Source organism: Natator depressus, chromosome 26 (assembly GCF_965152275.1).
Source record: "Natator depressus isolate rNatDep1 chromosome 26, rNatDep2.hap1, whole genome shotgun sequence".
In the NCBI taxonomy this organism is placed as follows: domain Eukaryota; kingdom Metazoa; phylum Chordata; order Testudines; family Cheloniidae; genus Natator; species Natator depressus.
In genome coordinates, this window is record NC_134259.1 from 12,413,939 (window position 1) to 12,912,019 (window position 498,081).

Sequence of the window (498,081 nt, forward strand, 5' to 3'; positions counted from 1 at the left end):
TATAAAAGCTCTTTGGCTTCAGTCAGGATGGAAGGCACTATCTAAAAGTAAAGAGGTAGCTTTTACAGTCTCTTAGGTAACTGGAACGCAGACCCACTTGCCCAGAGGTTCTCCTGTAGCTTGCTTCATTGGAAGATGCCAATAGCTGTCTTGAAAAAGAATTGACTTTTCCAGGAATATGAGTCAGAATGGGGAGCCAAATCTTGGGTTATTGCTGTGAGTATATGTGCTGCTGCTTAGCTAGGGGAGATTCCCGGGGTCATGGGACTATGTAGGGCTCTTAAACCCTCCAAAACATCACTGGTGAACCATTGCTTTAATTCTTATCCTCAGGAAAACAAAAACACCCGCTTCAATGTCTGTACTTGACCTTACTGCAATGTGATAGCAGCTTGTTTTCATATTCATAGATTCCCAGTCCAGAAGGGATCGCTGTGATTGTCTTGTCTGACCACCTGAATAACACAAGCTGTAAGATTTCCCTGCATTAATTCTAGCTGCAAATCCAATAGCTGTGCTTGGATGAGAAAAACCTTCAAACTGGATCTGAAAATTTCCAGTGTTGGAGAATCCACCGCGACCCTTGTTAAGTTGATCTGATGGTTAATTACTCTTGTTTAAAAATTTGTTCTTTATTTCTAGTCTGAATTTGTTCAGCTTCAAATGTTATGAAATTATCCATCTTGAAACTGACGACTAGCTTCTGCCATTATTAAATGTATAACTTGGATTGACGCAGACGGCTCAGGAGTTAGGGGGCTAGAAATGGGATGTGGAGCCTTTCATCTTTAGGATGCTTGTTCACCTCTATTCCCTGGGTTTTGCTAAACGGCATGCTGGAATTTGATGCCTGTCTGACAGCCTGTGTTCAGAGTAGGTGGACATTTTTGCAGCTGCAGAGGAAAGCTTCAAAATCAATCAAGTAGAAAGTAGCACAATGGGTAGGTGCATTATGGAAGGTTTTTTCTCCATGCTGAAGTATTCTTTGCTGGCCACTGCAGCAAGTGGGATACCAGACCTGATGTACCCAATGCCTGATCAAGTATGGTAATCCCATGTTTCTGATCAGTTGCAGACAGGAATTCAAGGCAGCTAGGTTATTAGGCCTGTTCCCTTTTGAGTTAATGGTAAAACTTCCGGGGCCTGATTTTTCAGAGGTGCTGAGCATCCACTACGTCCATTGACTTCAGTGGGACTTGTCAGGTGCACTTTAGAAAACCAAGCCACTTATTGTCTGCAATTACAGCAGGACTGAGTCCACTGTAACTTTCCTAAGACCTTCCAAAGCCGCCTTCCAGGTTCTAATCCCTACCCTGCTCCAGAAAAGATCTTCTTTTAAAAATTCCTTTAGTTTAACCTAAATAATCTCTTCCTATTTTAGTTTCCCTGTTTGAGATTTGAGATTTTTCTTTGTCCTCCTATGGAGGTATCTGCCTTGTTCAGCTTTTTGACAGGTCCCTTGCCTGCTCTGTGTCTTCCCCTGTCACATCAGGAAGCAGTCATCCACAAGACTGTTTCTTTACATTTTTTTAAAACTCTGGCTTCTGAGCCTTATGATGTATAATGCATACAGCAGGGAAGCATAAATCATTTAGCAGGTAATTCACCTCTTACTTGATTTATTTATTTTAAGAAACTGTTTCAATGTGTAAACTTCAGGGTTTCAGAGGAGTCTGTAAAAAAACAAAAGACAAAAAAACCAACCTGGAGGGCAAAAGTACAAGAGGAGAGGAGGAGATGGATACAATTTAAACCTTTGTCACGGAGAAAGTAGTATTGGCCCAGACTGCCTGGACCATTCATGCTTCTGCCGCTAGCTACTCTTCAAAGGTCCTGATCTGGCAGGATGCAACTTCGGTCTGGGATTCTCATCTTCTTTTGGCATCCTAACAATTATGCTACACAGGCCTGTCCAGGACCCACTGCAGTCAATTGAAAGACTGGATCTGGCCCCAGGAGGTTTAAACTTCTACCTGTCCTGTCGGAAGGGAGAGTCTTTCTTTCTTTCTTTCTTTCTTTTCTTTTTCTTTTTCTTTTTCTTTTACTAGAACTCAATGTTATTTGTAAAAAGAAAAGGAGGACTTGTGGCACCTTAGAGACTAACAAATTTATTTGAGCATAAGCTTTTGTGAGCTACAGCTCACTTCATCGGATGCAACAGACTAACATGGCTGCTACTCTGAAACCAATGTTATATGTGAAATTCAATCTATAGGGCAGGGAGAATTTTGCATCTCCAGGACTGTGCGGCTGTAATTCTGGGCACGTCTGGTTGGTTTCTCTCACAGCTGTGAGGAGTCTGACCGCCAGTTTGGATGTTCCATGTCCCCAATGAAAAAAATGATCCTACCCTTCCCTTGCAGTGTAGACATAGCCTAAGAAGCAGACTTCCAGTGAGAATTCTCAAGGTGATGAATTTAAACTCATTGGAAAAATTCAAACTCTTTTTGGGAAAATGCTATGCATAATTCATCCAGCTATTCAGACTCAGGGTTGAACACTGCTGCCTCACCATTACTTTGGCATGTTTCTCTGATGAATGGCAAACATTTCTTTAATATCCCTAAGCAAAAGAAGCAGCTCAGTAACTACAGAGGTATAACTGTAGATATGAGATGTATACTTCATCTGTGAATGTGCCTCACTCCCATTATTACCCATAGGAGTTATAGCGGGTGCATAGGTCAGGTGAAACACTTGGCCTTCAGGGTTAACATACAGTATGATAATCTCTAACATTAAATGCAAAAGCTGTAATTTTAGGAGTGAGAATACATTTACAGTGACTGTCTTGACCTCACAAAAGACTGTTGCAAATGCCCTTTTTAATGATCATATTTTGATGCACCTCTTAATATTAATCAGGAATGATTTTGAAGCCTGGAGCTGGATTTATTAACGTGACCATAAATTGCATAGTATAGTAATTGCAGCCTGGGTCGAAAATGTGGGAAGTGTGTTTCATCAGGGCACGTCGCCCCATGAGTGAAGCTAAAAGTTCCTCTGAGAGGCAGCCATTGCTGGGGTGAATTATGCCAACTGGCTAATGGGCCAGAGCAACCCCTGGTTCAATTCAAAGTTCTTCCCACTCTGACAGGTTAAAAATGACTTGATGGATTTTCTTTAAATTACAAACATGAACAGAGAAAATTTTTCTTCTTCACTGAGAAGCGACATGAAAAAATTCAGCACAAAAAAGGAAATGAGAAACAACTGAAAAGTAGAGAATTTAGGGTTGTATACTGCAGTGGTTAGTCAGTCAGGTTAATAACTCTTCTAAAACTGTGGAGCAAATATTAGCCTTGCAGATGGTTTTGGGAATGCCCCAAGCAGTTGGGAAATGCGGATGTGCCAGGATTTCCACACAATGTTGTCCTCTGCTCTCTACGCTGACTTCCCATAGAATATTGAGGTAAGTTCAGAGTCTCGATCCTTATCTTCAGTGTGCTCAGTGGCCTGGGCCCAACATCTCTAAAATCTCCCCTAAAGCTCCAGAATGAAGAGCACGATAACTCTGCTCCTCTGGCAAAATAAAATTTTATCCTATAAGGGTCAGGATCATCCGTGCAAAAGACATAGAGCTTTCTCGGGGGCTGGCCCAGCCTGTGGAATGAACTCCCACCAGAACTGAAGACCATCATGAACCTCACTCCAATACCAGGCACACTTCTCTGACCTGCCTTCCCTCCAAAGCAGTGTGGGATGTTAAAAAACACACCCCATCCTAACCCCAAATCCCTACTAAGACAAACCCTTGGACTGCAGGCACAATTCCCACCCGCCCCGGGGAGCGAATGAGAGAGAGAATGAACCACATGGGACAATTGTTAGTCGCATTGTTTAAGGCACTACTGGAAAATGCTCAGATACTGAGGTGATGAGGGCCAGAGAAGAACCTATATACACTACAAATGGTACGATGCACTGCGGCTGTGAGACAAGAGAATGCAGATAGCAGAATTGGGGACATAGTCCGGGGGAAGATGGGAGGGGTCATGGAAAAGACAGACAATGTCATGTCATTACTTTGAATAGTCGTGCAATAGTTTACAGGAAACTTGGCAAGCCGGGGCTGACTCACTCCAGGTCGTCTCTGCAGTCTGGTGGTTCAGAATAACATGTCAGCATCTGGAGAAACACAGGGGGAGTCTCTGTGGCTTCTGTATGTGTGTTGCACATGGGGAACATGTGTGTGCAGGCACAGAATAGTTTTAGGCCTGTTTTCCATCTACCTTGGCTTTCTCCATCGACATCACACGTGCTGGAGTGCAGGACAGTGCAGGTTCCTTATCCTTTTGCCGTTCTATAATGGCTGCATGGAACCATGTGCAACCCGGCATAACTGTGGATGTGAGGGCATGCCAGGGCATGACTGACTGTGTATCGATTGTATGGCAGGGGGGAGGGTTCAGAATTAGCGGCTGTCCGGTTCTTTTTTCAATGACTGGGCACAGTACAGCCCATAGAATAAAATTGCCATCTTGGCTGTAACTGCAGGGCGGCGCTATTAGTGCGGTGCAATTCATATGACTCCTTACTTATTTTATTAACCTTTGTCACCAAAGTAGCCACTGCTCCTGATTCTGAGGGTCTAGGAATTAGAATAAACCTGCTGTCCTTCAGTCTCCAGTTGTCAGGCCAGACACTCGGTGAAATTCTCTGGCCTGTACTGGCCCCTTTTAAGAGGGACCCAGGCTAGTGCAGTAGCCGCCTCCCCTGACATGGGGCTCAAACCTCTGCCCTGGTGCTTGCCGCTGGGAAATGGTGTCAGAGGACATTATTGTTGTAGCCCAAAGGGTAGGACTCCCTAGAGCCTCAGTCCAGAGTCCCAGGAGCTGGCAAACTGCGAATGGGGGATACAAAGCAGGCACCTGGGCCCTCGAGGGGGAGAGACCGGGAGAATGAGGATTGCCAGCTGCAGGGTCCAGTCAGGCAAAGGGGCAGGTGAGAGCTACCGGAGACTGCAGGACGAGGGAAGGTGTTGGAAGGAAGCTGTATGTGGTTCCTGGAGGAATGCTGAAGGCAGGAGAAAGCAAGAGGAGTTTGCTGGCTGGCTTGTGTACCCAAGCCAGAGAGTCAGGGTCAGAGAGGGCTGAAGACCAGAGATCAGCAGAGGGAGTTATCTACTGACATCTAAGCCAGAGAGCTGAAGCCGAGGGCAGGGGAACAGTGGAGGGGTTTATCAACTGATGTCTCAGCACTGGAGCCAGGGGGACAGTAAGAGGGTAGCGGGGAGTGAGGGGCCCTCCCCTGGTAAGGATGATCTCCCAGCAGAGTGGGGGTTCCCACTGGGAAGACCAGGGTAGCACTTCAGCTGCAAGGGCTGGGTGGCTGTCCTGGCTGAGGACAGTAGAGGACCAACAAGGTGACCAGAGTATGGTGAGGATTCACTCCCAGCAGAGAGGCTCAGGGGGTGGGGTTCCTGCTGGGAAGAGCAGGGTTTTAAGGACTATGTACAGTGTAGGAAAGGGATATATTTGAGATTTTTGTTGGGGAATATTTGAACTATGTTCTGGTAACAACCCAGTCCAAAGAAGGGTATTATTTAACCAAGAGAGCCTGAAATGGAGTTATTGGGGAGCCTGAAATTGAGAAATTGAGGCAGGCACCTCTCATGCTATGGTCTGCCACAGGAGGACACTCCAGGCAGAGGCCAGTTGTATGGATATTGATTTCAAAGGCCCAAAGAGCTGAAGGTGTTTATAAACTCTCACACTGGCCAACATTAAACAGTGATAAGTTTTGGGGTTATTTTTAAACAGAGCACTTGGTTTTATTCAGTTCCTTGGCAAACACCCAAAAGCATTTATTTAAATTGAATGTTTATTGATTAAACACAAGAAAGAAAACAGGTCTTTTTACTGAAACAATGGTTGAGTGATGATGCAAAACAAACTTAGTTAGATGTTATCAAAGTCTTTCTCTTTCTGGAGTCAAAATATTAGTCTCTTTATTTTCAGAGCAACCTTTCTTTGATGAAGAAAAGAAGGTTAATTTTACTCTCAGGCCCAATGTGACGGGCATTCACTCATCCTGTTCTTATCAAACACACAGACACAAGGTGGAGGAGAGACGGGATAGAAAAGATGAGTGAATTACAGTTTTTGTTGATATTTTTGGAACGCTGGGCTGCTGGTTAGTTAGGAGTGGATGCTTTGGCTGGCAAGTCAACCACAACAACTGATGCTTGGACCCTGGTTAGTTACGATCTGGTCAGGGCTGGGATCTAGTTGGATCTTTTCTCTTCAGACGGAGCAGGTTTGGATGGATGCAATATGATTGACTTCATGATTCGATGAAAAGCCAAGAGAAAGCACAGGAGGAAAGAAACAGAAAATAACCTCAACAAAAGAAGGGAATACAATGCAGGATCATAGAATCATAGAATATCAGGGTTGGAAGGGACTTCAGGAGGTCATCTAGTCCAACCCCCTGCTCAAAGCAGGACCAACACCCACTAAATCATCCATATGATCTCATATGCCTTTGCAGTGCTAGTAATTAGATATCCCCACTGGCAGGCTGAGGACTGGATGTCATGATGATGTGATGACTTTCAACACTCACAGGTGAAAACAAATTTCCTTTAACAAGAGAAAGACCAGCCGGTCCTTTAGATGAGTTGAGATGAGTTGCAGGGCCGGCAGGTCGGGGGATGAGCTGGGATGCTAGGTGGGATGGGAGAGCTGAACTGAATGGATCCTTTTTCCCAAAGTCGAAAGGGAAAAAGTGGGCGGCATAGTTCATCCCCCTCATTATTTTCTCCACCAATTAGTAATATCCATCACCCCAATTTTGGTCTATTAACTTCTGGTTCCATGCCTTCTGTTTTCACCAAGCATAACTTTAACAGTCATTGGATTATATCAACGTGGTCTTTTTTGGTTTAGACCAGCAGTTCTCAAACTTCATTGCATTGGGACCCCCTTCTGACAATAAAAATTACTACGTGGCCCCAGGAGGGGGGACCGAAGACCAAGCCTGCCTGAATCATAGAATCATAGAATATCAGGGTTGGAAGGGACCTCAGGAGGTCATCTAGTCCAACCCCCTGCTCAAAGCAGGACCAATCCCCAATTAAATCATCCCAGCCAGGGCTTTGTCAAGCCTGACCTTAAAAACTTCTAAGGAAGGAGATTCTACCACCTCCCTAGGTAACGCATTCCAGTGTTTCACCACCCTCCTAGTGAAAAAGTTTTTCCTAATATCCAACCTAAACCTCCCCCACTGCAACTTGAGACCATTACTCCTTGTCCTGTCATCTTCTACCACTGAGAATAGTCTAGAACCATCCTCTCTGGAACCACCTCTCAGGTAGTTGAAAGCAGCTATCAAATCCCCCCTCATTCTTCTCTTCTGCAGACTAAACAATCCCAGTTCCCTCAGCCTCTCCTCATAAGTCATGTGTTCCAGACCCCTAATCATTTTTGTTGCCCTTCGCTGGACTCTCTCCAATTTATCCACCTGAGCTCCGCCGCCCCAGGTAGGGTGGGAGGGGCCAAAGCTGAAGACCAAGGGCTTCTGCCCTGGGCGGGAGACGTAACCTTAGCCCCAGGCGGTGAGGCTCAGGCTTCGGCTTCAGCCCTGGACGGTGGGACTTGGGCTTAGACTTGCTGGGGCCCAGGGCCGAACACCAGCCTTGGTGACCCCATTAAAATGGGGTCGCAACCCACAGTTGGAGAACCCCTGGTTTAGACAAATCCAGCTTCTTTGTCTGATTCACTTGCATTTGTTGCAACATTCAACGTTGTAACCAACTTGACCTATTTTTCATGGTTGTTGTAACATCAGTTCAAGTGCTTTTTACATTTGAGCCCACAACAGGGGTACACTCTGTGGGGCCAATAGTCACATCAGCCTTTCTCCCTACCTCCCAAAACAGGTAGCATCCCTTTAAATGTTTTGTGAGCTCTCTAATGGCTCTCACTGGGTTCTGTGTCGTAGAAGCTGCTGGAAACCAGTCAGAGCAGCAGCATGTATGTAACTACACCTTGCTCTTTAGTGTGTCATTAGTAAACAAGGTTATTTGGGACCCAGATGTGCGCCTGAAGTTTGTCATATTGTAGATTGTTGGGTAAATAGTAGAAGACACAACAGCTGTGCGATGCAGGAGGCCAGACTAGATGATCACAATGGGTTGTTCTGGCTTTAGTCTAAGAAATCCATTTCTTTTTGCTATTCCAATGTGCCTATGCACCTGCAAGTTCCTGCCTGGTCTCTGCTAAGCACTTTCACCACACTGTTAGCTTGTTGGCTCTTCTTAGCCTTTCTTCTGTGCTCCAGTGAGTATGCGTATCCTTTCGCATTCAAAGAGCCACAGCTCTCTTTCCCATTATCTGCATATCTATAAACATGTGCTCCGTTCTCAGTAGGATTCAGTTATGATCATGTAATCAGAAAGTCTTGGAAGCAATTGCTGCCAGTGATGATTTTACATAAAGACTGGCATTTAAATTGGTCTCTTTTCTTCGTCTTCTCCGAAAGAATTGGAGCAGCTGTGTTTACTCTTCTGCTGCTGAAAACAGCATTAAGAAAATATTTGGATATGTGCTTGGAACAGTGAATTACTCCAACAATGTATAGTAATGGTTAATTAGTTCTCAGTTTATTTATATGGAGTTCATGTGAGCTGTTCTTTTCCTACCACTCAAGCCGTCTAGAGTAGGTTTTTTTCCCCCCTTAAAATTTCTCATTGGTGCAGGTTCTTCAATGATGGGAGCACTGCTGTTAATAGGACTAGAGGTATGTGCCAGTATTTTAATCGCCATGTCATCTCACCTTGCTTCGAGCAGTGCTAAATAACACAGTAGATAAAGCACTGCAGTCATATCTACACTAATGCTGTCACTGTATTACCGCTCGTGGAAAAGTTTAAAGAGAAAAGTCTAATGGAGACATGATCTTGAGGTGATGCATTAATGCAACCGGTGTTCTGAGATTAGCCAACATCTGGGTATGCACAGCTGTGTTAGAAGCAAGCTGATTTCTAAACCATTTGCACCAGGAGTTTTGATCTCTGCTGCTTTGGAATCTTCTTTCCTGGTTTAAGTAAAATTAGCTGTTGAATGTACTTTCTGGTAACATGCACGACTTGTAGCCGCTGCCCATTAGATGCAAACCAATGGTTCAGCGAGATGAAAGACTCCATCTCCCTACATCAGCTCCTTAAATATCTAGTCCACACCTATGATTTAATGGCATTACTTCCCAGTAGAACCTACTACATTACCATATGGGTATGCAATATTTTTGCCTCCAACTTCATCTTTTGTTAATTCCTGTGTAAGCTTTATCTAACTGGATTCAACGAGGAGTGTGCACTAGAAGGGAGTCAGTCACTTTAACTCACTCCTCGACCTCTGTTTAGCGTTAGCACTACAGTAAGTACAATTTTGCTGTAAAGGCATATGTGTCTGCAGTTGAGGCAGCCCCATAGCCGAGAGAATTGATGTGTTTTGCTGCATTTTTAAGGTATTGTCATCATGTTCCATTCACTTGGTTGAACATTCTGAGATTTACTGCCAAGGCCCATAAAGGCTGTGTGACCTCTAGGGAATGAAATGCAGTCAGCAGGCTTGTAATGCATTGTGTTGCTTCTCAGAATTCACCGCTGAATCTAATCTTCCCTTGCTCAGAAGACCATGGATTAACTACAAATCTCAGGTTTATCTGGAATCCAGACCAAGGGAAAACAATCCATTAATCCAGACTACTTTAAAAATAAAGATCCAAGAGAGATCCAATTATTCCGCTTCTTCTGTGACTTACAAAATTCAGATCCTTATCAGAAGCTGATTGGACAAAGCTGGGATAGAGATCTCACTTGTTCTGTGGTATTACATTGCTTTACTTTCTGGTATTAGACAAGTAGGAAACACAGACACACTTGAAAGAGAAGCATATACATTAGCTGAATTTAAAAGAACATCCATCTAACATCTAGTATGTAAGGTCTTGGAAAAAATTTTGAAGGAGAAAGTAGTTAAGGACATTGAAGTCAATGGTAAATGGGACAAAATACAACATGGTTTTACAAAAGGTAGATCGTGCCAAACCAACCTGATCTTTGAAAAAGTAACAGATTTTTTAGACAAAGGAAACGCAGTGGATCTAATTTACCTAGATTTCAGTAAGGCGTTTGATACCGTGCCACATGGGGAATTATTAGTTAAATTGGAAAAGATGGGGATCAATATGAAAATTGAAAGGTGGATAAGGAATTGGTTAACAGGGAGACTACAGCGGGTCCTACTGAAAGGTGAACTGTCAGGCTGGAGGGAGGTTACCAGTGGAGTTCCTCAGGGATCAGTTTTGGGACCAATCTTATTTAATCTTTTTATTACTGACCTCGGCACAAAAAGCGGGAGTGTGCTAATAAAGTTTGCGGATGATACAAAGCTGGGAGGCATTGCCAATTTAGAGAAGGACCGGGATATCCTACAGGAGGGATCTGGATGACCTTGTAAACTGGAGTAATAGTCATAAGATGAAATTTAATAGTGAGAAGTGTAAGGTTATGCATTTAGGGATTAATAACAAGAATTTTAGTTATAAGCTGGGGACGCGTCAATTAGAAGTAACGGAGGAGGAGAAGGACCTTGGAGTATTGGTTGATCATAGGATGATTTTGAGCCTCCAATGTGATATGGCCGTGAAAAAAGCTAATGCAGTCTTGGGATGTGTCAGGCGAGGTATTTCCAGTAGAGATAAGGAGGTTTTAGTACTGTTCTACAAGGCACTGGTGAGACCTCACCTGGAATACTGTGTGCAGTTCTGGTCTCCCATGTTTAAGAAGGATGAATTCAAACTGGAACAGGTCCAGAGAAGGGTGACTAGGATGATCGGAGGAATGGAAAACCTGTCTTATGAAAGGAGACTCAAGGAGCTTGGCTTGTTTTGCCTAACTAAAAGAAGGTTGAGGGGAGATATGATTGCTCTCTATAAATATATCAGAGGGATAAATACCGGAGAGGGAGAGGAATTATTTCAGCTCAGTACCAATGTGGACACAAGAACAAATGGATATAAACTGGTCATTCGGAAGTTTAAACTTGAAATTAGACGAAGGTTTCTAACCATCAGAGGAGTGAAGTTTTGGAATAGCCTTCCAAGGGAAGCAGTGGGAGCAAAAGACCTATCTGACTTTAAGAGTAAACTCGATCAGTTTATGGAGGAGATGGTATGATGGGATAACATGATTTTGGTAATTAATTGATCTTTAAATATTCATGGTAAATAGGCCTAATGGCCTGTGATGGGATGTTAGATGGGGTGGGATCTGAGTTACTACAGAAAATTCTTTCCTGGGTATCTGGCTGGTGAATCTTGCCCATATGCTCAGGGTTTAGCTGATCGCCATATTTGGGGTCGGGAAGGAATTTTCCTCCAGGGCAGATTGGAAGAGGCCCTGGAGGTTTTTTGCCTTCCTCTGTAGCATGGGGCACGGGTCACTTGCTGGAGGATTCTCTGCACCTTTAAGTCTTTAAACCATGATTTGAGGACTTCAATAGCTCAGACATTGGTGAGAGGTTTTTCACAGGTGTGGGTGGGTGAGATTCTGTGGCCTGCGTTGTGCAGGAGGTCGGACTAGATGATCATAATGGTCCCTTCTGACCATAGTATCTATGAATCCTTCTCTGGAGTCAGCTGTCTGGGGATGTCCATCTAACATCTAACAATGGTTTGTATGAAAGAATCTTATTGTTTTGTCTTTCTCTAATTATATATATAAAAAGGAGCAAAAAAGAGATGAAAGATAGGCCTCAGATTAAAGAGGGATTTTAGCTTTAGCGATAGTCACCCACTGCTAGGATAATACATGTGAATATGCTGTACATAAACATCTCATGCTAGCATGTCTCATTTTGCTGATGCAGGTAAACCTCAGTTTTACAACCTGCTGTTAACCTCAAAATGCCCATGTGTCTCTATCTTGCCTGCAGGCTATTGCATGGGTCCAGAGATACAATGGTAAGGATTTTTAAAAAGCTTTGGAAAACACACACTCATGCAGTTTCAGGGATCTAGCCATGTAATGGAGTTTGAAATAAACTGCCCTGTGGACAAGTTATCCCATAGCTGCTGCCTGCAGGGTTTATTGCACCTTCCTCTAAAGCAGCTGGTACTGGCCATGTTTGGAGACAAGATATTGGGCTGATCCAGTAAATGTTCAGATCCACTGTTTCAATTCCTAGTTTCCCTCCCAAATCCAGATTTTACAGTGTCCACTGGACTTCTGCATAACCAAGGTTTTTGCCTGAATTATCAGGATTCATAAATACACAGAATGGTTTGAATAGTCTGTCGAGTGGCAGTAAAGGATGCAATGAAGTCATTCTGGACCCGAGCCGAAGGCCATCAAAGCCAATAGAAAGATTTCCATTGGTTTCAATAGGTTTTGAGTCAGGCTCTTTGCGGGGTGGATTGTAGAGACAGGAGGCTGAGCCCTCAACATCAGTCTAACAGAGAGATGCTTAATATTTCCGTAATGGCACCCATCAGCATTAGCGATGTCACTTCACCTTGCTACTCACAGATGTGTTTAGGAGAGTGCAGTGGGAATGTTCTCTCTCATTACAAGCAGCTGCCGTTCAGTGAGTCTCAGCAGATAATCCCTGTGTAAAAAAAAATAAATAATTTCCCTATCGCACTTCTGAGTGAAGAGGGACGACTTGGTGTAAACACTGCGCATGATGAGACACATGTCTGGTGTGTTTCTCTTTCACAAATGCTTTCAGGTGGCAGCAGCCTAGAAAAGGTGCTCTTTTTAATCTTTTTCAATTATTCCCTTTATTTTAGCTGTATTGAGCTGCTGCACAGGAGGGTCCCAGTTTTAACCCTTGAGCTGGGTAAGGGATGACACCTGTGGCCATACGGTTTACAAGTATTGTCTTCAGTGCCCTGGCCAGGTTCTAGTCTGGTTAATAACATTGCCAAAAATTCTGTACCATATCAGTTACAGAGCTGGGGCTATAGCCCATTCAACAGCCCCTGATCTAGCCACACACTTAGAGGAAGGATGGTCCAGTGATTAAAGCACTAATCGAGGATCTGAGTTCAAGTCCCAGCTCTGTCACCGACTCCCTGGGTGAACTTAGGCAAGCCACTTGGCCTCTGTGTGCCTCAGTTCCCCATCTGTACAATGAGGATAACGGTGCCGTCCTGCCTCTCAGCAGTGTTGTAAGGATAAATATATTAAGGCCTGTGAGCTGCTCGGATACTACGGCAGCGGGGACCGTATAAGTACCCTAGGTACACAGACTGCCTCCTAAAACCATGTGTAGCCCACACTAAGTGAGAGTGGGTCTCCCTCTTCTATTAGCGGCTGGTCCATATAGGCACTGAAGGTCTTGGGTTCAAAACCCATTTTCCACCCAACATGGCACAACCATGGGGTTTGAACCCAGAGCCTTCAGCACTAAACATATGAGCCGGTCTCCTTTACAGAACCCATATGAGACTCATAAACCTCCTATGCGGACCAGCCATTAGAATGGGGACATGCACTTTTAGGATGGGTTACGCATGCCCTCTGTTGAGGACAGCAGTCTGTGGAAGTAGAGAGTGTACTATAGCGAAGGGTAAACTGAACAACAGAAAGCTGAGCGGACTCAGGTGGAATCTGTGGTGGAAAAGAGTGCCAAGTTATTTAAAGGATAAGGCTAGAGAGGAGCCTTTACCCACAATTGCTTCCTCAGGGGGAAAAAAGACAGCGTTTGAGGGGGCAGAAAGAGTCGTCCAAGGAAATACTGGCCAGCTAAAGGGCAGGCCAGGAAACAATTATGACACTTTCTCTCAGCCAGGCTTGGGAAAGGTTAGAACATTCATCACAGGAACTTTCAAATTCGCCCGGCGTGGGCCGGGAATAACAATTGCAGGATGACTAACGAAGGCTGCCGCTTTGTGAAGTGTTCGTTTTTGCAGTTTGATAAGCAGTCAACAATAGCAGAAGTATTCTGAATGGAGACCAAGCCAGCTATGGCCCTCAGGATGGAGATGGCTGATGGTAAGCACCATACACAGAGGAATCTTCATGCAGAGAAGTCTCTCATCTCTTTTCATTCTCCCGCCGCCCTTTACTTCACCCTAACGGTGGGGGAGGCTTTGCTATAATTAGGATTGCTAGCATGGTCTAGTGATTATAATACAGAACATGAAGTCAGGGATTTCTGTTCCCAGCTCCACCACTGATTCAATGGTGCTGCTCAACCTCTCTGCAGCACCAGCTATTTAACAGGTATGTTGCATTTCCCTTGCTTCAGAGCGGGTTTACGAGGCTTAAGTATTGAGGGTGACGTCCTGGCCCCAGTGGGAGGTTTGCCATTGACTTCAAAGAGGCTAGGATTTCATCCTGAATGTTTGCAGAAACTCCCATGGAGCTGCTGCATACATAGATAATGGCATTCCAATGAAATCCAGCCACCTGAGACCTTCGTTCTGCCTCGCTGTGAACAAAGTATCACAATAAGCAAGATTTTCATTAATACAGTCAGTCATACATGGGAGCCTTCGTCACAAATCTAAAAATAATTGCTCTCCATTAGAGATGGTTGAAATTTTCCAATTTCCATTTTTCAGTCACATTTTTGTTGAAATTTTTTTATTTAAAAAAATGTATACTGATGACATTTTGGCATTTTTTTTTTTCATGTTCTCAGCCAAAACATCCCAGGGAATCTGCTCTTTTTGGGGAGCTAGAGCCCACTCTGCCCATGACTGCCTTATGAAGGCCCCACCTGGGGTTATTGGCTGCCCCAGACAGTTGATTAGTAAACGAGCACCTGGACCTAATAAACATTCCCCAAGCTCAGTTAGAGGGGTACTCCAAGGGGAGATGGCAGGCTCCTATGGAGGGGAGTGCCCAGAAAAAGTCTGGGTGAGCTGAGCTCCCTGAGGGACCTTCCAGATTGGGGAGCCTGTAAGAGGGTGCTCCTAGAGAGGGGGGCTGGGGTCGGCAGGTATCTAAGAGGACCTGGTCTCATCCAGGAGGTCTCCCAGATGCTTCTCAGAAGCCTGACCTGGCAAGGATCACCTGCTATCTCTGGAGAAGAGGCACAGTGGATGGACATCTCCAGAGAAGGATATTACTCTAGTAGGAGCAAGAGGCCTAACCCCAGAGGCAGAGACTGGAACCAAGAGAACCCCATGGGAAGAGCCTGTAGAGGCGATCATTGGCCTCAGGTGGCAGATATGGCCTAAGATTGACCTAGTCACCCCATGGAGATGTTGGGGTGAAAGTTTTGTTTATGTTCTGCTTTTGCTTTTCTGTGAATAAAGGAGACCCTGCACGAAGGGGTAGCATTTAGCTTTAGAATTTCACTGGGTGTTTGGACTTGCTCATACCCTTGCTGAGGGGAAAACCAGCTAAGGGCTCACTTGCGATGCCATGCCCACCTGCGTGGGGTGGGCTGAGTCAAACTAGAATGATGACACCCAGCCAGTCAGAATTTTTCCACTTTTGAAGAATTCTGATGAAATTTTGAAAAAATTTTGGAATTTGTAGGAAAGGTTTCTAAAAAATCACCAAACATATCAGTTTCCCCAGCCCGCTGTGTTATCTATCCATCAAATTCAGTTCACTGTTGTTTACGGGATTGCCAAATATTCCGCCAAGTGGCGGTTACTTGGAGTTTTGTGAATTATAGCATAAATTAGTATTAATCCAAAAATTCATAGAATTTGTTATGCACTTTTTTTGTTCTCTACTTTTAAAAAAGTTTAGCTATCTAGCAAAAGCTCATAAGTAAATCACCAGCCCCCCACTGCAAATAGTGAAATAATCAAAGTGAACAGTTTATGAATAACTGATAGGTTGAGAATTGTTCATTCAAACTACGTGGCAAATCGTGGATACGCTGACAAAAGTCAGGGTGAGTTCATGAGCAGGAAAGAAGGGCTACATTTGCAACAGCCATTATTTGCAATGAATAATTTCACCATCCATCCTCCAAATGAACACAACTAAATAAATATGGCATGCACCTTTCCTGTCAATTACCAAGTCCAAATGATCATCCGTGGATGGACCGTTCGGCTTACTCTACTTTTCCTTAAATGAAGTACAGGCAGTAGGCATCATCTGTCTTTAAAATGTTCTCTGCTGTGCAGTCTAGTAAGTAACCAGCGCTCTAGGCAATGAGTATTTAATCAGTAGGACCCAAGTGTGCTCTGTGTGCCAAATACTTTTATTTGCCGTGACTAGCATATAGTTCATTTTTAAGCAAGGAACTAAATTGCCTTCCCAGGGCTGACTTTTCAGGGCGTCAGTCTCTGGATGGCAACACTCCTGCTTGGTTGCAGCTACAAGTGTTCTCCCTCCTGACAAGCTCAGGCACTCTGAAAGATAGCTACAGGCACTATCCCTTCTGCAAGGCTTTGTTGCTCTGTGGGACAGGAATATCCTTGTCCTGGAATAACTGGCCGGCCCTAGGAAACCCAGCTGGCTGCTTCTCCTCTCCTGCAGTCACCTAGCCATAAGTCTGTAAGAACAGCCGGGGGGGACGGACAGTAACAGTTTATGTAATAACGTGTCAGGAAGGGAAATGGTGCGTTTCTTTGTGAAGCCGCAGATTGCATTCTACGTGGAGCCCAGGAGAATGGGGATGCTATCCATGTATGTTACAGGCCTGCAAGCCATTAAAGTCAGAGGGAAAACTCCTGAGGCATCAATGGGAGAAGGACAGAGCTGACTTTCCAGAAATCTTGAAATCCTTCAGATGGAATATGCAGTATAAATAGAAGGGAATATTAAGCTCTGCATAGTGATTATAAGTAGAGCGTGTGTTAATTACACAGAGTTAGGAGAGCCCTTCCCTTAAGAGGAGTGTCTGAATGGAGAGGGGGTGGAGTTCCCACAGCAATCCCATTCATAGGTAAGGGAGGAATCAGGTTAGAGACAGGAGAAACCAGAACATGTGATGAATCAGATAAGGGGCTCAAATATTAGTCTCTCCCAATTGCATTCACTCAGCTTATAAGGCAAAGGATGATTTTTCTAAGGGCTAGCCCTGCAAACAGAGCCTGGACTCTGAAAAGCCGACACTGTTCTTGCTGCTGCTTACATCTTTGGCAGGGATAAAGATTCTGCAGTCCGACCCTCGCTGTTTGCTCTGTGGTTGATGCATGAGCCTGCTGAGAATCTAGCTGACCCTCCGATAGCTGCAGCTGCTGCTCAGGGATAACAAGGCAAGCATCTGTCTCATTAAAATCAGCAGAAGTGACTCAGCTGGGTAGAGCAACTCACCCCTGTGCAGAGCCAGTGCAAAAGCACAGCACTTGTAAGGGACAGATCTGCTGAGCATGAAGATGCCGCGTTTATGAGTACACTGTTTGTACATAAACTCCATGGATTTATTATTTAAGGCCAGAAGGGCAGTTTAAACAGCCCAGGCCGTTAAATTGCAGTCAGTTACCCCTGTGCTGAGCCTAATAACCTGTGTTTGGCTCTAGCATATCTCCTAGAAAGGCATCCAGGCTTGATTTGAAGACAGCAAGAAATGGTGAGTAAACCACTTCCCTTGCTAGCTTGCTCCAATGGTTAGTCATCCTCCCTGCTATAAATGTGCGCCTCACTTCTAATTTGTATTTGTCTGACTTCAGCTTCCAGACATTGGTTCTTGTTCTGCCTTTTTCCGCTAGATTAAAGAGCCCTTTAGAATTCTCCCAGTGAAGATTAATAATAATACTTGCAGCTTTTAAAAATGGGATTGTGTTCAGGAAAGTGTCTGCACTCTCAGGCATATAAGTACTTTTCAAAAGCAATTTATAGACATTTTTTTGAGCTATGTGACTTTTTTTTTTTCCCCCTCTCCCCTTAACGTTTCAGGAGTAACCTTTTCAGTAGCGCTCACCCAGGCGCTTGCTCGGAGAGGCCCAGCTGTGAGATGACAGCCATGGAGAGATCTGGGAATGTGGAGGTTTCACAAAGGCTGAAGAAAAATGGAGCCTGAAAAACACACAAGGTAAAGTGAGTAATGATGTGGACTGCACCAACAGCCCATTGCTGCATGGCATGCGGTGAGGGAAAGTGTGGGACTGTAGTACCATCTTGTGGACTGGAAGAATACCATCTCCTTCTGCTTTTCACTAAACCATTCTTAAGATACAATTCAGAGAGAAATCTGGTCCTTCAGACAAAGGGACAGGTCCACCTTTGGCATAAACAGGGTGCAGCTTCAGTGGTACTAAAAGTGAGTTGGCCCCGGAGTCTCTCAAAATCCTAGTGTCAGTGCTTTAAAAAAGAATCTACTAATAAAAATGGTTGCATTGTAATTTAGTATGTAGCATTTCTCTGGGGGCAGAACTGTTGCATATTGTCACTTTGTTATAGACAAGGACTAAGAATTGTTGGTGTTCAGGTTAACTTGAGGTCGAGCAATTGAGATTCCCTGCTAGCAGGGAGTTCAAAATGGGGTGTGAAGCACTGGTCTTGTGGTTAAGGTGATGAACTGGACTTGCGGGATCTGGATTGAACTCCCACCTCTGCCTGAGACTCCCTGTGTGACCTTGGTCAAGTCACTTCCTCTCTTGTGCCTCCGTTTTCCATCTGCAAAATGGAGAGATTTCTTTTCTCCTCCCATTTGTCCATCTTGTCTTGTAAAATCTTTGGGGTGTAGACTGTGTCTTCCTATGTGTCTACACAGGAGAGCTTGACAGGAAATGATTTCTCTAGCCCATTAACATTTTTGAGATTTCAGAAATTTTTCCCAGCCCAAATTGGGACCAAAAATCAAAGTTTTGAAAACTTCTTCAAACTGATCCCCCCACCCCCTTCAGATTTTCAATCAAAATGTTTAGTTTTGATCATTTTTAAATATTTGTTGTTTTTTTTTTTTTTGTTTTTTTTACTATTTAAAAACGTTCTATAATTAGCGTACATGTGAAAACAAAGTTATTTGGAACTGGAAAACTGAAATGTTTCGTTTAGAAAATGTCAAAATGGGATGTTTCGAGAATTTGGAAAAAAGTTTTGAAAATCTTTTTGCATGCCTAACTTTGTTGAAACTGACTCTCGTGAAAAATTTTGGTTTAAACAAATTAGCATTTTACTGAAAAATTCCTGACCAGCTTGAATGTAAAGCATCTAGAAGAAATAGAGCTCTGATCTTGCTTGCAGTATGTAGGGGCCACAGTAATATAAAAATAATGAATGAAACTGTTAAATGACCTAAACCCAGAATGTCAGTGTTAGTCTGATGCTTTCCAATTTACCAAGGTTAGAAACAAATGCCATGCAAAGGGAGGATTCTTCTCTGGGATATCCAGCCCTTTAAACTAATGATATTGGACCTTAAACCTGTGACTGATACAGGACCCAACTTGCACCTCAGATCAGTATAAATTCAGGGCATAGGGGGGGGAGGAATCCACATGAGGAGTAAAGAAATGGTTTGGGGCCAGGTTTGGTTTTTCTGCAATGGCACCTTTCAAAGCAGGTCAGAAGTTTGGGATGTAAGGAGTCTCCAGAGAGATGGATTTGCAAACTGTTTAAAGATGCAATTTATCATTGTGATCCCACTAACCGGGGATGGGGTGTAAGCTTGAATTTGTTTTAAGATCCCTGGCACTATACACGTTAGGAAAAACTAATTAAGACTCAGAACATCCCTATGAAGTGACAGGTTTCAGAGTAACAGCCGTGTTAGTCTGTATTCGCAAAAAGAAAAGGAGTACTTGTGGCACCTTCGTCTCTAAGGAGCCACAAGTGCTAACAAATCTATTTGAGCATAAGCTTTCGTGAGCTACAGCTCACTTCATTGGATGCTTATCCGATGAAGCGAGCTGTAGCTCACGAAAGCTTATGCTCAAATAGATTTGTTAGTCTCTAAGGTGCCACAAGTACTCCTTTTCTTCCTGTGAAGTGAGTAAATGCTACAGATTGGTACAGAAAAGTTAATCAGAAAGAGAACCCAGGAGTCCTGGCTCCTAGTCCTGCTGCTTTAGCCTTTAGAATACCAGAACCATAGGAAGTAGAGATGGGAAAGGTATCTAGGAGTAAGAGGCAAGTCCATCCCCCCCCAGTGAATGCAGGATTATTCCTGATTACTGTGTAATTTTGTCTCCAGAAATGGATCGTCTTCATTTTCCATTGAGGACCACAATTCCAAGAAAACTGTGTACAAGTTTTGGAAGGGCTAAAACACTCAGGAGGGAGCAAAACGGTGCAGGATGGTGTTTAACTATCACCAGGGGGATGATACTAAGCAAAAGAAGTTTTAGGCCAAATATCAGGAAAAGAGAGTGTGGAATAATATCCCAAAAGGAATTGGGGGAGCGGGGAAGCCCCTATCACATTATCTTAAGCTGCAAAATGTCACTTCCCATTCCTGTTTCTCCTTACCAATGTGACTAGCTATCCAGAAATTATATTGACAGCTGTGATGCAGATTTATTGATATTTCATGTTAAAAGGATAAGTAGATCTGAACAGCCCAGGCGTGAAATAAAACTGGACAGCTCAGATAATCTGTGTGTGTGTGTGTGTGCATATAAATGGATGTCTCCATGTAAAGCACAGGGATGTGTGCAATAATCTCAGTAAAACCTAAAGCCATATGAAACTTATCCATTTTGCGAGATCATAACAAACTCAAGACTGAGATCAGAATTTGAATCCATGGAGGATTTAGGACAGAAGCCCATTGGAAATGCACGGTTCCATTTGAGAGAAACCCAAATGAAAAATACTAGCTCAACACATCAGAACTCTAGGGTGTTAAAAATCAGAGCCCTGATCTGAATTTTCCAGCTGGTCCCTATTTCTAATGGTCCCAACAAACATAAGATCTTAGGCGGTGGTTCTAATCCGTGGTTTTGGTCCAGACCTCTGTGCAGTCAGTGCAGTGACAAGGTCCTCATTCAAACAGAGAAGGGTTGATGGGCAGTGGTTTTTCGTATATTACAGTGGGGCCAGACTTGCAGCCATTGCAAGCAGCTGATGGACTCCCGCAAAGCCCTGCATCACACAGCAGTTCATTATCAGCACCTGCTCTCCTGCCTCAGAGAGAGCAGAGGCAGAGGTTACTCTCAGCTTGGTTTTTTGGGAGTCCCTCCTCTGCCAGGACAGGGGCCCTGTCACTGGTATAGCTGCACCTACATCATCATTTGTGCAATTCAGGAGACTGGACTTCACAACGGCGTGTTTAACTCCAGATCCTGTGAGTGCTGAGTGCCCTCCATCCTTATTGAACTCTGTATGCGTTGAGGGTGCTCAGCACCTTGCAGAATCGGACCCTTCATGGCATCTAAGTGACGTAGGAACAGAAGCCTAATTGAAAGGGCCAGATCCTGCAGATGCTTAGGGTATGTCTACGCTGCAATCAAAACCCCCTCAGCACCGATCCTCAGAGCCTAGGTCAGCTAACTCAGGCTCACAGGGCCCAGCCTTTGGAGCTAAAAGGTCTCAGAGCCCAGGTCTCGCAGGGTCTCAGAGCTGAGGCTCCATTCTGATCCCAGTGTATACACTGCTATTTTCAGCCCCACTATCCTAAATCAGGGTTTTTATGTGTTGTTTGGATGCCTAGGAGCCTCAGTCATGGACAAGGACTCCATAGTTCTAGGTGCTGTCCAAAGAACCAAACTTGTCATCTGAATAGACAAGAATGACATGGAGTGGGAGGGAAGGGATGCAACACGCAAGCAGAGTGAATAATGTGGTGGCCGCAAATGTCATGTTAGTTCCATTATTTCTTTTGGAAGGCCATTAGGGAGTGGAAATTGGGCCCATTTTCAGCGGAAATTGGTTTGATGCTCGGGTGAAACCTTCAAAATTTTTGACTTTTCAAAATGCAATTTCAGTGAAAGTCGTTTTTGTTTTGTTTGTTTTTTTGCATTTCCAAGTTGGGTGTTCTTGTGGGGGGCAGTTGGGGTGGAAGCTCTCATTTTGTGAACATTTCACAAAAAAAGACAAAATTCGGAGATTGCTAAATAGCCTGGAATGCAATTATCTGTTTTTATTTTTAAAAAGTAACTGTAATCTAAAAGCCCATGAGCTTGATCTGATCAGGCTGCCATAGACTTCAGTGGGGCTTTTCGTGTATAGGTTTTATTGGACCATCCTGTGCAATACAACTTTGCTTCATTAGTATTACTGTTGATCGTTTCTTAAGCGCTGATAGCATATTTTACACTGTACAAAACGCTAAATGAAGACAGTTACTGTCCAAAGGGGGGAAAATGACAGTCTAAGCAAGACTGATGCGCCCAAGACAGGATGCCCTGGGCAGCACAGAAGAGGGACCAGGTTAGAATTTGATGGCTCTGTTTTTATGCTCTTGCTGGTTTTCCCTTCATTTGTTGTTATGATTTGTACAAGGCTAGGTCCTCGCTTGTTCGCATGTCACATCCTCCACTGAGATCTATTTGTGTCCTGTGATGTGGTGTGATGCTGCTCCGCTCTAAAAGTCAATCAACATTGCCCAAAACACATTTTAACTAGCGCCTTTGACATTAGAAGTCAATACCGTGCTTTCATCAGTAGTTTTCTCTGTCAAGACAAACTAGGCTTCCTCACCCTGCAGCACCCAGGATTCTCTTTCATCCTAGAGCTTTTGCAGATCAGCTGCTGGACATCCCCCTTCTGCTTAGTTTTGAACATTTCAAGGGATTAGAAGGTAAGGTTGCTTATTAAAACTAGAGCTCTTTTATGGAACGTTGTGGGTCCAAACAGTGCCGGTTAGTAACATCTGTGTAATAAAGTTCAACTAAGGCGCGTTTTAGGGTAAGTCTCCACTGCAGTCAGAGGTGTGACTGCAGCATGTGTAGAGACACCTGAGCTAGCTCTGATCCAGCTAGCCCGAATAATGATAGCCATGGTGGCACGGGCTAGTCGCTCGAGTAAATACCCAGGGTCCTCAATGGATTTGCTTCACTGTTATTGGTGGTGTACCCTTAATTGTATCACTTTGGTATGTAATAAGATGACAACTCCTCTAAGAAAAGTAATGTTTGTTTTTTTTCTCTTGCCCTACAATAATCTATCGCATAGTTGTCACGATTTTTGAAGGAATGCTCTTGTGGAATATGAGTGACTTTTAGATGTTATGTATTTTAATCTGAAGAGACTCTCTCTTTTTTTATTGCTAGAATGCCTGTTGTCAGTGTCTATAAATTCTACTCATGCACATAAACGCTAGGAAATTCCCCTCCCCAACGTTTATATATTTCTATTGTACAAATAGAAACTCTAGGAGCACCAGCCTCATGCTGTGGGAATCTCTCCAAATGTTTAAAACAAGGAGATAATCAGCAGTTACATTGAGCCACTACATCAGCAGTTACTATTGAACCGTGTTTTTCTCCCGTAGGGTTGGAAGCTGGAGAGAGAACGTTATTTGTATTTTGAAATGCTTGGCAACTACTCAAGGGGTTTCTGTGCTTACAGCACGGCACCAATGTGTACATAGTGAAGATGCTACTTACGCCGAAGGGCGAGCTTCTCCAGTCGGCATAGGTACTTCTCCTCCCCGAGAGGCGGTAGCTATGTCGATGGGAGAAGCCCTCCCATCAAGCTGTCTACACTGGGGATTCGGTCATTATAATCCATGTGGATTTTTCCACACCCCAGAGTGATGTAATTAAACTGACATGCTGTAATTTTGTAGAGGCCAGGGCTCGGATACAATTGTGATGGAGACCGTATAAGCAGATAAAGTCCTGTACATTGAGATTAAAACATCTGAAACTAACAAAAATATCTGCGTGCGCACGTGGATCTAGATATGTAGAAACATTCCAAATGTGGCCGTGTTGATGGATAGAGCATGTTAGCCTGCATATTTGAGAAGCATTTTCCATTGTGTCACGCCCGCTTTTTCGTTTGCTCGCAACATTCCCCGAAACGTCTTCATGGGCAGTAAATGTACATGTGTTTAATTATGGATCTCTCTAACGAATACTTATAGTCCGCTGTGTCTACACTACAGGGCCTGTGGCAGCATAGGCCCCAGTGTAGGGGCCTCAGGTGTCAACAGAAGGTGTTTTAGCCGCCTAATGTAGATGCAGCATCTGTCAACAGAAGGTTTTTTCTGCCAATACAGGAAAACCACTTCCCTGACCGCATTAGCTGTGCCGACAAACACTCTCTTCTAATGGCATAACGACATCCACACTAGGGGGTTTGTTGCCATAGCTGCGTCACTAGAAGGTGTAGGGGTTTTTTTTGCACATCCGTGACTGGTATAGCTATGTTGGTATAAGTGACGCCACACACTGGGAGACAGCAGCCCAGGAGAGGGATAACTGGGGAAGACTCGTCAGAGAGGGAAGGTCCACTTTTGAGGAAAATTGCCTTGCCCTGGTTGCAGAAAAAGACTGGAAAAGAAAGGAAAGACAACCGTCATGGAGCGATCGTGGCCCGACCCTGTCTTCCAAAACCACTTACAATGTCTGCCAATGAGCCTGTGGCTCAAAGATCGGACTCCTCAGTCACCAAAGGACCCATGAAAAATAAAACATGTGAAAGAGATCATCCTCGCCGGATTGCCAATAAGTGTAGAACAGACCATAGAAACAGCTTTGTCTGGATCTATCTCTTAGTGAACCAGTAGAAAAGGACAAGAGAATAACGCCGCATACAATCAGGATGCAGATTATATTTGTTCCTGTTTTACCAGAGTCTTGGTGGCCATGTTAACAAGGGCCCTTTGCAGAGATGCAAAATGTGTCCCTTCAGAAGACTCCCTACTCAAAAAGGCATTTAGAAAGAGCACAACTTCATGGCAGCACATCCTAATACCAGACATCATAGATCAGAAAAGTTAAGCTCAGATGGTTTGTTGAAGACCCCAGGATGGAATTAGACTTGATTTACCTTCGGTTTAGAAGGGATTGTTGTTTCATACCACTATATATGGTATAAGAAGTCTACCCGTCCAGTCCATTCTTTTCACTCCCTTCTGCATCTCCGGTACCTATCACTTGTTTCTTTGCCCTCCTTTCATGCCCCATCGCTGCCTTTTTCTTTGTCTTTGGCCTTGTCTTGTTAATAGGCAGCAACTTTAAAACAAACAAAAGGAAGTGGTTTTTTCACACAACACGCCGTTAACCTGTGGAACTCCTTGCCAGAGGATGTTGTGAAGGTCAAGACTATAACAGGGTTCAAAAAAGAACTAGATACATTCATGGAGGATAGGTCCATCAATGGCTGTTAGCCAGGATGGGCAGGAGTGGTGTCCCTAGCCTCTGTTTGCCAGAAGCTGGAAATGGGCAACAGGGAATGGATCACTTGATTACCTGCTCTGTTCATTCCCTCAGAGGCACCTGGCATTGGCCACTGTCACAAGACCGGACACTAGGCTAGATGGACCCTTGGTCTGACTTAATATGGCTGTTCTTATGTACCCTTAAAAGTTTTGCCAGTATAGCTATAGTGGTGTAAACTTCCTGGTGTAGATGCAATTGTAGTAGCAAAATAAATCCTTTGGTTTGTGTAGCTTTTCCTGGTTCGGCAAACAAAATAAGTTATATCAGCAAAATCTGTGGGTTTTTGTTTGTGTTTTTTGGGGGTTTTTTCTGGTGTAACTGCATATATTAGGGTTCTTGCAGGCATAGCTAGGTCATGTCTTAAATAAAAGATCACACCCCTAACCAACATAGCTATGCCAGCAAAGCTTTTAAGTGGCCTTAGGGTTTTATATGGTCCTCCATCACCTAGTATCTGAGCACCTTCCATATACAATTGATATCAATAACCAAGTCCCTTATGGACCTCATAGTCTCTGACTATTCTCACTTCTCAAGTAGTAAATTCTGATTTGGATTAAGCTTATTTATGTGGTTGCTTGGTTTCAGATTGTCGGGATTTCTTTGAGAGTGAGCTATAAGGGGCTGTCACGGTTTCAGGTTCTCTTATCTATCAGCTGAGTCACCCATCCCAAATCCTAGTCTGACATTTATATTGGCCAGACCCTTTCTGTTCCTCACTGTACCTGTGATTGTTTCCCATCACACATTTTCTAACATCACTTTCCCATCTTCACTTCAAATCCTGGAATATAACCAGATAACCTTAGTTTCATGAAATCAAGGCCTGAAGTCAGATTACATTTGCACTAGTGCAGTTTGAGCACTCACTGTGTGCACAATTGTATATCCAAAAGAGGGTGTTTATCTGCATAAATGGTGCTAGATACACACACTGGCACATGCAAATACCCAATCTGTCACACATAGTGGTGGTAACTGAATACCCAAACTGAGCAGTCTGCGTCTCAGCATCCTGAAAATCGGACCCAATAAATTGTATTTTTTTTAAGAATGTTGCAATATGCATTTATTAATCTCTATGGCCTAAATAAAATACTTATCTGAAACACTTTGAGCCTTCTTCCTCCACTGGGGAGGCAGTGTATGTCAACGGCTCAGGACTAGGCTGGCAGTCAAGAAACCCAAATTCTGTTCTCTACTGTGACATTAGCTCCTCCTCTGTCAGCTCTGGCTAATGACACTGACCCACCTTTTGAAAGGCACCCTGAGATCTATGCGGAAAAGTGTTCTGTAAGGGATGTGTGGTTATTATCTTTTTGTTTGTTTGGTTTTTTAAATTTAATTCTCCAGTTACGGTGAATATTTGGCTGCGCTCATTGGCTTATTATTGTGAGGCTACTTATGAGTGGTGGGGCTGTGCCGAATGGCTTGGTTTTTGTAGGGTTACTCGGTGTGTTGGGCTGTCATGCTGGTTTGTTTTTGTAGGGTTCCAGGAGGTTGAAATTGATTCAGTTTTTAGGGCCAAGCCCACCAACATGAATTTAAAAAAAAAAAAAAAAAAAAAAAAAGATAATCTAGAGAACACTCCCACCCATATCTAGGAATGAGAAACCGTTCTATTTTTTATTAGTAACATGCCCTTGACTTGTACCTTAAGTGCAATGGACAGACCAGGTTCTTGTTTATGGACCTGGCCATATACAAAGATCAAATCCAGCTGCACTTATGTAAGCAAAGACACCCACAGAGTCCATAGACATTTTGCCTGTGTAATAGTGAAGTAGTCTGGATCTAAGGATTCAGCCCAAAAATACACCAAGAGCTCTGCTTTCTAAGAGGGAATCATTTAGCTATTGAAGCTATTTAGCTCCCATTGAAGCTAGGCCATTTAATTCAATCGCAGCAAGATTGGGCACCAAGCCCGATCCAAAGCCCTGAAGTTGATTTGAAGATTCCCATTGATTTCAATAGGCTTTGGAGCAGGCCCCTTGTTTTGTAACCTGGTCTGACATGGGAAATGCCACTTCAAGCAGAACCTCCTCAGTCAGTGGACGCACTTGCCATCGGAAACATCTTTATATCACTATAACCAGTCCACCCTTGGGGGTTGCCCTGGTTTAACTAAATAGAAAGAAGCCTGTTGATTTAATTAAATCAGTACAAAAACTGTAAATAAACCCTGATTCACTGATGTGGGACAAGGACTACCTCTAATATTGATTTTTTGCACAGCACCGATCACAATAGAGCCCCAAGCTTGGTTGGGGCTTCTCAATGCTACTGTAATATAAATAAGATGATAAATGACAGGGTTATTCTGTTTGGCTGACGGCAGCTTTTAAACTGGGATAATGGTCTGAATATATGGACAGATAATCATTTGTAAAGATTTTTCACTTCCACACATACCTGGTATGCAAATAGAGAATAACAACATGACCAGGTTTCCCTCAACAACCTGAACTCAGTACTTTTATTTACTATTAATTTTGCAAATCTTTATTTATTTATTTATTTATTTATTTTTAACTGATCAGCTCTGATAATGTTTTATGCCTTTTGTTGAGAAAACAAGAGCTGGCCATTAGTTTGCAATGGTACTCGGAGCCCAGAGCTGGCTATCTGACCACTCTCAAAGTGACTTTGAAAGGCATTGATTTTACTGCCACTGCTAGTACCATCCTCTCGTCTTCATCAAGTGTGAAGGGCAATCAGTGTAGGTGAGATAATTAGGAAACTAATTACTATTCTTGATGAAAACGCAAAAACTCCATTCAAAATAAGACAGTATGTGAGAATTATGAGCAAAAAGCTGGGCAAATGTTTACCAAAATGTGTCGGTGCATGATGAAAATGCGTATTCCACTTAAGAGAAGCAGCAGGACAGTAATACTTTGCATCTGTAGATCACTTTTAAATACTTTTTTTTTTTTTTCATCCTCAAAGCACTTCATAAATGGAGGTCAGTATCATTTTTTCAGATGCTGCGGGGGGAGGGAAACTTCGGCAGAGAGGTGGAATGACTTTCCAGAAGTCTCAAAGCAAAGTCTGCACTAGAACCCAGGCCTTCTGTCTCCCAGTCCCACTGCTATAACAACTAGCCTTTTGCTTCTGAAAACTGTGATATCCCCTGCAAGCCAGTCTGCCTAACCAGGCCAGCATCTGCGCTCAGCATACTCTTTAAAGCCTGTGACCAGCAGAATTGCCAGCAGTTACAAGTTAGCCCACAGGTCTTTCTAAACAAGCACTTTTAAGATGAAAGCATTACAGTTAAAACATATTAAAAGCATACATGCTTGCTAAAAAACATGCATTTCCCACCCCCCCGCCAACTCCAATCTCAGGCTCTGACAGGCGTCAGTCCTTCCAACCCTTCCCTAAGGATTGGGACTCCCTGCCTTGGACAAAAGGTCCTGTCTGTTGGCTGGATCTGAAAGAGCCCTTAGTTTAAACTCAGGCTATTTATCCAAAAGTCCTTTCTTTGTCCGGTGGCTTCTGGAGAATCTGGTTTGAAGCCTCTCCAGGTGGCGGTGCCCCTATGGACATGTTAAAACCTGAGTAAATTTGCCTAATCATCCCTCCACTTCCAGCCACTGTTCTTCGTTCCTGGAGGGCTGTGGTCACTCTCCCCAGTGGAATTTCATACAGTCCTGGACCCACAATGAGTTCTCCCAAAGATATTTCAGGAAATTGCCATATGTGTCACTATCTCTAGGAGCGAGTGTGTAGTTTGGTCTCCATGGCCTGTCTAGTTCTTGGCCTTTTTGTTGAGACAGCCAGTTAATCAGTGGTTGTGATGTGGATGCTAGGAACTGAGCTGAGACCCTCATGTTGCCCAAGTCACCAGATGAACATTTGATAGCAACGGCTTTTGACCACCCATTGCCATGAGTCACATTTGAACTTGGTGATGTATGGCCTGGTGCAGCCCAAATGAGAATCAAAAGGACCATTTTTTTCTATGTTTGTACAGCGCCTAGCACAGTGGGGTCCAGGTCCATGGTAGAGCCCCTACATGCTACAGGAATACAAATAATAAAAAGTAATAAAAAGGCAAGCCTTTTCCTTGACTTTAATGGGAGTTGGATCAGGTCCCTACAGCTCAGATAGCTTCTGTATCTCATTAGAAGCCTCCTAACCTAGCTAGTTCCCTTACAAAAATTTTAAAAACCCAATCACATCTGTGAATTTAGGCCTCTTGTTTATTAAATATTTCCCTTGTAATTATTTATGCACATTGCAGTAGAAGCTAGGAGCCCCAGTCATGGACGAGCAACCCATTTTACTAGGCCCTGTACAAACACAGAATGAAACAATGTCTTGAGACCTGCCTCTCTCCAATGCTTTGCCTGTCTTGTCTATTTAGGCTGTAAGTTCTTGGGGAAGGACTGTCTCTCACCAGCTGACTATACTGCGCCTAGCACAATAGCCGCCATCTCTGTTGGGGTCTGTAGGCACTACTGTCACACAAATATTTTATTCAGCAATGTGTCTTAGCCCAGATCCGGCAGAACCACCTCAGGGGGTCGGCAGGATACCCCAGCCTTCGTCAGTATTGATTTATTATTTATTTGTATTGCGGGAGCATCTAGAAAAAGGACTGGGCCCCACTCTGCCAGGCGCTGTACAAACACAAAACTAAAGGCTGGCCCCACCCCAAAAAGATGAGTTTTAATAATCGTCTCTTACCACTGATGTGGAGCCAAATGCCTCTCTCTAAAGAATCTCTTATTGATCTAAAATGAAAATGTTTTTTCTTAAAAGCCATGTTCTAATTATTTTCTTTATTCTTCCCCTTGAATCCGTCAGCTCTTTCCTCTAGTGGTTCAGTCATGATGGATGAGGATGATGGACTGAGTGAGAGAGGTCTCAGCAACTCCAGGAAGAGATATGATGATGAAGAAGGTAAGAAAAATTCCAGGTGTTCCACAGTTTGCCTTTGGAGGCTGATCTTCTCCCATTGAAGTCAATGGGAGTTTTGCCATTTACTTCAGTGATCGATCTACCTACATACTTATATGGCCCTCATCACTGCAGTATGTCGCAATCATTAATGGATTTGTTCTCCCAAACCCTCCTGGGAGGTAGGGAAGTGCTATCTCCATTTACAGGTGGAGAACTAAGGCCCCGGACAGCTCTAAGTGACATGTTCATGGGCACACAGGGACTCTGTGGCTGAGCTGTGAATTGAACCCAGATCTCCTGAATCCTAGTCTAATGCCCTATCTATCCATAGACCAATGTTTCTCAGCTCATGGGTCATGACAACCAAAGGGATTGCAAGGCATTGAAAACTGTATTTGCTCTGAAGAAAAGAGAAAAATCTCACTCCTCATACACCCTTACTCTTCAAAGTCAAGTATTCTCTATCAGCTTCTCAAAACACACACAGACTTACTGTTAACATAGATACATTTAATATAAAAGCAAAAAAAAGTATGGGGGACATGAACATTTTTGACTTTGAGAGAGATTACCTTGGACTTCCTAATATACAGCTGGGGCCTGATCCTGGGAGGTGGTCAGCACCCACCACTTTAGTGGAAGCTGCAGCTACTCAGCGCATCTCGGAATAGGGCTGTTCAGTTGGTCTGAAGACTACCTAGCAGGGTAATATTCCTTGAAGTGATGCCAAATTTCACCCAAAATTCAAGGCCGAATGGATACAATTTGTTGTTTCCATTTAAATAAGTAAAAACATCCTTTGCACCCTGATGTATCAGTGGGGATGTGTGTAATGGTGCTTCTGGGGGTGCCAATGAGACTCAAAACCCAAGGGCATGCCTACTTTTGTGGACTCCATGGCATCGATGGGTTTGGGAGTAGCCAGACATCCTTGTTAGCACGATAGTAATGTTTGGTGTTTCAGGCCTAATGGGAGATGGGTGGGGAGAGCATATGGAAGTGCTGGCTTCTATTCACAAGTGAAAAGCGGTGAGGGTTGTACGCCCAGAGCCCTGCTGCTCCATATGAAGTTCCTTGGTGGGTTTCTTTTTTCTCTCCATTGCAGACTACCATTCCATTTACATCGGGGTGCCAATGCCACGGGGCTACAGGAGGAAAAGGCGCAGGCGGAGATCCACCTCCAGCCGGGATAAAACCAGCGAGCTCTATGAGCGCCAGGACCGATCCGATACCGATGAAGGAGGGCAGGCAAGCTACGACAATGGGAACGACAACGCCAGCAGGACGAGTAAGTCCCAGTTGTGCTATTCCTCGCAATCAAGAAGAGAAGGAATTGGACTGTCGCTAGATCAGATTTCCTGAGGGGGTCGCCGCGGTCCTCTATAATGCTTGCATCGTTTTTTCAACAAATTGTGTTTTTCATTTAAAAAAATGTGTTTTTCAGGGCTTGCAACTATTCATTGATTCAGGTTGAATTAAATGAATCGTTTCCATTGAAAACAAATTTCGAAATAGTCGAAACGTTTTCTTTCAGCTTTTGGATTCCAACTGGTGTTTTGATTCCAAATTTGGCCAATTAAAAAAAAAAAGTGTGGAAAGCACCTGAAACAGCCGAATCAAAATGAAAAAGTAAAAAACAAAATCATTTGAAGTTGACTGAAAACATTTCAGTTGACTCTAAACAAATCAAAACATTGGGAAAAATCATTTAGAGGTAAACAGAAACGTTCCACTGGATTGAAAATGAAATCTTTTCAGCTTTTCAATTGAATGGAAACTTTTTCAAAAAGCTTTCATTTTGGCTCAGATTGGTGAATTTGTTTTGTTTGTTTTTTTTCCAATTCAGCCCCGGACCCATTATTCACTCAATTTTAGTCCTCTGTAGCACTCAGGCTAACACAATCTTTTGTGCCTAACATCACCACATGGGGACAGCGATCAGATATTCCAGAGCTGCCTTTGTGGTCCCCTAATTGCCACAGCTGCCAGGGGCTGATTTGGCACTCAGCTGCATACAGAATGGCCTAAAGGCTTCTCTAAATTATAGGTGGCTGCACTGGCCACAAAGGGTCTGTTCAGGCTCCTGAGGGCTGCTGAAGCATAAGGGTCTCGTTGCTGAGGCCTCTTTCAGCCCATGCCGTTTCGGAAGAGTGAGCTGGATTTTGTTCTGCTTTGTGCAGCATCAGCAGACTTGTTAGGTAAGTTCGGACTGTAGAATTGGAACATAAGAACAGCCACACTGGGTCACACCAATGGTCCATCTAGCCCAGTACCCTGTCTTCCAACAGTGGCTGGTGCCAGATGCTTCAGAGGGAATGAATAGAACAGGGCAATTTTGAATGATCTTTCCCCGGTCATCCAGTCCCAGCTTCTGGAATTTGGAGGCTTAGGGACACTCAGAGCATGGGGTTGCTTCCTTGACCAACCTGGCTAATAGTCATTGATGGACCCATCCTCCATGCAATATAATAGAGATATTTGGACTGGTTTGTCCAGTCTAATTTTACACCGCCCTCCTCCCCCCAAATAGGACTTCCATCATTTTCCTCAGGAAATGCACAGCCAAATAGATCTCATTGTTAGGAAACTTTTATCCTGATATTCGGCATAATTTCATCCGACCACTCATAGCTATGCCCTGTGTCCCAGCTGCCCTAAATAAATTTCTCTCCATCCTGCGTGTTGATGAAAACCACCCACTGATTATTGTGTGTGATGTGTGTAATGTATTTCCTGTAGTGATGGGTCCACATGAGCCTAATACTGCTAATAGCAAATGTGATACTCCTCTAGTTCAAATGGTAACCATCCTTGCTTTTAGTGTTGAAGGTCCTGGGTTCGTTCTCTGCTGGTAAAACATGGTAAAGAATGTAGCATTTGCAACCTGTAGGTACAATTGTGGTCTCTTCTTCGCTATTCTAAACGGTACCCAAAACAGGAAGAACACAGCCTTAATTTTTCAAGTCCTATGACAGCAGCAATTTGAAAACACCCCTTTTCGTTTGTAAGCAGAGCAGATGTAGTATGTGAGCCTTTGAAAGAGTCAGTATATAATGCAGCAAGGTCATTTCAGTGCTGTCTTTTCAAAGTGGTGTTGTACTGTAAGTAATTAATGTTATTTCCTACTTCTTACTCAAGAGTTAGTTAATAGTCCATATTTCTGGTCATTGAATTATGACTGAATGCAGTGCCTTTTTGCTGACCATTTCCTGGCTTTACTTTTTGCATTTTTTCCATCCTGACTTAATTGCAACATTTATAAAGTGCTTTGAGATCTACTGATGCAAATGCACTATATAAGAGCTGGGTATTATTATTTCTCCTAGTTTTTATTATTCTAATTGCAGTAGCATCTAGGAACCGAAGCTGAGGATCAGAGCCCCATTATACTATGCAGTACAAAGAAAATAACAAAAAAGAGAGTCCCTGTCCAAGGGAGCTCACAGACTAGATGTCAGACAGGACATGACAGGTGAACAGAGAAGACTGGCGGGGGTGGGAGGATGAGCGGGAGGGTGAGTTAGCAGAATGACCAGAATTTAGCATAAAATGTATTCATTGCTCTAATACTTTTCAAGGTGTCATGTAATCATAGTAGTTAGAGACAGTAAAGACCCTATTGGGTCACATCTAGTCTATTTATTCACCAGAGTAGGATTGTTCCCTACAGTTTATTCCCTAGAGCCTTGTCCAGTCTAGTTTTTAAAGCTCCTTAGGAAAGATTAACATTTTACATAGCAAAATAGCTGTCAATCTTCGATTTAGCCCCAATATAGATGTTCTCTTCTTTTTTTGCTCGTTTATGAGTGCACTAAACCAAACTGCTGTAGGAGCTGGATCACAAAAAGTGACAGGCTATCGGGATTTGCTTTTCAGTCCTCTCTTTTTAAGGGCACAATTCTGTACTCACCAGAGATTCTGCTTGCAATTCATTCATGCTTTTCACTGGCAAAGCATTCCAGCAATTCCCTGGCAAAAGTGCACTTGTAAAACCAGAGTACCAGTCTGGAAATCATGCCTGTAATTCTTTATACTTAAACTTTTTGTTTTCTTTCACTTGGCAAAGCCTAGTGTCCCAGTTAGTTATTCAATGTGACTTGCATATTGAGGCAGTGCATTAAAGCTAAATGATAGCAAACCTGTAGGATCAACAGCGCAGGCTTGTCTTCTCTTTGACGGTCTCCAATAAAAGGTGCTGGAAATGGTAAAGGTTTCTGACGGGGGCTAGTTCAGGGGAGTACAGTCCTTTGTAGTTGCAAGTTGTTTCTGAATAATGCAGAATTTACAAAGCAAGTGTTGGCAATTGTGTATTTGAAACAGTCTCCAAAGCACTTAGTGGAGCACTCTAACCCTGCATAGAGTCCTGAATTTACCGTCCCTTACCGTGAAGGAAATAAATCCACTGCAATATTCCTGATGGATGGATGTCCGTATCTGAAGATGAGGCCCAACATGCAATATCAAAGAATACTAAAGCATGAGGCACATGGAGAATCCAAAACATTTAGGATTTAACCCAGCTAAGATAGGGCCTGTTCAACAATTCCAGCTCATACTTTGGCAGAACTCCCATTGACTTCTGAGGGGAATTTTGCCTGAATAAAGAGGCACAGGACTCTGTCTGTGCTTGGGGGTAAATATGTGCAGCATTCTGAAGTTGTAGGGATTATATCAAACCCTGTGCTGCCATTCCCATCCTCCCACCTCTCTCATTCCCCCCCCCCCCCCCAACACTCATTCACTCTCTCACACACCAGTCCGCTCACCTCTTATTATGCAGGCATCTCGGTGGATTTGGTAACTTCACGTCATGAGAGCCGACGAGAGAGGAAAGTGCTTTATATTCTTTATAATCTGCTCATTAAGCCGTGGAGTTTAACAAGACTGAGTGGATAAAGGAGGAAGTTTGGGGTGTGTTTTGTTTGGTGTGGTGTACGTTTAACGGGGGAAAGAATGCAAACCGTTCCAGGTAAGAACTATTCCACATGCTTCCATTCTCTTTCCAGACTTAAAAACCTTGGTGTTCCTGGGCTTTGTTTCTTGCTTACAAAAGCCGTTTCTTAACTGATCTAGGGGCGGGGAAAACGCGACAGCATTGTTTGTTTGCAAGTGTAAGAGAAATTGATTAGCAATACAGTGTGGTATCTCGGAATCCGATGTGCTTGCTGAAAATAAACTTTTTGGTAGCAAACACAGCTTGTTCACCTCTGAGGGGGCAAGAAAGGTGGTTTTGACTGTCCCTTCCAGCCGAACAAAGATCAAACTGAGGGATACTGCGCCTTAAAAATGTGGCACAGCTGACCCCAAAAAATATAACAAAGGGAGTTTAGCAGTAAGCCCACATGCACACTAGAGAGAGAGAGCGCCTTCCATTTTGGAGCCCGTTGCTGCATTGTGTTCTGGAAGTGGGCTAGAAGAGGCAAATTGCATCTAGAATGGGATGTTGGACTTCTAGACAGAGGGATAATTTAGAGCTGTGGGCTGAGCTTTTCAATGCATCCTAAGGAATTTGGACATCCAGTTCCCGTTAAAATTAATGGAAATTGGGGATCTAAATCCTCTCGGTCCTGAGGTTCAATAAGTGCTGCTGTTGGGATGCTTCATTGTAGAAGGCAGCTAGTTGCAAGGATCATCTCCGCGGAACAACCAGTGTTGCGCCTATCCTCCTTCTTTTTAAGGGGCAAGGGATGGATCGCAAAGGAGAAGAAAACTCATTGTATGTTCTGTTTGTCCTGCAAAATGAGGCCTGCAGAAAACAAGTGTTTCTCTTTTGAAGGAATGGATAATTCGAATTGTCAAGCACCATGCGATAGTTAGCATTTCAGACCGATGCTAGGTGCTTGTCAGTTGTTTGTTACGCCAAGTCTAGTTGAAAACTGCAGCCACTGCAGATAACACTGTGCGCTGCTTTTATTCTTGTAATGGCAGCCACTTTCTGTATCTATGGTACGCAAGAGAAGCAAAACCAGAGTTGGCCTTTGTTTTGCAAAACCACGTCAGCTGGGGCTTTCACCATGTTGGGGAAAGGTTTGGGAAGTAGTTCTGTGGGTGTGGTGCCTCTTTAATAGAGAGATGCGTGTACCAGTACAGAGTGTTATCTTCTGTTGTTCTGTGCAACTGTCCATTTCAATATAATCAACCTGTTTTATCTGTAGTATTAATGTTGCGTTAAACCTTCAGCTCTGGAACATTCAGGGCCTGATTCTGATCTCACTGTGGTTTAAACTAGGGGTAACTCCACTAAAGCCAGTGTAGTTGCACGGATATAAAACTGTTAAGGGAGACCAAAATCTGTCCTATTGGCAGTGTCTTTCTTAATTCTTTGTTTTTCTTTTTAAATTACATTAATGTGATCTATTCCTGCCCAAACAGTGGATCTCTTTATGACCTTTGATCAACTTCCTAGCACAAGTGTAAAGAATCAGGGGGTGGCCATGTTTGTCTGTATCCACAAAAACAACAAGGAGTCCAGTGGCACCTTGAAGACTAACAGATTTATTTGGGCATAAGCTTTCGTGGGTGGTAAACCACTTCTTCAGATGCATCAGTGTATGCCTTCTGGTTTAGCTTTAGTGGATTGCCTTTCAAAAGTGCAAAAACTCTGCAAGCATTGGGTCACTTTTGCTCAGAAAGAGCAAAAAGCTTTTATTAAACTAGCCGTTAGCATTCTAATGCTCTCTTAACCCAGCACCTACAAGGTGGCTATTGTCTCCAAGTAGCAAATTGAGGGAGCATTCTAATGAGGATAGTTTTAATAAGGCTGAGATGTCAAAACGTTGCAAGAATGTTGAAGAAACGCTGATACGAAGATGCCCAGTTTGCATGCTCAAAAATAAATTACCATTAAACATCATCTTCCTAACTGAAGATCTGGTATCTTCATTAATGAAGTTGAATGATGTATCAGATTTACCAGCTGAGAAAAATGAATAAGATCCACATAAGTGCCTGAAACTAAGATAGGCTTTGCTTATTTCAGGGCGGAAAAGATCCCTCAGGTGAATAAATACCAAGCATTCTCTCCAGCAGCTTCCTGCCCCCACTGCTCAGTGAAGTCCTATCGATGTTGGTTTAGCAAATAACTCTTTGTTCGGGTCAGTGACCCCGGTCAGGGGAACAATGTGACTAAGACTCTAGAGGAGGAAGAGACCTGAAAAACGATCTTCAGACCTTCCACTTGCAAGATATTGAATGACTAGGTGTGCTGTGCCTGGAGGGAAGGCAGTAGCTCAAGGATCCCAGCAAAACTGCACAGTGCAGAAAGTACATGTTATGTGTAGACAGATCGGCTTAGACCTTAAGCTGGGGGAAAGAAAGAAAAAACCTTCTTTTCTAGGTAAATGTTCCCCTTTGTCTTTTGTTTTCTTCAATGGCTGACAAATTTTTTCACAAATGCACTCAGAATAGAAAGTTAAAATGTTAAACCACCTTTAGGTACAGATGTGGCTCTCCTCACAGCACCGGTGGGAGGCAGGGCAGTGCTATTATCCCCACTGTACAGATGGGGGAACTGAGGCACAGAGAGGCTAAGTGACTCGCCCAAAGACACACAGGAAGTCTGTGGTGGAGCAAGGTCTCCCAAGTCCTAGGCTAGGGCCAAGAGCTGGGAAGGTCCAGCCTGGAGAAAAGCAGGTGTCTAGAACTTTGCAAAGGGATGTTAAAGGTAGGACAAAATTCCTCTCTGGCATTAGAGACAGAAGAAAGGTGACTGGCTGAAGCTACAGTAGGGAAAAATATAGATTAGATTAAAATAGTTACTGCAGGTGATGGGAGACATTTCCAAGGGCTGTTATGGATTCCCCTTAGTGGAGAAGTTCCAGGCTTGGACTAGGGTATGCCCTTTTGTTAAGGCTGGTCTAGGAATAATTAACTAAGTACTTGCACATGGCAGCAGAGAGGCTGGCAGCAGGGACTCCAATACAGAATAGCTCTTGTCCATCTCTCCCTTGGTGTCACAGCCTCTGTAGTGTAGAGCCCTTGGAGGGTCCCCAACCAACAAGAGCTCTGCGCTCTCAGGGGAAAGGTCCTCTCCCTCCTGCTGAGAAAGTAGCATAGAGTTGAAGTTGTCACCCAACTCCTCCCCCTTCCTGGGGCAAAGCCTGAGAGCCCCCCCACCCCCAACTGTGGCATTTGTTTATTTATCATGTAGATTTTTATGCTTTTCAAGGCAGGGACCTGTCTTGTGTGTGTGCTGTGAAGCACCCTGCTGGCTGCCACATAATAATAGTTATTATTTTTAACCCATGTTGTTCATCCTCTCAGAGGGCTGATGTATCACAAACAGCTTTCCTGTTGATCTGGGAGAGAAGGGGGTTAATCAGTTGCATAACAGAGCCCACGCTGGCTATCTGGCCATGGAGCTCCCTGATGGCAGGAGGAGGGGGGCTTTTTGGTTTTGTGCACGTACAGCACCTACTGCAACAGGGGTCCCAATCCTTGCTTATGGCCCTGTGTTGCTACCACAATGCAAAGAATACATCCTCATCATAAGGGTGCAAAGCTAGAACCTCAAGTGACTGTAGCATTGCAATGGAATGGGACTGATACCATCCTTCTTCTCACGTCCATGAGCCCCCCATACCATTGCAGGGTTGAGGGATCGGATCCGAGAGCGTTACCGGCCCCTCCGCTTTTATCCCAGCATCGCTTTTTGCGAGAGAGCTTCTGAAATGTACGTCGGTCATGAACTCTCTGGGGTTGTCTTCCTTTGTGTTTATACAGGTCCCTGATTCCAACCAGCGCCTCCCACCATTACAGTGATGGACATATTAAATGATTGATGATAATAATGACCAAGTCTCTGGTGGTGTGGCTTAAGGGTCTTAAGCAGTAAAGCAGGCTAAGCTATAATGCAAGGGACGTCCTGTTCTTTCATGGCAGTTATGAATTCTGCTTCACCTGAATTCTTTATGGAAGGGAAAGGCAGAGTATTTCTGGCTGCAGCAGGAGGTTTCCTTTTACACACGCACCGATTTAATTAGCCCCTTTCTTGAGTACCGTATTTGGCCGACTTTCTTGTTTCCAAGTTCTAGAGCACTGGGATTCCATTAGCAAAGACATTTTTCATAAATGGATTAACATCTGACATATTAAGGAAGTACTAAAACCCAACAGTTTATTAAAATAGACTGTGCCTGAGGAGACCACCGTGTGGTTGGGTTAAACCCTTGTTTGAACAACTCCCTGCCAACAGCGGAGGAGACAACCATCCCAACCCAAAACAGCTGCTCTGCACCTTTGTGGAGGTTCCCATCCTTGTGTCCAGGTTACTTAATGAAATGCCAGGGTAATTAGGAGATACAATCGGTTCTAACCGTGTAAGCCCTTCTGGATACAGGGACTGTCTTTATTTTGTAATGTGCCAAGAGTATTGTCAGAATGTTAGAAATAATTGTAACGATAGGCTAGTCCGGAAGTCCTTATTCGGGCAAAAAATCTATTGACTTCAGTGCTGGAAGTTTGAATCAGGATTTCATCCTGCGAGCATAGGCTTAAACTCCCCTCTTAGCTTTGCCGAGCACACTTCTCCAAAAGTGGTTCTTATGTGTAACTCAGGTGCATGCATGGAGTGGGGAATAGGCTGGAAGAGATTCCCGTGTGCAATTTGGAGAGGAGATTTGTCCCTCAAGTTAGGGACACAAAAAAGTCTCTCCATTTGCAGCCATGTCTGTTGTGAACATGATGCTTCGTAGGTCAGTGTGCAGGGGAGATTAAAGGAGCTGGAGATAGTCCTTCCCCTGTTTTGAAGAGAGACCATCAGAAGAATCAGGATGCCTACATTTTATTCGTGGCTTTGCCACAAATTCTGATCTTGTGGTGATGGGGGGCCAGGAGGAGAACATGGCTGGATGGGCCTGGACAGGCTCACTGTGTGACCTAGGGCACATCCAGTCAGCTCCGTATTCCTCCATTTCCCCCCTGTAAAACCAGGGGGGTGGGGGGAGGGCAATGCCCTGCCAACCTCTTGAGAGTGTTGTGATGCTAAGTTAATTATTTAAGTGCTTTGAGACCTTAGAGTGGAAGGCACTGTGGAAGTGTGGAATATGATTACTACTGGATTGATCCCAGCATGCATGTAGAATGGGTGTCGCTCTTGCTTGGGGGGGATTGTTTTGTTTTACACAGCTTTGGAGGGGGAGCATTTGTTTGGATAAGCATGCCGTGTAGACGGAGAAGATTCAGTACTGTATATAAGAGGGGAACCACTTACAAGGGGGAGAGAAATGTCAGAATGAGGATGGTAATCTCTACTGAGTATAAGTAGTGTGAGCGTTGTAAGATCTACAATATATACGTTGACTCAAGGCTTGTCGACATGAGAAAGTTGCACCGCTATAACTTAAATCTCTTTTTAAACCAATATAAACCGGTGCAAAAGGCTGCGTGGGCATTTACTGCAGTATAGGGGTGGCTTATTTTGGTTTAGCTCAGGTCTATCAGGAACCGGTTAAACGAAACTGGGAAAAGGCCTCCCTTGTACCAAAATAGGTGTCCACACAGTCTGACACCAGTGTCATTCTATTGGTTTCAGTTCACATCTCAAATTATACTGGTGCAACCTTCTCGTGTCGATGAGCCCAGAGTGAGGTTTTTCTGGAGTTGTGTCTCTACCTCACATTCATTCATTTATTTTTATGAGTTATGGCCCTGGGCCAGACCCTCACTCCGTGTAAATTGGTATAGCTCCAGTGGCTTCACTGAACCTGGGTCAATATTTTCAATGGAGTGACACTGATTCACACCAGCCAAGAATCTGGCCCTTTTTCTGGTTTTTTGGTCCTGTATATGGGCAGGCCATTATGCCCCAGAATGGGGATCCACTACAACCTGGGTAAAATTCTCAAAACCGTGTAATGTGCGGGAGCTGTAGCTCACGAAAGCTCATGCTCAAATAAATTGGTTAGTCTCTAAGGTGCCACAAGTCCTCCTTTTCTTTTTGCGAATACAGACTAACACGGCTGTTACTCTAAATCCCTTTGAGAATCTGGGCTGTGGTAGCCTACATCCCATTGAAAGAGGACTTAGGGCCGAAGGGTATGTCTATACTGCAGCCACAGGTGTGATTGCAACTCAGGCAGCCACACCCAAGATAGCTTTAATTTAGCTATCTTGGGTCCCACCGCAGTGAAGCCACTTTGGTCGTGTATAGGCTCTGCTGAAGCTTTTGTTGCTGTGGCTTCATGTATCCAGGGCCCTGACTAGGTAGATTAAAGCTTTATCTGCTGTCACGCCCTCTGATTGCAATATAGACATGCTCCCAATGACTGAGGGTAATGTTTTCAAAAAAGCACCTCTCTCTATGATTCTGACGTGACCATACCTTGAGTATTGTGGTCATTTCCGGGTATCTCAGGGCTCAAAGGATACTGATGATGAAAGGGAGGGATTTCTGAAAGGAGGAAGAAGAAGAATCTGGAGCGGGGCAGTTTTTGGTAGAAAGATTAAAAGTAGACATGCTTAGCTTGGCGAAGTGACAATGAAGGGCCAGTCATAACCGCCTGGAAATACTCGAAGGCTGTAAGCACCCAGGAGCAGGGAAGGATCATCTAAAGCAGTTGAATGAATGACAAGAACATTTAGGCTGAGTATCAGAAGAGCTCCCTGATAGTGAGATTATTGGCTTGTGGAATAGTCTCCCAAGGGAAGGGATGGGAATTTATAAACCCGACTGGACAAAACACTAGCAAATATGCTGAAGGCAGGAATTCTGCAGCAGCAGGGGAAGAGGCTGGATGTTCAGAGAGGTGCTCACACTTAAGAGTGTACCTCATGTGTGTGTGTTCTCCATTCATTTATTCTTTCCCCATCCCAAGGGATTTGTGTGCCTCAATACTTGGCCCGTATCACTTAGCTTTTTGATCCCACCTTTCTGTAATGGGAAGGGCCAAATGTTTCCATATCTTTTTCACGTGTGCTGATCATTAGAAAGAGGCGGGAGGGAAATTGATTTTTAAAATTAATAGATTAGACCAGTCACATACACTTTGAGCAAACAATCCAAATCTAGTAAAAGTACTGGAATTAAGCACTCTGGGAATTTTCCCCACCATTTAATGTAGTTGTTCTGCCTTAGTTATGTACATTGTGTCCTATGTACCTATTGCTGTAACCGCTCGGGGAAGAGAAAGGACATGTCTCCGTAAATTTTGACTCTCCTGCTGATGTCCCCCCTCAACATCGCTTCCAAACTGCTGCATTTTCACTCCTGCTCTCCTCCCCCCCGCCCCCACTAGTTTACATAAGTTGTGGCACCTCTGGACGTGCCATGCGATAACGTACGAGTACGGCCTTGAAGTTGGCCCCAGGATCTCTCCCTTGGGAATCCCACAGTGGTATTACCTCTGAACAAAGGTGTTCCTCCGCCGCAGGCATTTTTCAGCTGTTTGGAAGCGGACCCAAATAGCACGAGTGACTGGCATTCCAACACACCGGGCGCATGGCACGCTCTTCTGCCAGATTCCTAGCGAGAGTCTTGTGGCCTGCAATAACTGGTGTGTTCTGCTCTGTATAAAGTAGGCCCTTAAATGAGCAGATTGTTAAGGAATCTTAGGAACAGGGAAAGCCTCCTGGCCCAACACAAGTGCCGTTACTTGGCAGATCCCACCTTCCTGCTTTTTCTACTATCTCCTGCAAATCCCCCGGAAATAGACAATGGTCTAGGATTACCAGAGCTGGCCTGAAACTCAGTACGGGATTCATGGGGAGGGAGGACTGCTGATAATACTGCCTTTTTCATCCCTCAGCATCTTTGCCTTCTAGGCAAGGCTGCACAGGAGTCTCTGCTCCCCCAACGCTATGTAGTACCTACATTGGTAGATAGATGCTACTGCGGGGCTGCCGGGAACGACCACATTCCTTTGTTGCCTCGACTAGAGCTACTCAATAAGTCAGAGTTTAAAGTCAGAAGGAATCACCAGATCATCTAGTCCAGTGATTCTCAATCTGTTTACCATTGTGGGACACAGACTACCTGTGTGGCCCCGAGGATGTCACGTGGGCTACAGCGGTGTGCTGATTGGGCCGCAGGTTGAGAACCACGGAAAGCCTGACCTCCTGTGTATCAAACACAACCCCACCCAGCACCCGCACACTAAACCTAACAACAGAAATGCTGATAGCACTGACTGGAAGTGGGCCTTCCAGTGACCAGTAGACTCTGGCCACTTTGTCATCAGAGGTCTGTATGAATGGCCCACATAAGGGGATAGAACTGAAGACCTCCAGAGCTTTGTAGAGTTCATTGATTCCAAGGCCAGAAAGGACCATTATGATTATCTAGTCTGATCTTCCTGTAGAACCTTCCCAAAATAATTCCTACAGCAGATCTTTTACTAAGCATCCAGTCTTGATTTAAAAATGGCCAGGGATGGAGAATCCGCCATGCCCCTTGGTAAATTGTCCCACTGGTTACTCACGCTGTTAAAAATGTACGCCTTATTTCCCGTGTGAATTTGTCTAGCTTCAACTTCCAGCCATTGGATCATGTTAGACCTTTCTCTGCTAGATTGAAGAGCCCATTATTAAATACTTGTTCCCTGTGTAGGTGCTTTATGGACTATAATCAAGTTACCTGTAGTCTTCTTATTGTTAAGCTAAAAAGACTGAGCTCCTTGCATGTATCACTAGAAGGCATGTTTTCTAATCCTTTTAATGATTCTTTTAAAAAAGAAAAGGAGTGCTTGTGGCACCTTAGAGACTAACCAATTTATTTGAGCATAAGCTTTCGTGAGCTACAGCTCCGATGAATACGATGAAGTGAGCACATGGTATTTCCCTGATTATCTCCATTTTAGTTCTACTTTCCTAATTTTTAGCTTCTGGCCCTAGTTTAGAATCACTCACCTGGGAGAATTCTCAGTCAGTTTTATCAATTGCCCTTCATAACATTCAAGTTGTTAATGGGTCACCTTGAGGCTTCCTCTTTCCACATGGCCCCTTCACGTTCCTTCCATTCATGAAAAAGTTCTGTACAATGTAATAGGGATGGAAACAATAGGGGTTATAGAAATGTAATAAGGCTCCCTAGAAATTACTCTGAAAAACCTATAGAATTTCATGATGAATGTGACCCTTTGTGTAGGTTTGCTAAACCATCTCATAGAGAGAGGGAAGGATAATTCTCTCTCAAATTCAGTACGGTGGTTGAGGTAATCTGTAGAAAGTTTCTCCTGTTCTATCACATTAAACAGGATGGTACCAAAACTACAGAAACACTACCCCTTTCGATTATTCCATGAGACCTTTTCGTAACTTAGAGCCTAGAGAACTGTTGCCATCTTGGTTGTCTGTATGAGCGCTCCTCCACTGCCCATTTTGAGCTGCGAATGCTAGCTCCCGGGTCTTTTCTACACCGGCAATTTTATTAACATCTCCCACCATGATTATTGCACCACTTCCCCTACACCAGTACCACTGGTGGGAAACCTAGCATAAACGAGCCGTGTTGTCTAGATCTGCTCTGAGCGGAGTTAGAAAAAACAGCCTTGTTTGTGCTCCCACTGTTGCTACCACCAGTGGAATTTCGCTGGTGTTAGCACAGTAGGAGAAATAGTAATACCTAGTGCTTTTCATCAGTAGATCTCAAAGCTCTTTACAGAGGAGGATAATATCATCCCCATTTCACGGATGGGGAAACTGAGGCGGAGTGGAGAAGTGACTTGCTGAACGGCAGAGCCAGGAATAGAACTGGAGTAGATTGGAATTGGTTGGACTAGATGACCTCTTGAGGTCCCTTCCAACCCTGATATTCTATGATCTCGAGTCTCCTGACTCCCAGTCCAGCGTTCTAACCACTCGATCACACTGCTTGCAAAAGCATCTGAGGCAGTTTAGTGCTTGACTACCTTAGTCACTTGAAAATCCTATCCATTTACAAAAATGCTTTAACATAGGCGAGGCCGGAGAATGCTGGTGTCTTGCAATCAAATGTATGCTTTGGTATGGGGAGAGGGAACGTGTGTTGTGATAGTCGAAGCTGAGTCCCAAAAACAACGTTATGAGCTTAATGCAAGGATAACGGAGTGAAATCCTATGGCCTGTGCTGTGTAGGAGGTAAGACGAGAGGGTCAGAATGGTCCCTCTGAAATGCCATTCAAAGGGGGAGCAGTTTTATTTCAGCTGGAATTTAACATGGCAAAAGTTCCCGCAGCAATCATGACAGAGACTCATTGGGAGCACCTATAGATAGACAGTATTCTTAGTTTCCGGTCTTAAGTTGTCATGTGATGTAGCTAGGTTCTGTTAAACCGTTGTCATGTTTCACACCGTTCACTAGGGAGCGAACGATTCCTAGTTATGTTGTGTGGGGAAGTTTGTGAATCACTTGTGGTGTAATGACGCTATATTCGAGAACACGGTACTAGTGTAAAAACTGGTACTTTTCTAACTCCCCGAACTTTTGTGTAAGGACAGCAGCCTGTAGATGCAGTTGGAATTCATCCGAATTGTTGTTGTGGTGGCTGCTTTTCAGAATGGGGAAGAAGTGGCTATTTTAATTGGGTATTATTAATCATGCATCTCATTTATCACTCAGTGCTTTCCATCTAAGCTTCAGTGGTTTGAGCATTGGCCTGCTAAACCCAAGGTTGTGAGTTCAATCCTTGAGGGGACCATTTAGGGATCTGGGGCAAAAATTGAGGGTTGGTCCTGCTTTGAGCAGGGGGTTGGACGAGATGCCCTCCTGAGGTCCCTTCCAACTCTGATATTCTGTGATCCGTACCAAAAAGCAGGATTGTTCTCCCCATTTCACAGGTGAGGAAAGTGACTTGCTCAAGATCAGAGTGAGTTAATGGCGGAGACAGGACCTGAATGCAGGTTTCCAAGGTCCTCCTCCAGTGCCCTAAGCCCTGGATTACCCTGCCTCTCTCTAACGTTCTTATCTAGAGACTTCTAGCTTCAAAATACCCACAGCAAGCTTGAGTGGGAGGTGAGCACTACTCCCGTTTTACCGATGGAGATACTCAAATAATAGTTAGTTCATCCTCATTAGGAGTCTTAAAATCACAACTGGATACATTTCAAAAAGATTGCCAATATAGTCTCGTCTTTTCCCTGTACTCCCCTGCCTGTCCATCTCCTTATCTAGACTCTTGTATTACAATTAGAGCTTCAGCTCTTTGGCACAGGGGCCGTGTTTGTTCTGAGTTTGTACAGCACCTAACACAGTGGTGTCCTGGTCCATGACGAGGACTCCTAGGCGCTACGTTGATACAATTCATGGAATAGGACTCACTAGTGTTCTCTTACGCCGTGGGGATGGATAACCCCCATCCGCTTCAGGAATCACTGCGTGAAATTCTCTGGGCTGGGTTGCGTGGAAAGTCAGGCTATATTATCATCATCTGGCCGTAGAGACTAAAATGCTGTCTCTGTAAGTAAGAGATGCCATTAGAACTGAGGAGTTCATGGCTTGTAGCCCGGTATTCAGACCACTAGGCCATGTCTCTCCTAGCCTGGCTAAAGTAGCATTTATTCTTAACCTCACGCACCTCAGCAGTGGGTTCGCATTGCGCGGGCTGTTGCCAGCTGCCTTGCATGCTGCCAAGAGATCTAAAAGCATGTGAACACAGAGATTTAAGAGAAAATCCACCGAGCTCGCTGAGCGATGGAGCAAGCAGTCAGGAGGGCAAGTGTGTGCTCTCCCCGCCCCCCTCGCACGGCTACAGGGAATGCATTAGAGTCACTCAGGCGGAACAATTCAAAGGAAATGAACCAGCGCTCTCAGTAATTAAAAATGTCCTGTGCTGCTGAAATTTCTGTCCGCGTCCCTGGGTGACATGGCAGAGCCACGGGCCTAAGCTTACTCTGACGCAGCCGCTCCATCGCGGAGCTTGTCTCGACTGCTCTTTTCTCCCCTCGACACTTGGCGGGGAACACGGTTAATTTGTTGTGACAGGAGCATGAGGCTTTGCTCCTGAGGCTCGAGCCATAAAGAAAGCAAGAAAGGGAAACTCTGAGACAGAGAGAGAGAGCACAAAACTCCAAGAAACTTTCTCTCTCTCTTTATCTCAGAGTTTCGCTTTCTTTCTGAGATCGAGAGACAGAAAATGTTGAGAAGGGGGGAAAAAAAGAAAATCCCAGAATAGATGAATAGAAAGAGAGCCCTGAAACCGATTTGAATTTGATGAAAGATGGGTGAACCTCCACCAACTCACATGTCAGCAGGAAAAAAATATCGTTTCTAACACCAAAACCTTGGGCCGATTTGTACAGCTCTCACTCAGGCAAAACTCCCAATGACCTCAACAGAAGTCTTTGTCTGAGCCACGACCTCATGTTTCGGCTCAATGTCCAGAGGAAAACACCGCACAGAAAAGAGGATGAAAACTTTTTCCCCTGTGTTCAAGACCCGGGTTTCTTGTTTCTTACAGGCTGTATTGCTGGTAGAAGAAGCTGGTTTGACAGCTCTGGACATTGAAGCCCCATGTTTAACTGCAGCAGGCACAGCACAAAGCAAGCTTCTCAACGTCTGTCTGTGAGCTGGAGGTGGGAGGGTTCGCTCTTCATGACCCATGTGAGCCTTGGCTTCTCCACTGAAGCCACGGACGTGACGTGACGGAAAGGGCAATTGTGCTGGTGTTTCTTATGATATGGACACTTGTGCACGGGGATTGGACTGCACCAAACTCATTTCACATAAGCCACCAAGCAGCAGACATCAGGTGGTGGTAACTATCAGTCACTCCCCAACCTGGACTGGATTCTAGCTGGTGACTTGGAAGTTAAATGCTCTGTATCCACTTATCAGTCCCCTGAGCCATCCACTGCTGCAAAGCCAGAATTTCTCACTGAAATGGTGGAACCTTCCTGATCCAGGACCCTGCCCCCTAGCACCTAAAGGAACCACAAAGAGCATCACCATGTGTGTACAATGTCTCATCACGTTTCTTCCCCAGGGGTCCAAAGAGTTAAGAAGCTCAGTCCGTAAATACTTACCTGGGGATAGCTGAGGGCTCTTTAATCTAGCAGGTAAAGGCAGAACAAGATCCAAGGGCTGGAAGCTGGAGCTAGATAAATTCAAGATAGAAATAAAGCACGGATTTTTAACAGTGTGGCAATTCACCATAGGAACAACTTCCCTGGGGAATGTGGTGGATTCTCCATCACTTGATGTCTTTAAATAAAATTGGATGTCCCTTTCTGAAAAGATACGCACTCTAGCTCAACCACAAGTACAGGCGTGGTGTAGGAGATGAAATTCTCTGGCCTGTGTTTTGCAGGAGGTCAGACTCGATGAACATCATGGTCCCTTCTGGCCTTAAATTCAATGGGTGAAATGTTGGCCCTTCTGTAACCGATCTCAAAATTCCCATTGACTTAAATGGGGCCAGGATTTCACCCTCTGAATCTAGCTGGTGGTTGTATCCACTGATTACCAAAATCGAGTGTGTGCCCTCCATTCATTTCATTTGCCAGTTGTTCCATATTTCAAGCCTTCTTTGTTGAGGAAACTTGGCCTGAATTGCTTATTGTCTCGGCCTTCCCTGCTCCTCAATGGGCCTCTTGTTTCTGAATGAGTTGTTCCCTCAAACGGCTTATTGTCCTCAAAATGTCCTTTTCACTTCAGGATCTAAGTTACGCCCGTCGATTCCCCTCCTCCACCCTTACCCTCCGTTCTGTTTCTCCAAAGCTTTGTGGGTCAGGACTGACTAATCTTGCTGCTCCAAAAATGCTGAATCACTTTTGTTTGCCGTCAAAATTACCCCTTTTGCCTTTGCAGCGTCTTTCCTAGAAAACTAGAGCCCGGGAGCTGCTGTTCAGGCCGCCCGAATGAACTGCTACAGCTGCATTTTGGGCAGCGAAGAACTCCGCTGCCATCGCTCCAGCGCCAGGTGCGCAGTGAGGTCTTTCCAAGTCCATTTTTCAGCATCCGCAAAACGGAAGAGAAATCAAAGATGGTTTCCCCAACAGTTGGCCAGGTTTGATTAAGTAGCTGATCTGACTCGCCACCCAAAACTCAAACCCGAGCCCACAAAACATTTTGGAGAAACAAATTCCATTTTCTTGCTTTGCTTCCTGGTTCTGGCTAGGGCTGAGTTTGAAAGGACCAAATTATCACAAGCAAAGCTACTCATAGAATCCTAGAATATCAGGGTTGGAAGGGACCTCAGGAGGTCATGTAGTCCAACCCCCTGCTCAAAGCAGGACCAATTCCCAATTTTTGCCCCAGATCCCTAAATGGCCCCCTCAAGGATTGAACTCACAACCCAGGGTTTAGCAGGCCAATGCTCAAACCACTGAGCTATCCCTCCCCCCCACCCCCCGAATACTCTTTGTATTTCTTGCCCACATAGGTATATCTCACTTAATCAGTTCCTTGTCACTGGTTTAGTCTCCTGAAGTCTGTCGTACTTTGGTCTTATTCTGGTTGCTGGGCTTGATGTGCAGTTGGTGGTCTGTGCTATACAGGAGGTGAGAGGTATGATCTGGTGGTCCCTTCTGACCTTGAACTCTGTGACTCTATGGCTAGAACCAGGACATATTCACTGGAAAGCTCATTTCTCACAAGGTTCCTAGAGCAATTCTGAAGCCGGATTGGGCTGGGAACCATCAACAGTTGCCCAGGGTTAAATGAACTCTTTTATCTCCTTGCTGTAGTGTCTCCAGCTGCTGAACGCCTTCGTTACATCCTGGGTGAAGACGATGACCCTCCAAACCCCACCCTGTTCACTGAGATGGACACACTGCAGCACGACGGGGAAGAAATGGAGTGGAAAGAATCTGCCAGGTAAGGAGAGGACACCTCAGTAGGTAGTGGTGTTATGTATGTAGCGTGGTAGCGCTTTGGAGCCCCAATCATGGATCACAATCATGTTCTGTACAAACACAGAACAAGATGATGGTCCCTGCCCCAAACAGCTTCCAGTCTACGTCAGCACTGACCGAGTGCACCCAGCAGAGCGTTAGGAGACACTGCGCTGCTGGAGATATCGTTGATGATCGAGTAGATGGCTTTTTTCCCCCCAGAGTTAGTACTCAGCTGGTTGTCCCCTGCCTGGGGATCCCGGATAGGGTCCCAAAATATCCCACCATTGTTCCCACTCGTTCAGCTCCATGAGTGTCAATATTGATGAGCGCCTTAGGGCAGATGGCTCCAGGAAGTCTCTCGCATTTTAAGCACCATTTCCTCTAAGCCAGCTCAGAGCAGGTATAGATGACACAATGGTAAGCCTTGTATACGTTAGCACTCCCAATGATGGCAAATTGTAAGGGATGGGGGGGGAAATCGGAGTGTAGACAAGGCAATATGCAAACTATTGTCATGTTGCTGTGCGCTGTTGAGCAGGTATCACGTTCCACCCCAGAGGGGGTTGCATTTCTGTGCTGGATGAAGCGGTTCTGCTATGTGCATAGTTAGTAAAGCACTGTGGGAGCCTGCGTGATTAAAGTAGCTATAGAAATGCAGTGAGTTGTTATAATCTCAAGTAAGATGATGCAAAAGAAAATTCACAAATTGCTTGCGACCATAGTGAAGTTACACATGGTGCTTTCACAGGAGATACCCAGTGGGTTCATGCCAGTGCTGATGCTGAGACCGAACACACTGATTAAATCTGTTAACCATCCTCAAATTGCACCAGGGTGATTTGGTTTTGACCTTGATTAGGAAACAGCAAGTATGGGCCAGTTCATTGTTTGACCATGCAAAGTGGCACAAATCCTGAAAGAGGGGCAGTGTAAAACATGGTGGCTAGAAACATAGCTGTTTCTTGGAGCCCACTCCAGAGTTGAAAAACCCCAGCTGCATGTGGAATGGAGAAATATGATGGTTGGAAAGAACCTACTGTATGTATTCTTGGGTAAAGGGCAATATGTGTATACATTAGTATTTCACTAACACATAGAGGTCCCAGTCCGGGATAGAGCTCCATTGTGCTAGGCGTTGCATAGACCCAGAACAAAAAAGATGGAACCTGCTCCCAAAGAACTTACATTCTAAAGGTAAGAGACAATGTGTAGATACAATTTATAGATGTAGGAAGTGCAAGGTATTCATGCCAACCCTTGCCATTTTATCTTGAGTCTTGCAATATTCGGTGCGTTTCTTAAAGCCCCAGCACCTGGAGGCATGTGATTAAGTGAGAATTTCAACTATCTTTTTAAGTAAGTTTCTAGCCCTTGAGCTGGCAAGGGGCCTAATGTGGGTTGCTCCAATTGAAGACAAGTTGAAGGAGGCTTGGTTATGTTGGTATGGGCATATCTTGCAGAGATCAGAGAGCTCTTGTAGTGATTGTGGATGGAAGATGAAAAAGAGGGAGACCAAAGACTAGGTATATGGACCAAATATCAGCAGCTCTCAGAGGGACCAATCTTCATGACAGCCTCGTGTATGAGCATGAGTTTTGGAACAAAGTTATAAAAGTCGCTGACTTCAAATAGGGAGGTGGCAAGAAAGAAGTTTCTAGCCCTCATGGTTGTGGAGAAAAATAGCACACACTCCAGGCTCCACCACCAGACAGCAAATAAAAAGAGCCCAGTATTTATTAACGTATTACCCTGAGTCTGGGCAAGGCTGCAGTTACAAATAGAGCTGGGTGAATTTTTTTATTTATTTTTTTTAATAGTTAGTTCACCCCCCCCCCCCCCCAGTTTATCATTCCAGCAAGAAAAACAAAAAGATGGTCATTTCAGGCTGACCTAAAAGGAACATTTTTTTTTGGATTTTTCATTTTGACAACCAAACTGGAAAATCAGTTTTTTGCCCAGCTCTACTTCTGAGCAGTGCGATAAGCAGCAGCCGTAGCACGTGCTAGGCAGGCAGCTTCGGTTTCATTTCTCCAGCCTCTGCCTCTGTGCTTGGATCGTGAGTGGATTTAAGAAATGAAGTCATTACTATTCCTGGTATCCTGTGAAATAAGAGTTCAGTAGAATGAAATGGCATGAGCATCGCGTGGAATTGGCATTGCATAATGTTGTATGGAACTGGCATGGAGCTGGCAAAGAAAATTGGTGCAAAATGCTACCAGATCAGAGTGGTGGCATTTGACACCCTTTGTTTACAGCTTTTGGAAACGATTCCACCACGTTTCAAGACCATGGAAAAATCAAGCCCAGTCTGTCTAATATTTCTGCATTCTCACTTTCCGTGGGCATCCAAAGAGTTAACATGCCCTGCTGTTCCAGATCTTAAAAAAAAGAAAAGAAAAAACCCCCAAACTTTTAATAAAAGTATTAGAGGAACCACAAATAGTGTTCGTTTTATGGAATTATGAGCTTAACCAAGTAAAAAAATTTCAAATCCATGTGGAATTTTCTCTTCCTAGCGTAAGTTTTGTAAGCATTATTAGTTTTTTTTGTTTTGTTTTTTTTCCCAAGTGAGCTTCGTTCTTTGAAAAAGGAGTCACTATTGCACCAGGGATTTAGATGGCTTTTTGAGCTCAGCTGAGCCCTTTCTCTGTTGTAACACAAAGGGATTTGTGTGTGTTCATGCCATTCTGAATGGGATCGATGGGGTGAGGTCAGGCAGTTAATAAGATAGATTTTTATTAATTCCGTCTCACCCACGTGCACCAGGGGCATCCCACTTGTGCCGCATAATGACCTTGTCTAATGTGCACTTAGGGCCAGCGCCAGGGGACATGCTTGCTCTCTGACACCCAGGGAGTTACGTGTGCAGCTACTGGGACAATGAGATGGGCACACACTGTCCTACTGACCCCATTTTTTCTGTACCAACTAGCGTGGTGCCTCTCATGCATTGGCGTGCCATGCAGAGGTGGGTGGTCCAGAACCCCGGGGTTCAAATCCATGCTCTGCCCCAGACAGCCCATGTGACCTTGGGACTTAGGAGCCTAACCCCTATTGATTTAAATGGGAGTTAGGTGCCTAAACACCTTTAAGGATCAGGGCCTCTGTGCCGTAATTTGCCATCTGTAAAATGAAGATAATAGCATTTCCCTGCTTCCCAGGGATGTGGTGAGGATAAATATATTAAAGACTGTGACATTCGCAGGTACTATGATATTGGGGACTCCATGATCTCCATCTACCTAAGATAGATAAAGGTTACTGGGTAATGGTCAGATCTACCCACCACCCTGAAAAAGTTCACCTTGCAGAAACCTGGTGGCTGGTAAAACCGATAGTTCCTTGCCATGATCACAGGGTTTTTTTGCCTGCAAAGACTTACTGGATTCAAGGTGCAGAAGGAAATCACAGTTAGTTTGGTGGTTCTGAGTGTTAAAGTTCTTGAACCACTGGGCAAGTGATTGTGTTCCCAGTTCTGGACAGGGAGTGGGGTCTAGTGGTTAGAGGAGGGGGGTCTGGGAATTGACTCCTGGTTTCTATTCCCAACTCCAGGAAGGGAGTGTTCTCTAGTGGTTGGGGGAGAGACTGGGAGTCAAGACAGAGGATCTTGCCACTGACTTGCTGTGTGACCCTTAGGCAAGACGCTCCATTTGCCTGTGCCTCAGCATCTGTAAGCTCAAGTAGGATTAGATAACGTATTTTACCTCTGTTTGGCGCCGTGTCCAGTTCTGCTGTCCACAATTCAAGAAGGATGTTGACAAACTGGAGAGGGTTCAGAGAAGAGCCACAAGAATGAATAAAGGTTTCGAAAACCTGCCTTATAGTGATAACCTCAATAAATTGAGCTTCTTGAGTCTGAGGGATGAGTTGATCACAGTTTATGGGCTTGCCTCCCCGGTGCCTTAGTCCGTACTACAGGGGTGTAGATTCTAAAGCACACCAGCGTGTTGCACGCTAACTGGTGATGTGGACTCGGCTGGCATGCACGAAAAGTTCCCTAATGCATGGTAACGTAGTACTGTTTGAAACATGGGTCAGCACACAACATGCTAGTGCCCCTCTATTGCGGACAATGGCACCATTAGACAAGCCCTATAAGTACCTACATGAGGAACAAATATTTGGCAGTGGGCTCTTCAATCTAGCGGACAAAGATATAACATCATCCAATGGTTGGAAGCTGAAGCTAGACAAACTTAGAAAATACGGTCTAAAATTTCAATAGTGAGGGTAATTAAGCATTGGAACAATTTACCAAGAGTTGTGGATTTTCCATCAGAGGCCATTTTTAAATCAAGATTAGATGTTTTTCTAAAAGCTCTGGTCTACAAATTATTTTGGGGAACTTCCATGGTGTGAGTTAGGCAGGAAGTCAGACTAGATGATCACAATGGTCTGTTCTGGTCTTGGAATCTATTAATGTAGGTCATCGTCCCTATCTTAAAAGGTGAAGCTTGTTTCATTAATGTTTAGAAAGCTGTATGAAATCTTTGGATGAAAGGTACTTAGAAGCACAAAGTGTTTTCATCACTATTAGGCTGATTCTGCAATGACTAAGTCCATCAACTTCCTTTATCTTCGGTGAGAACTGGTGTCACTTAGAACATGGCCCAGCCTGGCAGGATCCAGCCCTGTCCCATCAGCGAGGATCCAAAGAAACTGCATGTGTGTGAGGCATTAGACATTGTTGAGCCTGTTTTGGACGACTGATTTAGTTAACTTTTAGTCTGTTTTTGGAAGCAAGCGATTTCCCAAAGCATCTAAGTGAGCTGGCACACAAGTCCCCCTGACTTTCAATGAGACTTGTTCTCCTAACTCACTTGAATAATTTGGAAAATCCCTCCCTAGGGTGGTATTTCATTTTTCCCTTGGTCTTCCTGTCTGCACACTAAATTGGCTCTATATGGGTATGTCTACACTGCACACTAAGCCAGGACTCTAATTCAGGTTTGAGCCCAAGCTCCCATCCCCACCTCCTCCCTGCTTCCATCCACACACAGATCAGTCTGACTCAAGTCATCAGGCACTCAGGCCCTAGAATCTTACTAAGGGGGGGTGGGTCAGAGCCCAAGTCCCACTGTGACTTGGATCCAATCCCTGTCACTGTGCAGTGTGGACACAAGTCAAGCCGCAGACCCAAGTCAGAAGGTCTGTGTCGTGCAGTATGGATGTGTTAGCATGACTGTGAGACCCGGATCCAGCAATTGTAAACCCATGCTTACAATGCAGTGTGGATGCCCCATCATGGGCAGTGTAGACATATCCTAAGTGTTTGGGTTGTTGGCAGAAGCATGATCGCATGGAGCTACGACCCCAGGGCTGGTAGGTGTCTGCTGAGTGTGAGACACCTTTGGAGACTGGGCATATGTAATCTACATCCTAAACATTCGTTTTCTTGCCAGCCTGAATTAAAACACCAGCATTCTACAGGTTAATGTTTCTAATAGATGATGATATTTTTGGTCACTGCTAAGGGAGCCATTTAACTATTTTCCCCAAAGGGTTTTATTCCTTTCTATGATGAACCCTTATTCTGTGGGGCTGGGTGTGTGCCAGAATTTAATGCTCTCCGAGATGCAGGTTACAGAAGGAGTTTGATGGATCTCTGTCCAGACCCTTGAGGCGGCAGGTGTGTTTAACTGGCCTAAAAGTCATCAGCACAATTGACACTAATCAGCCCTCTCGCCGGGAGCCTCAGTAGTGAGGCCGAGGAGTGAATGGGCTGTGGAGACTGGACTCCCTGTCACCCAATCAGAGCGGGTTCAGGTGCATTAGCAAGAGAGTGTGGGGACAAGGTTAGTGCTACTGGCTGGGCTGTACCCGCTCTGGAGATAGAGGGCTTCAGTCTCCAGGGGCAGCCCAGGACTTCACACGAGCCTTTCCACTGCAGGTTTAAAAGCTGCCGAATTGCAGGCTCTGTGTTTCCTCTCTCCTTGGGTCAGGAATTCACAGCCTCTTTAGCTGCGGGGAGCCAGCTCCTTCGCTGCGTGAGCACTACCTGCAAATAAAACCTTGGCAAGCCTAAACAGGAAACTTCATCTTCAGAGCCAAGCAGCCGTCAAGACAGTGTGGGCTTGGCTCCGGGAGTCTAACATGGGGAGAAAGCTGACTGCGCAAAAAGGCCAAGGATGAGGCATTGCATGCTAGATTGCCACGCCTGGGATAACGATGCTTGTAAATTACACTTGCTGTGGTGACCGTGTCTAGTCTGTTTAAGGTTGCCAACTTTCTAATCTCAGAAAACCGAACGCTCTAGCCCCACCCCTCCCTGAGGCCCCGCCCCTCGCTCACTACATTCCTCCTCCCTTGGTGGCTCACTCTCCCCCACCCTCACTCCCTTTCACTGGGCTGGGGGAAGGGGTTGGGGTGTGGGAGGAGGTGAGGTCTCTAACGGGGGGTGTGGGCTCTGGGGTGGGGCTAAGGCTGAGGGGTTCAGGGTGCGGGAGGGGGCTCCAGGCTGGGGCAGGTAGTTGGGGTGCGGAAGGGGGTGAGGGCTATGGCTGGGGGTGTGGGCTCTGGGGTGGGGCTGGGGATGAGGGGTTTGAGGTGGAGGGAGCTCCAGGTTGGGGGATGGGGCCAAGAGATTCGGAATGTGGGAGGGGGCTGCGGGTTGAGGCAGGGGTTTGAGGTGTGGTGGGGGGGGGGGGTGAGGGCTCTGGTTTGGGGTACGGGCTCTGGGGTGGGGCCAGGGATGAGGGATGCAGGAGGGGTCTCCAGGTTTAGAGGGCAGGGGCTTGGGGCTCAGGGTTGGGGCACGGGCTTACCTTGGGTGGCTCCCGGTCAGCAGCGCAGCGAGGCTAAAGCAGGCTCCCTGCCTGTCCTGACACTGCGCTGTGCCCCGGAAGCGGCCAGCAGGTCCAGCTCCTAGGCAGGAGCGGGGGGGGGCAGGAGGCTCCGTGCCCTGCTCTCGCCCGCAGGCACACCCCCCACCAGCTCCCCTTGGCTGTTCCCGGGCAATGGGAGTGTGGAAGCGGTGCTAAAGGGGTGGGGCAGCATGCGGAGCCCTGTGGGCGCCCCTCCCACCTAGGAGCTGGACTTGCTGGTCGCTTCTGGGCTGCAGCGTGGTGCTAGGACCGGTAGGGACTAGCCTGCCTTAGCCCCGCAGCACCTCCGACCGGACTACTAACAGCCTGGTCAGCAGTGCTGACTGGAGCCCCCAGGGTCCCTTTTTGACCGGCATTCTGGTCGAAAACTGGACACCTGGTCACACTAAGTCTGTTCAGATTATAAACTGTTTGGGGCAGGGACTACCTTCAGGGTGTGTTTGTACAGTACCTAGCGCAATGGGCCCCTAACCTCACTTGGGGCCTCTAGGTGCAACTCTGTCACACAAATGATAAAACATAATAGGCCAAAGGTAGCAGGAACTCATGCTTCAGTGCAGGGGTCAGGAAGGAATTTTTCTCATAGAAGATTAGGGTTGGAAGAGACCTCAGGAGGTTATCGAGTCCAGCCCCCTGCTCAAAGCAGGACCAACCCCAACTAAATCATCCCAGCCAGGGCTTTGTCAAGCTGGGCCTTAAAAACCTCTAAGGATGGGGTGGTGGAATCTCACTCATCTCCGTGAGTACTGCAGCTTGTAAAGGGGCATTAGGGGGTGTCTTCTTCCTTTGAAGCAGTAGTGAGCAGATCATCATCTGGTGTAAATTCTCACAGAACCATAGGCAGGATACTGGACTGTGTGTTTGGGAGGGGGTGGGGGGTGAAGGGGCAAGCCTTTTACCTTTGTGATCTGAAGTTGAAATCCTGCCTCTGCTCACAAGCGACAATAAGTTTGAGCTGCTTGCGCTATCATGTGGCTGCGAGGGGAGGGGACAGTGGGGGAGGGGCCGGGGGCTAGCCTCCCTGGCCAGAAGCTCAAGGGCCGGGCAGGACAGTCCCGCGGTCCGGATGTGGTCTGCGGGCCGTAGTTTGCCCACCTCTGCTATAGTGTGAAAGACACAGGACAGTGATACGTTGTAAATAGTACAGGAGAGCTAAAGCTGACCTATGGTGAGGGTTTATTAACGAATATCTGTAAAGAGTTTTGAGATCAGTGGGTGAAAGGAGCTACCTTATGGTAGGAAGAAAAATGTAACAAACCAGGACTTTTTCCTTCCTGAATAATGAATCTCACATTGATGCTCTTTAAAATATTCCTTGAATTTCTCCTAAATAGAGCTCTGCAGTATCTCCTGACTCGGTTCCAGTATAGCGCCCTCCCAGCTTTATGTATTTATTTAAAATACTATTCACTGATTGCCTTTCTCTAGTTTTAACAAGCACCATTTTGTGTTCATGTATCATTTTTCATTCAAAGATCTCCAAGTGCCTTCCAAAGGTGAGTAGCTATTATGTTGCTCTCTGACAGGAGGGGAACCTGAGGCACCAGAGAGTTTAAGGGCCAGTTTTTTTTTCTTTTTAGGGTTGCTTCAGATTGCTCAGCCCGACTTGAGCCTGATTATCAGAGGTGTTACACTCCCACAGCTCTCACGGTCTTGGGTGCGCAGCACTTCCTAATGCAGGCCCTTTTGTGTGTCAGGTTTGGCACAGAAAACTGAGGCCTCCAGAGGCCATCATGGCTTGCCCAGATCACACATTAAGTCCATGTTCGAGCTGAGTCCATGTGCTCTAACCACTACATTACACTGTCTCCTTCTCCTGCTGCATTAATGGCCTTTTGTTTGTCAATCAGCCTTCACAGTCCATCATACGACAATAGTAGTACAGGACAATAGCCACCATATTTCTTCAAACACTTCATGCAAAATCTGGGTGAGGTAACAGTAGCCTGTTGCCTTGCCCTGAATCAGACTTACAGCACCCAGAATCTGTTTCCTTTCTTTGCCGCTAAATGGGCGAATGCTGTTTTACTCTGTTAACCAGGAGGGATCCTGGGTGTCGTCCCCCTCAACCTCCCGGCTTCAAGAGCAATGAATCCCAGAATCCTAAATGAGCAGCAAAGCTGCAGCGGGAAAGAATATCTAAATAGTTCTCCCACTGGGAAAAAAGCATTGAAGTGTGTCAATCTGCCTCCCCTCTGTAGTTTGGATCTCTAATCCAGGTAAATGCCAATCTAAAGGGGAGGAGGAACCACCAGGTATGTATGTCCCTGACCATAGCCTGGGTAATCCACAGTTGTTTGCAGTATTTGCAGGCAGAATTAGCATATACTCTGTTGCTAATTTTTTTTTTTTTTTTAAAAAAAGCCCCTGTTGTCCTCTGTTCTTTCCCTCTGTCCCCACTGCAGTGACATGAGCCAAAATCCAAGTTGTACCAGTTAAAAGCTGCCAGGTTAAGCCCTAGACTGACTAATCCATGAGAATTCGTGGAGTTGGGTCTCTGCAAACCTGATTTAAAGGAACAGCAGCTTTATTTCCAAAATAAATACAGGCGCGTTGCCGAGAATTACTTGTGCTTAATTGGAGCACGAGTCGTATTCTCAGGGAGCCTGCAGAAATCTGCTCTCATTCATTTATTTGTGTTCCTCTTCATGGTGAATGTTAAGAAGCTGATGCAGAACATTAACAGCAGAAGAGTTTTGTTTTTGTTTTTTAAAAGGGAGAAAGCGTTGTCTAGTGATTGGAGCAGGAAGTCCGGACTCTGGGGTTCCTTTCTCAGGTCTGGTAGAAGAGCATGTTCTAATAGTTGGAGAAGCGTCTGGAAGTCAAGACTCCTGTGGTCTGTTCCCAGATCTCGGAAGGGATTGTGGGTCTAGAGGTTGGAGCAGTGGATGGGAAGGGACAGCTCCTAAGTTCTTTTCTGCCACTGACTGTGACGTCAGGTTAGCTCAGCATCCCAGTTTAGTCACTGAAAAATGGTCTAATCGCCCCAATAGAGTTAATTAACAAATGTCTCAAAACCTTGAATGGCGGAGGTGTGTTATAAATGCTACATAACCGGGCATGAAACTGCTTAGTCAGCATGCTGCATCCTCTCATTTGCCATTTCACATTTTCCTGATGCTGAAATCCTTCACACACATAACGCAGCCAAAATGTAATTAACCCATCCCTGAAATGAATAGAGCAGGTCAAGATTTTGGGAACTCTGATCACTGTCAAGCTGATTAAATGAATTTTCCAGTGACAGATGTACCAGGAGCTTTTTTGCCCCCAATGCAGCATCACCTCCCTAACGCACTCCACCCAAAGGAAAACCGTTGGCTGGGAAAGAGGGGCAATGAGTTAGACCTCAGAACACTGCCATTCAGGTTCTGGTACCTGCAAAACCAACAAGACTTGGTCCTCCAGGGGCTAGAAGAGGAATGGGAGGAGTTATTAGCCAATCAGGACCCACCAGGCGATATAAGAAGGCTTGCTTGCTTCTTTGTAGGGGGCAGTGCTGGATGAAGCTGGGAGAGGAGGGGAGCTCCCCAAGCCCTAACCCAGAACTCCAGGCCCTCAGAACCTAACCATCTAACTGTACCTTCAGCTGAAGGGGTCCAATAAACTAGTGGTTTTGTCTTGAAGTTTAAGGGCTCAGGTGACCAATTTTGGGGGTTGAACTTTAATTGTTAAAGGATGAGCAAAATGCTCATCAGACACCTTGCTCCAGGCATGCTGGGACACCGTCCTTTTAGTATTTGTTAGCTGTATGCATAAGCACATTATTATTTCATAGATGCACATGGCACTTCACCAATAAAATGGTTTCCCTGCCTTGAAGACTTTACAATCAATTTTTTTTCATAGCGACATAAGTATTATGTTGAGAGAGAAAGAGGAGGGGGGAGGGCCTGATCCCAGCAGTGATTTACCAACCCAGCAGGTTCTGTTCCTCTTTCAGATGATGTGACTTTAGGCAAATAACTTAACCTTTCTGCCTCCACTTCCTCATCTGTAATATGCAGACATACATTACAGAGATGGTCCGAGGGTGAATTAGTGAAAGCTCGTAAAGCACTTGGCAGATGGAAAGTGCTATCTATGTTCATGTGAAGCATTACCTCCCTTTAATAAAAAAGATCATTTAAAACCATGTATGAATTGGACTCATGAAAGGAGTGCTTCATATAACATAGTGCTAATACTGCTGGTAAAGCTCTTGTAAGATTCCTCTAGCTATGAAGCTTTGCCAATGCACCACCACCCTGACCTAGGACTCTTCTAGATATCCCAGCCCTGAATCATGCTCTGCCAATGCTCTCAGTCCTCAGCTGTTCCAGTCCTGGGCTCCTCCAGGCACCTCCGCTCTTACTCATCCAGATTATTGCTGATAAATATATCTAACTGTAAAATGCACAGAGGCTGTACAGCAGCTGCCCTGTGATAGATCTATTCTGTTCTAGTTCTTACATTGTACCCATCACCTTGGTACTTGATCACCTGATTGGTGCACATTTTGGACAGATGTGCAATTTACAGCCGTGCATTTGTACCCTGTACCGATCACACCTGTGGCTTTTGTTGTTTCAGGTGGATAAAGTTTGAAGAAAAGGTGGAAGAAGGAGGGGAGAGATGGAGCAAACCTCATGTGTCAACGTTATCTTTGCACAGCCTGTTTGAACTACGCACGTGTCTACAGACAGGGACGGTGCTACTAGACTTAGACGGCTACTCCTTACCACAGATCATCGGTATTAGCCTCTCAATACAAACAGCGGTGGGGTTTTCTTGAGGTGGTTTCATTGGTGGTGAAAGGGAGGGTTGATGGCACGTCAAATGGTGCACAATGTAACTGACCATATCGAGCCTGATTCTCCACTTGTGTGGTCATTGACGTGCGTAAATAGTAAGATAGTGTAATGTAAATAATAAGACGATGTGGGCAAGTGGCTACAGTGATGGACAATAAATTTATTCTGTGTGAGAGGATGTTAGACCACTAGGGTAGGCTTGGGGAGCGTGGAGTTCAGATACCACGCGGGTGTAAATGATGACAGAAGGTACAGGGCAAACAGGGATTGGGCACTACACCTTTAAGAAAAGGAAAGTAATATGGCCCTGGTTCAACACTCCATTCCACAGGCAAAACCCCAGGGGAAGCAAGGATATTAACTGGGATTTTTTTCTGAGTAAAGAATGAGCGTGAACTTGTCTATTATGATCTGAACCCACCATATAGCCTCTACAGACCATGTAGAGTTTGTATGATGAGACTTCCTACGATGGCATGGAGCCAGTCTGTGACTGCTAGCAGCAAATATCTCCAGGAGCCGGAGATGGGATGCTACATGGGGAGGGGTCTGAGTTACTGCAGAGAATTCCTTCCCAGGTGTCTGGCTGGTGGGTCTCGCCAACATGTCTAACTGATTGTCATATTTGGGGTCAGGAAGGAATTTTCCCCTGCATCAGATTGACAGACTCTGGGGGGGGGGGATTCGCCTTCCTCTGGAGCATGGGTCACTTGCAGGTTTAAACTAGTGTAAATGGAGGATTCTCTGTAATTTGACATCTTCAAATTATGATTTGAGGATGTCAGTCACTCAGCCAGAGGTGAGGGGGTCTGTTACAGGAGTGGGTGGGTCAGGTTCTGTGGCCTGCGATGTGCAGGAGGTCAGACTAGATGATCATGATGGTCCCTCATGACCTTAAAGTCTGAGTTTTTGGCATATGATGCAGTTTTAGGGTTTGCAAGGAGGGGCTTTTTTTTTTTTTTTTTTTTTTTTTTTGCAACAGAACTTGCCATGCTGCAGCCCAGCGAGTCACGCGTGCGCTTCCAATGTCCTTCTTTCAGATGATGTTATTGAAAAGCAGATAGAGGATGGTCTGCTCAAGCCGGAGCTGAGAGAGAAAATCAGTTACGTGCTCCTGAGGAAACATCGCCACCAGACCAAGAAGCCGATCCACCGATCCTTGGCAGACATTGGCAAATCGGTCTCATCCACCACAAGTGAGTTCACAAGATTCAGTTCACACATGGCTGTATCCCAAGGTCCTTATTCCTTTTTGTTTGGTTTTTGGTTTTTGGTTTTTTTTTGTTTCGTTGCAGTCTAGGGGCCTGAGTAAGGACTGAAGGTAAAATGCACCACCACCCCGGCCCCCAGAGGGCACCATTCCAGCTCTGTGGCTCAAATCCAATCCAGTCTGCTCTGGCTGTATAAATACCTATGGGCTTCACTGGGACATAAGCAGTGTGTAGGGCCAAGCTATTCCTCTACACTTCCCCTTGAACACAGACTTCGGGGTTTCATCCAGTATGTTCTACAGCAGTGGCTCTCAAAGCTGGTCCTCCATTTGTTCAGGGAAAGCCCCTGGCGGGCCGGGCCGGTTTGTTTACCTGCCGTGTCCACAGGTTTCGGCCGATCACGGCTCCCACTGGCCACGGTTCGCCACTCCAAGCCAATGGGGGCTGCGGGAAGTGGTGCAGGCCGAGGGACGTGTGGACCGGCTTTGAGAACCACTGGTCCACAGTTCTTATGCCGTATGTGAAACGTGTAGATAAAAACAAAGATGCTGGTTCTTAGATTCGTAGAGCTTAAGGCCGGAAGGGATGGTGAGAGCGCAGCAGGGACCAATGGATGGAACCCACAGGAGCCCAGAAGGTGGCACAGGGAATTGGTAAATGAATGTCGAGTCTACGTCACTCGGTGACTGGCCCCTTTCGGAAGGAGCCGTGCCCAGTGCCACCTGTGAGCGATTACCTGCTGCTCATTTGGACAAATTGGAGAGAGTCCAGCGGAGAGCAACAAAAATGATTAGGGGGCTGGGGCATGACTTACGAGGAGAGGCTGAGGGAACTGAGGTTATTTAGTCTGCAGAAGAGAAGAGTGGGGGGGGGGATTTGATAGCAGCTTTCAATTACCTGAAGGGAGGTTCCAAAGAGGATGGAGCTCGACTGTTCAAAATGGTGGCAGATGACAGAACAAGAAGCAATGGTCTTAAGTTGCAGTGGGAGAGATATTAGGAAACACTGTTTCACTAGGAGGGTGGTGAAGCACTGGAATGGGTTCCCTAGGGAGGTGGTGGAATCTCCATCCTTTGAGGTGTTTAAGGCCCAGCTTGACAAAGCCCTGGCTGGGATGATTTAGTTGGTGCTGGTCCTGCTTTGAGCAGGGGTTTGGACTAGATGACCTCCTGAGGTCTCTTCCAAACCTAACTTTCTATGATTCAGGCTTAAGGGAAGGCAACTGGGCCTCATAAAGAGGGAAACAGGGAGAAGAATCTGGGGGCAGAGTGAAGCTGCAGAGACTTGGGCTACATCTACACGCCACAGTTGTTAGCCACATGGCTGTGTCGCCCCAGCCATGCCGCTAAAAGTCACGCAGTGTAACTGCTGTTTGTCGGCAAAAAACTTCTACCCCCAACAAGCGGCGTTTGCGTTGTCGGCAGGAGGGCGTTCCTGCTAACAACACGCTGTTCACACTGGCACTCGTCGCAGCAAAACTTTTGTCTTACACTGCGGGGGGGGGGGTGTTAACACCTCTGAAAGACAAAAGTGTTGTCGTTAAATTGATAGGGTAGACATAGCCTTAGAGGGCTCTCCAGAGAGCAGAAAGCAGGGATCCTCTCCTGGGAAAAGGGGAGAGGACCCAGGGCTGAGTCAAGACACCAGAGGACAAAGGGTCTAGGCAGCAAAGCCTGCAAGTGACTCGGGAGAGGAGGCCCCTTTCCTGGGAAAAGGGGAGAAGCCCCAGGATTGAATGTTCTTTTGAATTGTATGTACATAAATTTACAGACGGCAGGGGAATGTTTAAAAGATTCAGGCCTGGTGGAATTTATTTAAGGAGCCTCGAGGAGAGTAAACTGAGGCAGGGCCTCTGCACAGCCTCGCTTGGCCAGAAGAGGGTGCTACAGGGCAGGCCCAACCTTTTACAGCCGATTCAAATCCTTCCAAGGTGGTTAGTGAGTAGTATTTTTTGTTTATCTGACATTGGTTTGTGTGAAGCAAGCTGGTGGTCTCTGTAGAGTTCCCCATAACAGGAGTATCACCCCATGGAGCTCTAAATGGCACCTTTGGTGGCAGTTCCAGCAGAGAGGCCAAAAGCTGGATGGAGCGCTGAAAACTGATCTCAATGTGAGGGCGAATGCATCCTGGCAGGGGGCTGTGCTGAAAGCTTGCTCTGACATGGTACGCCACTGGGTTGCTTGCTCTACAGAACGAACCCAGTCTGTTTTGTGATTTCCTGTTTTTAGCCCTTTTAAAGGGGGATTTCTCTGTTTCCAGTCTAGGATATTAACTTGGGTTCAAATGGGAGGCACTTTGGAATCTTGACTGTAATGACCTTAAGTTGTCCACTCTCTAGACTAACCTAAAGGGCAAACTTAAGGTTTTGCTTCTGCACATCAGATGTAATCTCCGATAGCCTGCTGTCCCGGCATGCATACTTCCATTGACTTCAGCGAGGCATCCATGCCTCTAGGGAGAGCAGTGTAGCAGAACTGAGATTCACCCAACAGCTCAGAGCAGAACTTTGCTCATAATTTAGTGATTTCTAGCCTTGGTGGTTTTGGCTGTGGTTATTACTCCTCATCGATGTTTACACTATGGGTCTTTTTCCGTTTAGGAGGAATAAGTCTTTGGAATGACTATTCGCAACATATAGGAAAATACAGGGGCAGATTGTTTACCCACAAAGGAAGTTTTGCCGTTCACTTCAGTGGGTGCTGCGTTGGGCCCATTATTAAATTGCAGGGAAGATTGTTATTGCTGCTGTTCTAGATGCTATTCTTCTTGTTGCCTCAAGCCTACATCAGTCATAAGCAGAGCTGGTCAAAACATTTTTTGACAGAACAGTTTTCCATTGAAAAATGCCATTTAATCTAAATGTTGCATGGGAACGCATCAATTTCAACAACATTTTCAATGGGAAAAACTAAAAATGCTTTATTTTGACAATATCAAAAACATTTTGAATCAAAGTTCAGTTTTGTTTTGACTTTTATAGTCTATTAAAATATAGTTTTTAATATATTGTGTGTAGATTATTATGTATATGTTATAGTTAACAGTTAATATAATGTAAAAGGCCAAATGGTTTTTGATACAAGCAAGATTTTTTGAAATTCTCATTTTGAGGACATTTTGGGGATTTTTTCAGAATGTTGGGATTTCCTGCAAAATGCAGATTCCAGTTCCTGACCAGCTCTAGTGAGGAGTTTTCTATCGCAAGACAAGATCCCGCCCTGGCAGCGGATTTGAATTAACATTGGGGAGGTGCTGGGTTTCCGTAAATGCTTGCAATGCAGCTCTACCCTGAACAGTGTCTGTGTTGAAAACGGCCCCTTCTTAATCAATTATTCTCTGGGTCTCATGCTGATCTCATTTACACCAGTGTAAATCAGGAGTGGCTCCAGTAAAGTGAATGGATTACACCCACCATGTAAGCACGAGCAAAATCAGGCCTTTTTGTGTGTATTCCCAGCACTGGCAGGTTGCCCAAGGACATTGCATGCTTGCTCTCCCTAGATGGTTAACAGGTGTAATTGCTACAAGGTACCACACGGCACTTCCTATGCAAGCCTACTGCATTTCTGAGGTAAAAAGGATTCCAGAAAAATCATATTAAAAACAATAAAGGAACTTGCACGCTTGCTAATAAGCTTACCAAGCATCACCCGCACCCACTCAGGGATGCTGGCAAGAGTTGTCCTTCAACCCCCAACCCATGGGGATTCCTTTGTGGTCACAAGTTCAGCACAGCTTCAGCTCAGAACAAGCTCCCAGGTTTGTGTGTCCTCAGGAGGCTCAGTCCTTTCAACCCTACCCTAGGGATTGGGGCCCTCCATGGGTCGGGGGTCCAGACCATCCACTGAATCATGCAGAAGGCTGTTTATCCAAACCCCTTTTTTGTCTCTTGGTCCCTGCTGGAGACTCCAGTTTGAATTCATATAAGCCAGGGGGTGGCTTTAAAGGGTTGATAACAGAGGAAGTTATTAGCATCCCCCCCTTCCCTACTAGAGAAAGTACATACAGTGCCACAATAACACACCATTTTTAATACAGTGTGCCCCGAAGGTATTAGTCCTAATTCGATGAGGTTTAATTTAATTTAATGAAGTTTATCTTAATTCCAGAATGGTTCTTCAGGATAATACAGGATATTATCAGTCTGTCACACACCATGCCAAGTTCCATTGTCTTGCTCAGTTTCTTGCCTCAGTTATAACCACGGTATCAGAGAGGGCCTGTGCACCAGTCAAATGCCACTTCAGGCCTCAAAATAGGGCTTAAATGGGACTAAGGTAGTGGCATAAGCCTTGCATTGGCCCTCTGCACAGCAAGGAAAATGTTAAAAATACTCTATCAGAAGTAAAGCCGTTCCTTCCTAACAGAAAAATTACTTGGCCTGAGCCAAAAGTGGAAAATGCTGCTGAATTCATTGCCAAACTTGTAGAATATCAAGAGGTGTGTGAAATCTATCCAAGTTAAGCACTGGACAATTAATTTTCACCCATTGCCACCCAAGTTTCAATACCTGAAAATGACAAGTTGTATTCATTGATGGTCACACGTGATCCGAGCTGGCAGCATTTGCTGACAGCCTTATTATGTACATGTATGTGGTCTAAATGCTCTCTCCCTCTCAGATCGCAGTCCTGTCCGGAGCCCAGCAGCAGGGGCCAGCTTCCACCGCTCCACCGAAGATCTTAGAATGAGACAGAACGCAAATTATGGACGTTTACGTAAGTTGAACAACAGCTACTTACTTGTTTAGTGAGGTAGCAGTGTCTAGCAGAACAAACACTTGGTTGAGAGTCTGTAATCCTGAGTTCGAATCCTGGTTATTTCTCTGATTTACATTTGGCAAAGCACATAATCTCTTTGGGCCTCGGTTGTAAACAACTATTTCCTAGAGCGAGAAAGCAAGAATGGTCTACTTGAAAATCACTTTTCCATCTGCAAATGTTGCTCAAAGTAAACTCTAAAATTACTATGATTGAAAGAGCTTAGAGAAAGATGGATGCCACTTTAGCCCATGGTGATTGTAGTTACAGTGCACTTACGTTGCAATTGCAGCATAGTTACACTGTGGCTATGGTTTTCAATTACAATTAATTCAGATAACTGGAAGGGGAACTGCATTACAGACTCCCTTATGGTTACACCTCTGGGTGTTCATTTTATTGCATTGCTTTTTTGGAGCCCAGGTGTGTTTAGCTACATTTCAATTACACTGCAGTTATCCTGAGCCTTGTAGTTCTCCTTCCATTTTTATGCATTGGTGGCAATTCCAGGTATCAAAAAGCATAGCTCCAGTGTATTGCCAGGTAGAACTTATTGCAAAGTGTCAGCTGAAAATTAAAGGTTTTTAAAATTACAGATAATCGCTTTGCAACAAGCCCTGTGCAAGGAGCATAGTTACACTGCTTCAGGATCCACGTTGTGACTTCGTCACAAACTGTGACAGCTGGATAGTTGGTACAGATAACTTCCCCCTCTGTACCTTACAACTCCTTATCCCGCCGCATAGGGGTGCAGAACAAGTGACAATCTCACCCTGAGATGAATATCTGGGGAGGGGGGGGGAATGTTTGCGTTTTTCAGCCTGCTCCGATGACTATAGTGGGTGTCATTCACATTGAAATCGAATTACACCGAGGCGAAGCCTGAAGGGCTGGATTCACAAAGGCACTTAGGCGTGGTGGTGCTGAGCATCGCCAGGACTAATGTGTAGGCACCTAGAAAATCACTGCGAATCACAAAACCTGAGTTTGGTGGCCAGGCTCCCTGTACAGTTATTGGGGAGAGGCAGGTGCCTCAGAGTGGGGTTCACAAAAGCCAGCACGCTGGAGGCCAGGTGCCAGTTAAGCTAGCCAATGGGAGATGCCAAGGATGCAAGAAGCCAGGGTGTGGGGTGGGCAGGGGAAAGTGGCTCATCAACAGCAGGGAGACTGGGGGTCTCATTTCCCAGGCGAGTGCTGCAGCCACTAGGCTACTGAGTCATTCTCGTCCTTGCGCTCTCTGGCCCAATTACTCTTAATGATTTATTCACAGTGGAACCATTTTGATGGGAGAGACTGAGGCAGCCCCACACCAGAATATCCCATAGCTCAGTGGTTAGGACACTCCCCTGAGAGGTGACCGCTCCCACTTCAAGTGGAGGGGGGACTTGAACCAGAGGTCTGCCACATCCCAAGTGAGCGGCCTCACCACGGGGCTAAGACACAAGGGGAGAGGCTCTCCTCCCCTGTTTTGTGTGAGCTCGGTAGGCGTATTCAGGGCTCACCTCCCAGGTGGGGGCCCACAGGTGATTTAAGCGGAGGAACACCTCTTCCGCTGGTTCATTCATCGCGCTGAGGCTCAGGTGTCCGGATGCCTAGCGTGAGGCTGCAGACCTCAGATACACAGGCACCTAGGGAACTTTTCCTGCAAACATTTAGCTACCTACCGGGCAGCTGAACAGGGCTTTTGTGAATCCCGGGGGCGGGGGGATGATTGTGAGATTAAGGTGCCTAAAGTGGCCATTCGGTGCCTAAATTCTTGTGTGAATCTCGCCCCAAGTGTTTGTCATGGCTGGGGTGTTGGCCGACACACTGGGGGTGGAATCAGGGACCTCCAAATACAACAGCATGAGCTGCTACAGGATCCCTTTCTGGTGGCTGTATCAGCTCCTATCCTCTGTGGATCACTGTAGCGGGGGACTTGATACGCACATTCACCAGTGGGTTATGCTTAGTCGGGGAAAGCGTTGTTGAGAGGGGTGAGAAATGAGTAAAAACGGAGTAAGGACCTTAGGATTTGGCCATTGATTGCCCCACAACCCTCCGGCAGATGAATACTCCTGTTATGGATGGTGGTGGAGTGACACATGAGATATAAAGCTTTGAAGAGAATCACAAGACGATAGAACAAGAAAACAATCAAAATGCATAGAATAACGGTCATAATTTTTTTAAACTGCTTCAGCCCTGGTCTACATTTAAAATTTAGATCGACCTAGCTGTGTCGCGCTCGAGTGTGAAAAATTCACACCGCTGTGTGCATAGCTAGGTTGACCTAGCCCCTGATTCTTCCATCAACCTAGCTACCACCACTTGAGGAGGTGGATTAACTACATAGATGGTAAAAACGCTTCTGTTGATGTAGGAAGCATCCTCGCTGCAGCAGTACTGCAGTAGACATGCCCTCTTGCTCCCATTAGCAATCCCACCATCTTAAAAATGGCAGCTTCAATGAACTGGAGAATTTCATCTGGAAGCTAGCGACCAGCTCTAGAACTTGCTTAGCTCTGAGCTGGTTCTTCTAGTCTGTCTAAGCTGTTCTGTTCAGGCAGTAGGATTTGATTAATGATTATTTTTTTTTAATCATTTGGTTCCAAGATCATAATAGGAAGTAATTAAAGGGAGCCCGTCAACTTTAAGCTCGCACTTGTTGTTACTGCAGCATCTATGTGCTTCATCTGAGATCAGGGCAGCATTGTGCTAGGTGCTGTGTATATATATACACAGTAAAAGACAGTCCCTGCCCCAAAGAGCTTACAGTCTGAATGCATGAGACAGACAAATAGTGGAAGAGAAGAATTATTATTGTCCAGATGGGGAATCAAGGCACAAGGACGCTAAGGGCCAGATTTAAAAAGAGTGTTAGCTGCCTATCTCCCTTTTAAAGTTCTGGTCCTAAATTGGTGGGCCGTGGTCATGCAAGAACTCCGTAGGAAAACTAGGGATTGAACCTAGACCTCCTGAGTCGCTACGCACCAGGCCAGCTGTCTGAAAATGTTCTACAGGCTATTTTTACAAGTCACATTTAAAATTACTGTAACTAAAAGAAATTAGGGAAGGGGGATCGTTTTGGGGTTTTTTTTCAGATGGCTTTCTTTGAATATTTGGCAGCACTGTGTTTCAGTTTGAGTCAATTTCATTCTTCACCCTGTATTTTCTGGCAGTTGGCTTCCCCTTTTGGGTTCTGAAGAGAAATATATTTTGAAAAATAGGAAATTATAAAACCACAAAATTGAGGAGGAGAGACGTGGTGTGGGTTGTTGCTTAAAATCGAAACAATGTCATAAATGAGTTTACATTTGTATAGCCCTTAAAAAAGAAGGGGGGGGGAAGCTTTGAGTAACAGAATTAATCCCTTTGCCTCCTCTTTATTGCTAGGCATTCGTGGCATATATCATCTTGATTTTTGCTGCATGTTTCCTGGAATTTGATAGCTTGGTTATACTTTGAGAGATGAGCGGCTTGTCACCCCCCAAAGGGGACTGTGTGCAAAGCTTTAGTTAACCATCCACTGATTTTACATATATGAATTCTCCTGGAACGGCAGCTTCGCACAGACCTTGAGAAAGCCCTGAGGGGAAAAGATGGAGGCTGGGGCAATGTGTCACAGGAAGAGGGGAAAGGGACCTCAAAAATGGAGCAAAATGCTGCCCCCCCAGATCCATCCGTGCCATACCCATTAACTCAGTGGGAGTAGTAAATGCAAATGTGAGGGCCAAATTTGGCCCATGCAGTGTAAGAGATAAGTGTCAACACGTGGCCAGAATCTGATCCTAGTTACACTGGTATAAATCCAGTGAACTCCACCCGGGTAACTCTGTTCTGATCACATTTATGCCATGTTAAATCTGGAGTTAGTCCAGGTGAGCCACACCAGATTTATCTTGTTGTAAATGGGACCAGAATCTGGCCTACTATAGAAATGAACCACACTAGAGGCAACTCGTGACCCCATTCTCCTTTTCAGCAGCTTGTCAGCCACGCAGGTGAAGGGCACAATATGGGCCTGTGAATCTGTACGTTGAAGGTTTGTGGCCTCTAAACGTTTCTCACCGTGTCTTTCCCTTGTGCTTTCTTTAGGCCATGCGCAAAGCAGAAGCATGAATGACATAACAGATACTCCAAGCACAGATCAGGTAGTAAGTTCTAAAAGCCTTTTGTGGACCAAGGTTTTCTGTGTATCGTAATGACCGACGGCCTCCCATTACAAGAGGGGAGAAAAACATATATCCGCTGTTATACTCTCATCCATAAACCGTAAATATGAGCAGCCTCAAAGCTGATTGTGTTCACGCAGGACAGGTGCAAATATACGTACCTCCTATGTTTAGCAGCATTCTGTGTCTAATTTTAATCCACACTCTGCATCTGTGGTGCCCTGTCCCCGGCCAAACAGGACCAAATTGTTACATACATTCCAATTTATCTACCTCTTGGTAAGACTCACGGAGCTGACCTAGTCCGGTATTCTATTCCCAGCTAATACAAGATGCTTCAGAGGAAGCAGCAAAAAAATCTTTGTGGTGGATGTTTACGGAGTAACCTGTCCTAGAAGATGATTCTTCCTATCCCCTGTCACTTAGTGGTTGATTTATGCCCTGAAGATGGTAAAATCACGTCCCTTATGGATTTTCACTCCTAATAGGATGTTCTCATCCCAACATAAATGTCTAATCCTTTTATTAATCCAACCAAATTCTTGGGCTCAGTGAGCCAAGCAGACACCCAATGAAAGTGAAAGGCAGCAAATTTAGAAGTGTTTAAAAGGAAATTCTTCTCTACACAACTTAGAATTACCCTGTGGAACTCATTGCCACAATACGTAATTGAGGCCAACAGCTTGGTAGAATTCTGAAGAGGATTAGACATTTATATGGATAATGAGAACTTCACAGTTACAGTAGATAGGTTTTTTTTTTTTTTTAAAAGAGTGATCTGAATCTTGCCAAGGAATTGTCTCAGGAATAGCCGGCAACAATGAGTTCCGCAGGTTAATTTATATACTGAATACACATTTCTGTGTTGTCACGCTCATGTCATAGGTACGGTGCATGGTTTGGGGGTAACTTGAGTTTCCATACTACATGTTGCTTCCTTTGGAGTAATTTATTATTATTATTCATTTGTATTCATAGCACCTAAAAACTCTGATCGGGACCCCATTGTGCTAAGCATGGTACAAACAAATAATAAAAAGGATGGTCACCACCTTGAAGAGCGTAGAATTTAAGTATACAACAGGCAGATACAATAAACAGATAGGGGATGGAGGGAAGACAAGGAGCCAGTGTGATAAGCATCAATCACACCAGCTACAGAGCCATTTAAAAATGTTTAAACATTGTTTAAAAATCAAAAACACTTCCCTGCTCTGTGCTTCAGTTTTAATATCACTGACCTGTCTCCCTGGTGCTTAGTTAATATTTGTTGAAGCCCTTTGAGACCCTCAGATGAAACTTGGACTGCAATGTGTGCCAGGGTGAGGACAATGTGTCCTTCTGATTGATCCTCTGGGAATAGACAGGAGTTGTATCCATGACATGGATTGTATTGAGGGTTGATGTGTCAAAGGGCTTCTCTGTGTTCATCAATAACAACACGAGACTCTCATGGGCCTCTTACGTTGGAATGGAAATGCACAGACTTCTAATTAATGCATTTAGTACATGTATTGGACTCTGGTAACTCAGCTGGCATCAGCCCTGGAAATAATACCAGTGCCAGATTCAGGGCTGCAAGGAAAAGCAGGTTGGGATATGAAAACACAGCAGAAAATACTTCTGCAGAGAGGATTCTAGAGTCTTGGGACGAGGAGAAAAGCTCTTGAAAGCTTTGGGAGGAAGAGAGTAAGGAATATCTCAATAAAAGAGGCAGCAGGGTGTGGGTGGGAAGGATAGATAGGGTTGTAAAGAGGTGGGGTGGTTTGTGGAATATAATAGAAATGAAGACAAGGTGGAATATTTAGGAATATTGCTAGTCTAGGGATGAAAAAGCAGGAGATCATGAGGAAATAAGAACTGAGACGGTCATGCACAAAGAGCAACCCGTCAGCCTGACTTGTATTTGGATGAAGTGAAAGCAACAAGAAAGAACAAAAATAATGTCTCCAGGTGAGAGCACAGTGTGTATGCCTCTTCTGTAATGTTCTGCATCAGTATAACCTTGCTGCTTCCATGTGGTATGGAGTGCTGTCAGGCTAGCTCTCCTTTTCACCACTGCTATGTTTAAATGCAGGTGAAATCCCCATTAATGTGGTGCGCAAAGCATAAAAACGACTCTAACGCAAAGGCAATCTAACAAAACATGGATACTGCTCTCAGCTTCTCTCTGTGTCCAGGTCTGGCTGGTATGTTCCAGTTTTGTTAAATAGAAATCTGTGCTGCTTCACCCAGTCAATAACCACCAAAGTGCCTCATGTGAGACTACCATGGGCTTTTTTTCCCCTGCCCTTCCATCCATCACATTGAAATCCTTTATCTTACTAAAGCTCAATTTGATCCTGGACATGACCTCAAAGCATCATCTTCCACCTCCATCATCTCCCACCATCAGGAAGGGACACTCTGTTCCTACCTCAGATTTGTCTGTGCCCCTTCACAATTTCATTGACCCTGCACAGATCTGGGATTAAGCTCAAATAAGTCACAGGGACACTAGTGAAGGCTGAGACTCTGTTTCAGAGAGGGAGTGTATTGAGTGGTTAGAGCAAAATATTGGCAGTCAGGACTCCTGGCTTCTATTCTCAATTGTAGAAAGGATACTTTGTTGGTTAAAGTAGGTCACTAGGAGTCAGAACTGCTGTCCTCTTTTCCCAGTTATGGGAGAGATTGTCTAGTGGTTAGAGCAGAGCTCTAGGAATCGGGAATACTGGCTTCTATCCCTAGCTATGCGAAGGAGTGTTGCGTAGAAGTGAAAATAGGCACTGACCATTGGGACTCCTGGGTTCTTTTCCTGACTTTGCCACTGATTCAGAGTTTAGCTTTCGACAAATCACTTAATCCCTGGGTGCACAGTTCAGCCATCTGTCAAGTGGGTAAAATATTCCACGGGGTTGTCATAAGATTTAATATTTGAGGACATGTTTAAAATCCTCAGATAAAAGTTCTTATATTAGTGGAACGTATTCTTACCTGTGGAATATAGCTACTCACCTGTCATGTAATCCTTTGCTTCACATCATCCTGCACTGCCATTTCTAGAAGTAAGTCTATTAGATAGATATTGATCTTCTGAACATCAAAAATGCTAATGACCCCTTTTCTTTTTAATGGAGCAAATGGTACTGCTGGCACAAAAAGCTACATACAAACATAGGTTTCAGAGTAGCAGCCGTGTTAGTCTGTATTCGCAAAAAGAAAAGGAGTACTTGTGGCACCTTAGAGACTAACCAATTTATTTGAGCATAAGCTTTCGTGAGCTACAGCTCACTTCATCGGATGCATAAAGTGGAAAATACAGTGAGGAGATTTATATACACACAGACCATGAAAAAATACACATCGTAAGGAGAGTGATCACTTAAGATGAGCTATTACCAGCAGGAGAGTGGGGTGGGGGGAGAGAAAACCTTTTGAAGTGATAATCAAGGTGGGCCATTTCCAGCACATTTCCAGGAGTTAACAAGAACGTCTGAGGAACAGTGGGGTGGGGGTGGGGGATAAACAAGGGGAAATAGTTTTACTTAGTATACAAATATAAGCACAGTAGTTTTAACCATGTCGGGCCGTGAATGCTAACTTCTTGGAGATTAGAATCCCTTATCTGAGACACTGGACTAGGCACCTCCAGAAATGACCGCTCAGGATGACGTGAGACAAAAGGCAAAATGGCAAGTGAGGAGCAGGTAAGAATGCTACTTTTCACTCCTACCGCAATTCTAAACCGAGGATTTCAAACACACTACACACACCACTGTAGACTCTCCGCCCTTCAGCAGGATGTTTGCCAGCTGGTCCCAACAATTAATTTAGTAGCCATGCTCTTTATGTGTGAAACAGTATACGTTTTTTTTCCAAAATGTTACAATAATCTGTTTGTGGAATTTTTGAGTTACAAGTTGTATTTTAAAAAAAGTAAGTTTGGGAGAGAGGAGTGTTTCGAGTTGGTTTGTTCACACGGTCATGATATGCTCTGACTTCATAGCAGCATTTATTATTCAGTGGAAATTCTCTCTTTGCTCTGACATCGAAGCCTGTGCTGTTGTCACAGCTGCTATTGTTCTGTCACGTAAAGGAGCTCTGGAATTTTTCATTTCCTTGGACAATGTGTTTAATATAATCAGAGATCAAATGGTTGTAGATTATTACTGGATTTTCCTCCTTCCCTGGTTTTTGAAAGATTGAATCCTGAGCTATTTAATCAGTCCAAATTCCCACTGGCTGAATGACCAGGGTTCTAGTCCTACCTCCTCCGTGTGAGCACATACGTATACAAGTGTGTACTTTTGTTACAGCATAGTCATTGTTAATGGAAGCACGTGATTTGATACAAAGTAGTGACTTGAACTCTTGTATAGATAGGACGACTGGGACATGCTTCACCTGACATGGGGAGTGTGTGACACACCATGCCTGCTTGTTCAGGCTGGATCCAATGAGAAGATAAAAGCTTACTACTGCTACCAGCTGAAGGATTGAATATGGACTGCAGGATTTGGCTCACAATATGTATTTTTAATGTATTCTGATTCCATACTATCACTTTAAAACTTTGGCTTTTGATACTGAGGAGTGAGGAGGAGCCAGTACTTAAATACTTGTGATGCGCATATATTTGCTCTTGACAAAGATGATGACCCATTGAAGCATGCTGGGAAGCTGTTCATGAAGTTGGCATTGTTCGTTTTAAATCCATTCTAGGTTTATTTCCATTCCTGGCATAGGATAAGAGAGCATGCAGTTGACTTTAGTCTGATGTTCATTTTGGGGCTTGGAGCTAAACAATTGCTGTTAGGATGAGTTGCACCTTGAGAAAGTATAGTTTGAACGTTTTGTCGTATGCGTGCCCTTCCAGATATATTTTATTTGATTGTCCTCTCAGACTTCTAGTTCTCCTCTTAAAATTCCCTCCTGCCTGTAAGGTGTATTCCATTGTATTACACTGACTTCCTGTTCTGCCATAATTGCCAGAGAACTGGCAAGACTCAACATTGACATTGCGGCTCTTAGTGAGACCCGCCAGGCCGATGAGGGCCAATTAAAAGAGGATGGAGGTGGCTACACCTTCTTTTGGAAAGCAAAGGCACCTGAAGAGAGAGACATTCAGGGGATTGGCTTTGCCATCAAAAATAAGATCGCCAGTCAGCTTTTGGAGCTTCCCGTGGGGATCAGTGAGCGTCTCATGACTCTTTTTGGCTCAAGCTTAGCAACAACCAATATGCCACGGTCATCAGCACATACGCCCCAACACTTGATAATGAGGAAGACAATAAGGAGCAGTTTTATAGCACACTTAATGCAGTCCTCACAGCCACTTCTAAGGCAGAACAAACTCATCCTCCTGGGAGATTTCAATGCCAGAGTCGGATGGGATTCCCAAAGGAGAGGTACAATAGGCAAAGAAAGGGTGGGAAATATAAACTCCAATGGTATTCTCCTCAAGAGCAAATGTGTGGAGCATGACCTGCTCATCACAAATACCATCTTTAGGCAGAGTAACAAATTTAAGACCACCTGGAAACATCCTCAGACCAAACACTGGCACCTCCTTGATGATGATATAGTCAGAGCCCGAGACTTTTCCGACTTCCATATAACACGAGCTATGAGAGATACTGATCACTGTTGGACAGACCATTGATTAGTAAGATCAGTCATGTACCTGCAGCTCGCTTCACCACACCGCAAACACCCAAAGACTAATCGAAAGTGATACAACGTCAAAGCACTTCAGGATTAAGTCAGCTGCAAGACGTTCCAGCAACATCTGTCGGAGAAACTCTCTCTAACCTTCCTGACAGCAACATTGACGTTCAAGAGCACTGGGATCAATTTAAAAACACCATTCACAATGCATGTGCTGAAACCATAGGGTATTCCACTCATTGGCACCAAGACTGATTTGACGAAAATTGAGGAAATCCTAGTATTAATTCAACAGAAAAGAAATGCATTTTGTAACTGGCAAAATGATTCCTCTAACCAAGGAAAACATGAGGCCGATCACCTGCTTAAAGCCAAAATCCAAAGGAGTCTATGTGACATCAAAAACAAGTGGTGGCAAGTGAAGGCCTCTGAGATCCAGGGTTTCGTAGACCAGGATGACCTGTCAGGGGCACTACACAGAGAACCAAGGAGAACAAACCATCATTCTACTGGTGAATTTACAGTAAACACTGTAAAATAGAAGAGTATTATCATCATTTTCCAGCCAGGGAAATTGAGTCACACAGAGGTATTAAGTGACATGTCCAAGCTCTCACAAATTGGTGTGAGTGCTGGTATTATTGAACCCTGATCTCCTGACTCCCTCTCCTGTGCTTTAGCTATTGGACCTCTCCTAAAGTTATTCAATGGAGGTACATTGTAGGGTCACAGTTTGCCATATTGAGCCATATCCTGAGCTCCCTACTCAGTTTTCATACCTCCAGCAAAACTTCCATTTACTTTAAGCAAGCTTTTTGACTAACAGTTTCAGGAGTTGACCTATTACAATAAAAAGAGAAGACCCGATTTTCATTTCGTCCTGCCCGTCATACACTGTTGTAACTCCATTGACTTCAGTGGAATGACTGCTCAGTGACGCCTCATCTGAATCAGCCCTAGAGGGTTTACACAACTTCTCTTAATGGACACACACATCTGATTAGCAAACAAAACAGGGATGGTCTAGATAATACTTAGTCTTGCCATGAGTGCAGGGACTGAACTAGATGACCTCTCGAGATCCCTTCCAGTCCTAGGATTCGATGAGAAAACTGCATTCATTAACAGTTAAGGTTGCGGCAGGACACAATCCATCCACGCAAAACCTTGAAAGCATGGAAATAAGAAGTTAAGGGGAAAGACTCATGCATTCCCTTCCACCTTTATATTGCTTGGAATGGTGTTAGAAATGAATGTCTTGGGCAGTCTTGGGCATCTTCAGCAATATGCGTATATGCTGGCTTCATTAAGCTTGCACTCTAATGCAAAACCTTACCAGTGACATCTTATTCTTTTCTGTACAGCACATGTGATGCTATTTAACGTTTTTATCAATGGCCTGGAAGAAAACACAAAGTTGTCACTGATAAAGTTTTCAGATGACCCAAGGATTGGGGGCGTGGTAAATAATGAACAGGACAGGTCACTGTTGCAGAGCAGTCTGGCTCACTTGGTAAACTGGGCACAAGCAAACAGTGTGTTTTTAATACAGCTAAATGTAAATCTATGCATGGAGGAACCCAGAATGCAGGATGGGGGACTCTATCCTGGGAACCAGTGACTCTGGAAAAGATTTGGGGGTCATGGTGGATAATCAGCCAAACATGAGCTCCCCAGTGTGATACAGTGACCAAAAGAGCTAATAGGATCCTGGGGGTGCATAAACAGGGGAATCTCGAGTAGGAGCAGCAAAGTTATTTTCCCTCTATTTATGGCACTGATGCAACCACCACTGGAATATTGTGTCCAGTTCTGGTGCCCACAATTCAAGAATGTTGATAAATTGGAGAGGGGTCAGAAAAGAGCCACAAGAATGATTAAAGGATTAGAAAACTTGCGTTATAATGGTAGACTCAAAAAGCTCAATCTATTTAGTTTAGCAAAGAGAAGGTTAAGGGGTAACTTGATTACAGTCTATATATATCTTCGTGGAAAACAAATATTTAACAATGGGCTCTTCACTCTAGCAGAGAGAGGTCTAACATGATCCAATGGCTGGAAGTGGACGCTAGACAAATTCAGATCAGAAATAAGGCGTACATTTTTAACAGTGAGAGTAATTAACCACTGGAACAATCTACCGGGGGTTGTGGTGGATTCTCCTTGAATGACTATTTTTCAATCAAGATGGATGTTTTTCTAAAAGCTCTGCTCTAGGAGTTATTGTGGGGCAGGTTTCTGGCCTGTTATACAGGAGGTCAGACTAGATGATCATCGTGGTACTTCCTGGCATTGGAATCTGTAAATCTGACACTCACATTTCCCAACATTTGGGAAGTCATTCTGCCGTAACACTGCTGAGGTCCTGTGGTTACTAGTTTGCAAGAAATGCAACTTCCCTATTCCACATATCTGCTTCCTGTGCATACAAGCCACCTCTGCTAGCTCTGCTGACACACACAAGATTGTGTGGAGTTATTACAGCCAGAGGGGGGAAAGCTGGATTCTTTTCTGCTTTGTGCATTATCCACTGAATTTTTTTCAGCCACTTTCTGATGGGCAGAATCTCTGTTACTAGCGTTGATGTGGGAAAAGAACAACCTAGATGGATTTGCAGAATCCTGGTGACACTAGACAAACCATCCTTTGGCTTGTACCCTGACCGAATTTGAACTGGCGGCTAGCGAGAGAGGATCAGTGTAGAACCCCACAGTGCTATTTTTACAGCTCCGTCCTGCCCCTATTTAAGTCAATAAGAATTCCTCAGTGGCGTGTTGCTACTTGGAGTGTAGGGATGGTTAAAAATCCACATGTTCCTGCATTGGAGTAGGAGCTAGGCTGCTTTCAATCCTACCCATGCATCACTTTGCTTTTTTTTTTTTTCCTCGCATCAAATTAAAGCACAGACCTATGTGCCAGGAGATCTGGGTTTTCTTCCCATCTCTGCCTCACGTTTTCCCTGCGTGAATCCCTTCACTTCTCCGTGCCGTGGTTTTCCCATCTGTACACAGGCGGTGCACATACTTACCTTTCAGGGTCAGGGTGAAGATCAATGAGTTAATGCTTTGGGCCCTGGAGAAATGCCAGGTACTGTTGTTGTTTACTGGCTATACTCCTGTTGGTACAGGAGTAACGGGCTTGAGGCGGGGAAGGTGCCTCATCAAGGAAATCCTGCTCTTTTATTTGCCCTGCACAGTGGGGAACCTCAGATGCAAAACTCCCTCTTGGAGCCCTGTGTATGCTGCCGTCCAGCAAAGAGGAAGCCATGTCACATCATAGCGTCAGCACTCCGCTCTCTTTGTTCCAGGCTACAGCAGGCAAGCTTGGCTTTCAGCATGTGCAATCAGATGGATGCAATCAGAGCTACTCATAGCCCTGGAGTTCCCAAACTTTTTAGTATGGCGGCCCTCCCAACTGCATTTTGTCTTTTTTTTTTTTTTTTTTAATTTATTTTTTTGATGACCCACCATTACATATATGCATCCTCTGCCTTGGCACCGCAGCCCTAATCCCAGCCCGGTTGTGACCTGGCATACAGGGTCGCAACGCCATTCAGGTGTGGCCTGTGACAGGTCACAACAGCTGGAGCAGGGAGCTAGGCCCCGCCCTGCTGGTTGAAGCAGGCTTGCTTTCCAAAACCCATCCCTCCGGGCTTCCCGTCTGCACCGGGCTGGGAGAAGTGTTTGTTTACCAAGGCCGGGTGCCAGTCCTAAATTCGTCCAGCTCTGGATGTGGTGACCCATCTGGAATTTTCATATGACCCACTGGTGGGTGACTAGGGTGACCAGATAGCAAGTGTAAAAAATCGGGACGGGGTGGGGGGTAATAGGTGCCTATATAAGAAAAAGGCCCCAAAATCGGAACTGTTCCTGTAAAATCGGGACATCTGGTCACCCTATGGGTGACCCACCCTTTGGAAAACTCTGTCACAGTCCCTTATTGCTGAGTGCTTAAAGAGATTCCCTCTTAGCTGAGCTGGGGAGGGATCTGTGGATCATGGACACATGGATGTAGATCTGTGTTCTATCCCCCGCTGTCACTGTGGCAGTGACAACCTGGAAGTCCTGGGTAGCCATGGCTTTGTTATGATAGTGTTGTCGACCTTACACTTAAGTTGGAGGAATTAATTCAGGGAAGTCCTCTGGCTTGCGTTATACCAGCGGTCAGATCAGATGATCACAGCAGTCCCTTCTAGCCATGCGATCTATGTGAGATGGAGCTGGAAGAGAGGGTCCCGCAGAGCGGGGTCGCAGCCTTTGTGGTTTAGTCTGATTGAAATAGGTGTAGAGACTCTTTCTGTGGTGAACACTTGCTCAGTAATGCATCCAGAGGGCTTCAGGATTGCAGCCTGGATACCAGAATCACGCCCTTTCCAGGGCGCTGAGTGGCATTTAGATAGATTAATGGAAGCAGAGTGTGTGGACTGTTTGGGAAAAGAATTTACCATGGGAAATATTGCTTAAGAGCTCTCCACAGTCAGACTTTACCAGTGGGTGCTCTTAGTTTAGAGCTGCTGTAATTAAAGCAAATTCCCTGATAAGAAAATCCAAACATTACAATCAAACGTCAGTGCGTCAAGGGTTAATGCTAAGATATGCAAACCATTCGTTCCAAAGAATGTTGGTTTTTAATTAGCCTATTAGACCCACTACAAAGGGACTTTTAAAGTTTTTCGTGAAGCTTAGTGGTCGCCCTTAACTCCTGCTTTTGCTTATTCCAAGCTGTATCGGAGGAGGGGTTTTATTTTTTTTTTTTTTTCCCATTTGGATTTAAAAGATTAGAATGGGGGGAGCTTGCCGCCTGGCTCACATGCCTCTCCTCATGCTGGCATATAGATTATAACAACATCCTGCCTGGGTTCGTATTGAACCCTTTTACACTAATAATGAAAAGGCTGCAGGCCACAAGAGCCCCAAGGATAAATCTGTGAAATGAGGCCACCGCCTACAATTATCTGCTCCCTTCCAAAGAAGAGATCTAGGGGAATGAACTACAAAATGAAAGCTCAAGCTACTTATTACAATGAATCCTCCTTCCTTATTATATGTGGGGAGCCGGTGGAAAGACCTGCTCTTTTGTCATACTTGAGTGTGGGTGTTTTGTGGGTCCAGTTTGGAGGTGGTGTGTGGTGTTGTGTGTTTATTTAGGTCCTTATTCAGGACAGCACTTCAGCATGTGCTGAACTTGTCTCAACGCGCTCAAGTCCGATTTGAAGCGTCTCAGATTTAAGTACTTAAAGTTTAGCGCATGCTTATGGGCTGTTCCCAGCGAGGATGGATTTCAATGTTGCCCACTCTGACAATTTTATGATGAGTTTCGTAGTATCTAATGTGTTCCTTGAAGCCCCAGCTCCTGGAATCATGGGGATACATGAGAATCTCGGCTTTCAGAGAGTGTCGGCACCATCGTAGGTATGTCTCCACTGTAGTCCAGTGGTGTTTTGGGCACATATAGATCAAAGCTAGCTGGGGCATGCCTACCTGAGCTGCAATCAATCAATCCTGATTGCAGTGGAGACATACCTTGTCACGGTGCTGTATGGGATGTGAAATTTGCTAAGGAGGATTAAGTTACAGAAAACCAAGGCCACTTTACTCCTGATTGAGAAGCATCCACACCAATGTGGGTTTAAAATGCTTTAATTCAGTGCATTGACTTCACACTTTTGATTTGCCTTAACTTAGTAACTCGTACCCAAGTGCGACTATATGCTTAGAGGAAAGGAAAAACTCCAATTTCACAGCAGGAGCTCAGCAGTTTTTAGCATCCTAAATGTCAAGCAGAAATAGGTTGTCATGGTGTTGTTTTATATATATAAAAAAAAAAAGTGAAGTAAAGGAAGATCTGACCCATCATTGAACTCTTTCTTTTTCCCCCAACAGCTAAAAAATAAATTCATAAAGAAGATCCCCAAAGACGCGGAAGCCTCCAATGTCCTGGTGGGAGAGGTGGACTTCCTGGATAAGCCATTTGTGGCATTCGTGAGGCTCATACAGTCCACCATGCTGGGCGGGGTGACGGAAGTTCCCGTCCCCACTAGGTGCGCAGCTGTTTAAACAAACAAAATGTGCTTTTGCAAGAACTGAAGAAAGGTATTGGTGGTTCAGAACTGGGGCTTCAGCTGTAAACTCTCATGTAAACCTGATGCAGTATAGCACACCTTGCCTTCCAGATTAGGTGGGACAATATTTTTCTTCCCCCGTCTCTGGACGGCTACAGATTCCTAAGAGGTCTAATTAGAGCTGTGTGAATAACGGACTTTTGGATTCGCTAGCCGTTTTGAAAAATCAAGGTTAAAAAAAATCGTTGCAGGTCAACCCAAAATGAACCCTGTTTAAAAAAATTTCGGCAAACCAGAAAGTAAAAAGTAAAATTTAAAATAGTTTTGGGTCAAACATGTTTCATTTGACCTGAAACAAAACATTTTATTTTGATTGTTAGTGTTTTTCAAACCATTTCAACATTTGAAATAGAATTGGAGGAAATTTCAAAGCAAACAATCATTTCAAATGGAGAGAAGACTTTTTAGTATTTTGGTGGGTTTTTTAGAATTTTGGAGGGGGGGGTCCCCAAAACAAACAATTCAACAAAACTGACATGAATTTGCAAAATGTTTGTGTTGCCAAATCTGCATTTTTCGACACAAAATTTTCAGTCAAAAAACATTGCCCATCTCTAGCAGTATAGCATGTTACCTTCCATGTTAGCTGGGACAAAATTTTCTTCCCTTGTCTCAGGAGGCTACGGATTCCTAAAGTCTAATGCACTGTTCAGATGGCCCATGTAACTTTCACTAATGATAGTGGGCCAGCCAGGTCCTACATGGACTGGAGAGAGAATAGAGCTTTTATTAACCTATATTTTCTTGCAGCGTTTGATGGCTAATTTGGGAATCAGGACTCCTGGGTTCAGTTCCCAGCTCTGCGACTGACTCGGTGTATGAATCCCCTTTCCTGCTCTGTGCCTTAGTTTCTCCATGTATAGAATGGGTATAATGATACTGACCTTAAGTACTTTGATATTTACAAATGAAAAGGGCACAGTGGATGAAAGGGGGCAGTGCAAAGCGCATGCACCATGTAAATGCTGCTTACACTCTTTTTAACTAGTGGTCTGCAGATTTCTGGGTCTGGGGCATAGAATATTCTGCAGGTCCCTTGGTCCACCCCAACTCACCTCCATACATCAGTGCACAAAAAGATGGAGATGCATGTCTCTGAACTCTAAGCTCCGATGTTGGCTCTTGCTCAGAAGAAGGTTTATTTGGCACATAGCCTTGTGCTGGCCCACAGAACAGGGGTGAATTTCACTCACTACTAATATTCCAAACTGCGCTTCACTTCAGATTTTCAAGGCAGCTGATTATATAGCTTGTTTATTCGTAAAATCATTTCTTCCAATTATCTAATTGTTGGTTCTGATGATCAACATGGATTTGCAATTAGGCACCCTCAGTAGAGAGGAACTCAGGAAGTATGTCTGCCAATATTGCATCAGATATGTTATTGGGCAAGATGGGCAAACTATGGCCCGGGGGCTGCATCTGGCCCTTCAGACGTTTTAATCCGGCCCTCGAGTTCCAGCCGGGGAGTGGGGTCCGGGGCTTGCCCCACTCCAGCCGGGGAGCAGGGTCCAGGGCTTGCCTTGCTCCATGCATGCCAGGTCTCCGCGTGGCTCCCAGAAGCAGCGGCATGTCCCCCTTCTGCCTCCTATGCATAGGGGCATCTGGGGGCTCTGCACACTGCCCCCGCAGCTCCCATTGGCTGGCAACTGTGGCCAGTGGGAGCTGCAGGGGTGGCACCTGCGGACAGGGCAGCATGCAGAGCCTCCTGGCTGCGCCTCTGCGTAGGAGCTGAGGGAGGACATGCTGCTGCTTCCGGGAGCTGCTTGAGGTAAACGCTGCCTGGAGCCTGCACCCCGACCCGCTCCTGTGCCCCAACCCCAAGCCCTAATCCCCCTCCCACCCCCTGAACTCATTGGTCCCAACCCGGAGCACCCTCCTTCACCCCCAACTCCCCAGCCCCACCCCAGAACCCACACCCCCAGCCGAAGCCCTCACCCCCTCCCGCACCGCAACACCCAATTTTGTGAGCATTTGTGGCCCACCACACAATTTCCATACCGAGATGTGGGCCTCGGGCCAAAAAGTTTGCCCACCCCTGTTATAGGGCGTTTAAATGCCTCTTTGGAAAAGTAGGGCTTGACACTTGGGTTCTGGAGGAACCCACATAAAACCACATGTTTATATTAGTATATTTGATACAATATTTAGTATTTTATTAGATATTATTCTAAATATTTAAGTACTTTAATCAGTTTCTTTTTTAATTTTAACCCAGGGGCCTGTTTGGTGGAGCCAGAGAAGAAGCATTGCCCACTGGTTGGGCACTAGCTTAGGACTTGAGTGATCTGGATTTCAGTTCCCTGCTCTATCCCCTATTTCCTGTGTGACCTTGGGCACATCACTTGCCTTACCTGGGTTGTAGTTCTCATCTGTAAAGTTGAGATAAAAATATGTTCCTCCCTCTCAGCAGTGTTGTGAGGATAAATCCCATTAAAGGTCATGTTTCAGAGTAGCAGCCGTGTTAGTCTGTATTTGCAAAAAGAAAAAGGAGTACTTGTGGCACCTTAGAGACTAACCAATTTATTTGAGCATGAGCTTTCATGAGCTACAGCTCACTTCATCGGATGCATTAAAGGTTATGAGGCACTCAGAGACAAGAGTAACGGGGGGCCAGATAAGGAACTAAGATAGTAAGAGTAGCACAAGGTCTGGTCTCCTTATGGTATTGTCACCATTCAGGGACTGATATACCATCAGAAGAGCAGATCACATTTTGGGGGGTCCAGAAGTGCCTCCTTGAGACTTGTAAAAAAAATATTTCCAAAAGCCCCAAATGAAACGAAGGCCAAGGCAAATATTTAGCCCCATGCACCATCTCTGCCATGAACTGTAGACATCCTTAGGATCTGGCATGCGTTGCCAGGATTTGCCGGGGCTACGTAGAGCAACAATAGTAGAATGCTTTGGGGCAAGATATTCAAAACCTCTCCACGGTGGCCTAACTCTGCTCCTGTTAAAGTCAATGGGAGTTTTAACGTCGTTGTCGGTAGCAGCAAAGTTTGGCCTGCTCTGAGAGCTTTTGAAAAGCTCACCTTTTGGACAGTGATCAGAAACGCTGAGTTGCTCCTGTTCGAATAGCTTGCATCTTCAAACTGCCTTGAGTCCCCTAGTGCTGGAACTGGGGGTGCTGCAGCACCCCCTGGCTTGACGTGGTTTCCATCCTGTCCAGGGTTTATAGTTTGGTTCAATGGCTCTCAGCACCCCCACTACACAAATTGTTCCAGCCCTCCTGCTTGAGTCTGCAAAATGGTGCTGGGATTCTCATGAGAACAGGATTTCTGGTACTTACGGGTATTAAAGGTTTCCTATATTTCAGGTCACACATTCCAGTGACCGGCCACTATTTGAAGGGGAGGAGACCCTTGTGTAGCTGTAACCACAACCCTGGTTACATTATCTGTGGGATTGAACCTGGGTCCTCTGGGTCTACAAGCCTCTCTTGCTTGTAATAAAGGGCCAGATCCATTAACTCTAAGTCAGTAGCAGGCTCATTACGTGTTCTGTGCTTTCTAGCCATTAGAAGGGGACATGCTGTGTTAGTGTGGGTTGACACTAAAACTAAAGTTGACACACAAACTAAATGGATGAGTCTCTCCATCAAGTTCATCCATTGAACTTGATGGAGAGACTCCCTGGGGTTGCAGTGGGAGCTGGAGTAAGCCGTATCCGAGAGACCCAACTGGTGAAAATCAAAGGGCCTAGTCCTGCATTTCTTGAGCAGCTAAACTGCTTACATAGGAGCCCAGGATTGGAAGGGACGTCTTTACTGGGAGGAGTGGTAGATACGCTGGAGGGTAGGGATAGGATACAGAGGGAGCTAGACAAATTAGAGGTTTGGACCAAAAGAAATCTGATGAGGTTCAACAAGGACAAATGCAAAGTCCTGCACTTAGGATGGAAGAATCCCATGCACCGCTACAGACTAGGGACCGAATGGCTCGGCAGCAGTTCCGCAGAAAAGGATATAGGGGTTACGGTGGACGAGAAGCTGGATATGAGTCAACAGTGTGCCCTTGTTGCCAAGAAGGCTAACGGCATTTTGGGCTGTATAAGTAGGAGCATCGCCAGCAGATCGAGGGACATAATCATTCCCCTCTATTCGACATTGGTGAGGCCTCATCTGGAGTACTGTGTCCAGTTTGGGGCCCCACACTACAAGAAGGATGTGGAAAAATTGGAAAGCGTACAGTGGAGGGCAACAAAAATGATTAGGGGGCTGGAGCACATGACTTATGAGGAGAGGCTGAGGGACCTGGGATTATTTAGTCTGCAGAAGAGAAGAGTGAGGGGGGATTTGATAGCTGCTTTCAACTACCTGAAAGGGGGTTCCAAAGAGGATGGATCTAGACTGTTGTCAGTGGTACCAGATGATAGAACAAGGAGTAATGGTCTCAAGTTGCAGTGGGGGAAGTTTACATTGGATATTAGGAAAAACTTTTTCACTAGGAGGGTGGTGAAACACTGGAATGCGTTACCTAGGCAGGTGGTGGAATCTCCTTCCTTTGAGGTTTTTAAGGTCAGGCTTGACAAAGCCCTGGCTGGGATGATTTAGTTGGGGTTGGTCCTGCTTTGAGCAGGGGGGTTGGACTAGATGACCTCCTGAGGTCCTTCCAACCCTAATCTTCTATTATTCTGTCTTGGGCCATTGAGCCCAGTCCCCTGCTATTGCAGGTAACCTTGTCATATAACCCTGATAGTAACTTTATCAAGCTCCATCTTGAAATAAGTTAGATTGTTTGCCACCACTGCTCCTATTGGAATGGTTACCAAATACCTTTAGACCAGATCCTGCATACTGTCAAGAGTTGTAATTTAAACCACACAGTGCAAAGATGGCCATTAGCTCATGAGTTCTGTTCTTTTACCAGGTTCCTTTTTATTCTCCTGGGTCCTTCAGGAAAGGCAAAATCCTACAATGAAATCGGCCGAGCTATCGCTACCCTCATGGTCGATGATGTAAGTAAATCCGACGGCAGAGCCCTGCTCCTGTAGCATTCCCTTCACGTACGCTACGTCCAGGCAGTCCGTACGTTTACGGGATTTCCCAGAGGTGAAATGAGATGTCCCATCAGAGCTCCAGGACCAGAATGAAAACCGTAAGACCAGTTTGGCAGGTGCTGTAAAAATCTGTGCAATTCCATGGAAGTCAATGGAGATACAGCAGCTGAGGGATCTGCCCATAGGAATAAAGTTAAAATATTGGGCGGGGGGAGGGGTGTACACATGCCCATCCACTGCTGTCCTCCCTTGGATAGAATCCATTCAGCTGTGTGTCATAGGTTCCATATTGCCAAAACTTAGCGAAGATTCTTCTTTCATTCAGATGACAGGGAACTGGGCTTTTAGAGCAGGAGGGTCTGAGTTCTATCCCAGCGAATGTGTGACATTCCAGTGTGCAGCACAGATTCATTCAGATATTGTTCACAAGCACAGATGTTCACACTAGCAATGAGCGAGCCACAATCCGTGGTCCAAAATCTCTCTGATCTAGAAAGCATTTTCGATGAAGCCTAACCCTTCTTCTAGCAGAATTGGTTCTTCCCTCTCTCCCACTGCCTAGCTAACAGTTTGCCTAAACCGTTTGTCTGCTCTGTGTATTCCCAGCTTTTCAGTGATGTGGCCTACAAGGCCAGGGACCGAGATGACCTGATTGCAGGAATAGATGAGTTTCTGGATGAAGTCATTGTCCTCCCACCAGGGGAGTGGGATCCAAACATTAGAATAGAGCCACCCAAAAAAATACCTTCCGCTGAGAAGAGGTAGGTGGTGTTAATTGCAGTGCAGTTGATAGTGCACTGGACTGGGACTCAGGAGACCAGGATTCTATTCCTGGCTCTGCTACTGGGTAACCATAGGCAACTCCCTGTGCCTCAATTTTCCCATCTATAAAATGGGGATAATGTCCCCTTTGTAAAGCACTTTGAAATCTATGCATTAAAAAGCACTAAATAAGAGCTAAGTATTATTATTAGCAGCATAATGAACTTGATTGTGTTCATAGTTACAGTGGTGTAAATCAAGTCCATGGAATTACACTGATGTAAAACCAGCACAACCAGGGGAGCAGCATCAGACTCAATGAGCTGGAGCTGAGCTGAATTTTGGGTAACACAGCCGATGAAATGTGGCAATTCATTAGCAGAATTTGTATTAGCCTGGCCATTACTAGCATTCAGCCTCTGTGTTTAGGAACTCGGCACTATCCCTTTTTAGACAAATGTAAACGTAGCTATTATGAGGAATCTTTAAGGAATCTGCCTTGTATAATATTTTCTGTGACTCAATGCAAAGTTACTTAAGTACCATCTCTTCTTTCAAGCCAAGATACAAGCATTGCACTCAGATGCTAAAGTAATCTGTGGGCATGTAACCCTCTAAACTGGGGGGTACAGATTATGCAGGGATCCATCCATCTCTTGTGCAAGGGCCAGAACGCTCTGGAACAATATTCCAGCGCTTTTGCTGCATGGAGGACCTCATTTTGCAAGGACAAAATACGCTAAAGATTGCGACATGCTCCCTTACTGTGGCATAACATAGAAAGATTCCATGGCACTTTTCAGCATTGCCAAACTCAAGCGTTTTTATTTGTCTTCTGGGTTTTGAGCCTTTTAGGGTGGCATCTGCACAGCGAGCAGCGGCCCGTGGCAGCAAGCCTCCGAGCGCGCGTCTACAGATCCAGGCTCGTGCTAGAGTGCTAAAAATAGCCATGCAGAGATTTGGTCTCGGGCTAGAGATCAGGCTCCGAAGCCTACAGAGGGGGCGTAGCTCTTTTTAGCACCTTAGCAGGAGCCCCATGACTCTGTAGAGCCAGGCTCTGAGACTCGCTGCTCCGGAGCGCTGCTCGCTGTGTAGACGCACCCTTAGAGGTCACATTTTCAAGTTTTTCTCTGCAACCGGTTTCTCTGGAAACTTACTTTTTAAAGTAAAAGCTAGCTCATCCCCTGCCTCCAGCAGCTGGCACTTTAAGGGGAAAAACACCAACTTTCTCAAGACTTATAGGACAATCTCAGGCTGTGGAGAGTTGCTTTTTGGGGCAAGAGAAATGCTAGATCCAAATGACATCTTACCGAAATATATCCCACTCCTGGCTACAGTATGCTCCGTTTTTCATGATGCATTAATCCAGTAACTAAAGGTCGATTATCTCGCAGTGTGTGCACATGACCTAAACTGGAGTATGTGTGAGTTTTTCTCTCCTATTGGTAGGAAAAACTCCAGGAACAGAGAAGGTGGGTGGAGAGTAGAACTAATTTTCTAACTGCACCTCCTGGGTGACCCCGTGGCCAGGTTTTGCACAAGAGCAGTGTGTCGGGTGTTAGTGAAGAGAATGCTGGGGGCTGGGTTACACCTCTGTCCCTCATGGAAAGCATTTTTTGATGTTTCATATTTTTTTTTAAAATGGTTTTCTCACGGAAATCCAAATGTGGGCTTTGTGATTCTTCAGTATGCACCATTCCTCACCTCTTGTGTTGCACCGTTCCTCACCTCTGGCAGTTGTTGCAATGTGGCTGGCAGTGTTACAATGGCTGCTTGTGGGTCAATGGAAGCAATTTCTATAAGTATCCTCTATAATCCTCTAAGGTGACTGTGAGGCTTGTGAAGGTTCCATGTAAATGGAAAAATAACAATAGGCTAATGATCTATACCATTAAAGGAAATAACAGGCATGTGGTAGCTGGTATAAAACTCAAGGCTCCCACACAACCCTTGGCTTTTGTGTAGACTAGACCAGGTTGTGCAAGAATCTGTCTGCCTCACCCGCAATCACAGATTCAGGTCGTTCTGTACTTCACTCTGCAATAAATGGGCAGAGCCCTCCAGTGTGGTCTAGTGTCCAGAGAACTGGAGTGGGGGGGTCTGGGGTCTATTTCTGGCTCTGCCACTGGTGTGCTGGGTGACCTTGGCCAAGTTGCTGTGCCTCAGTTTCCCCATCTGTAACATGGAGATGATACTGTGCAGTGCTTTGAGATGAGATAAAACATGCTCTAGGAGAGCTAGGTGTGTTTACTTATTATTACTAGATTATCCTAAAGGCAAATCCAACCAAAAATCAAAATGCTGCCCCAGACACAACTGTGCTAAAGGGAGGCCCTGTGTATACAGCCGGGCTCTTGGGAGTCAAGACTCCTGGAAGTCCTGATTCTCCGTGTGACCTTGGAGAAGTTGTTTCACCTCCATGTGCCTCAATTATCCCCATCTACAAAGGGGAATCAGGAATGACCAACCCCTCGGGGTGCAGGGAAGCTAAACTCCTGCTGGTTGCGAAGTGCTTTGAGCCCTTCCTCGGGAGAGGGGAGATGCTGTTGTTCCCGTCATGGCCCCCAGTGTCTCTCTCAGGAAATCCGTGTTCTCGCTGAACGAAGCAGGGCAGATGAACGGCACCGCAGGAGGAGCGGCAGGAGGGGGCGGCGGTGGTGGAGGGGGTGGCAGCGAGGATGGAGAAATGCCAGCAGTGCATGAAGTTGGAGAAGAGCTTGTCTGGACGGGCAGGTAAGCAAAGCCTCGGCCCCCGAAACCTTGCACAGTGCACCAACGAGAGTGCCGGACGGTGCCAGCCTGGGTCCTGTGCTTCGGGGCAATATGCCCTCTCCTACAACCTCCTCGCATCTTCCCTTCCCCTTCAAGGATAAATGACATTCCCCACCCCACCCCAGATACAAGCACCTCTGCCCCCCTCCCAGCACACTCCCCAACACCCCCAGTGATAATGGTTCTAGTCCTCCCCTCCCAAACTGCCCTTCCCCCCAAATGTCCGTGAGGCCTCAGTCATGCTTTGATTCACACAGATCCTTACAAAAGTGAAGGCCAGCACTGATGGGTGTTGGTGCAAAAGTGCCTTTGAGTGTGCAAAATGGGGAGTTGCCCACCCAACGTCTCACATGCGTGCACAATTGCTTATGCTTGCAGCTGAACGCCAAGAAGCAAAATTTGCTTGACCTAGTCTCCTGGCTAAATGCTGCCAGGAAAAGTCAGAGCAAGTGTCAGACTAGATTCCGCCTTGGGGTCGGCGCTTGCCACAGAAACATCCGTGCCCCAGAACGCAATCCCTGATGCGTACGGATGACACGGGGCTCGCTGGTTGCTTGTGCCCTCCTCATCCGTTTGTTGCACTCACCTCTTCTCTCATGCTTAAAGTATGTCTGTATTGCCATCACAGGGTGTGTTTGCAGCTTGTGTAGCCAAAGCTGAGCGAGCTTTAATCTAGCTGGCACAGCAACTGGAACAAGAGAGCTGCAGCAAAACCTGCTCCAGTCCCCAGTACTCCAAGCCCGCCTGGAACTGTGGGTATTTACTTGTGAGGCTAGCCCACTGAAGCTTGATTAAAGCTAGCCTCAAGTAGGGCTGCATAAACTGCAGTCACCCCCTGCTATCGCACACCCTCGTGAACTCTTCGGGACGGGGCCGCGTCCTTGTTATGCATTTATACAATACCTAGTGCAGTGGGGTCCCGAGCCCAGGCACTACGACAATGCAAATAATAATCCTAAATTGCCTAGTTCCACTGAGAGCTCATGGGATTGCCACACCTGGGACCCTTCTGCATGTCTCCCCCAGGTTTTGCGGCGGCCTATATTTGGATATCAAGAGGAAACTGCCCTGGTTCCCCAGTGATTTCTACGAAGGCTTTCATATCCAGTCTATCTCCGCCATCCTCTTCATTTACCTGGGCTGCATCACAAATGCCATAACATTTGGGGGGCTGCTTGGTGATGCTACAGACAACTACCAGGTAAACCAAAGAGCTGTCCAGGGAGTTCTCCTTCTCCGAAGGATTATTAGAGCTGGACCCCAGCCAGAAAGTTTGACCGCAGATGCCCCAATGTTTGCAGGGTGGCTTTTGTTGGCACGTACCTTAGCTGTGCTGCATGGTGAGACATTGCAGCTCCTGCCCCTTGATAACACATGGGGCAGATAGCAGGATTCACAGCAGCTGGCTATAACCCATATGCAGTAGGCCAGGTTCCTGTGGAGCTGCAGCCAGTTCTCCTCCCTAATGTGGTAGGTAAATATCCCTGCCCTGTTGCTGTGAGAGATTTCCACCCCACTCCACCCCCCACTGGTGCACCTCCATGGCACAGGGCAGGACTGCGGTCCTCGGTATGAAAAGCCGTTCCTAGCTAAGACTTGGACATAACCGTCACTCACCCTGAGGGGGAGTCTTGGAGTCTGCAATCCCTCAAACTGCCACGTCTGAGCCCCACAGATACCTCACAGTGCGACGAGTCTGTAATGAAATCGCTGCTTCTGCTAGCGTTTTTCCTGCCTGTATGTCGCACGGCACCTGTGCTCAGTGCGGTAATTCACCAACACCCATTCAGCTTAGTATCCGCCCCAAACCGCTGACATGGGTCTTGAGGGACGGAGTGGGGATTCTTGCGCTGCCTGATTCCAGTGAGACGCAGGCCGGGAAGAAAGTGCAGGAGAACTGCCGTGAGTGTGTTCTGCAGCCACGCTCTGTGATTAGACCTCCCCTCGGCACGACTCCTGTGGTGCAACCCAGTGCACGTGTCTGACCTTCTCCCCACATTGTTTCTCTTCCCAAAGGGGGTCATGGAGAGCTTCCTCGGCACGGCGATGGCCGGCTCCCTGTTCTGCTTCTTTGCCGGGCAGCCGCTCATTATCCTGAGCAGCACAGGGCCCATCCTCATCTTCGAAAAGCTACTCTTCGACTTCAGCAAGTAGGTGGAGCTCACTCAGAATCGCGGCCCTCACAGAGGTAATGCCAAAGTGGGGAGCGGGGCACAAGAGCGGGGCAGGTTCAGAGTCATGGTTGAGGCCTACATACTGTCCCTCTAGCCATGTCATTATGGCTGTGGGCAGCACTTCAGGTGGGTCTACCAGAGAGAAGAAGCCGAGAGAGCCTACTCTACAGCTCTGCGGGTCTCCCAGTAAGAACAGTTTTGAAGCAGGTGCTCAGGAGACCACTAGCAGAGCGAGTGAGGAAGGGAACACAGCTGCTGCTCCTCTGCTTTGAGCAGAGGGAGCTTCCCCCATCTTCTCCCTAACTTCTCCACAGTTCTCTCTTCGGCGGATGCTGGGGGAGCTCCCCCAGTGGGTTTGCTTACTGGGGCAGGGCATCAGCAATCGGCCCAGTCATTGGCCGTCTCAGCCCAGTGGCCGAAGACTGGATGGGCCATGGAGACTGAGCTACCTCTGACCCTTGTCAGTGGCAGCTGCTGTGCTGGTTAGGGGAACGTTGGCAGGGTAGAGTGAGGAAACTCGTGCCACGCTTGTCCTGTGGATGACTCTCTTGATCTCTTCTTGGAGCAGAGACCCTGTCTGGGGTTCTCTGCTTGGTGTCCCCTACTGGGGTTCTTCTATTGCGCCTTTGAGTGCATCCCCATCCTTGTACGTCAGAGTTAGAGAGGAAGGATGGGGCAGTGGTTAGGGCACTAGACTGGGACTTTGGAGGCCTACGTTCAATTCCCAGCTCTGCCACAGACTATTCGTGTGACCTTCAGCAGGTCACATAGTCTCTGTGCTTCAGTTCCCCCTCTGAGTTGGGGATACCAGCACTGCCCTATTTCACAGGGGTGTTGCAAGGATAGATAAGGATGGAAATGGAGGCCATATAAGTACACAGACTCTGATTTCTTTTTCCAGGAGGGTGGCCATTATTATTGGGGTGAAAGGACCCCTATGGGGGGGCTCTTCCTTTCACTGGAGATCAGATACGGTGACACTTTCCATGAGCCCTCAGATCCCGTATCTCTCTTTCCTGAGCAGAGCTGTCATTTTGTTCTGACCTTCTGTTGTGCACAATTCCAGAGGCAACAGCATAGACTACATGGAGTTCCGCCTGTGGATCGGCTTACATTCTGCCCTGCAGTGCCTTATCCTGGTGGCTACAGACGCCAGCTTCATTATAAAGTACATCACACGCTTCACTGAGGAGGGGTTCTCCACCCTCATCAGCTTTATATTCATCTATGATGCTATCAAGAAGATGATCGGAGCCTTTAAGTATTACCCTATCAATGCAGACTTCAAACCAGACTACGTGACCATGTACAAATGCGAGTGCATTGCTCCTGACCCAGGTGAGTACAAGTCCTATTCCCTGTTGAGAATTTCACTGTGAAATTGCCGATTGTTTGAACCACGCAGTGGTCATGCTGAGGTCCAGTTCTTGAGAAAGAATGTTGCACAGCTTCCTGATTGGTCCTTGCAAATTGTGGAGGGGCGGGTAGCCTTTGCTGCATGAGCTTCATTTGGTGATTTACTCCAGCAGCTTGTTTTAAATGGAAGCAGTGCTGCCTAGTTAGAACACTGGGCTGGAACTTGGGAGACCTAGATTCTCTTCCCAGTTCTGTCACTGGCCTGCTGGGTGACCTTGGGCAAGTCTCTGTGCCTCAGTTTCCCCATCTGTAAAGTGTGTGTGTGTGTGGGGGGGAAATGATACTGACCAGCTATGTAAAGTGCTTTGAGATCTCCTGACAATATGATTATTAAATCTTGGCCAGCTGCACTTTCAAAGGACATTCCTGGGTACGAGTTTCACACCCCCACGATAGAGAGGTTATGATGGCTGTGCCAGTGTACCTGTGGGCACAGTACCTCTGGTTCCCTATAGCAGTGCTCCCAAAATGGAGCAAAAACAAATGTTAAACAAAAACATCATCTCCTTGGCAGGCCAGCCCATCCCCGGTCACTGAGATAGTGCAGCAAAATACCTCCTCTGTAGATGGCCAGATGTAAAACCATAGGAATCAGAGATGGAGAAGACTTGTTAGATCCAACTTCCAGACAATGCTGGATTGCTCCCGAGAGTATATTCTTGAATGGTTTTATCATCTCCAGTTGTAAGTGTGTTCAGTGACAGGACTTCCGTGGGATATTCACTAGGTTTCCACAACCCTTTTGACTGGTTCACCCCTTGGTCCTTTTCTAGAAATGCATCTGTGTAGGAGTTGGGGGTGGGGTGTTTTGTTCTGATTTTTAACAGCTACGTATGGTACTGCGCTGATTTCTACCACCGCAAAGATACAAAGGGATAGGGCAATTCAAGGAAAACGACATTGGGTGAGAGGAAAACAAACTTTTTCCAGAGCCAAGATGTACCCGTTCTCTGCCAATGGCTGTATTGAAGAAGGCTGTAATTTAGGCTCATTTATATCACACCAAAACCAACCAAACAGCTTTTTGTTTTTATTTCATACTCCATATTCATATTTGCTCTTGGAAGTTAATTTCCAAATTATCCAGAATTCAGATTCACACTGAGTAGTGTAAAAGTACTTGTAGGACTCAGAAGGGAACAGAGTCATTTATTGTCATGGTATCAGGAAATGTTTTCCCTCAGAATTGCTGATTTATTTAAGGGGAGAAAAATGCTCTTGGAGATTTTAAAATCGCTATGGAAGGAGAAGGTAGAAAGGTACGACAACATCACACATGCTCTGGAAACAGAAATGTAGAAATAAGTACTGGCCTGCAAAATAACCTCCATAGACATCTGTCTGATTGCACTTCATTACACGTTAGCTGCTTATCTGATGTGCTGGAAGTAACATGCATCACTTTTTTTGGTTTCTTTTCTTGGCTCGTGGCCATCAACGATGGGCATTTGTGCTACTAACCAACCACAACACTGTGTGTAGTGTCCCCTCCAGCTCAGATACCATGGTGATGAGCACAATCACGGATACCTAGGCAGATCATATTGCATCGTCTCATTGTGACACAGCGGGTATGTCTACACGGCAGCCTGGTGTGTGATTTGCAGCTCCTGTAGGTGTACCTCTGGACTAGCTGTACTCTAGCTAGATCTGCGAAGCTTCTGGGTACATACACGTTGGTGCTGTCTGCATCACTATTTTTTAGCAAGCTTTTTAGGTCACTTGTTGACATATCATCCTGACGTGAGGACACTGGGTTGTGAGGTTTCAGAGTAGCAGCCATGTTAGTCTGTATCTGCAAAAAGAAAAGGAGGACTTGTGGCACCTTAGAGACAAACAAATTTATTTGAGCATAAGCTTTCGTGAGCTACAGCTCACTTCATTGGATGCATGCAGTGGAAAATACAATGGGGAGATTTTATATACACAGAGAGCATGAAACAATGGATGTTACCATTCACACTGTAACGAGAGTAATCAGGCTGTACCGTGATGTCACGATTTCACTTGTGAAACTGTGGACTGTGCCACCAGCCTTATGTGTGTTTTCTTTTTCTTCTTATGAAGAGTGTCAGTGTGTTGACATGTTAATTGACAATAATTATAACAATCTTGCAGCCATTCAGCTCCAAACTAAGGGCTTGACCCTGCAAGGGCTGAGCACTTGGGCCTGATCCAGTGAAAGTCTTAAGATGCACTTAAAGTTAAGCACACAAGTAGCCTGACTGAAGTCGTCAATGAAACTATGCAGATGTTTAAAGTTAAGCACATCTTTAAGTGTTCTGCTGAATTCAGCTAGAATGCTTGATAGAGGCTTAAATCAATATAGGACTCTCCACTCACATTCCCCATATCTGGAGAGTCTTAGGGACTATATTTGTTTCCTTTCAAGCTAAGCAGGCAGAAACATGCTACTGACTGCTGCAAGTTCTTCCCGGGTTGTTTTGGTCTGGAAGCATCTCTACGTTTTTTTCCCCATCGGTTCATTCAGGGCTAGCCTATATTACCGCATTACGTCGGCCCACTGGAGCACATCTGGCAAAGATGCACCGTGGCAACAGGAGAGCTCTCTCCTGTCAACAACATTACTCCACCTCCATGAGAGGGGGAAGCCATGTCTGCAGGAGAATGTCTCTTGCTGACCGAGCGCGGCGTGGACACTGCTGTAAGTCGACTTACGTCGCTCAGAGGCTTTTTCACACGCCTGAGCGACATAACTTACATCGACTTAAGCGGTAGTGGAGACAAGCCCTCAGCGAAGACAAGAAAAAGTTCATGGACTCTTGGAATTCTTCAGTGGTGTCATTATTGTGTTTTCTCGTGTTGACAGCACCCTGCTCTGCATTGCAGTGGCTGTTTTGCTTTGTGGTTAAGGCCCTATGGTCATCCTGCCAAAGCGTCTTGCTGAAACTTCAGTTTGCACCTTTGTGCTGACTGTAGAAAAAAGTAATGTCCCATCTCGAAATCTGTCCGCAGTGAAGTGCATCACTGAGCATTTGTGCACAGTTTGGTTTGTTTGATCCTTTGCCATCTTTACTCTTGTAAAATCATAGAAACTACTGACTTTGATTTCCATATCCTCAGCCAGTGCAGGCTTGTTTCCTACAGTGTGTTCTAAAATGTCTTGGCCAAAGCTGGTAAACGGGTCTGATCCGAATATTAAATCTGCTGAGCAGTAAATGCTGCCACTGAAGCATTTAGCTGGCTTTGCTCGTGTTTAAATATTGGTTTGTTGAAGTTTTTTCCTGCATCAGTAGCAAGTAACCTTTCAGAAAGACCTGCTGTCAGCACAAGCATTCTTCCTCTTTTTTGTAGGAACATAAGAATGCCCATATACCAAACAGAACAATTGTCCATCAACCCAGGTCTCTAATATCCTATCTCTAGCATCCTTTACTAGATGCTTCAGAGGAAATTGAAAAATTCCTGGTCCAGTACACAATTGCATTCAGTCCAGTTCTGCAGAAACCCACTGGATTGTCTGCTTGCCAGGCGGTAATCAGTGGTGTTCTGTTCTCACTTGATTCACGTGTATCCTTTTTTCAGTGGTACAATGCAGCAGTGTGCTTTGAAGTACCAGTGTGCCATTGCAGCGTTGGTATTGGAGCTTGGTGTAGTGGTTAGAGCAGAAAGAACAGGAGGACTTGTGGCACCTTAGAGACTAACGAATTTATTAGAGCAGGGAACTCGGAGCTAGGACTTTTGGGTCCTATTCTTAGCTCTGCCACAGAAGCGCTGTGTGTGCATGGGCACATTACTCAGTTCACCTAATGACGCATTGGCACTTCAAGGGTAATATACGTGGTGCACGGGGATCACTGGAGCTATGTTTCTCCATGGTGTACATGATACATCAGGTAGTCAAGGCAGCTAGTGAGAGAGGGCAAGGGAAATTTCCACAATATATATTAAAGGCGGAGTAGAGCGGTAATCCAATGGCAGGTTCCGGGAACGCGCACAGGAATGCGGGGATCTGCAGGTGCATTAAGATGCAGAACTGTTTCTGACAACTCATTCTGGCAGATGGGGTCCTGTTAGTTCCCACTTACAGTATTAGAGGGGCAAAAAGAACTAGGGCCTGAGACAGTGTGTGGCCCTCTAGGGTAAAAACTATAGGAACAAACCTACAGAAAGCTTCAGAGATTTATGTTTGGCTGTTATAAGATAACAGTAAAGACAGACTCCAGGAAGTGGAGGAGGTAAGTTTGGGCCAGGTCTGGGGTGTGCATGTCCTGTTTGCAGCAGAGTGGGAACTTGGCCTACGGGCAATTTCCGTTTGCTACCTTGCTGACACGTACCTTCACTTTCTCTAAATGGGGACAGAAAACAGCAGCTCTTTTCTTTTTGAAAAACAAACAAACTATTTTCTCTGACTTGGAATTTACAGTTTAATCTGATTGGAAACATGTTCCTGTTAACATGCAATTGGTGAGGTCACCTCAGGGATATGTACAGTGCCATCCTGAAAGATGCATGTCAAACGTTGCCTGCTGGTGTCTGCCAGTAATTCTCCGGCAGAACACTGAGTACATGACACAGCCATATGGAATGCAGACGGAGAGACAGAGGAAGCTAGAGAAGGCAACCAGCCCCCTTGCAAGTCTCTGTCCTTTTGTTGATTTAGGAATAACATACTACCTGGTTTGGGCTACTGGCTCCTATTGCTGAGCTATAGTTCTCTGAGAAAAAAAAATATATATATATATATATATATATATATATATATATATATATATAACTATATATGTATTTTTACTGCCAATTCCAAGTCCTGCTAGCTACTACACTTACCATTTCCAGTTTCTTCCCTTCAGAATCATCCATCTGGGCTGGCTGGAAAATTTTCCATCTGAATTTTTGTCTAATGGAAAACTGGATTTTTTTGACCAAAAATGAACATTTTACCAAAAAGTGCCTATGTTTCTTGAAAAATTTTCAGTTACTCATTGGAAAACTAAAGTCTTAACAAACACACTTTTTTCAAATTTTTTGGCCAAAATTTTATTCGTTTTCAGTTGCCAAAAACTGGGGGGAAATCAGGGTTTTTTAATGAAAAGTCAGAATTTTCTGCAGGGAAAACCCCTTCATTTTCCAACCAGCTCTTTCATGCATATCTCAGTGAATTCCCTTCCTGTTTGGAGAAACTGTCAAATATTTTAAAGCAAAAGTTTGGATTTTGTTTGAAAGAACCACAACTAATATGACTAGAAAGATTTTCAGGACACTTACATTTTAAGGAAAACAGGAGGAATTTGCATTGACCCCTTCCCCCTCATTTTTAAAGAAAGCTTATGCTCAAATAAATTGGTTAGTCTCTAAGGTGCCACAAGTACTCCTTCATCATCCTACAGTTTTAGAAACTCAAACATAAATCATCATCCTAGTGCAAATAAGACAGAAAGTGAAACTTAACATAAATACACTGAAACTGAGCAGTCTAGTTCCACTGAGTCTAAACTGAGTTGAATCCATGCAAATAAAATTCGTGAATAATGAAAAGTAAATTCATTTTTTATATTCCAGTTTTAATCACATATCACAAGATTTTTTTAAATATATTAATTTAATCTTGAAAGTGCCTCTTAAATTTCAGTCTGCATAAAGGGTTCGTTTATTTAGCTCTTTTTTGCAGTGAAAATTGAGTCATTCCTGAGATTGCAAAATCATCTGTCTTTGCAAAAATGTTGCCTATTTGTTTGGCAGGAAAATCAAGCCTCTTAAACTGGCTTAGAAATTCTAACTTTTTTCTTTTCCAGGTCTATTTTTAATCAGTTTTCTTAAATCTTCCCACATTTTAAAACTCTGACTAGAGAGGCTGCAATTTCTTGCTGCCAGAGGATCAAATTCTGTTCTTGGTGAAGTCACTGCATATCTGGAGTCACTCCAGAGACTTCAGTGGAGTGATTCTCATTTCAACTGATGTAAGGACCTGATGCTGTAGAAGCCTGCGGTGGTGCAGGATCAGGCCCTCCCAGAGAGCAGAATTTGACCCTTTGAGTCGTCTTTTCTGAAACAGCACTTCCCACTCAGTGGCCACAGGTCTGCTAGCCTGTTAGCAATAGCAGGGTCTGAAAAAGTGCTTGCCCTCCCTGGGCACAGTCTGGGTGACCTTGTGAAGCATTAAATATAAAAAAAGGGAAATCTGAAGAGAGGGCCCTGTCCCTGTCTGGTGCAATGCAGAGGGAGAAAAGGACCGTTTCAAAAAAGAAATGGACTATCATGTGTGCAAAGTTACCACAAAAATATTCCCAAAACAATGGTGAACTTTTCCAGTTTGATTAAATGTTGCATATACACGCAACTTTCTGCACAAATTTGCTAACACTTTCTTTTCCGTACATTGCTGAGCAATACCCAAATGGAAGGCATCAGCAGACAGAGGCAACAGCCGTGGAAGCTGAAATCCACTAGTGAGCCAAAGGACAGGCGTGGCCGTGCAGGCTTGCCCCGTGCAATCCCGGAGACATCACTCAGTTCTGACTGGGAAAAACTCCAAGCATGGAGTTACATTGGTTTAAAATCAGTGTGAGAACAGAATCAGGTCCTTCATCTCTAGGGATGATTTGCTAGCATAGTCTCCATGGCTCATTTGACTTCTGAGATGGCCCATCTATTACAACCAGTTGTAATGGTGGGTTAGTGGGTTCCCACAAACTGCTCTGAAACCCACACATTTCACATGTGTTTCCTGTGAACACCATCTGGGATCCAGGTTTGAACTAGAGGGAACTAAATCAACTCGTCTGATTTCTGAGGACGTTAGCACAAAAGAATGTTTCTTTTTGGCATCATCATCATCATCTTTTCAGCAGGATGGTCTCCTGTAGTAATAGCTTCCTTTGAACCCAAACCCATATCGGGGTGTAGTGACAGGTGAAGTATACAGAAGCGTGTGGGAGTCACAGGGCACTTTCTGCCTTTGGACTGTGTCTAAACAACATGATCTAGCCCACGGAGACTGAATTACTCTCACACCTAGAAGCAGTCCCTTCAGGACAGAGTTTGAGGCATGTTGGCCAAGTCTGTGTGGACAGCTAACCTTCTTTTCATCCATGCAGTATCTGTTCTGTGGACAAAGGATTTCAGTCTCCAGAGCTGTCAAGCTGGCATCTTTTTACCATCACTGAGTTAATTTAAAAATGAAATGTATTTTAAGTGACTTAAATCTGAGCTGAGCAAATCAGAACCACACGTATCTCCTTTGTTACACGCAAACCCCGAAGTCCACATGGAAACCCCATTCTCCTCTAGAAGTTTTTCTACGCTGTAAACCCTCAATCTCCTCCCAACAGCAGCAACACTTAGACTTGATCTTTCACCCGGGTTGCTCTGGGCATCTAATAAAGTGGTCTCCGATTTGGACATTTCACTCTTCCAGATATTGAGAGTGTGTTAATCTCCTTTTGGTCCTTTTATTTATTTTTGTTAGTTCTGATTTTTGACTATTGTAACTGATTTGTACCATATTTGTCTCTGCTGCACACATCTATTTGGCTGCTTTCAATCTCAAGTGAGTATCGCTTTATAAATATTAAAATTATTTAATATTTGATACTCTTACCCTTTTGTTTTATTTTTATTTTTTTAATGTTTCCTACTTTTATCTCGAGTCCAATATATCCATTTGTGTAAAGCACTTTTATGGGCCTTCTCAGAAAAATACAGCCAATGCTACAATATTCTTTAAGATGGGCAATGAACAATTTTAAGCAGTAGAAATTGCAAATATGTCTGGTTCTGGAAAAGCTAAAGGTTATCGAAAGAAACCTTTAACATTGTAAAGTCTGGAGTTAATCGAACCAAAAGTCACATGAGTTCAGTTTTCCCTTCCTTTTTCTCTGGTGGTGGAGTATTGTTTTGGTAGCACCAAGGGCTCTGATTCTAACCCAGCAATCACTTCTCCTTCATTAATTATCCTGTGTAGTTCATCGGGGAAAGGAATGACAGTATCTTGAGGCAGGACATTAGATGTTATGTGTTTGCTACCTTCAGAATTATAGAAATGTTAGGCTGGAAGGGACCTCAAGAGGTCATCTGGTGCAGTCCCTTGAGCTGAGGGAGGACCAAGTCAACTTTCGACCATCGCTGACAGGTGTTTGTCTAACCAGTTCTTAAAGACCTCCACTGATGGGGATTCCATGACCTCCCTTGGAAGCCTATTCCAGTGGCTAACTCTCCTTATAGTTAAACAGTTTTTCCTAATATCTAATCTAAATCTCCCTTGCAGCAGATTAAGCCCATTACTCTTCATTCTGCCTGCAGTGGTCATGGAGAACAACTGATCACTGCCCTCTTTATAACAACCTTTAACATAGATGAAGAATTGTTAACTGGATTGGGCGGCCCATGGAGACTACAGCTCCCATGATGAATCCATGCCTGCCAAAAGAAACCTCATGACTTTAACAAGTTCATCTGCAGCAGTGGGAAAATTAGGTTCAAAACCCATGTAAATTATGCATAGGGTTTTTTTTTTTCCAGTAAATTCATCCTTCTGCAGGGTATTCTTTAAGCAGGCAGTGGATGTTGCTTACAACAAAAATTCACAGCTCGTGTTCAGTTCCTACCTCTGAGTCATTCTGCCTCCTTTGGAAAGTCACTTAATCTCTCTGTGCTTCCCCATCTGTACAATGGGTGGAATAATACCGACATACCAAGAATGTTGCCACTTAGTTAAGCCCTTTAAAATCCTCCAGCAAAAGGCTCCAGAGAAGTGCTTTAAGTACCATCCTTAGTGCTGTGGTTTGGTTTTTCTCCATTCGGGTTTCCAAGTGTGAGAGAGTGCATTCTCTCGCCATCCATTTTCTCCTTGAAAAGGGCTGGGTGGGGTTAGAGAGGGGAAGCCTCTTTCTTGCAGCGAGAATCCAGGATGGCAACGGAAGAGATTCACCCTAGATGAGAGGTGACCTGTTGAGCAAAAGCAGCTTCTGGAGAGAGAAGGGTTTTTTCCCCAGCTTGTTTCTAAAAAGGTGGGCCCCAGTGGATCTCTCCAAACGCCACAAAGCTCTTACAGAAGGAGTGACCCTCTAAGAATGAGGGTAAGACCTGCTCCAGGAGAAAGAGACATTGGGTTCTCTCCAGCGCCCCCTCCCCCAGGAATGGCAATTCTTTCAGATGGATATCTTACCTTTCAAACTATGATCCCCTGCCCCATACCACATACAGAAAAGCGAAGGCTTTGAAGAAGGAACCGCATCTGCGTCATGCGTTCTCTGAATTGGTGGTAAGCACAACAGTATATGTTATAATGGCAGAGAACACAATGAACAACTGAGGGGACATTCAGCGAGCTGGAAGAGGGTGGCAGGGGGCATGGCTTGATTTGATTCGGGGGGGGGGCTCCCATTGGTATATATCCCTGGAAGCTACCAAAAAACCAAAACGGGTTCTGTGTATTTATATGGCCACTCTTTTCTTTAGGCTGAGAGGCAGTGCTTCTGACCGTGGCCTAGGTAGCAGCCGAATGTGGTCCATGGACCGAATGTGGTCATTTAAAGTGGAGGGGAAGCCCATTGACACCACAAATCCGAAGATGCCTGGGAGCTGAGTCGGAGGTCACGTGACCTAAGATGAAGTGTTGCACCATGGGACCTGTAGTCTCCATGGGCTGCCCCTCCTCGGATAACTGAAGGAAGATACAATCAATGTTCTTACAATTAAGTGCATCTCTCAGGCTCCTGGCAAGTTGCTAATGCAGCCCTCGGGGGTTACTTTCTGGTCTAAATGGAAGGCCACACACCGTATTAATCAGGGAGAAGTCGCTGCTGGAGTTAGAACCAGGGTTTACACTCTAGCTCCCAAAATCTGTGTTCTGCCCTTCGTGCTGGGTTTCACTCCTGGATCCCGTCCCCCTCCCTTCCCAACAGGTCTGTAATAATGTGCTTATCCTGGACTTCATTACATTCTTTCCCTTCCGTGTAGACAGAACTGTCTAAATGGCCCATAGCTGTGTGCGCCGCTAGGTAACCCTTGCTGGGAACTGAACACAGAGTTTTTTGCTCTCTCCTGGGAATGGAAGGGCGGTTACTGGTTCGAGCCAGCAGGGTCCGCTAGGCTTAAACAGGATTTCCATGCTGGGTTGAACTTGACTATTTGTTTTCATATATATAAAACCTTAATAACAAACCCCTTTTCTGCAGTGAATACAACATTGTTCAATGCTTCAGCTCCGCTGGCACCAAACAACACTAACATTTCTGTGGTAAGTAGTTTTGTTTTATGTATATTCAAGTAGGGAGTAGCCGAGCCCTCTGGATCCTTTCTTAGCCCAGAAAGAAAGGAAGTGGGACACATGGGGATCCACCAGTTAAATCAGTCACTCAGTCTTCTTCCAGGGATGCTATCAAAGCCTACAGCGATCTCTTTAGAAATCAACTTTTGAGTTATATGACTTGCCAACCAAATGAATTAAATCACGGCATGGAATTAACGTTCGGCTTTGGGGAAGGAGCGGAATGGGAACTGTGTGTCTCTTCCTTCCAGTTGCAATGGCCTGGCGACATCCCCTTCACGTGCCCAAGCAGGATATTATAAACCACCAAAGAACAGACTGCAGGCGAAGAATCCACAGCAGTGCACGCTGGGTTAGTTTAATCTCCCCTGTGTGTGCAGTGCAGGCATAATCAGTCAAGCACTTATAAAGCGTGTACCTCACCATTGAATGTGAGGCCTCTCTGTGCGCCTACTTGCACTGGCTTATTTAAGCCAGCGCAGACCGCTGTGTGGACACGCTTATTTCCATTTAAGAGCAGTTTATTTCAGTTGAATTTAAAGCTGTTCCTAGCTGACTTAATTGAAATTGAAGAGCCTGGTTTAAGCTGAAAAAAGACCCTCCACAGCGGTTTAATTCAATTTAAAATCACACTTTCAGTTAAACCAGTGAAACTGTGTGCTGCGGCTTCAGGAGCTCCCAACCACCTGGGACATGCACCAGAGCAAGGGTTTGTCTACGCACGGGTTATTCAGGAGTAGCTATTAGACTTTAAATTCACACCCTACCTTAGTCCTAGTTAACTTTCAAGTGTAGACAAGCCCTTAGAAAAGTTGCACCAGTTTAGGGCTTGTCTACCCTCACAAGTTAGAATAAGTAGAGAATCCAAGACCATGGAACAGATAGTTACTTTTATATTGGTGTGTATTTTACACTAGCCAAGATACGAACAATGGTCATGACTTTCAGAAGTTGTGAGTAATCCTGAGCTTGTGGGTGCCCAACTTGAGACACCTTAAAGGAGTCTGACATTCACAGGCGGGAGCTGAGCACTTTCCAAAAATCAGGCCCTTTTTAGCGGTCTCAAGTTGGGGAATCCAAAAGTCACTCGGCACTTTTTGAAAATATTTTCATATCTGGGCACCAGACAAGCACTGAATGCCTCATTATTAAGAGACATGGTTCTTATCTGGTTTAATTCCACTGAAGTTTAATGTCATGAAAGTGGTCACCCTTAACAACTTGCCAGTTTTGCCATTGGATAAAGGGATATTGTTACTTCTATTTACAGTTATCCATATACTTACTGTAGGAAATACATTGAATACTATGAATTCTGAGCCAAGTTCTTACGGGTGACTGTGATTATAGAATCATAGAATATCAGGGTTGGAAGGGACCTCAGGAGGTCATCTAGTCCAACCCCCTGCTCAAAGTAGGACCGATCCCCAATTAAATCATCCCAGCCAGGGCTTTGTCAAGCCTGACCTTAAAAACTTCTAAGGAAGGAGATTCCACCACCTCCTTAGGTAACGCATTCCAGTGCTTCACCACCCTCCTAGTGAAAAAGTTTTTCCTAATATCCAACCTAAATCTCCCCCACTGCAACTTGAGACCATTACTCCTTGTTCTGTCATCTGCTACCACTGAGAACAGTCTAGAGCCATCCTCTTTGGAACCCCCTTTCAGGCGGTTGAAAGCAGCTATCAAATCCCCCCTCATTCTTCTCTTCCGTAGACTAAACATCCCCAGTTCCCTCAGCCTCTCCTCATAACTGATGCGTTCCAGTCCCCTAATCATTTTTGTTGCCCTCCGCTGCTCTGTGATGCGTTGCTCTGTATATTTTATAGAGCACTTTAACTTTCCCCAGAATTGTAGTGGCGCTCCTAAGCAGTGCCATGTGACTAATTGCATTTGCCTGCACACGAGAATTGCTCAATGTATTAATAAGTATTTTGGTTTATTCTCTTCAACATTTCGATTCCAAGTACAATGCTATTAACGTAACAGCTCTGGACTGGACCCAGCTGAGTAAGAAGGAATGTCTAAAGTATGGCGGAAGCCTAGTAGGGAAATCCTGTAAATTTGTTCCTGACTTAGCCCTCATGTCCTTCATCCTCTTCTTTGGGACTTATTCCATGACTGTAACGCTGAAGAAATTTAAGTTCAGTCGCTACTTTCCTACAAAGGTAAGAAAAAATACAAAGCCCATGAAACCCATCTGTAGTTCAGTTTCCACCAAAACCTGTAAGCTGGTCCCTTTCGGAGAGACACGGGGAACTTGAAATACAGATCATGGCCTCCAGTCCTGCATTTGGATCTGCATGGACAGACTCTTATGCCTGGGTGTTGTCCCATCAAAGTCAGAGGGCTTCTCTATAGGCACAAAGGTCGACTCGGTCAGGTCTAATTGCAGGATCAGGGTCTTATTGAAGAAATGTGCGGGTCAGAGAGGGGAGGGGAGAATATGGAAAAGAAGAAGTAGAAGCATGCAAGATTTCTAGTTTGGGTGTTTGGGGTTGGTTTTGTTTTGTTTTTTATTATGAACATCTCTTTAGCTTGCCCCATGATTTGTAATTGGACACCTGTTCAAAGGAAATGTGCAATACAGTACAGAAGATTAATTTTATTTTATAGAAATCCATGCAAACATTTTCATATTAGCTTTTATCCTTCCCTTCCACACACTTTATTTTACAGCAACAAAATTCTGAGCTTAACCTATTCAGCAGGTGTCCTTTAGATTATTAAAATGAAAGAATGTTAAAATCCAGTATGCTGCTTGCTATGGATGTTCTTTGTTGGGTTTTGCATTTCACCTACTTTGGACAATGAAAATCTGTGAAGCCAGTTTTGCTTTTATTTATGGTCCATTTCACTTTTGGATGTAGCAATATTGGGCTGCAAACAGTGCATACTGCTTTCATTAGGATGCCTTTTTTGAGTTGTGGGAACATTTTTATTAGTCATAGCTTTCATAATGGCAAGTTTTTAACATTTAAAATTCAGGATAAATTTAAGATGCCCATATACTTTTCACTTCCCATTTCTGTGAAGTCTGCGTCTCTCTAAAAGATTCTTGAACTTTTTCTATGCAGTCAATTCATGTACAAGTAGCAGAATCCGAGCCACCACGAGCTGATATTTCTGCCAACTGCAGAATTACGAGGAATAGAGGCTGATCCATGTTTCTGGGTTTATTTTTTCTACATCTGACAAGTGAACGTTCTTGAAACTTTGCATTAACTTGCTGGAAAACTACAAGTTGCTGCCATTTAAAAACCCTCTTCCAGATTTCAGTTGAGGATTTGATGTTTTAATAAAGCAATGTGCCAATATTGCCAACCTGAAATCATAAGCTTTTTTTTTTTTTTTCAACTGTTTTGTTTTAATTTGCCTTCTGATTTGTGAGCTTTTAAGCTGCGCTTGGTCACATTTCCAAGCTTTTCTCCACAACCAGAAGGACTAGGAACATTTAAATGAAAGCTGAGAGTCTCACATATTCACATGACTCCAGGAGCTTGGGATTTAATAAAACCAGCATGTATTTTGAGACGAGCAATAAAATCACGAGAACTGGTAATGCTGATGTGGATGCTCTGACTTACACTAGTGCAAATCAAAAGTAACTCCTTTGACATCAACAGAGTTACACCTGTATGAGAAGGAGATCAGGCATGTGTGTCTCTTAATGTCCCCGTGGTGTACTGCATGCTTGGAGATCTGTAAACCACCCTGTTTAACCAGCCTTTCCCTCCCAACCCCATCTGCCTCCAGGTCAGGGCCTTCATTGCTGATTTTTCCATTGTCTTCTCCATTCTGCTGTTCTGTGGAATAGATGCCTGGTTTGGCCTGGACACTCCAAAGCTGCATGTTCCCAGTATAATTAAGGTTTGAATGTAGCAGTTTTGAAGTTCTTTCCTCTCCTGATTTCTGTCCCTTCCAATTCCTTTCCAGCTAACCCTTGAGACTGTCCTTCCAACAGCTACATTAGGAATGGGATGAAAGGGATTCAGTTTCCAAGACACTTTATTGGCTGATCTGATTTTTCAGTGGCGAAATTATTGGCAAAAACATTTCTTGAGCACCCCATCTCCCCCAGCCATCAAATTTATGGACATTGAACATCCAGCCTCAGTGATATATGTGCAAACATCACATAGAAGGAATTTTATCCCCTGGCACACAATATACATTGATTAGAGCAGGGGATGGGAAGGATGGGTCAGTGGTTAAGGAGCCAGGATGGGATTAGACCTGTGGTCAATTCCCTGCTCTGCCACAGACTTTTTATGTGACCTTGGGCAAATCACTTAGCCTCTCTGTGCCTCAGTTTCCCCTCTGTAATACGGGGATAATAGCATCCCCATTAAAGAATGGAAGGTGCTCACAAGGTAACAGTGTCCATATGAGTACCTTAGGTAGATATTAATGATTCACTCGGAAATGACTCCAACTCCGGCTGATGCAAGCTGATACTGATCTCAGTAGATACCCATTCCATTCCACTGTTGAAATGAATCGGCTAACACTGCGTCTCACACGAATTATTTTCATTCTCTGATTAATGCTCTAACTCCGCCACTTTTCTGCCTTTTCTTTGTGTTTGATTTGTGCTCTCTCTCTCTCTCTCTCTGTAGCTACGCAAACTTATTAGTGACTTCTCTATCTTCATGTCCATACTAATGTTCGTTGGTCTCGATGTATTGTTTGGACTGAATACTCCTAAACTGCAAGTGCCTACCGATTTTAAGGTAAAATCACTAGCGTCCCTTTCGAAGTATTCAGCTCTCTCTGACAAGATGCATATTGTTACAAATCTGCAGCTGTGTTAGGATGTCACAGTTAGTTATTATTGCTGTTAATTATTTTATGAGCATAGCGCCAGGGGGAGGGTGGGGAGAGTGGAAGGAACTGTCCTGTTCAGGGCACCGTCTTGCTAGGTGTCGTACAAACACAGAACAAAGGCACTGTCCCTGCCCCAAAGAGCTTACGCTCGAAGGGTATGTCTACGCTGTGGAGACTATTGGGGTACAGCTAGGTCGCCGAAGCTATGCCTCTCTAACCCCTTAAAGAAAAGGAGGACTGGTGGCACCTTAGAGACTAACCAATTTATTTGAGCATAAGCTTTCGTGAGCTACAGCTCACTTCATGGGATGCCTTCAGTGGAAAATACAGTGAGGAGATTTATATACACACAGAACATGGAAAAATGGGTGTTGTTATACACACTGTAAGAAGAGTGATCACTTAAGATCATACCCCTGATGGATGTAGCTATGTTGACCTCACTTTTAAGTGTAGACCAAGCCTAAGTATAAAGCTATGTCTACACTACAGACTTCTGTCGGGCAGGGATGTGAAGAGGTGTGATTCCAGACCGACAGCGTAGTGCCGGCAAAAGCCTCTAGTGCAGACACTGCGCTTTTACCACTCTAGCTTGCCTCACTCCTGTGAGGTGGTTTAACAATGCCAGTCCAGAGCACAGCTTTGCTGACCTAAGCAGTGTCTGTGCCAGGAGCGCTTTGCCCATATGGCATACCAGTATTCTTACACCAGGAAAGTGCTCCTAGTGTAGACGTGGCCTGTCGGGGCTAGTCAATGTTACACAGACTAGAGCTCACACACCTAACCAACATAGCTATGCTGCTAAAACTTCGTCGTGTGGACCGGGCCATGCAGTAGACAGATAGGGGAGCATGAGAAGCAATGAGACAATGCTTGTGACTATGCTCTGCACCAGGGTTGTTCAGAAAACCATGCTGAAATGGGGACAGACTGCCCGCAGCACTTCCGGCTGCCAAAGCCCAGACCCCTAGCACTTGAGCTAAAGGAGAATCCCTTGAATGTTAGTGGCACAGTGCCTGTGGCTATGACCCACATTTGAGCAATTCTAATTCCATCCAGTAGGGGGAAGTGATGTCCATACCTGCTAGCCAGTTCACCACGCTGTGATTGTGGGTTAGAACGGTTCTCCAGTGGCTCAGGAGGGTGGTGGTCAGTTCCCAATGCGGATTAGGTTCTGATTATCCTGGAACAAGATTACACTCACAACAGTCTCCGGTTTTTGTATTCTTCTAAGATTTCATACAAATTTGCCCAAATGCAATGGCATTTTCTTGAAATGTAATTTTTATGACCCAGAATCAGAATGCAGCATGCAATAACCCTTGCCTTGCTCTGTGTTTTTAGCCCACTCGCTTAGATCGAGGATGGTTTGTGTTCCCATTTGGTAAGAATCCATGGTGGATCTACTTGGCCAGCGCCCTTCCAGCTCTGCTGGTTACCATCTTGATCTTCATGGACCAGCAAATCACAGCCGTCATAGTCAATAGGAAGGAGCACAAACTGAGGGTATGGCTTTTAATAGTATCTGGAACTGGTGTAAACCTATTCAACAAACCACAGAACAGACAGAAACGGGGCCATCTTCTACCCTTGATTACACATGTGCTTCAACAGAAGTAACCGGGCACATGTAAGGATAGAATTTGGTGCTCTGTGGACATTGGAATCAATGCTTACCTCTCCGTTTGTTCATTTGAGGTGAGCTTCGCCCCTGGACAGGACTATGCTAGTCAAAACTAGGGTCTAGGTGGGATTCAAGAGGTTCATGAATGCTGTGCTGCTCTTTAAGTGTGGTGTGTCCTGGTGCCTTCTAAAGTGTGTTCTCTAGAGAAATGACTCTTAAATCTTGGAGCAATCTAGACAGACGATTGGGATTTGGGGTGTGAGCTCTGCTTTGTGCAGATTATCAAAGGGTGAACTAGCAAGGTCCTATTACAACAGAATTCCAGCGTAGCACCCACCATATGGCCACTAAAATTATGGCTGTTTTGTTTACCTCTTGGATCTTAATGCCAGGGATTAGCTGCAAAAACCGAGCTCTTTAATTATCAAGATAATAAGGTATGGGAGGGATATAAACCAAACTCTAACAGGAGGTCAGGGACGCAACTGCAAATGATTCCATAATTGTCCACGCAGGGCTATCTTACACCTTCCTCTGAAGCAGCGGATACTGCCCCGCTGTCAGAGACAGGATGCTGGGCAATGTGGACCCCTGGTTTGATCCAGTCTGGAAGTTAGAGAATCAGCTCTTTGGGGCAGGAGCTATCTTATTGTTCTGTTTGTATAGTGCCTGGCACAGCGGGGTCCATGACTGGGGTTCCTAGGAGCTGCAGGAATACAAATAAATCATAATTCCTGTGTTCTCCTCAAACTGGTTCTATTTTCAGGTGCAAAACCCTTACATTTCATTGGGGTTTTTTGGTGAAATTAGAGCACTTCTGAAATGTCAAGGGAGAAAAGCTCAGTCTCTGTAGTACTTTAGACAGGGATGTTCAAAGGCACTGAAGGGAGTTTGGTCTCCAACTTCCACTGAAACTCAATGGGAGATGGGTGCTGAGTTCCCTTGCTCTCCTCTTGAAAATCCCCCCTTGGGAGCGGTGTTAAACATTTCACACTCTGGAGCAGAGAGGATGGGGTCAGGCCCCCGTTGCCTAACCAGAAACCTGATCTGTTGCAGAAAGCAGCAGGCTATCACCTGGACTTGTTCTGGGTGGGGGTCCTGATGGCCGTGTGCTCGTTCATGGGGCTGCCTTGGTATGTGGCGGCCACAGTCATTTCCATAGCCCACATCGACAGCTTAAAGATGGAGACGGAGACCAGCGCGCCAGGGGAGCAGCCACAGTTCCTGGGAGTGAGGTGAGGGCTCTCACAAGGCCATGCCACTATCCGTCCGTTCACATCCAAGTCTAGTGTGCAGCTACCTTGGTTTGGAGAGCGGAGGCCGAGGGCGCCACGTAGCAGCATGCAGGTCGGGTAGGTTGTAATCCCGGCATGCTTCTAGATACAGAAATGGGAGCCACGTTTCCAGCACCTCAAGTACTTGTTATGGGCTATTCCCCAGAAGAGCTGTATTTTGCACCACCTCATTGCAGGGCAGTAAATTTTGGGTGCCTGCAAAGCGATTCCATTAAGGGCCTCTGGGTGCAATGGGCAGGGTGCTGCATGCAAACCCTTTTCCTCCCCACCTGCCCCAAATCTCTTTGCAGAAGGGGCAGACCTAAGTAACAGACCAGATTCTCCCCTGCCCTTTGTGCCTTTTGTAGCCACTGACTCCCATGCATAGCGGCTGTAAAACACCCCCAGACCAGAGCTCTCTGCGCTGGTGCTAGGTGTGTGTGGAACCCACTTCTTGCTCACTTTGCACCGGGGTAAACTGAGGTGTAAGGCATGTGGAGAATCGGGTCCAGAGGCTGGGCTGTGTTGGCAGTGTGTGTGGAGGAAGATGGGGGATAGTGGCCGGGGGGGATCCTGTAAAACAGGAAGGATGATAAGAAGTTCAGCCAAATTAAAATGGAAACCCCCTAATTCCCAAGCGCTCTCCATGACATCCAGCTCCTGCCCTGGACCACATGGACCATGAGCAGGAAACTCACACTAGTATTTCAGCCTATCCCTGGTGGGGTCCCCAAGCATCTGGTCTCTCCCTGTAGCTTCAGGTCTGGCAGCAATACCCCAACAGCCCCTGTCTCGCTGAGAGTAGATGTGTCACGATGGAGCATGGCAGAGGGAAAGACCCAGGATATACTGTGTGCCGGAGTGCACAAGGGGTTAAGTGCAGTGTGAGCCAAAGACACTGCCACAGATGTGGAGCCCTGCAGCTGTAGCAGCAAAATCAGGAGAGGCCCAGGGTTGGCTGAATTTTGTCAGATTTACCAAAGGACGCAAGCCCCTTCTTCAAAAGGAGGCGAAATCTCATCGAAAGTCAGTGGGACATCAGGGCTTTCGCTCTTTGAGCTAAACTCCTGCCTGGTGATGTGATGACTTTGGGATTGGGAGTGCCACGGAAGTGCTTTTAAGGCCCTCTAAAATGTTGCAAACTGGGGGGTTTGCAGGACGTGGTCTTGTGCCGGTGGGATCGAGGCAATCTCTGGATTTGTTTTGCCTAATACTGAATCCTCTCAAACGCTGCGGGTTTTAAAGTTTGACTCAGACCTCAAAGGTTATTGGGGTTTATTTCTCACAAAGAAAAGAATATGAGAGGGGGAGAGAAATTCAATAAAGAACTGGGTTGACAAACAGACCAGAGTAGGAGGGAGTTAAAGATCACACCAGGGAGACTGCAACAGGAGCAGAGAGCAGAAGAGAGGAATGTTGTAATGAAAACCTACCTAGAGGCAGGCTGGCTGGCTGTCTATCCCCATATATGTCCATCTGTCTAGATTCCTCTCTGTAGATATCTGGCAATATAACAGGGTCATCTTTAAAGGCCAGCGGGCCTGTGGCCAGCTTCAATTATCAGATCCAGCTGGAAGGGGTCAGGTGTTTTCTAAGAAGAGCTAAGAGAGCTCAGTTGGGAGGAGGGAGAGCTAGAGGTGGAGGTTAGTGCTTGTGGCAGGCACTGGAGTTAGGGGGAAGAGATGCATGGGGAAAGGCCCCTGGGTCCTGCGGCCTGCTTGGGTTGTGAGTTTTGTGTTTGAATGAATAAACCATGTTCTGGTGTTGGTCTTTCCTGGGCTGGGGAGACAGGCCAGCAGACCCATGCACACCCATTGGTTCTCAATGTCCCAGCCGTTCATTTCATCCTAGGAACATAAGGCAAACACAAGAAGTTGTCCCACCCCGACGCCGCATTTCACTCTGCCTGTCTTTGCTCTTTGCCAGGGAGCAGAGAGTCACCGGAATCATTGTCTTTGTCCTGACTGGGATATCGGTCTTCCTGGCTCCAATTCTGAAGGTAAAATTTCCTCTTTCTACTTCACACAACATTCTTCACTGCACAGTTTGCTGATGAAGGCCCAGGGGTCCAGTCAGCATTCAGATACCTATAAGACACCAAGCAGAATACAGGTCTGTGCTGAACCAATGGCCCAATGAGGTATTGTTGGATTACGGTGGAAAGCTCTTCTTCTTTTGCCTTCCGGATAACTGTGCCAGAGAAGGGTCTCGGAATCCCACAGTATATTATCCCATGCACTAGATTGTAGCCTGGCTCCCATTCCATTTTGACTCCATTTCTTGAAAGGGTAGGACATGCTCTCCTTTCTTGTGAAGTTATTGAGTTCTCTTTTAGACTGGCATGAAGTCCACCTAGACACCCCGTTGACAGGTAACTATTGGAACAAATTGGCCTCGCTATGCTATGTGCCATGGTCACTCAGAACTTCATGTGAAGAGAACACAGATCCTTCTTCTCCTTGCCACTTGAGCTAAAGGAGAATCTTCTTTAGTGATATAGGGCCTATGACACACAGTTGTGCAGTTCTTTCTGTCTCATAGAAGAAACACTAATCAGTTGACCATAATAGTAATAGTCTCTTCTTGATATATGAGTACCAGATAAATTCAGGATGGCTTTGACTATTACAGGGTTTACAAATGAATGTTAGCAATTATTTTCAGACAGTTACCATCAGATTTTCTAGGTCCTGTACAAACAGCAAACAGTGATCCGAAATGTAGTAAAACATTGTGGCCCTTGGTAGCTCACTAATGCAGTGGCAGATTAGCCCCTGGGCCAACAGGACCCATGCCCAGGGGCCCCGGGCCAATTGGTGGGCCCCGGAAAAATAGGTGCCCCCACCCACCAACCTGCTCCCCGTCAGGAGCACGGGAGGGAAGGGACGGTCCCAGAGCCCAGGGTCCAGCCTGAACCCGAAAATCTGCGCTGCAAGTTTATAGCCCCTTTTAAAGCCCCATAGCCCAAGCTCTGCTGATCTGGGCCAGCCTCAGCTGTGCCATGGGTCTTTTATCATAGTGTAGATCTGTACCCAGTAACTCAGTTCTGGGAACCTCAGCAGAGTGTCACATTGGCAGATGGTTTAGGGGGAATTCAGGACTGGGAAGGTGTTGGGGTCACCCAGCAAAAAGGAACTGGGCAGTGGGAGCCAGGGGGTAACTTGTGTGCTGGCTGTCTGTGTCAGGGCTCTGAGCTATACCAGGATAGCATTTTACGGCACCCAGAGTAACAGGGCAGGTGGTGACACGACCCCTTACAGGTGTGGCTTGACCTCCCCAAAACGTCAGAGCAGTATCCTGTTTGCTCAGCTCAGATGTGGTCCACTTCAAGTCAATCACAGTAGAAACGTTTGAAAAGGGGAAAAAACCTCCAAATGTAGGGCTCAATTGAGACTTTAGTAAGGGAGAGCGTGTGGCTGCATCTCCCCAGAAGCAACCCTGGGCATTCGTTGTGCCTCTTCTCTATATGGTATTTGTAGTACCCGGTCACTACAGCATCTATCTGCTTGATTGTGGACCAGCGTCGTTTTTCAGTCAGGATTTCCCCCGGATGTCGTTCTGGACAAACACTGCTAGAAATGTCCTTTCTGCAGTGGTTCACAGGAGACATCTAAGCACCGTGTGCTTGTTTTTCCTCTGCCCACAGTATATTCCGATGCCGGTGTTGTATGGTGTCTTTCTCTACATGGGAGTTGCCTCTCTGAATGGCATTCAGGTAAGAATTTAATCTGTGTTACTGAGCTTGTTCCCTTCATGTGCTGCTACCATATTCCCAGTCCCCATCTTTATGCTCCTCATCTGTTTACACCACTTTGATAAAAACTGACTCGTCTATTGCTCAGACCAATGCTATTAGCTGCAGAGGAAACTGAATGGACCCATGGGCAACCTCCTATATGGTTAAGGGTGGAATTGGGTCCTTCCAATTGCTAGAGAGATCTGTAGTCAAGGGGAGGCTCGGAGCACTGAGAGTAAATGAGATACACTTCTTGGGACCTCTGTCCATTTTAGGGTTTGGCCCATCAGCATAGTATCTGAGCATTTTCCACATAAGGAAGATTGGCTATAAGAGAATTTCAGGGAGTCTGTGGCTCTTTGCCCTTCCTCAGTTATAGAAAGCTCTGCTTGGGGGAGAGGGAGAGGGCAGTGGTTGATGCTATGAACATCATTCTGTTTATGGTGGAAAAGCTTTCTCAAATCCCTCTTCCCTTCCGGCGTATAATCCACCCCTCCCCATCAGCTGCAGACTTGCCTTGCATTGGAAACTGACACAGAACCTGGAGACCGAGTGAAGGTCCTACAAAGTGCAGGGAGATTGACTCATCCAGACACATGGTTTATTGCCTGACTGATTAAGGGCTCTTCCTGGAAAGGAGAGGCTGAAATTTAATCAGGCCATATTTTGAAATTACTAAAACGTTGAGCTTGAAAAGAGCCTTTGGCTCAGGACCAAGAGTTGGCCATTCTAAGAACATTCTGTGAGCGCCGCTGGATTTAGCTGGCTGTGGACCCATGGATGCAGCAAAACCCTCCGTGGGAATCACGCCCTCTTGCTTCACTCTGAGCTCTGGAGGGTGGTGTCTGAATGCAGACGTCCCAGCTCTTGTGGTGCTCAGATACTGCAGTGATGAAGGGTGGATGGATAGAAGTGGGGTTGGGTCAGTTGGACAGGAGAATACACAGCAATTCCTTAAATGACCAGAATTTTTTGACATCCAATTCATGTTAACCCAAAGGATAATTTCAGTTTAAACATAGTGGGACAGAGTTTATCCCTGGTGTAATGTCACTGACTGTAATGGTGTTATCGGAAAGGAATTTGGCCCATGGAGTCTTAATCACGTTGGTTGGTTGGTTTGTTTTTGTTTTTGAAATGGAGGTTAAAGCTATATTTAAGCTAAAATTAGGCTCCAGGTTAATATGGTCTGAACTACAGAAACTATTTTAAGGCGGATGCTGTAGCTTTAGCTCCCGAGAGCATAAATACGAACTGAAGAGTTTGTTTGTGGAAACCACAGTTGAGTATTAGCACTGCACAAACAAGGAAAGATCATTTTCCTGGCTAATGCTTTATATAATTAGAACATGGGATTTCCAGAGCAGATCCCATTCCTGTCTCTAGCTGTGATCAATACCAGAGACTTCAGAGGAATGTAACCCCCCAACTCCTATCCAATAATTCACTTGGCCAGGCATGCAGTGATACATTTGGCAGGGAGGTAGTCAGGGGCTGGATTTCCTTCCTGACCTCTAGTGACAATCAGTATATGCCCTGAAGCATGAGGTCTAATTACCCAGTCTTACCATGTGCAACCACAAACTGGATTGCAATGACCCTCTCCAGTTGAGAGCGTATTGTGTAAAAGATACAAAGAACTGATCTAGTTCAGAAGGCATTATTCAGGGGGAGCTCTCTGGCCTGTGTAATGCAGGAAGTCAGACTAGCTGATCACAATGGTCCCTTCTAGCCTTGAAATCTGTGTAGCAGCCCATTGGGCTAGAGCTGAAGTCCTCATTCAGGCAAATCTCCCATTGGACTTAATGGGAAGTTGGCCTAATTTTGGGCCAAGTAAGGACCATTCTGAGCCAAAACCTTTGGCAGGTGTCTGTGCAGCACCCTTCTCTCCAGCCAGCTCTTGACAGTTGCTCGTTTCAGAGCCAAGCCCAGCTCAGCCTTTACTTGAGGATGGCAAATAACTCACGCCTTTTCCTTGGCAGTTCTGGGACCGCTGCAAGCTCTTCCTGATGCCAGCCAAGCACCAGCCTGACTATGCCTTCCTTCGCCACGTGCCGCTGCGCCGGATCCACCTCTTCACCCTGGTACAGATCGTCTGCCTAGCTATCCTCTGGCTCCTGAAGTCCACTGTGGCGGCTATCATCTTCCCTGTGATGGTAGGACAACCACACAAACTCGGGGGTTCCTCGGGACAGCTGGTGTGGGGAGGGGGTGAGCAGCTGGGGTCCCCATGCAGTCCCCTCTGCTCCATCCCCAATAGGGATACAACCACTGATCTTCCTGGGCTTTGTCTTTATTTTTAAATAGAGACCAAAGCCTTAAGGCAGCAGGTCTGTTTTTCTGAGTGTCAAAAGCCTTCTCTCAGCAGGTCTTCCCAGCTTCCCCCTAGCTCAGCCTTTCACCATATCCTTGAGTTGGGACTAAAGAGACTAGCTCATCTTCCTGGGATGCCGTCAGCACTCCACGAAGTGACTGGTATTAGCAGGTGCCTTCTCCCAAGATGAAAGGAGATGTCAGCCTGGGGCTTGACATACCTTGAATCCCTTGGTTCCAGTCATTCAGTACTTCTGATGCAGATAGATTACATTCCATAAAGTTTCCCACATGGGGAGTGTTTCATGTAACCAGCCACGGTTTTCCCTGGGGCTGCCAAGGTTCCATAGCGTGTCCTGAGGGGACAGCCACTTGCCTTGGTGCCCGCAGCCAGAAGCTCCAGGCCCCCTTCTCTGTTCTGCACTGGTCGGCCCCGCAGCTGCCCCTTCCCTAGTGTGTTTTGTCGCTATAGTGCAAGTCAGAGTCTGTCCTGTTTTCTTCAATGGACTCTAGACATGAATCTGGATCTGTTCTGTCCATGTTGGCAGTGGTGGTTTAAATCTCTCTCCCTTTCCCCCCTTAGATTTTAGCCTTAATCTTAGTGAGGAAAATGCTGGATTTCATCTTTTCCCAACACGACCTGGCCTGGATTGATAACATCATCCCCGAGAGGGAGAAAAAGAAGGAAGACGACAAGAAGAAGAAGAAGAAAGGCAACAAAGGGGAAGAGGAGAGTGAGGATGAGGTATGTCCATGCTTGGGAGGAATAGCAAGGGGCTTACAGTCCATTAGTGTTACAGGTGTTCAGGGATGTTACTGTCACTCACTGGTTCCAGTGCTCAGATAAGGCCCTTAGGATTCTCCCACTTGCACAGCAGTTCTGTTCTGAAAAATAGCTCTGTCCAAACGGTATTGTGAGGGTCCAGGTTAATCGTGCCTCAGTTTCCCCATCTGTAAAATGGAGAGAACAATACAGACCTCCTTTGTAAAGCGCTTTGAGATGTACTCATGAAAGGTGCTTGAGAAGAGGTAGGTGGTGGTGGTCCTGTCTCTTTGATTTCCAGATTCAGTGTGCTCAGTTTCCAAGTTGAGAAGGTTTTTTGGGTTTTTTCAACCTGCCAAAGCTTGCAGCTGGGAACTGAGAGTCAAGCAGGGTCTCTCTTGCATATCTCCCAGGAATAAAGCCGCATTTTCCCCTCATGGACACCTGTGCAGACCTTCTGTGAAGAGCCCCAAATGCAACTGATTGCAATTTAAACAATTCTGTAGATGATGCAGAAGAAGCAATACAATCCCAGCTCTCTCTCTCGGGGTCGGGTTGGCTCCGATGGGATAACAGGAATCAAAATCAGTAAATACCTGTTTATAGTACTAAATTGAGCAGGGCTCAACACAACCAGGGAGCAGATCTGCTAAGGAGATACCATCTCTTACACAGTCACTCTTTGAGTAGAACCACACTTGGAACACAATTTCTGTTCCAAGTAGGGTTGCCAGGTGTCTGGTTTTCGACCAGAATGTCTGGTCAAAAAGGGACCCTGGCGGCTCCAGTCAGCACCACTGACTGGACTGTTAAAAGTCCGGTTGGTGGGGTTGGCAGGCTCCCTGCCTGGCTCTGCACGGTCCCAGAAGCAGCGACGTGTCCCTCTGGCTCCTAGGCGGAGGGACGGCCAGGGGGGCTCTGTGTGCCGTCCCCACCCTATGCGCTGGCTCTGCAGCCCCGATTGGCTGGAACCGCGACCAATGAGAGCTGTTGGGGTGCCACCTGCAGGTGGCGGCACCGTGCAGACCTGCCTGGCCACACCTCTGCCTAGGAGCTGCAGCCGAGGGACATGTCGCCACTTCCGGGGAGCCTCGCAAGGTAAGCGCCGCCCAGATCCTGTTCCTCACACCCCCTCCCACACCTCAACCCCCTGCCCCAGCCCAGAATCCCTACCCTCACCCAAATTCACTCCCAGAGCCCGCACCCCACACCCTCCGCACCCCTGCCCCAGTCTAGAGCCCCCTCCCGCACCTGAACCCCTCATTTATGGCCCCACTCCAGAACATGCACCCCCAGCCCAGAGTCCGTAGCACCCTCCCACACCTAACCCACTGCCTCAGCCCAGAGCTCCTCCCGTACTCCGGACCCCTCGGTTCCACACCCCCCAGCCCAGAGCACCCTCCTGCACCCCAGAACCTGCACCCTTGCCTCAGCCCAGAGTCCCTGCCCTCACCCTCTCCTGTACCCCAACGCCCTGCCCCAGCCTGGTGAAAATGAGCGAGTGAGGGCGGAGAAGAGCGAGCGATAGAGGGATGGGGGTTGGAATGAGCAAGGCTGGGGCCTCAGAGAAGGGGCGGGGTAGGGGGCAGGGCAAGGGTGTTCGGTTTTGTGCGATTAGAAAGTTGGCAACCCTAGTTCCAAGTCTCTCCAATGTTGTTGCAGGGTTACAATAAACAACCTCCAGGCTTAGCAAATCCATTATCCCCACAATGAGGATACATGCCTAACATCCGTTAGCACTAATGACACGTCTCAAGGGCTGTCTAGAGCCCTTTGCTGTTCCACAGTAACTTGGTCTACTTTCTGCGTCACCTGAGTAATAAAAGCACGTGGCTGAACTAACAAGACACCGGCTTTAGCCTTGAAAATCCTTAGCGGAGTTATGGATAGAGATTGGGAGCTAAGGAAACCCCTCCTGTGGATTCTTCTTCTCACCGTATCGCTGAGACAGCTGCACTTCCCATAAAGAACTTTTAAGGCAAAAATGCAACCGTGACTAGCACCACTTCGTGTTTGTATAAATGGAAGAGAAGGGAAACCAAAAATCTGATGGCTGGACTGTCAGCAAAGGGCCAGGAACAGAAAGGACTCTTGGGTACTGAATGCCAATGAACCCCTCCAACTACACTACCCCGTAAAAGGGAGAGTCACAAAGGGCAGTAGGCACCCGGCTTCAACTGGACTTGGGCACCCAGTGTCCCATTTGTGGCTGCCTGTCAGCATGCTTGGGAAGGGTGAGGGAGAGCACCTACTGGGGGCCCTGATTCAGGAAAGCACTGAGGCATGTGCTTAAGACCTTTTGACTTCACTGGGACTTAAGTGCTGTCTCGAATAAGGGCCTGGGTGAGCAGTTTGGGGACAAAGGATGATTTCAAATATGTTTTGAATGCTGTGTTCAGTTTTGGTCACCTCATCCTCAAAAGTCCTAGCAACCAAAATGATTAGAAGCCTCAAGGGAAGGACTTCAGTCAGGTGGGAGACTCAAGAGAATAATTAATTCAAAAACAACACACTTAAAATGAATAGAAAGACCTGCTTTGTTAATTCAATGCATAATTAACCTGTGGAACTCACCTCTGCAGGATAGTATGGAAGCAATTGTCTCAGTAAGACTCAAAGGAGGAGGGATTTATTTGACTAAAACTAGCAGTGACAGTTATATTACTAGCTAAGGTAAAAGTTACAAGGGCCATCAGGGCTTATGCTTTTGGGCATAAACTGATCACCAAACTCCTTGTGTTTAAGTATCTGGATGAAATTTTGTAGACACATCTGAGCTTTACAAACTATGTGGTTTATTTCCCCATTGATTCTACCTATGTAGTCTCCCCTTGCCGTTTGAATTGGATACAATGGTTCTCTTCACTGCCTGTCTTAAACTGATGCATAGCATTCATTGTTAAAGAGCTGCCACATTCCCCTCACCTCCCCCCCAGAGCTGGCTGCATTTTAGTGGAGGGTGACTTCTGTGTGTAGGAGGATCTCATTTATCCAAATATCTCTGACCCAGAAATCTTGCTTATTCTAATCTTAGTTATGTCCACTTATGTGAATTATTTACCAAGTAATGTAACTCTCTCATCCAATCCCCTTGTTATAGCCAGATGTTTCTGATGTCCCCAAACCATTTCAGATAAATGGTGTTACCATAGTTTATGTGGGATCCTTTAGCATGAATGGTGTTAGAAATGTAAGCTATTGTTATGGGCAGGCAACATATTACCCTGATTAATGTTAATTGGTGTTACTGATGCTGATCTTTCCACCATGCAAATAGATACATACATGTCTAGGGTAGGATTTTCAATGGGAACTGGGTACCCAATCCTTTAGACTCCTTTGAAGATCCTGGCCTTCTGCCATATGCATAAGAAAGCTTCATTTAATGCAGAAGGGCATCTGTATTTTCATCAGCATGGGTATGTTTTCAGGCATGCTAACCCCGGATATGTCTGTATGAATCAATGTATTCACTGGCTCTTCCCACTTTTTTCCCAGCCTCGGTTCCCAACTCCCTCAGTTATAAAGATCCCAATGGAACCCGTCCAATCAGACCCCCAAAATGGTATCCATTGCATTACCAGTAAGTACAGTGCTTAGGTTCCAACGTTACTACCATTTACTAACCCTCGACAACTTGCTCTATTTTGCGACTAATCAAAGTCTAACCAAAAGCAGGTGCTTGGCTTGTTTTGAAGCTGTAGATATGTCTAGATAAGAGATCCGCAAACAGGCTTGAGGAAAAGAACACCCACGGATCCGTCAGCTGCTTTTTAGATCTAAACTTGATTTTAAAATTGTTTTGCTGCCTGAAAACTCTGCATTCTGGCCTAGAAATGCCAGAAACCTCTCTCAAGAACCTGTTCCTCTGGGGTTACCAGCCCACAGGCGGATCAAGAACCAGGAACTCCGTCGTACTAATCCTGGCTCTGATACTGACATACTGCATGCCCTTAGGCAAGTCACTTTCCCATAGCGATGGGTGCGCTTATCAGAACCTGGATGGAGAACAAACCTTCTTGTGCCTATTTCCCCATATGTAAATATGCAGAGGATAACACTTTAGCTGCCCCATGGCAGGGGGGATGAGAATTTTGTTTGTTAATGGGTGTACAGTGTTGCACAAAGTGCACTGGTAAAGTGGAAACTGCTGCTTGCTGTTAAAGATTCAAACATGCCAGACAGTTTGGGAGTCACGAGACCTGGGTTCTAGTTACCGTCTCCCTATGGGACGACAGGCAAATGACCAGCAGCCAAAGGGGCCTCTGATTTTGGCTACCCAACTTCAGGCACCTCAGACGTGGTTTTCAGGAGTGTTGGGCATGTGCCGAGCTCTGTTGGAACTGCGGGTGCTCAGCACCAGAAATGACAGGTCCTTTTGGGGGAAATGTTCACTCTGTCTTCTCTGGGCCTGTCCCCTCTGTCATTGCAGCCTGGTACAGGAAGCCGTGACAGCCCAGGGAAATCATTAACCAAAGCTGCATTTGTGCACAATAGACTTGTATTCACGTGCATTTGTCTGGTTAAAGGTGACTCCCTTGCGTTCTTGAAAGCCAGCTGTGCTAATAGCCCTCCCCCTCTGCTGTCTCTCCTGTCCCAGGCTACTGCAAGTCAGAGGGTTTCCCGAGTCCTTCAGTAAAACGTTATCTTCTCACTTTGGGAAAGGGGGCTGGCTTATTTGGAACGTGCCTTTTTCTGGGGGAGACTGGTGGAGAGCCAACGCTTGCTTCTGAATGTTCCCAAGTTCTGCTCCACTCCAACCTCCGCAATGGTGTTAGCTGCGTCCATCTCTCTTGTATGTGAGTGGGCTGGAGGCACAGCGCTTGCATCCAGTTACTAGCAGTGCTTGTATTGGGAATTGCCAACTCCGCTGCCCTGCGAGGGGAAGGGCTGGGCCAAAATTCAAAGAGCCAGATTCCGAGGTGGAGTCTGAGGACTTAAAGCCGGCATCATTTACTGTGTGGTCTCCTCGGTGTGTGATCTCCTCCATCTTCGACTCGCCCTCTTGGAATCCCTCATGCTCAGTGGGCAAATTCCAGATGTGGTGATGTCTGGGGAGTGTTAAGTTACCCATCAACATGTCTAAATTGGTGTAGGTTGCACGCTGAGAGGCGCAGCAGAAGGCGTAAGATGCACCGGCTCTAAATTCAGTTACTGTCCTGTCTTTGGCCACTCATGTCCATCTGATCCACCTTATCCTATGAGATTCCTCTGATGTCAGCCATGTGGAGGCTGAACTTCTTAGAACCAATAAATTATTCCACACTGTGGTATCCTGACACATGGGCTGTCACAGCTTTTGCTGGGATATTAGGGAAAGGCCTTTAGGTCTCCTGGAAGAGAAATAAATGGTCAGTGTTCATGTCTGGTTCTCTGTAGCTGTCCTTGTTTACGGTTCCTTCTCTCTTTCCTCATGGTCGCTGTATGGGACAATCTCCTCTGGGGTTTCAGAAGGACTAAAGTACTTATGGTCACAACTCCCAGTGGGATTTGGGCACCTCTTTGCCTTAGGCTGCTTTGAAAACTTTAACCATAACATTTAATCTTCTGTTGGAAGGTGAATTGGGACTTGCCATTGTCGGCAACTAATGCGGACTCCAGGCTTTATCCAAATGGCACCCTATTTATGGCTTCCGGTTCCTATTTAGAAGGAGATTCAGGATATTTATTGGCTCTCTAAATAGTCCTGTTTCCAGTGAGCCCGGACTCTCCCAAGTCCGTTCTCCAAGAGTGAAACTCCTTCAGTATCAATCCTCTGATCCATTGTCCTTCAAGTGTCACTGAGGCAATTGGCCTCCATTTTTGTTGCAAGCCTTGTAGAGACAAATTCTACTGATCAGTGGGTTGGCAATAGGCTACACAGGGCCTTTGGGCTTGAGACAGGTTTGAAGCCAGCCTGGCTAGATTGAGATGCAGAGCTGATACCATCTGAGGGGTGTTTTCTTGCCTATAAAAGAGAAGTGAAGAGTCTAGTTCTGTTCCCCGTGGATAGAGTCCAGCATCATCATTGCCACTGGCTTATTGGCAATCTCAGCAAGAAAGCCAGCGATTTGAATTGTGACGTGTGCTGAACTTCCCTTCCCTTTTGTCTGATAAACATGCCTTTCTTTCGTGGCTCTCCATCAAGAGGATCCCAGCAACCCTGAACTTGGGAGCAGTTTGCATCTGGATTGAAAGGTTGAACCTCAGGCCTACAGTGTGTGGATTTTGTGGCTAGCTGGTGGATTTATTTTTCCTGTTTGTGAGGAAACCAATGCCAATTCTTTGAGCACAATCCTGTTCCCATTGCAGTTAGGGAGAGTTTTGCCAGTGATATCAATGGGATCAAGATTTGCCCCCAAAGAATAAGCACTTAAGTGATTTAGGAGCCTAGCTTCCATCAACTTTCAATGCAATTTAGGCTCCTAACTCCAAAAGCACTTTTGAAAATGGCACTTAGGCTTCTAAGTCACAGAGACACTTTTGAAAATTGCACCCTTTGACCCTACATTTACTAACTCACAGAGATTAGCTCCTTTTTGCTTTTCCTCTAGTTTTTTGTTATTTGCCCTAAGTTAAACTCCCTAAACCCACATTTTGCCACCTAAGTAAAAGTGGCTGGACTTTCAGAGTTTCTGAGCTCCCACAACTCCCACTGAAATCCATGGCTGCTAGGGGCGCTCAGCAACATTTTACTTGGGTTCCTAAATCCTTATTTTAGGCACCTAACTTGAGGCTTCCATGCTCGAAAAAGTGAGTTTAAAATTTTAAAAGGAAAACCTAGTCAAATGAATCCCGAATCAAAGAGCTAAAAGCAGCAGATTTCTGTATCCACGTCTCCCCTTTTGCATCAATTAGGGGATGATTTCCAAAGACACAAAAGCACCTTGACGTTCAACAGAGAGTTGGATGCTTAACTCCCATTTGCGCCTTTGACGCTCACTCCCCTTTGTTGCCGTAGTCATTTAAAAATGCAGTATTTCCAATGGTTTTTTTTCTTCCACCAATTAGTGGGTGGAGAGAGATGACCATGCAAGTTCACTGAACTTATGGTTGAGGTCTCAGGACTCATTCCTGCATAGCCCCAGCTGTGCAGTGCAGCGCCAGCCTTTTCCCTCTAAATGGGATGGTCTCGGGGGATTTTTTTTGTTTTGTTTTTGTTCCTTCCTCACCCTGAAACGGTTTCATATGCATCTGTGTTTCCCTTCAGGAAAGAGGTCCTCCAGCTGGAGCTTTGCGTTCTGATTCCTCTCCTAACGGTTCAGACTTGGATCGCAGGTAAATGACATTTAACAGGCTCATCATCCCTCCCCAGTGATAAGCCCTATCAGGCACCTCCATGAGTGTGAATGCCAGGCAGGAATCAGAATTGGTTCAGGCTACAGGAGAGGGTCTAGTTAGGAGCAACGGGGTGAAGTGAAGGGAGGGAAAACTCAAGCTGATCGGAGGAAGAAAAATTCTAACAATGGACTTTGTGGATGGAATTCACCCTTGTGCCAGCACAAGGGCCCATCAGCCACTTAAATCACAGGGGTTTAAATGGGGCGTCAGGCCTGTGCTTGCCTTCTGCAACGGGGTGATTTATGGGTCACGAGGTATGACTGCAGCTTGAGCAGACATACCTGAGCCAGCTTGAATCTAGCTAGTTTGGATACCAGAGCAGTGAAGCAGATTGAAGCTAGCTTGGGTATGTCTACACAGGCTGCAATAACTCCCCATCATTGCTGAGAGAACATACCCTAAAGGGTATAAATCGCCTCTCAAGGGCAGTTGTCACCCCCTTGCTTGGGAGATTTAAAACAAAGCTAGATAAAAGCACTGTCTAACTTGCTGTAGGAAGCACTGCATCGGCCAGCGGATGAGGCTAGAAAACAGGCTGTCTGTGGCCCCGTACCGTGGCTGATGGTGCTTGAATGAGCCAACACACTGATACAGTCTGTTGGAGAAATGATGTCTGAGTTCAGTTTGGGGGTTGGATGTGTGTCTGTCGATAACAAAGAGTAGGAAATAAAAGTCTCTGGGTCCCCGGAATCATACAATCCCTTGTGACCAGACCAAGTGTATGATGCTGGTTCAAATCCAGCACAGGTTGTTGCTGTCTGCTGGCCCCGCGGTGCCTGTGTTGGCCAAGCTGGGAGATCTCAGTCTGATTTCAAAACTGTCAAGAGAATTCACATGAATTGATCCCTTCACTGGTAGAGAAGCCAAGGACTGAGCTTCCTCCCTCTCTTGCCTAGTGAGTCCTTCCATGGCAGGGTGAGAAAAGCTTGTCAGTACTACACCTATTCTGCAGATAAAAAGAGGACGTTAGCCTCCAGGGCTGTGACCTGCACACCGGTCCCTGCTGTTTCTTTTTAGGTCCCCTATGATCTGTTGATTTCTAGGTTTTGGGCCCCCTTCCTTTGCTTTGATTGATTCTACCCACCAGTCCCAGTTATCAAATAGGCTGATGTGTACCCACCACCATGAAATTCGTGATGCCCACAAAGAAAATGGGGATTGATGTTCCTGTGTGTACTGCGTTTGTAGTACCAGCTGTCAGGATCTTCTTTCTGTGTACAGCACCTTGCAGTCTTTTCCCATTAGTGTGACTATATTCGGATGTTGTGACTTATGGAAATAGTTAAGCAGAGATTAAACTTCCAAACAGGAGTCAGTGAGAGTTAAAGATAAGACATCAGTCTTGCGTTCAGATTTTTCTGGCTTGTAGGTTTTTTTGCTGCACCATTCCAGATGTATGTCATTAGCTAGGTTCTGAAATGCAATGAGTCAGATTCAGCCCTGGTGTAACCCCAGTGAGTCTGTTCTGAAACATGACATCTTGAAGATCAGATGGAACTTTTATGCAAAGGGACACTGTCCCATTAAGTTGGTCTCGTTGTTTTGGACTTTGTAAAAATGGAGCTTTTATTAAACAAAAAGGCTGGTACAAATGATTCCATAATGTTTTTTAATTTTAATTCTAATGGAAACTTGGCTTTTTAAAGCCAATCAGGATCCCCCTTACATCGCTAAAGATTGCAGCATTGGATTTGATGCATGAGATCCTGAAGGTGAAATTGATCAGAACCTGATTGTTAGCAAAAATTAAATTGATCGGTGTGTCTTCGTTATCCCAAATGAGAGACATGCAACAAGCAAAGGGTGCAAATTAGACTCTCTTTTTTCTTTCTGATTTCATAATCAAGGTCTCATTTGTAACATAAGTATGGAAATTTGTTGGATTTTTTTCTAATTAAACACTGGTTTCTTTAACCTCGTTAGAGAGAGTGAAGTGGCGCTGTTCTCCCAAAACTAAAGAAAATTTGACTTGAATCAGGGTGAACAGAGACATGAGCGGCCTTCGCTGTTTTGCCAGCCAGAATGGAAAACGTTTTCAGCCCCCTCCTGCCTTCCCCACCTTCCTCAGTGGCCAAGCAAAAATTAAAACCAGGCAGTCAGCTGGTTTGGCAACCCACTCGCCCACCCTCTAGAACTGGCCCTGAATAGGGATATGTCTGTCCCATACCTAAATTGCACTGCTGTGTAGATTTCAGAGTAGCAGCCGTGTTAGTTTGTATCCGCAAAAAGAAAAGGAGGACTTGTGGCACCTTAGAGACGAACAAATTTATCGATGAAGTGAGCTGTAGCCCATGAAAGCTTATGCTCAAATAAATTTGTTCGTCTCTAAGGTGCCACAAGTCCCCATGTTCTTTTTGCTGTGTAGATGTTGTTGTTTATCACAAAAAGTGGACACTAGGGGGTAGCAGTTAAGCTTTACTAAGAATGTCATCATGGAAAATTTATCCCAGCGGCACGTTTTACATCGGCGCAGCCCACTTTCACGAAGGAATTGCAGATACACCTGGGCAAAACCACTAAAACCCCAGCGTAAACAGCCGCACCGACGGGTGCAGGCGAGAGGAGCATTGGGTCTTCTCTCCAAAAGTTACTGGGTTGCCAGACGGATTCCAAACAGCCTGGTCATTTAAGTCACAGCTATTAAAGGTCACAGAGTTTAATGCCTGAAAGGATCACCAGATCACCTAGTCTGTCCTCCTGCATATCACAGGCCACCAATTCTGCACCCAGCACCATTATTCATTCATTACGCTGTCCAAAACCGCTGATGCGATCAAAACGGGGGGGCACAACCTTAATCTGTAGCACCTCCTGCTGTGTCAGTCCACTCCTGGGATTCCCCCCCAGCTCTGCCAGTGCACCAGAGTCCTAACTCATGGAATCCCCTGCTCTTCCAGCCCAGGGCTCCCCCGCAGAGCCTGGAGCTGACCCACAGCACCCCTGCTATTCCTGTCCTCTACAGTTTTGTTGCTGCCATAGCAGATCAGACCATGGCGTCGCCAGAGCAGATCTCATCATTCAGAGAAAGGAGTGGGGGGAAGGGAAAGCCCAACCATAATGCACCTGAGAGGTTGCAGAATGCTGCACATAATGGAAAAAAAATGTCCTTCCTGCTCCTTGCTCTGCTGAGTACTGACCTCTGACGTAGCAAATTCCCCAGGCTGTCTGTGTATCTGGCACGGGCAGGTAATCTGGTATTTCTGCATCCCCCTTGTCATGCAATATCTCTCCACTTTCCAAAGTGGCACATGGAGAACTCAGCCCCTTTGGTGCTCTCTGCTCTCCCTGCAGCTAACACTCCACGGGCCACGCTGCAAATGCGTCTAATCAGGTGGTGTAGTGTGACATGCAGGTGTTTTAGTGGGATGGGCAAAGTTCAAAAGGCCTGGAGGTCAGGTCAGATCAGAGACTGGGCCGAATTATCCAGAGCTCAACAAAATTTGGGCAGGAACTCTTGCTGGAGAGAACTTTCACTTGTGAAAATTCTAGTATCTCCACTTCCCTGTTGGGCCAGAAATACCCCAGGAAGACGCTTTCCCCTCTGGTAGTTTAACAGAGCTGGTCCCAGAATGAATCTAGGGAGCTAATGCTACAAATGCCTGTAGATAGTAGAATAAATACCTGGAGGGTATTGGATGTGTAAGACAGAGTAGATGGGTAGGCTGTGTGAAAATGCCTAAAAAGGAAACAAGAAAAGTTTTAAGTTTTTTTTTGTTTTATTAAGTACCAGTTTTTTTCCTCCTTCAAATCTGAGTATAAGGTGAAGGTTTCTTCATATTTTCCTTCAACTCTTAGTGCGGTACAGCAGACCGGTCCAGGAGAAATGGAATGGAGTTAGAAAAGGGAAAGTTTAGACTGAATACCAAGGAAGAGCTTCCCAGTAGTGAGATGTGGAACCTTCTCCAGAGGGTAAAGGGTTGGGAGCCCCTTCACTTGGGCCATTTGTAACTAGACTGGGCAGCGCACTAGGAAATGCCCCATACACAATAATTGTGCATTGGCAAGGGGGATGGACCAGATTGTCATTGGCTTTGATCCTTTCTTTGATGGTAATTTTCAAGATTTGGCTCTAAATCTGTAGAAATCCTGTCCCCAATCCTTCCTTTCCAAAAACTTTAATGCTTCGTGCGGCAACCATACAGCTGGATTTTGGGAGCTCATTTTGGGAAGACCATCCCCTTACTTGAATGAATAACTGTGTCCCGCTTTGGGTTCATTGGATTGTTGAACCTCCAGTTCTCTTGTCTCCTCCTTTCTTACTCCTGCTTCACATGAAGGTTTTGACCCTGATACTGAAGCCCTTTCACTTCAGAGCACCCTCATCTGCATAATAGCAGCACTGCCAGCCCCCGGCACTTGAAACAATGAATTGGCTTAAAAAGCATGAGATTTTTTTAAAATAATTTTGGGTTTGTTTTTCTTTCTGCTCTTAAGAAGCTTTAGGTTCATGTTTTCTTGCCTTTCTCCTCAGCCATGAGCACTGGAAACTTCCTCTCTATTTTTAATGAAAGCTGAGCTTCTCACCTCATCACATGATTCCAGGAGCTGGGGCTTTAGGGAAAACATCAGGTATCCAAGACTTGTAATAAAATCGTGAGAGTTGACAACACTGTAATAGAAAGAAATGGGCCTGAGCTGTACCATTCAGGTCCAGATCCGCCAAAGTTCAGATCCAGGGTTTTGGTTGGGCCTACAATAAATATGGTGGGCCATTCACAGAGTTTGGATCTGGTCTTCCCCAGGATTGTTTTGCCCTGGTGCAGGTGTTGACTGGCTGGGTCACAGGCCAAGATGCCACTCTGCAAGTATTAGATGCAGTGGTCGTGCAAACTGAGCAGTCTGATTCTTAGAGTCTCCCATTTCTAGCACCTTGAAGCTATACACTAGCTCTGTAGTGCATTGGTTAGCTGGCATTCCCAGACACATAGTGAGGGGGTATAGCATGAGTTTCTAGCCCTGGTGGTTCATGAGAGATCGTACCATGGAATGTTTACTGCTGCCTTGGCCTTTTTTTGTTTTTGTTTTGGTCTGATCCATTTACCAGTCAGGCCAGGATGCTTTCAATCTCTCCTGGCATCTGGAGGTTTGGTTTGGGGTCAGTTCTCGTACTCTGGTTCGAGTGCATATACCTGGTTGACATTTGCACTCAGCGAGACACGTTTATCTCCACTTCACATGTGCCCTGTCTAAATGCTGAGGTTTTGTTCACGGTGATGGAATTTCTCCAGCCAATGGGATCTGCATTGTTGATTGATTGTCTAGTGCATACGAAAGCTTAAAGCTTGTTGTTCTTGGGTGGGAGTTTCAAAGGTAGCTCCATGACTTAGGCGCACAAGTCCCATTGACCGTAGCCTCTCTGCTTTGTTTAGCCCTCTGTATATTGGAGATACTTGCCTGTCTTTGAGGTGTGTTGTGAAAATTCTGGCCTAATTTTCAGAAGTGCCCAGTCATTGTGGAAGCCATCATTTTTGGGTCCCAGCTTGAGACACGCAGGACTTCATTGGCCAAGGGGGCAGATGAGCATTGTTGTTCAACTATGAATCAGCTGGTGCCCTATTGTCAGGGCCCTACCAAATTCACGGTCCATTTTGGTCAATTTCACGGTCATAGGATTTTTAAAATTGTAAATTTCATTATTTCAGCTATTTAAATCTGAAATTTCATGGTGGTGTAATTGTAGGGGTCCTGACCCAAAGAGAGAGAGTGTGTGTGTGTGTGTGTGGGGGGGTCACAAGGTTTTTGAAGGGGGGGTTGCAATGCTGCTACCCTTGCTGCTGCTGCTGCCCGAGCTGGGTGGCCAGAGCGTGGCAGCTGCTGGCTAGGAGTCCAGCTCTGAAGGCAGAGCTGCCGCCAGCCACAGCGCAGAAGTAAGGATGGCCTGGTATGGTATTGCCAACCTAACTTCTGTCTCCTGCCTTCAGCGGTGGGCCATTGGTCAGCAGCTATCGCTCTCTGGCCACCCAGCTCTGAAGGCAGTGCAGAAGTAAGGGTGGCAACACCACGATTCCTCTAAAATAACCTTGCAACCCCCCTGCAACTCTTTTGGGTCAGGACGCCCAATTTGAGAAATGCTGGTGTCCCCCATGAAATCTGTATAGAATAGGGTAAAAGCACACAAAAGACCAGATTCCATGGTCTGTGATGTGTTTTTCATGGCCATGAATTTGGTAGAGAATCAATAGCCCTTGAAATTCTGATCGTATTTAGTTTAACAGCCTTACAATTAGGTGTGTAATCATTTTTGAACAGCTTGCCAACAACATTATCTGTCTCATCGTATCCTGTAGCTGTGAGTTCCACAGATTAAAACACATGGGAACAGCATTTCCTTCTTTATTAGATTTCTCTCCTTTTATTCTGCCTCCTGAGCTCAGAAAACATGGAGCAGCTCAGGGGTGTTTTGAAAAAGATTTGAACATGAAGAATTAATATACAGGACTCTTCATCTCTTAAAGTACTTTACAAATCTTAACTAATTCTCTCAAGACCTCTGTGAGGTAGGTATTCTCCATAGGAGAGCTGGGCCCAAGTTGAACAGACTGACAGCTGGATCCAGGTTTCCCCACAAGATCCTCATTATACAGATGGGGAAAATGAGCCATGAAGAACGTGTCCAAAGCTATAGGTAGCCAGTGTCAGAGGTGGGACTAGATCTCAGGACTTCCTTGTGCTGAGCTTTCGTTAGATAAAAGACTATGGCTTTAACCCAGCCTCATGAATTGTAATCCCTTTTGTGCCTTCTTCCGTTCTAGTATTACGCTTCACCTGAAGATTTCCTGCCCATCATCTCCTGCGTTTAACTACTCCCGAAACCCTCTCTGCGCCGTGCCCCAGGTGAAGATAGAGATGGAGTCGGACTATGAAGACAGCGATACAGAAAAGCACCCTCGGGACATGGGCAGCGAGACCACACTGTAGTCCCACACTGCCCTTCCTTTGTGATGATATATAAATAAGAAAATTGGGCATATTTTTCTATGTGACAGACTGAGGAGATCATTGGTCCCCAGGACTCATTTCTCCATTAGCTTTTAGCATAATAAATTAGAACTGCTGTGGAATTCCACCCCATTCAGTTGGGCCAAGAAACCACCGCCAGCTGCAGAGCAATGCAAGAAATGTGGAAATGGTACTTTAGGACTCTGGTCCCTGCAGTAATAAGGGACCTTAGGCCCTGGGCGGTTGTTGCTATTTCAATGAAGACTCTGAAGATAGCAGGGCCACCTTCCTTCAGCATCTGGACCCTGACATCACCAGCTGCGGAGAGTCACGTCCTTTCCAGTGCAAGCTTCAACTCCACCATTCTCATGTAGTCTGTGCCCCTCTTAGCGTTAGTTGGCCCAGGGGGAATTCACAAATAAGATGAGCACCACCTACCCAATGCTTGAGCAGTAATCTGTGACATTCCATGGGGGGGGGGGGGGGGGGCATTTCAGGACTGTAAACTGCAGTTCACTGCATGCTTTATACACCCTATGCAGCGAACAATGCACAAAGTATACAAAACAGGGCTAAGAAAAATTCCCTTTTTGGGAATTTATGGAATGTTTAGAATCGAGCTTAGAAGTGGAAAACTTCCTGGCTGCTGCTTAAAAATACAGCCCTTTAAAACAGCTTGTCCTGCAGGGAGGGAGGGGGTGTTTTCTATAGGAACTCTGTTACCCAGTGGCATTCACTCTCTGGGGCCAAGAGCAATTTTAAAGGGTTAGGCTTGCAAAAAAAGCTAAACTCAGTCACTTCCCACACTCATACTAATGCACCCCCCCTCCAAGTTATAATTATAGTGTTCTAAGGAGACTTTAACTATTTTTAATGGAGAATCTTGTAGAAGAGGCTGACACCCACAAGCCAGTCATTGTCCAGGCCAGTCAGGCTGAAATAATTGGTCATTGTAACCCACCAACAACCATCAAAGCTGGCCCCACCCATGTCAGCTGATGAAAGTCCCACAGGTAACCATTACAGGGGCAAGGGCAATGACCTTCTAGCTTTTACCTTGCAGCATGTTCTACTCCAGCACAGATCTTCCTCACAAGGACCGTCCATACTCTTGCTCAACCCAGCCACACACAAATAACTGTCTGGAAGGTAAGAAGCACTTATGGGCTGTAAAATGTTTGGTTAATCTCAGGGTTAGAGATGGAAGAGCCCTAACTGATCTAATCCATTCCCTTCCCTTCCAGCAAAACAGGAGTGGAGAAATCCACAGCCTGCAATATTTTTATGGTACATGCCAGAGGCAGCTAGACAATAGAACTTCCTGCACTGAAAGCACCAGCTCCTGCCACGTGAGCTAGAGGGATTCTCTGTTAGAATAAGTCCTATGACAATTGAGTAGCAACAGCAGTCCTGCTGGAAAGTGACTTACATGCCCTTGTCAGTTAACCTTAATTCCTCATTTAAAAAATGGTTAGAATGAATGTTTGATAGCTGTCAGATTGGATTGCTGGCCTTATCCATCCCCTATGCTACTGGGAAAGAGGTAGGGATTACAGACAGCTCAGTTAACTGTGGGATGAAACCAAAGGACTTGTGTTGAATTGGAATTTCATCCATAACTTGGGTGAAAGGAAACTATCTGCTACTTAGCCTCAACGTAAGTGATAAGTAGGTTGGTGACAGCATCTTAGATAACCATCCTCAAATTGTGTCTAGAAGGGGCAGTGATATACATAATTAAAACTGGCACAAATACACTTAACAGGTTGGCTGATACACTTCCCAGTTTACTGGGCTCAAAAGTTTTCTGCAGCTGCAACTCCACACCAGTCTCATTCTTGGTTAAGTCAGTGACTTGAAACATGTTTACTTTTTCTTAGTTCAGATTATAAGGTGCAGCAGTCCCTTGTGTGCTGGTCACAGATAAGAATTTTTGAATTTGTTTTTAAGAGACTGTTTTACTTTTGATTTTCAGTCCCCCATGCTTTCAAAATCATTAAGGGGCAGGAAATTCAGTTCATTTACATTTCTGTAAATACAAAATAACCTCAGTCTGTATTTGCACCAGTTTAGTTCACAGCACTTTAGCTTGTATCTTTATACAAACACCTTAACCCTAGGGCATCTTCCTTACTCTCTCTTGCCTACCCTTGTTTCCTCTACAATTGCCCCTTCTGTAAACATGGCTCTTGTACATAGCAGGCTTATAGCATCTGGCAGTTTTGCCCTATGGTGAACTGACTTCAAGAGCAAACTCACTCCCATCTGAAATAGATGTCTAAAAGACCTGTTACTGTTTGGAAAGGTTAATGTTATTGTACCTACTCACTCATTGTTGCACTTTTCAGAAAGGAAAGCAACAAAAAGAAATTGCCTTGAGGGTTTTGTTGAATAAAACTTGATTTTTATTTTTTAGAAAATATCAGCTAAGATTACTGCAGAGAGCCCTCAGTGCTTTGTTATAAATGCCACCTGCTTGCATCTTTAGTAGGCTTCAAGGTTTTTTAGGATAAAAAATGCCCTGTTTCTGACAAAGTCCACTTTACAGGGGGTTCTGGAATGCTGGTTAAATATTGCAACTGCTTTGAACCTTAGACTGAAACAGATGCTGGTTCTTTGTAAATATTTAAGTGAAAAGAAAACTTGAATTCAGTTTCCTATTTATAGAATTTTCTAGCTTGAGTACCCAACAAGACTGTTTTTGAATGTGAGATTAATAAAACAGTATTACTCCAGTTGACAGTTAAGTGACAGCCACTTAGTTTTTACCTTAACACCTAATAATTATTTGAACTTGGTTCTGTATATTTTCTAGTTTGTTTTGTATCAGTCTTGTCTGTGGTAGCTAAAGCATGATCAATTAACCTTTTTAAAAGTAATTAATATTGTCAGGCTACTTTATGCACTACGTCCATTCAGTTTCAATGTTCAAAGCAAATTGAAAAGGCTTTGTTGACTCAGCTAAGTGTTCCATGTAGCACAAGAATATATGCTTGACTTTTAAATCAAGGAAGCTATAAAGTACAGTATCAGTTTTAATTAAATCCATGCAGTTTTCAATGTCTCAGGTGGTTTACACTTTTTTGTATATGCAAAGTGATTTGAAGAGTACCAGACTTGCAGCCTACTTAGCTACTAAATACAGTAGCTATTTTACATTTTATTAATCCAATAAATCTCATTAAATTCTCTTCACTTTGTAGCATGTTCATGATACAAACCTGAATTTTACTCTCAGCAAGTTGTTGTATAGGAGGGATGCATTTTTGATAAGACCAGTCTAGTGGAGAAATCCAGGTAACGCTTATGACAACAGGTGTTCTTGGACCTAGCAGCACAGTGAGACAAGCTTTCAGTCCTTAGAGGCACTCCCAGCTCCAGCAGGTAAGGCAGCCAGTGATGTTTTTGCTCACAATGAAGGTCTCTTCCTCTTCGAGATTTGGCAGCAGGAGCAGGTTGTGTTTCAAACTACGTTCCAAAGCACGTATGAGGCTTTGCCTTCAGAAGAAACATGACTTGCTGTCGAGGCAAGTGTCTAGAAAGAAATGTAAATCCATTCTTCTTCATCCTGGTTAATATGAAGCCACAGTCCACTATAGATGGAAAGAAGCTTGAAAAGTCCCTTTTGTACGGATAGCATTAAAGAAGCTATTCTACAAATTTTGGTGCAGTTCTCAGAGATAAGCAGCAGAAATGAATTTAAACTACAGTTCACTTCTGCTGCAGCAGCTCCAACTACAGCTGACAGCTATTACCTTAAAAAAAAATCTGAATGCAAAGCAGTCTGCTTCTTTGACAAAAATGGAAGTGAGTTTAGTCCAGAATAGACAACCAAACCATTTGGTGTAATGGCTGTCTGACCAGAACCAAAGTGAAGTGATTTAGCTGTGTGGAGAAAAAGTTATCCCAGCTCTTTTTACATCTGGTCTGGTATTAAACTCTCTAGAAGTTATCCAAGGCAACTATATATAGAGCCAAATGCCCTGCAGCACTTTAACTGTTAGGCTATATGATCAAGAATGTTACGCACTGCTCCTAATACCAAGCTTTTCAATCATTTTTTTAAATCAAAATTAACCTGGGTTATTCACTAAGTATTTTCATGCCTCACAATGTAGTAGAAAATATTGAAGGCAGAGTCAACAGCCACCTCTGTTCTTTGGCTAAAGAAAACTTGTGCCCAGTACTGAATATTGGTCTAGCTACATACCAATAGCTGGGAGAACTGTTTCAATGCTAAGAGCAAACAGGTTGAAAGGTAATCTTGCTAAGACATCTTCTACCTAGATGTGAACAAGTAGACTTAAGAGCTTTTCCATTGTAAGTCGTTTTTAAAACCTGTGTAACTTTTTTTGTAGAAAAATAACTTGAGCTCAACATGCGATATACTATTTTGCACCCCCTAGTGTCCAATAATGCTAGCAAACAATCCTATAAATGTGGTCAAATGTCAGGACCTATGAAAGCATTTTCCTTTGAAGATCATTATTCTTTCACTCTGGAATGATACACAGGATATGAGAAGCTACCAAGTTGGAAACCCTCCGAAAGACTGAGTACTGTACATTTCTGTGTAAGAATCACTTGCAGCTGATTTTCTCCACCCTGCAAATTTTAGACTTCTCAAAATGTAACTAGTTTAAATATAAAAACCCCACCAACATCACTGGGAATCATTACAAACTAAACAGATGGAGTGACCTAGGTATTTAGATGCTTAAAGCCTTTGTATACAATCATTTGTATACTTATGCTTTAAATAAATATCTCATGACTTCAAAGTCTCATTGAATTCACTTCTATACAATAAATAAAAATATTGCATTTCTATCGGCCTGTTTTTGGGAGTTGATTTGGAATGTTATAAGTCCACCATTAAACAGTTAAGGCTTCAAGCTCTTTAGATTTCAGCATTTTCTTTGCCGCAATAATTGTATTCTTCATCAGCATAGCAACTGTCATGGGCCCAACTCCCCCAGGGACCGGAGTGATGTAACTGGCTTTCTTCTTTACCCCTGGAAGGAGAGTTAGAATTAAGAATGGTGCACCACACAGGCTTTCAAAACTTTTGTCCTATTGAGAAGCTGCACTAACAAGTCATAAAAGGCTACACTGAAATTAAAAATGCAAGCATCTTAACTAATGTGTAATTACTGAACTCACATCAGCAGAATAATTCAAAACCAGCAACGATCAAAGTCCCATGCACAGTTCTGTGTAAATTAAGAGGAGTTTAAACAGTCTGAACATGTGCTGTCTCTTGCCTGTCACGCGCACTATTACTACCTAAACCTAACATTACATACAACTCTTCAAAAGACAGTTTGATTGCATGATCAAAGCAGGTAATAAGGTGTCAATCCTGCATACTATCAGGTTAAGAGAAAGGTTTCTCTGTGCAGCTGTGAAAATGGAGTTATGTCGAACATCTGCAGCGTTCAGTCACTTGATCTGTCAATTGCCCCATGGTTTAACCATGGCACAGGAAGCACTGTTCCCAAAGTATTTCTCAAGTAGGGTACAAGATCAGATTCATGATTTGCCCTACAATGTAGGAAAGAGACCTTCTCAATGTCAGTCTAAATCAGTTCAGTCATATAAGTGGGGTTTCTCTGCCCTTCTAAATACTCAAGACATTGAATGCTCTTAAAGTAGTCGATACAAAAAACAGCTTCTGTACCTTCAAAATCCACATCTCCAACTAGTTTGGACTTGGCAGTAACAGGATCCTGCACTCTGTTTATCCCAACATCGATAACAGCTGCTCCTTCTTTAATCATATCAGCCGTGATCAGATTAGGAATACCTGAAATTTAAAAACCACCAACCACTTACACCATGGTGAGTTGCTACTGAGTAAAATGCACAGCTGTAAAACTAGTCAATAAGCCCACCGCAAAGAGACAGAAAAGCAGATTCTCAAAACTAAAATGTAAGTATGTCCTTCCAAGCCATCATGCATTACCATCAAAAGCATTTTATAAACTAGTTATTCTACTCCATTTTATGGATTAATGATCAACAGCTTGATTTGTTTTAAAGTCCATTATATCCAAGTAATTTTCAAGAGAAAAAATGTAAATAGTAGGAAAGTTAAATTTACCTCAAGAAGAGCTGTCAAGTAGCTTAGAACCAAAATATTTTATTTTTAAAAAATTAATAGAAATTTAGTTCTTGGAAGTGCAGACTAACATGGCTGATAACCAGTATGTTTGCCTTGCATTAGTACAGGCATGTGCCTAAGTCATCAAGTGAATGTAATGCAAGAACACTATATCAAGGGGAAAAAGTGAAATTATTGGGAAAATTCTCAGTTTTAGTACAGAAGGCAGTCCTGCAAGAGCATGTAGAGTCCATAGCTATCAGTGCCAGAGATGTGGGTAAATAGCAGCTGATGGGGTGGGGCCATGCTAATCAGGTACTACCAGACATTTAGGATGGCAGTTAAATTTATGTCACGCAAGTCACAAGTATCCCTAAGAAGAAATAGTTAAGTCTTTAGTGACTGCGATTTGGTTTCAGTAATACTGCCATTAAATGACCTCTATACTGCATTTGTTTTTCCTGATGGCACATTACAGAGCTACATTAAAAATGCATGTCTTAAAATGAACTATTTCACTCCTTGTGTGCTTCCACTTTCAGCACAATCACCTTTTTCAGTCCCTTCACTATCCTTGTCTTTCTTTCCATGATATTCATTCTGTTCTGTGATTTTTTGCTCACTCAACCCTTTCCTCCTCATCCAGTGTCCTCATGGCTCCCATGCACTCATGCCAAAGTTTTGCTGATGGCCCCATACTTAGAGTGGCCTTCCACCACCTGCATGGTTCCATGGCTAAGCAGAGACCCACTGACGCTCCTCTGCACATGTACTGTTTGTGACTGCACTAGAAAAAGGAGATGAGATGAGCAGGGACACAGGTCCCACAATCTGAGCTATTCCTGGATCTAACCAGATGGCATAAGCTACTGCATGATATATCACAGAACATTAGCATTGCAGCTCAATTTGACTCTCCACCATCAACCACTCACTTGCTATAGTAAAATAGGTCCACAGCCTTAAGGGTTTTTCCACTACAATTTCACAATTTGATTATGTTGCCCTTTCACTCAGATAGTGGGAGCAGGCAAGTCATTTATCAGAGAATGATTGTCCACATTCATTTAAAAATTAACGACCTGGCTTGGCTGCAACAGCTCTGTTACACAGGAGATCAGAAGGGAGTCCCTCGCTCCAACACCTCCCTCTGGCTGCTCCTTGCAGCAGCATGGAGTGGCTCTGCAAGTGCCATCCAGCCTCAGAGAGCACAAACTGCACATGGAGGACACCGCACCAAGACCTGATGCTATCCTCAGTACACGGATTCCTATATAAAGCAGCATCAGTACAGGAAGTTTCTCTCTTGTGGGAATCTTGCCTTTAGTGCAAAGAGTTTAATGGTCTTACCTGCAGCTGCTACCACAATATCAGCCAGAATCGTGTGTTGCTTGAGCTGTTCTTTAGGAGTATAGCGATGTGATATTGTTACTGTTGCATCACCTGCAAGATTAGTCCTAATGAGCATTTTCTCAGGTTTTGACATGAAAAATTCTAGCTTTTCACTCTGAAGGATCCCCCACTGATTTACAGTCTGCAAAAATCATGAGTTCAGTGTGTGGATCACAACCATTGCTTTTCCCATATTGTTAAGTGGATGAGGTCCTCTTACTGAACGACTGATAGAAAGGGGGGAAATCACTTCACTTCAATAAACTTGTGCCCCATGTATTTACTCAAGGACAATGCAGTTAATGTGTTTACCCTTACAAGTGCCATGAAATCTTTAGCCACAAATTAGCATGGCCTGTACCCCACCCTGACTGCAAGGACGAGCAGTGATCCAGTAATCAGGAAACTATTGATCAGTATTACATTCTACAGCACACGGGCTTCTCTGCGTCTCCCCTCTTAGTGACCCATTGTGTCTAGCCTGCAAACTCTGACAAGAACTAGCACGATGTGGTGGAGCTGTTACCTCCAGGGCGCTCATGTCTGCCGTCGGTATGCAGCAACATTGCAATGGGCATTCCAACGTTCTTTGATCTGCCAGCCACTACTACATTCTTCCCCAGGGTTGGGATTCCTATGGGATTGGAAAAGAAGTTAAAACTCACTCACTTTAAACTGCAATGGAGATGAACAGCACTTAAAATGTTGCTCTTATGACCCCTACCAGTTCTCTTGATGATTTCCCACACACCCCAAGGTGTAGCTGGCAGCATTGAATATTGATCCAGACACATGCGCCCCACATTCACCACATGAAAACCATCAACATCTTTTTCTGGGATCACAGCATTGCAGATCTTTCGCTCATCAATATGCTCTGAAAAAAAGTAAGTGTCAACATTAGGGTGCAGCCAACTCCATTTAATCAGCTGAAGAAAATGTAATTAGCTGAGAATGATCACTTTAGCCTCTATTCTAAAGCATTATGGCAAACTTGAGGCTACCTCATGTAACTCAAATACCGGATATTCACATGTGTAAATATTTCTATTGCAATCTCAAGTGGCTATATTAGCCCTACAGCTATATGAATTTGACAGGCTTTCGATAGTTCCTTGAATACAAGCAAGGAATTAACCATAGGGACTTCAAGTTTACCCCCGTGCATTCAATATTTCTTGCAATGAATGTGAAAATATCCCTTTAAATTTGGAGATGGTATTTTTAGACCACCTAGATTGCAGTTGTGTATACAATGCAGTCCCAACAAGCAGCCACGATGGTCACATAAAGACCACCCTATACCGGAAACCTACTGACCGCTATTCCTACCTACATGCCTCCAGCTTTCACCCTGACCACACCACACGATCCATCGTCTACAGACAAGCTCTGCGATACAACCGCATTTGCTCCAACCCCTCAGACAGAGAGACACCTACAAGATCTCTATCAAGCATTCTTACAACTATAATACCCACCTGCGGAAGTGAAGAAACAGATTGATAGAGCCAGAAGAGTTCCCAGAAGTCACCTACTACAGGACAGGCCTAACAAAGAAAATAACAGAACGCCACTAGCCGTCACCTTCAGCCCCCAACTAAAACCCCTCCAACGCATTATTAAGGATCTACAACCTATCCTGAAGGATGACCCAACACACTCACAAATCTTGGGAGACAGGCCAGTCCTTGCTTACAGACAGCCCCCCAACCTGAAGCAAATACTCACCAGCAACCACACACTACACAACAGAACCACTAACCCAGGAACCTATCCTTGCAACAAAGCCCGTTGCCAACTGTGCCCACATATCTATTCAGGGGACACCATCACATGGCCTAACAACATCAGCCACACTATCAGAGGCTCATTCACCTGCACATCCACCAATGTGATATATGCCATCATGTGCCAGCAATGCCCCTCTGCCATGTACATTGGTCAAACTGGACAGTCTCTACGTAAAAGAGTAAATGGACACAAATCAGATGTCAAGAATTATAACATTCATAAACCAGTCGGAAAACACTTCAGTCTCTCTGGTCACGCGATTACAGACATGAAAGTCGCTATTTTACAACAAAAAAACTTCAAATCCAGACTCCAGCGAGAAACTGCTGAATTGGAATTCATTTGCAAATTGGATACAATTAACTTAGGCTTGAATAGAGACTGGGAGTGGCTTAGTCATTATGCAAGGTAGCCTATTTCCCTTGTTTTTTCCTACCCCCCCCAGACGTTCTTGTTAAACCCTGGATTTGTGCTGGAAATGGCCCACCTTGATTATCATACACAATGTAAGGAGAGTGGTCACTTTGGATAAGCTATTACCAGCAGGAGAGTGGGGTGGGAGGAGGTATTTTTTCATGCTGTGTGTGTATATAATAAGATCTTCTACACTTTCCACAGTATGCATCCGATGAAGTGAGCTGTAGCTCACGAAAGCTTATGCTCAAATAAATTGGTTAGTCTCTAAGGTGCCACAAGTCCTCCTTTTCTTTTTGCGAATACAGACTAACACGGCTGTTACTCTGAAACCTACTCCAGAAAGGTGAAAACATATCTAACCTACACCCATGTCAACCGTATGCACACATTCAACTGCTACTACAAATTTCAGAGTAGCAGCCGTGTTAGTCTGTAATCGCAAAAAGAAAAGGAATACTTGTGGCACCTTAGAGACTAACCAATTTATCTGAGCATAAGCTTTCGTGAGCTACAGCTCACTTCATCGGATGCATACTGTGGAAAACCACAGTATGCATCCGATGAAGTGAGCTGTAGCTCACGAAAGCTTATGCTCAACAGTATGCATCCAATGAAGTGAGCTGTAGCTCACGAAAGCTTATGCTCAAATAAATTGGTTAGTCTCTAAGGTGCCACAAGTCCTCCTTTTCTTTTTGCTACTACAAAGGAAGTCAATAAACCAACTTTTTTTCATTGAACAGCATAATGGCAGAATGCCATTTCCTTCATATGCTTCACACACAAGAGCAACGGAAGTGGCAATGTCACAGCAGGTTCAGGGCAGAGCCATACTCTAACTTGATCTCTCACTGCACACAAGACATTTGAAAGTTTTCTAGGTAAAGGTGCAAACACAGTGATCTTGTCTTCACTGGGCGGGGGGGGGGGGGGAGGGGAAGAGAAGAGGAGAGAGAGAGTTGACTTGAGAGCACTCTGCCATCGATTTAGTAGGTCTTCACTGGACCTGCTAAATTGACACCCACTGCATGGCTCTCCCAGTAGCGAAGACAAGCCCAGTAAGAGCTCCTCAAAATTCCACCAACTCACCAGGTAAGGGAAGCTGCACTAATAGGCCATCCACATTGGTGTCATCATTTAGCTTGCTGATCAAATCAAGCAGCTCCTCTTCAGTGATGGAGGCTGGCTTCAGGATTGTTTCACTGCTGATTCCTAGAGTGTCATTTTAAACACCACATTAATAGAGAGGGTCAAATGTAGATTAAGTCCAGAAATGAACATTCTTAATTCATACTGATTTTTACACTACAGAAATAATCTCTATTGACAAAGTTTAAAAGTCTCAATCTTCCATTAACAGATATTACATACCATGGACTTAAATATCTTACATTCAAATAGCAAGATGCAAACCACAATGCTCCTGCTTGGTCTATCATACAGATGAAGATGGAGCATTGCATTCAGGACTGTACCTCCATGTCAGATGAAAGCAGGCAGACAGCACTGGAAGACGTGGGGAGTTCACTAGGGCCACTACTAAGCTAACTAGATAAAAGTCTCCATGGGCAGCAAGCTGAAAATTGCGTATCCTCATCCAGCATATGAGAAGTCCAATTTAAATTAGGGTCTTAAATTAAAGATACTTCTTGTTAAGTGTCCTATTAGTTAGAGCACAAAGACAGGAGTGCAAGAACCTACCTACATCAGCAGCTGCTTTGGTTTTGTTAAGTACATAGGAGTGACTTGCAGGATTTTCTCCAACTAGAACCACACTGAGATGGGGTCTCTTGTTACCAGCTGCTACCCATTGTTCAACCTCATGTCGGGCTTCCTGTCTGATCTGCTGAGCCAGTTTTCTTCCAGAAATTATGACCGCATCATTTCTGAAAAAAATAAGAAAATATGTTAGCTGAGCAGGGACCCTTTTTTAAAAACATTCACTCCATATTGAGTTTTCTACCCAAACTTCACCCCCAACGTTTTAGTCAAGAAATTCAGCTAACGTAGGTCATTACAGCAGTTCCTGTTGTACAGAGTTAGACCTATGCACAAATATTATATTCCATACTTCACATTTGTATAAAACCCATTTCAAGTGGCCAATACAAGAATCAATTCTGCTTAGCTTGATATCCTGTTTAATAGCAGCAAAGTTGGAAGATGATAGATTTTTCTGAGGAAAATCAAATGATGCATACTCAAGCCAATAAATTTGAAGACAATTCCTAGGCCAGTTTGTTTTATATTTGCTGACCGTTCATGTAATTTGAGAAAGTTCATGGATTGCTCTCTCCTGGAAAGCCACGCTCCTGTCATGCTTTTGTCCAGTGTACATTTTACATTCTAAATCAGCAATCAAGCAAATAATACTCATATAGCTAAATAATCCTCTTCCCCTCCCTGAATACAAAGTACATAATTTCACTTTAGCAGAGTTTTTACTATAACTAAAATTCTTTGAAACAAAATGTGGGACTTTCAATTTGCTTCACTATAAATGGAATTTCACTACAGCTAAGTTCTACTGGATCATTTTTAACTCTTCAGTTTAACACTTAGATCTTTTAAAATAGATAATTTGCACAAGCAAAAATCGAAGTCCATATTAATTCCCTGTCAAAAACCACAGCACATTCAGAATAATGTACATAACTATGCAAGTTTATCTTATTTGCCCTTTACTCAGATTTCATATGCCTTTACTAACCACTTTCCACTGAAGTTTATAATGGATAAACTTCAGTGGAAAATGGTTAGTAAAGGCATATGAATAATATTCATAGTAAAGGAACAGAATAATATCCTAGATACATATTATCTTAGAATTTGTTGCCAACAAGTATTCTTCCGCTTGTTTTTAATTATCTTAATATGCAAGTACTGTTGCAAAAAACTAGTATCAGTGTCATGAGTACAGCTTTAAAAACAGGCTACTGACACTTGATCAATATATGAAATTTTGCTGAAGCAGAGAGAATAAAATACAAGTGTTTATCTTTGACATTTGAGTCATGTTAAAAAAGCCCCTACATACATTCCTGGTCTATATTGGTATCAGGAATACATAACTATTGCCAATGCATTCCAGGAAACTGGATAACCACACAGTAGGGAAAGCTGACAGAAATAGTACTAGCCAAAGGGGTTACACAGCTGCCAATTTACACTAACTGAAAGGCTACACACCAGCTTCCTTTACATCCGAGCTTCAGAAAATGTATTAATATCACAGCTTGAATAAAAAGCACTCACTCTCTTATCAAGAGCAAAACTTACAAAAATATCAGTTTTGTTCCTGCTAGACTATTATGGCCAGCAGCAGGAACAAGGGGTGGTGATAATGAGTTTTTCACTTAGTGGCAACTATAACTAGGGCCCTACCAGATTCACCTCCATTATGGTCAAGTTCACAGCCATGGGATTTGAAAATTGGTGAAGTTCATGTTTTCAGGTCAATGGTTGTAACTGTGGGGGTCCTGACTGAAAAGGGGATTGTGGAGGGAAGGGTTGCAAACCTGTTGTAGAGGGGTCATGGGATTTCCACCCTAATTTCTGTGCTGCCTTCAGAGCTTAACAGAATGGGGATGAGAGGGTGCGGAGCTATCTGCAGCCGGAAGAGATACCCAAGAGCAGCCCTGGGGTGCTGCCCAGTACCAGAGCATCCTGCAGCGGGGGGAGGCACCCGGAGGTGGGTCTAGTGTCCCCCTGCCCACCCCCACCCCCCAAAGCAGCTGTGCAGGGGATGGACAAGTCCTTTCACTCCCCAGCCAGAGCTAGGAGGCCTCTTTGCTGGGGCGCTCCTAGGAACAAAGGGACATCAGATTTCATGGAAAAGGGCTTATTTCACGGTCCGTGACGTGTTTTTCATGGCCGTGAAATTGCAAATGACTACCAGGGAAAGCATGATCCACAATACTATGGTCAAATACTGGTCTTCCCCACATCTGGGCAGAAAAGCCACAAAGGAAAAATTTATCAAGCCTCTTACAAGACAAACTCAAATTCAAGCTTCAGATACTATTTTAAACTAGCTTTAAACTAAATAATTTTTAACATTGTTTTAAAAGAACCAATTAAATTTGCTATTTTCAAGAATTGCTCCAGGCTGCTTCCCAAAATTATACACCCTACAGCTCTAAATTTAGCAGAGTACTTTACATTCAGAATAGTCCACAAATTTGATTACTAGGGTTACTCTCTTACCATCTAGGAAGGAAAGTCATTGGTCAAATAGATTAGGCTAGCATTGTCAAAAAGGGAGGAAACTAAAAAGATCTCCTAATTTGCATTACTGACTGTCTGATATCATAAGAACGGCCATACTGGGTCAGACCAAAGGTCCATCCAACCCAGTATCCTGTCTGCCCACAGTGGCCAATGCCAGGTTCACTCGCTCTGGGGCATCTAACAGGTAATGGTCAAGTTATCTCTCTCCTGCCATCCATCTCCACCCTCTGACAAACAGAGGCTAGGGACACCATTCCTTACCCATCCTGGCTAATAGCCATTAATGGACTTAACCTCCATGAATTTATCTAGTTCTCTTTTAAACACTCAAACCTTCACCTTTCAACAGAAGTTGTCAAAGCACTTCAAACATGCATTAATACTAACACATACTAACACTACATGCATTAATACTAACACCCACACATACCAGATATTATACTCCATTTTTCTAGATTGCTGAACAAAGATTTAAGTGACTTTCCTCTCAAGGTCATACTGCAAGTCCTGCCCTCCACTCCCCTTGTTTTAACCAAATGACAATAGTCTCCTTTGAGGGTACAATCCCAGGCCTGGAGCTTTAGCCATGGGTCCATCTCTCTCATTAGGGCCTCAATGAGAGAAAGTAGGCTATAGGAACAGTCATACAGATTGTGTCTGGTTGAAGGTAGTTCAAGGCAGAAATTGATGCCTACACAAATGTAACCCCCAAGGAGATTACTTAGATTCCTGGGGCTCTGTGTGCTGGTAGATCAGCCTGACTCCTGCATGAAGAGGACACCTGCCAGCAGTAGCATCAGCCCTCTCCAGTGACTGAGGAGTCCAGAGCCATCTCTGAATCTGAGGATCATTCACAATTGTTTGAGAGTGCACTAAGGCTAGTTAGCTAGTCAGGGAAATTGTTTGGGAGACCCCTTACTCCCTGAACTGCATCCTCAAGCCAGGGGGTAAGGATTTGGGGATTTTGTTAACCTGCTGCCTGTTAAATTTGTGGAGGGACTTATCACCATATCCCACTTGAATCTAGTCAGTCACATTGTTCACTGCTGCACAGAAGATATCATGGTCACAAGTCATCAAGGGCGCCTATAAAGTACGTGTACCAACAGGACACTAATTTGACATTTGCTGTATCAGATCACGATAGGAAATTCATAGGTATTACCAGCATGGGTACCAGTGACCCTGAGAATAGTTTTACCCTGTTATATTTATGTCCTGTTTAATATAATTACTGTATTAAATATATTTTGTGTGTTTGTGCTATTTCTTGGAAGTCTCCAACTATCTGGCAAATAAGTGAGGGTTACCCTGTGATTAGAATTTTCCCCCCAAGCTGACTTGGTGACCCTGCCAAGAAGGAGCAAGAGGGGTGGAGGCACTGCGAAATAAATTCATGTGGGAAGAAAAGTGCTGCACCCTGCTGAGTGGGTGGCAGGACCCAGAAGAACACAGGCCTGTCCATCAAAACCCATAAGGAGATTAGCTCTAAAGGAGGTACCTGGGTGGACAGGGGGCACTACACAAAGTAGCTTGGGGTGTGAACATTTCTGTAGGACAATCTGTACTCTAACACATCTGACGCAGCAGTGTGTTAGTTTGGAGATTTTAAATGTTTCTCCTTAGATTCTTTTGGGGCACAAACCTCATTTAAATAACTGGATTATCCATCTGTCTGGTAAATTTATTGTGAAATTAAGTTATACCTAGCTGACAATCCCAAAAGGCGATCACCTAACCTAAGGAAGTCAGATAGTTTTTTAGGTACTACCAAATGTAACTGAGATTATTCCCTCTAACAGGGAAATGAACCTACTGGCACCATTTCAAATGCTAAATGTTTTAACTGCAGAGCTAAACGCCGATTAATATCACACATACACTAAGTCACATAATGACTTTTAGGAAGTCCAGCAAGCTATCTTTACTATAAACAGAACTAGAAGTTCATAAAAGAATCTAAGTTTCGGTCAAAGCGTCAACGTATCCCTTGCCAGAGTCTACAGGAATGCCAAGGCAAAACCTCGGCAGCAGCTTTTCATTACATAATTCCTTGACTAGACATTAGGCTTGAACAAAAGGGGGAGGGCAGGGTGTAGGAGCAAGAAGAGAGATGACGAGATGTAAGAGGTGCACGGGAGCGCCAGCCCCCCAAAATATTTTACCACTGATCTGATTGCAGTTACATAGGTTGACATCAGTGGAATAATTTTCAAATTCACATTGTAAGACCAGAATGTAGCTCCATATCTATTGGCAGGAGCATTAACCTCTCTCCCCCATGCCCCTCCAAGAGAGTCAAGCGCTGAGATATATCAAAGAGCCTAAGGGTGAAGAAAAGTTGGAAGTACTCCTTTAAAAGTCTGAAAAACACAAGTTAGACACTTTGCATCTTGAGCAAGCCAGAAACAATTTTAATACACTTGAGACAGCACCATCTCACTGGAAGGCAGTTTTGCCCAGTTACAGCACGTAGCCACAATTTTCTGTAGGAGTTCCTGAAAGGGGAGGAGCAACAGAAAGGTCTCAAAGCTAGACTGACGCAAGTACTGTAGCATAATGTATTTCTTGAGTGATAATGGAAACCACAGAAAAAAAAAGGATGACAAAAATACATTTCTTCCTACTGGGAAATGACGGAACATTCAGAGCTGGGAAACCGGTAGTTTGAGAAGAAAGAAAAGGAGTACTTGTGGCACCTTAGAGACTAACCAATTTATTTGAGCATAAGCTTTCGTGCTTTTTTATACTCAAATAAATTGGTTAGTCTCTAAGGTGCCACAAGTACTTCTTTTCTTTTTGCAAATACAGACTAACACGGCTGTTACTCTGAAACCTTTGAGAAGAAAAATTTTTGGCTCTCCCTCACATACCAATAATTTAATTAATACTTAACATTTTACTTAAAATATACAATTCATTCACACTTGCAAAATGATACTTTTCTATTACAAGTGATTTTTTGACAACCAAGTTAAGATTTCTCCTCAGGGTGAGAGCAGGTGAGATTTGTATGTCTGGGTGTGTAAATTTTCATGGCTGTACTAATTAATTCTAACAACTCTATAGGGTGGACAATTAAAGCAATATCATGAATTAGGTTGTCAGATTTGCAGACAAATTTGAATTATCTAAAGAGCCTCCCTTTTTGGCAGAATGGTCTTTGGCCTGAAAGGAAAGTGCTTATGATGATTTGTAGGGAGAATTCTCCCCACTCCTTTTAGATTTTTCCTTGGCACTAAATTACTCTTCAGACCCAGAAAATGTATTCTCTCCCCTCCACATATAATTACATTTAACTCAATTACACCTGTGCCCCCACAGCCACACCAGGAGTGTGGGGAGACCAGAAGGGCAGTGCTTTGCCTACAGCAAAGTCAGTGTGGGCCCTGGATCTTGAGCATTAGAAGCAGCTATTCCATGCAAGCAGGGAATAGGATTTCATCAGCCTGCAGATCTGCTATCTGCCACTGGGAGTACTCAACCAAAGCAAACTGGCCAAGAGAGCAGAAGTTCCCATTCATTCCAGCAATACTGTACTTTATGGGCAACACAAGTGTACAACAGCAAACCCTTGGTTTCAATTTGGGTAAATACAAGTCCTGGCCTGACAGAAAGATTCACAATGTTTGGGATTTAACATCGCCCCTCCCCTGCATCTAGCATCAGCCTCAGACACAGCTTTCCAGTGTTTGGGGTTTCATCCCCACTGTACCCACCATCTGCCCAAGATGGGGGTTGCAATCCCCCATAGTAACTGCATGGTTCAGATTTCCCAGTATGTTTAGACTTTGCTCCCTGTTGCATTCAGCATCTACCCTGGACAGGGCTTCAGTATTTGTGCTTAGATCCCCAATATAGCCACCATCTGCGTGGGATGGGGATGCTCAGTTTGTTTTTTCCCCAGCTGGGTGGCTCTGTGGTCTCTCCACCCTGAGTCAGTTTTCCCGCATTGCTTTTTCACTGGAAAATTGTGTCTCATTTCTCAGACACCAATGAGATCACTCCTCAACCCCAACCCCCATCTTCCCCTCAGCACCCTGGCTGCCCAGTGGCACGTCTCTGGGCTTTACACTGCCAGTTTCCCATCTAATTCAGAGTCCCCGAGCATACATCGCATGAACCTTAAGCAGGTCCCTCTCTTTACCTCAGTAGGACTCCCCTCTCCCCAACTCCCCCCCAGGGACCCCCCCCCACAAAGGGACATCTCCCCAACTCCCCCCCAGGGACCCCCGCCTCAGAGACACGTCTCCCCCAACCCCACCCTTCCCCCCCAGGGACCCCCGCCTCAGAGACACGTCTCCCCCAACTCCACCCTTCCCCCCAGGGGACCCCCTCTCTACCCCTCCCCCACAAAGACGTCTCCCCAACTCCGCCCTCCCCCCAGGGGACCCCCCCCTCGCCCCCCCCCCGCAAATGGACGTCTATCCAGCCCCCACCCCCCCGTTTCCCAGCCTCCCCCGCTACCTGAGCGCGGTGACGTGCAGCCGACGGGGGCTCGGGGCACAGCAGCAGCCGCGGGGAGCTCGTCCCGCCCAGCCCAGGGCTCGGAGCAGCAGGCTCGGGGCGAGCGCGGGTACCACCATGGTTCAGCTGAGGCGAGCCCGGCCGCCACAAGGGACATGCAGCCGTTGGTTCGCGCGGGGAAGCAGCCAGCTTAACAAACCCCTTATATAGCTTCCCCAGCCCGCCAGACCCACCCCCATCGGCTGGAGCAGCGCCTATCATACTGCGCGGAACAAGCCGGCCCCACGCTGATTGGTGGACGACTGGAGTGACGCAGGCGCTAAGGGAAAACAGGGCCGGGGAGCGGGGAAATAACGTAACTGGACCACGATTGGTTGCGACAGCGCCAATGCAAAGGAAACTGGATAAAGGGATCTGATTGGCGGACACAAGGAAGGGGCAGGATTTAGCACCGGTCTCGGTTTGTGATTGGGTCAGATAAAGTGACGCACTTGGGCCAGGCTGTGATTCGTGAGAAGCTGAGCGACGGGCGGGACAAAAAGCACGTGTGCTGGTTTTTCATTGGTGAAGCTCGGGAGCGATGGGCGGGGCTTACTGGGCCATAGAGGGGTGTGTCTTGCTCGCTGGCTGGCTCTTTGCGGGGTGGCTGTAACTGGGTCTGAGGGTTGCATAAGCCACAGGCGGAAGGACGATGCATGGATGGCACTGCCCCAGCCATAGGCAGGGCCTGTCTGTGAGCTCAGAGGGGGGTGAATAGGGACCTTCCTCGTCCTGCACCAGGCACTGGAGGCTGGCTCCTGCAGAGAGAGGAGAGCCAGCTAGTGGCTGTGTGCAGCCAAGGCCATAGCAGAGGGAGCACCTGGACACAACTAATAGCCTCCACCCAGCACAGGGAAAGGAAACATTGAGCAAGGGCAGCAGGACAAACCCAGCCCTTGTTGTGAAACATCCCCTATAGGGGAATGTCAATCATACCATGCTGGCGCGTGTATTTGAAAGATAGGCAGGCAGAGCAGGCCGGAACTTTGCTACGTCAGGCTGGCTTAGATTTTTGTCTGAAAAGAACAAACAACATAGAAATCAATCAATCTATCTATCGAGATCAAAGGTTCAAACTCTCCTGCTGAGTTTGAGTGCATCAGTGTTGGACTTGAGACACCTCATCCGAAAAAATCAGTGAATGCTTTTGAAGACATGGCTGCTATTGAGAGAGGATGATGGGCTCAGGGCTGAGTCAAACCACAAACGATTTGAACTTGTGGTTTCCATTCAAGCAGGACTGGAAGTCTTGGTGTTATTACAATCGCTATGCTTAGACCGCTAAGCAGTCCCTTCTGCGGATAGCTAGGGTCTACAGTTACACGCACACACACACATATATATATATATATATATATATATATATATATATATGGTTCCCCAGTTTTGCTAAATTGATTAATTCAGTACAGTTAATTTAATCTGTAAGAGAGGTAAGCAACAGCTGTTTTTCTTCCAAGGGTGAAACCTGACAAAGGTGTTGCTACCACTGCTCTCCCACAGTGTGTATGAGCAATTTATTCCTCCATTTACCAGCAGGGATGTTTTTATGCCCTTGCAAAATTACCACTCATGAAATGACATTTTGCCTCCTTTAAATTCTCCCTGCAGTTTCATTTGGCTACAGCAATCTCTTTGACTTCCTGTGCTAACTTGATGAAGTATGCTATTAAATTGCTACATTTCATTCCAGCACAGTACACAGTGGAATGATTCTTTGATATCTTACTTTCCTCCTAGGAATAACAAGAGACTTAATAATTATTTGTATTCTACTAGTGCCTAGTTCCCCTTGCAAAAATTATGTGTGGCACCTGCCATAGCACACTACCCCCAGCAGCTAGTTGAGTGGAATACTGATTCAGTAAAGAGTGGCACCTGTTGAAATTCCTGAAACATCCTGAATATATCTTGGAGTTTTTCTACGCAAGTACTTATTTGGTTTGACACCACCTACTTCATGTGAGCTCTCAGGAGCTTTGCACAAGATGGTAAAGATACAGTGTACACGCCTCTGGGTGTATTTTGGTTTTTAATGTACCCAGATTTCAGAGTAGCAGCCATGTTAGTCTGTATTCGCAAAAAGGAGTACTTGTGGCACCTTAGAGACTAACCAATTTATTTGAGCATAAGCTTTCATGAGCTACAGCTCACTTCATTGGATGCATCGTACCCAGAGTTGCCAAGGAGACTTCCTTGTTTTGATATTCTTTTTAAGGACACACCTGTAAAGCAGCTCTCCTGTGTAACACAGGATTTTATCATTCAAATGTCTGCTTTATGCCTCTGAGATAGGTTCATCAAGAATACAGAAAGAATAAGCAATTAGACCAGGGGTTCTTAAACCATGGGGGGGCGGATAGCTCAGTGGTTTGAGCATTGGCCTGCTAAACCCAGGGTTGTGAGTTCAATCCTTGAGGGGGCCATTTAGGGATCTGGGGCAAAAATTGGGGATTGGTCCTGCTTTGAACAGGGGGTTGGACTATAGATGACCTCCTGAGGTCCCTTCCAACCCTGATATTCTATGATTCATTTCATAATGCAGACTGGATCTTAATACAGTAGAACTTCAGAGTTACATACACCAAAGTTGTGAACTAACCAGTCAACCGCACCTCTCATTTGGAACCGGAAGTATGCAGTCAGGCAGCAGCAGAGACAAAAAAAGACACAGTTCCTGCAATTCCTATAAACAGTAAGAGAATCTCCCATTACTAGGTGAGGAAGGCAAAAGATGCATAATCGCAGGCAGGGGAGAAGAATAAAATCATCTGATGTCAAACTGGGAACAATTATACCAGTCTGATCCCGGGCCACAGCCCCCCCAGCCTATAGGTCAAAGCACCTTCCCCTCCAGTGCTATCACCTAGCCCCCACCCTCCCCATATCCCCTTAACCCAAAACACCCCTGTGCCAGCACCATAGGCCAAAGCCCCTTGAGTGCAGCCTTGCAGGCTGATGCCCTTCCACGCAGGACCTATGCATTTTCTGTCCTGCTTAGGCCTGTAAAAGCCGTTTGGATGCAGCCCCCCATGCCTGACCCGAAGGGGTAGGTATCTCAGTGGCAGGCTGATGCAGACATGGGACCGAACTGCTGGCGGTATCGGGGTCCCCCCGCCTGAGAGAAAGGAAACCAGAGGCACCCATGGGGGAGAAGAGCGGATGGGCGGGGGCTGTACCTCTAATACCCCATCCCCCCTTCACCTTGTCCTCCATCCTGCTTCCCGTCCCCACCCGCTCCCTCGGCCAGCCAACCCCTCCTCTCCGCCCCGCCCTTTTCCTTGCCGGGGGGCGGGGCCGCGCGCTCCTCTCGCGAGATCCTGCGCGCGGCCCCGCCCGGCCCGGCGCTCGCGGCGGGGAGGCAGTTGGCGGCTCGCTCTCGCTGCGCAGCTCAGGGCCGGACGCAGCCAGCGGCGCCTCCCCTCCCCCCGCCGGGACCCCCCGCCCCCTTCCGCAGCCTGAAGATGAGCTTCCTCTTGTGAGTGGCCGGGGGGCTCCCGGGGCGAGGGGGAGGGAGCCTGCCCCGGGGCGGGGGTCTGCTCGCTAGGCGGCGGGGGGGGGCCCGTGAAGAGGTTGGGGAGCGGGGAGGAGAGTTGGGGGTGGCCGGGGGGGCGGGATCTGTAGCCCGTGGGGTAGGAGGGGGGCTCGGGGGGGGGCCTGTGAAGAGGTTGGCGGGGGGAGGGAGGAGAAGTGGGGGTGATCGCGGGGGGTGGGATCTGTAAGTCCGTGGGGTGGGGGGGATCGGGGGGGAGGAGAATTGGGGGTGATTGGGGGGGCGGGATCTGTAAGTCCGTGGGGTAGGAGGGGGGAGGATCGGGGGGGACCTGTGAAGAGGTTGGGGGGAGAGAATTGGGGGTGATCGCGGGGGGTGGGATCTGTAGCCCGTGGAATAGGAGGGGGGAATCGGGGGGGGGAGAGAATTGGGGGTGATCGGGGGGGGCGGGATCTGTAAGTCCATGGGGTAGGAGGAGGAAGGATTGGGGGGGACCCATGAAGAGGTTGGAGGGGAGAGAATTGGGGGTGATCGCGGGGGGTGGGATCTGTAAGTCCGTGGGGTAGGAGGGGGAAGGATCGGGGGGGACCCATGAAGAGGTTGGAGGGGAGAGAATTGGGGGTGATCGCGGGGGATGGGATCTGTAGCCCGTGGAATAGGAGGGGGGAATTGGAGGGGGAGGAGAATTGGGGGTGATCGGGGGGGTGGGATCTGTACTCCGTGGGGTAGGAGGGGATGCTCACTAGGCGGGGGTGGGACCTGTGAAGACGTTGGGGAGCGGGGAGGAGAATTGGGGGTGGCCAGGGGGGCGGGATCTGTAGCCCGTGGGGTGGGGGGGGGATCAGGGGGGGACCCGTGAAGAGGTTGGGGGGGGAGAAAATTGGGGGTGATTGGGGGGGCAGGATCTGTAGTCCATGGGGTAGGAGGGGATGCTTGATAGGCGGGGGGGGGGACCCGTGATAGAGGTTGGGGAGGGGAGCGAGGAGAGTTGGGGGTGATTGGAAATCTGTAGCCTGTGGGGTAGGAGGGAGAGGATCGGGGGGTGGGACCCGTGAAGAGGTTGGGGAGGGGGGAGGAGAATTGGGGGTGATCGGAGATCTGTAGCCCGTGGGGTAGAAGGGGGAAGATCGGGGGGGGGGACGACCTGTGAAGAGGTTGGGTGGGAGAGAATTGGGGGTGATTGCAGGGGGTGGACTCTGTAGCCCATGGAATAGAAGGGGGGAATCGGGGGGGGGGAGGAGAATTGGGGGTGATCAGGGAGCGGGATCTGTAGCCCGTGGGGTAGGAGGGAGAAGATCGGGGGAGGGGGGAAGACCTGTGAAGAGGTTGGAGGGGAGAGAATTGGGGGTGATCGCGGGGGGTGGGATCTGTAGCCCGTGGAATACGAGGGGGGAATCGGGGGGGGGGAGGAGAATTGGGGGTGATCGGGGGGGGCAGGATCTGTAGTCCGTGGGGTAGGAGGGGGTGCTCGCTAGGCGGGAGTGGGACCTGTGAAGAGGTTTGGGAAGGGGGGAGGAGAACTGGGGATGATCGGAGATCTGTAGCCTGTGGGGGAGGATTGGGGGGGGGACCCGTCAAGAGGTTGGGGAGCGGGGAGGCGAATTGGGGGTGATTGGAGATCTGTAGCCTGTGGGGTAGGAGGGGGAGGATCGGGGCGGGGTTGTGAAGAGGTTGGCGGGGGGAGGGAGGAGACTTGGGGGTGATCGGGGGGCGGGGTCTGTAGCCCGTGGGGTAGGGGAGATGCTCGTTCGGTGGGGGTGGGACCTGTGAAGAGGTTGGGGGGGGAAGGTATCGGTGGCCTGTGGGGGAGTGGATCTTGGCATGGGAAGTGGCACGGAGCGGGGGAAAGGGGGTTGGTGGCTCTCGGCCTGGTGGGGAGGGAATCCGTGAGCTGGGGGGTTGCAGACCCTGCATGTAGGGCAGGTGCCATGTGTGAGCAGGGAGGGTTGAGAGGAGGATTGCAGAATCCAGCCTGAAACTCCGGGTGCAGGGAACAGGGCTGTGACCTTTGGCAACCAGGTAGATGTCCTCTATCATTCAGGTTTGACCCTGCTGCTCTAGGGGAGATGCTGGTGTAACGCCACAGACCCCAGTCGTGGGTGGGTGGGTGGATGGATGGAATCGAACCCGGGACCTCTGGAGCTTAGTGCATGAGTTTCTACAGCATGAGCTAAAAGCCAACTGGCTGTTAGCTAAGGCCGTAGAACAAACTCATTCGTCTCTCTCTCTCTCTAAGTGGTCTCAGTGCCACTAGATGGGACACACCACCACACAGTGTGTGGGTTACACTGGCATGGTTTGAAAGCTTGATGTGTTCAAGGCAGAGGCCTCTGTCATGTGCAGGGTGAACTCCACTGAGTCCAGAATCTGCACGGTTAGCATCTCGCCGTTGACTCAGGCTGTACCAGGCAGCTAGTAGGACACGCATATGAGCCAAACGAGCTTGATTTGCCAGTTATTGCTGGTAGTACCAAAGCTTTTGCACCAAACTAGTGTGTTTATTTCCACCATAGGGTTAACAGCAAAACTTTGGGCCTGATTCTCCTGTCACTTGCACTGGTGTAAATCACGGGTGTAAGCAAGAGAAGAATTAGCCCCCTGTTCATGGTCAACAAAGGCAAGTGGCTATTGCTGTTTAAGGATATCTGGATTCACCACTTTACATTCTGATAATCTGATTTTTCTGGCTATTTGTGTACATGGCCCCCTAAATTGCCATGTATTATTATTATTACTGCTACTTGTTGTTTGTATTGTAATGGCACCTTTGAGGCCCCGCTCAGGATCTGGACTCCAGTGGGATAGGCGCTATTTGTCAGAAGAACCTGGTTTTATAATTAAATACAAATATATTTTTTTCTTTGTGTCCTTTCTGCTCACAAAGGGTCTGATTCGGCAACTCTTACTTGGGTTGACTAATGTGCACAAATAGATTCATTGATTTCAATGGGACTGTTTTCATAAGTACTATTCAATATGAGAAAAGCTCCTGGTATCCAGCCCAAACGTGTAATTGGCTGGTAGTCTGGATCATCATACGTATGTCCAGGAAAATATAGATTTTTAACAATGAATTACGGCCATTTCTGCTGAACAGCATGCTGGGCTTTTGAAGGTGATGTTCATAATTGTTTAAAAACGGGATGGAAAGGAGAGGTAACTATGCTGGGAGTTAGGGTGATCACTATAGCCTTTGATCCTAGGTAAAGGATTCCTGTATGATTATTGTTTTTTTGCAGTATGGTCTGTAACGACACTTGTATTTTTTGCATATACTCAATGTGGTGTGGTTCTGTAGATAACTGTTTTCTATAATTATTTGGGTTTATCTCTCCATCAGCAAATCTGTCGTGCTGGTGAACATTGTATCACATGAAACAGTTGCTATTAGAGAAGGACTGGCTAAAATGGGTCAGGGGAACCTAGGTAGCCAGGACTCTTAGGTTCTAATTCCAACTTTGACCAGTGATTTGATATATGACCTTGGACATGCATTAACCTATCTATTCCTCAGTTTCCCTATTTGTAAAATGGGAATATTTATCTGTCTCACAGGGTGTTGTGAGATTAAATTGTTGGTAACGGACTCTGAACTCCTTGGCTGAAAGGTACTATAAAAGTTTTTTAAAAAATTGTCATGCAAAATATTCAGTCATACTTTAAACGCATTGCCAATGAGTTGACTGATGTAAATAATTGCGTGGGGCAACATCCTATAACCCTCACTCACATGATTATTCTCACTGAAGTATTTTCATGTCTAAGGACTACATTCATAAGCATTTCATGGTCAGGCCCCAAACTTGAAATGAAATCTAATTGGTTAAATATCAACCACATTCTGTTCAGTGTTTCTTACAGTAATTCATGTCATGTGGTTGTATGGTATGGTCTTGTCACGAAAACTTACCAGCCCAGGCACAAAATCTGCTCACCCTGCTCTTTTACCAGAAAGGTAATAATGAAAAACATAATGTCACTTGCCAGGAGCAAGGAGAACTCAGCAAGGCTAGTATAGTACACAGATAAATGTTCCATTAGATGTTTAATAAAATATGAGAATATATAGTCTTTGGAATTAAAAGTTCCACTTTGAAATGTAGAACTACGATTGACAACATAATTGAAAATCCATTTCTATTCTATCAGTGGCAGTCGGTCCTCTAAAACATTCAAACCCAAGAAGAATATTCCTGAAGGCTCCCATCAGTACGAGCTCTTGAAACATGCAGAAGCAACCTTGGGAAGTGGTAATCTTAGACAAGCAGTTATGTTGCCAGAAGGAGAGGACCTCAATGAATGGATTGCAGTTAACAGTAAGTCCTTAGAAAAAATAACTGGCCTGCATACTTGAGAAAACTGTGCATTTTAAAGCATCTTTTCACACGCACAAATATTGACTGGATACATCATTTTTAGATTTATCGACTGTCAGTGGGATTTTGGCTCCTAAGTGCCTAAATCCCTTCTGAAAATGTGATTTAGGCTCCTAAATCGGTTAGGCGTTGTGAGGCTGTGTGCAGCAACACCTACATACCTGAAGAATCTGAGCCTAATTCTTTTGAGGGGAGAGGGATATTTCCAAACCAGTATTTCTCTGTTCATGTTATTTTTGCTTTTTGTTTTATTATATTGGATTATTAAGCAAAGAGAACTGTCACAGGCTTCAAAAAGAACGTTAGTGGTGCCTAGAACATGTGTCACATTCTCACCGTTTAACTCTTGGTTTATGCTCAGATGACATTCTGTCAGGCAGGAATGTGTGTGATGGAAGCTTGTAGACACTCTCCATATTTTCCAAGACATGCACCATATAAGCATAGTATCTTTTGTACATAATATGAACACTGGATCAATTTTGATAATTTAAAACTATTAATAAATGTGGATTCATTTTTATTTAATAGCAGTTTAAGTAATCTTGTTGTTTAACTACAATAAAACTGCTATCTTGACTAATTCACTGGCAACACGAGTGTCAATTCCAAGCTGGACTACAATGAAACAATTTAAACTAGACTTCCCCTTTTTAAAAGGGTTTGCAGGTATAGTCTAATCTATACTAATATATTCTAAGAAATTTTAAGTGGCTGTTCTCAAACTAAACAAGAAAATTATATACAGGCTATCTTTGGTCTGAAAGTGTCTGCCTTAAATTGTAAGGAGCACATTGTAATACCCTTGTTTTACTAGTGGAGTAATAATCAGTACAAGGATTGGGAATTTTTTTTTTTTCTGAGCGCTCCTTTAGGACTAGTGGTTAGAAAAAGATTACTGATCCTGAAAATGTTTGCACTGGTCTTCAAACTAAAGACTTTGAAAGTCATTTCGGCATGATTTTAGCTTGTGATATTTTACCACTACACTTACAGATTAATGCTGACTCCCCGTATTGTTTGCAAGCTGGGGAGTCTATTTTCAGATGTTAAGACATTGGTTTTCAGCACTCTAAGGTTTTGAGCTTGGCAGCCACTACATGGCTTTCCCAAAAGATTGAATGCAACCAAGGGAAATTGCACACTAGACTTAAATATTTTAATGAAATAGGATTATGGTGTTCCAATAAAAAAAAAGGTCAGATCAAAATGGCTAGAGAATAGAAATCTTCACTCTGAGAAGGTTGTTACTGGCAGTGTGATGCAATGCAGAATGAAAACCATTTTTCTCTAAAAATGATGTGTTGTGTTCACACTAGTGATGATGGTATTTCCATCTGACCAGATAATCCACCAGAGAAGATAACATCAACATAAATCTTTAAATTCCATGTACACTTAAAGTTGATGTGTTATCTTTGCAGCTGTGGATTTCTTCAATCAGATCAATATGTTATATGGGACCATCACAGAATTCTGCACAGAAGCAAGCTGTCCAGTGATGTCTGCTGGACCAAGGTAGGAAACTCACTGCAGTATACCAGCCGTAATATGTAAACAGGGGTAGGTCACAAATATAAAAAAACATGCAACATTAATGGAAAAAGAACAGATAATCATTTGGTGTTTTATAGCCTCATTGTCATGCCCCCATGAATTATTTCGTATCCCCCCACATACAGCACTGCAAAATTGACAAGGTGCATTTTGGGGAACTTTGCGTTCTTGTGAGCTATCGGGTACTGGTGCTGTCAGAGGGAGGTTGTTGAACTTAGAGATATCATTGGTCCAATCTGATGTCTTTAATACTGTATATTTACACAGGAGTGAAGGATGGGTCACAACATTATCTCTGTTGGTCTGAAGATCACAGAGATTCCTGTCATATTCATGATCCAAATATATTGAAAAGGAGTACTTGTGGCACCTTAGAGACTAACCAATTTATTGCCACAAGTACTCCTTTTCTTTTTGCGAATACAGACTAACACGGCTGTTACTCTGAAACCTGTCAAATATATTGATTCAGTGAAACTTTTTTTCAAGAAAACATTTTGTTTTAAAGCACCTTAGTTAAGTTACAGAACTGCATATTAATCTATTGATCAATAATCTTTTTTTAGATTATTCACGCGTGAAGAATTTACTCAGACCACTTATGCTGATTTTGAAAACTAAAAAATAATTGTTTTCACTTCATTAACACCCACCCACCCACAGCATCTAGGCTCTGTACCTAGGGGTAGAAAGTCATAAATTCTGTCCAGTGACCTCACCCGGCAGAGATGGATGGCTGGAAATAGGGGAAGCTGAATGGTCATGATTATACTGGTTCAAAACAGGAAGGAGAGCCTTCACAGGAACTCCAGACTTCTTTCAGAAGAATACAAAACATATATGAGAAACTCAGCAATATAATAGACTACTTGCTTTGTTGTCACAAACATTAATATATCGAGCCCAATGCTGAATATCTCATAAAAGCCCTTTGCTTTATTTGGACTAGGGACTTTTGTAGTAACATGCTCCATTTTTTAAAATTTTTTTATTATTATTATTTTTTAATTTGGTGTAGGTTGTGTTCTCCATGCCAAGTATACACAGTATTCCGAATTCTTGCAGCGATAATGGACTCTTGTTTTGTAGCTTCACACATGTCCACAAAACTTTCCATGCACTCATAAAGCATTGTGGTTTTTAGCAGCACAAGATCAGATGTGTTATCTACTGGAGCAACCTAATAGTGCCAGTTGTTCTGTGGAAAGGGTCTAGTCATCTCAAAGGAAGGCTCATGTATATCTTGTGGTGGGAAGGGATATGCTCTTGTGGCAAAGTGTTGCAGGCAGTAGGTCTGATGTCTTGTGGGGGTAAAGGGAAGTACATGATGGGTTTGAATGCACATGGGAGTTGTCTCATATTCAGATGTGTCTAATATGGCAGGTAGCACATATAAAGCATCTCTTTCGGGGCAGAAAGAAACAAGTTTCACTACAGGTTTTTTTTCTTCCAGCAGTTTACTGCAAACACTGACTAGATTAGAGCTTAGTGGCTCATGCCACAGCTAGCTATTCTGATTGTGGCATTTCTTCTGGAGGTGTAGAAGATTTTTGTTTACTGTAGTCAGCAATGACTAATGAAAGTTTACAACTATGACTCAGTGAAAAAGGAGTCTGGCTGACCTGCAGTATTCAATGTAAAACCGTGTCCCATGATTTTATTTTATTTGTTAACTGGTAATATCTAGGCTTGAAAGTTTTAGCTTAGAAAGTTCCTGTTTCTATATTTGGTGTGATTTCCTTTCAACACTTCCTGTTTGAACTGGAACACTTGATGTCTGCTTTTAGTTTGACTGTTGGGGTTTGTTAGCGAGAGAGAAACTTCGTATGAGTAAAGTATGCAGTTTTTCCAAGTTTTCTGCGTAACACTGCAGAACTCAGATTGCTTTCTTGGAGACCTACTGTCAATTCCTACTTAAAGGTTTGGGTGGTCCCTTGAAATTACTTAGATCACAAAACCCTGTGCATCAGTCTCAGACTCAGGGTTTCAAATGTACTTTTGCAGATGTACAGTCTTGCTGATGTCTTCAGAGCTTGAATTGCCTTTGCTCTCCTTACTGGAAGCCAATGGAGGGACATATGATTCATGATCAGCAAAAGGATGTTAGCAGCAATAGATACTGCATATAATTCCTCAAACTAGTTTCCTCAACATTCCCTGAAAACAATTTTTAAAATGGGACTCTAGTTGCCAGCTTTAACTTAGCTTTTTTTTTTTTTTTAAATATATAGAGGTCACTTTCTTCAGGATCAAAATTATTAAATTTCACTCATTACAAAGTAACTGATGATCTGAATTAAAACACTTCTGTTGTGGTAGCACCAAAGGCCCCAGTCTAGATTTGGACTCTTGTGTGAGGCACTGTAGAAACACAGATAAAGGAACAGTCCCTGCTCTAATGAGCTTACACTCGAAGGCTCTGATTCCTCAAACAATTAGCTATGTGTTCAACTTTAAGCATTAGTCATTCTGTTGACTTCAAGCGATTCTATAGAGGTCTGCTGTATGGTTTTCGTTGCAGGATCAGGGCCTGAACGTTTTAAATAACTTCTTTAACAAATGATGCTAAAGCATTTAGCAAAACAACATCCATTTTCCTGCAAATGCTTTTCCTGAATAGTAATCCACTGGACTTTAATTGAATTAGTCATACTTTATATTTGCATGTATAAAGGCTTCAGTATTCAGCCCTAGGTATATTGTAATAAGACTTAAAAAAAAAAAAAATTCCCTCAAATGTTTATAGAGCACCAGTTCCCTTGTGAATTATATAGGTCCTTGCAGGCCTTCAAGTGAGCCAAATTCTCACTGTACCCTATGGGATTCCCAAGCACAAAGAGCTTGTACAATCAGACCCCAGATAGATGTTTTTGTAATACTGGCTAAATCCTAATGAGCTACACTCATGACTCTGTTTTTCCTTCCATCTCTAGCATTCAACAGTTGTGGTCAGTTTCTGCTTGGTAACTGCAGGATAACATGCCAAACTCATAACTTATTTCCTTCTCCTACAACCAGTAATCTGTCTGTCTATATGGTTTGGTCAGCTCATCTTCTTGTTCTGGCTCAGCTCGCTGGCTACTGCTTGCTACCGCATCTGGTCTGAGCTGAGCTTTCTTTGTTCTCATGGTGTCAAGTATCAGCGGGGTAGCCGTGTTAGTCTGGATCTGTAAAAGTGGCAAAGAGTCCTGTGGCACCATATAGACTAAGACGTATTGGAGCATAAGCTTTCATGGGTGAATACATCCAATGAAGTGGGTATTCACCCACGATAGCTTATGCTCCAATACGTCTGTTAGTCTATAAGGTGCCACAGGACTCTTCGCCGTTTGTTCTGATGGATGCCCGTTTAATGAGGAATATAGTACATATAATACAGTGCCTTCTAATTGTGATTTTTTTACAAGTATCTTCAGTTCCTCCCCAAATGCCTTTTTGACTAAAATTTTCTTCTTTTTTCCAGTCCCAAATGATTTTTTTTGCATGTAATTTGGGGGTGGGGTAAAAGGGAACTTGGAAGACAGTCAGCTAGGCTGAGCATGAGAACATTGGTGAAAACTACAATTAAGGCATTTTTCAAATGTGCTTTTTTAGCATGTTGGAATAACTCGAATGGTTTTGGTTTAAAATTTAGCACATCTCTCAGCCACAGAAAAGATTCACTCTTCATTTTGCCAAGTTTTGGAAAAATGTAAGAAATAAAGATGCATAGTATTTTCCTTCCCGATTTAAGGGCACACATAGCGCAGTTATGGGTATACACCATTTTTGGATATTCAGATACAGACTTTGCTCCTCTGGACCCTCCTGTATCCTGGCAGCTGTCTGTACTGAACTAGTCCTTCTGGTTGCCTTCTTCCCTTCCCTCCCACCAATGGCGGGCAAGATTCAGAGTTAATGTGAGTTTATTGATGATGTGTGAGATCATTGACTTACATGCTGAATGGGCAGATGGAATGGGTGTATTAGGAAAAGCAACCAACAGAATGCTTTATATTAGACAGTCTTACACACTCCTCTCCTAGCTTCTCAATGCATACATCCCACCAACGTAACTTTATTATCTCTGAATTTTGCCTAGTATTAGAGGGGGCCTGGAAGGTGGGACACGCACTTAAAATTTTCAGCTTCCTATGCTATGAGTTATTCATCCCAGAATGCACTGTGTCCAGAGTGGATGCTTTGAAATGAAAAGCACTATGGCTCATTAGAAAGACTGCCAGGACAGCTGGGTCTCAGTGCCTCTAATTTCACACTTCATGCACTGCCTGGTGCACAGTGTACTCTGAAGTACACTCCCACAGAGTATAGGAAACATAAGTTGCATAAACCCTGTAATAAACTCATTAGCACTCTCCCTTTAGTGATTTTTGTTTAATTTTATTACCAAATTAAACTTGTTCTGTGGTATGGTTAAGAGTTTAAAATGTCAGAAACCAGGAGCATAAGAACATAAAAATGGTCACAGTGAGTCAGACCAATGGTCCATCTAGCCCAGTATCCTGTCTCTGACAGTGGCCAGGGCCAGGTGCTTCACAGAAAATGAACAGAACAGGGCAGTTTTGAGCGATCCATTCCTTGTCCATCCAATCCCAGCTTCTAGCAGTTGAAGGCTTAAAGACATGTGAAGCATGGGGTTGCATCCCTGACCAACTTGGCTAATAGCCATGGATGGACCTATCATCCATGAACTCATCTAATCCTTTTTGGAACCCAGTTATGCTGTTGGCCTTCACGGCATCCCATCATAACAAGTTCCACCGATTGACTGTACGTTTTGTGAAGAAGTAATTCCTTATGTTTGTGTTAAATCTGCTGCCTATTCATTTCATTGGGCGACTCTTGGTTTTTGTGTTATGTGACAGAGTAAATAACACTTCCCTATTTGCTTTCTCACCACCACTCATTATTTTGTAGATCCCAATCCTTTCTATTTTCCTCACTAGGATTGAACTTCCAATTTTTAAAAGGCCTCTAATTCCTTCTTTTAGTCTGTAGTTTTGTCTAGACATGGTGGCATTTTTTTAGTCCTCTTACTGTTTTCTTTTTTTTGAGGTATACATTTAAAAATACCATAATAGAGGCTCAAACTAAAGAATCTCCATACAGTTTGCAGGCATTTCCCCCTTTCAACTGCTCCTTTTAATTAGCTTCCTCATTTTTATGTAGTTCCCCTTTTTGAAGTTAAATGCTGCTGTGGTGGGTTTCTCTGGCCTCTTTCTCCCCTCAAGGATGTTAAATTTAATTACATTAAAGATATAGGGCCAGATCCTCATCTGGCATAAATTGATGTAGCTTCATGGACTTCAGTGGAGCTATGCCAGTTCACGCTAGATGAGGATCTGGCCCATGATTTCCATGTCAAATGTGTCACATTGTACATTTAAGACATTAAAGTTAATTCTACACACAGAATCATAAAATACTACATATTCGCACGGTACCCTGGTTACATTTAAAGTTGGGACTCTGTCTTTGACTCTGTTACTGCATATAGAACGTCAACTATAATGCAATATTCATTGTTACGTATACTTCTACCATAACTCAGGAACAATGGGTTCAAGCCCAAAGAAGCCATTATGAAATATTAAAGGCAATGCTATATCAAATGATTCAAATAGCAACTGGAAATAGGGACTGCTGGCTTTTGTCCCCAGCTCGGACTTGTCGGGCAAGCTATTTCATTTCTCTGTGTATCAGTTTACTTCAGCTTTTTAAAAATCTTTACCTTCCCAATAGACTATAAAGAAAGAGAACCATCTTTATTGCGTTGCAGTGGCTTCTGGCCCAGACCCTTCACTCCAGGGCAAGCAGGACAAGGGAGTGCTGCAGAGGCAGTTCACTTAAACTTTGGAAGGGGAAAATGGGACCTCTCTAGTACATCTCCTTATGGCGGCTCAAGGAGCATTATTAATTGGCTCTAAATGGAGCTGTGGTCAGCTCTCCTCAATTGCACAATCGCCACGTTGTACGCTTTGTGGAAACAATAGGAAGTGGAGACTCTAAACCGTAAGAAAAAGAAACTAACACAATTGTGTGTAAAAATGACATGGAAGCTGGTTTAAGCCAGAACCCAAAATTCCAATTTCCTGGTTGGGTTCTGATCGAGCCCCTTTTTTAATCATTGTTCAGCTAAAAAAAATTTGTTTGCACTACCATTGTTTAACAAGTAAAACAGGGAGAGCCTGTGTCTAATAAAGAAGTATCTGAAAAAGTAAAATTATTTTTCTTTGTTTAAAGAAACCTTGGTTTTTTCCATAGGTATGAATACCACTGGGCAGATGGTACCAATATAAAGAAACCAATTAAATGTTCAGCTCCGAAGTACATTGATTATTTGATGACATGGGTTCAGGACCAGTTGGATGATGAAACCCTCTTTCCTTCAAAGATTGGTAAGTGAAATCATGACATTCGTGCACTAGGCAGGGGAATACTGTGGTGGTGAGGGCTGTAAAAGTAGCTGCATTAGAGAGAAGCTATGGTGGCAGTCACTGGTTGTTGGAGTATTTCTCTTGTTATATCCTATTTTTAACTGGATAATACTGGTATAAAAATTCATCTAGTCTGAAGTTGGGAATCCAGGCTCTCTCTCTTCAAATCATGTCACTCAATCCTTCCTGTGTGAATATATACCATGGGTAGAGCTGCAGATTTGTCACAGCATTTAAAAAAAATAATCACAGAGTAGTTACGGTACATTTAGTAAAAGTCATGGGTTTTGTGACAAATGAAGAGGTGGGATGGAGGGGTGCAGGCGCTGGAGATCAAGCCTGCCTCGTGCTCACCCTTTAGGGGTAGCTCTTGTCCTTTGGGCTTGGACCCAGCTCCCCACTCCAGGTGTTGCAACCTGGTGCATGGAGTCATAGCACTGCTCAAGTTTGGTCTGGGTGCCCGTCCATCATGATATGATGCACAAACACTGGGACAAACCTGAGCACCATTGCAACACCATGCACCAGGTCACAACACCACTAACTCAAATTTGGCCTGGCCCCCCACTCGTCATGGTGGAGGGGCAGCTGGGCCAAACCTGAGCAGCATTGTGACCCCGTGTGCCAGGTTGCAATGCCCAAAGCTGGAAATCAGGCCCAGCCCCATGGGACAGGAGCAACAGCAGTCGCTGTTGCAGGGCGAGTTTATTGAAGTCATGGACACAGAGACAGGTCGTGGACGCATGGGAAAGTCATGGTATCTGTGACATTTTTCCCATGATGACAAACTTGCAGCTGTGATAGTGGGGTAGATTCTGATCCTATAATCACTAGAACAGTGGTGGGAAATGTGTAGCCCGCAGACCACACATGACCTGTCAGGATAATCTGCTGGGAACGGCGAACTTCGGTCACTGGGAGCTACGGGTAACTGTGCCTGCGGACAGTCAATGTAAGCAAACTGTCTCACGGCCTGCCAGTGGATTACCCTGACGGGCCGCAGGTTGCCCACCACTGCACTAGAACTAGAATTTAACACCATCCCTCATAGAGTCTCACCTCAAATCTGTGTCTTTACTGAAGCTACTGTATGTCAGGTTCACATCTCCAAATAAGCAGAAAAATCTAATCTCAAAGTTTCTAAGTGATAGAAATCTCCCATGGTGAGGATTAGGGGGTATAATATGGCCAAGAAAGTAAACTCCAGTAAGAACAAACTCAAAACTCTTCAAATGAGATTTGTTGTCAGGTGTTTGCCAGCCATGGACTTTATTTTGAAATTTGTTTAAAATAAGAAAAAGTTCTTTGCAGTGCATCCTAAAAGCTCTCTTATTGGTAGACATGATGTTGTGTAGAGTAGTTAAAAGGTATCATTTAAAAATCTAATGTTTCAAACACTTAAGGATCAATTAGCTGCCCAAACCTCACTGAAAATTAATGCTGCTTCATAGATTATACAGTACATGCCCTGCAATCTGTGGTTTACCCCAACTGGGTACGTCTGGGTAAAAACTACTTGCGAATTGTCTCCAGTAGGATTTTTCATCAAGAAACCTAACAGCATAAAAATGCACCTTTTTTGCAATGAAGACTTAGCCTAAGTACACAAGTATCATGGTTCCAGTTACATAATTCACTTGTAACCCAAATAAAGAGAGAAAGTTGAAAGTGTTTCCTGCTCTGGATGGGAGAGGGGAGGAACAAACTATGGACCACCACTGTTTAAAATGCTTAACTTTTCCTTATAAATCAAATCTCATACTGAATTTAATTCAATGGGCAGATTTTTGGGGTAGAAAAAGCAGTAAACATTTCCATACGTTATGATCCCCTATTTTGCTGTCTACTAATACTTGTTTGTTTGAAGGTAAGTATAGAGTGACTTAACTAATCCATTTAAGTCACTTAGTTGTTTTTTTGTAATCAATTTAAATGAGCTTGAAGCTTTGTAAATGTAATTTGAAAATGTGTTCTTTTGCAAATGTAGGTTAAAATGTATAATGAACTACATTGTAATTTGTTTTTATATGTAATTACTGGTAGGGGATCTTGTCTGAATTTTATAAAACTGTTAGTCAAAAAAATCCTGCAAACGTGTTCCTACAGTAATATGAATAGCTGCAAGGACTTCAGTGGGATTATGCACGGTTAGTGTTAAAATGGTACATAAGTGTCTGCAGCATTAGGGAATAAATTAGTATTTTTATTGAAAATTCCTCTGGATGGTATAAAATCTTTGTGACTTGAAAACAAAATTGCTTCAGTTTAAGAGTTATTTAGACTTTCGATTTGTTAACACCGTTAGGATGAACATTTTTAGGATACTGGCCAAAATTTTTAAAGTCCATAATTAGGCTTCTAAGTGTGAGATCTTTGAAAGTACCTAAGTGACTAAAGAGTACTAGTCCCATTGATTTAAAATCCTTATGGAGTATAGCTGCAGACACTTACACACATGTTTTACTTCACTTCCATAAATAGTCCCATTAATGTCAATGGGACTGCCCATAGTAGTAGAGATAAGCTTGTATGTAAATGTGTGTGGGATTGGGGCCTAAGAAGCTCTCCAAAAGGGAGTTAACTCTCTTTTTACAGATTAGGGTGATAATTTAAATGACTTGCCCTGTGTGGTCACACAGGAAGTCCATATCAGAACAAGAATTAGAATACAGATGTTAGATAATTAGACTTGGCCCCTATGGCCAGTGGGTATCCCATCCCTATTCAGCCAAGCACTTTCGTTTATGATTGACTTCAGGGAGACTGTTTGCATGTTTAAAGTTAGACATGTGCATAAGCGCCTTGCTGAATCAGGGCCTATATGCACAAAGGGTCTGTTTTTTTATAAAGGTGCTAAGTCCCCTTAGTTCTTGTTGACTTCAAAGAGAACTGTGGATGCTCAGTAGTTTGTGGAAAGGGGATGTGAGTGATGCTTTGAATAAGTAATTATTTGCCCCATATCTCAGTTTCTTATATAAATTTATTAAAAGTGTATTGACTAGATTTTTACAACTGAATAGAATAAGTTTTATGCCCTTACTGAAGCTTGGGGTTTCATTGTTTCTGATTAAATCTAGTGCCCTTTGGCAGAAAATTTTCTTCGGCAGCTGGGCTTTCTGCTTTCATATATTAAACTGGATTAAAAAATATTCTGCATTTGTTTGCACATTTCAGGTGTCCCTTTTCCTAAGAACTTCATGTCTGTGGCAAAGACTATATTGAAGCGTCTCTTTAGGGTCTATGCCCATATTTACCACCAGCACTTTGACTCTGTGATGCAGCTCCAGGAGGAGGCCCATCTCAACACCTCCTTTAAGCACTTTATCTTCTTTGTACAGGTAAGTTTTAAATTACTAGCTATTAGTCCTAAAGTGACTCATTCTACAGACAAATTTAAAGGGACACTATCAAGTTAAATCTGACCCAGAACGAAGGTTTTATATAAAACAGATTTACAGAATCTACAAGACTAATACAAATGTTTCCATAAATGTTGATTTTTTTTTTTTTTCCAATAAGTCTGGGATCGCTAGGGAAGTTCCAGAAGACTGGAAGAAAGCTATGGGGCCAATATTTAACAAGGGTAAACGGGATCATCTGGGTCATTAGAGGCCTGTCAGTCTAACATTAATCCCAGGCAAGATAATGGAGCATCTGATAAAGGACTCGATTAATAAAGAATTAAATGAAGGTAGTATAATTAATACCAAACAGGGGTTTATGGAAATTAGATACTGTCAGACTAACTTTTTTTATGAAATGACAAGTTTGGTTTATACAGACAATAGTGTTGACGCAGTATACTTGGACTTCTGTAAGGCGTTTGATTTGGTACCTAAAGATATAAAATTAACATGGCACACATTAAGTGGATTAAAAGCTACCTAACTGATAGGTCTTCAAACATAATTGTAAATGGGGAATCCTCATTGAACAGGTGTGTTTCTAGTGGGGTGCTGCAGGGATCTGTTCTTGGCCCTACACTATTTAACATTTTTATAAATGATCTGGAAGAAAACAAAATCATCACTGACAAAGGTTGCATATGACATAAAAATTGGGAGAGCGGTAAATGATGAAGAGGGATGGGTCACTAATACAGAGCGATCTGGATCGGTTGGTAAGCTTGGGCGCAAGCAAACCGTATGCATTTTACTATGGCTACATGTAAATGTATACATCTTGTCTGTCTTAGAGGATAGGGGACTCTGTTCTGGGAAACTGACTGAAATAGATTGCGGGGGTTGTGGTGGATAATCAGCTGAACACATGCTCCCAGAGCAAAGCTGTAGCCCAAAGGGCTAATGCAATCCCTGGATGCATAAACAGGGGAATCTCAAGTAGAAATACGGATTTTTACCTTCCTATTTGGCACTGGTATAATGCTGCTGGAAATCCGTGTCCCCAAGGGTCAGTCCTAGGACCAGTCCTATTCAACTTATTCATAAATGATCTGGAGAAAGGGGTAAACAGCGAGGTGGCAAAGTTTGCAGATGATACTAAACTGCTCAAGATAGTTAAGACCAAAGCAGACTGTGAAGAACTTCAAAAAGATCTCACAAAACTAAGTGATTGGGCAACAAAATGGCAAATGACATTTAATGTGGATAAATGTACAGTAATGCACATTGGAAAAAATAACCCCAACTATACATACAATATGATGGGGGCTAATTTAGCTACAACTAATCAGGAGAAAAATCTTGGAGTCGTCATGGATCGTTCACTGAAGACGTCCACGCAGTGTGCAGCGGCAGTCAAAAAAGCAAACGGGATGTTAGGAATCATTAAAAAAGGGATAGAGAATAAGACGGAGAATATCTTATTGCCCTTATATAAATCCATGGTACGTCCACATCTTGAATATTGCATACAGATGTGGTCCCCTCATCTCAAAAAAGATATTCTGGCATTAGAAAAGGGCAACTAAAATGGTTAGGGATTTGGAACAAGTCCCGTATGAGACGAGATTAAAGAAAAGGACTTTTCAGCTTGGAAAAGAGAAGACTAAGGGGGGTATGATAGAGGTCTATAAAATCATGAGTGGTGTGGAGAAAGTGAATAAGGAAAAGTTATTTACTTGTTCCCATAATATAAGAACTAGGGGCCACCAAGTGAAATTAATGGGCAGCAGGTTTAAAACAAATAAAAGGAAGTTCTTCTCTACTCAGCACACAGTCAACCTGTGGAACTTCTTGCCTGAGGAGGTTGTGAAGGCTAGGACTATAACAGGTGTGACAAAGTTCCTCCTCTACCTTGGTGGGTTCTGCGCTTATTGGCCGATTTGCTCGCCTCAGAGGTTCACGGCAGCCCTCATTTTGGCCACTTTCATGGCTCAAATCTGCCATTCACTCAGTTAGCCTCATCACTGGCCAGCATGGGGAAAAGGAAGAAGAACAATCCCCGCAGTCTCTGCTGATCCACCTAGTGGATCGGGGGAACAGGCCAGAGACCTTCCCTCTGGTGGAACCCACAGTCTAGGTCAACTCCTCCGGTATCAAGTAGGGATTTGGGGGGAACCCAGGCCCACCCTCTACTCCAGGTTCCAGCCCAGGGCCCTGTGGATTGCAGCGGTCTACAGTGGCTCCTGTAACAGCTGCGTGACAGCTACAGTTCCCTGGGCTACTTCCCCATGGCCTCCTCCCAACACCTTCTTTATTCTCACCACAGGATCTTCCTCCTGATGTCTGGTAATGCTTGTACTTCTCAGTCTTCCAGTAGTACACCTTCTCACTCTCAGCTTCTTGCTCCTTACACCACAAACTGAAGTGAGCTCCTTTAAAAACCCAGGTACCCTGATCAGCCAGCCTGTCTTAATTGATTCTTGCAGCTTCTTGATTGGCTGCAGGTGTTCTAATCAGCCTGTCTGCCTTAATTGTTTCCAGAAAGTTCCTGATTGTTCTGGAACCTTCCCTGTTACCTTACTCAGGGGAAAGGGACCTACTTAACCTGGGGCTAATATATCTGCCTTCTATCACTCTCCTGTAGCCATCTGGCCTGACCCTGTCACACAGGTTTTAAAAGAGAACTGGATAAATTCATGGAGGTTAAGTCCATTAATGGCTATTAGCTAGGATGGGTAAGGAATGGTGTCCCTAGCCTCTGTTTGTCAGAGGGTGGAGATGGATGGCAGGAGAGAGATCACTAGATTACCTGTTAAGTTCACTCCTTCTGGGGCACCTGGCATTGGCCACTGTCAGTAGACAGGATACTGGGCTGGATGGACCTTTGGTCTGACCCAGTATGGCCATTTGTATGTTCTTATGTTTTGGTATCACAGTTAAAGAAAAGGAGTACTTGTGGCACCTTAGAGACTAACCAATTTATTTGAGCATAAGCTTTCGTGAGCTACAGCTCATTTCATCGGATGAATGCATCCAATGAAGTGAGCTGTAGCTCACGAAAGCTTATGCTCAAATAAATTGGTTAGTCTCTAAGGTGCCACAAGTACTCCTTTTCTTTTTGCGAATACAGACTAACACAGCTGTTACTCTGAAACAGTTAAAGAAGGGTGTTGATAAATTGGAGAGTTCAAAAAAGAGCTGTGAGAATGATTGATTAAAAGATTAGAAAACATGCCTTATAGTGATAGACTCCAGGAGCTTCAATCTATTTTGTTTAACAAAGAGAAGATTAAGAGGTGACTTGATTATAGTTGATAAGTACTTACACTGGGAACAAATATTTAATAATAGGCTCTTCCATGTAGCCGAGAAAGGTATAACACGATTCAATGGCAGAAAGTTGAAGCTAGACAGATTCAGACTGGAAATAAGACATACATTTTAAACAATGAGAATAATTAACCATTGGGACAATTTACCAAGGGTTGTGGTGAATTCTCCATCACTGACCATTTTTAAATCAAGCTTGGATCTTTTTCTAAAAGATAAGCATTAGAAATTATTTTGGGGAGGTTGAATGGCCTGTGTTCTAAAGGAGGTCAGACTAGCTGATCACCATGGCTCTTCTGGCCTTGAAATCAGATAATATTTCCAATGGACACTTAACACAAACTTCTGCTGCCAATATTAGACGGCTAGCTGACTGCAGTTTTGAATGAAAAATATCAAAACAAAACCAACTTTTTGTTTAATTTCAAATCAAAATTTGTCTTTAACAATTTTCTCTAAAAAAATTTAGTCAATGTAGTTGTTTTCACAGAACTTCAGTTTTGTTGGGGGAGAACTTAGTCTAGGTCTAGAGAATATCAACCAGACTGGGCTTTGAGAGGATTAATTAGCATTTATCAAATAAACAAAGTATTATTTTAAAGTCACTTGTATCAAGCTGTTTGTTGTAAATTGCTGGAATTCTTTATTTTGCCTTAGTTTTGAATTAAATGGGTGTTGCATGTCACTTATTCTGTCTACTGCAATTTTTATTTAAATTGATCCTGTTTTGTGTTTCTCTCTCCCCCTGCAGGAGTTCAACTTGATTGACAGGCGTGAGTTGGCTCCTCTTCAGGAACTAATTGAAAAGCTAGGATCCAAAGACAGATAAATTTTCCCTGGAAGAATTCTTTCTGCTTTCAAACATGGTTACTCTTTCTTGCTTCGTATACCAGCTGCAGCTATTTCCTTACCACTTTGTCTTTAGCGGCACAATCCCTGAGAAACCAGGTACCACAGCTAGCGAGTCTAAAACAGATGCTTTCCAGTCTAGCACAGTTACTGCCCTTCTTCCATCGTAGTAGCTGGTGTGAGGGCTTCATTGCAAAGAGGTCAAATTTCATGTAAAATCCAAGGTCTGCAATTCAGAAAAAGTGTCTTCAGAGCAAAGTAGCTATGAATTCTAAAAGCTACTTTATCAGATCTTTTACTTGGAAAGGTGGGGTTCATGAATGCATTAATCCCTGCAATGTCAATCTATAGAAATTAGTGAAATTTTGCATAATTTTCTATGCAGAACTACATCATTATAGTTTGCATTAGCAGTTCCAGAATTAACTTTCTGCTCTAGAAACTGGATGGATAAGTACTTTGAGACCTCAACTCAGCTTGCAGTTTTGGGCATACGAGGTTTTGTGCACAATCTCCTAAATTTGTATGCATGGATGGGGGAGATGTTTGCCTAATGTTCAAGTGTACCTTCAGGAGTTTGGATGCATAACACTTACAGGACAGTTGTGGAAAAATTTGGCCACATAACACTTAATTTTTCAAACACTTCCAAAAATGTGGTTATTGTAATTTATCTGACATGAAACAACAGATGGTAAGAATTCTGTAGATACTATATTTGGCTAGAAATTGTTTGCAAAACTGCAAATGCAAATATTTTGGTTTGGGTTTTATTCCATCCAGCGTTTAGTTGCTCAACAAAGTTCCATTTTAAAGCTCTGTTTGCTAGTATCAAAATTGTTTAATACTTCTGATAAGTGCATTACGTTATGAACTTTGATATTCCACTGTTTTCTATGTAGGAAATAGAACTATTTTTGCAAATTTTATGATGGATGCAATTTACACTTAAAACACACTGCATTTTTCTCTCTTAGAACTAGGCTGTTACTAGGTATAGGTTGGTATATGTAGCTTCAGCAACCAAAGCAATTTAAAAAACAATCTGGTATTCAGCTGGTTATGACTTTGAATTGCACATATACACACACACGTGTGTGTGTGTGCCTGTGCTTCCCTTTTAAAAAAAATCTAAGTAACAGTTGGATACACCTGTGGATTTTTGTTTCAGTGTACGCCATTTCAAATTCATGTGTGTCTTTGTGGTTTTTAAAAAAAGGAAAAAGGTAACTTAATTCACTGAAACTCATTGAGTGACTTTCAAAACCTTTTTTTTAAATGCTGGATCAAAAATAGGAGGAAAAACTACCGGTGTATTCCTTACGAATGCTTTTATTTTAATTTTTTTTTGAGTAGTTTGTTTTAAGTTTGTATCTAGATGCACTTTGAATTTGCCTTAGAGCCTTAAGTAAAATAGTAGACTAGCCATGAGTTGCATGGACATGAAGTTATGATCCAAAAAGTGACTAAGATAAAGCAAAATAGAACCCATCTTAAAAAAAAGATGAAAAACTTGGCACAAAAGCGTAAGTGTGGAAGCTTCATTAGAAGAGAAACAGTGTGCATGTACCCCAATGTGAACTGCAGAGCGTTCTTTTTTTAAATAAGTGTCACCATTAACTAATGGAGTTATTACTGTATTTTGACAAATTAAGACACTATCGCCAGCACCATCTGATTGTGAAAAATCTGAGCTGCAGAGACCTAGTTTCTTTGCTGGACTGTGAGACATCATGAGTATCATTAACGATGTTTTGTTTAAAAAAAACAAGAAAACATTCCATTCTGAAGGCCTGATCCTGAGTTCTTTTCATCCTGTTTGTTCTGATGTTACTTGTGGCATGTGTCATTCCAGGAGAGAAACTTGTGGCTGACAGGTTTCTAGAGCTTGGAGGTCATTTTGTTTTAATATACAGTATTGATTTACATGATTAAATACTAGTCTCTTAGAAACCAAGTTAACTTGTAGTGCAGACTTTGCAATTCAGAGACGAAGGGGTCCTAGCTGGGACAGGTGACATGTTCCACCCATAAGAGGTGGAATTTTGTGTTGAAACCTTGATATTTCTTTTTAGGTAGCTTTGGCTTTTAATTTCCCTTGCTGGTGTAGGGGGCATCCAGCATTTTTCTTTTTAATAATCTAGTCCCCTATGCTTCTTCTGCCCAACTGACTACATGGTGCATGGGAGAAACACCAGCAAAAGCTGGGCTGGAGCTGTGCAAAGGGGAAAGTCAGCACCATGGGAGATGGTCCATTTCCTCCTGCCACACCTCACCACCTTTGCTCTTCTGCACAGCCCCTTTCTTTTCTCTTTGCAGGCCTGTTACCTGTGAACTGCAGTTCAGTGATGTGTAAAATTAATGATGCTTAAAGCACCAGTAAATCCACTGCACGCTGTGTAATTCTCCCCACTCTCAGGGATTGTGAAGCTCCTGAACGGGCAAGCAGTCATGGCACTCTGCCTACTGGTCCAGGAGAGTCCCACATGACTGCCTAGGGATCTGTGGGGTTGAAATCCTGCATACATATGGATCCTGTGCCACTTCTGCCTTTGTTGGCCCCTCTGCCCCTAGTGGAACCACACAGAAGAGTGTGTTAAATGATTCCTTTCCATACAGCTTTTGCTTACCCATACCGCTGTTCACCCTAGATGTCAAAGCAACTAGTCTGTACTGGGAGATTTCAAAAGTATGTAGCTTTTTTACAAGATGACTTTATTTTCAATCTTAAATGTCTAAAATCCAAACTTCGTAACTCCAGTGACCCACTGAATTATCTCTGTAAAATACATATATAGCCTGTTCCCAAGATGAAGCCGTTTTTGCCACATTTCAGCTGATTCGGTTGTCATCCTATCTTAGAGTCCCTGAGTGAACAGGCCAACAACATAAAGTACAACACTGCCAAAGCTATGTTTTATCAGTATTTGTCACACTTTGTATTCTTGCTTAGCCGTTATGTATCTGCTCTCACACTGCACATGCATTGACCAAGCACTGCTGACTAAGAACAAAATGTGCTGAACAAACGAGTGCTTGCTTTGAACATCATAATTAACTTCTGAAAAGTACAGTAGTTAACTTTGAAGTGTGGACATGGGGTAGGGGACAAAAGTAAAATTGTATGGTCTCCTATACACTTTGGCTGTGATTTCAAACTGACTCAGTTTATAAAGTTGAAAAGTCTTTTTCCTAACTACCAGTGCTGCACAAGTCATTCTGGGGTCTGAAATAGCAAGACAGATGCTTTGTCCAAATGCAGGAATGTTTTTATAGCCTACTGATTGGACTTCAGTGGTTGAAATGGCACATGGCTTTGAAGGAATTCACTTTTTAATTAGCCGGTCCCTTTTGTTGTTTTTCGAATCAGTCAAATTCAAAAAACATTCATGCTTGGTTTACCTAGGGTCCAGCAAGCTCTGATTGAAGTTAAGGAGAATGGACAGCATGCAGCACGCTGCAGAATCTGGCCTTTACAGGTTGTAAGGGAAGACTGGCTAAAAGCTTTTTTTGAAATCATTCTGCTTCACCAACCCAAAATGGACAGATAGTAGCGACTTAAGTTTACAGCGTTTGTCAAAAATTGTACAAATTAAACTTAATTTAAAACCACACTGTTCTAGGGTTAGCCTGCAATGTTTTTATGTAAGTTGCTCATATTTAAAACCTCATAATAGGACTGTGAATAAAACTGGTGGTTTTTGCTTGGCATCTGTAATGAGCAAGCTTTTTCCCTGGCCTTGCACAAATGCAACTTTTTTGATAATTTAGTTTTACCTTAAGTGCTTATGTATCTGTTCTGAGCTTCCTTGCAATGAATAGATTTCAGTATAGGAGATTACTCAACCTTTCTTCCATTATAAAGAAACATTGCTGTGATCATTGAGAAAGGTAGGTAAGGCTTCATTTGTTTTAAGGCAAAAGAACTTTTTCTAGTTAGCTTTAAGTTGTATTTTGTTCCTCAAATCTCTGCCCTCTTCCAAGGCAGGCACTGGTCACTCCAGCGATGAGGGGCAGATTAGTGGATAGATAGAGCTCACTTGAAACTCAACAAGTGTCCAGTGATCTGCTTCAGCTAACTCCTGACAAAACTATTGGGTTTCTCTGGTCAGATTCTAGATAGTTTTCTGAATTGCACTGTTAATTTAAGAATTCAGGAGGGAAATTAATCATTTAGAGGGGTAGGCTGTTCTGTCTGTTAAAGGAAAAATTGACAGTGTTTGAGAAATCCTGTACTAGATTATGACTTTTTGAAGTTCTTTGTATATTTATATCAATACACACACTTCCTCAGGATGGACTAGGGTTGCAAGGTTCTTTCATGCAGCTGGTTCAAGTAGGCAGAAAAGTTTGTTCGGACAATGTTGATACATCTTAACTTGCATTGCAGGGGAGTGGTGCTGTGAATCAAAACTGGTTACAGTATTTAGACCTCTTGCTACTTTCAGTGTTAGGGACAAACTTTAACTACAAATCAATACTGCTGCTCTGCCTTGTGTGGTTTCCTGCATGTTTCCTTCAACTTGACTAAACCGTTACTCCATGGCAAAAAAACTGTTTAACATTAGTGAATTTAATATGAAAATTTTAATAGTATTTTTACATTAACAGTTATAATAAAAGTTTTTACTTGGGCTTTTTTGGTTACTTTTAGGTAAATTTATTGTACTTTTTACAAAATATTTTGTATCTACTTTTGTAACTTCCATTCAATCAAATAATAAAGCATGTGGTATTCAAATGATTTTCTGGTTTAAACAGGTGAAAACACTGAGGCTATTAGGGATTTTAACCTACAGACTTATACCAGTTACAACAAGCACAAATGATGGTCAGTCTCTGCAATGTGGCGATAGCTTTGTATAGTGTTTGTTCATTGCTTCTTACTCTTTTTCTTTATACTGTAACAATGATGTTCTCTGTTTGCAGCTGTCACCTCCACAGTTAAATGTTCAGGGAAGGGAAGTGTAGTGGGAATTCAGTATCTGTTCATTTTGGAAAGCTGATGGAACACTTCATACTAGTATCTTATGTTGTATCTCCTTTCTAGCAGTATGAAGACATGAGGCACCTTTTCAGAAACACCTTAAACAGCAAATCGTGCTTTATCCAAAAAAAGAAAAGTCACTTTTAGGGAAAGAGTAAAATTTTCAAAAAGGCCTGTTACAGATCTTAAGGAAATAGTCATGGAAATTCTATAGAAATGCAGCTGTGGAAACTTACAATTGAAGTTAACAACACTGAGTGGGAAAACCAGGACTCTATCTACAGGCAATGTGCTCTACTTTAACTTAAACTGTTTGGACTGTGTTTGTCTACAGCCAGTGTATCAGTCTGCTTCTGGCTCCTAGTAACATATTTTAAGGACAGGCAGAAGATTTAGCAGAGTTCTAGTCCTGGCTTTGCCCTATGCTTCCTGCATGAGATTGGGCAACTTAATCTTTTCTCTGTTTCCCAAATAATCATAGAGGGGTTGGTAATACCTTTGAAGCAGTGTCTGTCCTCCCAAGAAATGTGCTATAGGTGTGCAAAGTACTTCAGTTGATATTTACTACAATGGAAAAAAGTTTTCCATTGTATAAACTGAAGCTGCTGCACAAGAGCTGAACTGTATCACTGTAGAGGCTCTTAGCCTCTGCTGTTGTTGAACAGAAGTGGTTTTGATGGGATATTTTTCAAAATTGTTGCATGAGGTGGCTGAGTTAGGCCTACCTCAGGCTCTTCAAATAAAATGTAATGACTGCAACAATAGACACATGGGCACCAGAGTTCTGATGAAAGTTACATAGAAAAAAAAAGCCTCACAGCCTCTATAAACAAGTTCTTTGCATCAGTAACTTTAGGGCAGTAACTAATGAGATATTTCCAGTTACTCGCTACTAGCTACAGCTCTCCTCAACAACTACTTCCATGAAGCTTTACGAGACAGCACCCTGCATTGCAGTAATCATCCAGGTAGGCCCTAAAATTTCATTAGAAACAAGTTGGGTGAGGTAATAGTTTTAACAGAAGTTGGTCCAGTAAAAAGATAAGATATTACTGGGCCAGCATGGCTATACCACTCCCAAACTAAAGCAGTACAGAAATATTTAAAGTGTGTATGATGATTAAAATAGCTACTTAAAACAAGACATCTTATGCATTTCAGAATTTACATTCCCAAGACACATTATGTATTTAGTCCTGTTTGTTTCATGAATCAAGAAGCACTCACCTGCAAACATGCTATCAGTTAAGTAGAGAGGTTTTAGTGCAACACCTCAGTCTTGGTAGGTAGGACATAATTGAGATCTCTTGCTATTTAAATAACAGTAACTAATGTCCACTAAACCAGCAGCATGCCTTGCAGCAGTTGCAAAATAAATAGTAAGGAAAATCCTTCAGTAAGTGCAATACTTTGCACCTCTACTTCCCTGCCTGATAACAGGTGGCCCTAGCAGAGGAAGAAGCTAGACTCCAACCTTCTAAAATCCTGCCAAGCAGGGGTAATTTAGTGCTCCTCTAGTCAGTGTTCTACTTACCATATGGATTGTTAATTTAAAAAAAAACAGCATCAAGGTGCTAGGATTTGGCTTACCTAACTACAGTTACTATTCCTCCATGCTTACCAAGCATCTGTCACTGACTAATATATTTACCAGAAAAGTCATTGCCCCTCAAAAATATGAACGTATAATTACTTATAATGCAATAAAACCTTAATAAAACTTAATTTCTCATTTTAATAGCTAACAATTAACTGGCTGAGGTACAATTAAATCTGCCATGAGAAGCTTGAACTTAAGGCATAGACATGCCCAACTAAAAGTTGAATAGGAGATCCTTCTCAAAGACAAACATTGACACTTCATAGGAGTTTGAGTAAAACAAGCCATGAAGGAAAGGTGATCCTCATAATTCAGACGCTGAGCATCATGCCTTGAGTTTTGCCCAGTAGGAAACCTGAGCACCTTATCCTTTCAAAGACATTACACTGAAGTAATGTAACTTAAAGCCTTTCATTTATTAAGAAACAGTCTTAATTTCATATACAGTAGCTGTGCCAGACAGCTCAGGATTATCCTGCAAGCTTCTCTTACAAAGCCATGTTTGAAGTAAGATGATTGACTGAGAAGGCACATTGAATAGGGGACTCTACAGCCTCTGAAATAATTTCTTTGTAAGCTAGTTTCCTCACTACCACATTTTCCTCTGAGCTACAACAGAACACTAGTCAAGTAGACAGCAAAAACAGGGATTATTATTTTGTTTTTTTTGGTTCGTGATCTCTTCGTAGAATCACCACGGTTGTGGTCCTTTTCCACTAGATGTTAGTACTGAAAGATACTTTGGAAGCCCGTACTTCTCTCTGCAGCATGCTCCACAAACCATGGAATTCCAGTTCCATCCTTGACTTACAGGGATTAGTTTTTTGATAAAGTAACCAACTAAGATTTGGCATACTTTATGAACGGATAAGAAATCAATCTACAAGTTAAAATTAAATAAACATGAAATAGGATCTCTTTAAATAGCTTCTGAAATACTTACTCTCCTTGTTTTAAGACCATTAAATATTGATTATTTAAAGATAAACAAGTCCATAATCCAAAAATACAAGCTTCCTGTCCTATCTCCTCCCATGTTTCTAACCATGCTGTCTGGTTAATCTTCAGTGCTTTGGAATAGATGTGAATATCCGTAGTCCATGCATTGCTTTAATTTCTTCACTTAGTGCCTAAAATAAGAAATTAAACAAGTCTTTGAACAAAGCTACACAAAAGCAACTCAACTGAGCACAACAGAACAAAAGTCTGTGGTAGAGGCAGATGGCCCACGATACCATTATAAAGATAATGGTAGAACAGCAGTTGTTCCTTATGCAAGCACTGATTTTGGACCCTGGTCTGTTACTTGGTACTGGGCAGGAGGGGAGAGACTTCCTCACTTGAAACTGAATGAGACAAATTAACAGCATGATTAAGGTGAATACTTCCTTGATGTAGCCATCTTGTTTTTATTCCTTAAAGGGGACAGAGGGAAAAACTCTCAGGCTACTAGAATGATCCAGTACATTGTGAATTCATTGCAATTCCTCTTAAAGAATGTCTCAAAAACTCAACCACATGCAGTAGTTAACCCAGTTTGCTTGGTCTCCATAAATTAGCCAATTAGATGTGGAGCCTCCAGCTATTCTGCATTGCTCCCTATTCCAGAAAAGGGGGATTGATGATGACAAAAGAGCCTTTCACTGCCAGGTTATCACTTCAGCTAAAACCAGGTCTGTAGTGTTTTGGTGGTCTGTCTAGCGGTCCTAGCCCTGATGCCAGACAAGAGTTCACAAGAAATGGCACTAAATCAGATTTCAGAAACTGAATTACTTTGAAGAAGTTGCTTCAAGTTAAAGAAATGAGAGTTGTAGGAAGTACATGCATCAGGTAGGAATTTTATAAAGAATAATTACCTCTTTCTTTTCCTCAAAGTAACTGCTTTCATTTCAACAGAATTCTGGATAGCGCAAAACTATGCTTATAGGACTTCAAGTTCCTATGCCTCTTTAAAGTGTTATTAGGTCAGTCTAAATCAGAGGTTCCCTAGGGGGCACAGAGGAATGTTCTGGGGGACGCAGCTAGGGCACAAGCCCAGGCCGCCGGCCTCAGCCCCAGCCTCGGCTCCCTTACTCCTGTCCGCCACCCCAGTCTAGCAGGGTAGGGGCACAGACAGGGGTAAGGGGAGGTGCAAGGTAAAGAGTTTGGGAACCACTGGTCTAAATACCTTTGTAAGAAAACCCAAGGCAACCCTCAGAGGAAAGGATATGGCGCTAGGAATGTTCTTTCCAATCAACCTAGGCCAATGAGTGTGGAACACATGCAATCCAAGTTTAAGGTTATATCAATTAAAATCTTTCTGCATATACCACACAAGTCTACAATTTAAGCTTTTTGAATTTAATGTATTGAGCACCTTACATTCAGTTGTAAGCTTTTCAGGACAAGGAACAGTCCTATGTATAAAGTCCTTATCACACAATTGGGCACTATAGTTATTAATGAACATTTAGACTTTGAGACTCTAAGTTTTGTAATGGGACAAATCAGGAGGGTTGTGGGGGTGGTATTTGTAAGGTCCACATCCTCCTCAGCCCCAACTTTACCACTAGCCATCTAGTTTGTTGGAACTTATTTCCAGCTGCCTTCTCCTTGATGGGTTCAAAAGAGGATGGAGCAAGACTGTTCTCAGTGGTAACAGATAACAGAACAAGGAATAAGGGTCTCAAGTTGCAGTGGGGGAGGTTTAGGCTGGATATTAGGAAAAACTTTTTCACTAGGAGGGTGGTGAAGCACTGGAATGGGTTACCTAGGGAGGTGCTGGAATCTCCTTCCTTTGAGGTTTTTAAGGTCAAGCTTGACAAAGCCCTGGCTGGGATAATTTAGTTGGGGATTGGTCCTGCTTTGAGCAGGGGGTTGGACTAGATGACCTCTTGAGGTCCCTTCCAACCCTGATATTCTATTCTATGATAATCATGCAAGGAGACTATAGTAGTGTATAAGACCCCTTGCAAAGCAGAACCATTTGGGAGGTGCAAGGAGATAAAACTGGGAGCAATTTAAGAAAGGGAAACTGTCAGGACACTTTTTCTGATATGGGATTGTGTGTAATGCCCCTCCCATCCCAAGGGAAGTTCTGAAAGCCACATCACTTGGGTCATTTTTGAACTAGACTGGAGACAATCCCATAGGGAAGAATCCTACAGTAGTAAGGGGTTGGGTTAGATGATCCAACAGGTCTTTGTCTCCTATACCATTTCTATGTCTGATCAGGTGGTTTCTCCCCACACAGGATAACCCTGAGAAATCTGTTATTGATGGTGTGGGAAGGCCAACATTCAAAACCTAATCCTTGAGCTCCTAAATCTGCTCTACACACATTGAAATTAATTGGGTTGTGGGGTCTCCACACCCTGTTGTGCCAAGCCCTGAAACTGTTAGCTATAACTAGGAGAACACCTTTGGCAGTGGTTTTGGCCAGGTAATGGCAAACTGTCCTGGACATACCCTGAAATAATCCTCCCACTTCATCAGCACATATTTAGTTTTTGTAGGAAAGTTCCCACACTCCAAAAGGTGGAATTAATACACCAATGGTTATTACAAAGGAGTATCATTGCCCTTTGAGATCCCACCACACTACTTACCTGATTAACCATCTGATGTTGCTGGACAGTTCTCTTTTCTTTAAATTCTTCAGATTCTATATGAATTTCATACATTGCTCCACAGCCTCCTTTAAAACAAAATTACATTGATTATATCAGTGTCTTAGTCATTACAATTGTATGCAGTATACAGATTGATTATTGTTTAAGGGGCATTGGCAGGAAAGGTCATTTAAACAGATTTCCTTGTCCAAATTACTAGCATATGCTGCATGCCTGAAAGCTGTAAAGTCTTCCTTAAAAAAAAAAAACCCATAAATTGTGAAAAGTATTTAAGCTCATACAATTAAGTCAGGCTAATCAGTTTCACTTCCCTTATTGCTAAACCAAAGGGAGGTCCTGCCTAGATGGAAGGGAAGTCCTAGGGTGAAGGTCTGAGTATGGAAAAGATTGAGAATCACTGGACTACACAATGTTACACACACACAAACTACGTTAAAAGAACATTAAGGTTGCAAAGTCAAGCTCTCAAAAGTTAGGAAATGCCAGATTGAAGACTGCCTCTTTAACCTGAATTCACCCCCTTTGTGCATATACATTGTGTCTTTACATCCTGTCTTTAATTACAGGATCACATTCTGTTTTTTCCACCCACAAAACCCATGCCTCACTCAGTGCTTAGAATGGGCACTGCTCACTATGTGAGAAGCTATTCAATATTTTTTGTTATCTTTGTAATTCAGTGTGTGGCCATAGGCCGTATTTACTACACACTACTCAAACCCACACAAACATGAATGAATTTGTTTTCACAACAACCCTGAGAGATGAGGGAGTTCTCTTTTAAAGAAGTGCAACTGACACACAGAGAGATTAAAGGTCAAAAGTATCCACTAATTTGGGTGCTCAAATTGAGATGTTTAGGACTGGCTTTTTGAAAGTATTTAGCATTACACAGCATCATATATGTTCTAAGCACAGCTCCCAATGACTTCAGTTGTAGCTGTAAGTGCTCAGTACATCGGAAAACTGGACCACAAGGTCTCAAGTAGGGTATCAAGAAACACACCATTCGTGACCGCCTCTGAAAAGTTGTTTAAGTGACTTGCCCAGCATCATATAGAAACTGTGTGGCAGGGGCACATTCCAGGGCACCTTACCCAAGAGACCTCCTTTCTCTTCCTTCAATCCCCTACCTCATTCCCTACACACCTTCTAATTTCTGCAATATTTGAGGCAGAGATCCTACAGACAATAGCCTCCTTCCCTACATAATCCTGATTCATTGCCAGGGCATGTCCAGCCTGTGCACTAAATGAGGGAGGAGTCCGGGGGGGGGGGGGGGGTGACGACGACTATGGTCATAATGCAAGCACACAAGGGGGCTGAATTAAGGTTTCACAGGCAACCTTAACTCTGGCATTTACACACACAACACACTGAGACTGGATTTTTCTTGGTTTTTGAAAAACAAATGGAAAAAAAGAAACTCACAGAAATTCCATCATATTGACAGCCACGTGGTTTATCAGCAGAGTTGGAATCTTTAGCTCCACCACACAGAACTCTGCCACCTGAGCTAACAGAGTAACTGATAGCAATAGTAGGATGTCATCCTCTACATGGACCAGCACTTGAGGGAGATGAGACAGTTTGCCAGTGGGGTTCACTTTACTGACAGCAAAGGAATGGTGAAACCCAGGAATCGTGGGTTTCATTCCAAGCTCTGGAGGAAAGTGTTCTGATGAGCAGTGTGGACGGGTGGTGGTTCAGGCTAGCCACCCGAGGGCCAAGCCTGCCTGACCACCTGGGTCTGAGCTCAGGTGGCTAGCCCAAGCAGTTGCCCATGCCACAACGTCCACACTGCTATTTTTACCATGCTAGTTCAAGCAGAGCTAGGACGAGTCTGTCTACCCAGACTAGGAATCACACCTCCCAGCATCAGTATAGACATAGTCCGAGGCAGAAATGACATAACTTGCTCAAGGACACAAAATGGGCCTGTGACAGAGTTGGGAACTGTCTTGCAGCCCTGTACTCTAATCACAAGATCATTCTTCCATGACATTTAAGTTCCCACGGGCAACAATTTTGTCTCCTTATTTATCAGCTATCTATAAATAATAGCCACAATTTGTTACCCGGTTTGCTAGCAGCGGGGGGCAAGGATTTTTTCAACTCTGATCAATCCTGAGTGTGTGTTTACACTAGAAAATGATGTTAAACTTAGCACCTAGCAGAGGCAAAGACAGTCATGTTTGGAAGTCAGTGTAGACAAGGCCTATATTATAAAACCATGATGGAGACTACCTAGAGAGGATAGGTACAGTGAAGAGGAGGGTTTATAGCAGTTTATAAGACAGTTCCCAGAAAACAAAAATCCCTGTTCTCAATGCTCTGGAAAAGCACATCAGACCCCGCAGCTGAGACTTGAACCTGGACACTCCTGGTCCCTACATGGAAGCCATCGGGTAAGCTGACACGTTGGCCAGACCAGATCATGGGAGCTGAGCTACGTTGGTCACAGCTGGAAGTTGCCTTTGCATCCCTCACAAACCATAAAACAGATCCCGCCTGTACGATTCTACTTACCTGATATATCCACTACTTTGATGGCCGAAGCCTGAGGGAATTTTTCTTTGAGGACCTGCATCACCCTGGCTTCCCCATCAGTCTGCGAAGCAAACGTTCTCCATGTGCGGCACAGCAGAAGGATCTAGCAGTCAGAAGAAACATAGAAAAGGGACAATATCGTCACAGATAAAATTGCAGGCAGGTGGGCAGGGGCAAGAATGGTTTGTGCTGCAGAAGCGCCAGGAAGCCGGCTCTCAGGGCTGGAGGCCTGGCTGGGCGAGGCACTGTGAGAACTGAGGATTCATGGCTCCCAGAGCCCCGCTGAGGGGTCAGCGACAGCAGAGTCCGATGGGGGGTGGCGTGTCCAGCGGTTGCATCGACAACACAGGGACAGAGCCCCTGACACCACACATGGCTTAACAGAGGGACAGTGCAAGAGCCACGGCCCTGAGCCCCCTCAGCCCCCTCCCCAACGCGGGGGGGGGGCCCTGCCACGGCCCCGAGCCCCCTCCCCAACGCGGGGGGGGGCCCTGCCACGGCCCCGAGCCCCCTCCCCAACGCGGGGGGGGGGGCCCTGCCACGGCCCCGAGCCCCCTCCCCAACGCGGGGGGGGGGGCCCTGCCACGGCCCCGAGCCCCCTCCCCAACGCGGAGGGGGGGCCTGCCACGGCCCCGAGCCCCCTCCCCAACGCGGAGGGGGGGCCTGCCACGGCCCTGAGCCCCCTCCCCAACGCGGGGGGGGCCCTGCCACGGCCCTGAGCCCCCCTCACCCTGTGGCCTCGGCCACGGCCCAGGATGCCGGCGCTGACGGCGGCGGCCATGTCCCGGCGAGGCGGCGAGCGGGCCCTGTCCGACCGGCCGCAGGGAGAGTCCGAGCGCCCGCGATCCAGCGCCCCCTGGCGCCGCGGCGGCCCCGCCACGCTCCTCCCCCAGGGGCTTAGCGCCCCCCCCCGCAACGACCCCAGCGCCTCCTCCCCCCACCCCCTCCATGGGGCTGCTCCCCCCTCAAACCCCCCCCCAGAGCCTCCAACCGTCCTCCCACCCCCCTGGGGCTGCTCCCCCCTCAAGCCTCCCCCGAGCCTCCAACCGTCCCCCCACCCCCTCCATGGGGCTGCTCCCCCCTCAACCCCCCCCCCAGAGCCTCCAGCCGTCCCCCCACCCCCTCCATGGGGCTCCTCCCCCCTCAACCCCCCCCCAGAGCCTCCAGCCGTCCCCCCACCCCCTCCATGGGGCTCCTCCCCCCTCAACCCCCCCCAGAGCCTCCAGCCGTCCTCCCACCCCCTCCATGGGGCTCCTCCCCCCTCAACCCCCCCCCAGAGCCTCCAGCCGTCCTCCCACCCCCTCCATGGGGCTCCTCCCCCCTCAACCCCGCCCCAGAGCCTCCAACCATCCCCCCACCCCCTCCATGGGGCTCCTCCCCCCTAAACCCCCCCCCAGAGCCTCCAGCCGTCCTCCCACCCCCTCCACGGGGCTGCTCCCCCCTCAACCCCCCCCAGAGCCTCCAGCCGTCCTCCCACCCCCTCCACGGGGCTGCTCCTCCCTCAACCCCCCCCCCCAGAGCCTCCAACCGTCCTCCCACCCCCTCCACGGGGCTGCTCCTCCCTCAACCCCCCCCCCCAGAGCCTCCAACCGTCCTCCCACCCCCTCCACGGGGCTGCTCCCCCCTCAACCCCCCCAGAGCCTCCAACCGTCCTCCCACCCCCTCCATGGGGCTCCTCCCCCCTAAACCCCCCCCAGAGCCTCCAACCGTCCTCCCACCCCCTCCATGGGGCTGCTCCCCCCTCAACACCCCCCCAGAGCCTCCAGCCGTCCTCCCACCCCCTCCATGGGGCTGCTCCCCCCTCAACACCCCCCCAGAGCCTCCAGCCGTCCTCTCACCCCCCCCCAGAGCCTCCAGCCGTCCTCCCACCCCCTCCATGGGGCTGCTCCTCCCTCAACCCCCCCCCCGAGCCTCCAGCCGTCCTCCCACCCCCTCTATGGGGCTGCTCCTCCCTCAACGCCCCCCCCAGAGCCTCCAACCGTCCTCCCACCCCCTCCACGGGGCTGCTCCCCCATCAACCCCCCCCCCAGAGCCTCCAACCATCCTCCCACCCCCTCCATGGGGCTGCTCCTCCCTCAACGCACCCCCCAGAGCCTCCAACCGTCCTCCCACCCCCCTGCGGCTGCTCCCCCCTAAGCCCCCCCCAGAGCCTCCAACCGTCCTCCCACCCCCTCCATGGGGCTCCTCCTCCCTCAACCCCCCCCCCCCAGAGCCTCCAACCGTCCTCCCACCCCCCTGGGGCTGCTCCCCCCCAGCCTCCCCAGAGCCTATTGCCCACATGGGGCTGCTTCCTGGGCCTCATCCCCTCCCTGGGGCACAGCAGCAGTAACATGATCCCTTGAGCTGTTTCAGGACCTGGGCTCACCCATATAAATTTGGGGTGCTACCCTAACTAAATGCCACAAACAGCAGCAGGTAAGAGGGGGAACTTAACATAACATTGGCTTTAAACTTACCTGATTTTTCTTTGTATAGGCTGCTGGGAGACAGCTCCTTAGCTCCTGGCCTGCGAAATGTCCCAGCGTACAGGCTCCCGTATAAGCAGCCCACCGGAGTACGCAAATGGTCCCAGCGAATGGATGGCTAGATGGATAGAATATGCATGTTCCCGACCATTATAGACACAACTGTCAACATTCAAAAGCTAGTATTGTTATTCGAAATAATCTCTATAGCACCCTGAATCTACAAGCTGCAAACACCGATTAAGACACACTCGTTCGCCTGAAGAGCTTATTATTTAGTGGGAGCATTGGCTCCTAGCGACAGCCCAGAAAGAAATCCTGCACCTTACGACTGGCCTGGTGTTAAACAGCTCCCAGTGCTGGAGGGGTGCTTTCTGAGTGAGCCCTTTAATATGGTTTAAATAAGGCTCTTTGGAGGCTCCAGGCAGTTCATCATGCCATTCTAGTTTACATGGAAAGGGTTTAGAAACTACAGTGGTGGGTGTGATAGAAAAAAACTAAAATAATTTGGGTCTAAGTGATTTACTTCAGAAGTTCTTAAACTGTGGTGGTCCACGAGCTCCACTCATGTGGTCCGGGGATAGTTCCCTCTAAGGTGCATGCCTGGGTGGCTGCACACAAGAGAATGAAGGGCCACCCACCTAATTAGTGGAGCCACGCAGGCATGGCTCCACTAATTAGGTGCCTGGACCCTCGAGAAGACGCACATGTAAGGTGAGGTGGTGGCCTTGGGAGCAATAGGCGTTGGTGGGAGGGGGCAGTGGAGTGAGAAGACGGGATGGGGGGAATTTGGGACATGCAGGGCTGCGGTGGCCAGAGAAAGAGGTGACTTTCCCCAGCTCCAGGGCTGCGGCTGCCAGGGAGAGACCCCCTTCCCTCCCAGCCCCAGCTCGGGGGCTGCTGCGGTGGGGGAGAGAGGGAGAGACCCCCTTTCCTTCCCAGCCCCAGTTAGGGAGTTGCTGCAGTGAGGGAGAGAGGGAGGGAGAGACACCCAACCTTCTTCCCAGCCCCAGCTCAGGGGCTGCCGTGGCAGGGGGGAGAAGGCACATCCATCGCATTAGAAAGGTAAGACTACTGATATTAAAATATGAGTTGTGGGCTTTTATTTGTATAACAAAAAAAACAATTATTATTAAGGTTTTTTTTATACAGTGCTTTTAATCAAAATGCCTTACAATAGTTAGCTAATGGTACAAACGACATTTAGAAAGATCATTAACTGGTCCGCCGAAACCCTCACCAATTTTCAATGGTCCACGAAAAAAAAGAGTTTGAGAACCACCAATTTACCTAGTGAGTCATCAGCCGAGCCAGGAATAGAAAACATGTATCTTGCCTCCCATTCTGGTGGCCTATCCACTGGACCACACTGCCTCAAGCTATATAAATAAATGTGCAAGTCTTTAAGGTGCTTTGAAATCTCCATCTGAAACAAAAATGTTAATGTATGAGCTAAACATGATTGAATCTGTCTGATAGAATAGGTTTGCCTTCCAAGACCCATTTAGTGTTCAGCCCACATTAATGGCAGTAATCAGCCAGATTCTGATCTTTGCTCCACCCCCATCAGCCTACTGACTTTAAAGGTAATATTGTGGGTTTACATTGGTGGAACTGAGCTAACAATCTGGTCCAGTGATTTTACTTCTGGCTCTTTATTTTCAATCACTAGCTACCTGTCTTCTGAGCAGAAGGTGATAAATAAATGGAATAATAATTACATCCCACATATGAGAAATTCATCAGAGCACCTTATATCTCTTCCCTTGTGAGGACATTATGGCTATGCCCTATTTTATTTTCTCTATACAGACAAAGCTCCTTAGAGCCAAGATAAAACTGGTTCTAAAATTATACATGGACTAAATTGTGGGACTAGAAAGGGACTGTAGGAGTTCAAACACTGTGTGTGGTAAAAAATAAAATAATTAACCATTTCAGTGAATCCTGTATGATGTGTGCATCAGAAACATTAGCATTAGTTAACATTCTAGCTAGGCACAGCAGAGGATGTAAGGCTGAGATTTTTGTTTGATGGATTGGGCTTGTCTATAGAATCATAGAAATGTAGGGCTGGAAAAGACTTCAAGAGTCTGCTTGCGCTGAGGCAGAGTCAAATAAACCTAGACCACCCCAACAGGTGTGTGTCCATCTTGTTCTTGAAAACCTCCAGTGACAGGGATTGTTCCAGAATTTAACCACCTCTAGAGCTAGAAAGTTTTTCCTGATATCTAACCTAAATCTCCCTTCCTGCAGATTAAGCCCATTAATTCCTGTCCGAAGTTCAGTGGACATGGAGAACAACTGATCCCCCCCTCGTTAAAACAGCCCTTAACATATTTCAAGACTGTTATCACGTTTCCTCCGCACATCTTCTTTTCTCAAAACTAAACATGCCCAGTTTTTTTAACCTTTCCTCACAGAGCAGGTTTTCTAAACCTTTGATCATTTTTGTTGCTCTCCTCTGGACTCTCCAATTTGTCCACAACTTTCCTAAAGTGTGGGACCAAGAATTGGACACAGTACTCCTGCTGAGGCCTCACAAGCCCTGAGCAGAGCGGGACAATTACCTCCCGTGTCTTCCATACAACACTCCTGTTAATTCGCCCCCGAATGATATTTGGGATAATACAATTTGTATAGTGTATAATTAGCATAGTAACTGACCTGTCATGTCACTGCTAGTTTCTTTGTTGATATACTCTCATCTCAGTTTACATTACAAAAGAACAATGGACGTTATTAATGCTATTTGCATTTATGCAAGAAGCAAACCTGTGTAGCACTCGCTCCCTGGACTATGCATGGAATTTCTGGGTTTTATGCCTGACTCTGCCACTGACTCTCCAGGTAGCCTTGGTCAAATCTCTGCACTGCTCTGTGTCCGTTTCCCGTTCCGTAAAAAAGGGAGCTAATATCACCTACCTGGGGCTGTGAGAATTAATGACTTACGCTGAAGAATCAGGCTCTTAGCCCCCTGCTCCACTACTCAGGCTTCTCCCTCTCCATAGTATAGTACAGTGGCATGGACACTAAGGAGCTAGCATTTTGTTATCCATGCATGGTTACTGTTTTATCAGAGCTGTGTTGTCGTTTCAAAGGAGTCTATTCCGGATACGCGGTATTCTTTGTTGGGGCAAAGCCAATAGAAGCTGTTATTTTTTATTTCCAGTAGTGCCCAAACTCTTCTTTCCAAGCTGAGAAGACAACAAAATGCAGCTAAGCTGATTTACACCAGCTGAGGAGCTGGCCTGCAAGGTTCTTTAGGGAGGTGGTCTCCCTAACATGCCAATCTTATCAGCACTATTTCTCAGATGGGGAAACTGAGGCAAAGAACTAGCAAGTCCAAGGCAGAGCCAGAAAGGGCACTGAGGTTTTCTCTCTCACTATGGTTTTTAATAGCACCCATCATGGCCAAATTTCCTAACTCCCAGTACGGTACCATAATCAACAGGCCATCCTCCTTTCCCTTTAACTTTAAAGGTTATACCATAACCTGACCTTCTTCCCATATTTGTTCTCTAGAGGTTAGGGTGCTCGGAAGGCCTTACAAGGTCTTATCAGTTTAATAACTTCTCCTTGTTTTATTTAGTTGATTCAGCACCTCCTCCTGTATTAGCCCTTTCCTTGAAATTAACAAATTATTCAGATAGTTTTACTTGCCTTTCATAGTCCACCACCGTTGTTGTAAATGCCTCTTTAGCACTGTTTCCATTGTTTACATTTCACCCAAAGTTCTGACCACATTTCTTCTGAACAGGGCTTTCCTGCCTTTCAGCAATCTGTTGTCCAATTTCCAATTACATTTTTAGAACACACTGGTTTAGAATGTGACATCATATCAAGTGGCAATGACACTGCCGCTGCTTTCATTCTTGGATATGTCCGCTCATCAGCTTATTCTCTTCAAATTTCATCCGAGAAGATCCTTTTCTTCCTGGTCTATACATCTTAACGTATCTCTTCTGTTATTTTTATTAATGGGCCCAATTCTGCAGACATTAAGGGTGAAATTTCTTCCTGTGCAGAGGCTCTTTCTCACAAAGTCTGTACCACTTAAGCCCTATTTTGGGGATTTAAGTAGTCTATAGGTCTTGTATTGGCCCCCTGTACAGGGATGAATTTCACCCAAGATTGGGAATTACAGAATTGGGCCTTAACTTTGTAACTATATTATTTAACTGTAGAGCATTTGAGAATACAGTTTGCAGGAAAGATACCTCTTGGCCAAGATCAAGAATAATGTCAGTTTAAAACCGGATAATGTAGGATCCTTACTTGTAGTCTTTATCTTACCCCTGCAGGCATTAGAAATCCATACATTAATAATAGGCATTTCCCATTGCTGCTATGATCCAAAACAACCACTCATTACTAAGAAGGTTGGGCTTTGATCATCATCGGAATCTTAACTTCATGCTGCTCTGTTCAAATGTTTCTCTTGTTTCCTTTGCTGATGCATTTTGGAGATGCACCTGTTTTCCTATGACTGAGTCAGATCCTCAGCTGGTGTAAATCAGAGTGAATCGATTATTAGACCCGCTGAGTATCGAGCTGTCTAGTGGCACAGCTAAGAGCAGTTCACTGCGTTTTTCTGTCCCTCTTCTTTTCTGCTTGGGTTGTTCTCGTTCCCGACGAGTGAATAAACACAAGACTCAACACCAATCTTTAATTCCTGAGGTGAAATCCTGGTTCCACTGTAGTTAATGGGTGTTTTCCCATTGACTTCAAGGTGACCAGGATTTCACCCTTGCTTTCTAAACATCCTGTAGCTCTGTATTCTGTAAGTGTCCTGGCCTCAAGAGAAAGCAGCCGTTGGGGAATCCAATTCTATATACAAATTATAACTTTTTCTCTAGTAGTTTGGTTTTGAACCTTGATATTTAAAAGAGATTTCACTTCTTCATGCATTTTCCCCGGGGTTTCCCTCTCCTGGCCTTTTTGGTTTCTGATCACATAAAGAGATTGTTGGCTGGTATTTTCACTTCACTGGGAGTTGAACATCTATCTCCGTTCTGCTCCTTTGAATATACCAGCCTCAAACTTTTTTTTTAGCACTACAGGATCTTTTTACTTTCATTGATGTGGGCTGGATGTTTACATGTGTGACTCTTATTGGCAGGCTTACCTCCAAAATTAGGGAAAGCAGAAGTTACTTTAAAGTGCTGTCAATAAACTGTGGGCACTTTGACTTCGATGGGACCTATCTGTTTGAGTAAAGGTGGAAGATGCAGGCCCTGTGTGCATTGTGTGAAGTTCACTTCTGCGCACAAGCCAGCATAAAGCTGATGCACCATTTAAGTCCCTTTTATGCCCTCAAAATAGGGTTTAAGTGGGATAGGCCTTGTGCAGGCTTTCTGCACAAGGCCTGAATTTCATCCGTTTTGGGTGGGTCCATTTTAACCATCCTGTGTTAATCTGTGTATTCTTTACTTACTCTAATAATATTTAAAACCAAAGATGTTGAGCTGTAGGGGCAAAATTTTCATACGTGGGTGTGGTACTGAATGAAGAACTGGATTCTGTCATATTGACTAGTGACTTACTATGCAGGTTGTCTCACTGATTTCAAACGGACTTCTCACAGAGTCAGATACTTGTCACCGTGAATAAGATTGGGACACCCTTGCCCTAATTTTCAAAGCACATGCACCTCCCACTGGATTCAAATATGAATTTAGGTGCCGAATTCTAGGCACCCAATTTTGACCTAGAACACTTAAAAGTCAGAGGCTGGATCCTCAGCTGGTGAAAAATCAGCATATTTCTATCCAACTGATTTACTACGCTGATTTACAGCAGCTGATAATCTCGCTCTAGATTTCTTAAAATGGAGGAGATTTTCCAGGGACCCTAAGGAATGCCGACCCAGTTCCTCAGAAGTTGAGGATCTGCGCCCAGTTGCCCAAATCTCATTGAAATTCAGTGGGAGTCAGACAACTTTTTCCCTTAGACTTCTTTGAAGACCTCAGGCTAATAGTCCCCAGTCTGTGTGACCTTTAAAGTCCAGTTGTGTGGTCTTTCCAAGTCATCATCAAATAAGAAACAGCTTCATCTTCACTAAGTTTGGTGGGGGAGAGGAAAAAAAACACTGAATTTGAGTGCAAAAAATAAATATAAAATTTATTAAAACACCCACAATATTTTAAAGATATCAGGAATAATACATTTCACAAACCGGCTGGTTGTGTGTAACTTAAAATACAAATAAAAAAAAGGATCCATACTTGCAATTTTTAGGCATCCTAAAAAATAAATTTACTGAAACACTGGAGAAAAAAAAGTGTAAGGAAAAAATACAAATGAAAAAGAGGGGGGAAATTATACAAAATAAAATTATCAGCATAAATTTACTGTACTAATAATATCTACAGTTTAATACACATTAATCCTATTGCCTTGAGACATTGTAAAATCTACCATTCGTCAATCAACCCCAGATAAAACTTCATTTCAAGTAGCCACAGTCACAAGTCAACAAAGAAATCTTCAAGTGTGATTCACAAGGATGCCACCACTGGAGGCCTTGTCACCAAATATGAATTCAAAGAGACAAGAAATCAAATACATCGAGAAGTTACGGCTTTAAAATTAACTAAACTGAATGAGTCTGTCACAATCCAACCTGTTTCCTCATTTCTCTTAAATTAAAAATGCATTTTTTGTTTAAAAAAAAAAAAAGACAGCATCACACCTACACTTAATCGGTTTTTGTTTTTTTTACATACAAAAAAAAGTATTAAAAATAAAGACTTGGAGGTCGAAAACCAGCTAACAGTAAAATGTTTTCAAAGTGTGACCAGCGGTGAGTAATCCCTGAAAAATGGATGCTAAAATGAGGAAAAGATGGGAATAAAAATAATTATAAAAAGGATCCCTGATATTGGAACAGAAGAAGAATTAGGCCAGTATGCTCTGCTATTCTTAGGCAAAAAGAGCGACATAAAATCTAGGCCTTGAACCTGCATATCCCTTATAAAGGCAAAGCTCCCATTGGGCCTGGTTCTCATTTACATTAAAGCCCATTTTACCACTTTGGCTGAGTAAAGGGACAGTAATGTAAATGAGCACTAGGCCCTGTTGAGTTTAATGGGATATTGTCTTTGTTAAGAATGCAGAGGTGGTCCCCATTACTACCGGATATATGATTTAGCATTGGCACCTGGAAAGTAATCCATGTATGAGCTGACGAGTACAGTTACAAAATATAATCCAGTGAGACCGTTGTTATTCAAAGGACTAATCAGAATAGACTTTGTGATCAGTTTTGGGTGCTCAGCACTGTCCACAATCAGACCCTCAGGGCCAGATCCTCAGGTGTAAGCACCATGAGTGATGGTGATTAACACCAGCTGAGAATCTTGCACTAAGTGTCACTGTCCAGTCTCACCAGATTATGTCTCGTGACTGTACTCTTCAACTCGCACCCAGATTAACACGCCCAGCGCCTTCAATCCTTGCTCAAGCAAAAATCCCATGGAAGCTCACAGAAGTTTTGCAGGATAAATGGATTGGAAGCATCAAGCCCTAATATTTCCAGGAGTATTTTCTCCCCTGACTATGTAGAAAGAAGTAAATATAGTTGTTTGTTATAATTTTGTTTAAAAGACTAGTAAGGTATGCAAGTCAAACTCTGCTCTGAACAACACTGGTGTAAATCCAGAATAAACACCACTGATTTCAACCGGTGCACAATACCTCAGATTTACCCCAGTGCGACTGAGGACCGGACTTTTGATACCATTCGTGGGTAGCTCTTTATTTTACAAGCAATGTCATTGAGCCAGATCGTCAGCTAACGTAAATCAGTGTAGCTCCACTGAAGTCAGTGAAACGATGCCAATTTATACCAGACGAGACATCAATGAGATTATACATGGAATTAGGTCCTATTCAAAATGAACAAGGGTATTGAGTAAGATGAATGAGAAATCACCTAAGAATAGAGCTAAACAGGCCAAAAAAGTTCTAAAATGTCAAGTACAGTGTAAAATTAACCAAATGTATACCCTAGTTTTTAATATTTTTACCTATCTTTATTCCATTATCTATAGTTGAATCATAAATTGCCACGACAGTCTATTTTTGAGGTATTTTTCTTATGTATCGTGACAACAGCAAGCTTACACAACAAAACTCAGGTATCTGTACAGTTTATAACATCAAATCACGTGAACCCAAAAGAAAAAGAGTAGCACAAGCGGGGGGAAAAAAAGGAAACGTAAAAGTATTTGTATACGTTTGAGGAATCTCTATGTTTCTAGCCACAAACAGTGAGATACAAAGAAGAGTCAGACTAAGCTGTGGAACTGAAGCAAGTATTCCTAAGAGAAGCAGCTATACGGTCTATCCTGCAAAAAACAAAAAACTCCCACTGGGCTATATTCAGCTGTCATTTACATCAGTGTCACTTGACTTTCAGTCATGTGACAGCCGTGTCAGGGCCTGGTCCAAAGACCACTGAAGTCAACAAAAAGCTTCCCATTTACTTCACTGGACTTTGGATCGGGCCCTAACTGAATGCAAAAAGAAGAGTTTGTTCTCAGTTACACTGGTGAAAACATGGAACATCTGCATTGATTTAAATGGAATTTCTTCAGATTTACACCAGCATCACTGCAAACGGAATCTGGCCCAGTAGGAGATTTTTGTGAGTAAGGAGAGCAGAATCAGGGCCCCACAGGACGAAATCCTTACTTTTTGCTTTGAAACAAAGTGAGCTGAAGAAGTAGAATATTACATTAACTTTTAGAATAACTGCTCTGGGTCCATAGAAAGACGGTTCCTTTCTTTTCCTCCTTTCACACAGATGGAATTTGCCACCTACTCATGGGGGGAAAAAAATTCCATTCTGTGCTCGGACAACTCTAAAACTTCAATTCTGCACCAATTTTATTTTTGTATAAAAACTATAAATTCAGGGCACCAGTTCTACCCTCGTTGCATTGTGCATCTTCGGTGAGATTGCACAAGTGTAACTAAGAGCGCAGTTGAGACCATGAAGTGCATTTGTTTTCCCTGCAAGAAGAAAGCCAAGGAAGAAAACCACTTTCATTTTTTACCCACTGTCATATGATTTACAGTTATTTGCTTGGGTTTTGATTCTGCCACATTTTCCAATTTACGGAACTTTTCCAGGAGCTGGCAGGAATTAACCCTCAATTAGCTGAACAAATACCAACTATAGGGACCAGATTCTCAGCGGATCTAAACCATCACAGCTTCATGTAAGTCATATGGAGCTACATTCATTCACACTAGCTGAGGATCTGGCCCTACGAGGCAAATTCAGATCTCACACCAGTCTAAATCCAGAATAATCCCAGTAAAATTATGCTGGATTTACAGCAGCATGAATTAGCTCAGAATCTGGCTCTCTATTTAGATCCAGAGCAGAGATGCTAAAAGCTATCACTGAAGAAAAAGAAACTTGATTCTCCGCTAACTTTTTTTTTTCTTGGTTCTCTGGTTTTACATACACAGAAGTAGCACCTCAGCAAGATGGAATCAGGCAAAACACGATACAATTTGTTAAAACACCGTAGCACCGTTTTATTAGATTTCATTTAATAAAAATATGCCTTATATAGCCCACAAAGCATACTCCAATATTAAAAGGAAAAGTTGAGGCACCTCGGGAATTCTTTTTTCTCTCTCTTTACTATGCCTTATTACAGGACACAGCTACGGTTTTGGTACATGAGGAATGGTCCTAACTGGTTTCCCAATGAGACTTTAGGCCCATAGGATTTTGCCTTTGACCTCATCGGGAGCAGGAAGAAGCTTCCTCCCCCAACCTGTCTGCTAATCACTCTGAGCGAAATCTGTCCTTGTGCAGAGGGCCCGCAAAAGGCCTATGTGCCATGTCAGATCTATGGGATTTGAGTGGTGTGTACTCATGCTGGTCCTCTGTACAAGGGTGAATTTCACTCTGCATAAGTAATACTTAGCAGTACATCAAATGCAATCCTGGATTCCTTGCAAAATCTGAACTCAGTGATAGGTGAGGGAGGCTGGGAATGCAGGATCAGGGCCAATATTTGGTTCCTGTCCATTCCCTTCATTTCCCTTTTGCTGTGAGCCCTGGATTTTATCAGAAGCAAGAAATAAGTGCCAAAAGTGAGAGACTTCAGTCCACTCCACTGTGTCTGGGTAACAAGGCAAAGCATTACAGATGAAGAGACTGATGTCCCAAAAGAAAAACATTAAAACAACCTCTTTGGGCTCAAACCCTCTTCCCATGGAAGTTGATGGAAGCTTTGCTGATGACTTTAATGGGAGCAGGAGCAGGCCCTTTTATCAAGATTTCCCCAGGGTTATAGACTTGTTTGTTGTCCTAGCACCATTTGTTGGTTATACCTGCTGCAAATCATTACACCAAAAGTAAATAAAAATCCCTTCGCGCTATTCTGATCTTGTCATTTCGCCTGTGTTATGACATTAAAGACAAATCAACGTGGTGGGACGCTGGGCTGGATTCTGTTCTGAGTGGGTAAAATTCACCCTTGCGCAGAACGCTTCTGCACCGCTTAGATTCCACTTAAAGCCAACATGAGCTGAAGTGGTGCGTCGGCCTTTGGCTGTTTCTCTGCACATGGCTGGCTGTCACCCAGTTACAACAGTGGAATCAGCGGGCCTGGATCCTCACCTCACTTCCCAGTGGACACCAGAAGTAATTCCACTGAAGCCGCCAGGCCTGGTGTAAATCAGCACAGCTCTATTGTCATCAATGGAGCTAGGCTGCTTTACAACAGCTGAGGATCAGTGGAATTGCTCAGGCGCAATTAGAGCAAAAATCAAGCCTATGTCTTCAAGTGGCTTCAAATTTACTCTGGTGTAACGAGAGCAGAATCCAGTGTACCCTTCAATTATGAGAGAGAACAGACTCCTAGGGCCAGATCCTCAGCAGGTGTATACTGGCATGGCTCCACTGTCTTAATCTTTTGTGGCCATCCTAAGAATATAGCTGGATATAGGGTCAATTTCTGCCTCATGCTATGGGATTCTTTTAATGCTTTGAATCACAATGGCTTTTTCATGGTTAAAAACAACTGTGATTGCCATGACATTAGATACAAATGATAGTGCCAATAGAAAATAAAGAAAAATATTTTAAACAGACTTTCAGCAGCAAGGGGTTAATAGCTGTGCATAGTTTTATATTTGTAATAGAAGTCTGAAGCATGCTAATTTTTAATGACTGAGATTTGAGGTAGGTTATATATGTAGTGTAAAACAATGTGAGACTGCAACAGTATTCATTAGCAATTAAAACACCACTTTAGCTGTGCTGGCTGGAATTGGGAGGTTTGCTTTGCTTTGCCTTGGAACAGCCTTATTTTTTTAAACCAAAACGATCTATTTTAAAGCTGTTTGGGAAAACGATAGGCCAGATTCTGACCGCATTTACTCTGGTGTAATTCCACTCCAGATTTATACCAACATAGATAATATCAGAATATGAGGTCATGACCCTGACTATGTGCCCCGTTATGCAGGTGTAAAACTGGCATGATGGAGCGAGTGGAGAGTCTTAAAGGGCCAAAACTAAGGGTCAAGACTCTGATCTCAGTTATGGCAGTGTAATTCTACCAACTGCAGTGAAATGACTCTGGGTTTACAATGGGGTCACTGAGATCAGAATCTGGCCCTCAAGGATTATTTGCGTGAGTGAGGCAAGCAGGGTTTGGCCGTTCTGTCATTTTCTCCCCCTCCATCCAATAATATCACCGCTATTACCAATAGGATATGACCGGACATACATTGAACATGAGTATATTCACAAATGTTATAATATATCACAATCAGATCAGTCTAAAAATTCCTAAACAGAAACCTACAAAGAAGTGTGACTCTGACAGGTGAGATGGACTGTCACATTCTTAAAATGCATTCCCCTTCCCCCCCAACCCAAATATTACAATTTCTCACTCTCCAAAGTCATCTAAAAGAAGCTTTCAAGGCACCCATGCAACAACCTAAAATATGGAAGTCGAATGAGACCCGGGTGAAAAGTACAGATGCTGGAAAGAAATCAAAACCACCACAACAAAAAGAAGCCATTTTTTTTTAGAAGTTCAGGTCCAACTTTTCCTCAAAGCTAGAAAATTAGCATGCTCACTAAGGGCCTGATCCTGCAACCATCGGAGTCAATGGCAAAACTCCCATTGCCTTCAATAGTGCACGACAGGACCATAAAGACTGAGGGCCAGAGACACAGCTGGCATAGTTCCACTGAAGACAGTGGCCGATCTACACCAGCTGAGGATCTACCCCCTTGAGTGCTTTAGTTTGTTATACTGTGAAGTTCAGAGGGTTTCCTATAAATCTGACTTGAAATAATTCTACAGCCTTGATATGATCTTGGGTATTTATAACAAAGCAATAATAGCTCGTTGATTTTCCTTGTCAAATATATGCAACTATACAGAATACAGAAAAAAAAATTATGAAGGACGGACAAAGCATGTTAAATATTTTGCCACTATTTACAGTTCTCCCACAATAATCTGTTTAAAACATACTGCTTTCAAGTTGTTGGGGTTTTTTTTGTTTTGTTTTTAAATCTAGGTGAAAGTGCTTTTAAAAAAATCTTTCCCTATTTACAGTTTAAAATCAGACCACACGAACGTTCAGGATGTTTTACAGCGATCCTGTGATTTTCTGTGCCAGTGCACGAGGAACAAGGTTTACAGTAAACAAAACGTTATGTACGGTTAAGTTCTCAGCTCTCTCTCTCTGACTCTCCAAAAGGCACCTGAAAGTGCAGAATTATGACTGAGTATTGTTATCCAGTTTTAAATGTCTACCAAGCCTGATCTTTCAGAATCTTATGCAGGGGAGCAGCCCCCCCCGCCCCCGCGAAGTAATGGGACCACTCAGCCAAAGAACCAGGCTTCTACGTTTAGAATTTCCCACAGAATGTCCTGTAGGAACAGCAGGCAATGGACTTACTCTGACTCCCGCTGAAGTCAATGGGAATTTTGCCAGTGATTTCAACGGGAGCAGGATAGCACCTGTTATCCATTAAGTACTTTATCATTTATCTCAGGGCTCAGTTTCCATGAAGGAAGAAATTCACCCCTGTAGAGAACATGCTCGAGGGCCCAGGCATCACTTAAATACCATTTAAACCCTCAGGGCCAGATCCTCAGCTGGGGTAAATGATTGTAACTCTAGTGAAATCAATGGTCTTTTTACACCAGGTGAGACCTAAGCAGTGAGGACTCAGATAGGGCTTAAGTTGTGCACAGAAATTGTGCAAGACGTCTGCACACGGGTGAATTTCTCCCTACATTTTTTGGGGGGATCGCTCCATATAATTTCTGCTAACATCACAGAAATCCAGCCCTCCCACGGAGAGCGACTCTCTAGCTTCAGAGAATTTCCTCCCACCCGTCGCTCCTATTTAGCAAGTTATTTGAATCAATCGTTCCCAACAGTTTTGTAGAGGGGGAAAAGAAGTCATGATTCAGATTGTTAATAAGCACCACTTAGTTTTGCTGTAATCATCATCGTCGTTATAAAAAAATGGCACCGGGAAAATAATTAGCTTGCAGAAAACGGTCGTCAATTTCATTTTTGTGTTTGAAAACGTTGACTTGTCACAGGGGAGTTTTTACAGTACGGAAGCATGCACCGTTGGAAAATGCAGAAGGCGGCTTGCAAGTCATTTTCGGTATTCACTCCTCCCAGAGCTGATCAAACAGAGAACGTCCCCTTGAGACTGAAAGCACCAAACTTAGCTACAGTGAGTACATAGAGCAACACTTACTAGTCACAGTTTTTGTTGGGTTCTTGAAGATACAGTAACCCCCCCTCTTCCCCCCACCAGATTTTTTTTTTTTTTTTACTGCTATAAGGTGGCAGTATATGATCGGTACAAAAATAGCACAGAAAGTAGTCTGGATGTCCCAGGCTTATGTCTCTTGTATAAGAAACCTACTCTCCTCTCTGCTGTCACCTTGTAGCTGAGTACATAACAATGTGAGTTTGGTGAGAATATCAAAATAGCTGATAAACTATTCAGCATGAAGACAAATCATCCTGGATAATTTGGTCTTGCTTTCAACCTGGTTTATAATGTATTCATCTAAAGTGTCTGGTGTTAGCTCACATTCTGAACTCACAGCATTTTAAAGCCATCAGACCTGACTGTCCTCCCACTTAGGAATTTACCCCTTTGCAGAGGGGCCAGGATGAGGCATAGCACCACTTAAGTCAGACTTAGGGACTTCTGCTGCCTGTTTACACAGGCTCTGGTTTTCCACTGGTATAACTCCATCAGTTTCAATGGATTTATTCCTGAGGCAAGTAGGAGGCAAATCAAACCCTTTACCGATAAACAGGAGCTGTTAGGAGAAAACACCTCTGTTAAACAAAGCATCTTCAAAACCCCGGCATCTGCCTAGAAGTGGGAATCCATTACTCTATCTGCAACTGGTTTCCACATAATTCTCTGTATATTTCCCAGCCCCAGAGGGTTACTGTATCTATAAGAAACAATCAGTCAAGCTGCAAAATATGCACTTTAGTTCATTTGAAAAACCGGATGTTCAAACCATTTTCGATTGACTTTAAAGCACACGTTTCCAGATGGTTTCCAAGCTGAAATTCCCTACCAGCGTTAACATGAGTGAGCTGTACAGATTTTTTTTTTTCAAGCTGGTTTGGTGTGTTTTTTTTTTTTAAGATCTGCTTCATTGTTGTAATAATAAAAAAAATCCAATAAATACATATTTTAAATGGAATTAAAAACCTCTCCTTTGTGAAAGGACACTATAAATTTTTCTTTTCCATTCTTGTGATGTACAAGGATAGATTAAAAAAATGCAGAGATATAAATATTAGATTACTGAAAAATGTTAACAGCAATAAGTGTTTGTTTGTTTTTAACTCCTCTCAAAGTGCAGATTTTAGAAGGTTTGCACTTGAGTAGATTTTTCCCCCCTACATGCATTAGGAGAAAGCACCACAAAGCAACACTGTGGTCCAGTGTTGCAGACGTTGAGGTAAGATGGCCATATTAGCTGTATTAATCTCATATCCAGCGACTGTATGGTCCAGTTACCTTGGTATAGGCATATGAGGACACAGTGATAGCAGAGTTTGTTGGAATAGCCACTGCTTGCCGTGTTGGGACAGAATCTTTCTTTTCTTTGTGTTGGGGTTCGGGGGCCATGGCGCCTCCCCACTTGCGCTTTTTGCTGAATGGCTTGGTGTCCTGCTGGAGCCCGAGCCTGGCTGCTTCTTCCTGCCTCGCTCTCGCCCTCTCAGCCAGCTGCTTCATCTTGGCTTCCCAAAGGGCGAGGCCGTGATTGGGCTGGTTCAAGTTCTTGTGTTGGTAAAACACCAGTGAGATGCGGGTGGGGTGGCACCGGTTGGGTTTCTTGAGCGGGGTTGTGGCGTGCAGCTCCCGCCTGGCACATTCGATCAGGATGGAGCCGTGGGCTGGGGCCACCGCCACCCCGCCTATGTTTTCATCCAGGAAATTGTGTTCGCTGTCTGACCACTCCTCTTCCTCCTCCTCATCTTCCTCCTCCTCCTCCTTGAGGGTCTTATCGGGCAGTTCTTCCATGCTGTCATCCAAGCTAAAGGGGTCCCATAGTTTCTCCTGATGATGGATACTGGGCAAGAACGCGTTACCATCAGCTTTCAAGGTGCCGAATGGCTTCTCGCTACACACACTTGACCCCATGGTGGCCGATGAGCCAAAGGAATCCCATGGCTTCTCATGCAGCCCCGAGCTAGGTGTTGGAGTCCTCCTCTCGTCCACCTTGACCGAGTTCCACAGCTCATCTTGAAACCCAGGGTTCCCCTTGAGGGTGGAACTGAAGTTCAGCTGGCTGAGGTTCCAGGGTTTTTCCTGCAGGGTCGAATTTGCAGAACTAGGCAAGACCGAAGGGCTTTCGCTGAGTTTGCAAGGGCTCCATGATTTCCCAAGCAGGCTAGAACTATGCTGCGTTGCCTGCCCGTCTCCAGGAAATACGTTCCATTGTTTCTCCTGGAGGTGAGACTGGGGTAACCGGGTAGCGTTTGAGTGTCCATTGAAGGAATTCAGTTTATCTTGCATGCTTGTGTTGGGTAAGTTGGTATTGTCATTGGGCGTAAACATATTCCAAGAACGCTCTGCATTACTAGTCCTGTCAGAAGGAGACACATTCCTGTTGACTTTGTAGGGGCTCCACTGGTGTTCCTGCTCGCCGTTCTGAGATGACACGGGCACAGCGGACAGGTTGAGACTCGAGTTTTGTACATTCATGGCAGCCCTTTGAATGGACTCGATGTGTGACAAGGCGTCTACGGGCTCTTGTTTGATTGCTCGATTGCTGAAACAGTTTGTGTTTTGTGCAAACGGTGGGGTTTCCATTGGGACCGAGTTAGTCCTATGGGACATGGCCATGGACTTCTGGCTGGCATGCCTGTTGGCTTTCTCATAGGTCCGCTGGTGGTGGTTTTTGTTTCGTACAGAGTGTGAGAGTTGCTCTGAGAACTCTGAATTCCTGTAAGTGTGGTTAAGGTTATCTTGCAATGCTTGGAGGTCGGGTTTCTTCTCATAGCTGCTACTTACCCAATCCCCGCTCCTCGGCTCAGTGGCACCATAATTCAGAAACTGTGAGGGGAACATGTGGTTGCTGGAGAATCCGTAATATCCAAAGGAGGGAAAAGTGAACTTCGAATGAAACCCATTCATGGAAGGCAGATTAGGCTGTGCATAGTAGGAATGGTAAGAGTAAACACTGTTCATGCTGTATGGGTCTGAGGGGCGGCAGCTCCCCAGCACGGAGTAGCTTTCCACCACTGCATTGCCGTTGTATTTGAAAGTGTTGTAATGGTTCTGAGGTTCAACTTTGATGGAAGGTTTGACTGAGTGCTGGGGGAGTCCATTTTTCAACGCCATACCTGTGGGCAAAACACAAAGCACAATGGTGACTGGCCATACAGCCTAGGGGAGTCTCCTTAGTAAGCCAAAGGTTAAGTCATGGGCCAGAGCTTCGGCTGGTGTAAATCGGCATAGCCCCACTGGAGTTCATGGAAATCTACTGATCTACACCAGCTGAGGATCTTCTCCCCAGAACTAATCACTGCCAAAGCTTCACCGAGGGTCACACGCCACTTATTATGTGATTGGAGATGTCAAAAGAATGCTGGTTTCTAAACTAGCGGTATGTACAACAAGACTTACATAGAAGAGCTATGCCGTCCAAAGGCTGCTTAGAGGGCAGGCCTTGGCTGTGTCTGATTGTTGGTCATGTGCCTATAACATTCTGTACGCTGCATGCCTTGCGGCAAAGGGCAGCTGTCCTGGTACACAGAAGACCCAAATAAAAAAGCCCCCCCACCAGCATCGCATGAAAAAGCCAGAAAGGGGCCTGGATATGCCTGAGCTACCGGCAGGTTTGTGGTCTGAATCTCACTGTGAGCTACTGCACTAGTGCAACAGAACAAAGGATCCGTGCTCTAAAGCAAACCAATGAGTTAATACCACAGGGTACCACAAAGCCTCTGGTGCCATGAAGCGTACCGGTGAGCTGCTGCATTAGTGCAACGCAAAACATGCTACACAAAGGATCTGTGCTATCGAGGGAACTGGTGAGCTAATAAAAGAGGCACCACAAAGGATCCCTGCTATAAAGCATCCTGATGAATTCATATCCGAGGGCGACAAAACTGTGCAAGACACCTGAGAAACAGCAAACCCAGAGCCCTGCCCCCATTACCTGTATTTTGCTGGAGTGTCGGGATTTCTAGTGCTTCCTGCTTTATTTTCTCAGGGGTGATTAGCTTCTCTTTTTGCATTTTCTTCTTCTCAGCGGCTGCCTTTTTGGCTTCTAGCTGCCTTTGCCTGCAAGACTTGGCAGGCTCAGGCAGCTTCCTGACCTCCCTCGGGAAGGAGGTGAGCACCTGAATGGCCCCACTGCCCATCTTTGCGTTCTGATTCTCCTCACTGCCAAACTCATCCGTGGTGGACATTTTATACAGCGGAAGGACGTGCAGCTGCTCATCCTCAGGAATCTTCCCAATGCTCCGATTGTCCTCCTTCGTTAAGGTACACACCTGGGGTGGACAGGGGAGAGGCACCAATTAGCCAATGGCCAGGAAGCTGAAAGCCCCATTCAAACCATTAACATCATACGCCCTGAAAGCATCTCTATTCAGGAAGGGCACTTAAAATACATGCGGAAGCTGACGACTGTGGGACAGAAATACACAGTTAAAATTAAGCACAGGCTTAAGTGCTTTCCTGAATTGGGGCTACAGTGGTGATAATTCAGACCCATGATGAACGGCACCTCTCATTGCAAAGTATCCAAGACACTTTACAATCCATATGTAAAAAAGAATCACTCTGCCCGCCACTGAAATGCGGCCACCTCTAGGACGAAGCAAGGCTGCTGTTTAACAGCGCACAGCACCACTGCAACAATAGACATGCTGCGAAGAATACTACATACCCACTGAAACGGCAGGGAGGATTTACATGGATAATATGGCAGATCTAGTATCCTCACCTGCTTTCACGTAACCTCAGTGACTTATTTGTGCAAACAATTTGCTCCTGTCCAGGGAAATTATGGCCGCTGCTTCCCCCACCTAGAGCCTTTCTATACTGAAATAAAAACACCTTACATTCCGACAGGTCCCCTTCACTTTAGGTGTTTACACACATTATTGAAATTAGGCTCACGTTCTCCCCCCGCCCCCCGGGAACTGGTAGGGAAGTACTTATCACCCCCTGGCAAAATGTAGCACAGCGGCTTTCTGAGCTCATGCAGGATGAAAATGATCCTTACACAATCCAAAACCCTAGCTCAACTGTGCGGGCCCTCTGTACAGGCATGACTATCACCCACAGTGCATCAGAGCACCCAGGAGTGAGCCCTCCCAGAAACCTCACTCCAACCACTCCATGACACTGCCTCCCAGAAAATTCTGCCAGATTTGTCAGGCGTGAGCTCAGGAGTATCCCACGTATTTTGGTGCTGCTGCTGGTGATGACGGCAAATTAATAACAGTAATTAGCACTTGTCCTTTATCTAGCCCTGGCGTTTTCACAGCACTGTACAGAGATTAATTCATTAATCGGAAGGCTTTGATGTCCCTTCTGCTTTCTCAGGCAATTACACAGAGAGATTTGAGTGAAAGCTGATATTTTGGCTTGCAGTAACTGGGTACTGTACTCAATATGTGTGTTGGGGTGCGGGGGGGGGGGGGGAAGGGTGTCATAATTAAGTATGTAGCCTCTCAGATCTTTCAGCTGTGGATCACAGAACCCTTGATAGGTAGAGATAATTCCTTCCCTAGAAAGCGAATTTCTAATTAAATCAAAACTCAAAGGCGCCGCTATTGAAATCAGGCTCTCTGAAAAAAAGGGGGGGGGGGAATACAAATATTGTAGGTTAGCAGATGGCAGCACTTTCAGTCTTCAAAGCCTTCGGCATGTGCTCGAGGCAACTCAAGAGGGGTGCAGCAAAGGTGAGTCACCTTTATCACCTCCCCCACTGCAAGGAGCAGCTGGCACACCGAGACCTGCTTCAGAACACGCCCGGAGTTTGAGACGTGGGGCCAGACCCTCAGCTGATGCAAATCAACACAGCTCTGGGGACTTCAGTGGAGCTACACCAATTTCTACCAGCTAAAGATCTAGCCCGTGGCCCCTTGCTAGGTGAGTGAAAGCAGTCCTAAAACCTCAGCCTTATCCACAGCCTGCCTTTGTCCCCAGCTGCTGGATCCCAAACCAGTTCAGAGGGATCAAATGTTTCTGTCTGAGGGACAGTTAGGGGCTCTCAGTTCACCTGCATCTCTCACTCACACACACAACCAGCCTAGTGTAACTGGCACTCACTAACACCACCACCTGGCTCTTACTTTCTCTTGGCTTTTCATCAGTGGCTCTCAAAAGCACTTGACAAAGAAGGTCAGCCTCACCATCCCCACTGGCACAGAGAAGAAGTGACTTGCCAAAGGTTGCCCAGCGGCAGGGCTGGGACTAGAACCCAGGTCTCCTGAGCGTCAACCCAGTGATCTTTCCACTAAGCCACACTGCCTCCCTTGACTATTCCTTAGCAGCCCTACTGGAAATGTCTGAGTGCACCATGGAGACCAAACCCCGACTTCAAGGTGGTCCTTGCAGAGCAGAGGTGGGATGGTAGGGAGGGGTGCTGTCACACTGCATCCATCCTACAGACCAGACACCTGTCACCCAACACCGAGATGACCCTGCAAGAGAAGGGTGCTCTCCCCTCCCTCTTTCCCTAAGCCGAGAATGAAAACGCCTCCTTACCACCGTGCATCCATTGTAGAGGTTATGCTGATCCTTGTGAGCATGCGCACAGAAGTCCATACACGCGGTCACCCCAGAGAACGGCCTTCCTTCTTTCAGACCAAGCCGGCAGTCTATTGCGATATCCTCGTTTGTAACCTAGCCCAAGGGAAACGAGACGGCTCCTGTTACTCCGCTGCCACATGGAAGCCTGCCCGTATCGGAGGTACCTGTTACTGAGCGAAGCCACCTCAGGAATGGGCCGGAATCAGGGGCCTGGGAAGAGACTTGTGACACTCCAGACAACTGCTGGAGCCTCCATTGGCACTAGCAGCCCACAGGCTGAGAGCTGATGTAGGCCTCAGCCCAGCAAAACACTTAGGGGCCCCATTCACAGCTAGACCGAGGCCCTTTCATACTGCTCTGGCTGTACTCTAATGGGATCATCTACACCCATTTTGGGTACATCTACATTGCATGCTGAGTCTGGGCTCTGATTCAGGTTTGAGCCCAAGCCCTCCTTCCATCCACCCACAAATCAGCCTGATTCGGCCAGCAGGCACTCAGGACCCCGCCAGGGAGGTGGGTCAGAGCCCGAATCCTGCCAAGACTCGGGTTCAAGCCCCGTCGTTCTGCAATGTGGACACAGCTTCAGCTGCAGACGCGAGTCAGAAGGGCTGCATGGCACAGTATGGACAGGCGCGCACAGCTGTGCACGGCGTGGGTGCAGCAATTGCAAGCCCAGGGTTACAATGCAGTGTGGCTGCTCCAGCACAGGCTTGGAAACACCAAGTCCAAAAGCGGGTCCACAGACCCGGGTTTTCAGTGCAGTGTAGGCAGACCCTGTAAGGCCAGAGCAGTGCAAAGAAGCTTTAGTGTGAATGAGAATTAGACCTTAAGCATGTGTGCATTTTTAAGTAGGTGAATGCTTAAGGGCTATTATCACAAAAAAGCCCATTGAGAGAAATGTGGGATCCTGGTACATCATGGAGGGAGCGAGGGGAGAGATACAAACACACTGTATTTTACTTGAAATAAAACACACAAAGGGCTCAGTCGTGACTGCCTCCAGATCGGCTGTACGATGGGCGAAGGAGGGTAGGCAGGGATCACATGGCTGGCTGTGTCCCAGATACCAGACTCTGATCTCAATGCCACCAGCATAAATCCAAAGCCAGAGGGGTGAGCCTGCTCCTGCATGGACGTAACACCTGCCCTGGGCATCTCTCCAGTCATCACCCCCAAGCAGCAACCCTTCTCTTCTATGCCTTAGAGCCTCAGCTGAGCCCAGGCTATATATGCTTCCCCGGCCTTGTTGTGGACACCCACCCTTGGGTGTGTTTTCTCCAAGCTGCTGCTGAACGTCCTCCTTGGAAACAGAACCCGTGTTGCTCGTGATCCGAGCATCCTGCTTCCTGGCTTCTGCCACTAAAATCCCCAGCCTGCGTCAGTCCCGATGGGGCTGAGTGGTGCAATCGCAGGGGCAGAGTGCAATCTAAGTGCACCCCAAAGGCATTTAAAGCTCGAACGTCTGGCCAGATGCTATCACTTTATAACAATCCACAATGGCCAGCCTCAGGGTGTGGTCTTTGGCCTGCCAGGTGCTGAGCTCCTTCAGTGCCCTCTGATTTCAGCGGAGGAGGTGGATGCACAGCAGGACTTGCAGGACTGACCCTTTCTTCCACGCTGGCATAATAAAACCTCACCACCCGTGGTGCCCTTTTTGGCAGCCTAAGGACTGAACGGATGATGGAGACAGCCAGAGATGAGGGGGGTCTCCTCCAGGGGAAGCCCACCCTGTGGAAAAACACAGGAGTTTGGGGCTGTCAGCCTAGCACCTTCTGCCAGCACTAGAGTCGCTTCAAATAATCAAGGAAAGAAGCAAATATCAAGAAGCACTGAAGTCTTCACTCTGCTGGCACGTCACCCACCCAGGGCTGTGTCCGTGCAATATGTCACAGGGATGCCGCTCTGGGCTGTATCACCAGGGACATGCACCTACATTTCCAGCCCCAACCTCCATGGGTTTGCACCAGGCAAAATTAGCTCTGCGCTGCTAGAGAATTGCTGGGGGAAATTCAAAGGCCCAGTGCTGTGTCAGTCTATGACAGGACAGCTCCTTCACACCCCCTCCCACCTCTCCTAGAGTTAGCTCCAGCTGGGACTGTGGCCATATCAGGGCAGTTATGCTGGTGGGATCTTCATCCAAGCAGACACCAAGTAGCCCTAAACTAAGAGTCTGTAATGCTAATACCAAAGGCGAGAGGCAGAACGGTTTTCTTTGGTACCTGATTTTCATAGGCCTGTGGCGCAAGCCTCCTATAAAGTGGAGCGACTTCAGTAGCCAAGTCCTGGAAGCTGCTTCTGAGCACTTCTTCCTGGGAAAGGGAATAAAGAGGGAGTGTTTATTCTCCAGCGTCTCATCCAGATCACGGTCTGGGTGGGGAACGCACCGGGGCAAGGTATCAGCACAAGGGGGAGATAGCTCGCAAGAGGAGAATTCATGTGTGAGCTAGGCAGGCGGCGGGTCTTTAGGCCAGAAGGGACCATTGTGCTCACCTAGTCTGGTCTCCTGCCTAGCACAGGCCAGAGAACCTCCCCCAGGCATTCCTGCACCAATCCCAGCACTTGTGGCTGAGCTAGACCGTCCCTTACAGAAAGCGACACCCAACAGGCTCCAAGTGATGGGGAACCCACCACATCTCTTGGGGTCTGTCCCACTGGCCAATTCCCTTCACTGTCAAAAATACGCAGCTATATTTAGTATGAATTTTACTGACTTCAGCTTCCAGCTACTGGATCTTGTTCTGACTTTGCTTCCTAGATTAAAGAGCCCTCGAGCATCAGATAACTTCTCCCTGTGTAGGGAACTATATGACCTGGTTTGGGTACTCTGGAGATCCCCGGGGTGAAATCCTGGCTCCATCGAAGATCATGAGAATTTTGCCATTGATTTCACTGGGGCCAGGATTTCACCCTATGGGTTTAACAGAAATGCTATTTCAGAAATGCTTTACTGGGACTACTTTTTGTATCCTTTCACCTGTAAAGCCAGGCTCTTCTGATAAAGAGCTTCCTCTCTAGCACCTTTCCCCAGCACTACCTTCCCTTCTTGAGTTAACGGAGGCAGGCAGAGGGGGCTCACTGACCTCTTTGGGATTGTCCCCCACCAGTCGGAACTTCCGGGGAGTTTTGCTTCGGGCGTACTTGCATCCATTGAAATACATGCTCCAGGAGCAGCCGAAGGAGAAAGAAGCACCGCAGGTGTTGGGGTCTTTGCCCTGACATGCACAGGTCCGGCTGCAAGAGAAAAGCAAGGCGGAATTCCACTCACTGGGGATGCCAGCTCTGTTCCAGCCAGCGTAGCGTCCAGTGGACACTGCAGCGGGAATTCCAGGAGGCAGAACGCACTGACCCCAGTTGGAATCTGGCTCTGGGTGAGGCAGCGCCCGGGTGAGTCTTTACGACATGCCACACACAAAAAATCTGTAACAGGGCGAGCCCAGAGCTGGGCGCCCCTCATTAGTTCCCCTTTGCACAGGGGGCTGATGCAGCCGTTTCCTTGCAGGAGTTTGCAGCTCCTTAATTCCAGCCTCAGAAAGCTTGAAGTCAAACGTAGCCTATGTCTCCGCTGCGGCTGGCTGGTGGGATTCCCAGCAGAGGTACACGAGCCAGCATGCTAAAAATAGCGCCATGACAGCACATGCAGCAACTCGGGCTAGACACCTGAGCACACACCTAGGAGCTCAGACAGGCTTGTACTCAGGTGGCTTGTCCAAGTCGCTCTCTTTTTAGCTGTGCTGGTCTTTTTAGCCCACTGGCTCCATCAAAGCTGGCACATGCATGTCTACCTGGGCTAGGAATTCTATCTCCCAGCTGCAGGGCAGACAGAGCCTCCGCTGAAACAGATTTGGGCTCGAAACTCCCCTTGGTTTCCATCCAAGACTCCATGGACGCAGCATGCCATTACGGAACCTATGCAGGGTTGTCACTAGCACCGGGACTCTGGCAGAAAGGAAGCGCCATGAAATCTGTAATGTCCACAAGCCACCAGGGCCTCCATTGGATACGCCGCCCAGAAAGACGGCCCCTCCTGCACCAGCAGCAGTGCCGTGCTGACTCTGAACGTCACCTACCCCGAAGAGCCCTGGGAAGATCTCCCATGCAAACACTGACCAAGGCCCCTGTTTAGCAGGGGAAATCACAGCGCCCGGGCTGCAGTGCAAACGAAACTTACTCGTCGTTCAGGCCGCATCTGCGGCTGGTGGGGTTTCCGTATTTAGTGAGCGTGTCAGTGAGCTCCTGGTACAGCGTGTCACCCAGGGTGCGAGGGATGCCCTCCCAGGCCAGGATTAAAATGATGATGACGGCATTCTGGCAGTGGTGACCGGCTCGGTGCCGCACCAAGCACAGCAGCTTCTCCTCTTGGTTGTGCCTCCTGATCACCTGGAAAGCAGCCATGCACGGTTAGTGGCGAAAGGCAAGGGTGGAGACAGGAAGCTACGTCCCCGGAAAACATCTGGAGCCAACCGCCCGCAGATGCATGTTTTCCTTCTCGCTTTCGCCAGGAATGGCTGTGAGGAGCTTGCAGGCCCTTCTAGTCGGGGACCGGCAATGGGATATTCAACCCCTAGATCTGCTCGGTAGTGACCAGTAGTCACTACTACTGTTAGGAACAGCTGTACTACTGGAGTTCCTGGAGATCGCACCAAGAGCAGGACGCATCACGGTAGGTGCTGTACAGACATCTAGTAAGAGACAGTCCCGGCTCCAAACAGCTTACAGTCGAAACAGACAAGACACAGGGTGGGAAGAGAAAGAAAAGCACAGGGAGGTGTAGTGACTAGCTGAAGATTGCACAGATGGGCAATGCTGGGAATACAACCTGTCCCACTGGGCCATACTGCATCTTAGGGGTCAGAGGTCTAGGCAAAATAAGTTGGCAATCTCAGGACTAAATGGGCCATGCAACCTGAACCCCCCTCCCTCAGGGGTCGCTTCAATGCTGAGACACACCAAGGGCACTGTCACACGGTGGAGGTTTGTACAGACACTGCTTGTGCTATTAACACTTGGTGGGTAAATGGAACTAGATTCTCTGGGGTTCTCAATCCAGCTCCTTCCACCAGAACGTAATCCACTGGAAGGGAAAGATTTTCAAGAGCCCTATGGGATTCAGGAGCACAAGTCCCACCACTGTTCTCCTAAATTCCGTACACGTTTTTAAAATATTGGCCCTATAAGCAGGTGACCAGGGATTCTCAAAAGTCAACCGGGCTGCCCACTTTAAAGGGGCCAGGTTTTCAGAGTGGGAGGTGCTCCACACTTTCTGAAAGTCACTGCCTGTTATTATGTCTCGAAATCATGAGTCACTTTTGGAAGCCCTGTATAGATCCCCGGAACTATTAAGGGGCCAGATCTTGAGGTCTTTAGTTTTGACTCAGATTTCCGGCTGGGCAGGAAATGGCTTTCCCATCCCACAAGACTTTTCAACATTGCAAAATTTATTCCTGCCTCAAATCCGGAGAAAAATCAAAATGTCAAAAAATTTTGCGAACCGAAAATCTGAAGAAAAAAAATTGGTTTTGAGTCAATGGAAATGTTTGGGTTCCGCTTCACCCTTTTTTCTTTAAAAAAAACCCAAACAAACTTTTTTAGTGTAAATTTTCCAAACCTTGGAAATGAAAAGTCATTTAGGCTTGAAAACCTTAAATTTTCTGGTTTGACAACTTTAAAACTTTTTTTTTTTAACCCCCAATTTTTCGCACTGGGTGTTTCATTGAACCCAGTGCTTAGAGGCCTGCAAACCTGCAGTTATCCACTGTATGCCTGTGGATACCTGCGGACCATGGTTGCGGATCGCGGATGGATGTGGATCCAAATTTTACAGCTGGAGCCCTGCAAATCTGCAGCTATCCACGGACCATGTTGGCAGATTGGAGGCGGATCCAAATTTAGTATCCATGCAGGGCTCTACCAATACTGTCTTCAAACAGTTCAGGTTTCAGCAAATTGGCTTTTTTTTTGGTGAAAAGCACTTTGCGGAAGAAATCCCAACGAGCGCTACTCAGGTCCCTATCTGGGCAAAGCTCCCAGTGAGGAATTAACGAACTAACAGCTTCAGGCATGAGAAAAGTGTGTACGTCTCTATTAACATATATAACCAAATCTTGGAATCCCTTCTTTGGGCAAAATCCCCACTGATTTCAATGAGTGCCACTGGAATTGCAGTGTCATGACTTGGCCAATCACAGCAACTTCATACCAGATCTATGAGCTAAAGCACTGAAGTCAGGCAGACGTTCTAACATCAGCATGGGTTGAAATGATCTCTCAGACACCTGGGTAATGTGCCTATCACCTACCCCCACTCAGTGAGGTGCTGTCCCCCTCTCTAGTGGTGGCTGGGCATCATAAAGAGGTTGGTGAGCCTGCTACACTATCGGCCAACAGATGTGGGTCATTTAGCTCAGACCCTAAAAGCACGTGGTCCCAGGTTTGATGCCGATGACCCTCCCTGGGGCTTGGGAATTACACGCAGACTTTGCAAACTTTTCCCATCGGTGTCGTCTGCACCAGTGCAAGCAGCCTTGGTAGCCCTAGTGTAGACAGGCCCCCAGCCTTTTAAGCCTCAAGAGTGAAATCCTGGCCACAATGAAGTTGATGGCAAAGCTCCCACTGACCCCCAGAAGCCAGGATTTCACCCCATGTCTATGAGACCTGCTCTGAGCAGGGTGTTTACAGCTGCAGAGCTGAGCGCGGGGGTTAGCAACGGTGGGAAATTCTGCAAAATTTCCCTAACGTAGACAAGGTTCAACTGACCTACTCAGCCACGGCCTTTCACTTCCATATCGGCTAGTCCATTACACACACACTGCTACTCTCACATCCTGGGGCTCACTCACTCATTCGCCTCCCGCTGCTGAGACATGGGGAATTCCTCACACTGGCTGCTTTTCACGCCCACCCGGCTGCTTCTCTAAACCACATCCCCCAGTGTTGCCACCAGCCACCAGGGCTCCTGCATGTCTGACCTCCAAAGGCAGCATCTACACCTGGCTGGGGGCAGCCATCCCGCAGCAACTCAGATTACTTCCTGTTGGTACACAGACACTGCTTCTTGGAGCAACTAGGTTCTCCACGCAGATCTCTCAGCCCCGTCCTGGCCCTGCTTAGCATGGGGGATCTGAGAGGGTCACGGGAAAGGAAACACACTAGCCATTCAGCCTGTATCTGCATCTGGGGGAGTTTCCATGTTTTATGAAAGCATCAGTGATGCCTCCCCCTCTTCCCCCAGTGTCTGGGGATGTTTGAATCCAGGTCATCTCGACCACACACACACACACACACAAACACTCCGACGTGTCTGCACAGAAACACAAGGACCTCACGATAGAAATTACCTTTTTCTGTTCCCTAACACCGGCAAAAAATGGGTTTAAAAATGCATCTGACATGCTCTAAAAGAAATCAACGAGCCGGCCCCCTGGACATGGGTAACGTTCAAACTTGACTTTCTTTTCCCACCCTCGAAGAACATTAATTCCCACCCTGACATCGGGGTGCAGCTCCCCCTGACAGCTGCACAACACCCCCACTCTGATATCAGGGTGCACAGCTGCACAGTATCCCAGTGCTGACAGCTGCACACCCCAACCTGACATCGGGGTGCAGATGCCCCCTGACAGATGCACAGCACCCTCACCCTGACATCGGGATGCAGCTGCCCCCTCACGGCTGGACAGCACCCTTACCCTGACATCGGGGTACGTCCCCCTGACCGTGGTAGAACTGCACCTTCCCTGCTTTCAAACACATTGGAAAGGGTTCCTGTCAGAGGCAGCTGCTCTGTTAACAGGCCCCGTGTGCTGAGGCCTCCTGCGGGGATCCCCTCTCAGCCAGCAGCACTGCCCCAGCTACCCTCTCTCTGTGAACCAGCAACAGAGTTGGCTCTAGCCTGGACTGTAACGTAGGAGTCAGACTTTGTCCCTTGATCTCAAGTCCTTCATGTTTCCCCACAATGGCCAGCAGCACAGAGCAATGCGGAGAAACACAACTGGGCTGGCAGCTGGCTTCCACCCCCCAGGGCACTGCGCTGTTTGGTCCCTGTTGGGCCAGCGTTATCTCCTCCCATATGCTCCCCGGTGGCCACTCTTATCAGCCACTCTCAAGCGTCTCTGCCCAGCGCGGAGACAAACCCTGTCCCGGTGATCACGCTCATCCCTTCCAGCAACGCAATCTTCACTGGACACCTGTTCTCAGCTCAGTCCCTCCCGATGCAGTGTGAGAGACGGTGGGCTCTTACAGAATGGCCACAAGGAACTGATCTAATTTGGCCAGACATCCTAGCAGGTCCTAGGCAGCTCGACTTCCTGGTAACCCAGAAATACCAGCTCCAAGCTTGAGCCATTAGAAACTCGATGGGCCGATACTGGTCTCTCCAGTTGCTTTCGAGGGGGTTGTGCCTGATTTATGCTCATGTCATTGAGAAAAGAATCAGAAATTTCTCAACATATGGGGCAGATTCTGATCTCAGTTACAGCGATGTAACTTCATTGCCTTAAGCAAATTTACACCGGTGCCAATGAGATCTGAATCTGGCCCAGTATTCTATTTAGAGTTTTTACCATTTCAAAGTGGCCACTCGGAAAGCACAGAAGGTCCAATCAGTGGCCAGCTGGCTGGCTGGCTGCCATGCTCCAGGCAGAGAGAGGGACCAGGCAGGGAAAGGCATGGGATAGTGATTAAAGAGAGAAATGGGAGAGGAGAAACAGGGAGGGTCAGTGTCAAGAGAGGAGAGAGAAGAGATGCCCAAATACCACGGTGATGAGCAGGACACGAATAACTAGATAAACTATGGCAGATTAGATTATTATTATTTATATCAGTTTCACCTGGAGACTCCAACTAACCTGTACACACACATAGTGCGAGACAAAGAATTTACAAGCTAAACAGACAAGACACACAAAAGGAGCACTGTCACCCCCATGTTAAAGACGGGGCCTGGAGGCACAGAGAGATAAGTGACTTTCATATATTTGAAGACCAGAATGGAACAAGTTGCCCATCTAGTCTGACCTTCTCCATAACACCGGCCATAGGATTTCATCCAGCGGTTCTTGAATCAAGACCATTATTTGTGGTCTAGCTGGAGGGTAGTTTTCCAAAAGACTTGCCCCAGGTCACATAGTGAAGAAATTGGGCCCAGATTGGTTGAGTGCCAGTCGAGCGTTTTAACCATCCTCCTCCCCATAATTAGATTACGAAAGCCGATCAAACAGATTAGATTGCACAGATTAGATGCAGATCAGATTAGCAAAAACAGATTAGATCCCCTCAGATAGATTAGATCCAATCGATTAGATTAGATGGCTAGATTAAGCAAATGAAATAAAATTAGATGGATTTGAGTTAAGAAAAGAGAGAGCTCTCTCACATTTCTGAACATGAGACCAACAAAAATATCCCACCTGGTGATGGAGCGTGTGAATGTTCTCTCTGTATCTATCCCTCCATCCATTCATTCTGTGCCCATCCCCACCGGCCTCTGAGGGCCTGCACCATTACTGTAGATACATTCTCTGATCACCCCATCTCCCCAAAGCACAAGGTGACTTTGAGATCACACTCAGATGACAGAAGAGTTGGGAAATCATTCTTGGCCTGAGTCAGTCATATTAAAAGAAATATGAAAGCCCACCGAGATGGATGGCACTTACCCACTTGGCTATCGGGCAGCCCCGGGAGCTCTTGCCTTCCTTCCCTGTATAGATGACCTTTTCGATTCTGATGGCTTTCCCCTTCTCGCCATACCTGGTGGAAAAAGGCATCAAATGAGTGTAGGCAAGAGCAAGGACATGCTGTGACAGTGCCCCCCATAAGGCTTTATGGAAATATGCTTATGAATATATATGACATAACTGAAATATGTTCTATGCTACACATGCCATGTAACATATCTATGTAAAAGTTATGATCTACTGAATCTATTAATCCTCTTTGTATGCAGGTATCATTTTTGTATTCAAAGTTACGAATATTGGCTGTGTACTGGATTGATTTCTAAATAACCTTAGTAGAGCATTTGGTCAGTTCCTGGAAAAAGGAATTCACAAAGTTAAATGCTCAATCAAGAAGCACTGAAGGAACAATGACAGGTTTCAGAGTAGCAGCCCTGTTAGTCTGTATCCACAAAAAGAACAGGAGTACTTGTGGCACCTTAGAGACTAACAAATTTATTAGAGCATAAGCTTTCGTGAGCTACAGCCCACTTCATCGGATGCATAGAATGGAACATATAGTAAGAAGATATATATATATACACACATACAGAGAAGGTGGAAGTTGCCATACAAACTGTAAGAGGCTAATTAATTAAGATGAGCTATTATCAGCAGGAGAGAAAAAAAAAAACTTTTGTAGCGATAATCAAGATGGCCCATTTAGACAGTTGACAAGAAGGTGTGAGGATACTTAACTTAGGGAAAAAGATTCAAACAGATTGACAGAGCCAGAAGAGTTACCTATTACAGGCCAGGCCCAACAAACAAAGTAACAGAACGCCACTCGCCACCACCTTCAGCCCCCAACTAAAACCTCTCCAGCGCATCATCAAGGATCTACAACCTATCCTGAAGGACGACCCATCACTCTCACAGATCTTGGGAGACAGGCCAGTCCTTGCCTACAGACAGCCCCCTAGCCTGAAGCAAATACTCACCAGCAACCACACACCACACAACAGAACCACTAACCCAGGAACCTATCCTTGCATCAAAGCCCGTTGTGTCCACATATCGATTCAGGGGACACCATCATAGGGCCTAATCACATCAGCCACACTAGGGCTTGTTCACCTGCACATCTACCAATGTGATATATGCCATCATGTGCCAGCAATGCCCCTCTGCCATGTACATTGGCCAAACTGGACAGTCTCTACGTAAAAGAATAAATGGACACAAATCAGATGTCAAGAATTATAACATTCAAAAACCAGTCGGAGAACACTTCAATCTCTTTGGTCCCACAATTACAGACCTAAAAGTGGCAATTCTTCAACAAAAAAATGTCAAAAACAGACTCCAACGAGAGACTGCTGAATTGGAATTAATTTGCAAACTGGATACAATTAACTTAGGCTTGAATAGAGACTGGGAGTGGATGGGTCATTACACAAAGTAAAACTATTTCCCCTTGTTTATTTCCCCTCCTACTGTCCTTGTAAACTGCTGGAAATGGCCCACCTTGATTATCACTACAAAAGGTCCCCCCCCACCGCTGGTAATAGCTCACCTTTCCTGATCACTCTTGTTACAGTGTGAATGGTAACACCCATTGTTTCATGTTATCTGTGTATATAAAATCTCCCCACTATATTTTCCACTGTGTGCATCCGATGAAGTGAGCTGTAGCTCACGAAAGCTTATGCTCTAATAAATTTGTTAGTCTCTAAGGTGCCACAAGTACTCCTGTTCTTCTTACAGATACAGACTAACCCGGCTGCTACTCTGAAACCATGCATGAATATGTGACTTGCCCAGGTGACTCCAGAACTCCATCTTGGAGCTGGACTTTGTATAGCAGAGAGTAGGGGGGTCTCCACCCACAAGAGAAAGTCTATTTAAGCCTGTGGGAGACCCTTCCAGTTTGTCTTCAGCTGGCTAAGGAGATAGCCTCTCCATCCCCAAGGATACATGAAAGTAACTGGAACAAAGGACAGTAACTACAGGGGGTGTGAGTGCTTGCTGGACCCAGACTAGAAGGAGGCTAGTCTGTAAAAGAGAGCTTACTGGAACTGGTGAGGTTTTTATCTGTATTCAGTTTGATTAGACATAGACTTGTGTGTTTTATTTTATTTTGCTTGGTAATTCACTTTGTTCTGCCTGTTACTACTTGGAACCACTTAAATCCTACTTTCTGTATTTAATAAAATTACTTTTTACTTACTAATTAACCCAGAGTATGTATTAATATTGGGGGGGGGAGGCGAACAGCTGTGCATCTCTCTATATCAGTGTTATAGAGGGCGAACAATCTATGAGTTTACCCTGTATAAGCTTTATACAGGGTAAAACCGATTTATTTGGGGGTTGGGCATCTGAGTGTTAAAGACAGGCACACTTCTGCAAAGTGCTTTCAATTGAGCTTACAGCTGTCAGGGGACATGGTTCAGGCCTGGGTCTGGGTTTGCAGCAGGCTAGCGGGTCTGGCTCAAACCAGGCAGGGCACTGAAGTCCTAAGCTGACTGGGCAGGAAAGCAGGGGCAAAAGTAGTCTTGGCAGCTCCCAAGGGGGTTTCTGTGATCCAACCCATCACACATGCCACAAAAGAATCAGCATCCACTGAGTTGCCAGAATGGATGTGATTTAAAAAAAACAGACTGTCCCTAAAGGAACTGAGAGAGAACAACAACAGGAATTCCTAACTCCTCTATAGAACTTTTTCAGTCATAGATCTCAAAGCGTTTTGCAAAGGAGGTCAGTATTATCATTGCCTTTTTACAGATGGGGAAACTGAGGCACGGAGGGGGGAAGTGACTTGCTGGAGGTCACCCAGCAGGTCAATGGCAGAGCCAGGAATTGAAACCAGGTCTCCTGAATCCCAAGCCCACTGCATCATTAACGCTTCTTTTCACTCACACAGCCATTTGTGTTTCACACTTTCTTTCTCACTTCCCTGTGCAGAAACCAGCCCTGCCCCCACTGCGGTTCACATGGTGTGAGATTCCCAGCTCGTGAAGGGTGCTCGCAGAGAGGTCTGTGCACCACCTACACCCTCCAAACAGTGGGACCCAGCTGGTGCTCGGGTCTGAATCTAACCCCTGAATTTCACCCGGTTCCACGAATGCGAGAGCAGAGCAGCCCCTCTCTGAGCCACGACTCAGCTCTTCTGTGCTGGCCACGCAGATGGGTGTGGGTGGATTTCCCTCGGACTTCTCAAGGGAGGAAGAGATGGGGTAGATAGCCGGACTCCAAGAGCAGAAGATTGCAGACCTCATAGCTATGTTAACTCCTGGGAGCCTTGCTTATGCCCAAGGCACGCAAGGCATGCTCTCCCCTCCCACGCCCTGCACTCTTGTTCTCCTCTCTTTCCACCCAGCATGGAGGAGGAGCGAGAGGACAGGGCTTCAGCTCCACATTACAGGGGTCTGAGACCGTGGGCCAGTGCAACAAGAGTCCTCAGTGCCTAGCTGCGCAACCAGAATGATTCCCAGAGGGAGGGTGGCCGCAGCGCTTAGCTACCGGTAAACCCAAGTCAGCATTGCCTGCAAAGGGCAGCCAGCTAATGGCTGATCCGTGGCCTGCGTGAAATCACTTGTGGTTTTACTCTTGCTAGGATGGGAGCTGGACACAAACCAAACTAGCCCTGGCATCTAACCCCATCGGACAGGCGTGACTCACCCCACGCAACCCATCTGCTGCGCAGACAAGTGTCTTCCCCACTACAGCCCATGCTGGGTCCGAATCGCCTCTCCCTAGCTACCCTGCTGGAAGTCAGCCGAGGTCTCGTCTACATTGGGATTTTGAGACATAGCAGCACCTGTGCAAATCATGCTGCACTTGTGCAAATCATGTCTGCACTAGGGATCTGCAGCTGGGAAGCAAGACTAAGGCCTAAGGACACCTGAAATTCTGCCTAGCAGTCACCCCCACCCCTCCAACACATACGTGAGTTTGGTAGCACAATCCTTTATCCCAGCAGAGCTGCATCCCACTCCTCTCATTCTCGGGAGCTACACTTCAGGTATGTCTACTCTTGGACCTCGGGGGAGGCTAGGAATCGCACGCCTCCCTCCAAGCATGGACGTACCCTGAGACACACTGAGCACCTGGGGTATCTCAAGGATCGGGTCCATTTTATCGCAGCCAGGGAAAGGATGTAATTTTGAGGGAGACCACTTTAAGTCTCCATCCCCCCACTCCTGCCCTTACACTCTCCTTGCAGGATCAGGCCCTAATTTCTGATTCTGCCCTCATATTGGTCCTACATTGGTGTTATCCCATTGGCCTCCGATCAGTGGGACTGAGGGCTGAATCATGCCCAGCGAGTTCAACAGCGTTCCTTCCGACATACACCAGGGGGAGAGACCCTTTGTCTCTTCATTCCTTCCCCTCTGGCACACAGACCAGAGTGCCCTGTTAGACGCTCTCATCCAACTGATCATGGCAACCTGGGGTTTTCGCTGGAGCTAATCAGCACATATTAACCTTCCCACTCTCCTCCTTCCTGGAAGCACTAATTAACTACGCCAGCTACCTCCCACCCCGCTTCCTGAAGCCAGCACGATCCGTCACCCCCCGGGGGAAGAGAGCCGGCCCACACGGCCCTGCCGAGTTTTGCTAGCGAGACACTTTTAAACAAGGATTCCCATGCCCCGGCTGATGTTCATGGGTGAACGCACCCACACAGCCATTGTGCCAGCAGAAGAGCCAGGCGCTTCAAAGATTTTGCAGATGTTGGGAACCAGCGGTAGGAGGGGAGCGGGACGGGGACACAAAAAGACAGGCTGGGGGCATTCTGATGCAAAAAACAGAGCCGAAGTGACTGCACTTTGGTCACACTTTCCGGGGGGGGCGGGGACATTTGTAAACAGTTGATAAGAGGTTAATTTGTGTCAGATGGGTGTTTTAATACATGGGTGATCAATTGCAAAATTGCAAAACTATTTGCAAACCATCGCTCTAATTACTCTGCCTGTATGTTAAACCCTTTCCCCTTAACCCTTTATCTGTTTTCTCTCTTTAGATTGTAGGGACTGTCTTTTATTATGTGTATGTGCAGCACCTAACACAATTGGGCCCCATTCTTGGTCGGTCCCTAGGCACTACAATAATGACATAAAAATAGGTCGATAGATTGCTTTACAACCATAGCTTATAACCATCACTAATACCTTCAGCTGATGTGCGCATAACAGTCTGCAACACACACTGCTCCTGGGGAAGATTTTCAAATGGACAAATGGCAGTCGGGTGCCTAGATTCCACTGAACATCATTAGCCGGTGGAACTCATTGCCACTAGAAGTCACTGAGGCCAAGAACTGAGCAAGAGTCAAAAAGGAATTGGGTGTTTATAAGAATATTCAGAGTTATCATATTAATGCCAGCAAAAGTGTTGGCAGGGATATGAACCTTTATGCTTCAAGGCTTGAGCCAATCTAACTATTGGGGGTCAGGATCAGACCAAAGGTGGAGGGCAGATGATCCCATACCTGCTGCTGCAGGGTTCTCACATGTTCTTCTGAGGCGTATGGTGCTGGCCACCATCTGAGACAGGACACTGGGATGGACTGAGTTCGGGTCAGATGCAGTTTGGCAATTCCTATGAATTCCCAGGCAATGCCAGCAAACTCCACTGAGAAGGGGAGATCTGCAAAGTGGGCAGGCTCAGCGAAAGACGCTGCTGCTCTGCAGTTCCCACTGTAGACAAGTGGGATTTCCGCTCGATGTAAAATTGCTACTCATCTAGATGAGACATTGACGCGGAGTGGGCGGCGGGCATGCACCCCACTGCCCTCTGTGGGAAGAAATCAGAACTGCTGCTTATCCACGTGGCTTAGGCCCCATACTGCTTTAGACCACGCAGCAGCGGTTCATCGTCGGGAACAGGAGGACCTGAGTGCTGTCCCCGTCGCATAGCAACGGCTGTGAAATCCTAGACACCCAAGTTTACAAGGACACATTGTGCACAAGGCTCCATCTCATGCATCAGCATAACTGGAAAGCCAGAGCAAACTGCAGCACATCTCTACTGCACAGAAGCATATTATGATTTATAGCGTGGTTGCCCCTAGAAGCCCCAGGCCCCCATTGTGCCAGGCGCTGTACAGACACAGAACAAAAGGACAGTCCCTGCCCCCAAAGAGCTGACAACCTGCCCTGCTCTTCATCTCATGATCTCACAGTGTTGTATCCTCCTGCCTCGAAAGCACTGCCCTCCCCTTGACAGGCTCTTCCACTAAGAGCCAACAAATATGCTAATCTAATGGCTGGCCATTCCCTTGATGCTGATCAACCCGCCTAGTTATTGCGTTCTCAGCTGAAAGCCTCCAGAAGCGAACGGCACCAGCAAGAGAAGATAGAGCCAGGCACAGAATCATAGAATATCAGGGTTGGAAGGGACCTCAGGAGGTCATCTAGTCCAACCCCCTGCTCAAAGCAGGACCAATCCCCAATTTTTGCCCTGGATCCCTAAATGGCCCCCTCAAGGATTGAACTCACAACCCTGGGTTTAGCAGGCCAATGCTCAAACCACTGAGCTATCCCTCCCCCCAAAGCATCTCGTCGGCCCTGCAGAATTCTCCACTGCTCGGCTCCCAAGCTCAGATGTTCCTGATCTACAGGGTGGATGGGAACTTCCTGGACTGGATTTCATCTCCCTCACCCACGAGGAACACGGAGAGCGATGGGAAGATCTGAGCAGCAGCAGCTAGTGCGTACGTCTCATTAACCTGCTCTACACCCGTCCATTTACATCTGACCGACTGGGAGAGATGCTATCCAGATACCACACTACCAAGAAGACTAGGGGGAACGTAAAGGCAAGACTCAGCGTCTCACTTTCCTAATAACTACCTGCTTCACCACCGCAGAGCAAGTCCAGAGCTCGCCCTGGCATCTGGGGAATGGTGGCCAGCAGGCTGATGAGGAAACGGAAGCCACTGTTGTAGGAATTGCAGTTGAGACTAAGCAGGAGAATACATCGTCACCACCACTTGCAGTAGGCACTATCAAGGGTTTTAAACACAGGTGAGCGCCCATGGGCTTGCAGCCCCTGGCCTGTGCTGTCACCCCCTCTGGCAGCCAGCTGAGAATGGGAGGCAATTTCCAGCATGACCTTTCCATTCCCCGGGCCCCATCGACGCTCATGGCTGTAATGGCCGGGGCGTGGACAGTGATGTCCGCTGGGCCAGGGTCGAAGGCAGCAGTCACAACTAGTTGCCAGGTTGAGTCAGGAAACTGGAACGAAGGTCGAGCTGGGACAGGGTCAAAGGCAGGAATCAGGACCAAAACGGGGTGAAGGATGAGGTCAGTAGCAGTAGCAAGCCAGAGTCTGCTTTGTTCCTCAGACAGCTCCCTGGGTCAGCTTCCTCCTTTAAACAGTCGGTGCTGACCAATCAGGCGGCTGCAGGGTTCTGCTCTCTAGCTTCTTTGGGCGGTACTTCCTGCAGTGCCTACCCCACCAGTAATTGTTGGGTGCTGTTTCACCTGGCTCCCCAGTGGGGAGGTGGAGGCATCGGTCACCCAGGACCCTGCAACCCCGGGTCCTAAACCTGCCCTACAATGACCTGCCTGCTCCAGCGATGGAAACTGGGGCATCCAACAGACCAAAACTTGCTGCTGCGCATCTCGGGAGGGATCTTCTGAAGCGCTCAGCGTTGTCCCCGCTAAAGTCAATGGGAGCTTTATCGTTGATTTCACTGGAAGCAGAGTGAGGACCAACGCTGGGTGCTTTGGAGAAAACCTAGCCCCAGTGCTGGGGAGGACAGAACATGTCCACTCCCATCCTTGAGTTAAATCTAGCCCATTTAGTGAAGGGAGCTCAGACACCCTTATGCACACTGGGATTCCTGGTGGGAGTTTTTCAAGGAACAATTCCACCAAAGCTCTATGGTGCCCCATGGACCAGATTGTGCTCTCAGCTGAACTGGCAAATAGCCACCGGCGCTAGTGCAGTGCTTTCCAGATCTACCCCGACCGAGCACATGGCCTGGCTTGACACGTGCTGTTCTGACGCTCAAGTCATTCCCAAGCTGCAAATGCTGTATCCCCTTGACCTAGAAGTGCAGGCAGGTGTTAAAATACCATCAAACTTCACATTATTGCTATGAAAAGACTATCTGCTGAAACAGTGTGGGTGCATTTCTATTGCCCTGAGCTGCAAAGCTTCCAGAATCCACAGGGGGCGCTCACTGCACAGACTGATGGGCAGGAAATTTAATTCCCACAAGCCCAGACTGAGAACATGAAGTAACAAAGCCTGTTGATTTCACTTTTTAAAATAATTTGCGCTTGCATCCCCCCTTCTTTTCAAGGGCCTCAATTCACTTCACAAAGATTCCCTAACTTCAACCTCACAACACCCTCTGGGAGGCGAGGAAGATGGGGAAACTGAGGCACAGAGGATTTAATATGTGGCTTGCTTAACACAGTTGGTGGCAGAGGTAAGACTCCAAGCCAATGAGGATTTATGCCTCATTAGGGGCCCGATCCTGCCAAGCACTACTGACTTGCATGGGAGTTGAGGTCAGTCAACACCTCTCAGGAGTGTTTGGTACCTTTCTGGATCAGGATCAGTCACGGTCTGTTGGCTATGAGGGTGGTTCATGTGGAGTCAGTAATTACTCGCTCCCCCAGGGGGTTGTGGGTTCCTTTCCATAGCATGCCTGTTCCCCTGTGAATCACTGTGCCTCCAAGGTGGGTGACGTAATGCCATCAACCTGGTGACGCTCTATTTCTGGCTGACTCAGCGCCATGACTCAATCCCAGGGGTGTAACCCAGTTAATCTGTGCCCCACCTGCCTGCGTGGTACTTTGCCACTTTCCCCCCTGCAGGCATATTTCTGCGTGCTGCACAATGGAGAACAAGCAGATCTGACACCAGCCCATTCATCCCCATTAGTTAAACACTCGCCAACGCTATGGCAGGGATCTACCCTACCCCCCAAAACACACACACCCCATTCCACTTCAGCAGCATACAGGGGCCTCTGCTGCAATAGGTTAGGAGAGAAATCCCCCCCACCCGAGCAGGCATTAGTGTAGGGCCACCAAAGGCATAACATAGGGGCAGGCCTGGAGCAGGATTCTGGGCTTTGCCAGAGCCAGGCTGAGATGGGCCCTGTTTGCTTAGGCCAGGGGGGAGAGGTGGGGGGGGTATTTTGGCCCCTAGAGTAATCCAGAACCCAGGAGGAGCACAACTGGTGCAAAGCCCATCCCCTCCCCCTGGCTAGTACCGTCCCCATCTCCAACCCCAGGGTGAAATCCTGGCCACAGTGACATCCGTGGGAGTTTGGCCTGCAATGGGGCCAGGATTTTACTCTGCGTTCCCAGTCCTGAAGGGCTCGATTAGATTAGCCTGAGATTAGCACACCAACCCTTCCCTGCCAAGTCCAAACATCCCAGCCCCTTGGTGGGACACAAGACAGGGGGGCAAGGGAGCGCACATGCTCCCCTATCAGCTGCCAGCAGCCCCTCCATGGCAGGTGTGTACAGTGGCTGAGGGTTTCCTCTAGTGATTTTCGGTGCCCAACCTAAGGGCTTGTTGCTGAGCCCATGGCCCCATGTCACGGCAAGCTGGGCTCAGAAATCGAGGCAGCACCACCTGCTTTTGATTTTCCTGACCGGGGATGGGTAGGGGGCTGAGGAGAATGATGCTCAGTGCAGGCAGGAGAAGAGCAGGACATCTTAGCCAGGGGACTCACCCAAAAAACCAGGGTCCTGGTGCATGGATGGGCAGAGATCTCCCATTTAACTCCCATTGACCATCCGGCTGCACAGCCGCCTTGCGATCTGCAAGCTGCTCCCTCCCAACTCCCCACATTACAGCTGCTGAAAAGCAACAACACCCTGGAACTGAGCCAGCTCAGGCAACATGCGTCTGTCCTCGTAAGTCCCTTCCACTCCTTTTCAATCTGCAAAGGGGAGGACGTGGGCCTGGAGACGACTCAGCTGCACAAATATGTCCGGGGTGCAATAACCAAGGCAGGAGATGGTAGAACTGGGTGGTAGGACCCTGCACTATCTGATGAAATTGAGCAAAGGGAAAAATGTTTCCTAACAGCAAGATCTATTAACGGTAGGACCTAACACTGCCAGACTCGGACAAATTTACACATAACTAGCAGCAAGCAGGCTCTGGCGACCAGTGAGATTGTACAGTCTCCCCAGAGGAAGGGGCGGGAGCCCTGTTGCTTGAGACAAAAAACAATCATCGCCAAAAATCCTGGACTACACTGGAGAGCGAACAGTAGGAAAGAATCCTGCCCTGGCAGAAGGACAGGCTGGGTGACCCCACTGGTCTTTTCTATTGCCAATTTCACTGACTTGACCGCAGTCATAACTAATAGTAACCGTGAAAGGTTTTGACTTGCCCTTGGCCGGTTGCTTAGTTTGGCAGCTGTTGAACTGTCTGTGGGAGGCAAATGATACGTCTCGTCATGCGATACTCATTGGCGTACCATGCAGATGTGCACCCAGGCAGTGCACGAGTTGCCAGCAGCCCTGCCAGCCCTGGCTGTGGGAATCAAAGCAAACCGGTTGGCCAACCCAAGCCCGAAGTGACTCCCTGCAGCCAACTGGACTAACCAGCGTGGTTTCCCACAGGCATCTAGTTCCCACCATGGCTTTCCCTTGACCACCTTAGCCCGTGTTCAAGGCAGGGTGCCGTGCCCTCACTAGACTTTCCAGAGTGTTAGGCAGAATATGTCAGCTAATACCCTCTACCAACTCTGAACCCTGGTCTAGCCAAGGCCACAGTGATTTAGGTTACGTGCAGTCGGAGGTGCGACCGCTGTACGTGCCGTAGACCGATCTACACTAGAGTTAACAATAGCAGTGAAACCCCCCAGAAGCAGCATCCCTCCCCACCAGGGACTTTGGGTACGTACTGGGGTGCCCCCCACCCCCATAGATCTGGATCAAAGATAACTCAGGTGTATCCACCGGTGCTGCATTCACGCCTCCAGCTGGCAGTGCAGACACACCCTTCAGGGACCCGTGAAAGTTGTATTCACCACCACCTCTCCCAGGCACTGCTCACAAACCCAGACAATCCCGGACAACTTTCACTGGAACTCTAGCCGGGAGAGCAAAAATCCCACGCCCCATCCTGCATCGCTACCCCGGGATAACGCAACCAACAGGCAGGTGAATCCAAGCACGAGTAGAACACGTGTGGAGAGGGAAGCATGGGGGCAGGAGGGGCGGCTTTTTGGCTTCCCATTTACGCTGTCCATAAGCACCACGCCAGCTGGAGAGGAAGCGGTGGGCCGAGGTGACATGCATGCCTGGTGCAGAAGAAGAATCTAGCTGTGCCTGATAAATTGGAGGAATTGTTTGCCCTGGCACAGACACAGCGCTTGCTCCACCGCCAAGCCCAGCGTCAGAGCAGGACACTCTGCTGCCCAGATCAGCCTTTACCTTGGGTGACAACACCAGCCTTCCAGGAAGATGCCCGTGGGTGAGATTCTGCCTGGGATGATGTGGCTACAGCCCCTGGCACAGGGCCCTCAGCGGCAGCATGACCAGCAGAGGGCACTGGAAGCATCTGCAATCGCCCCCCTCTTCCCAGGGGGTCCTCTGCAAGGCAGAAAAGTGAGCAGCCCCAGCTGTGGAGGAGGCAGGGGCGGGGCAGCTAAGGAATGCACTGATTCAGCATAGCCCCTCTTCCACGGGGCCCTCTGCACAGGAGGGGGGGGATTTTACTCCACCTGTCTCACTTGTTGCAAACCATTCGTGACATACCTCTCTTCCATGAGATCCCTGATAGATGCCACCGTTGGTCCCGATCCCAGGTGGGTGTAGTATGGTCCCTCGTCTTTCTCCACTATTTGTTCTAGGAAAAACAAGGGGGGGGGGAAATTACTTCATTTGAACCGGTGCCAACCCCCTCTACCCTCCCCAGAATCAGGCAGATCCTGCAGGCTGATGCAAGTCCTTAGTGAAATCAGGACGGCCCCACGCTCTTCACAAGACGCCCGCCTGCCAGCACCACCTGTGCAGCCTCAGTGCGATCACCGAGTTTGCAGAGCTGCAGCCGACCACACTTAGGGCGTGTTCACGTGACAGGCGGCACAGCGACGGAGCGATCGCCGTTTTCTGTCGCTGCAGGAACTCCACCTTCCCGAGCAGAGGCAGCGACGTTGAGGGAAGCATCCTTCCGTCACCCTAGCTGTGTATACACTGTGGGTTATATCGGCGCAGCCACAGCGCTCAGGGCAGTGGATTTTGCAGAGCCCTGAGTGCTAAAGCTCGGTCGATAGAAATTTTCAGTGTAGACCAGGCCCGAGGTTTGTCCACACTTGAAAGTGAACTCAGATTAAGGCAAAATATGAATTTAAAGGGCAACAGCTGGTCCTGATATTAACTCCAGGTGTAGACAAGCCCTTAGCCAAGCGTTCGGTTGACGATGCACAATAAGAAATCGCTCTCAGCTTCCTTTCCCAGGACTGCAGGGCTAGCAAGAGTTAGAAAGAGCAATGCTTACTTTTGCATCTCCAGTGAGCAGACAGAACTCTGGGTGTACGCACAGAGAAAGTTATGACTAGTATTGCTTAGTTTACAGGAGCACCTAGAGGTCCTCACCTAGATCCAGGTGCCTCTGGGCTAGGCGCTGTACAGACACAGTGGGACAGCCCTAGTCTCAAAGAGCTTACAATCTAAGCACACAAAGGCGGGATTGTTACCCCCAGTTTACAGCTGGGGACTAAAGCGCACATATATTAAGTCACATACAGCAGAGCGAGGAATGGAACATGGATCTGCAGAGCACCTGCCTAGTGTATTATCATAGAATCATAGAAGATTAGGGTAGGAAGAGACCTCAGGAGGTCATCTAGTCCAACCCCCTGCTCAAAGCAGGACCAATCCCCAACTAAATCATCCCAGCCAGGGCTTTGTTAACCACAAGTCCATGCTGATAAGCAAGGCGGTGCCTTAATTGCATAGTCCTTTCCCACATCTGTGCTGTAAGGGGTCAGATTCTGCCACCCTTACTCCTCATCAGAAGTGCCTTTCTCCCCTGTGACTTCAGTGGGCTCCTGGCTGAACTAGGTCATATCTCACATGAGTTAAGGCAGCACAATCCAGCCCTTAGCAAACAGAGGTGTGCCTGCTTTTAACACACAGCCAACGCCTATCAAAACCACCCTCCCTTTTCACTCAGTGACAACAAACAGGTTTTCAGCCATTCCTGGCAGGATTGCCCGCAGCGCACTTCACGCCCTTTAAATGCAGCCATGGAGAAAAGCAGCTTCTCGCAATAACCCGCAAGGGGAAGATACATGCAAATCCACCCCTCCTTCCTGAAACTGGACACAACGGGCCCGATCCCCAGCTGGGACAGATCAGCAGAGCTCCACTGAAATTGGTACAGCTACGGTAATTCCCACCAGTGGACAGTCCTGCCCAGTGAATCTTGTGGCATGTGATGGAACAAGATAACACACACACACACACACACACACACACAACTCAGGTTCAGCAGAATAGCTTCAGGCATGGCCCAGCACCAAGCAGGTACAGAGCCAGGCAATCACTGCATCAAGCAAGCATGGCCTGGCACTCATTGCTTTCTTATACAGCCGGCCTCTGGAGGGCAATGACCAAAAGGGGTGAGCGATGCAAACGCAGCTACCAGCCCTGCACAGGATGCATGAGTTCCTTGCCTGGAGACATCGCAGTCAGGTTCCTCCGATCAGCTGGAACAAGATTGTTTGGTGAATGCTGAGAAGCCGGATTATATTGGGAGAAAAACGAGAGGTTTCTAAATCACGGATTAACCAGCTCTCTGGCAGGGGCAGATTTTGCTATATTTTCTGGCCCACATGGAACATTTTCTCCCTCTCTCTTTTCGCAGCCTCCTGGGATCAAGGTGAAGCTGGAGAGAGACAGGAGCAAAGAACGCAGCTGTGACCCAAAGCCATCTACTTTGCCCAGCTGGGTAAACAGGTGCTATTTCATCTCAAACATAGGCACCTGTAAGGCAAGGGAAAGACCCTACTTAGTTATGCTCTGCACCTGGGAGGTGATCGATTGCCTCTTGGGTCAGAGTGGGAACAGCGAGGCTGTACAAGGAGCTGAGAGAGCACAGGCGTGGCAGAGACGAACTAGGGAGAGTCCCTTCCTGTAGCAGGGCTTGGCCCTGGCCAGAAAGCGGAACGACAAGAGTAGGGTTAGCTGTAGAGTGGAGAGGAGTCCCAAGCAAGGGTCGATGAAGACCAGGGAATGAGACAGACGCGCAGGAGGGGTGGAAGGCTAACTTAAATGGCACTTGGATTCCCAGCAGGGAAAAGTCAGGGGGTCAGTACCTTGACAAGGGGGAGGAGTTGAAGTTGAACTGAGGAGGGGCAAAGGATCCTTTTTTTGTTTTTTTGTTTAGAGCTGAACCCAGAATGGGACTGAACTGAGCCACAGAAGACCAAGCAAGGCACTCTGGAGAAGGGACTGGTTGGGGCTGACCATCCGGGCAAAGGAAGTGCCCACCAGAGGGAGTGCAAGAAGCAAAATCCCCTTCAATGCCACATCCAGGCACGAAGGGCGGCCTAGAGGTAAAGATATGTGTTTATACCCCTTCCTTTAATCCAGTGTAACTCTGACATGCCAGAGCCTCAACCACTGCAGATCAGCTACCCCCATTTACACCGAGCATCTGACCCACTCGCTACAATGGAGTTACTCCTGGCTTACATCACCGGGAGGGTCATTTATCTGAGTGCAGGCCAGATTCCTTTCTCAGATACACCAGTGGTACACTTGGGAGACTCCACCGACCCCGAGAGGTCACCAGCACATGGCCAAGAGTCGGAGCTGCGGGAATGGTGAGAGACGGGCAGAAATTGATGACACTAGACGGGAAGAGGGGACCAAACTGAGCAAGAGCCCCAGCTACAGCAGGGAAAAGAGCCACGGATAACCCCCTGGCTGAGCACCTGGGAGATGGGAAAGCAAGTTGGAAGGGCAACGGAGGAGAGGAACAAGGAGGAACAATCAGAAGTTCAGGGACGTGGGCCCCTACCCCACATGGAGCCGTCTACAGCAGTGCAATGTGCCACCACAACCGAATGGCCTGGTATCATCTGACTCCCTCTTTGCACGGCTGTGAATGACTCCACCAGGTGCAGGGCACTGATGAATGGGGCCAGGCGTCGGAGGCAAGAGTGGGGCATCCAGCAGGAGATCTGGAAAGAGAGGCCTAGCAGGCTCAGGAGTCATCGGCCCGGCAGAGATAACTGAAGCCGTGGGAGCAGGTGAAGGCACCAGAGGTGGTAGGCTGGGAATTTCTATCCCAAAGTTTCTTTGGAAATCCTGGCCGTGAGCGACAAGATCAAAGGCGGCACCCACTGTAACATTCACCGCCCCAGCACGCATGACGGGACACAGAACTCAAGCCCAACCAGCAGGGGGAGAAAGAGAGACTCGTGCAGTTGCTGGATACCAGACACCTGGGGGCTAGTAGGTAGTGGGACTACTCAGGAAGAAGCAGAAATGGCCAGAGTTAGAGAGCCATTTCAGGGCCCAGCTGAGCCAAAAATTAGCTCCGACTTCTACATTTTTCCTCCTCTGTTGTGCTTTTGTGTAGGAGGTGGAATTGGCCTGGCACAGCTAATGCATGGATACAGCACGCGCGCTGGAGTTCAGGGGGCAGTGCCAAGATCCACGTTTCCCCAAGCCCATGGCATTATTGTCTAAGGGCACGTCTACACGGCAAACTATTGCCAATGCAACTGACGTTGACATCAGCCGCCGCACCGAGTATATCACTCGTGCGCATACATACGTGGCTCCTTGCGTTGGCACTGCAGGAGCATCCATGTCAGTGCACGGTGCACCACGGGGAGGTATCCCAGCGTGCAACTCACCATCATCCAGCACACTCTTTTTTGGGAAGTTTTGACAATGTATGGTGAGGGCAGAAATGAGTCACGCAAGGGGAGACTTGGATTGTGGGACCAAGTTCCCATCATGCAACTTTCTCCATCCCATAATGCCACCTCTGTCTCATAACTGTCGCACCTATTTTGAAAATCCCATGAACCTGTGCCGGACTTGTCGCTGTCCATCATCTCTGACCGAAGCATGGAGGCTGTACAGCTCTGCATTATTGTCACGAGCGCGGTAAGAACAGGATGCGCGATCCTCTGGTATTTGCAGAGCCGCAAGAAGAGCAAAGGGGAAAATGGTGATTTCTGGGAGGGCAGACGGCTGTGTAACGTAGCACGAACCAATTCAATACTGCTGGTGGTATTCATGGAGCAGCTGCAAATGGTGGAGTGCCGCTTCTGAACCCAAGTAACGAGCACTTACTGGTGGGATCTCTTTGTAATGGAGGCTTAGGATGATGAGCAGTGGCTAAAGAACTTTCAGATATGAAAGGCCATATTCCTGGATCTGTGTGCCAAGCTCATCCCCATCTCCTGGCGCAGAGACACCAGACTGAGGGCTGCACTGAGAATGGAGAAGCAAGTGGCGATCGTACTGTGGCAACTTGCAACACTGGACTGCTACAGGTCAACGGGAAAATCATTTTGAAGTTGGAAAATCTACAGTGGGGGCTGTTGTCATGCACGTGTGCAAGGCCATTAACTGTCTCCTGCTCTGCAGGACTGTGACTCTCAGCAATGTGCAGGACATAGTAGATTTGCAGCAATGGGGTTCCCAAACTGTGGTGGAATAATAGCCGGCACGCATATCCCTATTTTGGCATCAGCCCACTTTGCCAGAGAGTACATCAACAGGAAGGGCTATTTTTCTATGGTTATGCAAGTGCTGGTTGATCACTGGAAACACTTCACTGACATCAGTGTTGGCTGGTCAGGGAAGGTGCGTGACGCTTGCATCTTTAAGAACACAGAACTATTCAGAAAGCTAAAAGCAGGGATTTTCTTTCATGACCAGCAGATTACCATTGGCGATGTTGAAATGCCCATCGTGATCCTGGGGGATCCAGCCTATCCTTGCTCATGAAGCTGTACACTGGGCACCTTGGCAGCACCAAGGGAAGATTCAACTGCCAGTGCAGGATGACAGCTGAATGTGCTTTTGGTAGGCTGAAGGGACGCTGACGTTGTTTACTCACCAGATATTTTCTGTGAGGAAAAATATCCCAGTGGTTAGAGCTGCCTACAGCGTCCTGCATAATATCTGAGACACAAAGGGGTAAAAGTTGCTGCTGGGGCAGAGGGTGCAGGTGGAGCAGCTGTCTGATGAGTTTGAACAACCACACACAAGGGCTATTAGAAGACCTCAATGTGGAGCCACCCAGCTCAGAGAGGCTTTGAAAGAGCACTTTATCAATGAGCCCCAGTAATGTGTCGTGGTCGACTGTGCTCTACTCAGCCCTGCAGTCTGGGGGCCTGTTAGGAATTGTGCAGTGCTTGGTACACATCTATGAACATAACACTGAATTTTGCGGTGCTTGCTGTACATTTATGAACATTACACTGTGTGTCACTGATCCGATGAGCTGTCACAGTGTATGATAACAGGTAAGTGGGTGCCCTCATTACCATCAGCCATTCTGCATCATACGTTGGGATTAATAAACATGAATTATTCTCCAAACAACAGAGTTTAATTGACTCACAAAAACAGTTCAGCAGAAATTCTGTGCAAGTTAAAAGCAAATATATTAAAACCTTAATAAATTTATGGATCAGAGTTTAAAGAAGAGGAAGGAACATTCATGTTCACTTTAGCTAGTCATACATCAACCTTGGCTCTCAAAGGTCAGCGTATGCGATACTGTGGTTGTCCTTAGTGTGGAGTGGTAGGAGAAGCCCCTGGTGCATCTCCCTCTCCTTTGCCTGCTGGGACTCCTGGATCTTCTCCTGTCTGTTCTTTCCCTCTCCATCCAGACTGTAATATTCACCCTCCAGGCCCTCTGCTCACAGTCTGATGCAGCGCTGGCTTGCAGGATCTTGCCGAACATGTCATCCTGAGTCCTCTTCTTTCTCTGACTCAAGCGTTCCACAGGTGTAGAGGGGGAACCCCCGAAGGCCACAACGGCCGCAGCGGCAGATAGAACACACAAAGGTACTGCTGTCAGTACGTGAAACAGAAAGTGAAAGTTAAGTTTCTGAACTCACTTCCCATGCTCCCCGGATGGTTTAAGCAAGACCTCCTGATTGACAGTCTGCTTCCAAGTGTTTGTGCACAGCACCAGGCACCGCACTTGAGGGAAATGAGGAGGGTATTGCTCGGTTGCATGAAACTATGAGTACAGGGCAATGGCGCTGAATACTGGCACCATTTTTCACAGGCTGGGGCGATCTGAGCTGATATCCCACTCCCAAGGGTAACAAAGGCACAGAGAGCACAGCTGCAGCTTGCATTCCCAAGGCCCATGTGCTGCAAGCGTGCGTACTGCAACGGTGCCTGCTGAAGTTATCACTGACAGGCGTAGGAAAGCACCCTACCGCAGAGGGGGAAATAAGGCTGTCGGCCCTAGAAACCTTTCCTCAAGATCTCTTGGGAGGATTCAAGACCCATCCCTGTGTACAGACACACACTGCTACGCGTGACAATCCCCCTCCATCCACTCGTCTAACTCTAGAGGGGAATGAAAAGCAGATAACTATACTACCTCTTTGTTGTATCGCTACCTAGTCTAGCACACGTACATTAAGGAAAAGTCGATAGCTTTGTCCTGTTAAGTTGGGGGCATCATCGCTGTAATGGGAAATAAATTTACTCTCTTACCTGAGGTTCCTTCCCTTGCATCAGGCTTGACAGCTGGGACCGACTGGACTATGGTGAAGTCTCAAAAAGATCCTGGCTCTTGGCATAGCTGGGCCTCCCGGGCACATGTCCTTCATCCTCTTCATCCTCACTGTTCACGCCAGGGGCCTCTGTCTCGGGCTCCACGGCGGTACCCAGGGTGGTGCATGGGGAGGTCTCCGCCAAATATGGCATGCAGCTCTTTGTAAAAGCAGGTCTGCGGCTCGGCACTGGATTGACTGTCGGCCTCTCCGCCCTTCTGGTTTGCCTGCTGCAGTTCCTTTGCTTTCACGTGGCACAGCTGCTGATCCCTGTCATACTCCGTCTCCTGCATCCCCCGTGCAATCTGCTTGGAGATCTTCACATTTCTATGGCTGGTCCTTAGCTGTGCCTACCAAGCCTCTTCTTCCCACAGGCCCAGGAGATCCAATATCTCCTGTCTACTCCAGGTGGGAGTGCGTCTGGATTGCGTAGCCAGCATGGTCAGCTGGGCCCTTGCGCATAACCATGGAAAGCTGCTAGGTGCACTCGCCAAGCGGGGCAATCAAGAAAAGGTATTTCAAAAATTCTTGGGGTTTTGGTGGGAGGAGGCTTCTGGTCTCTGTGACCCCCTGGGCAGTGGAATTAACAATTGTGACCAGAGTGATCAGTGTGTGACATTGTGGGACAGCTGCTGGAAATCTGCGAGGGTCAACATATGTAACACAGTATCTGCAGCAGTGCTGCGTTGACTTCAGGACATTGACCATGATTCAACGCCGCTCGAGGAGGTGCTGTTACTATGTCGTATAATGGAGAGCTTACATCAGTGGGAGACAAATTTACGTGTAGACACATGCCCAGCAGGTCAGTGCATGGCAGTTTACATCAACCTACCTCTGTAGTGTAGACCAGGCCTAAGGGCCAGCCTTTTAAAGGTATTTAGGTGCCTAACTCCCATTGGTTTTTTTTTTATAGGCATTGGGTGTCCAAATACCTATAAAAATCGGGCCCTAAAAGCTTTTTGCCAGAAAAAGCCAAACAACTTGGTTTTGTCAAAACTTCAGTTTCTCCCTCAAGGTGACTACTTCAATTGGGGACAGCGATATAGTGTCTCTGCATGTTTGCAAGGGAAAGGGGGGACAGTGTCTCTTACTATTAATTTCACTATCGTCTTTCTACCACACAGCCAAAAAAAAAAAAAAAAGAAAAAGTATTTTCAATCCAGCATCCTTCTGATTTAAATTATTTACTTACTTTAAATTGGGAAACCCAATATATACTGCAAATTCAAGTGACACTGTCAGGGGCCCAGCAACTAGCTACTGCAATGACTAATATTCTGGAAAAATGAGAGAGAAATCTATTAAGACAGGAAAAAATAAAGATAGCGAGACAGTCAGATAAATAGAGGAGAAAAATGATAGATTTATAGCTAGATTAAGACATGCAGATAGATATAAACAGATTAAGAAAGAGAGATCCTGGTTACATGAGATTACACTCAAAACATCTAAAAATATAAATAATTTTAAAACTAATCTGAACGGAAATATGTTTTATGATCTGTCTTCAGCTATTCCAAATGTGATGGTGCCCAAATGCAGGAAAAAAACTATTTTAGCACTTAGAAATATTCAGGATGAAAATGTAACAGCAAAAATATATAAAGATACAACCCAAGAAAATGTTTATCAATCACAATGACCTACCAAATCATCTGGCAAGAGGAGAAAAATCTAACAACTCTAGGAGATTGTTCCCCGGTACACGCCGCTCTCAGAAATGCTGGATCTATCAGGTTCACTTGCGTTCAGAAGAGATTTACCTGCCCCAGTGCCAAAGAAAAAGTACTTTCCATTTTCCAGATTTGCAAGGAACGTCTAAGCATTTGGATTAGTAAGAGCAGGAAAGAACGTCCATAATTCTGTCTCTCAGCAAGAAATCGGGACCACTCCAAATTCTATTTCCTGTTTCTAAACAAGAGGTTGCAAATTGCTTCCTTTTCCGGAGTACAATTACCCTCTGAGCACACGCAGAGTGGACTCAGCCTCAAAGATCAGAGAGGCCAAACTGAGGCAACATTACACCTGGCATCACCACCCGGCGGGAACATTGTTAGAGACGATCCAAATGAGAGGCGAACAGATTTGGGAAGTGACTTTTTCGCTTCGTTGCAAACAAATGCTGCTATTTTGGAATGTCTCCATGCCAGCTGGCTACCCCTAAAGCATGCACGAAAGAATCAAGCACCTGTATGGAAGAAGGCAGCATCTTCACCGATTCAGTCATTTCTGCTTCCAGAGGATTTGGGGAAGACGTATACAAATTCACCCTAAATTAAAATTCTGATTTCAAAGCTCTCCTTTTGCCTGACTCACAGCAAAGCTTCATCATAGATTCCAAGGCCAGAAGGGACCACTGCGTTCATCTAATCTGACCTCCTGTACAACACAGGCCAGAGAACTCCAGGAGCAGCTGGACTGTACATATTGTTCAGAATTCCCACCGATTTGCAAAGCATTAATACCTTTCAGTGTTGGTTTCCAGAATCGGTTTCAGCCAATCATTTTGTGAGTTGGCTACGGATGCTGTGTTACTAATTTCCACACCCTCGTGGAGAGAAAGATGAACCACAAGTTTAAGTAGGTTTCAGCCATGACTGGCTCAAGCCTTTTCAGCTCAGAACATTACTAGAATGTCGGGTTCTAGGTGGTATGGGGAGTGATCTTCAAGGCTGAGATTTTCAAAAGTGACTAGTGATTTCGGATGCCTCAATTTTCGATTGCCCAGCTTGAGATCCCTTAAAGGGGCTGGACTTTCCCTGGGCTGGGTGCTCAGCACTTTCTGAAACTGCCCCCTTTTAAGGTGTCTTGAGTTGAGCACTCCAAAAAATGAGGCACCCGGAATCACTAGTCAATTTTTAAAATATTGGCCTAACATCACTGCTTGCTACTTTGTTTATAGTAAGCTAAAGCCTGTTTCCTCACCAAACCATTTCTCCTCCTGTCATGTGCATGTGACTTTGTTATTGTAGGGTTTAGCTTGTTTCTAAAAAGCAGGCTTTTAAATAACAATGATTAGTATTATTTCTACAACATTAGCACTTAGTGGTTCCAGCCAAGATGAGAACCGCACTGGGCTAAGGGCTATCCTAACAGCGAGAGAGGCGCTCTCCCCAAAGAGTTGGTAATCTAAATAGACACGATAGACAAAGGGAGTATTATTGTACAGATGGGAGTAACTGAGACAAAGATTTTTGTTCTCAGTGTGTGTAACACCTAGCACAATGGGGACCTGATCACTGATTGAGACCTCTCAGCACTACCAAAATACAAACACTGCTAATTAAAATCATCGTAATTCAGGAGCAGAGTTTTCAAAGGCACCATAAACCCTGATCCTGCTCTCAATGAAGTCAGTGGCAAAACACCTGCTCACTCCTACGGTGCCGAGCCAGTCCTAATTCTCATTGAAACTCAAGGGGAGTCAGGCATCAACCTGCCATTTGTGCCTTTGAAAACTTCCCTCTGAGTGACATGCCAAGGTCACACAGGGTGCATGTATCAGAGCCCGGAGTTGAACCCAGAATCCCTCTTACGAGCACCCTTCCTCCCACTACTTTGAATTTACCAACCCTTCATGACCAAATAATCTTCAACTACCCAAAACATCGTTTGTACCCAGGAATCAAAATCATGAAACAGAATGGTGGGTCAGTTCTGGTAGGGTTACATCTGTTTGTTATTGTAGGGTTACACTAGCTTGTTATTGTAGGACCAAGCATTATTTTTAGTGATGGATTACAACCATTTTTGTTAATGCAGGGCGCTCTTGTGCATTGTGCTCCTAGAACTAATTTGTTTGAACTTTTAAGTTGGTTCAATAAAAGATATTACCTCACATACCCCTATGGATTTTTGCAGACAGAAGAAAAATGAAAGTAAAATTCATTAGCCTTAAAGGTGTGTGTTTAAAGAGCAACTGACAGGTGCACATTTTATTTGGAGACCATTCTGCAGATCCCAGTCTCTTGTATAACATGAGAGCTGCCACACTGGGTCTGACCATTCGTCCAGCTAGCTCAATATCCTGCCTCCAACAGTGGCCAGTACCAGAGCTTTAGAGGGAGTGTACAGACTAGGGGAAGTATGGAGTGATCCACTCCCATTTCCACTCCCGGTTTCTGGTAACCATAGGTTTATGGTTACCTAGAGCATGGAGTTGTTTCCCTGGCCATCTTGGCTAATAGCCATTGACGGCCCTGTCCTCCATGAACTAATCTTGTTCTTTTTTTAACCCAATTATACTTTTGGCCTTCACAACATCCCCTGGCAATGAGTTCCACAGGTTAATTGTGCATTGTGTGAAAAAGTATTTCCTCTTATTTGTATTTAACCTGCTGCCTATTAATTTCACGAGGTGACTCCTAGCTCCTGTGTTATGTGAAGCAGTAAATAACACTTCCGTGTTCACTTTCTCCACATCATCCATGATTTTACAGACCACCATATCCCCCTTCCGTTGTCTCTTTTCTAAGCTGACCAGCCTGTATCTTTTTAGCGTCCCCTAGTATGGAACCCATTTCCTACCCTTGATCAGCTGTGTCACCCTTCTTTGAACCTTTTCCACTTCCACTCTATCCTTTTAGAGATGGGGCAACCAGAACTGGATGCTGTATTCAAGGTGCTCACCATGGATTTATAGAGTGACATTAAGATATTTTCAGTCATATCTTCTCTCTCTTTCCTAATAGTTCCTACCATACAGTTGGCCTTTTTGACCACGGCTGCTCAATGAGCAGAAGTTTTCAGAGAACTATCTACGGTGACTCCAAGATCTTTCTTGGGTGGTAACCGCTTATTTACAGCCCACTGTTGTATATGGGTATATTTTCTTACTTCTCTTGCTAGTACCTTGTTAGTGAAGAAATTCTCATGGGAAAAGGGTCTTAGTACTTTGAAAGCTTCTCTGTGAGATTTCAGTGCTGGGCAGTGAGCAGAAATGTGGGTATTGTATTTGTTTATGGCCTTATAACTTCCATGATAACCAAATGTCCCAAACCCTCCAGGAGATTCTCTCTTCAGATGGCGGGAGCAGCAACAGAAAAGGGTATGTGCTCCAAAGGGAGAGATTCCCTGCAAAGACCCTTAAGAATAGAACAAGTAAGACCTACATTTTCAAAAAGTGTCCCCTACTACCGGAAGCTCAACTTGAGACCCCTGGAGCAAACCTCCACTTCCACTGCCTTAGCTAGAGTTGCATTTCCTCAGTACCTTTGGATACCAAAACTTGAGGAAGCCCAAAACCAGCAGCCGTGGAGGGAAATCCTACGACCATTTGATCTTTGGCCTCTCTGCTGAGACAGCAGCCAAGTAGGTCAGACTAGACGATCCTCCTGGTCCTTTCTGGCCTTAAAACCTCTGCAAAATCTAGAACGGAGCAAATGCACGTAATCACAGATGCACACACTCCACTACCAACGCTGCTGCTGAGTGGTGCGTGGCTGCAGGGTAAGATTCTGATGGGCTGGAGCACTTGTTCCGCATGGGTTCCCTGGGCCAAACCTTCTGCTCCATTGAGCTCACGTTACACCAGCTGCGACTCTGGTCCCCCCATGTGAGGAAAGTGCTCAAAGACCATCCCAACCAGGACTCCCCTCCCCTACAGGAGCAAGCTGGAGGATGGGTCCAAAGAGCCCAGACAAAGAACAGGGGATTGGCTTCTGTGGGTGTCCTATAAAATAATCACCATCAGTCAATTTTACCATCAGTCAGTTTTACCACCATCAGTCATGGGCACATCAGTCAATTTTACCAGCTAGTGTTGTTTAAAACAATTAGGATTTGAGGGCATTCAGCAGCACCTCGTCAGATCAGACCCTAATATCCCCAGATGCTTCATTCCCCTTGGTACGGTTCAGTTATTCCAGACTTGAGCTTTCCAGGCAGTATTCAGCGCGGAGCCAGGGACTTTGTCCTTCCACTACAGAGGCCTGATCAGTGGCTTGTAAACCACACCGCCCCCTCCCCAACTTCGTTCCTGGAACAAACAGCAACCAGGCTGTGATGGGGGCCAGAGTCCTGGCTGGCTTTTTTTTTTTTTTTTTTTTTTTTTTTTTAAAGTTTGCAAGCTGCTGCTAATGTGATTTGCTCTTTTGGTTACTCTGTTGAGTGTAAATGCAGCTGGCCTTCTTTTCTCTGAAACGTGATTGTCCTGGCTCTGACCATGCTCAGAGGGAGTGCTGGGCTATTTGAATGATAAAGAACCAATACAGAGATAATTAAAAATAGATATTTCAGCCTGGGCCATCACAGTTACTATTAGATGGTGGGGAACAGGCAACCAGCCTTCATCTGTGGAAGAAGAGCTAGTTAGCAGATGCTTCAGTGGGGCTTGTTTTCTGTCTGGCAGTGCTGAGCAATTGACACAGATTTAGGGCCTGATTCTTTATTCTGCACCTTCTGCAGTCAATTTACCTCCCGTGCCACATGGGGATCAGAAGAGAACTGTTTTACACCCTCCTTGCCCTGGTGTAAATGACTGTCCACAACAATGACAATTCAAGCCCTTTGTATTATCTCATGGGGTGATCTCATGCCACACGGTAACAGATAACAGGCAAGCACCACGTACTATCAATATTTCACTACCTCCTCCTCCCGCATTAAACTGGGGCATCCCTTAATGCAAGGGGAGGCAGCAGCTGCCTGTCTGCACACCTGCTTGTCTTGCCATCCCACAGAAGCTCTCCAAAGAGACCCCTGGAGCAGGATACTCATTTGGGTTAAGGAGGGTGTGATGTTGCACTCCATCATGTTTTATGGAAATATGCTTATGAGTGTGAATATGATGTAACTGGAATATGCTTTATGCAAAAGGTCTCTTGTAAGGCATCATTACAAAGCTTATAATCTACTGAGTGTGGTCATGCTATTTGTATGAAGGTATCATCCTTTTATCTGAAGCTAGAAATATAAAGTATGACTCTGAGGTCCTATTGTAATTATGCAAAGTGTGGGCCATTAATGGTGGTTTAGAATCTTAATGGCTCCCATTGCATAGGACAATTGGTTGTAAATTGTTTGTTTACCTGCAAGCCTTCCTGTGTACATGTTGGCCAGAATAAGGTCTTTCAGTGACATGTGATCATGTCACTTGAACTGGAATCCATCTTAAACCTGGTACTTTCCCATTTAGAAGGAGGGGTGGGGACCCAGAAAGACAAAAGATTTCTGCCTTGTGCCAAAGCTATAAAAGGGGGTGAAGCAGGACAAGGGGGGGTTCCAGTCATGAGAAAACCCCAGCTTTTCACCTAAGATGCCTGCTGGAACTAACAAGGACTGTACCGGGGGAAAGGATTGGGCCCAGACTAGGAAGAAGTCCAGTCTGTGAAAGAAGCTTATTGGAACATGTCTGAGGGTGAGATTTACCTGTAATCAGTTTCTTAACGTATTAAGGCTTAGAATTGCGTGTTTTGTTTTATTTTGCTTGGTAACTTACTTTGTTCTGTCTGTTATTACTTAGAACTAGTTAAATCCTACTTTTTATACTTAATAAAATCACTTTTGTTTATTGATAAACCCAGAGTCAGTGATTAATACCTGGGGGAGCAAACAGCTGTGCATATCTATCAGCGTTATAGCGAGTGGACAATTTATGAGTCTACCCTGTATAAGCTTCATACACATTAAAACGGATTTATTTGGGGTTTGGATCCCATTGGGAGCTGGGTGTCTGGGTGCTGGAGACAGGTGACTTACTGAGTGGTTTTCAGTTAAGTCTGCAGTTTTGGGGGCGTGATCTAGACCTTGCGTCTGTGTTGCAGCAGACTGGCGTGTCTGGCTCAACAAGGCAGGGTTCTGGAGTCCCAAGCTAGCAGGGAAAACGGGCTCAGAGGTAAATCCAGCACATCAGGTGACAGTCCCAAGGGGGTCTCTGTGACCGAACCAGTCACAGAGGGCACCAGAGCTCACCTATGCTGGCCATTAATTACCTTGTCTTCCCAGCCCTTCTCCTGAGGCGAGGGAGAGCGAGCCCTCTGCTCGGTGGCCTGGGAAGGGCTTCGATGGAGGATCTTGGTGCAGTGGGTAAGGTGGTGCATTTGGTTAATACATGGGGTACACACCCCTACAGCACCGTGAGAGGCCCCTTGGAAATACATTACATTCAGCTGGGTGCAAACTGAGGCTCGGTCTACGAGAACTACAGTCAAGCGGGATAAACCCATCGAGGCCCCCGTAGGGATGCATCAGAGCTCTCTTCATGGCCGCTGGGAGGCTGCATGCTTGGCTCTCTCCTAAACAGGCAAGGGCATGAACCGTGGACTGACACCCGCCCCCCCATACCCGCAATACACTGGCCAGCCGCGCTATGCTGGCTTGGAAGGGAGTGCATCCAGTGAAGAGCTGCAGGAAGTCACTTCAGCAGGGAAGGAAGCAGGGAGGAAACTTAGAGCTTCATAGCGTTGAAGGCCAGAAGGGCCAACCAGATCATCTGGTCTGACCACCTGTGTAGCACAGGCCGCTCTAAGTCCTGCTCCCTCTCCACGTCTCCCCCACGGTTGGCCCGGCCCCACATGCCTGTAACACAGTGTGTTCAGCAACAGCTTGCTTTAGCCCTACATCAATAATGACTCCCCTTTACTATCTTAGACAGCCCCAGCCTGCTGGTGTCAACCACTGAACTATCAGAAAAGGAAAGCAAGTACCAATGGGGTTAGGATCAGAGTCTCTTCAATGGTCCTCCAATAAACAACCCAAGAGGCTCTTGCCCAGGTCTCCATCCTCTTTGGTGCCACTACTGTAATCTCCACTGTTCCACCTTACATGCCAGCCACAGTGCCTCAAGTCCATGCAAAAAATCACAGGTCAGGACAATCTTCCTGGCTCACGACTCCAACCACATCATCCCCTTCTTGGCATCCCTCCACTGACTCCCTCTCTGCCACCCCCTCCCAACATAAATCTTGGCCTTTGCCTTTAAAGCCTTTTGCCATTCAGCCCTGCTCTGTCCATCAGATCTACTAGCTTACAATACGGCTACCTAGCTCCTCCCATCGCTCGCTCGCAAAGTGCTTCACAACAGAGGCCAGTATGCTTATCCTCATTCTACAGAGGCACAGAGACAGGGCCGTCCTTACCCATACGCAAAGTATGCAGCTGCGTGGGGCACCAGCCCCTGCTCCAGCTCTTCCCGCAACAGCCCTGCCCCCACTTCCCTAAGGAGTGCAGCCGGGCTGGACATGCACTCACCAGCGGCAGGAAGTGCAGCGACCCGGCCCCAACCATGCTGCCGGTAGTGCTGGGGGGGGGGGGGTGGTTCCCCCCTGCCCCCCAAGCCAGCCCACCCCCCCAGGAGGCCTGCATAGGGCCCCAGAATTGCTAGGGATGGCCCTGCACAGTGGGTTGCCCCAGGGCAGTGACGGAGCTGGGAACAGAATCCAGGCGTCCTGAGTTCCAGTCCAGCATGCTGTCCACACTGCCTCCCCCGCATCCAAAATCACCACCACCAGAGCCGTTTTCAGACAGAGCCCTTGGCATTCCGTGTGAAATGACATGATCAATTTCAGACCCACACGTCTGTCTGAAAACAGTTCCCCTGTTACTGTAACACGCACGGTCCCTGTTAACTGAAGGAGATCAGAGGGCTAGGAAAAATAGTTCTCGCTAATCTTTTCAGTCTGTTTCCTTTACACACTGGACAGCACTTAGGGTACAGGCAGTTTCACTGTTGTCCCTATATGATCAGTTTCCCTCTGCAGTTTGCTGGGTCTTTCACACAGCAAAGGAGAAGAGAAAACCATTTTAGGAAGTCCTCAGAAATTGGGAGGGGGGACTCCAGGCCACGGCCAGAACCTGAAACCTGTCCCAGTGTGGTGGCGAGATGGGGATGTACTGTAAAACTGAGAACCTGGTCATTAATGATCCCATGGTGCCGTTCTACAAGGCTAGGAGTTAGGAATCCTGGCCAAAAACCAACTTTGGTCATTAGACTCTGCCTTGCTGAAAACTTCCCCTGCAATTTCAATCATGGGAAAACAGATCTCCACCCACGTGGTGTCAAAGTCCAGGTAAAAGGAGAGAGGCCAAAGACAGCAAAGCAGGAGGGATCCTGCTTTCACACAGACATGCAGAAAGAGAAGAGAAGAGCTAGGATATAAACAGAGGAAACCAGAGGAAGGAAAGGCATAATGCCAAATTCTCCAGTCAGTCAAAACTATCCGCACTGAGCACAGCTCTCTGGTTCTCCAGAGCCCCCCTGAGACACCAGGGAGGGCGGGCTGAGTCACTGACTGGTTAGGGAGTGGGGGGCTAGGAGTCAGAACTATTGGTTAACTTCACATCTTCCCCACTAACTTGCTGGGTGACCTTGGGCAAATCATGTCCCTTCCCCATGCCTCAGTTTCCTCACCTTTAAAAAAGGAAACAATAGTGCAGGTGGGTTGTGAGGCTCAACTCATTAATGTCTGTAAAGCGGATGGATGGTGCCCCGTCCCTGTTCTGGCCACTGCCCCGCACCTAGCCAAAAACCAATAAAACCTTGTGCCACATCTCGCCCTGGGCTAACGAGCTGTGTTGTACCAATATTCCTCGGGATTTTCTAGCCATACCAATTCACAGCAGGAGTGGGTGGCTGTGAGCACTGTCAAGGTACAATGAGGATTCTTCCCTCTGCTTCCTCCGGGTGCTGTTGCCGGGAATCCAGGCACAGCTGTCATGATGTTGGAGAGAATTACATGCAATGAGTTGTGCCTCGGTTTCCCCTCCCATCTTTTGCCTGTCTTGTCTAATTAGACTGCAAGCTCTTTGCGGCAAGTGCTGTCTCTTCCCATGCACAGGCACAGCACCCAGAGCAAGGGAGTCCTGATCTTGCGACCTCTAGGCGCTGCTGTCATACGAACTCTGAAAACCCTGTGAAGTCCGTATAATGGAGCGGCACGTCCGACGCTGCATCGGAAATCTCGGCAGAGAGACGGCCGTGTATGTTTAACTGCAGCAACCTAGGACTGAAAGGGAGCTCCTGGATCAGAGAATCCAGTCCTGGTTATCATAAACTCTCTGCTCACCCCTAGCGGTTCCACCTCCGGTTTAGTGACAATGGCTGGAGAAGTCTATATTGCCACTGTCCCCCGTGGACAGAGGACATCACTCTCCAGGACAGACAATCCAGCACCGATTCCCCCTTAAAAGCATACAAGGAGCTCAGTTTTATGAGGGTCTCAAGGCATTGAAAGCCACCTCTACCACTGCATCCCACCCCCTGGGGAAGCGCTCAGCAAAGCATTCCCCAACCTCAACGCCAGCAGGACAGGAGTAATAAAACATGGAGGAGTTCTTAAGGCAGCATTTTAACCCTGAAAGACCAGACCCTGCTTTACAACCTCACGCCAGCCCTGAACTGGCCTGCAACAGTCATCACAAACTAAACAGCCCTGCAGCCCCCCAGATGCTACGGGATTTGCATAGGCTGGCTGAGTGCTGTGCATTTTTATGAGCTCTGCGGAGAGCCGATTAGCAGAGAGAGGCACCCTGGCACACAAACCCCCCTGCCCGCCCCAGCCCTCCCTACCCCACCTGCTCCCCTCCAGCTCCCACGCTCGCTGCTATTCAGCCAGCTGGCCTGCCTTGCCCCCTTCATGCTGGCTGCACTTGTCTGCGATTGTCTTGGCTGGATGCTGCCAAGGGAGATGGGCTGCCTTGCACTGTCGCTGAGCTGCTTCAACCACCCCGGAGCCTGAGCGGAGGTTGGCTTGGGGCTGAAGGGGCAGGATGGCAGCTCGCTCAGGGCTGGATTCTGATCTCAGACTGGTGTAACTCTGGTGGAACTGCACGGATTCCAACAGTGGTGACGCTGGATTGACAACGGGGTAACGGAGACCCGAATCCAGCTCCGAAGGCATTTAAAACACTCCCCATTCAGGCAACAGCTCAGTGCAATGGGAGGATGACAAACCATAAGCATTTGGAATTCTCTGTGCGTTGCTCTTTTCCAGATTCTCAGCCCCTCCACCTGGTGCTGTGAAAGGGACCACAAGGCACTGGGGCAGAGGTGTCTGTGTGCTGCTCTCTTCCCCTGGATGAAAAGTTGGTCCTGCCTTCCAGTACACCCTTCACAGGAGTGACCCAGAGGCCCACTGGTGGCTCACAAGTCTGCGTCAGCAACTCTTGTCAGGCCCCGACATACTCATTACATCTAACACACTGGGGTTATCCTGGTTATCCAGAAAGTGTCCTGCAAGGTATCAAATGAAAGCCGGCGATGCACCAAGTCAACAGGGCTTTTGTAAAGGGAAATCACACCTCACCAACCTATTGGAATTGTTTGAGGGTATCAATAAGCACGTGGACAAGGGTGAGCCAGTGGATATAGTGGACTTGGACTTTCAGAAAACCTTTGACAAAATCCCACACCAAAGGCTCTTAAGTAAAGCAAAGCAAATCTTCTCGTGGTTTAGTAATGGTTTAAAACACAGGAAGCAAAGGGGTAAGAATAAATGGTCAATTTTCCCAATGGAAAGTGGTAAATGGCGGGATCTAGACTGGGACCTGTGCTATTCAACATATTCATAGAAGATCTGGAAAAGGGGGTAAACAGTGAGACAGCAAAGTTTGCAGAGGATACAAAATTACTGAGGGTAGGTAAGTCCAAAGCAGACTGCGAAGAGCTATAAAAGGATCTCAAACAACTGGGCAACAAAATGGCAGATGAAATTCAATGTTGATAAGCGCAAAGTAACGCACATTGGAATACATAATCCCAACTATACATAGAAAATGATGGGGTCTAAATTAGCTGTTACCGCTCAAGAAAGATCTTGGAGTCATTGTGGATAGTTCTCTGAAAACATCCACTCAATGTGCAGCTGCAGTCAAATAAGTTAACAGAAGGCTAGGAACCATTAGGAAAGGGATAGATAAAAAGACAGAAAATATCACAAGGCCACTATATAAATCCATGGTATGCCCACATCTTGAATATAGCGTCACATTCTGGTCACTCTATTTCAAAAAAGATATATTAGAATTGGAAAAAGTACAGAGAAGGAAAAAAATGGTTAGGAGTATAGAACAACTTCCATACAAGAAGAGATTTAAAAGACTGGTTTCAGAGTAACAGCCGTGTTAGTCTGTATTTGAAAAAAGAAAAGGAGTACTTGTGGCACCTTAGAGACTAACCAATTTATTTGAGCATAAGCTTTCGTGAGCTACAGCTCACTTCATCGGATGCATACTGTGGAAAGTGTAGAAGATCTTTTTATACACACAAAGCATGAAAAAATACCTCCCCCCACCCCACTCTCCTGCTGGTAATAGTTTATCTAAAGTGATCACTCTCCTTACAATAAGGAGTACTTGTGGCACCTTAGAGTACTTGTGGCTCCTTACAATAAGGAGAGTGATCACTTTAGATAAGCTATTACCAGCAGGAGAGTGGGGTGGAGGGAGGTATTTTTTCATGCTTTGTGTGTATAAAAAGATCTTCTACACTTTCCACAGTATGCATCCGATGAAGTGAGCTGTAGCTCACGAAAGCTTATGCTCAAATAAATTGGTTAGTCTCTAAGGTGCCACAAGTACTCCTTTATTTAAAAGACTGGGATTGTTCATCTTAGAGAAGAGATGACTAATGGGGGAAATGATAGCGATCTATAATGTCATGAATGGTGTGGGAAAAGTAAATAGGCAAGTGTTATTTACCTCTTCACATACCACAAGAGCTAGGGGTCATTTGATTAAACTAATAGGCAGCAGAATTAAAACAAGCAAAGGAAGTACTTCATACTACACACAGTCAACCTGTGGAACTCATTGTCACAGGGTTTAAAAAAAGAACTAGATTAGTTCATGGGAGGATAGGTCCGTCTATGGCTATTAGCCAAGATGGTCAGGGATGCAACTCCATGCTCTGGACGTCCCTAAACCTCTGACTTCCAGAAGCTGGGAGTGGACAACGGGAGTGGATCACTTGATAAATTGCCTTGATCTGTTCATTACCTCTGAAGCACCTGGCACTAGCTGCTGTCAGAAGACAGGATACTGGGCTAGATGGACCATGGGTCTCACGCAGTATGGCTGTTATGTTCTTACTGGTCACTGATATCAGTGTGAAATGTCTGTATTAACTAGGGTGACCAGATGTCCCGATTTTTATAGGGACAGTCCCAATTTTGGGGTCTTTTTCTTATATAGGCTCCTTTTACCCCCCACCCCCGTCCTGATTTTTCACACTTGCTGTCTGGTCACCCTAGTATTAACACTATATGAGGAATCATATTTACTCACTGACATTATGTTTTCAAGTTTGTAACCTAACACAGGGAGAAACAGGTTTTCTTCCCAACAGGAGGGAAAGGAATTATCGCCCTTCCTCTAATGTAAATTAAGCATTGTGAAATCAACACAAAGGACGCCCAATTTGTATGCAAGTCAACAGGAAAAGCCAGGTCATGAAGTCAGCCTAGGAAGACACCAGAGGCTAACGCCACAGGAGGTTGTCTTGGCTCTGGGGTCCAAACAGTGAGTTTGGGGGGAAATATAAGGTGAAGCAAAACGACATTGTGCTAATCACTGAGGAGGTGAAAGGGACAGTATTACGCATCCATGAAATCTAGATCTTGGCTGAAAGGTCACGTTAGGTAAGAAAACTGCTTTAGACAGAAGATCGTAGCCTGATAAAGGTGAATTTTAGTCACTGGACAGCATGTTATACTTTTGTTTTATTTGTAACCATTTCGGTTTGCTTCGTATCACTGACAAGATCTCTCTCTACTAATAAACTTCTTTGTTTTGCCCTAAGCCAATCCCAGTGCTGTAATATCGAAGTAAAGAGTGCATCCTCAGCTGAGCCAACAGGCTAGTGTGCACACCGCCACTTTGGAGACAGCCGACTTGGTAACTTCTGGGGGTGTCCTGGGACAGGGGCTATGGGCTACAGGGAAACTGGAGGGGGTTCAGGACATGAAGTGCACCAAGTGTTACCTTCCAGGCTGGCGGGGTCCTGAGGCGCTGGCTACCACAATGGAGCGTCAGGGAGCCGACACAAGGTTTAGCATCAGCAAACCTCTCTCTCACCGAGGCAGAGGGGCAACAAGGTAATTTACGGTTCTGGAGCCTCCCAAAAAGCATCACAGCACGTTACTCTCGTAGGAGCAGCCCCCGGAAGAGCTAAGCCCCGATTCTCCACTGCTCTGCACTTGGGGTCGTCGTTATACCAGGGCAAAATGGGTGCAAAATGCTGCCACACCAGAACGGTCAAGCAGAACAGAAGCTCTAACACTATTAGAGAGGCAGCGTGTCCTAACCTATTCAGGAGACCCAGGTTCCCATTCCTAGCTCTCTCACTGGAATGCAAGTCACTTCCGAGCTCCCTTCCTCAGTTTCCCTGTAACATGCTGTTGGGGACACCCAGACCTGGGAGCCACTGTGTTTCTTTCCTCCCCACCTCAGCGAAAGTGAGCTTTGCTGGAGATTGGACTGTGTCAGCTCCCAGCCTGTCTGCCTCACCAGCAAACTCCTCAAGGCTCTCCCAGCCCAGCAGGTGACAATCAGTAAACTCCAGCCCCCGAGCTCCTTAGGGAAGTTTCTCTGCAATGCACAGCCCCTACCACTGTACATTCACAGCAGATATTAAGTTCGCTGCTCTTTACGGTAACTGGGGTAAACACACGCTTCCCTTCAAACACAGCCGTGAGGTGGTTTAGAGCCAAAATAAAGTAAGTGTATTACCAAAAAGGGCATAGGTTAAGTGATACCAGGTAGAAAGGGGTTACAAACAAACAGAAGTAAAAATACATTTTCTAATGACTGAGAACTTAAGAAGCTACAGCCTTTGCACAAGGTAGTTTCCTCACCAATTTTCCTACCCCAGCAATGGCTGGCTCGCTTTCAGCCAGGATCCCTGCAGAGGCCAAGGAGTTGGTTTTCCTTGTCTCGTCAGGTGCAGGATAAAGGAAAGTCTTTCTGTGTGCCCTTATACCTCAAAGTCTGCCTTGGTTTCAAGGACTACCTTGCTCCCTTGGGGTTCAGTCTCCTCCAGGGGGTGACTCCAACTGATTACAGCTTTCCAATGCAATGCTTCCTGATGCAACTGTACCGTGTAAAATGTTCTCTCCCTGCAACCTCAGATACAAATGAATAGCCCATTGAATCTGGCCACACCTGGTTTGAGGTGTTGGCCTCTTTCCTTTGTCTTGAGGAAACCTGTTTATCAACTCCCCCTGACACGCCTGGTTTAAACACCTTTTAATCCCAGACCTCAAAGCATAACTTCAGTGAGTATCCATAATTCCACACACAGCATTGTCACCTATATCTCACAATGATATTTCTGACCAGTACATAAGAACGGCCATACTGGGTCAGACCAAAGGTCCATCTAGCCCAGTGTCCTGTCTTCCAACAGTGGCCAATGCCCGGTGCCCCAGAGGGAATGAACAGAACAGGGAATCATTGAGTGATCCATCCCATCGCCCATTCCCAGCTTCTGGCAAACAGAGGCTCGGGACACCATTGCTGCCAACAGCCATTCATGGACCTGTCCTCCGTGAACTTATCTAGTTCTTTTTTGAACCCCGTTATAGTCTTGATGTGTAAACAGCATGCTGTTCATTTTAAAAGGATACCTCAAAAGCAGCGACACTCAGACTGAGGCTTGCAAGATGCAAGTGGCTCTTTAATGGGTCTCTTGGGGCTCTTTGCAGAACACATTAAAACACTGTGTGATTTAATTATTAACCAATCTAAGTTATTAGCCAACTATAGTTGATAAAATAATAATACCTGATCAGACATTTTGCTGTGAGAATGTATAAAAATAGTAAATGAAACCATGAATTCACATGACTCTGGCTCTTCTGGGTCATGCTGATTGCCAATTTGGCTCCTGAACCACTGAGGTCTGAGTAACACTGCTCAAAAGGCATATTTTGTACAGGTGGTACAGTAGTGTGCAGCATTTGAACATGGGGGCTATGGTTGCATTCTCCCCATCTGTAAAATGGGGCAAACAATACCGACCCCCCCCTCTGCAAAGCACTTGGAGATCTACTGTTATTACAGAGCTCACAGATCCCCCTGTAGTTCCAGAGGGAGCAGGCTGTAGCTTTTAGAGCAGCAGATCAGGGGTTCTAGCCCAAAGTAAACAGGGCAAAGGGCTGGAGGGAAAAGAGCTGACAGAAGAACCCAAGGACTGGCTAGTATACATATGCCACAGCTTTGGATCTTGGCAGCACCCATGAGCATAAGCCATGTGGTCAGGGTATGGGAGAGCAAGTAATTACATACATTATCATTATTTCTCCAGCTAAGTCAATTTGTTAACCAGGGTGGGACTCTGCAGCTCAGACGGAGACCACAGTAACTTGTACACCTGCCACCTTCAACTGGATCTGCTCCTGCTTCATGGCTTTGTGAATAGTGCTGCTGGGACTGGTGGAGACAGGGCTTGGTTAGAATGAACACTGGGGGCGGGAGAGGTGTAATAGAGGCTGCCGGACATAGGCAGACCCTGTGGTTCTCTCTGCCTCTCTAGCTCTCCAGCCTGCACTGCCTAGGGTCACCATGCAGGATCTCCCTAATTCATGGGAGGGATGCTCCAGTCGTATGAAAACAGAGGCTGCTGTACTTTAAAGCAGTGGTTTTCAAACTTTTTTTTCTGGTCACCGAGTTGAAGAAAATTGTTGATGCCCGTGACCCAACGGAGCTGGGGATGAGGGGTTTGGGGTGTGCAAGGGGCTCAGGGCTGGGGCAGAGGGTTGGGGTATGGGGGTGAGGACTGCGGGGTGGGGCCGGGAATGAGGGGGCTCAGGGCTGGGGCAGGGGATTGAGGTGCGGGAGGGGGTCAGGGCTCTGGGCTAGGGGTGGGGATGAGGGGCTTAGGGTGCAGGAAGGGGCTCCAGGTTTGAGGGGGCTCGGGGCTAGGGTGCGGGGTTGGGGTGTGGGCTTACCTCAGGTGGCTCCCGGTCAGGGGCGCAATGGGGGTGCAGAGGCAGGCTTCCTGCCTGGCCTGGCACCACAGACTGCGCTGTGCCCCGGAAGCGGCCAGCAGCAGGTCTGGCTCCTAGGCGGAGGCACACAAGCGACTCCGGGCAGCTCTCACCCGCAGGCACCTCCCCGCCAGCTCCCGTTGGCCAGGAACCGGCCAATGGGCATGCAGAGCCGGTGCTCGGGGCGGGGGGAAGAAGCACGCGGAGCCTCGTGACCCCCCTGCCTAGGAGCCAGACCTGCTGCTGACTGCTTCCAGGGCACAGCACGGTGTCGGAAAAAGGTAGGGACTAGCCTGCCTTAGCCGGGCAGCGCTGCTGATGAGACTTTTAATGGCCCGGTGAGCGGTGCCGACCAGAGCCACCGTGACCCAGTGCCTTACATTCCGCAAGCCAATACTGGGTCGTGACCCAGAGTTTGAAAACCACTGCTTTAAAGGAATAGTCAATGGGGTTTCCCACACTGGCTCTAGCACTGGGGAGAAAAGGGGACATCACCATGACTGGGAAGCAACTAGAGGATCAACTGATCTCAGAGGACTGCAGACGTTTGGAAGATTTAGGGCCAGGGAAGACAATCAGCATCTTTTCTTGGAATTCCATGGGGTATGGATCAGCCCTTTAGAGAGCTGGTTATCCAAGGTGGAACAGCTGGTACCATTAACTGAACCCTGTTCAGACTGTGATCTCACAGAGAACTTGCTGGGCCAAGAGAATTAATGGACCTCTTCTGGGGATTCTAGGGAGACTGGAGGGCTTAGGACGTTTGCTAATCAGGGAAGAAAGTGGGCATCCTGATCCAAAGTCCATGGAAATCAGATTCCCATTAACGTCAACGGGCTTTGGATAAAACTCAGCACGAGCTTGCCAACCTCAGAGAGCCTAGAGAACTCACTCTCCAAGCAGGGAACTTGCAGTCTGGTTAACAGCACTTTCTTTGGGGCTTTAGTGAGCAGAGAAGGCTCCTTAGTTAGGCAGGGGTTTGCCGTTGGGTTGTTTTTTCTTTCCCACTCCTCCCCAGCCCTAATTTTTATTCCCATCATGTCTAACTGGCCCCATGCCAAGGAAAGGAGAAAGCAAATCTCAGCTGGGCTGCAGGCGTCCAGACAGAGATCAATAAGTGACAAACAGAGGAGTCTGATTTTATTAGTCTAACAGCAGAGACACCTAATAAAGTACCAAGTCCCGACTCCTACTTAATTGCTTTTTCTTTCTTTCTTTTCCTGCCCAAAATAAGCCAAATCTTTCCTGGCACTGGAGGCAAAACTCAAACACGATGAAAGTTTCAACCAACTCCACAAATGCTGGGAGTTTCTTTGTATTTCTTTGGTGTCATTTGGTACAATCACCGCTTTAAATTTACAAGCCAATAAATAAATAGACGACTGCTCATAAAAGCTCAGTTTTTGTTTGGCCAGAAGCCAGCTCCCAATCAAACATGGGGTCTCCTTTTTGTGGCCCCTCTGTTGTTTCCAATACACCCCAAATTCTTTCCTTAGCTTTTCTATGCGAGCACAACGTTGGTGAAAACACCCCGCCTATTTAAAGCCTCAGGGGGTAGGCGGAGCCTATCAGACAAGAAGGCCCACCCTCTCCGGTGAGGGAGGGGGCCACAGGACTCCAATTTAACTGCGGACAGGGGACATAAAATTAAAAAACAAGGATGGGGCCTGAAGATGTATGAGCAGGAGTGTTGTAAGCAAGACACGAAGAAATTCTTCTGCTCTACTTTGCGCTGATTAGGCCTCAACTGGAGTAGTGTGTCCAGTTCTGGGCGCCACGTTTCAGGAAAGATGTGGACAAATTGGGGAGAGTCCAGAGAAGAGCAACAAAAATGATTAAAGGTCTAGAAAACATGACCTATGAAGGAAGACTGAAAAAATTGGATTTGTTTAGTCTGGAAAAGAGAAGACTGAGAGGGGACATGATAACAGTTTTCAAGTACATAAAAGGTTGTTTCAAGGAGGAGAGAGAAGAATTGTTCTTTTTAACCGCTGAGGATAGGACAAGAAGCAATGGGTTTAAATCGCAGCAAGGGAGGTTTAGATTGGACATTAGGAAAAACTTCCTGTCAGGGTGGTTCAGCACTGGAATAAATTGTCTAGGGAGGTTGTGGAATCTCCATCATTGGAGATTTTTAAGAGCAGGTTAGACAAACACCTGTCAGTGATGGTCTAGATAATACTTAGTCCTGTCATGAGTGCAGGGGACTGGACTATATGACCTCTCGAGGTCCCTTCCAGTCCTAGGATTCTATGATGATCCAGGGTCAAAGCAAGGGATCCAGAGAGGGACACCATGCAGAGAACCTCCAACTGCACCCACTGCCCTGAGGAGGAGTTAGTGTACATCCCCCAAAGGAACTCTGCCTGGACTTGTGAATGGACAAGGGCCAGAAAAAGGCCCCGAAAATGCAGAGAACCCACCTCTCCCTAGCCAGCCTCCTTCCTCCTGGACTGAAGGACAGGCTGGAGAATGAGCATCGCGGTTTGTCCGCAGAGCAGGTACAACACAGACAGCTTTCCCAAACGTGCCCCTGATCCCGAGGGATCCCCCTTGTAGGGTGACAAAAGAGTTCAGGTAGCACTGTTGCAAATGCCCATACAGGGCCTAATCCGAAGGCCACAGGAGTCTTTCAATCGATTTCAATGAGATTTAATTGAAATCTTTACAGGGACATGGTCCAGTGATTTATACCCTAAAATATAGGTTTCTCTGCCGCAGGAAAGAGTCACAAAAATGCACAGCCCCAAAACTTTCAAAAAGATCCTCTAATTCTAGGGACCTCCGTTTCTGGATGCTCCATTTGAAACAACTCAAAGGGGCCTGATTTCAGAGCGACTGCGCACCCACATCTCTAAGTGACATCTGTCTCTACTGCAGCCAGGTGTGAGGCTCCTCTCCCGGGGAGACTGATTCATGCTACCTAGGATTGTGCGCTAAAAACAGCAGTGTGGGCGGCAGCTCTACCTCGCAATCCCCTGGATCTGAGCGAGGTGGCAAAAGCCTGAGTCTCTCCAGGAGCCCCACTAACTAGTGCAAGTCTGTCAGTCCAGGCCTGGAGGCTGGCTCCCAGCTGCAATGTAGACATACCCTACGGGAGCTGCAAAACCTCGGTCCTTCTGAAAATCAGCCCCTAAGGCCTGGTGGGAATTGGCGTAGTGCCCTTGACTCCAGTGGTGCTGTATCGATTTACATCAGCTGAGAAGCTAACGTATGTCCCTAAAATCTGACACTCAAAACAGAGGCACCAAATATTAGAGGCTGTTTTTGAAAATTTGGCCCCTCTCCGAATAGAATTGTTTTGTGATTTCTTTATTCTCCATTTCAACAAAACCAGGCATTTTCGTTGGGATGAAATTTAAACATTCCTGACAGCGTTAGAAACCCCAACACTGCAGCTTGACACCAGTGAAGGAGATCCATACAGTAAAACTGCCTATCAACAGAGGCATGGCGATGGCTCAACTTCCGCCACCCATAAGGACAGAAGAACAAAAATGCAAAAAGAAATGGGAGAAAAATTAAAGTTGAAATGCAAGCACATTGAGGCAGGGACTGGCAGTTGTTATAAGTTTGTACAATACCAGGCACAGCAGGGCCTGAATGGGCATTACCCCAATATACATGTTAGAATAGAATAATAAAATGAGTTGAAAAATTCTTTCAGTTTTCATAATCTGAGGTATTATAATTAACATAAATAGAGATTTCCTTTTAAAGATATAATTTGATTTTAGTAATATACCATTAGGAATATATGCATGTAGAATCATAGGTTAGAAGGGACCGCCAGGGTCATCTAGTCTAACCCCCTGCCAAGATGCAGCATTTGTTGCATCTGTCCATGGTTCTCAACCTGTTTACCATTGTGGGCTGCATCCAGTACTACCTATATGGCCCTGAGATGTCACATGGGCCGCAGCTGTGTGCTGATTGGGCCACAAGTGGCCCACGGGCTGAGAACCACTGAACCATTCAAGATAGACGGCACATCTCTCTCTCTCTCATACCTATTCTGCTACTGATGTGGAATCTTTAGCAGTGAGCTCACACACGCACTTCCCCCTCCTCCCCTCCCCCCACAGTTCAATTTTTTTTTGCAGTTCACCTTAAAATAATTGCAATGGATTCCAGCATATCCCACAAATCCTGATTGGGAAAACAATCCCTGATCATCACTTCCCAGCTTTATTTTGTCCAGGATACTTACAAAGATGCTCAACTCCTTGTATATTTCCTCCTGTATTGCAAACCTGTTCACTTATTTTTCGCATCAGAGTGAAATTCATCCTTTGTGCAGAGCATCAACACAAGACCCTACGTACCACTCCAATCCAATTAATCCTCAAAGGAGTGGTGCAAAGGGCCTCACGTGGGCTCTCTGTACAGGGGTGAACACACACACACCCACCCCTTCTGCAGTCTTTATTTAGCTCAAACCCCCCCCCACAGCCTAGCAGATCCCGAATCAGGCCCTTGTAAGCCATGGAGAAGCAGCTTCACTTACCCACGCAGTCGCAAGTGGGGAATTCCGCTTGAGCCCGCTTGGCTGGGGTGTCCAATAAACTTTTCGTTGGCGTATCCAGGTATTTCAAAGGAGATTCCAAAAATCCACTGAGGGTTGGCGTGAACGGCACGTCGTTCTTGGTCGGGGTCCCATCCAGGTAAGCGGCATCCGCGTTTTGGTTTTCCTCGGAGTAAAAGCAGGTGGTTGACACCACGGTGATAGCACCAGAAGATTCGATTTTAATCTGCTTGGGGGACCTAGCTGCAAAGGGGTTCTCAAAATGCTGCCCCATCCCGGGCGACAGCGAAAAGCCTTTGGATCCCACTTCGGGAGCTTCGGCCAGGGGCGGCACTCCATCTTCGGCAGCCGGCACTTGGAGGGTTGAATCTGAGCCCCCTGGCAGTTCTGGAGAGTGGCTCAGAGAAGACGACTGGTGGGAGAGAGGCTGGGAGGGCGGACCATCAGCGAGCGGAGCCGGGAGGTCAGAATTCTGCAGGCTGAAATTTTCCCCAAACTCCGCCTCGAACTGCCGGATCAGCTCCTCCAGCTTGTCATCCACCATGAGTGAGTTCTGGGCCGGCAGCGGGGCCGGCAGGTTTAAGGGCTTGTGGGGAGCTTGGTCCTGCCTGTCGCCGGAGGGAACAGCAGAGCAGCAAGGCGCATAGCTGGAGACGGGAGTGCCGGGCGGGGCAGGGCGGCACGCAAAGTTCTGGTGAAGGTGATGCTGGAGGTTTTCCTCTGGGCTCCCTTGGCTGAGAGCGCCTGTTTCCTGAGTGTTGGGAGCCTGGCTTCTGTCGTCCAGCTGCTTTTGCAGCTGAGACCGTGCAGCGGAGCTGGGTGTGAATAGTGCAAGAGGCGGGAGCTTGACAGGGGTGCCGGGGAGAGGCTGCTCAGTCTGCATCTCTTCCGTCGGGAGCTGAGTGGCGGCAGCTGAGTGAAATCCTTCCAAGCTAATTTGCCTCAGGGGCAGGAACAGTGGTTGTGAATCCTTCTGCTTGGACTTCTTGATCTGGACTTGCTTCCGGAGTGGCTTGACTTGGGAGGGTTTGTCGGGCTGAATTTTCTTCTTCTTCTCTTTGGCCTGCTTTTCAGATGGCTTCGGAAGCAGGGCCTGAGAGCCGGGAGCCCACCAGTTGGGCAGCTGGTCCTGTGGGCCCGGCTGGGCCAGGTTCTGGTCCAGGAAGAGATTGCGCTTATGATGGAGGTGCTGCTGCAGCACCATTTGGGTCTTCTTATGGAAGTCCGTTTCTTGCAGCAGCTGTGACAAGTGCTGGCTGGGGGCCAGCTTGGGATGACCACCCCCGGCTTCCTTCTTCAGAGCCGGGACCAGCGGCTCTTGCTTCGGCTTGACGGCTTTGACCTTGTTGGGCATTGCTTCAGGCCTCTTAAACACCGACTTGATGTAATCATTGGCGCTGCCCAGCAGCTGCTCCAGCTCAGCCATCGGGTCACTCACCAAGGAGGCGGGCAGGTCGGAGCTCAGCATCCACAAGTTGTTTTTCGGCTTGGGTTCTTCATCCCACGGCTCAGAAAATTCCAGTTTCTGGGGGGTGGAGGTGAAATTGGGGAAGAGGCCCGCAGGCTCCCGGGGGGTGCTGGGTTCGAGGATATACTGGGGGTCCGCCGGCTGCCAAGAGGACTGCCTCAGGGCCCGAGACGTCTGGAGCACACTGTGTCCACTGTAGGGTTGTGCGTTCTGGCTCTGGTACTGTTCGTTGCTGGATGAGGGTAGCACCGGGGGTTCGTCTGGGCTGAAGGGGGATGAACAGACCAGCTGCTCCTTGGAGGCGAACGACACAGATGGCAGGGGGCTGCCAGGAGTGGCTGGAGTCACCCTGGCCGGCGGCGGGAGAGCGGATGACAGCTGGGTGAGGGCTTCTATGGCGATGGCTGTCTGGAGGCTAATGTTCTTCTCCTTGGCAATGTTCAGTGCACTTTGGGAAAAGGGGAGGCCATCTGAAGGGCATGGCTTAAGCGTCTCCACCACGGCAGGCACCTGATTGGGAGTAGCACCTTTGTCTAAGGGCTGGTGGTGGGCGTCGCTGAGATGTTGGGATGGGCAGGTCTGCCCCTCCCCAAGGGCCGACTTGATCTTCTGCTCCAGCCACTCCAGGTAGTCGGGACACTCGGGGCCGTCACAGTTGCAGTTGGGGGGCTTCATGCCATGCTTGGCCAGGGTGAGGGCAGCCTTCAGGGCGTTCAGATCCTCGCCTCCGGGGACGCTGTCGGGCTGGGGGAGCCCTGGGTTGCCCGCCCCTCCCCGGCTCATCTCCAAGTTGAATTTCTCATACAGCTGCGTGCTCAGCAGCGACGGGGACCCGGCAGCTGGCATTCCATAGGAAGACATGGCCTCGGCCACGGCGGAGAAGGCCACCAGGTTCCGAGCGTCCTCCAGGTTTGCATCGTTGGCGGCGTCCCCCCGGCCCGGGGCCGGAGCGCTCTCCCATTTGGCTTTCTCGCTGGAGTGCCGGGTGACAGGCTGGCTGGCAAGCCAGTCGTCCGTTTCCATTAGCAGGGCACTTCCCCCAGCCTGCTGGCTCCCCCCATTCACCAGGCTGGGCCCGCTTCCTTCGTTCAACCTTCTTTCTTCAACATAGTTAATTGGCCCTTCTTCCATTTGGCCTGTTTTGGGTCCATCAACTGGGTTGCCCTCCGAACCTGTCTGAGAGAATGGAGAAAAGCAGAGGGTAAATAGCCACGTAGCCACCCTGGCACCCCCAGACCATCCCTCTTTTAGGGTGAAATCTGCTCCTCCTCCCCCATAGAGGGTCAGCAGGAGGCCAAAGCACCACCTGAGTGGTACCAATAATGGGCGTGCTGGAGTAGAGCGGACGCCAGCTTTTTAATCATAGTGTCACCTGAGGCCTTGGCTGCCTGTAAACTTGCACTGGTTCTGTTAAACCGGTGCAAACCCCCCTGTGGATGCTCTTATTCCGCTTTATTTCACCTTGCCTGACAAAGATTTCCAATCGACTTAATCTAGACTGGAACAAGCCGGGTTTGAACAGAAATCAGAGCATCCACGCAGCATTTGGCATCAGTTTAACCACACTGGTTTAGGCTAAACAGGTGCAACTCTGTGTGTGGACAAGCCCCTAACATGCTCCCAGCAAGTCTATGGCACATGGGTTAAAACGCCAGTCCCTTGTCTACATTAGCGCTCCCAGATGCACCTGTGGTAGCAACAATGGGAAATGTTAAAAATCTAATGAAGACTGGGCGTCTGACTGGGATCTTCCCAGGAGCAAGGGGCATACCTCGCTAGGCCATCCCAGCGAGCAAACCCTTTAAAAGGCACAAGCCTCACTCACCTTCCCTTGCTCCTTTTGTTCCTTTCCTCACTGATTCTAGCCCTGAAAGATACCTGCTTGGATCTCTTTCTGCCTCTCTGTTTCCTTTTCCTCTGCTCCGTCTGTTTTCCCCTCTCTGCCTCTGTCACTCAGCTCTGGGAAACGTTATCACAGAATCGGAAAAGTTAGAGACCGGAAATAGCTATCACTGTGGGTCAGCTAGTCCATCTCTCAGAGGCCAGGTGCGGCTCCCTCTGGACTCTTTTCAAGTGCTTTTCTACCTCTGGCTGGAGGGTGGCTTGCAAATCCCCAGTGTCTGCTCTTTACCTCCACTCTCCATGGGGTGGTGAGTGAAACCGACTGAATGGAAGTGACTAGATTACTTTCAGGGCGATGGTGGATTGGGCTCACAATGAAGATTTACAACTGATGTGGAACAAGTTAGGAGGGTCTCTGCCCCAGTGCCTGATAGACAGGGGCCATGTCACAAAAATCGCCACCAGAGCCCGTACCAACTGGCTCCTTTGTTAGCAGCCTCGGCAGAAGAATCCAACGGGCCGTACAGAGTGAACTTCCAGGCTAAGGTCGGCAGTTCTGATCAAAGCGTGGACAAAAGGGAGAGGTTTGAGCATGTAGGTCAAGAGGCTGCGCTCGGTTTGACCTCAACTCTAGACCTAGCTGGGAAATCTGTTTCTGCTGCTGTGGTCAGCGCCTTGTGTGTGATATGTGTGAAAGTCCAGACGAAAGCCAGCGGAGTCTCCGAGTGGGCTGGTTTATTGCAAGTGGAAGCAGCATAAACAAGTGTCAGCTCACAAGCCCAGAGCACCGGCATGCAGCATTCCAGCATCACAGGCCTCCTAGCTACATCAATCACAGTACCTGCACAGCTGGCCCTGGGGCAGGGACACAGACAGCCTGAGGGTGATGCAGTATATTGGGTAGAGGACGTTTTAAGTCTGCTATACAGTCAGTCTCCGGGAGAGGTGGTTGGAGGGTAGCTCCATAAAGGCAACGCAAGCAGCGTATAATACTCTGCACTTACACGGCACTTTTCGTCAGCAGACCTCAAAGCATTTGTAAGCGTTCTTACCTCCAGTTTACAGATGGGCAACTGAGGCACGGAGAGATTAAGTGACTTTCCATAGGGAGTCAGAGTCAGGAATGGAAACAAGATCTCCTGAGAGATCTATGGCCTAGCAGATAGATCACTGGTGTATGACTCAGAAGACCAGGGTTCTATTCCCGCCACTGGCCTACTAGACGACCTTGCGCAAGTTACTTCGCTGCTCCGTGCCTCGGTTTCCCCATCTAAACACAAGGCTGATAATACTGACCTGCTCTGCAGAGTGGTTTGCGATCTACTGATGAAAAGCAATACATGCATTATTGTAATGCCCAGACATGCTCTATAACACCACAACGACTCTTAATGCTCACCTCAATTAACCCTCATTATACCCTTAGTTGGTAAGTGTCATTGTCTCCACATTACAGATGGGCAAACTGAGGCACAGCCCCAAAGCCTACATTTCCACTCATTCTGGCTGCTTGATTTTTTGTGGGGGGCCCAATCTGCAACACTTGCAGCCTGATTTTCAGAGGTGCTGAGCACCTGCCGCTCCCAGTGACTTCAACTGGAGCGCTGGGTGGTCGGCACCTCTGAAAACCAGGCTGTAGGTATCCCATGTTGGGCACTTAAAAGCGAAAGCACTCAAAATTAGTGGCCACTGCTAAGTGATCTGGCCAAGGCCACACAGGAAGTCAGTGGCAGAGGTGGGAAATGAACCAGGGCAGTCCCTACCTACTGGACCACAGCTTCCATTGCGCAAGCACCCAGAGCTCTTTCTAGATTGTGCATATACATACGGATTACCCACTGTCTATAGACATACAGCTCACCCATTCATTACTGGAATACAGCCACCTCTACCCAAGGGAGGCTAAAATGCACTGTTTCCAGAGGGGAAGTTGAGGATGAACTTTTGCTATTGAAACGACAAGGGGATTTTTCCAGAGGCTCAAAACAGTCCCCCAGGATATCAAGTCTCACTGTAATAACCCCTCCTATTGCAGAAAGCATCACGCAATCCCCACAGCAATTCCAAGAAGCAGAGCCTTTGGTTAGTGTGCCCGCTAACTGTAATTTACAAGCCCAATTTGGGGGGCGAAATGCATGCTAATACAAGGGGATCGATTTCACCTCTTCATGCAGATGTATAGCTTCCATTCTTTGTCTCTGGGCTGAGCTGTGTCAGTTTAACCTCGCTTCTACCAACGTCACTTAGATCAATTAGGGATGGGTTTAAGCTAAACCAAATTAACAGCGTCTACACAGGGTTTTGCACCAGTTTGAGTAAACCACTTTAAACAGCAATAAAAGTTAAACTGATGCTACTTGTGTGTGTGTGCAGACAAGGCCTCACCTGGTGCAAATTTGCATGCAGACAACCCCGAACTTTATCTATGGTGCCCCTCCCCTAGCATCTGCCTGTCATGCGATAAGCACTGATTTCACACGCAACCCTTACATCTCAGCATTAACGATGGAGGAGAATAGGCCCCTTAGGAGATCTGCAGACTGGAGAATGCTATTTTCATGACCCAACATTCCCTTGCCCCTTGGTGCTATTTTTAATCCACTTCGTGGCACATTTAACCAAGGCTGAAAGGAAGTTAGGGGCTGGAGAGGTGGGATGCGAGCTGATATTTTTAGAAGTTTGCTGATAACAGGAGAGCTTCCTGAATGCTAAAAATATAACAACCCTTATTGGAAAAAAAGCAGTGGGGGCTAGAGTGCCCCATCTCCCAAAGTGGTGTGTTTACCAGCACTTGGGGACAAGAATTTTTATATGGCCACCGTCAAACGCAGTAGTTGGAACACCAGATTAATGTACTGTAGGGAGCAGTGCTGAATCGGCTGGGGGACAAACCAGAGAGGACCCATCTGCTCAGAAGTACAATAACTTCCTATGTGATCCTGCAAGGAGTTGAGGAGTTTCTCCTTTGAGATGCATCCGATGAGGTGAGCTGTAGCTCACGAAAGCTTATGCTCAAATAAACTGGTTAGTCTCTCAGGTGCCACTAGTCCTCTTTTCCTTTGAGAAAGCTTTTCCAACACAGCACAAACGACATTTGCAACACTGATGCCACCCACACACTGCCCCCCAGTAAATAAAAAAGTAGACACCAGTAACAAACAAGCAAATCAAATACCTCAAGCAGAGCTTTTTACCCCCAAAAGGGAAAAGTGTCCGATTTCATGAAGTCCACTAGTGCAGCAGTTTTCAACCTTTTTTCATTTGCGGACCCCTAAACATTTTCAAATGGAGGTGGGGCCCCTTTGGAAACCTTAGGCATAGTCTGCGGATCCCCGCGGATCACAGGTTGAAAACCACTGCACTAAGGAGAGTGTTATAAGGACTACTGTTGATTGTGTACGGAAGGTGCTCAAATACAATGGTGATAGGTGGTAGTGTAAAACCAGCTGGATGGATCCCTACTGAAAGGCAAACATATCCCTGTTAATAGACTGATTTTCCCCAAAACATTTCCAAAGAAACTAAAAACAGTTCATTCCACTCAAAATTTGCCGAGGAAGTTTGTGTTATTTTTCATGTAAATGAAATAACGCCCCCACCCCAATCATTTACATTCAAATTGAACATTTTCTTCTCCCTTTTTTCCGCTGGAGTAAAAAGGGGGAGAGAAACCCATACTGAAAACATTTAATTTTGAATCGAATCAAAATGAAATTTGTCCTTTCAACAAAATAACTTTTTTTCCCCCCTGCGGAAAATTCTGTCTTGTTCAAAAAGGAATATTCCTGCCTCCGCCCCCAAAAGAAAAAACTTTCTGACAAAACAATTCTGATGGCTCTAGTGACAATCCAAACCGGTATCTCTGTTGCTGTATTGCCCCAGCACAGCAGCCACTATTGCTGTGAGTTATCAATGAGCTACACGGATTTGGCATCAAAAGTCTCTAGGCTGGGCCCTCTGTTTGGCAAGTGCTCATGTTATGGGGAGCATACAAATCCCAGAAGTGACTCCTAGGAATTACTGTTAAAATGGGGGCGATGTAATGCCCTGGGCTGAATTAAGGCTAAACAAGGCCTATTCCCCCAGTGATTCAAACCACCTTCCCTTTTACCTGGACAGATTTTTCCTACCCCTGGAGCAGATCTACCTCTCCCAGCACTCCTGTTGATGGAGCCTCACCTTGATCCTCTTCCTAAACAGGCGATCTCGGGTGCTGCGCTGCTGATTACCCCTCTGACTCACTGCCCCGGATGCCAGGATTCCCGAGCCTTCCTTAATCCAGCCCTCTGCCATGTAGAGACGATGGTGTGGGCATACCAGGCTGGATCCCAGCATAGAACAGGAAAATCCTTGCAGAGGTTTCAAAGTATGGGGCATGTCTGTACACTTAATCCTTAAGAAATTGATCAGCATTAAGACAGCGGACTCCTACAAGCGGGGTCAGGGAAAGAATGCTAGTGTCACTGTACCCTCCCCAGCCCACTAGCTACAGGCACAGGGCAAACATCTACAGCATGTGCATTTTTATGAAGCCTGAGTAGATCTAGGTGGAAACTGTCTGAAGGCTGATTGCGGTCGGCAGACACTCCACTTGAGTTCAGGCTGGTTTCTAAACTACAGATAAGCATATTGCTGACTACAGAAAAAAGCTGCATAATGGAATACGGGCCACTCCCAGCTAGTCAAGAGACTTTCCTGCCTGAGAAGTCGTTCAAGCTCAGTCCTGCTGGCAAAACGCCTGCTGAGTTCAGTGGGAGTTCTGTCCGAGTAGGTGCCACAAGTTTAGGTCATAAAGGTTTCGGGATATTCTGACATATATAACAAGACCGTATAAGGTTAAACACACACAAACCTGGCATAAATCAGCAAATCTCCACTAACACTGGTGGATCTCTGCTGATCTAAGCTAGCTGAGGCTCTGACTTCAACTTGAAAGGGGCTCAGATTTCAACTTTAAAGGAACAGAGATCTGAGGGTTTGTCTCTCTCTTCAGTACGCTTCAGGAACGCACGTATAGCTTTCCAATACCAACAGCGCTTCAATGAAATGAAATGAAATGAACTGTCTGGAAGCGGTGTACTTCTTCTTGGTACAAGCAACACCTTAGATCTCTCTAACTAAAAGCTTAAATTCTTTTCTATTTTGTTTTTGCAATTTGCTGACTGTGCCCGACAGCCCTTTGCGCAGTCGATTTCACTATTTTTTCATGTGCAATCAGTTAGCAAGGTACAAACCAACTAACTTCAAAGACCCTTATAAACATCCACCAGGGGAAGAGGAAAACCAACCTTGTTAAAAATCCTTTGGCGTGGAAATTTTAAAACAAGATTTCGGGACGTTCAAATTTTAAAGGGGAATAAATGGACATTTTTAAAAATGAATTTAAAAATATGAAGCTGATCATTTCCCTTTAATCAATCATTTTTATAGCCTCTTGTCCGGCAAACCCTTATTCTAAGGAGCAGATGCACTATGGACTGCAAGCTCAAAATGATCAAGAATGCAAAGAATCTCATCTATTATTATTTCTATCATCGTAGCATTTTAGGAACACTGTACAAACACAGAACAAAGACGGCCCCCGCCCCAAACAGCTGATAATTTAAGTGCTGCTTCTTATAAACACCAATATAAGCCCTGACTTGGCCATCCACACTTGGTCAGTAAAATATCTAAGCCCATCCTTAAAGTGACAGAACCCTCCCACTACTATATCCTTCTCCCCAATTTACAGCTGGGGAAACCGAGGTAGAGGGCCCGATCCACTGTGAGCACAAACAGGCACAAGCCTAGCGAAATCAATGTCCGCAGGAGGGTTGAATCTGGTACAGGGAGATCAACGGCTTGGAATCTAGCGGAGTCTTTGATGCAAGTGCTCTCTTTTCCAGGGCGCTGTCCACGAGGGGAAACAGAAATCGCTCCTGCTCCCACATGGAATGACACTCCACAGCCACACAACAGAATCTGGAACACCGAGAGTAATTAGTTCTCTTCTCCAATGGACCCCACTGACCTCAACCAGTGCCTTGAGTCTTACATTTTGTATTTAATATTTGCAGGCCTTACAGTGAAGGGTTTGGGTAGCTGAAGCCCCCTGTGTACTGTAGGTTAGCTGCAGTGGAAACAACTGCTGTGCATGCTTGTAAAGCACTCCTGCTAAGATGCCGTTTACACTACAAGCTAGGGGTGTGACTCCCCTGCTCGTGTACATACACCAGCACTTGCATACCCCCAGCTAGCGCAAGTATAAACAGCCGCATCGCCGCAGTAGGTAGCCTGAATAGCACCATCGGCAGCACGGCTTAGCCATGCCACTTACAAAACCATCAGTTGCAGGTGTGTACACGACCAGGGAAATCACACCTCTAGTTCATAGTGTAGATGGAGCTTAAGCATAATCAAGTCGACAGGGCACTGGAGTGGGAGTCAGGAGATCGGAGTTCTGCCACTGACCCACTGGGTGACCCTGGGCAAGTCATTTCACTTGATGCCTCTGTTTTCCCTCCCACCCTATGGCTGTTTAGAGTGTAAATTTTTGGAAGCAGAGACTGTCCCCTGTTATGATTTACAGTGCCTGACACAACTGGGCCCTGATCCTGATTGTGCCTCTAGATGTTACTGTACAGATGGTAAAAATAAACCTGAAAGGGCCACGTCCTCCAGAGATACAGAGAAATTCTCTCCCCAAAGTAGAGCTTAGTTCTATGTAGCTCTGGAGCATGTAAAATAGTAACCCTCAGCTCTGCTACCAGGAAAGAAAAGGGGACCTCATTGGGCCAGAACTCCATTATATGAGGGCATGTCATTCAGATGAGACCCTAAGGGTATGTCTACACTGCAATAAACCCGCGTGACTAACCAGTGTCAGCTGACGGGCTTGTGGGGCTCAGATTGCAAGGCTATAAAACTGCAGTAGAAACGTTCAAGCTTAAGCTGGAGCCCAAGCTCTGGGACCCTGCGGGGTCTACACTGCAATTTTATAGCTCCAAAGCCCATGTCAGCTGACACAGGCTAGCTGTGGGTGTTTTACTGCTGTGTAGTCATGGAACCAGAGAATCTTAGGACTGGAAGGGACCTCGAGAGGTCGTCTAGTCCAGTCCCCTGCACTGACGGCAGGACTAAGTATTATCTTGACCATCCCCGACAGGTGTTTGTCTAACCTGCTCTTAAATACCTCCAATGATGGAGATTCCACAACCTCCCTAGGCAATTTATTCCAATGCTTTACCACCCTGACAGTTAGGAAATTTTTCCTAATGTCCAACCTAAACCACCCTTGCTGCAATTTAAGCCCACTGCTTCTTGTCCTGTCGTCAGAGGTTGAGGAGAACAATTTTTCTCCCTCCTCCTTTTAACAACCTTCTATGCACTTGAAAACTTATGTCCCCTCATACCTTTACTTTATGTATACAGGTTTCCGAGTAGCAGCCATGTTAGTCTGTATCCGCAAAAAGAAAAGGAAGACTTGTGGCACCTTAGAGACTAACAAATTTATTTGAGCATAAGCTTCCATGAGCTACAGCTCACTTCACGGGATGCACTCACGAAAGCTTATGCTCAAATAGATTTGTTAGTCTCTAAGGTGCCACGAGTCCTCCTTTTCTTTTTATGTATACACTGTATTGTAAATCTGGGTTTAGGTTTGAGACCAACCCCTCCTACCATCTACATGCAAATCTGTCTGACTCTGGTCAGCAAGCACTCAGGTCCAAGTCCTAGGACCCACTGGGGTGTGGGCAGCGAGTGGATCTGAGCCCGAGACCAGCTGAGACTCGGTTCCAAGCCCTGTCATTTTGCAGTGTGGATGCAAGTCAAGCTGCAGACCTGAGTCAGAAGGTCTGCATGGCACAATATGGATGTATTAGCACAGGTGTGAGACCCAGGTCCAGCAACTGTACCACCAGGTTTACGACACAGTGTGGACGCTCCAGCCTGGGCTTGGAAACACTGAGTCCACAAGCTTGGGTCCCACAGACCCCAGTTTATCATGTGGCGTAGACAGACCCTAACTGGCCTGCAACTCCCACGAACCTGACTTTGTTTCACTGTTTATTTAAGGAGCCTAGATACTATGATGATGGGCACAAGCTAAGGGATAAGACATGATGAGAGAGGAGATAACTAAAAGATAAGAGGATGGCTTGCTGGATAATCGGGATTTGATCTGATTGTAATTAGGTTGTAAGCTCCTGAGAGCATGGACAGCAGTGGACCATGCTGTCTGTCAGCAATTAACACATAAAAGTAAATCACCATCATTTGTCTCTATGCGCACATACACACATGAATTCTCCACGGCTCTCTCTGAAGAATACACGGTAAGCAGCAATCCTGCCCGGGTCTGTGGGAGTTGGACTGAGGGAGTCTCCTGGGGCTTTTCCACCTCTGCACGTATCTGACTGCCGGGACATATGGTGGGGAGGGCACATCTGGAGTCAACCAAATACAGTCTGGAAAACAAACAAGAGGAGGCCTAGGCCCCCCGGCCTGAAGTCCTGCCCATCCAGCGCTGTAATCCCCACAGCTTCTCCGACAGTCAAACAGAAACAGCCCAGGGTTTCCACACAAGGGGGTTTTGTGACCTAACATGGTCTCTGAGGCAGACAGTTTTCTTCCCCCTTAATCTCCATATTGTGTTTCTTGCGGCCACTCCGAGAGGAGGATAAGAGTACGAATGCCCCCCCTGCCCAGACAAAGGAAGCACTGCAAAGGCGCCTCCAGCTTAGCATCCCCCCGAGGACTGGCCCATTTTCTCTTTCGCTAGCAGTGTTGTTCCAGTGGGCTGAGCACATGGTTGGCTTCGCTGAAGCGCCCTGTCCTAGCCTCACCCGGGGATTGTCCCTCACAGGGAGAGAGCAACTGAGAATTGCCAACGCAGGCAACAACGGGGGAACGCTGCTGGCATCAGGACTCGGGCACTGAGTCTAACACCAGCGCTGACGATGACTCCTCCTTTAACCTCTAACATTTAATACGTGAACCAGGGATAACAATGCTCACGAGGGAGTTCCGAGGCTGAGGTCTCGTCTACACACAAATCTGCTCTGGTCTAGTTAAACCAATGCAACACCTCTGCACGGGACGATCTTACTTGGATTTAGTTCCAACCTGGTCCTAAAATGAATCAAAATAAGCCTGGATTAAGCTGAAATAAGAGTGTCCACATGGGTGTTTGTGCCATTTAACTAAACCGGTTCAAGGGGTGCCGCTCAGTATGTAGACGATCTCCGCGCGACTTAGCTTGCAGCAATACTCTGTAACTGAAACACAATCTCCACATGCCGAGTGCTATCTCCTGGAAGGGCCAAATCCTGAGGGTCTCAACACAGAGATTAACCCTGATCAGAGAAATAATGAAAACCAGTTTCATTCCACGTGTGGATTTAGAGCCAGGCCGAGCGCCCTGAAAATTTCTTGGCAGGGCACATTTCCCCCGCACTGTCTCTTCGAGGGGGCGAAAGAACCATCCCATCTCATGGCTCGTTCACCCTCAAGCCTCTCTGCCAAGGTGAGGGCCTATTAGTGCCAGAGCAAGTGAGATGACTAAGCCCATTTCACCTACAGTGGAACCATCTTTCCTTCCATCTTGGTACGTCTTTGGCCTGCACGACCACTCCATTGAGTGCTTCCTGAACGCCATCCTCACGCCGCTCCCTGTGAGGTCAGGATTCTCACCCCCATTTCGCATCAGCAATACTGAAGCCTGGAGCGGGGAGGAGACAGAGGCCTTGTCCACATTTAAAAACACCACAGCAGCAGAGTGTTTCAGTGTAGACACTCGCTACACCAATGGGAGAATTCCTCCCATCAGCAGAGGTAATCCACCTCCCCAAGAGATGGTAGCTTGGAAGAATTATTCCGTTGACCTAGTACTGGTTATATAAGCAGCTAGGTCGGCATACCTACATCGCTCAGGGGGTGTGAGAAGTTTTCACACCCGTTGGCAACGCAGTTGGGCCGACCTAGTTTTCTAGTGTAGACCAGGCCTTCCACGTGAAGTCTGTGGCAGAGCGAAGCCTCGGCCTCCTGAGGCCCAGTTATGAGCCAGCCTTTGTATCCTCTGGCTAATAGCGTAGGGCTCGATTTGACCTGGGATTGTGCAGCAATTTCTCTCCTCACTAATTCCCACTGTGCCCTAGTTCTTAGCCCCGGTCTACACCTAAATATTAGCTCGACCTAGCTACACTGCTCAGAGCTGTAAACATTTTTATGCCCAGAGTGATGCACTTACGTTGACCAACGCCCCCGCCCCCAGCGCAGACTCAGCTAGGTTGATGGAAGAGTTCTTCCGCCGACCTAGCTACGCAGCCTCTGGGAAAGGTGGATTAACTACATCAATGGAAAAACCCTTTCTGTCACTGCAGTAAGTGTCTTCACTGCAGTGCTAGGCTGGTGTAGCTGCAGCGGCGCCGGTAAGATAGACATAGCCTTTGTTTCGCTTTGGAGCTGCCTTTCCAATTCACTTTCCCTGGCAACAAAAAGGCCCCACTTCAAAGTGAGATTGGAGCAGTCAGTCGCTGGCCAGTATAAACAACCCCAGACCTGCTGTGACCCCGTAACAAGGAGAGGCCAAACGAGGTAACTTCCCACCCGAAAGGGACAGCCAGTCCCTTTGGAAATCTTCTAAAGACAGCTCCAAACAAGAGGGTTTCTTCAAAGGCGGCCCTGTGTTTTGAGAGAGCCCCGAGGGGAAGGGGCCCATCTCCCACGTTCCATACGGTACTCTAATGCGACACAAATGTTGGGAGCACAAGAAGTCTGTTCCACCCCCCCTCACGCACCAAGGAGACATCTGACAGCAATTTCCCAGGCTGCCGGAGGGACCCGTCTTTGAGGAGACCTTGCCGTTTCGCTTCCCAAGGCCAGGAGCAAGGTAGCGGCGCATTTAACAAAAAACAACAAACCAAACGAGGTCAGTCTTCCCAGCAACGAGGTTGCTGGACCCAGGATGCCCAGAGAAAGTGGCGGGAGGGTTGTCCTCAGCAGAGGGTCCACATTCTGGTGTCCTGGGAAGGGAATACAGGGGTGGGACATGGGCTCAACATGCCAATCTGGGCAGAGTTAATAGGATGGCACAGGCGCCCGGTCAGTGGATCAAATTGTGGTAGGAGGGGAGCAAGGCGGAATTGCTGGAGGGGAGCTCTGTGAGCCTCGCCCAAATTTCTTCTCTCGGAGAGCGCAAATAGTGGGGATCTCAGACCCCAGAGATCTGCTGGAGCACAAGTTTTCAACCACCCTCCCTTTCTTTGTGGCTAGATGGGAGGAGGAGCCTCAAACTCTTTTCTGATGTAACATGAGGGCATAGAATCAGCAGGATCGTTATCCCTTGGGCTAGGGGCCTTGTGGGACTCCCCCTGCCCCCAAGTTCTAGGGCCCCCTTGCCCCTCTCCAGCTTCCATAGAGCCATGCTGCCAGGGACCCCTCAGCTGCCCCCGCAAAGGGAGATTTCATTGTGCAGAGTGGGAACCTGGAAAAGCTAATGCAGCCTCAAACTTCTGTGGATTCCTCACCACCAGCTGGGAGGGGACACATATACCACCCGTCCAGCCCTCACTTCCACGCATAGATCAGAAGAATGGGGGGACCCTCCCCCTGCACCCACACATGCAACCCATTTCATTCTGTCTGTGCCTAGTGCAGGACAGTCTCTTGCTCTAGGTTGCTTCTCCAGGGCTGTGCTAGACTGTGTGCTAAATAACCCAATGACAGGTGTCTCTTCACTTCCCGGGACAGCCCGTTGCACAGCCAAACAGATATTCAGACTCGGTCTTCCTATCGTTCATCTCATCCCATCCTTCCTAGTTATGGCCATCACGTAGACAAGACCCTCTACCCTTGGTGTCCATGTCTGCCCATAGAGAGTTACCAACTTCCCCTCACCCTGGCACACTCTACACCTATTGAATTCTTGCTCCAAAAATCAGTCCCCTCCAACCCGAGCACCACTTTCACTGCTCTACTTCAAATTCCCTCTAGCTCGCTAGCCCTGTGGGGCTTAGACCTGAACACAGAACTCCAGACCTCGGCTCACAAGGAAAGAAGTCTGGTCTAGAGGTTAAGACCCTCCGACTGAAAGACAGCAGAGCAGACCTAGGTTCAATCCTCAGCCCCGCCACCAACTCCTTGGGCCAAAACAGGTGACACTTGAAAATCTGGCCCTACATGTCCCTACGGGAGCTGCTGGGTGCTGCTGACCACCTTTGAAAATCTGGCCGTGGCTGAGAGGACTAAATGGGAACTGAGCTCTCTGGATAATCAGACTGCGGGGGCTGAGCACTTCACTACCTGGTCTTTAGTCTCTCCGTGGAGATGTCTATGTCGCAGTCAGAGGAGTGACTGCAGCATGCGAGGACATACCCAAGCTTAGTTTGATCCAATAGCAGTGAAGCCATGGCAGCACGGGACTGCCACTCGAGTACAGACCCAGGGGTCCCGGCTGGGCTCCTACAGCCTGAGCTTCACCGTTATTGGAGCGAGCTAGCTCAGGTGTGTCTACACGTGCTGCAGTGTCACACCTCTGGCTGCAGTGTAGACAGACCCCAAACCTGAGTTTCCCCATCTGTTCCAATGGGGATAGTAGCACTGTCCTAATTCACAGGCATGGGGTGTGTTCATCTCTGGGGGATGCGCCAATGTTACAGAGGAGAAGAGGGTATCCAAAAACCTAGGCAGGCAGGAAAGGTCCGAAACGAACTGGGCTGTGGGAATTCCTCCTAATTGCTCTGTTTCCTCCTCCCCGAGATGTGTCTCGTGGATGGGGAGGGGAGAACGCCAGTGTAACCACAATTAGAAATTCAAGAGGAATGAAAAAGGAAAGGACGTGGCGCTAAAAACCATCAAGGGCCACACAATTATAGCCGTGTTCTCAGCAGCTCGGCCAACACGCCAGCTTTTAAGTGCTTCATTTAAGCCATTGAAAATACGCGGAAATATTATGGGGGTGGGGAACTGAATGCATTTGGGGACCACTGCGAAAACAGCACTTGGCGTGTTAACGAATATTAACAAGTTGCCGTTGAACCCTTGCATCCGGTGACCTCTCAGGGCTTTGCAAACACGAAGTCCCACGCAACCAGGACAGCAAGGGGATGCTGCTGCCGACCAAGGCTGAGCAGAATCAGCACAGCTCTGCGCATGGGAAGCCCAGGGCTGGAACAGCAGCGGCAGCTGGATGTCATGCAGGGGTGGGGGGTCCATCGGCAGCCAGGCAAGTGGGAGCTTGGACACTGCTCTCGCTACTAGATGCCGTCGCTCCCAGATGCGGACCTCACCCACAAAACGTTGGTGAACCGAACCTCCAGTCTGCAGACCCAAGCCGAGTGGCTCGATGGGGGCTGCAGTGAAAAGCTATAAACTGGCTCAGACTGAACAAGGGCCACACCTGCACCTTAGATGCACATCAGACATTTTCTCAGGTGTGTCTTCCAGAGGAGCAACACACAGGGCTTGGCAGGCTGTGGGCTTCAAGCTCACAGAACTCCAGCGCAAGACTCTCCTTGACTTCAGTGGGAACATGACCATGTCCTCAACTAGCTAACCTGTGATAGCTATGGGAGGTCACAGGGATATTAAAGGGTAACTATGCATGCTGCACATTGGTCGTCTTTGCTCCCACTGTGTTTATCACCCGCCCGGGGATTCCATTAAGGACCAGGATAAAAAAAAACCCAATCACACTAAAGTTCACATGAAGGCTGTGAGTCAAGGTGGGGGGGGGGGGGTGTCTTTAGGTAATCTGCTCTAGTTAAGCAAGATGGGGGCGCGAAGCAAGGATTGCCAGGGGATGAGCACAGTGACCCCTTCTGGCCTTAAAATTTCTGAATTGATGAAAAAGTTCCTCTACAAACCCCAGGCTCTGCTCAATTAAATGCCGAAGGAGAGAGGCAAAGTGCATCATCCGTCCCAGCTACAGCTGAACTGGGAGCTGCAGTCCGGAGCGATAAGGTACGGAAGACTGCATCCTGGAGACACAATTCCGCTGTGCTGCTGGGCTCCCCAAAGGGTTAATTATAAATCTAATATCTTTTACAGATCAGAGGCAGATTTTCACACACGGAGCCAATCAAATCTACCCCTTATCTAACAAATCCTGCACATCACGGCTTTTCCGCCCGGCTCCCTTTGTTCCTTTGCAGCGCAGCTGGGGGTGGGGGAACTCTGAGGAGGAACCTCTACAATTCGTGCCTTTTCCCTTGCTTCTCTCCCCCCCCCACACACCCCAGCTATCAGCAGCATCGCCGCCCCTGCTCCCTTGGCCCCAAGAAGGCTTTGGATCTGGCAATCTCTGCAAAGATCTTGCAGGGTGTGCATTGTGAGGCCATTCTGCTTCCTTAGTGGGGATCAATTACTCAGACTCCCTCTCTCTCTTTTGCCTGAGTGATGCTGTAGAAATCAACCTCCCACGGGACAAAGTCACCCCAGTTTTCATGACAAATATGCCCCCCACACACCCCTCAATTACCACCACCATTTCCCCTTGAAAACGCACCCCTGGGCTAGCTCTCCTTTCATTTACCCAGGCAAATAATAAAGATATTTTTTTTTAAATCCCCAGCTTTTTTTCTCCCCCAATGATCGTTTTTAAGTTCCCCCAGAAGTGAAGCAGACAAGGTTTTTAGAAGGAAAAAAAAATCCACCTTAAGGGAAAGTGAGTTTTTTTTTTTTTTTAAATGCCTCGGCCAAAAAAAGAAAGAAAACCACACACACACACAAATATACCTTGGAAAGCTTCCAAATTCAGTAAGCTACTTAAGAAAATAAGTTAGTAGCCATTTATAATTTAAGATCATTACAGGAAAACCCACCGCGGATCTCCAGGACCTTACAAATGACAGGGTAACCTTTGTGCTGAAGAAATGTGTTTCCTCTCTTGTCTTCCCCACCACCACCGCTCGCCTCCCCGTCTAGTTACTTTGGTGCCCCGGGGGGCAAATGCTGTCAAAGCAAAACTATCTCTGAGCTCACCCCCTGCCCAGATGGCTGCATGGACCTGGTGCAATATTTTAGAAAAGGTGGGGAGCAGCAAGGGCTGGTTTTCCATAGCAACAGCTTACAAAGGTCGGTGCTCCCACATCGTTGCCCTGTCTGCCAGTTCAGCTGCGGTTTGCAAATTCTGCGATTTAAACATGACATGCTGCCTCCCACCAGCTTGTAATCTCTGCACTCAGTAGATCGACAGACAGACAGACACCAGAGAAAGCTGCACCAGATTAACACACACACACACCAGTGCCAAGGTTCAACCAAACACACACACGCCGGGTAAACCTTGGCACTCTCTGTAACAAAGACAGAGAGACAGAGAGAGAGAGAGAGAGAGAGAGAGAGAGACAGACATCTCGGAAAAATTGCACACAAGGGAAAGATCAAAAGGGAACACTTACATTTGCAGAATCCACTGGAAAAGAACCAAAAACAGAGAGGCGAAAGGAAAGGGAAGCATGGAAGGGTCCACAGGAAAACGTGACACACCACAACTAAGGACCACAGAGGAGGAAACACTGATCTAGTTATTCAGCCTACACACACTTCCCCCTCCCCCCGCCGAACAGCTGTAGGGGCCATTATCCTTCTTGCACAGTGCACGTACATAGCCGGAATGGCAGCAGTACTGCATGCAGGCGGAGAAAGCAGGGTCGGTGCGGGCGACGGAGGGACAGAACTAACTCCCCCACCCCTTTGAAATAAAACGCCGCGCCCCGGCGGGCTCAGAGGGGGCAGGCCTCGGCCTCTTCGGGGAGGCTTTGAAAAAGCAAAATAGAGAAATGAATAAATAAATAAATCGACTGGCACCAAATCCCCCGCCCCTGAAAAGCGGAGATTCAGCATTTTGCGAGCGCCGAGTTTTTCTGCCTCTAGCTTCAGTCGAAGAACCTTAAATGCCCCCTGACTGTTCCGTTAAAGGGACCGGTAGCATACGCTGCTCCTGCAGCATAGCCCCAACCCCCGTATCCCTTAACGCAGAGCTGGGCACTCCCTTTTGGGAACATGACAGCGGCCGGTTGCTGTTTTCTTTAATGCAGCAAGGCATTTCTGGTGGGAAAGCCTCAGTCCGATCAGCGCTCGCTGAACACTCCCCCCCGCCCCCCGCAGCCCCTCAACCTTGGGCGAACCCAGGTCTGGATCAAGGAGAGCCTGCGTGGGAACGAAAGCAACCGGCCACCCTTCTGCCTGCTCTCACTCCCCATCTGATGTAATCAGGGAAGCTCACAGAACCAAGCAATTGTGGAGTCACTCCACCGTACATGCCTACGTAGAGTCATGCTGCCAATCACCTACCGCGGGGCACGGGATCCCGATCACGAGGTCCTAGACTTGTAACCCGCTCACTGGCGGAAGAATCAAAATCAACTTGACAGCAATACTGGGGAGGGGATAGGTAACATTTTCCAGTCATCTCTTATTATGGCCTGATCAGCTGAGAAAGAGCCACCACCTAGTGATCCAACAAGCTTTACAGGTGCTATTCCTCCCGCTCCTGGCTCCCAAGGCATTTGGGGAGCTAAGTGCAGCTCCGTCAATCCTAAATCCCAGGTGCCTGGAACAAGGCAGTGAGCTAGACGGCTCAGGAGGTTGGTGCAGGGAAGGAAGAGTCATCCGGTTCAAATCCTGGTACGTGGGTAAAGACTTCAAGATGCTGGCTCCTCGGTGAGAGTTTGGGGGCTCTGGTTTCCAGAGGGCGTGCATCCACAAGGCACAAATCACAACCCCCGCTCTTTGTGATACAAGAAGACAGTCTCGATCCAGCTGCTAATGACACAAAACCCAGCATCCAGGTTGGCCCCATGTTGGCAGTCTCCGCGGGATGGATGAGGACTGAATGAACCATGCAGATCTCACTCCCCATCTCATTTGCAAGAAGGTCTCCAAGACAAGGGATCTGGGACACATCAACACAGTGGTACGGGGGAACCATACACTGCTGCTAGCTGCTCTGTGGGGAGACGGATGGGCTCTGTCCTGCAGGGGTTTTCCAATACACAAGCACCACGTGATCTCAAAAAGAATCTAAAATAGGCCAGCTTGAATGGCAAGGAACCACAAAAGCCAGCAGCACTGCATCTTCTGGGTGCAGGAATGGAAGAGGCTTGCCCAGGGGCTCCATGGGACAAGGCATGAATGGGAAGAGACTGCAAGTGACCCTTCGCATCTTCCAAGAGCTGGTAGTTGCCAGAAACCCCTGCAGAACAAAGGCCATTCATCTCCCCACGGAGCAGCCAGCAGCAGCGTATGGTTCCCCCGTACCACTGCATTGGTGTGTCTCAGCTCCCTTGCCTTGGAGACCTTTTGGTTGTTCCCAAGGGGCTGCCATGATCACTATTCCCGATGGGGTACAGGCCTATCGCACATGCCCATTAGGGTTTGGGTCCATATGGAGTTAATTTTCAGGCCCTTGAAGGTCTGTATGAACTGGCAGTGATCAAAAACACAGGGAGAGAGCAGAGAAATGTGGCCTGCAAACAGGGCAGTTCTGGAGCTCCACAACTTCAAAAGGAGTGAGGTGCCCAACTCCCAGTAACTTTTAATAGGAATTGAGCACCTGATTCCCTTAGGCTCCCAGCCCACATAGCAAGTGTGTTGCAGAGGCAAAGTGTGCTGCATCCCACTCAAACGTCTGACTCAAAGGATAAGAACGTACTACCGCAGCCAGCTAAAAAGGAGTGACTTAATCTCAAGCAATAGAAATGTGTGCTTTTAGCACTGAAGATCCCGTGCTGACGCTTTGCAAAGGAATGAGTGTTCATTTAAAACTTGGGGGCAGGACATCTTCCGGATTTTAAAATAATATTTCATGTCAATTTCCCCCTATCTGCCCCAAAGGCGGAGGGAAGCCCAGGATGAAGGCATGCGCGAAGTGGGCATCTTTTAAGTTTTCCCGTTCCCTTGGGAAGACAGGTCTACACTGGATGCTAAAGGGGACACTGGCCCAGCCTTGTCCTTGCTAACTTTCTAAAGCTCACAATGGGCCCTCGCGAGTGAAATCCTGTTATGACTGGCCAGATGGGGAAGCTCTTACAGGGAACTGCAGGGGGTCTATGGAGAACTAAGTATAGCAAATGTAGTGACATCCCAACTCCTTCAGTGAGTAGGGCAAGTGGTTAGGATGACGGAAGACAAACCAGCTAAGCTTCTCTTGAAGGCTATCCGTATGCTGGCTGACCTCCTGGCTGCCTCTTCTCAATCATCCTTGTTCGCCACATCACAAGTTGCTTGCTACGCTGGTGGACACATGAAGCCCAGAAGTCCCCAAGAGCAAATGGCTAGGTAGAAGCTGCTGTTGTCCTGAGAATATGACAATCCAATTCTCCGCTTCTGTCTGAGGATCTCAGTGCCACTCATAACAGTCTCGCTGCTGCCTTATACCCTTCCAGTTTGTCTTATCCACCTTTCATCTGTTGTCTCTCATCCCACAGTCAGAGTGCATGCTTCAACTTCTGCCCATATATAATCTGGTTGACAACCTATCCATGAGACAAACAATAACAATATCGGTGAGGCCGTGGCAGCGTGCTCATACCTGCGGACATCAGCTGGCACGGGTGCTGCTTGCCAAAAGCCATTAAGAAAACCTGTGGTTTAGGTTTTACTGGATCCCAAAGGAGAAAGCAAGCTCCTGCCATCCCAGGAGGGAACAAGCCTTTGAATCCCAAAGCAACCCTGCATCATTTTGCGAAGCATCAGAACGAGAGAAGAGCCCAGATCTCTCTGTCCGGATTGGGACTAGTAGTCCCCTGGCTGTACAGCCAGACCATGTAAAAACCAGAACTGGTTCAAAGCTGGGGACTATTTGTTTAAAAATCTCCTGAATGAATAATCATAATAATAAAATAACCCAGAACAAAAACAGCCGAGCCTTTCTTCCATGTTCCTGCCCGCTGTAAATCAAGTGTCACTCCCGAAGCCAGCTCCAAACCGCACGCTCTCTCCGCAGGAAAAATCAACAGCTGGCAAAGCCAGGGAACAGGTTTTAAATCCCTCTCGCTCAGGAAGCACCAGCCCGGCTTGATCCTCAAGCCTGCAGGAATTTTTTGTGCGTTTGCTTGTTCCCGTTGTGTTTCAGGGACCGTCTCTCTAAAGCACCAAGGGGCAGCTGGGCACCTGGCTCTCCCCTACAAGTGAATGTGAGTTGGGGTCCTGCCCTACTTCCCAGTGTGGTTAGCAGTGAAGCCGCCCTGGTGGGAGTCTGTTAATAGCTCACTTATAATAAGGCAAATACAAATACGGGACCATTCAGCCAGCTGCCTCACGGACACCTGGCATTACCAAGCCCAGGAGTGCCCCGAAGGAGAACAAAGGGAAATTAAACATTAAAATGGGCTGGGACCACACCAGTGAGTGTGGATATCATCTGACAGCACCAAGTGACAGGCCAGGGGTGGGTCGGAGGGTGAAACCCAGGGGCAGCTAACCCAATGTAGGCAGCACAATCCAATGGTTAGAGCAGGGGAAACCAAGTCAAGATGCCTGGGTTCTATTCCCAGCTCTGGATGCAAACTGGTGTGAATCAGTTCCCTTCCCTGTACCTCAGTTTCCCCAGCCATAAAATGGAGATAATGGTATTTCACCACCTCTTTCACGCAACCAAAGATCTATAGCTGTAGAAGCGCACTGGGGTGGCGCGAGGGGAGTTGGTTATTCTTTGTGCGGTGCTTAGGGGCACATGAAGTGCAATGTACCATATTCACTTGGTTCTCATCTCATTATGCGCAGCCGTTTGCACATCCCTGCTCTTTAAACGAGAGCGGGGTCCGGGTGACGGACAACTGGCTGCCTGCACGGCTTTCTGACAGTAGCTGCATTCTGCCTTCCCAGCTCTTGAAGCAATTCCTAAGCAGCCCTGGCTCCTGGGCTTCAAAACCCTGACCTGGGTTAGGATCCACTCCTCTTCCCCGACATATTCACACGCACAGGTAAACACCCCCCCACACACGTATGCACATGAGCTGTGTGTGTCCACACAAAATACACACACAGCTTCATGCATAACCCCCCCCACACACACACACACTTGTGTGCTCATGCACCTCGCATGCATGTGTCTGCACACACATGTTCCCATACTTACAGACAGCTCCACCCCCACGTATGGGCCCTCGCACAAAACCCACGCGCACACATACACCACCCACCCGCATGCACACCCACTTCGGCTGAGGACAGGAAGACCCAGAGCCTGAATGACGTCAGCTACCGAAGGGCGTGTGCAGTGTACAAACAAGCAGAGCTCCATCCTGTTCTCACACGCCCACTCCAGCTGCAGTGGCTTTGTCCCATTCAGATGCTTCTCCACCCTGGAGAGCTCCTGCCCAGTCCGGAGCCTGGTGAGAGGCATAAATAAAAAGGCAAACCACCAAACCCTACCTCATCACTTCCCCTTTCCCAGCTAGATGCTGGCCCCTCTCTCTCCTGGGTTTGTAATCTGTACCTGCCAGGAGAACGTCGGTCACGCTCCCACGCCGCACACGCTGGTGCTGAAACGGGATCAGATCCTCCGCCGCTGTCATGCAGCACAGCTCCCGCCGCAGTCAATGGAGCAATGCCAGTTTACGCCAGCTGAAGATCCGGCCCCAGGGTTTAACAGGTACAGGACCCAGGAGAAACCACAGGCTTGGCGACGAGAGCAATTCACTCCAGTTAATTGTTGTTTAATGAAGGCGTGGCTGCAGCAACCCCAGGCCCCCCATCCAGATTGCGCTAAGTCAGGGGTTCTCAAGCTGGGGGTCAGGACCCCTCAGGGGGTCGCAAGGTTATTACATGGGGGGGTCGCGAGCGGTCAGCCTCCACCCCAAACCCCGCTTTGCCTCCAGCATTTATAATGGTGTTAAATATATAAAAAACTGGTTGTAATGTATCAGGGGGTCGCACTCAGAGGCTTGCAGTGTGAAAGGGGTCACCAGTACAAAAGTCTGAGAACCCCTGCGCTTAGTAATGGAGAGCAAGGTGCCTGCGCCTACAGACGTCCCAATCTTAGGAGATGAGCGACACGTGGGCAGGGTGACAGATCCAGTCAAATACATCATGTCCCTAGACACCTGGGCTGTTTTCTTTTTTCCACACTTATTGTAAGTGCCAACTAGCTACATCTGTCCCTCAATCCAGCCATCACAAATGGGCTGATTTCTTATCAGGTAGCACAAAGTGGGTGAGTTTAAGGGGGAAGATTTGAAGGGCAGAAAGGAGCCTTACAGAGCAGCACAAGGGAAGCAGCAGATAGGGCACGGGGCTGGAACTCAGAAGCCACCGGTTCTATTCCTAGCTCTGCTATGGACCTACTGTGGGAACTCAGGCAAATCCTTTCCCATGCTCTGTGCCTCAGTTTCCCCTTCCATCCTGTGTCTGTCCTGTCTATTTAAACTGTAAGCTTACCTCGGGGCAGCGACTGCCTCTTGCTATCTGTATGTACAGTGCCTCACACAATGGGGCCCTGATCTCAGCTGTGACCTCTAGTTTCTACCATAAGTAATAATCTTCTAAGTATCAAAGCAGAGGTGGGTGCTAAGGAGAGGTTTGAAGGGGCACAGAGCAGAGGCCCCACCCATTTCTCCAGGGAGGGTGTGATCATTATAAGGCAGGGTATATTTAGCTTTGCCCCATTCATTTCTTTTTTCTATTACGTATTTTAGATGGTCTACAAAGAGCAGCTGTTCCTACAGCTCCGGGGAAGTCAGAATGAAATTTCTGCAAAGCCCCCCCGGCCACCTTTCTCTCTTCACTGAACTCCACCCCAGGCACGGCTAATTGTGCTGACACCGAGGTCAAAGCAATGAGGAGCATGCTGCTGGTACAAAAAGTCTCCCCGCCCTGTCATCCCAAAGGCCTCAAAGTAAGACCCTGTCCTGGAGAGCCTGCGGTCTGAATGGATACAGGGCAGAAGGGAAAACTGAGACACAAAGCCTCACCCACCCAAGGGCACCCAGCAGGTCAGTGGCAGAGCTGGGAATGGAACCCAAGTCTCCTGACTCCACTATCCACTAGACCGCTGCCTCTCCAACTGATCTAGCACGTTGCTGAGACCATGGGTTTGCTGTAAGATCTCGCCGAGCACAAGCGGGTCTAGGCTAGCGAGTCGGCAGAATGCAGCACACGTTCCCCCAGACCTTCACAGGGGGTGTGGGAGAAAGGCCAGGGGGATTTTCATTCCAGCCCGGGCCAAGTCCTCTTCTGGAGGGACAAAAAGGATAAATTAAAGCCCCCTGCCCCAGAGGCCGATTGCAGCAAGTGGAAAGACCCCCAAAGACTTCAAAAGACTTTAGATCAGGCCGGCTTTCCTTGGGGGAGGGGGAAGAGTGGGAATTCAAAGCAGCGCATTACTCCAGGACTGGGCGAACAGGTGGCTCTGTCCCAGATCACTCAAAGGAACCTGGACAGCCAGGGTCACTGCAAAGCTGGCAACAAAAATGATTAGGAGGCTGGAGCACATGATTTATGGGGAGAGGCTGAGGGAAATGGGATTGTTTAGTCTGCGGAAGAGAAGAATGAGGGGGGATTTGATAGCTGCTTACAACTACCTGAAGGGGGGTTCCAAAGAGAATGGAGCTCGGCTGTTCTCAGTGGTGGCAGATGACAGAACAAGGAGCAATGGTCTCAACTTGCAGTGGGGGAGGTTTAGGTTGGATATTAGGAAAAACTTTTTCACTAGGAGGGTGAAGCACTGGAATGGGTTACCCAGTGGGTGGTGGAATCTCCTTCCTTTGAGGTTTTTAAGGTCAGGCTTGACAAAGCCCTGGCTGGGATGATTTAGTTGGGGATTGGTCCTAGTGTCAGCAGGGGGTTGGACTAGATGACCTCCTGAGGTCCCTTCCAACCCTGATATTCTAGGATTCTATGAAAGCTGGGCAGATCCTTCACTTAAACCAGACAAAAGACAGACCCAAACTGCCCCCACTAGAGCCCTGCCCTTGAGGAAGCAGGGCAGTAGGGGCTGGCCAGGCTGCCTGTGCTTAGCTGTTTCTGCTCGCAGGGAACCAGAGAGCTGATCAGCTTGAAGCTGCACCAGCTCATGCTTTCAATTATGAGCTCCGGCAGCAAGAGGATGTGGGGGGGCGGCTGCCCACCCCCTGTCACCTCCCTGGGGACAAAGGTCTTTGCCATCATCAGCTGCGGCTTTGGCTGATTTGGGGGAAGGAGCGGGGGGAGGAATGGAAGTCCCATTGCCCAGCGCAGCTCTGTCATGCGGGGAGGAGTGTGTGTGTTTGTGTGTGTGTAGCAGAGTGTACTCAGGAGGTCAGCAAGGGAGACGCAAACACGCCACTGACAACCAGAAACCTCAGACTTCCAAGAGACGTGCGTCTCGCTGGCTCCCTGCCTCGCACTTCAGCGCGCGAATGGAGTTCATCCAGGCCAGAGACTCAGCCTGTGGTTTCCCTGCACTGGCAGCATCACTGCTGCTGCTCCACAAGTGCTGGCTGCGAGATCCCTGCTCTGGGAGAAGGAGCAAACCCCACTAGGGTCGGCCTGCGCTGCCTGGTAAAGCCAGGCTCTAGTTTGAGCCCAAACCCCTCCACCGTCCGCACACAAATGTGTCTGATCTGGGTCCCGGGACCCACCCGCAGGGGACGGATCGGAGTCCAAGTCCTGCTGAGACTCGGGTCCAAGCCCTGTCATTCTGCTATGCGGACGCAGCTCAAGCCACAGACCTGAGTCAGAAGGGCTGTGTCGTGCAGCGTGGAACCATTAGCACGGCTGAGACCTGGGTCCAGCAATTGTACACCCAGGTTTATAATGCAGTGTGGACACACAAGTGTGGGCTTGGAAACTCTGAGGCTAAAAAAGCCCAGGCCCCATAGCACAGTGTAGACAGACCCTTAGCTCCAACATACGGGTAATAAAAACACCACTACAATCTGTGTAGGGCCCTACCAAATTCGCTGCCATGAAAAACATGTCACGGACCATGAAATCCGGTCTTTTGTTTGCTTCTACCCTACACTACACAGATTTCACAGATTGCTCTGAAGGCAGCACCCCGCCAGCAGCAGTGCAGAAGGAAGCGTGGCAATCCCGCACCTTGCCACCCTTACTTCTGCCCTGCTGCCTGCAGAGCTGGGCGGCCGGAGAGTGGCGGCTGCTGGCTGAGGGCCCGGCTCTGCAGGCGGCAGGGCAGAAGTAAGGGTGGCGATACCGTACCCTGCCCTCCTTCCTTCTGCACTGCTGCTGCTGGCGATGGCTGTGCCTTCAGAGCTGGGCTCCCGGCCAGCTCCTGCGGCTCTCTACCACCACCAGCAACTCAGGTGTAAGGGTAGCAGTACTGCAAACCCCCCCACCCCCTCCGCCAATAATCATGCAACCCCCCCACAACTCCTTTTTGGGTCTGGATCCTGACAATTACAACGCTGTGACGTTTCAGATTTAAATAGCTGAGATCACGAAATTTACGATTTTTAAAATCCTATGACCATGAAATTGACCAAAAAATGGTCCGTGAATTTGGTCGGGCCCTAAGTATGTGCCACGCAACTCTTTGGGTGAGTCTGCACTTCCAACTCCTACTGGGAGAAGTGCGGGATCACGCATGGATGATACAAGAATCAGTTATTCAATTTAGAGCAGTAGCTCTCAACCCTGGGGGTACGCAGAGGACTTGCAGGGGGAACATCAACTCATCTAGATATTTGCCTAGGTTTACAACAGGCTACATAAAATGCACTAGCCAAGTCTCTACCAACTAAAATGTCATACAATGACATTTCTACTGCTCTATATGCTATACACTGAAATGTAAGTACAATATTTATATTCCAATTCATTTATTTTATAATTATATGGTAAAATGAGAACGTACGCAATTTTTCAGTAATAGTGTGCTGGGACACTTTTGGATTTTTAGGTCTGATTTTTTTAAGCAAGTCATTTTTAAGTGAGGTGAAATCTGGGGGCACGTGACACAAATCAGACTCCTGAAAGGAGTACAGTCGTCTGGAAAAGGGTGAGAGCCACTGATTTAGAGCAAAGAACATGCGTAGCTCAAGAGACCCTGGTGTACTCTACGCTCGTTCCTCGCCCCATCCTTCCACAGCAGCCAGTAGTGAAAATAAACATATGTAGCCCAGCACCCACAAGCAACCCTACAATAACAAACTGGTACAAACAACCCTATAATAAGCCAGTGTTCAGAAGCAGCCCTATAATAACAAACCCCTGCGCAAGCAGGATGAAAGAGAATTGAGCAAGAAAGGGAAGATCTTTCACTTTCATGTTCCTAGGGGCACTGTAAGAAAAAGGAAATGGAAGGAATGAGAAATTTTATTAAAGCTAATGTTAAAAAAAGTTATATAGTACACAGGTTAAGAAATGAATGTCTGTACATCTGAGTACAGTGCTTAGATTATCCACAAATACAAAGTTTGTTATTAAAGTCATAAGATACATAGAGTGCAGTGCCACGCAGAGGATTCAGGGGGCCTGGGGCAAAGCAATTTCAGGGGCCCCTTCCATAAAAAAGAGTTGCAATACTATAGTATTCTGCGGGGCCCGGGGCAAATTGCCCCACTTGCCCCCCCCCCGGGTGGCCCTGACATGGTGCATAATCAGCAATAACCCAAATTTACATGAGTAGATTGAAGAATACAGTTTAGATATTAGCATCCAAGTATTCAGGTACATCACTTATGAAAACTTATAAGGAGAGTTGGTTGTGGAAAGCAAAAATAGCAATGAGTGAAGATCGTCCCTCAGTAATTGAGAATTTAGGGTAGTTTGTCCATTTGGAAAATACAATGCATGAGGAAAGTATTTCAGTTACTTTCCCCACTGCGCTTCTCATCGGCACTCCAGCTCAGCCCTCCTGGTATTGCCAATGTCCAGTATGACAAGGGCCTTTCCAAGACATCCTAGCTGACTGCACTGGGCATTTCACTAAATCACTGCAAGCAGCGCTCCCCCACACCTTCTGCAAGCTACGGCTCCCCCAGCGGGACTAAGGGAGACACCGTCCAGAAGAGCCGGCTATGGAGGCAGCCACGCCGATCATTCCACGGAGCCAGAAGGGAAGGCAGGATGCCAAGAGTGGGGGGCTGGCTCGAGGTCCGACACGCACCTCGCAGCGAGGGGTGGCCTGGAGAGCGTCTCAGGGAGAGGGAGCTCTGGAAACCGTCTGCTGTCAGATGTGCTGGAGCTCACTGCCTCAGCAGTTCTTTGGAAAGAATCCCGCCTGACCTTGCGCAAACCACAAGGAAACAGGCCATGAGGAAAAAGGGTGAGGGCTGGTTTGAGGCCGGGGAGGAGATAAAGACACCACTGCCATGGGCACTGCCCACTGACTCCACTCCATAGAAAAAGCTTGAATCCCAGCAGCTTCCTGGCTATTATTTCACAGGTACATGGGATAATTCAAGGGCAGGTGAAAGATGCCGGCTTGACCCTCCAGGAGACCAAGGGACCAGATTCTCTGCCCCACTGAGCTCACCCTCTACTGTGTTAAGCTGCCCCAGCTTTGCCTAGAACACACACTGTGTGGGCAACATTCTGACCTCAGGCACCCTGGTGCAAAGCCAGACAGGCCCCGGTAAAGTCAATGGCGCTCCTTTGGATTTCTGACAACGTGTGCGCCACTAGGATCTGCCCCCTGCAACTTACACTCTTCACCCGCAATGCGCTGGGCAGCTAGGCACAGCTGAGCATGGTGGGATGCCCTGGAGTAAGTCACTGGCAGGGAGGACAGAACCCAGGATCTCTCGACCCAAGAGCCTCTACCACCTGCATTAAAAGTCTGCTAGCTTCAGCGCTCTAGCAGACTGAACTGCAAAGTGGTCCAGACATTAGGTAGGCACAGAGAGCCCCACCGCGTAAACTTGGTTTCCCTGAAAATCCGGGAGCTCTTCCCCTACCCGGCCCCATGCAAAGCTCTGCATCCTATGTCCGAGAATTCACATACCGAGGCTGCTGCTCTGTGGATGAATGGGCCTGATTTTGCCTTTGCTCAGCATAAATCCGGAATAAACCACACTAAAGTCAATGGTTTCACAGCGGGATATGTGGGAGGAGAATCAGAACCATGGCCTTTCTAATAACAGGTGATCTCGGGGCAATGGATGGGGGCAGCAAATGCCCCTTACTATCTGCTCCCCTCTTGCAGGGGGCTCTCCCGTAGGGACCGCCCTGGCCCCAGGGTTCGAATGTGCTCAGTCATACAGAGGAACCACAGCCCACGTGTCTGGAGAAATAGGGGGAGAAGAGACCTGTCGTTTGGGGCTCCCGACCAAAGCCAAGCTCTGCAGCTCTTACTCCAGCAGGAGTCCTGGTGAACGTTAACACCTGGGCATCACAGTCAGCCTGGTCCTGCCCAGCCACTCTCTGATCAGCTGTGTGGTGGGCAGGGTAGCTGGTGGAGGGGACAGGGGCTGCTCCAGCCACAGTCCCCAGGGCTTGTTCAGTGCTTCAGACCTACGACTTGATGGAACAGCCCCGATCAGGCCATGCATGAGCCCAGCACAGAGCTGGGAGGGATGGCGGGTATCACAACAGGACTGCAGGCAGCTCTGTGTGTCACCAGGGCTGCCACAGAGGATAACTGGGGAACAGCACAGCTGGGCAACACGTGGGGGTAGGGGGGAGGTGCGGAGGAACAGTGAAAGGACTCCAATGCCCTATATTAGTATCATTCACTGGGGGGGGTTGTCCAAGCCCCGGGTGGGGTCTACTTTACCTTGTATCCTCTTGTTAGTTGCTTTTCCTGCTGCTCTGTTCCCCTTCTGCCTCCTCAGTGTACAAGATGCAACCCTGCTGCACGTCAGATCCATGCAAATTGCACAGGCGTTTCCAGAGCTGCTTAATGCTGCTGATTAAGCTCAGGGTCAAATTTGGGCTCCTCAAGCTTTCTCTCACATGCACCAGCATAAACCCACGTTAATGGAGACACTCTCGATTTACGCTGGTCTAGCTGAGAGCACCATCTCAGTGGAGTCACTGGTGTGAGATCAGAATAAGGCCCAGAATTGGCCCACTGTCTCACAGGTGAAGAGTGTAAGTCAAAGGGGCCAGATCCTGGTTGCACTTACCCTGGCACAAATCCGAAGGAGCTCCCTTGACTTCAGCGGAACCAATGTGGATTTGCACCAGGGTGGCTGAGATCAGCTCACAAAGTCTGTGCGACAGTTAAGACAGGCTCAGGAATTCCTCTCTCTCTTAGGTACTTAGCTGGCCCAGGCCACAGTAGTATCTGAGAGGCTCCCAGTTTTGAATGTACTTGTCCTCACAACACCCTATGCATAAGGCAGTACTATTATCCCCATTTTATGGATAGGGAACAGAGGCCCAGAGAGGCTAAGTGGCCTGGCTCCCACAGGGAGCTGCATTTTCCAAGTCCCATGCTAGTGCTCTAACCCTTGGATCCTCCTTCCTCTCCCTGTCCCTCAACACGGAACCTAATAATTGGACTTCTGTGCACATCTGGGGGAGCGTGAATTTCTAAGTTAAACAACCCTCTAAGGAGAGCCCCGTTAGGCACAACTACCCCCCTAAGGAACACAGGCAAGAGGCTGTGGTCTCCAGTGTGCGACAGCAACAGAATGGCTCAATCTAGACAGAGTGAGGGGAAAATGACTCTGTAGAGCAGGAGGAAGCTGGCTAGCCGGCCAAAGAGAGGCTGCCACCCACCAGAAAAGGGCCATTTATGGCCACCGCAGGGAAAACAGCAGTACACCAAGATGCCACAGATGGAAAGAAAAACTCCTGGATTTGGGGTCTGGGCCAGCTGCCAGGTATTCCATCTCCGGCCACAACTGTCACCTCTGGCAGCAGGGAACTAAGGGTGTGGGGGCAAAAGGGCGGATAGGAGGAAGAATGCCTGGCTGGGGGGTGATGGAGAGAGGCCAAGAAATGGAGTAGGGATGAAGGGTCTTGCACCGGATGCTGCTTTCGGTTACTTTAGCGCACTGTAAACCCAGAGACGCCACTGAAGTCAGGGGAGTTATTACAGATTTACAGCAGCATAACTGATATCCAGATATTTGTGTTCAAATCGTTATTTCCAATAAATCGGTTAGCTTGTTTTAGCGGCTACCGTTCCCAGCGAAACAGAGAGAAGGATTCAGAAAAAACCTCTATGGATAATTAATTTAATATTCCTACTGGGCCTGATGCTGATCTCACTCACACCAGTTTTACTCTGGGGAGATTCCACCAACATCAGACTCAAGCGAGGAGAGAATCAGGCCTGTATGATTGATCCAGCTACAGAACCCTAATCACGGCTAGCTAAGGGGCTGGGTGCACAGGGTAAAACACACCTGCGGTGGTGCACTGTGCATTGAGACGGGCCAAGCAAAGGAACACGGTAGCCGTGCCCCTGAAACACACACGCATGCTGCACTGCAAAGGAAAAGCTTGGGGCACAGGGACGGCTTCCGAAGTCCATCAATGCAGTTTAGGCCTTTGGTGAGGAGGTGAGCTCCCCAAGGAGCGAGCGGACCGAAGCGTGGGACATGCAGGAGGAACGCTAGCTGCAGACAAGTGGCAGCGGCTGGAAGCACAGTGTTTGGATGGAGCATTCCTCTAATTACCAAGGCATGGGGAAAGGTGCTTTAAAGCATCTGTTAATCTGCCTTGGACCCCTTTCAAAGCAAGGTTGGAAAATTCATAACTGCACACGCAATCGGCAAATCAGCAATCCGTACGCTCCAGTCACAACGCCCACTGCAACCTTCCTGTGCCGGCCCGGTCAGGGGGAAGGGCCGCTGGGATAAGAGTTTTCTGAGCTGGTGGGGCTTTTTAAGGCCGTGATGTGCTCCCTTGAGGAAAGGCCGGGGGAGGGGAGACAGATTTTCCGTGTCGAACAAGTCTAAGGGCTCAATTCTGGCTTTGCCATGAGCCCCGAGTGAGGAGCAGCATGCAGCCACGCTGCCCCAACACCAGTGGCTCAGGGTAAGTCTTAGATGTTTCCCAGCTCAGACGACAGATGTACTAGCTCTGCTCAAGCTAGTGCACTAAAAATAGCAGCGTAGACGGGGTAGCACAGGCTGCCTGAGTACGCACCCTGGGCGAGTTTGTACTCAAACGAGCTGCAGCCTAGGCTACCCCCAGCTACACTGCTATTTTGAACGGGCTTGCTCAGGCCAAGCTACCGTGCGTCTTTCTGGCAAACGCGCTCCCAGCTGTAGACGGACCCTCAGACGGGCTGATTCATGAGTCTCCCCTGGCACCTGGAAGGAAGCAGCCAGACTTTCTTCAGGCAGTAAGGAATAAAATTCCGGAAGCCTGATTCTCCGCAGTAATCAGCATCTCCTACCAATTATTTTTCTACAGAAATTTTGGAACATTTTGGGGTTGGGCTTTTTTTTTCCAAAACTTCCTGTGAAAATTTTTTCAGGCTTTTTCCCCAGTTTAAAAAAAAAAAAAGGTTTTCAGCTAAAACAAAGAAAATTATTTTGGTTAAAAAAAAAAAATCTGTTTCAAAAATGAATTTTTTTTACTGAAACTTTTTTGGATTTCATTTTTACACTGAACATTTTGGACATAAATGAAGATTTTCTGCAGAAACTGTTTTGCCCCAAAAGCCATTTTGAAAAGACAAAGCGTTCAGACAAAACTATTTCGACCAGCTCCAGTCCCCAGCCTCTTTGTCTCTGCACCACAACGCTGGATTCTGCAAACAGATATAGGAAGGTAGGTCACATTTCAGGCCTTCCTTTACAACTGATGTCATGTCTGTAGCTCTTCTGTACCAGTCACTTACTTATTCATTAAAAGGGCCATGTTGCATAGCAACACCTGCATTGCTTGACGCATGGCGTTTCTGAAAGGCAGGGCATCTAAGCGGAGAGGAGACCAGCCATTAGAGTAGAAGGTGAAATCTGACACCAACAGGCCATTCGGAAGGCAAAAGACCCAGGTTGTCTTATCTCTGTTTACACCACACTTATCCCCCTTGCATCTAATCATCACAAAGCTGCAATGGAAAACCAGGTTGTTTCTTGCAAACGCAACTCCGATGACCGGATCCTCAGAAGCATATCTCATTGACTTCGTTTACACCTGCTGAGGGTCTCATTGCAACTCCTCGCCAGTACAGACTATTGGTCAATCTTGCATAACCTTTACTTAATGCTAACAGTCCCATTGACTTCTGCAGGACAATGTGGATAAAGACTATCCACATGGGTAAGGACTGCAGATCAGGCTCTGGCTCGAAGATTATTATTTTATTATTTGTATTACAGAAGCCTCAACGGAGACCAGGCCCCACTGTGCTAGGCACTGTACAAACACAGAGATCGTCTCTAACCCAAAGAACTTACAGCCTAAAAAATAAGACAGACAACGCGCAACAGGGGAAAGAGAGGGATGAAATGATTTGCCCAAGGAGCTTGTATTACTCAGTGAACAAGACAGTATACTCCTGGCTCACCAAAAATAGGCACTACAGGGGCCTGAAGGGTCTTCACACGGGCAGACCTACTCATGCAGGGTGAAATTCATCCACATGACCCATTGAAGCCATTCCTATCACTGGAAAGGGAAAGATCTCCCACTGCGAAACACAATTCATCCACGAAGGACGCAAGGTTCTGCGGAGAGGAGGAATGTTCATTCCCCTAGCTCAGTTCAAAGGAGATTATTTTTTAACCATGCCTGCCTGCGCTTCCGACATGCCACAGGAATCTGGATCCTGTGTAATACAATGCAGAACGAGGTCACACGAGCCCAGGAACCGGCAGACTTCCTGAATGGTGCCGGGACATGCACACATTGGATAGCACATCTTCCATAAACAGAAGTTAGGGCTGCATGGCCCAGTGGCTAAGGCCCAGGGCCAGAAAGAAGAGGACCTGCGTTCAATTCCTGGCTCTGCCACTGAGTTTGTGGCCTTGGGCAAGTCACTTCCTCTCTCTGTGCCTCAGTTTCCACTCTAAAAAGAGGATAATTGATACTGGTTTCTCTTTCGCAAAGACCGTTGGGGTCTATGGATTATGAAAGAGGGATGCATTTCACATTTCACATCAGGTGGTAAGAAATAGTTGGGGGGGGGGAGACCTTTTTCTGAGTGAAAAGGAGACCCGAGTAGAGGGACAGACACAGAATGTATACATTCTATTTAGACGAAGGCTGACGTCTGTGCTGATTCTTATGACAGTGAGATATTGTGCATATTTTGAGGCCAAAACAAAAAAATCTTTCACCAGCTAAATGAATAGGCCACGAAAAAATGTCCCAGAACAAAAGCCCATGAAATGCTCTGAGATCTTGTCATCTTCACACACCACTACTTGAGAGTCAGAAATAACTGTGACCCCAGAACTTCCTGTATCCTATCTACATACACTATAGGGAGGGGCACATGTTAACTAATTGACCCTTTGGGTGTAGGTATCATCCCCATGAACACGTTACGAATGCGGAGAAAGGGAACTTGAAGAGGTAGTGCGGTCTAGCGCAGCGCTTCTCAAGCTATCTGATGTGGGGGACCGGCAATTTTTTTTTCCAATGTGCGCGCAGACTGGCAGCCGATGGCTTGTGGACCGGACCACAACTCTGAGTAGCACTGGTCTAGCGGACACAATGTTGGACTAGTAATCAGGAGACCTGGCTCTTGGCTTGAGGCTAGTTAGCCTAGACAGGTCAGTAATACAGAGTCATAATTGCCCATGGTCGCATGGCAAGTCAGTGATGGTGGGCATCATAAGAGAGGTAGGATGATCCAGTAGTTAAGACACTGGCCTGGGACTTGGGAAACTTGCGATTAATTCCCTGCCTTGCCTCAGACTTCCCGTGTCACCTTGGGAAAGTCACGGAGGCTACGCCTACACTGCAATTAGGGGTAGACATTTCGTTAGCTCGGGTTCCGGGCAGCGCGGCCGGGATGACACGGGCTAGCCGCCTGAGTCATTAGCCAGGGTCCCAAGCAGGTTTGTTCAGCCTGCCCTGCTCTCGGTGCCTGAGCTAGCCAGGCTAAGGGCTTGTCTACACTTACATTTTAGAGCGTGAAGAATCACCCCCCTGAGCGCAGCACATGTGAGTGCTTTAAAGCGCTAGCGTGGACAGGCTCCGAGCGCTAGGAGCCATTCCCCTCGTGGAGGTGGATTACCAGGAGCGCTGGGAGTGCTCCCGCGGCAGCCCGAAGCTAGCTCCGGTACGTCGACACCTGCTGTCGGGTGGGTGAATAGCACGGAGCAGAAGACATACAGTCGGGTTTGTTGTAGGCTGCCTGCCCAGCGGAGTGGGTTGGCCAGACTTCCAGTCGTCGGCAACCCGCTCCGTGGCAGCGAGTCACAGCTCGGACTGCAGCACTGGCGCCCTGAGCGCTGAAGTGAAGACGCTCCCAGGCCGACAGGAGAGCGCTCTCCCATCAGCGTCGCTAATCCACCTCCCCAAGAGGTGGAGCTAGGCTGGCGGGAAGACACAGCGCTGTCTACATGGGAGTTTCAGGTCGGTGTAACTACGTCGCTCCGGCCTTGTGTTTTCACTACTACAACTTTCTTCCTCTGGCTCCCACTGAAGCCAAAAGAGCAACATTTGGCCCCCCGGTTATGTGGAGCACGGCACTCCGCTGGCAGAGAGAGCACACGGATTCCTCCAAATGGCCTCTCGACTGGAGCTGCTCCGATCAGCCCAGCTGACTTTTCCATTCATGCTAGCGTCCAGGTCGTAACTCTGATTCCTATCACATCATCGGCACAGCGTGAAGCGCAAGCCAGAGAGCTCAGGAGGAGCCAACTGGCAGCTGGGCCGTTCCAGAAGGAAACGCTTTCCAGGCTTGGGAGCACAGCGGCTGTTTTGAGTCGAGTCAATGGAGCAAGTTCCAAAGAAAAGGGGGAGGGGGCGGAGGAAAAAAACCCTTTTTTGTGCAAACTAAAAAAACGTGTTCTATTTTTGTTCTGGGCTCCAAGTCTCTTCTTAGTCGCAAACTCAGCTGACTTCCCCCAGCACAAACACTGAACCACCAGATCAGCTTTCCAGCTCGGTGTCAGGTGGGTGAATAGCACGGAGCAGAAGACATACAGTCGGGTTTGTTGTAGGCTGCCTGCCCAGTGGAGTGGGCTGGCCAGATCTCCAGTCACTGGCAACCCGCTCCGTGGCAGCATGACAATATGTCCCAAACACCAGCTGTCACACACACCCCACCTCTGCGATATGCACTGCAATAACCGGATCCATGGGGGAAAGCTACTGGGCAGGGCTCTGGCTCCCCAAATACTTACCGCCTCCAGGAAAGAGGAGGAATCATTCTGTTCTCCCACACGCTGGTGCAAATCAGGAGTCATTGCAATGCAGCCCAAACCAGAGAGACATCAGAATCAGGACCCACTGTGCTAGACCAGCCACTCACAAGCTGTAGCATAACTCAACAGAAATCAGGGATGCCACAGAAAATGATCTGAAGGCCATATACCATCCGTCTCCCACCCCCCGGAGGCAGGTCCCCAAGCATGAGACAGATGCACGCTGAAAAGCAGTCATGCGTGGTGTACACTCACTCCAGTTACTGGTTACTAAAGGCTGCCTGCATCACCTGGCCACGGCGGCGTGGGAACGCGGAGGGGGCTGCATTCGAGAGACTCCTTAGTCACTCAGTTACAAAGAGCTGACCTCTGCCCACCCTGCTGAGAGCCGGTGCCTCCTGGTGCCCACCCCGGCTTGCATCCCACCACTCAGAACATCTCGATGCTGTGCCTAGGGCTGCTTTGAAGGGAAGGCGATTTGGGCGGCCCTCGACCCAAAAAACCTCACAGGAGGCGAGACAGGAAGGAAGACAAGGAAGCCCACAGGACAGACACCGTCGGGTTGAACCAAGGGAAAGGGGTTTGCAGCAAATCTCGGGGAAAAGTCAACTCCCGCACACCTTAAATCCTCAGGTAACATCCCATCTGTCTAACAGATGCCAGGAGAATGCTCCCCTAGATGGCAGAATAACCCCTCCCTTCAAATTACCTCCTCCATTCCAACCCCCTGCTCCGAATAAATGCAAAACCCATTCAAATCTTACCATTGGCTGATAAAGGAGGCCCTCACTCCAGTCTAACTCCTCCTCCAACGTGGAGGTGCTGGGATAACCCTACAAACAACAGCTGCCGTATTCACCCCAGCCATGGTACAACTTCCACTGAAGTCAATGGGAGCTACTTGTATCACACAGAGCTGGGGGGAAGAATTGGGGCCCAGAAGAGCAATCTCACTAAGGCTACAAAACACCAGCGTCTCCTCTTATAACTGCTCAGATCAAAGCTCCCAAGCGCATGCCTCTACCTCATATGAAAGGCAGAGTAATGCCCATCCCTAACTGCACCTCGCCCCCTATATAAATGCCAGGATAATGTCTAGCCCCCACGTAAATATACCTAATCACACACACTCTCATCCCCTGTAATTATCACAATCAAACCACCATGAAAAGCTGAGCTCTGCCCATCCAAGCAGATCACGTACACAGCAGAGAGTCCCCGGATCCGTCCCGTCCCAGCTGGTGGCTCACATGTATTCGGCATCTTAGCGTCTCTCGCTCTCTCTTGACCGCATGGGGGACACAGGTCAGAGGCTGGCAAGGCGGCATGAGGCATCTCACAGGCTCTCCACGCACCCCTTCTGCCTGGAGTTTGATTCCCTCTTTGCACCCAACCTGTACATTAAAAGCAGGTGGAGATTCCAGCATGCCCCAGTACAGGCAAGTGCTGACAGGCTCCCTGTGCAATACACGGCTGCCTGTTGTCAGGGAAGCTGAGGGCACCTGAACCAAACACTGCTGGCAACCAACAGGCAACCGTGAGCCCCGCCCCGCACAGTCCAGCTGCTGGATCAGGAGTTATGAATCCTTGGTTCCTAAACCCAGATCTGGGCATGAGTTTCTAACTGCCCCACCTGCAAGGAACAATCACTACAGAACCGAAGCGCTAAAGCAAGGCCCTTCCCCTGCTCTGTGCCTCAGTTTCCCCATCTGTATGACACACAACAGCCTCTCCGAGTATGTTCTGTGGATTACTTAATCGTTCAGAAAGTGCTTTGAAGATAAAATCATGCCTATCGCTCCTGTTGCTAAATAGACCGCCACCTAGATACCATACAGCACTTTTCATCTGTAGGTCTCTAGGCACTTTAGAAAGGAGGTCATAGAATAACAGACTATCAGGGTTAGAAGGGACCTCAGAAGGTCATCTAGTCCAACCCCCTGCTCAAAGCAGGACCAAACCCTCACTAAATCAGGTCACAATCCACCTTTTACAGCTGGGGAAACTGAGGCAGCAAGAGAAAAAGTGACTTGCCCGAGGTCACCAAAGCAGGCTCGTGGCAGAACCCAGCTCTCCCAAATCCTGATCCAGCCCAAAATTTACTAGCCCGCACTGCTTCTCAGGGCACGGCATTTTCCCCTTGCTCTTAGATCTCTAAAACACCTTCCTCCCCAGGTAATCAACACTTCAAGCACACTCAGAAAGGACACACGTTTAAATGGGTACAAAACATCTTGGGGGTGGGCGACACACGTACCTTCCACATCTGCTTTGGCAACTGACAGTCTGGGGCGAGCAGCTTCCTTCGTTTATATATATATATATATATATATTATTTTTTTTTCCCCCCTCTCTTCTCTGTTTCCCCCACTTGTTTTGTGCCGCTAATGACTTCAGCGATCGCTCATTTCCAACACACAGTCATGAAGAGAAAGGCCAATGATTCACTTTTCCAGAACCCCCGGCTGCTCTCCTCGTCAAGGCTAATTGTAATTGCTTCTTGGGGCATGTGCCATGTGCTCAGATGGAGGCGGTGACTCATTAGCAGTCCCCCATACACACCCCCACCCCGCTCCGCAGAGAAGTGACGAAAAGGAGAGAAGCAGGGTAACGGCTATTTTCCAGCGATTCAGCCTCCAAGAAGCCATCTCTCGCGGGCTGCAGAAAGACGAAATCGCATGCGGCGATGCTGCCGGCTTAGGGCTCTGCTGGTGCAGTCCCTCACGTAGCTGCAAGAGCTCCCAGGACCTGTGTCAAAGTGAGTAAGACAGGCGAGCCGGGGATTCCCCAGTTCTGAACAGCTGCCCAAGCAAGCAGCAACTGCTGCATGTAGGGGAGAGCTGGGAAGAAACACCTCATTGCCTCCAGGGCATCACGCAGGGTGCTTGTTGAGTCATGCCTCAATCTTGTTTCTGGGCGAGAGGCAGGTATCCAAAGCACAGGCCTGGGTCTCAGCTATTGATCTTCTGGGGTGGGCTTTGTCTTTTGCTCATTTTAAACCAGGTGCAAAAATCAGTGGGAGAAGCAGGCCCCATCGGGCAGTCCCCTCTCTGGGACTCAATGGCTCTCCCCTGTAAAATGGGGGTGAGGAGACTACCCCCCCCCCCACTTTATCAAATGCTTTAAGACCTTGCCATAAACAGCACCTGAGTCTGAGGTGCGAACGCAGCTTGCCACCCAAAGGAAACGTAAGATCATGGGAGGAGAGGTACGGAGGGTACGTCTACGCTGCAAAGAAGAACCCGCGGCACCGAGTCTCAGAAACCAGGTCAACTGCCTCGGACTCACAGGGCTAACTTTAGCAGCATAGACGGTCCCACTCGGGTTGGAGCCTGGACTCTGAGATCCGGTGAGGTGGGGAGGGACTCGGAGCCCAAGTGGGAACATCTACATGGCTATTTTTTAGCCCTAAAGCCAGAGGATCCAGTGTCATACGTTCTTCTTTCAGTGCAGACATCCCCAGAGAGGAGGGACTTGTCTGCGGTTGCCCTGCAGCTCTGTAGCAAAGGCAGCTATCAAGCCCAGGGTCCTCAACTCCTGACCCAGTAGAATACGCTGCCTTCCCTAGGATAGTAAATCTTCTCTGCCCCAAAACATTCTGCAATTTCACTGTCCCGAGAGACCAGACCTAATGAATAAAAGCGCCTCGAGGCCAAGTAGATCCACAGCGCTGTTTCCCGAGCTACACAGCCCACAGCTTAAGAGAGAAACAGCAGTTGCATTGGGCTCATGCCAGTTCTCCAAGTAAGTAACAGCAGCTTCCATAGCACGGCTCGCGCCAAAGCGCTTCGGTGTTTCTGGCCCTGATTGCCCACTCCGCTACTCCGGTGTTACCCCGCTGAAATCCACACATGCAACTGCTAGCAGCACGGAGACACAAAAACACGCAGCACCACCAGGCGGCACCACGCTCAAACACGCGCCAGCCCGGGAGGCACACACCAGCCCCATTCTCCTCCCCACGCACGCACTCACAAATGCTGCAGCACCCATCTCCCGTTGTCTCTCGTCTTATACGCAGATTGTAAACTCTTCGGGGCAGGGACTGTCTTGTTTTGTGTCTCTACAGCCCCTAGCACAATGGGGTCCTAGTCTAGGACTGGAGCTCCAAGGTGCTACCCAAATAAAGTAGAATAATACATCAACCTAGATGTATGCACACCAGTCCTACACGTGGGCTGCGCGCCCACCCCGTAACCTCTCACAAGGTAATCCTGCTCCACACATCAGCCCTGCACCACATATACACACAAGACACCGAGCTAAATTCATCCCTGGCTAAACTCCTCCAACCGCCTGGACTTTACACCAGCCAGGAAATTGACCCAGAGCTCTATTTCCTACTTCTATTCTCTGCTGCGGAGAAAGAAAGAGAGAGACTGGATCATCCAGATTTCCCAACCCAAACTGTGTGTTTTTCCCCTGGTTACAACAGACAAAACACTTGACTCCAACAGCACCTGTCCACGTTCAGGAGACGTGTCCATGCAGAGATGGGGCAAAAAGATACTGCTGAGATTGAACTTCCAGCCGGTTGTTATCCCCAAAGCTGTATAAACTCGATTAGGTTACATACAGTGCAGCGTACGGGTCAGCGTTTTCTGGCTGTCCCTAAAGCACCCCAACAAGCACTCGCCTGCGTCCTCCCTGACCAGGAAACCGGCCAAACTGAGAGCCGAGCGGCGCTTCCCCAGTTCCCATCAGCGCCAAACTTCCTTCGAAACAAACAATCCAACCCAGCCGCTTGTTCAGTGACTGCGGATTAAAGGCTGAAGACCGTGCGCGCTAGGGGTGGGGAAACCAGGGACCGAATGGCCATGCAGCGCTCTGAGGAGCGGCTGTGGCTTCCCCAGCATGGATTCAGACACACAGCAGGCCTGCAAACAACAACGGGCATATACACATGCGGACACGGACCCTCACACTCAAAAACAAATGCACACAAGCGAAGAGCATGCACGTGTGTGCATACACACAGGCACACACAACAGACACAAATGTGGGCATAAGCACGGACACCTTGCCCCCCTACACACACACACACACACACACACACACACAAAACCATATAGGCATACACATGGGGTACGTCTCTGATTGCGCTGGGTGGTGTGACCCCCAGCTTGCATGGATTCCTACCCGCACTAGGTCTGCTCAAGCTAGCATCTAAAAACAGCAGTATGTTTGCAGTGGGACGGGTGGCCACGAACTAGCCGCTCTGAGTACAACCACGCCCAGCCTGCTGGGTACGTACCCGGGAAGCTAGCCCAAGCAGCCCCCTGTGCCCCCATGGGCACATGGCTGCTGTTAGGCACTAGCTCAGATACAGGTCTATGGAAGCTGGGAATCACACTCCCGGCTCAAATACAGGCATATCCAGAGAGACACACACACAGACGTACGCACGACTGCAACACACACAGACAAGGCCACACACAGCTGCAAGCCGGCGCACACAGCCGGCACACGTGTCCCAACACAAAAAGACCCAAGCCACTCACATATCTGCAGGGTTACGGTGCTGCCTCACCTCTGCCACTGACATGTTGTGCGACCTTGGACAAGTCACCTCCCCGCCCAGGGCCTCAATTTCCCCGTCAGCAAAAGGGGGCTCATGATACTGATCAGCCTCCCTCAGAGGACTAATTAGTCATTCCTGTTTATTATTATGGATTCCAACCCGTCAGACTGCAGTGGGACGCTGAACAGAGTGGGCAGCATGCCAGCCTTGCTAGAGTCAGCGCAGGTGCGTGCATCATAAAACCAAGGTCCTGATCTCCTGTGGTTTTTAATGAGCTTGCGGAGAGAGAAATATTAACCCCAACGTGCTGGCCAGGCTCCAGAGCAGGTATTGACACCCTGCCTCCCTTCATATCCTCATGGTGCTCACTGGATACATTTATACTCCATTTAAACCCCGGAAAAGGCATGCTGCTCAACAGCGCCCCCTCTGACCAGGTAAGGAATGGCATCAGCAGGGTGCCCTGCCCAGTCCTCGCAGGCCAACGGCATGGCCGCTGCAACAGGAGACGCTTTGGCATAACTGGGAGAAGGGATTTTCCAGCCAGTTTCCAAGAGGAATCTGCAGGGCCATGGTGGGTAAATCACGGGTGGCAGTTCTATTAAATACCTGCTAGACTTTCCTAGACTTTTGCAGATACAAAGAGTGTTCAATGCACCTAGGTGCACTGTTCCCTCCCTTCCAGAGCATGGGGGAAAGCAAACCCCTGCCCTTTCTATACTACCACCTTGGGCCAAAGTAATCCCTGGTGCAACTCCACTCACTTCAATAAAGATTCCCCCTTTCGGCCGCATCTTCAGAGGCACTGACCACCCATAGCTCCCACTCACCTCAGCTGGGATTGTGGCTGCTCAATTCTTCTGAAAAGCAGGCCCCATCTATCTACTCACAAGTAAAGGGAGGACAAAAGCAATGATGGAGAGAAGATTACGGAAGGCCCTATAAATGTGGGTTGTGGCGAGCAAATTTGCCTGCTTTCCCCTCCCAGCTCTATAGGTAGCTCGCAATTGAGTAGAGAGAAGTTTCCTCTCATGCAGATGGGTTTTTCTCAACCACGATGACGATGTTAACGAGGCCAACAGACAACTCTTTGACATCACCCACTATAAAGAACTCAAAGACGACCCCACACCAGAGTTTACCCAATAATTTAAGGATATCATCAAATTTTTCCCCAATCAACTCCAAGAGAAACTCTACAAACTCATCCCCCATGAACCCACCCCAGGATCTTCTACCTGCTTCCCAAGATACATAAACAAGGGAACCCAGGCAGACCCATCATAGCTGGCCATGGGACTCTTACTGAAGGAATATCAGGACTCACAGAAATCATCCTCAAACCACTCAACACACGAAGGGCCGGCTCCCTCGAGGACACAACTGACTTCCTCCACAAACTCTGCCACATGAGCAATCTCCCTCAGAACACCATCCTTGCCACCATGGATGTCACCTTCCTACGCACCAACATCCCTCACAATAACAGCACAGCTGCCTGCCTCAAATAGTTACAAGGCAATGGACAGCCCTCAGAGATCCACCCCAAACACATCGCCAAACTCATCCATTTCATCCTAGCCCATAACAATTTTACATTCAACAGCAAACACTTTGTCTAAACCATGGGAACCAACCATGGGTACTAGGACAGCTTCCTAATATGCCAACCTCTTCGTAGGCCATCTTGAAGAAGAATTTGTGAACAAATGCACCACGAAACCAACGATAAGCCTGAGATACAATCCATGATATTTTCATCCTCTGGAGAGACGATTTACACTCCTTCGTAGACTTCCACCACAACGTCAACCACCATCTCCCATCCATTAAATTCTCTCTGGAACACTCCCACACCAGCATCAACTTCCTAGACAACATGATCAGCTTCAGCAACGGAACCCTACAGACAACTATATACAAGAAACCCACGGATCGCCACACCTGCGTACATAGATCCAGTAACCAGCCCAAACACACCATGAAATCTGTTATCTATGGCCAAGCAATGTTATCTCAGCATTCTGAGATACTACAAAATATGCTCTGAGGAGAAAGCTTGGGGAATACACCTTAACACACTCAAAACTGCCTTCACTAAACAAGGACACTCCATCTGAGAAGTAGATCACATAATGGAACAGGCTACCCAAATACCTTGAGAGAACCTGCTTCAATACAGAAATAAAAAACCCCTCCGACCGCACATCCCACACTGGAACCCATATGGGATATCATCAAGCAACTACAACTTATACTCAATGGGGACCCCATCCTGAAAGAAATCTTTCCAGAACCCTCTCTTCTGGCCTTCAACCCCCCCCCCAATCTCATCATCAGAAGCAAGCTCCCCACAGACCAGGACCCACCAACTCAAAGCAGCACCAGACCCTGCCATAGCAACAGATCAAAAACCTGCAGACACATCTCCACTGCTACAATGATCAACACCACCCACAACACACCTTTCAAGATCCATGAGTCCTACACACGCCTATCACAACATGTGGTGTATCTCATCCAGTGCACTGAGTGCCCCAATAACATTTATGTGGGTGAAACCAGACAGTCACTACGCTCTCGATGAACTCATTGAGGAAAATGACAACAGGCAAAAACACCCTGTCATCTGTGGGTGAACTCTTTTCAAAAAAAGAAAAGGAGGACTTGTGGCACCTTAGAGGCTAACCAATTTCTTTGAGCATAAGCTTTCGTGAGCTACAGCTCACTTCATCGGATGCATACTGTGGAAAGTGTAGAAGATCTTTTTATACACACAAAGCATGAAAAAATACCTCCCCCCCACCCCACTCTTCTGCTGGTAATAGCTTTGTGTGTATAAAAAGATCTTCTACACTTTCCACAGTATGCATCCGATGAAGTGAGCTGTAGCTCACGAAAGCTTATGCTCAAATAAATTGGTTAGTCTCTAAGGTGCCACAAGTACTCCTTTTCTTTTTGCGAATACAGACTAACACGGCTGTTACTCTGAAATCGTTTCAAAAAGAGGTCACTCGGTATCTGACCTAATGGTCCTCATCCTCAAAGAAAACCTGCGAACGCTTTCAAAAGACAAACCTGAAAGCTTAAATAAATAACTTTGCTAGACACTATAAATTCTGGTCTTAATGAAGACACTGGATTTATGGATTATCATAATCTGTAACCACGAACCCCACTTTTTGTTATATGGCTATAGGGGTGTAAACAGGCCACTTCACCTTGAATGGTCCCTGAGAATAGGTGCTAACTACTTATGTCAAACTCTCTCTTCAATCTTGTATTTAGCTGTAACACTTTTTACGGCAGGTCTACACCACAAACTTGCATCAGTGCAGCTGCACCCCTGTAGTGTGTCTGGTGAAGACGCTCTAAGCCGAGAGGAGAGAGTTCTCCAGTCAGCTTAAGAACTCCACTTCCGTGAAAGGCAGAAGCTATGTTGGCAGGAGAAGCTGCTGTCTACACAGGGGAGTATGGTTAGTATAACGATGTCACTCAGGTGTGTGGATTTTTCACACCCCTCAGCGACACAGTTATACTGAAGTAAGTGTGTAGGGTTGATCTGGCCTCAGTACCTCTCCCAGACCTGAAGAAGAGCTCTGTGTAGCTTGAAAGCTTGTTTCTCTCACCAAAAGAGGTTAAGAACATAAGAACAGCCATACTGGGTCAGACCAAAGCCCAGTATCCTGTCTTCCAACAGTGGCCAGTGCCAGGTGTCCCAGACGGAATGAACAGAACAGTTGGTCCAATGAAATATATTATCTCACCCACCTTGTCTTTCTTTTCATCAGCTAGGCAGAGCAATCGTGTGTTACCATTTCAGGTTCCCAGTGACTGCCCCAGATGTGGCTGTCGCTCACTGGAGTTACTCCTGAGTTAACCTCAATCTGAGAGCATAGGGAGGAAGGGTGGGACTAGAAATCTAGGGACCTAGCTGCAATGCCCAGCTCTCTCACACACTTCCTGCATGACTTTGATAAAGTCCCTCCAACTCTCTGTGGCTTCATTTTCTCCCAACCCCTCTGCAAAGCAGACACACTTGTCAGGTGGGTTGCAATGGTTAATGGCCGAGCTCAACAGAGGGAAAGCTGTACTAGCCACATTTTCAAAGGGGCCTTTAGTTTGAGTGCCTAAGCTTTTGGATGCCCAACTTCACACACTGTGGGCCTAGCTTCCAGAAGGGTTGGGCACCAGCTGCAGACAATGGGAGCTGTGGATGCTCAGCACCTGTGAAAAGCAGGCCAATGGTGTCCCGTGACAGACTGAGGCAACCAAAAGTCTGTAGCCCATGTAAACTCAAAGGACTAATTCTGCCACAGCCGAACAAGGCTTCTTCTAGTACAACATCTTGGCTCAAATGCCAGAGTGCTGCAGAGGAAGGCATAAAATCCCCCGTAATGCACCTAACTGAGCAATGTGTCATAGTGGACCAGTTTCTTCCTTACCCTCATGGCTGATCAACTGAAGTACCAGGCTTGGATCGCCCCCTAATTTGTTTATCTGTAACTGTGGCCATGATTCAAGAAAGCTCTTAAGCATGTGCTTAACTTTAAACATGTGCTCAAAGTTAAACAGACACCCAAGTGCCTTGCTGAACCAGGGCCCGCATCTGGCCTAACAAAAATTGGATGGATAAAGGGCTGTTTGAATCCAAGGTTTTGATTCTAGGCCATCTGTACAGAATAAAAAATAAGGGAAGAGGGAGAGATGACAAAACCCAAATAACAATAAGTACTCACGCCAAGGGATAGTGCAAGGACTAATTTGTTAATGTTCATGAAGTGATTTCAGGCTGAGAAGTATCATAAAGGCTAAGTATGGATTTTAGCTGCCATCTCTGCATTCACGCGGATAATACAATTCAGAGTACATGGTGCACTGGACCCTGACTGCCACAGCACTTATACTCAGCCCATACAGGGTTTAAGGCTGTAACCCAGATGGAGGATTCTACCCGATTTCACAGGGAACATGACAGGGGACACGACAGCTGCATCCCTGATGCAGTAAGGAGGAAACGATATTTGCTTCTGTTCTTTCACCCTTATTCTAAATCTCTCTCTTACCGTGCTGGCCAGTTCAGATCTGGGGAATGCTAGAGTTGGATTCCCTCAGTGCCAGAAGAGGTTTAGCTTAGCAGGTCCAATAACAGCTCATCTCTGATTATTACTGCTCACGAGGGTGATCCCGCTCATGCTGAATGCCATGGGCGCGTTTCACCACGGAACGGGCTAGGCAGAGCATACAACTGGTGCTCAGAATTCCCCGGCAGAAACGCAACCCTTCGAACAAAGATTTCTTACGGCTGACCCCTGACCTTCCTGACTGTCTACCAAACCCCCCCAAAAAACCCATTGCAACCCCGGATGTGTCATCTAACCCAGCCATAACTGTACCCTGCCCAACCGCCAACCTACAGAGCTAGGTGAGCTCCAAAACATACACATTTCAATCCTCTCCCTGTGGCTTTCCCCACTGCTGCTGGGAAACTCATTACCTTGGGGCCATCAACCTAGTAACCAGCCATCAATAACAGGGACTGATGTCCTTTGCTCCCCTCGTATACAAAGGGGGAAGCATGTTACTGTGACAAAGGTACTATATGCTAACATGTTGCAATAGACACAAACCCTCTGCTGTTAGTATAGCCATGTCCAGAACTAGCCACCTTGTAACAGGTGGTAATAGCCAGAAAGTGACCAAAACAAAGACATCACAGGAGTCTACATTTCCCTGGCAGTGGTTTCTCAGAGCATCGCTAGCAATTCCTCTGGCAGCGGCCCTTAATTACAAGTCAAGAGATGACTTTTCTGATTGCCTGGCACCACCACCTTTGGCCCATCTGCTGAGCTTCCCAGAAATGTGCTAGTTGGGATGGTGAGAATCCTTCCCATGGGGAACCGCCTAAATCAGCAAAGAGCCCCCAGATGGGAACAGATTTTTGTTACGGCCGATCTGAGCTGGGTCTGAACCAGCGCCATGGAGGGGAAAAGTTGTTCATTACAAGGCCACCACCCTGAGCCATCCAGTTTAAAGTTCTGAGAGAGAGAAGTGGCTTTCAAGTGAGGCACAGTGGCAAAGAGATGATCAGCCACCTCTGGGGTGAATGGAAGCAGCCTTTAAATGGCATACAACAACAAGATCAAGGACGAGCGGCTTATTCAACTGGAAGGTTAAATAACTCTCCTCTAAAAGACAGCGCCACGTGCCGCACAGCATCCAGCTGGGGACGTCGGCTGACTCAGAGTGACTGTCCAAGTGCCCAAGCCAGCTCTTGCTTAGCTTGAGATCATACCGTGTCACCATCGGAGGTGATGGCAGCAGGAGTCAGACACTTCAGATGTACAGCAACAGAGCTACTCAAAGGGACACCCACTCAGGTACACACTGTAGGCTAATGCAGTTCAACTTACTGATTTCTACCCGAGGCAGAAGCACGGCACGGAAACAGGGGTCTCTGCCATTCAGTTGGATTAAAATACGACCACAGAGATAAGCTTGCGTTGCTAGCCTTTTTCCCTCACAGACAAAAACAAGGACCCTTTCAAATATCACTGAACTCCTCTCCCCCTGTCCACTAACCCATTAACACTCAAACAGTGATCCAGGACACCTGACTTGCCCTGTCCCTGTCATACCACACTCCGCTCCAGTCCCAACCTCTGGGACAACTGGAGAAAGGCTGTGCCATAATCTCCGATCTTGCATGATCAGGATTGCTCAGCCCTTAAAACAGACCCCGGCCTCGAGTGTGCAGTGTGTTTAGCCCATGTCAGCTGTCCAAGCCACTGGGAGTACTTTTAATTGAGTGCTAGCTATCAGTGCCCTCCAGGAAGTCCCCATTCTGCCTCCGTTCTCCCTGCAGACCGTGAAGGACTGGCCACCAAACTGCCATAGAATTGGGGGAGGACGTGCAGAGGCTCAGGTGGAGGAGGGAGTGCGTGCCATTGCAGAGCTAGTTCCCCCATAATGCTCTGGGGCAGGTGGAAGTTCTGCTTCCTCCCACCTTTGCTCTATCAAACAAGGTCCAGGATGCCTCTGTGGGTCGCTGCTTGATGAGCTGTCCCGATGGTAGCCTGGTTCCTCAGGAGAGGCTTAAAGCACGTTATGAAGGAGTAGCCGCCTAAGCATAAGATGGAGCAGGCACATGACAGCTGGTGTGTGTCGCATGCAGGCAAGGGGGCAGAAAGATTAAACTTCTCGCCCCTGGCTTGCTGCCAAGGGAGTCCCTGTTGCCACTGGCTCAGCTCTTCCCACTAGGGTGGCCTTTCTGTCCCTGGGGACACCAGGTTTCTCACTTATATCGATTTCCTCCAGCAATTGCATGCTCGGGTCTCATTCTGCAATCAAGAGAGCGAGCACAGGGAAGTAAAATGCACTGCACACCTGGAAGCTCCTCTGGTCTCCAGAGCTGCGTACTCTTCACTTTGCATCTCCTTAAGTCCCTGGCCGCTGCTCAACTGGACCTTAACTCTGATCTTAGGATCTTCTCTCAACATTGTCAAAACTCCACTGGGGACCTGGTCAGAAAATCAACTTGTCCCCAGATGCCCTTAAAAGCCAGCCTTGTCTTTGCAGGAGATGTAGGGCTGAACAGGTTTCAAACACATTTCCAAACTGTTCTTCAGCCCTGGGGCCAAGGGCTCAGCCTAGCTCCACAGATGTCAGTAGATGGGGTAGGCCCATTTATGCCAGCTGGGGATCTGCCCCCGTTGACTCCAGCGCAGAGACACCCATTTACACTCGTGGGGATCTGACTCTACTGACTTCAATGGAGCGTGCCCAGGGACACCAGATGGGGACCTGGTTCCGTGCACACCGCGAAATCGACCCAGGTTTGGTCCCGGCCATGGTTCTACTGCACTGTACCCAGGTCCCCCAGCACTGCAGGTTCTTTACCTTAGCCCTTCCACCTCAGGTGTTGATTGCAGAAGGGCGGTAGTTAGACTGTGCTCAGGGTCCCTTTGACTGGGCAGAGTGTTGATCTCAGGGCCTTGGCTGAAGTGAGGGAGGAGAATGGCAGGAGATTAAAGGCTGTTGTGATCTCACTACTATGCACAGCCCATGTCACCTTTGATGCTCACAGTCAGGGAAATGATGCCCTCCAGTAGCACTTCAGGGAATCCACACAGGGTATCTACATAATTAATGGCCATTAACCCAGGCCACAAGGTCCAAAGCAGAAGATCCTTCCCACACCTTCCAGTGCAGCTTCCCCATGGTATCCCTCCTCCCTTAGCCATAGGGCACTGAGATCTCTCCACTTGAATCTGAAGTTCTTAATTAGAGGACTTCAGGGGCCTGTTCCAGGCTAGATGGAGACAGGCACATACCACGTAGACAACAGCACGCAACCAATAACTCTTGGGAGACTCCATTTCTTATAGTATCTGGCAGTTTCTCCAGTGGGTTGCTAATTCACACTCTGCTAGATCTCTCTATCTGCCTCTTAGTGACCACAGTGCGTGCAGCGGTACACTTGCCCGCGAAAGCATGGACTGGCCCTGGTTCCGTTCCCAGCTCTTTTACCAGGACTCTTCTGTAAAAGATGCGCTGCTAAGGATCATGTGTTTAGGGAGGCGGTGCAGTCAGGAAACCTGGGCTCTATACCCAGCTCCGGCTGGGCACTGTGGTCGAGTGATTAGGGCAGGGGGGAGCTGGGAGCCAGTACTCTTGGGTGTGCACTCTGGTGACTAGAGCAGCAGCCGGACAGCCAGGACTCCTGGGTTCAACTCCCAGTTCTCAGAGGGGGCATGGTCCAGCGTCTATCTACAAAGACAGGTTTCAGAGTAGCAGCCGTGTTAGTCTGTATCTGCAAAAAGAAAAGGAGTACTTGTGGCACCTTAGAGACTAACCAATTTATATCTACAAAGAGTTCAAGCTGTTCCTTACATTACACTTACCTACATCAACCCAGTTATTCAAAAATAACTGCCCATGCAAGGTGTGTGCCGACTAAAGTCATTTTAATCATCCTTTCCCCTTAACATTTCCCAACAGTGGTAGTACAAGTGGCCACCAGCTTTATAACCACCACATCTCCTGGCCCTGCCTAGCAGACACAGGGGTGAGACCACCAGCTGCCACCTGAGCCCTGTCTACACTAGAGCACCCCCCACACACACACCCCCATCCTGCCTGCAGCGTTGTCCCAATGGTAAATTTGGGAACTCGGTCCCATGAGCCACCAGATTCTCCGCTGCAACCACCCCCAAGGGGAATGGTGGCTTCTGGGATGCAGAGCTGGAGCGGAGAAATCTGATCTCATACAGAGCTGCCATCGGATGTTAAACGTTTTCAATCACTGCCAGCCAAGTTCACAGCTGACCTAGAGGTGAAACGCTGCAGATCTTGTTACCGAGCCCTACAGCTCCTCCCGTGGATTGATGTATGTGCGCTGGAAAGCTTTGATGACGGAGGGTCGGTGCTGTGGCCCGGGGCAGCTCTGCAGTTAGGAGAGCAACAAGGGAGATCTCTAATCCCCCTCCACCCACACCTCCAGCCCTTCTCCGATAAATCTGAGCTCTGCCTGGCCTCTGCAGCCATTTTCCGCCTGGTCATAGGATCCGGCATGCTGCAAGCACATCAATAATTCAAGCATGCTGTCAAAGCAACCTGCATCCCATCTGACTTAGGGTCCTAGGCAAGTTAAAAGGAGTCAATGCAGCTACGAGGCCTTAATCAAGGCGCATGGAACAGAAGGAACTAATCAGAGCTCCGCATTCCTCCGTGGCCAACATGTTTCCATTAAGGCTGCCAGGACACTCTGCAGGCAGAGCAGGGGCTGCAAAAAAGAGAGAGAGGCCGGGGCAATCCCAGAGAAGGCAGAACCTGGTTTGTTTCAACCAGCCTGTTAACCCCTGGGTCTGTCCCGCCTTCCGCCCCCCGGTCCCTGCTGCAGATCCCAAGCCGCGAGGGAAAGGTTTGCGTGCGGATGAAGAAAGAGCCGACTGCTGCTTCTCCCTGACGCCCGGAGACAAGCAGCTAAAAATAGCACAAGGCGCGCTCCTAAGGCTGCAGCCGGGGAGGAGGGACTGTTGCTCTTCTCAAAGCAGTGCAGCCAAAGGGGGACGGGAAACGAAGCCAGGCCACGGTGTCAGGCCACTGAATGTCCCACCAACAAGGGAGCCCCAGTCCTTCACAGTTCTGCTTTGCCGCCCCCCTTTGTAACTGGGCTTGGTGCAGAGGAACAGATCTGGGGGGGGGGGGGCGCGACACACTCTCCCTACCTGCATCTCTACCCTTCCTTTCCCCTCTCCCCTACTTCTGCAACAGCAGCAAAACTGAAGGCCACTGGGGCTGTGAGAGTTTTAATCCACCCAGTCGCTAGAGCTCCTTCCTCCCAACAATATTTTAAATGTCCCTTTAAATGTTTTTTTTTTTTTTTTTTTTAAAAAGAAAAAACCCAGGCGCTGGATAGAAATAAAGAGGGCTTGGATCCTTGGGCTGCTGCACAGATCGCGTTAATAATCCAGCCATTGTTGATTGCCCTCGACCCTCCCCTGTCCCGAGCACGGCTGTGCTACTGTACGTTCCCCCCTCCAAAAAGTAGCAGGGGTCCAAGCAAAGGGGGATTCTCGGGTCCGGTTGGACATACTGGCCATAGCAATGGGTGCCGCGTCCGGGAGTTACAAACCCCGCTGCTGGTTGCCGATCAGACATGCCGTCACCTCTCCGGGTTCCTTATTAACACGTCCCCTCCCCGTTCTGACTGTACCCGACTCTCTCCTGCGGCCAGCCGACTTCTCATTCGGGTCATCGTCACTTTCTCACCTTCCGCCCCCCCCACCACAAACGAAGGTGCACACACACACACACCGCCTCCTCCCTCCCCCGGTGCCTCGTTCTGCGAGTCCTGCAATCGTGACGGGGCTGATGACTCATGGGGTGATGCATGCACGAGGCTGTAATGTTTGTAAACCTAAAAAAGCCATGTGCAGGCAGGCAGCGTGATCCGGCCGGGAGCACCGGCTGCCAACTGCACGAGGAGACAGAGTCTCCAGACAGGGAATGAAGGGGCCCTCCAAACGGGCTAAAAATAGGCACAAACCACCACTGCGTCTCCCGGCGTTTGCTCAGAGCCACAGACTTGGGAAACCAGCGCAGAAGGAGCCAAGACGGGAGCAGAGAACTACCTCTCAGCAAATTTCAACTCTCCTCGCTGGGGAAAGCATTTAAAGGGGAAAAGTCAGAGCCTCCCCTTCGTCAGAGTAATAAAGACCTTACCAGTTGTGACATCAGCTACTGTGCATCTGACAGGCAGCAATCGGGGATTGGGTTGATCTAAAGATCTGCTGTGCTTATGATAATTTATGTTGCAGTTGCACGGACCAGGCTCCCACTGTGCAAGGTGCTGTACAAACAAAGAGCTTGACAAACCACCACCAGTCGCAGTTGTTGGCCGTGGTACCTTTCAGCCCACACTCACTCTCGCAAGCAAGCACAGAGGCACTTGGCTCGTAATTTTTAAGCACATGCGTAAAGAGTCCCAGCTTGGCCCATTTCAAACCAAACTGAAACAGCACATCTGTCTGTCTCCACCTGTTGTCTCCTGTCTTCTGTTTAGACTGCCCGCTCTTTGGGCAGGGGCTGTCAGCTCTTTGTTCTGGGTTTGCACAGCACCCTAGTGTCATGGGCTCATTGTCCATGACTCCGGCTCCTAGGCTCCATGAAGTACAAGCAATAAACCATCACATCTAGCTAGGTAAGTACGTATACGATTGATAGACTTGAAAACCAGCAGGGACCGCTAGTATTATTTATTGGCATTGCAGGAGCACCTGCAAGCCCGAATCCTGGATGATACCACCGGGATGATGCCATTTGACCTTTTCTGTACCCCAAGCCAGAGAATTCCACCCAGCAATTCCTGCGTGCGGACCTGGCGCTGTAGCAGCTGAGTGCCTAATAAATATGCACCTCTTGCCCACCTCCCACCCACCAAAACGCTGCTCCTTAGGACGTGGCCCACTGAAAGACCTCTGCATGCGATGGACTGCGCAGAGCAAGGCTAAACGAAGGGCCAAGTGCAAGCACATCCCCACAAGACTGGATATACATGCTGTGTTGTTGTCCTCCTCAAGGGAACCAGAGCTCTTCCCCTCTCAGAACTGGGACAACAAAAAGCCCCTGCACGCAAAGCATCAGATCCAATGAGTGGGGGCTCGGTCTCTTCGCTGTCCCTCTAAATAGTGGGCCTCAACCTTCCCGAATGGCCCTGCAAACTCCACCAGACACACCTAGCTTGTGCCATGTTAATTCAGAGATGCGCAGCTCCATGATCTGGCTGGATTTCTTGCTATAAGAGGGTTCTGGACTCACCCTGAGGGACCAGTCTTGCTCCTAAAGAAGTCAACTGAAAAATCCTCTGATGGGAGCAAATCCTTGCAGCAATCTGGATTACTTGATTCACACTCTCCCCCCGCCCCACAACATCTGTCCCCGAAGAAGAAACCCACAGCTGTTTCTTTTCATGATTATTTATTTGAAGCAGCACCCGCAATCTCCTGGCTGCTTTCCAGACATACAAGAAAGGGTGTTCCATGCCCTGAGTAGATCACAGTCTGCATGGACAACTGCACGTAACACACAGATGCTGGAGAGCGCTCTCTCTTGCAGAGCACCTGAAATCCAACCGAAAAAGAAATGTAGCAATTCACTAGAAGTGAGGGGACCCATGATCCCACTCTTTATGACATCAGCAGTACGTAATTGTGCCTGGCCCCTGGGGAAAAGCCATCCAGACATTATTTCATACCTTCCATGCTGCACTGATTGGAGGCACAAGAATGCAGTAGGCAATTAGAACTATTACGATCTCTTTTTTCTTTTCTTTTTTTTCATATGGCTCATTTGGAAATTGAGGTCTCAGTGGTGAACATTTCCCAGCTTGCTGATTTCAGAGCAAAGCCTTGTTTTAATAGGGAATAATAATACGAAAGGGATGCAGCGGAAAGGATCTGCAGAAGGTACATTAAAAAAACCACAGAACTGCCATTTTAGATTAAACAAACAAAAATGCAATATTGTCTCTGCTCAAGGTCTCATTTTGAATACCTTTCCGAAAACAATGCTGACAGCACATCGGGAATCAATGCAGCCAATCTTCTTCCATGCAGAACTGCCACATGCTAAGCATCCTTCTTGGGTTCCCCAACAGCACTGGGGATGGGCAAAGTGGCAATTTTGGAAAGATCTCTTCCTGGTTACAGCATTTCCGGTGGAACCAACTGATCTGATCTGCAGCAATGGACGAACTTTGACAGCGAAGGTTCTGTTCCACCATTCGTATAAGCATCGGTAGGGAATATAGACGAGCTGATTAGACCCAGACTTTCCCACCAAGTTGCAGTGGGGGAGGTTTAGGCTGGATATTAGGAAAAACTTTTTCACTAGGAGGGTGGTGAAGCACTGGAATGGGTTACCTAGGGAGGTGGTGGAATCTCCTTCCTTAAATATTTTTAAGGTCAGGCTTGACAAAGTCCTGGCTGGGATGATTTAGTTGGGGATTGGTCCTGCTTTGAGCAGGGGGTTGGACGAGATGACCTCCTGAGGTCCCTTCCAACCCTGATATTCTATGATTCTGTGATCTCCAGCCTCTTCACATTTGATTTCAACTTCCTTTGGATCAGAGCACAGTGAAGAAGCAAGGTTCTTTTCCAATAACACGGGATCGGACAAGTCTCTTCCAGCGAACTCAAAGCACAAATAAGATGAACGTCACAGACAGGGGTATCAATATGTTTTTAAGATTTCGGAGTGAACTTAGGGCATGCAGAAGCAAGGGACTGGCAGGGTGCTGGTCTGAGTCAGAGCGGGCAAGGGCTGTACAAACCATCCTCAGCTCTCCTGGGGCACCTCCGGCCTGACAGAAGCTCCCTCCGCTGTGCCAGACGCAGCCCGATCCTGTCCCGCAGTCCTGCGTATATATAGCTCTGCCCATGCCCTTCAATCCCCTCCCTTCTCAACTATTCCAGTTCCCGGCCACCTTACGCAATTCTACTAATGTTAATGCCTAACCAGCAGCCTCCCCCCTACCATTCCAGTTCGGGGCCTTCCATCCCAACCCTGCCAATGAACCTCAGTCCCAACCCGCCCAGCACCCAGTTAGTCCAGGCATGGATCTCTCCTGAGCGAAGACGTACGGTGGCACTGAACCATGCCAAACCGTCAGGGGAGGTGGTTACCTAAAGTAATTTCCGCTCATGAATCTGGGTTTGAGTGCATGCCTCCGGCGGGGAGTGGGGTGATGCACAAATCCACTGGTGCCACTGCACCCTGGAAATCCCAACCACAGAGAGATCAGTGGAAACGGATGCAGGGTATCCGGCTATCATGCATGCGTGCAAAGAGTAGAGAATATCAGAAGAGAAAAATCGTGGTCACAGGCCCCTTTTGGTGGGCTTTGCATTCAAAATGCTGCCCCCAACCTTGGAATGGCAGGTGTCACCTCGGTGCATGGAACCCACCCCGTCGAGGAACCCAGTGTGGTGTGGTTGGGACACTTCCATTGCCCAAGGGCTGGTGATTAAGAAGGGAGGCCATGCCCTGCTGAAGAAGGGGGCTCCGTTACGGTTCTGGAGAGCACAGCACAGGGGAGGGAGAGGTGGAAGGGACGTGGGTGCCACGGCTGGAACGGTCCATTCATCACTGTGCCCCTCACAGGAGCTGGGAAGGGACTGGCCTACGTGCCCACCAGCTGGGATGATTCCATTCTGCACCCCCCAAAACTCCATCGATGCCAGTTTGGCAGGGGGAGGGGTGAATTTCACCTGGTTAATGCAAGTTAAGGGGTTGAATTTGGGGAGGGAAGAAGAGGCCTCCCTCCTTTGCAACACCAGCCCCCTATGTCCTTTGGGGGAGGGGGGGGAATCTAATTTGCCTGCTATCCCATCCTTTGTAACCCTGCTGCTACAATATCTCCCCTTGTACCTGCAGTGGCCTAGCATTTCACACCGAAAACAAAAGAAAGGAAGAGGTCAGGCAGCAGGCCAGGGTATTTTGCTCCCCACCCTCCCCACTCTAAATGCAAACAGCCCCCTCTGGCCTGCCCTTTCCCTAATTACCTGTGATAAAGGATCCACATTGGTAAAGCAAACAAACATCAACAGTGCTAATTAGGTGCCACCAAAGACTTAGCACTCCAGTCAGGACTTGTTTGTTTACCAAGCTAGCATGACAACAGCTGCTCCATTTGGTACCTTCCCTGGCAGAGCCCTGATGCAACCTCTGGCTCACCGTGTTGGCAGGAGCCTGAATCTGCAGAAGGTGCATGTATCCAATGGGCCAGACCCTCAGCCCGCGTACACTAGCCATTGACGCTGACGCTCACTTACACCAGGCTGGCCCATTGGATGGGATTTTCAAAGGCAGCCAAAGTGAGTTAGGAGCACAAGGCCCACTAAAAGTCAATGGGACATGGGCTCCTAACTCACTTAAGTGCTTTTGAATAAAGAAATCTCGCCCTGTGATGTCAATGGCGCAACGCTTGCACAGCTACTGATGTGTGATCCAAATCAGGACCAGTGCGAATAAAGCAGGAGGACCTGACACATTGTTTGCTAGGTCACAGCTAACAGCAGCAAGCAGGACATGGATCCCCTCCCTCTGGACCCCGGGGACAACCTTACTTAACATTGCAAAGTACCACGCCAATTACACCACCGGGAGCGGTGGCGTTTCCAAGTATTACATTTCCTCTCTGCACAGGACTCCCCGAACTCAGAGACGGTCGTCAGCTACAAAGGGGTATAAGGGAAGCTACCGTAACCAGCGGCCTAATTTCCAAAGGCGCCGGGCACCTGCAGCAACCACGGAATTGAAGGTGCTCAGCACTTCGCCACAAGGAGCCTGAGGGCCAGACTCGGATCTTGCGCTGATGTAACAAACCGTGGGCAGATTCCCCATTGCTATGCGCTGTGGGCTCTCATTTACCCCAGTGCAACGTGGGCATCAAAGGCCAACAGCTCCGAATGGCAATATTTTATATTGTGAGAACACAAGACATAGGGCACGGCAGGAACACACACAGCGTTGCTGGAAGCTTCAACTTTAATCAATGTCTCCTTACCCCCTCTTTTGAGCTGTTTTGCCCTTAGACGCCACAGTAAAAGTGGCCGCAGAAATACCCAGGATATACATAAAAAGAAAAGGAGTACTTGTGGCACCTTAGAGACTAACAAATTTATTTGAGCATAAGCTTTCGTGAGCTACAGCTCACTTCATCAGATGCATACATATCCAGCTGGTCTCCCTTGGCTCCTGGGTGCAACGTAGCCAAATGGCAAACACAGCTGAGGAACGGGAAATGCAATCAGAGAATAAAATAAGCAACGACTGGCCCTTAGCTAGTGTCAAAAGTGTAGTTTTCCCGATGCCAATGCAGTTACAATGGTTCACACCAGCGGAGGATCTTGCCTGTTATTTCTGAAGTACAGACTGAATATCAGGAAACCTTTCTATCAGCAAGATCTGTGGAGTGGTCTCCCCAGAGGAATAGTGGAAACCCCATCGCTTGGGACACTTTTTAAAAAAAAAAAAAAAAAAAACCAGACTGGCGAATACTCAGGAACCACATTGGTCAAGCCGCTGTAACGCTTCAGTGTAAACACTATATACGCCAACAGCAAGGGTTCTCCCGTTGGTGTAGGTAACCCACCTCCCCGAGAGGTGGTAGCTAGGTCGATGGAAGAATACTTCTGTCAAATCTCGCACGGTTTACACAGGGCTATAGGTCAGCTTAACACCACCACTCAGGGGTGTGGATTTTTCAACCCCCCCCCGAGCGATGGAGTTAAATCAAACTAATTTTCGAGTGTAGACCCAGCCTCCGTCCCTGCAAGGTAACGCTCCTGAAACCGCTAATGAAATCAGCTCACTCACCTTCCCTCTTAGCCTCCCTCTTCCCCCATCTCATATTCCCGGAGCATTAGCGTCGAGGCAAGCTGCAGTGCCACGCTCCAAACTTTGTCCCCATAGCAACGCCCACGGTGAGCTACTCCTGGGTATTTTCCCAAGGCACAGGCATCAGATCTGCAGCAGAGTAAAGGACCAGGTCTAAATCTAGAGTAACCCCACTGATTTCACATCAGCATAACACGGAGTGGAAACCGGCCTTAAACCTCAAGTGACAAAACCTAAGAAACCTTGCCTTCCCCCTCTTCTTCGTAATTGTGTTTTTTCCCCAGAAGCAGAGAAACCGAATTGCGGTTTTGGGTCACGGCAGCTCAGAGAGACTCTCTGGGTCCATCCTAGTGAGGTATGACAGCTGCCATCATCATGGTTACATCAGGGTGATGTCATGCCTGCTCAAAGCAGGGGAGTCTAGTCTCTCTTGTTAATTGCACCGGCCCTACGACTGAGCTCAGCAGATCTAGGAGAGAGAGTGGGGAAAGGCTGCTGCTCCCCTGTAAAGACAAGGGGGAAGAGGGGATTGTGGCAATATTTATTTATTTTTGCTCCTGTACCACGGGAGGAGAGGAGATGCTGAAATGCAGCGATTCCTTCCCCCCCCCTTGCAAAAACATTACGGCTTAAAATAATAACAGCAAATGCCTGGATGAAGAGGGATCTGCAGTTCAGCAGGGGTAAAGCTGGAGGCGCCTGGGTTTTTAAATACCGCAACACATGCTTCGCTGTCACTAGTGGTTGGCCAATTCCACCCCCCACCGCAGATTCCCTTCCGTGCTTTGTCCTCAGTCTTTGAACAAGGGGGGGGGAAAAAAAAGGATTACCTTTGTCACCAGCACTTGCTCCTGCGTCCCACCTTCTTTATTGTCCCCGACTTCCACCTGCAAGGGGAATTTAAAAAAAAAAAAAAAAAAGTCAAAATACAATGCAGTTCAAGCTACCACAATTCTCCAGCTATCAGGGAATTGCATGCAGAAAGGGCGGGGGAAGAGGGGGCATGTTGTGTGTTATTTAAACACCCGTGATCTATTAGAAAATCCCTATCAAATTCCCTTGGACGGGGGAGGGCAACTCTCGCATTTAAAGGCCATTGAAACGAAACACAAGGCAGAGCCTATATTTACCTTGTTCTGCTTTTAATGCTCTCTCCTCTCGCAGCTTGCCAGCGATCTCCCACCCCCCCACACACAAAAATCCCCCCCCCCAGCCCTCGTCAGTTCCAGCGAGAATCCAACACTACCCGGCAGCCATCTTGCTTCATTCTCCTTTAAGCTCGGTTACAGACACCCTGGTGCATTCAGGGGCTTTTTTTCTTTCTGCCAGACGCTAGAGTCATTATCATACCGCTGAGCTCCGGCTCGCTTCCCCCCCCCCACCCCGAAGAAACAAACACTGTGGACGTGATATGCATGCCCACTCCCCTGCCCGCCTCAGCGAGGGGGCGGGCGAGCCAATCCTCGCAGGCTTCGCCGTGCGTGTGTGTGTACGCGCACGCGTGCGTGTGGAGAGGAGGAGGAAGAGGGGGATGTGGTTTTTCTGCTAGCGATTCGACCGTATCGACTTCTTTCAGGTCACACGAAGCACCAGGCAGCTCTCTCGCTCCCTCCCCACCCAAGCCAGCTACAAAAGACAGTCGGGTAGCTGTCGCAGATTTCTAAAGAGCTTGTTTTCATTTGAACCAGCCGAGGATCTGGCCCGGCGAGGGTGGGCACCTGCTTAAATCACTTTTACACCTGGCTAACTCCCCTGGAGTTACTCCAGATTTACATCGCTGCTGAGAAGCAGCAGGAAAGCATAGGAGCATCGCTCCTTCTGTGTTCATCCCAACAGCCGGAGGCAGTGTAAAGAGTCCCAGAAAAGCAATGAACCAAATTCTGACTCCAGTTACATGAGTGTCAGAGACTTTGTTCATAAGATCTGATTCTGTCCTCGCTAACGCTGGTGTAATGTTGTCCACCGCACTGGAGTCACTCCAGATTTACAACAGCGTAATAATCATCATCCCCAGCTGTTCTATCGCACATTCCATCAGATGATCTCAAAGCACTTTACAAAGGCGGTCAGTAGCATGGTCTCCGTTTTACAGATGGGGAAACGGAGGCATCGGGCAGTATAGTGACTTGTCCAAGGTCACCAGCAGGCCAGAGTAAAGCTGTGATTAAAACCCAGTTGCTCAAGTCCCAGTCCAGTGCTCTAATCACTAGGCACCCCTCCATCCAACTCTAGGTAACCAAGAGCAGAATTTAGAAAGCCTGATCCTGACCTCATTCCTGTTTGATAACGTCCAGTCCAGCGGAGTCACTCTGGATTTACTTTCTGCAATCTACAGCAGAGTTTATAACAATAGTTACCTAGCCATTCACCCCCGACTCATCGGTGTGGTATATAAATGCCCGCAATATTTGGCCCTTCTGTCTAGCACATTTTTATCCACAGATCTCTCTAATTAATTTTTTTTAATTAAAAGGTTTTAATATATGGCTTAGAGAGTGATGTGAATTTACACATGAAAATGACAGGTTCCCATGCCCAAAAGAGCTCAAAATGCAACTCACTAAGGGGAAGTGTGGCCCAGTGGACTGATCACAGGTCTGGGAGCCAGGAGCTTCTGTGTTATACATCCTGTTCTGAATCAGCCACCCTTTATTAATATTTGTATCATCGTGGCATCTAGGGGCCCCCAGTCACAGACTAGGACCCCACTGCACTAGGTGCTGTACAAAGGGGCTTGCACTTTGGACAATTTTGCTTCATCTCTCTGCCTCCTCCTCCTCCCACACACAGTTAGGCTTGCAAGGACTCAATTGTTATCAATAAATGTAGGTAAACATCTAGTTTCCTGTGCACACGTATACCCACGACAAAATATTCCTATCTCTAACCATCAAAATGTGCAAAACAGGGAAAGGAAAATGAGGACTCAGTTTGATTTCAGACTACTTGCTTTGTACATTCTGATATGGGATGTTGACAATTTGTGTTTCAACAATTATAACTTTTTTTAATCTCAACCTCAACTGTCATTAAATAATTCATGTCTGACCCCCCCATCCAGTAATTTCCCACAACTGTGAACATTTAAATAGATAAAAATAAATGATAAAAAGTCCTTAAAACCCATAACTTTGAGCAACTGGGAAAATAGGACTTGATAATCGAAAAAAATGCTTTAAAATACACATTGATATTATCCATCAAAATGATTAAAAACAATAAAAATGGAGAATCTATGTCGTCCTTCCACAAGGCTTTTCATCCACAGACCTCGAAGGCTGGTCAGTATCATTACCCCCACTTTAAAGATGGGGGAAACTGAGGCACAGATGGGGGAAGCGACTTGCCCAAGGTCACACAATAAATCAGCGACGGAGCCAGGATTAGAACCTCGACTCTCAACCCAGTGCCCTACCCACTAGGATACGCTACCTCTCACCTAGGCAGCCGTGGATACCAATGACTGCAGATTACATCCAGACCCCCTGATTACAGGAAAGCAGAATAAAAGATGTCCAAGTCCCATACAAACCCGTTGCATCATGCAGACTGCACTATGACTGGGGGGGAATTGTCTCTGTACCCAATGACTTCATCCCCAAAGTGTCTCCATGTACACTGCCTGGTAGCCTTCGTGAGCCCGGTCTGTGGCTATGGAAAGTTCATCCTCTTTGCTAGGTTACAGAAACAATATTTACCGGGTTTAATTACCATTAGGCCCGGATCAGACACATTAGCACCTTCAAATCTACAGCCAGGTTGGGCACTCTTGATAAGTGTCACGTCTGCTAATGGCTCAACACCACTAATGCTTCCGAGCTGATACCAGGCTACCTAAAGACCCTTGTAAATGCAAAGCACTGGGTGGCTATGCCTCTGGTCTCCCCCATTCCTTGTAATGACCTTCCCTGCCTTGGACCTCCAGGACTTTCAGAGCAGGTCCCCCTGGTTCAAGAAAGTGAATTTACCCTTCCCTGACCCAGAGAGGCCTGGGGATGAGGGGGGAATTCACCCCTAGGGTGGTAAATGTCAGCTGCTCTTTAATTCCCACTCTGGGCTCCACAGAAGCTTTGCACACTGAGGGGATGTGCATCCTCCAGCTGGCCAGGCCATTTCCCTCTTTCAGCCGCTGTCAGCTGCTTTCTGGGCAACACTAAATCGCTCGCACTCCATGTCCTGGTGGAAAACAGTCTCACCCTCCCTTCTGCCATCTTGGAAAATGGCATCCCTCTGGCCCCACCACCACTGTGGCAACAACAAAGGCCGATGGAGACTTCATAGGTTTCAGACTTCATAAAAGCTCTTGATCACAGCCTGCTTTGTGGACACCAACACAATGCTGGGGGAACCCCTGCTGTGTCTCTGCAAGCTGGACGCCAACCGTGGCCACTTTGGAGGGTGTCGGAGGCTCCGCTTAACGCTACATGGGGCCAAAAACACCCCAGAATCATGAGGACGTTTGGGCTCAGAAACCGGAGCTCGAACTCAATTTACTGGAGTGACCAGAGGTGAATTTGTCCCAGCATATCCTTCTATCCACAGCGCCAGTGCTGGCAACTGGGGAGCAGCTGATGGAAACTGACACACGAAAGGGTTCATGCAGTGTAGACGATTAGGCTGCAGCTGGAGCTCTAGGACCCTGCGAGATGGGAGGGTTCAGCTGAGTCCCAAATGACTACACAGCAATTAAACAGCCCCTTAGCCCGACTCAGCTGACCTGGGCAAGCCACGGGTGTCTAATTGCAGTGTAGACATAGCCTCAAGCAACCGTCCCAGGGGCCCTTGCTGACAGCTCTGGCTGATGCCTAAGATATCGATAGGGGGGGCCGTGGGGGGGGGGGCGTGCGTTGGGTGTTTATAGCACATTTCCAGAGCTTGCAGGTTCCTGGAATGGCGCTAATGTTCCTTGACTTGTGGGTGCATGAGAAGGGGAGAGGGTTTAAAAAAACAAAGACAACTGGATAGGAATTTTGTGCTCATGAAATTTACAAGATCAACAGTCCTGGAAACTCGGTCCTCCCTGCATATCAACAGAACTGGTACCACACAGGCAGTCACGTGTGTGTGTGTCAGCCTGGCCAGCCACCAAGCCTCACCCCAACCCCCAGATCACAAAGAGAGTTTAGTGTCCACGGCTCTCACTCAGTCCTTGGACTCTTGGAGAAACTTGACCCACCAAATTCATTTCACACAGGCCTCTGACAGGAACATATTCCTCTCGCCAGCTACCCTGGCTGGCTCCAAACCATTGAGCAATACTGGCAAACTGTGACAAGTTCTGGTGGCCACATTTTCAAAAGGAAGTTGGAAAACTGGACAGGGTGCAGAGAAGAGCCACAAAAATGATCTGATGGCTGGAGAAAATGCCCTACAGTGCAAGACTCAGAGAGCCCAATCTAATAAAGAAGATGGTCAAGCAGTGACTTAGGGCGTATAAGTACCTCAGTGGGCAAAAAAATACCAGGTGTCAAAGGGCTCTTTAATCTAGACGAGAAAGGCAGAATAAGCTGCAATGGCTGGAAGCTGAAGCCAGCCAAATTAGAAATAAGGCATAATTTCTAACAGTGGAACACTCTACCAAGGGAAGTGGTGGATTCTCCTTCTTAAACCTGGGTGCCTTATTGGAAGGTTTGCTTTAGCCAAACACAAGTTACTAGGCTCAGTACAGCGATAACTAGGTGAAATTCTATGACCTGTGTTATCTAGGAGGCCAGACTAGATGCTCTAATGGTCCGCTGCAGCTTAATCTACAAATGTCTGACGAGCGCTGGAAGGCTCTGTAAACCGTTCACTGATTACCCTGGGCTTGTATTTTCTCCATTAGACAGTATGCCGGGAACATAAGTTTGTGGAAATCCTGCTCCGCTACTACCATTAGAAACTATAGGTTTCTTGAACATCATTTTACAGTGAGCCGACCAGAGGAAGAAGTAGAGGCATCAAGAGGTTCTGAGCCTGGAGAGAACATGCAGCTGTTTCTGGAACAGAGGGGATTTTTCCTGGGTGAGCTGGGAAATTGAAAATGGATGAAGCAGAGACTTTAGTCTTCACATCTGTCCCATAGCCAATATGAGAGCAGGCAACGACCCAGGAGAACAAATCCACAGAACAGTCGCAAAGCACTTGATAAGCACCTCGCTTTACAACAGACCTAACAAGGTAGTATTCCACCCATTTTGCAGATGAGGAAAACTGACACACAGAGAAGTGACTTTGCCTAAGTAGGAAGGTGAGTGGCATAGCTCGGGACAGAAATCAGGAGACCCGACTCCCAGTCCCCCTCATTCTAATCACTAGACTTCACTCCAGACTCAGGAGTAGAATCCAAGAGTCCTGAACCAGTCATCAGCTCTAAGCACGAGACTGCGCTGCCCCAGTAAATGGGTGGCTACATTTTGCTGGTAACTGACGCGATCCCTGTAGCCTTGTGAAGTTTGCTGGCAAGTTGAGAGTTTAGGATAAAGGGCCCTTTACAGTAGAAATGTCAGCCATCCACAGGGAACTATTTGTTCCCTGCAATCTAGAGAGCTGGTTATCAAGAGCATTTTCCGGGGTTTAGCACAGGGCAGCTGAGAGTCAGGACTCCTGGGTACTATTCTCAGTTCTGGAATGGGAGGGGTTCCAGCGGTTAGAGCATGGGGGACAGAACCCCAAAGTCCTGACTCTGTCTCCCCTCCCCACTATAACCCCCGAGCACCTCTTCCCTCCCAGGAGTAGAATCCAGGACTCCTGCATCCCCTGCTCTAACCAGCACACACACTTCCCTCTCCAAGCTGTGGATACAACCCAGGAGTCCTGACTCTGGGAGGGAAGTGGATCTAGTACTAACCCCTCCTCCTTCAGAGCCGCTCCCTGCCTACCATTTCTTGAGCAAAGGGGGAGACACTCACCATCGACGATTTACTACTATGGCCGACTGCGATGATTGGGAACAGAGCAAAAGGGATGGCGACCCCAGGCTCAGATTTAAGCTGCTGACGTCCTTGAACAGACTAAGGTCGTCCCATGACTCATGCAAAGAGAGGTCAGAGACATTCATCGTGGGTCTGGTAAAGGGCTTTGGGAAGCCAAGGATGAAAGACCCCGTGTAAGTGTGACACAGCAGCAGCACGAAGCCATCAGAGCGCTGGCGAGAGGTCAGCTGGCCTGGGCACCAGACAGTTCCAGCTCACGCCCAGCCACACGAAGAACAGAAAAGGGTCCTGAGCCAGTGCGGGTGGTTTTTCTTTCACTGAACTTTGCAGCCACTGGGCTCTGTTTCACCTGCCCCTCAAGACACTCTGCGTCCGAACATGCGTAGGGCCCTGGGGAAAAGGAGTCCCCTGAACCACCCTCGCCCACGGGGATTGTTTTAGTCAGCCACCAGCTCCTATCACCAGAGTCACACCTCACAATGCACACAACCCGTCCAGCCAATGCCTGCAGAACAGATTCCTCTAAGTGAAGGCACCCAGAGCAGGCTTTTAAATCACCCTTCCCAGAGAGGAAGGCCAGCTTGGCAACCAAGACACTGGCCTGGGAGTCAGGACACCAGAGGCTCAGACTCCTCGGGCAAGTCGCTTAGGCTTGGTCTGCAATACCAGCTTCTGTTGGAATAACGACGTTGCTGAGTGACTTCCCATCAGTAAAGGTAGCGTCTTCACTAAGCACTACAGCGGCTCAGCTGCAGCGCTATAAGGGTAGACAAGCCCTTAATCTCTTTGGATTTCAGGTCCCCACCTGTAAAATGGGGACAAGGACACTTCCTTTCCTCCACCCTTTGTCTGTCTTGTCTCTTTAGAGTGCAAGCTCTTCCAGGCAGAACTGTCTCCTACCCAGTGTCTCTGCAGTGTCCAGCACAACAGGCCCCTGATTTTGGTTAGGGAACTACCATAATACAAATCGGCTTGAAACTGAGCAGATTTGGTAACGTGATGGAAGAGCCACTCATCTCCAGAAGGGGCATGTTAAGATACCTTTCACCCTGCACGGAACACTATTCGCTGCACTGGCATGCGAGTCATGGGATCTGAGTTCCTCCCCCAGCTCGGCCATTGATGTGCTGCACAAGTCACCTTCCCTCCCTGTGCCTCAGTCTCCTGGTCTGTAATATTGACTCACCTTTGTAAAGTTCTTGGAGAGGCTCAGATCAAAAGAGGCCATAAGCGCTGAACGTTATTAGTCTCACACCTCTGGACACGCACAAGGATTGAATTCAGGTGAGTGCGTGGTGAAAGTTTCATCACTCCAACCCTCAAAAGCCACACAAAACTTTTTAGGTGTCACTACTGACGCAGATCTCAGCCCTGGGCTGGCCAGGAGTCTGGGGAGGGTTCATGCTTGGAGATCAAAACCACATGGGAACTTGCAGGGTTTTCATGAAAAGCTGCCATTTCTGCAGCGGTTGGCTCAGAACTTTGGCGGGCAGATCAAAAGCTGACAGGCTGAGTCAAGCATGTTGGGGGCACAGACCCAACCACCACGCTATGCACAGCAGGTCTCCAAACAAGAGAGGGGACTGAGCCTGCAAGGGTGACTGCAGATCTTCCCCAAAGCTCTGGGAAGTCCAGATCCTGGGTACTAGTTCAACCTGTTATAGGCATGTAGTCCGACTATTAACAGCTCAGATCTAGATGCAAGGTGTGTGGGTGTCTGGGTCAGGGGGATCGGTTCTGAGCCCACATCCAGGCAGAAGGCTGCAGCGGGAACTTCCTAGGAGCACCCGGACAGCACCTATGTTTGTGTGCATTTGCATGCATCAACATAATGCCCTACTCAGAGAATGCCGTATTGTTCCTACCCACTGTGCATAAGTAATTCTGTGCACTGGTGGTTCTGTATAAACAGCAGCTGTTAAATACATTGCATTGTATTAAAAAATGCATAGGCAAAAACAACATGCCCAGACTCATAATATTTGCCCAGGCTTATATTGTCCTCCATAAAGCTGAAGGAATTGTTTGCGGGTTGAACTCTGCAGTCAACAGAACACAAGTTTATATGTATCTTTTGCACATGCAGGTGCAATTCCTATTGAAGCAAATGGGAGGCAGAACTATTGTAGTTAGAGAGGGTGTGTTTATACAGCGCCTGGCACAACAGGGCCCTGGTCCATAACTGGGACTCCTAAGCACTATGGTAACTTAAATAATATCACATATCTGCTAGCGGCCGCTTTGCTTTGCGTGACACAGTGCACCTGAGAGCCCCTATTACATAAGAGGACCCCAAAGACACGGAGCAAAATCTGGATTGCAAGTGCCCCTACATTTGAGGGCATGAGGATCTAGGGGGTTCAGAACAGTCTATTACAGGGTTAGGAGGATGTTGTGAAATTCAGATCTGGAATCTGTCATACCCCTGCTTCGCCAAAGTTTCGGGGGTGTTGGTACCAAGGGTTTGTCTCTAACCACTGCTCCATTTGGTTTCACCCCAAGAAGGTTAGCCCTGGCCCTAGTTACAGGGGAAGGCCAGGCATGTTTCAAGACTCTCCAAGCTGCATTTGCCCCTCTGCCTGCACTCTGAGTACCCAGAATGTATGTCAAGAGCAAGGATCTCTGCCCCTCCCAGGTCAGAATTGATCAGACTAAAGGACAAGCAGTTCTTGCTTGGATGGAAAATCTGCCCCTCCATTGAGCCACGTGCACTGAAAACCCATTCATTTTAAAAGGACCTGGATCCATACAAACATTGCCTAGTAAACCTGTGGAACTCACTGCCACATGAGCTTACGGAGGGCAAGAGCTTAACAAGGTCCTTAAAAGGACTGGGCATTTATATGGATAACAAGAGCATCCACAGTTACAACAGCATGGACTAAACAGAACCAACTAATCTGGTAGGGCTATAAACCCCCATGCAGCAGGGCCTAAGCCAAGCTCTAACTACTAGTGTTCAGGAAGAATCCTTCCCTGCAGGCAGGTTATCCCTTCACTGCCTGGTGCAGGGTCTCTTGCACCTTTCTCTGAAGCAGCTGGTGCTGGCTCCTGTCAGAGACAAGATACCAGATAACAGGTGAACACAGGTCTGAGCCAGCGTGGCAATCCTTAGGTTCCTCTTTGGCCAGCTGCATGGCCCTCTGTGTTCCCAAGACTTCTGCATGCTGACTAGGGAGTTTACCATTAACCAGCCTCTCAGCATAGCCAAGCCGCTCTCATTAGAATGAGAAAGGCTGTAGGGCAATAACAGTGAAAATGGATGGTGGTGAATGGGTCAGCGGGCACTGTGTCTCTTGGGGGGGGGGAAGAGGTGTTTCTTTGGGAGCAGGCCAGAGATCCTCCTGCTGTGATTCCCAAAAGTAGCAGGGCTTCACCTTTTCCCCCCAATCAATAATGACCTCCCAAACAAAAAGCTATTCCCTTTCTCTAGCAGCGGTTCACAATACACCCGCAGTTGAAAAGCCCCCTCTCCCTTTAGAATGAGAGGCAAAGAAAGAGCATGCATTGACCAGTGTCCCCGCTTCAGCTCCTAAAGATCCATTATGGCTGGCACAAGCTTTACCCTCTCTGAAAGAACACAGGGCTTCTGCAAAGCAGGCAAATTAAGGCAGAGGTTTCAACCTATTGTACCCGGGCAGGGCTGCAGGTACCACTCGTCCAGTTGTGCCCAACTCCAGCAAGCTTGCCCTTTGTGGCATGCAAGGCTGCTTGCTCCTTGGAGGTCCAGGGTCATGGATACATAGAGGGACATATACGGCCCTTGAGTGGCTGCACTCATGTAGATAGCGTGTGGATCCTGATCAGAACTTCCCCCAAAGTTCTGGGAAGGCCGGATCCAAGGGACTGGCTCGGCCCATCACAGGCAAGGGGGCTAGCTACAAACGTTTAAACCCCTTTGCCCCATATGCTTGAGTGGCAACTCAGCGTTCTCCCCCACAGCGCCCAGCTTCTCACATGGCCATATCCCTCCTCTGGCTGGGCTCAATTACGTCCAACAGGATCAGCGCTTAGATGGGGAAACCTTCCTGGGAGTAGCCAGGTGCAGCAGGCAGTGGGGTGGGATTCAGCAGGAGGCATTCATCCTCTGTATCGCAGCCTGATGCTGGCTGCAGGAGGGGCTGTGCTCGCGGAGAGCCCTCTGACGGCCACAGGCTAACATGGGGAAGCCCTGGCAGGCTTGTTACAGACCCCGTGGCACCTTTCTCAAGCCCTCCACTCTGATCACGCTTTTCACAGAGCCACAGACCGAGGAAGTGACCTGCCCTAGGTTGGTGGCAGAACCGGGACTAGAACCCAGGTCTTTCATGTGACAGCCTGGCACCCAAACCACACACAGCCTTTCTATGTCAGCAAGATTTCCCACAGCGTAGAGTCCAGCTGGGGCCACTGCACTCAGCTCCCTGAAACTCCCTGGTAGTTTCCCTTGTATTCCTGACCCCTGTAGCACTATCGGGGCAGAGAGCTGCGGCATCTCCCCCGAGAGGGTAAAGGAAGTGAGACAGAAGTGCTAGCTCATTGCTGGTTCTTCAAGCAGCGGACCGGCCACCGAACACACTCCCCTGCAGCAGACAGCATCTCACTAAGGCATCTGCCCCATCCGATGGACCAAGGACGGCAGCAGAGGGAATTCCTCCATAGCACGGCAGTCAGCTCAACCTCGATCCCAAAATCCAAGGGTGTTTTCCTCCACAGTGGAATCCTGAACGCAGTTCACCAAAAGGCAGCATGTGACAGTAGGTAGAGCAGGAGAAAGGGAGCCAGGATTCCTGAACATATTCCCAGCTCTGCCACTGACTTGGGGGGTGACCCTTGGTCAAATCACTCCCACCCCACCCCTGGTCTATACCTATACTGACACAGGGTTGCAAGGCCTGTGTGGTGAACACCTATAAAGCACTTGGGATATCTGTGGGCGAAAGCTGTCTATGGCTATTATTATTTTTTGGTGTTGTAACATTGCACAACGCTGGTTGTGCAACTTGCCGTGGGGGTTGCATCAATTCACAATGACATGGCATAACAATGCAGCACCAAGCCCAGGCAGAGAAGCTCCTTGACAGCACAACCCAGCCCCACAGGACAAACACCGGGTGGGGGCAACACTCCCCCATCCCACCGTATTGTACTGGGGGCACGAGACCATGCTCTCCATCTATGCCTCCACCTCAGCCAAGGCAAATGGCTCTCTGTAGGCAGAGGTCTGAACAGAGCCGCTTATATCAAGCTTAATCAATAAAGCTGTTAGGGATACCGATGAACTGTCCTGCCACAGCTGAAGAAATGGCCCATCTAGGGTGAGACCCCATTTTTGAAGGCACGCAGCCAGCGAGGGACTCTGCACAGAAAGGCATCAACCTGCTAGAGAGGACAGTGCATCTGACCGTGTGTGACCCCCCGTCACTGCAGTTGCAGCAGGGCAGGTGGGTGGGTCGGTCGGTAGCCAACTTCCAGGGGCGCAATTCGTTTCTGCGGTGCTCCTTGTTTTTACACGCAGCGATATAAACCACCGCTGATTAAACCGTTCATCCACCCCACCTGCGAGCAACGCAAGAGTTGGCCAGCGAGGTTCAGACCCCAGACAGCTAGGTGGTGTCAATCCAGAGTAGGAATGCGTGGGCCAGATTCAGAGCTCAAGCAGGTTAACATAAATCCTAAGCAGCACTGTCTAAATCAGTGGAGTGGCATCAATTAACCGGGATCAGAATCGGCTGCCCATCCCCCACCAGCACTGTCGCTACTTTCCAACTGCCAGCCACCCAGGGTAACATCCGTCAGCCCATTGTCCAGCCACCGGGTTCCCATCCCTCATCCCGGCTTTGTGTACAAGCTACCTCTGTGCTATCAGCCCCCCACCATCCCTCTTGGAACCAGCCTTGAGCCAACTGTGAAGCTCCACCCACCCAGAGGAGCCTAGGAAAACTCTCATAGGAGGAGAGAATGAAATGACTGGGATGGTTTACAGGAGATGAATAAGAGGATCATCATCAAGGAAAATCCCACGGGACATAGTCTCCTTGCAGTTCAAGCAGAGTCCAGATCACCACCAGTCAGCGGGGACATGATAAAAGTACACAAACGAACAAGGCGACATATTCAACTAAATTGAAAAGGTGGCCAGTTCATACTGGAAAAAACAGAAAAAATAGTTTTCACTCTGTGCAATTAACCTGTGGAACTCACTGTCACAGGACATCACGAAGGCCAAGAATTTAGCAAAATTCAAAGAGGGACCGGATGTTTGTGTGGATAACGAGAATATCCAGAGTTAGAATGGTTAGTGCTAACAGAGTGAAACCGCACGCTTCAGGGGTTAAATCAAATCTCTGTTGGGGACTGGGAAGAGCCTCAAAGAAGGCAGGTTGCCCATCTGCCTATTGGGAGAGGAGGGGTCTCTTGCACCTTTCTATGAAGCATCTGGTGCTGGCCAACATCAGAGACAGGATACTGGACTAGCTGGACCATGGGTCTGATCCAAAATGGCAATCCCTGTGTCCCTATGCAATCAAGAGAGGCAAAGGTCACAGTATTCACCCTATATATGCCGCCCAGCTCCTCCAAGCAAAGATCTTCGCTAGCCCCTTGGCTCCGGGAATCTGTCCCAATGAGATGCATTAGCACAAAAGGCTCAAACCACAGAAAGCATTCAGATGCTTTCGTTCATCCCACTGACCTGGGCTGCTAATATCCAGAGAGACTTAATTAAGCAACTATAGTTTAAAAGAAAGACAGACATCACTGCATTTTATTCTGGAGCGACACATTCTGTTGCTTACACACACAGAGACCGGGCTTACACACACACATCAATTTGCTGCAAAGTCATTTTTAGCTGATAACATCACAGCCTAGATTTGAAATATCTTCACTATAGGCATGGTAACAGCCCTTGCACTTGTGGGCTGAGCATCATTCTACATTAGCCAGGGACGTCAGCAGCAAAAAAGGAGGGAGGGAGGGATTCAGCAGGCAGAAGAGTGAGGGGATAGGTCCCCTCTGCAGGGGGTGTACACAGGCAGAGGACAACTGCAGGAGATGTCAGAGGTGAGGCAGAGAGGCTGATCCTGCCTGGAGCTGCTCAGGAGGCCGATCTCGTGCAGGCCTGCGGGGACGCCAAGAGAGCCGTGAGCAGACCAAACCCCCAGTAGGTTGCAAGTTGGGGGGTGCGACTTGGTGGAGGCAGGAACAGATCCTCCACCAAGGAAGGGTCCTATGCAGCACTCCCGGGGGCAAGGCGCCATCTAAGCAATGGGATGGGGGTACCCAGAGTCTGCACAGCTGAGGGCTGCAGCAGCCTCTGCCTCACGAGCCCATGCCATCAAAACAGAGCAGACAGCAGCGGCCTCTTCCTTAACACAGCAGTTCAAGAAACCAAGACTACGAGGCTCATCGGGTCCTGCTCCAGTTCAGCAGACAGGTAAGGATCTAGCTAGCTACAATCCTGACCTGGCCCCCCATTACCAGAGTAGCTCAGCACCTCACAGTCTTTAATGTGTGCCACAAGTACTCCTTTTCTTTTTACCCCTAGGAGAGAGGGCAGAGCTATTATCCCATTTTACAGATGGGAAACTGTAGCACAGAGGGACTAAGTGACTTGGATACGGTCATATAAAGAGTCTGTGGCAGAGCAGGGAATTAACCCTGCATCTTCCAAGGCTAGTGCCCCAATGGCTAAACTAATGCTCTCACCACTGATCTGTCCTCCTTCGCCCCATACACCAACATCCCCCTGCGGCGACCCCTCTAAACTCACTCCCTAGAGTTCCAAGCAGACACCAAGAGCCGGGCCAGGAGGAAAGCGAGAGCAAAGGGGTGCTCCTTAGCAGCTGTGCAGGCAGGGGCCAGTGGAGATCCCTCCAAGACATCAGCCTCAGCCAATGAGATTTCATAGCTAGCTTCACATTGGCAACTCAAACCGCTCCCGCAAGCTGGTAAGCAGCAGATTCAGGGCTGCCCTGGCAAGGGCATTCAAGTCCCCCTTCTGCTCCGGCGCCTGCAAAAAGACCCAAGCCTAAAGAAATAACATCCAGCTGGCTCCCCGGAGGGCTGACAAATTTAGTAACTTTTTTTTTTTTTTTATCATTAGTGCTTTAAACGAGATTCTCTCTAATCCCAACAGCGTTTGGCACAGAGACAGATTCACACCAGAGCTTGAATCTCCCGACCGTGGGACAGAATCCTTCCGTCGACCCAGTTCCTATCTCTCAGAGAGGTGGATTTGCTACAGCGATGGAAGAACGCCTGCCGTCGGCTGCAGCGCTGCGAGTGCAGACGCAGCCTTACTCCGACACCCCTGGTAGCACTTTACACCAGTTTGCCGTGGAGGTAAGCGGCAGCACGCGGCACAGCAGACTGGGAAGTTTAGGCCCACAGGGCGCAGAGCTACTCTGAAAAGCAATTCAGTGGAAGTGGCAAGGTGGGTTCCTGGAGTCTACGACATAGGTCAGTTTGCAAGTAAAAAGGATCTGGAGGGGCATCCCCTCTGCTCCCCCAACCTGCCAGCTCTGCAAACTCACACTGGCTCTTAAGACTCCGGCGGACGGGGGAGGGAGTGAACTTTTCAAAAACACTTAAGCAACTGAAGTGCTTAAGTCCCAATGACCTGGGTGCTTTTGACGATGTCTCCCGGGTGTCTTTCCGCCTCGCACATTGTCACTAGCGATATGGGTTCTGTGGGCCTGGGGCACAGCTTTACAGCTGCGCTGCCATAAGTGGAATGACTGCACTCGGCAAACTGCTGCTGATGCACCAGGAGGAGAACCGAGCCCCCAGAGCTAGGCTGGCTCACTGGGCTAGCAGGCAGGCAGGACTGTCACAATGAAAAGCCACCTGTTCCTGGCACCAGAGTGAGCAGTTCTCACTCCAATACACCCAGGGGAGGGGGGAGATCAGATGAGGGATCACGTGCTGTTTGTACACCACTTTGCCAAACAGATTTGCACTTTAAACAAATTGGCCGAGATTGGGGAAGGGAGGGCAGTGACTAGCAATGTTAAGCACCCAACATCAGATACCTTTAAAGGCATCCCAATTTGCAGAACTTACTGAGCACCTCAGAAAGATTCAGACCCCTTTAAAGGCATCTCAAGTTGAGTACAAAACAAAACAAGAAACACCAAGGCACTCAATCACTAGTTGTCTGGCAATTATTTCTACCTTGACAGCAGCCCTTTAAATGTTTGTGTGGGTTAGTTATAGATATCAAATAATGAACCTTCATCCCCTCCACTCTAAAGTCTTTGATACTCTCAAAGCCCTTTCTTCCTGAAAGGGTAAATCTTTTCCCACACAAGCTAGCCCAAGGAAGAGATTAGGTGCTCAGAGCAGCAGAGAGAGAAATACAGTAGAGGGCTTCAAGCCTGCAATCGCCTCTCATTAATAGGAAAGAATATATTTCTCTCACGGACAGTCTAGCCAAAGGAGCAATCTGGCATTCAAAGGCAAGGCTTTACGAGGGAGGAGAGACAAAACTGGTAAAACGCTTGTGTGGCAACGAAGAAAGGAGATGAAAGGAGATGAAATTAAATCCTGCAAAAGGGAGATTTCATCAGCGGCTGGGGGGGGGGGGGGGAGGAATTAACCTCTTGATTGCTTTAAATGCAGATCTAAAAATGGGTGATCAGCACAGGGTGGGTTTCCAAGGCAGTTGTTTTCCGAGCTGTAATTTTAAACCTGGTCAGTTTCTCCCTTCACCATCTTCAGTATAATTTGCCTGTAAAAAATTCCCCAATGTTGAATGGAAGTTTTTACCACATGTTTTTCAGTTTCAGAGTAATGAGCCGTTAACAAGACATTGATTACTTATGCAAATTAATGGAAGTGGGCAGCGTGGGGGGTTTCAGAGGAGGCTGCTTCTTGCCCCGTCCATGTGGCTACGCTAAATCACTGAACTTGTAGCGCCAGTTCTGAACGGCTTGGACACGCGCCCTCTCCAGCAGCGGGGAACTGTCTAGGGCTGAAAACGCTTACTCCTGCGAGGAACGCAGCTGAGTTCAACAGGATTACATCCGATGAAGTGAGCTGTAGCTCACGGAAGCTTATGCTCAAATAAATTTGTTAGTCTCTAGGGTGCCACAAGTCCTCCTGGTCTTTTTGCGGATACAGACTAACACGGCTGCCCCTCTGAAACATGCCTGAAATGGGCGTCTCTAAGATCCCAGACTTGGTACGTGTCATTAACGCCAGGCCAAAGGGAGTGCAAAGGACTACCACCTCTGATTAGGCAGCATTTCACTCCTGAATTGTCTGCTGTAAACCCTGGGAGAAGGGCAACACAAAACCAGGCCCTGAGTATTTGCAGAACATAAGAACAACCATACTGGGTCAGACCAAAAGTCCATCTAGTTCAGTGCCCCAGAGGGAATGAACAGAACAGGGAATCATCAAGTGATCCAGGCCTTTTGGAGCCCAACTGGCAAATGCCACACACTTCCTGGGTGAGCCTGGGCAACTGCCTCAGAGCCACAGGTCTGTCTCAATGGAAATAAGCAAAAAGAAAAGGAGGACTTGTGGCACCTTAGAGACTAACCAATTTATTTGAGCATAAGCTTTCGTGAGCTACAGCTCACTTCATCGGATGCATAAAGTGCTTATGCTCAAATAAATTGGTTAGTCTCTAAGGTGCCACAAGTCCTCCTTTTCTTTTTGCGAATACAGACTAACACGGCTGCTACTCTGAAACCTGTCAATGGAAATAAGACTTCCTTTCTCCCACCCTTGGTCTGTCTTTTCTTTTTAGACTGCAAGCCACAGAATAGGGCCCCAAAACTGATCGGGACCACTAGACATTACCGTAATTCACATAATAAGTTAGCGGTGATAGGCTTAGGGTCACCAACAGTGTTCAAGGGTCCGAGTCTGTGGCAAGTGAAAGACCAGTCCAGACCCAAAGCGAAGCAAGTCTTCAGGGCGATGGCTCTTGGCTGCACACTGCAGCAGGACTCAAAGGGTTACGAAAGCATTTGCAGCCTCATCTGCATGTCTATACACATCAGGGAGGGAGGGCTGGCAAAGGGATAATTAGCCCAACCGGATTCAAGCCGCCTTGAGTCACAGACAGGGACGTACAGATGCCAGACGGGAAACCTGGGATGAGTGCCTCCAATTTTCAGAGGGCTGGTAACGGGCTGAGGACTGGGGAGAACTTGTGACTAGAAAGGAGTTGCAGGTCTCTACCCAGAGCATGGAAAAATTAACCCTTGAAGGGAATGAAGAATCCCAGCGCTACTGAAATCTTAAATATCGGCTCCAAAGCCCTTCTCCCTTCACTCAGCCACGAGCTCAGTTATTCTCGGCCGGACGATCCCCTCCCCAACCCTTTACCTCTTTCAGGGGAGCTACAGAACTCTTGAGGTCGTGAGCAGTTTCTGCCTTGCGGTCATTAGAGATCATTATAATTATCATCTGTCTATCATAGTGCCCAGGAGCCCTAGTCATGAACCAGGACCCCACTGCACTAGGTGCTGCATGCACACAGAACAAAAAGAGTCCCTGCCCCAAGGAGATCAGGGATGACCCACATTTCTGAATCCGTAGCCAATCACCCCATCCCACCGGGAATGAGGGTTAAAAGGAAAAGTGTTTCTGCTGGTCACTGTGGAGCAAGGTTATGGATCACCCCCATATGAAGCCTTCTGACCTATAGCTTCCCAGGTAGCTCTTTCTCTCCTCCTCACCATGCCCAGAGAAGGGTGGCGGGAGGGATACAGAAGCATTGGCATGGTATTGTTGTAACTGACTGTGGCTCTGTAACTCATGCCCGTGACCCAGGAGAGGAAGCAAAATGCTGCTCTCGATGAGAGCGCAAGGACCGAACCAGGAGGCTAGATTCCCACACACCCACTGGAATCCACAAAACCGCTTCCAATTCTGAGCAGCTCAGAACTCATCGGGTCACGTAAGCCATTAAACAGCTCAAACTTCACAGCTCCAGCTGTGGTGCGCAGCCATTCCCCCTCTGGCGGCTAGAGCTCACAGGCTATGCAAAGACAGGCCTGGCTGGTTCAAGAACTGGGCCAGATGCCCCAAGATGCAGGAGGTGCCACTTTTCAGAGGTGATCCCAAGCCACGACCACTTGTGTGCTTTAAAGGTCCGGTGGCACTTGTCACAAGAGCGCGGGGAAGTTATACCCAGAGGCAGCGTGGCCTAGTGGATGGAGCACAAGATGGGGAGCAAGGAACCCTGGCTTACAATCCTAGCTCTTGGGCCAGTCATTTCACCATCTGTAAAATGGAGACTCGTTATCATTCACTGCAAGGATTAGGTTTGTAAAGGGCTTTCAGAATACAAACTGCTAGAAAGTCCTAGCTCTCATCATTAACTGATGTCCTTGGTAGAGTCCACACTCCGGCCTGCCTAGAGCCCCCTTCCAGCTTGCAGTTTCAAATGGATACAGCATTCTTCTTCACTCCCTCTCCCAGCGCCTTGCTGCGTGCTGTTGTACGCAGCGGCTGCGCCCCAGTCTGCAAAGAGCTGCATTTTAGCAGGGCATGAAGCGATTCCGGAAAAGCCTTTCGGGATCTTTAAGGACGACAGGATGGTCGAGAAAGATAAAACATTGTGAACTTTAGTGACAGTGGGACTCTCACACCCTATTTAAGGGGAAAACACCCTGGGCCCAGATCCACAAAAGTATTCAGGCACCTAACTCCCATTGATACCAGTAGGATTTAGGAACCTAAATTCTGAGGCTGAGGGCCCATCTACCAGCTGAATAACTCTCTTGCAGCGCAGGGGCAGGGGCAACCTTTGCTGGCAAGAAACTTACCCTTGCCACCGTTTGTGACTCAGAGCTGTCCACATCCATGAGGCTTTCCCACCAGCGGCACTCCGCCTCCAAGCTTCACCACAGCTGCTGATGAAAGGACTGACTCAAAGATTTACTGGTGACCTCGAAGGCCCCCCGAGAGACTCCCTCCTCAGCCTCCGTGCTCGTCAGCCAGGTTCCTGCTGCTCAACCACCTCTCCCGTACAGTAAATCAGACAGGGGTGGGTGTGGGCAGAACGTGTTCTACAGCTAATTCCCCTCCGCTGGGGAGTTCAGGCACAGGCCGCCAGGAGCAGGAGAGGTTGTGGTTTCTCAGTGGAGCGGCCAAGTGGCCTCATGCATCAGTTCCCGCGCCTTGGGAAATGGGAGATGTTGCATTGCAACTCTCCTATTCCCCCCATTCCTGCGACTGCCAGAAGCAGAACTAGAGGGGAAACAATGCAGTGGAAGTCAGGCTATTCCCTTTCAACTGGGCTCAGTCCTTATCTTCAAAGCGCTCCCCATCCTGGGCCCAGGCCGTGAACAGACCGGTTAGCGCTGCAGGACCGTGGTTGACAACTCCACTCCTCTGGTACAATGGAATCCTCGACAATAAGAATAAAGCTCGTCCGTGCGGGAGACGGAACCTTCTTCGGGGCGGTCCGAGGCTGTGGAGTGAACTCCTCCCAAAACCGACCACCCGGTCTATACTGAAGCAACCAAGCTACCCCCAGCATAGGTGCTGACTCTGTGGGTGCTCCGGAGCTGGAGCACCCACGGGGAAAAATGAGTGGGTGCTCTCCACCCACTGGCAGCCAAGCGCCCCGCCCCGCCCCCTCCTCCGCCTCCCTCCGCTAAACAGCTGTAGCAATCTCCGGGAGGGAGGGGGGAGGAGCGGGAACGTGGCCTGCTCAGGGGAGGAGGCAGGGTCGGGGCAGGGATTTGGGGAAGGGGTTGGAATGGTGGCGGGAGGGGGCAGAGTTGAGGTGGGGACTTTGGGGAAGGGGTTAGAATGGGGGCAGGAGGGGCGGGGCAGGGGTGGAGTTGCGGCAGGGCCGAGGGGGGCGGGGGGAATCGAGTACCCACCGGCGCCAGTAAAAGTCAGTGCCTATGACCCCAGGGTAAACACAGCCGGGTCGACAGAAGTATTCTTCCGACCACCTAGCTACCACCTCTCGTGGAGGCGGTTTAACGAAGTGATAGCAAACCCCTTCCGTCCGTATAGGAGGTGTCCATGCTACAAGAGCACTGTAGCAGAGACAGAGCCTAAGGACCGTCCCAAACCTCACCACTTTCCGCTCGAAGCGCCAAAAGTGCCTGGTTTTGACTTTGCCCCCTCTAACAGAAACAAAGAGCAACAGGTATATTTATTTAACCAATACAAAATAAAAAAACACTACCAAAACTTGGCAGTCCACTTCCCACACTCCTCCCTCTGGAGGAAGGATGAGAACAAACATGTGACAGCTGTTTACCATGTTGCTAAAGGTACTGTTGGACGGCACTCAGATACTGCAGTGAGGAGTGTGGTATGAAAACCCAGGTACAGGCTTGGAGGGGTTTGATTTTTATTGGTAAACGTCTATTTCACCGTACATGCACACAAACTAATAAAAAATTATTTCCATCGATAATAATTACTGACCTATCTGTAAAATTCTGTGTGTTCTCAAGCAGCATTCTTCTGAGAGTTTGATTTAAGGATATTTACTTTGTACATCTGGACACGTGATATTGACAATTTGTGATTTAACAGTTATAAAGCTGTAACTTTTTGAATCTCAGTCTCTACCCTTCTTAAATAATTCTTGTTCTCCCCCGTACTGTCTGACCCCTCCCCATAACTTCCTGCAACTGTGAACATTTAAAAGTATAAAATTTGTTAAAAATGTATCATCTCGTACAACTGTGAACAAAACAACTGCTAAAAATAAACATTGATCTTATCCATCAAAGTTAGAGAAAAATAAAAATCGAATTCTGCTAAGCCTGCCTATGTAGAATACAATCAAATCAGTGCAGGAGGAACAGAGATCTACCCGGTGCAGACCATCTAGGGAGTGCCATTCTCCCGCTCACCGAAACAACCTTAATCACTCTGGGCTCATTCTGAGCAGAATCCTGGACACACACACAGCTCGCACCCCCGAGCAGAGGGAAACCCCTAAATGCAGTCGGGTTGCATTCACTCCAAGTCTGAGAAGGGGCCCATTCCCTGCCCTCCCCAACCTAAGTCAACCAGGAGGTTCAAGGAAGGAAGAAGCCACAGAACAGCTTTGCCACTGTGGCCTGAGAAGAGCTGCAGCAGTCCCGGCAGGGCACACTGTTAGTGGATCCAGATAGCAGCCCCATTCCCACTTTCCCCCCCAGTCTGCTCCAAGCTGAGGAGGGACTCACAGGCTGAACCAGCCCCACGGAACCCATCTGTCAACAGTAACCCACAAATCCAGCTATTAAAAGAAAAAAGGGTTTAAAAAAAATGGCTGCTCACGGATGGACTAAAACGGCTAAATTTGTGGAACGAGCTGTGGTTCACCCAGGACTCCTCGGGAATCAGAGATTCTCCCAGGCTCCGTTTGTCCTTGGAAGAGCAACACCACTCTTCCCATCCTGCATTTACCTACTACACAAGGCTTCTTGTGGTTACGAGGAGCTACACTTAGCATCCTTAGAGCACCTCCCATCTGAGGATCTCAAAGAGCTTCATGAAGCACCATTCCCCTTCCCCCCGGCCCAGAGAGAAATGGAGGAACAGAAGGGACAGCACTTGCCCGAGGGTGCGGAGACAGTCAGTAGCAGACCTTGGAATAGAAGAATCCAGCTCTCCTAACTCTCAGTCCCATCCCCTTTCCACCGCATAAGCGCTGGGCAGTTCTACGTTGCCAAAGGACAGACCCAAAGTCTGAGTGCCCCCCGCTCCAAGGGGAGCCAATGAAGGCTGAGGGTGCTCAGCACCCCTGGACACCAGGCCCACGCGGCCTTCAGCAGACCCAAACTCAGCTCGGTGGCCAGCGTCATCCATCAGCCAATCAACTAATCACAAACACCCCCCTGCCCCCCATCAACGCAAGACTCCTTGGGGCAGCAAAGCAGAGACAATGGGCACGGACCTAGGCATCTCCCGATCCATCTCCACAGCTAACCCCTTCCTAGATACCTGGATGATTAAACCCAGGGCACTGAAGCAAACCCCATAGCTTGCTCACAGCTCTGCAAGTGGAGCCGCGAGTGAGAGGCTCTTTCAATTGCAAAATCCACTCTGCTGTAAGCGCCACTAATGATTTGTGAAATCCCACACCTGTCTCCGGGGGCCAGGTGATTATGCAGGGCCTGGAATATACACAGCAGGAGCTGGCCTGCTGGGTTCCTAAGGGAGAGGCAGGAGAAAAGGAGTCACAGTTGTTACTCACCTACAGAAATCCACTCGCCCGCTTTAGCCTGGAGCTCGTAAGCCAACACCCGATGCCAGGGGAATCCATCTGGGGCCTGACAGACACACTGGCCTTTTCTGCAGTCCAAGAGAATCAACCATGCCCAAGATAGAAGCTAATTCTGCTCCTCAGAAGAGCCAAGTCACCCCCGACAATGCCAGAAACGAGCCTGGCCTTGGGGCTAAAGGTCAGGTTCCGCTCTCAGGCCTGGTCTACACTTCGCCTGTTTCAGAGTAGCAGCCGTGTTAGTCTGTATTCGCAAAAAGAAAAGGAGGACTTGTGGCACCTTAGAGACTAACCAATTTATTTGAGCATAAGCTTTCGTGAGCTACAGCTCACTTCATCGGATGCATACTGTGGAAAATACAGAAGATGTTTTTATACACACAAACCATGAAAAAATGGGTGTTTATCACTACAAAAGGTGTTGAGTGGGGGGAGAGAAAACCTTTTGTAGTGATAAACACCCATTTTTTCATGGTTTGTGTGTATAAAAACATCTTCTGTATTTTCCACAGTATGCATCCGATGAAGTGAGCTGTAGCTCACGAAAGCTTATGCTCAGATAAATTGGTTAGTCTCTAAGGTGCCACAAGTACTCCTTTTCACTTCGCCTGTTGGAGTTCCTACAGCAACGGTCCCTTTGCCGTAGGAAGCATCTACACTACAGCCGCATAGCTCTGGTGCCGTGGCACCCGTAGCATAGACAAGGCCTCAGGCACTGGCTTTAATCCAGAGTCACTCCACTTACGTCAACGGAGCAACTCTGGAATTACAGCAGTGCAAATGGGAGATCAGACTCTCAGAGTCAAATCAGTGGCAGGCAGATGAAGATGGGTCAAGTTTTGTGGACTAATCCCCAGAGCTGAGCCCAAAAATAGACCAGCTCCACGGTCTATTCTCTTCTCCTCCAAGCCCCCGTTCTTCCATGAGGCCAATGAACCCTAGTCCAAGGGTAACAAAACAAAGAACACAGAACTAACAAGACCCCTGTGCTAAATATCAGCAGCTTTTTGTCTGGCCTTGTTAGCTATATTATGGTAGCACCTAGAGGTCCCCAAAACCTAGAGCAGGGCCCCACTGTGCTGGGCACTGTACATATAGAGTGAGACTCCCTGCCCCACAGAGTAGTGACTCTCCTTCGATCCCCCAGCAGGTCAGTGGCAGAGCTGGGACTAGAACCCAGGTCTGCCGACTCCCAGTCCTGCAGCCTAGCCACCGTCTCACCTTCCATCCTTCAGCTAGACATTGCCTGCTTCTCAGGGTGGGGAGCTGGTTTCCTACTACGCTGGTGCGAGGCACTTTGCAGACACATATTTGACCATCTCTACCCAAAGAGTTCTTTACAAAAGTGGGTAATCATCATCACTACCTGCCCACCGCGCCTTTTGCAGCGGGGAAAACTGAGGCATGGGGAATTGCTGTGACTTGCTGTGTCAACGGCAGAGTTGGGAATGGACCCCAAGGAGTCTAGACTCCCATGAAGCTCAAAGCCACGTCTGCCAAGCCAGGAGATGGAGCACACCTCCTGGATCAGAGTCCATCTCCTGCCAGGATCTAGGCCCTGATACAGGGCTAGAGGTCACACTGGCAGATCTTACTGCATTAGGAAATGTACAAGGTCGGGGGAAGCCCCGATGCTGGACATTCTCTGGAGCACAAGCTCAAGAGGGGAGCCCAGCCAAGCAGCATCACAGCCTGAGAAGTTTAAATCCCTCCATCTGCATTCTGTTTCATGAGCACCTCTGCCCTTCCCCCACCTACTTCAGGGGCTGGAGTAAGGGGCGGGGAGGGGGGAAGAGGGGGACTGACATGAAGAGAATTCCTCTTCCAATAGCCAAGCAATCACCTCCAGGCTAAGTGATATATACCGTGGGATGGCAATAAGCAAAGTTCTGCTCCACCCATCATTCTGAGAAGTTTGTGCACTGGAGAGTCAGGGAAGCTGCCCGGCAGCCTGTAGCAGGGATGAGCCGCCAGCTAGGCACTACAGCCGGGCAGCTCCTGGACATCCCCCCACTGCTCTCGTATGCTTACACTGCATTTTGGAGGAAGACTCCCAGCCCGGGGCCAACAGACTCAGGCTTGAGGAGTTCATGCGAGCACCCTAAAGATAGCAGTGTAAGCAGCCCTTGACCTTATGAGGAGAGATTAAAAAGACAGGGAATGTTCAGCTTGGACAGGAGACGACTCCAGGAGAGAATGACACAGGTCTACAAAATCATGAGTGGTGTGGGGAAAGTAAGTGTAATTTACCCCTTCACATAACACAAGAATAAGGGGTCGCCCTATTAAATTAATAGGCAGCAGGTTTAAAACAAAAGGAAGTACTTCTTCACACAGCGCACAGTCAACCTGTGGAACTCATTGCTGAGGGAATGTTGTGAAGGCCAAAAGTATAACCGGGTTCAAAAAAAAGAACTAGATGAGTTCATGGAGGACAGGTCCATCCATGGCTTTTAGCCAAGATGGTCAGGGATGCAAACACATGCTCCAGGTGTCTCTAAACCTCTGACTGCCAGATGCTGGGACTGGATGCCAGGTGATGGATCACTCAATGATTGCCCTGTTCTGTTCATTCCCTCTGAAGCACCTGGCATTGCCCACTGTCGGCAGACAGGATACCCAGCTACATGAACCATTGGTCTGACCCAGCATGCTGTTCTTAGCTACGCAGCTGTTTTTACAGCTCTAGCGTGAGCCCTGCTACCCGAGTTTCTTGACTCGGGCTGGCAGGCTTGCTCCCATGGGCCCCAAAACCCAGTGTAGACATTGCCTTCTGAAGCGCCTCAGGGTATGATTCCAGATGTTCCCATGGGAGCCACAACCGCAGTCATGCCCTCCGAGGAAGAGTGGGCTGTTTAGACTGGAAGAACGTGGGGAATTTATCTGAGGCTGCTTGGAAGCCTTTTCATGGCTTAAATACAGAAAAAATATGCTATTCCTTAAAAAGGCCAATATGTCCTCCTCATCTTGCACTTCTGTAAAGGTTGGGATCACATCTATATTATCACCATCAAGGGCTTTTATTTGTGTTTCAATGTTCCTTTCACTCTAGGGTTGCACAGCCCAATGCATCTAGCACTAGACCGGGAATCGGGAGACCTGGGTTTTATTCCCAGCTCTCCCACCGACCTCAGGCAAATCATATCCCCCCCTCAGGACCAAACCACATTGAACGCCGGTTACTGGACTGGCTGCTCCTTCCAAATCCCTAACATAACAGGTAACAAGCACAGCCCGCCCCCACCAACATTCAGCCCCGGCGCCAAACCTAAGTAATGAAATAACGCCCAAAGAAATAAGCGGTTACCCTTTCCACGTCTTGTTATGAGTTGATCAGCCACGGCACCCAGCTCTTCCACGAATGCTGACTCTCTTCACACAGCCGAGCAACTTGATAGAAACTGGAAAATTAGTCATTAACTGACAGGAAGTCGCCCGCCAGTCAACACAGGCAACATGTTCTGGATTATAAAGCTAGAGAATACAAGCCCAGCAGTGTCTGCCTGAGAGACGCAGAGCTCCCACACAGTCCCACACTAGGAGAGGTTTCTGAGATGCTGGCAGGCACAGAAAGGGTGGAACGAGAGGCAGCCGCCCCCACCTTCCACATAACTAAACCATACTGGTAACCGCGCCGGTGGATCAGCTTTGCCCATGGCCACATCACGTCGCTGCTGCGGGACAGCTTGAGAATCCCCTACTTTCCCCACTCCGGCTTATGGCCCGTGGCAGGCAAAATGCACTAAAGCCAGAGGGAGGGGAAAAACTCAAAAGTTAGGGTGCAAACAGAGCTATTCCACACTGGCCTTGGGCAGGGGACATTTGGGGTCCAGCGAGGCTCTTAACTCAGGCATTCTGTCTACAGGGGAATTGCCAGCCATAGCTGTAGTGGAATAACTATTCTGCTATAGCTATTCAAACGTAGGACGCTCTATTCGGGAGTTCCAGGATAGCTGGTCCATTTCCAAAGGAGAGTAACTAATCCAGATTAAAAAGTCAATATATTTGAGCACCTTAAAAGTTCACTAATCCCTTTTGGAAATGTAGCCCACCTATTTCAAAGCCAGAAGGGACCACAATCTAATCTGACCTCCTGCCCAACAGGCCCTGGAACGAGCAGTCAAAGAGTTTATAATGCCCAGAGGCAGCTATTTTTCACACCGCTGCCCCCATCCTAAATCCTCTGAGTTTCTCTCTCATTGATCATTCAAGATCAATCCATCCCTAGGAATATCCACCCTGCATAAAGACCCAGAAATTAAGATTGGTGCAGAACAGCGGGATTCCAACCTCTGCCAATACAGCAGCTCCTCTCCCCGCCCCATCCCAGCCCTCTAGCAGCAGAATCCCATCTTCCTCCAGCAAAACCCCACCTGAGCCCTCCCCCAGCAGGGGTGCTGGGACATGAACCGCAAACGCGATTGTTCTTAGTCAGTTTCATGCTGCTGCCAGCATGGTGCGGAAAACCCGACTGTGCGGGAGTTAGTTACAAGTGCCACTGTGCCGCTGGAAAGCGCTCGTCTTCTGCTGGAGACACTTCAGACGGAGAGAAAGAGAGAGAGAGAGGAACGTGAAATGAGAGTGAGAGCAGGTGAATAATTCACAGGGAGCAAGGGTATCCGGGTGCATATGCAGAATGGATATTCTTTGAACAATCAAGAAGTCTAAAACCCCACCCCCTGAAAAGTTCTATTCCTACTCCCCAGACGTCTAAGGTAGGGCAAGATTCCCCACCCGGCAGCCAACAATAAAATAAAAACCTCAACGTTGAGACAGGAGTCGTAATTGCACACGGTTTGTTTTTAAGGGACATCCCGGGTCAGTGAGTCCAGCCCCTGGCTATCACAGGCAATGCCGTCATTTGGTCCCATTAATAAACTTAGCAAGTTCCATCTTCAAGCTAGTTAGGTAGTTTGCCCCCACTCCTGCTATTGGTAGCTGGGCCAGAATCTCACTCCTCCGATAGTTAGAAACCTTCTAACTTCTAGCCTATGTTTGTTCATGAGCCTCCACTGTCCTCTAATTTGGAGAGCTCTTTCTGTTCCCTGGTGTTTACCCTCCTGATGTATTTATAGAGGGCAATCATATCCTCTGGCAGTCATTGCTTTCCTAGGCTAAACAAGCCAAGTTCTTTCAGTCTCCTCTCATGACTCTCCATTCAACTGACCATCCCAACCCCACTCTCCACCTCTCCCAGTCTGAATTAGTCTTTTTTTCAACACGGGTGAGCGGAATCGCACACAGTATTCCGGAGGAGGTCTTACTAGTGCCTTGTCCAATAGCACTAATACATCCCTATTTGAGCCGGTCAGAAAGCGACTTTCCACACCGATATCCCAAGGGGCCTTATCGTTGCACTGACACAGACAGCTGGGCCAGTAGGTGCAGCCATTTAAAAGCGAAGCAAGTCTTTTTTTCAGGCTAAAGACAGAGAGATCCCTTGAAATCCAGACACGAGACCATTCAGAAAAAGGAGCCTAAGTCTGCCACTCTCAGTCATGTGGAGCAGTCCCTACCTCGGGCAAGTTGCCCTCGTGACCTCTCAATGCAACAGCTTGCATGAGTGAAGGTTGCAGAATCAGGCCTATAGGAAGTGACATACCTGGATCAGAGCAGTGGCCAATCTAGCGCAATACCCCAACACAGACAATAGCCAGCACCGAACGATTCAGAACAAGGTGCGCGAAACCCTGCAGGAGGCAGGTCTGGGATAACCTGTCCCCAGGGAAAGTTGTCTCCTGACCCCCAACAGTTAGCGGATGCCCTGAAGCATGAGGATTCTAACAAGCAGGACATCCGGAAGAGCAACATTGTTTAGCAATGAAGCTGGTTAACAGGACAGCAGCAATATCTAAGCTTCCCCCTAGAAACCTAAAGCGTTGTAGACCCAACGCATTCCATTCCCGGAAAGATTAATTTAAAGATGATGGGAAAGCTAACATCTAACCAAAAATAACCAAGTCTGTTATATTTTCACATTTCCTGCGCTTTTAGGAGATATGCCAAGATCATTTATTTAATGGCATCTTTCCATACCCTTTCCCAGTAATTTCAAGTGAAAGCCCGGGGATGTGAACCAAACAAACAAACAAAAACTCACAAGCTATGTCTTTATTTTCATGCCATATAACACTAAGTTATCATGTCAGCTTGGATCAATAGTTCTGGATCTCCCCAAACGCTACCCCAACATTTCTTAAGTGACTAGTGATTTTGGGGGTGTCCAACTTGAGACAACACCATAAAGGGGTCTGATTTTCAGAGGGCGAGTGCATGGCACATTCTGAAAAATCAAGCCGTTAAGTGCCCCTCAATTTGGACACCTCCTCAAAATCATTAGTCACTTTTGAAGATTTAGACTGAGCTCTCCCCATCTTGTGCTTCTTTAAAATAAGCACAGGTTGCCATATTTTCAAATGTAATACATTTCTTTTTTAAAAATAAACTTATTTAATTTAAATTTTAAATAAATCCTTTTAAAAAACCATTGATTTTTATCCAGCATGAATATAAGGCACCTTGATACTGGTGTAACGGTATCCACACGAGGGGTTGAACCAAAATAAATATAGGTTTCAGAGAAACAGCCGTGTTAGTCTATATTTGCAAAAAGAAAAGGAGTACTTGTGGCACCTTAGAGACTAACCAATTTATTTGAGCATGAGCTAATGCTCAAATAAATTGGTTAGTCTCTAAGGTGCCACAAGTACTCCTTTTCTTTTTGAGAATAAATATATTGGTTTAAAAACAAACAGAAAAATCACACCCCTGACATACTTTTACCAGTGATAAAACCGTGCATAGATCAAGTCTTCGTACAAACAGCTAAAACGCAGCCGACATAGGACAAAGTAGCCTGTTGAGTGGCAGACAGCAGTGTGCAAGTAGAAGTATTTCAACTTGGTATGCTCCAAAGGGGAAAGGAATTTGCTGCTACTTCCCGATCTCTCTGTCTCTTTAAGAATTACATGTGCAACATTTTTAACCAGAATGTAGCAACCACCCCAGCCGGTAAAACCAGAAATTTGTAATCCCTGTCCTACATAATGCTGCAAGTCTTGTTTTATAGCTTTCACTCAGAGATGCTTTATTGATAGGATCCTGCTCTACAGAATGAAGCAGGTTTCTTTGGTTTTCCTAGGTGGAGTTGTACCCAGGATCAGAGCTGCAGGAAGAGAGACATACATCGTCCATCCCATCTGAGCTCTTTTCCCCCCCAAGGAAGGTCTCCTTATCTGGGATTGTTTCAATCTATTTAGCTTAACAAAGAGAAGGTTAAAGGGTGACTTGATTACACTCTAAAGTATCTACAGGGGAACAAACATTTCATAATGGGCTCTTCAATCTAACAGAGGAAGGTCTAACATGATCCAATGGCTGGAAGTTGAAGCTAGACAAATTCAGACTGGAAGTAAGGCAAAAAATGTTGACAGTGAGGGTTAATTAACCATTGGAACAATTTGCCAAGGGTCATGGTGGATTCTCCATCACGGGCACTTTTAAAATCAAGATTGGATGTTTATCTAAACAATCAGCTCTAGGAATTATTTGGGGAAGTTCTCTGGCTTGTGTCATTCAGGAGATCAGACTAGATGGTGGAATCGATGCGCTCTTCTTCTAGCTGGAGTAGTTTGGGTTTCAAACAAGCCCACGCGGCAGTAAGAAGAACGCTAAGGTTGCCAGACAGTGGTCTGGAGAGCGCTTCCGCTGTGCTGCCTCCCCACTTGCGTTCCAGCGGCAAAACGGCATTCGAAGAAGCGACTGCGGTGCTGAACCCTACCACCCTAATAACCCTTTCCCACGTAAGCAACCGCTGCAGACGGGGATGGTTCCTGATCACAAACAGAAAGGGAGGTGGGGCCTGGGGACCGGCAAACAGGAGGGGAGGGATCCTCGAGCCACGTTCAACATGAAGAGATGGTCCAGACTGTGACAAAGTTTGAGAACCTCATGCAAACAGAGAGATGACAGATGCTTGACACCTTATTAAAAGAACAGGCAAGCAGGCAGGCAGGCCAGGGTAACTTTTCCCCAGGAAGGGGAGGGGGTGCTAATTTGACCCGGAATTCTTGTGAGTTGCAACCATCAAATTGCACACTCTTCTAGCCTCTCCGTTCCTTTTCCCATCACACTCGCTCCTCCTCCCTTTTGTGAGACTCACCTGTTGCATCTTGACTTTCTTTGGAACTGGAATCCCATCTGCCTATAGGTCTGTGCAGCCCCTAACACAACAGCCATGCCGATCCGGACCACGATTTAAATACATAGTAAAAGTAGGGTTCACAGGGGCTCATTTCTCCTAACAAAAACCTTGCGCGGCAGATTCAAACAACTTCCCCTAGCTGGGTACATCACTACAATACAGTGCTCAGAAGAAGGCTCCTCCTAGCCAGCTCCAGCCACGATGCACAACTGACTCATGCCGCTCCCCAAGGCCCCGCTCCCCCTGCAGCTCTCCAAGCTGGACAAATATGTTCTTTGCTGTCGCAAGCCAGTGTGACTTAAGAGCAGCGGTAGATAATGTGCACACTGAGAGACAAGATTGCCACCACCAAACGTCAGCCCAAACACTTCCACTTTATCTTCCCCTCCAACCTCTTCCTAGAAGAGCAAACTCCCTTTGTGAGCATTGGCAGAGACTGATCGTTGTTGCGTCCTCTCTTACCCAGCCAGGGCTTGGAAACAGGATCGTTGTTTAAAGGCGCATTTGCCTTCGCTATAGCTGGCCCCGCTGAGATCATAAGCTCTGCACATGACACCCCAACCAATTCCACAGAAATCAAAGAGGAGCTGGCAGGCACAGTTGTGATTTCCCAGGTAGAGACAGGAAGCGGGGTCAGCTTTTAAAGAAATAAAGATCCCATTTTTCATGCAAATACCCTGAGAACTCCACTACTCCACCCCACCCCCAGAATATCCTAATGGCCCATCTCATCCAGTATCCTGTCCCCAGTGCCAGAGGTTCCTGGTCTTAATCCAATTTCTAAGTACTAGGAATTAGGTTTCCTGCACCTTCCTCTGATGCTTCTGGCGCCAGCCACTGTCAGAGACAGGTTACTGAACTAGACACACCTTGGGTCTGATCCAGTCTCACAAGTCCTGTGCATCCTAGATGCTCCATAATGGCATTAAATCATGCAATGCTCTGCCATCAAAGAAAGAAGAGAATTTCTTCCTGACCCTTCTCAAGGATCAGCTAGAGCCCTGAAGCATAAGGATTGATAGAGCCTCTCCCATTTGTATCTCAGCTAGCCTCCCTGCAGGTGGCACTGTTCACAAAAGGAAGAACTTCACCCAGGGACAGAGGAGTCAGCATAAGGCCTCCACACCTCTGATGCCCTGCACAGGGGTTGCACAGGAGGAGTGAGACGGAAGCAGGGGCCAGTGCCTTCACACCTTCAGTATGCCATGCATTGCCCTCCAGGCTGTCTTCACATAGGCTAAAGCCGAGAATACTGTTTGGGATTGGGGGGTGGGGGGAGGGAGAGATGGGGAGAAGATGAGGCCAAAGTAGGAGCCAACAGAATCTGCATTTATAGGAGCTCAAAGCACCCCCAAAGTGACATGGAAGGAGCCTTAAACCCCAAACTGGGGAGCCCAATTTTGCCCCACCCGCACCTCTCCCCCCACAGACCACAATTACTCACGCTTTTCACACACAAGGACCAAATTCTGCTTTCACTGACGTTTCTATGACCCCACTACAGTCAATAAGCCAAATTCCCCTCTCTGTAGTCATTGTCACCAGGGTTGCATGAGCACCAAGGAGACCACCAAATGCCAGGGCAGTGGAGAAAACACACCCAGGAGGTGTGAAGGCAGGACTCACCCATAACTGTTGGGCCCTATTTTAATGTTTCCTGAGTTGCATCTTTGCTATCTGTCTCCATATTATCCTGCACCAGGAAGTTCCACCAGTTATCCCCCCACTTAGGCAAACCAGGAAGATGCAGGAAGTGGAGTATTTGTAAGCTTTCAGAGATCCCCATGGAGTGGGAGTGTAAAGCACAGACTTCATGCACCGTTACCAGCCACGCAAGCTCATTCAACAGCCCAATCGGGCCCTCACCTTTTTGAGAAGCACCGACTTTTTCTTCTTGAGCGCCTCGCACTTCCTCATTTTGCAGATCTGGTGGCTGGTCCTTCGGTTCACGCAGTGGGTGCAGGCACCACAATTCCCTTTCCTCAAGCAGGGGACGCAGAGCCCGCAGCGCTTCCGTTTCTTCGGCACCTGGCTGGCAGCGTCCACTCCAAGACAGACGTCGCTCTTCTCCAGGATCAGAAAGCCGCCTTCGCAGGCGCTCAGCATCTCGCCGCCTTCAGGGAAGCCGTAGGCACCTGCCGATTCATTCCTAAGCTGCAGCAACGACTGGAATTTCTTCATGGCTCCTTGTTGGCCCGGGGGATCAATGCAGGGGGGCACTTTTTTTTTCTAGCTAGACCTAAATACTGAAGGATGCCAAAGGACTGGTGAAGGGGGGGGGCTCTCCCCCTTACTAAAAATGGGGAATACAAATCTATAGCTAAAAATATACGATCACTCAACTAATTCAGTCTCTTCGCTCTGCCAAACCTTCCAGCTCCGTTCCACCCTCTTTGCAGTTCATCTGGTTTTACACCCAAGTGATTTCTCTCTTCTTGGGGTGCTTCGTTCCCACACTCTGAGTTCTGTTTTCTCACAGACCCTCTGTGAGGGGATCATCCTGGATGCCACCACACTTTTTGGGGGGGGGGCAGGGGAACGGTGACTTGGAAGCTTGCACAGTTTAGTTGGAATCTCCCAGGTTGCTGAAGTCTCTAGGACAATACAATAGTAAAGCTTCGCTCTCTAACTAAGATTGGGGGGGATCTCAAAGAGACAGGAGCCAGGAAGGTGTCTTCTGGTGGAGGAAGCAAAAAAAAAAAAAAAACACGACAGACTGTAATCTTAGTAATTTTGTAGCTCTAAATCAGTTTCACTCCCACTCACACCACCAGATCAAGTGCCAAAATAAGGTAACTTACATGGTAAGGCTAAGAACTGAACATTAAAAATGACGGTGTGCCATTCTCCAACACTAAGTCATTTTCATTCCAAAAACAAGCGCTTAAACATTGAAGTTTCAATGAAAGCAAGTATTCCAAACCCCAAAATAAAAAAAACTTTGCCTCCAGGAAAAAGGTACATTTAAAACACTGGTCTCAGATATTGATAGCTTAAACCAGAACCCCTTTAAATTCCCACCACTGGTGGAAAAGATCCACTCCCCAACTTTCGCTGTCGAGCTTGACTTGGCAAATCGGGACTCCTTAAACCCCAACCCTGACAGAGCCGAGCTGCTGCTAGGAGCGAGAGCAGAAGTTTAATAACCCCTTCACTTTCAGTCTCTTTTGCAAACTGCTTTCCCTCTTAACAGCTTCGCTGCTAACTTCGGATCTTTGTTTGCCTGCAACCCTGTGTGTGTGCGTGTGTGTAATAGCCACAGATCTGTTTATCTACCCACCTCTGGAAGGTGGCGTTGTTTTTTTTTAAACACACATCACCCCACTGCCCTCCAGCCCCCAATACACAAAGAGCCATTACCAGCAACAAGAGGTGCAGCAAATAGCCCTGCAAACGTGTGAATCGGCCCGGAGATGAAGGAGAGAGAGAGAAGTGCATGCGGGAGAAGTGGGGGGGGGAGGGAGGATGAGTGGGGGGGGGAAGGGAAGGGAAGGGGGGAGGGGAAACGAACAAGCAGAAGTGTGGATGCAAATCGCAAAGGCAGCTGCTGCTGCAGCACGTTGCTTGCTGCTTCTTTGTTCTGGAGATTCCTGCAGCCCCAGCCCTGCAGCCGGTTCCTTCCCCCCCTGCTGCGGGAGGGGGCCTCTTCCCAAACACCATGCGCCCCGCGGGCTCCGGCGCCCCGCGGAGCTGGGGAATCCCCCCCAACCAGCCCAGCCCAGCCCGGCCCCGCAGAGCGAGCTCACCCCCAGCCCCCGTGCAGGGGACGGACAATGGGGAAAGTTTCCAGGCAGCTGCGGGGAGGGGAGAGGAAGGGCGTGGGGAACCACTTGGCTTCCTCTCCGAGCAGCGCCCCCACAATGCGGGGGGTGGTGGGGGGGGGGCGAGAAGCTACGGCCAGATGCCCCCCCCAGATGGGAGCACAAATTCCCAGAACCCCCCCTGGAGCGGGGCCAAGGGACCCCCCCCCACAGCAGGACCAACAGTTCCTCTTCCCGGGACCAGCGAGCTAGCGGAATCCCAAGTAACCTCCCCCTTCCCGGGGGCATAGTGTGAACCAGACCCCCCCACACACACACACCCCGCGCCGCCCCTGGAGTGCGGCTACCGCATCTTGCCCCCGGGGGTGCCACGGGGAGTTGGAGGGGGCTGCTGCGCCCCCAGATTTCCTCCCCGGGGGGACCCTCCTCCCGGGGTCCCCCCCATTCCCTCGGGGCTGCCCCCGCCGCACTCACCTGCCCGGCTAACGGGGCGCCCAGCCCCGGGAGGCGCTTGACTTGAGACACATGGCTCCGGGGCTTTACCCTGCGCACGATCCGCCCAGCCAGGCTCTGCCTCTGTCCCCCCGGAGAGGGGAGGGGGGGCTGCCGCTCCCCTGCGGGGACAGCTGTGGCTGCTTCCCTGGCCGGCCGGGGGGGGGACCCCTGGCCGGCCGGGGGGGGGACCCCTGGCAGGACCCTGCCCCGAGGCTGCCCCCACCTCCCCTTGCTGGCATGGGGCTCCCCCGCTGCCAAGGGCTTTGGAGGGTTTCCACATGCGGGCCCGGAACGTGCCCTCGCCCCGGCTGCACACGCCGGGGCCGGTGGGGGGATTATCATCCATCAGCTGGGAAACGTGGCTGGGCTGGGCTGCTCCCAGGGCAATAAGCTGCTGGGGGCTTCCCGGGGCAAAGGGTAGGGGGCAAGGTGGCGATCATGTCGCACACACGCTCCTTTGTTGTGCTAAGGGCCGCTGGGCTCCCCACAAGTTGGGGTGTAATTGTGCAGTGCTCCTGAGAGCTGGGGTGCGGGCATACGCCTTGGTTGTTGTTATGGTCGCCCCGAGGGGCTGGGCCATGCGCTCATTGGTTTGTTATTGTAGGGTCACTGCAAGGGGCTGGGCCATGCATTCCCTGGTTTGTTACTGTCAGGTTGCTCCGAGGGGCTGGGCCATGCGCTCATTCGTTTGTTATTGTAGAGTCCCTCAGAGGGGCAGGGCCATGCACTCCCTGGTTTGTTATTGTAGGGTCCCTCTGAGGGCCTGGGTCATGCGCTCCCTGGTTTGTTATTGTAGGGTCGCTGCAAGGGGCTGGGCCATGCGCTCCCTGGTTTGTTATTGTAGGGTCGCTGCAAGGGGCTGGGCCATGCGCTCATTTGTTTGTTATTGTAGGGTCCCTCAGAGGGGCTGGGCCATGCGCTCCCTGGTTTGTTATTGTAGAGTCGCTCTGAGGGCCTGGGTCATGCGCTCCCTGGTTTGTTATTGTCGGGTTGCTCTGAGGGGCTGGGCCATGCACTCTTTGGTTTGTTATTGTAGGGTCGCTGCAAGGGGCTGGGCCATGCGCTCCCTGGTTTGTTATTGTAGGGTCGCTCCGAGGGGCTGGGCCATGTGCTCCCTGGTTTGTTATTGTAGGGTTGCTCCGAGGGGCTGGGCCATGCGCTCCCTGGTTTGTTATTGTAGGGTTGCTCCGAGGGGCTGGGCCATGCGCTCCCTGGTTTGTTATTGTAGGGTTGCTGCAAGGGGCTGGGCCATGCATTCCCTGGTTTGTTATTGTCAGGTCGCTCCGAGGGGCTGGGCCATGCGCTCATTCGTTTGTTATTGTAGGGTCCCTCAGAGGGGCAGGGCCATGCACTCCCTGGTTTGTTATTGTAGAGTCGCTCTGAGGGCCTGGGTCATGCGCTCCCTGGTTTGTTATTGTCGGGTTGCTCTGAGGGGCTGGGCCATGCGCTCCTTGGTTTGTTATTGTAGGGTCGCTGCAAGGGGCTGGGCCATGCGCTCCCTGGTTTGTTATTGTCGGGTCGCTCCGAGGGGCTGGGCCATGCGCTCCCTGGTTTGTTATTGTCAGGTCGCTTCGAGGGGCTGGGCCATGCACTCATTCGTTTGTTATTGTAGGGTCCCTCAGAGGAGCTGGGCCATGCGCTCCCTGGTTTGTTATTGTAGAGTCGCTCTGAGGGCCTGGGTCATGCGCTCCCTGGTTTGTTATTGTCGGGTTGCTCTGAGGGGCTGGGCCATGCACTCCTTGGTTTGTTATTGTAGGGTCGCTGCAAGGGGCTGGGCCATGCGCTCCCTGGTTTGTTATTGTAGGGTCGCTCCGAGGGGCTGGGCCATGTGCTCCCTGGTTTGTTATTGTAGGGTTGCTCCGAGGGGCTGGGCCATGCGCTCCCTGGTTTGTTATTGTAGGGTCGCTGCAAGGGGCTGGGCCATGCATTCCCTGGTTTGTTACTGTCAGGTTGCTCCGAGGGGCTGGGCCATGCGCTCATTCGTTTGTTATTGTAGGGTCCCTCAGAGGGGCAGGGCCATGCACTCCCTGGTTTGTTATTGTAGGGTCCCTCTGAGGGCCTGGGTCATGCGCTCCCTGGTTTGTTATTGTCGGGTTGCTCTGAGGGGCTGGGCCATGCGCTCCTTGGTTTGTTATTGTAGGGTCGCTGCAAGGGGCTGGGCCATGCGCTCCCTGGTTTGTTATTGTCGGGTCGCTCCGAGGGGCTGGGCCATGCGCTCCCTGGTTTGTTATTGTCAGGTCGCTTCGAGGGGCTGGGCCATGCGCTCATTCGTTTGTTATTGTAGGGTCCCTCAGAGGGGCTGGGCCATGCGCTCCCTGGTTTGTTATTGTAGAGTCGCTCTGAGGGCCTGGGTCATGCGCTCCCTGGTTTGTTATTGTCGGGTTGCTCTGAGGGGCTGGGCCATGCGCTCCCTGGTTTGTTATTGTCAGGTCGCTCCGAGGGGCTGGGCCATGCGCTCCCTGGTTTGTTATTGTAGGGTCGCTCCGAGGCACTGGGCCATGCGCTCATTGGTTTGTTATTGTCGGGTCGCTCCGAGGCACTGGGTTATGCGCTCCCTGGTTTGTTATTGTAGGGTCGCTCAGAGGGGCTGGGCCATGCGCCTCCTGGTTTGTTGTAGGGTTGCTTCAGCGGGCTAGGCACTCTCTAGTTTGTTATTGTAGGGTTGCTCCTTAGGGTATTATTGTAGCATCCCTCCTGGGGCTGGGCTACACAACAACACTGGTTTGTTATTGTAGGGTCACTCCAGGAGGTGGGGCTCGGCTAGGTGCACACTGGGCTGTCATCGTAGGTGTGGCCCCAGGACTGTGGTTGGCAGTCATTGTGCCCCAGAAGTTGAGGGAGGAGGCACAAGAAGCTGGTTCTGCAGCTGAGCTGTTTCCCCACTCTCCCCTCCCAGTAGCACCATGTCCATCGTTTATACCCCAGAACCGTGACTGTGCCAGCATGGGGGTGAGTGCCTGACTCTGAGCTCTGGGTCCCATGTACCCAGTTCTCTTCCAGCGCCTCCCTCTCCCCACCCCATACTCTGCAGCCCCTGAGCCCCTACCATAACCCCCCAGTGTTCTGTCCCTCCCAGCCTCCTGTGCCCCCAAGCACTCTGGGTACCCCAAAGGAACCCCCACACTTGTCCCCCCAATGCTCTCATGTCCTCCAACATTGTCACCTCACATTCTCCCATGCCTCATCCCCCCAGCACTCTATGCCCCTGCATTTCCCCCCCCTCAGGAGTGCCCCCACTGCTCTGTGACCCCTATACATAGCCCCCCAGCACTGTGTCCCCCAGAGTTCTGTGCCTCACACATTCCCTATGCCCACCCCCCAGCACTGCGCCCCCCACACCTCCTGTAGTCCCCCTAGCACTATGTGTTCCCCCTCCCCAGTTTTCCATCCCCATGTCACCAGTAGCGGGTGCCTGCATCCCTGGCCGGCCCAGTTTGCAGGGGGCATGGCAGGTGTCCTCTGTGCCCTCTATATTCCCCTATGCCTCATCCCGCCACGTGCTCTAGGCCTTTCTCTCCCTCACTCCCTGCCAGGGCAGCCCTTGGTAGTGGTGCTGGCCTCTTCCCTCTGGCTCCCCCTGCTGGCTGAGTCTGGCATTGCCTAAGGGAGGTCGTTATTGAAGGGTCACTCTTGGGGCCTGGCCTATTCACACACTGGTTTGTTATTGTAGGGTCACCTTGGGAGCTGGGTTTATGCACGCACTGGTTTGTTATTGGAGGGTCACTCTTGGAGGCTGGCCTCATGTGCACATTCGTTTGCTATTGTAGGTTATTCTGGGGATGACTTGGTCATACACGCTCTCGTTTTGTTATTGTAGGGTCACTCTCAAGGCCTGGACACTGCAGACCCTTGATTTGTTATTGTAAGCCTGGCTTTTATTTTGAAGGGGCCCTTAACAAGATAACCCTTATTTGTTTTCAGTCTCAGTATCTATTTCCCCAGCTTGAGATTGACTGTACCATTGAGAAAGCAGAATGAGCTCAGTTCTTCATGGCAGGGACAGTTTCTCACTATGTCTTTGTACAGCGCCCAGCACACCAGGCCTTCAATCAGCACCAGAGCCTCCAGGCACTACTCTAGTGCAAGTAACAATCATGATAATTTAAGGATTTATATTTAAGCAATTAGAGACTTGTTGCATCTAGGCACCATGATTAGTTCTTGATGTGGGGCAGAGGCTTTGCTAACAAGCTCTGTCCTCTTTGAATTTGTGTTTGTCTAATGTCAGGGATGGGCACCTTTAATAAGTCAAAGACTGAACAACGTTCAGGTAGTTTGCATGCTGCAGCTGTTGCTTGCTACATGACACAATTGTCTCACTGTTACCTTGTGCTACTCCTGTCTATCTGTTGTATCCATCTGTCATCCCTTAGGCTGCAAACTGTTTGGGGCTTTTTTGTTATGGCTACATCCAGCACCTAACACAATGGGGCCAGGATCCTTGAGTGGGGCCTCTAGGGTGCTTCTACAGTACTAACCCTAAAAGGAAGGTCTTATATTCATCCTACCCAATGTTTCTTCAGTGTAAGGTCAGACAAGAAATAATGGGTTTAACTTGCAACAAGGGAGATTTAAGTTAGATATCAGGAAAAACCTTCTAACTCTCAGGGTAAGGTAGTTAAATTCTGGAACAGACTTCCAAGGGAGGTCGTGGAATCCCCATCACTGGAGGTTTGTAAAAACCGGCTAGACAAACACCTGTCAGGGATGGTCTAGGTTGACTTGATCCTGCCTCACTGCTGGGCTTGATCACCTCCACGGTCCCCTCCAGCCCAACATTTCTCTGATTCTAAGTGCAGAAGCAGCACCACTTTCCCCTGCATTTTCTACCAGCTTTTCCGAACTCAATGCAACGCACCAGTGCCAGCAAAGACAAGCGCAGCAGAGCTCCTGCTGGCTTGGCTACAGACAAGCTCCCTTTTCTCACAGCCGCGAAAGCTGCTGCCTACAGAGCCACAAGTGTCCGCGGTTTGTGCCTTCTCTGGCATGCGGGCAACGTGTGCACCAAGCCCGTCCAGCTAACAGATGGGGGGACTTTGCTAATTGATTAATTTGGCACTAGCGCAAGACAACCAGTGAAGACACAACAATCAAAGAGGCCCTTACATTTCAGAGCAACTTGAATGCAGATTATGGGGAGTGAACTAATAGAATGGGAGACATTCAGGATGGAAGAGGCAGCAGGATTAAGTACAGGACTAGCAGTCAGGAGCAGCTGTGCTTTAATCCTGCTCTGGCGCTGACTTGTTATATGATCTTGGGCAAGGCCCTTGACCAGCCAAGGGCAGAAGTGATGTGTGAAGAAGGCCTGAAAGGATGGAGAGGACTATTATTATTATTGTTGGTGGTGTTTAAAGTTTATTTTTCTGTGTATGTTTTTTATATTTAAAAAAAATAAAATCAGCAGCTCTTGTCTATACTGTTGTTCCCAGAAGTCTGTATGGATGACTGGAGAACTGGAAATCTGATTAATGAAGACTAGAAGTGATTTAATATTCAGAGCATTTAAAACCTTTGTTTAGTCTTTGCTTTAAGGCCTGAGAAACCTTGGGAGAAAATAGATCTTGTAATAAAGACTCACCACTATTATTACTTGTATTTCATTCGTGCTTAGGGGGCCACCTGACAGTGAAGCCGCATTGTGCTAGGTGCTATACAGAGTAAGAGATTTGCTGAGACTCAGGCCCAGATCCTGAAAGCTATTTAGGTGCCTAATTCCCCTTGAAATCAATAGAGAGGAATTAGGCACTTAATACCTTGAGGATCTAGGCCTAAGAGTTTATATTCTAACTAGACAAGGCAAACACAGAGTGGGGCTTGGGGAGAACAGGCACAGAGTGGGGAAATGGTTTGCCCAAGCCACCAGGAAGGTCTGTAGTAGAGCTGGGAACAGAACACAGCTCTCTTGACCTCTAGCCCATGCTGCCTCCCAAAGTCAATCAAGGGATGATGATGTTCACTCCACCCTTAAGACCAACAACAATACTCCAGGAGAACAAGGAAAATCCGACTAACAATCCTGACCTGTCTACAGTTAAACACACACAACCATTCATGCTGGCTTTAGCCAATATAAAGAAGTAAGACAGGGCACAAACTCAATTCCCTACCCTCCTACCTTAAATCTCTCTGTACCTCTGTTTCACCAGGTGCTAATACCTACCTAGTAAGAGATCATAAAGATTAATTAGTTAATGTTTGTAAATCACTATATAAATATTGTCAAAAATTCTATTGACTCATTAATCCATCCCACAGGATCTAATGCAAGATTGTTACAAGGTTTAGAGCTCTGATTGAGCAAAGCCTTTAAAGCACATGCCTAACTTTAAGTGTACCAGTAATTCCTTCCCCATTCAGCAAAGCATTTAGGCCCAGGTCCTTAAAGATATTCAGGCTCTTAATGTCCACTGATTTCAATGGATCCAGCCTCTGGCACGTGCTTACATTGCATTGTCTTTAAAAGAAGGTGAGCACATGCTTAGAGTTCAGCCCATGCTCCAAAACTGCTGAATCAGGGCTCAGGCCTTTAGTAAACTAGGCGGAGATTTTGCAGCTCTTTACAATAAGGTGTGTCAAGTCAACCCAATGATTTAGAAATCTCCTATCAGCTGACTGGTCTGATTTCTGGGCTCAAATGAGGCTCATTGCTTGTTTGCTGTGAATAACATATAGCTGATTTTTACCGCAGTGTTCAGCAGGGCCTCTTACATTTAAAGGTTTTTACTGCAGAAGGCAAGTTGCTCCAATGGTTATAACATGCCTTTCAAGGGTTCCATGCTGGCAAACCCTCTGGTTTTTACATCAACATATGTTGGTTTCATGTGCTCTAGGAAGAATGAGCAGCCTCTTTCATTTCCACATCATCAGGTTTTGAACGTTCTGATCACTATTCAAACTGCATTTGAATATGTTCCCAATGAGAGCCTAATTCCATTCCTCTTGACCCGTCACCACATGTTCAAAGTTTCCAGTCCTTTATGCTGCAGCGTGGTAGCCTGTGTTCCATGACCGCAAATTAGTTCACTGAAGAGTATGCTTTCCACTTAAGGTCATGATTCTTCAAATTCCTCTGACCCCTGAGCCTGCACACAGTCCCACTGAAGTTAATGGATCACGGCCTAATTCTCTATATACACTGGTCTTCTTATTTCCCTCAGTCAAAGAGTACCAGACCCTGCACTCATTGAAATAGAAGTCAGAGCCTCCATTGACTTCAGCAGGACGCAGGATTGACTCTAGAATTATGGCTATGAGTGATTGGAGAGAACTGATGTGCCATATAGTCCATCCTGTGTAGGATCAAATAAAGGATTTGTTCCTACATTGGACAAAGTACTCTGTCCAGAGTCATTTAAAATGACTCAAGCAATGAAGTTCTCACACTTGCCTGAGAAGACTGTTCCGTGATCTAACAGCTCTCAGCCTCTTCTGTGCAAACTAACCCCAAACACTGTAGAGTTAAAACAACAAAGGTTCCAATGTGAAATAACAGCAGAGGGGGAGACACACTGAGAAGTATAACGTTAAGGCAAAGAAGTGCTTTCAGTTGAAAGATGCAGGGGAGAGAGAGAGAGAGATGGATGAAATACCATATTTCCTGTCCTGTCTGGTTAAATCTCTATGCATTTCTCTCTCCTTGCTTCATCCATCAGGGACCAAACATTTTAAAAAAAAATTCTAAGCCCAGAGTTGTTCTATGCCAATAAATTTCTCACATCCATATTCATCTGAGCATCTGCTTGAGTGAAATTCACACATGGTGCTGGAACCAAGATCAGTCATTTAAAAAATTGTATCCATGTATGCCGTTCTAGGGAACACCTGGATGCTGCTGCCACATCGGGAGATGTGTAAGAACACAAACCAGTTTAGTCTGATCCCTAGTCATTTGCAGCTTTAACTCCAAGAACTTGCTAGATCACAGCTGGTTGACAGAACTGAGAGAGGAAACTGCAAGTTCCTTGGGGCAGGCACTTGTCTATTTCTTTGCAAAGTGGCAGGTCCACTTTGGCACCAGGGCTGGAATTTTCAGAGGCACCTCAGGGAGTTAGGACCATGGGCTACCATAAACATCACCATTACAAAACCCACTCACAAGTGGTACCTTTAGTGGGCAGTCCCAACAACAGACACTAATGAATGAATGGGCCACTGAGGTTCCACTGAATTATGGTCTGTCCAGGTCAGAGGTTACAAAACAGTGTCTGAGATTTTCAAAAGTGACTAATGATTTTGGATGCCCAGCTTGAAAGGCCTCCAAGGTGCATGATTTTCAGAAAGTGCTCAGCATACAGGCCCCATTATGGTGGTTGCAATTGGGTACCCAAAATTACCAGTCACTCTGAAAATCTTGGCCAGTGGCTTCGTCTGCATTACATTTGCTAGTCCTGTTTTAACACGTATTATCTAAACCTGATTTCCCAATTGTACTGTAGCCACAGGGCCCAAGTTTGTCTTCCCCCCCACCCCATGTTTAACCCTAGGGTAAAACATGATTAGCAATAGCAGTGTAAACATGCCAAGTGGTGGGGGCAGTGTGGGGTACGTGAGCTTGCACCGATGTGCTTGGATCAACAGGTTATTTTAGTCCTGAATTCCCAATTACACTAGGTCCCTTCAATAAGGATAAGTGCAGGGTCCTACACTTAGGACAGAAGAATCCAATGCACCGCTACAGACTAGGGACCGAATGGCTAGGCAGCAGTTCTGCGGAAAAAGACCTAGGGGTGACAGTGGACGAGAAGCTGGATATGAGTCAGCAGTGTGCCCTTGTTGCCAAGAAGGCCAATGGCATTTGGGGATGTATAAGTAGGGGCATAGCGAGCAGATCGAGGGACGTGATCGTTCCCCTCTATTCGACACTGGTGAGGCCTCATCTGGAGTACTGTGTCCAGTTTTGGGCCCCACACTACAAGAAGGATGTGGATAAATTGGAGAGAGTCCAGCGAAGGGCAACAAAAATGATTAGGGGTCTAGAGCACATGACTTATGAGGAGAGGCTGAGGGAGCTGGGATTGTTTAGTCTGCAGAAGAGAAGAATGAGGGGGGATTTCATAGCTGCTTTCAACTACCTGAAAGGGGGTTCCAAAGAGGATTGCTCTAGACTGTTCTCAATGGTAGCAGATGACAGAACGAGGAGTAATGGTCTCAAGTTGCAATGGGGGAGGTTTAGATTGGATATTAGGAAAAACTTTTTCACTAAGAGGGTGGTGAAACACTGGAATGCGTTACCTAGGGAGGTGGTAGAATCTCCTTCCTTAGAGGTTTTTAAGGTCAGGCTTGACAAAGCCCTGGCTGGGATGATTTAACTGGGAATTGGTCCTGCTTCGAGCAGAGGGTTGGACTAGATGACCTTCTGGGGTCCCTTCCAACCCTGATATTCTATGATTCTATGATTCTATACCATCCTGGCTCTATAAAGGGGCTTTAAAGTAGAGGGTAGCTATCTGACCATTTCACATGGCTAGAGCAGGATAAAAAGGCCTTAGTGTCAATGAGAATTAGGTCAGTTTTCCAGCTGGGCTCTCAAGACAGCACCCTTCAGCAACACCAAATTCATTCACTTATTTATTTTTAAATAAGCCAAATGGAGTCAACTTTAAAAAGAATCTGGACTCCTTTAATAAACCAAACCCCAGATACCTTGTCCTTTATCTCTCTGCTATGTCTAGCAAGAGTCCACTCCAGCACTGATAAGGGCCCAAACCCAGCCCTCCCTGCCCGTCTGGTATTTTCGTGTGTTCATAGTCTGGATATTCCACATAGTTCTCTAGCAGATGTGTTTGTGTAAATTCACTCAGAAGGGGAAGGAGGCATTTGCCTCTGAATGTATTTGGGGATAGGTTTGTAAAGCTGGGGTGATGAAGAGATTCCTGAGCACTCAGAAGGCAGAGAATTAACAACCCCATAACCCTATTCTGCATCTTCCTTCTCTCCAACCTCTCTGGTGAATTGGAATATCCCTCCTCTCCAGCAGCTTGTCACAATCAATTTAGATTGCAAACCTTTTGGGCACAGGGCCCATGGCCTTGATTCTGATCTTGCTGGCACCAGCGTAAATCAGCAGTAACTCTGTTGAAATCAATCAACGTGGAGACATGTAAAACCAGCGTGAAGGGGAATACAGCCCTATAACTTTAGTCACTATGTAAAGCACAATGCATTCCTGCGTTGCTATGTACAAATGAGAACAAACAATGCATCCGCTGTAGAGACTTTAAAAAAAAAAAAAGGTATACTGTCTCTTACTACTTACACATAAGCTGATCAAGATAGGGTCATTTAGGATTCTGTCCTTCACCTAACCACAGCACTTGATAATTGGGTTAGGTGCATTAGGTGGGAGTGGAGTGGGGGTGGAGTTTCAAATAATTGCTGGGCCAGTGGTATCGCAAACCCTAGCCGTCCACTCTGAAGAACAGCATAATTTTGTTTGTTTAAACAACGCAGACAGATGCACAATGTAAAACTAATCCAAATATGTATAACTCCCTGTAAAACGGGATACACCCAGTACCTATAAACAGAAGTAGGAAAAAAGAAAGGGGGGAAAAACAAAAAGCTTATTTCTGTGGGCCAAATTCTTTCTTCATTTACCCAAGGGAAGTCACTGGATGTGTACCAGAATAAATGGAGACAGAATTTGGACGTGTGTAACCTATGTCTCAAAAGAAGACCACCTCATTTGAGAATTGTTACAGAAGTAAGAAAATTCTGCTCTCTTCCAATGTAAATCCAAAGTGACACCATGGAGTTAATTGCACGGGTGACACTAGTTGCCACTCCAGACTAAGAAGAGAACCCTTAGTAAGAAACCCAGGAGTACCAGGACTGTAAAATCACTGGGTCTACTTCTCCTCTTACACTGGTGTACCTGATTCAAATGGATTTACATTGGGGTAAGGGAGAGGAGAATCAGGCCTTCTGTTTTATAAAAGTGCCCAACCGTGAGAATTTTACACAGCTTGTGGAGATTTATGATGCAGAAAATCAAATTACCTTAACTCCTATGTCTTTGCACTTGCCAGCTTTTTTCCATCAGAGTGTAAATAATGTCTGACAAGTGATCATTAAAGAGAAAAAGTCACCTCACATCAGATACCAAACAGTACTCACGGGGCAACAGTCATTACTGACCAGGGCTGGATTCACACTACTACACAGCAGCAAAAAAAAAAAAAAAAAACAACTTCTCTAGCCCATTGCTTCAAGGAATTTGGAACAAACAACCCAGTGAAAACATAACATGGCAAGAAAGAGACACTATGTATGCACTGGGGCAACTCACAGGTCACGGGATTTTCAAAAGGAGACTAATGGAGTTTGGCTTCCAACTCAACCCAGTTAATCCAATGTAATGGAGTGGACAATCAGGCTCAGAGAGTAGCTAGCAGGAATCAGACCTAGCTAATAGCTCCTCCATGACTTGAATTACGCTGATATAACCACTGGAATCAACCCAGTTAATCCAATGTAATGGAGTGGACAATCAGGCTCAGAGAGTAGCTAGCAGGAATCAGACCTAGCTAATAGCTCCTCCATGACTTGAATTACGCTGATATAACCACTGGAATCAACCAGTATGGAAAGCCTGGCTCAACATAGCCAGCATACCAAGTTCTGAGCACTGTTTGACCAGACACCAGCTGCGACTGGGCTTCCATAAAAGTTCTGTTTACAGGCCCCACTACTTCAGCCCCATGCATGACAGACCTTAGGACACCACCTGTCCTTCATTACTAATGTATGAACTAAAGCATAAAAGTGTTTGGCATAATTTGAAGCTTCACCCCTCCAGTTCCCTAAAAGTGGTTTGGGTTAGGGAAAAAAAACAAAACAAACAAAAAACCAGGTCAGGCTTTGTGAATAAGGATTAAGGGGATTAGACATTCACCTACTGCACATTTACAATGCAACTTTCCAAGTGTTGCCTGATAAAGCAAACTCAATGGTGATGTTCCACCAACACAACAGTCAGGGCTTCCGAATGTGGTGAGACTAAAGGTCTTTCTACATCATCTGTATCACTTGAGGTCATCCCAGTGCAAACACATTGCTGAAGGATTATTCTGTGCTGGTCACAAGTCAGCAAGGGTTGGTCTATTTTCCAAATGATAAATCTATCTCACCATTGCAAGTGGCCACAACAAGGAATGAGTGACCCATGGAGGCTAAAGACCCCACCTCTAGGCAGTGCTAAAGAGGCACTCCGGTGGGCAAAGGTGCAGAAGCAGCTTGGCCCACTACAGCAAAACAAGTAGTGAGATGAGCATCTTGGTGGCTTTGCAGAGACAATGTGTCTCTGGAAAAACTCTCCTCCTACTCAGAAGAGAATTTCACTTCCTGTTCCTTGCATGGTTTGTGTCATCCATTTGGTGTAGAAGCAGCAAATTTCAGTGCAGACCAGGACAATGGGGGTTCTTACATCTTCCTCTGAAGCATCTGGTATCGGCAGCTAGCAGAGACAGGATTCGGGATTGGCTGGACCTTGGGTCTGATCCAATCTGGCAATCCTTATGCTCCAAACAATATGCAGATAACAGGCCGAAATTCTCTGCTAGTATAAATTGGCACAGTTTTACTGAAGTCAGTGGAGATGCACTAGTTTACACCAATAAAAAACTGACCCAACATCCTTTATATTTCTGTAGCACCTTTTATTCTGAAGGATCCTAAAGTGGTTTAGATCTACAGCTACACAACCATTGCAATGCAATCAACGCTGGGAAGGAGGTGGTAGCTGGTGCACACAGCATGCAGTACAAATGTTGGGGGTAGGACATGTGTTAGTGACAGGGCAATACCTAACTCGTATGAAAAGTGTAATGGGCTCTGTCAGAGCAGAACCCCAGTTTTCAAAGGTTTCCTTTAAACACAGCAAGTTGCACAGATCTCAGTTTATCTTCCTCGGAAAGATTGAGTTGATTCTGTTTAGATTCCAACCTGCAGTTCCAGGGAGTGAGTATTTGATAGCTGTAACGTCCCCTGAGAGAGCGATCACCAGAATTAGCCTGATCAGTACCACAGAGGGTGCAGTAAGTTAGATATAAATACCAAGCAGTCTGTTCACAAAATGGTTAGAGGATGGAGTCAGGATTCCTAGATTCCTATATGCCACTCTGCCACTGACTTGCTGGGGTACCTTCAGCTAGTCATTTCACCTCCCCATGCCTCAGTTTCCTCATCCGTAATACAGGGACGATGATGATGATGATGATACCAACTCACAATTGTAGACCACTTTGAGATCCAGGGTTGAAGAGTGCTATGAAAATGCTAAGTATGATAAGAAAGGTTGCTTTCAGGGATTAAGAAATACAGCAAAATGTATGCCCATCTATCCCTAGGAAAGTGCATTTAATCATATTCTATAGAAAGAAGATGACTGTGTAACTAGGGAAGAGAAGCAAATCTGTTAGAACAAAAGAACTATTTTGTGTTGAAATTACAAAATGCAAACCTATGTTCTGCTTTCTGATAATAGAAGCGGCACAGCTGAGATCTAAAACCACATGGGAGACGAAAGACAGCTTTCTTGGCAGGTGATTTTTGATCCAGAATTCCTATTACTAAGTAACTGATTAAGAATACACATTAGGCGTAATACTCAGCTATGGTTATTTAAAAGCAAGTCTTGAAAATTGCCCACCCTGGGAACACTGGCTTCTTTGTTTCCCTATTTGCTGCGACCTCACCATGCATAAAAAAAACCCCTCATTTGTTTTACAGCCCTTGCAACTACCTCTGTGCATCCACGCTTTTTATTATTCCTAGCAAATAACCCATTTAGAGCATTTTAAAATAAATCAATCGAATCAGGAGCTTGGAGGTCAGGCGCCACCTAGTGTCCCACTTGAGACTATAACGGGCACTGATGGCCTGATGGGAAGCCAACTGGGAGTCGCAGAGGCCAGCGCCCACTACAGAGGCAAAGGGAAAGAAGATGGATGACTTGTTTAATGAGCTGAGCACCCAGTGTGCTGGGCCCTTCTGAATATCTAACTCTAAGTGACTGGAGCAAAAATAAATAATTAAATAAAAATAAAAAAAAATAATCACACACGTGGCACAGCCAGGAATTGAACCCAGGTCTCCCAGTCTACTTCTTTAGCCACAAGATGATTCTGCCAACAGTCACTAGTCATCCCCAACACTGATTTGCATGACTGATACAATTCACCACCACACAGCTCCTTTCACTGGAGGACAGCCAAAACATGGACAAGACAGCTGAAAAGTGATATATTTTTTAATTTAACACAAGCTAAAAAAATACACAGAATTGTCCTTCAGAATTTAACCTGTCCACCAAATTTACATTATGAAGTGGCTGTTCCTCACCCTGCAGACATCTATAGATATGCATTTATGTTCCCCTTGGAGCACAAAGTGATATCTGGAAAAGTTTGTACAGTTTACTATTTACCTTTAGACTAAACAGGTCTAAAACTAAACTACGTATACAGATTTGCTCGATTTTAGTCCTCCTTGGTCATAGGTTACATTGCAACACTCAGCGGTTCCTAACAGTAACATGTAGATGTAGAACTTAAAAGTGACCAGACGAATCATTTCACAAAATTCCCTCTGATTCACCAATAGGTAAACTCCTGATCCTACTGAAGTCAGCAGAAGTTTTAACACTGACTTCAGCGGGGCCAGGATTTCATGCAATACACAATGGCCCCACAAGAGCTGGATTACAAAGGGCATCTCAGCACACACACAGTTGGAAAGGTCTTTGCTACTGTCTTAACAGTGCCATATTTCTCTCTGATATTTCTAAACTGCCTGTCTTAAAACCATTCCTGCTTCTCCTTTGTCTCTTTATGTTTATTGAAGACTTATTGGTCTTATGAGGCTTTATGGTCTTAGAGGGACATGCTGCACCTTCTAACAAATCCATTCAGGTATGTTTCAGCAACGAAAGGTTCTGCTCAGAGGAAAGTGGGAGCTAGACGGACAAAGCCAAATTTGTAAATTGCTGAACTCGTTGCATTTCAGATCAGATTTTCAAAAGGAACTTAAGGGAGGCAGGCAGCCAACTTCCACTGAAATTCATTTCTTTCTTCTCCCCTTCTTAGCTTCTGCAATGTCCAGATAACATCCCAGGGTGGACTACACTAGTGTCGGCCCATCCAAGGTGCCAGGTTGAGAGGTAAGGTAAGAGCAGTTTGTCAATCAACTATCATTTTGCAATGTATTTTAAAAACAGGATCGGTTTTGCATATTATATGTATAAATGCCTTTCAGCTGAGGATTTCATAAATGTTGAAGAGGCTAAATGACTTGCATGAAGTAACAGAGCAGGTCAGTGGTACGAGTGGTAACAGAACCCGAGTGGTCCTGACTTCCAGTCCCCTATTCTAAATCATTAGACTTACTTTAAAATGTAAAATATTAAAAACTTTTCAGACAATATATGGTACGCCATTTCTCTTTTCCTTCCGCCAGGGCTCCAACAGCTATCTGGCTGATGAGATGATACTAGGGTAATTCATCATCATTAGGCCCAAGATGTGGAAAATACACCAAGTAAGTTGCAAACTTAATAAGAAAAGATGGCTTAATATTAAATAAGACTTTGCCTTCTACTGCAATGAGTTGATTAGAAGTGCCAAAAATGGCTAGGTTGGGTCTTATTCTCCACTGACTTGAACATACCACTTGCACTTGTGCTAAATGAATGTGAAATGCTGACACTGATTTGGCAGCATATTACATTCACTTTGCACAGGTGCAGAGCAGTGGTGAATCAGGACCATTGGTTCCTATAATTCTTTACAACACCCTCATTGTGTGTATTCAGCATGTAATGGAATAGAAGGTTTCTGCAGATCACCTTCATCAATGAAAGGAAAGCAAGTTTGAAATACTTAAGCTGTTGCATAAGTAGAAGGGATTCTTCATAACGTCTAAAATCACTTCTTTCCCCCACTGATCATAACACCCTTTGGAATATCAGAAAATTAATTTTCTGAGGTTCTTAATCTTCTTCTTTCCATTGGACCCACATGGGTTTGTTACTATAGGGTTGCTCATGGGTGACTGTACAACTTTTCTCCCTCCCTGGAAAAGTAACATTTGGTTTGGAAGAAAAACACAGAATTCAAGTGTAATTCACTAAAATACCTCAGTTACATTTTTGGCCTTCCAGGTTTGACACACAGGTTTGCCGATTGTTTTGTTTGTTCTTTTAATGGCAAGCAGCATAATCAGGCCCAAGCTGGTCGCAAATAAATAAGAAATCCTGGATTGGTAGTGGAGGGAGATGGCAAAGCTTCAGATCACAGAGTCTTTATAAAAGCCTTTACCTGTGCAGGAAAGAGAGCACCTTTTATAAAAGTGAAATTTATCAGACTCCACAAAAAGCATGCAACAAAAACCTAAGTAGTTCTACATTTCATTCAAAACAATCTATTTGCTAAGGAGTTATCACAAGGACTTCAAAGTTAGACTATTTTCTTAGGAATACTGATAGAGCAAAAAGCCTTAGCAGGTCTTAAAATTTATGACCTGGAGGGGGTCAATGAAGAAGATATCACTATTTTCATTGCAGTACTGCTCAAAGTTCACGATCAAGCTCAAGGCCCCCCATTGTGGCAGGCGCTGTACAAACACACATGAAGATTACAATCAAGCATACAATTTTTCATATACATTTTAGAGGACAGGCAGTAACACTGCAGTGTACTCATATTTGTCTGTGAAATGTAACTCGTTTAATAGACTCATACCTACATGAATGCGTTACACACAAAATATTGGTAGAATACAATCCCACCAATGTATTCCCTGGGAAAATACCAGTATTTCCCCTCTAGCAAGCCAGCCACCACATCAATACAACCCTATAAAAGGAAGAATAATACTATCTTCTGTGTTTGCACAGTGCCTCGTGCAATGGATTCCTGGTCCATGACTGTGGCTCCTAGGTACCTATCACAATACAAGTAGTAATAATAAAAATTGACAAACATTATCCTGCTCTTAAACAAACAAGCCTCCACTATGGACTTCCTGGCAGAATTCACAGTGTATTTTCACTGATCAGAGAAGTAATATTGTCATCTTCTATTTATTCAGGCTCCTCAAGGATGAGAGGAGCTATAGTTTTAAAATCTATTCAGAAGGATCATTTTTCTCCAGTACTGAAATGCAGTGCCTCTGGGGTGAAACCCGTCAGCTGTTTAACAGCTTACAAAAATGCTATGGTTTAGGGTAGGAAACTGGAAAATCATATCCAATAGCAACTTCAGTGGGGATTTCCACAGATAGCATGTTATTACCTGATACGGCATTTGGCCAAGAGGTGAGAACTATGCCTTTCACGAAGTGTGACACTGAAGATCTCACAGCAATCAGGCCTTTAATTTTATGTCTTATCTAGAAGTCATCACCTCTAGCAGCACAGCATCTCTTAATACCAAGCCTGGATGCTGGAGACAGCAGCTAACATACACATATAGCACCTGCAGATCTCTTGCCCAATTGCTGACCCCGCCTGACCGATTAGCTTGTGGGATGAAATGGGATCAGAGTATAAGGTGATATTGCGGCAGGAGCAGTCCCAGCTGATAGGACAGTACGTAACAGACGGCTATTAGAAGGAGAAAGACTTGCAAAGGAAAAAGAAAATATTCCTCATTCTCACACAACACGTCTACTTCTGCATTTTACATGAATAGCAAAAATGAGCTGGTGTCATCTCTGCTTACTTTCCTCATGAGCTCCTCTTGTTCAGCTGGGTCATCCTCAAAATCATTATTGACATCAAGCACAAGGACTGGAGCATTCCTTAGATTTTCAAAGTGGACCCTGAAGACAACAACGAGAACGGAACAAAAGGCTTATTAGTGTACCTCTGGGGATAGGTAAGAGACAATATGCCCAGACACAGGACAGATGTGTCACACCACTGCTTCAGCGTAAGTTTATTTTATCATAAGAAGGATGCCTGCTGCATATAGACTTTCACCGTCATTAAAAGAAAAACAAAGAAACAAAAACACAAGACTCCTCCAGCTGCAGAGAACAAGTCCCTTCCCCCTTGCCGCATCAAAAGAGATGATTTCCAAAAAAGGGCTTGATGCTGAGAGATGCCTGGAAGCCTCCACTCCCATTGGCATCAGCACCTAAGACGGTAGAGTCCTCTCCTTGCTTCCAAGCAAGATACCTACACCCTGTTTGGACTCCAAGATTCAATAAATTACCAGCACATTATACAAGCAAAACCTACGGTACGAGTATGGAAGGGAAGGGGTCACCTTAGATTTTCATGAGGTAGATGAGCTTCCTCCCTCTTCTGAGGCCCATCGTGAATTTTGTTATACCCTATTGGTATCTGGGAAGGGAACATGCCTAATAGAGCAGAGGACTGGAAACCCAAACCCTTGGGTTCTATCACTGTTTGGTTGTGATACCTTGGGCAAGTCGCTTCATTTCTGTGAGCTGGATCTTGCTGTGTGGTAGGAAATGTGATGAAATGAGTAGTCAGTAGAGAAGCCCCAGAGGCAACAGCCCCTTGACTATCTGTTATCTGTAGTTGAGTTAGAGTGGTCTCTGGAAGGAACTACAGGATTTGGTGTGACGGAGAGAAGCACAAGTAACAAAGAGGAGCCTACTGCTGAAAGAGACGAGCCTGCTGAAATGTCCTTAGAAGATTGTGTTTGGTGTCATTAAGATTGATGGCAGAAAGCTGGCTGGGTAACCTAGGGAGGGTTACCCATAACAGAGGGAACTGACTAAGCAATGAATGAAGAAGGGTGGTGGACAGCTGGAGGCAACAGGGAGGGATCTCTAGGGTTGGGAATGGGTACCAGATTATACGGGCAGGATGGTGGTAGGGAGCTAGGCCGCAAATTAAAACAGGCACCTCTGCACAGCAGAAGATATATTATTCACCCATTTAAAGAGCCAGGCTTGCATGGCCGAGACTCTGTAAGCCATTGCTATTGTCACTTACTCGGTGGTTTTCTTTACTAGCCAGTTTTCATGCTGAGTGTGAAGCTGCTCCAGATACTTCAGCTGGATCGCCTTCTCCTCAGGCCTCCCCCTTTGGTGCAACCGCTCCAGACATTTCTGAAGGGAGGAAATGACAGCTCCTCCATTAGCGTGATCCACTCGTTTACTCCACAAGACTCAATGAGGTCTGCTTTGCAAACTCAACGACATTTGGATGGGGCCAATGGGCATGGGGCACTTCAGATAGCAGCAGCAGTTCAAATTCAGCATTAGGCAGCTGGAAAGAGAGATGCAGCCACACAAAGTAGGGATGGCTTCACATGACAGACTAGTTAGAAGTCACAATAACTGTCTAGGGCCAGATGTTTAGTGGGCATGTAAGGACTTGACCTTTCATCCACTGGAGTCAGGGGCAAAATTCCATTAACATCATTACGAGCCCAACTGGGCCCCATACTTGGAATGTTAACACACACACACATAGTGCTAGAAGGGTAGCAACTTGTGTCAGCATTGACAGATACAGCTCTGGAAGAAGCTGAATCCAGCCATCCTCAGCTAGAGAAAGAGCCAACATGATGCACCGGGAGGAAGCCCTGAGAGAAGCCATCCATCCATAAAAACAGTCTATATTCCCCCAATCCTCAAAGTACTTTCCCATATACTGAGGCTAAGCCTTTAAAAAACAAGTGCAAGGAATAGCTGTTTGGAACTAAGGCTGCATAGTCAGCACTACATAACAGAGGGAATGGATTTTCCCTCTGGGTTACAGAATAAGTTCTTAGAAGAAAATGACCCTCGCTGGAGAGGCAATGTGATCATAGAATCACAGAAGATTAGGGTTGGAAGAGACCTCAGGAGGTCATCTAGTCCAACCCCCTGCTCAAAGCAGGACCAACACCCACTAAATCATCCCAGCCAAAGCTCTGTCAAGACGGGCCTTAAAAACCTCTAAGGATGGAGATTCCACCACCTCCCTAGGGAACCCATTCCAGTGCTTCACCACCCTCCTAGTGAAATAGTATTTCCTAATATCCAACCTAGACCTCCCCCACTGCAACTTGAGAACATTGCTTCTTGTTCTGTCATCTGCCACCACTGAGAACAGCCGAGCTCCATCCTCTTTGGAACCCCCCTTCAGGGAGTTGAAGGCTGCTATCAAATCCCCCCTCACTCTTTTCTTCTGCAGACTAAATAACCCCAGGTCCTTCAGCCTCTCTTCATAAGTCATGTGCCCCGGCCTCCTAATAATTTTCGTTGTCCAACGCTGGACTTTCTCCAATTTGTCCACATCCCTTCTGTAGTGGGGGGACCAAAACTGGACGCCTTACTCCAGGTGTGGCCTCACCAGTGCCAAATAGAGGGGAATAATCACTTCCCTCAATCTGCTGATAATGCTCCTACTAATACAGCCCAATATGCCATTGGCCTTCTTGGCAACAAGGGCACACCGCTGACTCATATCCAGCTTCTCATCCACTGTAATCCCCAGGTCCTTTTCTGCAGAACTACTGCTTAAGCCAGTCGGTCCTCAGCCTGTAACGGTGCATGGGATTCTTCCTTCCTAAGTGCAGAACTCTGCTCTTGTCCTTGTTGAATCTCAGATTTCTTTTGGCCCAATCCTCCAATTTGTCTAGGTCACTCTGGACCCTATCCCTACCCTCCAGCGTATCTACCTCTCCCCCCAGCTTAGTGTCATCTGCGAATTTGCTGAGAGTGCAATTAATCCCATCATCCAGATCACTAATAAAGATGTTGGACAAAACTGGCCCCAGGACCGACCCCTGGGGCACTCCTCTTGATACCGGCTGCCAACTAGACATCGAGCAGTTGATCACTACCCATCGAGCCTGACAATCAAGCCAGCTTTCTATCCACTTTATAGTCCATTCATCCAATCCATACTTTTTTAACTTGCTGGCAGGAATACTGTGGGAGACCATACCAAAAGCTTTGCTAAAGTCAAGATATATCACGTCCACCACTTTCCCCATATCCACGGAGCCAGTTATCTCATCATAGAAGGCAATCAGGTTGGTCAGGCATGACTTGCCCTTGGTGAATCCATGTTGACTGTTCCTGATCACCTTCCTCTCCTCCAAGTGCTTCAAAACAGATTCCTTGAGGACCTGCTCCGTGATCATGCCTGCTCCATGATTTTGTGAATCCAGCTCACAGACCCCTAGATTAGCACTTGAGATTTGGGTTCTATTCCTGATTCTGCTACTGATCTGCTGTGTAAACTCAGCCAAGTAACTGGACTCTTTGTGCCTCAGTTTCCCCTCCCACCCTTTGTCTTGTCTGCTTAGTGCAAATTCTTCAGAAAAGGTACTGTCTCTCACTATGTATACATATAGTGCCTTGCACATTGGGGCCTCAATCTTGGTCTTCCAGGAGCTACCATAATACAACTAGTGACTGACCTCAGCTACTCACTGCTTTCCTGCCTTGAGCAGTTGCAAACTGTGTCAAGAACCCTACAGTGAGAGCTCAGAGCAGTTAAGGAGGTTCTTTACAGAAGGATGTGGAAGAATTATACTAGGACAGGTAAATAAGTTGGCAATCACAGGAATCCCTAGTGCAGACAAGTGTATTGATTTTTACCCTCTTACATTTCTGGAGCCTTTCAGAGACACCCTCCCCCCATTAATTGCTGGGCTATTATCACCATTTTATACATTGGGAACTGAGGCATAGGGATTAATTGATTTGACCCAAATTACACAGTAAGGCTGGGAGTTGAATCCAGACTTCTTGAGTCCCAGTCTGAAAGCAAGGCCAGCCTTCAATGCAGCCACTAGAGATGATTTTAGTTAGTTCCCAGTCATGCTCTCAGTTACCTTTGGAGTTGCCTGGAGATACAGAAAGCCATGCAGAGCAATTCGATCCCCAAACTCTTGTAGGAGGAAGGTGTGCAAGTCCTGGTAAATGGTCCATTCGATCTCAGCGAGGTGGCCAAGCTCAAAGAGATTTTTAGCAAAGATGTACCTAGAGAAAGAAGGACAAAAGAGAACAGCAAGTAAATTAAACCTGCCTAAACAAACTCTCTGCAGTTCTAGAATGACAACGTGCATTTTAAGTGTGGTAGGATCCATAATGCACCAGGCACTGCACAGAAACATAGGAAGACATGGCCCCTGCTCCAAGAGGTCATCTCGACAGCATAGATTTAACACAGACAATTTCAGTACCCAGAGAAGAGAGCTGAGTTGGGCTTTTTCAGACAGTGTCACACTAGATAGCAGAACAGTTACTCGAGGGTTTTTCTATTGTTAATTATCTTAGTTCTGGACTAGGTAGTGCAGTTGTAGCTGTGTTGATCCCAGGATATTGGGCTGTCAGACCCTGGAGGATGAAGGCATGTTTACCTACAGAACAGGGATGGAGTGGACAGTGGCAGGGGGAGCTTCCCCCTTACTCCACCCTGCCAATGCACCTCGAACTTGACTTGTAGGGGCCCATTGTGATAATAGGGCCTATAAATATACCCCTAGTCCTGAGTTTAATTGTAAGAAGAGAGTGAAAGTTCATGTGATGTCACAATAACCTATAATAACAAATATTGATGGGAAAAGGCACAAAAAGGAGACAGAAAAACTGACACAGTCTAAACAAAAATGGCCTACTGATACAGTTCTCAAGGATTGTTGAAATCATGCTTGTGGGGGAAAAAAATGGGTGAAGAGTATGTGGAGCTGGACTTGAGTGAACCAAAATTGGTGTATCAGCTATTAGGCCTAATTGGTGGAGAAAATAATGAGGAAATGGGCTATTCCACACATTACTCCCTTGTTGGGTCCTTACAAATAGAGAATTTTGAGGGTGGGGTGGGGACACTCAAAGAGCCAATGGAGGCTACTGAAGCAAGACTCGCCGTCAGGACTGCCACCACTACCACTTCCTGCGACCTTGGGCCTTTGTGATCGTGAGAGATGTTCTGACCAAACCAGGCCAGAGGGAGGAACCCAAATGACATCACCACTTCTGTCAGCTCCAGCTGAATTCGAAACACAATCTGGGATGAGTTATTACCACCTAAGAGCCTGTAAAGCAAGATTGCTTTTTCTTCTCAACTGATTTCAACAAACAGCAGCTTTAGCCTACATCAACCAGCTTTTCTTTCCTCCCAAAAAGAAGAGTTATTGCCATTTTGGATACCATCTAAGGCTTTGTCTACACTAGCACTTTTGTCAGCAAAACTTTTGTCGGTCTGGAGTGTGTGTGTAACATAAGTTACACTGACAAAAGTGCCGGTGTGGACAGCGCTATATCAGAGAGAGATGCTCTCCTGCCAACATAGCTACTGCCACTCATTCAGAGTGGTTTAATTATGCCAGCACAGAGCAGTTACACGGAAGACCTTAGAGTGGCGCAGCTGGAGCGATACAGCTGTGCCACTGTAAGGTCTGCAGTGTAGACACAGCCTAAGAGGCTATCAAACAAAGGGCTTTTCCTTTTACACCTCTCTCTAGCAAAGGGAAAGGGAACAAGAAATGTTGTTAAATTAAAGCCTTATTTAATGCTTTACATTTCAAATACTTTAACTGTTTTTCCTTCTTTTCTGGATTTTTAATGGTGTTTGCGCCATGGTGCTAAGCAGGCTGAGGTCTCTGTATACCAAACCCCGAACCTTATTTAAGACTGTTTAGTGTTGGATGGTGACTGGGTTATGTTAATACCTTTGGCCCATATGTTCTCCACTTAAATTAATAGAACAGGCCTTCTCTAGGGTTGGGAAGGGAGTTGTCTCTTGTTGGACCATTCAGTCTTTTTACCTGTCTGCTGAGACTGCCAGCGATGAGGAGTTCAGATAGTACCAACCCTGTTGGCTGTGTGGTGTGATGTAAGGCCCTCCGTCCCCACCCCAGCTGCAGCAACTCGTTTCACACAGACCACCAACTGGCATGACATAAGATAGTAACAATTTTTGGTCACTAGTGACCTAAGCGTGATTTGAAACAGTGCCCTAAAGTTGTAAGGCTCAATTAACTCATTACCAATCCCCTCATTACCAATCCCCTCAGACATTTAATTCCAACACATTTAAGTGAAAATAGGTTTCCCAGACTGCGATACGTGATTGGTATCATACATTAACTTTCCCCTTCTAGAAGAGCTTAATCCCCAGAACTGAAAAAGTGTTAACCCCCTCCCTCACTGCCTGCAGGCAAAAGCTGTGGAAATGGGTCTTGGAGCATGGCCTCAAGATTAACAAATTTTGGTTAAAAGAATGAGGAGTTTTGGTTGAGTCTTTGGAGTGGTCCCACTTAAAACTCTCTACTGCAGGACCCTTCGCTGCAATGCTGGCCTCGAATTACAGAGATGCTACTAAAACAGCCAGCTACTTTTTTTTTTTTTTTTTAAATAGTGAATTATAATCAGGGGTTATATTTTTCCACACACCATGAATTCCTTCCCTATTTCACAAGTCTCAGCCCAAGCCGTTTGCTTCAAACACACAGTTTGCGCTTCTCTTATGTAATGTTCACACTTCCCTCACTTTCAGCACATGCATAAACATAGTTTATCATCTCACCTCCAATCCACTTCATCAAGGCATCTGGAAAAAGTGACCCTTTAGCCAGATTTATTGCCAACATATTCCGAATAGCCTAGAAAGCATTACATCATAGGAGACACCTCTTTGGAAAACAAACACTTCTAGTATACCTCATGCTCCACTTCATACAACTGGGCAGACAGAAAATCTTGTAATTCCCATTTTTCAAGTTAACATCTGCTTAAACACTGCAAGTCCCATTATCTGACAGGAGCTACAAAAATATATCATCAAGCTCCTTCCAAGTACACACATGAAACTTTAATTAAATGAGTGAGGATGGTTCTTTTTGGTCTGCAACATGAATGGCAATTAGCAACTCAAAATACATGTTCAACTAGGTTCAAAAGATTGTTTCTTTGAAATCATATGAATGGAAACATTTAAATGAATTTTATATAAACCTTTAAATTAACCACTTTAATTAACATTCTTCTGCTGTGCTGGAAAACCAACCACAACAGCATCAAGTTAATGCAAGAGAATCAGGAAATGAAACTGACTACAGCACATCAAACACCACAGATCGGCTTTAACTAGTCCTTGGAACTCAAGAATATTTAGTTTACTGGCCAAGCTTTTCGTTTATCCTTTAGAAATGAACTGCTGAGAATGGTGGCAGTCAGTGTGCTTGCTTCATGTGGAACAAAGTCTGCTTAGCCCTGGTCTACACTAGGAGTTGAGGTCGAATTTAGCAGCATTAAATCGATTTAACCCTGCACCCGTCCACACGACGAAGCCCTTTTTTTCGACTTAAAGGGCTCTTAAAATCGATTTCCTTACTCCACCCCCGAAAAGGGGATTAGCACTGAAATCGGCCTTGCTGGGTTGAATTTGAGGTACTGTGGACGCAATTAGACGGTATTGGCCTCCGGGAGCTATCCCAGAGTGCTCCATTGTGACCACTCTGGACAGCACTCTCAACTCAGATGCACTAGCCAGGTAGACAGGAAAAGGCCGCAAACTTTTGAATTTCAGTTTCCTGTTTGGCCAGCGTGGCAAGCTGCAGGTGACCATGCAGAGCTCATCAGCAGAGCTGACCATGATGGAGTCCCAGAATCGCAAAAGAGCTCCAGCATGGACCGAACAGGAGGTCCGGGATCTGATCGCTGTATGGGGAGAGGAATCCGTGCTATCAGAACTACGTTCCAGTTTTCGAAATGCCAAAGCATTTGTCAAAACCTCCCAGGGCATGAAGGACAGAGGCCATAACAGGGACCCAAAGCAGTGCCGCGTGAAACTTAAGGAGCTGAGGCAAGCCTACCAGAAAACCAGAGAGGCGAACGGCCACTCCGGGTCAGAGCCCAAAACATGCCGCTTCTATGATGAGCTGCATGCCATTTTAGGGGGTTCAGCCACCACTACCCCAGCCGTGTTGTTTGACTCCTTCAATGGAGATGGAGGCAACAAGGAAGCAGGTTTTGGGGATGAGGAAGATGATGATGATGCGGTTGTAGATAGCTCACAGCAAGCAAGCAGAGAAACCGGTTTTCCCGACAGCCAGGAACTGTTTCTCACCGTGGACCTGGAGCCAGAACCCCCTGAACCCACCCAAGGCTGTCTCCCGGACCCGCCAGGCGGAGAAGGGACCTCTGGTGAGTGTAGCTTTTAAAATACTATACATGGTTTAAAAGCAAGAACGTTTAATGATTAATTTGCCCTGGCATTCGTGGCTCTCCTGCATATACTCCCAAAGCCTTTGAAAAAGGTTTCTGGGGAGGGCAGCCTTATTCCATCCACCATGATAGGACACTTTACCACTCCAGGCCAGTAGCACGTACTCGGGAATCATTGTAGAACAAAGCATTGCAGTGTATGTTTGCTGGCGTTCAAACAACATCCGTTCTTTATCGCTCTGTGTTATCCTAAGGAGAGTGATATCATTCATGGTCACCTGGTTGACATAGGGTGCTTTCTTAAGGGGACATTCAGAGGTGCCCGTTCCTGCTGGGCTGTTTGCCTGTGGCTGAACAGAAATGTTCCCCGCTGTTAGCCACGGGGAGGGGGAGGCAAAATGCGACCTTGGAACGAAAGCATATGTGCTATGTATGTAATGTTAACAGCAAGGTTTACTGTGAAAGAGCGTACCCATTGTTCTATAAAATTTGTCTTTTTAAATACCACTGTCCCTTTTTTTTTCCTCCACCAGCTGCATGTGTTTCAAGGATCACAGGATCTTTTCTTTCCCAGAGGCTAGCGAAGATTAGAAGGCCAAAAAAACGCACTCGCGATGAAATGTTCTCTGAGCTCATGCTGTCCTCCCACACTGACAGACGAATGCATGGAGGCAGACAATGTCAGAGTGCAGGAAAGCACAAAATGACCAGGTGGAGAAGTGGCGGGCTGAAGAGAGGGCTGAAGCTGAAAGGTGATGGCAGCGTGATGAGAGGAGGCAGGATTCAATGCTGAGGCTGCTGGAGGATCAAACTAATATGCTCCAGCGTATGGTTGAGCTGCAGGAAAGGCAGCTGGAGCACAGACAGCCACTACAGCCCCTGTGTAACCAACCGCCCTCCTCCCCAAGTTCCATAGCCTCCTCACCCAGATGCCCAAGAACGCGGTGGGGGGGCCTCCGGCCACCCAGCCACTCCACCCCAGAGGATTGCCCAAGCAACAGAAAGCTGGCATTCAATAAGTTTTAAACTTTTAAAGTGCTGTGTGGCCTTGTCCTTCCCTCCTCCACCACCTCTCCTGGTGCTTCTCTCCTCCACCACCTCCATAACTACCTTGGTAGTTATCCCCCTATTTGTGTGATGAATTAATAAAGAATGCATGAATGTGAAGCAATAATGACTTTATTGCCTCTGCAAGTGGTGATCGAAGGGAGGAGGGAAGGGTGGTTAGCTTACAGGGAAGTAGAGTGAACCAAGGGGCGGGGGGTTTCATCAAGGAGAAACAAACAGAACTTTCACACCGTATCCTGTCCAGTCATGAAACTGGTTTTCAAAGCTTCTCTGATGTGCACCGCGCCCTCCTGTGCTCTTCTAACCGCCCTGGTGTCTGGCTGTGCGTAACCAGCAGCCAGGCGATTTGCCTCAACCTGCCACCTCGCCATAAATGTCTCCCCCTTACTCTCACAGATATTGTGGAGCGCACAGCAAGTGGTAATAACAGTGGGAATATTGGTTTCGCTGAGGTCTAACCGAGTCAGTAAACTGCGCCAGCGCGCTTTTAAATGTCCAAATGCACATTCTACCACCATTCTGCATTTGCTCAGCCTGTAGTTGAACAGCTCCTGACTACTGTCCAGGCTGCCTGTGTATGGCTTCATGAGCCATGGCATTAAGGGGTAGGCTGGGTCCCCAAGGATAACTATAGGCATTTCAACATCCCCAACGGTTATTTTCTGGTCTGGAAGAAAGTCCCTTCCTGCAGCTTTTGAAACAGACCAGAGTTCCTGAAAATGCGAGTGTCATGTACCTTTCCCGGCCATCCCACGTTGATGTTGGTGAAACGTCCCTTGTGATCCACCAATGCTTGCAGCACTATTGAAAAGTACCTCTTGTGGTTTATGTACTCGCCGGCTTGGTGCTCCGGTGCCAAGATAGGGATATGGGTTCCGTCTATCGCCCCACCACAGTTAGGGAATCCCATTACAGCAAAGCCATCCACTATGACCTGCACATTTCCCAGGGTCACTACCCTTGATATCAGCAGATCTTTGACTGCGTTGGCTACTTGCATCACAGCAGTCCCCACAGTAGATTTGCCCACTCCAAATTGATTCCCAACTGACCAGTAGCTGTCTGGCGTTGCAAGCTTCCACAGGGCAATCGCCACTCGCTTCTCAACTGTGAGGGCTGCTCTCATCTTGGTATTCTTGTGCCTCAGGACAGGGGAAAGCAAGTCACAAAGTTCCATTAAAGTACCCTTACGCATGCAAAAGTTTCGCAGCCACTGGGAATTGTCCCAGACCTGCAACACTATGCGGTCCCACCAGTCTGTGCTTGTTTCCCGGGCCCAGAATCGGCGTTCCACTGCATGACTTGCTCCATTAGCACCATGATGCCCACACTGCAAGGGCCCGTGGTTTGAGAGAAGTCTGTGTCCATGTCCTCATCACTCTCATCACCGCGCTGATGTCGCCTACTCACCTGGTTTCGCTTTGCCAGGTTCTGGTGCTGCATAATGCGTGTGGTGTTTAATGTGCTCCTAATTGCCAAAGTGATCTGAGCGGGCTCCATGCTTGCCGTGGTATGGCATCTACAGAGAAAAAAGGCGTGGAACGATTGTAGGCCGTTGCCCTGAGGGAGGGAGGGGCGACTGACGCCATGGTTTATAGGGTAGGCTTACAGGGAATTAAAATCAACAAAGGGGGTGGCTTTGCGAGAAACTGAATGGCCCCCTCAAGGATAGAACTCAAAACCTCAAGGATAGAACCCAAAACTGGTTTTAGCAGGCCATTGATTTCACAGAGGGAGGGAGGAGAAAATGAATACAAAACAAATCTGGTCTATTTCTTGTTTTGAGCCACTTCATCTATCTTTATACATCTTGCTGGCACCAGACTTTGCAGTACGACCGCTAGCCATCGTCATCTCCTGGGTGTTCGGCAGAAGACAGTGCAGTATGACTACTGGCCATCGTCTTCTGCTAGCTGCAGATTAAAAGACAGTGCACTGCCAGTAGGACTCAAATCGCCATGAGACGAAACAAGGGAAATGACCTGGCTGAGTCACTCCCATGTTTGCCCAGTTAAAAGAGCACCCAGGACTACGTCGACGACAGCTACCAGTCATACTGCACTGTCTGCTGCCAAAAGGCAATAAACTGCTGCTGTGTAGCAACGCAGTACCACGTCGGCCAGCACCCAGGAGACATACGGTGACGGTTAGCTGAGCGGGCTCCATGCTTGCTGTGGTATGGCGTCTGCACAGGTAACTCAAGAAAAAAGGCGCAAAACGATTGTCTGCCCTTGCTTTCATGGAGGGAGGGAACGGAGGCCTGACGATGTGTACCCAGAACCACCCGCAACAATGTTTTAGCCCCATCAGGCACTGGGATTTCTACCCAGAATTCAAATGGGCGGCAGAGACTGCGGGAACTGTGGGATAGCTACCCACAGTGCAACGCTCCAGAAGTCGACAGTTGCCTCGGTACTGTGGATACATTCTGCCGACTACATGCACTTAGAGCATTTGTGTGGGGACACACACTACGACCGTATAAAAACGCTTTCTACAAAACCGACTTCTATAAATTCGACCTAATTTCGTAGTGTAGACATACCCATAATCACACTGGTAACTACAATGGAGTTACTTCCAATTTACACCAGAGTAAATGAAAGCAGTGTGAACATGTATGAACTGCTCCAATGAAAATCATGTCAAACATTCATAAATATCATGTGCATATTACATAAACCCATGACGTTTGAGGTATCAGCAAGATAATTTCGTTTGATCTTTTTAACCTAAATGAATCAGGCCACCATTTTATTGCTCACCTGAATGATCCTTTAAGGCAGAGTTCCATGTATACCTAAGAGTGAAACTGACCAGGCTACTTTCATTCCCTGAGCTGAGGGAGTTGTAAATTGGAAGCAAGAAAAATAATGAAAAACAAATTGAATCTGAAAATCCAACCACCTCTTGTGTTCCCTCTCTTAGGTATTTATAGGACACCAATTACCACTGGATCGGTTATTAATAACATATGTGATTTTCTTTTTTAAATATCAGTTTCAAGTTTATGTTGACAGTAGGACTTTAGCCCATTCAAGTGCCAGATGGACTGCGTTATCATCTCATCACTAGTCCAGAATACACCCTGAATGTGTGTTTGATTTCTGAGAGGCTTGAACACATGCAGACTTGTGCATCAGAGACCTAGAATTCAATCATTAATCCAACGTTTTCTGCTGCTCCCGTAGGTGCCAAGACACATAATCTGGGGCAGTTTATGGAAGGATGATCTTGTTAAGGCACTTGACTAGGACTCAGGAGACCTGAATTCAAGTCCCACCTCTGCCGCGATCTTGGGTTCAGTAAAACCGTGGGTTTAGTTCACCAATACCCTGCACTTTGTGCAGTCATTTACACTAGGGCACGGCCAGGATGAAATTCTACCCCTCTGTTCTGATGGCATTTTACATTGGTGTAAGTGACAACACAAGGTGCAGAAGAGCAATGAATCTGGCTCTTAGGCTCTGTGCCTCAGTTTCCCCACATGTAAAACAGAGGTAATACTCTCTACATCGCAGAGGTACTATAATGATAAGAAATGTTTGTGATATGCTCCGATACTATGGTGAAAGGGGTCAGAAAAGTGCCTATTTACATAGTTGTAAGATTTCCTGATCAGTTTGTTGATGTTAAACGGGTGTCTGTCAGAAACCCACCTCTAGAAAACAAACAGTATTTATTGTGTAGGCACCAAATATGGACTATTTTTTATTAAAGAGGCATGGTATCTTAAATGGCATTGCCATGTTTCTCTGCACATACTGACAAACAAAGCACTGTAGTTTAGCTGGAGCAGTCAGGGGTTTGGAGATTTTTAGCACTGTACCTATCACTGTATACAGATCTCTCAAAAATCTGCACTGGCTCCTGGGTCTCCAACAGCTTCTCTGAAAGGGGCTCCAGCTGGGCCTTAAGTCGACTCATGAAGGAGTATATCTGGAAAGTATAGGACCACCGAGAAGGCTCCTGATAGACCATTTGAAGCAGGTTACCAAAGTTCTGAGAAGACGAGGCCTGCTAGGGAATGGCAAAAAGGCACATTTAAGAAGAAAGTCTCACTGAAAGAGGTTCTCAGGGTCCCTATGACTAGAGACAGGGTATTCTCAGCATAGAACTGGTGCAAGACTCAGATCTGAACATCAGAAGGGAGAACTATGATCATCTAGTCTGATTTCCTGCATTACATAGGCCAGGGATTCCTGCAGCGGAGGGGATTATTCTTGGCTAGGTATGTGACGCTATTTGAGCCCAATAACTTGCAGTTGAACTAGAACAATGGTTCTCAACCAGGAGTACACATACCCCTGGGGGTATGCAGAGGTCTTTCAGGGGGTACATCAACTCAGCCTAGTTTTACAACAGGCTACATAGCAAAGACAGTACAAACTAAAATTTCATAAAATGACTTGTTTATACTGCTCTATATGCTATATACTGGGATGTAATACAATAGTTATACTCCAATTCATTTATTTTATAACTATATGGTAAAAATGAGAAGGTAAGCAATTTTTCAGTAATAGTGTGCTGTGACACTTTTGTATTTTTAGGTCTGATTTCGTAAGCAAGTAGTTTTTAAGTGTGGTAAAACTTGGGGATACACAAGACAAATCAGACTCCTGCCAGGGGTACAGTAGTTTGGAAAAGTTGAGAGCCACTGAACTAGAGCATTTTAGAGATATCCAACCTCAATTTAAAGACGCCAAGTTATGAGGAATTTACCTTGTTAAGCTGTTCCAATGGTTAGCTACCCTCACTGTTAAGGTACAACTTTTTATTTCCAGTTCTAAGTTTTCTGCCTTCAACTACAAGCCACTGGATTTTATTCTGCCTTTGATAGTTAGACTCACTGAAAAGGGATTTCTAGACCATGATCAAGTCACCTCTTAACCTCTTCCTTGATGAGCTAAATAAATTAAGCTCCTTAAGTCTCTTACTGCATGTTTTCCAGACCTCAGATTATTCCTGTAGCTCTTCTCTGAATCCTCTCGTTTTTCCAATATCCTTTTAAAAGAAGTGTTGACACTAGAACTGGACACAGTAGTATAGCAGAGAACTCAGCAATAATCTTTTTTCCTCTAACGCACATAGAATCATAGAAGATTAGGGTTGGAAGAGACCTCAGGAGGTCATCTAGTCCAACCCCCTGCTCAAAGTAGGATCAGCCCCGAATAAATCATCCCAGCCAAGGCTTTGTCAAGCCAGGCCTTAAAAACCTCTAAGGATGGAGGTTCCACCACCTCCCTAGGGAATCCATTCCAGTGCTTCACCACCCTCCAAGTGAAATAGTGTTTCCTAATCTCTCTCCCACTGCAACTTAAGACCATTGCTTCTTGTTCTGTCATCTGCCACCACTTTGAACAGTCGAGCTCCATCCTCTTTGGAACCTCACTTCAGGTAGTTGAAGGCTGCTATCAATCCCCCCTCACTCTTCTCTTCTGCAGACTAAATAGGTCCAGTTCCCTCAGCCTCTCCTCATAAGTCATGGGCCCGAGCCCCCTAAACATTTTCGTTGCCCTCCGCTGGACTCTCTCCAATTTATCCACATCCTTCCTGTAGTGAGGAGCCCAAAACTGGACACAATACTCCAGATATGGCATCACCAGTGTCGAATAGAGGGGAATAATCACTTCCCTCGATCTGCTGGCAATGCTCCCACTAACGTAGCCCAATATGCCGTTAGCCTGCTTGGCAGCAAGGCACATGCTTGACCTTGATTCCAGACAGCTGCTTGTCAACCATTTGGGGACAAAAATTATGCTTGCCTTACCCGCCTACCCCAGGGAGTTTATCATTACTCCATGGAGTTTATCATGAAGGAGGAGAGCAGGTCTTGTCCCCTGCTGGGTTGTGGTACTTCATAGAAAATTGCTACTATAGGTTGATTAGACCTATAATGCACATCATTAAAAAAAAAAAAAAAAAAAAAAAAAAGACCATGACAATGAGCTCATGATAAATTAAAGATGTAAGTCCTGTACAAGAAAGCTGATGCAATCGTAGTCTAGATCATAGGAGTTGGCGTGTTAAACATTTATCTCCCCTTTAAAAACATGTATCTCTTCAAGTATCAAATCATGGAAGAGATTTATGGATGAGGAAAACTATCTTGAATAGAGACCAGTTAAACCTGATGATGTTGTCACTGAACTCCCTTCTTAACCTTGTCTTACAGGGAAGGGTTGAGGCACAATAGTAGAACAATGAGCGAAGCCTGTCCTGACGCTGCTTGTGATGTACCTACACTGTGGATAAAGAGAGAATTTAGGTCCCCAGGGTTCATAGGCACCACTAAAAATCACACAACAAATTCTAAAAAACCTAAAGCCAGGTGATGGAAACTCTTGTCACAGCGCCCCCGAACCCCCACTCCGTTTATTCACTGTCACACTTACCTCTCTGCTACTGGAAGCTTGAACCTTTTGCCATTTTGCCACAGGTTCTGTAACCATTTGCCATTCTGGAAAGGTTTTTCCCAGCAGCCTTACTAAAGTAGACTTGCCCACAGCTGCAAATTAAAATACAAGAGCAGTTGTCAAAATCTGGCTAGGAAACCATTATCAGATCCTGCAGGTAAGCGCAATTTAAAAAAAAAAGTTGACTTTCCTATGCAAAAATAGAGGCAATGATACATGCAGCATTTGCCATGCCTGACCAGACCTTTAGTCATCTAGCTCAGTATCCTGCCTCCAATAGTAGCTAAGTTGCCATTGTTTTAACATTTATGAAGTATATATTTTGTTTTAAAAAATACATTAAAAATACCGTTTGGTAACCCCCCTCTCCATACCGAAGAAAATCTCTCAAATCAGCACAAAATTAACAGCTTCTCCCACTTCTCCAAGACTGGAGACTCAGTACGAGACCCTATCTATCTTTTTTTTTTTTTTTTTTTAAACCAAATATATAACAATACATTTACTAGACAAAGACAACATATAAAAGGCACCTAAAGCTTACTAGGACTTTATGAAGTACTAATACTAACAAAAATACACTGGTTGTCTATTCCTATTTGTCTGCCTTAACTTTTAAGGCCACAGTTCTAAAAACACTCATCTCTATGCGTAATGAGTATTTGAAGATTGGGGCCTTAGATCATAAACTCCGAGTCTGGGACTATATTGTATTCTATGTTTGTACAGTGTCTAGCCCAGTATATCCCTGATCTCAGCTGGGGCATCAGGGTATTACCATGATAGAAATTTTAATACACTCTACTGTATGCACTAAAATGTATTACCCTTGCTTTTTAGTGGTTCCACACTAGTTTCCAAAGTTTGGTCACTTGCAATGAATCTTCCATCCAGTAGTGTGAATTGGCAAAGTGCTAGAGTGTTAAATTTAACACTATGAAGCAAAATCATAATCTCATTATTTAAGGAGAGCACTGTTAGGTTCTGAAAAAAAAGATCACAACTATGGGCTCTTGCTTTCTGTTCTGTACAGTACTGAGCATGCTGTCCAAGCTTCCAAGATAATATTTTGGATCCCAATCCTGCAAACCCCCTCTACAGATCCTTAACTTTAAATCCCACTGAAGTCAATGTGATTACTCACGTGTTTAAAAGTTTGCAATATAAGGGGCATAGAGGGATCTTATGTTACTAACAAGATAGATCCAACACAGAGCTTTAAAGCAAATCTTTTTAGATATCTAATCTTTTTGCACTCCTCACCGACACCACCATAGCCAGGGACGCAGGCCTAGGGCATTGTCACTGCCAGTTCGCCTTTCTCTCTCTCACACTCCAGCCCAAAGCTCTGATGTTCCTTCAGCGGGTCCTCTCCTCACAGGCCCCCCCCCAGCTCCTCCCTCTCCTCACAGGCCCCCCATCCAGCCCCCCTCCCTCACCACACCTGCCAGGCCCATGCCCCTCTCTCTTCACAGCCCCCCCAGCTCCCCCCTCTCCTCACCAGCCCCCCACCCAGCCCCCTCTCCTCACCACACCCCCAGTCCCACACCCCCCTCTCCTCACAGCCTCCCCAGCACCCCCCTCCTCCCCACACCCCCCTCTCCTCACAGCCCCTGCCTCAGCTCCCCTCTCCTCATGCCCCCCACAGCCCCCACCCCAGCTCCCCCCTCTCCTCATGCCCCCCACAGCCCCACGCCCCCCTCCTCACGCGCCCCCCCGCCCCAGCTCCCCCCCTCCTCACGCGCCCCCCCGCCCCAGCTCCCCCCCTCTCCTCAACACACCCACCTCTCCTCACAGGCCCCGCACCCAGCTCCCCCCTCTCCTCACCACACCCCTCAGCCCCCCACCCCTTCTCCTCACCAGCCCCCCCCAGCCCCGCACCCCCCTCTCCTCACCACACCCCCCAGCCCCACACCCCCCTCTCCTCACAGGCCCCCCGCCCAGCTCCTCACAGCCCCCCCGTCGCGCCCCCGTACCGATGTTGCCCTCGATGGAGAGCCGCCAGGCGGGCCCCCCGCGCCGGGCCATGCCGCAGCGGCGCGGGAGCCCCGCGGCCGCCGCCCGCCGGAGCCGCAGGGCCAACAGCGGCCGCATCGCGCGCCCGACCCGGGCCCGCAACGAGATGCAAATCAGATGCTAATTTATGCGCCTCTCCGGCGGCGCCGCGCGGGGTGGACGTGCGCAGATCGCCGCGTCCACGCGCTGACGCAGGTCGCGTTTTTTTAGGGCCTGCTGATGACTGTGGTAATATGCTGACGTATGCAGCTTGCTGTCGTCGTCACATGCTGACGTAGCTCAAGGTAGGATAATGATATGCTGATGGGTGCAGATTTTCATAGTAATGATAGGCTGGCATCGATTTGATTACGCTATCATCAGTCGATGCCGGTTGGTAGTATAATGGGAGGCTGACTTGTGCACGCCTGTGACGAGAGAGCTGGCCCTGTGGATGAGGGGAAAGCGTGGACATGTTGTTCCTTGACTTTAGCAAAGCTTTGGACACGGTCTCCCACAGTATTCTTACCAGCAAGTCGAAGTCTGGGCTGGATGAACGGACTATAGGGGGGATAGAAAATTGGCTGGATCATCGGGCTCAACGGGTAGTGATCAATGGCTCCATGTCTAGTTGGCAGCCGGTATCAAGCGGAGTGACCCAGGGGTCGGTCCTGGGGCCGGTTTTGTTCAATATCTTCATTAATGAGCTGGAGGATGGTATGGATTGCACCCTCAGCACGTTTGCAGAGGACACTAAACTGGGAGGAGAGGTAAATACGCTGGAGGGTAGGGACAGGATACAGAGGGACCTCAACAAGTTAGAGGATTGGGCCAAAAGAAATCTGATGAGGTTCAACAAGGACAAGTGGGCTCTGGGTGGGGCAAGGGATGAGAAGTTTGGGTGCAGGAGGGGGTTCAGGGCTGGGGCAGGGGGGTGTGCGCGGGCTCCGGGAGTTTGGGTGCAGGAGGGGACTCTGGGCTGTGGCACGGGGTTGGGGTGCAGGAGGAGGTTCTTGTTGCAGGGTCCCGGCGGCGGCTCTCACGAAGCAGCCACCAGGTCCATGCAGCCCCTAGGCCGGGGTGGGCAAATGTTTTGGCCTGAGGGCCACATCTGGGTAAGGAAATTGTATGGCAGGCTATGAATGCCCGGTGATGGAGGGGGACTTTGTGGGCTGTAGCATGGGGGAAGCTGTATAAGGGATGTTACTGAGGTGGGAGGAAGGGGGACTCATGGGGTGGGCTCTACAGGGGCAGGACCGGGGACTCCTAGGGATTCCACCAGCAGTGACACCAAGGCGGCCATACCAGGCACCGCGCTGGACCGAGGCACCCTAGCTGGGACGGGTGTGGCCCCTGGGCGGTTTTGAGGCTCTGGAGGGTGGGGCCATAGGAGACCAGGAGGGGATTGGGCGTGCTGCCACGTGGGCTGGGGGCTGCCACGTAGGGGCTGGGATTCCAATCCCAGAAACAGCACGGTGAAGTCGCACCTGCACCGGTTGGCTCTGCGTGCCAGAAGACGGTGCTCATCAAGGGAATTGTGAGTCGGGCTGGGGAGCGCCGGATGGGTGGAGCGGGGCAAGCCCCCGGCCCTGCTCCCCGGTGGGAGCTCGAGGGCCGGATAAAAACATCTGACGGACCGGAAGCAGCCTGTGGGCCATAGTTTGCCCATCCCTGCCCTAGGCGCATGGGCGGCCAGGGTGGCTCCCTGGCACCTAGGGGCCGCAAGGACTTGTCGGCTGCTTCCAGGAGCCGTGCGGAGCTAGGGCAGGCAGGAAGTCTGCCTTAGCCCCACGCCCCCGCTGTGCCGCCAACTGGACTTTTGACGGCCCAGTCGGCACAGCCGCCAGGGTCCCTTTTTGACCAGGCGTTCTGGTCGAAAACCGAAAACCTGGCAACCGGACCTGAAGAGCTTGTGCACTCTGTTTGGTCAGTGTAATGGAGCAGTTCCCATTTACACGTGCCCAAGAGCTGGCCTAGGAAGTTCAGACAGACCCTGCTTCAATGTTGCTCCCTAGAGCAGAGGTTCCCAGCTCTTCCTTTGGTTGGACCACCTCTAGGTTCCAGAGCTGATTGGAACATGGGGGTGGGGGGACAGAAGGTGTTTCAGTGGAAAATTTCAACAAAAAACATTTTTTGTTGAAATCTTCAGCTGAAAACTTTGATTTTTTTTTTTGACCAAAAAAAAAAAATCGCTGAAATCCAAAATGTTTTTAGCTGAAGATTTTCAGGTGTTTGGTTTTTCCGAAGAAAAATAAGGACCGCAGACACCTTCCACAAAAAGTTTTGTTTTGCCAAAAACTCAATTTCCCCATCAGAAAGTTCTGGGGGAAGATTTCCTACCAGCCCTGTTAGGCATCTCTTCCGTGCTCCGGGCTGTGGACCCTCGACATCAGAGCATGGCACATAGGTAGGGCTCTTCCTTTTCAGTTTTTATTTTATTTAATTTTCCCCAGGAATTTATCGGGGTTTATTACTACAACAAAACAGGTGAAAATGGGTGGAAAAAACTATTAATTTTTCTGGGTAAATATTGGGGTTTATTTTGGTGGACGAAAGGACGGGGGGGAAGTATTCAGTGGATGAATGCTTTGATGAATGGAATTTAATGTGGTTTGCTGCAGAACTAAACCAGAACTCAGAATACAAGGCCACCTCTGAATTTAAGAAAACAATCTCTCTCTAATCCCCAAATAAACCTTTTCATTTGAACAAACAGTTTACTGCTGTAGACTGAGCCTATAAATATTTACATTTAATAACTGGGCCACACCATTTGCCACGCATACAGTCAACTTCATCCTTTTCTCCTGGTTTTGTTTTTTAAAAACTTTCGAATCCTTCCTTGTGTTCCGAAACGCACTCTGATACAGATTTTCATTTTCTTCCCATTTTAGCGGGTCAGATCTTTAAACCGTTCCCTGCTAACAGCTTGAAATGTGTCTGGGGTGGGCGTCACGGTCGTCAGTACGTTCAGATGTGCAGGCACTTCAGGGCTTGCGTGCGTGCCTGTTTGTTTATTGTGTGTATCTTCTAGCCTCGCTTCCACAGGCAGCTTTGCATAGACACACACAGACGAGTGTATTCTCGTAATACATATGGCGCATGCATTGTGTGGTATTTTCCTAATAAAACAAGTTATTTTGTATATATTTGAATAATACAAAAGTAGGGTGAAAATTGGGGGGGGGGGGAGAATAATCCTTTTTGTAAAACCCGGGCTTGCACAGAGAACTCTCTTGCCTTCCTGTCCTTTTCTCGCCCTCCCCCATCACCTCCTTTTGTCCCTATTTTTTCTGCTCTGCAGGGGGGCAGGAACAATTTGTATAGTGGGGGTGCTAAGAGCCATTGAACCAAACTGTAAACAGTGTATAAAATGGAAACCACTTCAAGTCAGTGGGTGGGGCAGCACCCCCAGCTCCCCCAGTTCCAGCACCTGTGCTGCTCTGTATCACGAATATATTTTAAATTCCCTTTTATTTTCATTTCTTTCTTGTTCCCCTTCCCTGGGTCCCTCCGTCCCACCCCCCCAGTCCCATCCACTTTTCCTGGTGTCAAACCCTGCTCCCCTCCCCAATCTTCCCGCCATCCCCTTCCCTGGTAGCCCTCCTACATCCTCCTAAGGAAGTTTGTTTCACCTGCTGCTGCTAAGTTTGCTGAGGGAGGGAAAGTTAGGGGTACAATCACGCACTCAGTTTTCCCTCCTCCCACTTTCTTTGGCCCATGACGTCTCCCCCACTCCCAAATTGGGCTCTGTCCTCCTTCCTAGGTGGGCCTACCTCCCAGTTGAGGAATACTGCCCTAGAAGGACCCTTACGAATCCCCACCGCCACCCATGCAAACTTTGATATGGAAATTACACCCTCATCAGAAAGAGGCTGAATGGGAGACATGGGCCGATTCTGAAAGGAGTATTATCATGATAAACAGGTAATTCTTCAAAGGGCTGCACAAACAATGCTACAAGGCAATTGTGCGCAGCTGAACTGGGGCTCTGGCCTGCGCCAAGGATGCTAGATCCTGCAGCTGTTCGCTCATTCTTATTCTCCGATCGCAGCTTTAAAACCCCCCCACCCCCATCATACAAAGAAGATCACCCATTGAACTGCAGGCCCACAGCCTACCGGGGAAGGCAGGGAACAAAGCACCACATGCAGGGAAGGCGTGAAAAAAAGTTTTAATGCTTTTTAAAGGGTTAGAAATAATTGCAAAGGGAGAGAAGGAACCAGGAAGCACCCGAGGTCCTGAAGAATGGGTGCTCTGTTCTTAGAAGCACTTCCTGTGGACAATGGAAGGGCCAGCCTCGTCGTATTCTGGTTTGCTGATCCACATCTGCTGGAAGGTGGAGAGAGAGGCCAGGATGGAGCCTCCGATCCAGACGGAGTATTTACGTTCAGGGGGGGCGATGATCTGTCGAAACAATTGCAGACAGGATCTGGTGAAACAAGGTTGCGCACTTCCACAAGCCAGTTATGGTACGGACCCCTAGGCACACAAACTAAGAGCTGGTCTACTCTTAAAAATTAGATTGACCTAGCTACGTCGCTTGGGGCTGTGAAAAATTTCACACCCTGAGCACCATAGTTAGGTCGAACTAACCCACAGTGGAGACGCGGCTAGGTTGCTGGAAGAATTTTTCCGTCAATCTACCCACAGCCTCTCGGAGAGATGGATTAACTACAGTGACAGAAAAACCCCTTCCGTCGGTATGGGAAGCATCCACACTACCGCAGCACACCTACAACCGGAGTTGTAGTGTAGACATGGCCTTCGACAGACAGGTCTGACCCTGCAAAGTGCCGAGCGCCCTGCATTCCCTTTGAGCTGAATGCAAGGGGAGGGTCTGACCCAAAGGCCATTGAAATCAATGGGAGTCTTTCCAGTGACTCCACCTGGCTTTGGATTAGGCCCTAACAGCATGCTCCACCTCACAGGATTGGACCCATAAAAAGCAAACCAGTTTCGGTTACTGCACGTGCTGACTTGGAATCAGTGGTAGGGAATTACTTCTCCTTATAAGCTATAGGAGACATTTTTTAAAGTTCCTAAGGGATTTAGGAGCACAGGTTCTTTGGGACAGGGAGTTTTTGTCTGTATTTGTACTGCCCCTAGCAAAGTGGGTCCTGGTCCATAGAGTTGAAGGCCAGAAGGGACCACCAGGTCATCTAGTCTGACTTCTGTATATTACAGGCTACCAACACCACCCAGCACCCACACACCAAACCCAATAACCAAGATTAGGCCAAATGACTGGGGCTTCTAGGTGCTCTGGTAAGACCATTCATAAATAATAATAAATCCCATTCCAAGTCCCTTCTTTGCTTTATATTAAATCTTCTCCTGTAGTATTAACAAGCAGCTTTCTGGAGTTAGAAACTTTTCGGCCAAACTATGCACTGCATGGCTCTGCAGTACTGAGCACAGTGGAAAGTTTGTGTGAAAAAGAGTCGCAGAACAGTCCTACTTTGTTATTAAAAGATGACTTCTGCCTAGGTAGTGGAGGGTCATGCTCAGTTGTGTGAGTTAATGGAACAAAGGGGATCAAACTATGGATGTGAAATGCTGGTCATCCGGACGACCTTCTAAATGTGGGAAAACAAAGGCTCTACATGGATATTTTGATTTACTCTCACTGGGAAAAGTTTTACAGCCAAACGTTTTCTGAAGTAACTCTGCGTGATCAGGTTATAGATGGTGCATGTAGGGCAGGGGTTCTCAAACTTCATTGCACCGCGACCCCCTTCTGAGAACAAAAATTACTACACGACCCCAGAAGTGGGGACCGAAGCCTGAGCCTGCCCGAGCCCTACCGCCTTGGGCGGGGTCGGGGAGGGCGGGGGGACAAAGCCAAAGCACCACGGCCCCATGCAGGGAGCCTGTATCCTGAGCCCGACCATCCAGGGCTGAAACCCTCAGGCTTCGGCTTTGGCGCCAGGCAGCAGGGCCCAGCAAGTCTAATGCCAGCCCTGGCGACCCCATTAAAACTGAGTGGCAACCCACTTTGGGGTCCTGACCCTCAGTTTGAGAACCGCTGGTGTAGGGAGAGAAAAGCATAGCAGCCAAGAACTAAGACGTACTTTAATCTTCATTGTGCTGGGAGCCAAGGCTGTGATTTCCTTTTGCATCCTGTCCGCGATCCCAGGGTACATGGTGGTGCCCCCGGAAAGGACGTTGTTGGCATACAGATCCTTACGAATGTCGATGTCGCACTTCATGATGGAGTTGTAGGTGGTCTCGTGAATTCCAGCAGACTCCATGCCTGCGGGGAAGCAGCATATGATCAGTGTTGTATTACTACTCACCAGCACCTTTCCTCCTTCCAAGCCTGGTCCGTCTCCCTCTGGAGTCCGTGGGGGTTGCTCCATTGATTGCAATGCAGGTGCATCAGGACATCAGTGCATACATAACCTTCTTCCCTTATAACCTGAATCTTCATGTGCACCTCGCTAGTGGGGTGGTTGCTTCACACAGGCCTATGAATAGTTACTACCGTGATCAGTACTTTATATAAGTGACAGACTGCCCTAGGGTCAAGCAGCAAATCCAGCCCCTGTACTTAGATTGAGAACTCTTTAGGGACTGTTTTTTGGTTTGGCATTTGTACAGCACCTAGCACCTGGGCACCACAGCAGTACAAATAATATATATGCACTGTCTATTGTGGAGCCATGACTGCATCTTCTATCCCCAGGCTGAGAGGCTCTAATTAAATCCAAAGGCCAAGCTCTGCTCTCATGTACACCAGTGAAGCTTTCAGTGACAGCTGCCTTGAACCCACATAACCAAGCAGAGTCTGGCTCTCCTCCTTTTCTCCTATTCATGGCAATTAGAAGAGAAAACAAACCATGATCACCTGAGGAATTGCACCCTCTTAAATTTGCCTCAAGCATTAACAAGAGAGAGTCCCACTGTGGAAAATATGGAATGTAGAAGGGTGGGGGAAGATGTTACTAGTATATCCCCATCCCATCTGTCCCAGTATTTAAACAGACGGAAAAAATAAATAACCCAACCAACCACTAGGAGGGTGGTGAAGCACTGGAATGGGTTACCTAGGGAGATGGTGGAATCTCCTTCCTTAGAAGTTTTTAAGGTCAGGCTTGACAAAGCCCTGGCTGGGATGATTTAGTTGGTGTTGGTCCTGCTTTGAGCAGGGGGTTGGACTAGATGACCTCCTGAGGTCTCTTCCAACCCTGATATTCTATGATTCTATGAACCTACCCTCCCTTTCCCCCTCTCCTGCCATATCAGTTAATATATTTAGAAATGGGCTCTACCCAACCCATCAGATCCAAACAGCCTTACGCTCTGGAGCCAGATCTGAAAGTTGCAGAATCTTTACATGAAAAGGGGCTGGGATTGAATGGACCCTCACCAATGAAGGACGGTTGGAAGAGGGTTTCCGGGCAACGGAAACGCTCATTGCCGATGGTGATGACCTGACCGTCAGGCAGCTCGTAGCTCTTCTCTAGGGAGGAGGAAGAGGCAGCTGTGGCCATCTCGTTTTCGAAGTCCAGGGCCACATAGCACAGCTTCTCCTTGATGTCGCGCACGATTTCTCGTTCAGCTGTGGAAGGCAGGAGCAAGCACTGTTAGCTTCCCAGCTCAGACACAGTCTCTGTTCCACTGGGCCGAGGGCGGGGAGCACCAAACAGTGGTGGAGCAGAGCTGTCAGAACTACGGGGCCCATTTTCATTTAACCGTGAGAGTTGATTAACAAGGGAAACAAGCTACCCAGGGAAGTGGTGGATTCTCTGTCCCTTGGGGTCTGCAAATCAAGCCTAGATGCCTTTCTGGAAGATGCTTTAACCAAACACAAGTTACTGGGCTCAATACAGGGGTAACTGGAGACGACTGAATGGTCTGTGATATACAGAAGGTCAGACTAGATGATCCCTTCTGGCCTTAAACTTTATGAATTTAGTCTGGCCTGGTGTCATGAGATGTGACCTCTGCCAACAGAGAACTGTGTCGTCATTAAATATTGTCCCCCATCTATGACCTCCTTTTGCCCCCCCAATCACAAGCCTCACGTCACCCTCTAGCGCCTCATTAAATGCCACCCCTGTTGCCTCAAGCCGCCTCGTGATCAGAATCTTCCCCACTCCCTCTAGATACCGAGGGCACCTTCTCTCCACAGTGCTCCGAGGGATCCATTGGCTCAAAAAGCTGAGTTTACCCACTTGGCACTCATTAGCCTGTCTCCGCACCCCCAGGTCACTGTGCTGAACCCACAGAGACCAGACCAAAAGCTCCCCTTCGTACCAGTAGTGACGAAAGAGTAGCCTCTCTCCGTGAGGATCTTCATGAGGTAGTCCGTAAGATCGCGACCAGCCAGATCGAGACGCATGATCGCATGGGGCAGAGCGTATCCTTCATAGATGGGGACGTTGTGAGTGACACCATCCCCGGAGTCCAGAACGATACCTGGAGACAATGGAAAGAGCGGAGTTAAGAGAGGGTCTGTGGATCTGCTGGCCCTGCGTCTCTCTTACGTGCAGCGAGCAAAGAGAAACACGTGCATCAGTTATTAGCATAATAATTCCACTCCTCACAACAAGCTGAGCTCTTCGGGGAGGAAGTATGGTCCAGTGGTTGGGGCGCTAGCGTAGGACATGGGAAACCCACGTTCAAATCCCTGTTCCACCACAGCCTTCCTGTGTGACCTTGAACAAATCATTCTGTGCCTCAGTTCCCCATCTGTACCATGGGAATAACAGCACTGCCCTGCCTCACAGGGGCATATGAGTATAAATATGTTAAAGTGTGTGAGGCCCCGAGATCTCTACCTCTCTAAATAACTTAGATTGGCAAAGAGAGGGTCATTTGATTTAAAAAACTTTTGCCCCCAGCAGGGCTAAATCCTCTGCTCTGGTATGTAAAAGAGGGAGATGGTAGCAGGAAGTGAGAATAACTTTGTGATGCATGGATAGATATCCCTGGCAAGCGTGCCAGCCTGTACACCCTGGGGACGTGTTCAAATGGAAGGGTTTGCCTGCCTCTGCCCTCCCAGCTGGCTAGCACAGACCCTACCGTCACTAACAAGTTCCAGCCAGGGGCAGCTTAGGCCATAGTGTGCTCTTGCCGGGAGGAGCAGCAATGTATGCTGCACTGAGGCCCCCTGGCCTCCTATGAGAACGCTTACTCTGTGCCATCAGGAGATCCATTGTAGGGGACACAGCTGCCAGCATCCCTGCTCCATCCCAGAGTTGCTCCCCAAAAGAGCAGGATTTAGGCGGACCAATAGTTTGGGTGTCTACCCAGTAGTGGATTTAAACTGTCCTGAGAAAATGCAGCTCCCATTGAATTCGGGGAGAATTGTGGGTGCCCAGCACTTCTGCAAAATCAAGCCAACAGCACCTACGCGTCATTCATAGCAGAGGAGGGAAGAGAACTACTCACCAGTAGTACGGCCAGACGCATAGAGGGACAACACAGCTTGGATTGCAACGTACATGGCGGGGACGTTAAAGGTTTCAAACATGATCTGAAAAGAATACCCATTCAAATGTTAAGAAACACCTGGGGCAGTTGGGTCCCACAATGCACCCAAAAGCCCAGTGAACGTAGGTTGAGTTTTCGGTATCCAAACTCTTCAACCGCTATCTGGGCGGGGGCTCGGCTGGGTAAATAGAGAATTACATCATCCACTGCAACAGCAGAACCTCTGGGTTCCTGATCTTCTAGTTATGGATAGTCTCTGCGAGGTGTGGACAGGGGACATCACCCATAGCTAAGAGCAAGATCTAAGGGCATCCCATTCTACAGATGGACCAGCACCTCCCACAGCTCAGCTGTATTTCTCCAGACAACTTCCGAGAGGGGATCGAGTTGGCGTTTGCCATCTAACCAGTTGTGGACCATTTTTATCCACCAATGATATCAGCAAAGGCTGACATCAGGCAGCTAAAGCAAAGCTCTTCAACTATGTATCTAGCTTCTCAGATCCCAACACACTAAAGATGTTTCGGGGAGTCCAGAAGAGCAAGAGTCCCCCCCACCAGTATACAGTCTGGTTAGATTTCCCTCCGGATGGGACAGTGCCTACCATGAGACTAATGGAGGGAACGTTCCAGGAAGTTGATGTTTTACCTGGGTCATCTTCTCACGGTTCGCCTTGGGGTTCAGGGGCGCTTCTGTGAGAAGGGTGGGGTGTTCTTCCGGAGCCACTCGTAATTCATTGTAGAAAGAGTGGTGCCAGATCTAGGCCGGAGGAGACAAAACGACAACGGTAGCTCAGACTCCGTGCTGAAGGATCAGTTCTTCTAACTGGCTCCATGGAGGGAAAGGATATGGGCCTGTCTGCACTGGGGATTCGCACTAGTTTCAGCCATCAGTGCAGCAGCACCCGGGCAAACTCCTCGTGTACAATGGCTAAACTGAAACTTGCACTGGCACAGCTTACCCCAGCTTAAAGCAGATGTAAATGTGACTGGTGGCTTTGCCCTGTCCACACCAGGGGTTGGCAGCAGTGTAGCTATGCTGGTGACTGGAATCGGAGTAAAGCCACAGCATGGACTGGACTTCAGTCTAGAAACAGGCCTGAGCTGGAAAATCCAGACTCATCCACATTAACCCCTTCAGCCCAGAATTAAACTGCAGCTAGAATGCAGCCACAAGACAGCTGCATGGGAGTGAAGCAAAGAGTCAGATTTTGGGGCCCGGTCCTACCTCCATCCACCCACCCAGATCTGAGATTAAAACTGAGGGCTTGATTTATGATAAAAGGGAACTGAATTTGTACAGCTGGGCTAAAATACAAGCTGGGGTCTGCAGTGGGAAGGAGGGGAAGTGACCATCCATCAGGTGTGTAAGCCACATGGAATGAGAGGGATTGATTAGGATGGTTCAGGGGGGAATAGCTAAGAGAGATAAGAGGACGTTAAGCAAAGGGGAATACTGGCTGTACCTCAGGAAACACTTCCTGAGGCTGTAAAGTCATCTCCCCAATGAATGGGGCAGTAGACTGGACAAAGCCCTGAAAATTAGAGGGGTTTCTGTAGCTGCCATTGTTATAGCATCTGTGTAATACACCTGTTAAGTGTGCCATGTCCCCCTCTAATGGCTGGCCCCCATGGCGGATAACAGCCTATTACCGTCAGCAACTGATGGAGTCATTCCTTTAGCTCAAGCAGGAGAGGCCTGTGGTTTGGAGATAAAGGGTAAAGGATCCAACCCTTGCTGATGACCCATAGTGGAGGCTGTTATGTAAATGCTGTAGAAAACAGTCCTGCATTGGCCACAGCTGATGTACAATGTAAAGACTTCGGTGTTGGACCCAACAATAAAAAATTCACGCAACTGTCACCGCCACAGTCATTGGCCAACATGCTGGGAACCACCAGAGCCAAAAGCGTGAGCTGCTACACCTTGAGCCAAAGAGCCAGCCTCCCTAGCAGGGGCTGTTAAACTCATCCCCTGAGATCAGGCACAGACAGGGGACTTGCAACACCATCTCCAGCGAGTGACGCAAGCACATTTTGAACTTAGGAAAGGAAAATTAAAAGAATCCTTGACTGGCTCACTGGTTTTTCTATTTGACTCCCCAGAAGAGTGGGATTCTTAAAGGCAAATGGGTGCAAATGATCAAAACCATTTGAAAAATAACAGTGGAGAAAGTTTGGTGGGTTTTTTGGCCAATTGAGTCCAAAGGAGAATAAGAGCTCCCTGCCCTACCTTCTCCATGTCGTCCCAGTTGGTGATGATGCCATGTTCGATGGGATACTTGAGAGTAAGGATTCCTCTCTTGCTTTGAGCCTCGTCCCCTACGTAGCTGTCTTTCTGGCCCATACCCACCATCACACCCTAGAAAACAACAAGGGAGATGTTAACAGTCAAGCTCACCTCCATGGGGCAGAAGAAAACTGTCCAGTAGCTCAGATACGCACACTGATCCATACACCTATTTATCTTACCATCATTGGCGCAGAAATATTGGGCAAAACCTGAGGTTCTTGCTCAGTTTTCATTCAGTCCGACCTTAGGGCCAAACTAATGGGTTCTAATGAGACTATTCCCAGATGAACATGTTATTGAGCCACTATTTGCACCTGTGGAGTTTATTCCTGCTTGAAACTGGGGTGAGCTGTGCCAGTGCAAATTGCAGCATGGCCTGTCTACACTGATGTCACTGTACCAGTGGCTGAACTTGGGGTAAATTCACGGTGTAGGCAGGCCTCCCTCCGTGGAGCAGCAACAGTATCAGAATCAGGCCCTTAGAAATGGCTTAAGGCCAGATCCTGATCTCCGGTTAGTCCAGAATCCGTGGAGCTGCTTTGGAGTTACTCCAGATTCACAGCAGCACAGCCCAGCTGAGAATGAGACCCAATCAATAATCATTTTTATGGCCAAATTCATCAGTTACCTGCCACGGATTTACATCAGGGATACATTTGGCCCTTAGAACACCCCTCTTTTGCAGCAATCTTGTTGCTTTTACACATGGGAATGAAACAACATTAAAAACTTTCCATGGCGTTGGCAGAATGACACAGCGACAGCAAGGTGCAGCGGACTGAACACGGGGCTGGGCACTCGAAAGTCCTGAGTCCCAACTTCATCTCTAACACTGGACTCAGGCCTGCTCCCAATGGGGGTCAATTGGAGTTTTGCTGTTAAGCAAAGAACAGGGTCAGAGCTTACCACTGGTTATGGAGTCTTGGCATTGCCATTTAATCCATATGGGTCTGTCTACACTGCATTGTAAACTCAGATCTGCAGACTCGGGCTTGCGGACTCAGTGTTTCAAAGCCTGCTCTTGAGCGTCCACACTGTATCATAAACCTGGGTTTACAATTGCTGGACTTGGGTCTCACAGCTGTGCTAATGCGTCCGTACTGTGCCAGGCAGACCTTCTGTCTCAGGTCTGCAGCTTGAACTGCATCCACACTGCAAAGTGGCAGGGTTGGACCCAAGTCACAGTGGGACTCAGGCTCTGAACGCCCACCCCAGCAGAGTCCTAGGGCACAGATTCTGAACACCTGCTGACCTGAGCCAGTCGAAAGACTAAGGTGTCCAGCTCCAGTCTGGATCACCCTGATATTGGACATTGGACTATAACCCAATGTCTATAACTATAGGGGGGAGGGATAGCTTGGTGGTTTGAGCATTGGCCTGCTAAACCCAGGGTTGTGAGTTCAATCCTTGAGGGGGCCCATTTAGGGATCTGGGGCAAAAATTGGGGATTAGGCCTGCTTTGAGCAGGGGGTTGGACTAGATGACCTCCTGAGGTCCCTTCCAACCCTGATTTTCTATGAACCTATGGAACTAATTCAGAAAGAACTCTTTGCAACTCTAAAGCTCACCATCTCTACTATGAAACTGACCTAAGAATTTTATTCAAGCCTGTATGTATAATGATCTTTTTACCTATCCTCTCTCTTTTCTTTTTTAATAAATTTTAGTTTAGTTCATAAGAATTGGCTGTAAGCGTGTATTTGAGTAAGATCTGAAATATTCATTGACCTGGGGGGTAATGTGCCCGGTCCTTTGGGATTGGTCAAACTTTTTATATAATGAACAAGATTTTCAGTAATGCTCATCATATTTGACTTGGCTGTCTGGGTGGGAGCCCAAGGTTGGATTGTTTTAAGGGAACTGTATTTTTGGCTTCTGGGTAACCAGTAAGGTACTGTAGGAGCTGTCTGGTTGCTGGCTTGGTGAATCTAATTATTAGAATAACCACCAGTGTGGGGGATTGTCTGCCCCATTCTTTGCAGTTTGCCCTGATTGAGCAATCTCAGTGTGGCCCCCCCCGGGACCACAATCACCCGTGTGGACACAGGGCCATCCCTAGCTATTCTGGGGCCCTACACAGTGCCGCAGGCCTCCGCACGGAGATGGGGGGGGGGCTGGCTTGAGGGGCAGAGAGAAACCGCCCCCCAGCACTCACCGGTGGCGCGGCTGGGGCTGGGTCGCTGCACTTCCCACTGCCGGTGAGTGTAGGCCCTGCCCTGCTGCAGTCCTCAAGGGCGGAGGCTTGGGGAAGGCACGGAGTGGGGCTGGGGCGGAGCAGGGAGGGGCAAGAGGCAGGGCTGGGGCAGAGCCCCTGGGGAAGAGGCGGGGCAGGGGCTGGAGCAGCACGCAGCTGTGCTGGGCACCAGGAAATGTGGTGCCTCAAATTTCCTGGTGCCCTACGCAGCTGCGTGCTTTGCGTATGGGTAAGGACGGCCCTGTGTGGATGGAAGAGGGGCTTGGGTGTCAGAGCCTGGGCTTAGCGTGCAATGTGTCTCTCTCTCCTTTGCTCCCATCTGTAAAATGGGGATAATAATAGGTACCTGCTTCCCAGGGGCATTGTGAGGGTTGGTTAGTTAAATGCCTATGCAGCATTTTGAGGCCAGTGACAGCTAAGTAACAATAAGTAGATTAAACAATCAGAGGCAGCTGCTTTGACTCTGCAAACGTTGGGGGTAAAAGCCCTCTTCCCTCAGATCCCAGGGCAAGATGCAACGCCGGGCACCGGCAGCTCTATAGATACTCCCATCTCAGAGCTGTAAAACCCTGACCCAATCCGTGTGCCAAGCCCGCCAGCAGGAGCAGCAGGCTGACGGCGGCTGGCCCTCTGCCCAGCGCTTGGGCTGCAGCTTTCTGCGTCAGCTGCAGGCTGGCCAGTTTCGTATTGCTCAAGCAATGTTACAAAGACACGCTGAGGCTACCACTGCCACCGATTGGGTTACCAGGCCAACACAGCCCCCAGGATGTGACTCTGCCTGGAGAGCGTACCTTGCTCATCCTAGAAAACTGCCCTCCCGTTAAAAAGAAAGATCAGAAGGTCCCCCCTCAGTCCCACCCCCCATCTTTAAATTCACGGTAACTCCACTGACGCCCATGGCGTTGTGTCAGCAGCGGCTTTCGGAGGAGAACCTGGTCCACGATCTTCATTTCAGGCCACCGAGGATTCACCCAGTTTCACTACCACTGGGATGGTTTTCTCAGCTAGGACTAAAGCCTGCCCTGGAGGTGGTAAAGCAAAGTCCAGCGATCGGCTACACTGAATGCTTCAGAAAGACTGAACGCCCTGTATATCATGAGCGACAGACCCTGGAGCACTCTGACAACGGCAGTCTCAAGTCAGCTTCTGGCTCCAGACAGAGGAGATCATATACCCAGGGTCTGTCCAGACGTTCCTGTACTCCAATAACGCCGAGAAAGACAGTAGCAGGACACAGCCCAGGAATGTCATCTGAGCAGGGGGTGAACAGCAGGTTCTGTGGCCGCAGAATGGAGGCCTGCTTCTATAGTGCCAGGCAGGTGCACAGTACCTTGTTAACAAACAAGAACAGGCTGACTCCCTGCCTTAAAGATTTTATGATCTAAGCCAAGTCAAGAGCAGCAGGGGGAGATCACGAAGGAAGGATTGAGGGTGGGAAAGACTATGTGACCTGTGTTCAGTTGGAAGAGGCTGACATGCACATTTTGAGAGTTAGTTTTACCACATATAAAGTAATTTACAACTAAGATTCCTTAAAGGGCTTGCACTGGGCAGAGCCTTTCCTTCTGGATCCTCCTTGCTTTCATGAACACACGGGCCAAAGGCTCACAGTCCTTGCTCTTCCCCCCAAAATCAGCTCTCGCATGCAACCCCAGCACTCCTACCCCTTTTACATTCTGGGTCTGGACGCTGAGTTATTATCAACCCCAGTGGGATCAGATGACCAATGTACTAACCCTAACCGCACCCCAGGTCCCTTCCCTGCTCCTCAACTGCATCCTCTGGAATATCCAATCCTCCTGAAGCATTTAGAAGCATATAGGACAGGAGACATTTCCATCTTAGTTAAGCTCTGGAACAGGTTCCCTAGGGAGGTTGTGGAATCCCCGTCAGTGAAGGTTTTTAAGAACAGGTTGGACAAACACCTGCCAGGGATGGTCTAGGTTGACTTCATCCTGTCTCAGCGGGAGGAGCTAGACTAGCTGAATAAATTTGGGTTTAAGAGTGCTTTACAAACATTCATTAAGCCTCACAACACTCCTTAGGAGGCAGGGCAGCACCAGCCCCATTTTAGAGAGGGGTAAATTGAGGCATGGAGCAGTTACAGACATTTTCAGAAGCATCCCACTCATTTTGGAGGCCCAACTCAAGGCCCTTTAAGCCTGATTTTTTCCAAAGTGCTGACCACCCGCCACTCCAGCTGAAGCCAATGGGAGCTGCAGGTGCTCAGCTCCTCTTCAGATCACCCCCGGGACGTCTCAGATTCAGTCCTCAAGAACTGGGGCACGCAAACATCAGCCATCGCTTATGAAAAATGTTGGCTTCAGCCTCTTGCCCAAAGTCTGCCACAATGCTGGGAACCCCGGGGTCCTGACTCCTCTTAGTCGTATTGCCATCGGAGTCTTAGTCACAAACCCACCCCCGTTGTGCTAATTGCTGTACAAACACGGAATCAAAAGACAATCCCTGCCCCAATGGGCTTATCAACCTTTACATTAAGATTCCATTTATATAGGTTTAATACATGACTCCGAGATGTTACAACCACGTTTTAGGCATGAGCTAGCGATGGTTATCAGCACATCAGCAGAACGTGTTATAGATGGCTATAAGCAACCCACTGACCACTTGGACTCTATAAAAAAATTCATCAGCCACTTATCAAAACACCTATTAATCCTGTGTCAAGCCTTGACACATGGAACTGTAATATAAAAGTTGGCCAACAATTCATCAGATTTTAGGGCCCGATTAGGATGGATTGGCTGGGTCACCAACCAGGCTGGTATTGTCCAAGTCCAACATGTGATGAACATGAAAGAGCGTCTCAACTCAGTCCACCCCGGCCCCGATTATGCAAGTATTTTCCACACAGCATTCCCCTGGATTGAATGGGACTTCCCCATGCCTCTTGGCTCAGGCCGACAGTATTGTCTTATGCGGGGGAGGGGGTCGACTGCCATTGAGGTACTGCACAAACCTGGTGACGAGGGCGACCCACTATGGATGGGAAGACAGCGCGTGGGGCGTCATCGCCGGCAAAGCCAGCCTTGCACAGCCCGGAGCCATTGTCGCAGACCAAGGCAGTGGTCTCCTCTTCACACATGGCGGAGGTGAGAGATGCTGGAATTCAGAAGCACCTGGAAGAGGCAGAGATGAAGGGGAACGTTAAAAATTACATGCGGCTCTGAATGGCTAGTCAAGGATTGGACCGAACACTGCGCTCAGCTCCACCCATCTGACCGCAGAGGAGTCAACAGAGTGCTACGGGGAGAGCGGAATCGAACCCCACATTTTCAAGGAGTTCAACTGAGAAAGCAAGTTCACAAAAGCTACATAAGCATGCACTGGAGCCTCAGCTGGTGTGAATCCATGTAGCTCTGCTGAGATCAATGGAGTTACAGAAATTTTCCTCCGCTACGGTTCTGGCCTACTGAATGCAAAGATCCTACGGACTATATATTTGGTCACATACAGAGGCAGGTGAGATTGAGATGGAGATAAGAGATTCAGATCACTGGGTCTATATTCACTCAGACAGCTTGATCTGTGTCGGTCACTGCAGGGCCCCCTTGGCGTGTAAAACAAAAGATTATTCATCAATCAGAAAATTCAGTCACGAAAAGGCTACACCAGTGGTTAGAACCATCTGGCAAAGGCTCAGCCAAATGAAATGAGCCTTACGCCTCGCCCCAAAAGCTGCAGCAGGTACATTTTAAAGCCAGAAGGGACCATTACGACCCACCTAGCCTGGCCTTCTGCAGAACACAGGCCAGAGAGCCTCACCCAGGGCGTCCTTCATTGAGCCCCTAACTCCGGTTTGGCCTAGAGCCGATCTCGTAGAAAGAGACCCAGTCTTGACTTAAAGAATCCAGCTGATGGAGAATTCACCCCGCCCAGTGATTAATTACCCTCATATTTAACATTCTTAACCTTATTTCTACTCTGGATCTGATGACCAACCAGAGAAGGAGCGTTCTACAGCCTTCCATTGCAGTCACCCTGCCTCCTGCTCTCAGCAGCTCATGCCTAAGAGCTGTTAGGAGAAGAACCTCAGTTAGACTCAGCTGCTGAGATGCGGTATGGGGAGAGAGGCCTCCTCTAAAGTTGCCAGCTCCAAAACCTTGCAGCCAATGCCTTGGGTCGCACTTGGAAGCAGAGAGGATGCCTGGGCCTTGCCCAGAGCACAGATCTCACAGGCCTGCACTAAACAGGCACCCCCCAAAAGTCACCTTTTAGGGGCAGCTTTGGAAGCCAAGTCAAGAGACCTAGGTTTGAGTCCTTCCTGCAGAGGCTGGGAGCGAATCACAGAAACTAGAAATGGAGGAGACACGGCGAACTGGGGCACTGTGTGCATGTTGTTAAAGGTGGTCTAACAGGTCCTTTTTGGAGACTAGCCTCAATTCTTCTCTCAGCTGCAGCAGCAAAGTCCCATTGAAGGGATTTCAATGGGGTTGCATTGGAGGGAGAGTCAGATTCAGCCCGCTCCCTTTAAGGAAGTTCCTTTTGAGAATCTCCCTACGCTGATAGGGCCTGCACTACAGAAGTCAGTGGGAGTTTTGCCACTGACTTACGTGAGCATAGGTTGAGGCTCTTCAAGAGGTGTGGTCCATGACATAACAGATGGACCAAGCTCAATGAGGAGGTGCAAACTCTGCGGCTGACGGCAGCTATGTAGTGAATGGAACGTCAAGGGGGTCCGGCTCTCACAGTTGAAAGCTTGAATGAGAGAACGTCCTTGGTCTGACAGACAAGGCTCACATGAAGGCCGGGAATCAGAGAGATGTTAGAAATGAACCTGCTAAAGGGGGAGTTTTAACATCATGTACCTATTTGACAATAGGAAAAAACAAATCAATGGTTCAGAGAGGGATAAGCCACCGTGGAGCTGGATATAGGTTTTAAACATCCGCCCAGCTTCGGTGGAGCTTCCTTTGATACAAGACCAGGCATAACTATAAAAAGTCTCCAAGTCTAACTGGCTTTTTACTACAGCCCATTGGTAAAAGTTAACACAGACATAACAACATCACTATTGGCATCAATATAACCAGAGATGGGCCAAAGGCCCTGTCTGTCCATCATTCAGTGCATGGCCCAGTGGTTTGTATTTTGTTTTAAACTGCATTGCATGCCCGTTAGTTTGTACAACTGACACCTGGCCAGATCTGCAGTACTGCACACATGGAAGAGAAAAGTCTCCAACCACAAAGTGCAGGGAGACTCTGGGCTCGTGCTATGAACCTGATAACTCAGTTTAAGTCAGAGGAGTTGCTCTGAAGTTACACAGCAGAATCTGGCCCCTTGTATATAAATAACAAAGCAAGCCATACAACGGCTCATTGTCTTTTAACGAGTTAGTTTCCTCATTTGCCCTGTACTTGATAATGCTGACCCCTTGATGGACAGCCAAAGTGGGGAGATTGGAGATGCCTGGTTTAAATGTACTGCTGTTATGGCCAGGAACCTGTTAGGAGAAAGCAGCTGCACATTAGAAATACAGGGCTTGAGTCTTCTCTCAAAGCACCCACTTCAGTGCAGTTACCTGTGATGGATGCCAGAGCTCACATCCCAGAGGGATGTAATGGGGGATTCCTGACCAGCTGATAGCATTGCAGAGAAGCCCACCAGGGAAGAGACTGGGGAAGGAGATGACTTGCAGCATTTCTGGGGAGCCTGGGGGAAATCGTGCTAATGTACATTTCACTGCTTCCCTCAGACCCTTTTAAAATCCCTGGGCCAGATCCTCAGCTCCAATGGAGCAATGTCCATTTACATCAGCTGAGGATTTGCCCACCCACGACTGCTGGAAAACAGTCATTCCAGGAATTACTCAGACCCAGTGGCAGGCTAATTATCCCTCCTGTTTAAGCTTTTGGAGAGTATTTTATAAAAACTGTATAAAGTCCTCTAGCCTGTGGCATGCAGGAGGCCAGTCTAGATGAACTAATGGTTCCTCCTGGCCGTAGAATCTATGAATCAAACCAGACTGAATTCCAGCCAAAGTCCTAGCTCTTTTACTGTCAAAGCTACTGATCCAAACGGCTCGTCCTTCCCTAAAGCAGAAGGCTAATCCATCATCCAGATTCCCACAATGCATTAATTTAGTGTATCTAATTTGGGGGCCTGCTTGGTTTTAAAAGAAAAGTGAATAGCAATAACAATGCCATGCTGAGTCTTATCTAGCATTTTTCATCCATCCATCCCAAAGCAATTTACAAAGAAGGTCAGTATCATTTCACAGATGGGGAAACAGAGGCAATCCTGAGTCCCAAACCAGTGCTCCATTCATGAGGCCACACTGCCTCCCCGGTAGTCCTTATTCATAGCCAAGGGTGGCAAAGCGAATAAGCTCTCCAGGGCAGGGGCTGCATCTTTCTCCTAGTGTGAGCAATACCTGGTGGATGCTACAGGACTAGAAGAAATAATCAGTCTTGCAGTCCTTACTCATGCAAATCTCCCACTAAAGTCAGTGAGAGTTTGCTTTGAGCGTGATCCCTGATGGAAGAGACCTGCCCATGAAATTAGCATAATATTTGACACCCCACCATCCAATGGAAAATCTACTGTAAAAAAAGAAGCATGAGGAAGTTAACATGATTGGTCAAAATTAATGCATGCGAGCTCAGATTCTGATCTACCTGTGCCAGTCACAGAGGAGTTGCTCCTGAGTCATGCTAACATAAGTGTAATCAGAATTAGGCCCCCCAGGTCCAGTCAATGCGATGTATACACTTCAGTGCAACTGGTAGCGTATGATATGCCTCTGTAGACATTTATGCATGTTGTGTGGTCTGGAATCACACTACATGTGTGAAATATTTCTGTAGTCAGTAAGATTCTCTTCAATTCCACCGCCTTCGATAGGAAGGATGCTAGATTTATGATGATGGAATTGAGATCAGAATCTGGTCCAATCCGACTTCAAATGGCTGTAAATCAGGGCAGAATCTGACCCTTTGTCTTTAGTTTAACCGTACATCTCTCTAGAAAAGCCCCTTGGGATAAAAGCAGAAATAAAAACATTGGCAATTCTGCTGCGGGGGGAAAAGGGGAGAGAAATATTTCTCCTTTAAACCTCACATTGGCTCTTAATTCCTCAGCTTCCTGGCAGCATCAGTGGGGTAAACATGACACCCCCCCCCCGCTTAACTGCAGCAGTAACATTGATCTATTCCTCCAGCACACTGGAAGACAGAGGGCTAGATGCTGATTTCATTTACACAGGTGCCAGTCTAGAGTAAGCCTAATAGCTTCTGTGGAAACCAGCATCAGACTCTAGCTTTCATTCCTGAGGTTAACTTCTCCACTTTGAACACACTTCTCCCTATAAACTATGGTTTCTCCCTGGAGGATATTGCAATTCCCCTTCAAGACAAATTCCCTGTTATAAGAGACTGCAGAGGCATGAAAGCAGGTATCAGCTCTCTGAGAAACACGGTCAGTTTTCCTTTTATCCAGTTTGCAACAGTCCCTGATGTCCATCATTCTTTATCAGTATGAATCAGAGTCTGAGACAAACCACACTGGGGCTCCAGTAAACACAAACATGAGCCTACATCACAGGCTTTCCCAAAAATGGAAATAGTTTTCCCAACTCCTGGTTTGCAGAAGGCCACTCCCAACATTTTGCTTCCTGTCTGGAGACAACGTGGAGGAGCTCCTACAATGAGATGCAGCCCAGAGGAGGGGGAGACAAAGCTGTCAGCATTTACCACTGAGCCCTGTCAATTTCAGTTCCCACTGAAGACAACAGAGCATTATTAAGAACAAGTGGCCAATAAGAAACAGGTGAAACTGATCAACTCAAATGATCTGTTGTATGGATAAGATTAATAACCTTCCTTCCCCACAACTGAGAGCCCCGTTCTTCAGCCCCACCCACCAAGTTCTGGTTTTCCTGTGTCACACAAGTCTGTCTCATCAAGGGGGCTCAGCACCTTGCAGGATGGGGCTCTGCAGCCTGTCTTTTCATATTTGTAAGTGCCATGCACACAGGCTGTAAACAATGCACCATAACAGCAGCCCACTTTGCTGCTGTGTTAACTTTCCTACTGGAAAACCCGAACTGTAACAACATGAGCGTGCAAATCACAGCAGCCCAAAACGTAGATGCAGCCTGGCTTCTCCAGGCATTCTAGGAAAATTGCAGCAGTCAAAGTCTTTCCTGCTTGAAAGCTGCAGAGACTAAAAGATTATGCTGCATCCCAGAGTTTCTCTCTGTCTGTCTTTACATGATGCATATTTAAAAGGATCAAAGAAAGAGACCATGCAGAGGCTTCCCCTTTTGCTGCTACAGCCTCCTCGCCAGTCCCCCCAAAAGGCACACGCTGGGAACAATTTGCAGGTGCAGTCACAGCCCGTGACTTAAACGATTAAAACAACAATATTCTTGTAGGATTCCCATCTCGCCCCTAGATGGACCTTCTGAACCTTAGCAAGGCTTGTGATAGCAAAGAGAGAATAGATCTTTTGCAGTACTCACCAAGTACACAAGAGTTCCTTTCCTCTGGGACTGCGTTCTGATGTGCCTTTGGTATAAATACCAGTCAGACTATGAAACCTCAGAGGCGGATCCTCCTTAAACAGAGCCCCTAAAAAGGCTAACTGATGGTGTGTTAGCCATATGGCCATATAAGGTGTTTTATTTCATTATACTGACCTCGGACTCATGGTAGAACCAAGCACAGTTAATTATTATAAGAAAAATGTATGCAAGAGTATTTGGGAGGCAACACCCCCTTAGTGAATCTGTTCCTTTTATGCTACACTTTGATAAACAAGTTCGACACAAGTCCTTATAAGCTACATTCAAAAAGGAAGTGGAGTCACCTACAATTCCTGGAGAGAGAAAGATACCAAGAATGGCATTAGGGCCTCGGCCGTCTGGCCTGTGGGTCTCGCTCTCTCTTCAAAATTCAGAGTAAAGGAGGAATGCCGGAGAAGAGGAAGTATTTCATTGAAAGCAATGATTGGAATTTGGTGTGGTCTGCAGCTCTTTGACAGGTCTGGCTATTTATTTGGTTATTTAAAACTAGGGGTGTGAGCCAGCAGTTAAAAAACAATGTGAATCCAGAGTCACTCCAGATTTACAGTGGTGGACAGTGACTTAGGGCCTGATCCTGGAATAAGATTGCAGCACATGCATGAAGCTCCATTGATGACACCGAGGCTCTGCCCACCCTGAGCCTATTGCAGGATCGAGTCTTTATCAGAGTGGAAGTGAACAGAATTTGGCCCACCTGTGTGGTGCAAATCCAGAGCACCTCCACGGACTTCAGAATCGCACCTCTGGTTTTACACTGGTAGAAAAGAGCTGGATGTGGCCCAGAGTCTGAATTACATACCAGCATGTCAGCACCATTGTCACATTATTCTCCCTTCTATTAGGGCTGTCAACTTAATTCCAGCATTCTGCTATTGCGTCCCACCCATCCTAGAGTTATTGCACTAAAGTCACTGGAGTGCCTCCAGGTTTACACCGGCGGCACACGAGAGCAGAGCAGAGACAGACCCGCCAATCCCACAGAACGGCCCTGATCCCGCTGCCGTTGACACCAGCAGTAAAGCTCCCCGTGACGTCAGCAGAAGCACGTCCAGTATGGTGGCTGTAGTGGGACAGATGCTCAGTTGGTGTATGCCGGAAGCCCGACTCCAGTGAAGTCATGGGGCTAGGCAGACATGTACCACCTGGGATCTGTCCTGAGATTTAGCAGGATGTTAAAGAACAAAATACCCCCCCGCCAGTCAAACAGGCCTAATCCTACGAACTCTCACGCCTTGAGCATGCCACGCTCAGCGCTCGCAACTTCCCTGGGCCTACTTGTGTACTTGCCTAATCCACGAGTACACAGGAGTAGCACATATAGGCAAAGAACAAGAGAACAAGCAGTTACAGGGGTGTTGAACATGCATGTGCAATGAATAGGCATCAGATTTCAGACCCAAGTCCAGTATATGGGGGGTCCCATTGACTTTAATGGCAATTCTGCATCTAAGAGGCTGGAAAAATCACAATAGCACCCAGCTGAGGATCGGGGTCCATTGTGCTCAACACTGTACAAACGTGTAGTAAAAAGACAGTCCCTGCTGGAGAGATCTTGCAACCTAGGGTTACGGCAGGATACGGCCGATGGATGAAATAGACAAACCCGGGTGCCAATGGTGAATTGGGATTATTAAACAGCATTAGTAACAGATTTAGTTTACTCAAACCAGATGGAAATGACAGCACTCAGATCCCAGTGCTGGGTCTCCAGGGCAGACACACAAATGTACATCAATAGCAGAGTCCTCCTAGCTGGAAAATTCAGCTTCCCCATCACTCAAATGACAACAGTCCATTAACTGGCATGCTGAACGACGCATTCGGCTTCTCTCTTTTTGCCTCCCCCCAGAGTAGATTTTCTATCATCTATTTATAAAGCGCACACGGGTATGTCTCTTTCTAGCATTATAAAGTGCTCTCCTATAGCCTGTGGGTGACGCCGCCCACTGAGAGAGACAGCTGGGCAACACTTACATGGGACTCCAAAACAAATGAGAGTCATTTATAAATATGAAGGGATCTCACCTCTGTCACTTTGTAATAGGGGACTGCGGTGAACTGGCTAATACATACCATTGTCTGCTGCTGGACTGATTCAGAATGGCTCAGTTGTGTGACACTGGCCCCATACTGCTAAAAGCTAAGTGGAGAGTCTCGTTTAGCTCACAATGGTAGGAGTCAGTGCTCTTAGAGCACAGAAGATCTAAGGTCCATAGCACGAGCTCCAAATAGATACGAGAGGCTTTCACACATCACAGCGATGAAGGTCCCATGCTCTTAAACACTAACTCAACATTTCTTGGAAAGTGGATTTATTATAGTGCCCAGGCAAGGAAATTTACTATTTCAACCCCCTTGCCGCAGCTTCTGCTGCGCTGGAATGTCTGTTGTCCCGCCGGCTGCCTCTCTGAATAAAAAAATGCTACGGCCCCATGCACCATCTCGGATCTGACCATTGCATAGCTCGCAGGGCCCGTTCAGTAGAAGAATGGGGTAGTTCTAAGTACCTCAGAGTACTTCCTGCCATGGTTTCGGCACAAGGTGGGGCCACCTTGCAGTCTTCTGATTTCTCAAGCCCTTGAGCCAAGCCTCCTTGAATCCTGCAACCGCTGGATGCTTTCAGCTGTAGTTCAAGGGCATTGTGACTTGTAGCTCCACCAGACAGACATATAGACAACTCCGTAGGGGAGGGAATCTCTTTTATTGGACCAACTTCTATGGGTGAGAGAGACACGCTTTCAAGCCACCCGGCACCCTTCTTCAGGGCTGGGAAAGGCAGACGCTGGTCCAAGAAAAGGGATGACCTCCCCCACCTTGTCTCGCTAATATCCTGGGACCGACACGGCCAGAAACTACACTGCATGAAGCTCCAGTGATGGTTAGGTGAGAATCAGGAGCTTCCACAAAGTGTTTGTCCACGCCACCCTTCTGTCGCCATCTTCACTTCCTAACGGACTGCTAGTCCATGGTATCTGATGTCCTCCTTCAGGCAACGGCTAATGCTGGATTCCTCAGATGACAGCATGAATCTCCCTTAAATAGAGTTCACTTTGCCGATGCCATGGGAGTCATTTCTCCATGAGCCCGGCTGCTGATCATTAGCATCTGCTGGAGCAGCTGGACTGATAAATCCTTGGCATTTGGTTGTAGCTGGTGTCATTGAAGAGGTGTTTCTTGTTTGCACAGGCCCAAGCTGTGAGATCCTTTTAAACTGAGTGTTTCCCAGGCAAAATCCTATTGACGTCAATGGGAATTTGCCAGAGCAAACACCATCGGCATGATTCCGAACTCGCTTATACCGGGGGATGCCAGGGGAATTCCACTGCTGCAAAACCAGCTCAAGTGAGGGAAGAATCAGCTGTCCAGCCACAAGCGAATGAGGACCACAACAGCCAGTGTGTCGTCTCCTCCCGGAGCCCAAAGACTTAAATGCCCAGGGTGATTCCCATCTTACCTGCGCTAAGTTTTAGTCTGTGGCCGCAAAAGAGCCAACATCTTGACTTAACAAGACCTGGCTCTTACATCGTCCTCTTCATCAAAGCACTTTATAAAGGGGCTCAATTCGTTACCCCCATCTTACAGATAGGGGAAACTGAGGCACAGGGCAGTGAAGTGACTTGTCCACGGTCAGCAGCCAAGCTGGGAACAGAACCCAGGTCTCCTGAGACCCAGCCCATTGCTCTATCCACTAGGGATGACTGCAGCTTGCAGCAAACAGGAGGGAGGGTGCTCACAGAGACCCAGAGTAAGGAGTGCTGACTGGCAAATCAGTGAATGTGCTTAATCGATCCTCCCCATTACCTGGGAAGGAAGGGGGTGCATCTTGAGGGGAAGAACAGGGGATGGAGCCATCTTGCAAATGACTTTGAATAGTTTTGTCCTGGATGCAAATGACCCCACTAGTAGGTCTGACATCACACCAGCTTCTAGGCCTAGCTGCAAGCATTGGATCACCCACTGGAGAGCTGGGAATCTCCCTTTCCAATCGTATAAAGTTCCCACTTTTAATCCTTGTCGTTCTGAAAGAGATCAGATTTAAAGCCCTCATTGGCCTGGGACCAAACATGGCCCTGGCTTGGGCCGGCCAGCAGTGGAACGGTTTCGGTGGCAGATGGGATGGAACGGGAAAGAAAGCATTTTGGATTCTTTGGAGCTGCTCAGAGATCTGGCTGCTCAGAAGGAGTTCTAGGGGAAGCCGCTTACTTGGTTGAATGTAGACGAGACGGTGCTTTGAGATCCTTGGAAGAAAGGCACCCGTGGAAGGAAAATGTTATTTTCTATTATAAATAGCTCCGTGTCCAGGAAGTGTTGATGGTGGCCATGTAAACGTTGACACTAATTATTCTCTGCCAGAAGAGGAGTCAAGTTAATTGCCACAGTCAAAATATTTCCACACAAAGAGAGCTTGCTTTTAAATCACAGGAGCTGCCGCATATGCCCAGTGACGCTAGTTCAGAGGATCTGAAACTAATTGGAACGCAGGGCAGCTGGTGTAATAAATAACACAGCACTCCGATCGACGGGCAACGTAGGGGAACATGCTGCCTTTGTGAAGTACTTAATAAGCTGGCAGCTAGATTCTACGCTATTCATGAAAGTGAAAGGGGAGGCAGTGTGGCCTAGTGGATAACATTATGGCTTGGCAATCAGGAGACCTGGATTCTATTCCTGGTCTACTCAGTGACCTAGGCAAGTCACAGCCTCTCTTTGTGCCTCAGTTTCCCCACACGTAAAATGGGGGTTATACAAGAGCTAGGTTATTAATAGGACATAAAAAAAGCCAGGCTCAGGGAGCAGCTGGCTCAGGGGATTGGCCCCAGAGCTTGTCATTTCTAGGTTAGTGCTTGAACTCCATCCAAACCACTGGGTGTTCAGTGTCCTGTGTGAAACAAAGGGTGGGGTTTTTTTGCAACAGGGGGAGGGGAAGAGTCTCAATCCAGATCATGGCAGACAAGTGACCCACCACCGAACACTAGCAGAGCTATAATGTGTATGTTGGTAGCACCGAGGTGCCCTGGTCATGGACCAGGCCACCAGAGTGCTCGGCACGGTACAACCACAGAACTGGCCCTGCCCCCAAGAGCTCACAGCCTAGGAGATGCCCCCTTCTGCTGCCAGTCTCAGGAGAAATACCACGACCTGAACTCCCCGGTCCTCCCCAGAATGGATCCCTCCAAGGTGGAAGGAGGTATATGAGCAGAGCCCTGTTATGGGGATGGATAAGGAACTGAGTCTCTAGCGCTGACAAGTTTCAGAGTAGCAGCCGTGTTAGTCTGTATCCGCAAAAAGAAAAGGAGGACTTGTGGCACCTTAGAGACTAACAAATTTATTTGAGCATAAGCTTTCATGAGCTACAGCTCACTTCATCAGATGCATGCAGTAGAAAATACAGTGGGGAGATTTTATATACACAGAGAACATGAAACAATGGGAACGAGAGTGATCAGGTAAGGTGGGCTATTACCAGCAGAGGCGGGGGGGGGGGGGCGGAAATAATAATCAAGGTGGGCCATTTCCAGCAGTTGACAAGAACGTGTGAGGAGCAGTGGGGGGGGGGGGGAGGGAGAGAAATAAACATGGGGAAATAGTTTTACTTTGTGTAATGACCCATCCACTCCCAGTCTTTATTCAAGCCTAAGTTAATTGAGTCCAGTTTGCAAATTAATTCCAATTCAGCAGTCTCTCGTTGGAGTCTGTTTCTGAAGGTTTTTTGTTGAAGAATTGCCACTTTTAGGTCTGTAATCGAGTGACCAAAGAGATTGAAGTATTCGCTGACTGGTTTTTTAATGTTATAATTCTTGACATCTGATTTATGTCCATTTATATCTCTACGTAAAAGAATAAATGGACACAAATCAGACTTACCAGATCACTCTTGTTACAGTCTGTATGGTAACACCCATTGTTTCATGTTCTCTGTGTATATAAAATCTCCCCACTGTATTTTCCACTGCATGCATCCAATGAAGTGAGCTGTAGCTCACGAAAGCTTATGCTCAGATAAATTTGTTAGTCTCTAAGGTGCCACAAGTACTCCTTTTCTTTCAGTGCTGACAATGTGACACCTTTCCTGAGCACTAAAGGCTCCTACCCACAAGGTGTCAGGTGCCCCCTAAAGATCCTGGGAATCTAGGGGCTGCCACAGTGGGGATTGAATTGGGGACCTCCCGAGCCAGAAGCACACGGTAGGCAACCAAGGCTGCATTGCACAGGGGTCTAATAACACCTGTCCTCTAGGGAATCAGTAACACAGGCTCACCAGTGAGCTACACAGCCTCTTCTCCTCACTGGCATCTAGGGCGCTCAGCATCTGGCAGGATCAGACCCTGGGCACACATGAACTAAGAAAATCCCCTGAGCAGGAGCAAGTCATAGACTCGTAAAACTGGAAGGGACAGTGTCACAACAGATACCTCCCCAGACCTGCTTCCCCCCCCCCCACACCTGCATGTGGCACAGAGGAAGCCCTCGAGAGCAGCCAGCTCCCTGCCGCAGCTGGTCATCAAAGGGGACCTGCAAGCCAGCAGAGGCACCAGTACCTTCCCGTCTACGCAGGCGCGTGGCCTGCCAAGCCAGCCGAGGTTACGGTTGTGACACCTCTCTCCTGATCTCCTTCCTCCCCTTTGCCTTGCAGAGCACCGAGTACTCCAGCTGCTGGAGGAGCTCTTGGCAAGCTCATAATGAAGCCCCACGGCCTTCACGGAGCCAGCACGAGATCCAACCAGATGCGGAGAAATTCCCCGCTGCCTTTTTAAGGGAAACGTGCCTGTTGCACCGGAGAGAGGAGGGACCCTGCTTGTGAGTGCAGCAGGGCGAGAGAGAGAGAAAGATCGCTGGGAGGGCAGGGTGCAGCACATCCAGGGAGAAAGCAGGAGCTCCCAGCGAGGAAAGGCAGCTGCTGGCACTCAGGAGAACAACATTTGTCTTTGATTAACAAACAGTCCAAGCAGTTTTCAAACACTGACAGTCAAGGGAAGGCAGCTGTGAGCCCTGGTTTACAGATTGGGAAACAGGTATGGGAAGGACAGGGCCCAACTCCCCCGCCGCCCCCAAAAGCAACCACTGATGTCAGATGTTTGGATTTTGGGGAGCCCGGCTTGCGACCCCTCGGGCCTGATTCTCAAGTGCTGAGCACCAGTGACTCCAGTCAGCGTCGAGGGGAGTGGCAGGTGCTCGGCACCACTGGACATGAGACTCGGGGGCCTGGTGTGGGGCACCCCACGTCTATTGCGGGGTCCAAAAAAATCAGTGGCCTCTTCTGAAAGTTTGGCTCTAAGTGACTTTCCCGAGGGCACAGGGGTGGGAGGGGGGAAATAAACTTCAAAGGCAGGAGAAGCAGGGCTGAGTTTTGGCTCTGAGTGGCACTTGCTGTCTTCTGCCCTACGTTAAGCCCACACCCAGCCCCCTGAGATGTGATCTAGCTAGTGGTGACTGGTCTAGAGCTGGAGCGTGCTCAGCCTTGGCTAACGCGCTTGCCTTTAGAAATAAAGGTCACAGGTTCAATCCCTGCTGGTCTAGCCAAACCAAATAGCCCAGCTTACACCGTCGTGCAGAGGTGGGCAAACTATGGTCCGCGGGACCGTCCTGCCCTGCCCCTGAGCTCCCGGCCAGGGAGGCTAGCCCTCATCCCCAGCCCTGGAGCCTCAGCGCGATGCGCCACCAGCGCTCTGGCCCACCGCTCCTGCCAGGCAGCGCATCGTCATGGTGGGTTGGGTAAGGGACAAGAGGTCCCGGGGGGGGAGTCAGGGGATGGGGGGGGCGGTTGGATGGGGCAGAGGTTCGGGGGGGGCAGTCAGGGGACAGGGAGTGGGGGGGTTGGATAGGGGCTGGGGTCCTGGGGGGTGGTTAGGGGCCGGGGTCCCAGAAGCAGGTGGTCAGGGGACAAGGAGCATTGGATGGGTCAGGGATTCTGAGGGAGGTGGGAAGGGGGAGGGGGCAGATGGGGGTCAGGGGCCAGGCTCTTTGGGGAGGCACAACCTTCCCTACCCAGCCCTCCATACAGTTTCGCACCCCGATGTGGTCCTCGGGCCAAAAAGTTTGCCCACCCCTGCCCTAGTGCGTCTGAAAGAATCTTCTCTCGCTATCCACTAGCTACTAGAGCCACCCGTTTCCAGCCTTTAGCACCAGTATGGGACTATTTCTTTGCAGCTGCTCCCTGGAGTAGCCCCACCAGTCATCCTGAGCTGGGCTGAGCAACTGACAAGTAAAACTCGACTAAAAAAAAAAAAAATCGGTACCAAGCTCCAAGGAACCTTGTGAGATTCCTGGGATAACCTGCCCATTAGTCCTCTTGGTCTAGCAGATAGGGGCTCTGGCCTGGAAGTCAGGAGACTCAGAGACTTTAAGGCCAGAAGAGACCATCATGATCATCTGTCTGAGCTGCACATCACAGGCCACAGAACCTCGCCCACCCACACCTGTAACAGACCCCGAACCTGCAGAGTCACTGATGCATGGCGAGGCTTTCAGCAAAACTCTCTGCCTGTGAGCATCTTCTCTGTTCAGACCGTAAGCTCTCTGGGGTAGGGGCTGCTTATCACTATGTACAGCACCAAGCACAATGGGGCCCCGGCCAGGCACCTGTGGCTGCTGCTGCTGCAATACAAACAACAAACAGCAGCTTTGTTGTTACTGTTGGCAAAGCCGAGGCGCAGGCTGGGATGTGAGCCCTTTTCTCCACTTTGACTGCATTGAAGGAGCAGCAGAGCTGGCTAGAGCGAGGGCGGAACAGAGCGGAGCAGGGTCTGGGGCTGTGCTAACCGCGCGTGGAATGCTAGCCCCAGGATCACAAAAGGTCCAGCCAACGTTCATTAGAGCCTCACCCACTGCCTGGAAGATCAGTGCTAATTACATCCAGTTCGCCAAGCAGGGAGGTGATCAGCAACCTGCCGATATTTACCCAGTGAGTCAAGAGCAGAACAAGAACCCAGGAGTCCTCGCTCCCAGTCTGCCCACCTCTAACCACAAGAGCCACACGTCCCTCCCAGCCTCAGAAACCCAGAGATCTGAGTCTTAGGCACCCTTTTCCCTCCCCAGAGCTGGAAATAGAACCCAGGAGTCCTGGTTCCCAGCTCTCTGCTGCCCCTACAGAAGAGTTCATTATACTTGTTATTCTCTAGCCCGGTTACATGTCAAAATATGCCCTAGCTAGCACCAAATTTCTCCCCTGCTCCCTTACTGCGTTGCACACCACACCTCGCCTGCGTGCCCAGAGCCACGCCAGAGGCTAAAGCGAGTCCCAAAAGGAGGAGGAATTCAGGGCAGTCGCTCTGCTCCACAAGAGCTAGTCTAAACAGAGAGACACGCGCAAACAATCGCATCTCCCCGCGGAGCCCCCGTGCCTGTGTGAATCCCAGCAGCCCATGAGGTCTCCCTGAAAACTGAAGGCTTCCCCCAACCCCAGCTAGGCCCTGCGAGAGACAGACACTGCAAGAGAGTCCTGTCCTGCAATTAAAGGCTGCTCGGAGAAACTGCCGCCCAGTCACTGATGCCAGGTTTACACTGAACAGCATCCAAAGATGAGGTCACAGAGGCAGAGGGTTGCCATATATGACATTACCGGGAGGGAAAAAAGAAAAAGCTTTTAACAGAAGGCAGCAGCTGTGCACATGCGTCGCACAGCTGGACACTGCTCTACGCCCAAGGTGGGGGATTTAGGAGTCTTCAATGCCAGTGGAACTGCTTCCCTCCCTACTTGATTCACAGAGGATGTGAGCCTATTCCAGGCCCAACTAGGGTGCTTTAGCCCAAGCTGTAGCAGCTCATGTGCGTAGCTTTGGAGGGCCCCGGTTTGATCCCCGTATGGCATCCAGGGCGCACTCTTTAGGGAAAGCCTGGCATAAAGAGACGCATTGCAGAGAAAGGGCTGGATCGTGCCCAGAAGGGGAGCTGGGTTTAGAGATCAACAGCCAGGTTTTTCCCAAAGAGCTTGGCCACACTGGGTGCATTTGGGAGTGCTGAGGCATTCTGAAAGCGGCCCATCAGCATCACCGTGGGGGCTGCTCACTTTTGTAAAAAAGAAATCTGGCCCTCACTGATGGGAGCTGAGCTCTTTTGCAAACCTGGTGCTTGATTGTGGCTGCCGAGACCTTGAAAACCTGCCCTAGGGAGGCTCTTGCTAGGAGAGCATCCAAAACCACCAGAGCCCGTTGTGTAGCCTGCTAGTTTCTCCCGTGGTTAGGCAAGGCTTGATGCCCAGTGGTGCTGAGTGACCAGAGCTACTCTCAGATTCAGCGGGGGTTGCAGATGCTCAGTACCTCTGAAGAAGTGGGAGTATGCTAATAAAGTTTGCGGATGATACAAAGCTGGGAGGTATTGCCAATTTAGAGAGAGACCGGGATATCATACAGGAAGATCTGGATGACCTTGTAAACTGGAGTAATAATAATAGGATGAAATTTAATAGTGAGAAGTGTAAGGTCATGCATTTAGGGATTAATAACAAGAATTTTAGTTATAAGCTGGGGACGCATCAATTAGAAGTAACGGAGGAGGAGAAGGACCTTGGAGTATTGGTTGATCATAGGATGACTATGAGCCGCCAATGTGATATGGCCGTGAAAAAAGCTAATGCGGTCTTGGGATGCGTCAGGCGAGGTATTTCCAGTCGAGATAAGGAGGTTTTAGTACTGTTCTACAAGGCACTGGTGAGACCTCAGCGGGAATACTGTGTGTAGTTCTGGTCTCCCATGTTTAAGAAGGATGAATTCAAACTGGAACAGGTCCAGAGAAGGGCTACTAGGATGATCGGAGGAATGGAAAACCTGTCTTATGAAAGGAGACTCAAGGAGCTTGGCTTGTTCAGCCTAACCAAAAGAAGGTTGAGGGGAGATACGATTGCTCTCTATAAATATATCAGAGGGATAAATACCGGAGAGGGAGAGGAATGATTTAAGCTCAGTACCAATATGGACACAAGAACAAATGGATATAAACTGGTCATTGGGAAGTTTAGACTTGAAATTAGACGAAGGTTTCTAACCATCAGAGGAGTGAAGTTTTGGAATAGCCTTCCAAGGGAAGCAGTGGGGGCAAAAGACCTATGTGGCTTTAAGATTAAACTCGATAAGTTTATGGAGGAGATGGTATGATGGGATAACATGGTTTTGGTAATTAATTGATCTTTAAATATTCATGGTAAATAGGCCCAATGGCCTGTGATGGGATATTAGATGGGGTGGGATCTGAGTTACTACAGAGAATTCTTTCCTGGGTATCTGGCTGGTGAATCTTGCCCATATGCTCAGGGTTCAGCTGATCGCCATATTTGGGGTTGGGAAGGAATTTTCCTCCAGGGCAGATTGGAAGAGGCCCTGGAGGTTTTCTGCCTTCCTCTGTAGCACGGGGCACGGGTCACTTGCTGGAGGATTCTCTGCTCCTTGAAGTCTTTAAACCACGATCTGAGGACTTCAATAGCTCAGACATAGGTGAGAGGTTTTTCGCAGGAGTGGGTGGGTGCGATTCTGTGGCCTGCATTGTGCAGGAGGTCAGACTAGATGATCATAATGGTCCCTTCTGACCTTAATATCTATGAATCTACAAGTCCGGTCATTAGTGACCACACCACTGTGTAAACTATCCTGAGGCTGCAACACTGGGGGAAGTTGAAAGGCAGCCCATGGATCTCTGCTAGGGTCACTCGTTCCGCTCCCCATTCATTCTCCCCTGTGCTGAGAAGCACTTGTGTGTGTGGGGGGGGAAATCTGTGGAAGAGGGGCGTGGCCTTTACCTCTGCAACCCACGCCTTCCCCGAGGATATCAGGGGGAAGGAAGGCAGGAGTTGGGTTTGATTCATTCACACCTTGATATCAGCATTCCCTCTAATTTTTGACAGGCCATATGCACAAAAAATTTCTTCTGTGCAAATTGTTGTGCTTCTGTGCAAATGTTTGTGTGCGCGGTGTTTCGCCGTGAGTGCAGCGTTTAGGATCTGTGTGCGCACGCACATGCCCACAGCTTAGAGGGAATAGTCCTCGAGATATGAAATCCCTGAAGGGTTTCTTGCATCCCTCCTTTACCATGAAACAGCTGCTAGACGTACCTGGAGAGAGTCTATACCCCAATACCAATGTACTACACAATCTAACGTATTCACCCTCACAACATCCCTTTGTTTAGACTCCTTGGGACACGGACTGTCTTTTTGTTCTGTGCTGGGCCACGCCTCAGGCTCCCAAGTGCGTCGGTAATACAAATATTACCCCTACTTAACAGAGGGGGGATTGAGATGCAGAGACTTGTCCAAAGTCACAGAGGAAGGCTTTCAGAGCAGGCATTCAACCCAGATCTCCTGAGTGCGCTAATCACTAGACCACCAGCTGGGAAGACTCAGGACTTGGAAGCAGTCTGGTAAGTCCTATGGTGCTCCCAGGTAGAAGGGATTCAGAGCTGCAAGTTTCAGGCTGTGACACACACAAGGAAAAGCCTCAGCTGGTTTTGAGGTTCTAAAAAACAGTGCAAGTAAACAGCAATGACATTAGCCACCTCCTCACCTGGGGCTTAGGCACGGCTTCCACTCGATGCCAAATATGGACCGAACACTCTTGCTTTCCATTGTTAGCCGCTCCTACAGCGGCTACCTTGCCCCAGCAGCAGGATGGTAGCAAAGATCTGACAGCACTTCAAAAAGGCTTGTGGGAAAGTCAAACGAATGCAATGGCTGGTCTACATGCCCATTTGAGTGATGTTGCAAGCCACATTTAAATGGCTGTAGAGTATCCATGTTCAAATGTGCACCTGGTTACTAAATTAGACTGGGGCAACTTGACCTCCTCTGTAAAATGCTTTGATATCTACTGATGAAAAGTGCTATAGCAGAGCAAGGCGGTGATGTCATCATGTGTGTAGACACAATATGAGAACTGGAGCCTCAAAGGCTACAGGAGATAGTGTCCCGAAGTCGCACGCTAAACTCTCTGTGAGGGTTTAGAGCATGCACTAACAACAGTCTCTGAAGAGACATTATGGATGACAATTTCCTAACTCAAACAAGTGTTGCAGCCAACATGGGGGATCTTGTTTTAACAGATACAGCACAAATAATTACAGAACTAAAAATTAATGGTACTTAGGTACAAGTAATAGTGACATGATCCCATTTATTATGTGAAAGCATAGTAATAAGTAATTAAGACCAGTAATATATATTTCTGGTGCTTTAACAGGGCCAATTTCATAAAGCTGAAAACAATTATGAGCCAAATCAGCTGGGAGGAAGAATTTAATCAGAAAAATGTGAATAATTGGGAAGCATTTAAGAACACCTTACCAGATGCCCCAAAAGCCATAAACCCACAGTTGAGGAAGAAGGCGGTACTAGATAAAAAAACGACCCGGTTTAGAGGGGAAGTGAAGGCAGCTATACAAAAATTAAAAAAGTACACAAGCAAACAGAAGAAAGGGGAAGTTGATAATAATGAATATAAATAAAAAGTTAGGAATTGTAGAAAATTGATAAGGGAAGCAAAGGGACACAAGAAGAAATCTGTGGTCAGCACAGTTAAGGACAATAAGGAGAAGTTTTAAAAATATATTAGGAACAAAAAGAATCCTAACAATGCACCAGTATTGGTCCACTACTAGGTGAAAATGTTAGAATTATCAATAATAATGCAGAAAAGGCAGAAGTGTTAAATAAATATTTCTGTTCTGTATTTTTTTGGGGGGGGGAATGACACTCATCATATGATAACACTCTTTCCATTTCACTAGTATCTCAGGAGGATGTTAAAGTTAGATATTTTTAAATCAGCTGGTCCAGATAACTTGCATTGAAGAGTTTTAAAAGAGCGGGTTAAGGAGCTTGCTGGACTATTAATGTTGATTTTCAATAAAAATTGCAGCACAGGGGAAGTTCCAGAAGACTAATGAAAGAATGTCATGCCAATTTTTAAAAAGAGTAAACGGGATGACCCAGATAATCATAGAAATGTCACCCTGACATCAATCCCAGGCAAGATAATGGAGCACTGATATGGGATTTGATGAATAAAGAATTAAAGGAGGATAATGTAATTAATGCCAATCGACATGGGTTTATGGAAAATAGATCCTGTCAAACTAGCTCAATTTTTTTTTAATAAGATTACAAGTTTGGTGGATAAAGGTATTGATGTAACATACTTAGACTTCTGTAAGGCATTTGACTTGGTACTGCATAACATTTTGATTAAAAAACTAGAATTATATAAAATTAACACAGCACAAATTAAATGGATTAAAAACTGGCTAACTGATAGGTCTCAAAATGTTACTGTAAATGAGGAATCGTCATCGAGTGGGTGTGTTTCCTGTGGGGTCCATCAGTGATTGTTTCTTGGCCAGACGCTATTTAACATTTTTATCAATAACCTGGAAGAAAACATTAAATCACCACCAATATAGTTTGGATAGGACTCAAAAATTTGGGGGAGTGGTAAATAATGAAGAGGACTGATCACTGATGCAGAGCCATCTGGATCACTCGGTAAACTGGACCTAAGCAAACAATGTAGGCCATACTTTCAGGATGGGTGACTTTATCCTGGAAAACTGTGACTGAAAAAGATTTGGGGGTTGTGGTGGATAATCAGCTGAATGTGAGCTCCCCGTGTAGCGCTGTGGCCAAACGAGCCAATGTGATCCTGGGATGCAAAAACATAGGAATCTCGAATAGGAGCAAAGAAGGTATTTCACATCTGTATTTGGCACTGGTGCAACTGCTTCTGGAATACTGTCTCCAGTTCTGGTGCCCACAATTCAAGAAGGATGTGGATAAATTGGAGAAAGTTTCATGAGAATGATTAAAGGATTAGAAAACCTGCCTTATAGTGATAAACTAAATAGATTGAGCTATTTGAGTGTAACAAAGAGAAGGTTAAGGGGCGACAATTACAGTCTATAAGTATCGACGTGGGGAGCAAATAGTACATAATGGCCTCTTCAATCTAGCCAAGAAAAGTATAACATGAGCCAATGGCTGGAAGCTGAAGCTAGACAAATTCAGACTGGAAATGAGATGTACATTTGAAATGGTGAGAATAATTAACCATTGGAACAATTTACCAAGGCTTGGGGTGGATTCTCTATTACCCACAATTTGTACATTAAGACGGGATGTTTTTCTAAAACCTCTGCACTAGGAATTATTGTGGGGATGTGCTCTGGCCGGTGCTATACAGGAGATCAGACTAGATTATCACAATGGTCCTTCTGATCTTGAAATCTACAGATCCCTGCCCCCAGAAGCTTCCCATCTACAAAGAAACAGTAAGTGTTCTTTTCAGATGGGGGACTAAGCTGGAGAGAGTAAGTGACTTGCCCAAGATCAAGGCCCTGAGACCAGGGCCCCATTTGTGCGAGGTGCTGTAGAGAGATTGTATGTTCCATAGGGCAGGGACTCTCTAAAGCAGTGATGCCCAAACTTTCCCTGTTGCGCCCTCCCCTTACCAGTCATGGAATCTGTCTGTGTCCCCCCATTACTGCACAGTTGGCTCAGCAGAAGAGCTTGGCGGAGGAGCTGTGGCTAGAGGTAGAGCTGGCATAGGGGCAGAGAGGGAATGAGGGCAGACCTGGGCTGGGTGCTGCTCCCTCCCTATCCCCACCTGCAGAGACTGGTCTGGGCCCTGGCACGTGTCCCCCCTAACATTCTTCTGTGCCCCCCTAGAGGGGCACGGCCCACAGTTTGGGGACAACTTATCTAAAGAGACAAGAATGACAAAAGGCAGGAGGGGAAACAAGCACAGAAAATGAAGCCACCTGCCCAAGGTGACACAATCCATCAGTGGCAGAACCAGGAATAGAACCTAGGTGTCCCGAGCTCCAGTCTCCCGCCTTCGCCACGAGACCACATTACCAACCAGACAAGCTTTTTTCTTCCAAAAATGTTCTCCTCTCTGAAAGAGCTTCTTGTCTGTTAAAGGTTGGCTTTTTTCTTTTTTTAAGCCCACTTAAATCATAACCTTGAATAGCCCTGCCACTGAGTCTGGTCAAGTAGCTTAGCCTTCAGCCCACTGGGTCCTCAACCACTGGAGTTTTAGCAGAGACAGAGCTGGGATAGCTGAAGGCACAGGGCAGACTGCATCCCTCCCAGAGCAGTTCAGCATCTGAGAATTTCTCAGAGGAACTGGTGGAATTGTATTCCAGAACCTCGAGCTAGCAGGCAGGGAATAGGTTATGCAGGAAGCCGGGATTTCGGTGCATACTAGCAAGGAGGACCACAGTTTAGGCGCATCCTTGCCTATTTGAGAGCAACCTTATAAGTCCCTAACAGGAAACAGAGACTAGTCACTGTGTGTGCCCAGGGTAGCAAAGATGTCTACTCTACCAAGTACCATTTAATCCTTAACAGGAGCTTTAACGCCTCCAAGACAGAATCTCTTGTTCAAAAATCCAACTCTGAACACTAAAGCACACGGCCCCGGAGCAGGGCTGTCCTAATAAGGAAACGGTCCACCGATGCAGCCAATCAAGCTCCCAGACTCAACCGCACTTGGCATCCTGCAGCCGCTGGAATGGAATCCAGGCGACTGACACAGAGCAGGCCTCCAGCAGGAGGATGCTACGAGGAATCCCAAATATCTCACTGCACGGGAGGCTCCTGAAGTCCGTAACTCGTCATTTTCCAGCTTCTCATCTTGGATGACAGAGCAATAAAGACACCACCTAGTATCGGGGTTAGCTGCAACCAGACGCACTGATGGTGCCTGCTACTGGGTTACAGCAGAGGCAACTGGACAGGGATCAGCTGGGAAGGTGGGCAGATGAAACACGGAGAAAGGAGAATGTTTTTCAATTTCAAAGACTACTTGCCCCATCCTAGGATATGGGGCAGCACTTCAATACATGGCCAAGGCAGTAATGTACGGTGGCGGGGGGGGAAGGAATTTAAACTAGCTGTGCATTCTGCGAAATGAAGCCAAATGAAAATTCTCGGGAAGGATGATCTTGTAGTTAACAGACAGCATTTGTGAGCCCCGGAAGGCAGTGTGGTTTAGTGGACAGAGCACTGGAGTGGCACTCAAGAGACCTGGGTTTTATTCCTGGCTCTGCCATAAGCTGGGTGACATCGGGCAAGTCACGTCCTCTTTCCGTGCCTCACTTTCCCCATCTGTAAAACGGGGAGGATGATACTGACCTGCTTTGTAAACTGTATTGAGATCTAGAGCCAGCTACCCCACAGACTGAGAGACACTTGGATAAATCACTGCCTCCGAGCCTGACCGCTGTCTCACAGTGAGGATAATCCATAAGTATTGGCAAATGGTCACATGATGGTGGGAGCCAAGTATGTACTTAAACTGGGTCTATTAAATATTTAAGCTCCAATCGCATGTATGGACCAGTACAAAACAAACAATCTTTGCCCCAAATGCTCAGGGTTAAAGCTCAGCCCAGATCGGGATGTGTTATGTTTGTCGATACAGACAGCAACCATGATACCGTCATTAATTGGGGTGGGGTAGAAGAGCCCTCAAGAAAAAGAGTAATGTCTGCCTGTGCACGACTCTCATCTAACACGCTGCATCAACTCTGCCGCTCAAGACGGCAGCTGCCTTGAATGGACCACGAGAAAATTACAGGTGCAGTCCTCAGAAGCCACAGTCAACACCATCTCGGAGCTACACACACCACAGGAAGGCCAGGCACAGTCCCAAATGAACAGAGCAGTGCGCTCAAAGCATGTTAAGATGTGCCAAAGGCGTAGTTTACCATGAAGCTGGGTGACCCTCTACCATGTCAAAAGTATGAACAACCCCAAGAGTTTAAAAAAAAAATAAAAAAAATCCCGTGTCAAGCCTCCCAAATCACTACCAAAACAAAACTAATTTTTAAGCCAAGGCATTAGGGTTCTCTATTTGCCTTCTGGTTTATGAGCCTTTGCGGTGGACTTGGCTCACATTTTCAAGCTCTTCACCCAAACCTTAAGAACTTAAAAAGACAAAACAGAACAAACCAACCTTGCTAAAAAAAAAAAGAAAAAAAAAAAAAGAAAGCAGAGATTCTTATATATTCCCCTGAGTCCAGGAGATGGGGCTCCAAGAGACACACCAAATATTGCAAGACTGTTAAAAATCACAAGCACTGCGTCAATGCAGTTTGCCTTTCAGGCCAGAGGAAAGCAAGAATTCAGAGCAAAATGTTGGGTGACATGGACCGGGGACAGCTCCGCATTTCTGTAGGCCACAGGATAAATACAGCCGCTGAGAAAGGTAAGCGAACCCAAACTTGAGGTCAGTTCAAAGCTCTTTTCTTCAGGACTGGCCTTATCCTCACAAAAGGATTCCAAACAAGAGCAAAGCAACTCAGAACATTTAGTGCCAGCCACCAAGGCTTTTCCAGCTTTCAGTAAAGTGGTATGAAAGAGGGCAGCTACTTCCTTGGCCACCTCCCCTCATGGGACTGCCCCTCCGGGTCTTTCCTCAACCTTCCTCTTCCAAAGAGCATTCCTTTATATAGTCTCCAAGGTAGTCACGTGCTCGGTCAGCTGACCGCACCCTCACCTGTCCTGGCTGGAGACTAAACCCCAGCAACATTCTATGCCCCTTGGAAGGTACATCTACGCTGCAAATCAGCTGCATTTAACATGGGTGCGCGATCTAGGGTTAAAACAGCAGCAAAGATGCAACAACTTGGCTTTTAACTCAGGTTAGCAGCCCGAGTTCAACCCCAGGTTGCCCTGTAGGCTTTAACCCAGGCTGCTAACTAGAGTGAAAAGCCAAATTGAGTCACCGTGTCTTCACTGCTGTTGTACCCAGAGTTAAGAACAGGCTCTTTTGCAGTGTAGACACACCCCTGACAGATGTGTTGGCTGCATCCCAGCTTAGAGGGCAGTGCCCTGTTAGAGTCCCGTCCTGCTCTAATGCGGCCATGTAGGAGTGGAAGGAGAGCGTTAACCTAGCACTTAGGGGTAGGGGGAGAGGACAGGTTACAGCAGTTGGGTCTCCAAAACTCAGCCACTATAAGAGGTCAGACCAGAGCACCATAATGGTCCCTTAGTTTACATCTCTCCACAACCAGATTAAGTCTGTCTCAGGTCAGACAGGCATTCAAATCGTTTTCGGGCAGTTAGGGCAGCAGCACTGCAGACTCATCCCAGCTGTGGGTGTGTAAATCCAAAAGGAAACCCTCAGGGCTCAGAAAGAAGCAAAGATAGGGCCCCTCCATCCCCGGCTGATCTCCCTTCCCCTCTTCAGTGGTCTTTTCAATACTTCCCCAAAGTTACTTTCCCATGGCAGCAGCTGTGGTGGTAGTTGTTGGGGGCAGAGAAGAGGTGAGGAGGTACCTATGAGATAACATCTCCCCAGAAGCCGAGCCACACTATGGACTGAAGATTTTGAAGCTGAATTTCGAAGGAGTCATTGTCATCTGACAGACACAGACAAGGTGGTGAAAATTCTCTGCAACACTTAGTATAAAATCCAATCCAAAAGGGAAGGACCAATTCTCCATTCGCTAGGACCCATCTCCACCTTGTAGATGATACATCTTTGATGTCATCCTAGCCATCTTCGGGATGGGGTCATCACTAGGATTGAAGGGTCATATTCTGAACCCCTTACTTCCATTGGATAGTTCCTTACTCCACCAGTTGGTCTACTGAGATCACTGGGACCACTCATGGAATCTAGGGGTACTAAACAAAGTAAGAGTAATAGAATCAGGCTCTAAACCGGTGGTTCTCAGCCAGGGGTCCGCAACCCCATGGGTGTCAGAGAGTAAGTTTCAGGGGGTCCGCCAAAATAAACCCGGCTTCAGCCCCAGGCAGCAGGGCTCGGGGAAGGAGCGCCACCTCCATTCTGACTCACCTCAGCAGGCCACCCAGCCTGTGGGTCTGCACCAGCAAGTTTCACACTAAGTAAAACAAAAATAATATTCAGGTTTTTTTTTATTTTTGTACCTAGCTTATGCTTTTCTTTTGTACCGCACAAATGTGTGTGTGTGTGTGTATCTATACAACTCTCAGTGTAATATGGCTTTTCATCTGCTGGATACGCAGAAAAACACTTGTTGTGGCAGAGGTGGGCCATGGAGGTTTTATGGCATGTGGGGGGGGGGGGGTCTCAGAAAGAAGAAGGTGGAGAACCCCTGCAAGTCTACCCAGGTCCCCAGTAAATGGGATCTGTATGGGGAAGTCCCTGATAGCACTATTTGCTCTGCTCCTTTCTTGTTGCTAGGAATAGTCTATTTCCCATTACAACCTCAAGATCAGAGCAAGAACTCGGGTGGCAGTAAACCAGGATCTGTCCTCTAGTGGGATGCTGGGCAAGTCACTCCCCGCCTGTAAAACGGGGATCTCTCCCTCCTTTTGTATCCTGAGATGAAAAGGGTTAAATCAGTGCAAACTATTACTGCTGTACAAATAATGATCAAACAAACCCATCCGAGAGATCATCATCGATCTGTATTAAACTGTACACCAAAGAATTCCGTTATATTATATTATATATTATACAGCAAAACATGTCAGTAAGGGCACATACTGTATTCCAGATGAAAAGCCAACTGTGCATGTGTTGATAAAAGGAGGCTCCAAATGTAGGATGCGGAGATCTCATGTACTACCATCAGCTGCTCCAGAATGAAAGCCTAAAATCTTTCACTCTACGCTGAGCCAAAAATCCGTCTCGTTAACATTTAATGCTCATTGACAATCTAACACATCACAGAGTTAGAATGTACGAAGAGTATTATACAGTGGGAACAGTTTCTAACACGCGGTTATCTTCATTTCTTCTCCCGAGACTAACGGACACTGAGACAGACAGAAGAAATGGGGTGGGGGGGGGAGCCACAGTTTGGCATCTGACGTGAACAACGTATTACACTTGTGTATGACATTCAGTGATCCTATACAACAGGCTTTTGAAAACAGATCATCTCAGGACTTCATGGGAGGGTGAACTTTGGCAAGGAGAGTTAAACTTCCTATGAGTTTGGCTTCCTAGGGGAGAAGTCAAGCAGTAGCAAGGGGTTACAGAGATGAATAGAGGATTCTTCGCGACATGACTTGAATACTAACAGGGAGGCATTTGGATCCCAACTTTGCCAATCTTCAGGGATGCTTGACCCAGAGAATAAGGACCGACCCATTCTGGACCTAGGGCCTGGTGAGAAGTGCAGATCCAGGACTATCTGAATACAGTTAATTCTGGTACGGTTCTAACAATTTCCCCGACCAGTGTGGATAAAGGATCTCCAGGGTACCCTGCCCCAAACACCTGAGAACTGCCCTGCCTCTATTAAAGCGTAGTTCTTCCAGGACGCTTTTCATCTGTAGACCTCAATGCACATGACAGAGAAAAGGTCAGTTTAAATCATCCCCATTCTATAGACTGGGCAACAGACCTAGAAAAGGGAAGCCACTAACCCAGGAACAGAACCCTGGTCTCCTGACTCACAGTCCAATGCCCAATCCGCTGGACCTGGCTAAAAAGCCCCACATGAAGTGCCTCTAGCTTGGTTAGACTAGATAACAGTTCCCATTCCCCCGCAGGAATTAATCTATCAAGGGAACTCAGTGTTAGAACCACGACCACACTATTTCACCTCTCTCTCCAGCCGGATATTGACACACCTTAAATGTTCGGTCACCTGGGACTGTCCTGAGCTGTGGGACTTTCCTACGGCTACACTGTTGGAGTAATCCATAAGAAAGGACCCTCTTCCATCCATACTAAACTATTAAAGAAGCAGAACAAAGACCAGGGTTATTTCCCATTTAGGAGCAGTAATAAAATAAAGGGTCATATTTCTCTCTCCTCCCCCCCCGCCCATAACATTTTTTTGTCATTTTAAACGGATTTAACCAACTATTTATGGCAACTGTGCAATTGAAACCAGTTTCCTGTCTAGCATCTATTCCTTCCATTGTGTTCATGCTACCTATGTCTTGGAGGGCTGCTCATTAGAGACGGAGCTGTTGGCGCCAGTTTCCCCCCCCTCCACTGCTCTAAAGTCAAGTAACTGAACCATTGTTTTTTTGGGGGGAAAGGCATTGTATAAATGAGAATCAGGCCCTGAAGGCTCATTTCATATTGCTCTCAGCACACAGGAGGTCAAAATGCGGGTGAAGATGTCACTTACTTCCACTGTAAAGGAGTCTTTGTGTTAGTGAGTCTAAGACCCGTTGGAGCTTTACAAAGGTCCTGATCGACGGCCCACTGAAGTCAACGGAAAGACTTACGGCCGTTCAGCGGGGTCTGGATCAGATATGAGGGCCAAAAAAAAAAAGATGGGCTAAATTTAGGGGATATGAGGTTGGAAAGAGCTTCCTTTCAAAGGCTCTCCAGTCAGCCCAATCGAATTTCCAGGCCTTAGGCTCACAAGTCTTAGGCCATGAGTCCTTCTGGAAGGACTGCAGAATGACTGATTATTAGGGAGTTAATCCTTGTAGCGTTAGCTTTTTCTTTTTTTAAGATCCAAATTAATATTCCCTTTTGTCCCTCGGAATCTCAACGTCTCCCAAGACCAGAGAGAGGCCTCAGAGATCTCGTGCGCTCAGAGATTACCAACCTCACCGTCATTACTGAAAATCACGCTGTACTGTGGGAATCATTTGCTACGGGAGGAAAAGCTTCCCTAGGCCTACAAGTTAGCTCTTTTATGGTAAAGAAGTAGGTTAAGGCAATGGGCTTATCGAAGATCCATCAGCACCACATCTCCCTCAGCTATCGACACATGAGTGCAGCTCTGAAAAAAAGAGGAGAAATGGGAAGGTTATTTAAATACCTTCATCCCTTACATTCTATTGGCCCTCACTGTGGCCTCTGAGCATCTCTCTATCAGTGGATTTTATTCTTACACCCCCTCCAGCGAGCCCCATTGTACAAATCGGGGATTAAGACACAGGGTACATTAAGTGACTTGTCCAAGATCCCACAGGAAGTCTGTGGCTGAACCAGGACCTGAACCCAGGACTCTCCAGTCCAAGTCCAGCGTCCTACCCGTTAAACCATCCCTTCTGCCAGGAATAAGTTATACTTCGCACTTAAAGCATTAGTCATCAGTAGATACTGAAGTATTACAAATCTGAGGAAGCATTAGCCCCTTCATTTTCTAGCTGGAGAACTGAGATACAGATAGGGCGAAGTGACTTGCCCAAGGTCAAACAGCAAGTCATTGGCAGAGCTGGGAGTAGAGCCCAGATGCCCCCAGTCCTATTCTCTGTCCACTGGATCATGACACCTCCATTAGAGGAGGGGCAAGACAATTTTTAGAAACAGGAACAAGCCCTATGGATAAATTTGCTCCATGAATGAACGTGGCCACCTCACCCTGTTAGCAAGACATTCAAAGTCCCCTCTCACAATGTTCTCATAGGAGTTTAGCCCCATTCTGCAGGTGGGGATACTGAGGCACAGAGTAGAGAAGCTACTTGACAGAGGTCACAGTGTCAGTCAGTGTGTGACAAACAGAACCCAGGAGTCCGGCCCCCCAGCCCTGCATTGATTACCCCAGACCAGGCGCTCTCATTCGTTCCATGGGGGTGGTCGCACATCCCCTTCCTTCCCTGGATTACAGGCCAGCCTTGCAGTATAGCTCGACTTCGGTGATTGATTGAACAAGCTGAATGAGCTGCAGTTCTCACTGTCCCTTCTCTTCAGGTACTTACGGTGAAGAGAGGTGGATCTTTGCTGTGTGGATGAAAGCCCTTCTGCCGACAGGAAGAGATCTCCTCCAGGCCATGGTCTGTCAGCTTGAAGAATCCCGTCCTACAGAGACAAGATGCTTTGAACAACTCAGGCCTTTAAAAAGATCAGCAGAGCAAATCCCTTGGGTCAGACCTGTTTCAGTTTCTCATTTTCCTTCTGATGTCACACTAACAATGATACCCTCACAGACACCCCCTCCTCATCGCCCCCAACCTTTTAGTAGTCACCAAGGGTACGTCTGCATTGCATGGTAAATGCAGACTCAGCTCTGAACCCAACTTCCTCTCCCATCCCCACACCAACCGCCCTGTCTCTGGTCAGCAAGCACTGGGGACCTGAGTCCTAGGACCCACCCGGGAGGGTGGGTTTGAGCCAGAGTGCTGCTGAGATTCAGGTCCAACCCCTCATTTTGCAGTGTGGATGCAACTCAATCTGCAGACCCAAGTTGGAAGGTTGGCCTAGTGCAGTATGGATGCATTTAGCACGGCTGTAGGACACAGGTCCAGCAACTGTAAGGCCAAGTTTACAATGCAGTGTAGACGCTCAAGCGCAGACTTGGAAACACCGAGTCCACAAGCCTGGGTCCCAAACTTACAATGCAGTGCACACTTACCCCTAGAGGGCCCAGCTGAAGTTAGAGCTCCATGGTGCCGGGTGCTTCCTGAAGACAGAACCATACCTGCCCCAAAGAGCTTACGGTCTACACAGACAAAGGAGAAAGTCTCCACATTTTACAGATGGGGAACAAAGGGCCAGCCATAGGGGGGCTGGTCAGACAGGGCTGGTGTAGCGGAGCTGGGAACTGAACCTAGATCTCTGGAATCTCATAATGCGCCCTAACCCCAAGCCCCTGCCTCAATTCCACGTCATGATTCTACAGTAGTTTCCAACTAGTTCTAGTGAAAGCTTGGGATGGGATTTTCAGAAGTGTCTAAGCGACTTTAGAATCACCCTGGTTTCCAGGGGACATGTGCATGTCAGGCCTGCTGTACAAACTCCACACAGCGTTTGTAATGGTGGAACTGTCGGGTGGGAGCCCACGAGATTTGACTGATACAGTTATAGCAGTACCGAGTGTAGACGCAGTTAGACTAATATGAAGGTTCCTATAACTGCATCCACACAGAGGGTTGTGTTATTTTAACTACACCAGGATAACTAAAGCAGCACAGCTTGGGTGTATAGACAAGGCCTAAACTGACAAGACTGTCAGCTCTGTAAGGCAGGGATCATCTTTGTACAGCACCTAGCGCAACGGGATCCTGCGCCACGCCTGCAGCTTTTAGGCGCTACCGTAATACACCTGATAAACAACATTTCTGAAAATCCCATCTGCCCAGGAATGACATGATTGGGAAGCAAACACACTCCCCTACTTACTCCTGGTATTTGGGTGCACACACAATGGCAATGGACTCAGCCAGCATCATCTGATAGGAGCAGTGCGTGTGCAGATCCACGCTGGAGAGAAAAGCTGTTTGCGTAGGGTGAGTCTAAACATGGACACGTAAAAAGGAAAGGAAAGAGTTAAGAAGCCTGGCTCAGAGATCATGGCGTTCGAAACAGCAGCAAGGACTGACAAAGTGGTCACAAAAAGTGTAGCTTTTTGATTAACAGAGCAGTAGCATGCTAAACCTTTACCGTACTTGACAGGCCAACCACCCGCGCCAAACGGCCATTTCAAACTAAGATTCCCCCCTTTGTTTGATACTAGACTGAGAAAGACACAGAAAAGGATGTAGGTTGCTGAAGAAGCCCCGTGTAATCTTGCATCTCAAAGCACACTTAAGTACAGTTATAAGCTATATTGTATGCACTCCCACGTAGGAGTCCCTTCACACTCTTACGAAATGCAGCACCTTCTGGGGTGGAACACGTTAGCTGTTTAACACAATATAGCCACACCAAACAGGGCAGGAGGTAAGAAGATTCTAGAATCCAGTCAAGACTGCAGGGGATTTTAGGGTGGCACAAAGCAATCAATCAGTTAGAATTTGCCCAGAACCCTGGATTTAACAGCCCAACTCTTATGAAAATGGTCCTGGGGTCTGTCAGGACCTTTGGTTGTGTCTCTCATCCCAGCCTCCTTAACTGTAACATCTAAAATAATGAAGATCAATTGGCATCAGATGGACTTAATGGAGTTAGATCCCTTCATATGAGAACAAATCTCCCACAACCCTTCACCCTCCCCTACGGGAAAAAGCACGGTCTCTTTCTGCAGGTCCCTCGGCTCTTTGAGAGGGGAAGCTAGTGCCTAGGGGGACAACTCGGCCAGTATCTTGCAGTTGCCAGTGTTTGCAAGACAGATGCCACATTGGAAACAGCGTTCCTCAGCATGAAATGTTTTGCTTGGCGTTTGGCACCACTCCGAAGGCAGAGTCTGGACTGGGAACAAGGCCAGCTCTGGAGGTTGTACAGGAATCTGGAGCTGGCTCACCAGCAGATGGATGTCTGGAAGAGGAGCTGAGGAAAGCACTATCCCGGGGAACCGCCATGGAGGTTAAGCAGAGGAACCTGGCTCAGAGCTGGAGCTTCAGAGGGGGAGTTTAGCATCTGGGACAATGGCTCCGTTGTTGAGGCAAAATACCCGAGACGTCTATGTAGCTCTCAAGTTGCATAAGCAATACATTTCTCCTCTTGAGCACTCCCAGGGCAGGGGGCTGGGAGAATGGGGTCACAAGACACTCCCTCATCTCCCAGAGCTCCGTACCAAACAGGCCAGCTTTCCTACAGCAAACGCCAGCGCTGCTCTCTGCTCTGATGGAGATGGCACTTAAGCCCAAACAGAAGTTACAGAGCCTTCTGCTTAGGCTTGCAGGGGGGAAGCTTCCACTCAAGATCCTTATGTTCAAGGGGGAAGTATTGATGTTCCCAAGGGGCCGGGGGGGAAGGCCCAGAGAAGGGAAGGAACTTGCCCAAGATTTTGTTTCTATGCACAGCCTGTTTGGGAAGCTCTGCATACAACGATCATTGCAATATAATGACCTAACAAAGAGGGTGGGGTTGCCAAACCCATAGAGGGTTTGCCAGACTGGACCAGACTACCTAGCCCAGTATCTCACCACCAACAGCAGCCATCACCAGATGCATCAGAAGAAGAAATCCCAGACAGGACACTTTACCTATCCCCTTAAACCGGCTTTCCAGCATATTTGCTAGGAGTTTAAGGTCAGGCCTGTGGGCTCAGGGAAGCACTTACATGGATCCATCCCAGAGTGATGAGGCTGTCCTGATCCTGAATCAGGAAGAGTTCCTCCTCGTTCTCCGTGTTGCAATAATCGGGGCCTCCGTGTTGTTTGGGGACAATGACGTGCGTTATCGTGAACTCGTTCCTCAGCTGGAAGATAGCAGGGAGAGGGTGGTTACAAAGAGGATAGTGATCAATTGTTCTCCATGTCCACAGAAGGCAGGACAAGAAGCAATGGGCTTAATCTGCCGCAAGGGAGATTTAGGTTAGATATCAGGAAAAACTGTCTAGCTCTAAGAGTAGTTAAGCTCTGCAACAGGCTTGCAAGGGAGGCTGTGGAACCCCCATCACTGGAGTTTTTGGAAAACAGGTTGGACAAATCGCTGCCAGGGATGGTCTAGGTTGACTTGGTCCTGCCTCAGTGCAAGGGGCTGGTCTAGACAGCCTCTCAAGATCCCTTCCAGCCAGACATTGTCTGATCCCGCAAGGCAGTCTACGGTGGACAGAGCAACGCATCAGAGCGTTAGCCAGTTTCAGTGCAGCTTTATATCGCTGCATTGACTACACAAGGCCCCAGTCCTGAGCCCAGAACTGAGGCCTACGTGTCCTTTTACCATAGGACGCTAGACAACCAGAAAGCTTTGGGATGTACGTTATTTAAAAAAAGCTTAGTGTTGTACACGAACAGAACATTTTTACATTAAGCTGGACGAAGTTATGAACTGGATGATGAGATGGGGTCGGCAAGGGGCTGGACCTGATGACCCAAGAGGTCCCTGCCACTCCTAGGACCCCAGGAAATCTTATAATTATGAGGTTAGCAATTTGACTAACCCACGAGTCACGACTGAAGGTTACTACCCTCTGACGGCAGCTCAGTGACTTATTGGGTGGGTTTGAGTTCCCAGTGGAAAACTGCCCATTTCACTACTTCCATTGTAAGCCCCTTGGGGAAGGGAGCATCGTTTTGGTCGGTGTTCGTACAGCACCTAGCACAATGGGGTCATGGGCCATGTGTGGGGCTCCAGGGTGCTATCATAATATAAATAATTTAAAAAGCCACCCCCAGCTGCCAAATTATTAATAATGATAAAATACTTCACTCTTACACAGCACTTTGAGAGGAAGAATTTAACACAAGAAGGGGGGTGGGAAAGGCTGCAAGCACTGGAGAGAAGCTGCTATAATTAGGGCGCCTTTTGGGGGAAAGAAGCCTGTAGATGTTTAGCTGTGGTGAAGGAGGTCTATCAAGGTGGACAGAGTTTAGACACCCTACAGGACTTCAAAGAAGAGACCCGATCGCCAGCCAAACAAGGTGCCCAATCCCATAATCAGATTCAAGCAGACGGACCTCTGTGGAGCCCCCTCGATTTCAGGGACACCTGTACGCATGCAGTCCCATTCTGCATGGATCAGATCGCAGGATCGGGGCCTACAATGCGACTGCAGAAGGTGAACATCAGAGCACAAATACCCATCAGGACAAGGCTTGTGAAGGTGGAATGAACACACAGCCATGGCCTGCACTGTCCGGGACTTTAAAGAGTCAACAGGGCCAACTTAAGGTCACATGCAATGACAATTTAAAGGCAATGTAGGATCCGACTTTAGAGTCAATGCAGGACATTGCAACAAAGGTTTTATTAGGAGATCAAGAGCCCAAAGGGGAACCTAAGGCAAAGATATTGACATGGCTTTACCCAGAATGTCACCTTACCAGTTTCCCACAGAGGATTCCACATGTCTCCACACCCCGGGCAGTGTTAGCATCAGCTACCTGGAGGAACTTATGGCAGAGCACCTTGGGGATGACGACATGGCGAAGGCCCTCCATCATTACGTCTGTGGGGACAGGAAGGGTAGCTGTGAATACAAGGCAAGATTTGCGGCAACGTGCAAGATTTACTGCAATGTGCCTCAGGAAAGGTCAATACCTAAAGAGGCAGGGGAAATCATTTCAGCCAAACAACTCAGGGCTGAGGTTTGAAAATAAACAAGCTAGGTACACAAATAGCTGCTCTTCGTATTCCTAACGAGTACTTGAAATCACTCTTATATAGCACTTCACATTCATAGATCTCAAAGGGCTTTACAAAGATGGAGCTGGGGAAACAGAGGCACAGAGAAGGGAAGGGGCCTTCCTAAAGACACACAGTTTAGCGATGGAGCCAGGAATAGAATCCACAGGAGTTTGGACTCCCAGTCCAGTGCTCTACCCGTTGGACTATGCTTCCCAAATTATGTGCGTTAATCAAGTAATTGTGCAAGTGGTGTGGCTAACTGCCATATCTCCAGAATCAAGTAGGCTGTCCAACTAGGTCTCGAATTTCTTTAAAATGGGAAAATCACAAAAAAAAGGTCCTGGTTACCCTGCTGTTCTGGTAATATGACCAAAAAGCCAGGATGCAAAACTGACCCGAATCAGAAAGTGAAATGGACCAGCCCGTTTCCCCTCTCTCTAGCCTAGTAAAATACCAAGAGCATTCAGTGGAGAAAGGAAGTTTGATTTAAAAGAAACCATGCTCCATTGCTGTGACCAAAAGGCTGAGTAACACAGAAGAGAACCGCATACTGGGCCCAGCTGTGATCTCACACTAGCGGGACCCCATCGACTTCAGTGAAGTTCCTCCCAGTTTGCACCCATGTGAGTGGTCAAAATCAGGCTCGTTTATGTTCCCCCACCCCATCTTGACAGCATCCCTTTAGAGACCAGAAATGCTTTCAGATGGGTATTGATATTTTTAGGGCACATGTGGAGGGAAAGGACAGAGGGAGACAATCAAACGGCAAATCAGCACGGACTTAGCTCCAAATTTTGATCTCTGATTAGTCACTCCAGTGTGTAAGAAAGAGGAGAATCTAGCCTTTGATCTGAATCTGACTAGGGACTGAATCCTGCAAGGAGCTGAAAATGGGTGGCAAGGCACGTGAGTACGTGCTTAGCTTTAAGCAGAACAGTCCTACTGAAGAGGGCCAGAGCGCTCAGCAACTTGCAGGTTCAAGGGGAGGGAGCTATTTAAGGATTCTCCAGAGACACTCTCTCGGTCAGCGCAAGCACTCACCACCCATACAGTTAGGGTGGGAGCCGTTCTCCCTGCAGGGACGAGGAGGGATAGAGATAAAAATGAAAAGTTTCTAATACGTTATGTGTGCACGTTTTCGGATAGGACACTTGAGACTGACACCGTTTGTGGCATCTCTATTAGCTTCCAGCCTAGGCTCAGGCACCAGCGTCATTAACAGGAGTTAATTCCAAAAGGTACTAACTGTTTTCCGGGCTCCCCAAAGCTCCAGGCTTCAGAGATCTGTCCACAACAGGCAGTTTTGGCAGCGCTGTTCCTACCACTGGGCTTGCAGGTGGAACAGGAGAAGCAGGAAGCTTTGGGGTTAAGTCAGTCGGGGGCTTTTCCACTCCTGGTATCAGGGGTCCTCCCAGAGACTCAGGACCTAGCTCTGGCTTCCCAAATTCCTGCAGGATTCTCAGACGCTCTTTCTCCAGCTCCTTGCGCCGGATCAGCTCCTCGAAGGCATTAAATTGCTCCTGCTCTGCCTGCTGCTGCTTCATCTGGGCTACCCTTTGCCTCTCCTCCTCCAGCTGCTGCTGCAGAGCCAGGTTACGCGCAAACTCCTCCTCCTCCTTCTTCTGCAATGGGAACACGTAGGGACAACAGACAGGATGTCATTGGGTCTTGTGGTACAAACGGGTTAACTGAGCAGGGAAGAAGCCTAGGCATCGTCAATCCCTTCGACTATCCCTTCCCCAGCCGGAATCCTTTGCAGAATAGCTTCCTTTCCACATGACCAGCCAAAACACATCCACACACAGGAAGGGGCTGCAAACCAGGCAACCAACCAGATCACATGTTAAACAAGTGGAAGACCACTGCAGCTTTGGCCCATGGACCCCAACAGGCTCCCACATACTGCTCCAAGCTTGTTCGGACCCCCATTGTCTGGAACGCGTCTCAACTGAGTGGTTTAGGTCTGAGCATGCGGATCAGACAGACAAGAAGGCCGGGGTGGAGCAGACGGGGTAACAAAAATAGGATGTGTGCAATTCTTAATAGCAGTTGTGTCTTGCCACCTGCCCTCAGCTTGCAGTTTTCGGTCTCCATTGCAGCAGAGGGGAAGTTTGAGGAACGACCTGCAGGAGGAGAAGGTGCCTGGCCTTATGGACTCAGATTGGGAGTCTTCCCTCCCTGCATAAGGGCCCGGCAGGGAGACAGCACCAAGGGGATTTTGGAAGAAGCAGGCGACCCCTCTATGACAAGGCAGCAGCGACACGCTCAGGAAGTTAGCTCCCAACACTGTGAAATCTGAGGCTGCAATGCTCCATTGCAAAATCCAGCTACCCAGTTTGCAGGTTCAAAGACCCTGGATATCAGCTTCCTTTGCAGCTGCAGGTTTTATTTGTGGTGCTGACGTTCCACCTCGCACCATGACTCACCTTTCGCTCACTGTATTCCACATACTCTTTGGTGTATCGCTTTAGCAGCTCCTTCTTCAGCTCCTCGGCTCTGGGGAACGCGACTTCTTTGAGTTTCTGGAGGGAGAGGGAAGAAGTGCGATGTCAGGACAGCAAGACCAGATGGGAATCTAGGGTCAGCAAGCCCACGGCACCGAGACAAAGTAAACTCAGCTCCCATACTTACTGCAGTGACAGGTATTAGGAGAGGTTAAGCCACAAACCGGCAGGGGGCTGGGATACTGACGACTACAGCAGAGAAGCAGGAGTCAGAGAAAGGAGCACTCAACGCAGAGAGAAACAAACAAATGGTGCTGGTGCATCCTCACAGGGCACCAATGGGACACATTGATCACATGCAGACGTATCGAGGTCCTCATTTCCCACCCCCGCTGCTGGGCGGGGAGATGGCGTTCCAGGCTGCCTGGCACCAATGGGCGCTGTGAGAGCCAGCTACGCACTCACGCATTTATCCAGACGTGCACATCTGCGTCCCTGAAGAGCGGCACAAGGTTTGGGGAAAAACAGGCCCACACTTAGAGGGTCTCAGAAAGTCCCGGTGTCCTACTCCTGGGCCATCACGGAGACTTGTCATTTGGGGCCCTATTTTGAGAGGTGCTAAGTGCTCTGAATTCAACAGAGGTTGCAGGCAATGAGAACCTCGGGATAACGGACTCAGCCGCCCCTTCCCTTCCACCCCAGAGCCAAACCTTTGGTGCACCAGTGCTCCAGCTTGGCTGTTCTGAAGCCTGTGTCCCCAACACCCCCAATGCTCACATGCAGGTTAGGGAGGTGAACATGCAAGCTGGCCTGACACTCCTGTGTGAACGGTGCATTTCACATACTGATGTAAGGGTAGGGGCTAATGAATACCGAGGAGATGCTGGCAATCCAAGGACCAAAACACTGGAAGACCTAGGCTGAATACTAGGGAAAGACACTTTCTAACAAGACCTGCCCAACTGGGAATGATCTCCCACGGGAAGGGGTGGAAGCCCCATTACTTGAGAGAGTGAGCAGCAAATAGGACAATACCACAGACAGTGTAGCAATAGGGAACAGGGCTGGAAGCCTGGCCAATAGAGGAGAACGGGAGGAAGAGGTATCTGAACTACCAGGAGGCACCACGGCAGCATTTCCAAACTGGAATTCCAGTTTTTGGCTTTCCTGTATTCAAGTTTTTGACCCAAAAAAAGGACAATTTTTTCCACAGGAACCCTATCCCCATTTTCCTGACCAGCTCCAATAGAGAACAACCCAGCAATGGCAGGATGACAGACCACCCAACACACCAGGCCCTTCTCTCCAAAATCTATTACCTCAATGTTTTCTAACAGAAATTATTGAGAGAGAAAGAGACTCTTGGTAAGACCATTGCAAACTGTGACAACTTACCTTCACCGTGTCTTTCTTCTCAGGGAGGACGGCGGTTTTGTAATCGCGATGCTTCGGCAGCTTCTCTATAAACAGCCTGCAAACGCAGAGCAGAAAGATTGCGTTTCCAAACGGCGGCTGCAAGACGCAGGAAGAGATAGAAGACAACAGTCGTTCTAAACTGGGTTTCTTGCACCGCAGCACAGATGTGCTCTGCGTTCCCACTTACGACACCCAATGCTTACATCCACTATTATGCTGTACTTGGGCGTTCCTCATCAATAGCAACTTCCAAAGATTAACCTCCTCCCAGGCTCTTTGGGATAGAGATGGTCTTTGCTCCATGTTTGTACAGCACCTGGAACACTTAACTATTTGTAATATCGAAGTATCCAGGAGTTGCAGTCATGGACCAGGACCCCACTATTCCCGGGGATGTACAAACACTATTAGTCACTCCACCATAACGATTTCCATTAAATGATGATAATGGGTAACAACAACTTCCATTGAAACAAATTCAGACTGGAGTAAAATTAAACAGACCCAGAATACGGCAGACTATTCATGATGGCCCCAAATCAGGGCGATACTTAAGCACAAGAGTTGAAGCATGACAGTTGTGCCCCTGAAGTCAGTGAGGTTACTCACGTACTTCCAAATCTCGCTAATTCAGGGCCTGCAAGAGGGAAATGAAACCATTTGCGCAGTAACTGGGGAATCAGCTAATTTCCCCCATTCATATGACTTAAATAAAAGTGAGCGTCTGAGTTGAGAACCAGGAAGAGACAGAGGGAATGAACAGAACAGGGACAATTATTGACTGATCCATCCCGTCGTCCAGTCCAAGCTTCTAGCAGTCAGAGGCTTAGGGACACTCATAGCATGGGATTGCGTCCCTATCTTGACTAATAGCCATGGATGGACCTATCCTCCATGAACTTATCTAATTCTTTTTTGAACCCAGTTATACTTTTGGCCTTCACAACATCCACAAGCAAGGACAAGGTTGACTGTGTGTTGTGTGAAGTACTAGTTTTATACCTGCTGCCTATAGATTTCATTCAGTGACCCCTGGTTCTTGTGTTATGTGAAGGAGTAAATAAAACCTCCTTATTTACTTTCTCCACATTACTCATGATTTTAGAGACCTCTATCATTCCCCTCCCGTAGTCATCTCTTTTCCAAAATGAACAATCCCAGTCATTTTAATTTCTCCTCATGTGGAAGCTTTTCCATCCCCCTAATCATTTCTGTTGCTCTTTTCTGTACCTTTTCCATTTTTTTTTTGCTTTTTGAGATGGGGCAACCAGAACTGGATGGAGAATTCCAGGGGCGGGCACACCATGGATTTATATAGCAGCATTCAATATTTTCTGTCTTATCTTCTCTCCTTTTCCTAACGGTTCCTAACACTGTTCGCATTTTTGACTGCCACTGCACACGGGACAGAGGTTTTCAGAGAACTATCCATGACGACGCCAAGAGCTCGCTCTTGAGTCGTAATGGCCAATCATTGCGTATGTGTAGTTGGGATTATATTTTCCAGTGTGCATGACTTTGCATTTATCAATATTGAATTTAATCTGCCATTTTGTTACCCAGTCACCCAGGTTTGTGCGATCCCTTTGTAACTCCTCGCAGTCAGCTTTGGCCTGAAACTATGTCGAGTAATTTTGCGTCATTTGCAAACTTAGCCACCTCACCCGCTTTCCCGGGTCATTTATGAATACATTGAACTGGAACAGGGTTCCAGTCCCCTAAGGCCTTGGGGGACCCTGCTATTTACCTCTCTTCATTGTGGAACCTGATCATTTATTCCTACTCTTTGTTTCCCATCTTTTAACTAGTTACTGGCCCATGAGAGGTCCGTCTCGCTTATCCCTTATGATTATCGCTTATGATTTAATTGGGGATCGGTCCTGCTTTGAGCAGGGGGTTGGACTAGATGACCTCCTGAGGTCCCTTCCAACCCTGATATTCTATGATCCCAGCGGGATAAGAGCACCTACTCACGGGGCATATTAATGCTTACACGGCCCATAGAGAAGTGCTACATAGGAGTTAAAACTGGAGCCAAAAATAGTCAAAGGATCCAGAGGACTACTCATGACAGTCCTGCTCCAGCAAGGTACTTACTCACATGCCTAAACTATAGGCTAAGCAGCTATAAATGCCAACTCTTATGTATCTGCTACATGACACTTTCCGCTGTGTAACAATCTCACCATGTGGCATCCGCTCCAGTATCTGAACTGGACTTTCAGCCACGCTCCCAGCTTAACCCAGTAAGAGCAGCAATGGTGACTGGCAGATACCCCGTGGAGGGAAGAGGGACAGAAAGGACTAAGCAGAAGCCCAAGGAAGAGTGGTACAAGGAAATAATCAGACCATACCTGACCCAGTTAGAATTAGAGCTGGCACAGTGATCACAAAGATGAGCAAAGGGATGGAGTGCAAGCAAGGGCTGAGGGAACTATGTTTAGGCTGGAAAAGAGGAGATTAAGGGGGGGATATGAGAGCAGTCTTCAGACACTTGAAAGGCTGCCATAGAAAAGATGGAGAAAGGTTGTTCTCTTGCCCCACCAGGCAGGACAAGAGGCAATGGGTTCAAACTACAGCAGAGCAGATTTAGATTAAAACTCAGGAAAACTCCCTAACTGTAAAAATAGTAGGATGATGGAACAGATGCCTAGGGGGGTTGTGGTAACTTCTTCACTGAAGGTTTTCCAAAGGAGGCTAGATAGCCATCTGTCTTGGATGGTTCAGCCGCAACAAAGCCGGCATCTTGGCAGGGGGTTAGACTACCTGACCGTTATGGTCCCTTCTAACCCTATGAGTCTATGATCACGGAGTTTATACTGGAGAGAGCACGTGTGTGCTAAACCTAAGCTGAAAACTGAATTAAAGCTACAATCCCTTGAGAACGGGCCCAGCTTTCTGGAGCCTAGAATGCTCCTCACCTCTATGGTGAGTGCATACACCATTCTCCAAAGACCAGAGCGAGAATGGCCCAATCGGCCAGCATCCTATTAAATAGCATCAAAAACATTCCTCATGCCGATTGGCGTTCCCTGCTGGCCTCCTGCTTCCTGCACACAGCTGCAAAGAAGGAGACGTGAACCTTTGATCATTGCAAACCACTTTCTAAGCTGGAGAGGAAGAAGAGTCATTCGGATGGGGCAGGGACAGGAGCTGCACATCTGGGGTGTGTGGAGAAGGCTGGGTTTCAGCACATGCTCCAAAGGGGGATTCCCTGAATGAGGAAAAGCCACGTGGCCGAACCCACATGATTAAGGAAGGACAGAAAACGCAGGTACCATGAAATCCATCAGGTCGGAGAACAGAGACATGAAATAAACCCACCCGTGTGTTAGAAAAATCTCTGTTTATGCACCCCTTACTCACAGGAGTAACTCCTTACTTGTGGGCATAGTTAAAGGGCACGTCTACCCCACAGAAATACCTGTGGCCAGCGAGTCTCACAGCCTGGGTCTACAGACTGAGGCTTGCGCTTCGGTGCTAAAACTAGCCATGTAGATGTTCTGGCGTGGGCTCTGAAACCCAGCCCCCAAGTTCCAGCCATGCAGGAACATCTACACGGCTACTTTCAGTGCCACAGCGTGAGCCTGGGTCTCCGAGAGTCGCTGCTGCAGGGGGGTTGGCTTTTTGCTGCGTATGCGTACCCGATGGAGCTACGGGTGTGGGTGGGCAAGTGCTGCGGGATCAGCTTTCAACAACTGCCTTGGCCCAAAAGCGGTTAAGCCACCACTTTGCTCCCGGGCGACCTTTCCAGATGCACAAATCAGGAGCAATAGTTCCAGAAGCAGGGCAATGGGACACAGAGGGTTCCCCTCCCTCTCACTCCCCAGGGAGAATCCAAGTCAGGCCAACTGGGACTCAAAATCCTTGATCATCTCATGGCTTTTCACTGGCTTGTGTGGAGCTGGTGAGCTCAGTCCATCAGCCAGCCGGCAGGTGCCACTAGAAGATAAGGACGGAAGAATCCCATGCACCGCTACCGACTAGCGACCGAATGGCTAGGCAGCAGTTCTGCAGAAAAGGACCTAGGGGTTACAGTGGATGAGTAGCTGGATATGAGCCAACAGTGTGCCCTTGTTGCCAAGAAGGCTAACGGCATTTTGGGCTGTATAAGTAGAGGCATTGCCAGCAGATCGAGGGACCCTCTATTCAACATTGGTGAGGCCTCATCTGGAGTACTGTGTCCAGTTTTTACAAGAAGGATGTGGAAAAATTGGAAAGCGTCCAGCGGAGGGCAACAAAAATGATTAGGGGGCTGGAGCACATGACTTATGAGGAGAGGCTGAGGGAACTGAGATTGTTTAGTCTGCAGAAGAGAAGAATGAGGGGGGATTTGATAGCTGCTTTCAACTACCTGAAAGGGGGTCCCAAAGAGGATGGATCTAGACTGTTCTCAGTGATAGCAGATGACAGAACAAGGAGTAATGGTCTCAAGTTGCAGTGGGGGAGGTTTAGGTTGGATATTAGGAAAAACTTTTTCACTAGGAGGGTGGTGAAACACTGGAATGCGTTACCCAGGGAAGTGGTGGAATCTCCTTCCTTAGAAGTTTTTAAGGTCAGGCTTGACAAAGCCCTGGCTGGGATGATTTAGTTGGGGAATGGTCTTGCTTTGAGCAGTGGGTTGGACTAGATGACCTCCTGAGGTCCCTTCCAAGCCTGATATTCTATGATAAGTCACCCCCCCAATTGGCTTCTTGCATTGGCAAGCTCAGCAGAGAGGCCAAGAACTGAATGGACCAAGGAAGAGAGAACTCTGCTTGAGATCAGGGGGCCCAGTCAGTCCCATGTCCCAACAGCCGGCTGGGAGCACCAGATGCAGTGACAAGGTGGAAGTATGCCCTTATCTGAATCCAACTGAGCAGATCTATGTCCAGGCAAAGCTCCACTGAAGCTAATGCATGGATCCCATTGTAGGATCAGGGCCTTAATATTCCACGTAACTTGTGGATTCTAACTGCAAGACTCTGTATCAGACACGGACACACAGGGCTGCACTTGTTAGCATTGCTTGTCTCCCTCTAGGGGCTGGAGCACATATAAAAGGTTACGAATCAGCCACGGCCTCCAAGCTAACAGGTATATCCGGGGGCCCCCAGCATTTCAAATCCCCAGACAGGTCATCCCAAGTTGAGGCTTCTATGGGGATTGAACCAATGAGCTCTGGAAGTAAAAGCATGAGCCACCACTGCTTAAGCTACAGAACCAGCCTATTGGCATAGAGTCAGCAGCAGCCTGTCATCCAGCCACTGGGGGCGGTTAAAAATTGAAGTTAGGACAGTCAAGAGTTAAGGCTCCTACAGCTGAAGCCCACCTCTGTGCAGAGCCAATCACAAGCCCCCCTTCCCCCACCCCAATTCTATTTAAGCTCAGTGTGAGGAGGGACTCCCCCCCACCACGCAAAACCACACCGGGGAGGCGGCTGAATGCTGCAGATCTGTTGAAGGATGTCACAGACCCAGTGCTGCAGGAGATCTCTTTACAGCCCAATGCCTTGGGGAAAGCATGCAAGACAGCAAGTTTATGCACCCCACCCCCATGGCAGTGTGACACGCCCCACTAAAGGACCAATATTGGATATTTCATGGTCAGGCTGCTTACAGCCCTGATCCCTGGCTATAGCCACAGAGGGAGCAAGACAGGAGTGGAGAGGGGAAGTGGCTTTATGTGCCTGATCCTGAGACTACTCTCTGCTGGGGCAGTCCCCTAACAAGGTAGAAAAATTCCGCTCTAGCTTGTGCCAGTTGCCAAAGGCAGCCAGCGACTTGCTGGGACCCAGGAGGTCAGTCCCCGCTACTTTCCCACAAACACGCCCCCAGCTGCAGGAAGAGTCACGAGGGAGGCTGAGGGCAGTTTGGGGCCAGAGATGTACTTGTGTAATTAGAGATATCAAATCCAGCTGATGCATAACACACTGCTGTGCAGCACCTGGCTACAGCACATAGCCACACCCCACCCACCCTCCGTTTGTTACGGGACAAACTCTGCTCTCCTAACCAAGCAAATTCAGGGTAAAGCCACTGACGTGACTTTGGAGTTACACTGATGGAACAGGCCCTATAGCTGGAGAGGGGCGAGCAGGGAAGATTCATAGGGTACAAGGCCAGAAGGACGATTATAATCCTTTACTCTGTGCGTTACACCTCGTGATTGTTGCATCAAGCCCACAATGCCTGCTTGGGCTAGAACAGATCTTTTCAGTCTTGCTCTAAACCTTCAAGTGATGGCGAATCCACCACAACTCGGTACATTGTTCCAATGGTTAATTACTCTCACTGTTCCAAACGCGCACCTTATTGCTAGTCTGAATGCAACCAGCTTCAGCCTCCAACCCGGATGTCGTTCTGCCTTTCTCTGCTGGATTAGATGACAGAGAAGCAAACGCAGAGGGCTAGATTCAGGCCTCCTTTACAGCGACACAAGTCCAGAGTAACTCCACTGAAGTCAATGGAGCCATTTCAGATTAGTGCTGAAGTAGGGGACAGCAATTCTGGCCCAGAGACACCAGAGGAACTAAATAAAATATCCTGCCCAGTAAATCAGATCTAGGTAGAATGAAAGGCTAATTTCAATTCACCAGCATTAGGGACAGCACAGTGCCGGACCCAGGTCTCCCTGCCCAGACCACATAGCTTTCAGGGAAATGTACATGCCACGTGTATGTCGAGGCTCCTGGAGAGGGAGCTCACCACCATCTGTTACCATTATCATTTGTTTAGCTAAAGGAGGTTTAAGCAGCAGCGTGCGAGGAACGGAGCTGGAAAGATTCCACTTGGTTTTACACTTACCAGCCTCCCACAGAGCCCAGAGCAATGTCCATAAAAGCCCAGGAAGTGGCAGGGGGGAAGAGAGGCTGGAGTCCAAGCTAATCAGAGAAAAATGTATTGAATTTAACAAGGTCAGGTGAGGAAAACTGTACAGATGCCATGGAAAAGCAAGTGCCAGCCGGACACTGAATGGCATTGTGGGTAACCATCATACTTTGGGAAGGGGGCCCTCTCTTTTTTTAAGTTCCTGATTAGATTCAGGGAAACTTTCCTCCCCTAAACTCTGAGCACTTTAAGGGGAAAAAAAATAAAATAAATTGAAGCTGGCATTTGCAAATGAGCCTAAGGGAGTGTGATGTTCATTGGGATTCGGGCATCTAACTCCCTTAGGCACCTGTGAGAATCCCAATGTTAACGCAGCCTACACAGTTCAACCTTTTACAACTTGAGATCCCAGCCTGACAGAATGCAAAAGGCAAGCTGGGCCTGGCTGGGTTAGCAATTAGATGGGAGATCTCTAAGAAAAAGCTACAGCTCTGCAGGAGTAGGTGAGGGCAATTCACAGCTAGGTCCCAGACGGTGCTGAGCACCCACGAAGATGGGTAGGAGTTGCTACCGGCCTCTCAGGATCAAGCACTTAACACACGTCCATACTGAACCAGAGTCCTCTGTGCAGCACTAGCGAGGGCACGGCCTTTCAAATGAGCCTCTGACCCTTCGTAAAAATCCCAGGCACTCCAAGAAGGTATTATTCACAGCTTGGTGCTAAGCAGCTGTCAGGTTTCACCCCAGGGGTGGGTGCATTTCAGTGCTGGGTCACCCAACATAGTTACATTTGGAAACTGCCATGGCATGACGCTCTATAGAGATATGACTATTGCCCCTATGTACAGCGTGGCCGCAAGAGAGGAACTGGTGACATCTGAACGTGGCGACAAGGAAGAGTCTCTCCCTGATAATCCAGAGCAGAGAACAAGGATCACAATGCACCAGATTCAAAAACAGGGTTGCAAAGACCACGCTGAGGAGACACTGTTGTACTTCATGCCATATGGCTGCAGTGCAGAGATAAGTCTTTATAGGTCAGAGGCATAATCAAGTCTAACCTGTGACTTTAAAGGGAGCATTTTACATTTTAACCCCGTAACAGGCTGACATTTGGCAGACATGCTCTGCTTTCTTAGCACGTGCTGAAAGGGAGAAATGGGCTCACTGAGGCAGAGGACTCCCGATCCCCACCTCAATATAGGGGAGTTGGGATCTTGCATGCGGGCTGAGCAGTCCTGATGGAGGAACTGGAGCAGCAGGCAAGCCAGGGAGGTTGGCTTGAGACAAACTTTCTGATTGTTAATTTATTTGCCAACAAAAGCAAACCCCAGGAAGAGGTAAACCGACCATATGCCATGTGTGGACTGTTTCAGAACTGATTGGGAAAGGCCCCTGCTCCCAGACCCTTAGAAAATGCTGCAGTCACCTGGCAGCAGGAAAAGCAAAGGCTGACAGTACCAGCTGACCAGGGGCCTCAGCAGCAGAACATTTAGTGATTGAGTGATGAGGAGAGGGCATTTCCCAGTTTGCCTGGGACAGCAATAATCCCTGGCCCCCACCACAGCTAAGATTGTGCTGGCGCACCAGGGAGAGCTATGCCAGCGGTCATAGAGAAGAGGTAAGTTAAGATCTTGAGTGCTATTCACCTGCAGTCCAACAAAGGAAGCCCCAACATCCAACCCTGTCCCAAAGCCCAGACCACAAAATCTGTTGCTGGTTTCTACTCATTGGCCAGTAAATGCCAGGTCAGATGAGAATGCACACCCAAGGAGGATGAGAATGAGAAGAGCATTAAGCTGGACAGGGCAGCAGGAGAGAACTGCTCTAGGGTAAGGGGGTTCTGTCAGAGATAGGAGCCTGGCATTGAGTGAGGAGGAGGAAGCAGCTGGGAGTGGCAAAGAGGAAGAGAGATAAAGCAACCATATACTTGTTCAGTTCTTTAAGGGTTAACTCAAGCTTCCTAGTGGTAGAGAGAATGTTTCTAGCCTGGATGGTTTGGAAGATGTTGGACTTTAAAGCTGACTACTGATCCCTTGGTCTAGCCATTCAATGGTAGCAATACTTGGCACCTATGTAGTGCTTTTCATTCATTGTGAAGAGGCGGGTAAGGGTCGTCACCCCTATTTTACAGATGGGGAAACTGAGGCACAGAGCAGGGACATGACTTGCCCCAGGTCACACAGGGAGCAAGCAGCAGAGCCTGGAACAGACCCCAGCTCTCCTGACTCCTAGTCTCTCCTGGATTGTAATGTATGGTGCATAACATCCAAGATAAAACAACAGCCCCAAAGAGCTTAAGGTAAGTTATCCCCATGCAAGGCAAAGGAGCCCTTACGTGATATACTTGTTGTACAGTATGAAGGCGTGCTCAATGTTGCCTTCTTCAGAATAAATCGTCGCCATGCGGATGATTTCGAGCCCAGAGCGGTAATACCGCCGTGGCGGGATATCCTCATTCACCTCCACGGAGCTCCCCATCTGGATCAGCCTCCTAACTCGCTCCTCTGGAAGGAGGCTGACATCTGTGTGGTCAGGCATGAGGGCCAACAGGCTAGAGAGAGAATGAACACAATGCATGGAAACAGACATTATCCTGGTATATTCTCTATATCCAAATTTATCAGGGACATATCCCCACCGGGACATAAGGGAGGTGGGAGTGGCTTTCCTAGGAAAGGGGATATAGTGTGTGGGCTGAGCAGTCCTGAGGGAGGAACCCTAGGAGCAGCCAAGCGCTCTTCAGAGCTTCACTTTTCAGATACATGCATTTTTGATTTGGGGGCAGAAATTCATTTGGGATTACCTGAGCCCCAATTACCCAGATTCAAGTTTTTAGGAGAGATCAGACTGAGCCTGAATCCCACCACTGTCAGGGTGTTTTGCAAGACTCCTCTTTAAACAAGCATTTCCCCTTAAACAATCATGTCTCAAGACACTTGAGGAAGAATCAGTCACCTACCCCCAGTCACTGTAAGAAATTAGGTTATGGAGTGTCTCCTACAGGTAAGTGATACTTTCTCATTCAGTGTTCTGATTCCATGGCAATCGCTGCCACAGAATACATGATACCTAAATAAACGGCAAGAATCTGCAGAATCTCCCTTTAACAACCAGAAAGTACAGAACCCCATCCAACCCACCCTGCTCCTGATCCCACCTGGCTCCTGCAAACACCCTCTTCACTCTAGCAATGCCAGATCCCACCCTCTCCTTCCATCCGGGCCCCTTCAAACACGTTCCTGAATGACCACCTTCCTCCTTTCTGGTTCCCAATGATAATTTCAGGAGCCTGAGGCAGAACGCACTGCAAAGGGTTCAGGAAGCACCGCAGAATGGAACGCTTTCACACAAGAATCCTTACCTGTGTCACCGCCCAGTTGATGGAGACCGCCCTCTCTGCTCCCCGGCAGATACTAGCCACCTGAACTCCTAAAAACAGATAGTTTCCAAGTATCACCCACTGTGAACTAGCCAGTTTATGAGTTAAACCTTCAGTGAAATCATAGTGCTGGATCTGTAACATCCTGTAAATCCCTCAGCAACGTGACTGCCACCATCACTGCATTATGATTTCTTGCATCCTCCCACTAAACAAGGGGAAAAGTCTTGATCAGAGACAACAGGGACCTGGGGATGTGAAGGGCTACAGGCAAAAGAAGTGTCATTTCCAGGTTTACTTTCATGCAAGAGCCCCTTTTGAAGGCCTCAAATCCTGCAGTTCTTCGTCCTCACTCTGCCAAAACGCCTAGTGAACTCAATGGAAATTTTTCCTAAATAAGGGCTGTAGGATTTGGCCCTTAAACATCTCATACTCTGTTAATCTTATAAACATAAGAGAGTGGAATCCCCTTTCAGGACCGAAGGCTGAAGAGTGCTGAGCTCCATCAGCCAAGAACAAGGGAAACCCCTGTTCAGGAGCAGAGTTGAACTCTGTCCAGCGCCTGCAGAACCAGGTGTAGAGTGAAATAATTTCTCCCACATATCTGTCTTGGCGGTCAAATTCCAGTCTGCACCTCGCAACCCCCCCGATTATTCAGGGCTTTCATCCCACTTTGCTATAAAGGGAGTTTCAGTTCACTCCCCTGTATAGACGAATGCGCCTTTACCGTATGGGGGGGGTTAGGTAGCCTGATCAGACACAGCTTGCTCACCACAGGCGGAAGGCACAGGGGAGGGACAGGCTTCGGGACAAGGGCCCACGGCGTTGGGGGCAGAGTCGCCACCTGCCCAGGGTTCCCAGGGTCTCCCCTTTTGTGAGGCCGCCGCCCTGGGAGGTGGGAACGGGTGCCCCGGACACGCGGCCAGGGCGGGGGGGGGCTCACCCAGGCCACCCCCGCTTTGTCTTTTGGGGGCGGCGCCCTTTGGGGTCCCGGCCGCTCTCAGACTCGGCCCCGGCCTTGCCCCCAGGGTGGGGGGCCCCCCGGCCCCGGCGAGGCAGCGGCCGGCACGCTGAGGGGGGGCAGGGGCTCGGAGGGCTCAGCGAAGGCCCCGCCCGCCGCAAGTGGGCCGGACCCACCCCCCGGGCAGGGGGAACAGGCCGAGCGGGTCTCACGCCCCCCACAACCCCAGAGACGGGGCGGGGCCGGGCTCTGCTCAGCGCCCCTCCCCCAGGGCCGGCCCCACTCCCCCCGCGCCGCGGACCGGGCCTGACCGGCAGCTCGACGCTCCGCGGGGGCCGCGGGTCCTCTCAGCCCAACGGAGGCGGGGGGGGCGTGGGGGTGGGGCGCCCGCAGCCCATACCCAGCTCCACTTCCGGGTGGCTAGGCTTCCCTCAGCCTCGGTCTGGGCTACGGGCCACGCCCCCTCTGAAAAAGCTCTATTCCGGGCTAGGGAGGGCGGGCCCGCCTCGCTCTCAACAGCCAACCAGACGGCGTCTCCACATCCGGGTCGTCTCAGTGAACCGCCGACATCCGGTTTGGGGTCGCAACCTTTTTTCCTCTCGACAAACTTTATTGGCCGGTCCGGGAACAACGGGGCGGGGGGCCGCAGGCGGCCATCTTGGTGGAGGCAGGGGGACAGGAAGTGAAATCATGCCTGTTATGAGATCTGGTGGGGGGAGGGGAGTAGCCTCTTAAAGGGGCCGCGGCCTCTAACCGGAATAAAGTGGGGGTGTATTAAGGGCTTAGCCCTGCCTCGACAGGGGCTGCCCTCCTTGTGCCCATGGCACCTGCCCACAGCTGCCCCCACTACCTGCCACAACCTCACAGCCCTACAGCTCCCGCTATGGCTCAGGCAGCCGCAGGGGCTGGTGCCAAAGACCTGGGGTTCGATTTCTGCCCTGCAGGGCCCTGTACAAGGCCAAGGCCTAAACTGTGTGCCCAAGCCAGGCTCCCCCAGCTGCATGACAAATGTTGAAAGGGGACACCTTAGCACCATATTCAGTACAAAAAGGACTTCATCCCATAGTTCAGCAAAAGATCACACCCAAGAGACATGCAATACATGCTTGAGTTGTACCATAAATACCCCTGGATGAGGGGCTGAGTAAAAATAATTTGCAGGCTGTATTCTTACCCCCTCCCTCCCCCGCATTCTTTCCTTGAAAAGGTGGGCACCATATGTCACAATGGCTTAAAGCTCATGAGCCAAGTGTTTTCCTTGCAAAAAAAATTTTAATGTACCACACTCTCATAACAGTCCCATTTGTCCTGCACAGTAAACTCCAAATGCCAACATCCTGCACAAAAATCATGAGTCCTGAGCTAGCCTTTTAACTCTTTCTATCCAATGATCTTAAAATAATTTTACAAAGATGGGCGTGGGGAAATAACCCAATTTTACAGATGAGGAAAATGAAGTACAGGCAAATTAAGTACAAAGTCAAACAGCACATCAGAAAGAGCCAGGAATAGAAACCACATCAGCTAGGAAAGGTAGTGACCTGCTAAACCCAACCACCTCAAAGGAAACACAAGTGCCTTGTCTCCACTTAGGATGTTACATTAAGAACAGCCCTGCATTTATCTTGCTGCAAAGAAATTCCCTTTTTAAGCAGCGAAGACAAAGCTTAAGTGACACTATCCTTCCCGTGTTCTCACAGAACTAGGACCATTATGTTAGCCTCCCTTAAAGGGCATGAGCAACTTGCTTTGAACATCCTTGAGAATGTAGTGCTGGTAAAAAGAGGTGCCAGGCTGAAAGCCCTGGAGATCAGTCTCCTCTGTTTCTCCACAGAGCAGGAATGCAAGTCTCATGGACATAAATGACCATGTGCCTCCACACTGATCAGCTCTGCAGTAAGGAGGGAGTCTACTTCCATCCTTGGCCTCTGCGAGACTGCCACATAGAGTGATATCCATGGTGGTCTGCAACAGAAACCTGTTTCATGGGTAGTGAATAAGGAGCAACGACATTCAATTTCAATCTGGACTGGATCCGAACAACCAACCTTCGGGCTTCCTAGAGCCACCCAGTCCCTCACCTGTTACATTTAGGAGAATACTAAGGTTAAAAACACATTTAAAACAATTTAAAATGAAAGTGATTACGCTAGATTTTGCTCCTCTTGGACAATGGAAAAATTAGGCTATTAAGTAGATCTGGTCCTAAGTTTTCCAGGGGGGTTTTCTTTGGCAAAATGCCAATTCATCAAAATTGAAACATTCTGTAGAAACCCACCAATTTAGACAGATCTTGTGATGGAAAACTGGCAACCAGAAATCAGACTTCAGAGGGAGCTGTGCAGCAAGCCATAGAATTCTGTGGGAAATCAATAAAGTGGGATTTTTTCAGTCTTTCCTTCCCATGAAGTTTTTTTTAATTTGATCTTTGGGATGAAAGTTCTCAAAAATCTGAGATTTTTTCATGGATGGAAAGGCTGATCTCTGGCCAGCTCTACTATTCAGTTTCACTTTGGTTACCTTTCCAGGTATGGCCATGCTATGCTTTGGTTATAAACAACTGCAGGGGAAGGCATTTGTTTAAATCAATTCCCTCAGAGTTTAAACAATGCACAACATTTCTCATGGGAACCACGTATTCAGTTTGGGTCCATGTTTATTCCTGGGTGTCCATTTAGAACTCGATAAGTCATTGTAACGTGGATGTCAATATTTTAATACAGTAAAAAGGTGAGGGTTTGTTATGAAGGTGGTTAGGAAAAATAAAACTTTTAGAAAGTCTCAATATTAAAATTAATGATTCCTTCCTTTGTGTTTCCTGACTGGCACTTGGCCAGCAATGGGCACCACAGCAAAGGGATTAGAAGGAATAAAAGACTCATTCTCGAATAAAGCTTCTAGATTAAAAAAACCCCACAGAGTAGACTCCATATAGCGGACTTCCAAGTACTTCCACCAGATGAGCCCCTCACATCAATTTGTATAGTGATTCCTTTTGGGTCTTCTGGATGTTTTCATTTTATACATTTCCTGGTGTATATGGTAAGGATTTTGCACTGGAAAGTATGGTCCGTTGTAACCATTATACTGTTTGTTATAAGGTAGGGGAACGGGGTAGTTGACAGGTCCCAAGTTGTAAGGGGGTGTTTGCTGGGCCAGGTTGGCTGTAGGGACATATTCCTTGGAATAAGCAGATCTCCCATGGTTGTAAACTCCGTGGAAATTCCTGACAGGGTACAGGGCTCTGAAAGAGAAAGATCAAGGTCATTTACCTGGATGGCTGAGCCCTGTTCCTGATATCTCAGCTCTTGAAGCTCCTAAGCCACACCAGAGATAAACTGCACTAGCGAGGCATCAATTGTACTTTGACAGGCCCTATTAATCATGTTAAGACTCTCAGTCTCTTAATACTTTGCATTTACATAGCTCCACAGAGGAAAAATGCTAAGATCTTTTACAAACATGAAGCTTTACAGTACCCTAAAGTGGTAGTCAAGTATTACTAACTGCCTACCTCTTTTACACAAGTCAACTGTAGCACACGAAGTTTTCACAGAAGGTATTTCCCCTGCCTCCCACCCCATCGAGTTTGTCCTAACAGGAGGAATACCCCTCCTGCCCCCCATATTTTGGCCCAGAAGGAGTAATTAAAGGGTATGAAACATTCCCCTGGCCACTTTCGTTTGATTGTCAACTATACATAACACAGAACTGAACCTTCCAGTGTAACAGATTGAACTCTTAAAGAGCATTCTTGTACGGGTATCTCCTTCAACTTACAAAAGCCAACCAGATACGTCTGTAACCCCCAAATCATGAACTATGGAAGAATTAAATTCAGCCCAATAATCTATTACGATTTAGGAAAAGGAAGTTCACCCACAGATCCATGAAGCAAGGATTAGAGAGGGTTACTTAAGAAGTGGGAGGTGCAGATGTGGTATGTCATGACATGACACTTGACGGGAGGAAGTGCAAATGCCTACATCCCAGGAGTAAAGAGGAAGCCATTTACCTTTGTTCTCTTTTTCCTCGCCAAGAAGGGAAGAGCCTAAGAGCAGGAGAAGAGTTACAGCCTTATTATGAGTGAAAAGCAATTCTGCACAAGAGTCACTGAAGTCCAAATCATAGGGTAGGGCCCTTCTTTGTGCTAAGGTATCTTAGAGCAGTAAAACTATTTCATTACCCCTACATTCGTTTATTATGCACCTCCCACAATGTATGTAGGCACAGTGCAAAATTTAACTAATTGCCACAGTAGCAACCAGATCAATAGGTCTTGTCCATACTATGGTTGAAACAGTCTTAGCAACTGAGTTTAAACTCAGTTCCTAAACAAAGTGAGTTTTGGGACCAAGATTCGAACTTGAGTGCCTGGCTTGCAATCTTGTGTGCCTATTTACCTTTGTCACTTTCACAAATATACCTTTTCCTTTGATCCAATCCACTCTATCAGACCCAAACTAAATACCAACCTGCTGTCTGCCAGGGGGAGCTGTTCTGAATACAGATGATGTCCAGCTACTTGGAAATCCAAATTTGGTGCCATGTTGCTTTGTCCTTTGATCAAATCAAATGCTAGTCCATCTGCAGCATGGTTCCTTAAACAAAAACGTTCCATTAGCACAGCCCAAATTTACAGAATCACTCAATGAAGTTGCAGGGAAGTTTTTATACTCTTTATGGTCTCAGTTATAATTGCACCTCAAACCACTTCAAGAAGTGGGCATGATCCCCATTTTAGAGATGGGGAAACTGAGGTATTGGGAGGCAGAGTGACTTGCCCAAGGTCACCAGCAGAATGTGGAACAGAGCCCAGATCTCCTGGCTTCCAGTCCTTTTCCCTATCCACTAATCCGTGCTTCATCAGCTAACAGGAGTGAAAAAGCTAAACTCAGGTCCATTAAATAGCTGACATGAGCTAACTAGTCTTCATTCTAGCACCCAGACACAAACATATGTAGAAACAGTGACTTACATTCTGATGGGGCCCTTCTGAAGGTCCTCAATATAGTTCTTCCTCTCTATAGAATGCCCCCGCGACCTGTTGAACACTATGAGGAGGGAAGAGTTAAGTTACAAAACACCATTATACATAAATATTTTACACTAGGCTACTCAGGACAGGGGGCAGATCATGTGTTGGCAAAGCACTGAAGACGCACACCATATTAGCAGTAATAAAGAACTCAATGATTTTAACCCCTTGGTTTTGACACGGAGCAGACCCCAACTCATTTACAGTAATTCAGTTAAGGTCACATGAGCACAGGTTAAGCATTTCGGTATCGGAAGGTTGGATATTAGGAAGATGTCCTTTAAGGTACAGAAGAGAGATGCAGACTGGAACGAACAGATGCCATTTATAACATCAAGATGCAACTCCATTTCTACATAATGTGCCTTTGATGACAGCTCATGGTTGCATGAATGACCCATTGGGCGGAGCAGGTCTTCTCTTGTTTATAAAGAAGAGCCACAGAGCTATGAACACCAGAGTTATGAACTGATCAGTCAACCCCACACCTCATTTGGAACCAGAAGTACGCAATCAGGGAGCAACAGAGACCCTCCCGCCCCCCAAAAAAGCAAATACAGTACAGTACTGTGTTAAACGTAAACTACTAAAATAAAGGGAAAGTATAAAAAAGATTTGACAAGGTAAAGAAACTCTGCTTGTTTCATTTGAATTAACATGGTTAAAAGCAGCATTTTTCTTCTGCATAGTAAAGTTTCAAAGCTGTATTAAGTCAATGTTCAGCTGTAAACTTTTGAAAGAAAGAACCACCATAATGTTTTGTTCAGAGTTACGAACAACCTCCATTCCCAAGGTGTTTGTAACTCTGAGGTTCTACTGCAGGGGTGGGCAAACTACAGCCCGGGGTCCACATCTGGCCCTTCAGACGTTTTAATCCAGCCCTGGAGTTCCTGCCAGAGACTGGGGTCGGGAGCTGGCCCTGCTCCGTGCGGCTCCCGGAAGCAGCAGCAGCATGTCCCCACTCTGGCTCCTACACGTAGGGGCAGCCAGGGGGCTCTGCACACTGCCTCCGCCCCAAGCACCACCCCTGCAGCTCCCATTGGCCAGCAAATGGGGCCAATGGGAGCTGCAAGGGCAGCACCTGTGGATGGGGCAGTGCTGCCTGGCCACGCCTCCACATAGGAGCCAGAGGGGGGACATACCACTGCTTCCGGGAGCTGCTTGAGGTAAGCACCACTTGGAGCCTCCACCCCTCACCCCCTCCCACACCCCAACCCCTTACCCCAGTCCTGAGCCCCGTCCTGTCCTCCGAACCCCTCGATCCCACCCTCCTTCACCCCAGAGCCTGCACCCCCAGCCAGAAACCTCACCCCCGCACCCCAACCCCCAATGTCATGAGCATTCATGACCCACCACATAGGTGCCGACTTCTACTCGTGACAGTAGGTGCTCGACCCCCTTCTGCCCCCTGCCCTGCCCCACCCCCATCCCAAACCCTTCCCCAAAGTCCCCACCCCAGCCCCCTCCCCTCCCTGCCCCTACTCCAACCCCTTCCCCATATCCCCACCCTGGCCCCACCTCTTCCCCTGAGTGCACCACATTCCCGCTCCTCCCCCATCCCTCCTGGAGCTTGCTACGCCACCAAACAGCTGTTTGGCAGTGGCAAGTGCTGGGAGGTAGGCGGAAGAGTGGGGACACAGCGTGCTCAGGGGAGGAGGTGGCGGCGGGGCGGGGAGCTTGGCTGCCGGTGGGTGCAGAGCACCCACTGATTTTTCCCCGTGGGTGCTCCAGCCCCAGAGCACCCATGGAGTCGCTGCTTATGGCCCACCACACAATTTCCATACCCAGATGTGGCCCTTGGGCCAAAAAGTTTGCCTACCCCTGTTCTACAGTAAGAGATGCAATGAGATGGATTGGCAATGGAGCAGAATGTTGCTCAATTTCCTTTGCACGCCTACCCATAAGTCACCTGGGTTTCAAATCCAGTGATCCACTGACAGTCTGGCTTAAGATGGATTCCAAGGGCACTGTAGCAAAATCAATCCATCATCACAATAAATCTCTTCCTCTTTGCCCTCCCATTTCCTATTATCCATCCACTCTCCCAATCTTACATTTTCCTATAGTGCAAAACTTATCTTACAAGTTATCCCTCTGCGCTCTTCTCCAAGAGCCTAGAACCTTTTGAATGTAAGCTACTAGCCAGTGTTTCGCCCCAGAAAAGAAACAGGAAAAACAGTGATCTCCTTATTACTTACACTCTATAGCGACATTTGGTTCCATGCCTTCAACATCAATTAGGTACCTGAACAGAGCAACATAATACATGAGCTCTAATTATGGGAATAACGCTTAAGAATGAAAAGACAAACCTTTATCTCGCTGGATGCTTTTTTTAAGATTATGTATTTACAGGCCATGATGGGCTACAGAAATACTCACAGCTTTTATGGCAGAGGTAAATTTCCAATTGCTATACCAGGGCTCATGCACAAAAAACGTATATGCCCTGAGACCATCCATACATATCTGCTCAGAGAGCTTCTAATCCTGCTCTGTTCATGAAATCCAAGATTTTATATGGTCACTAAGCCCTTGACCAGTGCACTTTACATTAGAGTCCAGGATTAGCTATAGAGAGGCAGACATTGGATAAGTAATTTTCCCATCCCCTGTGCTACTAGAGAAATACCCATCTAGCGCAGCTCAGCTACAAGAGTTTAAGGTGACTCACCTACAAACGAGGTAACCAGTTCTGTTTAAGCCATGCGTGCAGTGAACTCCAATGAGTTTATCTATGAGACAGGAAATTCAAGTTATGTTTAAGATGCTGTTCATTTTCAGGCAGGCAGTGTGCATCAGAAAGGAGAAGGAAGCAAACCTGATTACATTTGTTAGTCATTCACCGATGATGCCAACGCAAACAAATTAACATCTCTACAATAGTGCTTAAAGACAAGCTCGCATTTATGGCTAATTATCACTAATTATTCAACTCTTGCTTATAAAAAAACCAGTCAGGTCACACAATTTCGTCACAAATCTTGTTTAGGAGAAAACATGGGCACATCGCACAAGGAACATAAAGACCATATGAAGAGCAGCCTTATGGCAGGGTTCTGAGTGTAAACCTGGGTTAATGCTTAACATAAGGCACATACACAGTATCTGTAAGGAAGTGACATTGACACGCATTAGAAATTAAATTAGAAGTAACCTATGCTCACCGTTATCTCTGTTCTCCCGTAAAAACGCTTTCACAGCACATTTAAATTTAAAAATTGTTTCGTTATCTGGTACTTCGTGTCCAACCGTCAAGATCTTGGAGTAGCACAGTGTCTTTGGTAGCTCCTAAAAAAACAGGGGAATCCAATACATTTTTGTATGAAGCATAAAACCAAACATTCCCATCACTGAAAGGGGTCCACGTGCTTTATAGAAAGGAAATGCTTCTATAGTTTAAAAACTAAACCTGAAAGGGTGCCTGTGAGATTTTAGTCTGGTAAGTGAAATCCTCCGCAATAACTCAGGTAAGTTACAACAGCACCATATTGTCAGTTTTACCATGCATCTCTCAGAAGTGCTTAAATACAATTATGTGTAAGTACATGGAGTAAAATTTGCCTGAAACTATTCTTCCAGCGAACCAAAACTGATGTAAGGGCTCAAATAAAACACACACCATAAAGAGTTCTGAACTAGAGTAGTTTTACACTAGACTATTATGGAGACTTTAAACAGCCCGTATTTAGTAACAGTGATTCACAAGTGACTACCAAGATGCAAGATCTGATAGCCCACTTAGTCCTCCTAGCGACAACTGTGAGGTACCATCAAAAACACTTTTGACCCACACATTCCTTTGCTATTGTTTGTTTGTCCCAGGTTTCCTTCTCATCTGTCTTTTACAAAACAAAGTGCATGTAGCAGAAGGGGAAGGGGAGTATTTTAAACAACTGTTTCCAGGTAATTAATGCCACCAATAAATAATAGTTTGAACTGGAATTCGGAAGCCTTTGTTTAGTGGTGCTGTGAGAGTGAAATGACAGACCATGGTAACACGTAGTCACTTACAGAGTCCACCATATTCAGAGAAATTTGCAGTCCACTTCATTCACTTGGGCATAGTGAGGATTTTTAGGCCCTGATCCTGCTTTCAGATTCACACAGGCACAATCTTCCCCTCACCCCCACTACTACAGTATCTGAGTCTCTCAATTTTCAATGGATTAATCCTCCCAACGACACTGTGAGATGGGAAACTGAGGCACAGAGAGGCTAACCGACATGCTCAATGTGCCATAGAATAATCCGTGAGGGAGCAGAAGTACTTGGGCCTAGGATAGTTGTTGCATCCTAACTTACCTCTGGTCCATAATAGCGTGTTGTGTATGTTAGATCAATGATCATGCCAAGTTCTTCTTTCTGTTCTCTTATTTTCTTAAGGAGGTCAAAAGGAGAAAATCTGTCTTTTGGGGCAAGTCTCCATTCAAAACTCTGGCGAGAAATATTAATATTTAATAGTATATTGTGCACAACTGTGGCACCCTATCCAAGAATCTCAAGGCACTTAAACACCCCACAACAGCTTTGGGAGGGGAGTTCCCATGCACCCACCAACCCACAGCACAATGGTGTACTCCCTAAAAAGATAGATGGTGTCAGAATCTAGGTACCAAACAGAAAGAGGCCTCAGGTATATGCAGATACATTAAATGCTGAAGCGCCTTGATATTGATCTATTGAAAGCATCTTCTCCCTGACATTAGTGCATTAGACTGCTCAGCTGTGTTCCAAGAATCCCACACACTACAGTGATTGGAGCTCTCTACATCTAGACACAGCTAACAGTAATCCTAAGAGGATACACAAATGGCAGAGAAATGCATCTAAAGAGGTGGAGGTTCACCTCTGAATGTTGCTGCTGGTGCCAATCGTATGGCCAACGGTCAGTATTCACAAGCTTAACATCCTAAGCCTTTTTAAATACGCAAGCACGGTAAAGAAATAAATCGATGAAAATCTCAGCATAGCAATTGAGACACTATCAAAAGGAGGCAACAAGGAACTATAAAGCACAGTCATCTAGAGATTTCTGATAAAGGAATAACAGCTATTACTTATACTGATAAAGAGGACAAACACCTTAGTAGCTGGGTACTCCAGGTGAATGAGGTGAGCCAGCAGGAATATCCTTCATGTAATTCACTGGCTATTAATTTGAAAGCATTGGGACTAGTAGAAAGATCAAGGGAGACAGATTGCTGAATCAAATGTACTAGATTACAGTCCAAGACAGTTCTGCATATTTAAAGGAGTGATTAGTCACATGTATCTTTATAGTGGAGAAAGATCTTTCAACATTACTGTCAGAAACAGCTAAATTTAGCACACAGCAAATACGTCATGATCTATTTTTAATTTCCAGATTCCATCTGAAGTGATGGAGGCACAATTTTCTTTGATGCAGATTGCCACATTTATGTCAGATTTTTTTTTTTTATAAGAAGCTCTCTGATGCCCATCCAAATGATACATGGAATTCATTTGAATGGGAGTTACCAGGTTAAAATGCTCCATATGTGGAACTTACTATCCCACAATACTTTATAGCAGAAGGATACCAAAAAAACAGCCCCACTGTGCCTAGACATGCCACATAAAATCACCTATGGCGCAAGTTTTCAGAGCCATGGGTGAATACCATCTCTAAACATCTGGACACTCATGCTCAACAAGCTTGGTGAGAAACCTCTATGAGCTGTTACTTAAAGCACAATGGTAGCAATATAAACACTGCAGTAGCTTTAACTCTGAGCTTACTTCTTCTGAAGTTTTAAAGGGTAATGGTCCCATCAGGCTTCTATTTTCTATCCCAAAAAGTTATAATCTCCAAATTTTCCTTTGTGTTTCATTTAGCATAAATCAAATTTAGGCCACGTCTACACCAGGACTACTTTACCAGTATGGGAATAACAGTACACCATATGGGCAAAGCACTCCTTGTGTGGATGCAGTTATACTGACAAAGCTGTGCGTTGTAATGATATCATAAAACTGTCCCACACAAGTGAAACAAAGTATACCCATAGATAATTGCAGCTACACTAGAGGCTTCTGCTGGCCAGCTGTTGGTGATGGGGTGTGAAGAGGTGTGATTCCCTGACAGAATTCTGTGGTGTAGACCTGGTCTGAATTGCCAGCATGTTCAGATAAGTTTCTCTCAAAGAGTGCACACATTGGAATAAAGTTCTCCCCTCAACACATCCAACCCTAACATCTTTGAAAAGTCCCTACTCTGAGATCACTAAGTCCATGTTTTCTGTTATAGTTAAAAACTGCAGACCCGAAATGACCCCAAAAGAGGCCAAACTCAATCATCTCTCACTTACCTTTTTTAAAGGAACTTTGAAAGCAATGAACCTAGTACCTGGCATTCTTTGTCCAAGCGGGAGATAGTCAGTCCATCTAGAAGAGAAATGTTATGATTAATGCCACAACTTTCCATAGGTGGAATCTTGGGGAATGTCTACATTGCGAAGTTGTCGACAATACTTTTGTCTTCCATGGGTACTTAAAGCCCCCCCCCCCGGCGAAAGACAAAAGTTTTGCTGACGCAAGTAGCAGTGTGAACCCGTTTTATCGGCAGGTGCACTCTCCTGCCGACAAAGCTAATGCCGCTCGCGGGGCTGAAAGTATTTGGTCGGCAAAAGTGCCAACAAAGTACTCACAAAGAGCGATTACGCACGCTGACTTTTCTAAAAGCTGCACGGTGTAGACAAGCCCTTGCCTTTTACATTCGGTCTTCATCCCATGCCTCCCTTTTACTGAGCTCTATTTCCTTCCTGCTGGAAAGGCTTCTTGCAAACCAATACAGATTTATTACCAAATCCCAATTTCTTTGGGTCAACTAATCCAGATCAGTTAGCGTCACAGATGGAGCCCTTTTCAAAATAATTTAGGCCCGGCTACTGACATTAGTGCTGCAACCCCCTTGCTGTAAATTGCAAGATCAGTTTATTGCCAAGGGAAAAAACTAGAACAGGCCAAGTCACACTTATTTCAACCCCCCACCCCTCCCCACATTCTATTGGGCACATGTACAAGTAGTGAAATAGTCGTCAGAAATGCAAATCACCGGGGCAACGCTAGCCACAGCTCAGACAGCATTTTGCACTCAACGCAGGGTTACACGTGATAAACACGAGAGTAAAACTTATTGGCGTCTTGATTTCATAGCACAGTCTAGACAATGATTTCATACAATTCACAGGCAGCCTCCCGAAGGAAACATACGGACAAATTTCAGAGTAGCAGCTGTGTTAGTCTGGATTCGCAACAAGAAAAGGAGTACTTGTGGCACCTTAGAGACTAACCAATTTATTTGAGCATGAGCTTTCGTGAGCTACAGCTCGCTTAAGGCTCCGTTACAATGGCGTCCAGCCCTCACGCTGTGGCTAACATGGGGGATGCACCTGAAGAGCAGGGAAGGGTCCCCCACCCCACGCAGATAGGGCAAGATCCCAGAAGGCCTCGGCTCAGTGGATTCGGGGAACGGGGAAAGGGGGATTTCAAGTCCCTGATCTCCCCCGGAAAGCGAGGCGCCAAGTGGCCAGGAGCTGAGAGGGGGAGGGCACCAAGAGCTCCCTAGTCGGGGTGGGGGGAGGCTGCTTTCAACGCGGCACCATTTCGAAAGAGGCGGGGGGAGGGGCTCCAGGTAACACCCCCCCGCCCACCGGGCCCCGCAGGACTCCCAGGCCGGAGGCTGAGGCCCAACCGAGCGGGCCCAGGCCCGGGCAGAGGGGATGGGGGAGCTGGTCTCACCTGTCCGGCAGGCGGGTCTTGCCGTTCCCCGACATGGCTCCGGCTCCGGCCCCGGCCCCGAGCCCGCCCCGCCGCCCAGCGCCGCCCGCCCGATACCCAGGCCGGGGCGCGCCGCCAGAGACGCTCCCAGCTCGCGGCCCCGCGGAACCCAGCCGGTGCTCCGCGCTTCCGGTTCCGGTTCCCACGACCTCGCGCAGGGGACGTGGCCCCGCCACGCGCACGGCCGCCCCCGCCAGCGCGCCCCGCCCATTCTGACATCACAGCCAGCGCCGCCGCTCCCCACCCGCCTTTTGGGCCCTTTGCCCCGCCCCTTCGGCTAGCCCCGCCCCTTCGGAAAGCCGCGGATTGCGGCACGCGGAGCCTCGACCCCGCCCAGCAGGGGCCGGCCCAGCTCCAGCCCCCACCCCCGTCTCGCAATTACCCACAAACCTCCTGGAGCCCAGCCCCAGTGTCCCCTTCGCTGTTACCCACAATCCCCCAGGGCCCAGCCCAAGCACCTGCTTGTCTGTTACCCAGAATCCTTCAGGCCACACCCCAATGTCCTGTTCTGTGTTACCCACAATGCCCTGGGGCCCAGCCCCAATGTCCCCTTCGCTGCTACCCACAATCCCCCAGGGCCCAGCCCAAGCACCTGCTTGTCTGTTACCCAGAATCCTCCAGGCCATGCCCCAATGTCCTGTTCTGTGTTACCCACAATGCCCTGGGGCCCAGCCCCAATGTCCCCCTCTCAGTTACCCACAATCTCTCTGGGGCCCAGCCCTGGCACCCACTTCACTGTTACCCACAATCCCCCAGGGACAAGCCCCAGCATCTTCTTGTTTGTTACCCAGAATCCTCCAGGCAAAGCCCCAATGTCCTGTTCTCTGTTACCCACAGTCCCCTGGGGCCCACCCCCAATGTCCCCTTCTCTGTGACCCACAATCCCCTTGACCCAGCCTAGCTAGCCCCAGCACCCTCTTGTCTATTACCCAGAATACTCCAGACCGAGTATGTCCTGCTCTCTGTTACCCACAATCCCCTGGGACCCAGCCCAACTCCAGCACCCCATTCTCTCTTACCCTGAAGTCCCAGATTCCTACCTAACCAGCAGTACATTCTAAGGGTCTGTCTACTGTACACTGCAGTTAGACACCTGCAGCTGATTCAGGCTGTTCGGGCTGGGTTTAAGAGGCAGTTTAATTGTGGTGTAGACTTTAGGGCTTGGGCTGGATCCCTGGCTGTAGGACCCTGCAAAGTGGGAGGGTCCCAGAGGTTGGGCTGCAGCATTTTTTAAAAAGCTGCTATACTGGATGACTGGAGGGTACCAAATGTTGTACCCATCTTTAGAAAAGGCACTAGGGGTGTTGTAAAGTCAATGGGAGTGGAGGGCATTCAGCACGTCTCAGGATCACGACCCCATAGGGTATCTGAGAGTCTCAGGTGGCCAGCTTTGTCTGTCTTTCTGAGGTGTTGTAGGCAGGTTGGTCTCAGGATATTAGGGAGACAAGGTGGGTGGGGTAATATCTTTTATTGGACCGACTCTTATTGTTGAGAGAGACACACTTCCGAGCTTGTCTCTATCACCAACAGAAGTTGGTCCAATAAAAGATATTACCTCCACCACCTTGTCTTTCTGCAGGAAATTGATCATCCAAGGAGCTATGGCCACCTGATCCAAAGGATCATAGAATCATAGAATATTAAGGTTGGAAGAGACCTCAGGAGGTCATCTAGTCCAACCCCCTGCTCAAAGCAGGACCAATCCCCAACTAAATCATCCCAGCCAGGGCTTTGTGAAGCTGGGCCTTAAAAACCTCTAAGGATGGAGAGTCCACCACCTCCCTAGGTAACCCATTCCAGCGCTTCCCCACCCTCCTAGTGAAATAGTGTTTCCTAATATCCAACCTAGACCTCCCCCACTGCAACTTGAGACCATTGCTCCTTGTTCTGTCATCTGCCACCACTGAGAACAGCCGACCTCCATCCTCTTTGGAACCCCGCTTCAGGTAATTGAAGGCTGCTATCAAATCCCACCTCACTCTTCTCTTCTGCAGACCAAATAACCCCAGTTCCCTCAGCCTCTCCTCGTAAGTCATGTGCCCCAGCCCCCTAATCATTTTCATTGCCCTCCACGGGACTCACTCCAATTTGTCCACGTCCCTTCTGTAGTGTGGGGACCAAAACTGGATGCAATACTCCAGGTGTGGCCTCACCAGTGCCGAATAGAGGGGAATAATCACTTCCTTCAATCTGCTGGCAATGCTCCTACTAATACAGCCCAATATGCGTTGGCCTTATTGGCAACAAGGGCACACTGCTGACTCATATCCAGCTGATATCCAGGTGATTCCTGTACAGTGTTTTCACTCATCCCAAGTATCAAGCAGCATAAACCACTCCTACTCCCAAATGTGCACACACATTCCAGCGCAAAGAAGAGGAATGGTGTGTCCCTCTGCAAGGAGCGATGTCCTTTGCTGGAGCCAGACCGGGTGACAACAGCCACCGAATAATGTCCTGTTGAAGGGACAGTGGACGGTTCCATGGCAGTTGGGAAAGAGCAGTTGAATTCAAAGGGATAGAGAGGAACAGCAGATTGGGGGCTGGGGGGAAGGTGCCATTGCCTCAGCCCTAGCCTAGCCCAGCCCACAGCCCTAGCCTCAGGCAGAATCTGGGGGGCAGGAGAAAGCATTCCCATATTGTTTGCCAAATGTGAGAAAAAAAGAGAGTTGACATCATAGCGGGGGAAAGTCTGGTGAGTGCCCTGGCCTAAGGGAAATGCGGACGAGTGGGTGAAAGAGACGGGGATTTCACCCTCTCCCCCATAGAGACAGCTAGAGAGGAGGGATATAGCCAGCAGTGATGGCTTACTGGACAGAATAGGGACTGAGGGATTAGTGCAGAGGGAAAGCAGGATTGATTTTGGAAAAGAACCCTAATAAACCTGGTGTTTGGGCATGTTGTGACAGTCGGGTATAGACAGAGCATTGCAAGTGGGCCGCAGCTTTAAAGCTCATTCCATACCGGGGTGTGTAATACAAAGGACAAGAGCTGCTTCTTGTTCTTCTACATGCAGAGGGCAAGAGCTTGGCAGCGGGTGAAAATTCAAGAACCCCTCTATGACCTAGCTCCCAACCTGGTGCTGCTGGTGCATTTAATCTGGGCCACTGATTCCTGCCCTGTAGCACGGGACTGTCCAGGGGAAATGGGTGGATTGGACAGAGCACTAACAGGGAGGAGATAAGGAGGTAGAAGTAGTGTGATGTACTGGGTGCCAGAGAGATGGAAGGGAGAGAGACGATGAGACAGTGGGGTAGAGAGAGGGGAGACGGCTAGGATGAGGAGAGGAGGGAAGAGACCATATGCGTTTGGAGATCACCAGGAGAGAGGAGAAGACAAGAGAAAGGACAGAGTGCAGGAGAGGCAGAGAAGGAGACAAAGAGCCCAGTCCCCCAGGCACCATGCCTCTTGGCAGACAGAGAGAAGGGATTTACCTTCCAGGAAAGGCATCAAGGGGTGGCAGGAGGTATGGGGAAGCTCAGCTCACCCCAGCCACGGTAAGAAAAGAGATGGAGGCTGGTCCAGACACCTCTGATCTACAGGAGAATTCAATTCTAGGTCCATCTGGTCATTCAATTCTAGGTCATCTGAGCCAAACCAAAATCCCAGATTGCAGCAGCCCTGAATTTTGGGAAGATTGGGGTATGGAGGTGAGCTGTACAGGCCCGATTGTGCTCTCACCCTGGTGTACATCATGAGTAATATATGTACAGCACCTAGCACAATGGGGCTTTGATCTCAGTTGGGTCCTGTGGGCATGACTGTAACCCAAATGTTGCTGCTCCAGTTTTGCCCTGGGGTAAGTGAGATCAGAATAAGGTCCTCTGCCTCGGTGTTAAAGGGAAACAGAGAAAAATTTAAGAGCCTCATTGCAAATTCACCTATGGTGAACCCTTCCAGAGGTCAAATGCTCCAGATAACATTGCAGCACTTTATCAGTTAAATTACACAGGACAACAATACTTCCATGCAGACTTTAGGCCTGGCTCACGAAATGTCCCTGGTATATATAGATTCATGGAGTTAAAGGCCAGAAGGATCTTTAGATCATCGAGTCTGACCTTCTGTACCACACAGCCCAGTTACCCCTGTATTGAGCCTAATCACTTCTGTTTGGCTAATACATCTCTTCCAGAAAGGCATCCAGTCTGGATCTGAAGACATCAGGAGATGGAGAATCCACCACTTCCCTGGGTAATTTATTCCAGTGATTAACCATCCTCACTGTTCAAAAATTGTGCTTTATTTCACCTTTGAATTTGTCTGGCTTCAACTTCCAGCCATTGGGTCTTGTTCTGCCTTTCTCTGCTAAATTAAAGAGCCCCTTATTACCGGCTATTTTCTTCCCATGAAGGTGTTTATACACTGTAAGCAAGTCACCTCTCACTCGTCATCTTGATAAACATCTTTAAGTCTCTCGGTCTCAGGCATTTTCTCCAGCCTTCAGATCATCCCTGGTGCTCTTTTCTGCACCCTCTCCAGCTTTTCCACGTCCTTTTAAAGCATGCGGACACCAGATCATAGAATCATAGAATCATAGAATATCAGGGTTGGAAGGGACCCCAGAAGGTCATCTAGTCCAACCCCCTGCTCGAAGCAGGACCAATTCCCAGTTAAATCATCCCAGCCAGGGCTTTGTCAAGCCTGACCTTAAAAACCTCTAAGGAAGGAGATTCTACCACCTCCCTAGGTAACGCATTCCAGTGTTTCACCACCCTCTTAGTGAAAAAGTTTTTCCTAATATCCAATCTAAACCTCCCCCATTGCAACTTGAGACCATTACTCCTCGTTCTGTCATCTGCTACCATTGAGAACAGTCTAGAGCCATCCTCTTTGGAACCCCCTTTCAGGTAGTTGAAAGCAGCTATCAAATCCCCCCTCATTCTTCTCTTCTGCAGACTAAACAATCCCAGCTCCCTCAGCCTCTCCTCATAAGTCATGTGCTCTAGACCCCTAATCATTTTTGTTGCCCTTCGCTGGACTCTCTCCAATTTATCCACATCCTTCTTGTAGTGTGGGGCCCAAAACTGGACACAGTACTCCAGATGAGGCCTCACCAGTGTCGAATAGAGGGGAACGATCACATCCCTCGATCTGCTGGCTATGCCCCTACTTATACATCCCAAAATGCCATTGGCCTTCTTGGCAACAAGGGCACACTGTTGACTCATATCCAGCTTCTCGTCCACTGTCACCCCTAGGTCCTTTTCCGCAGAACTGCTGCCTAGCCATTCGGTCCCTAGTCTGTAGCGGTGCATTGGATTCTTCCATCCTAAGTGCAGGACCCTGCACTTATCCTTATTGAACCTCATCAGATTTCTTTTGGCCCAATCCTCCAATTTGTCTAGGTCCTTCTGTATCCTATCCCTCCCCTCCAGCGTATCTACCACTCCTCCCAGTTTAGTATCATCTGCAAATTTGCTGAGAGTGCAATCCACACCATCCTCCAGATCATTTATGAAGATATTGAACAAAACCGATCTGTAGCAGCGTTCCAGTATCCGTCTCCCCAATGCCATATACAGAGGTAAAACCACCTCCCTACTCCTTCTGCCTATTCTCCTGCTTATACATCCAAGGATCGCATCAGCCCTTTTTGCCACAGCATCACACTGAAAGCTCATGTTAAGTTGCTGGTCCATTGTGACTCTTAAATCCTTGTCAGAGTCACTGCTTACCAGGACACACAGCTCCCCCCCTACTCCTCCCCAATTCTGTAGGTGCAGCGTGCCTTCCTTGTGCTTAGATGATAACTTTGCATTTGGCTGTATGCATTAAAATGCATTTTGGTGAATGGGCTCAGCTTACCGAGCGGTACAATCACTCTGTCTGATTGCCCTGCCTTGTTTTCATCATTGTTCACCACTCATCCAGTCATTTGCCAGTTTTTTCAGCAGTGATTTTATATTTACTTCCAGATTATTGATGAAAAAGTTGAAAGGGAGAAGGGAGATGAGGTATTGGCCAACGTGTTCAAATTTAGAAGCCTCAAGTTAGGCATCTGAATAGAAGCTGTCCAATGTTCCGATTAGCTGAGAATTCACAGCAGCCCTTGAAATCGCTGGGAGTTCAATCAGGCTGGCCCGGTGTCTTTCAGTCTGATCATGAGCCTTGCAATATTTTTTAAAGCAATATAATCTGGTGTGAATACAACAGAATCTCAGCCTTTGTTTAATAAGAAAAGTAAGATTCCAGTCCTCATGGCTATAGGGAATAGCTTAAAATCATGAAACCGAATGGTTCAAAAGCTGGCTGGCAAATGAAGAAGACTCTCAATTGAAGTCAATGGGAATGGGACCAGGATTTCATTCCAACTGTATTATTTGTTAAATCTCCTGATTTTTAAGCCAGTCCAGTGATTTTTTGGGAGGGGGGGGGAGAAGGGGCCCTGATTCATGGTTTTTGGATGCTTCAGGTTGGCAATACTGCTTGAAATTGATACCATGGGTATGTCTACACTGTAGCTGGGAGGTGTGATTGCCGCCCATGTAGACGTACCTGAGCTAGTTTTGATTTAGCTAAATCAAAGCTAGCTTGGATAACAATAACAGTGAAGCCATGGCAGCATGGAGGGTGGCCGCTCAAATATGGACTCAGGGTCCTGGGTAGGCAGATCTTGATCAAATCTAGCTACACATGCTGCAACCTCGCCTCCTGATTGCAGTGTAGAGGTACCCTCAAAATCAGGGCTGACTTGTAAAAATTTGGGCCTTATCATCGCAACCTCACTTTTCCCAACTGTACATGTGGGATGGTGTCACCCAGTGCCCAGGAGAGCTGTGAGGAGTCATTCATTGGTGTTTGTATAGTGCTATGAGGTTGAGTTATCCCACCTGTGGGGCTTTATCCCATGGCTGGATCATTTTCCATCTTCACTAATTCACTCTTGCCTTCCTGGTGGCAACCCCGTCATCCCTTTCCCCAATAAAATTGCCCCCACGTTATGACCTCAACTTTCATCGTAAGATTCACTGCCCTTCCCCTCACCTCACAATCTTCAATGACATGTTAGAATCTTCAGGGTTACCGTGGGGCTTACCACTAAACAAATTTGTATCCTCACAATGTAACAGAGCATTCTCTACCGGAAGTGTGCTCTGGTCGACTGTGTGGGGAGTTGGTCCCTCCAAGGAACATTGACATAGATACAGCGCTAGTCATTTCCCCTCAGTCATGGCAGGTAGGGGATAGGTATTGTCCAGAGGGCCAGATTGGGTCCCCATGATTCATAGGTAGAGGGGAGTATTTGTAAGCACAGCTTCCTTATGCCCATGTGGAAGGGTCAAGCTGCTTCCACAGCACCACTCTCCCTTCTCCAAGCTGGAGAGGTCAAGCTAGGCATGGAGCTAGGAAGACCATGTGGGGGAACATGTGACACGCTGGGGGTTCTGGACAAGTGAAAGCAATAGATGGTGGGGGTGAGGAGAAGGGAGCACCTGGGGTACCAAAGATACAGGGATGTGGTTACTTAGAGTTTTCATGTCATCAGCTTACAAAAGGGATGGGTGTGGGGAGTGGGGCTGGTGGAAGGCAGCCAATGCCAGGAACGGGTTGTTGGTCTCAAGCGTAAGAGAGAAAACTTGAAGGGTCTTTGTTTAAAAACGAAGGCACTGACAGTGGTTCCAGCAAACAAACAAAAGGAAGCATTTCTTCACACAACGCACAGTCAACCTGTGGAACTCCCTGCCAGAGGATGTTGTGAAGGCCAAGACTATAACAGGGTTAAAAAATGAACTAGATTAATTCATGGAAGATAGATCCATCAATGGCTATTAGTCAGGATGGGCAGGAATGGTGTCCCTAGCCTCTGTTTGCCAGAAGCTGGGAATGGGCAACAGGGGATGGATCACTTGATGATTCCCTGTTCTGTGCATTCCCTCTGGGGCACCTGGCATCAGCCACTGTTGGAAGACAGGACACTGAGCTAGATGGACCTTTGGTCTGACCCAGTATGGCCATTCTTATGTTATTAGGTTCTTATGTCCCTGCTCCCAAGTCACCCTGGCATTGTGACAGCAGAGGTAATCTCAATTTCCTGTTTATAACTGTTTTTCTCTCCCCTGTTGCGGCACGAGAGACCCACACAGACAACAATAGGGGACCCTTAACTGACTGTGCAGGGAAACTGCAACATGGACACAAAATTCTCTCCTGAGTTATAAAAATCTCGACAAACCATTTTGTGACAGCAGTGGGAGCCCAATTCAGCTCTCAATTACACCTGTGTAAATCCGCAGTGACTTCACTGACTTTGGTGAGAGAGAGAAGCCCCAGGCTTGTCTGGTGAGTGGATGGATGGGCCAAGCGAGCTGCCTGTCCCCTGGTTTGACTAGCAGGTTGGGCTGTAGGTTTGAGGTAGCCACTGCTGGGTCTCCAGTTCTCAAGGCAGAGTCTGGGGTAGTTTTCCAGTCCTTTATCTAAGGCTGGTGGTTGCTATGGGAGCCTGGGCGATGTCAGGCTCATCTGTTTGTTTTTCTGTGCAGAGAACTACAACGCTCTATCCTCAGAAGACCCAGACCCTGATCAGCTGAGCTTCCCCGAAGTGACGGACAGCCTTTCAATGGGAGGAGGCCTTCAGAACTTCTCCAGGCCATCTGTACCAGCTACCGGCTCAGCTTGGCTCCTACCTTCCGGCTCAAGCCAGCCCATTCAAGCTAACCCAGGAAACACCAATGCTTTTACATATCAGCCTTCAGAAACAGGGCTATGGCCAGAGGTACGGGGCACTAGTGCACAGATACAGATCTCCAGGTCAGCTGCTCCATACCCCACCGTCTATGAATGGGGAGTGAAGGGTCATTCCTATGGGACTGCGGCAATCTCTGCACACTTCCCTGTCACACTCGTAGCCCAGGAAGTGCCCAGTCCTGCTCCCTCTGCACCACCTCAGTTTAACAACGCCACCAGAGTCAGCCCCATGGGCCACCTGTACGGGCGTATTCAGCCTCCTGCAAATGCCCGCCTCATGCAGCTGCAGCCCCCAACTACGTCAGTGCAGGCTCATCAAAGCCAAGGCCGTGGCCAGCAAGTTCCTTTGCAGGACTGGAGAGGAGCCTACCTTTACAACCGTGACATGAGGGGTCAGGAGTCAGGAGAGATGGGCTCCATCGTGCAAAGAGGCAGGATCATTAAAGTGCCAGCAAACACCCAAAGTGAAATGGTTCTGGTCCTGAAAGCCATCCAGCCAATGGGCACCCGCCCATCCTCTTCGGCCAGTTTGTACTATCCAGTTTCAGCCCAGCCCAGGGATTCCCAGGCCATCGATCCAGGGTTCAAAGGTGAGGAAAGGAACATTCAGTTGTCCATTCTGTCTATGTCCCTGTCTTTAGTATATGCACAATGCACATTACTTATAGTATCTAAGCACAGCAGGTGAGTGGGGTTAAAACCTTCATCTGGGAGATGTAGGGAGAATGGACCATTTGCTGGTGGGACTCATGATGAAGTAATTAAGAGAGGGTCTAAGCTAAAGCATACTGAAGCCAAGGGGAGTCTTTCCATGGGCTCCAAAAGGCTTTGGATTAGGCCATTAATGAATCCATGGGTTGAGTTTTAGTAATCCAGCTAAGAGGTTCTTCGGGAGTACTTATAATGGGGGTCCCTGTCTGCTAATATAATGCACTTCCTCATTCTGGGATGATGCCCCCAGTCCCTGTTGCTGGGTGGTGAATCTTTCATACTTCAATTGCTCCATTGTCTTGAGACCTGAACTAAAGGTTGTTGAATTTACTGGGAGATTTTCCATTGACTTCCTTGAGCTTTGGATCAGGTCCTGAGCGATTTGAGGTGAAGACGAAGGATCCATTCACATGGGGCTGAGAACTGTGGTCCCTGAACCATTTTAAAGCCTGGTTTTAAAATGATTAAGGATAATTCAGGCTGGGAAGATAGCTTGGCTGGACAATGGTATGGGGCCAGACTCTTCCAAAGCTGAGGCTGTCTCAGGGCAATTGAACTTGAACATGGTTTCTACATATAGTTTGGCTTTGCTCATGCTATGTTTGAAATGAATCAGCCTCAAATGCCCTGAGCTGACAGTGTATAAAGGGCGTTCATAACGGCAGGAAGAGAAGCCCTTCTACCTCCTGACCGACTAGATAGTTGCTGGCAACAGTGGAGACAGAACTCAGATCCTCCTGCCCCTACAGAGCTTCACTGCTAAAGCAAATTTCTACTAGCTGTTAGCGGTATGGGGGCCTATGACAAACATTTCAGCCATTCTGAGCATATCCACCAGAGGGCACTAGCCAGGTCATTGTAATACTGTCATAAATTGAGCCAGGTGAAATTTTTTGGTTGAAAATTTTCAGACAAAAATGCAAAAAATGCAACCAAAATAACTAATGAATGCATGTCCAATTTGCCAAATTGTTTCAGCTGGGAAAAAAAAATTCAGAGCGAATGAAACGTTTCATTTTGATGTTTTGGAAACATTTCAGTTTTTCGCTTCCAGATGACATTTCATCTCAAAATCGACTTCATTTTTGTATGAAAAAATGGGTAAAAAAAAAAATCAGAAATGAAAAGAATGTTTTTTCCATTGTTTTTTTTGGCCAATGAAGTGGGGGGAAAAAAATCACAAATTCGTACAGCTTTCGTCATCAAGCACTCAGCTGTGATAGCGGAGCTGTAGCAACATTCCAGTTTGCTGATGCGCATTCAGTCCTGGGCAACAGATAGCTGGATCTTTATTCTGGACGTTCACTACTTTGTAGAGCCACTCCTTACTGGGCTCGACTCCCGCAGACCACTGATATTGTAACAAGGTACGACGCTGAAACCAAGTGCACTGACACAACAATGGGACGATAGGTTGATCCAGCGCTTGAGTGTAACTGAACTTCCATAGTGAGACTTCAGTGGCCCACAAACCTGACGCTGCCCCTCCGCAGAGGGGGAATTTCACCCTTAGTCGCCCTGCCGCACCCAGACACAACATCTTCTGCTTTACGCGTCGCTGACTTTTCCTGATTCTTTCCTTTCAGAGGCGGACCCTTTGCCTGGAACGCTGCATGAGCCCAAGACCTTCTGCCTACAACCAGGCTCAGCTCAGCAGGGAGGCGGAGTGAAAACCATCAGCCCAGAGATGCTTCCTGAGGCCCTGGATGGGTCTCAGATGCCTCAGGGATCACAGGGGCCACCACTGTTCCCCTTAGAAATCCCTGATATTAACCAGCTAATGGCCTGCATTGAGTCTGTTCAGGCAACTAACTCCCTGTCACACAGTGACCGGCCCATTGGTCCCAGGCAGGTGACAGGAAGCGATTCCCTCCAAGAGATGCCTCTAGGGAAACACGTTTCTCAGGAGAATGTCGCGGGAAAGAATATCATCAAACGTCCACTCGCCACTGAATCCCAGGACGGAGCCTCGCCTCCCGCACCTGGGAAGGGCAAATCGCCCAGGAAAGCTTCAAAGCAGGCAGAACCCTCGACACTTCCTGCCACTATGCCCCCAGTGGGGTCTGACAAGCCTTCTGCTGAGCGGGGACCCGGACTCGCTGATCCCCAGAAATTAGGAGCAAATCGTTCCGAGATGCCAGCAGCTACTCAACCAGCCCAGCCCTCTGAAGAGGACCAAGCAACGGGCGCTAAGAGGCTCGAAGATGAGAAGGAGACAGGGTCAGGGGATCATCTCCCTGATGATCTGTGGGAAGGGAATCTGGAGAACCGTCACCCTGCCAAGAACACCACTGACACCAGAACTGTAACCGCCTTAGGGGACGGGAGAGAGATTCCATGCGCTGACTCGAAACAGAGGACAACTGACCTCAAGAGGCAGTCTCCGAGGAAACCAGAAGACCATGCAGATGTTTCAAAGCCTGAAGAGCGGCAGCACAAAAGACTAAGCAGCTCAGGGAATGATAAGGGGAAAAGTACGCCTCAGGGCAGGGGGAAATTAAAACCGGAGGATAAACAATCTGGAAGTCAAGAGGGTGGGAAAATCTTCCAGCCAGAACGAGAGCCTTTTAAAATGTCCCGGAGCCACCTGGGGCTACACATGCTGGAGTCTATCCAGGTTTTTCACCCGTTGGGAAAGAAACTGATTCCACTGGGCCCTGCTCGAGGAGCTCCAGCTCTGCAGTCCAACAAGACTGAAGGAAGCTCTTCCAGTGCCTGGCCAATGCCACTGCTGGGTCTCAAAAGAGCCCTGGGGCCTCCTGAAGACCCAAAGTCAACCTGTAGTGGTAGGAGGGATGGACAATGGGAAGTCACTGGCAAACTTTATCGTGCCCCAGGAAATACAAGGCCAGTTGCTTTAGCATCACCTAGACGCGTCGCTCTGAAGCAGGGCAGCAGCCGAGCGCCTCCCACCAAGCCCTCCTTTGGGAAGGACCTGCCTCTGCCCCACGAGCGCACTCCTCTCCCTTCTCTCAGCTCCACGCCCACCTGGCGTCCCGGAGGGGGAACCCAGCCCCCTCCTGCCATCCTGAAGAGCCGGCCCCTCCAGGAGCTGGAAATGTCGCTGCCCATCCCCCCAGAGCAGAGAGGGGAGCGGGATGCGATGAAGAGGCGAGCGCAGAAGGAGAGGGAGCTCGCTGCCCAGTATACAGCCCTGGGGAAAAGACAATTTTTTGTGGAAAGAGAGAGAGACCTGACGATAGCAGAGGAGTTTGGCTACATCTGACCTCTGTATATAGTGCTGCGATTGCCCCTCCTGCTAGCCATACCCCCAGACCCCTGTTCAGTTGTTGCTCACTCTCATCCTGGCCTTGAATTCTTTATAGGGAGAGCGGAAGACACGGCCATAGCCATGGAGTTCGGGTGTCTGTAGAGCGCCCCAATCTATTCCGTGAGCTGGAAGCCATTTCTCCGCGGTGTATATTTCTATTTATTCATAGTCCTGTATTAAAATTCTAGGTCATTCTTGTTTCTCTGTCTACAATTGAGTCAGACGGAGATTTCACAGAGGACCTGTTTTCGGACACATTTTAAACACAGGGCTGCCCCCACATAGTTCATGGGCACCTTGTGGGTGAAATCCTCCCCTGTGCAAAGAGTCAGCCCAAGGTCCAGGTTCCACTTAAGTTCTATGGAAGCTCTCAAAACAGAAGTCAAGTGGTGCCTGGGCCACTGTTTAAACATTCAAGGGCCTGATTCTCTTCTCATTTCCACTAGTTTTACACCAACGTAACTATTGACTTAAGTAGGGATACTCCTGATTTACACCAGCATAGGGGAGAGAAGAATCAGACCACAAAGGGTTAAGAAGGTGACCCCCCCCCCACCACCCACTTAAATCAATACCAAGACCCTGATTGACTCAGATGGTGGAGAAATTCCCCCTGACACAGAGATGAAAGCTCATTTGTGAGTAAGGTTCCAGACCCCACCTTGCCTTGCACCAAACTAAAAACTGATCAAGGGCCAGATTCTGATCTCCCTGACGTTGCCTTTATTCTGCAGTTACTCGTGGTTTGCACCAGTGTAAAGGAGAGAGAAATAAGCCCACTGGAAGAACTCATTGCGGCTGCACTGATATGAAAGCCGAGCGAGATCAGAATCCCGTCTAGTGGGATTACTGCTGAGTAAAGAGCGCAGGATTGATCCCATAATGCTGCTGTAGGTTCTTTCTTTCTGCTTCTTCAACTACAAAGTTGCATGATCATTTGGCATCTAACAGTTGTTATCCAGCCCCTCTATTTAACTGCTGGCCATTTAAAACGTAGCTGTCATGGTTACAGGGCTAGCTGCGCCATTGGCCCCTTTCTTGGTTTCTCTGCTGGTCCATCCACCTACACGGTAGCTGGGCAGTGCAGATGGGCAGCTCGTGTTGATGTACATGCCTCAGCTGTACCCTAAAAACAGACCAGAGGATGCAGCAGCAGGGGCTGTGCAAGCGATTGCACGCACAGGGGGATCAGGCAGTCTGCAGCCTGCTCTGCCGTGTTCTCACTGCTATTTTTAGTGAGCTCGCGAGATCAAAGCAAGTGCAGGTACATCTACATGAGCTGCAATCGCACCCCAGCTGCAGTGTAGATGTCCCCAGAGCGTGCCCTCCTCAGGTGTCGCTCCCTGGGCCTTCCCCCCGCCCATGATTTTCCCTCTCTTAGGTCCTAGGCTACAGGACCCTGTTTATCAACCAGGCTTACCCCATAGGATTTGGATAACTGCAGTTCTTCCCTTCACGGGCTTCTGGCCAGCAGTGAATACAGTGACCAGGCAGCCTTCTTAAAATAAAGGATTGTTTAATCTTAACAGCAGGAAGTAAGCATAGCATAAAAGAAAAGGATTTTTAAAACAACACCACATTTACACGCATGTCTATCTAGACTTCCAGACAGGCCTAACTTACCCCAGGCCCCTGAATCTCAGTCTGTTCCCCTTAGCTCTCTTTGCCCCTGTCCTTGAGGGCTTGTCTTTAGCTCCAGCCAAAGTTCTTTGCTTCCTCAGCTCACACGCTTGGACCTGCTGCCCCAAGCATCCAAAGTGAACAGCTCTTGCATTGTCTCTTGAGGGTTTGCTGGGAAGCGTCTGTCTCATTCTACCTCCCACCTTTCCTGGATGCATTGCCTGACCATCCTGCTATTGAATTCCCTCCATATATGAATATACTAGACATCCCACTAATCCCAGTCAAGGTACAGTAAACCTCCCCTTATGACAGTCAGATAAATATAGAAAACATTAGTATTCATAAATTATTGCAGGCAGCTCCAAATTTGTCATAGTAGTAACTCATTGGACGCTGACAGAATAAAAGACTTTCCTATCATTAATTATTTTTAATATGAATAAGGTTTTGCACACTTTGTTGCTTACGTAGACCGAGCTTTACACCCAGCCAGACCCCTCACACCCACTGTGGCCAGCACCCTCCCCCAGGAATGAGGTTGGGGTGATAGGTCAGAGTGAGGGCACGGGTAACGGCTCGGGGGCTGGCCAGAGGGGGTGTGAGATGCTTCCAGCAGCCTCATTTCCATTAAAATCAGGCCCATAGCATGCCCATTTGGTGCTGCGGGCAAAGGAAGCTCTTAGCACCCAGACTCAAATCCCCAACCCCTAGCCCTAACCTAGACCTAAGCCTGAGATCATTGCCTGACCCCTGTATCCAGAGCCTGTATAATCATAATACTTAGATTAGTGGAAATCAGGCCTTCCTGCTTCTCTGATTTTCACCAAATTCAACAGGGTTTTGCCCATTGAGACCAAGCATAGTCCCTGAAATTTCAGAATTGATCAGATGCAGCTTTCAAGTTTTCGGGTTGCAGACAGACGGGCAAACTAAAATGCCACTGAGTTGAGTGTAAGGCCTCGCTTTGCTTGGCCGATTAATTATGATGATCATTTCCTAACTGTATTACCGTAGCTCCTAGAGGCCCCAGCCAAGATTGGTCATTCAGTGGAGTAACTCCAAAATCGGAGTTATTTGGCTTGATTCACCAAAGCTTTAATCCAGTTTAACACCATTTTGACTCCATCGGGCCAAATCCTCAGCAAGTGTAAATCAGCACCACTCCCCTGAAGTCAACAGAGCTAACCGGATTTATACTAGTGAGGATCTGACCTGCAGAAAAAATGATTTTTAAAGAGGATAATTTATACGGTGTCCCCATGGACATGACAGAAAAGATCCTGTCTTCACTTGTACCTGTTAAAATGAAACCCTTAAGGGAGGGGTGAACAGATGTGAAAGCATCTTCTGGATGCAACATCTGGTGGAATTATTCTGTAGATTGTCAGTGATATTTCTCAAGTGGACAAGCTTGGCCATATACTGAACATTGCCCTGCTGTGACCATAGAGATGAAGCGTGATTGTGGACAGAGTGTCTCAACCCCACTTCCTGTTTGACTCAGTTTCCCTGGGAGATGGAGGTTCCCAGTCAATGGCTAGCAAAATCCTGAGTCTCCCCAGGAGGGAGAGGGAGCTTGAGCTGGCTGAGCTGGAAATGCTTCCCGGTGTCCCCAGGGGAACCCCCTGCCCAGCTCCCACCAGCCCCTGGGATCCAAATCCCACAGTGAGGCTGCTCTGGACATGCCTCCTGCACCAGGCTCCGCCCCCAGGTCCTGCTCAGAACCCTGTGCCTGTGTGTGACACCCCCACGGGGGAGGGACCCGGGGCCTCCAGAGCCTAAAGCACGAGTTTGCAGCCTGAGCATGTCTAAGAGTGCAGAGAACTGTACTTCCATGACGTGTTAGTTGAGAAAGGACAGTACATGTGGAGGGAGGAATACAGCCTGAATGTTGCACTCTCTTGACTCTATCTCTGGATGCTGGCACACAGGGCATGGTGTCAGAAGTGAGTCTGCTCTGCGGGGACGTGAAATCAGAAACCAAGAATATTGTGAAACCAAAGAGAAAAGCAGCATCCCAGCGCTATACCAGATTCCCGTTCCCAAGCAGATGGACGTGAAAGGTGATGTGTTTAGAAATTGGGCATTCTTTAGATCACAATGGGAAAGCTATGAAATTGCAACAGGGCTGTCTAAAAAAGAAAACAACATAAGTGCAGCCATGCTATTAGCTGTAATGGACAAAGGCAGTGACCTGCGCCAATGGCATCTGGGCATGGCAGCAGCAGAGCGGGAGGTACAATCCCAGGTGCAATCCTAGACGTGTGCCCAAAGCGTTTTCAGCCCACAAAACGTGTCCGATATGAAAGGGATCTTTTCAACAAGCGTCATCCAGAATCTGGAAAAACAATTCATCAATATGCAAAATGGCTGACTCAAGTGATTATTAAAAAATGAACCTAACTCATGACACATTAGGAGTGGCGATGAAAGATGCAGGAACAATACAGCAAAAACCATTGGCTTAAACGCCCAGACTAGCAAAGACAAGGCGGCAGCGCACAAACAAACAGGAAATTAAATGCCAAATAGGCGGTGGGTTATCAGGGAACGTGCAAAGCTACAATGGCTTCCTCAGCATTATGCGAGAGAAGAAAGTGAAACCGCCACCGAGCAAAGCTAAATTAAAATGGAATAGTGGGCACAATCAGAATACCACTCGGACCATGTCAGTTACAAGCAGAACACCAAGGAAGAGTACTGAGGCTCAAATTTCAGGTAATACAGGCAAAACAGAAGCTACTGCTTTTTACTAAAACAAATCACAGAATCATAGAATATCAGGGCTGGAAGGGACCTCAGGAGGTCATCTAGTCCAACCCCCTGCTCAAAGCAGGACCGATCCCCGACTAAATCATCCCAGCCAGGGCTTTGTCAAGCCTGACCTTAAAAACCTCTAAAACCTTAAAAACCTCAAATGCATGCATGACACTAAATCCAAGACAAACAATTCATACAATAGACACACAAGCAATGCAAAAATCATATCCAGAGCAGACAATACATTCTGGCATTCCTGCAGTAAAGCTGTTAAAAGATTACCATGATATTTTTGAAGGACGGGGCTGTCTTCTAGGCATGTTATACCTAGAAATAGATAAAACAAGTAAGTCAGTACATCAGCTGGCTCCCAGAGTACCCACTGCATTAAGAGAACAAATAATGGAAGCAATAAAGCAAATGGAAAGAGAGAGGAATCGCTGCTAAAGTGACAGAGTCCACAAGTTGGATAAGCCGCATGGCAGCCATTGAGAAGAAAACCAAGCTGTGCATTAGCATAGACTCAATCAGCTTAAACATAGCAGTATAAAGAGCTCAGTATCTGATGCCTACAACTAAAGAAATATTACCTGACTTGGCAAAAGCAAAAGTATTCTCAGTACTTGATGCCCAAGATGGCTATTGGCATGTGTTACTGGATAAGGAAAGCAGTTACCTCACCACATTCTGGGCACCAGCCGATAGATACAGATGGCTGAGAATGCAGTTTGGGATCAAACCTGCAGTGGAAGAATATCAACAAGATGTGCTAACAGGACTTGCAGGGATCGCTGTCATTGCTGAAGACATTCTGGAGTACAGACATGGAGACAGCATGGTGGAAGCTGTGGCAGACCATGGCCATAACCTCCCTTGCCTGCTAGAAAGGGGCCAGGGAAGTAAATCTAGAATTAATTAAAAAGAAGATGAAATTGTGATGCACTGCAGTACCATACACAGGAAGCTTGATGACCTCTCATTGTCTGTGACCGCACCCTAAAAAGGCAAAAGATGGCCACATCTAAATATATTAAATCAGTTTATCAGTCAATCAAACTGTTAGGATTAAACTACCTGACAATTTCTTCCAAGCCTCCCAGATGTGTGAGAACCCCTGATGTGACTGGACAAAGATACAATTACCTCGACATGATGCAGCTATCATAAGTATCAAGGAGCTGGTGACCAACTATGGGTCCTCTGGTGACTGAGGAGTCCGATCCTTGAGCTGCAAACTCATTGGCAGACATTGCCGGTGATGTTGGAAGGCAGGGTTGGGTCATGGTTGCTGCGTGACAGTCGTCTGTCCTTTCTTTTCTGGCATTTTTCTGCCACCAGGGCAAGGCGATTTTCCTCAAAAGTGAGTGTTCTTTCTCTGACAAGTCTTCGCCAGTTAGCCCTATCCTGGGCTGCTGTCTCAACAGCACGGTATCAACGCTACATCTCTGGATGTTTGTCTTGAGGGTGTCTTTAAAGCATTTCTTTGGCCTCCCTGTTTCCTTTCTCCTTTGTTGAGTTGGGCGTACAGCAATTGTTTTGGTAGGCATGCATCAGGCACGCACGCACAATGCCTGCTCCACCTCAGCTGGTGCTGGGTAATCAGGGCCTCAACACTGAAAGTGTTGGCCTCCAGGAGTCACTGACGTTAGTGCGGTGATCTTCCCCGCTTTATGTTGAGGATCTGCTGGAGAAAGTGCTGGTTTCTCCGGTGTTTTCTGTAGGTCACCCAAGTCTCACAGCCGTAGAGGAGCGTTGGGATTACTACCTCACCAGTTCCCTCTTATATTGTTCCCTGTTCCCTCCACCCACTTCCTTTGCATCCACCTCTCCACCCACTACCTCCCTTGCATCGCACTCCGATCAAAATTTTCGAGGTTCCCCCTCCCTACCACTCCTCTTCCATCAATCCCCCTGCTCTGAACCCAATTCCCATTGTTCTCTTCCCCCCCATATTCCCATGCCCCCTGCCAACCACTTACCTTCCATCCTTCCCGTTCATTCCTTTTTACTGTTCTGTCAAGCAAGTATATGAATGAATTGCCCTTGCAATGTCTCTCGCCAGCTCTTTTGATGTCCTGTTGTGGAACTAAACTAGAGATTTAAGAAAACAGGAAGTTACGGAAACTCAAATGGAGACAGTTCCACGACACTGTAATAAAGTTTACAAGACTGAGGTTAACACAGAATGTTAACACTTCTCAGGAAAGAAAGAGCCAGTCACTGCAAACCAAGCTCTCATTCCTCGAAGCTAATCACACGGTGGTGAACTTATCACCAAATGTCATCCCCAGGGTAAACTTTAGGCTAATATTACATCCTCAGTTAATTACACAATAGTGGTATAAGACTAATTCTCTACTCTCTGAGTCGGCCTTTTTGGTACCAACAGAGACTTATGTATCCAAGGAAGAAAGTGAATAGGGAAGTGTTATTTACCCCTTCACATAACATAGGAATTAGGGGTCACCTGATGAAATGAATAGGCAGCAGGTTTACAACAAGCAAAAGGAAGTACTTCTTCACACAACGCACAGTCAGCCTGTGGAATTTGTTGCCAGGGGATGTTGTGAAGTGTAAATGTATAATTGGGTTCAAAAATAATTAGATAAATTCATGGAGGATAGGTCCATCAATGGTTATTAGCCAAGACGGGCAGGGATGTATCCCATTCTTTGGATGTCCCTAAATCTCCAATTGCCCAAAAGTGGGACTAGACAACACAGGATGGATCACTTGAAATTGCCCTGTTCTGTTCATTCCCTCTGAAGCATCTGACACAGGCCACTGTCAAAGGCAGGATACAGGGCTAGAAGGACCATTGGTCTGACCCAAAGAGTCAGCTCAGAGTTTGCTTGTAGCAAATACTTGATAGTTACCAGCAGGAGGTGCTACCCAGAGGCTAGTCAACAAAGTCCTGCTCTTCCTGGCATTCTGGTGTCCCAGTGTTCTGGACGTGGAAGAACAGGGTGTTGATGGCTGATGGATTCTTCTCTAATAAGATCTTTGGTGGGTTGTCTGATGGCAATTTTTCATTTTTGCAAATCTGACCCAGCCAGTCATGCCACAGTCCCCATCTCTCATGAGGAGTTGTGATTGTCCAACCCTAATCTTCTTCCTCTGAGTGGTCACCTTTTCATCATCCAATGAGATGAAAGGAATGTCTCTGGGAAGGGGTAGACTAGGCCCAGAAGCCCCTTGCTGGAGGCCTCAGGGCCTTGCCACACCCCATCCCAGAGAGGAGCAGAAGAGAAGTCCTCCAAGAGGCCTGCAGGGGAAGCAGCCAATCAGAGGGGCTGCAGGAGTGCAGCCAATCAGTGGCCAGGAGGGTCATATAAAAAGCAGCAGCAGAGCTGAGTCAGTCAGTTGCTGCCTGGATCTGGAAGAGAGGACTGGGTTCCTTGCTGACTGAAAGACCAGCAGAACCAGAGACAGCTCAGTGTGGGCAGGGATGGGGGAGCTAAGAAGGAGGTCCTGGCTGGTTACTGGGACTGAGCAAGACTGAGCCCAGGGAGGGCTGCAAGAAGACAGTGTCTCCAGTGAGGAAGCCGTGGGGGTATGGCCCCATTCCAGGGCCAGGAGAAGGTAAAGACTGTATACCCCAGAAGGGATTTGTTCTGTTCCACCTACAGACAGCTGGAGAGCTGAGTCACTGAGCACCCATCGAAGAAACCATTGACCATGGGGAGTGAGGCACTTGTGAGAGGTGGGTACCACCCATTCCACGAACTGCATGGGTGCCAACCCTGTTACAGTCTCCCTTGGAGTTTTGCTGGTAGCCACCAGAGCTCAAAGCTCATCTGCTTCATGTGAAACACATTATGGGCTTTTCCTTGGCTCTTATTTACAGAACTTAAAGGTGTGGTTGAATACCTGCCAAGGGCACCTTGGGACTGTTTGTGGAAGACCCTTGAGGCCCTTGGTTCGGTGGTATCCATCTCCTTGGTCACTCTTACGAGCCTCCATCTCTAGGGCGATGGACCTTTCTAGAAGTCTCCATTTTTGTCTCGCTGATCACTTGCAGCTTTCCTGTCTTCTTCGGTGCTCTAAGGCTCAATCCATACAAAAGGCAGAAATGACTTAGCCATTTTCTCTTGGCTTGGCTCAGTAGCAGAGCAGAAAAAATTTGCAAGACACTTGAGTTTGGTCAGACCTAAGATACTTACCACTGGCTTTACGACCCTAATCGCATGGCAGATTTCATCCATTTTAGTATCAACAGTAAACTGGCCAATACATTCATTTTGGGGAGCACTGAAACCATTCAAAAATTCAGGTTGAATCTGGCAAATAGTTCCCGCTGAAAAAACCTGAAAACAAAAATTTTGGAAATGTCAAAATGAACCATTTCGGCCCTTCTATTTGAATCAAGATTTGAAATGTTTCATTTGACCTGAACTAAATCTCTGTTTTTTTTTTTCATCTGACTGAGGAAAATCGAAAGATTCAGTTTTGGTTCAATACTAATAGATTTTTGGTTCAGCCACTGAACCCCAAAAAAATCAATTATTTGCTCAGCTCTACCTGGTCCCGTTTCAGGACTGGGGCTGTATTGTTCTCAATTTGCTTCCAATTCTCACCATCCGAGGGCACCAATGAGCTAGAGGAAAAGAAATTCCATTTCCAAAAAAAGAACAGGAGGACTTGTGGCACCTTAGAGACAAACAAATTTATTTGAGCATAAGCTTTCATGAGCTACAGCTCACCGCATCGGATGCATTCAGTGGAAAATACAGTGGGGAGACTTATATGCATAAAGAACATGAAACAATGGGTGTTACCATACACACTGTAACCAGAGTGATCACTTAAGGTGAGCTATTACCAGCAGGAGAGTGGGGGGGGGAGAAGGGGGGCTTTTGTAGTGATAATCAAGGTGGGCCATTTCCAGCAGTTGACGGTCTTGTCAACTGGAAATGGCCCACCTTGATTATCACTACAAAAGCCCCTCCCCTCCTCTTCCCCCCCCCCCCTGCTCTCCTGCTGGTAATAGCTCACCTTAAGTGATCACTCTGGTTACAGTGTGTATGGTAACACCCATTGTTTCATGTTCTCTGTGCATATAAATCTCCCCACTGTATTTTCCACTGAATGCATCCGATGCGGTGAGCTGTAGCTCACGAAAGCTTATGCTCAAATAAATTTGTTAGTCTCTAAGGTGCCACAAGTCCTCCTGTTCTTTTTGCGGATACAGACTAACACGGCTGCTCCTCTGAAACCTGTCATTTCCAAAAAAGGTCTTTTGAGGTTGTCTCCAAAAACAAGCTGGCAGTCCAGGAGCTGGTTTTTTTCATGCCAGAGAAACAGCAAATCGGTGGGCGATAACACTGCAGCTTATGGCCCTTCGGATTTCTGTTTAATGTTGGTTAAAACTAGAAGCTCACACAATGCTGAGCATTAGATAGATGGATGATAAAGTATGGATGTGTGGTGATAGACAGATCCGAAAACAAAAGGTTGGGGAACAATACTTTACATCACTCTAGTGTCTTGCATGCAAGGATCTCTAAGCACCTTCCAAAACACCAGCTCATTCAGCCCCACAGCAGCCCTGGAAGAGAGGCCAACATTATTATCACCATTGTATGTATGGGGAAACTGAGGCACAAGGAGGCTAGCGGCCTGATTTTTTCAGAGGTGCCAAGGACCTGCAGCTCTCACTGAAATCAGCAGGTGCTGAGAGTGCCTAGCACCTCTCACATTGGGCAATAAATGATGTACCCAAAAGGAGTCGGTGGCGGAGCTGAGAGAGAACCCAGGAGTCCTGATTCCCTGCTCTGAGCTCTAATCCTTAGATGTGTTGAGGGCGAGCTTGTAAAAACCAGCAGTTACTTCTTTTACATTTCACCAGTCCCCACACTGTATGGCAGCAAGCTCAGTGGGCTGAGCCTCTGGGTGGGGTGTGTACAGACACCTCCCTCTGGGCAGAGAAACCTCTGGCATCTGAGCTGGAAATAAGTCACCCCTGCAGGTCCAGCAGGCCCAGACCATGCACAGGACTGGGGGAAGGCAGCTCTCTCCCTCCTCCTCCATGGGAAGCTGCTGGAGCAAGCACCCTGCCCCAGCTTGTTGATGCGTCAGCATCCAGTCGGCAAGTCTGTGCTGGCCCCCAGAGTGGGAACGCCAAAGTCACGCCTGGAGCCAGTTCGTCTCTCTCTCCGCTCCACTGCCTTCTACTCCCTTCTGCCCACCTGCTGGCCATTTACCAGGCTTTCCACTATACGGTAGCAGCTGGACCCAGGTCAGATTCTGGCTTACTCTGTCCTGCCTCCGCCATATTATTCCTGAACCTCAGGACAGTGGGTGCCTGTGGCTGGTCACCCCAGTGGGCAGAGATGGGGCAGTGCCACACAGAGGGTCTCTCAGATCCCCTCCTGAGTCAAGCCTTGGCACTGAAGTGTCTTTCCCAGATTGCTGGCAAGAGAGTCAGTTTGTCAGCTCCATGGAGCAATGATCTCTGTGCCCACACCTGGGTAGCAATTCCTGGAGGGAATTGGCACCTGCATGGGGCTGGGTTGCTTTTGACACAGCTCCGTGCCCTGTTGTGACTCTGTTTCCCTGGTGCAGCTTAGTTATTCTCAAGCCTCTCTTCTTCTGTGCCTTCTGCTGTGTGTTTCCCAGGCAGAGCTGTGGTTTGGCTTTTCTTTTGTTGCAGAAAAAACAAACAACAAAATATACACGAACGTACTTCTCAGAATATATGAGCCATTTGCTGCCCAGCCTTAGCTATACTTTAAATATTTAGTTCTCTATAATATGAATGGTTACAAAAGAAATCAATTATTTGAAAAACAAACCAATGTTGCTTAGCAAAATCCAACTAGTTTAAGAAAAATTATTAAAATAAGATGAAGAATAGAAGCAAAATTAGGAGGAGGGGAATAGAGACTGGAAGGAAGTGGGTAGAGAAGAGGGTAGGGTGACCAGATAGCAAGTGTGAAAAATCTGGGTAGGGGAGGGGCGTTGAAGGGTTACAAGCTGGTAAATCAGATGTCTGGTCCCCCTCGAAGAGGGGGACATGTGAGGGGCCCCATACTTTAATAGGAACATTCAGATACCTCCAGGAAAGTATCCCATATCTCTGAATTTTTCTTGGGTATTTCTCTTACAGTTCTTGCCATGGTGGCCAAGCTCACGATGTCGAAGTTCCAGTCTTCAGCTGTTGGTTGCTTTTTGGATTTCCATTTTTGCAGTACTAGTCTTTGAGCAGAGCACTAGTCATTGCTAAGCCAAAGTTCAGCTCTATTCAGCTTCCATTCCACTTCCATTAGGTTTAAAATTACATGTTTAGCCAACTCACCTTCCTGACTTGCAGGTCTGGCTTTCCTGTGCTCCCATCTCCCCCTGCATTACCCAGCATGCTGCGCTTCCCTGCCATTTCACCAAGGCCTCTGATCGGGTTTGGCTCTGATTAGCAATGAAAACCAAACAGTTCAACATTCCCTGGCAGTGTCATGAGATCTGAAAGTGGGAGGAAACAGCCCCCGCCAAATAACCCCCGGCTTGGGCGCCTTCGCTGGCTGGAGCATAGCTGGTTTTTTGGCTCTACGTATCCTCATTGAAGGTGGCGTCTGGGGGTCATGTCCAGAGCGCACGGTGCTACAGCTATGCTATCATTCCCTGGGGCCATGGGAAGCAGAGTATAAGTTAGGCTGCTGTGACTTACACTGAAGAGAGCAGACAGGGCCCTGCATGGCCCCTGGAGTATGGGGATTAAAGCCACTTTAAACTTCTCCTTCTTAGGGAATCGGCCATGTAATGCCATCAGCCCAGTTTGGGGTGAGCGCCTAGATTAGGTAGTTCCCCAGGCATGAGGAGCTGCACTGCCAGTTCCCTGGGGGCAGGGAGTGAGGGGAGCGCACAGCCCCTGTCCCCTCTCCAGCCCCCTTGGGCCTGCTGGTCTTTCTAGGCCGCCCTTGCGGAGTGGGAGTGCTGGCACCGAAGCACTCAGTGGCTCGGGAAAGCAGGGCGGATTGCGAAAGGGGCCTGGAACAGCTGCTGGGAGAAGCGCCTCGCCCCACCCTGCCCCATCCCCGGAGCAGAGG

The 498,081-nt window shown here is 47.4% G+C and overlaps 10 protein-coding genes across 31 annotated transcripts; 3 read left to right on the top strand and 7 right to left on the bottom strand.

Annotated features, from left to right (window-relative positions):
- The first annotated feature begins 16,874 nt into the window (after nt 1-16,874).
- On the top strand, nt 16,875-134,964 carry SLC4A5 (solute carrier family 4 member 5). 6 transcript variants are annotated; one of them, XM_074940368.1, is made up of 29 exons: nt 16,875-17,498; nt 17,825-17,960; nt 30,013-30,108; nt 31,214-31,396; nt 49,705-49,834; nt 61,251-61,411; nt 62,512-62,667; nt 67,305-67,400; nt 71,520-71,575; nt 83,125-83,282; nt 88,235-88,322; nt 88,971-89,125; nt 91,707-91,859; nt 92,925-93,099; nt 93,915-94,048; nt 95,139-95,410; nt 105,628-105,689; nt 107,687-107,887; nt 109,476-109,589; nt 110,339-110,452; nt 111,891-112,052; nt 113,209-113,405; nt 115,371-115,443; nt 117,091-117,159; nt 119,163-119,336; nt 120,077-120,238; nt 123,755-123,839; nt 127,446-127,513; nt 134,329-134,465. In XM_074940368.1, the coding sequence occupies exons 3-28, from the start codon at nt 30,036-30,038 to the stop codon at nt 127,478-127,480; spliced, it is 3,438 nt and encodes a 1,145-aa protein (XP_074796469.1). In that variant the 5' UTR covers nt 16,875-17,498; nt 17,825-17,960; nt 30,013-30,035; the 3' UTR covers nt 127,481-127,513; nt 134,329-134,465. The 6 variants fall into 6 exon arrangements, with proteins under 6 accessions (XP_074796469.1, XP_074796466.1, XP_074796467.1 ...); XM_074940370.1 differs by having other exon boundaries at nt 16,876-17,498; nt 113,227-113,405; XM_074940365.1 differs by lacking the exon at nt 123,755-123,839 and having other exon boundaries at nt 134,329-134,964.
- Nucleotides 134,965-136,653: 1,689 nt separating this feature from the next.
- On the bottom strand, nt 136,654-153,121 carry MTHFD2 (methylenetetrahydrofolate dehydrogenase (NADP+ dependent) 2, methenyltetrahydrofolate cyclohydrolase). Its single transcript, XM_074939935.1, has 8 exons — nt 152,916-153,121; nt 145,920-146,104; nt 145,308-145,430; nt 142,735-142,887; nt 142,537-142,644; nt 141,969-142,061; nt 140,196-140,321; nt 136,654-139,530 (listed from the first exon to the last, which is right to left on the bottom strand). Exons 1-8 carry the CDS (start codon nt 153,032-153,034, stop codon nt 139,391-139,393), a joined length of 1,047 nt encoding a protein of 348 aa, XP_074796036.1. The 5' UTR covers nt 153,035-153,121; the 3' UTR covers nt 136,654-139,390.
- Nucleotides 153,122-156,390: 3,269 nt separating this feature from the next.
- Nucleotides 156,391-181,062, top strand: MOB1A (MOB kinase activator 1A). The gene is made up of 6 exons (XM_074940208.1): nt 156,391-156,432; nt 160,597-160,763; nt 162,248-162,341; nt 168,645-168,778; nt 171,992-172,155; nt 176,243-181,062. Exons 1-6 carry the CDS (start codon nt 156,419-156,421, stop codon nt 176,318-176,320), a joined length of 651 nt encoding a protein of 216 aa, XP_074796309.1. The 5' UTR covers nt 156,391-156,418; the 3' UTR covers nt 176,321-181,062.
- On the bottom strand, nt 179,977-189,941 carry BOLA3 (bolA family member 3). 2 transcript variants are annotated; one of them, XR_012636358.1, is made up of 5 exons: nt 189,819-189,941; nt 189,068-189,191; nt 186,515-186,603; nt 183,871-184,057; nt 179,986-181,443 (listed from the first exon to the last, which is right to left on the bottom strand). XR_012636358.1 is itself a non-coding variant. In XM_074940209.1 (4 exons), exons 1-4 carry the CDS (start codon nt 189,867-189,869, stop codon nt 183,992-183,994), a joined length of 330 nt encoding a protein of 109 aa, XP_074796310.1. In that variant the 5' UTR covers nt 189,870-189,941; the 3' UTR covers nt 179,977-183,991. The 2 variants fall into 2 exon arrangements, 1 of the variants encoding a protein (XP_074796310.1); XM_074940209.1 differs by having other exon boundaries at nt 179,977-184,057.
- Nucleotides 189,942-197,704: 7,763 nt separating this feature from the next.
- On the bottom strand, nt 197,705-356,221 carry TET3 (tet methylcytosine dioxygenase 3). 5 transcript variants are annotated; one of them, XM_074940007.1, is made up of 12 exons: nt 323,768-323,823; nt 323,468-323,524; nt 322,617-322,766; nt 262,733-265,394; nt 233,289-233,379; nt 221,539-221,632; nt 216,054-216,262; nt 214,966-215,116; nt 214,105-214,194; nt 211,838-211,975; nt 209,274-209,610; nt 197,705-208,455 (listed from the first exon to the last, which is right to left on the bottom strand). In XM_074940007.1, the coding sequence occupies exons 4-12, from the start codon at nt 265,347-265,349 to the stop codon at nt 206,594-206,596; spliced, it is 5,589 nt and encodes a 1,862-aa protein (XP_074796108.1). In that variant the 5' UTR covers nt 265,350-265,394; nt 322,617-322,766; nt 323,468-323,524; nt 323,768-323,823; the 3' UTR covers nt 197,705-206,593. The 5 variants fall into 5 exon arrangements, with proteins under 5 accessions (XP_074796108.1, XP_074796107.1, XP_074796110.1 ...); XM_074940006.1 differs by lacking the exons at nt 322,617-322,766; nt 323,768-323,823 and adding an exon at nt 355,804-356,221; XM_074940009.1 differs by lacking the exon at nt 322,617-322,766 and having other exon boundaries at nt 323,768-323,806.
- Nucleotides 336,486-385,307, top strand: LOC141978145 (uncharacterized). Of its 2 annotated transcripts, XM_074940018.1 has the most exons (5): nt 336,486-336,968; nt 337,671-337,876; nt 373,280-373,353; nt 384,220-384,314; nt 384,869-385,307. In XM_074940018.1, exons 1-5 carry the CDS (start codon nt 336,800-336,802, stop codon nt 385,126-385,128), a joined length of 804 nt encoding a protein of 267 aa, XP_074796119.1. In that variant the 5' UTR covers nt 336,486-336,799; the 3' UTR covers nt 385,129-385,307. The 2 variants fall into 2 exon arrangements, with proteins under 2 accessions (XP_074796119.1, XP_074796120.1); XM_074940019.1 differs by lacking the exons at nt 384,220-384,314; nt 384,869-385,307 and adding an exon at nt 373,650-373,710.
- Nucleotides 370,849-393,916, bottom strand: DGUOK (deoxyguanosine kinase). Of its 7 annotated transcripts, XR_012636337.1 has the most exons (8): nt 392,650-393,037; nt 391,802-391,914; nt 389,233-389,423; nt 380,000-380,147; nt 377,161-377,276; nt 375,914-376,013; nt 374,328-374,509; nt 370,849-371,180 (listed from the first exon to the last, which is right to left on the bottom strand). XR_012636337.1 is itself a non-coding variant. In XM_074940017.1 (7 exons), the coding sequence occupies exons 1-7, from the start codon at nt 393,914-393,916 to the stop codon at nt 371,377-371,379; spliced, it is 870 nt and encodes a 289-aa protein (XP_074796118.1). In that variant the 3' UTR covers nt 370,849-371,376. The 7 variants fall into 7 exon arrangements, 6 of the variants coding, with proteins under 6 accessions (XP_074796118.1, XP_074796113.1, XP_074796115.1 ...); XM_074940017.1 differs by lacking the exons at nt 374,328-374,509; nt 392,650-393,037 and adding an exon at nt 393,799-393,916 and having other exon boundaries at nt 370,849-371,460; XM_074940012.1 differs by lacking the exon at nt 392,650-393,037 and adding an exon at nt 393,799-393,916 and having other exon boundaries at nt 370,849-374,509.
- A 4,057-nt stretch (nt 393,917-397,973) lies between these two features.
- ACTG2 (actin gamma 2, smooth muscle) lies at nt 397,974-416,293 on the bottom strand. 2 transcript variants are annotated; one of them, XM_074939988.1, is made up of 9 exons: nt 416,230-416,293; nt 410,725-410,884; nt 405,491-405,619; nt 403,907-404,017; nt 403,217-403,301; nt 402,080-402,241; nt 401,190-401,381; nt 399,892-400,073; nt 397,974-398,224 (listed from the first exon to the last, which is right to left on the bottom strand). In XM_074939988.1, the coding sequence occupies exons 2-9, from the start codon at nt 410,848-410,850 to the stop codon at nt 398,081-398,083; spliced, it is 1,131 nt and encodes a 376-aa protein (XP_074796089.1). In that variant the 5' UTR covers nt 410,851-410,884; nt 416,230-416,293; the 3' UTR covers nt 397,974-398,080. The 2 variants fall into 2 exon arrangements, with proteins under 2 accessions (XP_074796089.1, XP_074796090.1); XM_074939989.1 differs by having other exon boundaries at nt 398,073-398,249.
- A 20,384-nt stretch (nt 416,294-436,677) lies between these two features.
- On the bottom strand, nt 436,678-460,563 carry STAMBP (STAM binding protein). 4 transcript variants are annotated; one of them, XM_074940047.1, is made up of 11 exons: nt 460,546-460,563; nt 459,167-459,234; nt 458,141-458,356; nt 448,973-449,048; nt 447,560-447,655; nt 446,380-446,755; nt 444,830-444,954; nt 443,125-443,262; nt 441,303-441,415; nt 439,883-439,982; nt 436,678-438,960 (listed from the first exon to the last, which is right to left on the bottom strand). In XM_074940047.1, exons 3-11 carry the CDS (start codon nt 458,341-458,343, stop codon nt 438,904-438,906), a joined length of 1,284 nt encoding a protein of 427 aa, XP_074796148.1. In that variant the 5' UTR covers nt 458,344-458,356; nt 459,167-459,234; nt 460,546-460,563; the 3' UTR covers nt 436,678-438,903. The 4 variants fall into 4 exon arrangements, with proteins under 4 accessions (XP_074796148.1, XP_074796145.1, XP_074796146.1 ...); XM_074940044.1 differs by lacking the exon at nt 460,546-460,563 and adding an exon at nt 460,457-460,517; XM_074940045.1 differs by lacking the exon at nt 460,546-460,563 and adding an exon at nt 459,957-460,047.
- Nucleotides 460,564-461,414: 851 nt separating this feature from the next.
- DUSP11 (dual specificity phosphatase 11) lies at nt 461,415-473,031 on the bottom strand. The gene is made up of 10 exons (XM_074940354.1): nt 472,948-473,031; nt 471,516-471,591; nt 469,489-469,620; nt 468,351-468,474; nt 467,858-467,918; nt 467,382-467,428; nt 465,124-465,199; nt 464,621-464,746; nt 464,161-464,196; nt 461,415-463,389 (listed from the first exon to the last, which is right to left on the bottom strand). Exons 1-10 carry the CDS (start codon nt 472,980-472,982, stop codon nt 463,119-463,121), a joined length of 984 nt encoding a protein of 327 aa, XP_074796455.1. The 5' UTR covers nt 472,983-473,031; the 3' UTR covers nt 461,415-463,118.
- Nucleotides 473,032-498,081: the final 25,050 nt, after the last annotated feature.

Excerpts from the sequence above, each read along its gene's own strand:
- SLC4A5 (XM_074940365.1), top strand. The coding sequence starts at position 30,036 with ATGATGGATGAGGATGATGGACTGAGTGAGAGAGGTCTCAGCAACTCC. Across the intron at positions 93,100-93,914 it reads ATGCTACAGACAACTACCAG|GGGGTCATGGAGAGCTTCCT; the intron begins GTAAACCAAAGA and ends CTCTTCCCAAAG. Across the intron at positions 127,514-134,328 it reads GGTTCAGACTTGGATCGCAG|TATTACGCTTCACCTGAAGA; the intron begins GTAAATGACATT and ends CTTCCGTTCTAG.
- MTHFD2 (XM_074939935.1), bottom strand. The coding sequence starts at position 153,034 with ATGGTGGTACCCGCGCTCGCCCCGAGCCTGCTGCTCCGAGCCCTGGGC. Across the intron at positions 142,888-145,307 it reads AGTGCAGCTTCCCTTACCTG|AGCATATTGATGAGCGAAAG; the intron begins GTGAGTTGGTGG and ends ACTTTTTTTCAG. Across the intron at positions 142,645-142,734 it reads GGAAATCATCAAGAGAACTG|GAATCCCAACCCTGGGGAAG; the intron begins GTAGGGGTCATA and ends CCAATCCCATAG.
- MOB1A (XM_074940208.1), top strand. Across the intron at positions 160,764-162,247 it reads TGAATGGATTGCAGTTAACA|CTGTGGATTTCTTCAATCAG; the intron begins GTAAGTCCTTAG and ends TTATCTTTGCAG. Across the intron at positions 172,156-176,242 it reads ACTTTATCTTCTTTGTACAG|GAGTTCAACTTGATTGACAG; the intron begins GTAAGTTTTAAA and ends CTCCCCCTGCAG.
- BOLA3 (XM_074940209.1), bottom strand. The coding sequence starts at position 189,869 with ATGGCCGCCGCCGTCAGCGCCGGCATCCTGGGCCGTGGCCGAGGCCAC. Across the intron at positions 189,192-189,818 it reads GCCGTGGCCGAGGCCACAGG|ATCCTTCTGCTGTGCCGCAC; the intron begins GTGAGGGGGGCT and ends TCTGACTGCTAG. Across the intron at positions 184,058-186,514 it reads AACATCAGATGGTTAATCAG|GCACTAAGTGAAGAAATTAA; the intron begins GTAAGTAGTGTG and ends TTCTTATTTTAG.
- LOC141978145 (XM_074940018.1), top strand. The coding sequence starts at position 336,800 with ATGGGATGGGGGTACCCAGAGTCTGCACAGCTGAGGGCTGCAGCAGCC. Across the intron at positions 336,969-337,670 it reads TGCTCCAGTTCAGCAGACAG|CGTTTGGCACAGAGACAGAT; the intron begins GTAAGGATCTAG and ends TAATCCCAACAG. Across the intron at positions 373,354-384,219 it reads CCAAGGTGCCAGGTTGAGAG|CCAGGAACTGTTTCTCACCG; the intron begins GTAAGGTAAGAG and ends TTTTCCCGACAG.
- TET3 (XM_074940006.1), bottom strand. The coding sequence starts at position 356,118 with ATGAAGAAATTCCAGTCGTTGCTGCAGCTTAGGAATGAATCGGCAGGT. Across the intron at positions 323,525-355,803 it reads AGTCGGTGCTTCTCAAAAAG|GTGGAAGTCGGGGACAATAA; the intron begins GTGAGGGCCCGA and ends TTCCCCTTGCAG. Across the intron at positions 208,456-209,273 it reads GACACTCCAGCAAAATACAG|GTATGGCGTTGAAAAATGGA; the intron begins GTAATGGGGGCA and ends TTTTGCCCACAG.
- DGUOK (XM_074940017.1), bottom strand. The coding sequence starts at position 393,916 with ATGCGGCCGCTGTTGGCCCTGCGGCTCCGGCGGGCGGCGGCCGCGGGG. Across the intron at positions 380,148-389,232 it reads AGATCTGTATACAGTGATAG|GTACATCTTTGCTAAAAATC; the intron begins GTACAGTGCTAA and ends TTCTTTCTCTAG. Across the intron at positions 377,277-379,999 it reads ATCTCCAGGCAACTCCAAAG|AAATGTCTGGAGCGGTTGCA; the intron begins GTAACTGAGAGC and ends TCCTCCCTTCAG.
- ACTG2 (XM_074939988.1), bottom strand. The coding sequence starts at position 410,850 with ATGTGTGAAGAGGAGACCACTGCCTTGGTCTGCGACAATGGCTCCGGG. Across the intron at positions 403,302-403,906 it reads ACCGTGAGAAGATGACCCAG|ATCATGTTTGAAACCTTTAA; the intron begins GTAAAACATCAA and ends TATTCTTTTCAG. Across the intron at positions 401,382-402,079 it reads CTACTCTTTCGTCACTACTG|CTGAACGAGAAATCGTGCGC; the intron begins GTACGAAGGGGA and ends TGCCTTCCACAG.
- STAMBP (XM_074940047.1), bottom strand. The coding sequence starts at position 458,343 with ATGCCTGACCACACAGATGTCAGCCTCCTTCCAGAGGAGCGAGTTAGG. Across the intron at positions 446,756-447,559 it reads TGGAATACAGTGAGCGAAAG|AAGAAGGAGGAGGAGGAGTT; the intron begins GTGAGTCATGGT and ends TTCCCATTGCAG. Across the intron at positions 438,961-439,882 it reads AAGATCCACCTCTCTTCACC|AGCTGCACTCATGTGTCGAT; the intron begins GTAAGTACCTGA and ends TCTTTTTTTCAG.
- DUSP11 (XM_074940354.1), bottom strand. The coding sequence starts at position 472,982 with ATGTCGGGGAACGGCAAGACCCGCCTGCCGGACAG. Across the intron at positions 471,592-472,947 it reads AAGACCCGCCTGCCGGACAG|ATGGACTGACTATCTCCCGC; the intron begins GTGAGACCAGCT and ends TTTCTCTTCTAG. Across the intron at positions 468,475-469,488 it reads CACGCTATTATGGACCAGAG|GAGCTACCAAAGACACTGTG; the intron begins GTAAGTTAGGAT and ends CTGTTTTTTTAG.